The following is a 568,199-nucleotide window of genomic DNA, read 5'->3' as shown; positions in this document are numbered from 1 at the left end:
TTTCAAAATTTGAAGCCATGTCTGAGACAAATTATGTATGCTCGACTGCTAAATCTGTGCCATGCTCATATGCTTAGCCAGTCTTCTTTTAATGTTTTTACGTTTCAACCGAATATTCTTTTGTATGCCTGAATTATCTCTCTCCTCTACTGTTTTGTTCTCTTTTTCCTCAGGAAAATACTGTTCATCCTGGCTCCAGTCTTACCGAAATTAATATACCTGTACATCTTCCATACACCTTAAAATCCATGCTTTGAATTTTTTTTCTTAATTTTCCTAGTCCTGAGAGGGATCAGATCTTTATTCATAAATCCATAGAAACAAAAGAAGAAAAAAATAGATGGTTAGAATCCCCTAGATTACAGCTGAACACACAGCTAATTGAGTCTGTTATGCAGCTAGACCATATTTTAACGCACAATCTTGATTATATTTCTTTTTAACCAGTATTTTAATCTTTAGATTTACTGATGCTTTCAATTTTTCTGTAAACTAGAGAAAAGACCATTTCAGGTGTTAATTTGAAGCCCAGAACTTGTAAAAATCTTGACAAAGTGCTGCAGTGTCTTTTCTTGCCAAGGCAGAACACAGAATTTGATCTTTTGTTTACACGGCCTCGGCAACAGTTGCAAGTTATCATTTGCGTACTCTTTCAGAGAATGTGGCAAAGTGTATGATTGACAACCCCTGCTAGAAAGGGCTTTGCTTGGTTATGTTCGTTTCTGGCTTTGAGAGAGTCTGCAGAAATACGTTTTAAAAGAATGGAAAATGTTCAGGGCACATTGCAGATGTCACAGGGCTTCTGAGATAACCTCCGACAACTATTGGTGGAACTGTTCTTCTCACTGATGTTCCTTCTGGAATGCCACAGAAAGAGTGAACCTGCTGTTGAGTTCAAAGAGAGGCTGCCTTTCCTCTGCAGATTATAAAGACATTGTTCACCCACAAATCTGCCAATCATCACCACCACCACCACCATCATCATCATTAACATCTTGTATTCATAGGGGGAAACCTGAGTGGGAATAAAGTGTATATATTAATGGAGAGTTGGAAATAGAGGAAAAGGGACTGATACAAAATCAATTTAAAGAATATTCAATAATCCAGTGAGTAACTAGTTTAAATGGCCAAACTCGTCATTAAAACTACTTCATTCCTAAGGGAATTTGTATTCTTTGCCAGGCTTTCCATATGGTAGTTAGTTAAATATATTTTAAAACAGTATACATTGTACGAGTAGGGGGAAATAATAGCCTAGAAATGAAATGTGTTTCATTATTAAGGACTCATTAGCTTCTAACAGTCTTCCATTTTTTACAATTATTTTAGTTAAGTTGCTACAATCTATGGTTTTGAAAACCAGGCATTCTCTAAAATAGTATTTCTTCCTCTGTTATTTAACCTATTTCACCCAAATAAAATGCTTTGAAACTTTTTCATGACTTTACTTGCTAAAAACTGTACATTGCAGAATCATTTTACTCATTATAGTAAAATTTATTATTCTGATTCTTCACATTTTACCAGCTAGAGCTGTCTTTTGGTAATTCTTTAACGTATCAAAGCACATCTTAGCTTTCAAGCCTATTGGGTTTGTAATGAGGTCATGCTTTACTCAGTTTTATGGCTAGTTTGACACACTGAAATACAAGAAGGTCAAGTGACTTGCCCAAGATCTTATCGTGAATCAGTGATGGAGCATAAAATAGAACGTGAGCTCTTGCTTGGGGCTCTAATATTAGATTATATTAGTGAAATCAGTATCTGAAATTTTTAAACGTACAATGTGAAGGATTTGCCTATTTCATGAAGCAGGTTCTTCTGACTGACTACCCAGATGATCACATTTTCATTAAAGTCCAATAGACTCCTTTAAGTGAATAAACCTCCTAATTTATGGAGAGACAGCAATTATAATTGCAATCAGCAATCGTGATATCATAATTTGCTGAGAACCAAAAGCCGGTGGACTATTTTGTGATAGTGACAGGAAATGGTTATTACTTAAAATAATGTAAAATTGAAGAAAAGTAGAAAGAATGCAGCCCCAAGCCAGGAATCTCAGGTTTAAATATCATTTCTGTCACTGACTGGATCATTCCATCCCTCTGAGTCTAACAGAAAGAATAGAAATGTAATAATTGTACATCTCATGGGTAAAATAAGAGATTTGAATTTGATCTATAAATTCCTTTCAGCTGTAAAACCCTGTGCCTGAGATTTTAATATATATGATTATATATGATACATATGATATATAGGATTACATATGATTATAAAATATGTAATATTATAAAATATGTAATATATACACACAAATATGCATATATTGAAGAAGAAGAGGGCAAATGGAGAAACGGAAATAGTTTAAAAATAAAAATAACATTTGCTGAGCATTGACTATGATCAGGCCCTGTGTTAAATGTATTATTTCATCCTCCTGCCCATCCTGTGAGGCAGTATCATTATTATCCTTATGTGGAAACTGAGGCACTGAGAGATTCAATGATTTGCCTAATTTAAGTGGTGGAACTGAAAAATCTAGCTCAAAGGACCAAGCACATAGGCATTATGCTGTATCTCCTATAATTTAATAAAATCTATGTTTAATTTGGGAGGAGAGTGCAAAGAATAAGATTAAAATTTGTTTTTTAAAGAGATACATCTTACCCAAAGATTTAAAATTAAAATAAGATCATAGAAATTAATAATAGCTCTATCTCCCACACAAGGAGGAGAGTGTTTGTGAAAGAGAACTCAAAGCAAAACGTTTACTTTGTGATGCTTTCTAGCCAAAAAACATGTATCATTTTGCAGATGAGGGCTAAAGTAAGGTGAGGAGACTTGCTCAGTATCAAACATTCAGTTGATGACTGCATGCTTTCATTGAAAGAGATGACCCAGTGGGGCCAGCCAAGTGGCATAGTGGTTAAGTTCGTCCTTTGGCAGCCTGGGGTTCGCCAGTTCAGATCCCAGCATGGACCTACACACTGCTCATCAATCCATGCTGTGGCAGCATCCCACATACAAAATAGAGGAAGACTGGCATAGATGTTAGCTCGGGGCCAATCTGCCTCACCAAAAAGAAAAAAAAAGAGAGAGATGACCCAGGGCTCCCTAATCCTAGTCCTATTCTGTGCTGTATCTCCAGTTGGTATTTTAAGTTTGTCTTTTACAAAATTGTCTCAAAGTAAAACCTGATTTTAAGACATCAATTAATACAAAATAGAAGTATAGCCCTGAGTTTTACTATATATATTCAGAGAATATATTCACATATTTGGATCTGCCTCAGGACAAGTCTCTGTTTAAATAGTTATTGTACCCACACTCTTCTGGGCACCATGAATACAGCAGATAGATAGAGCTCCTTGCCTTCATGGAGCTTGCATTCTTTTGAGAAAATGACTGTGTGTATATGAGAGAGAGAGAGGTGGTTGGTTGGTTTGATGGTTTTTACAAAGTAACAGTCTAAATTCATTAATGACACAATGAATATGAATAATTCATTAACTGACATATAACTATAGTCAGTTGCATCTTCATGGATAGATTATCTAGTTACAGGATTTTCCTCAAGAAATTTATAATCCCAGACTAGAGCCCCTCTCCTGAGCTGTCTCATAGGAAAGAAATCTTGTCTTCTATCTCTCCACCCTCCCTGACTTCCTCCTTCTCTGCCCTCATGGTCCAATAGCACTTTGATGGTTATCCGCCATTTGCAATTCTCTACCTCACTAACCACCTCCAATAGCCAGAACAGATTCCTGTTGTTTGAGTGTGGATTTGCATTTCATTAAATGTTATACAGGATTATTATAAAAGCTTTACCATCTCTATCAACAAACAAAATACCTCATTATTTTTCCATTTTAAATTTTGCTATTATCTCTTTTTTGTTTGTTTTTGGCTTTTATCTTTTATGATGGACTCATAGGTAAAGAATAGAAAAGAGAATTTTAACATTACATTGAAATTTTTTTTGAGTTTTTTTTTTTATTTCTTTTTCTCCCCAAAGCCCCCTGGTACATAGTTGTATATTTTTAGTTGTGAGTCCTTCTAGTTGTGGCATGTGGGATGCCGCCTCAGGATGGCTTGATGAGTGGTGCCATGTCCGCACCCAGGATCCAAGCCAACGAAACCCTGGGCCGCTGAAGCACAGCGTGCGAACTTAACCACCCGGCCATGGGGCCAGCCCCTACCTTGAAATTTGAACATATGCTACCATCAGAACATAATAAGCAAGTGTTGGGCCATGACTTTGTACCATGAGAAAAAAAATTTTAGCATATAGGGTGTCTATTTAGTGTCCTGTCATTTTAAGTGAATCATAACCAGACTAAATGTCCTGCTGTGTGTTCCAGCTTGCAGTGCTCATCATTATATTTAGTTACTGGTCTAAAATACAGTATTCCCAAACTGCACCATTCACCTTGCATGTACCCCATTCTTGTTTTTTAAAAACGCTTTCCTTTGTCTGTGGAGGACACACCTTGCCCTCCATTTACAGGGCTTGTGCTTGTTTTGCTAGTAGCTCTGGTGATGGATTTGCACTATTCCTTCTCTGGCCTGGTCCACCCTTGTGACCAAGGTCATGAATATGCAACACAGCAAGCTGGGGTCAGGGATAGAGAACAGAGCAAAATAATTGGCCATTAATGAGACTGGACCCATGACTTGGGCCTCATTAGCTCTGTGCTTTAACCAACTGAGCTCTTAAGTCACAGGCAGCCAATGGTTATACAGACTTAGGGACCGAGTATGTGAATTCAGATTCTAAAATGCCTAATGGGATAAGATCATAGTTTTGTGCTTTGGTTATTTACACTAAATTCAAGCTGGTTTAAAAAAACATGCAGCTGACCTACTGAGCAATGTATTCTCGAAGTCATATTATTTTGGAAATTCTTGTCACCACTTTCCCTATTAATTCAAAAGTCAAGTGCATGGGGTCGGCCCCATGGCCTAGTGGTTAAGTTCAGCACACTCTGCTTCGGCAGCCCGGGTTCAGTTCCCAGGCATGGACCTACACCACTCACTGGTGTCCATGCTGTGGCAGCAAGCCACATGCACAATAGAGGAAGACTGGCACAGATGTTAGCTCAGGGCAAATCTTCCTCAGCAAGGAAAAAAAAAGTCAAGTGCAAAAGTAACTTTAATCAACATCCAAACAGTAACCAGCAACTTTTCTCTACCAAGTGTGCTAGAGTGGGGGATAAACCAGAGAGCAGGTCTAAGACATCTATGCAGCAATAGGCATTTAGCAGTTTATGAATGATTTACCAACTATTCACTTGAGGGATATGTGGCCACAGTGGAAAGCTGTAATGGCAGGTTTGGGGGTGACTCAGTTTGCCTGAACAGCAGAGCCAGTGATTGGCACAAATTGGTACTTTTAGTGAGGTCTTGATATGCAGAAAACTGGACCACAGTGATAAGTCAGATAAATTGCTGATTGTGGATTATATCAAAGAATGGGCCTTACCAATTCCAACAGAGTTAAGATCTAGTTTGGTAACTATGTGGTTTGGTTTTGAATCATAATGAATAGCCTTTGTCCCACCTCCTAAAGCCACGCTATCCAATTCCAATACAGTAGCCACTAGCCAGGTGTGGACATTTAAATACAAATTAATTAAAAAATTCAGTTCCTCAGTTTCACTAGCCACCTTTCAAGTACTCAATAGGCCCACGTGGCTAGTGATTACCATATTTTACAGCATAGAACATTTCCGTCATCACAAAAGTTTTATTGGACAGCACCAATTGAGAATTTTAAAAAAGGAAAGAAACATCTATGTTTGCCTGGATCAAGAATCTTGAGTGTCCCCAAATTTTCAATACCAGTCGATGATTCTTTGTTCATCCCAATGAGCTTGTCACCTTCTGATCCATCCAGCACACAGTCACCAGATTAGTTTCATCCTGTCAGTTCTCTGCTCAAAAACCTTGAGTGGCTCTTGCAATTTTCTCTCCTGCAATGCCTGCAGGAGATAAAATGCTAACTCCTTATGCCTAGCATTCAAAGCCATTCAACAGTTTGTTGATCTACTTCTTCAGCATTATTTTTGTTATTCTACAGAAATGAATTCTCTGCTTCAGACAAATTGTTTTACCCTCTGTCCCCTGAATAGACATTGTGCCCTCCCAACTCATTGCCTTTTCCATGCCATTCCCAGTGTCTAGATGCTTGTCCATATCCTCAGCACCTGTCTAAACCCTATGAGTCCTTCATGCTCAGTTTAAATCCTACATCTTTCAAACTGTCCTGATTATCATAGTCCAAATGAACTTCCTCTCTCCTGAATTGCTATTTCTCATCCATTTCTACCTGATAATTGTCTTTTCCTTTTTCTTATCTCCTCACCAGATATTTGCAGAAGCTACCATCTTACACTATCTGAACTCAGCATAACACCTGAGTCAATACATTACCAATAGATTATTGAGTTGATTAGTGTTGAGCTCAATTCACTCCTGGAACTGGAGAAGATATGAGACGTGAATTCTCTAAAGTAGAGAGAAAAGGAAAAGGAAGTCCTATGTGCCAATGCTCCACTACCACCTGAAACCAGTCTCCCTAGATTTGGAGGCAGGTCACACCTCCTCAGGAACACGCTGGACTGTTCCTGCTTTGATCCCAACCTGTACCCGTCATGCTTGTACGCCGAGCAAGTATATATCCGGACTGATTTTTCCTTTTTCAGCAATCCTCTCCCCACTTTCACATAACTGGATCCATTCCCTGCTTCCTGTAATGGAGAAAATATGGCCCAAGGTATGATGTACTTAACAGAAAAACTGGGGCTCTCTCTGTCTGAGTCCAGTGAGGATGCCTCTTGAGTTTTATTGATTCTAAGTAGAGACTCTGAGTCAGTGGCTAATAAACCAACTCTAAGCATCACAACAGGATGATTGGGTCATTTGGTCACCGAAAAGATTTGCCTTTGGGAGTGTTTTCAAGTTGTACAATTGAGTATTGGTATGCCCCTCCCTTCTCACATTCTCCTCCAGAAACCAAGAAGATAGACAGAAATTTTGTCTTATTTCAATGAAAAGTTACTGGAGGTTTTGTTATTTTTATTGTTTTGAGAAAGAAAACAGTTATTTCCCAAGAAGAGGACAATATTGTGGAATATTATTTGCTAGGTTAAACGGCTGCTTCCTTGGCCATTTAGCCACACAGACTCTGCCAGCTCATCTGTAAAATGGGTATAACAACAACATACCTCAAGGGCTTGTGTGAGGGTTGTATGAGAGAAAAAAATGTCAAATTAGTTTAGTAAATTAGTAAACAGTAAGCCCTCGACAAATATAAGGTGTGCTTGTTTATAATATTTAAAGTATCAGTCAGCTAGATAGGGCAAAAGTCAGGTCAGAAGTCAATTCAGAACCAGTCAGGGAATCTAAGGCAGTCTGTCTAATGGCTCCCCAGTGGGAAGCTCCAAGAAGGTCGCCCATCTCATCGTTTGGCGGCCCCAACAGGCTGGTGCCCCAGGCAGCAAGCCCTGGGCAGCCTCGTTCCTCCACCACTCCGACGGAATGCTGCTGAATCATCACCTTCCTCCAGAGCAGCCTAAGAGATTTGTGACTCAGAGAACTGATTTATAGTTTCATGTTTCGCTGCTCCAGCTCTTCCCTGGCCACATGAAGTCTCATAGTTGCACCTGTTTCACGCCAAATTGGAAACCTGGGAAATGACCTCAAAATTGAATAGCAGCAAAATAGATAAGCCATATTTTCAATGGCTTATTGACAAAGTGATTCTAATAGAGGCATTTCTGATTTTCAAATCTCAAAGAAAGGTGGAGAGCCGATGAAAACTACTCAGCGCTTTGTACCTGTGGGAACTTTGTATTTGGGGTACTGTGAGGTTTGACCATGCATTCCAGCCTGTGTTTTGTGTGGTGACACCACTGGCTCCCACCAAGCCGTTCTTACTTTCTAAACTTATTTTGATCACGAACATTTGCTAGACAGCCAGCTAGGTTAGGGGGTCAGGTGATGCTGGAGCCATGGAACATGCTTTCTTTCTGTGAAAGAGCACCATGCTCCAAACGAGTCCAGTCATACCTGTTTTAATCAGCTGGAGAAGAGAACCAAATTTGTTAGGAGCCAGCCTGAAAACTGTATAATGAGAAATAAAGATATAACCATGATTATTCTTTCTTAGCACTTTGCAATACTCTAAAAAATACTTCAGGATGTTATGAAAGAATTATAACTGTATAGCTACATTCCTTATCATTTGTTTGTTACGCATCTCAAAAAATTGGCTTGTCTGAGCTCTTTTGGGGCTATCAAAGGGAAATACTGCTAGCCTAAAGAAGGCATAAGAAACTATGATAACGCTTAACAACAGGAAAGTGTCAGCAATTTAAATGAAGGTCAAAGATTTTAAACAAGCAGTATAGATAAGGCCCAGCTGCACAGAGAACAATTCAGGACAGCCAATCCCTAAACGGAATAACAAAGTCCAAACCAAAGTCATTGCAAGATTTTCCATGCTCTCTGGGAGGCCTTGTGGATGATAACATTCCTCTGCTCCTCTCATTACGATGAGTCTTTGACTACAACGTTTTCAAAGGTCAAAGGAAAGATCACTCTAGAATGATGAGGAAGCTCACTCCTGACTAGTCACTTCTCAGAACTTTGTTTTCTTATCTGCAAAATGGAAAAAGGTGACCAGATGGACTTTCTCTGGTTCCTCCCAGACTTAGAGATTTATGATTCTAAATATTTTGCTCATGAATTTTTGTGAGGAACTTGTACAGAATTCTCTAGTAACTAGGAGACCCCTGGAGATGTGGATATAAATAGACCTAAGGTCATAGGGGTCTTGACTTGAGTTACATCTTTTTATAAATGGCAAAAATTAAGATTATAGAATTCCTACTTTGTTGAATGATACTCTATTAAAATACTTAGAACAGACTAGGCCATGCCTATGCAAACTGACTGATCAATCCTGACATTTATTTCCAAAAATTACCAAAAAAAGATGAAGAGCTGGGTGGAGGATATTATCTCTTTACAAAGACCAGAAAAGCAACAATAGAAAGAAAAAGTGAGCAATTTTGTCTGAGTGAGTCAATTTTTTTAAAAATCATTTTCTTCTAAATCTTTGTATTCTTCAAAGAATGTAACAGAATACATACAAAAGAAAGCTTGGAGATAAGCCCTGAGATTTAAGATGTTATTAATGTCCCATAATGATATTTCCTTAATTTAAAAATAAAAAGTGGAGACAGCTCGAATGGAGAAAAAAATTGGGGTGTTGAAAAATGAAACTGTATGGGGGCTGGCCCTGTGGCCGAGTGGTTAAGTTCACACGCTCTGCTTCGTCAGCCCAGAGTTTCACTGGTTTGAATCCTGGGTGTGGACATGGCACCACTCCTCAGGCCACGCTGAGGTGGCGTCCCACATGCCGCAACTAGAAGGACCCACAACTAAAATACACAACTATGTACTGGGGGAATTTGGGGAGGAAAAAAAGCAGAAAAAAAAGAAAAACAAAACTATACCAAACTATATACATTGTATATACAAAACTATATACATTGTAGATGCTCAATAAATATTGGTTGATTGATTTTCTTGGAACTCAAAAGATGCTTTCACATCTGGTTTCTTCTACCACTATCCTAATTATCGTTCATTCATTCCTTCAGTAAATCTTTACTGAGCTTCTGCTAAGCTAAGCACTGCGAATATAAGAATGAATTGGGTAGGCCCTGTCCTTACAGAGCTCACAAGTGAGTGAGCTAATTTGCTGACCACCAAAAAGCACCAGGTTTGAAATGTACTAGGACTGAGGGAATAAACCCAGAGGAATATTTTGTGACACACTGATTCACATTTAGGTAAACCTGGGACACACTTTACAGTAAACCTAACTTTTCTGTAAATGGGGGCTTTCCCTCCAGAAGTATTGTGAAGACTGAATGTGAAAATAAATGTAAAAGTGACTTAAAAAGTCTAAAGCACTATAAGTAGGAGCAAGTAAGCCTAAATAGAATGACACAATTAAGTTGTGGTCCAACTTCTTCACAGCAGAATCAAATATTAAAGCTGGAAAGAAATCTGGAAATCATCTAATCCAACACTCTCATCTACAGAGTAGAAAACTGAGGTCCCCAGGACAAAGGGACTTACCCAGAATTCCCAGTTTGTTAGTGGCACAGTCAGATCTCTTTTCTCACATCATGATCTGACTTGATAGGAAGAAGTCACAGTACATATTTCCTATAGTGTATACATTGCAAAAGAAATACGATGCATTGTTTCTTTGGGAAGGTATTTTTATGGTGAGATGCTCATTCGGAAGTTCATATATTTGCTAACTTGGCAAACATCTTTGGGGATGACTACTAGCCGCCTACAGAAAGAAAACCACAGCTTTTCTCCTTTTTGAACAAAGGTTTGAGTAAAAATTTAAGCAGCAGCAATAAACAGCACTGGCAACTACGGCCTTAGATCAAAGAATAACCTTTACACGAGTGCAGTGCAGACAGACTACTGGTTGTAAAAACTCAGGAAAGACCATTAATAGCATAATCTTAGAAACAGGATGTGAATATGTGAATATGCGAATATTCAAGCACAAAAATCATTGGATCATCTAAGCCCTATTGTGCCAAAATCACAGATAGGGAATGTGAGATAAAATGGCAGTTCTAAGAAATCCACTAGATTTCATTTTGTTAGCTAGAAATGTAAGGACATTTCTTCTCTGCTACTTTCTCTGTAGCACACTGAAAATTATGTTCAAAGAAAACTATTCCCTAAGCTCCTACACCTTCCTTCAGTTATACAATAAAGTTCCCGAAAAGCTTGAGCATCTCACGACTATATCTCGCATCTCTGTAACTACACAGTTATAGGACATAACTATATTTTACCATCTAGAAGATGGTAGAGTTGAAATACACAGGCTTGGGGAGACAGACACCCTGCATTCTATTCTGTGCTCTGCTCCTAAATTGCTATGTGACTGTAGGCGTGTAGATTGACCTTCTTGGGTCTTAGACTTTGCACTGTGCAATGATGACTTAGAGGTACCTTCTAGCACTAAAGAGACTATGGTACCAGGTCTGGCACATTTGAGAGGTTATTTCAGTAAACTTTCTCCTCTATCTAGGAGAGCCTTCCCAGAGGAGTAAGCAGGGGCTTTCCATGCCGGTGGAAACGAGAAGCTTCCCCTCCGTCTGCCCAGGAGCTAACGAGCGGCCCTCAGGCCACTCCTGTTAATCCGCCCTCGCCCGCGCGTGGCCCCCACACCGCCGTGTCCGGGAACCCTGGCGGTGTGAGTTCTCACGCCTGCTCATGGCCGCGTCCCCTTGGGCCCCCTTCTGCTCAGACTGGGCTGAAAACCCGAGCCCAGCAAGGAGATAAAGAAGCCACAGAAGGGAAATGGAAACGGGTCCTTCGAAACAAGCGTGCCCACGAGGGTGCTTCTCAGGCGGCTGGGCCTGCGGTCGTAAACAGGAAGGGTCGGCTCGGCGGCAGCGCGAGACGGCGTTTCGAGATGCGGGCAGACTTTCTCCTTTCTCCCGAGGCAACTGATTTCACCAAACGTGCCGGGCGGACGGCACCGTGCGCGGCCTGGATGAGCAAGGGGCAAGGCGAGGGCGGTTTGAGATCGCCCCTCGGAGGGCCGTGGGTCGCGACAATAGAATTTGGTATTGTTTTCTTACAGATTTGTCTCCACTCTGAGAGCGGGAGGGAAGGAGGCAGCCTCGCGCCTCAGCCTTTCAAGCGCGCGCGCGCGGGCGGGGCGGGGGCGCGGGCACTATATCTCCCGGCGGAGGAGCACACGGCAGCTCTCGGCACACGCCCCACAACGCGCTCTGTAGCCGGCTGCTTAGTTGGCGCTGCTGAGGCTTCTTTCCTCGGTCAGTTTGACAAGGGCGCTCTGATAGGCCAGCGAGACCCTGCAGTGGTTGGCCGGAAAGCGTCGAGCCGCCTGATTGGCCGCGCCGCACCTGCAATGCGTCAAGCCGCGGCGGGCGTGGAGGGCTCCGCGTGAATGGCCGTGGCCGGCGGGGCAGGGAGCGGCTCCGCCTAGGGCCGCCATCTTTACTAGTGGCAGCGCGGACCACCCTGGACGCACAGGGGCTTTTCACGGCGCTCTCGGGCCAATAGAAAAAGGGTCTATCACAGGAGTTTTGTTTGGGGTTCCTTTGCCCTTTCTACTTTGCGGTGGGTGGCTTTGGTTTTGCTCTGGCCCCAGGGACGCGGTGCGGGGAGACTGCGAGGGCTCGCGGCTCGGAGTTCAGGGCAGAGGGACCCCAGGGCGGAGAGGGCGTGACTGGAGTTTTAGCTGCCGCTGCAGTAAAACCACCCGGTTTGCGTGCTCTCGGCGTGCGCTGGGAGGGACACTTGATTCCTCTCAATTTCCAGAAGCGGCAGTGAGGTTTGCTTCCTGGGCATGTTGCTCTCGCAGGAAAGCAATTCTGGAAAGCTCTCTTGAATACGTCATGCTTGTTGCTCACGCCGTGCGCGGTCCCGCCCGCACGGACTGCGGTTTTGCTGTTGAGAAGTGTAAATCAAACGGCCCTCTTGGGAACAAGTTCTCGGCTCCAGAGACAGTGGCCTGCAGGGGCAAAAGTGAGCCTGCCTTAACAGACAAGCTCGGAGCTGTTGGCTGAAAATTATTTTGATTATATCAGTTTATTTGCCTTTTTAGGCAACTGTTACTGTTTGTGTGTGCATCCGGTTTTCCCTCGTCTCTGATGGCCACCCCCGTAAAAAAGCAAAAGAAGAAACTCTTCTATGCTGTTTTGCTGTATCAGAAGTGATCGTGGTTCAGGACCCACCCTCCCTTCGGTGGATGTGGATGAAAAGAATTAAAGAATAGGTTCCTTGGATGAGTTAGAGATGGGGAAACGGAAAAAGCCTTGGTTGTCTTGGTTTAGCGGGAGGCGATGTCCTTGTGGTTTTATTTGCACTGCGTAGGTGCAAATTCGGTGGATTGTGGATATTCAAAGGTGACTTCTGGCGCTGCCTTGGTGTGGGTGTTGCCATGGCTACAGGGAGAGGTAGTTGGTGAATTGCGGGGCCAATAAATCAGCAAGGCGAGGCCTCTCCCATGTGTGAAGGCTTAGGGGTAATTGACTACCCTGGTTTATATATCCTGGCTTTCAGTATTCCCACCCCATCCAAGATTCCTGAATTGATCAGTGCAGGCACACATGGGCGTGTCGATTTCTGTGTTGACTAACAGGTGCTTTCACTGCCTCGTGTAGCTTTTCTGATCAATGCTGCATGTGGGAACATAGTTTTGGTACCACTTGCCATACATGTTGATGTGTATGTGATCGCTACTGTTATCTAATCTTACCAATTTTAACATTTAACTTTTGGCTTTTATGCCTTTCCCCGTAAACTATCACTTGATCGTAGGGTGCCTTCTGCCTGAGACGAACACTCCATTTTACTGTGTATGAATATAATGCCAGAACCCTGAGTCCGTGGACTTTGCAAAAGAAAGAAAATTGCAGCTTTGCATAATCTCCATATAGCAGCAACCACTCGTGCCTCTGTGGAACACACAGTAATTCAGTGTTCTTTGGCAGCTGCAGTGCTGGGAGTCGCCACTTTGCTTGCTGTGTGAAGTACAGCAAAGGACTGAATCTTCTGGAGCCTCGATTTCTTCTCCAGTATGAAGAGAATCAAATCTATCTCAGAGTCCTTGTGAGGATTGCATGAGACATGAGTGTGCCAGCACTGTGTAAATTGTGGAACTATTGACGTAATGATATTCAGTTACTAAAGCATTATTGAGTCCCCGTAACTGTCTGACCTTGTGAGAGGAAGATTTTCTTTCGAGAGTTTTCTACTTTGTGGGAAGAACAGATGGCCAAACTCAGATCCAAAATAAACTTTAAATGGCATAGTTCCTTCTTAATTGAAGGCGTAGTATTACAGAGCCTTATTAGCATGCAGTGCCAGATTTGAGGGCTCTCAGGGTGACTAGCTCATCACAGTTTGCCTTGGACTTTCGTGGTTTTAGTATCCAAGGCCCGTGTCCTAGAAAGGCCCTCTGTCCCAGGCAGACTGGGACACTTGGTCACCTTTGTACTGTTTTCAGTGCTGCAAAATGGGAAGATGAACAGAATGGGAAGTGAAGATCCCACCATGTAGAAGCAATTAGGTTTCCTTGCAGCTGGAGGCTACTGGGCACAAGAAAATGGATGTCCTTGTGCCCGTATGATAAGTGTGGGCTGACACCTGAAACTCAGCACGTCCGAAGTCACACTGATGATTTTATTTATCTTTATGGTTCTTCCTTCTCTCAGTTCCTGCACATTTTAAAAATTTCTTGTTTAATTCTGATCTTTATCTCTGGTGAAAGCTTTACTGAGCTTTTAGTCACTTTAGAGTGCACAAGTTTTCTTTTATGCCATGGACCCCTTTGCCAGTCTGATGAAGCCTAATACTGCTATAGTTTGTTGTCCATATTCATAGTTGAAGACATGCTACATTTCACTTAGAGGTTAGTGAAAATAAAGATCGTCTACTTTGCCATCCAAGTTCATGGACCCTCTGAATTGTCTCCATGAGTCCATGTTGAGAACCTCTGCTCCTTCTCCATTGCCCCAATGCAGTTCTCTTTCCACTGTCCCCTTTTACGTTCCCACTGCCACCACCATGGTTCAAGACACTGTTGCTGTTTTCCTAACTGTTGCAGACTGGTCTCCCACCCCTAGTTCCATCTTATGCCCAGCTGATGGAGTAGTTTTTCTAAAGCATGCATCTGACTGTATAATTTCCCACCTCAAACCTCCCATGGCTTCCCATGGCCTCTGGGATTAAGTCCAGATTCCTTAGGAGTTCCTTTAGGGCCCTCCATAATCTGGCCTTTTTACTTCTAATCACCTACTCCCGTTTACATCTCCTAAGTTTCAGCCACATGAATTGTTCCTCAATCTTTGTGTTTTTCTCCCTCCATCCGTTATCCACGTTGCTCTCTTGACCTAGATTTCTGATTTCTACCATCTCTGCCTGACAAAGTTCTAATACCCTTAAAGGCTTACTTCAAATGTGAAATCAGCTAAAATAACCTGTTCCTATGCTGGACTCTCTTAGCACTTTATTTCATCCTATTCTGTTACCACATTCTACTTTTATTATGAGTATTTAATACTTATTCCATAAATACTTGTCAAGTACCTGTTGTCAGTGTGGCCCTGTTCTAGGGTCCGTGGGGATATAAAATGAAACCGATTTGGATCTTGGTTTTCAAAGGACTTAATTTTAGGTTGGGGGATAATGTGAACCTAAGTAACATTGTTTTCAAGGTGGAAGAAAAGAAGTATTTCAAGAGTCCAGAGGGAGAACTCACTCTGCTAGAGGGATCCGAGAAGGCTTTGTGGAGGAGGTGGCGTCCAAGCTAGCTTGGAGGATCAGCAGCCTGTGTGGATGCACACGGGGAAGGCATTCCACCCAGAGGGAATACCACGAACAAAGAGAGGAGACTGAAAGGAGCAGGGTGTGTTGGCAAAGGGGAAGTTTTGTCTGTTAATAAGGGGCCTCATGGAAGACCGGACTGGTGTCAGGTTTGTTAAGGCTGCCTAGAGAATGGCCACATGTTCCAGGCAAGAAGATAAGACTGTCCTGTACGCATGGAATCCATTGACAGGTTTCAACAAGCGACTGAAAAAATTAAGGTGATTTAAGAATAATTATGTGGCAGCAAAGTGGGAGGCAAATTTTACAGAGACACTGTAAACAAGGAGACTGATAACGCAACAAGAATAGGAGTAAGGACATGGGGGTGGCCTGGTGGTGTAGTGGTTAAGTTCACACACTCAGCTTCAGTGGCCCTGGGTTCGCAAGTTCAGATCCCAGGCATTGACTTCTGCACTGCACGTTAAGCCATGCTATGGCAGCATCCTATATAAAATAGAGGAAGAGATGTTAGCTCGGGGCCGATCTTCCTCACATACACATAAAAAGAATAACGACAAATATTTATTGAGCACTTACAGAGGGCCGTGCAATACCTTTACCTGCAATATCTCATTTATTGATCACAAATATTACTCATTCATTTTCACAAATAAGAAAATGTAAGCTTAGAGAATGTGGGTGTCCAGGTTTACCCCTGGTGACAGAGCTGGAAGTTGAACCCTTTTACTGTCTCCAGTAGTTGCTCTACAAATTAACTATAATCTGAAAGTGTTAGCAGTAGAATTAGAGGGGAAGATCCAAGAAGTGATACTTTTTTTTTTTTGAGGAAGATTAGTCCTGAACTAACTGCTGCCAATCCTCCTCTTTTTGTTGAGGAAGACTGGCCCTGAGCTAACATCCATGCCCATCTTCCTCTGCTTTATATGTGGGACGCCTACCACAGCATAACGTGCCAAGCAGTGCCATGTCTGAGCCCGGGGTCCGAACCAGTGAACCCCAGGCCGCCAAAGTGGAATGTACGCACTTAACCACTGCAACACTGGGCCAGCCCCTGATATTCTTTTTAAGTGATAGTATTTTTGTACTTTAAGTTTGAGGTGAGGAATGAAAAAGCAATAAATATCACCATGGTTGGGCTAAATTCCTGGACTGTCTTCACCAGTATTGGTCTCATCATGTATCTCCTACATAGATTTCTTTTATTTTTTAATGGTTTTTTTGCTGAGGAAGATTCACCCTGAGCTAACGTCTGTGCCAATCTTCCTCTATTTTGTATGTGGGTTGCTGCCACAGCATGGCTGCCAATGAGTGGTGTAGGTCCATGCCCCAGAACTGAACCCAGGCTGCTGAAGCAGAGCACACCAAGCTTAACCACTAGGTCACGGGGCCAACCCCCTACATGTGTTTCTATAGTAAAGAAATAAGACACCAGTAAGCAAAATATGTTGCGACAGTTTTGCCTCACTTTACAAAAACTCATAATACCAAAATGGGGAAAGGGTATAGTTACTAGTTGGGCTTGGCCTTCTACTTGGACTCCTCAGAAACCTTGCAGAAGAAAGTGGCAACAGCACTGGCTTGGAGATGTACCAAGTTATGCTTCCAAATATTCCTCTTGGGGATGTTTCCTGAATGTGAACTGGAATTTTTGAAGGCATTTGCCTCTGGGGGAAAGACCATTCTTGCGTTAGTACCTGTTTAAAGATGTTTAATGGTTTCAGGGCACTGGAGGAGTGATTGTCCTAGGCTCTGGTCAAGTCAGCAACATCCACCCGCCCCCCCCCACCCCCCCAAACAAAACAAGGTAGCAATAAAGAGGAAGAGCTAGTGAGTGTGCCCTTCCGGAACCACGAGATTGCTCTGCATCTCTTTGGTACTCTCTTCGCAATCGCTGAGGACTGTAAAAAGAGGAGCAGCCAGGGGCAAGGTTCATTTATTCCAGTCCCTTCTATTCCACCCCTCCTTGCCCTTTATACTTCAGGTCTTCTCCTGATGTAGCTGGAGAAATTAAACCCTGTGTATGTCAATCCTTCAAACTCAGGAAAAGCTTTTCATCTCCTAAACTTCAAGTATACCTTTTATAATACATTGAGTACCTCTTCCCCTTGGCTAATGTTCTTACATCACTTTGTCTATGTTTTATTATTCTGATTAGATCATAAGTTCCTTAAAAACAGAAATCACCTTTAAAAAAAATAAGACCTCCCACCACCTGCACGATTGTCTTGAATATGGTAGTGATTCAGTCTTGATTTGTCATTTTTCTCGTCTTTTTTTCTGATTTATCTCTTCTACTCAACGCTTTTCTCATTAAAAAGTTCAAAGATGCTCTAGAAAAAGGTTATTCATTCAACAATGTTCATTAGATTCATTCTATATGTCAGGTACCTCTGAATGTTAGTGCTGATTACTATCTCTTGGGGTCATGATTCTTAGTGTTTTTTGGGTCATCAACACCTTTGAGAGTCTAATAAAAGCCATTGAAACCTTCTCTCAGAAACACATACATACATAAAATAATGCTGCAACCCTGGCATAGGGTCTAGACTTTCTGACTTGATCAAAACCAAAACCATTTGAAAAAATCCAAAATCCTCTTCAGTGTGACATGTTTAGGAATTACCACTGCATTATCACGTATGATCTATCTATATAGACAAAATGTGTCAGCATTCATATGTAGTTGGTTGACCATATAGCACTAAGGGAACTATTTCAATATTTGAACTGATTTTTATTGTTGTTGTTGAGGAAGATTTGCCCTGAGCTAACATCTGTGCCAATCTTCCTCTATGTTGTTTGTGGGTCGCCACCACGGCATAGCCGCTGATGAGTGGTGTGGGTCCACACCTGGGAATCAAACCCTGGCTGCCAAAGTGGAGCATGCTGCACTTAACCACTAGGCCTGGGGCCAGACCCAAACTATTTTGTTTAATCATAAAGACTTTAAAGCAAGAAATGGCTGTCTTTCTGCCACTAGAATTTGGAAGGCAAAATACAATACAGCATCATTTTTTCATTAAGGTAAGAGGTCTGATTCTTCAGTGATAAAAGCATTTTTCAAATTATAATATGTCATATTGGTAAACCTAGTTTTTGAAATGTTTGCCTTGTGTTTTAACTTTTGTGCCATCTGAAACATATATAATCAAATTCAACTGAGAACTAAAGTACATAAATGAGATTTTTCATAGCACATTTTCCCATGAGATTATTATAATTGATGTTTCAATCAATGTTTGTTTATTATCTTGAAAAATTATTTATTTTCACTGAAGAGAATGAGTAGAGTGTGCATGAGTTATTTTCAGAACAGTTTACCAGTGGATTTCTTTGTATTACTTCCACTGTGCTGCTCTCCCTAATTAGCATCAGCATTTGCTAGATTTTATTGCAGAAAGACTGGCAAAGAGAAACCCTGTCATCTGGAACCTGAGTTCTCTGAATTTGTATAAAACTTGTACATGTAAAAGGTGCAGAAAGGGAACAGAAACTATCATTTGAGAATTTCTTCTCTCTGTGAATAATTAATGATGGAATAACTGGACACAGCGAGATTTACAGTCATCCGCAGCTCCTTACTCTACCTGGAAACCTGTGGCAGTGATTATTATTTCAGTAAGACAAAGCTGTTGAGATTCCCAAAAAAGAGGAGATTTCCAGTGACTTTTAGGCATCCAGTGGGACGGAATTCTTTGCTGCTGGATTAAGTCTATTTTTTTTAAACTTATTTATTTATTTATTTTTTTGGAGGAAGATTAGCCCTCAGCTAACTACTGCCAGTCCTCCTCTTTTTGCTGAGGAAGCCTGGCTCTGAGCTAACATCCGTGCCCATCTTCCTCTAGTTTATACGTGGGGCGCCTACCACAGCATGGCTGCCAAGCAGTGCCATGTCCGCACCCGGGATCCGAACCAGCGAACCCCGGGCCGCCGAGAAGCGGAACGTGCGAACTTAACCGCTGCGCCACCGGGCCGGCCCCGGATTAAGTCTATTTTAAATGGTAAAATGATCTGATTAAAACAAAAAGAATCTTCTACCCATGAAAAAGATCCCCAGGCAGTGCAAACATCATCACTATCATCAGTGAACATTATCGAGGTTCTTTCAAGGGTAAGTCACTCTGGGAGGTACCAAGCTTGCAAAGCATCACCCATGGCTGTGTCTTTTAGGTGCTCACAACTAGACTGTTACCCACACCTGGGCAGGGACCGTGTTTTTATTTATGTCGGTTTTGTTACATTCAGATTTCTTACACCTTCAATATTTACAACCATGTCTTGCCTATAATAGTTGCTAAATAAATATATGTTGAACATCTGAATCAACATCTATTAAAATAATTGGAGAGAAAAAAATAGAAGAGTTGAAGGAAAGCTTCTGTTTTGTAATGTAGCTTTAAAAAGAAAAATGTTACATTATGTTCTTTTTTTTAAAACACCTTATGTGTTATTTGACACATACAAAATAACATATATGATAAATGTACATCTTTAGGCATAATATTAAAATAAGCTCCAGTGAACCCACCACCTATTCAAATAACTAGAAAATTACCAATACTGTGGAAAATGCTGGTGTTCTCCCCAATGTGGTCCTCCTGCCTCATCCCCAGCCTGAACTGCATTATCAATTCAGGGGTGGTCTAACTTTGAGATGTATAAATCAGTAACAGCGCTTTACAGAAGGCACATCTATGTAGTTCTTTATTAAGAATTACACATTTAGAGCCAGCCCCACCCAATTCCTGTCTAGTGGTTAAAGTTTGACGCACTCCACTTTGGCAGCCTGGGTTCTGTTCCCAGTCATGGAACCACACCTCTCATCTGTCAGTAGCCATCCTGTAGCAGCATCCCACATAGAAGAACTAGAAGGACTTACATCTCAGATATACAACCATGTACTAGGGCCTTGGGGAGGAAAAAAGAGGAAGAAAAATAGAGGAAGATTGACAACAGATGTTAGCTCAGGGTGACTCTTTCCCAGAAAAAAAACAAAAAATCAAAAAAAGAAGAAGAAGATTACACATTTAGTAAGTGAATGAAAAATAAATACATTTGTTAATAGTCATGTGGAAGATCATTTATTACAGGCCCTTTGGATATCATCAAAAAACAGTAAGCAAAGTTACTTCTATGTGCCAAATCTTGGGTACATGACAACAGTTTACCTGTGCACACAGGGAAGGCATGAACCAGAGTTCATTTCCTAGGGTCTTGTTTTGCCTTTCCTTCCCTCTGGTGGTGTAAAATGATTTTTGAGATGTCATTTTTTTTGAAATTTGCTTTAAATTGCTTTTCTATTTGTCATGTATGTTTCCTATTTCATAGTCTCAAAACTGTCTTTAATCATTTGGGCTATGTTTTTGCATAGATTCTGAGTGAAACTCTCCCTGTGAGTTTTCTTTGAAGAGATTTTGAGTTATAACACTGGCTATAAGTAAAGATTTACTAAAGCAGAACATAAAAGAAAAATAAAGACCCAAGCGACACACAGAATGGCATTGTAGTAACATCGTATCAAATAATTCTTACATCAATATGTACCAGGTGCATCCTTTTATACAATACGTATTATAGTCTATTATGTCTAGTATCATAAACTCATAAATTCCAAAGAAATACCATATTGTAAATTAACAGAGTTCCTTTCCAGGACAATTTTCCCCTTCTTGTTAACCTTTCTACGTCTGGTTTCCATTGCAGTTCTATATGCAGCCATCAAGTAGTCTTTCTGATTTCTTTTAATTTTTTATTTTGACATAATTTAAGACTTACAGAAAAGTTACAAGAATGGCACAAAGAATTCCATGTCCCGTTCACCCATGTTTCCCATATGTCAACATTTTGGCACAGTCACACGTGTTCTCCTGTGCTCACTCGTGCCCACACATTCCCCCCTCCCCTCTCGGCAGACATGATGTCCGTTTGTCCCTAAAAATTTCAGTGTGTAATTCCAGAAATAAGGTCATTCTCTTGCATAACTAGAGTACAATTACCAAAATCAGGAAAAGAACATGATACCATTGTCTACTATTGTCTAATCTATAGTCTTTATTCAAATTTTGAAAATTGTCCCAATACTGTTCTTCATAGCAAAATAAAATTCCAGATCACGCATTGCATTCAGGTGTCATGTGTCTAGTCTCATTTACTCTGTCTTTGTTACAACACTGACTAATTTACTGATTTCTAACCAATCAACATGCTGAGAATTTTTAAGGAAGAAGTATATTTCAAATAGTTGAATTAATCACTGTTATGATACACAGGAGAAGTTTTAGATGCTAATTATCTTATGTTATATTCATTAAAATTCATTCCCAAAGAAATGGTAGAACAAAAGGTGAGAAAAAACAATTTAGAATTCTAGACTTTTTTCCCCCATACTAACCCAATCCATGTTTTTTTACAGTTGAGAAAATAGAAAACAGAATGAGACAGATTAGGTAATTGATCACAAGTCCTCCGGCTCTCCTGATTCCTGGATCTCTGTAGTTTTCTCTATGGCATGTAATGCTCAGTGGAAAAAAGTCATTATAAAACTCTGAAAGTTGTACATTGATCTATTTTTATTAATTCTATCTGTATTCATTAATTCTATATTAGTATAGAATTGGTATATTTGTATTTTAATTCTATATTAAATCTATATTAATTCTGTATTTGGTTTGCCCTTAAGAATTCTGCCTACCAGTAGTCTCTATCTATTACATATTTATCCTTTACAATAGGTGTATCATAGATATTTTATTTATGTTATTTGAAATGTAATGCTTGTTATATATAGAAGTTAAATGTGTCTTAAGACCGTCTACCCACAGTATTTAGACAGCAGTGTGACACTTTGTCTAGGACACAGGTGTAATGTGACCTATGTGCTTCACGGAAGACAAGCTGGGCTCCAGTCTATGTCCTAAAGGAGAGGAACCTTTTAACAGGTACTGCTCTAAAGTTTCTACCCAAGTGTCCCTGATAGGAGAGGGGACCAAAGAGGTTACAGCTACAGGCCTGAGGGTGCAGCCTGAGCTGGTATACACAAAGCTGCACATTTCTTTAAAACTATGTATTTCGTATTTAAAATTCATACACATTATGTGTTTTTATTGCTTAAAAAGATGTTGGCCCCCTAAAAACCACCTAAGAGATAGAACTTATTTTTTCCTGTAGCTTCAAATACCACTGTACATCACCACCCCACAGTTTGAGAAAGATGTGAAGAAATTTATGAAGAGAGTTGGCGGAATTCCATGCTTGGGGTCCAGACAGAACAAGTGTAGTAACTCATGAGTGGCTGACAAGTAAAAGGCAGTCTGTGGAGAAGGGCACAAGTGGCACTCGAGTGCAGTAAGGTGGAGCAGAGCAGTCCTGTGGACTTTGATGCCACCATGAGGAGTTGGAGAAATACAGTGAACAATAGGCAGATTGGGAGGAAGGAAACCAGGATTCTGCTTCTCTCTCTGCTGATCCTTTGCCATGTGACCTTGGGCAGGGCACTGAAATCTGGGCTCTGATATCCTTATATGGAGAAAGGCAGGACTGGAATAGGTGATTGTGTTTCCTTCTGGCTATAATATTTTGTGGTTCATTATGAACTAATAGAATGCATTAGCTTGTTTATAGTTCTTATGTTTCTTAATTTACAATTAAATCTGATAGACGCTCTTAATATTATTACTAGCCATTTGCTGCTGATAATATGCACTATTTATTTCAATGCAACCGGTGTATTTACACTTTTAAGAATATCTCTGTGAAATCTAGGCCTGCCATCTTATGGATCCTAAATGGTACTACCGAAATGCAGGGTAGTATATCTGTCAGAGTCAGGAGATGATTTTTGCACAGATTAAGAGAATACCTGCTTATGTATATGTAGTTTGTTTCCAAAAGAGTTTATGCAGTATTTTGAAATTTATTTTCTTTGACAATTCTTAATTTTAACTCTCTAGGAGAGAATCCAAGTAAATCTAAGATTTTTTCCTACTTCCCACCTCCAATTTTAATTGTTCATTGGTCCTAATAAGTATTTTCTAGGCAACATTTCATTTTCTAAATGGCTATAGGTAGTTCCTTTGCTTTTGAAATTGTTTAGATCAAGAGAATGGTTCTTTGAAGCGTTATATGGAAGTGCTGGCATGCATATTTTATGAAAGCTGTGATCAGCTACTCATCAACGATTGTGAAATATAACAGTCTTCCTTTTCTCTTTTTATATAGCTGAAAAGTGATGAGAATGGATGGTTTTCCAATGCAACTTGGATGAGTGTTTGTGGAATTCTCTCCTTCCACCCCCTGCTGACGCACCTTAGCATTTCTCTTCTGTCACATAAAGGATCCAAAAACACAGAACTTCTGTTCACAATGAACACGGGGGAGTTAGACAGTAGGAAACATTTTTCAACTCTTTCAAAACTGTAACTTTAAAATATTGCAAATGAAAGACCAAGGGAAACAGACTGCTTCCCAAGTGAATTGTGGAATTTGTGTCTAATTAACTTTCTTTTGTCCAAAACAGATCCAAATAAAGTTATTTTGCCTCCCTTCCCACTAATATAATTTGAGACACTGAAATATTCTAAGGATTGCTTTTGATGGGCATCCTGAAATTTTATTTGGGGCAAAAATGGTAATTCTTCTGTTTAAGGTTGCTGATTTCATGAAGCTTTTCAAACCGTGCTCTGTTTCCCACTGGTTTTCAATTTGTTTGCAATATGCTTCAGTGTTTGTGGAGGTTTTAATCCCTTTCCAGCTGAAACGTGATTATTATAGTACAGTAGAAGGCAGCATTTGGACATGGCTGATGGTGCAAGCACTTGCTGTAATTAATTTTCATCGGTATGGATCCTTACAGCTGAATCAAACAGCAGCAGCCCATATCAATCGTAGAGAAATATAGGGGGATTCTCTCCAAACCGTTTTAGCTTCTTGGGGCTCCATTTTTTAGCTGAATAGTGACGTGGGCTGAGATTACCTCCTTCCTGCTGCCTCCTGGAAGGTTAATGCTTTCTCGCATCATCTCATGATTTAATTATCAGACCCCGTTTCTTTAGAATTCTCTCTCCTCTTGTTTGGCTAAGTCCTATTATTGACTTCCAGGAAACAGTTTAAAGTATTATTTCCACGTTGAGCCCAATCAAGACTGTGACCTCCATATTTTTCTGTTTATTTTGGTTATGTATTTCAAGATTTTTACAAATAGTTAAAATATCTTAAAATTCTAGTTGAAGATAAAAATGTATATTTTTTTAGTCTGACTCTAATAATTTACTTAAAACATGCTTGAGAAAGCTTTTGGTTTTTACTTCCAGCTGCTCAATTCATGCTTCAGAATTTCTAAATCATCTACATGTGCTTTTACTCTTAAAATATGCTGTCATTATAAAATTAAATGACTATGTCAAGTGCCAACAATGTATTTTATGGAAATGAAATGGTTCACAAAAATAAATCACTGTAGGAAACATATCTCACAAATAAGTGTTTTGTGAGGTTCAAGTTTCACTTAAAAAGGTAAAGATTGAAATAATTCTAATGCTATAAAACCTGGTTTTGGAGAAGGAATGCAAATGTGTAATTTACATGTTGAAACATAAGTGTATAGCTACCTATTACATTTCAAAGTTTAGTTTCCTTTTACTCCTGCCATGAGAATATTCCAGTAGCCATAAATCCAAAAATTAAATCATCGCTAATTATGTGCCTTCCATTTAAATATGCAATTAAAATCTTTAGGCAATTACTTTTGGAAGAATAAGGTACCAGTGTAAAATTTAACTTGAGCCAACTGGTTTTATAGAGTCCCATGTGATAAGATATATAAGAAAAGCTTGATAAGTAGAATTACTTAATAATGGAATAAGTTGGCTGGAAAAGAAGTAAACCAGATTGTTGTTTCTGTGAAAACTCAAGCATAAGTTGGGGTCACTGTTGGAGATTTTGTAGAATATATTTTTTCGCTGGATGGAGATTGGACCAGATAAACTCAGAGATCTCTTCTAGCTCTAAAGTCTAAGGTTTTAGTAAACTTTAGACTACTCCTTTATGCAATTAACCTTAACAATTTCAGAGATTATGAGAGTATGGGAGGCATTTTGGGGAGTGTTTAATCATTATTCTGGAAATACAACCTGAGTTGAGACAATGGAGAAAAATCTGTTTCCCTTTTTGTTGCCATTAAAGGCATTTTGACAGTAGAGAAAAAAAAAATTGAACTCCTGTAGCTCTTAAAGTGCTTTATAAAAGCAATGATCCGTTTCAAGTTTCTCTTCTGTTTCTGCTGACCTTCAGCAAGTCCTCTTTTTTTTTTTTTTGGAGGAAGATTAGCCCTGAGCTAACATCTGTCACCAATCCTCCTCTTTTTGCTAAGGAAGACTGGCCCTGAGCTAACATCTGTGCCCATCTTCCTCTACTTTATATGTGTGAGGCCTACCACAGCATGGCTTGCTAAGCAGTGTTATGTCCGCACCAAGGATCCGAACCAGCGAACCCTGGGCTGAGGAAACGGAATGTGTGCACTTAACCGCTGCACCACCGGCTGACCCCTTCAGCAAGTCCTTTTTAATAGAATGTGAGGATCATTCCTTATTATTGGGTTCTGTAGTTGTCTCCAAAGAGATGACTGTCATTTAATAATTGGCCATGTATGGTGACCTGTACCTTGTAGGATCTGGATGTTCATCAGTCATGAAGATTTTCCATTTTAATCCCAGCAGCAGAACCTTGTGATCAGAACCCAAGGGCAAGATTCCCTTTTGGGTGAGTATCAGGTACACATCCTTTCACCGTCCCCCTGCATACGTCTAGTCGAAGAGGAAGTAGCTCCCCAGCTGCCAGTGTCTGCCAAGTGTCGGTGAAGCAGTGTTAGAATTCCCTGGGAAGGGGTCTCGCCCACCCAGGGTAAGTAGTAATCTGGAGGTTTGCTTCTGACCAATGGTAAGCTGACCCTTAGCAAAACTGTGACATAAGAAAGGTTATTTTTTTACATCATTCACCCTGGTTCCCACTTTTTTCCTTCTTAGTCATCAAGTCATAGCTTTCATCTTCAGACATTCAGAGTCTTGATTTAGTGTTCTCCACAACACACCCTCTCCTCAAGCTTACTGTCTGGAAAGGATGTGTCATTAATATGCTCATGTAAATTTAGGTTAACGTCTTATCTATCTCACGGATATGTGTGTTTCAAACCTTTCTTCTTACGGAATGATAGCATCAGCTGACAGCAGAGGTATTTGGGGGCCTTTCTGAAAATTACATCAGTTAAACTGTCTCCCAGCCTGCCTTCTTTTTAGGTCTTAACCTTTAGTCTCATCTCCACCGTGTCTCCTTATACCTCTTCCTCTCATTCTTTTGTTTAGTGAATGTTTATGGAGCTCCAGTATGTGTTGTGCAGTAGGCTAGGCACAGGGCACACCGCGGTGAATTAAAGGAAGGCACACGCCCTACTGTGATGGACTTTATATTCTTAGGGAAGAGTCTGACAATCAAATAACCACATAAATGTCAAATTACAACTGTAGTGACTGCTATAGAGAGGAAGGGGGAAGAGAGTGCTGTGTGTATATAACGGGGGTTTCACCTAGCCAGGAGGTCCAGGACATATTCCCTGAGAAAGTTTGATTGAGATGAGTGGGGGTTAATGAGACAAAAGGGATGGTAGAATGTATTGGTCTCCCAGGATTGCCATAATAAAGTACCAAAAATTGCGTTGCTGAAAACATCAGAAATTTATTGTCTCACAGTTCTAGAGGTTAGAAATCTGAAATCAAGATGTCAGCAGAGCCATGCTTTCCGAGGGTTCCAGGGGATTATCCTTCCTTGCCTCTTCTAGATTCTGGTGATGACCCGCAAGCTTCGTGTTCCTTGCCCTACACATCACTGCATGCATGTGGCTGTCTCCTCCCTTTGTGTCCTCAGATCATTCTCTCTGTACATGTCCGTCTCTGTGCCCAAATTGCCCCTTTTAAATACGAGCATCAGTCATATTGGGTTAATGACATCATTTTAACTTGATCACCTTTGTAAAGGCCCTATCTCCAAATAAGGTCACATTCTGAGATACTAGGGGTTAGGACTTCAACATATATTTGGGGGGGGGAGGTCACAATTCATGACAAGATAAGGAGGAGATGGGTGGAAGAGTAGGCAGGGGAAACAGCATATGCCAAAATCCTTTGGTGGGAGGAAGCATGGCCTGTGTGGAATAGAGAGGGGAAGTGTGGTGTGAGAGGAAGCTGGAGAGGAAGTAAAGATTAGTTGTTAGGCCTACATTAGGGATTTTGGTCATAACATAAAAGCAATGAAAAGTTACTGCTGAATTTCAGCAGAAACAAGATGTGATCAGATTTGCACTTTGAAAAAATCGTCCTGGCTACAGTATGCAGAATGGGTCGGTGACAGCAAGAAGGGGTGCAGGTGTACCAGCTGGAAGCTACTGCAGTCGAGCAGGTGAGAGAGGAAGGGACATAGAGGGAATAGAAAGTGAAGTCAGCGAGCCTCCTGGTAGATCAGATGTGGGGATGAAGGAGGAACCATCAAGGATGGTTCGTTCCTAGAATTCTGTCTTGTTTATCTGCATGCATGGAGGGGACACTGAGAAAGAACCAGGTTAAGGGACAAAATTGTGAGTTGAGTTGGACATGTTGGGCTTGGGGTGCTCCTTGTGGAATGTCAGATAAACATTTGTGAATCTGGAGTTTAAAAGAAGGTCCCAGCTGAAGATGAAAATTAGAGTCATTGGCATGTAAGTGATATTGAAGATGTGCACCCTGGATGAGAGAGTCTAGAGAGAGAAGAGCAGAGGATCTAGGGCAGTAGCAGAAAATGGGCCTATGAAGGAGACTGAGGCAGAGCAGCCCAAGAGAGAGAAGAGGAAAACTGGGAGAGTATGACTTCACAGAAGCCGGGGAAGACGGAATGGTCAGATACAGCTGAGAGGGCAAAAAAACGTCCATTGGATGTAGCAATATGGAGGTGATTGGGAACCTTAGAAAAAGATGCTTTGGTGTAGCAAAGTGGGAGGAAGCCGGACTGGAGGGGTTTGAGGAGTGAATGGTGGGGGCAGAGCCGGGGCACAAGGAAATGAAGACAGTCTGTATAGACACTGCCACTTTCCAGAAGTTTTGAAATGGTGGAAGCAGTGGTTGCTGGAAGCAGGGTTGGGACTGTCTTAGCCCGGGTTGCCATAAGAAAGTGGTGTAAACTGGGTGCTTAAACAACAGACATTTATTTTCTCGTGCTTTTAGAGGATAGAAGTCCAAGGTCAAGGTGCCAGCATGGTTGGTTTCCGGTGAGAGCCCACTTCCTGGCTTGTAGTGGTCGTCTTCTCTCTGTGTCCTCACATGGTAGGAAGTGAGAAACGGAGAGTAAGCTCTGGTATCTCTTCTTATAAGAGCACTTCATTCCATCCTCAAGGCTCCACTTCATGACCTCATCTAAATGTAATCGCTTCCCAGAGGTCCCATCTCCAAATACCATCACATTGGGGGTTACGGCTTCAACATGGGAACTTGGGGGAGCAAGGGCAGGGGACACAATTCAGTCCATAGCAAGAGAAAGTGTTTTGTTTTTGTTTTTAACTGGGAGTGCCTTCAGCATACCGAAAAGTTGCAATTGAGGGGGAAAGAGTGAATATTTGAGCCAAAGAAGGGTAATTGAAAGCATACAGCAAGGAGAAAACAGAATAGAAAGAGTGACCTTAGATAGAAAAGGAGACACTTTCCCATTTAAAAGGATTCTTTAGGATTTTGTCCTTTGGGGAAAACAGCAAGTGGTGTGGAATTGCACAGACCACTTCACCTGCGAGTGGAGAGGAGAGCTTGTCCACCGTGTTCGGAACTGTCAGGATCTCTCCCGTTAGGTTTGTTGCTGCAGCACCTGCGGTGCAGAAGAGGAGCAGACTCCAGTGTCTGCACGTTTTAATGTTTTCAAGTATCAAAGCAAATCATTTTTTACCTCCTCCCAGCCCTGGGCAGGGGTGAGGTGGAAACGGGGAAATAAAATTCAGTTTTCTAGGAAATGATCTATAAAAGATGGTGGCGGTGTTTTCCTCGTGATCCACTACTTCTCTGCTCCCCTCCCTCTTCCTGCGTATTTCCTCCATCCGCAGAAATCAGCATCTGAGGAGCAGGGTCCCTTCAAGTGCTCTGCTTGTGACAGCTGACGGATAGGGGAGCACTGTGCTGGCTGTCTTCCTGCCCTGGTTTTCCTGGGTGATAAAACAAAGCGAGCTTCCCCCACGCCCCTCCTCCCTCAGATGGTCCTCAGACCTGGGCTGATGCTGCAGCCCAGGGCAGGTTTTTATGCTCCTCTGTTTGATAGAGTCTAATCTGGCAGCTGCTATAAATACAGGAGGACCCAAAGATCAAGTCTTTAGTAAATCAGTCTTGGTAACCTAGTCAATAAATCATAAGATATGCCACAGTGGCAAAATAGATGATCATTTTCCCTTTTTAAGATAAAACTTTATGATTTTCAGTCACTTCAAGGCACACTTTTTCTACTTCTGCGGCAGTAAAGAAAAGGTTATATAAGTTTTTCCATGCCATGGTGTAGTCAAGTCCAACCCAGAACAAAGTCCATCTCATCCTCTTTATCTGGGTGATAATTCGTTTTGCTGTATTCATCATTTCTGGCTTCTTTCATTTTTTAAATCCTGGGCTTGGTTGGTCCTTAATATAAGCATTCCTGGGACTCCTCCGTGCTCTCCTGTCCTAATGTATTTCCATTCTGTGTCTCCTGTATTAAGCTTTGTGTCCCACGTATGCATTTGTGGACTGGCCTTCAGCTGCATCTGTTCCTGTTTGTTGAATCTGCTGAGAAAGAAAGAATGGGCCCCGGCTGGTAGGGGCTCAGGAACACTCTAGTTCATACTGGCATAAGTGGCCTTAGGATTTCCATGAAACTATTCCTTTTCTGTATTTTTATTTTTGTCTTTTAAAAAAATTGCATGGTGGGTGCTGGCCTGGTGGCACAGCGGTTAAGTTTGCACATTCTGCTTCAGCAGTCGGGGATTCGCTGGTTCGTGTCATCCCTGGTGTGGACCTATGTACCACTTGTCAAGCCATGCTGTGGCAGGCGTCCCACGTATAAAGTAGAGGAAGATGGGCACGGATGTTAGCTCAGGGCCAGTCTTCCTCAGCAAAAAGAGGAGGATTGGTGGCGGATGTTAGCTCGGGGCTAATCTTCCTCAAAAAAAAAATTGCATAGGCATACCCTGAAAATATTATTGTAAAAGATTAGAAAAATACAGAAGTATTTATAGCAAGATGTAAAAAAAAATTTCTCCGCCATCTCTCTTCCCAACACTTCTGCTATCAGTTCCATTTGCTGTTTCCAAAGCGAGGTTTGCATCTTTCAGTACCTTTTCTGGGTTCGTGTACATAGATACTGGAAATATACATGTGTGTGTATATATATGTATTCACACACATGTTTATTTATTTTACATATATTTATATATTATATAAACAGATACACAGGTTTTATATATTTATATATCATATTACATTTTATATATTTATATATGTATATATACATATACACATTTATGAGGTTTTATTTACATTTTCGAGATCATATCATACATATTATTCTAACTTGGTTTTTCATTTAATATGTTTTTGGAGTCTTTCTATTCCCCCTCCCTTCTTCCCTCTTATTCTTTTTAATCACTGCAAAGTATTCCATAATATAGGTGTATCATTATGTAACCAATTCCCTATTTTTGTTTTTTGTTGTAATTGATAATGCTGCAGTGGACAGAGTTACCCTTGCATTTTGGTCCATGAGTGAAAGTATTCTTTTAGGTTAGATTCAAAGTAGTGGTATCCTGGGCATATGCATTCAATCAAATTTTTGGAAAACGTCTGTGGCACCCTTCTGGCTCTGCTGTTCCCCCAGCGAGCGCTGCCCTGGAACTCCCTGCTCTGCTTTGACTAGTCTTCCTAGCTTCTGAAAGAAGGAGCCAAGTGAGGGGAAGGTGGCTGGGGGCTGGGTTGGCAACACGGCAACCAGTGCTGCCATATCCGTGTTAGAGAACCAAGAAAGTTGGGAAATGTGGCAAAAGCAAAGTGTCACAGGAGGATCTGGCAACATCTGGGCTCCTGGATGTCCAGGAACACAGACACCTTGCTCTGGAAAGCAGAAATCTGAAATTCTGGGCTTTGAAGGACACAGCACATGCTTCAATCTTAGTTTGCTTAAATGGAAATTAACTTTTTCTAAGGCTTTACCCAATGATATACATTGAGACAATTGGCTAACTTGTATTCAGAAAAAAAGTATAGTTTGATTTCTACCCTACATCATGCCTCAAGATGAAATTTCAGATAAATCAAAAATTTAGGTGTAAGAAATGAAACTAGATTGTACTAAAAGAAAATTTCAGTGAATATTTATATATCCTAGAGTTGGCCTTGATTTTTCTTAGCATGACACTCTAGCTTTGGCTAGAAACCACAAAGCAAAATAAACTGATTTGACTAAAAGAACCTCATAAGAACTTTCCCATGGCAGGAAAATCCAACGTAAGTCAAAATTTAAGATAAACAACCTGGGGCAATATACTTATGTAATAAATAATAGAACTGTGTAACATCCTATATGCATATGTATAAAGAATTCTTACAAGTAAACAAGAAAAAGACACTCTCCAATAGGAAAATGCCAAAGGTCGTGATTAAGCAATTTACCAAAGAAGAAACACAATGGACCATAAGTATTTAAGTGTAAGTTGGTCAATATTTCTGGAGCTAAGCAACCTTATATATTAAATGATATGTATTAAAAGTTTTAAAACTTTTACTCCCTTTGACCCAGAAATTCCACTTCTTGGAATTTATCCTAAGGACATAATGATGGATGTGTGCGAAGATTTAATTCATAGATGTTAATTTCAGTCTTATTTATAATTTTTAAAAATGGGATACAATCTATCAGAGAGAAGTGACTCATGAATCATGGTACAACAACATAGTTTTAATGGGTTTGTAGTATGTCACTGATGTTATAGAAATGATGACAGGCAAAGATACTCATGGGATACTGTTAAATGAAAAAATCAGATTCTGAAGCATCATGTACCATGCAAAGCCGCTACTTTTTATCCCCTAGAATGTGCTTATTCATGAGGGAAAAACCCAAATTTTAATAGTAGTTATCTGGTTTGGACAGATATGATTTTCATTTTATTATTTTTGCTTGTCTATAGTTTCTGAATATTTCATGTATTACTAAAAATTATTTTAAAATAATTTCATATTTGCCAGGTGCTATTTCTAACCCATTGATCTTGCTTCATCTCTTTACATCTACTTATTTAAACGTTACATAGTCTCCAATTTTGGGGTCACTTTTTGTAAATCTTTAGTGAATAGAGGTGCTAAGTCTCGCGTTAAGCATATGAAAGAACAGACTTAAAGGTAAGAAAATAGACTAAACTATCTCAAACTTTCGTAATAAAATTCTGTGATTTAAGACATGAGACACTGTCTAATAAGTGGCTCACAAACACGTTCCTAGAAATACACTCTGAGTATATTTCTGGCTCATTTTTTTATTATGTGTGGATGAGTACTGGTGTAGAGATCAGGAATATAACAAATATTAACACTACTATTTTAACTTCCCCAAATATTTATGGATTAGTGAATTAAGAAAAATGATGTCACTTTCAGTTGTTAGCACTTCTTGAACTGGGAATTAGTTCACTCAAGCAGTTTATTTTTAATTTACTTGATTTTATTTTAATTCACTTGATTTTTCTCAAAATTGTTTTTCTGCAAATTAAAATGGAGCTCTGCTTGCAAAACAATATTACTCAGACACCCTGAACATAATGATTTGCTTCATCTCTTATTCTCATCTTTGATCATAGCTGCAGAGCATGGTTTTAGTGAAGATGGATTTGATTATCATCTTCTAAAGAAAAATTGCCATATCCATATAAATGGTCAGTTTTAATTAGTTTATTATCTTGGGTTTGGTGGAATTCTTTAATGGATATTTGAGATAACTGAGCAGATGAGGGTGGTGGGGTATTCACTTATTCATTCATTCAGCAGACTTTTCTACAGCACCTACCATGTACCAAGGACCATGTGGCTTCCCACTCCCATTCCTTTCTTCCTTCATGCCTACCACGTGCCGAGCACGGTGCCAGACTATGAGGATACAACGTTGAGAGCGGCAAACTTGCTATCTGCCCTCATGGGTCTTGAAGTCTAGTAGAGAGAAGCACATCTATACAGATGAATACAAGCTATAGCTGCATGAGAGAGATATGTTGAGAAAGAGTGGAGGGAAAAAGAATAAGATCAGAAAAGGCTCATAGAGAAGAGGAGTCTTGCTGAGTCATAAAAGATGAGGAAATGCTGATGGTGAGAGGGAATTCATCGCTCTAATAGCAACATGGGAGAAAGAGGAGAGAGAAGCTGGACCAGGAGCGGGGAGACTAGGCAAGTGATGATAGGACCCTGGACTGAGGGAATAGCAGCAGAGGAAGAGAGATGGGAACAGATACGATATGTGGTAAAGAGAGAGAAACACGGTCCTGATGCCTGGATGAAGGGTAAAAGAAAGAAAAGAGGCAGGAAGACTCCCAAGTCAGGAAGCCTCAGAAGTCGCCTGGGAGGGTGGATGTTGGTACTGTCCCTGGACATGGGGACAGGTTTTGCAGAGATGAACAAACAGTTTGAGGCACCTGCAAGACCCTGGCTGGATGTATATAGGTCTAGATGCAGGTGAGAGTCTGGGCCAGAAATAGATTCTAGAGGCATCTATATCTAAGAGGTCCACTTACATGATAGCTTGAAGACGGCCTAATGCTTTGGACTCTTAGACTCTTAGACTCTCATTTTAATTATTATATTGCTGGAGTCACTCTCTCATTTCCATTATTTCAAATTGTTCATCCCATAAAGGAACATTGCCAGCAGTGGATAATCACAGCGCTGCAATGGCTAATGCTGCATTATGTCCCCTGGGGAGTTTGAAAATGTAAAGTCCTGGATCCCACCCCCAGAGACTGATCAGTACGGTGAGTAGGAGAGGCAGAGACACTTAATGTTCACCAAATATCCAGGCACCCCCCTCATCAGCCCCTGGCAGTGGGTGAGATCATGTGACAGGTTCTGGCCGATGGACTGTGAGTAGATGTGCCTGGAGCCCCTGTGACTCTGCTTCCCCTGCCGCATCGACAGCAAGAGGCCTCGTCTCCATGGTGGAGTCACAGGAGAGAAGCAGCCTGTGTCCCTGAGTCCCTGCTGGAAAGGAGATTCCCTGGAGGACACTCAGAGCCACAGTGGACTTTGCATGAGTGAGAAATAAACCTTTCAGTGTTAAATCACTGAGCTTTTAGGGTGTGTCTGTTACTGAAGGCTAGTCTAGCCAATCCTAACCAATACAGCCAGCCTTCTGTGTATCCCAGAAACCAGCTTTATAAACATGCACTGTTGGTGATTCTGGTGCAGTGGCCCGCTGACCACACTTAGTGACCCAGTGTCCTTTGTTCAGAAATGAGGATGGGCATGTCGCTGAAGGAAGCATGATCCGTCAGTGTAACTAATGTGTTGATCACAGTTTGTGAGCATCTGCCGTGTGCCAGGCATAGTGCTAAATGCTTCACACCTCACAACATCACCACCCTTGCAAGGTAGATATGATTGTACCCACGCGGGACGTGGGAGAGTGGGATTTGAACCCAGTTCTGATTCCAAACTTGTGCTTTGACTCAAAAACTCTCAATGTGCAAACTTTACACCCCTGATGTTTTAAAGCTGGGGTCCTACAATTGAAAGTAACTTTAGCACCCCCATCAGAATGACTTGCAAAGGTTGTGTAATATTAAATAGTAAAAATTTTCTTAAACTTTCTTTATGATTTTCAGCTAAGCATTCTTCAGGCTTTGAGAACAGCGATCTAGCATGCCTTTAATTTTCCTAACAAGAAGTGAAGATTTTGAATTCGAAGGGCTGCAAAGAAAATTTGCTGTGGAGTTACAGTTCCTTCTCTGGGGACCCCAGAATCTAAGGAATTTGCAAATCAGCAAACCAAGCTGATAGCACAAATTAGTTGTAATAATATTTCTTTACAAGTTCCTGTGCATTGACCATATGTCAAAAAGAGTGAAAAACAGTCTCCACAGAGAAAGACAAATACTGTGTGTTCTCACTTATATGTGGAATCTAAAAAAGCCAAACTCATAGAAACCAAGAGTAGACGGGCGGTTGCCAGGGGCTGGGGGGTGGGGAATGGGGAGACGTTGGTCAAAGGGCACAAACTTCCTTTTATAAGAGAAATAAGTCCTGGGGAGCTAATGTCTAGTACGGTGACTATAGTTTACAATACTATATTGTATACTTGAAAGTTGCTAGGAGAGTAGATCTTAAATGTTCTCACCACACACACACACAAATGGTAATTCTGCGAGGTGATGGAAGTGTTAACCTAATTATGGGAAACATTTTGCAATATATCCACGTATCTAATCATGGCATTGTACACCTTAAACTTATACAGTGTTATATGTTAACTATATGTTATATGTCAATTATCTTTCAATAAACCTGGAAAAGAAATAGTCTCCAGATCAACAGTGTGTATAGTTTATCCTCTCTTGGTTCTCAACAACTCAGTGTTCTCATCTACTTCAAAGCAGAACTGTGTCTTCTTGAGATGCTGGACTTAAATTAGGCCCAGTCTTCGCCCAGTCATATAATTTTGCATTTGCTGCTTCTCCTGGGCAGGTGCCAAGACAGGCCAACTCGTAGACACAAAGAGAATAGTTATGACCCACTCAAAACCAAAGTTCAGCTAACCAGTGGAATGCAACGCAGAGGGTGGGAACGTTTAAGTAATCATAGTACAACCACCACGATGACAAAAATACCTCAGACAACTTCTCAGTAGAAGAAATTATTGTCCCAACAGACCATGGATGTGCTTTTTAAACTGTTAAATGTCAAACCAGCTGATAGGATCAAATGTTGACAAGGATTCAAAGGGGTTTTTCTTATCAAATTGAGAAGCTTATTGCAAAATCATTATCTACGGTCTACACCAGTTGGGAATCTTGTTAGAAACCTTGGCTAAAAGGCTTTCTAGGGTTTTTTTCCCCTTAACTTCCCTTGGGAAATGGGTAGCATGGAGGGAGAGGTTACTGTGGGATACCATGACTGAGAAAGCAATTTACGCAGCAATTGCTAAAAAGGGTGATTGGCTGATTGATATAATTTAATGCCAGCTCTCAGAGTAATTGAAAATTAGAAGAATGATTAGGTGCAAGCTCATGAAATATCTCCAAGCATGACTTGCTCAAGTCCCACGTCAAACAAAGGAGCATGGAAGAAATATGCCACTGCAGTCCCAAACTAACCCATCCAAGAACCCACACCTTGCCTGCCGTGAGGACCCACAGAGGAAGGCGTTTACCTTTGGTGGAAAGTTTATTGAACGTGCTGCACTGACTGTTTGAAAGTTACTTGTTCCAAACGCCCTGTAGAAACCAGCAATCCTATTAGCTTGAATCTAGAACAGTTACCTACCTGCAGTAAAAAGTAATTACAACTGTCAGCCAGCAAATAATTGCTTCAGTGTCTAAGTGAATGGGAAATCTTTCCTGGAAGGAATTTGTGTTCCTAAATGAGTCAGCTCAGCCTATCGTCTCTGCTTCGGTTGCTGACACATTGGGCCATCTGCCTAAACCAATGAGGAAGAGTGAAGGGGGTGAGGGAGCTTCAATTGGTGGAAACAATGCAGGACAGGGACTGCCCAAAGCTTAGCCTTTCCTGAAGACATGGGCATCCTAGGCAGGTTTCATGTCAAGGACTTGGCCGCTGGCTGCCTCATAAAACCTCTGGAGCTCCGATCTTTTCTGCCCGTTGTTTGCTAGTGCTTTCTAAATGTATATGGGAGTCTGGTAGACAGGACTCCTCTGCCCACAGCTGGGTAATAATGTCAAGGGATGTCAAAGTAGACCATTTCTAAAGGAAGTGAATGAGGAGGGATTGGCAAGGTCAGGAGTCAATCTGTAAAAGGCAAAAATTCCAGTGAATTGGAGCAACGTCTTTCCAATAATATTCAAAAGCCCCAGATGCTCAGAACTCTCAGGGACCTCACTTTCATCTCCTGAAAAGCCAGCTGCACTTTGGTGGGTATCCCCCACATCACCAACAGCTGGAAGAACTGGGATATAGCAGAACCTACTCTGGACTGGGAGAGGGTCAGCGTTCTGGCCCAGGCATGCCATGAGCCAGCTGCTCGATCTTGGGCCAGATCTTGAATTTTCCAGACTTCTGTCTCATCACATGACAAATGACAAGGGCAGTTATTGTTGAGGACTCTCCTCCTTGGAGATTTTTCTCGAGATTTGGGACACAGTTGGGCTCTGTGATCTGAACACTGGCAGAATGCTGAAGGCAGCCAGCTTTAGGGATGAGGGTTTGAGGAGCTCTCCGGAGCTTAATTGAAAGGTTTGTGAAGAGCTCCTGTGTGTGGAGGGCCAGAAGGCATGGTTAAGCCCTTGGGGGAAATTTACAGATAAACTGGGGCAGATTTGGGAGAGAGCAGGTGATCAGGGAGAGGCCTGGCTCCCCGGTGGCTGTGTGCCTAGAGACTAGGACCTTCTGCAGGTGGATAGAATGATATTATCTGTTTTCCTCTGCAAGTGAAGAAGATGAAGCGTTGTGGGAATGTTATATTGGTGAGCATGGTTGACGCGAAGAGCGAGCCCCGCCTGCTGAGCCGCCAGCTTCCTGCTTGGTCTTCCATTTTAGTAACACCTAATTTGGCAACTCACGGTTGCCTGCATAAATAACAGACCATAGTGTGGTTATGTAGCTGTGCACCAGCCTCTGTTTTTCATTCTCGCTTCAGCCCCAAGTTTAATATTAATATTGACTCATAATACTAAACACCTAACTTAACTGCAGACGCATTTACTCCTTAGAGACCAACAATATCGGTTTGGAATGTGTTGCTAAGAAGACATGAATTCTTTCCTAAATAATCATGCCTGCGGTTAGTTGCTTAAGTGACACTAATTAAGCAAATGCCAGATACAATTATTTACTAATTATTAATTCAAAGTATATTTTCTTTCTCTCCACTTTAGATTTACCTTATTATCAGATCTATGAAAAACGTTAACAGAAAGATGTATATTTAATGTGTACCTATTGAGGATGTCATCTGCTTTTACTGCACTGCTTTGAACTGCTTATCAACTGTAATGCTTTTATAAATAACAATTTTTGATGCAATGACTAGGGCACTAATTCACCTATTTTTTACAAAGGACATTGCTGGAATTTTTTTTGGTGAGGAAGATTGGCCCTGAGCAAACATCTGTTGCCAATCTTCCTCTTTTTGCTTGAGGAATATTGCCGCTGAGCTAACGTCTGTGCCAGTCTTCCTCTATTTTGTATGTGGGATGTCACCACAGCATGGCTTGGTGAGCAGTGTGTAGGTCTGCACCCAGGATCCAAACCAGCAAACCCTGGGCCACCAAAGCAGAGCACACAAACTTAACCACTATGCCACCAGGCCAGCCCCAGTTCAAAATATTTCACAGGCGAATTGGACCCTCTGAAACTACCCCCACCAGCCATCAGGTGTGTTTTCCATATTCATTCTGTAAGTGTTCAAGTGCTGCTCTTTGCTGAGGACTGGGCCGGGCACCTAAGTGCCGTAGAAGTTGAGAATGAGCACTTGACTGCTTTCTGTTTTTATTTCCCTTGGAGAGAGCTTTCATTTTCAAGGCTGAAACTTTGGAGAGCTTGTCCTTTATCAAGATTTCAAATTCTGTGCAGACAACTCTCAAATCGACATTTCCAGCCCTGGAGGCCTCCAGGCCCCCATCCCCACTCCGATATTCTGTCATCTGAAACCAGACCCTACCGCTGGGATGCTCTTAGTCTGGGAGGCACCTTTTGCTGGGCCTTGCAGTGTGGGGGGTGGATAGGTGTGGGCAGAGGGGCATGGGAGGTGTTCCAGGTAGGAGAGCAGCAAACAGAATTAGGAATAAAAGGGGTGTGGTGGCGCCACTGTCAGGCTCCTGTAGCAGGAGGGCGAGAGAGCCAAAGCAGTTAAACCTTGTGTTCAGTGGATGAAACAGCGGGGTGGCGTCAGTGAACAGAATGGACTGGAAGGGGACTGGAGGCAGGGGGATGAGCCAGAACGCTGTTTTAGTATTGCAAGTATAGCATAATGATAGTATGGATTAAAATGACAGGCCATTTCGATCCTTTTGGAGGAGGAGAAGGTCACGAACCCTTTGAAAATAGAATGAGAGCTATGGGTCTTTTCCCAAAAAAACATGCACTAGGGGCCGGCCCAGTGGCCGAGTGGTCAAGTTTGCGTGCTCTGCCTCGGTGGCCCAGGGTTTCACTGGTTTGGATCCTGGGCGCAGACATGGCACCACTCATTAGGCCACGTTGAGGCGGTGTCCCATGTGCCACAACTAGAAGGACCCACAACTAAAATATATACAACTATGTACTTGGTGTATTTGGGGAGAAAAAGTAGAAAGAAAAAAAAAGATTGGCAACAATTGTTAGCTCAGGTGCCAATTTTTGAAAAAAAAAGAAAAAAATGCACAAATGTACGAAGTATTCTGTGTCATTTGGGGTGGGGCGTTCATTGGTCCCAGTGGTGATGAAATAGATTTAGGATCCCCAAAGGAAATAGGAATATTTGTACAGCATAACTGGCAGAGGTCAATGGGGAGACTTGCAAAAGGAAACAGTTTGGGAAAGAAAGGAACAGGTTTAGTTTCATTCAACAGGACATGTGGAGATGTGGAGATGTGGAGATGGGCTTGGGGCCAGTGAACATGTCTGGAGCTGTGAGGAGAGACCCCACAGCATGGCTGGAGGGGGAGACCTGAGTCTTTTGACTCGACTGTAAGAGTTTACATTTTGAGAATGAATGAGTTCCCTGAGTTAATGAAGAAGCAGAAAGCAATCAAGTGTTTCCCAATATAAATAATGAGGCACTAAATATGCAGGTAATATTCCTACAAGAGTTTGGGATTGCTGTTATAAAAACCATACATAAAGAAATAGATACTAGGTGAGTTCCTAACTAAATTATTTCATTAATATTCATTATAAAGCTTAAAAATAAGTTGTAAGAATCAAGATCAGGATAGAAGCTGCCCTTTTAAAATTATAGTTATTAAAAAGAGCTTAAGATGAACAGATGCATCCAGATGTCTACATTTTTCAAACTTGTTTCATGGTGTCTATATGCCGCAATGGCAGCCGTGCAGGTCAAAATAGCACGCTTCTGCTGCTCCAGATTCTCTGCCCACATCACCCTGAGCTGGCAGCTGAAGCAGCAGCATCTTTTGACCCTGTAACCTGCACTCAGGTTGGGGTTCTTTAGAAACTGGTCTCCCAGGAACAGATGTGTAGGAGTAGCCTGCCCTCCCAGAAGAGATAAAAGAGAATCTTATGGTTACTTCCCGAAATATCTGTTGTCCACTCTAAACAAGGAACCATCACTCTGACATTTGGATTTGGGGAATGCATCAGTTCTCTTGACTGGGGCCAAAGTGACACACCTCTTCCAGAGACTGAGGTGGACTGCATCCCTGAGTCTTCCCTCGGTCCCCCTCCCAGGCTATTTCCTCCTTCCCAAAGGGTCTGGTGGTCTTTGGACAGGCCATCCAGGACCCTGCGTGGGTTCAGGCTGGGACCAACTATGCTATACCCTCAACCTCCCGGAAGTGAGCACTAGTCGTGACTTTCTCAGAACCACACCCTCTATTTACTACAACCTGTGTTAGGTCTCTACGTCCGGGTTCTTCAGATGACCTGAAAGCACGTACTGTAGAATGAATTATCCGGCCATTTCCAGGCAGAGTAATTTACATACCAAGATAATTGTCTTTGGCAGCTCAAGGTCAAAAATAATCTTTATGTCTCAGGGGCTACAAAGCTTTCCGGACCCATTCGGATGGTCATGGCATAACAGGCCTTAAAGACTTCTGCTCTTCAGAACTTGCAACAACTGCATCCCTGTTGCTTGTTTATTTTATAGTGCTTATCTCATTAGAAAACATCAAATGACCAGAGAGGTGACTCTAGCCAAGGATTCCAGAGCATGGTCCTGTTAGCTGGGGAACCATTTTATTGGCTGAACCATAATTCTGTGTCGCCTTCACTGATGTTTGGAATAAGAGCCCTGAGAGACACACCGTCCCTCCCCACTGATGAAGGATCAGATGATAAATCCACTAGGTCTTTAGAAGCCTTACTTACAATAAGAGTTGAAGCAAAATAAGGTTTTCTCCTTGGCCCTAAAAAGCAAATTATCTGGAACTGCCTTGGTCTGCTCAGCTGGAGGAACCAGGGCCAACTTGGTGGGGACCTGTCCTGGGTAAGGGGCTGCCCGAGGGGTTTATATAGGCCTCATCAAAAGGATGGGTTTAAATTAAGGAGAAAGCAGGAAGCCACGGTTAGGAGCCAGAGAAGCTGTCTTAAGCATCAGGTCCAAGGGTCAGGAAAGGCTGTAAGCAGAAGGCAGGTTAGGGGACAAGAACTGAGGGGTCAGCCAAATATATGCTTGTATAACAGACGAGTGAATTGGGACCAGATCTGTGACCGAGGAGGCAATGGCCTTGGGGGGAACGTGTTCTAACTGGGGGTGACCAAAGGTGTGAAGGAAGATTGGCCAACTAAAATACGCCAGAACAGACTAACAAGGAAAATTCTAGAAAACTGAGGTTATATTTTTTGATGCAGGAGTGAAATTCCTAAAATGAGAGTTTGAAGTCTGCTTGGGCCATGGGTATTTTGTATAACTTTGTAAAGGACTAATAAATGCTTGTTAGTTTACACAGCTACTCCCTCGTCTCAAGCACAGGCTTCCTTCTGGTGTTTTGTGTGGTCTGGTCTCAAATGGCCTGAGTAGCCGAGGCGTTACCCAGCCTCTGGGATATTAGTAGTGCAGCATCTTATTATCAGCCCTATTTTTCTGGGTGATAACAGGCCTGCCTTCCTGCCTTCAGCCTTACCTTGGAATGGTAAATCCCTTGTGCCAAGTGAAAAGCTTCCCTTTCTATTGACACATCTGAAATACTTGCAGACTTAGGGTCACCAGGCAGAGTGGGCTGAGCCAGCTGGAAGAAGCCGGGGCCCTGCATGGTTGTGTGTTTACCGCGGCCAGGCAGGCGGCTCGCTGGTGCTGAATCTGGACTCCCACGGAGGCCCATTTGCTGCTTTTGTCGCCTTGCCAACGGCTTCATCTCTCTCCCCACTGCTCTTCCAGCTCTTCTGTGACTGTGGGAGCAGTTCAGGAGGCCCCCTCTGACCTTTCCTTGCCTCCGCCTCACCTCCCGGTGAGTTTTCTGGCGGGGACTATGTTCTACCTGGGGTGCCCCTCCTGGGAATGACACAGAGTTTCCAGGAGATTAAAAAAACCCCTGGGGGAATGTCATCTCTGTGTTATGTTCCCTCAGCCCTTAGAGACCAGGGCAGTGCTGGCAATCTTGTCAGTGCTTACTAAAAGAAACATTAAAAGAAATCAAACACACAGACATATTTAGGTCTTGGTGCAAAGCATTATAATCGCTTCCGGCAGTTCTAAAAGTTGGTAGGATGATATGACATGTCAGTACTTTCAAAATCTCAGCTGCCTCTTGCGAATATACTGGATCCTAGAGATTCTTGCTTTTGAGCTCTGAGGATGACGATGGTTCGCCATGACTTTCACAGTTACTCAAGGGCAGGAGACCAGGTTTTCCCGAGCTTTCTGATTCTGAAAGGTTCACTTCTGGAAGGTTATTTACAAGCCCACTGACACAGAGCCCAGGGCTGCTGGCTGGCATCACAGAGATGCTAATTTAGTCTTCTATCTTTATTACAGGATCCCATTTAAAAGAAAAACTACTCAGTACTGTCTATCTGATTGCTTAGGGTCTCATGCCGTGATGGATAAAGTTTTACAGTAATTGAAAAAGTAATGAATAAAACCCCAGGCAGGAAATAAATCACAAAGTTCATTAATTCAAAGCACCAAACATTAATTTGTAGAACACTATAGCACAGTGTAAAATAACATTACCTACAGTGTAAGAATGAGAGAAAGTGGGAATTAATTTTATTTTAATTTTTAATGCACTTTTGACTGCTCAGAAAAAAGATATTAAACATGAACATAATTTGATATACACACTGGCATTTATTAAACCACTGATTCATGAACAAATTAAGCACCATGTATGTTTTAAGTATTAAAGCTTCCACAGTGATAATTAACTTGAATGTCAAAGAGGAAACCATTATCAGCCTATTCTGCAGAATCCCCCATAGATGATGCAACCCATATGCTGGAGGATTGTGGAAAGTTGCCATCAGCTGCTTGATGATCTCAAGAGAGGTGGAAAGACATTATGCTGTCACTTGTTCTAATGAATCCGTTAGCCAGGCATTTGAGGATAGTGAAAAATCAGGAGATGAATTTTCATCCTTGATGCCACCTTTCAGTCTAACAGGGAAAGATCTGTTTCTCATCCTTAGGCCAATCAAGCTGCATTCTGGAAGCTCGTCTACGACATACGCATCACTAATGATGCAGATCGGAGAACTACACTGGGAGTGTCGCTTAGGCTGAATGACCGTCACCACTCTGTGACATTTCACTGCTGGGGTCATTGAATTTGAGGGACCTGACTTGAATTTTGATTCTTTGAAGACAAAAACTAACTCAAAAGAAGTAGCAAATCGGCATGATTTTTCACTAAAAGAGTTGTCACTCCAGGGATGGAATTAATTGATAAACCAATCAGGTGCTAAACCAACACATACCACGGTGTTGGGTTTTTTCCTAGTTGCAAAAGTGGATGTAACCTCGGAATTCTATTTGGTTGGGGTTGAAATTAAGCATAGGATTCCAAGATGCTAAAAAAAGCATTTATTCTCTTTGACATTTGTTAGTGTATTTGTTTACTCGAACAGGGCCTTTGGCTTAAATTATCTAGTTTGACAGGCTACAATGATCAAATTAACAAAATGATTGCTAAGTATTCACTAAGCACATTCATAAATTCTATTGGTTATTTAATATTTATGTCCATAATTTTCCTGCAAATGAATCACTTCCACTCAAGATTGTAATTTGCCTCACATCAGTGGCCTCTTGGTTGGTGCACCCTGTAGAGCCACTTTGGCTCATAGTTTGCAATTATTTATGCAAAAAATTAGTAATCAGAAATTGAAATTTATTTAAATTATCCTGGAAGAAATAAATTTGGGTCTGAGCTATCCTCTCTTTTTTAAAAGATTTTATTTTTCCTTTTTGTCCCCAAAGTCCCCTGGTATATAGTTGTATATTTTAGTTGTGGGTCCTCCTAGTTGTGGCAGTGGGACACCGTGGCCTCAATGTGACCTGACAAGAGGTGCCATGTCCCGGCCCAGGATCTGAACCAGCGAAACCCTGGACTGCCTCAGTGGAGCACATGTACTTAATCACTTGGCCACGGGGCTGGCCCCTGAGCTATCCTTTTGAAAATAAACTTTTTTCTCTTTTTATTATCAAGGTAAAAATATTCATTATATACTGTTCATAAAAATATAAAATTGAATGTGTATATTTTCCACAACTCCACTGACAGATGTTACCTTGTTTACTTTGGGGTGCATAAACTTTATTTTCCCAGTATACATAGATATTTTTCCCAGAAGTGTGATCACACTAAGCCTATTGTTTTAAAACCTTTCAAGAAACATGTCATATATCATGGTGTTAGCGCTGACACTGAAATTAAACTAAAAATTTCAAAGAACTCAGCAAAAAAAAGAAATAAGAAAAAAAACCACAGAAAAAACTCTATTTTTATATCTAATTCATGATAGTTGTTGCTTTTGGGGAAAGGGTGGAAAGGAAGTGGGTTTGGGTTTGGGGTAGGGTATACAGGGACTTCGATTTTATCTATAATATTTTATTTCTTTTATTTAAATCAGGGTTTTTCAGTTTCAGCCATACTGACATTTTGGGCCAGACAGTTCCTTGTTGTGGGTGTGGTCCTGCGCATTTTGGGGTGTTTAGCAGCATCCCTGGCCTCTATCCAATAGAAGCTAGTAGCAGTCCCCAGTTGTGACAACCAAAAATATCTCCAGACATTGCCAAATGTCCCCTGGGGAGGAAAAATGTCCTTCCTCCTCTCCTTGAGAGCCACTGATTTATAAGAAAAACAAATAAGTACAAATAGAACAAATTAAGAAAAAAGAAGAAAATGTTAACGTGCTAAATTGGGGGTAGGAGTGAGCACATGATAAGTTTTTGTATTATTCTGTATCTTCTGTAAATTCTTCCCAAAGACTCAAAAGGAAAATGTATCTTTTTATTCTTTTTTAAAAGATCCAAATCTTTTAGCTTACTGATCATTGAAAGTGATGTTTCCAATAAATTCCTGTCTTTGACCCACCGCAGGCTGGACACACCCTTGCTTAACCAACCCCTGGGATGCGCTCTTTGATCGGACGCTTCACCTGCTTATTTCACAGAGATTTTCGGTAATTCATCTTCACTCTGGATGGCTGTATGTTGGCCCATTTTCTTGCTCCTGCCTGATTTCCGGCAATCTGTCACATACTCTCCTGAATATTCTTCCCTGTCTAATCCATTCTTCATACTGCCACAGAGGGATCTTTCTAAGACACAAATATTTAACATTCATTACTTAAAATCCTTCAAAAGAAGGTCCAAATTCCTTAGCATGGTGCAATCCTGCAATGTGAGTCTTATGCAAATCACCTGGAGTCAGCACAGACTTACAGGTGAACGGGACTGTCCCCCCAAGATTGTACTCACTCCAGACACGGGCTGTAAGTTCAGGGGTCCCCAGGCTACCTGCACTCATGACCAACTGGCTACAAATTCAGGGATTTCCTCAACCGCCTAAGGTATGATAATCTGCTAGAACAACTCACAGAATTCTCAGGAAAGTGCTATGCTTAGGATTATAGTTTTATTATAAAGGGTATAAATCAGGACCAACCCAATGAAGAGACACACAGGGCCAGGTCCGGAAGCATCCTGAATGTAGAGCTTCTGTGCACTTACCCTGTGGAATCAAGATGCACCATCCTCCTGGCACATTGATGTGTTCACCAACCAGGAAGCTCACTGGAGCCTTTGTGTCTCGAATTTTATTGGAGTTTTATTACGTAGGCATGATTGATTGAATTATTGGCCACGTGATTAAACTCAGTCTCCAGCCCCCCTCCACGCCCTAAAGGTCGGCTGGCTCAAAGCCCCAACCCTCTAATCACATGGTTGGTCTTTCCAGCATGGCTGGTCCACATCCTGAGTCATCGCATTAGCACAAACTCAGGTGTGGTCAGGGACCCACCATGAATAACAAAGAATCACTCAGGAAATGTCAAGGATTTGGCATTTACCTCTGAGGAAGAACCAGAGGCAAGAACCAGATAAATTCTTGTACAACATAGAGCATCAGGGTTCTTCAGGACCTGACCCCAGCCACTCTTCCCAGGCTCACCCCAGCTTCTCTCACGTCACTGCAGCCACATGCAGCCACATAGTCCTGGTCGAGGGTCCTTGGACACATCTTTCTGTTTTAGAATCTGGACTTCCACACATGCTATTTCCTCTCCCTACATCTGCTTTCTCCTTGATCTATCCAGTAAAATCCTCCTCATCTATTAAGACCGGGGTAAGCAGCTACCTCTGTGGAGCCCTCCCAGTCAGAGTGAATTCCCACCTCCCCGGTGGGGCTAGTATTCCTTGTTCATTAGGGATGATCTTTGCAGAATTGTTTGTTGCGATGTCAGTATGTGCTGTTGGCACGGAGTATAGTTACTTTGCTGAATAAATGTTTTGTGGAGCTGTGCCTTTATTGTTTGAAGTGATAGTTGTCTTTTTAGAAAGTGTCCTCTTGCTCTCGTTGCCTTCTGTTTTTGCCGTCTTACTGCTCATGCTCCAGCACAGTGGTAGTTCATCATTACAAGCATCCTTCTTGGCTACTGGTGGATGAGCTACCATTTAAGATCCTGTAGCTGACAATCCTGTCCGGCCACTTTTGTCTTGGAGAACATGGATAACATCAGTGAGATGACACAAGTGAGGTTTGCTAAACATCTGGAAATAAGGAATGGTTATATATATTGTGATCCCATCCACTGGATGAAATATTATACACCTAATACATATTTATGAGATTTGTAATAAAAGAGAGAGATGCCTATGTAGAATATTAAGAGGAAAAGTAATCACATCTATGATGAAAAAAATATATGCATAAACTAAGACACTGGAAAAGCATAAAAGAAAGAAACAAAAGAAAAGCCTGCATAGAAATACTCCAAAAGAGTATCTGTCTTTGGGTAATGGAAGTATGGGTGACTATTCCCTATCTTCTTTATATTTTCCTGTATGTGAAACTTTTTCTATATCAAGCATGTATTGCATGCTTAAAATAGTAGGAGAGGATAGTTCCTCTCTGCATTCCTAAATAGGTGGGCAAAAGGTGAAAACCACTTTAATTTAGACACTTTCACCTGCAACTGGAAATTTACAGGTGAAAAAATTCACACTTTTGCTCTTTTTGGCAATGAGAGGAGGAGTGAAAAGCAAGGTGCAGATGGAAATAAAGGGGGAGGAGACAAACCAGCCACTCGTGGCCCACACTTAAAAGGCATACGACCACAGCGAGGAGAATTGCCAGGGAGACAAAAGTCAACAAGAAAAAGGAGTTTTTAAATGGAGACTGGGACCAAACCAGTTGTTAAAATGTCACTTTTCTAGTCAAAGAAAAGCAGCCTGAATAGTGGGGACTTAACTATTTGCTTATTAAAAAATTATTTAGGGGCCAGCCCCATGGGGTAGTGGTTAAATTTGGTGCACTCCACTTCAGTGGCCCGGGTTCATGGGTTTGGATCCCAGGTGTGGACCTATACCACTCGTCAGCCATGATGTGGCAGTGAGCTGTATATAAAGTGGAGGAAGACTGGCACAGATGTTAGCTCTGGCTAATCTTCCTCAGCAAAAAAAAAAAAAAAAAAAAAAGAAAAAATAAGAGGTTTATGTTGTTTCATTGATATCTTTCATTATCAATATAACTTATAAAACATATATCACTTTCTGGAAGAGTTCTAATCACAGCAAAAGCTGAAAATTCTTTCAGGGCATTTTGGGAAGAAGTGCTAGTTTAAGAATAAGCTACCCAATAAAATTCATTTAACCTTTAAAACTCCCGTTAAAGTTACTTTTCTCCAAGGCTCTTAGGAAATGACCACACAACCTTCCTTATAGGAGAGTAAATCCAAGTGTTTCCCCCTAAAGATTATTCTAAATGGAAACCTCACTATCAAGCATGATTGGTCACGTTCTTCTCTAATTTCTGTACCGCTTCTAAAAACCTAACATATTTCAGACAGATTCTTGAGTATGTGAATTGTGATCTGGCACAAACAGGCTATTTCAGCTATGACGGAAGAGCTGCTGCGTGAGCTTGTGTGCACATACTAAGGCACTTCCAACCTAAGACATTTTTACCCTCTCCAAAAAAAAAACAAGGGAAAGCAAATCACACCAATGAAGCGGCTCAGACTCTTCTATTTCCTTGTTGATATCCGTGGTTTCCAAAGGCACATTTTCTTTCTTTACTTCATAGGGACTATCAGAAAATTCCTTAAGAGTGAATGAGTTGATAGACCTGTTTCTCCGGTTTGCCTGACTTAGTGAGTGAAGATTCTTTCCTTCTTAAGATGAAAGGAGTTTGCTTTTACACGTTCTGGGTAAACTGGTTTAAAAGTATCATTCATCACTGACACTAAGTGGAACACCTCCAGGCTGTGGGGTTATGACCTTGAGTGTGGAAATAGTGTCATTTACTCATTCATTCACTCATTCATTCTCTATTATTTAGGACTCTTGGTTGCAAGTGACAGAAAGTCGACTTGAATCTGTTGAACTGAAATAAGGAATGTATTATAAGGATATTGGGCTGCTTCCCAGAACCCAACCATAAGGCTCCGGGGATAACTAGAACTAGCGTTCTAAAATCTCTGGAACCCTCCTGTCCAACTCACATCTGCTTTCATCTTTCTCTCTCCACAGGCACGTTTCCTCTGCTTCTCCACCAGCTCCTAAGCTAGTACGTCTTGCACTTCAGACACACAAAGAGAGACCAGCTTCTCTCTCTCAGTTCTATTTCCAAAATTTCTGGAAAGGAACTTTGCTTGGCCTGGTTTGGGTCAGATATGGGTGGAGCACCTACCAACTAAAGACTTGGCCCTGTTGGGTTACATACTTACTCTGATAAATCAGATAGGGCCAGGACAGCGAGGCCGCATCATACTAACACGATCACCTTGTAGATTTAGAAAGGAGGGTGCTAATTAAGCAAAACAAAAGGTGTACAAAAAATATGTAATATGTCCAGATTCCTTCTTACTACAGAAACATTACTATTATGGTTTTGATGCTCCTAAATCTTCCATATTAATTATTTTTCTGGAGTGGACAGATATAAAGCACTGGGGAAGACTGTCACCATCCAGGTGACCTGAGGTGATCTGCTAAGGCAGGCAGAAGCAGCCCCAATTAACTGAGCTAACTTAGAGCTAGAGATTTTGGTAGGAGTGAAAGTTGCAGACATGCAGGGGTTCACCACCCCTACTGTCATACTCCCTTTTGGTAAGTACCGTGTGGATGCCTTCAAAGCTTGAAGCATACTCATTTTGGACTCACATAACCCAATTCTCATACAGGTCTGCAGCTTTCACAAGAGTCCATCCATCTCTTGATTAGATTTGTATCTCTTTGGTTCCTAATGTATTTCCTATCTAACTCTAAAGATCTTTGAACTCCCTGGGACCCAAAGAAATATATTTTCACCTGCAAATACTTCAATATGTATCTCTAATATATAAGAACTTCAAAAAGTAACCTCGGTGCCATTAGTACATTAGTACAGCTAACAGAATTAACAAGAATTACCTGGTACCATCTAATACTGTCCAGCTCTTATTCCTCCGTGTCTCAAAAAGGTCTTTTTTTGTCCAGTCAGAATCATAATGAGGCTATATTTGGTTGATATATCTCTAAAATCTTTTAATCTATTGCAATCTCCCACCCCGTTAAAGACATTGATTTGTTGAAGAAACCAGATTGTTTTCTATAATTTCCCACATTCTGGATTAGGCTGATTGCTTTCAAATGGTATGAACCCTTTACAATTTTCCTTTATTCCTATATTTCTGGTGGCAGATTCAGGTTCAACTCTTCTTTTTTAGCCAAGAATACTTAAATAGGCGGGTAAATATATTTTCGAACCAGCAAAGAACTTTGTGCTTGATAGCACCTTGAATTCTTTTGTCTCCTGAGATATTTAAAGTGGTAAACTCACTAAAATTTGGATATCTCACATGGCTTTGAGGGGCACTTGTAGTCACAACTTACATTATAGCTAACTGTTATTAAGGGATTTCCACGAGCCAGGCCCATGCTAAACACTTTCCCTAAATACTCATTTAATTTTCTAAACATATTGTAGAGGAAAGTAAAGCTTACAGAGTTTGATTAATTTGACCCAGTTAGGAAGTAATGGTATGAGTTCAGGAGTCGAATTGGAATCCCAATTTCCTACTAGTCTCCGCTCTGAACAATTCCATCTCCGAGTCGTTACTTCCCGGTTCTCACAGAAGCCCGCCAGTACTTATTACTGGGAAGCGATCCCGCCCCGCCCCTCTACGTCCCGCCCCCGCCCCGCCCCGCCCCACCCCGCCCCGCCGGGTTTCGAGCGAAGCCCAAGCGAGCGCCGGGAAAACCACACTTCCCAGAGTGCATCGCGACCGCGAAGGCCTCACTACCGGCGCCCGCTCACCGGCGCCATTTCTGTGGAGGGGAACGGCGGTGCGGCCTGTGATCATGGCGCTGTTCCCGGCCTTTGCGGGCGTTAGTGAAGCTCCCGCTAGCGGAAGTTCTAGGAAAGGTGAGCACACAGACGGGATAAAGAAGGCACTTGGCGGGCTTAAGACGTAGTTTCTCGGGCGCTGGTCTGGGCCCTTTTCTTGGATTTGTTTATCCATTTGTATCCCAGAGTTCTCCGCGGCGCCGCAAAGCCTTCTGGGAAGAGCTCCTTTCCTCCTCCAGGCTTCTGGGCTAAGAGTTGTAGAGTCGTGAATGGGAGAAAGACAGACCAAGGACAGGCCCTGGAGCTGGGACTTCCATATGGTCATGTTGTTGGACCCCATTCTTCCTCTGAGCCTTAGTTACTTCACCTATAAAATGGGAATAATGGTACTCCACATCTCGAGGAGACTCCTGATGCAAATGCTGGGTGTTGTTCCGTCTTTCCTCCTTTCCTGTTTTACTTATTTCTGAAATGCTTATTGGTTCATACCTTTTGGCGGACCTAGAGCTAGGGGATTATGATCCAAAGCTTAATCAAACACGGTTTCTCTCCAGATGGCCACAGCTGCTGGGAATTAGAACTAATATATATCTCTTGAGGGCCTACTGTGTGCCAGATGATGGCATTACATGTTTTATTTAAGCCTTAGACATTCCCAGGAGATCTGCCTTGTTAAAAGTGGAGGGACATAGTGAATTGTAATTTAGTTAGTCTTAAGTCGTGCCCTATGTGACAGAGTCCAGTTGTGTCTAACATCTGTGTTATATCCTGTCATAGCCCCTACACCTCTTTTTGGGTAACATTTCTCATAATTGTGAGTAATTTCTTGTATAATTAGTGTAATTTTGGTCATCCTGTATTGGACTGTATCCTCCATGTGGTCAGGGACAGTGTCTGGCTATTCATTGCTGCATAGGTAGCCCCTAGCAAGGCCTAAAATATAGTAGGTGTTCAGTAAATAACTTGCTGAAGGTACAGACCAATAGTAGGTACTTAACAGAAGAAATAGCAGGGTTAGAGATAAGGTAGGGTGTTAGAGCTGTCATAGGTAAACTACAGAAGTAATGACTTGTGATGGGAGGTTCAAAGAAAGCTTTGTGTAGGAGCTAACTTTTGGGATGGATCTTCAAGAGGGTAGGATTTGGACAAATAGAGAAAGTGGAAGGGCATTCCAGGGCCTTCAAAGGCTTGCAGGAAGGAAAGCGTGAGACCTGTGCAGAGAACTGCGTATAGTCCAGTTTGTCTGGAAATACTGTGGCATAAAGAGGAGCCTTGGGAAGCATGGTTGGGACTGGCGGTGAGGGAGGGTAGTGACTTGAATAACAGCCCAAGGGTTTATCTTTTTATTTTTAGAGGACGAAATAGGGAAGCGTTGCTTTTGTCATTTATCTTAACCAGTATTTGTGGGACATCTGGGTATCTACCATCAGGATAATATTTATAAAAGAGCTTTTATAAAGTACTGTATTTTTAAAAATTTAAACAGCATTATCACTCAGTGAAAGTATAATTCTTTAATATCATCTAGTTTCCAGTCAGTGTTCAAATTTCCCAAATCGTCTCAAAAATGTCTTTTCTGTTTAGTTTATTCAAGTTAGGATCCAAAAAAGATCGAACGTTGCATTTCATGGATATGTCTCTTAGGTCTCTTTTTACTATAAAACAGTTTCTCCTTCCCCTCCATTTTCCCTTGGGATTTGTTTGTTGAAGAAACTGGGTCATTTATCCTGTCAACATTTCCCGCTGAATCCTTATGGTGGTGTTTAACATGTTTCTCTATCCCAGTATTTCCTGTAAACTGGTAATTAGATCTAAAGAGTTAATTAGATTCAGGTATAACCTTTTTAGTTGTGAATACCTCATTGGGTGTGCTCTGTGTTTGCTATTGAATGAAATCAGGAGGATGTACTGTGTAGTTTTCTCTCTTTTAGTGATGTTAAGATTGATCAGTGGATTCATGGACAGCCTGATTGACCCATTATGAAGCTACCCATCAACCTTTCACCTAATGATTTTTGCAGCTCTTTTTGATTATTGCTTAGATCTAGTATTTCATTGAGGTTACAATATGGATATTTTCTAACTTTAGCATTGCTCCTGTGTTTATTAGCATCAATTATTCTGTAAAGAACTTTTTCTTTTCTTTCTTTTTTTTTTGCTGAAGAAGATTCACCCTGAGCTAACAACATCTATTGCCAATCTTCCCCTTTTTGCTTGAGGAAGATTTGCCCTAACGTCTGTGCCAGTCTTCCTGTATTTTGTATGTGGGTTGCCACCGCAGCATGGCTGCTGCCGAGTGATGTAGGTCTGTGCCCAGGAACCGAACCCAGGCTGCTGAAACAGAGTGTGCTGAACTTAACCACTAGGCCTTGGGGCCGGCCCCTAAAGAACTTTTTCTTAACGCTGTTGGGACACCCTCAAATACAGTTCAGGTAGGAAAGACAAGATGAATGCTTGATTTGTTCCCTTTGTCACTTTTCAGAATAATGAGTTGGGGTCCCAGCAACTTTTAGAGGTGACCAATGAGGTGTTTCTTTTTTTTCATTTTGATTTTTACTCATGAATTTTTACCATATTTATATTTCAGTCCATTGCAGATATTATTTTTCTAATGCTCAAAATGTCCCATCTTTGGCTAATGGGGGCTTAATCAAGTTGGTGCTTGTGTCTTTTTGACATGACCCAATTATCTTTTTACTTTTTAAAAGATTGGCGCCTGAGCTACCATCTGTTGCCAATCTTTTTTTTTCTTCCTTTTTCTCCCCGAAGGCCCCCAGTACGTAGTTGTATATCCTAGTTGTGTGTGCCTTTGGTTGTGCTGTATGGGATGCTGCCTCAGCATGGTCTGATGAGTGGCCCATGTCCGTGCCCAGGATCTGAACCAGTGAAACCCTCGGCCGCAGAAGCAGAGTTCGTGAACTTAACCACTCAGCCATGGGGCCAGCCCCTGACCCAGTTATCTTTAATTGCTTCCTTACTTTCTGGCCTAAAAGATGCCAGAGTTCATCGCTTACATATGTTACGGCCTGGAATTGGCCATTTCTCCAAGGAAGCCTGGTTTCTTTTAGTGGAAAATGGTATGGGTATTTTAAAACCACAGATTGGATGTCAGGAGTACTCATTGCACTGGGTTGTCATTATTTCTAGACATTTTCAGTGGTTAGAACGGGGAAGAGAAAAATATGTCATTAATTCATATTGATATTTCCAGTCCAAATTTAAGATTGTGAGATTTTTACTTAATTTCTTTGATTTAATATTTATAGTTCTTTCCTCTTATGCTGAAAATCTTAGTTCCTGGTGCCATTAGTACAATTATGTACATGTTCAAAATAACAATACTCATATGACTAATACTAAATAGTTCAGTATTTCTTTATGGTTCTATTTGTCCTTAGGACATATGCCTTGACGGATGTGTGGTCAAATTACTGTGTTTTAAAATCACTTGAAATAATTCTCTCTGTGGTTTTGTCACCAATTTGATATACAGTTAGGTATATTTTCAATTTTTAAGGATTGCTTTTTTCCTCTTTTTGATTTGATCTTGCTTTATAATGTTGTGAGATGTTTACATGGTTCTAAAGTTGAAAATATAGACCAGGTATAGTGAGAGAAAAAAACGCTTCCATCTCTGTTCCTCCAACCTCTTAAGTTTCTTCCCCTGTAGGTTAGAATTTTCATAAGTCACTGATAGCATTTTTTCCCCTGTTAATATGAGCCAACCACATTTCTCTTCTCTTTCTCAAATGGGTCCTATTTTGCATTTTACCTTAAATCCCAGAGATCTCTTTCAGCAGAGTGTAGAGATCTTCGTCTTTTTTTTGACTGGTACACAGAACTCCATCATGTGGGTATCACGTGCTTTATTCAACCAGTCCCTATTAAGGACATTTGGACTGTTTCCGGTCTTTTGCTGTTGTAAATAGAAGCACTGTACTTTTTTCCTTATGCTATAACATGTTATAAAAATGTAAGATAGTGTTAGTAGTAGTGGGTGCAGTTTCAATAAAAAAAAAAAAGACAAAAAGAAACCACTCCTGGACAGGAAAGACAGGAAATACCAAAGCAAAGGAGAGGCTCTGCTCTCCACTCTCTAGGTGCTGTTCAGAGTTAGGCCAGGATTTAAGTGGGCATCACATTCAGTGAATGGTCTAGGGGGGCTAGATTCAGCCACATTCATTCTTTAAACAAACAGGTATACAGTGCCTCCTTTGTGTCAGGAGCAGCAGAGAGCTCCGGTGTCTTATCCCTCCAATTCTCAGGCTTTTCTTCCTACACCATCAGATTGTTTGTTGGGATTGTATACTCTAAAACAGCATTGCATGGAAGTCGAATATTTAGACAGTTCGGATGGAAGATGGCATATCAGTTTATTTAATCCTCTTAACATGTGAGGCAGGTATATTATCCATATTTGGGGAAGAAACTAAACTCGGTCTTTTTCTCCCCAAATCTCCTCTTCTTCCTGTGTCCACATAGCAGAAAATGGCACCACCATTCCCCCAAGCCAAAACTTAGACACATACCTCGACTTCCGCTTTTCCCCCATTCAGTTCTCTGTCCAGTCCTTCCAAATAACTCTTAAATTCATTAGTTTCTGTCTGTCCTCACTGCTGCTCCCTAGCTTTTGCCACCGTCATCCCTGGATTATTACAACAGCTTCCTATATAGTCTCTGTCTTCAGTCCTACCTCCACCCCGTGAACCACTCTCCACACTGTACCGAGAATTTTAAAATTATTTATTTAAAAGTCCTGTGTGCCATACACTGGTCTAAATGCTTTACAGACGTTAAGTCATTGACTTCTCATAGCAACCCTATGAAGTTGGTACTATTATCTGCATTTTTTAAGGAGGAGGAAACGGAGTCTCAGAGCCAATAAGTAACTTGCCTACGGTCACACGTCTAATGAGTCACAGAGCCAGGATTTGAGGAAATCTAGCTTCAAAACGCGTGCTCGTAAACTCTTCTCTTCACTGCTTGTCTTTCAGACACTGGAGCTGATTTTGTCACCCTTGCTTAAAGCTTCCAAGAGTCTGCCCATGGCTCTTAGTTATAAACCCAAACTCTAACGTGTTGTTTAAGGCCCCCAAACCTCTCCGGCTTCATTTTGCCCCCATCTCCCCCACTCCCAGTGGTCCAGCCATAACAGCATCTGCTGCTTTGTTTCCCAGAGAGTCTTGTCTCACTTGCGGGCCCATTTCCTCTGCCTGGATGTTTCCAAGCAGCGTATTTACTTAACTCCTTCTCATCATTTGGGTCTTAACTGAGATGTCCTCCCAGGCAGCTTTCTCTGATCCATACCTAGTTTGGATTAGGGAACCTACTTGCGTGCTCTCATTATTCCCTGTATATTTTCTCTGTCTTGGCATTTGTCTCATTGCATGTGAATGAGTGCCGGTTGTTCAGCTCCCTGAGGGTTGTGTTGGGTTTGTCTTGTTTGCTGTGTATTCCTGGTACCTTGAACAGTACCTGGCTCTTGGTAAAAAAGTGCTGCATGAAGGAAGGAGACTCAGAGAGATTAAGTATTTTGTTCAAAGTTGCACAACTAATACACGATAAAGCCAGTATTTGAACATAAGTCCTTCTGACTCCAAAACTTGTGTTATAAACCACACTATGATGTTGGAATGTTGGGGTTTTGGTTGTTTAAACATTACCTTTGGGATCCCTGGGTCTCTCAAATTGTAGGTTAGCTCTCTGGAAGGGCTGACTTTGCTTAGGTTCCCCGTAATCACCATCTTAAATGCAGTTCTTAGCCGTGTTCACCCCGGTGCCTTCTGTACGAATGTTTGTGCTCTCAGATTCTTTGTCAGAAAGTAAGGGTTTCCATCAAAATGAAGAGTTTGGCTCTTTTTAAAGGAACAGCTCCCTTCCCTAACGTATATATGCTAATTTATTTATACAATCAGCCCTAGAAATGTCTTTTGAATTATCATCCCCGGAGAGATGGTGCTCACCTCTTAGCTCACTTAAACAAATTAGTAATCAGTGCTATTTTGTTAAAATAGAATGGGGAAAGGGTATAGAACTTGGATATTTTATCTAATTGTGATTTGAAATTTGTTTTTAAAGTTTAAGTCTATTCATGGCAATTTGTTCCTCCCTCTGCCCATAGTGGAATTGAATTAAAGTATTTTCACTAGTGATGGAGAAATAGAGTTATATGATAAACTTATTGCAAAAAGCATTTCAGCGTAAAGTGTTTAGTGATTCATTGTATTATTTTCTGTAAGGTTACACATGCTGTGCTTCTTCCAGATACCTGCCTGGGTTTTGTTACGGAGAAGTTCTAAAGCGGTTATTCTGCCTGATAGTTGCCCCATTCTTCCTTTCTTAGATGTGTGCATCCATATAAAAACGTGCTAATTTCCAGGCAAGTTCCAACCGGTGATTTATTTACTAACCTGAAGGAACAAAAGGTTTGTCAGCCAGTCAGCTTCTCTATCTTAAACCCTAGACATGTGGTATCCTGCTAGTCTTCTCTGTAATATGTTACACTTAGCATATTACTTAGCATATTACTCTGTAATATGTCCTGCTTAGTATTGACACAGTTATCTAATTGCATATTTGATTTCTATCAAGGGCACTTGTAAATTATGTGAGGATGTAAGTAAATAGAGAAAAGGACTTTGCAATCTGATTAATAAAGCATCTTTTAATCTCAGATAACTTTCTCTAGGATTCTCTGTAACTAAAATGTAATTGAATAATCCAAATGTATTATGTGAACAGTTGAGGTTATGATTATATCTAAGCACTATGTGAGCAGAGGCCTGGCCTGTCGTGTTCACCACTGTACCCCAAAAACCTAGAACTGTGCCTGGACACACAGTAGGTATTCAGTACTTCATTCTTTAATGATTAAATCCACATTTACAGTGAAGACTGGAGGAATTATGATAGTTGTACTTTTTGTACCTAGGTAATGGCATGCTTTTGACGATCTCAAATTGCTTCAGTTTTTTGGGTAAATTAGGTGCTGGGGATACAAGGATGCAAAGATAGGGTTCAGATCCTCATTCATATTATTCATTCAACAGATATTTATGTAGTCCAGTTGCTTTGTGCCAAGGCACAGTGCTAGGAGTTGGGAGTACCTGAGTGAGTGGTCATGGCCTCTGCCCTCACGTTGCCTTTAGTTTGGGAAGAAAGGAGTGGGAAGTGGGGAGGTGAGCTGGAAACTTGAATGTAAGAGTTGTAAACCAGTTGGTGTATTTGTTTAGCTGGCAAAATAGATATATATTTTTTCTTTTGTCACTCCCTATAGTGTCACAGTAATCATTAGTAATCTGGTCCCTATAAGGATTTGAGTTGTTGACCTTTTTGGAATATAGTGGGAAGACTGACATGCAGATAATGAGATCACAATATGAAAATTGCCATGATAGCCCCAAGTGCCAACCAATTGCAAGGAGACTTTAGGAGAACCAACTCCTTAGTTGAGGAAGTGAAGAATAGCACTGTGGTGTGGTGGGGAGAGCCGGATGGAGCTTGCAGATCCAGGTGCAGATGTGTGTCCTGCACCACATGACTTAACTTCTTTAGGCTTCCAGCTGTTGATCTGTCAGTGGGGGAGTGGTGTCCAGGCTCTGCTCCAGGGAGCCTTCTCAGACCCACCCCCTCCCTCTGAACCCCCGACAAGAGCATCTCTGCTCTTTCTGTTCTGCACATCAGACTGCTTTGAAAGATTTTGTTTGAGCAGTGTGTTCTTTGGCTAAAAAAAGTTTTAAAATCTCGGGACTAGAGGATCTCCAAAATTTCTCCAGGCTAACATTCAATGATGATTACTTCTAATATTACATGCATGTTCACTGCTGACATGCTATGAAAAAGAACCAGGAAGTAGAAGAAGCAGCGGCAACTTCTTGTCAGATGAAAATACCTTTTGCCCTGACAAACGGTCACTTGATTGAGATGAAGGTCACACAGAGGTCAATGATGACTTGAGTTCAAACCCCAAGAGTTTTAGTTCTTTATAAACTATTTATTTTCACAATGGTCCCATATGGCAAAGCCTTAATTGCATCCTTAAGAAGCCTTTCTTGCACCTTCTGAAGACTTTGGGAGAGTCACACCCTTTATGTTATTTTGACATCTGTGTTTCTTTACATTTCCTCCAAGCTGTCATCACTATCTGGAATATTTATGTAAAAATGTACTAGAATTGTTTGAGAGCATCTCTCCTTGCGTATTGTTGTTCCATATTTTCCACTTTTCTTTTGTTCACAACAGAATTGTATTATTGTGGAAGTAATTGTGATCTCAGTGAGCAACGGGAACTATTTTCGCATCCCTCTTGCCAGGAATTAGGCCCAAGGGAAGGGAACCAGCCTCAGAAGGAAAAAGGAGACAGTAGAAGAAAGATTGCGTGAACAGTTGTTAGCACTTACTGGATATGACCTTACAAATTACTTAGTCCCTTTGAGCCTTAGTTTCCTCTTCTGTACACTGGAGATCATTACACCTCCCGTGGAGGGCTGTGGTGAGGATTAGAAGATGTGAGGATGTAGACTGCTTAGCTTGGTGCTTGGCCTGTGTTAGGCACTTAATAAGTTAGAATCCCCCTCTCTCCCTTTTTCCTGTGCTTTTTAATGTACCTTTCCTCCTTAGGAATTTTCCTTCCTCCCTTCCCCCTTCTCCGCAAGTATTTATCAGACTCCTGCTGATGTGTGCCAGGCGTTGCTCTCGGTGCTGGGGATACAGCAGTGAATAAACAAAGTCCCTGGCATCATGGAGCATGCATTCGCATATTTCCTCACTAAGATGCAGTTATCATCAGGGACCAGAATACAGAATGTATAAAGAACTGTTGCAAGTCAATAATAAAAAGACAACCCAATTTAAAAATGGGCAAAGGATTTGGATAGTTATTTCTATTCAAATATGAATGGCCAATAAACACATCAAAAGATGTTCAACATCATTAGTCACCAGGGAAATGGAAATCAGAACCACAATGAGAAAACACATTACACCCACCAGGATGACTATAATCGAAAGACAGTAAAGAGTTGGCAAGCTTGCAGAGAAATTGGAATTCTTATACATTGTTAATGGGAATGTAAAATGGTGCAGCCAATTTGGAAAACAGTCTGGCAGTTCCTCAGAATGCTCGATGAGTTACCATATGACCCAGCAATTCTGCTTCTAGATATCTACCAAAGAGAAATGAAAACATACGTCCATGTAAAAACTTGTACACCAGTGTTCATAGCGTTATTCACAATAGCCCAAAAATGCAAACAACCCAAGCACTGATCAACTGATGAATGGGTAAAACATGATATATCCATAAAATGGATTATTCTGCAGCAATAACAAGGCATGGAGTACTGGCACATGCTACAGCCTGGGTGAACCGTGAAAACATGCCAGGTGAAAGAAGCCAGTTGAAAAAGATCATGTATTGTATGATCTCTTTTATATTAAATGTCCAAAATAAGCAGATCTGCAGAGACGGAAGGTAGATGAGTGGTTGCCTAGGGCTGGGAGTAGGAGAGCAAGAGGGGGTGATGGAGAGTGACTGCAGATAGGCATGGACTTTCTTTGTGCAGTGATGAAAATGTTCGGAAATTATTTTGTGGTGGTACTTACACAATTCTAAATATACTAAAAACCATTGAATTGTACACTTTAAATGGGTGAACCTTATGGTATGTAAATTATAGGCATACCTCATTTTATTGCACTTTGCAGATATTGTGTTTTTTGCAAGACTCCATCAGCAAAAGATTAAAACTTGCTTGAAGGTAAGATGGTGGTTAGCATTTTTTGGCGATAAAATACTTTTAAATAAGGTATGTATATTGTTTTTTGAGACATAATGCTTTTGCACACTTAACAGACTACAATATAGTGTAAACTTAACTTTTATATGCACTGGGAAACCAAAAAATTCGTGTCACTTCCTTTATTGCGATAATTGGCTGTATGGCGGTGGTCTAGAAGTGAACCTGCCATATCTCCTGAGATATATCTGTATACCCCAGTACAGCGGTTGAAAAGTGCAGTTACCCTTCTCTCTTACAGCTTCAGCCATTCCATGGGTTCTTTCTCCTCAGAATATGAATCTACTCCTGCCTCCCATCCTAAAACAAAACAGGACAAAATACAAACCCTTCCTTGGGCCCCCTTGCTGCTACTATCCCATATTTTTTTTTCTTTCCTTCACAGCTAAGACTCCTAAAAGTGAGAAAATGAATAATTCAGAAATAGTTCATTGCATAAGTTAGAAATTCATGGATAAGCAGAAAGAAGAAAAATTTTGAACATTTAATCTCACCACCCAGCAACGATCATTGTTAACATCTTATATAATTTTAGCATTAATTAGAAAAGTTAACACCTTGTGTTTTTATTTTCAAAAAGGAGTACTGTTACAAGGAAAGGTTTGTGTTAAAGTAAAGGTTCATATTAAGATAAATTCTACTAAGATAAAACGTTGGAATAAATTTTTTTAAAGAAAAATATCTTAATCTTCTGTAATATTAAGCATGGTAGGTTTTAATGCCTGATTTGATTTTTTAACTTTTTGGAATCGTCTAAATCAAATTTGAGGTCATTAAAACCTGATGCTTTGGAAGCGTTCATGCTCATTAGAGTGTGGATGGAGTCATAAAGCCTTGTTGCCATTTAGGCCACACTTGTTACATGGCTTCTGCTTAAGCCGCAGCCTGATATCACAAGAGGATTTTGGTCTTAAATATTTTAGAATGTGTTAAAGCCCCATGCCCTTTGTAATAAAAATTTCATGGATTCCCTTCACCTTCTGTGGATTGTTCAAAATGTCTGGCTGACATTGGCTGTGAATTAGGATGTCAGCTGATAAGACGGATTTCCTGCTTTAGAAGTCATATTGAGCTAATTTCATTGATCTTTTTTTCCCTTTTGCATGTGCAGAATTAGACTGGCTGAGCAACCCAAGCTTTTGTGTTGGAAGCATACCATCTCTGAGCCAACAAACTGAAGAGACCACAGCTCTTGCTTCTGAAGGGTTGCCACTGACAAGGTAGTTTTTTTGATAGATGGATTTTTAGTCTTTGTCAGTGTACTGCCTGTAGCTTAGCTGGAATGATGCTCCTTAGAAAACACTATGATGAAAGAGCTAAGTAAAACTCCTCCTGTTACTTAAAGTAATGAGGTGATCTTTGATTTTTTTCCCCTTACCTCAGTCTTACAGATTGCTCCCTTTTTTCCCCCTTTGCATTGCAGTGGCAAGAAGGTGACACAGTTACTGCCAATAATTAGGCCATGAGGGAAGTGGCATCGTTGTGATTCTTAAGTAACTTACTAACCTCATTAGTAACCTTTAGAATACTGTAATTCAGATATTTCTTTAGTTGCATTTTCAACACTTTTGTAAAAATAGAAGGAGCTTATATAATATAGTGTAGGGTAAAATCACACAAAAACTGGGGAAAGCAAGATGGCACACGTCTCTCCCCAGTTTTGAAAGAAGTTTGTTGTAGATCACTGAATTGAGAAATGAGCTCTCTCGCAAATGTAGACTAGCTGGTCTCATGAATATGATGAACCCTGGGAAGACATGTACTCTGAAAGCGTAACAAGCCTTTGGAAATTGAAAATAGTTGGTGCATGAGAGGGAGTTGTTTATAGATATTTCAGTAATGTGAAAGAGCTCATCATAACCTTTAAAACCAAGGACCAGAATTAAACTTTTTTTGGCATTCAGGACATGCTGGCATAAAACGTAGGCCTGAAAGTAAACCCTTTAAAACGTTGCTTTAAAAAATAATACATTTGATAAAATAACTGGTAGATTATTTCCTTTTAAAAATGTATAGATATGAAAGTATAGGTTTAGAACCTACTAAAATTAGAATTTCTTCGTCTGGTGTTATTTTAGGTCCCACTCTTAAGTCTTTAAGGTGAGTTGTAATCCAGGAAGATACTGTGTGATGTATGGGCAAATAGTAAGTCTGTGTGGGCATTTATAGGGTTCCCTTTTACAGATTTCTTTGTCTGCTTATTTATGTATTCTTTTCCCGAATTCTCTTTTGAAAATAATGTTGATTTTCCCAAACAGGAGTCCTCTGAAATCAGAGCCATCAGAGGAAAGTGACACTAACAGAAAGCTCAAATCTATAAGCAGAAAAAAGAAGAAAGAGAAAAAGAAGAAAAGGAAGCATCAGCATCATAAGAAAACCAAGAGAAAACATGGGCAGTCGAGTAGCAGTGGATCTGAGCCAGATACTGATTCTGAAAAGGACAGATCTTACAGAAGCATCAGAGACAGTAAAAGGGAATCAGAGAAACCAAAGTAGGTTTTTTATTCTCAAATACCTATAATATTTTAAGCCTTGAATTTTTCTCTCTCAATTGCTGGCACAAAGTCGACATTTGAATGGTTATCTAGCCACTCAATCAAAATGGAGTTGATAAATATTTCAGTAAAGCTGGGGGAAAAAAATAGAGCTCTACCATTTGGTCAACATAAAAAAAGAAAACTTTCTTTAAAAAATGAGGGCCATGATTTTATTTGAGAAATGTTAAATAGACACAATATTGTGTCAAAATCTGATTCAGATAAAAAGTCTTCAGGACTTTTGAAAGATGGTGAATGTGCCACACAGTAGGTACGTGTGGGTAAAGGTTCCATCTCTGAGGGGCCGTTGGCCTCCACTCTTAAAGAGAGTAAGAGGAATGTCTTCTCTTCCTTGATTTATCTTCCTTTCAGTCACTCCCGTCAACCCTTTGGTGTACGTGTGCGAGCACGTACACACACAGACGCTCTCTTTCGTTAAGGTTAATAGCACTTAAAATAATCATTGCTTTTGTCTTTCTTTTGTTGTTTCCTGTTTGTTTAGAAGCCCCGTGTTGAAGGTGTAGAATAGTTCATGACCACAGTATTTCCTTTCCTTGAGGGTTTGCTTTCTCTCCTCATCTTGCTGTGCTGTCCACCTTGAGCATATTCAAGTCATTCTGCAAAATGATGGCAGTGCAGGTACTCAATGATTGCTTCCTCTCTGCTTAATTTAGCATCCTCCTACGTAGGGGAGCGCTTCGCCCATAGGTGGGACAGTTGGTATGTGGTGAAACTACCTGAACTATTCTCATTTAACTTTTTTCTTTCCTTTGTTCATACGGACTAGAAGAGAGAAAGTTTAAGTACCTGTCCAAGGCATACTTGAAAAAAATTAGTGCTGTTAAGATTTTTGCAACTCTTCCGGGATTAGTTGCTTTTGTTGTGTGCTTTGATGTCCCATTGATGTCAGCGAGAGCTCTGCATTGGAGCGACTCTTGAATCTGGCTCCTCAAGTTCCCGTCACAGGGGCAAACAACACAGCCTTCCGGGATCCTTCTGTCATCAGTTCACTGTTAGAGAGCTGCCGGCCTCTGTGGCTCAGAGGAGCCAGGTTTATTTAGCCCTCTGTGTGTCTCAGGTGCTGTACTTATAAGCTAAGCTTGCTTTAGGAGGGAAAAAAAAGAGTCAGATGCAAAGGTTCTGAATTTGAGTTTATGAGGGCAGGAGCCGTGCCCGCCTTGCTTGCACTCAGTACATTTTTGTTAATGTAGATGAATATGTTATTGATATTCTTTTTAGTGTGTCTTCAAAGCAAAATACATTAACTGTTGTATCTTCTGAAAACTCACCTTTAGCTACTTGTCCTTTTTAATAGGTGAGGAAAATGAGCTTTAAAGAATTTCATGAAACCACACAGGAACTACCATTAGAACTTGAAAGGGAGTTATTTTCAGCCTGTGTTTGCCTACCTCAGAGGTGATCTTTACAGCCTCCCAATAGTTTTATGATCCAGACAGCACTTTTAAGTTTGCTAATATTTTGCACAATATCTCTGTTAAGATCAAAATAGATTGTCCTTCTCTTTTACTTTCTTCCTGTTTACTTCTGTAGTCTCTTTCTGGGAAGGTGATCGGAAAGAATTGTTTGTTTCCATACAGGCGGGACTGAGATATGGGTGAGTTGTGAGAGTCTTTCCATGATGTCAGGAAAGTGGGTTCCTGATGGGTAGTACACCATGTGGGACTCTATTTCAGGGTGATCCAGGGACGGCTTCCCCAGAGGCCACAGCTCCTAATTGACCTTTGTTTCCCAGCCTGCACTCTTTTTCACCTCAGCTGGAGGCGTATCCTTCCTTGCACACAGCCCGGAGCACATCGTACTTCCTGACTTGGGGTGGGATAAGGGTCTGTTTACTCCCCAGGGGTCGTCTGCAGCTGGCCCTTCTTCCCACCCTCCCGACCCCCTGTTGGTTTTCCATTTCTTTCCGGAATGCATCAATCTCTTTCCCTCTTTTTGCTGCCCTTTACGGTTTCTGTCAACAGAAAACCCTCTACAGTTGTTCTGAAGGAGAGTGTGTTAAAATGGCCATGTATTTTAACCTGAGGCATGTCATTCAATAAATATTTATTGAGTAGCTACTTTGTGTCCCTGAAATACCATCCCCTTGTATTCTCAGCCAAGAATGATTTAGAAGCCTCCAGAATCTTTATTTCTATCTAGGCAGAGCCGAAAAGCAAAGATGGAACAACAGTTAATGGCTCTTTTGACTGCTTTGGCAGCTTCATGTGTCAGCAGCGTTATGAACTGGTTTTCTTTAGAGGAAGAAAGATGTGAGATGCCGGTGAAGCCGTCTCTCCTCTCACTTGCCTCCTAGGGAAGTGGTCCCGTTTGTGTCTGAGCTGAAAGTCTGCCAGCTCACAGATTGAGTCGAAGGGATAAGTAGGGTCTTGTCTTACAGTGGACTCTCTGCCCTTTGTGTAGGAGATCTGTACGAATAGGCTGAACACTGTACACAGTCCAGAAAAACGAGACTTAGACCAAGCCTAAGTAACACCTGAGACTGAGCTGTTCAGAACTGTGGCTGTTTTTTTCTTTTTAAGCTTTGAGTTGGAATAAATTATCTGAGCACTTTCAAGTAGGTTAGGAGATGTAAGAACAGCCCACTTTAATGTCACCCTTGAAGGTGTGACAGTTACCTCTGCCTGGCACTCCAAAGTGCCTCTGAATAGGAATTTTTTTTTAAGGAAAAAATCTTGTGTATAAGTGTCTTTGCAATTCAAGTTACAGTCATTTAAATGAAATGTTTAAAAAGAACGCCCATATCCCTTAGGTTAATTTCTGAGATCAGATGAGTTCTTTTCTTGGTAAAGTGCCATTTAGTGTTGACAGTTTTTGCTTTATTTTCTAAAACCCCTTTTCCAGAGCAGGAGTCCTCTTTCCATCTCTATGGCGTGTGCACATTGTATGTCCTTAGGTATGCTGGATGCTGTGTGGAGTTTGAAATGTTTAACTGTCCTATTTCTAAAACGTGACATATGTAACTAAAGACCTCTAAGTGCCCCTCCATTCTTCTTCACCTTCCTTTGTTCCGCAGTCAGCAAAATAATGCCACTGCTGATAGTGGACATCGCCTTGTTTGGCTTGAGGACGTTCAGGCTCTGACAGGAGAAACCTTCAGAACAGATAAGAAGCCGGATCCTGCAAACTGGGAGTATAAGTCTCTCTACCGTGGAGACATAGCAAGGTAACCATCATGATGTCTTTCCCTGATTTTTACTGGTGGGAAGTACCTTCTTTCCCCTCTGAACTCTCTCAGCACTGTCTCTATCTGGTTGCCCCCACCTCCCGCCCCGATTTTGTTGGGTTTTACTCATTGTTAATTTGTTCAGGCGTATGTCTTATCTCACATTCTAAAATGAAGGCTTAAGCCTTACGATCAGGATCCAGGTCAGATTAATCTTATTATCCGTGATGCTTGGCACAGTGCCTGGCATAGTAGATGTTCAGTAAATATTTGTTGAACGAATGAGGCTGAAAATACCTTGAAATAGTTAATTATGACAAACTATCTGGAAACCATTTAGTCTAATCTATATGCCATTTAAAAAGGTTGCGAAAGCCTTTTATTTATCCACCCCCTCCTCACATATGCCATTTAAAAAATGACGTTAAGTGGTAATGACTTTTTCACAATGTTTCCAGTATACATCACCAGATAATCATAAAAATAGGTGATGATACTTGCTTCAGTAATGAGTTTAAACTTTTCTCCTCTAATCTATCAATCAAAAATATTTGGGGGCCAGCCCGGTGGCTTAGTGGTTGAGTTTGCATGCTCCACTTTGGCAGCCTGGGGTTCACAGGTTCGGATCCTAGGCACAGACCTACACACCACTCATCAAGCCATGCTGTGGCAGTCACCCACATGAAAAATAGAGTAAGATTGGCAACAGATGTTAGCTCAGGGCCAATCTTCACACACACACAAAACATTGAATACTTATTAAACCCTTTAGGCACTTAGTACTTTATAAGACACTGTTGGGAACTTCAAGAACAATAATACACAATCTCTATTGCCAGACAGCTTCCAGGCTGTGGAAGTTGAAGGTGGAGAATCATGGATTATAAGGCCAAGAGGAGACCTTGAAGATCATTATCATTCTTTATAGGCTAATTACTTTTAAAAATAAATTTCAGTTTCCATTACTTTTGCTGCATCTTCACATTTAATCATGTTTTCACTCATCATGATGTTATACCTCACCACATAAGCAGTTCCCCCTGAAATTTCCTTTATGATGAGTTTCTCTCAGTTATTTTTCAGCATATTTATGTCTACGTACTGTCTATGAAAACCTAATGGCGGAGAGTAAATGACTTTCACATTTAAAATGTATTCGTATATTTTTGAATTATTGTAATGCTCCCTACAGTCTTGTTTGGTTGTCCATGCCACCACAGTGTAGTGCCACAGATGTGGTACCGATTGGGCGTGAAGTATGTACCAGGATCCTGTGCTCGTTCTTCACTTGTGTTACCCTGTCTGATCCTCACCGCTGCCCCGTGAGGAGGAAAGCACTCATTTTACGAACGAGGAGAAGGAATCTCAGGGAGGTTAAGTAACTTCTCAGGGGGATGCAGCCAGGTAGCAGCAGAGTTGAGATTTGACCCTGTGTTTCTCTGACTTCAAATGTTTTTTCGCTGTCCATAGATAAAAATGAGACAGGTTGTGCGGTAGGACATTTTCTAGATTGGGAAGCAGACGACTAGTTCTCATTCTGACTTTGCTGTTTATTAGTGTTGTAATCCCAGGCAAGTCGCTTTACCTGTCGGAGCCTCCATTTCTTCATTTGTAAATTGGCATCTGTAACTCTTGCTGTGTCTTACACTCAAATATCAGAAATATTTGATATGGAATTAGAAATTGGTGTGCAAATATAAAGGGTTATTATTGAGTAATAGATGAGAAAAGGAGAAAATGCTGACACAGAGTGCTCTTGAGCCTCTGCTAATGAATGGCCCAGACCTTAGGAAGAAAGTAATTAGAGAGAACTTTATTAATCTAAGCTGCAAAGATACTACTGTAAATGGCTTAGGGCACTGGGGTGATTTCCTAGTAATTTACTAAAGCATAAGTGAGGTAAGTCCTCCCTGGATTAATAGCTGTACAACTGTTTGTCCAGGTCTAGAAAGGTATTGATCTCATGGCACTCTGAGGTGGTCAGAGGACTGTTGGGAGTATTGTGTCAGGTACCGAATTTTCACACTTTCAGAGGGACACTGACAAAGCAAGAGCATTGAGAGGAAGGTGAGCAGACAGCTTGGCTAGCACCAGCCTCTGAGGACTAGAATAGGGCTCAGGGATCCGTGGCCTGTAGCAGGGGTATGGTCATTGTCTTTTTTTCTTTTTGTGAGGATGATTAGCCCTGAGCAAACATCTGCCGTCACTCCTCTTTTTGCTGTGGAAGACTGACCCTGAGTTAATATCCGTGCCCATCTTCCTCTACTTTATATGTGGGACACCTGCCATACCATGGCTTGACAAGTGGTGCATAGGTCCACACCCAGGATCCAAACTGGCGAACCCCGGGCCACCGAAGTGGAACATGCGAACTTAACTGCTGTGCCATCAGGCCAGCCCGATCATTGTCTTTTAAGCTTTGTTGGACTATCTTTTGGAAGGTGGATTGACAGTGTTCTCTGTAACTTGGAAAGACAACCAGGACCAATGAGTGGAAGTTTCTGAAAGTCAGATTTGGCTCAGTGCAGAAGCAGACCTAATGGTGTGATCATCCCAGCAAGGACGTGGTGCGTGTTGGAGTACTGTGATAAACGGGAGTTGGGTTGTTAAGATAGTTTGTAACAGAGTCTAAATTACCTTGGAAAATTCCTTGGGACTAATATACTGTCTGTCAGCGAAGTGAAGTTCAGTCAGTTTTTTCTCCATTTTTGGAATAGATTGTTGTTTCTTTGGCTATACACCAGATGAAATAGTTGGCTTATGTTTAGGAGCCAAGTTTTATAAAATAATAGTAATAATTTAAACTTACCTAGCCCTTACTATGTGACTAAGGACTTTACATGTATAAACTATTATAAGGGCTCTTCTAAGGACTTTATCTATCTAAACTTTTTTTGATCATCCTGGCAATGCTATGACATAGGTACTGTTTTTATCCCCATTTTACAGATGAGGAAACCGAGGCACAGGCAGTTTTTGTTTTGTTCTTTTAAAAATAGCTTGATGAAGGTCACTCTGCTAGTAAATGGCGGAGTTGGAATTCCAGCCCAGGCAGTCTGGCACTGTGAGAGGCACATGTGAATTGAATTCACTGAAGGAAAGGCAAATTTAGTTTGCCCAGCTCAGTTCCCTCTGTGGCTCAGACGGGCTGAGTAGATTCAGGGCAGACTTGGTGCTCAATTTAAATATAGTCTCTTCCCTTACCCCATCTCTCTTTCTTTCTTCCTTTTTTTTTTTTGGTGGCCAAATGCCTACATATGTGTTCATTTAAATTAGTGATATCATTTACTGACCTCCAAGCAAAGTGGGGTCTCCAACCTCTGGAATTATTCAAGTGAAGACTAGCTAATTATTTGATAAGGATTTTATAGGGAAAGTACCTTCATTTGGGTGAATATTACATTAAATTACATCTTAGGTCCTGTCCAATTATTACAATTCTATGATAAATTAGATACAGCCTAAATGTCTAGCAATAGGGAAATGGTTAAATAAATTAGGGCACATCCTGCAGTGGACCCATTTGAAGCCAATAAAATTGTATTTTCTAAAACTAATGGTATGAGGAAATGCTTAAAAGTAGGGAGGAAAGCCTGAAGCTATATATCAACTGTTTTTTAAAAGGATATGTGTGTATACATGTAAATGTATATTCATACACACATATCTGAAAGTAGATACTATTAATAATTCAAACCAGTAAGATGCTTTTTTCTCCTTTATCATTTTCATCTAATTTGCTACAAAATGCAGCTATTAAAGTCAGTTTTACAAAATGCAGTTTTAAAGTCAGAAAACTCAGTAAACTTTTTTAAAAAAGAGATTATATGAATATCTAAAATACTGTTCACTTTCAGTGAAAAATGAGGAAACAGTACTGTTAAAATGATAGTAATTAAGCAGAATGAAACTAGTTTTTTAATTTATTTTTTATTTTTTCCTTTTTCTCCCCAGAGTCCCCCAGTGCATTAGTTGTATATTCTTCGTTGTGGGTCCTTCTAGTTGTGGCATGTGGGACACTGCCTCAGCGTGGTTTGATGAGCAGTGCCATGTCCGCGCCCAGGATTCGAACCAATGAAACACTGGGCCGCCTGCAGCGAAGCGCGCGAACTTAACCGCTCAGCCACAGGGCCAGCCCCCGAAACTAGTTTTTTATTTAAATTTTTTTCCTCAGGGAATGGTAGGCTTATTTTCAGCTGTTTTAGCACTGTTTTATCTCATCCCCCTTTTATTATAAAGTTGTTGACTCATGAATGGAGAGAGATTATCCTGAGGTTCTCTAGGAGCATTTGAGAGAGGGGACAAAGAGAAAGGCTTTGAGGAGAAACGTGTGTGAGAGACTTCCCCTGAAGTGGAGTTCACGGTACTTGGCGCAGTGAGGGAGGCCCCAGAGAGAGCTCCCCAGCTACCTGCTGACAGTGGGGAGCCAAAGGAGGTGACGGGGCTGCACCAGGGTGAGGTGGAGGTGGAGCTTTCTGGGAGTTGACAGATGGCGGCAGCTCTCTCCTGCCTTTTTCTCCCTGCAGCACTTTATTATGAAAATTTAAAAAATTATAGCGTATGTTGAAAGCATTTTAGTGAATACTCGTATACCCACCCCCTAAATTCTGCCATCAACATTTTACTAAACTTTCCTCATCACATATCTATCCATCAACTCATCTTACTTTTTGATGCATTTCAAAGTAAATTGCCAACTTCAGTATACCACCCCTAAAACTTCAGTGTGCATATCATTTAGTAGAGTTCATGGTTTGTTTAGTTTTATATTTTGATTTAAAATTTACATAGAGTGTAATAACACAAATCTTCATTTGCTGAGTTTTGACGAATGCATACAGCTGTATAACCCAGACCTCTATGAAAATATGACTCCAACAGGTTTCCTCGTGCTCCTTTCCAGTCAGTCCATACCCCACCTCTCCAGAGGAATTATCCTAATTTTTTTCCACCAACAACTAGTTTTGTCTCTTCTTTTTTTTAAGGATTGTCACCTGAGCTAACAACTGTTGCCAGTCGTCTTCTTTTTTTTTCCTGCTTTTTTTTTCTCCCCAAGTGCCCCCAGTACCTAGTTGTATATTCTAGTTGTGGGTCCTTCTAGTTGTGGCATGTGGGACGCTGTCTCAACATGGCCTGATGAGTGGTGCCATGTCCACGCCCAGGATCCGAACCAGTGAAACCCTGGGCCACCCAAGTGGAGCGTATGAACCTAACCATTCAGCTATGGGGCCAGCCCCATAGTTTTGTCTGTTCTAGAATTTCATATAAATCGAATCATATGATGTGTACTCTTTTGGGTCTGATTTCTTTCACTCAGTGAAATGTTTTTGAGATTCGTCCACGTTGTGGCATTTCAGTAGTTTGTTCCTTTTCGCTGCCGGTAGTCTTCCATTGCGTGGCCATACCACCATTTGTCCATTCTACTGTTGATGGTCACTTGGACTCTTTCCCGTAGTTGGCTGTTTGAATAAGGCTGCTGAGAACATTTGTGCACAAATCTTTGTGTAGTTATGCGGTTTTGTTTTTCTTGGGTAAATACCTAGGAATAGAATTGCTGGGTCATAGGGTAGGTCTGTGTTAGTTTTTTTAAGAAACTGCCAGACCTTTTCCCAAAGTGACACTACCAGTTTGCATTCCCACCAGCAGTGGATGAGAGTCCTGGTTACTGCACAGATTACTCACCAGCATTTGGTATTGTCAGTCTTTTTCATCTGAGCTGTTCTGGTGGGTATGTGGTGTATCACATTGTGATTTTAACTTACATTTCCTTGATGACTAATGAACATGACTTTTTCATGTGCTTATTGGCCATTTGTGTTTTCTTTTGTGAATTGCTATTCAGATCCTTTGTCCATTTTTTAATTGGGTTGTTTGTATAACATACATACAGAAAAGTGCACAGTTTTCCTTAGGCTGTGCAGATATTCAGTAGTCACGTGTTTGTAACTCTGGGGACGCCTACACGTTCCATAAAAGCGTTTTAGAACCCAGCCTCTTTTCCTCTAGAGTAGAAAATAGCCAAATGTAATTTTATTTGACATACTTTGTTTCAGGATTAAAAAAAGAATCTTAGACCTATTTGTTGTCTTCCTAAGGGGGGACACAGGACCATATTGAGGAAAAGGGACTGGTCTAGGAGACAGATGACCTAGTGTCACCTCTGGTCTCAGTGTCCTTATTTAGGAACAGTGTAAAAGAGGGGATGATGATTTCCGCCTTGCCTGTCATGTATGATTGTGATGATCAGATGGCATAATGTATGTGACAGTTGTTTAACTACAGAGCTTCAGGAAAATATGAATTACTGAGATCTGGAAGACGGCGTGATCTTAAATTCGTGAGACGTTAACGAAGAGTTGAAGTGTTAGAGGAATAAGTCAAAGGGGCAGAAAAAATTAATTGCTAATCCTCATATTTCTCTAAATAGGAACAATTTGAAGGTAAAGTAGATTTGAATAGATGCAGTTAACTTGCATCTAATAGCAAGAGCTGAAGTGGGATGGGCCTTCGCTCATTCAGTGCCAGTGCACCTCTTCCCTGAGTAACCCTTTTTTCTTTTTCAAATAAAAGGTACAAGAGGAAAGGAGACTCCTGCCTTGGCATTAACCCAAAGAAGCAGTGTATATCTTGGGAGGGGACTTCCACGGGAAAGAAGCATCCACACAAGCGTGTTGAACGCTATTTTATGAAGAAGAATGTGGGATTAATGAACATTGACGGAGTTGCCGTTAGCAGTCAAACTGCACCTCCCTCGTCTGAGCCCGTCTCATTTATCCCAGTGAAGGACTCAGATGATGTGGCTCCTCCTGTTACAGCCTGGTTGCACCCTCTGGGGATTTATGATCAGTCCACCACACAGTGGTTACAAGGAAAGGGTGCTTCAGAGCAAGAATCAAAGCAGCCAGACTCACAGGTGGACAGAGAGAGCGCGCTGCTCAAGGCCAAGGTGGAGGAGTTTAACAGGAGGGTCCGGGAGCATCCTCGGGATGTTCAGCTGTGGATGGCGTTTGTTGCTTTTCAGGTAAGTGTCGCTGTCCCAGGTCTTTTACCTCAGAATGGCAGTCCTAATCTGGGCAAACCAATCTACTCGGTAGCGATTTTTGAGTTCCTATGCTAGGGGAACCCTGGCACTGGGCATATAAAGATTATCAGAATATAGCCCTTGTTCAAAGTTCAACGAAGAAGAATGACGGATGAAGAATGAATGAAATCTGGGGTAATAAATGCCAGATGTTAATGTGGGGATGAAATGAGCAAGTGACTTGGCACTAGGAAGTAAGAAAGGATCTCCAAGAGATGGTGAAAGTTGAGCAGACTCTTGAAAGAAGAGGAGACGTTCACCAGGCAGGGGTCGGCGTTCCTGAAGTACCAACAGAACACACAAAGCTCACAGAACTGCGAAAGAGGGAGGCTGCTCCTTCACTCATCTGCTTGGAGCTGTATGCTCTCGTTCTGAAATATATGGATTTGTCTTAGTCCCACTTATTCTTTTGAACCACTTAAACAATTACCATATTTTATCCCACATTTGGTTGTGTTATTGTTAAAACTGTCTCTTCAGAAGAGGTTTTCAAGACATTGCATGTTAGTTATTGATACATAAATCTAAGTTTAAAATGACAGAGTGGACAGGTGAATCAGGTGAAATAAACACAAGCTCAAACATACTAGGTGATGCAGGCACCCAAGGAACTGAGTTTTCCTTAAAAGAGATTGTGAGAAACAAGTGGTTATCAAGAAAGTCTTAGTAACAGTTCATTTTGGGAGCTGAGAAACCCTTTGGGGCTCTGTAAGCATTGTTGAAATCCTGACGATCCCCCAGTTTGTGTGCATTTGTAAATTGATGTTTTTGTTGTTGAGGACGAGGTCATGAAAAGTCCGGGCCTGTATGCCATCGAGGAAGGAGAGCAGGAAAAGCGAAAGAGGTCCCTGAAGCTGCTTCTGGAGAAGAAGCTGGCCATCCTGGAGCGGGCCATTGAAAGCAACCCGAGCTGCGTGGACCTGAAGCTCGCCAAGCTGCAGCTCTGCACGGAGCTCTGGGAGCCCGCCACCCTGCTCAGGGAGTGGCAGAAACTCATATTCTTACATCCCAACAATACAGCCCTTTGGCATAAATATCTTTTATTTTGCCAGAGCCAGTTTAGCACCTTTTCAATATCAAAAATTCACAGTCTTTATGGAAAGTGCTTGAGTACCCTGTCTGCTGTTAAGGATGGCAGCATCTTGTCTCACCCTGAGTTGCCCGGCACCGAGGAGGCCATGTTTGGTAAGGAGATGATGACCAGGCCTGCTTACGTGGGAGGAGTGATACTTGCTTTCGGCTTTCGTTGAAAATGAAGATTTATTTTTGGTTTATTTTAGAAAGGTCTAAATTGATAAAAGTGATTTTTAAAAAAGTACTATGGCTCCTTTTGATTGTAACAGATTCTGCCCCCTCCACCTTCTCGGTGGTGGGGCCTTTGGGCCAGCAGAGTGTGGAAAGTATCAGCGAGCTAGAGGTTCCAGCTTTTCTACTTATTAACCAAGTAAGCAAGTTGAGTCTCCTGCCTGCATTGGCTGTTGATGGCCTTAGCTGTTGAGATGCCTGTACTGCTCATCTCACCCAGTTACAGGGTCTCAGCAGTAACGTTCATGGATGTCCTGACTGGCTGGAAATTGCTATATAGATATAGGTTATCTGTATTATTATGCCATTAACATTTTTGCCATGTCCCAAGGGAGACCAGAATATAAATTTTGTCCAGTAGTGAGACCCAGGAGACAGCATGATATGCAGGAGCTGGAGACTATCCCTCTTGACTTGAATCCTGGGTTTGCCCTTCACTGGTTCTGGTGTGACCTTGAATAGGTTCCTTAACCTGGTCAAGCTCCGGTTTCTTCCTCAGCAACACTAGTGTGATACCTGCTTTCTGGGGTCATTGCGCACATTAACCAAGATGCTATATGGTGAGTCGAGCTCAGTGTCTGGCACACGGCAGGGATTTATTTGATGGAAACCTTGCTATTACTATTAACTTTTAAAGATGTAAATATATTGCTCTAGAACTAATAAGCATTTACCACATTGACTTAAAGAGTTTGTATTTGACATCATTTCTGATATCCACAAATAGCTTAATGTTATTTAGTAAGTGGAACTGTACCACAGTTAAGATGAACTGAAGTTTTCCAGCATGGAACCTTGGTTTGTTGGCAGCACACTGAGCATATGATGAAAACTCCTGGGGAATAATGCCATCCAGTGATCAGTTGTCACAGATCTTTGCTTTCTGATAAAAATCTACTACGCCATCCTTTTCCTAGAATTTTTCTCGTAATAAAGAGCTTTGAGTATTAGATAAGCAATATTCAGACCAACCTCTTGCCTTATTTTTATGTAATATCTGTAGTTTTTATTGTTAATTTTTATATACTGCGATGGTTTCATATAAAAACGAGAATAACTATACTCTGATTACTATTGTGAGTCCTTTTAAATCAGGACATGTATGTAATACAGCTTTGGAAATATAACTAATTTCAGGGAAAAGATGTTCTCGCTGTTTAACTGCATCTTTATAGAAATTATGTTCTTTCCCTGTAATGGTGCTAACCAGGATTCCTCCCCCGACTCTCCCTGCTTCCAGCCCTCTTTCTTCAGCAGTGCCACTTTCTGCGGCAGGCCGGTCACTCTGAGAAGGCCGTCTCTCTGTTCCAGGCCATGGTCGACTTCACCTTCTTCAAACCGGACAGTGTGAAAGGGCTGCCTACCAAAGGCCAGGTACCAGTTCTGCTTGCGCCTTCTTTCTCTCTCTCTCTGCCCCCCGGCCGCTTTTGGGGGAAGGTGTGGATAATGGGAGGTTATGGTAGTATTTTTTAAATATCCTCCTTTTATATCAGTCCTGCTGAGGATTGTTTCTCAGAAATATTCTGGCAATCCAAGGAAAATTCCATAACAAAAGTAGTGAAATATGTAGAGGTGAGAGAAGGTTCGTCCCCTCCCCCAGTATAGAGACTCACTTATGTCCTTTTTTTCTTTCTTTCTTAAGGCCCTTGTTTAAATGCTCGTTATCCCCACTGGTTGGGGAAACAGTTGCCATGCCTTTTAAGCCACATGCTACCCTCTCCCACCCTTGTGCATTCTAATCTGGGTCTTGTGTCACTTCCCAGTTAGCCTTTCTGCTACCGAAAATCTTTGCTGGAGTTGCAAATGAAAGTACATGTTGGCACTTTGTCCACACCCATCCTAACTGGGGAGGAGTTAATCATTTAGATGATGAGTGAACATTGCCAATATTTGTGATGCCTGCGAAGCAATAAGAAAATCTTACCATAGAACTCTCCATATAAGAAAACCTTCTTTTCCCCCTTTCCACTGAAGAAAACTCAGTTTCCTAGTCTGCAAAGATAGTCTAGTGGAAGATGGCTAGGATGTCTAAATTTATGGTGAACTTTTATTGGTCTTTTTTGAGAGGTTAAGGTCTCCATCTTGTGGAATTTTCATGAATTGCTTGTAAAGACTATTTCTATCATTACTTTTATCTATTTTTTTCTAGACAAAATTGGGTTAAAGAGTATTGGTTAGTATTGGTATAACTGATTATTGGTATAATAAGTCATATAACAAAGTTATTTTAAGACATGCTTTGTTTTGTGTGTGTGTGTGTGTGGTGAGGAAGATTGGCCCTGAGCTAACATCTGTTGCCAACCTTCGTCTTTTTTGCTTGAGGAAGATTGTTGCTGAGCTAACATCTGTGGCAGTCTTTCTCTATTTTTTATATGTGGGATGCCACCACAGCATGACTCGATGAGTGGTGTGTAGGTCCACACTCAGGATCGGAACCCATGAACCCCAGGTCTGCTGAAGCAGACTGCGCAAACTTAACCACTGTGCCACCGGGCTGGCCTCCATGCTTTGCTATTTTAAGAATATGCTGAGCTACAGAAGTGGCTCTTAGCTGACTCTGTGGAGCATTGGGTGTGTGGCTGGGGGGTCAGGATCAGAATCACTCTCGTCCTCACCCTTTTGCTGAAACTTTCTGTCTGTGCTGGACAGAGTTACTGACGGGACGGGAGGGCGCTGCCCAGGACTATGAAGCATCGAGAACTACTCTTCTAAAGTGTCAAGAGCCTGATCCACCCTCTGGAGGTTTTCAATACTAACAGCACGTGTCATTGCAAAGCATTTACATGACTGCTTTGGAATAAAGCTTTTTATTTCCTGACACTCCATATCTGAGACATTGGAGAGACGTTGTTACCACAAGCTTGGTAGCATAACATACAGCAGGCAGTGTCTGCTGTTACCGGTCTGTGTTTCTGTGGAATAAATAAATTGGCTATACGTTTATCACACTTTAAAAAAATACCCTTTTTTCCCTTGAGTGCGCCTTCCCCCATCCCTCTTAGAAGAGCAAAACCTAGAAAGAGGGAGTGTCGTCTCCCAGTTCTCTCCTGAGGTGGCTGAGTGCGCTTGGAGTAAGGCCCTGTCAGGTCAGGACGGTCGCCTGCCCGTGACACAGCCTCTGCCAGGCCTGCGTGGCACTCCCTGGGGCTCAGGCTGCATAATCCTGGCCCACGGGGTGCCCTTCAGAAGCCTGCTCATCCTCTTCAAAAGGTTTCTTACAAAAGCTTTCATTGAGCAGGTTATTGGCTCACTTTTCAAGTCCTTGTCAGTTGATAACATGATTGCTTTCCTGTTCGTTGCTGTGTTCACAGTCTGTTCCGTAGGGAATTCTTTATTGCCACTGAACTGGTTACCACACTCCGCAGACCCAGTGCCCACATGAATGGAGGAGGGCCTGTGGTCACGGGGCCCGGCTTTAACACGTAGACCTTCTTATCCACCAGCTGCCCACCGTGTGCAGCTCTGTGCCAGCAAGCATTTATTGAGTGCCTCCTGTGTTCTGGGCACTGTGCCAGGTGTTAGGAACGTACAGTTAGTTGAGATGTGGTCATGCCCTCAAGAGCTCACAGTCTGTCCTGTTGAAACTTTGACTCCCCTTCCCCTGAAAAGGTCTTGAAAGCAACTTGACTTCAGGTCTTAGGGGGCCCAGTGGCGTTAGGGGAACTGGCAGTGCCACTGTTCCCAGGAGTCTGGCCTTCCGAGGTCAGAACTGGAAGCCATTCCTGTCCTGCCCAGCTGCAGGCCCTTCTCGATGGCCTTGGCCGGTCTTTTTGTAAGCTAATCTCAGAAGTGTCATCTCATCACTTTTTGCTGTATTTTATTTGTTAGAAGAGGTCACTAGTGACTTCCAGGCCAAATACAACGAGGCAGAAGTGGGTTGGGGGGGCTAGCTTGGAGGCTGCAACCACACTAGATAATTATTTTTTCTGATTTGGAGTGTGTGTCATCTGCTTCAAAGACTAATGACAAGCAAGATTTCAAGAACCATTAGCCCCTCTTGTGCCAGTCAGCACCTGTTTTGCCCGGTGACTCAGCAGTTTTGTGCAAGTTACGCTAACCTCCATGTTTTAAACCCAAACAGGTGGAGTTCTTTGAGCCCTTTTGGGACAGTGGAGAGCCCCGGGCTGGGGAGAAGGGCGCCCGGGGCTGGAGAGCGTGGATGCACCAGCAGGAGCGGGGTGGCTGGGTGGTCATCAGTCCAGGTGAGGCCCCTCTTCGTTAAGATGTGTATGCCTTTTGCTTCTGGAATTTGTTTTTATGTCTTTGTGATTATTTGTTTATATGTATAAGCTGTTTATCGGTAGCTTAAGAACATTGTACAAACATCAAAATATCAAAAATAAATGAAGTAGCTGTCCTGGGAGAACAGACTGCTTCTTCCCCTGAGGGTGTTTAAGGCAGTTGACCCCCCACCCCGTTCCTTCAATACGTGATGCTTTGAGGGTTCGAGTTTCTTTCCAGAAGAAATAGTTTTCATTTTTTCCTTTTATAGGTTGCTCCTGAAGAAGTAATCTTGTTATTAATCCCCCATACCTCCATTTTAGTGTGTATTTAAGATATTTTTTTTTGTATGGACCAACAGATCTGTTGAAAAATACTTACCTTTTTTGGAATGCTATAAAATAATTTTTTTTTTTTTTTTTTTGATTTTATTTATTTTTTCCTTTTTCTCCCCAAAGCCCCCCGGTACATAGTTGTGTATTCTTCCTTGTGGGTTCCTCTAGTTGTGGCATGTGGGACGCTGCCTCAGCGTGGTCTGACGAGCAGTGCCATGTCCGCGCCCAGGATTCGAACCGACGAAACACTGGGCCGCCTGCAGCGGAGCGCGCAAACTTAACCACTCGGCCACGGGGCCAGCCCCGCTATAAAATAATTATTGACCAGCATTTATATAACTGTCGTTCTAAATGACCCCAAAGTACCTTCCAGATTTACATTCTAAGACAATGCTGTCCAATAGAAATATAATTCAAGCCGTATATGTAAGTTCACATATTGTAGAAGCCACATTAAAAAAGTAAAAAGAAACAGGTGAAAATGATTTTGATAATGCATTTCCTTTATCCTAGTATATCAAAACATTAACATTTCAACATGCAATCAATATTTAAAAATTTATGAGATAGTTTGCATTTTTTTTCATGCAAACTATTTGAAACCTGGTGCGTAGTTTACTCTGACAGCACACCTCGGTTTGGACCAGCCACCTTCCCGTGCTTGAACCACATGGCACAGCCGCCGTGCAGGCTGGCCAGCTCTTAGCTATTCAGGAATTGCGTCACTCCCTGCTTTCCTGACAGTGGGAGGGAAAGAGCTCAGGCTTGGCCCGCTTCTTCTCACATGGGCAACCATTCTGGGCCTTGGTTTCTTCATCTGAGGAATGAAAACTTTGGCTTAGCTACCATCTGTGTGGCCGTGCAGAACTCTGGGCCAGGTGACATCTCTGTCACCACTAAGGCGGGGGAGGGGCCCTTCAGGTTTCAGGTAACTCCTCTGGGCGGTGCCATCAGGTGAGGGTCATGCCTCACTTGGTCTGTTGAAGGCTCAGCTGGGTTTTTTTTCTTTTTTTTTGAGGAAGATTAGCCCTGAGCTAACTATTGCCAATCCTCCTCTTTTTGCTGAGGAAGACTGGCCCTGAGCTAACATCCTTGCCCATCTTCCTCCACTTTTTATACGTGGGACGCCTACCACAGCATGGCTTTTGCCGAGCGGTGCCATGTCCGCACCCAGGATCTGAACCAGCGAACCCCTGGCCACTGAGAAGCGGAACGTGTGAACTTAACCGCTGCACTACCAGGCCAGCCCCAAAGGCTCAGCTGTTTTGACTTTGAGTGTTCTTTCCCCAAAAGAACTGGAGCTGTTGTTCAGGCTGGCGAGTGGTTTCGTATATGAAGAAAATAATCTGCAGGGCAAACGGAAGTAGATGTTGCACTTTTAGACACTGAGTCTGCAAGGCCACATTGAGGAAGGACCAAAAAATAAAAGTCTTATTGGTAGTAACTCTGAGTGACAGATTCAGCATGCTTCTGTGTTTTTAGGTTGTTTCTGTTAATGAGCAGTACTCTTACAATGCACGATAGTTATGTTCTAAAGTTTACCATAGTCTGCATTTCTGTGAGGGCAGAGTTCTCATAGCAGTGTCCAGAGACCGAGTTAACATTACTTCTGTGTTAGGGTCTAACAGTCACTCACAGGCAGATGGGAACTTAGTTTTCTCAGAAGGTAAAGCACGTGTTGAAACCCTGATGTTTTAATATCAACTAGGGACACGTGTTAGTTCTTATATTCCCTGTAAGCTTTCCAAACATTTCCATTGTCGAGAATCTTCTACTGAATTTAATAATTTCTTTCTAATGAATTTAATGGGAGTCTTTAAAAAACCCAGCAGGGTCAGAAGACAGATTGAAAGTTTCTTGTTTCCAGAAAACCAGTGGATACATTTTTTGATTTTGTTTTATTTTTAATTCCTTTATCCGCCTGGACAAGGTTGGCATTTAGAGAAGAGGTGGCATCTATCAGTGATTCTGAAGTATTTTGTATTCATACATCCCAGCTTATTTCTTCTCTCATACCCTCAATTCCTGGTTGTCTGTACTTGTTACATATATATTTTCGTCCAAAACCATGGAATCTTTTGACTTCCTTATGTAATAAATTTGGGTCTCTAAGTCTGATGTATGACTCACAGGGGTAATTTCTTTTATGATAAGTTTTTCAATGAGATTAAAGGATTACTTTAAATGTAGACCTTTAGAAGAAGGTGATAGTTAAATTTTAGTTTTCTTGAGAAATTCACAAGAGCATTTGCGTAGAATATTAAGTTTAAAATGCTCATACACATATCATGTATTTGAATTCCTTGGTGTTTTTGTTTGTTATTTGTTTATTTTGAAATTCTTACAGATTCACAGGAATTTGAAAGAAAAATACACAGGGAGGTTTTGTTGCCCTCCACCCAGTTTCCCCCCATGGTGGTACTATTTATCACAGCCAGGAACTTGACACCATCTGCAGAATTTATTCAGAATTCACCAGTTTAGAAGCACTCATTTGTGTGTGTTTGTATAGTACTAGCCGGTTTTGTCACATATGCAGCTTCCTGTAGCCACCACCACAATCAAGATACAGAGCTGTTTCATCACCCCGAGCCTCCCTCGTGCTGTACCTTTTAGCCATAGCCGCCCTCCCCCCGACCCCTGGGAACTATTAATCTGTTTTCCATCTGTTATGTTATTTCACATGTCATGTAAATGGAATTATACGGCTTGTAACTTTTTAAGACAATTTTCTACTGTAAAACATACATAAAACTGACCATTTTAACCACTTTTAAGTGTACAGTTCAGTGACATTAATGACAGTCACATTGTTGTTCAACCATCATCCCCTCTATTTCCTCAACTTTTTCATCTTCCCCAACTGAAACTGTGCCCATTAAATGCTAACTTCCCGTTCCTCCTTCTTCCCCCCCGACGACCCCCACTCCACTTTCTGTCTCTGACTTTGACTATCTTAGGAACCTCGTGTAAGTGGAATCATACAATATTTGTTGTTTTGTGGCTAGCTTATTTGTCTGCAAAGTTCATGCAATGTGTAGCATGTGTCAATATTTCCTTCCTTTTTAGGGCAGAATAATATTCCATTGTGTGTATATACCACATTTTGTTTGTCCATTCATCTGTTGATGGACACTTGTTGCTTCATCTTTTGGCAATGCTGCTGTGAACATGGATGTACACATATCTGTTTGAGACCCTGCTTTCAGTCCTTTTGCATATGTACCCAGAAGTAGAATTGCCAGATCATATGGTAGTTCTGTTTAATTCTTTGGGGAACCGCTATATTGTTTCCCACAGTGGTGCACCATTTTACATTCCTGCTGCCAATGCACAAGGCTTCCAGTTTCTCCACATCCTCATCAATACTTGTTTTCTGTGTAACTTTTTTTTTTTGAGGAAGATTAGCCCTGAGCTAACATCTGCCCCCAATCCTCCTCTTTTTTCCTGAGGAAGACTGGCCCTGAGCTAACATCTGTGCCCATCTTCCTTTACTTTATATGTGGGACCCCTGCCACAGCATGGTCTGATGAGCCATGGTGTGTAGGTCTGCACCTGGGATCCGAACTGGCAAACCCTCGGCCCCCGAAACAGAACGTGCGAACTTAACTGCTGCACCACCGAGCCGGCCCCTCTGTGTAAATTTTTAAGATTGACTTTTCTTCACTTAGCATAATTCCCCTGAGATTCATCCCCATTTTTGCGTGCCTCAGTAGTTTGTTCATATTTATTGCTTGTAGTGTTCCGTGGTCTAGATATGCCACAGTTTGTTCTACTGTTCCCCTACTGTGGGACACTTGGGTCATTTCCAGTTTGGGGCTATTGTGAATAAAGCTGCTGTGAGCATTAGTGTGCAGGTTTTTGTGTGAACGTACGTTTCCATTTTTCTGGGATCAGCACTCGAGAGTGCATTGCTGGGTCTTGTGGTAAGTGCAAGCTTGGTTTTATGAGAAACTACCAAACTGATTTCTGGGTGGCTGTACCATTTTACATACCTTGTCTGTTTATTTTAAAATATTGAACTTTACGGAAGACTCCAACTTTTCTCCTCTTCCATTCTGCATGTTCAGAGTTAGGAAACAAAGTGAAATAAAGTATAGGCTATCTTGAATTGACTTTTTTTTTTTTTTTAAGAAGTGAACACAGGTCATAATCATAAGGCCACTGGCTAAAAATCCTGATAGCTTAAGAAAATCTAAAGCAATGCTGTCATTAAATGTCATTTAGCATTCTGGAACTGTGCTGTCTAATACAGTAGCCACTAACCACATGTGGCTATTTTAGTGAAAATTAATTAAAATGTGAAATAAAATTAAAAATTCATTTCTCTGCCAGCTGCATTTCAATGCCCATTGTCGCATATAGCTGATGGCTACCGTATTAGCTCAGATATAGAACGTTTTCATCGTCACAAAGTTCTGTGGGACAGCACTATTCTAGAATAGGCGTCATGCCCATTTAATTGCTGTGACAGTGTTAAAAATCATCTGATTTCATCAGCTAATTTGCTAGTTTTTCCTGGAATCTTGATTGATTATAGGAGAGTCCCTCTATGCCACCGAGTGTCCCAGAAGGCTGGGCCTGGGTCTTCCTTTTCTTGGCACACACAGCAGGTACCCACCACAGTAGCTGGCATAGCAGGTTGATTGGGTGTCGGTGGTGGTTTGGTTTGCTGCTTAGGTGAGCTAAGAGTTTTTTTTCTTGTTTAGATGATGAGGAGGAAGAACCAGAAGATGATGATCAGGAAATAAGAGATAAGACTCTGCCCAGGTGGCAGATCTGGCTTGCTGCTGAGCGGTCCCGAGACCAGAGGCACTGGCGGCCGTGGCGCCCAGATAAGACCAAGAAGCAGACTGAGGAAGACTGTGAGGATCCAGAGAGACAGGCAAGTCCCCCACCCCAGGAGGGACCCCAGCCTTGGGGTGTTTGCCTTCTCTCCATTCCCATTGGGGTGTGGTTACCTGAAGGAAGGTTGCTGGGCTCTCTGGGCACTTGCCAGGCTTAGGGGATGCTAGCCTACTCCTATACCTGTCTGGGGAAACTTTCCTCTTACCGAAAACCAGGGTAGAATTTGGCTGCTGGTGATGCGGGAGCACAGAGGCACTTGACCAGATAGTTCTTGTGCTCGAGGAGTGGGGGAGGCGCTCCTGGTCCCCACTCTGGAGATGGCCTTCCAGTTATTCAGTTAATTTTGCACCTGGAAGCCTGAGGGTTCAGGGTTTAACAACGCAGAATCACTGTCCTAGATTCTGTAACTGTCCAATTTCCCCACCCCCCCCTTTTGGAGCCTCAAAGATATAGCAGATAGATGTGACTCCGGAAGACACGAGGGCCTGGATGTAGAGGCCATGTTGGGACAGTCGGTATGCAGCTTGTCCTGCTGGGGAGGCAGCTAGCATTTATGGAGACCCCATTGCGCCCCAGGCACTTAACTTATGTTACCTCCTTTACTGTCATTGTGTGACTTGGTACCTGCTACTTGGTGTCTAGTGGCCAGCAGCTCTGGAAGATCTACTTGAAATAAAGGAAGAGATTCTATTTTGATACCTGGAATTGACCCAGTTTCACAAGATACCAATTATATTGCTTGACACGTGACTTGTTATACGTACAGACTGAGGGGTTTTTACGGTAGCGAGCCTTGTGGGCATACTTTCCTACCAGTTATGTGTCCTGAGGCTGGGGACTTTTGCCTGTTTTCGTCACTTGCTGAATCACTAGTGCCTAGACAATGCTGGTCCTGTGAGTGCTCAGTTAATATTCCTGGGTGTTGAATGACTATTTGATTCCAGAAATTCTGCTCTACGCAGAGGGGATCAGCATGAGCGAGGGCCCAGAGTGCATGGAATGTTTGAGGAGTGGTGAATGGGGTGGCCAGACTGAAATTAGGACCAAGAATTGGGAAAAGAGAAAGAGGTGATCTCTGGGCAGGACGGAGGGGCCAACTTCCAGAGGAATCTCAGCTCACTGGAGTGCTTTTGCACGCACTGGCGTGAGGGAGTCTGCACAGGAGGGGCCTTTCCTGGCTGAAGCCGAGTGCTAGGGAAGAGCGGGGTCTTCCTTTGATGTTTGGGGGTTTTACAGAGTTCATGTTCCCCTTCCAGAAGTTAGCTCTCAAGCCTCAAATTTGAGGCAGTTTCCTGGAAGCTTGTTTTGGGAGCAAACTACTGCTGGGAGCAATTTCTTGTCTCTTAGCTTTTTCTCTAGTCAAAGCCTGGAGGAGAAAAGCTGTCTGACTAATTGATGGCTTTGGTGAGTTGAATCCCAAGTGGTCCAGTTTCATTGTGCTCACGTTTGGATTTCCTGTTTGCTGAGAGCCACAAAGACCAGTCAGATAAGCAGGACCTGGAGGCAAGGGGTCGTCTCCATGGGCTCCAGTTTAGAGTTAGTGCATGAAATCAGCTCTGAACATTTAGTTAGAGTTAGGCTCTCATAGTTGCTCTTAATGTTGTCCATTGGTCCTGTTGTTTTCTTTTTACCTTGCTGCTGTTTATCTATTTTTCTTTTTTACTTTTTATTGAGATTATGATAGTTTACAACCTTGTGAAATTTCAGTTGTACATTATTTTTAGTCATGTTGTAGGTGCACTTCACCTTTGTGTCCACCCCCTACCCCCCCTTTCCCCTGGTAACCACCTATCAGTTCTCTTTGTCTACATGTTTAACTTCCACCTATGAGTGGAGTCATACAGAGATGTCTTTCTCTATCTGGCTTATTTCACTTAACATAATACCCTCAAGGTCCATCCATGTTGTTGTGAATGGGATGATTTTATCCTTTTTTATGGCTGAGTAGTATTCCATTGTATATATATGTACCGTATCTTCTTTATCCAATCATCAGTTGATGGGAACTTAGGTTGCTTCCACATCTTGGCTATTGTGAATAATGCTGCAATGAACATAGGCGTGCATGGGTCTTTTGGAATTGCTGATTTGAAGTTCTTTGGATAGATACCCAGTAGTGGGATAGCTGGGTCATATGGTATGTCTACTTTTAATTTTTTGAGAAATCTCCATACTGTTTTCCATAGTGGCTGCACCAGTTTGCGTTCCCACTGTTTATCTATTTTTGAGCATATTTTTCATTTCCTGGTGCAATTTTGTACAAAGAAACAACAAAATAGTAAAGTTCTTATCTTCTATCTTAAAAAACTTTTACAATTGTAACTTATCAAAGTAACTACAAAAGCAATTATGTGTGCTTTCAGAAATGATTATGATTCTAGGTTTTCTACGACTCCATTAGGATACTTTGAAATTTGGCTCAAGCCTGTTCAGCTTCTCCCTCCAAGAATTCCCAGGAAGTGTGAGAATGCAAATGGCACTTATCCTCCAGCTCTGGCTTGCCTTGAGAGGCCTCTTGTTATTTGGTGTCTTACAGAAAACCTAGCTCTTGTCTGTTTAAAATTTCATTTGATAATGTTGAATCATCAGTATATCCATATAAAAGGAATTGTGGGAAAAATTGTGAAGGTTTTTTTTGATTGTTTGTTGCATGAAGTAAGCTGAGCTCCTGAATAGGTCACTTTGTTTTGTCTTGTTGCAGGTGTTGTTTGATGATATTGGACAATCTCTGATCCGACTTTCCAGCCAGGATCTTCAGTTTCGGCTGATTGCGGCCTTCCTGCAGTTCTTGGGCGTGCCTTGTGGCGTCAGCCCTCCCGCCTCCTGCCTTTATCTGGCCATGGACGAGAACAGCATCTTTGATAACGGACTTTGTGATGAAAAGCCGTTGACTTTCCTCAACCTGTCATTTTCTGGCGTCAGCTGTGTTGGCCGCATGGACCAGTTGGGCTGCCGGCGCTGGACCAGAGCTCACGGTCGAGAGGGCGAGGACTTCATCCGCAACGTCTTCCACCTGGTGCTGCCTTTGTTTTCCGGCAAGGAGAGGTCTCAGCTCTGCCTCTCCTGGTTACAGTACGAGATTGCAAAGGTAACTCCAGCCGCCGCCTCCAGTGTGGGGACTTCTTTCCTGTTGGTGTTTATAAACGAGATCACAAGGCTCTTGGTGTTCCTCGGGGCACGGGCCACAGCACCTTTTTTTCAGGGACCCTAAGGGCACCTGGTGTGCGGCTGGCCCTGCTGAAGGGCTGCAGTGAGTCCAGCCCTTCGGTGACGAGCTGTTGATTGTGTTGAGTTTTGTGGTAGCAGATGTCTGATTACATGAGCAGTTAGTGTTAAGAGCCAAGCTTAAGCTTAAGCAGGGTTAGAGGATTTAGGGGCTTATTAAAATAGATAAAATAAGCTACTTATTTCTGCTCTTTCTGTCTCCTAGAAATTCAGCTAGGATTGACTCTTCTGCCCTCTGCTGGCCACCAGTTAGTATTGAATCTTAACATAAAGTTCTGATGCTACAGATTGCACACACGAGGTTGTACTATTAAAATAGTGTCTGATAAAATTTGGTGGCCACTTCTCTTTGGAGAAGGAGAGTTGGAGTATATAAGCCTTGTTCATAGAGGTTTTGAATGGAAATCTGGATGTGTTCATTTGGGGGCACCTGCAGCCTTGGTAAAATTCCAGTTTGTTTCCTGGCCCAGGAATCCTGGGTGTTTACCAAACTCGTGATAAAGGAAAGAAATGTAGATGCCTTGTGCGGCTTTCTAAAGTTGACAGTACAAAGGGATTGCTGTGAAATCACTGAGCACTAGGAGCCATCCTTTTCTTTTTACTTCTAGGTCATCTGGTGTCTGCACACTAAAAACAAGAAGAGATTAAAGTCACAAGGAAAGAACTGCAAAAAGCTAGCCAAGAATCTCCTTAAGGAGCCGGAAAACCGCAACGATTTTTGCCTCTGGAAGCAGTATGCGCATCTGGAGTGGTTGCTTGGCAACATGGAGGACGCCAGGAAGGTTTTCGATACAGCACTCAGCATGGCAGGGAGCAGAGAACTGAAGGATCACGAACTCTGTGAGCTCAGTCTGCTCTACGCTGAGCTGGAGGTGGAGCTGTTGCTAGACTCGAGAGGGGCCGCCACAGCCCGAGCTGTTCACATCTTAACCAGGCTGACTGAGAACGGACCCTGTGGGCCCTACGCCGGGCAGGTCTTGGCCGTTCACATTTTGAAAGCTCGGAAGGCTTATGAACACGCACTGCAGGACTGCTTGGGTGAGGGCTGTGTCTCTGGACCGGCTCCCACCAACTCCTTGAACTGCCTAACTAGCTTGGTCAAATGCTTTATGCTCTTTCAGTATTTGACCGTGGGGATCGATGCCGCTGTGCGGATATACGAGCAAGTATTTGCAAAACTGAAGGGCTCTGGTTCCCCAGAAGGCTGTGGCCAGGATGACAGTGCCGGCACCCAGCGTCTGAGCAGTGTTCTCGAGGCTGTCACACTGATGCACACCAGCCTGCTCAGATTCCACATGAAAGTCAGCGTTTACCCGCTGGCCCCTCTGCGAGAGGCACTCTCCGAGGCTTTAAAGTTGTATCCGGGCAACCAGGTTCTTTGGAGGTCATATGTACAGATTCAGAATAAGTCTCACAGTGCCAGTAAGACCAGAAGATTCTTTGATGCAGTCACCAGGTCTGCTAAACCCTTAGAGCCTTGGTTGTTTGCCATTGAAGCCGAGAAAATGAGGAAGAGACTAGTGGAAACTGTTCAGAGGTAATTACAGAGCATCTTGTTCATGTGTCCACAGACCTTTATGTTCCTACCACCCCGCTTGGCCTCGGGAATACAGAAATGAAAACGGCGCAGTGCCTAGAACACCAGCTCTGGGTACGCTCCGTGTTGTAGAATAACATATTGAAAGAGGAATGAGAGACTTACAAAGTAGCAGCAGCCTTCAGTAGAGGCTTTGTGGCTGTCTTCCTGGGCCTTGCTTTGTGGGACTCTGAGCATTGCCTGTGGGGCGTAGGTGGTGGTTGTCAGGCCTTGCCGTGTCTGAGAGGCTGTAGTGAAAGCGACATGGGTACGAGTGCAGGCTCTGCAATTGGGCTCTGGATCCAGGTCCCAGCTTTTCCACTTACCACTTGTGACCTTGGGCAAGTCACTTCACCTCTCTCCTAGTTTCTCCTTCTGTAAAATGGGAATAAAGAACCTACCTCATAGGGTTGCTCCGAGGGGCCAGTGAGGGAAGTGCTGAGGACAAAGAGTGTGAAAGAATTACCTGCCTCTGTTATTGTTACTGATGACGACAGTGTCGTGTTAACTGTCATCTTTTGAGCAGTATTTTATATCTGAGGGTTAAATGACAGTCTCATGAACCGAGTCGACATCATTGTTCCTTCTGGAATCTTTGCTGTTGCTTCACTCTGACCTTATAAATTGGGCAGAATTGCCTCTGAATAGTATTTCACTTGTTTTTTATTTCTTCCATTGGGATTTGCAAGGTCTTTCCTTTCCATAAAGTCAGATTTGCATTCTGCTGATGAAAGGGTAGGTTTTCTTTAGAAAACAGAAGCGAGGAGTTTGTCTGTGACTTCTGGCAGATTCAGCGTGGTGTAGAAACCACAGCACCCAGGACACTGCCTTGCTCTGGCCTTGGAGGAGCCACATCACATCTGTCCTCTGTGCCCCCAGTCCCGAGGGCCAGCACTGCCTCTGACACGCTCTAGTCCAGTTGTTGCTGACCCTGACAGTGCTCCTCTCCTGCGAGGTAGGATGCGAGAACTTGTCTCGGGGTGACATGGGCCTTTGTCTTGCAGGGTAGATGGTAGAGAGGTCCACGCCACAATTCCTGAGACCGGCTTGACACATCGGATCAAAGCCCTGTTTGAAAATGCAATGCGGAGTGACAGCGGCAGCCAGTGCCCCTTACTGTGGAGGATGTATTTGAATTTTTTGGTAAGAAAATATTTCGACTTTTTGTTTTTATGCTGGGCTCTGCTTCTTCCTTCGCAGGTGAGAAAGTGCAGGTGTCCAGGAGCCGCTGCAGGGGAAGCTGAGAGGGGCTTATTTCTGCCCTCGCAGCTTCTTGGCCTTGTTAACCCTAATGGGAACCCTGGTGGAATAATGTCAGGTCTCAGGACTTGGGAAGGGGTCGAAAGTTGCACTTTTCTTCAAGGTGTTTGGTGGAATGAAACTGAAGAGTAATTACAGGGCTGTTTGGAGCAGCAGAACTTGATAGGGTTTCTCTGAGTTGACTTCGTAGAGTCAACAATTGGAAATGGTCCAAGAGTTTTCATTTGAAAGAGACCTAAATTCTTTGCCATTCTGCTCATAAGAATTTCCAGGTCCTGATTCTGCTGTTGTTAAAAGATAAGATTCAATCTGGATTGTGGTTTTTAAAATAGATATTTCTAAAGCAGCTTTGTTTTTACTTAAAAGCACCATAGTGATTGCATATGGAAGACAGTTTAATTTTGTTAATGAGCATGCGCAGGCTGAAAGGTGGTTCTGGGGCTTCACGGGGTCTGTGCCCTGGCTTTGCCTGTGGTTAGAGGCCTGCAGTGGGACGGGCTCATTTGCTGGAACACATCTACTGCCAAGTTTCATGCTTTTTAGAAAGACAGTCTTCTAGGCCACGTGAGTGTTGTTTTAGTTCAAGTCTACTCAGTCACGTGACCTGCAATGAACATTGTGCCTTTCAGGAGCCAGGAGTGACTTCCTTATATGCAAATCTTATGTATATCTCTGATCATTTCCATAGCATAAATTCTCAAAACTCGATCAAGGTAGATGAACATTTCCAACTGACACATGACAGAGTCAGGTGTAAAGAGAGAGAGAGAGAGAAAGTCAGGGGTTAGGAGAAGTGTGGGCTCCCCCTATCTCCTTAGATTCCAGAATTCATCTGGGTCTGCCTCCCCTGATTCTGAAAGGCCTGAGAGTTGGGGAGGACGTATTATCTCAGGACAGTAGCTCACTGGCACACCCAGGACAGATGGGCACGTCTCTATGGGCAGAAGTTGGTATCACGATGAATTACTACAAGAGTTTATGTGTTTCCTTACATTTATTCTTCAGACCTGAAAGCTCACGTTTTATGGCTTGATTCTCTTGTGTGAAATGGAAACCTTCAGAAGTCCACATCATGGCGCATTCGTGGTCTGTAAGCAGGCGTGCCTGTGCATCCGAGGTGGCAGCTGGGGGAGCTGTCAGGGTAACTGGGTTCCAGTTGAATCTCCACTCCTGTCGTTTGGCCACTCAGCCGAAGGAGCAGATGAGATGCTCGTGTTATTTCCAGCACTGATATTCTGTTAGTCTTCCCGAGCAAATGAAAGACCTTTACAATTAAAGAGGGAGAGCCTGCAAATTTGCCAGTTTAACTTTTACAGGTAGAGTGAGTGCAGACTGAAAGCATTTCTTCCGAGGATCTGCCATGAGCCAAGTTTAGTGAGACTGCAGATAGAAAGATTCTTGTGGACTTCGAAAAAGTGATTGGGGCCCTTAAGGAATTTCTGTCTTTTTAGAAGGGTTATTGGACCAAGGATTAATGAGAGCAGTGACTTCCTCTAGCATTTCTGGAGGCATCTGGGTAGGCTCCTAAGGCTTTGATAAACACATTGAAAACAATCAAATTAAGACCAAAATGCACGGTGTATGCTGCAAGTGCCAGGAGAGGGCGGGGCCTGTCGTGGGAGGATGAGGCTGTGTGGAGGGTTGTTGGTGTCTTCGGTGGTGTGTGTGTGCCTTCCTGTGTGCGTATGTACGTGCATCCAAGCATACTTACATGCGTGCAAGCTTATTTGCTTGATTGCTTTTTTTCCCTGCAAAAATGAATGAAGGAGTTAAAACTGATTGTTGGCTATGGAGAATATGGGAGAAGAAAGGAACTGGACAAACAGCAGTTGAAATTTTCCACTAAGGTTGGAATTTAGGTTAAAACATCTACTTGGGGGGTGCTTTCAAATGTGCTGTTTTTCTCAGCCAAACCTTTTTTTTTTTTTGCTGTTTTGGCTAAAATTGGTTATTTTTAAGATTCCTAGAGTTCTTTAATTTGGTCATCTACCTCCACAATAAAGAAAGAAATTTAAGTGTATAAACCAGTTAGCTGATTCCCTGGGCCTGATGAGAGAAGTCTCAGGAAATAGAAAGGGAAAGTGGCATTTTTGAATTGGTAGTCCCTGGGTTTCTGTTCAGTCTCCAGTATGATTTCTTCTCCCACTGTGTTGACAGCAGTTAGCATATATTGAAAGGCCACCGTTTACAGGAGCTGGTGGGAGGGAAGAGAACCTCCTCAGCTCTCCTTTCTGGTGGTGAGTAAATAAACCTCCAGCAAGAGCGCCAGCCTCCTCTCGGAATGAATACTCTGATGACGTGTTACAGAAATGGATCCTGTTCTTATTTGGGGAGGGCTGGATATCAGTTTTGTCAAATTACTTTAAAAAGTTAGATAAGCTCACAGTTACTTAGGTTTCTTTATACTCAGATAAGAAAAGAGAATCAAATTTTGCAAAAGCCCAAAGACCGTCAGGCTTCTCATTTTCTTAGAGCTGTTACTCCCCCATGTGGAGGTGGCGCATATCAGCTATGAAGGCACAGAAATGCCCAAACAGGTGATTACTAAGCATCAGACAGCTTCTCTAAATGGAGAGCTTGGACACCCTGTTACTGAAGAGGGGCAGGTGCCATCCACACTGCCGTGGGTCCTGTCCCCCGGCCCCTCCCCGACCCCATACCTGCCCGTGTCGAGAGAGCTCAGGTTTGGGCAGAAGGCCCACAGCACGAGGGCTTTCCAGAGGGTCGCATCATCTGTTTACAAAGGTTTTGTTTGCTGAGTCGTGCATGTAGTGCGTGTGAGACTTGCTTCCTGGGGCTTGGTGTGGGGCACAGAGGGCAGCCTCTGTGTGAAATCTCGGCCCCCACTTCACTCTGGAGACTGTCTTGGTGGAATTGGCGGTTTACTTGGGGACCCATACCAGCAGCTCTGCTCCTTCACAAGCTGTGTCGTCTTCAGTTCTGTGCATGCACCTGGTCAGTGCCCCAAGATGTTCCCGGTCTGCCTGAGGAGACACGCTTACTCAGTCCCGATACCCTGGGGTAACCGGGTGCCATGGGAGTCCCCCACAGTGGTATGTCAGCCTTGACTTAGGAATTTCATAAGGAGTCATGGTTTGCTAAGATGAGAACACTTAGAAGGTGAGGAAGGAGGACGTAGAGAGCCAGGGTACCGCTCATGAACTTTCTTCCCATTTGAGGCTCTGCTCTAGTGAGAGAGAAAAGATCTATACAAGGCCATGTCTTAGAATATGAAATCCTGAATGGAAGAAACCAAGTCAGCACCCAGCTTTCACCTGGCATTGAGCCCTTCGTACCTGATAACACGAAGGCATCTTCCGGCGGCCGATTGGTGAAGGAAATCGCAGAGAGCAAGTATCATTTGAGGCTAGTCAATTTATTCACCTGGATTTGCTGGGCTCCAGGAGTACCTGTGAGTCTCACAAAGGCAGGGGTTGAGAAAGAACAGTAATACAATTTTTCTTTCTTCTTTGAAAAACAAGGAAAAAAAGTCTTAAGTTTAGTCAGTATTTTAGGAGAGGATATTGAAGTGTTTTGGTGTGCAAAGGAAGGACAGCTCACACTGGCTCCTTGGGTATAAGTTCAGACGTCCAACCTCAGAATGGCCGAGGCTCATGCCAGGGAGGGAAGACAGGAGTCCACCATGAGGCTGGCTCTGTGGTGGCACTCGCCTGAAGCAAGGTTATCACAGACGCTGGTTACAGCCCAAAGGTACAGTCTTGGTGACTGTGGGAGTGAACCTGAAGGAGCTGAGAAGGGAGTCAGTGAGGCTGCCCTTGGTAGAGCGAGCTCCTGAGCCAAAGACAAGTCTCTAGATGCCATCGCCCGGTTTCTGGGAGGCCGGTCAACAGCCCTCCCTGGTCCCCTGCACCGGCTGCCCGGCGGGAAGAGCTGGTGTCTGCTAGCAGGCTCTCCTCTGGGAAGGCCACATGTGGAGGAGGAAAGCCCAGAGATAGACATCAGCTCCACGAGCTCTGCCTGTGCCCACTCACAGCCACAGACGCTCAGCAGCCTGCAGAGCGGCCTGGGGGCTGTGATCCTCTGGGGGAGCCACCGAACGACAGATCCCTTCCCTTCCTGGGACTTGGGAGAGGCCCCAGGTAGGAGATGCCACATGCTGCTCCAGCTTCTGCAGGTATTTTCTGTTTGTATAAAGTCAGGCCACATTCCAGGCACTGTTAGTAACGCAAGGTGTGATGATGGCTCAGAGTGAAGGAGGAGACAAAGGCAAGTCAGCAGGGTTAAAGGTCAACACTCTGGGCCCGTTGGTGGAGAGGAAATGACCCAACACAGTAGTGGCCCGAGAGCGTCCCATGGTACATGGGCCCAAACCCAGCAGCCACCGTGATGGTGCCAGCTCTCCCCGTGGGCTGGCTGACTGCAGCCGAGGAGCCCCCATGTGAATCAGTACAGCGGTGGTTTCTATGGCCTTAGCCTCCGTTTCATCACATTTGTGTTTTTTTCCCTCACCTCAGGTTTCCTTAGGAAACAAGGAAAGAAGCAAAGGTGTGTTCTACAAAGCACTTCAGAATTGTCCTTGGGCAAAGGTGAGTTCTAAAGACCGTGGTATCTTCAGATTCCAAGGGACTTTCCTGCCAAGCCTCAGTCCAGCCAGTGTCTGCCTGGCCTGCACCTGTCACTGGGGACAGGGCACATCCTGGGCCATTTCTTAGTGAAGCGGTCCCCATGGAGCCTGAGCCTGCAGGCATTTGTCTACTGTCCCTGCACTGGAGCTGGTGTTTCCTGGGAGTGTTGCTGTGGGCGGTTTTCCCAGCATTTACCAGAGTTCAGCCCAGGTGCTGACCCGTTGGGATCCATGTCCTCACTCTGAAGGCCCAGGTCAGGAGACACTCAGAAGTCAGACTGTGGGTGACTGCAGTGTCTGCCAGCAACTCCTGTCCCATTTTGGAAGGAGGCGGCCTCCTTGTGAGTTTCCTCACTTTGAGTCTGCTCTGTGGGTTTGGTGTCCTTCCTGAAGCATGCCTGGGTGCTGCTGAGTTAGGACAGCGGAGGGCAGTGCAGGCTGTGGAGGGAGCAGCAGGAGGGCGGGATCGCTGGGCTAGAAGCGGCTGGCTGACTAGGGTGGTGGTTCTCCGTCCTAGGTGTTGTACATGGACGCTGTGGAGTACTTCCCCGATGAGATGCAGGAGATCCTGGACCTGATGACTGAGAAGGAGCTCCGGGTGCGCCTGCCGGTGGAGGAGCTGGAGCTTCTGCTTGAGGACTAGAGACCAGGAAGGGAATGGGGACCACATCTCTGAGGCAACGTTGCCTGCCCTGTCGGAACCAGGATGGGCAAGAGGAGACCAGTGATGCACATGTGCAAGCGTGTGTTAACAGACTTTTGCTTTAGAAGTTTCTCTTGAGAATGTCTGGGTTACCAGTCTCTCACCTCTTGCATATTTTTTGCATGTGCAAATGACACAAAAGCTATTGTTTTACATATTATATATGTGCACATGTGTATATATGTCTGTAGACAAGAATCACGCTAAGTGATTACAAAACCTACTGTGGTTGGTGTGTGCAAGTTCTCGTTCCTTTGGCTTTCTTAGCCCAGCCGGTGCCAGCCCCCACCATGGTGAGTGTACCCCCTCAGTTGGCATCCTTGGTGGTCCTGCCAAGTCTTATGGGTCTTGCAGCCTTTGATATGAAAGGTCTGGTTACTCAACACTAGGATCTCCTCCCCTGGGCAGGTTAGCAGGAGAGCAGATCTTGCCCTTATCTTCAGAGCAGTGGGAAGTCATTTAAAACTTGGTGTTCTGGCCTCTATCAAGTGTATTAAGAGTTTCTCATTATTCCCTAAGCCCTACTCTGTGACACTTCCATCTGTGGACCAGCAGCATCACCTGGGAGCTTGTTAGAAATGCAGACTCTCAGGCCCCTTCCTAGCACTGCTGAGTCAGAATCTGCATCCGAACAGGCCTTCCTGGGGACTTGTGTGCACACTGGTGTGGAAGGCACTGCCCAAAGACATAAGGCCTCTGCTGCAGGGGAGGGAGCCTGCCAGTGACCTCTGTCTCAGAGGAGAGTGGAATGGAGCCAGCTCCTTCCGACCAAACCCAGCCCTGCCTGTGAGATGTGCGGAAGGTACGCCCTCCTCTGCTATGCATCCACACTGCTTAAGATACGAAGGCCCAGACTGGCCATGTTATTTTGATTTCTGAGGGGTTCCCAGCTTCTCTGGCTTTTTAAAAAAAGTCATGATCTTGAGAATTGCTGAAGACATATTTCCTTGGCACCTCATCCAGAAAAGCCAGTGTTGCAGAATAGTTTTGGCTAGAAACTGACGGACATTGGTTGGGAAGGCAACATAGAGCACTTTCTGGGGCAGCGTCTCAGAGCCCCCAAGGAAGTTGCCAGCCAACCATGTGGATGCTTACCTTGCTATACCCTGAACTGCTCAGAAAGGAAAGAGCAGTGCAGGAAACAGACAAAGAAAAGGAAGGGGAAACTGACACATTTCCAAACGCTCTTGAGAGAGATGAGGTTTCTGAATCCGACAACAGGCAGAGCTGGTATGGGATTCTTCAGCCCTGACCTTTTGAGATTTTTAAGGAACCCTCAATCTCTTCGCAACATCAGTACTTCCTTCCTGGCCCCACAGTGCTGAGAACCCACAGAACTTCCATAAGGGAAAGCTGTCTTTTCTTCCTTTGAAGCCACAGCCACATGAACTCAGACTTTGTTGCTTAAACAAGAAAGATCGCTGGCTATGTGGTTAGGATCATTTCTTTCCCATTAGCTGCTGTTGTACAGTAACTCCACCACCAGCTCTGGGGGCAACAGGTACTGAAGTCTGCACTCCATGTCATCACTCACAGAAGCTTCCCTAACACCTGGATCCACCCACTTGGTGCTGCTGAGCAGCAGGTGTGGAGACACCAGAAAGAAGATGAACTGTTAGAGAAAGAGCACGCTTTATTGGGCAGAGAGCACTGCACGTGACCAACAGACGAAGGCAGCCCGGTGGGCATCCTACACTTATGCTCAAAAACATACAGGGGATGTTTTGCTAATAAAGACCAACTGGAACACGGACTCCTGGGGCAGCTTCCCCAGCCTCATCCCTCTGAGGCGCTGGGACCCCCCACTGCCATTTCCTTGAAGGCACCTGTGGTCCACTAGAGATACAGCCCCTCAGGGGTGCCTTCCTGCTTCTTATAAAGGACATTTTCTTTAGATTTTTTGAAGTCTTCATTTGTTACTTTCATTCTGCGTTCTCTCAAGGCCATCAGACCAGCTTCTGTACAGATTGCCTGTAAGACAGAACAGTATGTTCAGAAAGTGAAACACTTTATTTTTATTCTAACAATTAAAAGAGCCATTTTGAAATAAGGTGTAAGACACTTAGACTAAACACACACTGCTCAAATCATTTGGGAAAGATTAGATTTCTTAAATGTTGTAAGCATTCTAATTATCTTCTCAAAGGATCTGAGGTGGCTTAAACTGGGAGTGATTAACAAAGAGGAGGACTGGCCCAGGAATCGGGGCTCCAGGTTCTAGTACTGGCTCAGCTTCTAACAGCTGTGTGGCCTGGCAGGTCAGTAAGTTCTCACAGCCCCACTTTCGTTAAAGGGAGTCATACTCCTAGAAAACAGATGAAATTATACCCGGCCTGGAAATCTAGAGGCAACAGAGATTATACCTCCATTTCATGTACCCATACTCAGAACACGTATTCTAGTTAAAGAAGTTTCAATATAGTATTTATGGTAATATGTTTATTTTCTCAATAATTACTTGCCAAAAGTAGAACAAAACAAGAACCTATGTAATACAATGTGACAAAAACACAGTTAATCCTGGCACTGAAGTTTCTATTTGGTTCTGGCCCTCAGGATATTCAAGATGGTTCAGTAGAAAAGAGAAACCAAATAGGCAAAAGGGTGACATTTGGTAAACTGAGGTGATGGGCCTACGGGTGTTTACTACTGTTGCAGCTTTTCTGAAGGCTTGAAATTTTTCAAAATAAAAAGTTGGTGCAAAATTCAAAAATAATTTCAATTTTAAAAAGAGTTTTACTCACGAACTAAGATACTCATCTACACAGATGACAGTGACACGCAGTTCAGTACAGGCACCAGCCTGAGAAGGCCCTGCGTGTGCCGTCCCTACCTAACCACGGCATTCGTGCCTCATGAAAACCCAGGTCTTCCGATGAAAAGCAGCTTGCACCCACATTCAATGCTGCCAGGCCTTGCTCTAAATTCTGGTCATCTGGGAAGAAACATCCTAACTCATACATATATGTGATAAAACTAAGAGGTATGATCCAGCCCACGTTCTCACCTTGATGTCGGCACCGGACAGGTCGTCTTTAGCCATGATCAAGTCGTCCAGGGTAACGTCGTCAGCCAGCGTCATCCTGCTGGTGTGGATCTGAAAGATGCGCTTCTTGGTCTTCTCATCAGGCAGGGGGAACTCGATCTTCCTGTCAATGCGGCCTGCGGGTACAAAAGGGTTTCAGTGACACCCCTGTACAGCCCCAGGCACTGCCCCCAGCTCAGGGAGAGGTCAGACAGCAGCATCCTGTGGGAAGGAGGTCCAAATCTTAACATGTAAACATTTATCTTTACAGTTTGTAAACCTCTGTTTGAATTCCTCCCATTTTAAAGAAATCCTCCCTGCTCTGGCACCTTTAGAAACAAATGAAAGGAGGAGTTCCTAAAAGGCCTATTTAGAGGATAAGGACGCATTGATAGTAGTAAAAACATAAAAGAGAGTAAAAACATGAGCTACTGCTGCTTTTGGTGCTACCTGAATGTAAAAAATGAACCTGAGCTATCCTATATATTCTTTCTTCAGAAAAAATTCTTGAGGTTAAAAGGGGAATATTAACTAAGGGAAAGAAAAGATCACAATACAAGATTGGAATTCAAAGAACCAAGCTACACAGACTACATCACGCTCTTACTTAGCTGTAATCTCAAGGGGACATAGTCTTGTAAGTTATTCTAGTTTTAATACAGTATTTGCCTTTCTATGTATCATTTATACAATCCCTCCACAGTGTGCTTAAGAAACACAAATACATATGACCACATTAATTCTCAAGGATGAAATAAAAAGCAAATTTGACCTGGTCTGATAAGTGCTGGGTCCAAAGTTTCTATTCGGTTTGTGGCCATGATAACTTTCACGTCTCCCCTTGAATCAAATCCATCCAACTGGTTCAACAGTTCTAACATCGTTCGCTGAATTTCTCTCTCCCCACCAGAATTTGAGTCATACCTTTGGAAGAGAAAAAGAAGGAATGAAGACCCAACTGCCAAAGGGGAATTACAACAAAACACTGTGGTTTCAACCCACGTGTCACACCCTCCCAAGAGCCGATTACACATATTATTTTCTTTGTAGTGGTTCTCATGCCTGAAATATTTATTCAGTCTCCGTATTTGGTGTCTGATCCCCTAACCTGACTGTGAGCTCCTTGAGGGCAGAGACTCGTGCTCTCGGCTGTGTCCCCAGAGTCCAGATGGTGCCTGGCTCAGAGTGGTTGCTCAACGCACAGTTATCCACTGACCAGGTGCCAGACATTCACAACTCCTGGGGAGCTGTTACCCGGCACTTGGGAGAGAAGAGCCTAAACCATCCAGAGAGCCATGGACAGTAGGAACTGTGGAAACCAACATGCAGGCCATCCAGCGAGTGCCCAATGACTGATCATTCTCAGAGAAGAGCTACATGGTTTTTACCTCGAAATGATGCAAAATAGGTAAGAGAAAGTCTACCTTTTTGTCCCAATGGCATCAATTTCATCAATAAACACGATGGATGGTGCATGTTCTTCAGCAACTCGAAACAATTCCCGAACAAGTTTGGGCCCATCGCCTAGGTACTTCTGAATAAGTTCAGAGCCAACCACTCTCAAGAAGGTGGCTGAGGTTTGGTTTGCTACTGCTTTGGCTAATAAGGTTTTACCTATTTTAGGTTAAAAAAGAAAAAGACAAAGGGAAATAACTTCAAGTGCTGTTTTAACTTAAAAACTGTCATTACCACCTTAAATGGACATCAAATTGGGTGGATCCCTGTGATGAAAAGGCATGCCACCATTCACGTGTCTTGACGTTCTGTTCTCCAAAGCAGTAAGAGGAAAATTAGGAAAACCTAAATAACATTTTGATTATTTTTAACTGTCTTCCTAAATTCATCATGATAATGTCGGAAAATACTTACAACCGGGATATTCAAGTTACATACAATTTTAACCTGACCCATGCAGCCAGGGTTAGAGAGCCAAACTCAACTATGAAACTATCAGTGATGAAAAAAGGCCTGGGAATCCAGGTTTGACCTAAGGAAACACTCAGTGTTCCTGAGCACCAGGCCTGCAAGTGCCCCGGGCTGACCCAAGAGTTGTTGCTGGGGGTGCTTGGGCCGCAGGCCTGGACAAGTGAAACAGGACCAGCTCCTGAAAAAGCCACAACCAAGCGCTGCTGAAAGCTCAGGAGGCTTTCCTGTCTGTGGTGTGCCCTTATGAGGCAGTTCCCCTCACCAATCTCAGGGAAGATCTCAAACCACCTTTCTAATCCTGCTCTATTCCCTTTCTCTTTCATGTCAAAACCAAGAGTCAGCTACAAGCACACAATTTGAGAACTTGAGAGCTGGACGACCTTGGCCCCTTTGAGAGGAAATGGGCAAAGGGCTAGGCAGTCACCTCAGGATGCAGAGGCAGTGAGAGGTTGAACTGGTAAAGGACCAACCTTAGGCCTGCAGGGGAAGGAGGAGGGGGCTGCTGGTGAGTGACACAGAAGACTTCGTCCACGTGGGAAGAAGGACAGAGCACTAAGCTTTGCGACAAGATGTGGCAATGATGTTCCCTTTGGTTGGGCAGGCAGAACAGCAGGTGCAAAGGTTCAGAAAGCTGGACCACTCCCTGAGAACATCAACTAAAGATGGTGAACAGAAGACAAAAAGGACCTTCTAAGTGGGTGGGATCTTACAGTCCAGAAGCAGCCGAGTCCAGCTGCTGGGACACTTCAGTGGCCAGAAGGATCACTAAACCAGTCTCCTCCTCCTCCTCCTCCCAACAGGCCTGCTACCCTGTGCCTCACCCCAGCTCCTCATAGCCAGCCCCTTGTAGCACACATGCTCCAAAGAAGGCACGTGGCTGCGGGTCAGGAGGCCTGGATTCCAGCTTCAGCCCTGCTACCAGCTCAACTCGCAGAGCTAATGGGGCCTTGGGCTCGTCACTGGCCTCTGTGAAATGATTTCCTGAGCTGTAAGATGACAGGCTGCAAGAGCTCCTTGCCTCTGAGCACAGTTGTCTCCCAGTCCCCCAACTGTGGGCAGTCTTCAGCTCTCAAGATCCTCTTGGGAACATGGTTTTGATTCACTCCATCAAATAACTGCTCTCCCTTTGGAACTTATACAGCAATGAACTGCTAAGTCCCGGACAACTTACTCAGGTCAACTTATTGCATAATGAACCAAATATGTACACAGTCACGTGCCACATTAACATCTCAGTCAACGAGAGACGACGTATACGATGGTGGTCCCATAGGATCAGTACCATAGAGCCTAGGTGCGTGGTGTCTAGGTTTGTGTCACTGCATTCTACGATGTTCTCACAATGATGAAATTGCCGAAAGACACATTCCTCAGAACGTATCCTTGTTAAGTGACGCATGACTGTATGTACGTATATCTTTATTTATTCATCCAATATTAATTCATTCAGTATCAATGGACTAGAGAATAAACCTAATCTGAACAGCACACAATAGCTTTTAAATCAGTGGTTCTCCACCATTGCTGTGACTCTTGGCCACACTCCAAATCAATATACCAGAATCTTCAGTGATGGGACGAGGCATCAGTATTTTTTAAAGCTCCCAAGGTGATTTCAATGTACAGCCATAGTTGAGCATCCTGGTTTATTTTTATTTTTTCTTACAAATTATTATTATATTTTTTTAACACATTAACTCTGTTGAAGTCTACAACTTCAAGTCTAAGTTCAGTTTCTTACTGCATCTACTTTACAGATAAATATACTTTTGTGTAATAGGTATGATTCCAAAGGAGTTGCTTACGCAAAAATGTCCAAAATGTCTTAGAGCATCGTTTTAACCTAAGGAACTGTGGCATCCTCACTCAACAGTTAAGTAATTCTAACTGGCTAATGCTGCTGCTCAAGGGAGAAGCTGAGCGTCTGGAAAGTGTCAAACGCAGACCATGCATACCTGTGCCAGGTGGACCATAGAGAATGACCCCCTTAGGGGGCTTTATACCCATCTCTTCGTAATATTCAGGATGAGTGAGGGGAAGCTCCACAGATTCCTGCAGAAAACAAACACTCGGTAAAAACGAAAGGCTTTCTTACTGAAATTATCAGCAGATCTACTATGGCATCATGAGTATATCTCGCTCTCAACAAAAATAAACTAAAATTTCAATCACTCTTGTTTGAGACAATGCGCTTGACTGCTACTAGGCACAAGGGCATACTGGAGAGGACATCTGTCCTACTCGAGCTCCCAGCACCCATCCCCTCTTCCCAATAGCACCCAATTCCCCTTGCACTTTCCAGCAGACGTCAGTGCTGAACAACATTAAGCCTTTCTGAGCAAAACGAACTGGAGAAATCTAAAATTCACCCTCTTCAATTAAACTACAGACAGGAGCTGGCAACATTTTCTGATTGCTGTTACGAACCAGGGACATCATGGCTAGTGCCCAGCTGTCTGAGAGGTCACCAGTGGAGATCTGTGATAGCTCTGAATGACTTCCCTATGGATGAAAGAACCTGCAGAGAGCTCGCCCACAGCCATCCTGGAGGACCACTTTCCCCCAACCCTAGGACCACGGCAGGGGCTGGGATTATGTTCTAGACCCCACCACTCTGTAAGAATGTGTCACTCACCCTACCCCATACATCACTGGAAGTTTCTAGATAGCCACAAGTGACACCAACACAATTGGAAACATTATATATTCACACAGATAATTATTAAACATTGGTAAAAAAGTATTAAGCTACAGGTGCTACAAGAACTATCATACAATTTATTGTTATTTCTAGTACCTAACTCAGTATTAACAAATACATGGGGCTGGCCTCATGGCTGAGTGGTTAAGTTCACACGCTCCACACTGGCGGCCAGGGGTTCACCGGTTCGGATCCTGGGTGTGGACCTACTCACCACTCCTCAGGCCATGCTGTGGCAGCGTCCCACATAGAAGAACTAGAATGATCTACAACTAGGATATACAACTATGTACTGGGGCTTTGGGGAGGAAAAAAAAAGAGGAAGACTGGCAACAGATGTTAGCTCAGGGCCAACCTTCTTCACCAAAAAAGCATTAAAAAAAAAAAAAGAATGAGATCTAGTGGGCTGAAGGCTGGTTTAGGGGAAAAAAGAACAACACACACCACTGCTCCCCCCCCCGCCACCAAAAAACAAATACAAAACACCACAACTGACAAGCTCTGAGTCAGTTACTGGTCTGATCAATAAAGAAAAAACAAAACATGCAAAACAACTCCTAGCACCCTAAATGAGACAGCAGTAAGAAACCCAAAGTCTAAAAACCCAGAGCTGGTTCCTAGACATACCTTAATTTCCTGAATTTGGTTGTCCAACCCTCCAATATCAGCATAGGTCTCCTGAGGGGCCTTTTCCACCTTCATCACTGTGACCAGGGGATCCGTGTCATCCATCAGCACCCCTATCACAGCATGCACCTAACAGGGAACGTTAAGCTTTACACAGGAATGTGAGGTTCACACAATTCGTTTACAACAAAGCAATGCCAACCACAGAATTTTTCTACTCTTAGGGGTGCTTTGGCAATCTACGTCCACAGGTCTGGAACAGTGGACCGATAACAAGGAAGGACAAAGCACTGCTACGGGCTTCCGTAGAGGCAATCAACTTACCTTGTGGTTGAGCAGCACGGAGCAGCCCGGTTCCAGCAGATCCTTGTCTACAAATGAAAGAATGCTGACGTAGTGTTCTGAGCCCACAGATGTAGACACGATGGCGTGATTGTCATCAATGATCTCTTCCAAGGTCCCTACCGACATTGGGGTCCCTCTCAGGTCATCCACCTTTGATCTTTCCTCCTACGTTAGAGTACACCGAAAGGGAAACAGATTAGAACTAAAAAGTAGATGATGCTGACAGTTCACTAGATTTACAAAGCAGCTGGTGCTTTTAAAAGGCAGCTAATAATGATCTGTAAAAGCCTGAAAGGTTCAACTACTTGAATTTCATTTATTCATTGACAGTTTTAGGTTCTAAGTAGAATTCACTTTGTAAAAATGAAGTTACACTAATTTCTCAATTTACCTCTTGCTTTTCCTCTAAAGGCTTCATTTGTTCCTGATTTCTAATGAATTCTTCCTCCATGAGAAGATAGTCTTTAATTCTCTCTAACTTCAATAATTTTAACCGGCACTGAGTGTGAGGTGTCACTGTAATTAAAAAATAAAACTTTATTATACCTGGAGCTTGAAGTTTGAATTAATTCAGTTCATTCTTAAGGGAAAAAAGTTAAGATTTAAAATAAGCTTATTTTATTTGGACTGAAAAATTAAAAGTTTGTTGACCCTAAGTAAGCAGGTGTTAAATGTGAATGGGAAAGGGATTTTGGCAGTTATAAGCAAGGAAGTAAAAATGGGGATGAGGTCTACGACCAGACAGCTAACACAAAACGACACAGACTAACTGAACTGTCTGTATATAACATAAAGAAGAAAACAGTCATTGACCTAAAAGGTAGATTGCTTGGCTTTAGTCTTCCCAGACGTGCTAATAAAAATAGCTACATGTGCTGTTCAGTCAGCACAGACTGTTGCACAGCAGCTGTAACACAAGCACACATTTGTAGGAGGACTGTGAAATATTACAGGTATTAGCATTTCTGGTGAACATTTTCCCCAATCTCTTTTGTGTTCTTTTGGCTTGAAGTCTCATGCTACACAAGAATTTTAACATTTATATAGACAGATCTATCAATCTTTTGTGGTTTCCGGGTTTCCTGACTTCTTCAAAAGGTCTCTCCTCCCCTAAGGTTAAATAAATATATTCCTGAATTTTCATTTATTTACTTATTTTAATATGTATATCTGTAATCCATCTGGCAATTCCATTTTCTCTCAATTGCAAATAAAAGATGCCAGGCATTTATAATAATCCATCCTCTTCCTACAGAACTGTCACTTTTACCATAAATTATCCATGAAACAATGTTGTTTTTGGACTTTCTATGCTCTTGTGGTGATCTGATGATCCATTCTTTATCAATACCATATTGATTCATTGTGGTGGATTGTGGCACATTTCTACTGTCTGACTATCTTCATTCTTAACCAAGGAATATTTTTAAAATTAGTTATTTCATCTAAGCAGGAAGGGACTTGTTTAGATGGCAGTGAGGGAGGCATCTCAGCTGCAGCCTGAAGAAATGAGAAGCAGGCAGCAGGGGAAGGACTGGGGGAAGATTTTTAAGCAGAGGGCAGCAAAGGGCAAAGGCCCTGATATGCAGAGCAGTCAAAGAACACAAGGGACAGCAGTATGGGCAAGGAGCGAGGCACAGGGTGTGCGCTGAGGAGGGAGGGGGGACTGGGTCGGGTCAGTAGGAAGCCATTGAAAACGTGTATGTTCAGGCATCGCATGATGTGAATTCCAACACAGTGGCACTCCATTTCCCTGTGAAATAACTGTGTTTCTAAGTTACTCAAGCCCGACATGAGTTTTCTAATCTAAAACTGTACTTTTAATACACAAGAGGAGCTGGTTATTTAAAGGAAACTAGTGGAGTTTCTTAAAGTGAGACACAGTTGTATACTGCGTGTATGCTGTTAAAACCAAAATAAAGCTCTTATTCCAACCTAGAGGAATGCCGCACAGAAGAACTGGAGAGAATAGTCACAGGGCTAGAGCTTCAACCACCCCCCATTTCCTGTCTCCACATTCAGAGACCTCTAAGCTACAGACACAGAGACAACCCCTAGGAATCAATCGGAAAGACCCCAAGGAGGAACCATGTCATTACCCAGTGGCAGTTTGCTAGCAGCATCTGGTCCCTTTGTTTTCTTCTTCTTTTTCCCCACTCGAGTTGGCACGGGAGGTTCATATTTCTTTTTCTTGTCCTTGAGTGTTTAGTACAGCAGGAAAAAAAAAAGCCACAGGGAAATCATATTAAAACACAAATTCATTTCTGTAGAACCATTACCTATTTCCAGGTGATATAATTTTCCTTATCTTTTAGGATGCTATTAAAAACTGTCCTTTTAAAACAACAACAACAATAACAACTGGGTTATTATATTCTTGCAATTTTAATATGTGAATGTAACTGATCTTTCTTTTTACAATACACAATGACAGATTATTCAATAAGGAATAGAGAGGTTAGAATTCAGAGTTATATGCCAGAAGTTTGAGTTGAAATAATTTGAGACAATTCTTCACATCTCAGGACATTAAACACTAAAATTACAGGCAATTAATTTTAACACTTCTATAATGTTATTACTTTCACACGATTAAAAATCATTAATTCATAAATACCTATTTGATAGTTAGGTCAACAATCTTTTCTAAAACATGAAAGGGTACTGTGTCTGTAGGCCAGACTGTTTAAAGAAATACAGGATCGTTTATTTTGTATTTTTTAAATTCATGAATTCCCAAAGAACTTCTCAGCTGAGATCTATGACATCTTCTACAATTTACTGACATCACAGACACATCTGGCTTATTTACCTTGTCATCCTTCTTGCCACCTCCAGGACCATGACCACCACTCTGACTTTGACCCTGAACAACAACAACAAAAAATCCAAAATCAGACAGAGGTAGAAATTCCGAAAATGATCACTTCAAAAGAATATCCTTCTGATTTGCCTTTGATTCTAAGATACCAACACTTCCCCTTCATTTTAACATTTCTGAACTCTAGACGTACCTAGCAGTCAACATGTACATTTTGTGTGGTAGAATCTTTTTGTCCTGAAAAGCTGTTAGTAGATCAGTGGTACACCTTGCAATTGATTGCCTCTTAAATTAAGGACAACTCAATTAAGAAATAGGTATAGGGGGCGAGCGCCATGGTTAAGTTCACGCCCCTGCTTCAGCGGCCCAGGATTTCACCAGTTCGGATCCTGGGTGTGGACCTAGCACTGCTCATCAGGCCATGCTGAGGTGTCGTCCCACACAGCAGAGCCAGAAGGACCTACAACTAGAATATACAGTTATGTACTGGGGGGTTTTGGGGAGAAAGAAGAATAATTAAAAAAAAAAAAAGATTGGCAACAGATGTTAGCTGAGGTGCCAATCTTAAAAAAAAAAAAGAGAAATAGCTGTAACTGATGTATCATTATGAGGCTAAGATTCTAAGACCCTCCCTTCTTGAGGGGAAGGTATAGAGCTTGACATTCTTTAATATAAAACTATGTGACTGAGGCGACCGAGAGTCTATTTCATGAAATTAGGCCACGAAATGGAAATCATTTTACCCATTCTCCAAGAACCACTTGTCAATCATTTACTCCTGACTAACATCAGACGAAGATGCAGGAGACTTTCCTTTCAACAGCAACTCACATGCGTCCCATCCCTCAAGCGAGGGGCTCTCGGGCAGGTCTTTCTTCCGACCTGAAAAGCTGAATCACCTTGAAGTATCAAGAACTTAGCGTGTTCGGAAGCTCACTGGGATTTCTGATTTTAAAACAGACCCCTCAGTTACAGGACAATGGTTAACACAGAGCAACGCCTCAGAAGTAACGGCATTTTAAATGAGGAACAGTGAACCGACTCGATTACCGGGGCCTCTCAGTCCCCTCAAATCACTGCCAGGCAGGCAGGCACCTCTACATCAATACACTGCCAAGGTCACTAACGAGACCAAACAGCCCTAGCACGGTTACCTAAACGAGCTAGGTCAAATGTATTCCCCACATGCAGGACTCTTAAAACTCCGTGCTTTATTCTGAAGAAGGTAATTAAGGGCTCCGAGAAATTCTGGGAAACAGAATTAGTTACACTGCAACGGGCTGCCAGAATTACAGGCTTTTAACAATTCCTATACCTACCAGGGAAATCTACCATTGATTGGGCCGCTAATGTGTGTGGGGTGCCTACTGTCCACGTGCCCAAGTCTGTACTAGACTTCTCCTGCACTGTCTCCTCAAGGCCACACAGTCCTTCAGGGCAGGGCTCATATTCCCACCGTCTGGATGGGAACTGCAACAGCCTAAGAACATGGGCTCCAGAATGAGACGCCTCCAGGTGTGGTTTCAGTTCCGACGCCATCACTCCCAGGCTCTGTGACCTCGGTAAGTCGGGTGCCCTTAACTGGAAGGTGGGGACGACACCAGCTCTTATCTCTCGCTGAAAACGAGGTAACACAGGCAAACGACTCGACATCTACATGACGCATAGTAACTACTCCTCAACTTATTATTAACAAGTAAGAAAAGTTAGCATCAGGATTTTAACTTTCAGTTTGGTGACAAAATCTGGGCTCTGCAACAATCCATTCTGGTTCAGTTCTTCACTTTCTGTGTATCCTCCATTTCTGTTTTTGTCCAGGCCATCATATCTTACAGACTCTAGCCTCTCAACTGAGATTCCCAGGTCGTTTCTCCCCTCACCAATCTGGCTATTACCTTCTAAAACAAACAGCGGACCCTTTAATTCTCCTTAAGGACCTTCAACTGCTCCCTGGTATTCACGGTGTAATGTCCAAACCCTGCAGCTCGGCACGCCTGGCCCTCGCCAAACTGGCTGCAACTGACCTTTCCCAGGTTCATCTACTTCTCTCACGATCCTACAAGTCTGGCCCCGCTGGAGGACATTTTCTCAAATGGGCCCCGAACTTCTTCCCGTCTGGGGCATTTTACACTATGTTTCTCAGTCTCAAATAAGAGTAACAAGTAACCCATTAGTGAGCCCTTACTATATGCCAAGCAGTGGGCTAAACATTCTCAGGGTATCATCTCACTTAATTCTTACAGACACTATGAAGTTGGTACTATCAATATCTCTAGTTTACAGATAAGGAAACCACGGCCCAGAGAGGTTAAGCGATTTGCCTACTGTCACAAAGCTTGTGAGAGATGTAGCCAGGCATCACACTCAGGTCTACAGGACACCAACATCTGCGTGTTTCTCTGCCGCATGGCTATCTAACACATCACAGCAAGGGCTCCAGGGAAGATGACAGGGTTTGTGTTCTAGCGTAGCTGCTTACTGTGGCTCGGTTTCCTCCGTGGTAAAGTGAAGATAACAATAATAATTACCTCAAGGGACTGTTGTGAGGAATAATGAGAAAATATTAAAAAAGTGTCGTGCTTAGAATATTACCCAAAAGTCCTTAAAAAGATTATACGACTATGTGGTCTGGCTTTCCTGCTGTTCACAACACAGGCCAAACACATTCCCATCCCAGGCCCTTTGCACTTGCTGCTCCTTCTGCCTGGACCACGGGTTCCTCAGATACTGGCATAGGCTACTCTCTCATTTTACTTAGATCTCTGCTCAGATCTCACCTCCTCAGCTACCTTCGCTGGTACCCTATGTAAAACAGCCACTCCTCCCCATCCTAGCCCTTTCTACAAGGCAGCCATATAACAGTGGGCACCCCACCCATCTCTACCCCGCTCCCAGACATCACATTCTGTATTTCTCTCCTTTTTGTCTGCCTTCTCCAGAACGTAAGCTCCACGGAGGCAGAGACTTCATCAATCATGTGCCCCCGCCCCCCCCCCCCCCCCCGGATCCTCAGTGGCTAGAGCAGAGCCTGTCCTCGTCCCCAAAAGTGCAGGTGCTCAGTAAACACTCGCTCTGTGAACTCAGAAATAAACGCGGCTGTGACCATTACTAATGCCCCACGGGCCCTTTCCCTCGGGGTTCCACCCATCTCAACAGCGTCGGTCTCTACGGCCTCCTCCAGATGCTCCCCTCCCGCGGTCCTCCACGGCTCCGACTCCCCCGCTCAGCCGGGACAACCCCTCCCCTCCTCTCCGGTCGCACATCCTTCACCCGCGGCTCAGAAGGCGCCCGTCCCAGTCACTGGCGGAGACTCCCACCGAAATTCCAGCGCCGGGCAGCAGAGCCCCGGTCGGCGGGGAGCGAAGCCGAGGGACCTGCCCCGCTCTGCCGCCCACCAGCCCGCCGGGGACCCTTCGCGCCAGGCCCCGAACCCAGGTCCCCGGGCAAGGCCCGCCGGTCGGCCGGGCCCGCAGTGGGCCTGACGCTGTCCCCGGAGCCTCCGTGCCCGCGGAGCCCGGGCCGGCGGCGGAGGAGCGGGCTGCCCAGTGCCTTGAGCAGCAGTCTGGCTCTCTCGTCTCGGGCCGCTCGGACCCCGTCGCAGCGCGACCACCAGCCGAAACCCTTAGTCACTCACCATCTTGCCTCGGCCGCTCGAGCCGCCGCTGCCGGAAGTGCCTTCGCCAGACGGCCCGTCGAAGGCGGAAGTCGCCGAGGGACGCTACGGAAGCCGATAGGAACCAAATCCCGCACGGACGAAGGCGCGCTCCAAGGGGTTGTGCGGGCGGGCGGGATAGCGAATAACTTATAAGCAAGCTGGGAACCTCATAAATATTTTACTTAAAAAAAATTTAAAGCGCAGCCATTAGGTTATTGTCAACAACTTAAGAAAACGACCTCGACTGTCAAAGAACTGACAATTGTAAAAATTTTAAATATTTAAAATATGCAAAAATCATAACTGGGAAGGACTTAATTTTTCCAAGAACTGGAATGACATTTGGAACTGCGAAGCTGGCATATACTTTTGCACCAACATTTAAGTTATTATTTTGTCTCTGGAATTAACTGCTCACCTGAGAGAGTATTTGTCTCATGAGTCATCTAAATTTTTTTTTTCCTCGTGACTTGTGACTTATGATGTTGCCAAATGTCTTAAAATTCCTCACCTTGCACCCAGTTGGTAAAGCTCGTCATTTATTACATCCACCAGGACATCGGGAAGATGGCAAGCGTCGCTTTGGCCTCTGGAAACTTCCATGACAGGTGCTCAAAATGCTGCGTCTTGCTGAACTGAAGAGATGGATTTGTTTGATCTTTTGTTTTTGCTGCTCCAGATTAATTTAGGCATTTTAGTTATGAAACACTAAAAATATTTCACTAATTAACACAAAAGAGGTACAAAATACAGGAAATTACTCCTTCCTTTTCGTCATCACTAAAATATCATAATAGAAAGTTTTGACACTGTTGATCTCCACCAAAAAATCTGGCAACTACATGATACGTGAATTGATATGATAGATTAGGGGCAAGACGACTCTCCCTTCATGAATGCTGAAAGCACTGCCAGAGCTGTATGGAATGTCTAGGCAATCTGTAGGGTTCCTAAGATGGGGTCACCTTCAAAGAAACACAGGCTAAGAATCAAAACTTCTGAAGTTTTCTATGTATGCTACATATAGAAAGTAGTGGAAGATTGGCAGCAGATGTTAGCTCAGCACTAATCTTCCTCAATAAAAAAAAAAGAAAAAAGGAAACAAAGGAAAAAACCTTGGTATCCACTCAGCTCCCACTCCCCTCGAGCATTTGAACAGCACCCACCTCCACTGGAGTGTGAGCTTTGTGGGGTCCCAGAAAGCCTGTGATTATCATTAAAATAGTATTGTGCATTTGGTATGGGGCTGGCCCCTATAAGCTCTTTTAAACTTACTTTGCTGGAGCTTTTCATAAGGAATCTCCAGATTGAATTTTTAATAGCCTCAAGAAGCTATTAAAAGTATACACACACACACACACACATGCACACGTGGGTATCTTATAAGTACCGCAAACTGAACTTAGCATCTTCCCCTAGGACCAGTTCACCGTCATGTGTATTCTATCCTGGCTAATGAGATCATTCAGAGACCTACGCCAAAGGGTCCCCGTCTCCCTCTCCCATCCCCAGCCAGTTCAGTGGTCAAGTCTTGTCGCTTTAACTCCACCATATTTCATCATCCCATCTCTCTTTCCATCACTGTCTAGTTCAGACTTCATTATTCCATCTCACGAGTCATTCAGCACGTAACTTCTGAGCACTTACCATGTGCCACTCTCTCCTCCAGGGTCTGGGGAATACTGCAGTGAACAAGCAGTCAAAAAGCCTTTCCCTAGTGGATTTTACAATTAACAAGTAAGTAAAATATACAGTATGCTGCCTGATGATAAATGTTTTGGGGAAAATTAAACTGGGAAGAAGGATAGGGATCGTGCTGAGGTGGTGGTGAGTGGTTCTGACTTTAAGTAGGATGATATCCAAGCAAAAACCTGAGGGAATGATAGAGTGAGCTCTCCAGATATCTGGGGGTAGAGCTTTCCAGGCAGCGAGAACAGCCAGTGCAAAGGCCCTGAGGTAGGAGCTGTAGTGGATGGAGACTGGAGACAGGTGGTGAAGAAGTCAAAAACAAGCATATAACTCCCAGTGGAGGCTCAGGGGTTAGAGTTGAAGCAATATAACCCACTAGGGAAGAGAGTAGCAGACTTTGGCATCAGAACACCTGCATCTGAATATGGACTCCATTACTTCCTAGCTGTATTGGTTTCCTATTGCTGCTGTGAGAAATGACCACAAATTTAGTGTATTCCTGTCTAGAGGTTCTAGGGAGAATCCATTCCATTGCCTTTTCCAGCTTCTGGAGGCCACTTGCATTGCTTGGCTTGTAGCCCCTTCTTCCATCACAAAGCCAGCATGTTGGCCCTGCTTCCCTCATCACCTCTCTTTCTCTGACTCCTCTTCTGCCTCCCTCCTTCACTTTTAAAGACCCTGGCAATTACATTAGGCCCACTCAGATAATCCAGCATGATCTCTCTATTTTAAGGCCAATTGATTAGCATCCATCATTCCACCTGCAACCTTAGTTCCTCCTACCACGTAACCCAACATATTCACGGGCTCCAGAGAGTAGGACACGGACATAGCTAGGAGGTCATCATTCTGCCATACACACTAGCTATTTGAACACGAGCATGTCTCCTCCCTCTCTGTGCCTCAGTTTCCTCATATGTTCCAGAGGATAATAATAATACCTCAGATTCATTCCTTGCCCTCCCCAGGCCACCATGTCAGCATTTCTCCCTCCCGTCTGGCCTCCAGGGCCTGGGGCAGCCGCTACATGTCCACGGTGCCTTCAGGGCTCACCAGTTAGGACTCCTGTAGCTCCAGCTTCCACAGAGTGGCATGCCCCTGGGCTCAAATCTCCCTTTGTCTTTCCACCCTGGTGGTGACAGTGACTTCCTGCTGTTGCTCATCTCCTGGCTGCCTCCTGTTCTGTGTTGGCTTCTCATCACCTGCATTGTCTCTGCTGCAAATGCTCAGAATGGCTTCTAATGGCCAAGCTTCCTCGAGGAGGCAGGACTCCAATCCCAGAACCACAGCCCTCAGCCGTTGAAGCTACTTCACAGGTCTTCCAGCCGGGCGGGCATGTGCTAGGAGTTCCCTAAGCCTCTGCTGAATTGAGCTGCCACACGTCTCCCCACTTCTCATCTATCCATGGATGAATATGACATTGTTAGAATGAGGCAGGGTTCTGCATCAATCCTATCATTATTTGTTATTTTTATAGATGTTTGGGCTGAGAACTCTTGTTCAAGTAAATGGGAAAGGAAAAAATTTAGTAATGAAAATGTCACTCAATTCTTTTCAATCCTCTGTGTTATAAACCAAAAACCACATAATGATCCATTAGCAACGTCTGTTATTAATGATAGCTTGACTTAAGTCTTGCTTTCATGTGATTGCAAAAAACTAGAAAACATCAGATGCACAAAAGGATTTGTTATCCAGACACGAGAGTCGTTTACTTTCTCAGTTTCTGGGAAATGCGCCCAAAAAGGCTTAACCGCAACATGTCAAAACCATACCCATTATCCCTGTTTGCCTTCGCTCAGAGGCCCCTTGCTTACACTAATAGTCTCAGAGAGGGTTGGGAAAATTTTAATATCATCAATTTCATTAAACCTTTAGAAATTGCAATATTTTTCATAAGATTTTTTAATCGTATAACCTCCTTTATGGGACCAGCCCCGTGGCCGAGTGATTAAGCTCATGCGCTCCGCTTCGGCGGCCCAGGGTTTCACCAGTTTGGACCCTGGGCATGGACATGGCACCGCTCATCAGGCCATGCTGAGGCAGGTCCCACATGCCACAACTAGAAGGACCCACAACTAAAATATACAGCTATGTACTGGGGGATTTGGGGAGAAAAAGGCAAAAAAAAACCCCAAAACCAAGAAAACCTCCTTTGAATCTATTTTGTCAAAACTGTGGTGTGGCAGCAATTTAGAGTATTCTAATTATGGAAAATATACGATTGTAAATAGTGCTCAACTTCCAGCCATTTAGCCAGATCAGATTTATTTCTCAGCAGAAAAAAACAAACAAACGTGACTACATTTTTCAATTATATAAACTTCTTAGTATATAATTCAAGGAATATTATTTTTAAAACTGCTGAGGAATAAATTACAGAATGCATCTTGTAAGACAAATAATCAAAAGCAGTTAAGATAAAATTAAAATAATGTGTCCATTTTATGTTATAAGACAACAGAAATTAATATTTGCTTCTTTTTAATTCATTTTCACTAACACAATGTAACATATTGGAAAATATAAGTTACCTGTGAAGCAAGGATCATAATAAAATGTATGGAGGCTGGCCCAGTGGTGTAGTGGTTGGGTTCACACACTCCACTTTGGTGACCTGGGGTTTGTGGGTTCGGATCCCAGAAGCAGACCTACACACTACTCATCAAGCCATGCTGTGGTGGCATCCCACATACAAAATAAAGGAAGATTGGCACCGATGTTAGCTCAGGGACAGTCTTCCTCAAGCAAAAAGTGGAAGATTGGCAATGGATGTTAGCTCAGGGCAAATAGTCCTCACGAAGAAAAAGTATGGCATTCCTTTGGTGAATGTGTGTGTATGTGAATTTTTTAATTTTTCTGGCACATATAATTTTTTAAATGGGAAGTAGAACATATAAAACATTTTTAAAGATGAAATAAGATGAAAATTGACTATAATTGGAATAAATATTTCATATGACTAGATAGATAGGTTTTATCAACCTCATAGAATAACACATGCTGAATCTGGAAGAAATTATGTTAAACTTTGATCTATGGGTTTTTGTTTTATCTAAAGCATCTTGAAATACTGAGTACCCCCAGAAAACATTGTAGTTACAATGGAAAGAGTGTCACAAACCAATATTACTTTAGCTGTTCTAAGTTGCATTTCATCCTAGGTGCAAGTATGGAGATTAGCTAAAAAATTGCTTAGGCTAAGTTGCATTTTAAAGAGCTGTTTTCAGCTCCAGTATCTCATACCAATGCTTGTTTGCTTTACTCTCCAAGAACACTGAATCAAGAGGGATTTTTTTTTTCCCTGAGGAAGATTCGCCTTGAGGTAACATCTGTGTCAATCTTCCTCTATTTTGTAGGTGGGTTGCTGCCACAGCATGGCTGATGAGTGGAGTAGGTCTGCGCCCAGGGTCTGAACCTATGAACCTCGGCCACTGAAGTGGAATGCACCAAACTTAACTACTACGCCACAGGCCAGCCCCAAGAGAGCTGCATTTTATGTCAATGCGTTAATGAAAGAGGGGCAAGTCATCAAACAAAAGTTGTCATCATTCCCACTTTCCATTCTCCGAAACTGAATTCAGAAGGCTGTGGGACCTTCTTCCCAATGCTAAATAAACTTCCTCCTTTTGAGAAATAAGTATAAATCTGGAAAACATGAAGCCCCATACATTCATGGTGCCTCGATTTTAGCTATTAAAGGAACTTTCCCAAACCCCTATTTTCAATCATTTCTGTGTGAGAGCCCTCTACCCAAGGTTTACCCTAGTGAGACATGGGTGAGGGAGGGGGCGGCTTTCTTCTCTCAGGTGGGAGAAGAACTTTTGTGAATGCAGCTTCAATCCCAGAGCAAATTTTAGGACAAGAACATGTGGCAACTGGGGAACCAGAGACAGATTTCGAAACCCTAAGATTTGTGTACCCCAATTTGAAGACCTCTTTAGTAGTATGTGTATATAATAGATAAATATATTTATGGGGATTTGTTTACATAAATAAATAAATACACCGATGGGAATTGGTGCTCAATTTCTTAAAAAAATTTTTACTCATGAGTGAGCCATCAAAGAAGTTTGGAGACCATGGGTGGCCTGCAGAAGAGAGGTCATGGGACAGCAGTTAAGGCAGTGACACTGCCAGCCTCCATCTTTGTTTCGCTACCCACCTCTGCTCTTCCCTCTGGGCCCCTCGGCCTTCTTCTCTTACCCTCTCCCCTCTCCCTTCTTCCATTGCTGCATTCACTGAGCGCCCCAGGCACTGGGCAAGGCACCAGGGCTGCAAGGATGCAGAAGGTGCCTTTCCTTCAGGGAGGTCTGTGCTGGGAGGTACCTGAGCACACCTGCCCGCCACACTGGCTGCCTTTGTTGTTTGCTGGTGTCGCTCCCCTTCCAGCAGTGTGATGGGAGAAGAGTCTTAAACACTAACCATTGGTTGTTTGGGGTCCCAGTTTCCAGCATCAGCATCACTCCTTCCTCTTCCCTGTTCCCCTGGGCTGTCCTGGACCCACTGCTCCAGGAAAGGATGGAGAGTCTGGACCAAAGCAGAGGAAAATGAGCCTCCACTGACTCTTGAGTTTCATACACAAGCTTCAAGGGGCCAGGAGAGATCTCAGGACATAGAAAATAGATTCAATAGAATCCAAATGGAGTAACAAGGAAGCTTCTCTCCAGACTGGCGGGGATGGGGGTAGGTGTGGGAGGGAGGAATCTGGGGGAGCAGTGGGTGTGTAGAGCTGGGTTTCCCAGGGATGGTGCCGCCCTGATGGGACACAGGAAAGCTGTGGAGCAGCATTTGGTCGTGATGACGAATGTAACTGGTACCTGAGGGTAGGATGGGCAGGGATGCCCTGTTAAGAGTGATGGTCCCACACAACGAAACATCCTCCCCCATTTTTTTTTTTAAATAATGAGGGGAATGGTCTGGCAGTTCCTCAAAAGTTCAAACATAGAGTTATCCCCGACCCGGCAATTCCTCTCCTAAGTATGTATCTGAGAGAAATGAAAACATGTGTCCATACAAAACTTGACACGAATGTTCATAGCAGCACTGTTCATAATCACCAAGAAAGTGTAAACAACCCAAATGCCCATCAACTGATGAATGGATAGACACAATGTAGTCCACACAATGCAATATTACTCAGACGTACAAGAAACGAAGTACTGATTCATGCTACAACATGAATGAACCTTGAAAACATTGTAAGTGAAAGAAGCCAGTCATGCAAGATCACATATTATATATGCCTCCATTCACGTGGAATGTCCAGATTGGGTAAATTAATAGAGACAGAAAGTAGATTAGTATTTGCCCGGGGATGGGAGAGGGTATGGGGTTTCTTTTTGGGGTGATGAAAATGTTCTAAAATTTACTGTGGGGAAGGTGGTACATATCTGTGAATATACTAAAAACCATTGAATTGTATACTTTAAATGGGTAAAGTGTACAGTTGTGAATTACATCTCAATAAAGCTGTTATATTAAAAAAAAAAAGAAAGAAAGAAAGATGATGTGTGTAACTCTTAAGAGCACAGACCGAAGCTAGGCTGCCTGGGTTTGACCCCCAGCCTGCCACTCACATAGCCTGTCATTGTGTGACCCCAGGCGTCAGTTTACCCATCTGTAAAACCGGTGGCCTGCTAGACCCTACTCACAGAACTACTTGGAATAACAAATTAGGTAACATTTGTAAAGTACTTAAAGCAGTGCCTGGCATGTAGTAAGCACGAGATGTTTGTTACACTATTTTTTTAAAGGAAGCGTTTGGGTAAAATGACGAAGTTTGTTAATCTGCCACCAAAAATAATCCCAGCTTTTGCTCTCAGGCTGCTTGTTACTGTCGGTGCGTCTCCTTGCTAGGTGACAGAAGGTTTCCGGGTGGCTGATGGGTGCATACAGTTCAGAGACACCACCAGAGAGGGCAGCACAACCAAATACTTGAGCGAGGCCGGTCCCTTCTCCAGGCGTGGGAAGTTCTTTGTGGAGACGGTGGTCTCTGCTCCGCGGCTCCCAAAAGGCCCTGGGCGCTCTCCCTCCCCGATCTCCGCCCCCGACACCCGCTGCTCACCTACTCTCCGGGCCTGGCCCGGCTTCTTTCTCACTGCGGTCCTTGAGTCCTTTGGCGGGGAAGCCTGATCCTTGGCCTCTATCAGGGGTCTGTCAAACCCTGGCCTCTCAGGCACTGCTTCTGGAATCTGCTCGCTGGCATCACCGTGGCCGCCTTCTGTCCCTCTGTCCGGGCTCCACCTGGCTGGCGCACCCGTGGCGGAGAGAAACCGGCGCTGGCCAAGCTCCTCTTTATGCTAGAACCAGACCACGCTGTCATCCCTGGATCCCCAATCCTCCTCTCTCCTCCTCCTCCTCCTTCTGCCCCGTCTCCCCTCCTCCTTTCTGCCCCCTTGGGCACTTGATCCCCAGAGATGAACTAAAGCTACAGACTTCGGATCCCTCTTACACATACTAAGTGCCCGCTGACTACCTCCTTCGACATGGGCTCAGATGACCTCGCAACAATGCTTTGAGTCTGTATTACCCCCCAATTTGCAGATGAGAAGTTGGGGCTCAGAGACATCAAATGACTTAGTAGAGACTATAGAGCTGACGGGCAGTCAGGCCTAACTTAGTCATTCTGGTTCCCAACCTTTATTTTTCATCACTTTTTTGTCTCAAGAAAATCCAGAGAGATTTAGGACTGGGAGGCAGCCTCAAGTTCACCTTCTACAACTTCCCATCCCGTAGTTCAATGCCTCAGCCAGCCCCCAGGGGGCCCCATGACCTCTGCTTGGGGTCATCTCTGCCAGGCTTCCTCCTACTTAACCTTCAGGCGTCAGTTTCAACGCCGTGGGGACCCACTCAGAACCCCAGAGTTGGTATGAAGATTATTTTAAGCTGAAGACATTTGAGATTCAACAGACACAGAAGGAAGCCTCAGAGCTTCCCTTATCTGATGAAAAGCAGGAGTTTTGGGAAATGATGCTGCCATACATTCTCTCTTTGGGGCGCGTCTACTCCCAGGAGAGAGACCAAGAGTAAACGTGCCATAAATCCTCTCTCTAGGGGAGTTTCATGGTCCTCAAGAAGGTGAAAAACCTACTCATACCTGTACAAACATCATCACTGACTTTCTTATCTCCTGAAACTCTATTTGTCTTTCCTAAAGAAATCTATTTATTCTCCCCATAGAAGTCTTTTCTCTTCCCTCCCTTTTCCCTACTAAATTGATATATAAGCCTCTAACTTTGACTGTTTCTTGAGCTACCTTTTGTTAGCTCCCGTATGCATACGAATAAACCTTTTTTGTCCTGTTAATATGTCATTTCTTGGTTTAATTTGCAAACCCACATTTAGTGAACCTAAAAGGTTAGAGGAAAAGTCTTTCGCCTCCCAAAACCCCATCCACCCAGGATATCTTCTCCCTGGCCCTCATATTTGATCCCTACCCTGTGCGTATCTCCTCATCCTTCTCTCTGAGCACTTATCCCACAAAAGTCAGATGATTTTTATTGGGAAATAAAGGTTCACAATGCTCAGATGCTGTCTTCTGGGTGCTGCATCTACGGCTTGCTCCCCACTGTATCCCTGTATCACTGCATCCCTGCCTCAGGGCCTGGTGGGGCCTCCCTGTTTCCTGGACAAAGGAATGGGGTGTCCTGCTCAGTGTGAACAGCTCCGCTCTTCTCCACTGTGTCGGGCCAAACGCAGAGACATTTAAACTGAAATCCCGTCTGCTTTCCTCCAGGGCTTCAAACTTGGCTCCTCAGCTTCTTTCCCCTCTTGCCTTCAGACAGGTCCAGAATCCTCATCACCTTGAAAAAGCCCCATCTGGCCTGGCTGCCCTTTCTGCTCCTATCTGATTTCTCTCCTTTTCTCAGCAGAACTGCTGGAATGAACCGCTACTCCATGTCCTCCGAGTTTATTCCCTCCTGAAGCTTAGATCCTGCAGGGTGACTTCCACGGCACATCATACAGAACATGTATTTATTTATTTTAACTCTGGAAGAGACATATCTTCATTTTGCTGTCAGTGCCATCAAGTTGATCCCGACTCCCAGCGCCCCTGTGTCCGGCAGAGTGGAACCCTGCCCTGTCTTTTTGCGCCATCCTCTCGCCTTCCAGCTCTGTATCAGACAACACTCCGCTGCCATTCATAGGATTTTCATGGCCAGTTTTTCAGAAGTGGGTGGCCAGGTCCCTCTTCCTAGTCTGTCTTAGTCTGGAAGCTCTGCTGAAACCTGTCCACCATGGGTGACCCTGCTGGTATTTGAAACACCAGTGGCATAGCTTTCAGCATCACAGCAACATGCAGCCGCCACGTGTGACAACTGACAGGTTCCTGGACCAGGAGATGAACCCCGGGCACAGAAGTGAGAGCACCGGATCTTCCCCATTAGAGCATCAGGGCTGTCTGCATGTTCATTACAGGAAATTAGAAAGTCGAGAAAAAAGTATAACTTAAGAAAATAGAAGCCAGCCATTGTTCTACTGCTCAGATATGACCTCAGTTAATATGTTTAGTGTGTTTCCTTAAGCTGGTTTTTTTCTTCTATGTATAATAAATAATTAAGCAAAATTGGGACCATATTATATGTTTAGTGTTACCTTTTTCCTTTTCAGTAAAAGTGTTATCACAACCATTTATCATGAGTATTTCCCTCATGTCATTAACTACTCTTTGAAAACATGATTTTTAATAATCTATAACATCCATTATATAGGCTTATTCCTTCATTCAACAAATATTTATTGACCACCGACTCTGTGCCGAGCACTGTCTTAGGGACTGAGGAACGCGTCAGACTAAGGCCTCACCCCCACAGAGCTGAACTTCTCGTGAGAAAGAGACAAACAATAAAGTGGTACTTGGGTTGTTGTCTATACCATAATTTATACCAAGCCTCTGTTTTCCAACGTTTATGCTGCTTTCACATTTGAGAGCAGCGGCTCTGTGTCAGAAAGAGCTGAACTTTCCCACCTATTATGTGCCTTTGATAAGTTACTCAACCTCTTTATGGTTTCCTCACCTGTAAAATGGGTGTAAAATAGTATTTGCCTCATTGGGGTAAAGGAGCTAATACGTGCAGGGCCCTCAGGCCCTGGTAAGCCCTTAACACAAGTCAGCTCTCATGATTAATGCAATGAAGGCACAGAAGGGTGTGTGCCCATTTAGTAATTTCTGTAGGATAAATTCCTAGGTGTGGAATGAGTGGGTCAAAGTTAGCGATGAGGATCAAGGCTGCCCCTGCCCCAGGGAGAGAAGCCCAAGGCGCCCTGCCCTGCATCCCGATCTGTATCATCCTCCGGAAAGCATAGGACGTCCTGACTTAATCCGATCTGATTCTGATCTAAAGTTATAGGACCACCCAATAACCAGACCCCACCTGCACTGATACCATTTTAATGATTTTTTTCATGATCTTTCCTTTGTCTTGTAAAGAAATAACTCACATACCTATGCCTTATAAATTTAGCTCTAACCCTCAACACATTGCAGCTCTTACTGCCCATGGGTCCTGTCCCCATGCCTGCAGCTCTTTACTGCCCATGGGTCCTGTCCCCAAGCCTGCAGCTCTTACTGCCCATGGGTCCTGTCCCCATGCCTGCAGCTCTTTACTGCCCATGGGTCCTGTCCCCATGCCTGCAGCTCTTACTGCCCATGGGTCCTGTCCCCAAGCCTGCAGCTCTTACTGCCCATGCGTCCTGTCCCCAAGCCTGCAGCTCTTACTGCCCATGGGTCCTGTCCCCATGCCTGCAGCTCTTACTGCCCATGGGTCCTGTCCCCATGCCTGCAGCTCTTTACTGCCCATGGGTCCTGTCCCCATGCCTGCAGCTCTTACTGCCCATGGGTCCTGTCCCCAAGCCTGCAGCTCTTACTGCCCATGGGTCCTGTCCCCATGCCTGCAGCTCTTACTGCCCATGGGTCCTGTCCCCATGCCTGCAGCTCTTACTGCCCATGGGTCCTGTCCCCAAGCCTGCAGCTCTTACTGCCCATGGGTCCTGTCCCCATGCTACTCCATGCTATTCTCTGAATAAAAGAGCACTACTGTCAGACCTTGAGAGTCCAAGAAATCTTTCTTTTGACTCCTCAACTCCCCAAGCCCACATCATTAGCATTTTTAAAGCTTCAACATGTTGCCAAATTGCCCTTGAGTGAGGCTGAACCAGGCTATGCTCCCACCAGTAGACTATGAGGGCATCGGTGGAATGTGCCCTGGAGATCTCATCAGGACCTTAGCTGATGGCCTTTTGGTTCACTGTCCTTGTTCTTCTAAGCCACTCTGTACACTTGACACCAATGACCTTGTGACTTGGTGTCAGATTGACTCTTTCCCCATTGCCTCCCTGACCCAAACACTCTCTGGACTCACCTCTCACCCTGTGACTGCCCCTCGCCACGCTCCTCTAAGTACAGCCATCCCTCGGTCCACCCTGGGCCCCTGGCTGCCTTCTCCAAGTCTCCCCCTTGGAGAATCCTGTGACTTTAAAGATTTTTTTTCCCCTTTTTTTTTCTCCCCAAAGCCCCCCGGTACATAGCTGTACATTCTTTGTTGTGGGTCCTTCCAGTTGTGGCATGTGGGACGCTGCCTCAGTGTGGCTTGATGAGCAGCGCCATGTCCACGCCCAGGACTCGAACCAACGAAACACTGGGCCGCATGCAGCGGAGTGCGCGAACTTAACCACTCAGCCACAGGGCCAGCCCCAAGAATCCTGTGACTTTAGCCGCCAGCATCTCTGAAGACAGCGCCCACCACTCCTCCCAGCTTCTCTGTCAGGTTGTGTTTATCTTACCCGGAGTTCACTGAACTTCTTGGATCTGTAAGTTACTGTTTTTCACCAACTTTGAGGTGTTATCATCAGTTCCTTTTTCAAAAATTTTTTCTGCCTCTTTTTTTCCCTTCCTTCTAGAACTGCAATTACGTGTATGTTGTAAAACTTGATATTGTCCCCGATCGCTGAGGCTCTGTTGATTTTCCTTCACTTTTTTCCTCTCTGTCTTTTGGATTGTTAAGCTCTATTCATCTTTCTTTGAGTACACTGATCCTTTCTTCTGCCCACTGGGCCCATCTAGTGAGTTTTTTGTTTCAGATATGGTACTTTTCACCTCTAGAATTTCTGGTTTTTTTAAACGTAATTTTCATTTACCTGTTGGTGTTCTCTATTGTTGACTCATTATTAACACATTTTCCTTTAATTATTTGAATATATTATCATAAGTGCTCTGAAGTCTGCCACATCCCACATTCCCAGTCAGAATTAGTTTCCATTGGTTGCTTTTTTCCTGAGTGTAGATGGCACTGTCCTGTTTCTTTGCATGCCTAATTTTTTATTGAAACGGAACGTTGTGGGTAATATGTTGTATCATTTCCGGGTTCTGTTTTGTTCTTCTGAGGGGTTTTGGTGGTTTTTTTTTTTTTAGGTAATTAACTTGCCTGGATTCAAACTGCAAAATCTATATACCTCTTGCAATATGCAGCTGCTGACCTGTCCACTCAAGGTTCTTGTTCCTGTTTTGAAGCCTGGCTCCCTTGCATCTGCACGTTTCAGAGGTGAGCAGAACTTAGGTTTAGACACCTTCAGCCAATAAGGCTTCTATCTTTGTGGGCCAAACTGTGTGTGGATTGAGAACACATTCAAAGGTGCAGGATTTCACAAGTCTCTTCAGGTTTTTGATTTTTGCTGGGTCCTCTGGGGTCTCCCTCTCCCGTAGTGTGTAGTTTGGCAGTCAGCCAGGGATCCGTGGAGAGCCCTTTTTCTCAGACTTTCTATGGCTCCCTCACTTGCAAGAGCGCCATGTTAAATTTATAGCTGCTCTGCCACCTGCCACCTGCAGGCACCACCTCTGGCCAATAAAACTGCAGGTTTTGAGTTAGCGATTTCATGTTCTTTGGATAAATCCCCAGTGGTGGGATAACTGGATTGTATGGAATTTCTATTCTTAGTTTTTTGAGAAGTCTCCATACTGTTTTCCATAGTGGCTGCACCAGTTTGCATTCCCACCAGCAGTGGATGAGGGTTCCCTTTTCTCCACACCCTCTCCAACACTGGCTACTTTTTGTCTTGTTAATTAGAGCCATTCTGATGGTTGTGAGGTGATATCTCCTTGTAGTTTTGATTTGCATTTCCCTAATGATTAGTAATGTTGAACATTTTTTCATGCAATCTAAACAGAAGCTGAAATAGAACAAGGTACACCTGAAATTTACACAATGTTATAAGCCAACATGACCTCAATAAAATACTCGTTAAAAGAAAACTGCAGCTTTTGCGCCCTGAGCTGGAGAGGGGAGGACTCCCCACCCAAGAAAGCCTCCAACGGGCCTCTCCTACTCCGTGAAGGAGCTGCGCTTTCCTCAGTAAGCACTTCTCAAGCTGTTGCCGTGGTTTACCATTTTCTAGTGCCCTGCGATGTTCGTTTTGATAACTTTGTCCAGTTTTATACATGGTTTCTGCCACGATACGAAAAAGACGGAAGTAGTCTCTTTTGCAGTCCTGAGTTTGTTTGTTTTTCTTTTATTAATGTTATGATAGATTACAACCTTGTGAGATTTCAGTTGTACATTATTGTTAGTCATGTTGTGGGTACACCTCTTCCCCCTTTGTGCCCTCCCCCCACCCCCCCTTTTCCCTGGTAACCACCGATCACATCTCGTTGTCAATATGTTAACTTCCACCTATGAATGGAGTCATATAGAGTTCGTCTTTCTCTGACTGGCTTATTTCGCTTAACATAATACCCTCGAGGTCCATCCACGTTGATGCGAATGAGCCAATTTTGTCTTTTTTTATGGCTGAGTAGTATTCCATTGTGTATATATACCACATCTTCTTTATCCAATCATCAGTTTCTGGGCATGTAGGTTGGTTCCACGTCTTGGCTATTGTGAATAATGCTGCGATGAACATAGGGGTGCAAGGGACTCTTGGGATTTCTGATTTCAGGTTCTTAGGATAGATACCCAGTAATGGGATGGCTGGGTCATAGGGTATTTCTATTTTTAACTTTTTGAGAAATCTCCATACTGTTTTCCATAGTGGCTGTACCAGTTTGCATTCCCACCAACAGTGTATGAGGGTTCCTTTTTCTCCACAACCTCTCCAACATTTGTCGCTCTTGGTTTTGGATGTTTTTGCCAATCTAATGGGTGTAAGGTGATATCTTAGTGTAGTTTTGATTTGCATTTCCCTGATGATTAGTGATGATGAACATCTTTTCATGTGTCTATTGGCCATATTTATATCTTCTTTTGAGAAATGTCTGTTCATGTCTTCTGCCCATTTTTTGATCGGGTTGTTTGTTTTTTTGTTGTTAAGCCGTGTGAGTTCTTTGTATATTATGGAGATTAACCCTTTGTCAGATAAGTGGCTTGTAAATATTTTTTCCAATTAGTGAGCTGTTTTTTTGTTTCAATCCTGTTTTCCCTTGCCTTGAAGAAGCTCTTTAGTCTGATGAAGTCCCATTTGTTTATTCTTTCTATTGTTTCCCTCAACTGAGGAGTTATAGTGTCCGAAAAGATTCTTTTGAAACTGATGTCAAAGAGTGTACTGCCTATATTCTCTTCTAGAAGACTTATTGTTTCAGGCCTAATCTTTAGGTCTTTGATCCATTTTGAGTTTATTTTGGTGTGTGGTGAAAAAGAATGGTCAATTTTCAATCTTTTGCATGTGGCTGTCCAGTTTTCCCAGCACCATTTGTTGAAGAGACTTTCTGCAGTCCTGAGTTTTAGTCTTAAATCTCCCACTGCCTCCTGGACATTTCATTTTCTTCTGAACTTTCTATTCCCTTCCCACTTAGCGTGCACTCGTAAATGCTCGGGCTTTAGAGTAATTCAAGCCTGGGTTCACATCTTGACCCACGCCACTTCCTAGCCAAGTAAGTCCTCTTAATCTCTTCGAACCCCAGTTTACTCATAAAATAGGGGTGACGATACCTCTTAGATTTTAGTGAGAAGTAAATGAGATAAAGTGTGCTTTCATATAGTAATTATTTAATCAATTGTAGCAATTCACTTTTCTAAAAATTAAATTTTTAATTTTGAGATAATTACGGATTCACATGCATTGTTAGAAGTAATACAGAGAGATCCTGCCTACTCTTTACCCGGTTTCCCCCAGTGGTAACATCTTGCACAACCGCCATGCACTATCCCGACTAGGACATTGACGTTGAGATGGTCAAGACGCAGAACATCCCCGTCACATAAGGATCCCTTTATAGCCACGCCCACTTTGCTCTCGCCCCACCCGGTCCTTAACCCCTAGCAACCACTGATCTGTTCTCATTTCTATAATTTTGTCATTTCGAGAATGTCAAACAAATGGACTTATACAGGTTGTAACACTTGGGGATTTTTTTCACTTACCATATGTATGAGATTTCTAGGACTGCTGTGATAACCAGGTGTCACCAACGGGGGGTCTTAAAATAACAGAAATGTACTGTCTCATGGTTCTGAGACTGGAAGTCCAAACTCAAGGTGCTGGGAGGGCCATGCTCAGAGGCTCTAAGGGAAAATGTGCTCTTTGCCTCTCTCTTAGCCCCTGGTGTTCCAGCAGTCCTTGGGGCTCCTTGGCTGGCAGCTGCACGACTTGAGTCTCTGCCTCCATCATCACATGACACTCCCCCGCCCCACCGTGTCTCCATCTTCACCTGGCTGCCTCTTTATCAGGACAACAGTCATGTTCGACTAGAGGCCTGCCCTGCTCCAGTACGACCTCATCTTAAGTTAATTACATCTGCAACAACACTATTTCCAAATAAGGCCACAGTCTGAGGTACTGGGAGTTAGAACTTAGACATATCTTTTTTTGGGGGGACACAGTTCAACCCATAACAACATAATTCCCTAGAGGTTCACTATTAGCTTTTTGTTTTTATTTTAATTTATTTTATTTTATTTTTTTAAAGATTTTATTTTTTCCTTTTTCACCCCAAAGCCCCCCGGTGCATAGGTGTATATTCTTCATTGTGGGTCCTTCTAGTTGTGGCATTTGGGACGCTGCCTCAGCGTGGTTTGATGAGCAGTGCCATGTCCACGCCCAGGATTCGAACCAATGAAACACTGGGCTGTCTGCTGCAGAGCGCGCGAACTTAACCTCTGGGCCATGGGGCCAGCCCCGACTCGCTATTAGCTTTTTAAAAAAAATCACATCATATAGTAATTATCTGTTCAGCGTCTCTTTGCCCTAATAGATTGTGAGCTATAAGGTCTTTGCCATCTCTGTGCCCCTAGCACCACTTCTGGCATACAGTAGGCACTCAGTAAGTAGTTGTGGGTAGAGGGCTGGCTGAGGCCTCCCCAGATCCATCATATCTGTGTCACGCCCAACAAGCTGGGGAATGCCCCTCGCCAGCTGCCATTCCCAGCCTCACTTCTGTCAGTGGCACTATTGAAGGTTGAGAGCGAAGAGCTCCTTTGTCTCTCCCTCCTTCAAGCCGTCTCCTTGGTTCTTTCCACTTCCCCATTGACTTGTCCCAAGCCTCATTCTTTCCCTCCTTCCCAGTCCTGCCAGTCTCTTAAAGCTGGGATTGAAATGGAGTAGGAAGTAGAAAGAGCAAAAAATAGGGCCGACACTCAATTCTGAAAAACAGAACTAGTAATTGTGAAAATAATATATAAGCAAATTTAGGGTGAAACAGCATTCCTGCGTAAATCCTAAAAGTGGACAAAGCGTGAATCAGATGTTGATTTTTGGGAGGTGGCTGCTTAGAGTGATTATGGTGACAAGCTTACATGACAGTTTGATACTAAATTTTTCACGTCCCAACTGATTGTCATGGCCCAATCAGAAAGATCATTCTAGCAAAAGTGTTTGATGGCCTCTCTGCACGTTCGCAGTCCAGTGGTTCTCTTTTGGCATGTCCCTCACCTCCTTGTTGAAGCTGTCATCCCCAGGTGTTAACTGGTCTGTCGCCACCACATCATCCCTGGGTCAGACTTTTGCTTGTGATGTGAGCAGTTCTCCAATATCACTGTCATGGACTTCCCAAAGTCCTGCATCAGTGGCAAGACTCGTTGTTCTACTCTTGCATCTGAAGGGCAACATCTGACAATCAGACATGAGCAAGAGACTGAGGACAAAGCTATGGACTCCATATGCTGGGAGGAGGCTGCCTGGGGGTGGGGTGATTGAGTGGGACTGGTTTCATAAGGGCTGAACTCACTAGTAAAACGGGAGCATTGCTTCTGGCAGCCTGGGACTGTTGGTTGCTGGGATAACAAACACTGGCATAATGACGACCCCTCTGAGCCCCTCCACAGGGCTTTGTGGTCCAAGCTGCCAGCAGGAGGATCTGCCTAGAGCCTCATCTTAATCAGAGCAGGAGTTCAGAGCATGGCTTTCCCCAGACCGCCTCTGTTCACAGCCCAGATCCTCAACCTCCCAGCTGGGTGGCTTTGGGAAAGTCATCTGACCTCTTTAAGCCTCAGTTTCCTTTTCTGTAAAATTATGTTTTAAATGAGATAAAACATAGGAAGCCAATTGTGTAGAGCTTATTCATAATAAACACCTATTACACATATTCTGGGATTCCAGCTCATTGACTGTCTACTCTCTATACAACCCAACTTCTAGGCTCAGAGAGCTACTTAGGGTTCCCCAAAGAAGTGTGCCTATTTGTGTAAGGGGAGGTGGAAGGACACATTTGTAGCTGTTTCAGAAGTTAGGAGAAACCCTGAAACTGAGAACAGCAGACAAGGATTCCTTCTGCTTGTTGAGAGGTGTCGGATATACCTCCATGGGGCTCAGTCCCATGGCCTCCCACCAGCCGCCATCTTGGCCCCTGTAACGGAAGACTAGACATTGGAGGGAGGAGGGCTCACTTGGAAGCAGAAAGAGCGTTGGATTTTCCCTTCTGCCTCCCAAGCCAAGTGAGCAGAGTCCAAGCAGAATCACCCCTAGTGACAGAGGGTTCCCGTAGCAAAGGGGGACTGGTGTCTCATTCCCTGGTTACAGGTTTGCTAAGTTGCAGACATGTATGCGCACCAGGCTGCAGCATGTGAGAGAGTAATTTTGGGGAGAACTTGACATATACGCCTGGAGTTGGGGGACCCATGTGGGAACATGACTGGAGCAGCTCACTGTGGTAATTAGAAAGAAAGGGCAGCGAGGGGGCAGCCTGTGTGTCTGTTGCCCATCATGGGATGAGTGGATGCCACAGAAAGTAACTGACTTGAGTCTTCACTGGATCCCGACTAAGAGGCCGTCAGCCGGCATGAGGGAACCCCAGCAGGGAGAGAGTCTGCGTGGCAGACCCCTCAGGGGCAGGAGCTTGGGGGTCATGAGAGGTCAGCTGGAGAATGTGAGGCCAAAATCAGGGGACAGGGCAAGATGGAGGTCCTCACGGGGAGCCTTGACAGAACCCCAATGTGCTTTATGAAAGACCTGGTATTTTGACCAGCAGGTGTCAGCCAAAAAGCATGGCAAATAGCCACAGCTAAGACTCAGTTCTCAAAATGAGATAATATCACTCCCTTGGGGAGCATTTGTAAGAATGAGGGGGTGTTTTTTGTTGTCATAATGATTGGGGAGGGCTGCCCTGGCATTTAGTGGGCAGGGACGCCAGACCTCTTGTGAAGCATGAGACAGTCCAGCATAATGAAGAATGGCCCTTCTAAAATGCAACACACTCTGGAACCATGGAAGACCCCAAATAGCCAAAGCAATCTTGAGAAAGTAGAATAAAGCTGGAGGCATCACGCTTCCTGATTTCAAATTATATTACAAAGCCATAATATTCAAAACAATATGGTATTGACATGAAAACAGACACATAGATTAATGAAATAGAATAGAGAGCCCAAAAGTAATCCCACACATTTATGGTCAATTAATTTACAACAAAGGAGCCAAGAGTATACAATAGGGAAAGAACACCCTTTTCAATAAATGGGGTTGGGAAAACTGGACAGCCACATGCAGAAGGAGGAAACTTGACCCCTCTCTTATACCAAAATTAACTCAAAATGGATTAAAGACTTGAACAGAAGACCTGGAACCTAAAACTTCTAGAAGATGTCATAGGCGGGAAGCTCCTTGCATCGGTCTTGGCAATGATTTTTTTTGGATTTGATACCAAAAGCAAAGGCAACAAAAGAAAAATAAGCAAGTGAAACTGCATCTAACTAAAAAGCTTCTGCACAGCAAAGGAAACCATCAATGAAATGAAAAGGCAACCTACTGAATGGGAGAAAATATTTGCAAATCATACATCTGATAGAAGGTTAATATCCAAAATATACAAAGAACTCCATACAGTAGCAAAAAAAAAAAAAAAAAAAAAATCCAATTGAAAATGGGCAGAGGCTCTGCATAGACATTTTTCCAAAGAAGAGATACAAATGGCTAACAGGTACGTGAAAAGATGCTCAATATCACTAATTATCAGGAAATGCAAATCAAAACGACAATGTGATAGCACCTCACACTTGTTAGAATGGCTGTTACCAAAAAGACAAGCGATAAGTGTTGACGAGGATGAGGAGAAAAGGGAACCTGTGTGGGCTGTTGGTAGGAATGTTAACTGGTGCAGCCATTATGGAAAACAGTATGGAGGTTCCTCAGAAAATTAAAAATAGAACTACCATATGATCCAGCAATTCCACTTCTGGGTATTTATCCAAAGGAAATGAAAAAACTAACTCGAAAAGATATTGGCACCCCCCATGTTCGTTGCAGTATTATTAACAATAACCGAGACATGGAAGTAATCTGAGTGTCCATTGATGGATGAGTGGATAAAAAAGATGTGGTACATATGTACAATGGAATATTACTGAGCCATAAAAAGAAGGAAATTTTACCATTTACAACAACATGGATGGACCTAGGGGGCATTATGCTAAGTGAAATAAGTCAGACAGAGAAAGACAAAAACCGTATGATCTCTCTTATATAAAGAATCTAAACAAACAAACAAACAAAAACCTCAAAACTCACAGATACAGAGAACAGACTGGTGTTTGCCAGAGGTGAGAGGAGGGTGAAATGGGTGAAGGGGGGTCAAAGGGTACAAACTTCCAGATATAAACAAAGTCATGAGGATGTAATGTACAGCATGGCGACTCCAGTTAGTAACACTGTATTGCATATTTGAAAGTTGCTAAGAGAGTAAATATTAACAGCACTCATCACAAGAAAAAAACCTGTAACTATGTGTGTTGATGGACGTTAACTAGACTTACTGTGGTGATCATTTGGCAGTATATACAAATATTGAATCAGTGTGTCATACACCGGAAACTAACCTAAGGTTATATGTCAATTATATCTCAATAAAAAATAAATGAAATGCAACACGCTCCATTGAGGAAAGCAGCTTCAATAAAAGATTTTTGTAGCTTCCCCTCTAATCCTTCCTCCCCTGGCCCTGACGCTGGGGGTGTCAGAAGCAGCAGATGGGAGGGGGAGGGGGCATGAAAGGAAAGGCTCCCCCACTTTCCCACTGTGGGGTCTTGAGCCATGATTGGGTGTGAGTTGAGGGGCTGGGGGATGCTTTGGACTGGACTGGACTGTTTAATCAGAATGAGTCTTCCAAAAATGTGACTGTTCTTAATACTAGAAATGACCAAAAATGCTGGGATCTGCCTAAGCTATCAACTGGGGGTGGGAGGGAAGATTTCTCAAGGCATGGGTGAAAGCACAGGTTGGAGAAAATTAAAACCATTTCCGGTTTGAATTCTCTCTGAATTTTAATAATCCAGTTGTTCATCCACTCACTCACTCATTCATTTCATTCACTATTCATTGAGCCACTACTATGGGCCAGGCACTGGGCATATTGATGAATAGACAAAACTCCTGTTCTCCTGGAACATATGTTCTAGTTAGTTTGCATTTCATTCGTCTGTGCCTTTGCACAGGCTCTTCCCTCTACATAGAATTCCTGGCTCTCTTCATCTTTCTGCATGTGATGAATTCTTCCAGACTCAGGTTAGGCTTCACTCTGACCTCCTGGGCCAGTGTTAGGAGCCCCTCCTTTCCATTTCCTCAGTTATGACAAGTACCAGCCTGCTCTAGTCATAGGCTCAGGTGCCAGTTCCTCTCCTAGCCTGAAGTCACCTCATTATCCCCAGCACCTCACTGGAAAAATGCATCGGATTTTTTTTTTTTTTTTTTTGCAAGGGAAGATTCACCCTACACTAATATCTGTTGCCAACCTTCCTCATTTTTTCTTCTTTTTCCCCAGTACATAGTTGTGTATAGTTGTAAGTTCTTCTGGCTCTTCTAGGTGAGCCGCTGCCACAGCATGGCCACTGATAGACGAGTGGCGTGGTTCCACGCCTGGGAACCGAACCCGGGCTGCTGAAGTGGAGCACGCCAACTTTTAACTGCTAGGCCATTAGGGCTGGCTCTGCATTGAATTATTAAAGAAAACTCTGAAATGACTATAAGGTAATTGGGAAAAAAATCTGTCTCCCTTTACTTACCATTTTGTTTTAGCACTTGACACTGCGCAATCCTAAGCATGTCATTCTCCACCTCAAAACAATGAGCCTCACTTTTCCCATCTGTGAAGTGGGCTTGTAATTTTTGTGTCCTCAGGTGCTGTGAGGATGGAATGGAGCAGGATGGGTGGAAAGCCCATTCTGGGGGCAGGCTGCTGGGTGCTTCGCCCCTGTGTGTGCAAGTGGGTTCTAGCCACAGCCTTGGCGATTTGCCTAGCAATTACCATGGCTTCTGGATCATCCATCGCATTGTAAAATCAGGACTTTGATGAGCTTGCAGGCATTTTCTAGTGTTTTTAGATTTACGGATCGACTCCTCAGAGGGGATTATTATTATTATTTATTATCACCTCTCTAGTTGCTTCTCCCATAATTTCCTACTTTTCAGCCAAAGTGTATCAGTTCTCATTTCTTGTACACGCCCTGGGATTCCCATCTCCCTGACTTTACTCACACTTCTAACTCTGCCACTAGCTGTTGAACTCCTACTCAACCTTCAAGACCCACTCAAATGCCACCTGTCAATAAAGCTTTCCTGATCTGCCCCGAAGGCTGTGCTCCTGCCCTCCTTTCTTAGGGCCTTTTCACTTGCTGACTTAATTAGAGAGGTGCTACATGTCTCGTCCCTTTTCCGAGCCTGGAAGCTCCTAAAGTAGGGACCACATCTGTTTTGTATCTGTGCCCTGGGGCCTGTGCTGACTTGGTGGCTTGTGGATGGGGGAAATGCAAGGGACTTCCCAGAGAAGGGAACTGAGATCCCGGAGGGCATGGGTGGGTTCTGGGACAGGCTCTGAGCAGCCCAAGGTCCGAGCCGACCTCTGCCTCTGTTACAGTCTGCCTGGGCCTGGCTCTGCCGGAACTCGCCCACATCAGCCAGCAGAGCTCTCGCCAGTCCAGACCTGTTCATTCCCACGGGCCTCCCTCTACTCCCAGGGGAAATCAGCTGGGCGCCGCGGGAAGTCCCCGTGGAGATAAGATTAGGGGCAATTTGTTAACAAGAGTGTTTGCTAAATGTCAAAACTTGGCGTTTCTCTGTCTCAGCAAAGCCTTCTTGACAGAGCAGACTCCCTGGGGAAGGCAGCCAGCACGTCCCTGCAGCATTTGAACAGCTGAAGAGCAGCTGCCGGAAGGATTCCAGCCAAGCGCTGCCAGCAGTGGATTGACTAATTTATGGAATCCAATTTGAAATATCAACGGTAAACATCATTACCCAGGTGTGTCAGCCCTACCAGCCTCGCCGAGAGCAGCGGAATTAAGAGCTGATTTCAAAGACAGCTGAGAGACAGGGAGCCAGCTGGCGGGGCGGAGGTGGAGGAAGCCCCGACAATCAGAGGGGTTGGGTTCCAGGCCCTCTAGGTTTCTTCTCCTTCCAGCCAGGAGTGATCATGGGGCTCTGTGGCTGGGAAGTTGCCCACTGGATTTCAGGCTGTCATGGAGCATTTATTGAGCATCTACTGTACGCACAGCACACTGGCTCAGGAATTAGAGAATCCAGATCTGCCTTTTATGGGACGGCAATCAGTTTTGGCTGTCTGGACCTTGTTTCCTCATCTGCAAACTGGGGACAATGATGGTGACAGTGATGATGACAGCTTCTCTTTGATGAGTACTTTCAATGAGCCAGGCTCTGTGCTAAGAGCTTTCCAGCCATATCTTACCCAATCCTCATAACAATCCTATAATCTAGAACCCACTAACAGCACCCTTTCAGCGATGGAAAAGAGAACCAAGGCTGAGAGAGTGGACTGGGTTGAATAGTGTCCTCCAAATTCATGCCCTTCCTGGAACCTCAGAATGTGACCTTATTTGGGAAAAAGGATGTCCAATTGCAGATGTGATTAAGTTGGGTGGGTTAACCCCGGAGTGGACGAGGCCCTTACTCCAGTATAACTGGTGTCCTTATGAAAAGGGGATTTCCAGCCTCCAGAACTGTGAGAGAATAAATTTCTGTTGTTTTAAGCCACTCAGTTTGTGGTAATTTGTTACGGCAGCTTTAGGAAACTAATACAGAGAGGTTAAGTAAGTTGCCCAAGGCGGCACAGCTGGAAAGCAGCACCCCTGGGATTCCAAAGCAGATTCTGATTCCAGAGCCCCAGTGGTGAGCAATTACTCTTTACTGAATGAGTCAGTTGTGTAAATCAGTGCCTGGAACATACCAAGAGCTAAAGAAGAGCTAGTCGCTATTATTGTCGCTGTCATTATTAATTATACATTATCTTGGGCTCTCTCCCTCCTCTGCATGCTTTGCAGAGTTGATGAGAAGACCAGGAAGATAATAAATCCCTTGTAATCCTTCAAGACCCAGATAACTATAAATTATATTGTCATTAATATTATCAGACACAATGAGGTAAAGAAAAAATATAGCTAATATTTTTTCACAACCCATCAAAGTGTGTTTAGTCAAAGCAACACCAGCTCATCCTAAAGACAGGGAGGTGGAAAGTCGACAATTCTTTTGTCTTCTGGAGAGAACTTGAGATTTTCCTGCTGCTTCATTTATGTCACCAAATGCTGCCAGGTACAAGGGAGGAGGGAGAGAGAATGGCCCCCTCGGGCCACGCTTTTGGCCACATTGCTTTGCAGTTGCCCTCACTTCCATGGGTGGCCCATCTCCCCCTGTCCTTGCCTTTGGGTTGGCCATGGGACTTGTGTTGGTCAACAGAATGAGATGGAAGTGAGGGTGTGCTTAATCATTTGCATCTCTACCTGCCCCTTGTGCCTCTGCCATCACCATGAGAAGCACGTTCTGGGGCAGCTTGCTGATTCCAGGAGGAGGATGAGAGACATCATTTGTGGAGTCACTCTCAGGGAGCCCCACCTGGATCAGCCAATCCCCAGCTGCAGACAGGTGAGTGAAATCAACGCTCGTTGTTGGAGGCCACTGCAGTTTTGAGGTTGCTTGTTATACAGTATTATTGTAGCCAAAACAACCCGCTAGAAACCCTCAGGACTTCCTCCTGTACAAATCCAGGTCTGCAAATGACGCCACAGTCGCCTGGAGCGCTGACACGCAGTGAGACTCAAACAGCAGTGAGGGCGTTCCCTTGAGCCTCCCTGGGGATCTGTGGGTTGAGATTATGGTCAGGTGAACAGCACCTAATGACTGTGCGATCTTAGACAGCTGCCTTAAACCTGTCTCAGATTTTCATCTGCACAATGGGAATAAAAATATGTTCCCCTTAGGACTGCTTTGAGTGTTAAATGAAATAAAATATATGTAAGGGTCTAGCCTAGCACTGGCACATAGTAGGTCTCAATAAGTGTTAGTTCCCTAGTAGATGGAGTGGTTGGAGGCCTCACGCTGATTAGACTGCAGTATGTGGGGGTGGGGTGAGTCTTTCTGTCTGTCTGCGAGATGCTTCCTGCACTAATGCTCGGAGACCGAAGGAAGGCTGTTTGCCTATGGAAGCAGATGCCCTTCATTCAAGTCCGTGAAGAGTCTGGGGCCCTTTGCCTTGCCCACTCTCCAGTGCTCAGTTTGTTCTGTGCAACATAAAGAGGGTAAGAACACTGTTGGACACTGGGGGCGCAGGCCCGATTGGAGATCCTGCTGCACCCCTGGGGAGGGGTGTGACCTCAGGCAAGTTGATCAAGCTCTCTGGGCCTCTGTTTCCTCACTGTAAAGCGCAGGTGATGAAACCCGCTCATAGTGCGGGTGTGGAGGAGGGTCAGAAGTCGTCACTCGCGCGGGCGTTTAGGACAGCGCCTCCTATGGTGCAAATCCGCGGGCCAGGCAGGCCGTGGTCTGGGCATCCTGGGGTCGTACCCAAGCCCGTGCTCCTGAACTCACCTGCCGGTCTCACGTGTGGAAGCCTGTCCCTCTGCGGCTCCATCTCACAAGAAGGAAGGGGGAGGGTGAAGCATGTTTTGTTCTGAACAGCTGCCCTCCTCAGCAGGGTGTTCCCTTCCCATGCGGCTGTGAGCAGACACCGCTCACCACCCCGCCACGCCACTCTTTCCTCTCTTGTATCTTCCTCACTCCTTTCCCAAACTGACCTATGATTCACGTTGGGAATCATCCAGAGACGACTTCAGAGCTCAACCCCTGACAGAAGCTCACAATGAAGTGAAGGAAATGAGGTGAAATATAGAGGTGAGAACAAAATTGTAAGGCTGCCATTTTACTGAGCATTTACCATGTGCCAGGCACTGGGCTAAGCAGTTTCTCTGCTTCTGCTCACTGAATCCTCCCACAGCCTGGGGAGATGGGTGGTATCATATCTACTTTTACAGATGAGGAAACTGAGGCTCTATGCAAAGCCCCACGGAGGACTGAGGGCGGAGGAGAGGGACCTGGGGGAGGAGGGTCCCTTCTGGTTGATGGTGGTGCTGAGTGGGGCTGGGAAGACCTCAGGAAAGATAGAGCGTTGAGGATGAGAGAGTTAGGAGGAGAGAGAGGGTGGAGGGAAGAGAAAGAGATAGACAGAGATAGACGGACAGATACAGACAGAGAGATGAGAGAGACCTAGAGACAGACAGACAGACAGACAGATACAGAGATGAGAGAGAGACAGACAGATAGAGAGATATAGACGGACAGAGAGAGAGAGAAACAGAGAGATGAGAGAGAGACAGAAAGAGACAGAGAGATGTAGATGGACAGAGAGACATAGAGAGAGAGAAAGACAGACGGACAGACAGATAGAGACAGAGAGATGAGAGAGAGAGAGACCATGCAGGTGTGCCAGGAGCTCCAGGAAAAGGTGGAATGACACGGATGATTCTCACAGGCCACAGCCCCAAATGGCTTTTCATCTAGAGCAGAATTTTGCAGCCGAGACAGGAAAAGTTGTCTTTATGCTGTTCAGCTAAAAAGTGTTTCCTCGGGGCTGGCCCGGTGGTGTAGTGGTTAAGTTCACATGCTCCGTCCGCTTCGGCGGCCCGAGGTTTGCAGGTTCAGATCCTGGGAGTGGACCTACGCACCACTCATCAGGCCGTGCTGTGGAGGCGTCCCACATACAAACAGAGGAAGATTGGCACAGATGTTAGCTCAGGGACAATCTTCCTCACTAAAGAAAAAATAAAAAGAGTTTCCTTTGGGCTGTAGTAATAATTTTAACAGTTTATGAAGTGCCTTTTCATTATTAATAATGATTATAACAGTAACAATAACAGTAACTCCCTCTGTTGAGTGCCTCCTCTGTACTGGGCCCTGTGCTGGGCACTTGTCTATGTCTAATGCTCACAACAATTTAGAAGGTAGGTCTTCTCACCCCCTTTTACAAATGAGGAAATTGAAGCACAGAAGGTCTTATAACTGGCTTAAGTAACACAGCAGGGAGTGGCAGAACCAGGACTTGAACACGGGTCTCCTAACACTCAGAAAGGGGTGACAAAGGACGGTCAGAGTTTGAGCGGGTGGAGAGGCCACACTCCCCACTTTCACTCCCCTTATCATCCCTCCTTGGGGGCCCAGGCCAGGCTCCCATCAGTTCTGTCGAGGTGGTTCCAGGCTCCCTAGGACCGTTGACTGGGGGCTGGCAAGGATCCCCTTGAAGGTCCGGTTGCCCCTGCACTTGTGTTCAGGAGATGGGGTGCACTCCACCCATGCCCACGTCCCCCACCCACCTGCAAGGTCTCCCACCTGCCTCCTTCAGGCTCCATTCTCCCAGGGCTATTGTGGGAAACCTTCTGGAGCTTTAACAGCAGCTGGAGTTCTGTCGCAGTCTCAGCTCTGCTTGGAGTCCTCCCTGCAGTGAGCCCTGTGATTTTCCCAAAGCAAGCAACCAACCATGTATCCATCCATCCCCCCATCCTTCCATTCTTCCAGCCATCCTTCCATCCATCCCCCCATCCTTCCATTCTTCCAGCCATCCATCCACCTATCCTTCCATTCTTCCATCCACCTATCCTTCCATTCTTCCAGCCATCCCTCCATTCTTCCAGCCATTCCTCCATCCATCCACCCATCCTTCCATCTACCCAGCCATCCTTCCATCCATCTTACATGTGTTTATGGAGCATATACTACGTGTCAGGCACTCTGCTGGATACTGGGCTTACCACAGTGAATGAGACAGAGTCCTCCCACATTGGAGTCACGTTCTAGTGGAAGAAACTGCAAATAATTAAATACTATCAGTAAACACTATCAAGGTAGGTGGAGTGCTGGATATGGTCTGTTGGTTCTTAGCTGCATTCCCTCACTTCCTCTTCCCAATGATGACAAAACAAATGACGATGATGACAACAGAAATAATAGCCATTCACTGATGGCTCTCTCTGGGCTGGGCATTTTCCTGCATTAACTCATTGCCTCATGACAACAGCGCTATGAGGCTGTGCTGTTCTTATCCCCATTTTACATTTGCAGACAAGCTAAATAACCAGCTCAGGATCACACAGCTGGTAAGGCAAAGACAGAAAGAATCAAAGCCCAGGTTCTCTGGACTCCAACACACCCTCTCCCCAGCCTTTGTGTGACGCATCCCTCCGACACGCCTTTATACATCCCCTCAGCTTCTAATGCACTGTCCCCTCTTGGTGGCTCCTCTTTACACAAAGCCTACTGGGTGCCAGGCAGCACCTGGGTACAATGTGTATCTTATTGTTTTTAATCCTCCCGAGAACTCCATAGTAGGTATTTCATAGATAGGGGAACTGAGTCGCAGAGAGGCTAAATAATTTGTCTCTGGTTACACGGATAGTAGAGGATGAAGCTAGGATTGGAACCTTGGTCTGCTTGTCTCCAATCCCTGTGCTCTTTCACAATCTCACATTGATCCTTCATCTGATGAACTCCTACACATCCATCAGGACCCATTCTAAATGTAACCTCTTCCTGAAGTCATCCCGACTCTCCAAGGCATAGTTTTTCCTCTTCTGTACTCCTATCATCCCTTTAATGTGTTATTAATTTGTGATTCTTTGTATACTTCTGCATCTTTCTCCCTAGGCAGTGAGCTCCCTGAAGGCTGTGCATGCCAGGTTGTACTCCATTAATAATACTCTTGCCTCTTCCTCCTTTGGGGCTCTGTGCGTTTAATTTCATTTCTGATTTTAAACTAATTTAACCTGTTAGCCTATTTGTCCATTTATTTCCGCCACTTGCCACTAATCCAGTTAGTGTGGAACAAGGATTCAGTGCCAGTGGAGATAATGGATCAAGCGTTCCCAAGGCCAGGTCCAGCCCTCAGCAATATTGTGGACTCTGCCTTCAAACACTTCTTGCCCCTTTAACACTATCCCCTCTCCCGTGGGCACCCTGGGCTCTCCAACTGTATCTTTCTCCTGTTAGAAACACTGGCTGATAAACATTCACCCCAAGTTAATGTCCTGGAATCCTGTTCCTCAGGGACCTGCATTCCATCCAGAAAAAACTAAGAGTGGAATTTCAGTTACCTGCACTTGAAACAGGGCTGTGGTGTGACTTTCAAGGTCTCTTTCCTCCATAAAACATATTAAAAATTATATATATATGTATTTTTTTTTTGAGAAAGATTAGCCCAGAGCTAACATCTGCTGCCAATCCTCCTCTTTTTTGCTGAGGAAGATTGCCCTGAGCTAACATTTGTGCCTGTCTTCTTCTGCTTTATATATGGGACGCCTACCACAGCATGGCTTGACGAGCGGCACGTAGGTCTGCACCCTGGATCCGAACGTGCGAACCCCGGGCCACTGAAGCAGAATGTGCCAACTTAACCACTGTGCCACTGGGCCAGCCCCCTAAAAATCATATTTTATGACTGCATTGCTATAAAGACAAATATAATACAGGGTGGGTTATATTCATGTTTTTTTTTTCTTTCTTTTTTCCTTCCTTCCTTCTTTTCTTCTTTCTTTTTCGACAGGAGATACAGCTTTATTGTGGACAAACTGAGTTGGCAGAAGTCTGCAACAACAACAGAATGTTTAGCCCATCTATTTACAATATAAGGGTTGAGGTTTCCCATACACAGCTGGACCTCCCTCCCTCAGCGTCAGATGTATTTATCCCCCTCAACAACAATCATTTCCTTCCTCTGGCCCTAGGCCTGCCATTGGCCACAAAGTAAACACACCCCATCATGTAATTCCTGGGCACTATCTCCTAATCCCTCAGGCTCCCTTCCCAGCCTACGGCTCCTGCAGAGCACTCCGGGGGCCCGCCTGCTCAGTGGAGGGGGCTTCAGTAGGGTTGTAGGGGGCACCTTGGGCACTAACTCTTCCCCCAAACCCATAACCCCAGTCTAATTGTGAGAAAACACCAGAGAAACCCAAACCGAAGAATATTCTGCAAAATACTTGACCATTACTCTCTAAAACAAAGTCATGAAAAACAAGGAAAGACTGAGAAACTGTCATAGATCAGAGGAGACTAAGGAGATGATGACTACATTCAATATAGTATCCTGGATGGGATTCTGGAACAGAAGAACAACATCTACTGAAATCCGAGTAGAAGAGTTTAGTTAATAGTAATATACCAATGTTAGTTTCTTATTTCTGACAGTTGTGTCATGGTCATGGAAGATGTTAACATCAGGGAGGCTGGGAGAGGGGTACATAGGAACTTTGTACTATCTTTCCAACTTTTCTATAAATTAGAATTATTCCAAAATAGAAAATTTGTTTAAAAAATCCACTAGTGGGACATTTTTTTAAGGACCTTAGATTCAATGCTTTTCAAAGGGCGTGTTGTGGACCAAAAGCTAATCTTGGTTGTAACTCATTGAAAGCCAGGTTCTTTTAATGACTCTGGGCAGCTTCTGGGGTTTGGGGGCAGGCAGGAGCTCCATGACTTCATGACCCACATGACTACTACCAGGTGGTAAGTGACAATGAAAGCAAGTCTCACTCCAAATTTGGCCAAACATGCAGACATTTATTAGTAACTTCCCAGACAGTCTCACAAACTGTTAGAATTTTAGAAGAGGCGTCTCTCTCTGTCTTAGGAACACAAATCCACCCCATGCATGAAAGCTTTGAGGGACAACAACCTTATGGCAGGGTAGGGAAGCCCTATGGTCAAACTGGACTCCCAGAGGTTTCCCGATGCTAAGGGCTTGCCAGTGTTCATCCTTAATTGCATAGTAGGTCCTGATACTTGCCCTGTGATCCACCAACCAAAGGCTGCTTCTGTCATTGCTTATGCAAATCAGGCAACCCTAAGGAATTGCTGCAGGTTTAGATTAACTTGTGGGTGCAGCCTCACCCACGACACTGCTCATATGGAAGTATTTACAATATAACAGGGAGACACATATCTGCAGAGAAAGCATCCCTTACACAGGTTGAAACCTGCTTTGCCTTTTTCTCCACAACCAGCATGACAAGCGAATGACCTCAACGGAGTTCTAAGAAGTGTTTCACAGGGCGGGAGTGAAAGCCATGCAGGTGGATGAGAATAAAACCTGGAGAATGTTTACAGGATGGAGCAGGAAGAGGAGCCCCTGAGGAGGGGTGCCCAGGGAAGTAAAACAAAACCTGCAGACATCATTTCAGGGAGACTGTGGACCACCGAGCCAAATCCTGCCAGGAGACCGTGGAAGGTCTGTGCCAAAGTGTCTGTTGGATCTGGCAATATGGAGGCTGTTGGTGACCATACCTAATGGTGTGGTGGAGGCAAATCCTGATTGCAGTAGGGTGAGAGGAGATGGGTAGAGAAGAAGAAATGGCAACTTCAAATCTTGCTTGGGGAAGTGTGGCTCTGAAGGGAAGGAGAGAAACGAAGTGGCAAATCAAAGCAATGTTTTGTTTCTTGTTTCTTTTTCATTGTATTTGTTTGTTTTACTGGGAGTGACTCGAGGATGGTGCAGTGGTTAAATGCAGTACATGGTGAAGTGTTTAAAGTGTTGGCATCAGCCAGACCTACCTCTTTATTCCTCTAACTTTGGGCACCTTTAACTTCTGTAACCTTGGACAAGTCACTTCTCTGAGCTCCAGCTCCTTAGCTGTAAGAGAGGGATCATAATTATTCCCACATCATATGGTTATTATGGGAACTACATAAAATAATGTATATAAGGTGTTTAGCACCATGCCTGGCACACAGCAAGAATTCAGTAAGTGTTAGCTGTCATCACAGAGGGAGCCAATCAAAGACACCAAGGGGCATTGATTGAACCCAGTATCTCAGCCAAGTCCCTAAATGGTGCCGTGTCTAACACGGAACCTAGAGATTCTGGTTCTGATGCTGACTATTGGTCCACCCGTCCTGATGAGTGCTTTATGCTGAGTGCTCAGAGAATGTGGAAGAACAGGAGCTGGGTCTTCATCAAGCTCATGGAATAGGCTGCATAAACCGGTTTGGGACCTGCATGCTGATAAATGATTATTTAATAAATATCTACATGTAGGATGGACTTTGGTCTAAGACTTGCTTTCATTGTTTCCTGGAAGCAGTGTTTGGTGAGGGTAGCTACTCTCTTTCATCTCAGGCCTTTTGGTGGTCCCATCACCTCGCACAGAGAACCTAAGAATTGTAAATGACCTAATTGGCTCAGGTCAGGTCATGGGAGGCACCAGAAGTGGAATTTTTTATTTTTTATTTTTTTTTTTAAAGATTTTATTTTTTCCTTTTTCTCTCCAAAGCCCCTCTGGTACATAGTTGTATATTCTTCATTGTGGGTCCTTCTAGTTGTGGTATGTGGGACGCTGCCTCAGCGTGGTTTGATGAGCAGTGCCATGTCTGCACCCAGGATTTGAACCAACGAAACACTGGGCCGCCTGCAGCAGAGCGCGCGAACTTAACCACTCGGTGATGGGGCCAGCCCCCAGAAGTGGACTTTTGAAGTGAAGAGATTAAGGGACCAGGAAATTAAGAGAATGGGAGAAGTGAGAGATCACAGGGGTTAAGCTGAGTCTAAGAAAATAGAGAGTCTGGGGATGGAAATGTTGTAACATCTATGAATCAATCTCTTTATCTACTTAGCAGCAGCAGCAGCCAAAGGTGCTCAGTGGCTGAAATGCAACCAACTGACTGGACTTAAAAGTGACCGTTGGAGCTGCCCTGCAATGAGCGTGTCTCTGTGACTTAGACTAAGAAACTTATCAAGTAACATCATTATGACTGGTGAGCAGTATCCACTCCCCTCGGCTGATCCATCCTATTCATTGAACAATTTAGAGTTCTGATTAACGGTCCTCTTATGTAAGTCTCTGAAAGTGGAATTGATTGGGAGAACGTTTCTTAAATTTTTCTTTGAGAGCCTCTGAGTAAGAGACATTTCTGTAGATGAAGAACAATTGTCTTCACTGTCAACATAGAGAATGGATACTCGAAATATTCAACAAGAAGCCGTCTATCTGCTTCACACAAAGGTTTTCACGCCACGTTATGATTCAACCCTCCAACCCCCATCACCGCTCTGAGAAGAAAGTAAAATAAACGAAATAGGAAATGTTTTGGATCAAAAACAAGTAGACAGTTGTAACTGGATATTCCCACCCGCGACAACTCCATACTCGAGAAAGATCTTTGATTACAATATATAGTGGCATCCTTATCAGCAATAATTTTAAAGAATTCTTCTCCTTTGTGAAGCTAATTAGGGATATTTATTAGATTCAACAATAGGCCCTTTTCACATTGAAGGGGTGTAATTCAGAAGGGGAGGACAGTGAAGAAGAGGAACTACCACAATTCTTTATAAAAGGTGAGAAGAATTGGTAGTTCCCCAGAATGATCTAGAAGAAGATGAGAAGTGAAGTGGGATGGTGTATTTGTCGGGGTGCTCCAGAGAAACAGAACAATAGGAGATAGATAGATAAATAAATAGGTAGATAGATTATAGATATAGACATCGATAAAGAGATTTATTATGAGGAATTGGCTCGTGTGATTATGGAGGCGAAGTCCCACGATCTGCTGTCTGCAAGCTAGAGACCCAGAAAGCTGGTGATGTAGTTCGAAGGCCTGAGAACCAGGAGCTCCAAGGGCAGGAGAATATTGATGTCCCAGCTCAAGCAGTCAGGTTGAGAGTGAATTCAACCTTCCTCCACCTTTTTCCTTACTGGGGCCCTCAGGGGATGGGATGATGCCTACCCACACAGGTGAGGGCCATCTGCTTTACTCTGTCTGTGGATTCAAATGCTAATCTCTTCTAGAAACACCCCCAAGACACACCCAGAAATAATGTCTAACCAGATATCTAGGCATCCTGTGGCCCAGTCAAGATGGTGCATACAATTAACCATTACAGAAGAGAAGATGGAGAGAGAGGCCAAAAGAACGATGCCTGGGTGCTTGTAGGGGGTACACACAACAGGAACCACATACATGTGTTCACACAGGATGGCATTTAAGGATCCATTTAAAAAAACACTAGTTAGACTACTAAGAATCTGAGAGCTAGAGATGACGGCGAAAGCAATGACTCCCCTAGAATTCACGGCAATCTTGGAAAGGGGGGGTGGGTTTGAACTGACCTAGATCCTAAAGGGCAGGGAAATCCACATTACCACCCGTCTGAGCATCTGAGGCCAATTTTTTGGCAAGTTCCATACTGTGGAATAAAGTCTGAAGTCTATAAATCTCGTAAGACTAGAATGTGCCTTATTCATCTTTCTACCTTTAATGCCCAGGGTAGGACCCGGCAGGTGGTAGATGATCAATAAATGTTTGCTAAATAAAGGAATGATTGGATGAGCATAGCAATGCACAGATTTGGCCCTAAAATGCTTGAAATAGCTGCCATAAAACCCCTAACAGTAAAGCCAGTCATTCTTGCTTAGACTCTCTTTCAGCTTTACTAACTAGTATTTAATAAAAAATTTAAAACTCACTTAGGTGTCTATTTTAGGAGCACCAACTAGGAGAGGTAGTGAAGAGTGGCTTGTCCAATAGGCACGGTGATAGCTGAGAAAGAGACGGTCACAGAATGACTCTAAGAGAGGAGCGAGACAGTAACACGTCCATAAACACAGCTGGGAATCTTCCAGAACGGAGTCAAAGTTAGTCCCTTTATTAAGTGCTTACTCTGAGCCAGGAACTTCTGGCCATTTTACAGACATTATATCTTTTAAGCTGTGTAACTCAGCTGTAAGGTTAGCATAATTATTCTATTTCACTGATGAGGAAGCCAAAAGTCAGAGAAAGTAACAGACTTGCCAATATTTAAATGGAGATCTGTCTGATTTTTCCACTACATAATACTGAATCCATTTTATTTTATATTATTTTAATTTCTGAATATGTAAAAACAGTAGATAACTACAAAGAAACAATTAAGAGTCAACCATATTACAACTCAGAATTAGTTACTGTTAGCATCTTAGTATATTTATTTCCAAGTTTTGTGTGGTCTCTTAAGAAAAATGTCTACTGGATTTACAAAAATGGTCAGTGCTTTCTACAAAAAATTTAAATACTGCAGAAAAATCCAAGTATGAAAGTTAAAAATTATCCCACATACTATGACCCAGAAATAAACATCAAAGATATTGTGAACATAATTTCAGACATCTTTTTAGGCATCAGAATACAGATAGATAAACAGATAAATAATAGATGAATGAATGGATGGATACACAGTTGTAGAAAGAAAAGCTATTGCAAAAATGGAACAAGTCTATATATGACATTTAAGAAATTAAATTTAATTTTACTTAAATTAAATAGGAGACATAACTGGCATGAAATAGAAGAAATCATTAAACTTCAAATAAATGTTTCTTCTTTTCAAGAGATGATATTTCTCAAAAGATCCATGTAAAATTAAGTAACGAAAATATTGAGGTTGAAATAATTACATTTCTTTCTTTCTTTTTAAATTAGATGTTTCACTCATAGATTCTTTTTCTTGCCTAATTGCTCTGGCTAGAACTTTCAATACTATGTTGACTAGAACTCCCTAAAGTGGGCATCCTCATCTTGTTCTCGATTTTAGAGGAAAAACTTTCAGTCTTTCACCACTGAGCATGATATTAGCCGTGGGCTTTTCACATGAGGTCTTTATTATGTTGAGGAAGTTTCCTTCTGTTCCTAGTTTGTTGAGTGTTTTTATTTTATCATGAAAGGGTGTCAAATTTTGTTAAATACTTTTTCTGCATCAAGATGAGCGTGCGCTTTCCCCCTCTTTATTCTGTTAATGTGGTCTATTACACTGATTCATTTTTGTATGTTGAATCATTCTGGCATTCCAGGAATAAATCCCACTTGGTCGTGGTGTATAATCCTTTCAGTACACTGTTGAATTCAGCTTGCCAGTATGTTTTTGAGGATTTTTGCATTAATGTTCACAAGGGATGGTGGTCTGTAGTTGTCTTTTCTTGCAGTGCTCTTGTCTGACTTTGGTATCAGAGTAATCCAGCCTCATAGAATGAGTTAGGAAGTGTTCTCTCCTCTTAAATATTTTGGAAGAGTTTGGGAAGGATTGGCATGGATTCTTTTTTAATTGTTTAGATTTCACCAACGGAGCCATCTGGTCCAGGCCTTTTCTTTGTTGGGAGGTTTTTGATTATGGATTCAGTCTCTTTAAAGATCTATTCAGATTTTCTATTTCTTCGTGATTCAGTCTTAGCAGACTGTATGTTTCTAGAAATTTGTACATTTCATCTAGGTTATTCAATTTGTTGGCATACATGTGTTCATAGTACTCTCTTATAATCTTTTTATTTTTGTAAAATTGGTAGTAATGTCCCCAATTTCATTCCTGATTTTAGTTATTTGGGTCTTGTCTCATTTTTTCTTAGTCAATCTAGCTAAATGTTTCTCAACTTTGTTGATCTTTTTGAGGAACCAATTCTTGGCCTTGTTTACTTTTCTCTATTATTGTATTCTTTATTTTACTTATCTCTACTTTACTTTTTATTATTTCCTTCCTTCTGCTAGTTTTGGGTTTACTTTGTTCTTTTTCTCATTCCTTAAGGTGTAGGTTGTGAATTTGAGAACTTTTTTCTTTTTTAATGTAAGCACTTATAGCCATAAATCTTCCTCTTAACACTGTTTCTGCTGCATTCCATAAGTTTTAGTATGTTGTGTTTTCATTTTTATTTGTCTCAAGATATTTTCTGATTTCTCTTTTGATTTCTTCTCTGACTTATTGGTTGCTTAAGAGTGTTATTTAATTTCCACATATTTGTGAATTTTCCAGTTTTCCTTCTGCTATTGATTTTTAGATTCACTCTATTATGATTGGAAAACATACTTTGTATCGTTTCAATCTTTTTATTAAGACTTGTTTTGTGGCCCAATAGTCTCTCCCAGAGAATGTTCCACGTGCACTTGAGAAAAATGTGTATTCTGCTGTTGTTAGGTGGAGGGTTCTGTATGTATCTGTTAGCATTAACCAGTTTTGTATCTAATTTAGCAATCTTATTCCAGCACCCTTTCCTTCACTGTGTACATGGGGTGTGTGTGTGTGTGTGTGTATGTGTGTGTGCGTACATATGTATTATGTATCTCCTATCATCCTTTGAACCAGATTTGACAGCTCTCCTTTCTTGTTTCTTCTTTGTTCTCTCATTGAGTTAAAGAAATCTTTTATTTTTCCTCACTATATATTTGTTTGAGAGTTATGATTTTAACTTTCTGACAATTATAGTTTGACACATGGAGCCAACAAAGAAGAGTGTGTGAGATGTCATCACAGGAGGCAAGGGATGCTGGTCCAGTCTGAATCTCCTATTTGCACTCTCCTCTCTAGTCTGAGTGAGGACAAAACTTCGTTTCTCCTGAGCCAGGCTAGCATTTCAAAACAAATCTTACAAAATATAGCTCAGGGAAAATAAAAAATACATAGAAACACAGAATATGCAGTAAGTTATAGAGCATAAATTTAGTACTTCATGCAAACGAAGTACTTGCAACAGTTATGGAAACTATTAAAAAATATTCATAACTGAGCATCAGCCCAGGCCAGCGGAGCCAGGATCTCTGGAGATAGAAATGGGGCATCATGTTTTTTTAAAGCTTTCAAATGATTCAAATGCACAACTAGAGTAGAGAACACTCTGTTCAAGGGAAAAGACTGGAGTAGGGAACAAGAGAGAGAAGCTTCCTTTCTTGGCGGAGGATAGAATTTTCTCTTTTCCTTCCGTCTTCAGTCTCCCAGCTGTACTAGGGAAGGGAAAGAGCAAGGCCATCTCCTCAGGGATCTCCCTCTGATTCCACTGGAGTCCATCTGGGGACAGAAACCACACCAGCAATTCAAACAGGGAAAATTTAGCAGAAAGAATTGTCACTTAGTGAAAGGCAGTTAACTACTCAGAGGTGAGAGAGGAGTCTCTGGGAATTCAGAGGCAGCAACTGCAGAGAGCAGCTATCACCCCCAGAGCTGAGGGAGAGTGGTGGAGGCAGGACCTTGGAACTTGAGGAGTGCTCACCCGGCCCTCAAAGCGGATGTCCAGACCTCTGAGGCGAGAGAGTGCCATTTTGTGCCTTCTCCCAGAAGCCGGACTGGAGGGGATTAAGGTTTCTGATTTTTTTTTTTTTTTTGCTTCAGACTCTGAGGGGTTTAATAGGGGATGATGGTTAATTTTGTGTGTCAACTTGGCTTGGCCAAGGTACCCAGATATTTGGTCAAACACCAGTCTAGATGTTGCTGCGAAGGTATTTTTAAGATGAGATCAACATTTAAATCAGTAGACTTTGAGTGAAGCAGATTACCTTCCATAATGTGGGTGGGCCTCATCCAATCAGTTGAAGATTCAAGAGAAAAAGACTGAAGTCCCCTGAGAAAAAGGGGATTCTGCCTCCAGACTGTCTCTGGACTTGAACTGTAACATCAACTCTTCCCTGGGTCTCCAGCCTGCCACCTGCCCTGCAGATTTTGGACTTGTCAGCCCCGACAATCACATGAGCCAGTTCCTTAAAATAAATCTCTGTCTATATGTCTACACATCCTATTGGTTCTGTTTTTCTACAGAACCCAGACTAACACAATGGGCCATTGCCTGCCCATCCTTTCTAGGTGGTGTCTCAGCTCAGCATACTCCTCTGTCCCACTCACCCTCCTTCGGGAGTATGAGGCATTGACACTGGTCATACCCTCCCTTCCGGTTAGAGCTAAGCCAACTCCAGGGGGTTTAAAGGATCCGTGCAGTTAGTGTGATATCCTGGAGGGCCCAGGGTGATCTGGAAGGAAAGAATCAGAGATTCCAGTAAACAGAGGAGAAGAGTGAGGCAGGTTCTCCTCAGAGGAGAGAGAAACAGAATTCCAGGAAAATACGAGTGAGCAGTTTCCTCCAGCTTTGCACTTGGTTCTTACTCCTGACATCCATTGTGCATGGGAGGTGCTCATAAATACTCAATATTGATGGAAGACACAGTCTCTGTCCTTGGAATCAGGATGTTCATTCTTTCTTTCTCACGTACTTACGCCTTTGGCAGAGAGCTTTCTACTTCTTGTATCCCTTCTCCCAGTCCTAGCTCCCAGCCAACCTCTTCCAAGACTTCCTTGACTTTCTCAGTCCTTCTTGATCACCCCGGCTTTTCTGATAATACTTTATTTCAGCCCTTAGTTATAGAATGTGCTCTTGCAGTGTTGAGTGTGTTCCTGAAGTCAGGGACTACCCAGAATTTGTTCTGTACCTTCAAAGCAGCTCACACAGGATGGGCCTTGATATTTATTGAAAATTGCACATACTCACCAGAGCCCATGAAAAGGCAGAGGTGCATGCTTCTATTGCACGTGGAAAAGGGCTTGGGGTGGTGCCCAAGATCACACAGAGGTCAGAGAAAGTCAGGACTAAGTCATGGGGAGGGGTGTAATATGCAGATTTTTGATCGTCTCAATGGCCCTCAGCCCAACCAACCTGGATGCACAAAGCTGTGCTGTAAGTATCTCGGTGTCCGTGAAGCCTTCTCACCAAATCCGAGGTAGATGCTGCGTCTTTGAGGCTATTCCCTTTCTTCCCGCCATCTCATCCCACAGACCCGTGGTTCTCAAAAGTTAATATGCAGAAGGACTGATTTTTATGGGGAGGGGGATGCGTATTACAAATGCAGATTTCCTAGCCCCACCCATGGAGATTCTGATTGAGAAGGTTTGGGGAAAGCCCTGAAAATCTGCATTTAAAAAATCTCCCTAGGTGATTCTGATGATTTAGAGGAAGGTGGTGCATACCAGATGCACAGCTCCCTCTGGCTGGTCTTTCTGTAATGACTTAAATTCCAAGGCCAGCGGCTGGGAGGACTAAAAAAATTCAGTCAGCAAATGCCCTAGGGATACACAGAAATCTTCTGCCCAAGGACAACTAGGAGGTGATTTTCTTTTCTAAAATCCCTTAAAAACAAAAAAGCACCACATTCTCCATAAATCCAGGATGCTAAATCATTACCTTCATCTGATAACTTACGGGGAGCAGAGTTTCCAGAGTAGTTATTTTGGCATCTGGGCAATTCAAGATTATGAGAAATGGCTCTGACGGGCAGAAAAGAGATTCATTCCAAGGAGACATTGGGATCTGGAACAGTGGCATAGCCTGATGGGGACACACGGGGGGGGGGGGGGGGGGTGTGCACATATGTGTGTGTGTGTATTTATAAATATATATATATAACCTGTAAGGTGAGCTTCTTAGATCTTGGTTTCTGTCATTAATTTTGGCAAATTCTCAGCTATTATTTCTTTGAATATTTCCTCTGCTCTGTTCTCTCTTTTCTCCTTCTACAATTCCAATTACCCACATGTTACTCCATTTGATATTGTCCCAAAGCTCCTGGATGTCATGGTTTGTTATTTTCCCACTCTTTCGTCTCTTTATTTTAGTGTGGGTAATTTCTATTGACCTATCTTCAAGTTCATGGATTCTCTTCTTGGCTGTGTCAGTTGAAGGCATTGTTCATCTCTGTTACTATGTTTTTTATTTCTAGCATTTCCACTTGATTCTGTCTTGTAGTTTCTATCTCTCTACTGAAATTATCTATCTGATCATGCATAATGTTCACCTTTTCCTCTTGTACCTTTAACATATTAATCATAGTTATTTTAAATTCCCTGCTAGATATTTCCAACATCTGTTTCAAATCTGAGTCTGGTTCCAATGATTGCTTTGTCTCTGGGGAATGTTTGGGGTTTTTTTTTGTATGCCTCAAGACTTTTTGTTGAAAGCTGGACGTCTTGTGTATGTCAGCAGAGACTGAGGTAAAGAGTGTTTACACCTAGGTATGAACATGCCTTTCCTACTGATAAACGCTTAGTGTGAATGTCTGACTTAATCTAGTTGAGAGCTGGGCTGGATTTGAAGTTTGTTGTTGCTGTGGTTACCCTCAGTGCACGTCAGGCTTCCCATTCCAGTAGCAATATCTGTGTTTGGGATGTAACTTGATTTGCTAGAGCAATGTCTGCTTGAGCTTTGGGTCTTCTCCTTGCACTGTATGTCAGAGGAGGTCTCTTTGCACACTTATCTTTCTCTCAGCATTATTCCACTGTTCCTCGTTATCCGAAGCCTGTTAGCTTGGTAGGGAGGGTGCTAGGAGTGTTTCTGTTGTTCTGCTTCAGCCTTAGTTTTAGACAGGCGCTGTGTCGTTAGGTGTCAGGGGCATGGTCTTCTTAGGTCTCCTGCCCGTCCCCTGGCTGTAGCTGGTGGTGCAGCCCATATTCCTGCCTCTCCCCCAGGAGTAGGGATTATTTTTTCCTTGTTCTCTTCCCCTCACTGCCCGGAGTTTCGCCAGTGCCCCAAGGGAAGCAGATTTTGTTGCCCCTCCCTCCCCTGATCAAGGCTTCTGTTCCACAGAGAAGATAGGAGAGGAGGATCCTGGTAGAGTTTCTCTTCCTGCACATCTGCTATTCCTCTCCCCCAGGTTTGCACCACAGTGGACACTTTCTTGGAGCTCTTTCTTGTCTTTTCTGTGAGCACCCAGTGGGGTTCATGGAGAAAAGGCCTGAAAGAGGGTGTGGGCTCCCCCAATTTCTGTGGGCCTCAGGGGCTTCACACTGTCCCACCAGGCTAGACTCATCATTCACCAATTCATCAATTATTCTAGCTAAACTAATACCCCAGGTTTGTGAGCACTTATGACTCCTCTCTCTGAAGATGCCTGTTTCTGCTCACAAATTGGGTCAGTTGGTTTCTCTGCAACATCCGCTCTCCAATGATTTCCAAAAAGTGGTGAATTTGAAGTTAATCCAACTCTTTTTCATTGTTTGGCTCAGAGTGATGCTCCTTCCAGCTCTCTACATCTAGGAGCAGAGACTAGAAATTTCATCAGGTCATTAAATTTTTCTGAGCCTCAGTTTGCTCATCAGCAAAATGGGAATGGTAATGCCTTCTTCACAGGACAGTTGTCAGTGTTATCTGACACGTGGAACACATGGAAGTTCTTTATAAAGGAGCACGCCAGGGGAAAGCACTGTTCTCTTTAGATCAATTGGCCAACAAGATATGATAATTTCTGGGACCCAAGAGAACAAGCTCCTAAACAAGAGTTCTCAACTCTGGCTGCACGTCAACGTCACCAAAGAAAATGGTGCAAAATATACTTCTGGGGTTCCAGCAGCAGAGAATATTTCTCCATAGGTCTGGGATAGGACCTGGGAGTCTATCATGTTGACAAAGTTCCCCAGGAGATGCTGATGCACAGCCGGGGTGAGAACTCCCATCTCATCTGGTATACTTCCATCCCATGTCATTAGCATACCACTGGGAGCAGGAGCTAAATTTTTCAAAAAGGCGACAAGACAATCTATCAAACTAACTGGGCCACCTTTTTTCTGTATCAAAAGATTGAATCCTTCAGTACATTTTTCTGTTCAAACAAGGGGTGGGGATGTCCTCATTGCTGCCCACGTGGTACACAGGGCTATGGATAACCCCATTCCTGTGTGATCACAGAGAACACACCTTGTTTTGGGATGAAACCCCAAGAGGGCTGATTTTTAGCTATTCTGAAAAGAGAAGAAATAAAGGGGACTCTGAAAAGAGAAGAAATAATGTAAAAAGCCTGCTTCCTGTGCTAAAGCTTTTTAGAGAAATGTTCTAGTCCAACCTCGCTGGCACAGGAATGAAGACTCTTGTTGCAAGCAGCCTGGACCTCAGGGTGGATCCCCAAGAATGAACCAACCTGCTGGTCCCTGAGAGAGGGGCCAGACCTGTAATCTCAGGAATGACGTGACCCAGGGGCACTGTTCCCCTGCCTCCTCCTTTAACTTTCAAATTCACCTGGCAATGGATGGAGGTTTAAGACTGGCAGTTCTCTCTTCAAGTCTAAGATCAAGGGGCCGGGATGCAGAGGACTTAGGTTATAATCCTTGTTCTCTTATGTCCTGGTGTGATTTTGAGGTTACTTGATAAAAACCAGAACTGCCATCATGGAGCCATTTGCTGTGTCTCAGGGAGTGTTGGAAGCCCTTTATAAGAGTGCATCTCACATATTTCCATCAAAGCACCCTAAGCTGGGGAAACAGCAAATGAACTTCCTGGAGCCTGGCAGTACAGTCCAACGCAGTGTTGAAATTTCTCCTAGGTCTTCTGTTTTATCTTTAAAATTCATGTGAATTATGCATTTTGTTCTATATTTTTTTAAAAGGAATGTTTTATTTTTTTCCCCTTTATTGAGATAAACTTGACATATAGAAATCGTGTAAGTTTAAGGTGTACAGTGCGATGATTTAACACACATATATACAGCAGATGATGACCACCATAGAATTAGTCAACATGCCCATCACCTCACATAGTTACCTTTGTGTGTGTGTGTGTGTGTGTGGTGAGAAGATTTAAGATCCATTCTTTCAGCAACTTTCAAGTATATAATACAGTAAACTACAGTCACCATGCTGTACATTAGATCCCCAGAACTTATTCATCTTTAACTGGAAGTTTGTACCCTTTGACCAACATCTCCCCATGTCCCCCCACCCTTCAGCCCCTGGCAACCACCAATCTGTTTTCTCTATCTATGAGTTCATTTTTTTGTTTGTTTTTAGATTCCACGTATCAGTGAAATCATTCGATCTCATGTCATTTGTCTTTTTTTGTCTGACGTATTTCACTTACCATAATGCTCTTGAGGTCCATCCATGTTTCACAAATGGCAGGGTTTCCTTCTTTATCACGGGTGAATAATATTTCATTATGTATGTATACACCACATCTTTACCCACTCATCTGTAGACAAACACTTAGGATGTTTCCATACCTTGGCTTTTGTGAATATTGCTGTGGTGAACCTGTGAGCGCAAATATCTCTTTGAGAAAATGACTTCATTTCCTTTGGATATAGTCCCAGGAGTGGGATTGCCGGATCATGTGGTAGTTCTATTTTTAATTTTTTGAGGAGCCTCCATGCAGTTTTCCATAGTGGCTGAGCCGATTTATATTCCCAGCAACAGTGCACAAGGATCCCCTTTCTCCACATCCTCAGCGGCATTTCCCACTTGTCTTCTGATAATAGATATCCTAACAGGTGTGAGGTGATATCTCACTGTGGTTTTGATTTGTAGGTCTCTGATGATTAGTGATGTCAAGCATCTTGTATTGTCCTGTTGGTCATTTGTACGTCTTCTTTGGAAGAAAGTTTATTCAGGTCCTCTGCCCATTTTTAATCCGATTGTTTGCTTTTTTTGCTGAGTTGCATGAGTTCCTTATATATATTTTTGATATTAACCTCTTATCAGACAGATTGCAAATATTTTCTCCCATTTCTGTAGGTTGCCTTTTCATTTTGTTGATTATTTCTTTTGCTGTGCAGAAGCTTTTTAGTTTGATGTAGTCCCCTTTATTTTTGCTTTTGTTGCTTGTGTTTTGGGTTTCATATCCAAAAAAATCATTGCCAAGACCAATGTCAAGGAGCTTTTTGTCTATGTTTTCTTCCAGAAATTTTATGGTTTCAGGTCTCATATTTAAATCTTTAATCCATTTTGAGTTTTTTCTTTTGAGTGGTGTAGGATAGGAGTCTAGTTTCATTCTTTTGCATGTAATACCCAGTTTTCCCAGTACCATTTATTGAAGAGACTTACTTTTCGCCACTGAGTATTCTTGGCTCCCTTGTCAAATATTAGTTGACTGTATATGCATGGATTTATTTCTGGGCTTTTGATTCTGTTCCATTGGTTTATGTGTCTGTTTTTATGCTAATACCATACTGTTGAGTACCACAGCTTTGTCATGTAGCTGGGAATTAGGAAATGTGATGCCTCCAGATTTGTTCTTCTTTCTCAGTGTTGCTTTGGCTATTCAAGGTCTTCTGTGGTTTCATACAAATTTTAGGATTGTATTTTTCTATTTATGTGAAAAACGCCATTGGAATTTTAAAGGGATTGCACTGAATCTATAGATGGCTTTGGGTAGTGTGGGGACCTGGAATTGGCCACCCCAAGATATGTCTCTTTGGCATCAGGATTATTTGAGGCTGATTGCTTTGGATAAACTGGGACAGGGAAGGAGGCTCTGAGGAATGAAACTCGCCCTTTGTTAGGACACGTTTACATTTGTAAGGTAAATCTCTATCTGTAAAAGGTGCCTCCCTCTCTGTACCAGGAAGAAGAAAGGAGATGACCTTCTCTCTAAAAACTCTTAATCAATACCAAAGGCAAGGACTTAAATCTGCATTTTATTGTGCTAGTCTGGTAACCTCCTGTAACTGACTTCCCTCCCCCTCCCAACTTTGGCATTTCTTTAAGGATTAAGCATCTTTCTTTAGGTTAGGAACTGATTGCTGTGCTCACCTGTGACCGCCCAGCTCCAGACAATCGACTTGCCTCCTGCTACGCCCACCGAGATAGCAGACCACTACCTGCTGTGTCCATCAAGCACTGTGCTGACAGGGCAATCTTGTGACTATTGTGGGAGGGACATTTCAATCACATGTGAAACACCCTGTTTGGGGTATATAACCACTATGTGCACCCCACTTCTTCGGTGCCCTTTCTTCCTTCGGGAAGAAAGGCCCCGGGCCATGGTTCCTCATAAAGCTTTGTTTAATTTTCTCTTGCTATTCTTTCTCATGTGAATTTAATTTGTTCTCCGGCCAGACGAACCCCCATTTGGGGAGAGGAAATGTCCTCCTCCCCTACAGTAATATGGACATTTTAACAATATCAATTTTTCCAATCCATGAACACAGGATATCTTTCCATTTATTTGTGTCTTCTTCAGTTTCTTTCATCAAAGTCTTATAGTTTTCAGTGCACAGGTCTTTCACCTCCTTGGTTAAATTTATTCCTAAGTATTTTATTGTTTTCGATCCCATTGTAAATGGGATTTTATTTCTTTTTCATATATTTCATTGTTAGTGTATAGAAATACAACTAAATTTCTGTATGTTGATTTTGTATCCTGCAACTTTACTGAATTCATTGATTCTAATAGTTTTTTTTGTGGAGTCTTCTGGATTTTCTATATATAAGATCATATCATCTGCAGCCAGAAACAATTTTACTTCTTCCTTTCCAATTCTGATGCCTTTTGTGTCTTTTTCTTGCCTAATTGCTCTGGCTAGGGCTTCCATTGTCATGCTTAATAAGAGTGGGGAGAGTGGGCAGCCTTGTTTTATTCCTGATCTTAGAGGAAATGATTTCAGCCTTTCCCTGTTGAATACGATGTTAACTGTGTGCTTATCACATACAGCCTTTATTGTCAGGTACATTCCTTCTATACCCAATTTGTTGAGAGTTTTTTTATCATAAAAGGATATTGTATTTTATCAAAAACTTTTCCTGCTTCTATTGAGATGATCAGGTGATTTTTATCTTTCATTGTAGTAATGTGATGTATCATATTGATTTGCAAATGTTGAACCATCCTGGCTTCCCAGAGACAATTTCCATGTGATCGTAAAAGAATGTTTTAAAAAACATCAAATAGAGAGGAGGAAACTTCCTTTTCTTCCCAAACCTTGGAATAAAATGGGCCCTTCTAGAAGCTGATCTTGTTTATCCCCTGGCTTCTGGAATGCTGAAACATTTCATCCTTCAGCAGCCAGGGCTTCGGTACCACAGGCTCTGATGTGAGAGCCCAGATCCGGATCATCCCCTTCAGCTGGGGCAGTGATGCAGCAATGCAGACACATTGCAGATGAGGAAACCAGGCTTTGAGGCCTTAAATAACTTTCCCAAGTTCATATAGCCAAAAAGTGACAAAGCCAAAATTCAAACCCAGTCTGTATAATTTTAAAGCTTATCCTCGAATCTACTGTCAATCTGAACCCCAGTTCATTTGTATGTAAAATATGATTATTTATCTCTTATTTTAGAAAAGATTAAAGGCAATCTGAAGTGCCTTGCCTACTTCACAATGTGGTTATGAAGGACAAAATATTACCATTGTGAATGGGTAAGCCTTAAAGACCATAAAATTCCAGCAATACACAAGATATTCCTACAGCTTTTCCAAAACATTTTACTGTGTCAAATCGTTCAATTGGCTTGGTTTATACTGAAATGAAAGGACTCAGTGGAACAAAAATAAAGGTTTTGGGGTCTTTTGCTTTAGTATAAAACCATCACCAAGAGTGACGCCATTTAATAATTGAGAACCATTATCGAAACAGTGTGGCAAGTGCTGGGTATCAGGTGCAAGAACAAAAGGAAATCTTTCATTGTTGGATGTAATATTCCCCCCTCCGTCCCCCAGCACGTGGACCAGCAGCACCCACTGCCCATCCAGTTCCTGAGGGACCACAAAGGCCTGCCCCAGCATCACCACATTTGATCCGACGCTGTAAACATTTGCATATCACAGGTGCAGAGGGACTGGAGCACCATGAGGTTGACAGACTGCCCACCCTCTCCCACGTTGGAACTGTCAGGGCTGGTGTTCAGACTCAAGAACTGGTCTTCACCATGCGGTGGCCTGACCTCAGAAACTGTGCTATACTTTGGTAATGTTCTGTAGCTCCCAGTGTGGAATGTACACCAATGATTTGGGTGCAACATGAAATGATTTTAGAGGCCCTCAGGCTTGGAATGAATTAACATCAAATCACACAGTGAGAAAGTTATTCCCTTTCGAATTCTTTTCCAGTCCTTTTGAAAGTTACATCATGGAGAAAGTTTGTTTGGTGCTAGTGTGTCTTTAACACCTCCCCGACTCTTGTCAATCTCCATTTTTAACCAAGAGAGGAAAGGTCTCAGGCTCAGAGCCCTTACGAGGATACAGGCTCTGGCTAGAATTTAATAACATAGCTTTATCTTCATTTTATTGATTTTTACGACGACTGTATTTTCTATTTAAAACAAGTGATACTAGCTGTCCATCCAGTTAGTGAGACAAAGTTTCTTTTTAAAACAAAACTAATTAAAAACTGAGTTGATTAAAATATTAAGAAGATACTATTTCAGGTAGCATGGAGATATGGCAAAACTTGTGCAAGTGGTGTGGGACGACGGTCATGTGAGAAACTCCATGTCTTGGCTTCGAGGCCCCTGAATTAAAGGCTGGTTCATGTTTATAACACCACAGAGAACGCAAGACAGCCCAGCTGTGAGCCAAGCCATGGACGAAGCCTGAGAGCTTCATGGATGTCGTGTCAGTGGGTCCCTTTCTCACTCCAGGGAGTCTCTGCCTTCCTAAACAGAGGAGCCTGGGCCAACCTCAATGCCTTCTGCAAACAGTCACTCTCCTCTTTGCCAGTAAGCTGCCAGGGTAGCAGAACATGATTTCTGCTGGGGAGGCCATATGGTGATGGTTCAGAGAGAACAGAATAGAGAGAACTGGTGAGGGGCTAGAGACCTGCTGAGTGGGGACAAAGGGGACAAGAGAAAATAGCAGTAAACATTCTAAGTCTAGTGAAGACATGAAGACTCCTTCGGAAACATGATGGGAACCGTGAAGCTCATTACCCAGGAAAATGCACGTGTATGCACGTGTGTGTTTCCTCTCACACCTGTATGTACATACGTAACATTAGGGGATTTGCGGGCTCCAGGTTTTGAACTCCAGCTGATTACTAACTAGAAATTCCCCTGTTGACCAATTCATGCCTAAGAGTAACTATAGAAAGACCTATAAGGATTTGTAAATAAGAATTCCTGATTTTGCAATTTTTTTGGCATATGTTACTCCCATCCATCCCTCCCTCCATCCCTCTTCCCTCCATCCCTCTCTCCATCCATTCCTCCATCCATTTATTTCTCCATCCATTCTTTGTAAATGTACTGCATTTCTCTCCTTATACTGGTTCTCAACTGTTTACTCTAGGGAACCCCCAACCCAGAGCAGAACAAACTCATTCCCCAAGACCCTGAGAGGACTCCTCAGGAAACTCATCAAAAGCTCAATTTTTTTTCATGTTTAAAGTTTATGCCAATTTTGGATCCTACTTAATACAGTCGTGTGTTTTGATACAACATCTCTGCAAAAATCATTTCGTAAAGCTGACCCTCTAGGAAGATGAGCCTTCCTTACACTGATGCTCCTTGGCATCCTGGCACACCTCCCAGTTCTCCAGGGACCTGGGTTAGAGAAGCAAGGACCTGCTTTGTGCCAGTACCAGGAACATGGAGATCAAGAAATCCCCCAGGGGCAGGGACCCAGCTCCTCTCGCCATCCCCACAGTGCTGGTGCACGGTAGAGCCCACGGGAAGCTCAGTTTGTGATCAGAGGTTCCTAACAAGGGTTTTGCAGTAGCTTCAGGATGCTTCCCTTTAAGAGTGATATACGGTAATAGCTGAACATCTCTGACTTTGGAGCTGCACAGCCCTAAGTTCAAAGCCCAGCGCTGCTGCTTACAGGACTTCTGCTGTGGGCACTTCGGGTATTGTACGGAAAATACACGGATGTGCCAGCCGGAGGAAAAAGCAACACAGCCTGAAGAGGGAGCCCTTGAGGGAGGATTCTGAGGCTGTGTGGAGCACCCGCGAAGAGCCCAGACTTCTCCATCAGAGGACTGGGGTTCTAGCTGCACAGCATCGGCCCTAAGAGCCGAGACAAGAAGCAATCCCTTGGTGCCTCTGTTCCCTTGTGTAAAAAAGAGGCGGCTGGATGGGATGGGTCCTAAGGGTCCTCCCAGCTCTGATGCTTTCTGCTCAACATTTCAGTTTCACTAGGCATAGGTTTTCTGCTTTATCGTCTTTGCTGCACTGGTCTTTCCTCATCATTTCTAGAAGTGCTGTGTGTACACCACTCTTATCTCACAAAAACAACAGCTATCTCTATTTTTTTTTTTTTTTTTTACTGAGGAAGATTTGCCCTGAGTTAACGTCCATTGTCAATCTTCTTTTCTTGCTTGAGGAAGATTTGCCCTGAGCTAACATCTGTGCCAATCTTACTCTATTTTGCATGTGGGCTGCCACCACACCATGGCCACAGACGAGTGGTGTAGGTCCACGCCTGGGAACTGAACCTGGGCCACTGAAGCAGAGCGCACCAAACTTAATCACTACGCTATGGGGCCGGCCCCAACAGCTCTCTCTTTTTAACTCTGCTCTCATCCCCCAAAATGTTCTCTCCTGCTTACATGAAGATCAGCAGTTCTTGTTCCTAGCATGGACGTTTTAAATGCTTGGGAGGTCATGTAACAGACTTGTGACAATCCGAGAAGGCAGAACTGAAACAGATTAGACAAGAGAAGCCACATTTCATTATCTGGGCTAGAATCTTTCTCCATTCAAGTATCGAAGATGATGCTCATATCTCTAAAGTTTAATTTCCTGCTTCCTTTTAATCTGAGCACAATAAATGCCTATTTAATGAGGTACTCCCTCCACACCCCCACTGTTCATAATGAGCACTCATGTAATCTCAGTTAATAAAATGAGGATTTATTAAATTTTCAGTTCTAATAAATAGTCAGCCATTATCTTTGCAATGGGCCCCAAGCCCTGGTAAAAATGAAATGGAACCTGTGACCATTCAGAGGGAAAATGTTCAGAGATATATATATATATATATATATACATATACATATACACATATGCACACACACATATATATTGTTTTTTTGCTGAGGAAGATTTTGCCCTGAGCTAACATCTGTTGCCAATTTTCCTCTTCTTTGCTTGAGGAAGATTCGCTCTGAGCTAACACCTCTGCCAATATTCCTCTATTTTATATGTGAGATGCTGCCACAACATGGCTGACGAGTGATGTTGATCCAGGCCTGTGATCCGAACCCGTGAGCCCGGGCCACCGAAGTGGAGTGCACCGAAGTTAACCACTAGGCCACTGGGCCGGCCCCCTCAGCTATATTCTTTAGTTACAAAAGTGAGCCTCCCCATCACCTTACTGCACTTAAAGGCTGGAAGCCGAATTTAGTTTTCTTACCACACAGAGGTCCACAGACACCTTAGCCACGCATTAAGATCTGAAAAATAAAAGAAGGGAAAAACAAAAGCAGAGGCGCAGGTATAAAAAGTAGAATAGATGGTTTCCATGTCCACAGCACTGCGAAGAAATCTGCTCTGAAGGAAGCCCAGAGTCCAGGCCCATTCTCCAACGTTTTCTGCTCTTTTTCAAAGGGGCCGCGAGAGGCAGTGGATTCAGGCATTCAGAGTTCCAGAGGAAAATTAGGACCTTCAGGACTTTTATTTCCAAAGGAAGAACAGAGCTGCGAGAAATCCAGGCTTCCATAAACCCTCCCTCTCGTAGGCAGTTAAAACCCTGCAGCGAGGTAAGTAAAGAAACAGTGCAATGTCTTAGACTGCTTTTGTGGTTCATTTTTAAAATACTGAGTTTAGTCGTAAATAATAAAAATAAACAGAAAGGTATTGAGGCTCAGGTTCCCGCAGCCCTGAAAGGTGGCTGTTTGTTGGAGCCAAGAAGACGAGACTTCTAAAGCTGGACTTGAGGAGGCCAGAAGGAGCAGCTCCAGGATGAACCCAGCCATGGCGCAGAGCCGAACTGAATGACAGTCCCCTCATCGCCCACTCTCCCCTAGGCCTCCATGCCAGCGTCCGCTCCTTGCTCCTACCTGTCCCCACTCGTCTCTGCTAGCCTGTTGTTCATTATCGCAAAGGCTCCTACGCCCCCTGAGAATTCATTGTCCCGGGACACCATGCTGCTCTGGTGGGGGCAGCCGTTGGCCGTTTCAGATAGCTGCTTCTGGAGGATGGCCATCGAGACCTTGTTGGCTGCTAAGAAGTCCTTCATGGAGATCATCTCCCCCGAGAGACGCCGCCCATCCGTGTCACTCTCCATCACCCCATCCGTTTCTATGGAGATGTTGCACCGTGTCTGGACATTGCCTGGCATCACCACGTTGCTCCGTGACCACAAGAGATTTCTTTGGCATTGTTGGCAGCACCCGCCATCTATTTTCCTTAGAATCCAGTTCACAGACTGTTTGATGAGGATGGAGATGACATTGAACAAGGAGTAAATGCAGCAGACACCCATGAGGATGAAGACAAAGTTGGCAAAGCGGTAGAGGCCTTGGCTATCATACTGGGCGTTCTGGCTACTGACGAGGTCCCCAAAGCCAATGGTGCTGAAAGCTACAAAGCAGAAGTAGAGTGAGTCAAAGTAGCTCCACCCTTCGATGGAGGTGTACATGGCTGATGCGCAGCAGGAGATGAGAAGGGAGGCCATGCACAGGATCAGCATGACGTAGTACACGGAGGGCTTCCAGCCAGCCAAGCTATCCACCTCCAACTTCCCTGGGTTCTTCAGGCTCGCCGGGGGCAGGGTCCCTCGTCTCTGGAGCTGCCGCTGGTGGCATGATTTCATGATGTAGGCAATGACGGTGATCAGGCGCTCCAGGAAGAGGTTGAAGAACAAGATGGTACTGGCGCACCCAATGAGGCCATAAAAGATCAGAAAGACTTTTCCTCCTACTGTTGCTGGAGTCGTCATCCCAAACCCTGCAAGAGACAAAAATTAGAGAAGAGTGAGGGAGGTCTGTGCTGTGAATGGGTTAAGATCTTGGCTTTGATGGCTGGCAAAGGACCTAAAGAAACAGTTTCATAAAAGCTCTCAGTCCTAGCCTTTCTAGGAGTGAGAGGGAGAATTCTCACTCCCTTTTGAAGACATTAAGTGTTGATCAGAGCTGCCCTGCTGAAAGCCCATATGGTGCCATTGTGCAAATCAGAAAAAGGTACCTCTTCCTCAGGGTGGATACAGCCAGAGAAAAATGGCTTGGTGATGAGAATGGCGGCTGGATTCCAGCCTCCCCTCCTGACTCTGCTAGATGTCCTTGTACAGTACACAACCTGAACAACCATAATCAACAGACATTGTTCAGACAGATAAACAAAGGCTCATCCAAAGAAAGGCTTATACAGACTCACTGGAATTCATTTATTCCATGAACACTTATTGAGTGCCCTTCCAGGAACTGGGGATAGAAACACAGAAAGGACAGATCTGGACCCCTCCCTCATGAAACTCTAGTCTAGTGAGGTGACTGCAATATCGTGTGATAAGTTTTGTGCTGTGATAACTGTTGTGTGTTGTACAGGGTCCTATGGGTGCTGCTAAGAGGGGAACTCATCTCAGACTTGGGGTTCTGGGGAGACTAAGCAGGGCCTGAAGGCTAAAAAGGAGTTAGGCAAGCAAGGAGGAGGGGTGTGTGTGTGGTGGTGGTGGTACTGGTGCTGGTGGTGGGGGGGGGGTGGGGGGCGCTGTTCCAGGCAGAGAAACAGCATGTGCCAGCCTATGTAGAAATGAGAAATTTGCTTAAGTCTTTCCCATCTTTTAAACAAAATTCTTATGTTTTGGGAGTGAAACTCAGTGTTGGTATCGTCCAATAAAATAGAAAACGTCTCTCTTGCCTTTGCCTCTTACTGTTTGCAATTTCCACCTTCTTGACCTTTCTACCCATGCACACAGACATGTTACTAAGAATACCGATTGCAGGACAATGGGCGTCACTAAGAAAAATGAGAAACAGAAAAGAGCACTGATACATTCAGCATTTCTCACTGAGGGGCCCTGAGGGTCAGCCCACCCTGAGCGACATGGGCTCCTTCCAAGCAAATAATTCTGTAACCATGAGAAGTTTGATTTGTTTGAGGGAACGGACATCAAAGTCACTCTGAATACAAACATATTCAAAAAAAGTACTGAGCATGCCTCCCCAGGTTCAGTTTCTTATTCAGAACAAACCTTCTTGGTTCCATTTTTTCTTTAGTATCAAGTTCAGTTTCCTAACTTGGGCTGCATCATTGTGAACTCAAGGACTCATCCATTATCTTCTTTCCTGAGAATACCCTGCTTGTCCCCAAGACAACACTTTTCTCTGTTGCCACAGCTCGGCCCGTGGCTGCCTCCCAGTGCACTCTGGGAAGTGGTCAGATGAGACCTCATGGTGTGTGGGCTCCTGCGATTCTGATCTCCTTCTCTCCTCAGGTGGAGCCAAGGGGCCGCCTTTCCCCAACACCTAGATGTGCCTACTGTGTTACCATTTAGCTTTCCAATTAAATTCAGTTTTCCTTTCTCAGCACACAAGTGTCTACATTAGGGCAAGAAATTAACAGCCTAGACCCAAGAGACTGGAGGAAGATACTGATTGAGCTTTTCAGCTGGGTGGGATGGAGTGGAATGGGCAGGATGATTTGCTAAGGAAGGAGTGAGGGACCAGGAATAATTCCACCGGGAGTAACTGTGATGGCTCTTAATGGCAGAGAGAAAAATCATACCATAATCTCTTCTCTGAGAACTCTTGCTTTCAAAATCAAAGGCCCTCAGCATCTCTTGGCAGTGGAGGTTTATTTGGTATCTAATATCATTTATTAGGTATCTTCGTTATGTAAATAAATACTTTGCCTTTGCTGGGTTTTCTCTTGTTAGTATCTTTATTACTATCCCCAAGCTCAAGTTGAAATGAGGGGGTTGAAGGAGTGGAGAATTAAGAAAAATCTTAGTGAGTTTGAGCTGAGAGCAATGTCTTTTTCTTCCCAGTCCAAAGAAAACTGAGGACTACTCGAAGTATCGAGTAATTTGTCCCTGATTATCAAAGGACGTTGGGGCACCTCGTCTGGCTCAGTGAATTCCTGGAACCAGTAAAGCTTGTGAACATTTCCTCATTGAGAAGATAGAAAAATGGGAGCTGGAGTCCTTGCCCCAAAGCTGTGAGGGCACAGGGGCAACGCTGCTGTCTTCATTGGAAGCAGAACTGAGGCGACACAGGAAAAAGGAGAAACACTCATCTGGGGCTGTTTATTGACCCGACTATATTCCAGAAACTGGATAAAGTTATCGAAAATGAGGAAGGCCCAGAAATAATAAGAGGGGTGTGTGTGGGAGGGTAGGAGAGGCACTTGTCCACAATCAGAAGATAATTTTCTCATGGAGCACAGGATTCAAATGGACGAATGTTTTCTTTTCCAAAACCTTCCTTTCTGACCCCAGAGGTGACTTGATTATTTTACTCTTGGAGACAAGGGCAGCAGGAAATGTCAGGAGTAGCTCTCAGCCAAAGGTAACAGCAATAATTTCCTGAGCACCTGTTAAGTTGGTGTTTGGTCACATAAGGGTGACCGAGACAAGGTCCTTGACCTGAAGGAGCCCAGCAGGCAGGCTGGGACAGACAAACTGCTATCTACAAAACAAGCCATAGGGAGTCAAGGGCCAAAATAAAGGCATGATGGAGTTGTCTTGGCTTCTGGGTCCCCACTGCAGTCTCACTTGAGGTGAGTGACTTGGGCTCACACCGGTGAAGCCAGCTGACAAGCTTGATATGCTGATTTTTCCAAAGAATGGGACTCCCAGTGATTTTGCAACATGTTGCAGGGACTTAAGATTTCTAGATTCTATCTTGTTTATTTGGTTTTAAAACCTTCAATTTTATTAAAGAAAGGATAATCCATGACATTTGATTACCTACTGTATTTGATTGATCACTGTCCTCTTTTCAATCAGCAAAAATAACAGAAAATGGCACAAATGTGGCCTTCATGGAAGCAGCGGGGGACAGCCTCCTGATGTTTGAAGTTAAAGGGTTTCCACAGTGTTTACTGTTCTCAGAGCTTAAAGGTGTGTAAATTAACAATGCAGGCTTTTTCATAGAAAGCCTCCCAGTTTTTGAGCCCCCAAATGCTGAGCACTAAGGATGCCTGGGATTGGGGATAATAAGCCTCAGGGTCCTCCTTGGTGGAGGAAAAGGACACAGGCATTGTCAGAAGTCTGCCCTCTGCCAGGTGTGACTGCCTCCTCACACTGCTGGGGAGCTGGGTATCAATTACTAGTCTATTAGCCCCATTTGACGAATGAGAAAAGAATACAGAAGCTAAGTAACTTGCCTAAAGGCGTAAAGCCAGAACTAGAACCTAGATTTGTCTTGCTTCCCAGGCCTGAGTTCTTTCCACTTGACTATGTTAAGTGGGTGCAAGCCACTGTCAGGTGTACACAGCTTAAATAGAATTGAGGGAGGAAAATCAACCAAGCGTCAACAGTTCTATGTGTCACATAGACACCCAGTCCACAGTGGCCAACCAATATGGTACCAAAATCAGGGGATTGGCTGCATTCAGAAGCTGAAACTTTACAATCTTCACTTATTAAAACACACATTTCTGAATGTATTTGCTCCTCTTCCAACAGGTGATGTAATTAAATCAGTTTAAAAACCTGTTACGCCCCATGCATTTCGGTCTCCCTGGATTTCAGAGGCACACAGATGAAACTGATTGTCACAAGTGGTGCATTTCAATACAAAATTTGTTCCCTATGCTTCAAGTCTGAAGTCATCTGATTTGTGTCCAGCCCCCGAGTCTAGGAGCACATGAGCTAGCTGATTGGGGACCAAGGGCACACGAGTTTGGTTTGGAGGCCAAGGAAGTTCACCTGGCAGTCTACTTTGGTCTAGCTCCCATAAATCATTTCAGATCTGTTTTAATGTGACTATAACCCCTAAGGGTGCTCCTGGGACCAAACTAGGCTCCCTCTTGTCCTTGGGGCCCGGAATGAAGCAACCAGGGACTGCCAGGGTCCCAGTCAACCCCAATGGTGTCCTTCATCAAGACCATGAAGATTATCAAAAGAGGAGAGCAGGCCTGCAGTCTCCCAGTCTTTTATGTATATGCTGTCGACTACATATTCTTTTAACAATTTAATCAAGGTAAGAAATTTAAAATCTTTGCATTATGATAGTTTTTCAAACATACACAAAGGTAGAGAGAATACTATAATAAACCTTTATTTCCAAGTTTCAGCAAATGTCAACATTTTGCCAACCATGTTTCTCCCATCCAAGCATACCAACTTTATTTGCTGGAGTATTTTAAAGTAAATCCTAGACAGCATGCCATTTCATTCATTTATAGTGATGCATCTGTAATTGATGAGGACTTTATTTTCCCAACTCAACCACTATGCCATTATCACAACTAACAAAATAACACTAATTCCTTAACACCAATAATGCCCAGTCCACATTCAAATTTCTCAAAAATATCTTTTTACTAATGATCCCAATGAATCAGGATCCTAATAAGGCCCATGTGCTGTATCTTTTAAGTCATTGATTTGTTGAGTAAATGTGTCTTGTAGACTTCAATCAGAATTCTTCTAGAAACATTTGAAAAAAACACAAATGTATATTACAAGAGTGACCTCAGATGCAGGGGAAAAAATCTCAAACTGCATGGGGACGTATAAATTGGCACAAACTGTGCAGAAAGCAATTTGGGAATAGGTATCAAATATCTTAAAAATATTTATATCTTTTTCTCTGGCTTTTTGTTTTTAGGAATACATCCTCCAAGTTATCAGAAATGTGACAAGTTACGTACACTGATGTTAACCATGTCTTTACTTATAACAATGAAAATCCTCAACGAGCTAAATGTCACGTAATAGGGAAATGACTAAATAAAGTAGCCATTAAAATGAAGTCATTAAAATGATATATACAGAGTTCTTAATGACTGGAGAAAAGTGGGAAAAAAGCAGAGCTAAAGTGTGTCTGCAGAATGACTCATGCCTGGCCCATGGGGCATCCTCATTAAATATTTGTTGTGAAGGAACAAACTTTATAAAATATTTTTATGCAGCTATATACATATCGTAGCAGTTAAGATGTTTTTGACTATCAGTTAACAGCAAATCATAAACAGAGGTGGCTTGAACATGAAGGGGATGCATTATCTCATAGAACACGAAGTTTAGAGATAAGGAGCTCCAGGGATGGTTAACTGGGTGGCTTTAGAACATGGTCTATGACCCCAAACCATTTCACCTTTCCGGTCCTGGCCCCATCAACATGGTGGCTAGTTCCTCTCATGCCCACAGTTCAGGCATCACCACCTCACATGCCAGTGTCCAGGGCCAGAAAATGTTGCGTTCCTGTCTTTATAAGAGCAGAGAATCCTTTCCAGAAACCTCCTGGCAAAATTTCCATTATATATCATTGATCAAAACCAAGTCACATGCCCACTTGTCAAACGAATTATCTACAAGGGGAATGGGTCAGGACTACCCGAGTCCCTGGGGGAAAAGATGGACCCCAGAACTGACAACGTCTGCCAAAATATACACAGAAAAAACAACATAAAGGGAAAGAGGCAAAATTCTTAATCAGGTTAAAATCAAAATTCTTAATCACCCTCGATTTCAGGGTGGTGATAAGATGGGTAATTTAATTTTTCCCTAATGTTTCGTATCATTACTGTTAAACAGAGAAAAATATGTTAAAATATTCTGGAAGCTTTCCTCAGATTGCAGGCAAACACTTGCTCAGAAGCAGCATCCCTCTTGATTCGTTCTTCTCAATACACTGAGAAATCAAAGCTTGACTTGCATATACGGTTTCTTATGAAAATCTTTTTGATTTGGAAATTTTAAGCCTCTTTGTGTATGATGAAACTACAGAGGAGTTGGGTGGGTGTTTTTTTTAAAAGACCCTCCAATTAGGATGGAAAAAGGAGGCAAGAACAGATGCCACGGATTATCCTTGGGAGCATGTGGGCGATGGGGAGGAGGTTCTTAAGGACAGAAGACTCAGAGGGTCAGTGGAATGTACACCCGGGGTTCTCACCAGGACGCTGTATTTACTCAGATTACGGAAACACACTGTTAGAACTGAGAGGGACTTCACAGCCTTCTAGTCCAAGCTTTTCATGTTACAAGGGGGGTAACTGAGGCACCAGCAAGCCAGGTAATCTTCATAAAGAGTGGCGGCTTGGTCTGAATGCAGGTTCCCCGTCTAGACTGCCCTCCTTTCCTCTTGTTGTCTGTAGTAAACTGTTTCCAAAGATGATTTAGAGCAAACTGCTCCCATCCTTGTAAACACTTGCTGTCCTATGGCGAGGTGAAGCTATTTCCCTTCCCCTTGAATCCTGAATGACCTTGAGACTTGCTCTGACCAACTGAATGTGGTGGAAGTGACGCAGGCTTAGACAGTAGAAGCCTAGTAATTTCGTTTTTCTCTCTTTGGACTCCTGAGCCACCGTGTAAGAAGCGTGACCACTCAGTTGGAGTGAGCGGCCCAGCCATTCCAGCCATTCCAGCCTCCCCAGATGCTGAGTGAAGCCGTCTTGGACATTCCAGCCCCAGTCAAGCTCCCAGCTGAATGCAGTTGCATGAGCTACACCAGCTGATAGCTCATGGACCCGAAGAACCACCAGCTGAGCCCAGCAGACCCACAGAACTGTGAGCAATGCCCGTGGTGGTTGTTTAAGCCACTAATTTGAGGAGGTTTGCCACATAGCAATGGATAGTAAAATGTCTTCTTTCTGGGACTTGCCACTTTTTCAACAGGCATCTCCTCCCCTCTATTTCTCTGCCCCTCCAGCTCCTCCCTCCATTCTTCAGTGACAATTCGGTGTAAAGGACTTAGCGGAGCTTCAAGAGGAGGCCTGCAAGGGACTTGGAATTTAACGGAAATTTACTTGTAAATCAAGCAATTTGTTGAACCTGCTTGATATTAAGGAACAGGCACAGCTGAGGGCCTTGGACGGGTGGGATAAAGAGGGCATTCTACAGTTGATACACATTTGGGTTATTTCCAGTTGGCGCTATTATGAATAGTGTTTCTATAAACATTCTGGTACATGTCATTTGGTGAACATATGTACACATTTCTCTTGGATACATACACTTAGGGGTGGAATTGATGACTCATAGGATAAGCATATGTTCAGCAAAGTGGATGTACCAATTTACCCTGCCCTCATCAATATCTGAGAGTTCTAGTTCCTTCATATTCTTGCCAATATTCATTTTAACCATTCTGACGGGTACACAGTGGTTTTAATTAGCATTCCCTTGATGCCTAATAAAGTCGAGCATCTTTTTATATGTTCTGTGGTCATTTGGGCATCCTCTAGAACCTCTTCAATTATTTTGCCCGTTCCCTTTTATCTTATTGACTTCTAGGTGACAGCAAAACAATGAAGCTCCAGGCCTTGAGTGCTGCCTTGAATGTACGACACAGAGACAACACAGAACCCTAATGGGAAATGTGGGCTAGAGTTAATAATAATGTACCAATATTGGCTCATCAGCTGTAAGTGGTGGCTCCCAGCCCACATTCTCACCACCCTCCCTCTCCCCACAGCAGCCTCTCAGCCCCTTTGTAGGATCCTAGAGCTTCCAGAAATCCAGTTTGAAAGCCAAAGACCTGGAGAATATTGGTGGCCCTCTCACCTTTTATGGTTTTCCTTAGATGTATGATGTTGTAACAAGAATGACGCATGGCCAGGGCACACTAAATGACAGAATCGTATAAGACTTAAGAAATAAATGTATTAATAATATCATAATATATGTTCTTTCCCAGTCTGTACCTCTTTCCAATAAACTCGTTAAACTTCCTATGTGTTATAGACTGAAGGTTGATGTCCCCACCAAATTCACGTGTTGAAACTCTAGCCCACAATGTGATGCATTAGGAGGCGGGGACTTTGGGAGGTAAAGAGGATTGGATGAGGTCCTGACGGTGGAGCCCTCGTGATGGGATCAGTGGTCCATGAGTCACCAGAGAGAGCTTGCTTCCTCTCTCTGCTCTCTGCTCTCTGCCACGTGAGGATACAAACAAGTCAGCAGTCTGAAACCTGGGAGACGACTCTCACCCGGAACCCAACTGTGCCGGCACGCTGACCTAGGGCTTCCAGCCTCCAGAACTGTAAGAAATAAATTTCACTAATTGATTATTAGTCTATGGTATCTGTTACAGCAGCCTGAGCTAAGACGGTATGTTACTATTCTACCATCATGTACTCTGCATTACTTAGAATTTCCTGGAAACATTTGGCAAACAACCTCACGCTTGCTATGAACATTAGCTCTAGGGACCAAAGCTCCCTACAGAAAATCAAGTTCTTCTTTCTCTTTCTCCCTTCTTCCCTTCTCTTCTAGTTTCCTTCCCTCCTCTTTTCCTTCTTTCCTTCCATTTCTTTAATAGTCTTTAGAGACCCACCACTCAAACCTCATTCTTTTTAGAGGCACCTTTTGGGCTGTGTCTAAATGAATCACTGCTCTGTAATAAACTATTCTTTGAGGGGGCTCCAAAGGGGGCCTTTTCTTAAAAACATTTAATTTTGTTAATTTTAGTTCCAGAAAGCAGTTATAACTTTCTTTTGCCCAAAGCCAGCAGAGAACCCATTTCAGAAAGCATTGTGACGCTCGTGGCACAAATGGAATTGGTGTAATAATTTAACTGCCAGAAGAAATGTTTGAAAGTATATAATACAATGGCATTTTAGCTAGTCGTGGGGAAAGAAAGGGCTGATTCATTAGAATTTACTTTCCCTCCGAGGGAATGAACACTGAAGACAAACACCCCCCAAGAACTCAAGCTGTTAACCCAAATTCGAGGGTTTTCAGTAAGATACTTCAAAAAATGGAAATGTGAAGTTAGAGTCAGAGAGCAAGTCTGAGGCGCCCAGTCAAACCAGAATCCAGGTTCACCCTGAATCTGAGGAGCTTCCTGTCAATCACACTTTTACGCTGAGTGGGGTCAGATTTGGTGGCAAAAACATGTGGCGGGAAAAGGGCAAAGTCATTGTTATCCACTGGGGAATGGAAAGATGAATGAGCAGCTGCACATTCAGACACTGAGGAGAATGGTTAACCTCTCAACTTCATCTCGGAGACTGTCCTATCTAAGTGTACTCTCACCGGAGCCTTTCTGGCCTTGACCCAAAAGGATTTTCTCCTCATGACCTCATTTCTAGTTTTGCTGGTAACACAGGCTCTATGATGAAAGTTGACCTAATTTACTCTTTTCCTCCTTAAAATTGTTCTACACCTCTACCTTTCTCTTCTCTCTAATGTACATCTGAAGCATCCTTTCTCCTTGAGAAGTCACCTGTGTTCTTTCTCTCTGCTTAATCATTCATTCAGCAAACATTTATTGAGAGCGTCCTTAGTGTCAGACACTGAGGTAATTGTTATCAGTAAATAAGACATCACCTCGCAGCTTCCTTCAATTCTATTCCAGGATTTGCACTTTCTTTTCCCACCAGTTTCTGCTTTGTTGCCTACATTTTTCACCTGTTTATTGGCCTTTTGTATTTCTTTTGTGACTTCCTCTTCATGTCTAGTCCATTTTCCTGTTAGGGTATTTATGGTTTTTCTAATTGATTGGTGAGTGCTCTTCATATATTTTTAAGAAAATTAACTTGTCATCTTTTATGTATGTTGAAATATTTTTTCCAATTTATATTTGTCTTTTATTTTTACATAAATGTTTTGTTGCTATGTTGCTATGCTGAAGTTTATGTAGGAAGTTTACGTAGGAAGTTCTTATGTAGGAAAATCTCAATTTTCATCAGTCTCCTTTTGTGGCTTTTGGCTTTGGGAGTCACGGGGAGAAAAGTCCGTCTCTATCCTAAGAATGTAATAGTAATCACCTATGGTTCTAATTTTGTGTGTGTGTGTGTGTGTGTGTGTGTGTGTCTGTGTTTTGGAGGAAGATTAGCCATGAGCTAACATCTGCCACCAATCCTCCTCTTTTTGCTGAGGAAGACTGGCCCTGAGCTAACATCCATGCCCATCTTCCTCTACTTTATATGTGGGATGCCTGCCACAGCATGGCTTGACAAGCAGTGCCATGTCCTCACCCAGGATCCGAACCAGCGAACGCTGGGCTGCCCAAGCAGAATGTGTGAACTTAACCACTGCGCCACCAGGCCAGCCCCTGGTTCTAATTTTTAAAAACAATTTAATAATTATTAAGTTAATAATTAATTAATTTAATTAACTGTAGGGATCTAACACTTTAAAAATAGTTTTTCTCAGCACCATTTTTAATTGAAATTTTTATTGAGACAATTGCAGATTGATGAGCAATTGTAAGAAATAATACAGAGAGAGCCTTTTATACTTTACTCAGTTTTTTCCCCAATGTAATATTTTGCAAAACTATATTGTAATCTCACGACCAGGATATTGACATTGATACAATCCACGGTCTTATATTTCCCCTGAATTACTTCTATTTGTGTGTATGCATTTAGTTCTAAACAATTTTGTCATATGTGTAGGCTCTTCAGCACCATTTTTAAATAGTCCACTCTTTCTCCACTCTCTTGAAATGTCACTTTTATCAGAGGCAAATTTCTCACATTTGTTTCTGGATTCTGTATTTTGTTCCGTTGATCTGTCCATACTGGGACTGGTACCAAAAACCTAAACAGGTTTCTTTTTTTAACATCTGTGAAGACTCTTCCCTCTTCCTTCTCCCCTCTTCTCTTCTTCCTCCTTTCTCCTTTTTCTTTTAAAAACTGCCCAGCTTATTTCATGTCCAATTTTTCTAATGAGCTTTAGAATCATTTGGTTAAGTTCCAGGAGAGAATTCTGGATTTTGATTGGTGTCACCTTATTTAGAGAGATTCTCTTGTGGAGAAATGACATCCTTACCACATAGAGTTTTTCCACCAGGAACACAGTGTACCTCTCTCCATTTATAGAAATCTTCTAAAAATGAGCCTTAGTAGAATTTTGTAATTTTTTCTTATGAATCCTACACAAATCCTGTCACACTGATTCCTGCTTCATAGCTTTTGTAGATGATGTGAATGGAGCCTTTCCCTCTACCATATATATTTTCTGTTTTTTTGTTTTCCTATTGATTTTTTAATTGTAGTAAAATACACATAACAAAATTTACCATATTAACTACTTTTTTTAAAGATTGGCACCTGAGCTAACAACTGTTGCCAATTTTCTTCTTTTTTTTCTTTCTGCTTTTTCTCCCCAAATCCCCCCAGTACATAGCTGTATATTTTAGTTGTGGGTCCTTCTAGTTGTGGCATGTGGGACGCTGTCTCAGTGTGGCCAAACAAGTGGTGCCATGTCTGTGCCCAGGATCCAAACCAGCGAAACCCTAGGCTGCCACAGTGGAGCGTGCGAACTTAACCAGTCAGCCATGGGGCTGGCTCCAATATTAACTATTTTAAAGTATAACTCAGCAGTATTAAATACATTCACAAGAGAGCAACGTCAGCATCATGGTAGGGAGAGTTGTTCCCTCTGTCTCTCCCCTCTAAGTTACAACTAAATGGACATTCATTTAACCAACAGGGGATTTCCTACACAGCACAACAGAATGCCTGAGAGATCCACACAGCCACACATCTGAAAGTGGGTGGACTGGATCCCTGAGAAACAGTGGAACTAGGTGAGTGGATCCCCCCACTCCCTGGCAGCAGCAATCCAGGTTGTGGGTCCTCACAAAGCAGCCTGTGCGACTGCAAGAGGAGGTAGGGCCAGCCCAGCCTGGGTGCAAACGCTTTCAGAGTGGTAGCCCCATGTGTGGGAGCTCTCACCATGCCATGGTGGCCTCACCCTTGGAAACACTCCCCACCAAGCACAGCAGCTCAGCTGAACTACCAGCAAGCACAGAGCCAGCCTGCGTGAAAGAAAGCACCCCTCCCACCCAGTGCAGCAGCACAGCCTGTCCCCTGTGAGCAAAGCAGGGGGCCCTGCCTGCAACCCTCCAGGAGAGCACAGAGGCCCTGCCTGCGAACACATGTGCGACCCCACAAGCAGCTGTGGCCAGCCTGTGCAAACACAGAGCAGTCCTACTGGCACAACATCCAGCAGGCAGGATCAAAAAACACAGGTCCTGGCCCCCTAGCAGTGGCAGGTGGAATCTGTGACCTGACTCTACCACAATGCACCCACAAAGGATCAATTCATCAAATACCGTGAAGAAATAGAGGAATAGTTTAGAGCAGAAGGAAAATGACAAGTCTCCAGAAACCAATTCCGAAGTCACAGAAATTTACAATCTAAATGACAGAGAATTCAAAATAGTTGTCATAAAGAAACTCAATAAATTATAAGAAAATTCAGAAAGACAGTTCAATGAGCTCAGGAATAAAATTAATGAGAGAAGGAATACTTCACCAAAGAGATTGAAGCCCTGAAAAAAAACTATACAGCAATTCTGAATATGATGAACACAATCAATGAGATTAACAAAAAAAAATCTAGAAACCATAAAAAAATTGAGCTGACGTTATGGAGGAGAAAATAAGTGACCTAGAGACAGAAATCTAGAAATGCTTAAGGTGGAGGAGAAGAGAGAACTAAGTTTTTTTTTATTTATGAGGAAGATTGGCCCTGAGTTAACATCTGTTGCCAATCTTTTCAAAGCCCCCCAGTACATGGTTGTATATTCTAGTTGTAGGTCCTTCTGGCTCTGCTATGTGGGACGCCACCTCAGCATGGCCCAATGAGCAGTGCCATGTCTGCGCCCAGGATCCGAACTGGCAAAACCCCAGGCCATGGAAGCAGAGCATGCAAACTTAACCACTCAGCCACAGGACCAGCCCAACAGGTGCCAATCTTAAAAAAATTTAAGAAATACAAAAGAATGAAAGTAGACCATTATCTTATACCATACACAAAATTAAATCAAAATGGATTAAAGACTAGAATGTAAGACCTGAAACCATAAAACTCCTAGAAGAAAATATCGGCAGTATACTCTTTGACATAGGGCTTAGAAGCATCTTTTTGAATACCATGTCTACTCAGGCAAGGGAAACAAAAAACAAATGGGACTATACCAGATTAAGAAGCTTCTTGCAAGGCAAAGGAAACCATGAATAAAACAAAAAGACAACTCAGCAACTGGGAGAAAATACTTGCAAATCATATATCTGACATAGTTAATTTCCAAAATATATAAAGAATTCATACAACTCAACAACAAATAAACAAACAACCCGATCAAAAAATGGGCAGAGGATCTGGACATTTTTTCCGAAGAAGATATACAGATGTCCAATAGGCACATGAAAAGATGTTCGATTGGCTAATTATTAGGAAAATGCAAATCAAAACTACAATGAGATATCACCTTACACCTGTCAGAATGGCTATAATTACCAAGACAAAAAACAACAAATGTTGTAGAGGATGTGGAGAAAAGGGAACCCTCATACACTGCTGGTGAGAATGCAAACTGTTGCAGCCACTATGGAAAATAGCATGGAGATTTCTCAAAAAATTAAAAATAGAAATACTATAAGATCCAGCTATCCCACTACTGGGTATTTTTCCAAAGAACCTGAAATCAATAATACAAAGAGATTTATGCCCCCCATGTTCATTGCAGCATTATTTGCAGTAGCCAAGATGTGGAAGCAACCCAAGTGCCCATCAACTGATGACTGGATGAAGAAGATGTGGCATATACACAATGGAATACTACTTAGTCAGGAAAAAGAGACAAAATTGTCCCATTTGCAACAACATGGATGGACCTTGAGGGTATTATGTTAGGCGAAATAAGCCAGACAGAGAAAGACAAACACCTTATGATTTCACTCATATGTGGAAGATAAACATATAGATAAAGAGAACAGATTAGTGGTTACCGGAGGGGAAGGGGGTTGGGAGGTGGGCAAAAGGGGTAAAGGGGCACATATATATGGTGACAGATAAAAACTAGACTATTGGTGGTGAGCATGATGCAGTCTATACAGAAACAGATAAATAGTAATGTATACCTGAAATTACATGTTATAAACCAATATGATCTCAATAAAATAATTTAATAAAATAAATAAATAATTAAAAATGAAAAAAAAAATACATTCACAATGTTGTACAACCATCACCACTCTCATTTCTAGGACTTTCTCATCATCCCAAGGAGAAACTCTGTACCCATCAAACACTAACTCCCCATTCTCCTCTCCTCCAGCCTGTGGTAACCTCTAACCTACTTTCTGTCTCAAGGAATTTGCCTGTTCCAGGTCTCTAGCATCAGTGGAATCAGACAATATTTGTCCTTTTGTGTCTGGCTTCTTTCACTTAGCATAACGTTTTTAAGGTTCATCCATGTTGCAGCATGTATCAGAACTTCATCCCTTTTTATAGCTGAATAATATTCCCGTGTATGGATATACCACATTTTATTTAACCATTCATTGTTGATGGACATATGGGTTGTTTCTATCTTTTGGCTATTGTGAATAATGCTGCTATGAACATGGGTGTACAAGTAACTGTTTGAGCCTCTGCCCTCAATTCCTTTGGATGTACACCAAAAAATAATATTTAACATATTTCACTACCGATTATTAGTAGCATATGGCAGGAGGAAGGTATTACATTTCTAATTAGAAAAAAATATTAACATACCTCCCCAAGAAAAATCTAAAACCAAAAGCAAAACATATGTACCCATCCTTCAAGACCCCTGCCAAATGCCTTTCCTGCTCCCCGCAGGCCCTGGCCGCACTGTGACAGCTGCTGATGGACTCCTGTGCATTCGTAGGTGAGCTCAGCACATACCAGGCACCCAAAACTTTTAAATTTAATTGTTAATAAAAAATTGATTCTCTGTGCTTTCGAATCTTCCAGATGAGTTTCTTTGCAAGGCAAAAAGGAGTGGTTAGAGTAGGTGCAATAGAGAGACTCTTTCAACTTCACCAAAGTGACTTGAGGCCAACGAGGCAGAATTGATCTGAAGTGGCAGGTTACCCCATTAACATCTAGGTGCTTGTTATAGGCCTGGTAACACACTGGGAATATACTGCTCTTCTGCTTTCCTCACAAGTCGTTTCTCTTTCTAAACGAGGTGTTCTTATCTTGGTGTGTCCTGAAGGCCTGGGTTGGCTTCCTGATCAGTAGTTCTTCATATTCTGTTAGGTTTTAAGCTCCTTAAAAGCAGAGTCTTGTCCTGCAATCCCCTCCTTACACATACACACACGTGCACACACATACACACACACACGATAGTAAGAACACTGACTCTGGAATCAGACTGTCTGGGTTCAGATCTGCACTCCATCACTTTCCCAAGGACACTCAGCTAGAAAGGGATCCTGGTAGGATTTGAACCCAAGCAATTTTTGATCTCTATCTTAACCTTGAGCAAATTATTTAACCTATGCCTCTGTTTCTTCATCTGTAAAACAGGATAATAGCAATATCTTCCTCATTGGGTTTTTGTGTAGATTAAATGACCTAATACAGGTAAAATGCTAGAACAGGGCCTTAGAGTTCTATGAGTCAGCCCGTTATAAGGGGAGCTGTTACTGATGTGTGTGGTGGCATGCACACTGTCTTCCACACAGTGTTTGCTAAGTAACGCTTTCTGTGAACTTGGATTTTCATTGTGCACCTTGGGAAAACTCCTTATGTAAGCACAATGGCCTAATCACATGGAGCACAACACCCTGCCCTCCCGCCCTCACCATGGTGCCTGGAATAGCATTTCCATTTGTATGCGCTGGGAGCCAGCCATCAGTAACAGACAGTGCACAGTGACCCACGCTGTCCACTGCCTGGCTGTGCACTGAGTCCTCAGGCCCCATTTCTGATTTCTGCCCTAAACAGAAAGGCCATGGCTGTGCTGGTTGAGGGTTTCAGGAGCTCCCAAACGTGCATGCCTCCAACAAGGGGCCCACCAGCTCCCACAAGCCCAGTTGGAAAAGCTCCAGTGTCAAGGCCTTCCTTGGATGGCCTGTCCCAGTGTGTGGTTATCTTGCTTTGTAGGCTGTTTGCATGTCTCCCCAAAGAGAACATAAGCTTCTTGAAGGCAGGGACCCTGTCTGTTACGTTCACTGCTCTATCTGCAGCACCTAGCCCAGAGCAGGCATGAGGTTGCTGTTTGGTGAATACTTGGAAAGAAAGAAGGCAGGTGGGCAAATCACCAGCTCCCTCCTCCACCCCACCCACTCACCCACTCCTGCCTCAAATGCTGGGCTCCAAGAAGCCTTCCCTGATTCTCCAGCCCACCAGAGAAGCGCTACCGCCGTGCATGGCTCTCATCTGACTCTACACCCCTGCAGAGCAAACAGCCTGAATTTCTCCACGTATTGTTTCCTTACTCATTGTCTTATCTTTTTCTCTAGTTCTTGGGAGCCAAGAAAAACAAATGTGAAAACAAGACTGTAAACTATTCAAAATTGGGACTGTGCCCATCTTTGTGTCATACCCTTGTCCTTCTGGTTCCGCCCGGCACTAGCACTGTGGTCAAGGCATGGGTCAAATCTTGACTACTTCCTTTTAGGAGCTCTGACTTAGCCCACTTTCCCCCCCCATCAGGGATGTATAATAAACAAATAACCTTTGCTCTCCTACCTCTTTCCCTGATGGACGCAGGCTGGGCAGGCATGTTAGTGGGGCAGACAGAACATTTCCAGTCTGGCTCTGGTATATTCCCACAGCTTCTCACTTGAGGTCCCTGGGGCTCCGGGCAACCTTCTCTCCGGGCCACTGACAGGTCTGCTCCAGCTGCGGTCACGGCCCTTCTGCTCTGAAGTCAGGCTGAAGGCTTGTTCAGCTCAGTCCAGGGCATGGGACCAAACCTGAAGGACTTCCCAGGGTGGGAGTGGTCGATCACCACTGCCATCTGATCCATAGCAAAAACAAATGAGTTTTTTTTTTTGGTTACAGTCTGCCTGACTCCTAAGACTGGACAACTCTAATGGGATAGAAAGGGCCAGCGAAGCAGACTGCTCATCCAGAATGAGTCTTGGTTCAGTTAATATCCTGGTTAACTGAGAATTACAATGGATAGTAGACATGTGCGCAATTATCAAAGTTCATCAAAATGTGTTTATCACATGAATTCTGCCAGATTATATTTAAAACTATTTTTGATGGTTCAGATGGCATTTCAGATTCTTGCAGTACATCAGAATCATCAAAATGAGCACAAATTATTTTGAAACAGCACTGGTGGGAGTCTCTGATTATATGAGATTTCTCACTGCTTGATATCCAGTAAATGTGTTTTTTACTTTTTTTGGTACACATAATAAACTCTATCCAGAATCCAAACATACACATTTATGCAATATGAAAAGGCATAACCACCGGACTGGAGTCAAATACAGCAGACTGAAAAGATGCCCCCGAGATGTGGTCAGGGCTGAAAGGAGCCCCCCTGGGGTGAGAGAGGAGAGGAAACATGCTGCACTGTGAGGCAGCGGACCACCGTGCAAAGAGCACAGACTCACATCCTGCCTCTGCCACTCACACACAGGGTGATCTTGGACATGGAATTTAACCTCCCTGTGCCTCAGTCTCTTCATCTGTACGACGGGATGATAATAACAATACCTACCCCACAAGACTGCTGGTCAGATTAAGTGAAATGAAGTATTTGATGCACCCACCAGCCTCCTTGTTTTACACCCTCATGTGCATCCCCCATATTCCTTGAATAGTTTAGTCCTTGGCTCTTAGTCATCAGTCTCGTCATATTACTCCTGTCACAATTCTAGGTGGTTTCCATATTCATATAGAATAGATGATCCTTATGACACCCAAGCATGGCCTCTCAATTCCTGGACCTCCTCCTTTGGCATATTGAATCACTTTCTTCATTTGAGTTCCAAGACACAAGTCTCTTCTGTTCTCTTCCTAACTCATTGGTTTCTCTTTTCAATCTCCTTTGCTAGATCTGTTTCATCTTTCTGTCTTTTAAGTGTCAGAGTGCCCCAGCCCTTAGGTGTGGAGCCTCTTCTCCACTCGATATTCATTCTCTTGATGATTTCATCTGGTGTCACGATTTTAAGTACCATCTAAACACTGATGTCTTCTAGATTTCATCTCTGGTTTGAACCTTTCTCTTGAATTCTAGACTTATATATCCAGCTGCCTATTTTGTTTTCCCACTTAGATATGTAATAGTGATCCCCCAAATTAACAGGCCCAAAATGGAATTCCCAACCTTCCCCTCCAACTTGATCCACTCACAGTCTTTCCTATTTCAATAAATAGTAACTTTATCTTTCTAGTTGCTCAGGCCCAAATAGTCATTCTGGACTCCTCTTCTATTCCTCTGACACCTCCCATCCAATCTGAAAAGAATTGTGTTGACTCTCCCTTCCAAAATATAGTCAAAACCCAGCCTTTTCTCATCAGCTTCCCTGCCATCACCTGGGCCCAAGATATTCTTGTGTCTTCCCCAGATTCTTGTAGCAGCCTCCTGACTGGTCTCCATGCTGCTGTCCTTACACATCCTATAGCAGCCGGAGCTGCCCTTCTGAAATATGTCAGATCACACACTCTATGGCCCCAAACCCTCCAGTGGCCCCCATTCACCTGGCACGAAAACCAAAGTCCATACAAGAAGCCACAAATCGGACGCAATGTGCCCCCTCCCCAGTTCCACCTCTGACTTCTCCAACGCCTCCACTGTTCACTCCCTCTGCTCCAGCCACAATGGCCATCTTGCTCCTTCTGTATCCCAGGTCCGCTCCCATACCTCTTGCTCCCTCTGCTTTGCCCCAAGATAGCGGCCAGGCTCACCCCTTCACCTCTTTCAGGTCTTTGCTCAAATGCCAACTACCCTATTTATAATGACAACCCCCACCCAGAACTCCCATCTCTCTTTCCAGCTTAATTTTTTTCCCAGAGCACTTATCACCATGCAATATCCTGTGTGGTTTACATTTTTATTTGTCTTATCTTGTTATTCCCCATTAGGATGTTAGTTCCATGAGGATATTTTTACAAAAATTATTGTGGTAAAAAACACATAACGTGAAACCTACACCCTTAACACATTTTTAAGTGCACAGTACAGTATTGTTAACTACATACACATTGCTGTGAGCAGATCTCTAGAACTTTTTCGTCCTCCATGACTGAAACTCTATACCCATTGAATGGCAACAGCCCTTTTCCCCTCCTGCCCCATCAGTCCCTGGCAACCACCATTCTACTTTCTGCTTCTATGAGTCTGGTTACTTTAGATGCCTCACATAAGTGGAATCATACAGTACTCGTCTCCTTGTGGCTGGCTCATTTCACTTAGCGTACTGTCTTCCAAGTTCACCCATGTTGCAGTTTATCACAATATTTCCTTCTTTTTAAGGCTGAATAATATTCCATTATGTGAATATACACATTTTCTTTATCCATTCATGCACTGATGGACATTTGGGTTGCTACTGTGAATAATGCTGCTAATGTGAATAATGCTGCTTTGTACGTGGGAGTGCAAATATCTGAGATCCTGATTTCAATTCTTTTGCATCAATACCCAGAAGTGGGATTGCTGGGTCACGTGGTAGTTCTACAGGACAGGGATTTCTGTCTATCTTGTTCATTGCTGTATCCCCAGTGCCTAGGACAATGCCTGAAACACAGCAGGTGCTCAATAAATGCTATCTTTTTATATGTAAACACTGTACATGGCCTGATTAACTTCAACTCCTCTGGTACAGCTTCTGCAATCATTCTTACAGTAAGTTTTTCAATGCAACATCCCACAGGAAAAGGGCTTGCTAAGTAAATTAAACAGGGTGAGCAAGTGTTCAATGGAAAATAATGAAATTACCTAAGAGAGAATAAGTGGTTTTCAAATGTCCTCAAACTAGAAACAACCATTTATGTAAACAGTTGATGACTTTTTAATAAACCATCCTTATTGGTGACTTTGGCAGTTCTGAATATTCGAATGATTCTGCTTAACGCCTCTTGTTATTATGGCCGTCAGCACAATGGCAGTGGAATGGGGCTGACCAGGAACCAGACTGCAGGCTGGGCTAGGCTAGGGAAGCCCTATGGCTGAGAACATGGAATTGTGGGTAGGAGAGCATGGCATTGTGGGTGGGGGAGAGGCATTGTGGGAAAGGGAGCGGGAATTGTGGGTAGGGGAGTACAGCATTGTGGGCAGGACAGTGGGCACTGTGGGTAGGACAGTGGGCATTGTGGGTAGGAGAGCACAGCATTAGGGTGGGAGAACATGGCACTGTGGTAGGAAAGCCCACTTGCAGTGTTGGCAGAGATCATTCAGGACTGTTGGCAAGGGTAGGAAACGCCCATGACTTCCGACCAAAACAAAGAGAACCTGGCCTAATTATGGCCAGGTAGAAGCAAAGTACAACAATCCTGGCAGAATACAGGGCATAGGGTTAAATCAGAGATGAGGGACCAGGTAGACGCCAGAACCCAAATGGAACTAACCACATCAGGTGGCAGGGACCATGCGAGGACCCAACCACCATCACCTGGTGACCCCAGGACAGAGGCTGTTTGCCCTCGCTCTAAGCACCTTCCATGGTGGGCAGATAAGGGCTGCCAGGTGCCTCGGTCCTTGGGAGAAAGGCTGGAGCAGAGGGCATGTGGCTGGGGCTGGCACGCCCGAGGAGACCTCACTGCTCCTTAGTCTTCTTCCCAGCTCAGAGGCCTGCAGCCTGCAGCCCATGTTTCCTCCCACAATCCCCCTTTCAGTTCTGACGACGTCAGATGGAGGACCTTAAGTAAACAGGGACTTTATCCATACCACGATATTCACTGAACGCCCACTGTGTGCCAGGCCATGTGCTACGTTCTGAGTTCATGAAGAGGAAGTAGACGTGCATCCTGCCTGCAAGTGCAGTGGGGAAGATGGAAACATAAGCAATGGTATTTATTGAACACTTACTAGGTGCTGAGTTCTGAGCTTTACCTGGATTATTTTACCTAATTTTTAGGAGCCCATGAGGTAGCTATTACTGGATTTATTATTCCCATTTTACCCATGAGACCTATGGAGGTGAAATAAACTGCCCAGGATCACACAGCTGATAAGAGGCAGAGCCAGTATGAGAAATACAGGCTTTCTGACTCCAACGCCAGTGCCCTAATTGCTAAACCCTGCTGACTCTTGGGATGCTAAGGGGTACAGTGGGGCAACACCTAACTCTGACTAGGCTCAGGGGAAGGCCACTGGAGGGGCATCAGGGACGTCAGAGAAGGCTTCCCCTGGGAGGTGGAAGATACCTGAGCTTAGTTGTCTAGGTAGAGTGACGGGTGAAATATTCCAGGCCAAGGAACTCCCAGTGCATGGGAAGGGGCTCGAAAAAGAGCGTGGTGTGCCCAGGAAAGTGCCAGCAGGCTGGGGATGGAGAGGGAAGCTGGGACAGAATGTCAGGACCCAGATGGGGCCCTTACTATGATGTAGGCCAGCATGACCTTGTGCTGCAGATCTTTCAGGACTCAGAAACTTCCAGAATGAAACCTCCTCGAACAGGGAATCCATGTATCAATTAAAATGGGTTACTAATGAGGCTCTGCCAGCCATAGGCTTCCTTAAAGATGTTCCTGTCAGCATGTACACTTGAGAGTGGAAACCTGCCTCCCTGTGCATCAGACAGATCTGCCCTCATGTGGCTAGCTCCAATATTTTTCTAGACTTTGTAGGTTGGGTGTCTTGTGCTTGAAGGACTTGGAGGGGTGAATTGGGGATCTCACCTTTAATGGGAGACATGGTGGTTGAGCACATGGGCTCTGCAGCTGGACTCCCTGGGTTTGAAACCTGGTTTTGCTACTTGTTAGCTGCGGGAATTTGGGCAAACTACTTAACTTTGTTCCTCAATGTCCACAAGGAAGAGCCGCACAAGCTCTGTTTATCAGCCAGCCCACTGAACCCAGAACAGGGGGGTAAGGAGGACAGAGAGGACGCAGATAAGCTCCATCCCCCACCTCGCAGACCTTATGCCTGCACGTTCTCCAAAACATGCTAGATGAACCTGGGAGAAGGGCAGGACCGCAGGGAAACAAAACCTTACCCTGAACTGCCCTTGAATGAACTTCTTTTACCTCCTACTCGTCACCACCCAATCTTTTAAAAGTTTGGTAGTCTACACTTGCTGTGTAGGAAAGATGACTTTCCTAACTGGTCCTCCGTTCATGCCAATTTGGCTTCTGCCTCCACTGCTCTTGGATCGGCCAGCAACTCATTTTGAGTCCTCACCCTTCTTACCTGTTGCAACTGCTCCGTTGACCTCTTTATGGAAACTCTGCCCTTAGCTTGCAAGGAACCACTGGGTTCTTCCCCTGTTTCTCTGGTCATCTCGTCGTTGGATCCTCCTTCTCTACCCAACCCATGGAAGCTGGTGTTCTCAGGAATGTCAACACTCTGCTCTTTTCTTTCTTTTTTATTCTTTTGCTTTTCCTGAATTGTTTCTCCTCTTTGCCTGCATCCAACTATCCCAGAGAAAATAGAAGCCATCAGCCCAGAACTTCTCAAGAAACCTACACACTTCCCTGCTTCCACACCCTTCTGTCTTTCTTTCATGCACCGTGGATGAGGTGTCCCTCCCCCTACCTTAGGTTAATCCTGCCACCTGTGCCTATCCCCTCCTGTCTCCTAAGGGATGCTGCTTCATTAATTATCTCCTCCTTTTCCTAAATCTTCCGTTCTCCTTTCCTAGACCCCATTCATTCCAGCCCCGGAATATTTCTCCAGTCCATCACTGCCACATCCCTGGTCCAGGACATCATCTCTCTTGCCTGGGTACCACCAGTCTTGTCCTACTCCTTATTCCTGCTTCAAACCCTACAGTTGTTCCCCCGTGCCCTTGGGATCAAGTCCAAATTCCTCACCTGGTCTGGTCCCTCTCTGCTTTTCTTTCTTTCTTTTTTCTTTTTTTTGAGGAAGATTAGCCCTGAGCTAACTGTTGCCAATCCTCCTCTTTTTGCTGAGGAAGACTGGCCCTGAGCTAACATCCATGTCCATCTTCCTCTACCTTCTATGTGGGATGCCTACGACAGCATGGCATGCGAAGCGGTGCCATGTCCGCACCCGGGATCCGAACCAGCAAACCCGGGCCGCCGAAGTGGAACGTAGGCACTTAACTGCTGCGCCACCGGGTCGCTCGCCTCTCTGCCTTCTAATCTCATCTCTTGCTCCACCCGTCTCACGCCACACCCCAGCCACACTGAACTACCTGTGATCCCCAAAGGAGCAATGTTCTCCCCAACTTCTGGACTTTAGCTCAGGACTCTTTTACTTATCTACTCATCTATTTGGCTGGATAATTTCTACAGTGCATTTCAAGTTTCGGTTTAGACATCACGATTCTATGAAATCTCTGAGGACTGGGTTATGTGTCCCTCTGTGAGCTCCTATGGACACTCCGGTGGGCAATACGTACACATCCCTGTGGTAGCCCTAATGCTCTGTATTGTAATTGCCGGTTTACTTGTCTGTTTCATCTAGAGATTATAAGCAGTTGGAGGGCTGGGGATCATTGTTACGTCACCAGTGCCCAGCACAAATCTTGGCACACAGTAGCTGCCCTACATGCATTAGTGAACAAAGTTAGAAACCTCTGTCATCCTTTGCTTTCTCCTGTCTCCCTGAACACAACATGTAAATAAGTTCTTTCTCAAAAACGCCTCCTGAATTCTTTCCATCGCCATGGCCCTAATGGTCTCAGTTCTGGCCTTCTTCAGGTCTCACTATGCCTGCCCTGATTGCTTTTCCTCCTGCTGAGCAATAGATAAACCAGGCAAAGCCTTTCCTAACCTCGTCTCTCAGGGGGCAGAGCTGTGACACATCACTGTTATAGCCCTTTTGCAGTGTATCTGCAATTAAATGTGAAGTGTCAGTCTTCTGTATTTGGGAACTCCTGGAGTGTAAGGACTGTGTGTTGTTACTCATTCATCTGTGTATCTTCAGCATCTTACAAGCTGAGTGATGACTACTAAAGCAAGTATGATTTATGGATTGCTCCCTTTTGTGAAAACCTCTATGAGCTTCCTGTTGCTCATAGGATAAAATATAAATTCCTCAGCAGGACCTCAAGGGCCTGCCAGAATCCGGCCTCTCCAAGCTTTCCCCACCACTTCCTGCTGCTCCCTACCACCTGGCAGAGCTTGGGCTCTCCAAAGGCACCATGTCACTCTGCACCTGGGGAATGCTGCCCATGTGCATCCCTGGCCTGCTGTGCCCTCTTCTTGCTGTTCAGGACCTACTTCGAAGGCCACCTTCTCTGTGAAGCCTTGCCCAGCTTCTCCTGACAGAGTCACTTCTCCTCTCCCGTGTCCGGCAGCATTTGTTATCCGTGTGAAATGATCTGTTTACAGGTTATTCTTCCCTCCCTGGACACGATGGCCTTAAGGCCCTTGGGTGCAGGGAGAGACATCCTTCCCAGCCTCATGGCTTAGGGCAGTGATGGATATAGGGCATTATCGCCTATAATGGAGAGGGTGCCCTAAAATGATGTGCATTTTATGGATTAATAGTGTGGTACTGGGGCAGGCACATCCATAAAAGAATAAAGGCTCTAAAAGAGACCCTTATACATCTAAGACTTATGTGTGGTAAAGGGAGCATTGCAAATCAGAGGAGAAAGGAAGCTTCCTTCAGTCAAGAAGGCTGGGAAAATTAGATATTTGAAAAAAAGAATCAAGATCTAACTTAACCTCATGGCTAATCACAGGTATATCAAATAGTTAAATGTAAAAATATCAAACTAAAAATACTAGAGATAAATAAACATAAATATCTCAATGACATATGGATGGAGAGACCTTTCCAACCACAAAGCAACAGAAGAAATCTCAGAAGAAAACACTGTAATAGCTCTGACTGCAAATCAATTTAAAAATATCCCATATATTATAAAAAATAAAAAGCAAGCGACAATCTAAGAAAAGCTATCTGCCACAAATGTTATAAAGTGCTAATATCTTTCAAATATCAAGTGTATGCGAACTGATAAGAAAGACATGAGTGCTCTAGAATATGGGGGAAGGCTGTGTACAAATACTTCTTTAAAAAGGAAATACACGGGCCAGCTCCATGGCATAGTGGTTAAGTATGCATGCTCCCCTTTGGCGGCCCACGGTTTGTGGGTTCACACCCCAGGTGAGGACCTACACACTGCTCATCAAGCCATGCTGTGGTGGCATCCCACATAAAACAGAGGAAGATTGGCACAGATGTTAGCTCAGTGACAATCTTCCTCAAGCAAAAAGGGGAAGATTGGCAACAGATGTTAGTTCAGGGCCAATTTTCCTCAGCAAAAAATAAAAATAATTTTTTTAAAAAAAGAAATACAAATGTTAGGAAACTTGTGAAATAATTAACTTTCCCTTAGTCATCAAAGAAATGTAAATTGAAGCAAGATATCATTTTTGTCACCTAAAAATTAGTGAATTTTTTAAAACCCAAAAGTCAGCCCCCTTATACACTGCTGAGTGTTAATGAGTACCATATTTCTAGGAAAAAATTGAGCAACGTGTATACATCAACAGCCTCAAAAAACGTAATCCCCTTGGACCTTTAGAATCAGTTCTAGGGAAAGGAGAAAATCAAACAGTGATTTCAAAAATTTTCAATGCAAGATTATTTATAATAGTATAGTATCAACAATACAATAGTATCAACGTAAGTACCCCAGATTGAGAGAATAAGTAAAATAAACTAGTAAACAGCCAATAGATGATGGAGTATGAGACAGCCAACAACGTGATGTTGGTGAAGAGTTTTTAATGATTTAAGAAAATGCCCGTCCTCTCCATCATTATAAGACTATATGTAGCTTCCGTTATGTGAAAATGTAAAAAAAATGATGTAAGGGAAACATGATAATATGTTGATAGAGATTATTTCTAGGTGATAATCTTATGGGTAATATTTCATTTTTAGTACAGCTAGAAATTTCCCCAAATTTCTACAATGAACAGAAATGGGAAAACTTTTACTTAAAAATTGGAGAGCTGTGGCTGAAAAACTCTTAGGACTTGTGCTTCTGACTGTAGTGGAGTAACAGGGACTAGACTTACCCTCCTGCCTGAAACAACTAAAAACAATGGACGAACTCCATGGAACAACAGTCCTCAGATACTGGACAGCAGGCAGCACAGAAGCAGAAGTGAAATGAATGACAACATTTGTACAGAACAAAGGCTGGGAGGGGAGAATGGAAATACACCACTTTAAGGTACTTCAACTAAATGTGAAGTGGCATAATAATACTTGAAGACAGACTGTTAATGGGTCGAACACTTATATTATAAACCTTAAGCAACCATTAAAATAATACATCAAAGAGTTTTAGCTAATAAGCCAGCAGAGAAGATAAAATGGAACTACAAAAAATACTCAATTACTCCAAAAGAAGGCAGAAAAAGGACAAAGAATAGATGGAAACAAATAGAAAAAAAAAGCAAAATGGTAGATTTGAATCCAATTAGGCTGATCATCACATTAATGTCAAGGTTTAGACAAGTAATTAGATGGCATTGATTGTCAGGTTAGGGGGGAGAAAGCAAGATCTGACTATGTGCTGCCTACAAGAGACCTGCTTTAAATATAAAGACACAGAAAGGTTAGAAGTGAAGGGATAGAAAAAGATATTCCACATTAATACTAATGAAAGAAAGATGGAGTGGTTATATTCACACAAGATAAACTATGGCTTAGAGCAAAGAATATTACCAGAGGAAAGATGATCAACTCTAAGAGGACCTTCTATAGTGGATGAGGGACCCATTCACCAAGAGGACATAAAGTCCCTAAACATCCACGCAGCTAATAGCAGAGCTTCAAAATACTGGAAGTAAAAGCTGCAAGATCCGCAAGTAGAAATAACAAATCCACCATTGTGGCTGAAGGTTTCAACATGTGTCTCAATAAATGACAGAACAAGTAGACAGAAAATCAGTAAGGACAGAAGACTTGAACAACACTATTGACAAACTAGACCTAATTGACATTTATAGAAAACTCGACCCAACAATAGCAGAATACACATTCTTTCCAAGTGCAACGGACCCTTTACCAGAAGAGAGAATATTCTTGCCCAGAAAACAAAACTCAATGAATTTAAAAGCAATTAAGTCATAAAAAGTATGTCAATGACCACAATGGGCTTAAATTAGAAAACAGTAAGAGAAAGATAGGTACAAAATCCCCAATTATTGGAAAATTAAACAACATTCTTTAAAATAACCCATGGACCAAAGAATAAAAACATAGAAATTGGGAAGTATTTTGAATCGGATGAAAATCAAAATATGAAAAAGTAAATGTTATGGGATGCATCTAAAACAGTTTTCAGACATTAAGAAAGAAGTCTTCACAGGAGACATCTTTGTCTATAAAAACATCCAACTGAATCTAAAAAACATCAAGAACTAATATATGTTTAGCAAAGTTGCAGGATACGAATGCAACAACTGTATTTCTACATACTAGCTAAGAACAATCAAAAGTTGAACTAAAATACCAATTACAATAGCATCAAAAATACAAAATACTTAGGGAAAATTTGAGAAAAGATGGGCAAAAACCTGTACACGGAAAACTATAAAGTATAACTGAGAGAAATTAAAGGAGACCTAAATAAATGGAGAGATATGCCATGTTTCTGGACCAGAAGCCTTGATATTGTTAAGATATCAACTCTCCCCAGATTGATCCATGGATTCAATGCAATCCTAATCAAAATCCTAGCAGCATGTTTTTGGGGGGGTAGCAACTGATAAGTTTATTTTAAAATTTATATAGGAATGGAAAGAACCTGGAATAGCCAAAGTAACTTTGAAAGAGAACAAATCTAGAGACTTATACCACCTAATTTCAAGACTTCCTCGACAGTTACAATAATTGAGACAATGTGGTATCAGTGTGAAGACAGACATACAGATCAGCGGAACTCAACAGAGAGTCCAGAAATAGACCCACACAGACAAGGTCAGTTGACTTTTTACAAAGGTGCCAAGGCAATTCAATGGAGAATTGAAAATGTTTTTGACAAAGGATGCTAGAAAAAATGGACACCCAAGAAAAAGGAACAAATTATTGATACATGCAATAATATAGATAAATCTCAAAATGATTACGCTGAGTGAAAGAAGCCAGTCAAAAAAAGAACACGTATTGTATAATTCCAATTATATACAATTCTAGGAAATGCAAACTAATTCGTAGTGACAGAGAACAGGAGGTGGCTCCCTGAGGGTGGGGAAGGGAGGGATGGGTTACCAAGGGGCATGAGGAAACTTTTGGGAATGATGAGTATGTTCACTGGCTTAATTGTTTAGATGGTTTCCTGGAGGCATACATATGCCAAAACTCATCAAAATGTACCTTAAATATGTGCAGATTATTGTATGTCAATTATATTTCAATAAAGCTGAAAAGACAAAATCTGTGGTTTAAAGCGAATGGCTCTCTGGTTATGCTATTGAGCCTTGAGGTACGATGCCACATCCTTGTGCGTGTTTGTGCTGGGGAAGACGCTCCTGGGAACGTGGTCAATCTTAGAGTCACTTGCTGGGGAAGAGGAAGGACTGAGAGGGAGGGCCTGAGTGGGCTGAGTAGGGGTCGCCTCTTTCGGTTCTGACCTGGAGAAGCTAAGACGTCTAGGAGGACCCCCATCTCCGGGGGGAGAGGGTGGTGTGATGTCCTCCTTCTCGTTCCCTCTTGCCAGGAGCATAAACTGGTCTGCTGCGAAACCTGCCTCCCCTCCTGTGAGAGGTGGGTGGCCGCGGGCTGTGGGCGGCTCAGGCCCCTCCACCACATGCTGCTTTTAAGTTGCCGTTATTTTCTGACTTATTCCCCGGGAAATGTAAGAGCTCTGCCCAAAGTGGCCAGAGGAATGATCATAAAAAATTCACTGAATTCATTCAAAGAATGAACTTTACTGATTTATTTCTCATCACGGGACCTAAAATAGAACATTTATCTTCAGTCCCATTCCAATATCCTTAACCCTCAAACTCTACTGGACGTAATCGTCCTCAGATAATTCAGAGGGTGCATCAGGATCTTACAGGGAGTCTCGTGGGATTTTCACAGAAGCAATATTCATATGAAATGGGTTTCAATTTATCTCTGTGCTTGTCAAGTTTTAGGGCAGATTTATCTCTCTGGAGAGGGAGCATTGGCCCAGGAGAGATGATGACTCATGATCCCAGCCCTCCACTGATGTTTAACAATTCATAAGACCATTCCTTGGCTCCATTCCTCCAGGATCTAAGTGACTGCTTTGTAGCATGGTATGTTTAAGGTATTTAAGTTCATTGCTTCCTAATCGGCCTTCAAGAACCAGAGTGTTCTTAATGGGGGGTAGGCCTTTAAGAACCAGGAGAAATGACCAGGTGAGACCAGGCACTGGGAGAATCTAACTCTTATTTAAGGAGCCCCAGATGGTGGCTCAATGGCTCTGGGGTGTGGTTGCCTGCTTGTTCTTCCGGCCACCCTCTAACCTTGCTATCCCTAAATCAGAGGGCCTGTCTTGACCTTTACTGCTGTAGTCTCTCTCATGATAACCCCCCGTGGCTCCCCTGAGACTGTGGGTCCTGCATCCCTGACATCTCGAATCTGACTACTCCTCATCTGCACGGCCACCCCATAGTCCAAGACCTCACTGCTCACCTGGACCCCTGCAGATGCTCCTAACAGACCTTTCTGCTTCTGCTCTCGCCCACCTACAACACTGGTTCCTCCCAGCACCCAGAGTTAATTGTTAAATTAATTTTTCGTTATGAGAGTGATTGTTTAAAAATATAAATTGGGGGGCTGGCCCCATGGCGTAGTGGTTAAGTTGGTGTGCTCCGCTTTGGCGGCCTGGGGATCGAAGGTTCAGATGCCAGGTGCAGACCTACACACTGCTCATCAAGCCATGCTGTGGCAGCATCCCACATACAAAATAGAGGAAGACTGGCACAGATGTTAGCTCAGGGACAATCTTCCTCAAGCAAAAAGAGGTGGCTTGGCAACAGATGTTTGCTTAGGGCCACTCTTCCTCACCAAAATAAATAAATACATAAAGATAAAAGTATAAATTGGATCTTGTCACTACCTTGCTTAAAATCCTTCAACGGCATCCCATTGCAGGAAAGGAAACAGCTCCAGCTCCTCACCACGGCTTCCAGGGCCCTGCATGCTCTAAATCTCACCTCCTTGCCTGGGAATCTTTGTGCAGTGCACATATCACACAACTGTATGTAGCACCTTTGAGTGGTTGTCTCAGAGATCCTGGGTCAAGCCCCATATGATTGATTTTTAGCTTCCTTCCAGTAAGCCTCTATTCTCTGAAATTTTATACAAATTCCCAATTATCCATGGTAAACAGGGAATGGAGACATGAAAGCCAAAGACAATCCTCCAATCTTACTTTAAGAAATCTCACTGCTTAGCAGGCCCTAACAGTGTGGCAGGTGCTGGGCTAGATACTTGAGCACGTTGTCCCATTTTATCAACCATATGACATCAGCTCTTTGTGAAAAGAAAAGTTACAGAAGTCAGTTGATATATGATCCCATTAGAAAAATCAAAATCGGTAATATATGTTTTATATATACATAGAAAAATCTGGATGGATAGGTAGAACACTCTTAATAGTAGTTATTTTGGGGGAGAAGGATTTACAATGGAACTTTACAAAGAATGGCAAATTAAAAAGTCAAACTAATTGCTTTGAATTTCAGGTTCTATTATCCCACATTTTACTCCTTGTTAAGGGTGTTGATAAGCAGAGAAATGACCCAAAATGACTCAGGTCAGAGGAGGAGATACTGCCAAGGGCTGAAAAATTGGGGCTGGAATATCTCCCCACTCCACCATGGAGACAGCAACTCCTCAGACGGAGAACTCATCCTGTCTTCACACCAACAGCTAAACCGCGGGCCAAGCTAACAGTGAAATCCATCTCTAATTATAAGAAGCCACAGGCTTTCTAAGTGCACGACCGTGTGTGCGCAGCTCATTACCATTGTGTCAAGCCACTGAATGGGAAAACGAATTCTGACATTTGCAGCTCTAATGTGGCAAACACGCCGCAGAGAGTCAATTATATTGCTCACACTTTTACAGCTCATTTATTTCCTCCATGTCTAGGAATAACTTCACAATTCATAGTTTTCTTTTGTTTGTTCCCAATGTGTCATTTTAAAACAAGAATAGGAGCATGGGCCACAATGCAGAAAAGCGAGAGGGAAAAGTCACTCTGCGAAGCTGAGTGTGAACCTTGTTACCGGCAGGAAAACGTGAGCGGAATTAGTAGTCAGGGACCCGGCCGAAGCCAGGAGGAAGGAAGCCAGGGGCCTCGGAGGCAGAAGAAGGTGTGTCGTGTTTTGTGTGTGTTTACTTTGGCTCTTTTTAAATGAGCACAAACCTAGAAAGAAGAAATAGGGATCAGAAAAACTCACTGACCTCTCATGACCCGGGGGTAATTCGTCCTATAAACTGTACTTTCACTGCCTCTTTTTGCTATTTTGTGGCTCTCCTTTCTTCTTCATTTCTCTTTCATTGTCCGTTTAGCCAGAGAAACACACACGAAGGTGCGAATGAAAGCGGCCTCGGGACTTTAAGACGCTAACTGCTGGCAGCCTTCCACCAGCCCGGTGGTTTTTAACAGCCGACCGGCTCTGTAGTCACCCTCAGCTCAGCCTGGAATGAGGGGAGCCGAGACTGCAGGACCTCCCCTCTCTCCAGTCCGTCCTGGAGCCTTCATCTCACGTCTATGCCGCTAGACACTGAGGACCGAGATGGGACCCCTGCCCACAAACAGCTCACAACTCAGTTGGACAGCTAAGTAAGGAACCATTTTATTAGACGATGATCGCTATGTGCTGTGTTTATTATAATGACCACCATTGCTATCAATTATTCTATTTTCAGTGAAACCTTAGACAGTTCAGGTTCTAGCAAAATTTAAAAAAAACCAACCTATAATCAATTAGTAAGCTTGTGTCTCTGCTCTGAGGGAGAGGCTTATGTTACGCTTTCGACGGGTCCTTGTTAAAGGATACGTACTCCCTTCTGGGTTCAGGATTTACTTGGCAAGAGAGTTTCCAGATTCACTGTCCCCCGACACCCCACCCCAGTCAGTGCCACCTGCTCCCAGGCTGCCTGTTCCCACTTAGAAGTGACCTGTTGCTTTGGAACCACAAGAGCAGAAGCAAAGCTCTGTGATGGGCGAATGGGAGATCTGCAAAATAGATCGGGGACCGTCTCCCTCATCGACTGCAGGAAATGAGGAAGCAGGCCAGAGATATGGAGCATGCACGCCCACGGTGCACAAACTTCCTTGACGTTTGGCCTTCTGCTTGTTCCCCATCCCATCTGCTCTCATCCACGTCCTGGTCCCTTTTCATGACCCTCAGATCTACCTCCCTCGTGGATAACACGTTTCAGTTTCCAGACACCACTTGGCTTGTCTGTCCACCCTACTGCAGCCCTGGCCTTGGCTTACTCAGGCCAGGTGTGCATATCCGGCAGGTGGCTTGTGTCCTGAGGCCTGCCCCTGTGCTTCTAGAACCTGTGGAGTGGTTCCACTCGTGCCAGGCGAGTTACGAGAGCTGGATGCACGTTCTTATCTCTCCTGGAGAAGAAACCTGCTTATCTGAACCTCCTGCCATGACAGCAAATGTGGACCCTTCTGACAAGTCATTTCAGGCACTTTGGAAAACTTTAACATTCCGTGAACAATGCCGTGCCCCTAAACTCAATTAGAAGAAAAACTTAAACACGGAATGAAAAATCTTCCTTTTCTTGACGAGACCGTCAGCATGATCTAAGGCTGAAAAGCAAGCAAGTGCTCTCCGGCCTCCCCACAAGGCCAGACATTTCTCACGCCCACCTGTAACGTGGGAGTGCATCCTACCTATGACATCACAGGCTGTCTTCTCTCTGATGGCTGTCTGCGAGTTGGTGAAAATCATCCACCATATGTCAATGAAGGTGGGAAAGGTCTCCACAGACCTGACACCGGGCATGGCCATCCAATGGAAAACAATGGAACCTCAACATCTTTATGTTTTGAAAATCTGAAAAATCACTTATGTAGCACCCTTTATCAGCCTTGAAACAGTCCGAGATGTCACTGAACCTCAGCACCTCCCTTCCCTTGGTTGGCAGCGAGATAAATGTTGACCACATGCCATGGCGGGTGAGACAGGCCCTGAGGCGGCCCAAGGAGATGCTGGCCGGCAACACACTTCCCGTCCTTCCTCTGCCAAGAAGTCATCAAGCCCATGGAGGGTTTTCTTTCATGAAACCCACTTCATTCTTATCTTTGTTTTCTTTTTAATGAGTCCCAGTTGTAGGATTAGGCAGATTTGTGTGTTTTTGTTAGAAGACCTGGGTCAGCCGTGTGGAGGTGAGAGTCTCCCACATGAGCCAGTAGGCCCAATGCCTCTGCCATTTCAAAGATCTTAGTTTTCCTTTTTCTCCCCAAAGCCCCCCGGTACATAGTTGTGTATTTTTAGTTGTGGGTCCTTCTAGTTGTGCTAGAAGGGACGCCTTCTCAGCATGGCTTCATGAGTGGTGCCATGTCCGCACCCAGGATTCGAACTGGCGAAACCCTGGGCCACTGAAGCAGAGCGCGCGAATTTAACCACTTGGCCATGGAGCCGGCCCTCTCTGCCATTTTAACAACGTGTAATGTAAGGTGTGCACAGACGACTTTAAAAGTAAGTTGGGACGCCCTAGTAAGCCTCATAGCCAGGGGAAAAACTCTCAGATCAGTCCTGTGCATGATAATAGGCTATTGTGAGCTCTACAATTCCTAACACAGCGTAGCCCCATCATCTGGAAAAGTGTTTCTCCTCAGTGGTTGCTGTCTTCTTTGGTTTGTTTTTAATAACATTTTGTTTACAACATTTGATATATGTTATTAAGAATAACACGTGTTCACTGTAGAAAATTCAGAACATGCAGAAAAACAGAGAGGGGAAAATAAAAACCATTCATAATCCTGCCATCCAAAAGAGGGATTTCACACATCGCTCTGCAGTTCAGATCCCCCATCAGTAAAAGGAGGGGAAAACAGTAGTGCAAGAGCATGAAGATTAAAAGAGTTTATAGTGTAACCATTTAGCACAATGTAAGAGCTAATTAAAGTAAGCTGCTATTATTGATAACACCTTGATGCATTTTCTTTCAGTCTTTGTATACGTATGCCTACAACCATCAACATTTCACAAACTTTGGATATTTCTTATGGAGAAATTTAACTTTTCTTAAAATTCCTACCTCGGGCCAATTCCCAATGAGTCCTGACTAATCTTCTAAGGCTGTGTTCCATAAACTATAATGGGAAGAAAGATGGAGAGTCGAAAATGAAGCAGTGTTCCCTCTGTGTATGAATAAGGCTTATTCCTACCACTTGGACGTGAACTTGCAGGCATTTTTCCAGAGGCAATAATGTGTTTTTCCCAAATCATACACATTCTTACCTAGTCTCCTATCTTATCAACTGCACAGGCTTTACAAGAAGGCTGTCTGGGGTGAGGGTTCAGTTTGCAATCACAAAAAAGAAAGCAATGTTCTGTGACCTACACAAAGATTAGACCGGCTGCCTTGGCCTCATTAGTGTGAAGAACTGATCAGTCAAGCTCACCAAACCCGACTGTGTACATAAAAGTATCCCGCATGGGGTCATTTTGCTCAAGGGTCTTCTTTGATGTTGGTGCCAAAGGATGCTTTGTGGAAGGGACTGGCCCGCGTCCCACGATTTCAGCCACAGCATCAGGACGGAACACACATAATCGGCGCAGATATGAGCTAGGCTCTGGGATTATATGGCAGAAAGGACCCAATCTCTCTTTTCTAGAAGCATACGTAGTTAAACTGAGGAGGCAAACAGGTAGCCCACCTTACAGGACACTTTGAAAAGTGCTCTAGAGCAGGTGTTTTCAGGACAGCAAGGGCCCAGGAGAGAGAGCACAGAGGCTGCCTGGAAACGCGGGAAGCCTCGAGGACGGGGTAGAGTTGAGCTGAGTCTTGAAACAGCAGATGGAGTTTGCCAGGCAGACAAATGGGGAGAGAGGAACCTAGGCGCTTCAAGGGTGCCTCTGAAATCAACCTGTCTGGTGAGAATCCCAGCGCCACTGCTCCTTGCTAGCTCTGTAATCTTGCGCAAATGCCTTAACTGCCCTGAGACTATTTTGTATACGATTTTTAAAAAGTCAGCTTTATTGAGATACAATTCACATAACGACTCACCCATTAAAGTGTAGTATATTCACAGGGTTGTGCAAACATCTCCACGTCAATCTTGGAACATTTCCATCCTCCTATAAAGAAACCTCACACCCACTAGCAGTTACTCCTCATTTCCCTCCAATGCCCCCGAGCTCCTGGCAACCACTTATCTACTTTCTGCCTTTATAGATCTGCCTATTCCGAACATTTCATATAAATGAAATCATACAATACGTGGTCTTTCGTGGCTGGCTTCTTTCACGCAGCATAACGTCTTTGAGGTCTGTGGCTATTTTTTCATGTACAAAATGAGAGTAATAATTGAACCCACTTCAGATGTAGATTTTTGGGTGAGGTTTAGATAAGATCAAGCATGCCAAGTGTCCAGCACAGAGAAAGCCCTCAATAATGTTTGCCCTCCCCATGCTGATGTCTCTCTGCAGAGCCGAGGAGGGGAGCATGTTAAAGACCTGTTCTGTCTGTAATGCTCCCGTCATCCCTACATTTAGATGAGAGGGCGATGAACTATGGCTCATGCACATAGCTGTTCATGGTTTAAACTGGTGTTCAGTGAGAAAGGCAGAACATAACTACGAATGCCAGCAGAAGTGAGGCAGGGCAGGGGGCGGGCACAGAATGAGGGTTACAGAAATCGCATCCTCTCAGGCACTATGAGAATTAGATATGGAAAAGGGCTTTGCAAACAGTGTACTAAGGTAAAAATGACAATAGTTACTATTCTTATAAAATCTGTTCAAAAGGAAAAAGGGAGACGGAACACCTTCCGAGAGCCTACTGCATTCCAGGCGCTTTGTCTGTGTTATCTCATGCAAGCCTCCACAGCCTGTGAGGCAGACAGGACTGATCGCAATTCACAGGAGGAGAGTGAGGCTCAGGAGAGACCAGAAATTTGGGCAAGTTCTCACACCAACGCTTTGCTAGAGGAGCTGAAATTCAAACTCCAGTCTGGCTGACGAAAGCTGATGCTCTTCCCACCATGTTCTGCTTTGCCACAGCCTGAGTGAGAGCAATCCCTTCCCTCCTTATTTTTTAAAAAATGTCCTTGTTTATCTTCTTCCAGTTCTGGCAAGTGATACACCAGTCCGTGATCATCTTATCTGCCACAATATCATGAAATTTTCATCACATCTCTCCTGAGTCTTCATTTTCTCAAATGAAGTGCCTTCTGACTAAGCAACAACATCATACTGTAACGGGAGAATAGACAAAAATGACTGTTGATCGTTTCAGCTATCATGTGAGGGCCTTCTCCAGTTTCGTTATGGCTACTTGAAATGAACCTAACCGACTAAACCATCCAGCTCCCCATGACTGGCAAAAGACATTCAGTTAAAGTTATAAGAATTGTTTACTCTTTATTTTCCTTGGCAAACCTGTTGGAGTCCATTCTTTCGCTTGTTAATAAGCCCAATGAAACACACCCAAACAGTGTAAAGACGTCTGTCTTCTTTTCAAAACATGTAAACCATATTTGTTTCAGTGTATAAATTCTTTCCTTCCCCCAGTTTCAGTTACATTGAATGTACAAGGACTGGTAAAAATGTGGCTCAATGGAACTTTCCTGTACCATCATAAGAAAGTAAAATGTTACAACCACGTAGGGAAACAATTAGGCATCACCCTATAACATGTAAAAGGAGCACACCCTGCAGCCCAGCTGTCCCACCCCAGGTATTTACCCTAGGACAGTGGTTCCCAAAGTGTCATCCCAAGCTAGCAGCATCAGCATCACCTGGAAACTTATTAGAAACACAAAATCTCCAGCCCCACCCTGGACCTACCGAATCAGCAGCTCTGGGAATGCGGCCTGGCAATCTCTGCTTTAATAAGCCGCCCAAGGTTTTCCAATGCACGCTCACGTTTGAGAACCACTGCACCAGCGCATGCTCACAGGAAGGCACCAGGAGACATCCACCTAGAATGTTCCCTGTGCCACTGGGTGTAATGGCAAAAAAAACCGGAAAAAACTCAAATGCCCCAAATCGGGAGAAAGGATAAGTAAATTGTGGAATATTCAGACATAGCATACTACACAGAACTGAAAAGAAATGAACTGCAGGTACAGGTTACGCGCATCAGAGGTGAATCTTAGAAACATAGCATGGAGGCAAAGGACTATGTTCAGTATGATGCTTCTTTCACAAACCTCAAAGCCAAAACTGAAATAATATATTGCTTAGGGTTACATACTTGTGATCGGAGTACAAATTTTGAAAAACCAGAGGAATGATAGCCACACAGTTCAGGGTAGTGGTTACCTCTGAGGAAGGGGAGGTGGGGACAGGTGGGGAGATGTGACAGCGTAGGTAATGCTCCGTTCTTAGGGCAGGAGGTGGGTTCATGGGTGTCTACCTTATTAGGATTTATAAGTTACATTTATGTTACATGTATTCTTCTGTGTGTATCAAATAGTAAGTAAAAAAAAAAAAAAGGGAGAGAAGGGGATGAATTCTTCCAAGTACCACACTATCTCTTGCTTGATTAGGAGAAATGATGCTCAGGAAAAGTGTTCTGTAACCGAAAGAATGAGCAAATTCTCCAGAGTGGAACCAGCTTGGAAGGACTGCTGCTTTCAGAGGACACTGTGGCATGATGAAGGAGCCAAAACACAGAGAATTCCCTTCCCTCTCCTCCTTGTCAACCTCCTTCTCCAGAACAGTAATGTGCTGCCTGTTGGCTCCTTCTCTGCCACCATGTCTTGTCTGGGTTGTTCATTCACCCAACACTTGAGAGCCCACGACGTGCCAGGCACTGAGAAGTCAGTGACAAGGAATGGGTTGAAAGGCAGTGAGGAGAGGAATGAAGAGGAGCAGCCGGTCTAGGAGGCCCAGGCCCCCTGAAATGTCAAGAACTAAATACATACAGGTGCTTTTAGCACTTCAAAAAAAATTTTTGTTTACCACCAATTGAATCCTTCCTGGGAATGGAAATATATTGCTGCTTGGAAAATTGTCAGTCTCTCCCCGCGTGAAAGAGTAAGTTTCATTTGAAAACAGAGAACTTAACCACCTCACAAAGTACTTAAATATTTACGCCATCGAGTCCATAGGTAAAGATGAGATCCATGATTCCTATTCTTCCTCCGCTGGACTAGAGGGAAAAGCATTTATTTTTATTTCCACGTGCAAACTGATTTAAAATGGCCTCCCTACCCTAACAGGGAGAGCTATTCCGAATAACCATTTTTAACATGGGCTGGAGTCGGGTTCCCAAGGCCCAGGGTCACAACACATTTGCCTTCAACTTGGGCAACTACCAAAACACCAAAGTCCATCTATTTTCTACAATACATATTTTTCCTTATTTCCCAAAAGTATACTCAAAATGGTCACAGAATGTACTTTGTTAGATGAAACATATTCTTGGAACATCAAATAGCTTTAATGTACTATGATGAGTGAGTTGTACGTGAAACAGAGAAAGCAGTGCACAAAAACTAGTAACTTACGGTGCTTTTACTTCTAAATTGCCTGAAGGACAAATGCCCCTGCCCCCAAATAGAATTGCTCTGGGGGCTGTGCCAGACCTGCACCCACGGGGCTCTTTTTCGCTTCAGAAAACGCAGAAAGTTCTTACTCTAAAGACAACATCTGGTACCATAGAAGAAACATTTGTAAGGCACATACGATTTTCACTTTTTTTAAAAAGTAAGCTTTTAATATTAAAATAGTTTAGATTCATAGAAAAATTATAAGGATAATACAGAGAATTCCCATATACCCTATACCTAGCTTTCCCTATTATTAACAGCTTTTGCGACTCTGGTACATTTGTTACAATTAATGAACCAATATTGATACATTCTTGCTAACTAAAGTCCATACTTTATTCAGATTTCCTTGCTTTTTACTTAATATCCTTTACTGTTGCAGGCTTCCATCCAGTATACCAAGTTTAGTTACATTTATTCATCCTGTCTCCATAGGCGCCGCTGGTCGGTGACACTTTCTCAGACTTCCCTTATTTTTGGTGACCTTGAGAGTTTTGAGGAGTACTGGTTAGGGGCTTTGTAGAGTCCTTCAGTTGATGCTCTTTCACGATTAGACTGGGGTGGGATGTCTGCGGGAGGAAGATCTCAGAGGGGAAGTGCTATTCTCATCACGTCATGTCAAGGGGGCTCACTCTCCACGACTTCTCACGGATGACACTAAAACCGTGATGACCCACTGAGAGTTTGCCAGGTTTCTCCACTGTAAACTCACCTCCACTCCCCACCCAGACTTTTCCATCTGAGCTCTTGGAGAAAGTCACTGTGCGCCCATCTTAAGGAGTGGGGATTTGTGCTCCATCCACCTCCTTAGGGGCGGAGCATCTACATAACTTATTTGGGAGATTGGTCTCTGCTCCCCATTTATTTATTGAATTATTTACTTATATTAGTATGGACTCGTGGATATTTACTTTATATTTGCGTTATTATCCAATAATACTTTATTTTATTGCTCAAATCATTCCAGCCACTGGGGGCTATTTCAGTTGGCGCCTGTGTCCCTTTGACATACTCCCATCATTGTGCATGTGGGGTTTGTTTTTTTTGAGCATTTCTTTACTTGGTACATAAGATTTTACCATTAGCTTTCATCCTAAAATCAGCAGATTTGGGGGTTGAGGACAGGAATTCCTTTGAAGTCTAAGGAGCAATGGTGGGTGGGGTCCCTCTCATACTTCAAATCTGTCCTGCTCTTCTTTTTTGTCTTTTTTTCTCCCCAAAGCCCCAGTACATAGTTGTATATCCTAGTTGTAAGTCCTTCTAGTTCTTCTATGTGGGATGCCACCACAGCATGGCTTGATGCGTGGTGTGTAGGTCTGCACCCAGGATCCGAACTCATAAACCTGGGCCGTTGAAGTGGAGTGCACCCACTTAACCACCATGCCATGGGCCCAGCCCCTCTCCTGCTCTTCTTATATTTGATTTCTGCCAGGAAAGGTCCTCTGCTTTAAGAGCTCATATGATTAAATTGAACCCACTCAGATAATCCAGAACATTCTCCCTATTCAAGGTTCCAGAGATCAGGGGATGGACGTCTTTGGGGGCCGTTATTTGTCTTATCACATCAGCATGGTGCCTAGTGCCTCACAGGTCTCCAGCTTAACGATGAAAGAGCAAAAGAACGCTGCAAGCTGAGTGCGCATGGACTTGAGGCTCGAAATTGAGCTGCTGCTCTGATATTTTGCCCATTAGAATGTATTCTATATATAACGCTAAGTGTTTGCTGGGCAGAAAGCATGACGGTTTAGGATAATGAAAGCAACTCAGGTCTCTCTTTAGCATTTCAGTTACACAAGGTTCTCAGTCCTGGGAGAACTTGGTGACTCACCAACGAGCTTTTAAAAAAACATCTTTTCCAGGCCCTCCACAGACCAATCAAGTGAGACTGTCTGGGGGTGTCGCTATTTGTTAAAAAAAATTCCCCAGGGGCTGGCCCAGTGGCACAGTGGTTAAGTTCGCACATTCCACTTCTGTGGCCCAGGGTTCACAGGTTCACATCCCCAGCATGGACCTATACACACAACTTATCAAGCCATGCTGTGGCAGGTGTCCCACATATAAAATGGAAGAAGATGGGCACGGATGTTAGCACAGGGCCAATCTTCCTCAGCAAAAAGAGGACTGGCAGCGGATATTAGCTCAGGGCTAATCTTCCTCAAAAAAATAATAATTTATTTAAAAAAATAAAAATTCCACAGGTGATTCCTTTACTTTTTAAAATACCTAGCCTCATCTCCCCATCCCCTTTAATGTCCTGCTGGTCTCCCCTTCCCCTTCAGCCCTCCTCCCTTTTATTTATTTATTTTTTAAGTTTGTTGTTTTTTTTAAAGATTGGGCCTGAGCTAACATCTGTTGCCAATCTTCTTTTTTCTTCTTCTTCTCCCCAAAGCCCCCCAGTACATAGCTGTATATTCTAGTTGTGAGTGCCTCTGGTTGTGCTATGTGGGACGCTGCCTCAGCATGGCCCAGTGAGCAGCGCCATGTCTGCGCCCAGGATCCGAACTGACGAAACCCTGGGCCACCGAAGCAGAGTATGAGAACTTGACCGCTTGGCCCCAGGTCAACCACACTCCAGGTGATTCTGAAGTGCAGCTGGTTGAAAGCCACTGGCTTAGAATTAGCCATATTTCATAACTGCGGACTTGCAAACTTTTGGATTCTGTTACCTTTTGTTATAGGCTGAATTGTGGTCCCCAAATCTGCATGTTGAAGTCCTAACCCCCAATTCCTCAGAACGTGACTGTATTTGGAGACAGGGTCTTTAATAAGGTAATTAAGTTAAAAAGGTCATTAGGGTGGGCCCTAATCCACTATGACTGGTGTCCTTGTGAGAAGCGATTGAGACACAGACACACACGGAGGGAAGACCACGTGAGGACATAGCAAGAACGCAGCCATCTACGAGCCAGGAAGAGAGACCTCAGAAAAAACCAACCTTGCCGACACCTTGATCTTCGACTTTGAGCCTTGGATCTGTAAGGAAATAAATGCCTGCTGTTTAGGCTGCCCGGTGCATGGTGCTCGGTTATGCAGCCCTGGCAGACCAATGTACCTTTGAAGCATCTGGTGCCTCTGATCTTCCTTATTAAGTGCTAGCTCCTGGGGACGGGCCTTGTCTTTTCACCTTTGTTTCTCCTGGTTTTTATCACGCTGTTTTGAATACAGCACTAGTTCAATAAGTACAGTCAAAGAAGCCCCAAGCCTGGGTGTATATGTCCCAGTTCTGCCACTAACGTCTGTGATCTTGGCTAAATCACTAAGCTTCCTAGTCCTCATCTGTAAAATGTCTTACCTCATGGTGAGATAAGGTGTGATGGAAAAACCTGGGATGGGAAATCTACCGAGATCTTTCCATAGCCTCAATAATTTTGATTTGTGGGAGGGCTTATTGGGTATGTAATTGAATGAATGAACAGCCTGTCACAGAGCAAGTTCATGCAAACTTTTCCTTCTATAAGCTCAGCTGTGATTTTTAAAATTAGTTCTAACATTGGTCTACTCCAAGTTACAGCTCTCCTTTTTTTTTCCACATTTATCAAAGGCCTTGGGCCAGGCTGTGAATATCACATTCCAAATAAAATCCAATAATTTCACAACACGATCCTTAAAATATAAATGGATACAGCCCTTTTGGAAAGCAATGTCAAACTGTAGGTGAAAAGCCATTAAAACATTAATATACCCTATTATCCAGAAATTTCGCTTCTATTACTCAATTCTGAGGAAAAGATGTTAAATACAGAAATTACTTATATTACTCACAGCATTATATATAACAGTGAAAATCAAGCAACAATCTAAATGCTTAGGAAGAGAGGATAAATAAAATATAGATAATAAACTATAAAATATAGTACATGCCCAACATAGACTAGTATGAAGCTATCAAAATTGTGAAAAATGCTTGTATTTTGGTGCTTGCTTAAGAAAAAGATACAGAATACATGACTTAAAAATGAATAGAGAGGGGCCGGCCCTGTGGGCGAATGGTTAAGTTCACGCACTCCGCTTTGGCGGCCCAGGGTTTCACCAGTTTGGATCCTGGGCATGGACCTAGCACTGCTCATCAGGCCACGCTGAGGCAGCGTTCCACATAGCAGAACTAGAAGGACCTACAGCTAGAATATACAACTATGTACTGGAGGGCTTTGGGGAAAAGAAGAAAAAAAAGAAGATTGGCAACAGATATTAACTCAGGTGCCAATCTTCAAGAAAAAAAAAGGTTTAAATAAAATGCATAGAGATAAGACTGAAAGGAAATCCAACAAGATGCTAAAAAGTGGGTGCCTTAGCCATCGGAATTACGTGTGATCTCTCTCTTTCCTTCTACTTCTCTGGAGTCTCTGACTTTTTTCTATAATGAGTATAAACTACATTAATCATGGGAGAAAATAAAATAGAGTTAATATAAAGCAACCAACAACAAACAGCAGAAACAGGACCCAGGAGATCCACTTGGCTTGGGGATTCAGATCTCCCATCATGATGCATGCAAATGATCAAACGCCATTTAGCTAACGACGTGGCTCTGGCATGACGACGTTCCTCCCCAGAACATTTTCCTGGTGGGGGTGTAAAACACATCCTAAGGAAGTCACGGTGCTTAAAGGCAGGCAGAGGGCAGAAGCCGCCAAGTGCTGCTTCAGCAACTTCTCTATCACTTTAACAAAACATTCTGCTTAATTCATTTAACAGAAACCTGTCGATGAAAGTCAGTATTTACATAAACCTGAAATTCTGATAAGGCACGTATATTATTCTTATTCTTACACTTTGCAGCATGCTTTACATAGCAGGTCCTACCTCTGTTGTGGGCGACGCAGCCACCCACTCAGTTCTGTGAGCCCCAGAAATCTCTTGCCCTCATTTCCACACCAATCCTTCAAGTCCTATTGATGAAGGACTCCAAGTCTTTCTCCATCGTCCACTTCTCTCCACAGCTAACACCACCACCATCTCTCCCTCACCAACTGCAGTAACCTCCAGGCCGGAGACTGCATTCCTTCTAAATTCATCCTCTCCTTCTTCCATTGTAATAGAACCTCCTAAAAGAAGTGGCACCTGGCCACTTAGAAAAAATCTACACTTCCCTGTTTGCTTGCAATTAGCTGAGGTCCTGTGACTAAAAGAAGTGATGTGGCAATCCTGGATTCTGAGAGTCCTCCTCTTCCCCGGCCCCTTTCCGTGGGCTGGAATGAGGACACGGTGGTTGTGGTTTCCAATTCTTCACTTACTAGCAGGATGGAACTGAGCTGCCGGCTGATAGTATGTTAGATTCCTTTGGCAGCTGTAAGAAATCACCACAAACTTAGTGGCTGAAAACAGCACAAATTTATTATCTTATAGTTCTGGAGATCAGAAGTCTAAAAACAGTTTCACTGAGCTAACATCAAGGCATGGGCAGGGCTGGTTCCTTCTAGAGGATCTGAAGGGAGAAAACGTTTCCTTGTCTTTTTCAGCTTCTGGAGCTGTATCCCTTATACTCCCTGGCTCATGGCCCCTGTCTCCATCTTCAGAGCCAGCAGCACAGCACCTTCAAAACTCTTTCTGCTTCCATTGTCACATCACCTTCTGCTCCTCACAGGACTCCTCTGGTGCCCTTTTTTTATGCATCCTTGTGATTACTTCAGGCCCACTTGGATAATCCAGGGTTATCTCCCCATTCCAAGATCCTTAACTTGATCATATCTGCACAGTCTCTTTTGCCATTCAAGGTGACATTCAGCAGTTCCAGGTATTAAGATGTGGAGATATCGGGGGCAGGCATCATTTAGCCTACCACAGTCACTAAATATAATCTTTTGATGAAAATGCACACGTGATTTTTGGCACATAACTCAGAAGACATTCAAAGAATTGGGTGGCATTGCTAACCAAAATTCCCTTCCATTCTCATTTGCCAATTTATACAAACAAGGCTTCTTGGATGCTTACATTCAAATGAAAAATAGGAATAGAATTTATTCTAAACCCAATTCTTTCTAGCAATAAGTAACATTCATTCTTTGATACATTAATTGGAAAAAAAATTATAAAGCTCCCCATCCATCTCATTTAGAAATGTATTTTCAATAAAATTTCACTTTTTATGTTTATTATTTATCCAAATTTGTTACATATTCATGTGATTTTGATCAACTGTGTACCACTAATCTCAATTAGGAAGAAATTTTAAAAGCATTTTAAGCCTTATGATCACAGGAAATTAAAAAAATTAAATTTTAATCTATGTACATATTTTTGTTGTAGGAGAAGGGTGATCAAGGAAGGACTTTGATATAAAATATATTGTATTAGGATAAATTTATGTGGGGGAAGTGGAATGGATACACAAGTTCCAAAAGAAAAGGAAACAATATATACATACTTCTGACAGTTAAAGAAAATCTTGTTTACGTATTTTTTAAATGGGTGGTGGTGGGTGGTTATCAAATTGCTATGGAATTAAATTCTGTTTGGTACATTTAGAAGAAAGACATGATAGTTTTGTTCTAAATATCAATATTAATAATATATCTAAAACTCCATCTTAACTATTTACATTTATGAAGAAATTCTAGATGTTGACTTAAAAATGTGTGAGTTTTCCAAAATTCTTTTAGGAGGTCTAGGAACAAAAAGCTTGAAGAAAACTGCTTATGGAGCCTGCTCATCAGAAGAGCAGCGCCCCTTCCGGCCCCTGGTATTTTGCTTGAACCACAGTGCTGAGAAGTCTCCTTGGGCCCTTGGACCAAGAGAGCATCTCAATGGCGACCTCAGCTCCATCAACACAACAAGGAAGGATCCCCAGACTCGTCTACTCACCACCTCACCATCCCCTCCCGTCCACTGCCCAGCCAGAGAGATCTGTTCACAGTCAATCAGGTCCAAGAACCTCACACTCTGGTCGCCAACACGGAGTACCTGGTGGTAAGATGGGACCTCTTAATGGCTCCAGATGTTAAGTTCTGACCAGAAGTTGCCACAGGGCTAAATGCAGACATTGCCAACTCCACCCTCAGAAAAACAAAGCCAGAGTCTCCAGTGACCCGTATTCACAGCTTGTTATGGGGCTACTTTTACGACTATAATATATATAAGATGATTATTTTGGGTAAACAGCCATAGATAAAAGAAGTAAACTCTTGAAGGGGATTACTTCGCTGGTTATTTTCACTGGAATGCCACAAGCCTGCACATGCACAGCACAATGCAATACAACACACATCCATTTAAAGAATGAGCAGAACGGAAAACAAGGATCAAAGTGCACCCAGCATGGGGGTTCTGAGCACACAGAGGGGACACAATACATGCTGGGCTGACTCAGAAAACATACAGTAGTCCCCCCTTGTGTACGGGGAATACGTTCCAAGACCCCCAGTGGATGCTTGAAACCACAGATAGTACCAAACCCTATATAAAGTATGTTTTTTCCTATGCATACATACCTATGATAAAGTTCAATTTATAAATTAGGCACATTAAGAGATTAACAATAAATAATAATAAAATAGAATAAATATAATAATATATTGTAATACAAGTTACCATAGATCTTAGCAACCTCAGCATACAATTCTTTTCTTTATTAAGTTGAGAACTCTCACCTTGTCGCTTAAAGGAAGCATTTTATGGGTTCTCTTGGCATATCCAAAATGCCAGCATCACTACTCTTGTGTTTTGGAGCCATTATTAAGTAAAATAAGGGTTACTTGAACACAAGCAATGTGATACTGCAACACCTTGATCTGATGACCAAGATGGCTATTAAGTGACTTACAGGCTGTTCGTGCATACAGACAATGTGGATACACTGGACAAAGAGATGATTCACGTCCGTCCTGGGAGGGACAGAGTGAGCCAATGCAAGACTTTATCACGCTATTCAGAACAGTGTGCAATTTAAAACTTATGAATTGTTTATTTCTGGAACTTTCCATTTAATATTTTTGGGCTGTGGTTGACTGTAGGTAACTGAAACCACGGATAAGGGGGGACTACTGTATCAACCATTAATAAAGAAAAATGAAAGGAATAAAATAGAATAAAGAAAGAGGATGCGATATTTCCAAGCAAAGTAGACTTCATGTCCCCTTTGGGCAGCTGTGGAAAGGGCTGTGGGGCCCTAAGTCATCCTGTTTAGGCCTGTAACTCAGCTCTATCATTTACGACCTCTGTGACCTTGGACAAGAAACCTAATTTCCTTCTTCCTCAGTTTGTTCCAACGTAAAATAGTAACTCTTATCTCATAAGGCTGTTGTGAGGCTTGAATGAAATAGCACTTAAGTCAATGCTAATGATTATTATCAGCTATTCTTAAAAATGAACATTTCTCCAGAACTCTATTCTCATCAATGTCTAGGCCTTGGGATATAGAACCCAAAGAGTGTTGCCACTTCCTACTTCAAGCCCAGGTGAGAATGTTCCAGGGTCTGGCCCCATGGCACAGCAGTTAAGTTCACATGTTCCACTTCAGTGGCCCGGGATTTGCCAGTTTGGATCTCAGAGGCAGACATGGCACCACTTGGCAAGCCATGCTGTGGCAGGCATCCCACATCTAAAGTAGAGGAAGATGGGCATGGATGTTAGCTCAGGGCCAGTCTTCCTCAGCAAAAGGAGGAGGATTGGTGGCAGATGTTAGCTCAGGGCTAATCTTCCTCAAAAAAAAAAAAGAAAGAAAGAAAGAAAGAAAATGTTCCAAAGGGCTTCCCTGGGAAGAATCCTCAGATACCCCAGCACAAGGCACAGCCAGGGCCAGGGCCCCACTGCAGAGGGACACGGAGAACACACATCAAGGTACAGTATCTAGGGCGTCTTGGGGTGACCAATCCCACCTGGCCAGGTAAGAAGTGCATCTGGGGCAGACAATTCAGATGTCCTTACTCAGAGACAGAAGTTCAAGTCTGGCATGGCGCTGGTGCAGTGAGATTGTTCGGGGATTATTTTTGCTGCCTCTCTGACACCAGTTGTGAGCCAATTGCTGTTACTGAGTTCATGAAAACAGAGAGCAGAAGACAGTTGTACAACACCACATTGCTCAAGACTCAATCATTTGCAAGAAATGCACTCCCAATTCAAGCCAGTTTAAGCTGAAAAGGGAGACTGGCTCATACGACCAGACCAGGAGAAAGTCGTCCTTTTCTGGGACAGCTGGATCCAGCCCCTGAACTGGTATGAAGACTTTTTAAATTTGTCTCTCACCTCTGCCTTCTTTGCATGTTGGCCTGTGGGGAGGTAATTCTGGTGTTTCCACATGTCTTCTGAGCAAAGGGTCTTAACAGCTTTGATCAAGGATGTTTCCAAAACTACCCTGGGGCAGGGTTTAGACTTGCTTACATTCTAGGATTTGGCAATGGCACCTTAGATATGACACAAGAAAAAAATAGATAAACTGAACTCCATCAGAATTTAAAACACTGATGCAAAGGACCTTATCAAAGGACAACCTGCAAAGTGGGAGAAGTATTTGCAAATTACATATCTGATAGGGGCCTAGCGATTAGCCTCTTGTATCCAGAATATATAAAGAAGTCTTACAAGTCAACAACAAAAAGACAAACAACCCAATTAAAAAATGGGCAAAGGATTTGAACAGACATTTCTACAAAGAAGATATACAAGTGGCCAGTCAGCACATGAAAAGATGTTCAACATCATTAGTTGCCAGGGAAATGCAAATTAACACTGCAATGAGATACCAGTTCACACCCACTAGGATGGCTATTGTTAAAAAAATGGAAAATAACAAGTGTTGGTGAGGATGCGGAGAGCTGGAACCGTTGTATATTTCTGGTGGGCTATAAAATGTTGCAGATGCTATGGAAAACAGTATGGCGGTGCCTCAAAAAGTTGAACATAGAATTATCATATGACCCAGCAATTCCACTCCTAGATGTACACCTAAAAAATTGAAAACAAGTACTCAAATAGTCATACACAAGTGTTCACTGGGCCCTATATATAATAACCAAGAGGTGGGAACAACCCGAATGTCCATCAACCATGAAGCACTGATACACGCTACAATGTGGATGAAGCTTAAAAACATTGTTAAGCAAAAGAAGCCAGACCCAAAAGGTCATATATGGTATGATTCCATTTACAGGAAACATCCTGGACAGATAAAGCCATAGAGACAGAAAGCAGATGGCAGTTGCCAGGGGCTGAGGGGAGGGGCAGATCGGGGGTGACTCTTAATGGGTCTAGAGTTTTCTTCTAGGGTGATGAAAATGTTCCAGAACTAGACAGAGGTGGTTGTGGAACGACATAGTGAATGTACTAAATGCCAGTGAATTGCACATTAAAATGGTTACATTTATGCTATGTGAATTTCATCACAATTAAAAAAAATAAAGCTAATTCACTTGGGCCTGCTGAGCGCTGCTTCCCTGGGACTAGGGGGCAAGGGGAACCCACAGGAACCTGAAGCTCACACTGCCTGCTGTGCTGAAATGGCCTGTCTGAATCCACTTGGACCTGTCACCTTTCTAGCAGAATCTATGGAGGTGTGGGGCGCTGACCTGGCAGAGGCCTGCTGCTTAGGACCTGCTTGCTGCCTGAAAGGCCTCGCTGTCCCCAGGTGAACATGGGCCAACAGTGCATGTGGGACTTCCTTTCCAAGGGCTCAGCGTGCCCATGGCAATGAAATGTGCAAAAGAAAATTCCAGTCACACTCTATGCTTGCTTTCACCCCATATGCCAAGAAGATCTGTGGGCAAAGCAAGTGCCCAGTACTTGGTGACTTAGTGACACCTTTTCCAAGAGAATATAGATTTAAAAGCAAAAAATGTCAGGAGGCTAGAGACTGGGAAGAGGGACAAGGGCTTCTCTGAGTCTTATAGTTGAATGTGAGCTGTGGTTACATGGATACGATATCTGTGCAGAAGAGCGCAGACGATAAATGTAAAACTTCATCAAGCCATACACTTAAGACTTGTACGCTGACTGCATATATGTCATATCTTATTAAAAACTTTCAGGGGGAAAGGCAGGCATAGAACGATATACTTGGAATCCTTCCATTTAAATAAATAAATGTTAAAAAGGAAGCAAACAAACATACAAAGAAACAAAGAAGCTTCTGGAGCAGAATAAACATGGTATCAGACCAAGACATTGCTCTTTAGAATGAGCTTTGGGTCTTAATCCTGGCTGATTAAAAACTCACCTGAAGAGCTTTTTATAAATACCAATGCCTGGGCACCACCCATGGAGAATTTGATTTAATTGGCCTGGAGAGAGAAGACCATTCTATGCTCCCCTGGCGTTTCTATCAGGAGTGGACAAACTATGGCCCCTGAGCTAAATCAGCCTGTTGCCTGTTTTTGTAAATAAAATGTTACTAGAACACAGCTGTGTACATTGGTTTCTGCAACATCCATGGCACTTTCACACTACAATGGCAAATTGGGCAGTCGTACTATAGACCATATGGACTGCAAACCTGAAATATTTGCTAGCTGGCCCTTTACAGAAGCCTGCCGAGCCCCACATCACACCAGGGCTGCATGTTTGAATCACTGGGGAGTTTATAAATCACTCACATAAACGTTCAGCACCACTTGGAGCCTTCTGATGCCAGCTCTCGAGAGATGTGGCTTGGGCACAATTTCTTTATAAATTCCAGGAGATTTTTATGAGGAATTCCCAGTTCTAGCCAGTGTCCTTGATGCTTTGGGGTGATGCAGTTCCCAGGGGAGCCCAAGACCCAGCAGAAGTGGGCTGGCTCCCCCAGCATCATCTGAGGAACACAATAAAACTCAAATTCCCAGGGGCCAGTCTGTTGGCGGAGCCATTAAGTTTGTACGTTCCACTTCAGTGGCCCAGGGTTTGCCGGTTCGGATCCTGGGTGTGGACCTATGTACTGCTTGTCAAGCCATGCTGCGGTAGGTGTCCCACATATAAAGTAGAGGAAGATGGGCACAGATGTTAGCTCAGGGCCAGTCTTCCTCAGCAAAAAAAAAAAAAAAAAGGAGGATTGGCAGTAGATGTTAGCTCAGGGCTAATCTTACCCAACAAAACAAAACAAAAACAAAAACCCTCAAATTCCCAGCTGTCACCCTTCCAAGGTTGAGTCAGTAAGTCTAGAGGAGGGTCCATCAACTGCTGTTAAAAAAATAAACAACTCCCCCTACCTTGTGTTTGGGAACATTAACATTCAGGGGCTAAATGAGACCGAGGTCCCAGCCCCAATATTTCAAAGGCACAATTCCACCTGGATACCAGCGAGTGCACCAGATAGGTGGGTGTCAAATGATTCTGATCAAATTTTGGCTTTAAATGCAAACGAGAGTAGGTTCTGCCCAGGCCACACTTGGAGGGCACACAAAATTCTCTCCTCTGCACAGGAAGTGACCAGAGGAGGACCAGCCACTGCATGTAGAGATAAGGGCCACCTAGCAGAAGAGGAAACCAGCACAGCCACGCTGCTGCACAATGAGGGCAGTGCTCATCAAGCAATGACTCCCTCAGGACGGGCATGGCCATCTGCTTCCAGAAGAGAAAGCAGCAACTGATTCCTCACTCTCCAAGATGACTCACAAGAATATCTAGAGAACCAGGAATGTGCACCTCCTGGTGGTGGAGATGCAACAAAACCTCCCTGCACTGGGTGCTAACTAACATATATGAAAGGAGAGTGGGTGCAACATACATATGCAGGCATCTCTGTTGGAACACGTGGACTTTCGTGGTCCTGAGGCTAGAGAAAGGCTGCAGTAACTAAGGCAGGACTTAACCAGGCTTTTCAAGGACTAACAGGATTTAGTTAGGCGACCCTTGTGGTTCTCAAACTTGGTTGCACGTTAGAATTACCTACGGAGGTTTTTAAAATCCAGAAGCCCGGGGGGGCTGGCCCCGTGGCCGAGTGGTTAAGTTCACGCGCTCCGCTGCAGACGACCCAGTGTTTCGTTGGTTCGAATCCTGGGCGCGGACATGGCACTGCTCATCAAACACGCTGAGGCAGCGTCCCACATGCCACAAGTAGAAGGACCCACAATGAAGAATATGCAGCTATGTACTGGGGGCTTTGGGGAGAAAAAAGGAAATAAAATAAAATCTTTAAAAAAAAAAAAAATCCAGAAGCCCAGGCCATGCCCCAGACCACTGAAATTAGAATCTCTGCAGGCGGCAGCCTGGCACGAGGAGTTGTTAAAGCTCCTCAAGTGACTCCAATATGCAGCCGAGTTTGAGTTCCCTGGTCCACACGCTGGGAGGTCTAAGGCAGCTGGTTCCAGGGATGAGCAATAGGAAGCTGTCTGGAACATGGAGAGAAAGACATGGGCAGAGGCCAGCAGCTGGCAGTGCACAGAAGTCTACAAAGGGGCGCTGAGGCGCAGGAGTGGCATCAGGTCTGATTCCCTAGAAATAAATTGATGTGGCACAACCAAGGGGCTCCACTGGGAAGTAAGCTGCAGTGGGTATTCTGGTTTGCTTTTTTTCTTTGGTCCAGGGCATTTTGACCCCATTGTATTTGGGGCAATAATTTTAGACTTACAGAAAAGTTGCAAAGATAATACAGAAAGTTCCTGCATACCCCTCATCCAGTTTCCCCTAATATTAACATCTTACATTACCATGATACAATGTTACCATCTGATACTACCATGACACAATGTTGCCATCTGACACTACCATGATACAATGTTACCATCTGACATTAACAATGAAAAAAAATTGGTATGTACATCACTCTTCACTCTACTCCAGACTTCACTCAGATTTCATCAGTTTTTCCACCAACGTCCTTTTTCTGTTCCAGGATCCAGTCTAAGACGGTATTTAGTCATCTAGTCATGATGTCTCATTTGGACCCCATCATTGTTAAAGACTCTATTTGACCCAGTTGGTACTTTGTCCTTAAACACATTTTTCATTGTCTTTACAAATATACAGACTTTAATCTGAATTTTATCAACACTGAAGAAAATTTCATTGAGAAAGGATTTTCCTCAGTGAACTCCATTAGAAGCCACTTTAATTTCTCAACAATTTTTCCATTCTGTGCCGTTAATCATTACCATGCTTTTCCCCATTTAAAAAATTTCTTTTCAAAGGATTTTTTTCCACTATAAAATTAGCAAAAACATATGATTCATTATTCTTTGTCCCTCATGGTTTCTGACAATGAGTTTTCTTTAATGACCACATTTCCACTAAAGGTCAATTTTCCTGGGTCAAATTTTGTACATCCAGATTTTGCCAAAATTATTTGATTCTTCTACTGATTTTTTTAAAAAGTCAATTTCGCCATATGGCAGTTTTCCTTCTGCTGGTTTTATTTTGTGTGGGTTTTTTCTATCACAGCTAATTTTTCCCAGTTCAGTTGTCGCACTTTTCACCCTTACTGATGAGTTTACATTTTTTAGTTTCTCATTTGTGACAAATTTTATTATGTGCCGTGTTAACTCTTGCCAGTTTCACTTTACATTGGTTATTTATACCAATAATATTTACTGATAACTTGGAGAAAAGACAGATAATTTGTATTTTTTTAAGGTAGGCCATGGAAGACACGAGTGGTTCTTCTCAAAAATTCTAGGAATGCTCTACTGTCCAGAATTAATCGATTGCAGTGCTAGTCCAGTTCTTCTGAATGCCTGAACTCACTTCACATGCCATGGACTGGCAGAGCAAGAAGAAATGATGGGTCAAATGGGTCAAATGACCTGCGTCATTAAAATAAAGGTTTTGATCTTTTTAAATGCCTGTCCATCAGCAGCACTGCCCTGCCCCGGCCCCTTGGAGTTGTGTAGGATGGCAGCCTGCTGTACACCCAGCTGGGGGAGCTCAGCAAAAGATAAGACACAAAAGCAAAATAGAATAAGCAGAATAGGACGATGGGCTGAATGCTAGGCAGACACGGGCACCAGAAATGGGGCTGAGGCGGAGGCTTGTCAAAAGGAAGAAATCCTAGTTCTTGGAATCAGGGTTCAAGGTCAGGGTGGGGCCAGTCTCGAGGCTGATTTGCTGATGAACTATTGGCACAGGCTCTTTGGACTCTCCCAGGAGGAGTGGAGTCTGTCTCAGAGTCTGCAGCTTGGCCCAGTGACCCACCAGAGAGGGCCGTATGGACAGGGGTGGAGCCAGGAAATTACTAGAGAAGGTGATTCATCTAAGGAAATCAGAAGCCTTATTTATTGAGGCAAAAATGTTCTCAGAAGGTTTAACTGTACTACTGTCATGGTAGCCAGCTGCCTGTATAGGGGGAACGTGGCTTTATTGCTATGACCAAGCTACCCGAGGCTGTGATGCTGCGATGAAGAAGAGAGACATTCTGCACTGGAGAAAGACTCAGCCCCTTCTCCAGGTGCCCCCAGATGGCCTTTTCCAAAGCAGTGCAGGTCAACATCTCTCTGCTTGGTCAGACAAAAGGAACATTTCACTGTGTCTTCCACGCTGCCCTCTCCCACTGGCAGATTAGCATAAATGAAACTATCAGCAAAAGGGCACAGCTGGGAAGTAAAGGATAATTGGGCTTGAGTAGCAAATAATAATTCCCCTCATGCTTTCCCTGGGCTTATCAACCACATCTACTAGTCACTGAGGCGAGGTCTTATCTGTGCTTATGCAAAATGTAACATACATTCAAAAAAGGTGCAAAAATGCATAAACAGCTTCAGCATCTACGTAACCACCACCCAGTCAAGAAATAGAAAAGTGCCAGCACCTCAGATGAGTGGTTGACTTTTCAACCTCTGTCTGACATCCAAGGGCAGTTTTCTGATTTGTATAGCACTTGGATGAAGAAACAGAGCTTTGTTCCACAAAGATCCTCAAGATCCAAAGATGTCTAGATATGTACTTGGGGGCTTTCAACTTTAGTGGTTTTAAGGTGATACACAGAGAATCAATTTTTAAAACAAAGATGTAGAGAGTTCCTGATTCAAGACATCTGGGATGAGGCTCAGGAATGCACATTTTTGATAAGTTACCCCTCGAGATTTGACAGCAGGTGATACTCAAAGACACCCCACTTTGGAGACAGACACCTTGACTCTAAAGAAACTTAGTGCGAGCAGGTGCCACAGGAGTCCTTTAGGTCCTTGCTACTCAAAGTGTGGTCCCCGACCAGCAGCAGCAGCAGCACCTGGAAGCTTGATGGGAATGCAGAATCCTGGGCCCAACCCAGAGCTCCTGAATCAGATGCGTTTAAATGTAATCTGTGCGCACATTAAAGTTTTAGTGGCTCATCTCTAGGTTCATTGAAGACAGAGTTCTCAACACAGGCAGCACTGCCCCTACAGGGCCTGCAGGAAATGGGCGTTTGGCAGGTGGTTTGGCTGTCAAATGATTTGGCATTTTGTGGGCAGGGGCCAGGATGCTGGCTGTCCTGAAATGTGTGGTACAGTCAGCACATTACTTTTAAACATCCCACTGGATATTCACCTATACAGAAAACCTATCACATTTATCTGAGCCTTGAACCTAAATCTTGTTTTATAAATAAACACATCTCATTTTGCAAAATTTTAATATACATGGAAATTTCCAGGAATGCAACTGCCATATAAATTGAGGGAAGATTCAACATTTATTTTAAGTGGACATCAGTGATGGTTAACTTTATGTACCAACTGGACGGAGCGAAGGGATGCCCAGATAGCTGGTGAAACATTATTTTTAGGTGTGTCTACGAGCACATCTCTGGAAGAGATTAGCACTTGAATCAGTAGACTGAGTAAAGAAAATTGGCCTCACCAATGCGGATGGGTATTACTTAATCAGTTGAGGGCCTGAACAGAACAGAAATTGTTCTCTGTTTGAGCTGAGACATCTATCTTCTCCTGCCCCTGGATACCAGTGCTCCTGATTCTTGGGCTTTGGGACTCAGATCAGGACTTACACCATCAGCTTCCCAATTCTCAGGCCTTTGGAATCCAACTGAATTACACCAGCTTTCCCGGTTCTCCAGGCTGCAGGTGGCAGACTGTGGGAATTCTTGGCCTCCATAGCCACATGAGCAATTCTAATATTAAGTCACCTCTTATATCTGTCTATCTGTCTCTCAGTGGTTCTGTTTCTCTGAAGAACTCTAATACACCCTCTCAGACAGTCGCTTTGCAGACAGTAATACAGGGGTATGCAGTACAGCACACCTGTGTCAGTCTACCTGTAGGTACAAGCACCTGATGCCTTCATCAGACCCTTACATTTATGTATTAACATACATATTATCTTACTATAAAATATTTTCCTTTGTTTCCTCTTTATATTATAATTAGATCAGTATACTGTCATTTTTTTGAAATTATGCATATCGATAGCTTATTTTATCTATAATTTCATTTCAGGATACTAAAGGAATATTTTATTTATAAAGTCCCATTTCAGTATTTTAAGAAAATTTTTGGCATAAAAAGGAAGTTGTTGGGTATGATGGAGCTGAGAACTATTCTGATTGAATCGCCTTGTTTTTTAGACATAGGATCTGAAACCCAGGGAGAAGAAGGGCCCAAGGTCACAAGGGTAACTCGCATCAGTAGAACCAGACCCCCAAGAATCCAGCCCCGACCCAGATTGGCCTCTTGCCCCACAGTATTGCCTGCCCAGCCATCTGGAGAGCTCCTTGTCTCCACTGAAAAGCTCCTTCTCTGGCCCACTTTTGCCAAGGCCCTGGGTAATAATTTGTAACATCATGTAGCCTCACAAGGAAACACAAAACATTTTCTGGGCACTCAATTATTTATTTTTTTTACCCAGGATCTTTTCCTTGGAGACAAAGAAATTACAAATTACAAGATAAACAGAGCCCTTGTTCCTGGCTCTCTTTGGATATAAATTGCCTACGCTTGTCTGTCTGAAGTTGGACTCAAAGGCCTTCAAGGAAAATGGCAAGAAAAAAATAATTACTTCCTTGATTTTGGAAGGCAATGGATTTGTAGCTAAGGACTCAAAGCCTGAGATTCTAAACCCATTAATACACTGTTATCTTCAATGACAACAATCCAGACAACAGGGTGGGTGGCACCTCATCTGCATACACAGGGTGTCCCTCCAAAATGTATAAGAACTTGTGTTGCTCAAAAGTTGGTTGTTCTGCCACTTGCTTTACTCTGAACACGAAAATGAAGTGACCCCTTTTGCCTTTAACTCCGTTATTTCAGGTAAGGGCTAGAGAGGAGACAAATGAGGGGAGGGCTGCTTCCCCAGAGATGGTAAGAGAAGATCTCACGTCTTCAGGTGAGGCTGGAGGATGGTGACCCAGTTTTACGAAGAGCTCAGACAAGGAAAGGTAAGTTCAAAGCATTTGAAGCAGGAAGGTCCTTGGAGGGTTAGAACACGAAGGAGACCCATGCGAGTGAGAGACGGCATTATTGCATGTCTTGAAGGTATGGATGGACCCAACTCCACCCCCCAACTTGTAAATAGCAAAACGGAGTTTGAAAGTAGTCAATCCCCAAGCTTAAGATGACAACACCTAACAAGGGAAGGGGTTCCCTGGGACTCCCCCGCCTTCCTTGCTAAACCTGGGCAGGGCGGAGCCTCCCTTGGGCTTCCCCTGGTCATCCCACGAAGACACGTGGCCTGGGAGAGAAACAGAAGGAATATCACCTGCACGAGGCAATTCCGGCAGAATTCTTCAGATTATCACAAAAAGGTTTCGAAGAAAAAGATAAAATTCTCAAGCAAATCACAAGAGTCTCCAAACATGGTAATGGGTGTTGTGACAAGGACAATGTGTCTTGCTGCCAGCTGGGTGCCTGCTGTGCGAAGGAAGAAAAACAGCTTCAGGGAACTTGTGAGGCTTCAGAAACTCATCAAAGGATGGCCTGTAGAATAACAGATTTGAAATAGTCTTTATAAAAAAAATACTGTTACCGCTTTAAGGGAAGAATGGGTCTAGAGAGAAAGCCCCCAAATGACTCAGTTCCTGACACCCAAGAAGAACAGAGGGAGGGGCCAAGAGGAGAAGACACACAGGGTTGAGCGAGACTGTCATTCCGGGCATCCTTGAGGAGAAACAAGGTTAGGAGACTCAGCTAAGAAGGGAGAAGTTGATGTGGAAGGAAAATGGGCAGATGAGCAAGGTAAGTGAGTTGTCAGGAGAGATGAAAGATCAGGAGAAAAAGAGCTGGGGATGACAAGTGGCCAAGAGAAGTTGCCTCCAGCCTACCAGAAATGTGCAGAGAGAAAGACAGGGTCTTCAGGAAGCTGAGAGGCTGATCTTAAACATCCGGATAGGATCTACGCTTCATTTAAGCTATAGGAAATGGAAGAAGAGAAGGACAAGTGTTTAGAGATAGCAGATGCACTTACAGATCTTTCCAGCCCAACAGAGGAGGAAGGACGCCTTTCTCTCCTGGGGGCGGGGAGGGTGCTCTAGTTTCCATGTATTTTTCAATCTCCCAAAACACCTGCATTATTCTTCAAGGGAAAAGCTCCTGGGTTGCCACTGACATGCTCAAAGTGTTAGCAAAACTAAAGTTCCTCCAACTCTAACGTCTAACACCTTAGACTAAAGCTTTCCAATTCGACTGGAAAACAGCAACCAGAGAGAGAGAAATTTTGTGTGAACATCTAAGAAAACACGTCATACTGATTTAGAAGCTCTGGAGAACGGCTCCAGTTCTCAAGGGCTATGTATAGAGAAGGGGAGGCATTTCACAGGGGGGCACAGGAGAGAATACACTGTCATATCATTGATTTCCAGTGACCACGAAGCGGGTGGGAGTGAAGACGACGTTCTGAACCTGTCTGTGCAGGGCAGGGGTTGGGACTATGGATTCTGGGGTCCCACCATCCAGGATTGAATCCCGTCTTTGCCACCAGGCATCTGAGCACATGAAAGAATTTTCCTTGACCCCTCTAAGCCTCAGTTTTCTCATCCATAAAAAAAGACACTACAGCAAATGGAAGAGCTACATGCTGAGTCTGGCATCCAGTGAGCTTTCTCTACACTGGCCGTTATTGTTACCACGACCACACCGCAGGTGTACATGTCGCCTTTAATGAGAATTAATGGAGTACCCACATATCCAGAGGAGTCCATTTCAATGGGCCTTTCCTGAACACAAGACCCCACCCCTTGTCTCAGTACTGGTTTTGCCATATGAGGACAAGACATCCTCACTGGGCTCACTGATCCAGGACAAGCTATCAGGGTGGAGACATGCTAGGACTTGTGATAAAGATTCCAGAAAAACAGCCTCCTGCCTTTTCTGTACTGGGAATGATTTCAGGGAGAAAGAGCAGTCGGAGCTAATCGGGCTTGAACAAAGGCCCACTGTATAGCGGGCGTGGTTCTAAACGCCCATGTCATGTCATTCCTTTACTCCTCAGCACAACTCCTGCGAGGTGTTATTATCATCACCCCCCTGTTACAGATGGGGAGACTGAGGCACAGGGGGACAAAGCACCTTGCAAGGGGTAATTCCATTGCTAAGCTGCATCCCACTTAGTTGTAAAGAATGTAGACGCATTTGCTGGAGTCAAATATCTAACCTGAGATGCAGATATGATTTTAAAAGTGGCAGCTCTTCAGAATATTTTTCAAAATCATTCCACTGTTTCAAGTAGACAAATCAGAGCTATAAAAATAACCACTACTAATTTGACAAAATTACTGTTTTCCTTTGTTCGAGCTGCCACTTCACGCTTAGAGGCCTGTCTAATAAGCTTGGGCCAACTGGACCTTCGTGTTCTACAAGGTGGGCAATTTTCGCTCCAGGAAACAGAAAAGCTGTATGTCCTGAAGGTCACCAGTACCAGCTAGAAAGTGGGTTATTAAGTGTAATTTCATTACGCAGAAGCTACTTCCAGTTCAGATTTCATTAGGGATCAAACATCACCAAGATTTGAGAATTGGCCAATGACAAAAAAAATTAAGTCACAAAAAATGCAGCCATGGTACCTAATGTGGAGTTTTTAGGGTGGAAAGTGAACTCACGTCTTTGCATTAGGGCTCCTACACAAAGCTCTTTTTAGTTTTGTTTAGTTTTAGTTTTTTTTTTTTTTTTTTTCTGAAGAAGAGTCACCCTGAGTTGACATCTATGCCAATCTTCCTTTATTTTGTATGTGGGTCGCTGCTACAGCATGGCCACTAATGAGTCGTTTGGTCTGTGCCCGGACACTGGGCCTGGGCCACCAAAGTGGAGCACACTGAACTTAACCACTAGGCCACAGGGTGCCCCCACGTAATTAGTTCTTTATTTTCTTTATTACTGTGGCTAATTCCTAACTATCCAGGTGATTATCTATACTATTTATGCCAAAGTGGGATTAACTCCAAGAAACTTTATCCAAGCCTTTAAGTACTTCCTAACATAGAAACAGCAAATTAATTTTAATTTGGAGTTGCTAAGGGCAGGACAGCAGAAACCCGAGCCTTGGGGGATGGACTAATAAAACAGCCGCTCAAGAAAAACCCAGAGCTGCACCTTCAGTGAGGTGCACGTACCTATCAGAGAAGGAAATCTGCTGGGGGCAAGAAAGCATTCTGTATGTCAAAGCCAAATACACACAATTTTTGGACTGTTTACCCTGCTCGCCTCACCTGGAAGAAAAAAGCATGTTTGTTTGGTAGGAGAAAATATGCAGTCTGGGACTTTCACCCTTAAGCAGATGTTCCAAACCCTTCTGGATAATTCTGAGAACATCACGCCCACCTGTTTTCCACTTTTCCACTGTCTGGTCAGGTTTTCACAAATGTTGACCTGCTGTTTGGATCACGCAGAGTTTACTTTGCTAAATAAAAGCAATGCCTTCCCTCTTAGGGTCCTCAGAACTTGCCTAAACAATCAGCACTTTTCTCCCAGTTGTCTCAAACAGAAAGCTCAGTGATACATACTAAGCCAAATGTTGAGCCAGAAACAATCTTTCTAAGAACTCACATAGATAAATCAACCCTCAGTTTCCTGGAGCCCAACTAAGGGGCATTCTGTTTTTCTGGGGATCTTTCATATACTCTATTTTTAAGAAAAAGAGGCCATTAACAAGAAACAAGGTGTATCAGAGATTTATTTGGGACATTGACAAAGTCACCAAGGGGGTACCGTGAATAAGGTGGAGAGAATTCCATTTCTGACACCCTCTGTACTTGCAGCTGTTCAAACAGTGCTGGAGGCAACGCGGGATCCCAAACAAAAACTCTACTTACTGAGACAGCAGAGTGGACTAACACATTCTAGAAATATTTCATCTCAACGATATGAAAACCACACACTCAGTGTTCGGATAGGAACACACAAAAACGGAAGCAGTGACACTGCTTAGTAAGATAACAGGTGATCTTTATTCTTTAATTGCAAAGGTGAATTCAAAATTATTTCCTACAGATTTGCAGTAGGATCCTAGTGCTCCTTGATGGCAAGAGAAGCCAATTAACGAGACCAATTCCATTCCCAAAGCAAATGGATGAGGCTTTTACCCTCTCCAGAGGGGCTCTTTCCACGATGTGGCCACATGGACCTTTAGCGGGATGGTCATGGGCCTAATACTGTTATATAAACTGCAGCACTTTAAAACGCTACTGAAACTTCATCCTAAGCAATGAGAGCAAGAGATCATGGAGGTTTGTGTGTGTGTGTGCGCCATTTAAATACATAAAAAGCCAATTAAATTACCCATTAAAATAATACAGCGTTTTCCATGTATACCTTAAATTACGTGTAGCCCAGTGGTACTTGGAGAACCCTGCAGCAGGACTGCCCAGGTCCTCTGAATCCGCATTTGAAAGCCTACGAGCAACCCCTAGGTTAGAGCCCGGCACATGGAGGAGCAGAGAGGGGAATGCAAAGCAGATGCAGGAGGCCCAGAGACAGATGGAAAGTCCTCCCCTCATGAGGATCTACTGAAGTTTCTGCCCGGGGATGCTGAGAGAAGGCAGGATTCTTGTGATGGATTCTCCTCATTTGCATAGGTCTGAGTGGGTTCCGATATTGTGTTTTAAAGAGCCTAGTTTCACCTGCTCTGCACCAATGGATGAGAACTGGACATGATACCATGGGGACTCCTATCCTCCATTCCTTTTCCTAAAGGATAATTTTTATTGCAATTTTGTTTTGTTTTCCTTCGAGTATCGAATATTGGGTGTGATGGTGCTGTTTTAACCTGATCGCTTAGTCCACAAATGACAGCAGGTAGGTGGTCATACCTGAGGACTGTGCTGCAGCTCGACAGGACTTTGAATATTCTCCCATCAGGGATGGGAAGACACTTTGTGGGTGTCGATTAGATGGCTGGTTGCATTGGGCAGAGGTGTCTCTGGGTGTAGGGGAGTATTATGCTAATAGGTAAAAGAAAGTATAGGACATAAGATTTGGGGTTTTAGCACTCCCTTCTTCCCTGAGGACTCACCTTGGCAACCATGTTCATCCTGCCTGATCCAACACCCCAAGATTCAACTGATTGGACAAGGGATAAACACCTGACCCACATTTGGCCACTCAGATTCTCTAAGGAGCGCAGACGTGGGACTGAGAAACAGCAGCCAGTCGTTGCTGGTCGTTTCAACTGAGGAGATATAAACCCAGGGGCTGACGGGGGCCATCAGCAGCCAAGAGTGGGGAGAAGCAGAAAGGTGGAAGTCAAAAGTGAGAGGAGAGAATGAAACAGACAGAGAGAGAGAAGCAAAGACAAGAGACTGAGAAAATGGCTGCTGACTCGACTCCTGTTGACTTTCCACGTCCTGGCTCAGGGCTCTGGTGAGGCCGGGCTGTGCTTCCTGCCCCAGAGTTCCATGACCTACCCCTGCGCCCTCACAATACATTTTATACGTTGTCTTGAGCTAATCCAAGAAAGTCCCTAATACTTGCAAAAGAACTTTGACTAAGACAACCCAGAAAACATGGCCATACTCACTGCTAATAAAATTGTTCCTAGTTTTTATAAAGAATTACATGCCACGACGTTTCACCATATTCTGCAAGGATGACTAAAAATTCAGGTATCTCACTGTCTGAACAAGTTTGAGAATCACTGCTCTAATTTGTTGGGAGTCGGAAGAAGCCTTTCTTGGGTCCTCACACAAATACATCTGAGAAAAACAAAACTGACTAACAGGAGCAGAAGATACGCTGCTTATAACACTGGCTCTCAAGGAAGAGCAAAAATCGGAGTCACCGGAGGAAGAGCTGGTGTTTGTTTTAAACAGAGCTGCAGCACCCCATCTCAGACCCACTGAACTGAAAACTCCAGTCGAGCTGTCAGGGAAGGTAGACATTGTGTTTAGAGTTTCCTAGGGGATTCTGGTGGGCACCCTGTTAGGAAGAGTCACGTGATCCCAGCCAAAGGGACAGGTGAGAAAAGGAAGGACTCCAGAGACCACAGGCGAACGTAGGGACAAACAACGCGAACCACAGTGGTTCCTCGACAGGTGTCCCTTCTGTAGAACATGGTGACAGGATCCTTTCCAGCTCAGAAACATGGTGATTTTCTTGCCCATAATGATGAGCTTTAAACACCCAAAATGGCTTAAATGATGTTCAGTCTAAACTTTCTTAAGAGGAAGGGTAGGGGCCAGCCTGGTGGCACAGAGGCTAAGTGTGCACATTTTGCTTGGGCAGCCCGGGGTTCCCCGGTTCAGATCCCAGGTGCAGACATGGCACCGCTTGGCAAGCCATGCTGTGGCAGGTGTCCCAGTATAAAGTAGAGGAAGATGGGCACGGATGTTAGCTCAGGGCCAGTCTTCCTCAGCAACAAGAGGAGGATTGGCGGCAGATGTTAGCTCAGGGCTAATCTTTCTCAAAAAACAAAAAAAGAGAGAGACAGGGTAACACGTAATCCATATTTTTGAAAAATAGGGCTTAAGTTGCAATATGCATAAAATTTTAAAGTAACTTCTTCATTGTAGAAAATTGGAAAGTAAAGATAAGCATAAAGAAAAAAAATTACATTCTATAATCACATTGCCCACTGTTTTGTGATTTAGATCAAACTGTTCAGATTTATATCCTTATCTCATTATCTTATCAGGTTATTTATGTATTTTTCCTTATAGAAATAGGATCATATTGTTTTATAACATTTTCCATTTTATATATTATGAATATATTTCTATCTCAAAAGTGTATTTCTTATAGCTTCATAGTATTCCAATTATGGATGGATTTGTGAGGGTTAAATGAGACAATGTATGTGAGGTATGTAGTAGGTACTCAATAAATGCTAGTGGCTATTACTGTTACTGTAATGTGCTTAACTGTTTCCCTTCTGATGGAATATTAAGTTGTTCCCAGGGGTGGGGCTATTCATGTTTTACTTTATTATATACTTAATAGACATTAATTCCTTTCATTAGCTAGAAACATTTTTCTTAGCTGGTTGTTTTTTCTTTTTATTTGTTTTAGGTGTTAAATACACAGAGGTTTCAGGGTTTCACTAGTCAAATCTGTCCGTCTCATCTTTTGTGATTTCTTGGCTTAGAAAGCTAAATTCTCACTATGATCCCATAATAAATCTTGATACATGATAAATATCCGTATGATAAATAATTAATAATTAATTTAAACGCTTCCTCCAAAATGGTTAACTGAGAAACAAGTTTGGGACAAACACATTTTCTAGACAAAACTTCAAGTCTATAGGAAAATCCTTGATAACGAAGCACCTCATCCCCTGGGGGCCAGAGAAGCCTGATGCTCCTGTAGTGCAAATGCAACGTGGACCAGTCCTGCGTCCTCTGAGGTGACTTGGGATAGCAGTTGATCTCGTTAAGATCCAGGAAAAGGAAGCAGGTTTGCAAGAACTCCACACTCTGGTATTTCCTCTCACAGATTAGAAGAAATAGAACCCACCTTATTGCTAAGATAAGGCTCTTTGTACTTGCCTCACCTCTGACACTTCAGTTGAGCAACATCTCTACAGTGCCATGATGGGACTCTTTGTCTATCAGAAAAAACAGTCATCTTGAGAGGTCATATAAATGCCTGTCTGGTTCTCATCCAGTGGTGATGAAGGAAGGGCATGAGGACATCACAGTCAAAACACAGGGAAGGTGGTTTCCATTTATTCATCTACTCAACAAACATTTACTGAGGGCCTACTGTGTGTCAGACACTGTGCTAGGTGCAGACACATGGAGGTGGATGAGGAAGACACGGGGCTCATGGTTCCATGTAGACAGCAAGAACTAAGAGGTCCCTAGGAGACTCCTGACCCTTTTCCATAGAGAGAAAGCTGAAGCGGAAGTTAGGAGAAAAAAGCCCGAGGGGGAAAGTGACACCCACCAAATCCCACTAAAACAAATCCCAGCACGGCCAATTATGTAATAACTCAGCATTTCCAAACGCCAGGCACTCCTTCAGTTAGAGTATAAGCACATTCATGACATCAAGAAGGATTCAGGACTACATTCCAGAGTTCCATTAATCCTCACCAATTTGACAGAAATCTCCACCCATGGGCAAGGAGACTCCGATCCTTCTGGGAGGAGGGGTCCCACCCTATAGAGCTGAGACAGCTCAGAATCTTCTCTGCAAGTGAATGGGAGATGGGGAATCCTCAGAGGAAACCTCGAACAACCCCATGCTCTGCACGGGGCCCCGTTAGCCCTTCAGCACTATTCACACCACATCTAATTTAGGCTGGGCACGCCGGAGGGGATCCGGAGTTCTTTGGAATATAGCATCAAAAGCATCCACCATTTTCCCTGACTCGCCCTTGATTTGTTGAAAATGCAGTGGTGGCAAAGAGAAATCAGGGCAATGGTAACAGCTTTTATTCCAAAAAACCATCAAGGAAGAACACATCAAGGGGAAATGGAGCTGACTCCGTCTCCATTGATATTATTTTGAATTAATTTTTCTTCCCCGGTGCTTGGAGAACAATAGCAATTCTACACCACATTTTGGGGGAGCATTATGCTTAACTAATTAATTAGTTCACAATACAATGTGATGCTTGTGAAGGGACAAGCAGTCTAGAAAACCATGAGGTCTGGAGCAAGATGGACCTGCTGCTCCTCCTTCTGCTGGCTGTGGGGCGAGGAGCAAGTTTCTTCCGTCTCAGTTTCCTCATCTGTGAAATGGGGATGTCATCATCTACCTCAGTGTATTGTTCTGAGGCTCAAACAGGATGCTTACACAAATCAGTGCTTAGTACACTGCCTGGCGCACTGAAGGGCTCAATGAATTCAATTATTATAATCGGGGTGGCTGCTTGGAGTGTCTGCCCAGTGCCCAGAGGAAATTTAGCACCTGGTGCAAAGTAGGAACCTAATCAATGGTGGCTGGCTGTTTCCCTCTCCCCTTTCACGACATCATGATGCTTCCTTAAAGACGAAGAAATGAAAATGCTCAAGTCTGAAAGCTTGTCTTCTGTATCTTGCATCCTCCCCATCTTTTTCACTCATTGGCAGATTTTCCTACTACTTCAAAATGCTCCCTTTGACATCTGTTGCCCACTTTTCCGTATCTTCTGCCTGCAAACTTAAGCATGTAACCTTTTTTTTAAATTTTATTAAACTTTTTTTATTTAAAACTATTTTTTAAAAGCATTACGTGCATATGGTTAAAAAATCAAATAATATAGAAGCAATTATTTGCTGCATTTCCCACCCCCAACAATGAACCATTTTACCTTTTTGGCTGATTCTTCAATACGACTAAATATGCTTATAGTGTTCTTTGATTTTTCACTTTTACATGTTGTATTACCTTCTATATGTATATTGTAACCTTCTTTTTAATGGTGGTTTACTGCATCTATGTTTAGCAAACTGCATTTATGAGTTAAAAACCCACTCCTCTCTTCATTTAATATAAATTGTTGTAAAGAGGAACCCCAATGGTGGGTGTCATTTAGCACTGGGTCCTACCTCCTCCCAAACAAACAAGAGGTAAGAAGAAGGGGAGAGAGTTTCTACAGAGGACTCACTAAAAACGTGTCACCAGGTTAATGTTCAGAAAGTGTCTTTAAAAATGGAGCTCCCTTTCCCAAAACGGAATTGATTTTATTCTTAAATAACAATACTCTTGCCAATGTTTAAGCATGCAATTCTTAACCCCGCTGCCTTTCAGACCAATTTTCCCCCAACCCTCCGGCATCAGAAACTCCCAGAGTCTCCAGAGTCCCTTTTCCAAACCTCACCTTCCTAAACCATCTGCAGAAGCACTCCATCCCACCCAAGAACAGGGTACTAAAATGTCTAATTCCCTTTATGGATCCCTTAACACCCATAAATAAAGAGGTATTTATGGTACAATCCTCCAGCAGGGTCGGCATCCCTGGGTGTTCTAGTCTTTCCCTAGACACTTGGGTGTTATCCAAAATCCACATGGACAGTGTCCAAGACCTCAGAGATGCTATTTTTCTTTGACTATGCTCTGTCAACTGCCTACTGTATAGGACTTGATACGTTTTTAATTACTCAACTGAGTTTCCTCTGAACTTTTCACTTTCCACCATTTCCAGTTAATGGGTCTTGGTTTCCCATAGGAAAAGCTTTAGCCAGTCACAAAGTTCATGATTTTCTGGTTCAATTCTCATTTATTAAATAGCCTAAGGAGAAAAGCTCTTTTGTTTACTGATTTGGGACAACCAGAGGGAAATCAAGAAGAATGGAATAAAATCTTCATGCGTCCCATCAGGAGAAACTTGACTACCCCATGATCAACCTGGAAGCAATGTCAAAATATTGGTATCATATGAGACCCAACTGTTTCTTGATTTTTTGATAAAAAACCACATCACTTGGTTCTTATATCTCAAAGAGATGGGAGGAATCCCAACAGTTAAGCCAGGGGACAGAAGTCAAACATAAGGATGAATAGCAGGTAACACTCAGCCTAGGTAGGGTGGGACCAGTAGGCTCCCCAAAGGAACATCCATAGCTCTTCTTCAGCGAGTGGTTGGCATGTAGGAATGTGGGCCTGGCATTGCCAGATTTTCCATTTTTTCCAAGAGAAATCAGAAATCTAGGTTTTGACTGGGAAGTCTAATTTTTAAAAGTTGACAATGAATTTGAATTTTCTAAAGCACTCTGTGGCCCATGGGAGCATCCTGGAGCTGGCTGATAGAGGTTCACAAGAGCCCATTATGCACGTCTTTTCTCTCCTCTGTCTCCTGCCTTCAGTGACTTCATGTTCATAGCCTGACACCAGCCATTGTGGGAATATTTACACAACAGAAACAGGCAAATGCTACAAATCAGGGTTTTTTTTGTTTTTTTTTTGTTTTTTTTAAGCTGGCTGCTAAGTATTTACCAGCATATCATCATCGGCAGGCCAAATAAAGCATGTGGTCTTCAGCCAAAGTTGAAACTTTTAATTTAAATATTAAACAAGAAGTAGGATTAAATAACCTTGAAGATGTATTATACATTCCAAAGTCAGTATTTACAACAAAGAGCACATGTGACACTGCAACCACAAGGGAGGTGGTGGGCTAAGTGTCAGAGAGACATCATCGCTGGCTGAGGACGCACAGATAAGGAAATGGGAGGCAGCTCCGAACCCAGTTTACGACCCCATAAAAAGAGCACTCTAAAGTAGGACATTTCTTAATGCTTGTGTCTTCCCGACTGCTCTGAAGGAGTGTGGTAATTTATGTTCCCAACGGTGACCCTCAAGACACTGCAACACCGTGAAACGTCTTCTGAATCACCAGGAGAAGATGAGATGAAGCTCAGTGATTGAGCAACGAGAGTGTTTCAAGTCAATTTTCACACAACTCCACGTGGACTGATGCCCTTCTTTATTACAGATGTCTTCTCTGTTATACAGCCTGGAAGTCCAGTTGCTTCAGAACAACAGCTTGCAAAAAATATTCATCAGTACCGTGAAATACAAATTCATTGATGACAAAAATAAATACAGAACGAGGGCCATAGATTTATTTCAGTTTTCACTAGAATGTTTACTCTCTCAGAGGCTAACTTCCTTTCCAAAATGTAAATCATGGCTGAACAAAGTTTGAATCAAAGTTCCACTACTTTCTAGCTGTGTGTCTTTGGGCAAGCTATTCATCCCTCTGTGCTTCGGTTTTTTCACCCATAGAATGAGGAAAATAATAGTCCTACCTCAAAGGATGAACAACAATGTATCTAAAGCATTTAGTATAGTGACAAGGAGGACGAAGAATATAGTACATGTTAGCTGTGAGAATAACAAGATTCTTGCAAATCAGTTAAGAGAATATTTAAATTTTAAAGTTCTCAAAAATTTGGCAGTACCTATATTTACAATTAGAAGTTTCAATATTAAAATTTAAAACATGCTTTATGCAGCTGTTGTACTAGCAAATAATTAGAAATAACCTACATCACCTACAATAGGAGGAACAGTTAAATTACTGAATATCTATATCATTGTGGTATATCCTAGGCAACCTCAGAAAGATACATAAGAACCATAGGCAACAATAGCTCTGAAAAGAATAAAATACTTAGGAATAAATTTAACAAAAGACGCGCAAAACTTATACTTTGAAAACTACAGAACATTGTTTAAAGAAATTAAAGGACCTAAATAAATGGAAAGGTATCCTATGTTCATGGATTGGAACACTTAATATTTTTAAAGTGGTGATATTGACCAAATTGATCTACAGAATCAACACAAAGTTTCTCTGTAGAAACTCAAAGATGATCTTAAAATTCACATAGAAGTTTATGGGACCAATAACAGCCAAAACAATCTTGAAAAAAGAAGAACAATCTTGAAGGACTCACATTTTGTCATTTCAAGTAATCAAGACAGTGTGGTACTGGCATAAGGATAGACATATAGATCAATGGAACAGAAGTGAGAGTTCAGAAATTAACTCTTACATTTAGGGTCAACTGATATTTGACAAGGGTGCCAAAACAACTCAATGAGGGAAAAGCAGTCTTTTCAACAAATGGTGCTAGAACTGGATATCCACATGCAGAAGAATTAAGTTGGGCCCATATCTCCCAACATATAGAAAAATTAACTCAAAATGGATTAACAACTTAAATGTAAGGGCAAAACTACAAAACTCTTAGAAGAAAATAGGTCTGAATCCTCACGACCTTGGATTAGGCAATGGTTTCTTATATACGACACTGAAAGAATAAGCAACAAAAGAAAAAGCAGATAAGTTGGACTTCATCAAAATTAAAAACTTTCGTGCTTCAAAGAACACCATGAAGAAAATGAAAAGACAACCCACAGAATGGGGGAAAATATTTGCAAATCATATATGTGATACAGGACTTCAATCTAAAATATATACAGAACACTTACAACTCAATAATAAAAAGACAAATGACCCAATTAAAAATAGGCAAAGGATTTGAATACATTTCTTTCAAGAAAGTATACAAGTGGCCAATAAACACATGAAAAGATGATCAACATCATTTGTCCTTGGAGAAATGCAAATCAAAACCCCAATAAGCTTCACTTCACATCCACTACAACAGATATAATAAAGAAGACAGATAATAAAAGCACTGTCGAGGATATAAAGAAATTTGAACCTTCATATACTGTTGGTGAGAATGTAGAATGGCACAGCCACTTTGGGAAATAGTCTGGCTGTTCATCCAAAGGTTAAGAACAGAGTTTCTATACGACCCAGCACTTCCAAACCTAGGTATATACGCAAGATAAACAAAAATGTCCACACAAAAACTTGTACATTTATTCAACATCATACAGCATTATTCATAATAGCTAAAAAAAAAATTTTAGTTTCACTAAAAATAGTGAAAACAACCCAAACATCCATCAACTGATCAACTAATAGATAAAATGTGGTACATCCATACAATAGTCATGCATCACAACAAAGGGGATACGTTTTGAGAAATGCTCTGTTAGGCAATTTTCTTGTTATGTGAACACAACTGAGTGTACTTACACAAACCTAGATGGTTTAGCTGACTACACACATAGGCTATATATATGGTACCAACCCTATGGGACCACCATCGTATATGTGGTCCATTGATGACTGACAAGTCATTACGTGGCACACGACTGTAGAATATTATTTGGCAATAAAAAGGAATGAAATATTGATATATATTATAACATGGATACTTGAAAACATTCTGCTAAGTGAAAGAAGCCAGGCGCAAAAGGCCATACATATTGTATATTCCATTTATATTAAATGTCCAGAATAGGCAAATCTCTAGAGACAGAGGTAAATTAGTGGTTGCCTAGGGCTGGAGGGGATGGGGTATGGGGTTTCTTTCGGGGATGATGAAATGTTCTAAAATTGATTGTGATGATAGTTGCAAAACTCTGTGAATATACTAAAAACTGTTAAATTGTACACTCTAAGTAGGTGAATTTTTATGTGAGTTATAGCTCAATAAAGCTGTTACCAAAAAAAAAGAAAAAAAAAAAAAGAACCACCAGTAAGTGTGAAAAGGCAGTGGTTACCCCTGGGGAGTAGGATGGGGAAGTGAAGGTAGACTTTTTCACTTTAAATACTTTGGAGTGATTTGAAAATTTATTCAAATGTGCATGCATTACTTTAGAAGCTTAAAAAATATTTTTAAAAAGAAAAGAAAAAAGGCCACCTTGCAGTTAACAATTCAAGCTAAAGGCGTAGGGAGGCGCATGAACAGGGGCAAATACTCAACATCTTGTGTTTCAAATTTTGTCTTTGGCCCGGAACTCCTCAATTAATGGAAATCACAGGGACTTTCATTCTCTGAAACCCGGACATTCGTCTCTGCGGTCCCAGCTCCCAGCATCGCGCCCCTCACAGCGCCCCCTGCTGAAAGGCTGTGGGAAGAAGGGAACCACAGACGCTCCCCCTTCTTCTGATTCTCGGTCCTGTCCTTCCTCTTAGGATACTAACAAAACCAACTAAACGGTCTCAGCGGAGGGCGATTTTGCCTCGCAGGGGGCTTCTACACTTCCGCCAGCTTACTCTCCCTGAAATTCCACTTTTTCCTATGGGGTCCTTCCCCACTCTCTGATAGCATGCCAGCCCCACTGTGCGGAGTCCCTACCCTGTGAGTAGGCTCTTGGTGACTTTCATCGATCACAGTCCTGTGGCAGGCACTGCTAGAGACCTCCGACACCCTTTTTCTCATTATTCCTTAGTAATTGTTCTCTGACACATCACTATCGGGAATAAAAACTTCGTTTCCCAGGAACTTCTGCAGCTGGTATGACCCTGTGACAGAGTTCTGGTCAATGAAACATAAGGGGAAGTAATATCTGAATGTCTGGAAAGCCCCCTTTAGTAGACACTCGTTGAGCCCCACCCAGAGCCCTTTAAACCCCGTGACCAGCTGTGTGTGTCCATCCCCCAGGTGCCGCAGGCTTTGCTGCTAACAGCTTACACCTGTGAACGTAGACGGCCACGGGCTGGGAATTTTAGGTCCCTGTGACCAAGAGCCAATGAGGGACTGGTGTGGGAGTATAAGAACTGAGTTCATTTGCCTCAAGGTGGGACAAATTCCAAGGTGCGATTTATGCTCCAGAGCAACACGAAATCACCCCCTACTTGGCTTCTTCCCTTTTCCCATCCTCAGTTTCCTCACTCCCCGACTAGTCTCTTCTGGGAGCACTTTCTTGATAAATCGCTTTCTCCCAAATCCTTAGCCCAGAGTCTGTTTCTTAGAGAAAGTGACCTACGACATCTCCTTGAAAGGGAAAGGACACACCCTTCCTCTCCCATTCCTCTATCCTACTACCTATAAAGTAGATGTGATGGCCAGAGCTCCAGCAGCCATGCTGAGCTCTGAGGACCAGGGCAACACCCTAGGGACTGCAGAGCTGAAGAGGCCTGACTCCATGCTGATGCTGTGTAGTCACCAGACCAGCCCTGAATTGCCTACAGGTGGTGCAGATCTCCTTTCTAGGACACAGTCAACCCTTGTGTGCTTTAACCACTGCTTTTTGGGTCTTTTTAACTTGAAGCTAAACAAAATTCCTGATGTATTTCCTTCCTTACCAGCTATGTGTACTTGAGAAAGTTACTCTCTCTGAGCTTTACTTTCTCTAACTCAAAGGACTGTTGAGAGAATGAGTAGGTCATCACCTCTTCCCAAACAGCCCGTAGATCCCATGTCTTCCAGGAAATTTGTCTTAATTAATTGAAGGAGGAGTCGTGGCTGTTGCCTTATGTTATCAGCTCCCAGAATCAGTCTTCATCCATCATTCCAAGAAATGGACTCACCCTTTGCTGAGTACTAAACACAAGTATATCCCTATGCAGTCAAAGCATGTCTTTTATGCATTTCTTTTTACAAGTGTTGGTGTTGGGTCACAAGCTATTAAATAAAAGAAACTAAATCTAAAAATATACTAGGTCGACAAATAGTATATATAGCATGCCTCCACACCAAATACCAAAAATGTAACATCTGGAGCAGAAAATATGACAGCCGGAATTAATAAAACAGACCATAGTGACGAAAGTGCTAAATGTAGCAGAAATTCAGTTTTTACATTTTAAGTCCCAAAGAAAGATGCTGCTGGGAATGGGAGTGACTTACCCCACGAATGAGCAAGACTGAATGAAGAAAATCTACTTTAAGAGAGATAAGAACTATAAATCAAGAACCATTTGATGACAAAGAAAGACACAGGGGAATAGCAAAAAGGAATTTCCCATATTTAGACCAGTGCCTGACACATATTAAGCCCTTAATAAATATCTGCTGACAACATTGTTAAAGTCAGCAGAGAGTTATCAGACAAGGGAGAAAAAAATTAGAGAGCTGGACGATAAACGGAGAATCAAATCCAAAATATGGAATTAAGCAAATAGAAGAAAACAAAGCAAAAGTACCTGGTAGTCTTTAAAAAACAGGAAAATCCAACTTGAGAATACTAAGAGTACCAAGATAAACAAAAAAGCAAGAAACGTCGAAACTATCTTTAAGAAAACACTTGAAGAGTGAGTCCCAGGATTGAAAAAGCTATGATCAAGATGTTAACTGCTCATAGTCTCTTCCAAAATAATCTCAGAAGGAAAGACATCCAGACAATATTTTTTTCAGGAGCCATACCATTTGTTGCCTATGCAATATTGTTGCTACACAACCTTGTCCTTCTCTCTGCCCCAGTGAAGGAGCCTTAAGTGTATTCATGGCAGTGATGAGCTTCCATGCAGATGGTGGGGAGGGCAATCTGACATGGTTCTGGCCAATGAGATATAAATGGAAGTTGAGGTTTCCAAGAAAGTTCTTTTCAAGGGACTGACTCAGCTGGCACACGCCTTTTGCCTCTTCTCTTCCCTCTTTCTTCCTGCCTTGGTGGCAGTCACAATGCCTGGAGTTATTTTATAAGCCACCATTTACGCCTGCCAGAGTGGAAAGACAGAAGGTGCTGGGACACGGGACTTACACAGAAAGTGTCTAAAAGACGCACTTTGACATCATAGGGTTTTCTGCTACACATAGCCCAAAGCAATTTGCAGTTGATATATTTGTCACTTTCTTTTCCTTTTGAGTTACAGAGACAAAGAAACAGCAGGACAGGCAACAGAAAGGAGTAATACAAGCTCGAGACTGAAGTGCTGCTAAAAGTGGTTGCAGAATTAGGAATAAGAGAAGCACGAAGCACAAAGCACAGAAGACACAGGTGACAAATGGAGCGTGATTTTCAGACCACATAGGAAAGTAATTCTCTTGAAGTTTAACTGTCTTGCCTTCACTTTTTGTTTGAGAACAGAAGGCTTGAGAAAATAGAATGGCGTTAAGTAAATTATTAACCAAACTCTAAAGGCCCACAGGCAGGAGAAGAAAGAATGGAACTGGAATGGAGAAAGACACTCAAAGAGAAGTGCTAAAGATCACAAAAGAGAAAAAAAGACTCCTCATCACCCAGAGAAAAGAGTCTCAATTTTATTAATAAACATAAAAAATAGTGGCAAAAATAGCGTTTTATCCCAAGAAAATTTAGATAAGATTTCATTCTGATCACACTTGAAATGCCAAAAACGATACCTAATCCGCTGTCATAGAAGGTAGAAGGTTGAAAAGAAAATAGAAAATAAGAGAAATACAAAACAAAAAAGGATAATACGAATGAGACCAAACATTGTGTGTGCCAAATTTCTCCACAAAGAGAAAAGTCTAACACCGGTTAAAAAATAAAAATATTAAATATATCAAGTGGTTTACTTAAAAAATTTCTAAAAGTTACAACTAGAGAGATGGTCTGGAAGGCAGCAAATATCTGGTAAGACAAGACCTTAATCACATCTAAGTTTAATAATATATTTCTATAAATAAAGCTTTAAGAGGTAAACAAAGGTTTTATTAATAATAAACGTTATGCAAATGCAAGTGATGAAATAAATAACACTGAATTTATATGCGCCCAAACATACAACCAAAATGTTATTTTGGGTGTGTTTCCTAGGTTTGGAGGGTGGTTGGGGATGAACTTCTCTCCTGCTCCCAGACTCTATAACATAAGAGAAAATCCAGCTGAAATATATACAGACACCAGGATCCAAAGAAATGCTCAAATAAAAAAGAGAATTCTGGAAAATGCACAGTCTCAAATCATTATGTGATAATTTTAGAAATCAAAGCATAATTACATAGCTAACCACACAAAACCATTTAAAAAACAGTCTTTTTGAATAACATTTGAGAAGAGTTAGAGCTAAACAAAGAATGGACGAGAATATTTATCTCAACCATGGAGAGGACTTGAATTTATGAAAAACCACAGAAAAAACCTGCCAGTCAAAATGACTGTATATGGCTAAAAAAAAGGAAGATTGGCAATGGATGTAAGCTCAGGGTGAAATCTTCCTCACCAAAAAAAAAAAAAAAAAAAAAAATCACTTGGACATACTAAAAAATTTAATACTAAATAAAAGGTGGCAGAATAGGATAAATATTTTGGAAATACATAAATATATATATTGATAAGAACTTGGAGGGGCCCCCTTGGCCCTCAAGGCAGCCCTTAAAATACCACAGAGAATCCAATGGGCTACTTGGAGCACAGTTTGAAAACCACTACCCTGGTTGATCTGTAAGATCAATGCCTTGTGATCGTCATCAGACGCTTAATACAAGGGAAGACCCAAGACACAGATAACCTTGGTGCCAACACGCCAAGGGCCCCAAGGCAGAGTCAGAAAGCGACTTCTGGAATCAAATGTGTCCGAATTGGAGATGAAAGTCCTGGGGCAGGCACATTCTAGGAACATTAGTTGTGATGGTGATGAAAGGAAGGCCGCAAATTTGAGAGGACTGTGAAATACTGCAACAGGAGGCATAAGTCTCCGTTTACATGGACTTCTGGGAGGTGGGAAGAACAGCACCAAACCCTTTACCCATGGAATCACAGACATGACAGCATCACAAATGTCTCCGGAGATTCTGCTAACCGGACCATCTCTGCCTTCTTACATTATCCCAGGTCACCTAAGGACCCCCACAACCGAAAAATGAGGTCATGGTGTCTTTAGCTGGCAATTCCCCCTACAACAAGGACCCCCAAGGAAGAAATGGCAAAGGAATGGCGGTTGAAAGTGTAAGCTTTGAAGGGAGGCTCCACGCTACTGCCTGCTGGGTGACTTCAGACACCGCATGGAAATGGAAGCTCTCTGGGCCTCAGGATGCTGGTATGGAACATGAGAATATTAATAGTACCTACTCTCATGGAGCTGTTATAAGAATTAAACATCTGTAAAGATGTGTGCTGTGTTCAAAACAGGGAAAGCACTCGATAAATTTCATAAATTTTATTACACACAAGTAAAAAAAAAAATCACACATAATCCCCAAATCCAACAATTTGAAGATAGTTAAACTATTCTACATTTATAAGAACACATGAAATTCTCAACAAAGTGTACAGGAAATAAAGCAAAAGAGAAAAAACCAGAATAGTATGTACTATGGATTACAACACCTATGTGCAGACATGAGAATCAGAAGAGTTGAGAGAATATAACTGCCCCCGGCTCCTTTATAGAAATTAGTGGGTGCACAATGAAACAGCCAATATGCTAGGTTCACCGTCTGTGGTCACTAAGTATCCTACAGAAAAAGTACTTAAGTGAACTGAAAAAATCAAGATGCTGCTACTGATAAAGAACAGTTAAGAACTTCTTGCTCCCAAAGAGAATGAAGCCCAGAGCTCACAGGTGATCAAAGCTCTCAGTGGGGTCTCAGACTCTTGAGTTACGCCGTCATCAGAGCTGTCTGACCTGGACAGTGTTTTACAATTAGAATCTGAATGCCTGTGGTGGGGCTGCTCTCTTCAGGGCACAGGCCCCACTACTCCCTAATGTCCCACATGACAAGCTATACTCATTTTCATTAATAGTCTGACCCCTGGGTCCACTGACCACAGGGTTTCCCTTCCAAGGAGAGGTGATCAATAGAAGAGATACCAGGTGATCAGAGAATGGGCACAATAAACACTGAACACTTAAGGAGGCTTCTAACAATGGCTCTCTAGCCAAAGGAAGATGCAGTGGGCGTGCCAAAGATGCAGCATTTGAGAAAAGTGGTGTGATGTCTGGCAGTTCAGACAAACCGAACTGAAGGAGGCAGAAGGCTGGAGAGTGAAGGGGGAGCAATGTAATGATGGACATTCCTCCTAAGGAGGTGCGTTTCCCCACTGTCCTCAGCAGGACCATGTGCTCTGGGTCTGAACACAGTAATGTCCTCTGCAGGCTGAGAGTGTTCCCCATGAATAAAGTCACTAATGTACTGGTAATCATAGTCACCTCCTGCTCTTCTCTCCTTCCTTCTAAGGGGGAAGGACTGTTGCTGGCTGAGTCAGCTCCCTGGGCTATCCTTAAGCATGGGGAATCCACATGAGAGGCTGAATGAGAGAAAGCTAAAGGAAGGTGGAGAGGTTAAGTCAATCGTGATAATAGCACAGAGAGATTGGCGAGGGGGGGGACCAGGAGGGACGGAAAGACTGAGAAGGCTGATGATTGGAGACAATTTGGGGAAGGTTTCAGGGATAAAAGGCCCAGAGCTCCTTTGAGATATGAGAAACTGGGAGCGGAAGAGAGAGGGAACTTTCCTTTGTATTATATATTAGAGACTCCTTAAGATTCTTTAGAGACATGCAAGCAAAAATGGAATTTATTTTTTCATTACTTTGGGCTAGTGGACCAAGCTTTTTTGAATGGAATACTACCTTGAGAACCCCCAAAGAACCCAAGAACGATGTGGGTTCCATTCATACCAAACCCATCTCTCCTTGATAGAAAAAGATATGCAGGGGAAGAGAGAACAGGACGTAGTTTAAGACAAAAGAAGAGGAAATCATCATGTTTCATAATATAAACAAGAATTTTTAATGCAACAGGCAGAGATTAACACATGTGTCCTGCAATGCTGGAGAGTGGAGAGTGAGAGCTATGGCCTGCAATATAACTCTGATTTCCAGATCCTGAAATTTTCCAAGTAGGAAACAAATAATCGAGCAAATCCAGGGTTCGCAGAATGGATAGTCTGTGAGTTTCCCCACAAAATTTGAGAAGATAGATTCCAAGACAGGTGGTTCTCTTCCCCGGCCTTGAGAGAATGCAAATTCCTACCAGCCACTCTTCCTGCTCCCTATTTTCCCATCACCAGGCATTGCTCCTCAGCTATAATCTTAAAATCCACCCATCATTGTTCACGTGAAACAATAATGTTAAAGTGCTTTAAAAACTATGGCTATGACTAAAAGCTGGCAAAATACTGAACAACTTGCATTCTTAGAGATCTGGATGGGAAGATACTTTCTGAGCACAAAGACAATGGAAGAAACCACAAGGAAAGACTGAAACATGAAACCGCACAGAAATTAAAAAGATTTCTATATCTAAATAACAAACATGGAACAAAAACAAAAATGGATGGAAAGTATGACACAAATACGATGAAGGGATAAAATCCTTACAATCTAAAGCACAGGTATACAATAATTAACGCAACATCCTCCCGCTCCTGATAGAAAAACCGGGGAAGGATTAGCTAGTTGATTCAGAGAAGATGAACTATACATATTTTTAATAAATACTTTAAATTCATCAACTTTAGTATAAATCAAAGAAATTCTAATTATAATGAGATTCATTTTTACCTAATTACAAAATGCTCACACTATAGTGGGAGACCATCTGATACAAAATACATTTCAGTGATTTTAAGATGTACCTTTTCCCAGCATTTTAATATCTCTGAAATTGGGAAGATCTTGCAATTGCTAGCGTGTCTGAATTTAATTGGCAGCATTCTTTTCTTTCCTAATGGTACATAAAATAATAATTCATCTTGGATTCAATAAAATGGCACTTTAGGTTCAACATAGCATGATAAACCAAACTATTAACAGTGATTCTTGTTGGATAGTGGAATTGTGGGTGATTTCTACTTTCTTTTTTATACTTTCCCCATATATTTCCAGTCTTCTCAAATGAATATGTATTTCTTTTACCATCAGACAGTAAACAAAACCTGGTTCTAATCCTGACTTTGCCACATTATAGCTCTGTGGTCCTAAATAAGATATTTATGCTCTCTGTACCTCAGTTTCCTTATATGCAAAATGGAATCAACAATAACTTCTCTGCCCACCTCACAGGGTTTGTGCACAAATGCTTTGTAAAATATGAAGTACCCATTCAATGTGATTTAAATCTTGACACACCTAGGACATCCACTAACGTGGCACATCCATTAATGTATTCATGGGATGTGTTAATTCTTTCTGAAGGCTTGTTCATCACCTTTGTGATGCCAGTTTATATAGATTTATATGGTGAAATGGTGATTCCCAATATTGTGTTGTTTGAACAGGATATAATTTGATTTCAAAAGCTCTTTCCTCCACTTTGTTCCCATGTAGGAGAAAACAGATTCTGAAAACAATATTCAGTTCATCGCCACATAGATTTGCACACTGACCACACCAAATCACATACCTGTCAGCTCAGCTCCTGAACCCCACGAGAGCCTTGTAGAACACCGCTATGCAAGTGCTAATCACCAGCCACACCCTGGGCCAACAAGGGGAGCCAGTATAATTATTTCTGTTTAATTAAAATGAATGAAACTGTTGTTGAAAATCTGGTCACCTATTTTCACCGAGGTGGGGCTCGGCATCTCTGCATCTGAGCTTCTCAGATCCGCACAAGCAAGGGTCCCTTTCTCAGCCTGAGCCTGTTGCGTCCTTGCATCTGGATAATGCTGCTCTCGGTTAACTTGCTCCTCACATACTTAACTATCAGCTGGTGAGGAGGTCCGCCAAGGCAACAGATGAGCACATCTTGCCTTCTCGCCATTCCAGCCTGGTCACTGGTTTGTCTATGTTCTAAAGCTCAGGGTGGGCTTGCCTTCGTCAGCAACATCACAACACACTGGCTTTCTAGACTCCAGATTTCCCAAACTTTAATGTGCCTATGACTCACCTGGGTGTTTTGTTAAAGAGCAGATCCTGATTCAGTTGGTCTGGGGTTGGCCTGAGACTCTGCATTTCTAACAAGCTACTAAATCATGCTGATTCATGGACCACTCTTTGAACAGTGAGGATCCTGGTAAGTGGTCTCAATTTTCAACCCTATACCAACTCCTATCACACTTGCCTCAAGCATGCTCCCTGTATTGCCTACATCAGAGCCATCTGGGCAGGTTTCTTAAAATGCAGATCCACTGCAACAGGAGCTCTGAAAGAGGGGACCAAGCACCACACGCCCCTCCGGTAAGTCCTTACGGACACACCGCCAGCAGAGAATCCTAAATGTGGATGAGACCAGCGGAGGCTATCTGCTCGCCCTGTGTGGCTTTGGACTTTGGCAGAGGGGCTTTCACTGAACTGCACCTTGCACTGAGGGATGCTACGCCACGCAGAAGCACACGGTTCTCTCTCAGATTTATGACCCAGATGCTGGGGAGAAGATCACTCACCACATTATCGTGTCCCTTTCATGCCAATCTGTAAGAGAAATTTTTATTCACGTCTGTAAAGGCTGGTGTCTTCCAAGCAGCCAGCCTGGATAAGGTGAACCTTTTCACGGTTGTCTTTGCCTCTTAATTTTGACAACTGAAAAACTCAGAGCCAAATTTGGGGCTCGCTTTTGGCAATTATGCAAGTCCTCTAGACATGTATCTCTGTGTATTAACAATCTGTGGCTTAATTGTCCTATCCTACTCATGTTTTCTCATCTCCCCAGTGTTTTAAATCCACTAGTATCCATTTCTAGTGCACTGGATGTATGCATGTGTGGAGGACATCGTACTGTTCACCAAAATCGAGTCTTATCCAATTCTGGACTCCTGGGAGAAGTGTGTTTCCCAAAGTCGTTGAAGTTGAGTGAGGCCATGTGACTTCATTTGACCAATGAAATGTGCGTGGAGGTGACTTGTGTCACTTCCAGGTGGTGGTCATTTAATTGCTGGTGCTCCAGTCTTCAGCCTTTTCCTGCCCTTCCTGGGCAGTCCCGGAATGCATGCTGATGAAGAGGAGACACAAGATAAAAGAAGCCTGGAACACTGAGCCAACACAGGAGACGGCTGCCCTGGGGAGTCGCCGTGCGCACCGTGGGCTTTGTGGATGTAAGAAGTAAACTCTTGTTGTGTTAAGCTGCTGAGATTTGGGGGAGCCTGTTGCCACGGCATACCCTAAGCCTAGCCTGACCGTATCATACACAAATAACCTCAAATCCTCTTTGGGCAGAAGCTGAATTGTAAACACACAGGCAAACATAGAAACACATTCTTAGCAAAAGCCTATTTCAGAGAAAAGATATTTACAGAAGATTATTTACAGGATATACTGTCAATCTACTTCTCTGAGCATTTCAAATCAACATCCCTGCATTGTGTTTTAACATTCTGCTCTTTATAAATTGTGGTAAAATACACATATTTATCATTTTAACCATTCATAATTGTACAATTCAGTTGTTTTAAACGTATTCACAATGTTGTATAACCATCACCACTATCTACATCCAAAACTTTATCATCCTCAACAAAAACTCCATACTCATTAAACAACAACTCTTCCTTCTTTCTTCTCCCAGCCCCGATAGCCTCTATTCTACTTTCCAGCCCTATGGAATTTGACTATTCTAGGTACCTCATATAAGTGGAATTATGTAATATTTGTCCTTCTGTGTCTGGCTTATTTCATTAAGTATAATGTTTTCAAGGTCCATCCATGTTGTAGTATACATCAAAATTTCATTCCTTTTTATGGCTGAATAGTATTCCATTGCTTGTGTGTACCACGTTTTGTTTATCCACTCATCTGTTGATGGACACTTGGGTTGTTTCCACCTTTTGGCTATTGTGAATGAGGCTGCAATGAACATTGGTGTACAAATACCTGTTTCAGTCTCTGCTTTCAGTTCTTTTGAATACATACCCTAGGAGTAGAATTGCTGGGTCATGTGGTAGTTCTATGTTTAACCTTTTGAGAAACAGCCAAACTGTTTTCCAGTCTGCTCTGACTTTTAAATCAAAGGTCTCAACTAGACAACAGTTACATGAAATCTTCAATTGCATTTTCCAGGAAAACGGTGTTTGTCAACATCATCCACTGTCCTAGGCAGTGGCTCCTACATAAAATGCCAAGGGGAAGATATTTTTGAGGATGAGGTACTAGGAAAAGGTTTATGCTTCCTTTCTCCTGATCATAAGAATTCCAGTACAGGTCATGACTCTGCCATGGAGCTTGCAGCCAAATCCGAAGCTTGAATAGTCATTGTTGATGCCCTGTCTACACCCATGAGATCCCTTTTACCATTTCAGGGCACACAGCCTAACTTCAAATGGCCAATGCCTATATCTTTGTCAGAGGGCGACCCTTGGGCTGTCCATGAAAAATCAGGCCAGAAGTATCTGGGAATTATATCCTTGAGCTTCCCCTGCCCTTCAAGCAGCTTTTAACCAATTACTGACAGGTGTGGGTATATAAATACCCCCAGCTCTCTTGCCTGGGATAATCCTGGGTCATGAGCTTTGCATTGTTTTCAAGCTTCCACTTGGGATTAAGTACCAGTTGCCCACTGTGGTTTCTGCCTAATAGCACACCCCATATTGACTCATTTACCTTTCTTGTATCACTTCCCCCTTCACCTGCCTATATCCTTTGCACTTGCCAGTAAACGTGCACTCAAATTCTTGGCTCAAAGTCTGCTTCTAGCAGTTTCCTAGATCCATTTGCTTCCCATATTTCTGTTCTTCCTTTCCCCAGTTCTGAAGTTTTGTTTACACTTTATGATTATTTTACCGTATGCTTTTTTTGTTGTCTGTTACCTCAAAGTCTTTGCAGAATAAAGCATAGTGGAACTAATTTTTAGAAGAAAAACACCATCATGTAATGTTATGATTTAAATACACGGTGTCAACGGTTTATAGAATATGATCCCAATTTTAAAAATTACTTACGCGCGTATGTGTATGCATAGGGAAAAAAGAACACAAAGAAATACACCAAAATGTTAACATGACTAACTTGGGGTAATATCATTACAGATAGTTTAACTTTTTTCTTCTTTATATTTTATTTTTACAAAGAACATGAAGCTTCAATTTCCTCATCTATACAATGGGGATAATCGAACCTTCCTCATGGAGTTGTGTCAACTGAAATTAAGTGTGAATGCCATAGAGCAATTAGCTGCATCACATATTCACATATTAATCACAGTATGTGCCTAACATGTACCCTAATAAAGGGTAGCAGGTGCCGTTACTGCAATAGCAATTAATGGAACAATTTAAAAGGAAATGTTAGAAATGAAAAAGTAAAAGTAAGCCCATACTTACATAATGCTTTGTATTTTTTAAGGAACATTCATTTACACGAGGTCATCATCCCTCACAAGAACCCTGCAAGAAGGACAGGCTTAGGGGAAGGAAGTGGGCAGGAGACAGAACTAATATTTATTGAATAGTTATGATGTGCCCGATACCAAGGTGGGCACTGTGTAGACATCTCAGATGAGAAGGATGGGGCTCAGAAAGCTTAAGAAACATGCCCAAGTTCCAGAGCCAGGACCAACAGCTCCAACTGCAGACTCAGTTCTGGTTTCCTTCTATTCCACCAGCTACATTATTATATTTGCACCTCAAAAGCCTGTGTTCTCACACGCCCACCCATCCATGACATTCTCAGTTCCTATGGCATCGATGATCACCAGTCTATACACACGCTCTGCTCCTTCCTACTTCCATGTCCATGGAGAATACCAAGGGTGGCTTGTGGGAGGGGGATTTAGCCCCCCAATCTGCCACCAAAACAACCCCATATAAATAACCTAAATAAAAACCCTGCACTTTCTATGCAAACACAGCAGATTCAAGATAAGTTTCACAGGAACACTTCCCAATCAGTTTGTTTGCCCCATGTCCTCCCTACTGAGAAATGCTGGACTCGTCTTTTGAGACATGGGAGGTTACACGATGAGGCACTTCGGGAGTTCTGCTAAGAGTCCAGTGGAGAGTGTGGGCTGGGGAGACAACCATGCAGGGTGTTACTCCTGCATCCTCTTCAGGGCCCCACATTCTGGTCAACGTGGAGAATGCTGTGAGAGTTTTTCTTGCCAGATTCCCAGTTACCGTGGTGTTATAATGGGCCTTGGATGGGCAGAGCCACCTGGGATGGAAAGGGGTGGGGGCTGAGAGCCGGGCTGTTTAGCACAAAGCCCTTCCGATACAGCCCGAGCGTCCCTAATCATGCAAGTCCTCTCTGCCTTGCCTCCTACTCACCAACTAAAGCCCTGGCTTCTAGACTATGCTGGGGAAGTCGTTCTTGACTGATCAGGCCCGAGGCTGATCTCTGTTACGCTTTGTGCTCCTTCTCCTGGCAGAATGTCTACCTAAGACAATCATGCGTGGGAGCTTCAAGGCAGTTTGCCTTGTCGCCCTGCCTCACTGACAAGCTCTCCCAGCGAGCACAGGGGCCATAGTTACAAACCACCTGCACCCTGTGCCGTTTGTCACTGTGAGCCCTGTTGCTGTTCCTGGCACTCTGGCACCTGGTAGCCACTCCCTTTCTGCATAGCCTTTCAAAGCTCCTCCTTCCTCTGCTCCAGTTCTCTGCTTACCTCAAAATTTCTACAGCATCTTCCCCAATCCCCTTCAAGAGTGAACACCCTTAAGGGATATGGTGCAAAGACTCCCAACTTTTTCCTTCTGCTGGGAATAAAGGCATAACCGACCATAGCCATGCCACACTCCTGCTCAAAAACTCTCAATGGGTCCCAGTTGCCTCTAGATAAGTTCTAGCTCCTTAGTCTAACTGTAAAGGTCCCCCTCCATCCCACTGGCCAGGAAACTTTCCTAGCCTTCTTTCCACCACTCCATACAGATCAGGCAGCTCATGGGGCCCCTGAAAGCAATTCTCTCCTCCAGAGTGCAAGCACTCAGTCTTCTAAGCCAAATCCTCCCTGACACTAACTGGTTCAGCCCAAAGATCACTTCTTCCTGCCACCCCCCTTCATGCTGGTAGGAAGCAGTTCCATCCTCATCAGCACTTTTGCCTCCTTACTTCCAATCTGGTATTGAATCTGATTTTGTCTCTGTAAATTTGAATTCATGGGCACAGTCTTTTCAAGTTCGTGCCTCCCTCTGACCAGTACCTTGTGCATGGTACTAACGCAATAAATGTTTACAGGTTCCTGTCCTGATGTGTAAGCCTTCTCCCTGAAGTTCCGTGAACTCAAGCTCTGTCTCCTTAACTAGACTGAAAATCTCCCAGAGCAGAGCATCTTCAATTAAGGCTTATTCAAAGCCCCTGGGGACTTTGACGGCGTGCAGATGCTGACTCAGAAGATCTGGGGGAGGGGCTGAGGCTGCATTTATAAGCAGCTTCCAGGTGACGCCGAGGCAGCTGGTCGGTGGACCACATTTAGAGAGGCAGGGAGGCAAAACCACCTGTTGATCAGGTAACAACTCACATCTCTGCAGCCGGGCTGAGCGGAGGGGTAAATAGATGCAAGGTTAAGAAGCACCCAGCAGGGGAAAGGCCAGTGAATCCGGCCGCCCTCCGCCCATCCCACTTACCTATGGTGGACACGACGGTGCCCACGAAGTAGAAGGCGCCCGTGAAGTCCCAGCGCGGGCGGGCGTTGTCCACGCGGATGCCGGCCTCGGTGGCCTCCTCGTAGTGGCGGAGGAAGCCGCGCAGCTCGTCGCGGCTCAGGTTGTGGCGGCGGCTGAAGTTGGCCAGGCGCTCCTCCCAGCGCTGCTTGGCCTGGCGCTCGTGCCCCAGCTCCAGCGCGGAGAAGACGGCGGCGCCGCCCAGCAGGTAGAGCACGATGAGCGCGGCGAGCAGCAGGAAGCGCGCGTTGTCCTCGTTTAGGTGGCCTGGGCCGCAGCTGCAGCCGCAACCCCGACCAGCCATGGCCGGTCCCCCGGGGGCAGCCCCACGCCGGACGGCCGTGAGCGCGGGCTGACTCTCGCCCAAGCCGCCCAGGAGGTCGGAGCTCGGCGGGATGCTCAGCCCGTCCCCGGACGCCCGCTGGCCGCCTCGCCCATGACCGCCGGGCGCTCCCCCAGGCTGCGCGGCTCCCGCGGCCGCCGCCCCGAGCGCTCCAGCGGCGCCAGTTCTCCACGTCCGCCTTGATTCCTGGTTTCAAATCTGCTTTTACACTGCGGTCCCCGCCCGCCTAGGTGTTCTCCTAAACGCTGACGGTCCGAGGAGCCCGGCGCGGAGTCAGCTTCTGCTTGGCACGAGGATGCGCGCGCTCTTTCCACCCTGGCACCGGCCCCGCTCAGATTGGGGAGGGGGGCGTGGCGCGTCTTCAGGGCGAACTGCGGCGGGCTTGAGTTTTCCCCGAAGCCAAGGTCTGGGGGCCTGGGAGGCTGGCGGGTAAGCCGAGCCCCGCGGTCTCCGTCTCTTGGATCGTTGCTTCTCAAGCCGCCGACGGCTAGGACGCGGGGTCTCAGTCGGCTGGCTTTGGAGGTACCTCCCCAGATGGATCCGTGGTGCTGCGTCCCAGTCTTGGCGTCGCGTGGAGCCTCAGGTGTCTCGGTTCACCGACCCGGCTGCCTGGCTTTGAAGCTGGAGCAGGTCCCGGGCGGGCGCACGGACAGTGGGACTGTGCGGAGCGGTGGCCTCGGTTTCCGATCTCCCGCCCGGCCCCCAAGCTGCGCAGCATCCAGCGAGCGGACCAGCTGGAGAAGGAGACCAGAAAGGGAGGTTGGAATGAGGGCGCAAAGGAAGTTAGGGGCATCTCCCCCGGGCAGCCTCCCTCGCCTGGCCGGGACCAGAACGCCCTTGGCCTCCGGGTCTGCGCGGGGGCGTCTTCCGCCCCCACGTGTCGGCGCTGCAGGCGCGGAGCGCGCTCTGCAAGCCCGCCCCAGCTCCTGGGGAGGCTGTCAAGGACCGGGGGCTGGAGGGGCCCGCGGCCAGGAGACCGTGACCCCGGAGAATTCCATCTCCTCCACCTGGCCTTGGCTGCCTCGGTGCGCTCCAGAGCTCGCGCCGACAGGTCTCCGCGCAGAGTGCTTTCCCCTACCCCAGGCAGACCAGCGGCAAGGCTCCCCAGCAAACGGCGCGGGCCCCCTCCCTGAGACCCCGCCTTTCAGGGGCGCCGAAGCCGCGCTCGAGTCTCACCTCCCAGGGAGCGCCCCCTCCTCGCTGCAGCCCTGCCCTGCAGAGCGGCGCGGGGGGGCAGAAGTCCGCGCCGGGCTCTGCCTTGCCTGGCCGGCCCGCTCCGACGCTGCAACAGGTGGAGCTGAGCGGCTGCCAGCGGCAGCGACTCCACCCCGTCCCCCGCCTCCCGGACGCGCGGGGCCGCCCCCAGCGCTAGTCTCCGCCTGCTCATGGTCTGCTGTCGGCGGGTCCACCCGGGGACTTCAGCGCTCCCATCCCGGGCGTGCAGATTCGGGTAGTGGGTGCTGAAGAGGTGGTCAGGTGCTTAGCTGACCTGTGCGGCCCCTCACGGGCCAGAAGAGGGCGCTCTGTGCCCTTCAGACACATCTCGCCCCACCTGTGTACCGAGCCACAGGCGGCCCCTCCGGAATCACCAGCCCCTGGCATGTGCGAGGGAATATGGATACATTAAGGAATGGATGCGTGGGCATCTTCGAACGAAGTAGAATTTCCCTGAGTGTGGTCCCAGGCTCAGAGCCCACCCACCCACCTCTACTCACCAGGAACAGAGAATAAAGAAACACACAGCTCTGGATTCCAGTACATCTGCCATCAGAAGCCTTGATGCTCTTCTACGCCTCTCAGCTCTCTTATCCACTCCCGAACGCTCCTCTTTTATCCAGCCTACTGGGGGCAAGAGCTTTAGGGGGACAACTCGTATACACCCAGGGTGAGTCCTGCAATTACTCTCCCCACTCATTTTATTATGAAAAATTTCAGACATAAAGTTGAAAGAATTTTACAGTGAACACCCATATACTCACCACCTAGATTCTACAGTGAGCTTTCTACTATACCCGATTTATTACATATCTATCCCTCCTTCCTTCCACCCATCATCGATCTTGTTTGGATGACTTCAAAGTAAGTCGTAGACATTGGTATTCCCCCCCACCACCCCTACCCCATACTTCTCCTGCATATCATTAACTAGAGTTCAATATTTATTTACCAATTTTTTTCTTTTGGGGTAGATTTACATACAATGAATTGCATAAATCTCAAGTGTACCATCAGATGAATTCTGACAACTGCAAACTAAACTCCTGCCTATCCAACCTGTCAACCAAATGTCATCAACAGGTCACGTTCCCATATGTCCCTTCGCAGCAAATTCACCACTCACATTCCTCCAGGGAAAATCAGTTTTGAATTTTTCTACCATCGATTGGTTTTGCCTTTATAGAACTTAGTTTTGCTTGTTCTAGATCTTCATATAAATGGAATTATACAGTTATGTACTCTTTTGTGTAAAGTTTTATGTTTTTGAGATCTGTTCATGTTATATATCTTAGTAATTTATTCATTTTTACTCCTAGTTTTTAATTATTTGACTATATCATAGTTTAATTCATTCTCTTTCTATTTATAGAAACCAGGGCTGTTAGAAATTTTTGACTATAGTAAATTGTTAGGGACATTCTTGTCCAAGTATGTGTGGGGATGTTTTCATATCTCTCGGGTAAATACCTAGGAGTGGAATTGTGGTATGTATTTAGTTTTATAAGAAGCTGCCTAACATTTTCCCAAAGTAGCTGTACCAACCAGCAATGTACAATAGTTCTGGATGCTCCACATCCTTGTAAACATTTGACAGTATCGATCATTTTAATTTTAAACAGACTGGTTGGTGTGTAGTGGTATCTCATGGTTCAATTTGTATTTCCCTGATACAATATTTTGCCCATTAAGAAAATTTTCTCTTTTTCAGTATTGAGTTATAGGGATTCTTTATATATCTAGGACACCAATCCTTTCTCAGATCTTGTGAATATTTTCTACCAATCTCTGGCTTGCCTGTTTATTTTGTTAAAGATATTTTCTTTTTTCTTTTTCTTTTTTTTTTTTTGGTGAGGAAGATTTGCCCTGAGCTAATATCTGTTGCTAATCTTCCTTTTTTTTTTCTTTTTTTGCTTGAGGCAGATTAGCCCCGAGCTAACATCTGTGCCAGTCTTCCTCTGTTTTGTATGTGGGATGTCCCCACAGCATGGCTTGATGAGTGGAGTAGGTCTGCACCCAGGATCCAAACCTGTGAACCTGGGCCACCAAAGCAGAGCACACTGAACTTTAACTACTTGGCCATGGGGCCAGCCCCCTAAAGATATTTTCTGATGGATATAAGTTCTTAATTTTGGTGAGGTCCAATTTGTCAATGTTTTATGTCTGGTCTTCTTTGCATGCTAAGAAATCATTGCCTCCCTCAAGCTTGCATAGGTTTTGTTTTTCTGGTTTTTTTCCCCTAGAAATTTTATAGTTTTAGCTTTTATATTTGGGTCTATGATCCATTTTAAGTTTGTTTCTGTATAGTGTGAGGTAAGAGTCAAGGTTTACTTTGTCCATATGCATATCCAGTTATTTCAGTGACATTTCCTGAAAGGACAAGTAAGAGTGAATTTATTTCAGAAATCTGTATCCTGCTCATTATTTGCCTTCCTTATGCTAATACCATGATATTTGGATTACTTTTGCTTTATCTGGAAGTCAGGAAGTGTGAGCCCTCCAACTTTGCTCTTTTTTTTTTTTTAAAGATTTTATTTTTCTCCTTTTTCTCCCCAAAGTCCCCCGGTACATAGTTGTATATTCTTCATTGTGGGTCCTTCTAGTTATGGCATGTGGGACGCCGCCTCAGCGTGGTTTGATGAGCAGTGCCATGCCTGAGCCCAGGATTCGAACCAATGAAACACTTGGCCACCTGCAGCGGAGTGTGCGAACTTAACCACTCAGCCACAGGGCCAGCCCCTAACTTTGCTCTTTTTTAAGATTTTTTTTTTTTTATATTACAAGACCTTTACATTTTCATAAAAATTGTAGAATCGGCTTGTTAATTTCATCAGAAAAAAGCCTTGTGGGATCTTGGTTAGGATTATGTTGGATCTATTTTGGGGAGAACTGACATCTTAATTCATAAATGAGGCATATCACTACGTTTATTTCAGTCTTCTTAGCAAGTTTTCACATAGAGATCTTGCACGTTTTATAAATTCATTCTAAAGTATTTTGTTTTTTGATGCTATTGTAAATGTAATATCAAGATTTCATTTTCTAATTGTTTACAGTAGTATATAAAATACAAATGAATTTTGCAAATTAACTTGGTTCCTACAACCTTGCTAAATTCACTCACTAGTTATAGTAGTTGATTCCTTTAGGATTTTCTATGTAAATAATGTCATCTGAAATAGAGTTTTGCTTCTTCCTTTCTGATATTTATCTTTTTTTTTCTTGACTTACTGCAGTGGCTAGGACCTCAGTATAACACTGAATAGACGAGGAGGAACCAGATATCCTTGTCTTGTTCGTGATCGTAGAGAAAGCCTTCAGTTTTTCACCAGTAAGTATGATGTTAACTGTGAGTTTTTCATAGATACCCTTTATCAGGTTGAGGAAGTTTCCTTTTATTTTGTTTCTAGTTTTCTGAGAGCTTTTTAAAAAATAAAACGTGAATGAATCCTGAATTTTGTCGAATGCTTTCTCTGCATCTAGTACAATGATCATATTATTTTCTCCTTTATTCTATTAATATGCTGAATTTCATTGATTGCTTTTCTAGGGTTAAGCTAACCTTGCATTTCTGGGATAAATTCCACTTGGGGTTCCTACTCTTATTTTCATTCTTCTACTTCCTTTTGACTTTACTTCTTTTTTCAGCTTCTTATGGTGAATTCTTAAATCACTGATTTTACACCTTTCTTCTTATGTGAGCACTTTTTTCTTTTCTTCTTTTTTTTTTTTTAAAGATTGGCACCTGAGCTAACATCTGTTGCCAATCTTCTTCTCCTCCTCCTCAAAGTCCCCCAGTACGTAGTTGTATATTCTAGTTGTAGGTCCTTCTGGCTCTGCTATGTGGGATGCCGCCTCAGCATGGCTTGATGAGTGGTGCCATGTCCATGCTGAGGATCCAAACTGGCGAAACTCTGGGCTGCTGAAGTGGAGCGCACAAACTTAAACACTCAGCCACAGGGCCAGTCCCCTTAATGTTAATGTTTTAAAGCTATAAATTTCCCTGTTAGCCCTATGCTGGCTGCATCCTAGAAATTTTGGTATGTTGTATTTTCATATAATTTTGTTTAAAATATTTTCTAAATTTTTCTTCTTTGACTCATGAATTATTTAGAACTGTGTTACTTTCCAAATATCTGTTTTTAAAGACAAATTATTTCTAACATTTTCAATGTGGTCAGAGAACCATATTCAATATGCTACAGTCTTTCTAAATTTGAGGCTTGTTTTATGGCCCAGCATACGGTCTATCTTAGAGAATGCACCGTATGCGCTTGAAAATGTGTATTCTGCAGCTGTTGGGTGTGGTGCTCTATAAATGTCAATTAGGTCAAGGTAGTTGATAGTGTTTTTCAGATCTTCTGTTTGTTCTAGGTATTCTATCAACTGAGGAGAGGGGAGTATTAAACTCACCAGCTCAGTGATTGTGGAATTGTCTGTTTCTCCCTTTGATGATGTCAATTGTTTCAGGTACTTTGAAGCTCTATAATTAAGTATAAGCATTTATGACGATTATATCTCCTGATATAGTGAGGCTTTTACTTTTATGAAATTTCTCTCCCTATCTGTGGTAATACCCTTTGCCTTGAAGTATACTTTATCTGATATTAATGTAGTCACCACAGGCTTCTTTTACTTAACATTTGCATGGTATCTTTTCCATTGACTTTTGACCTATGTCTTTATGTATTTAAAGTGGATTTGTTATGAACAGCATACATTTTGGTCTTTTTGTGTGTGTGGTCAGCTCTGACAATCTCCACATTTTAATTGGATGGATCAGACCAATACTGTCCAATAGAACTTCTGCAATGACGGAAATATTCTATACGTGTGCAGTTCAATATTGTAGTCTAATACGGTGGTGACTATTGAGCACTTAAGCACAACTGGGGAACTGAATTTTTAATTTAATATTAATAATTTAAATATCACACGTGGCTTGTGGCCATCATCGTAGGCAGCATGGTTGAGACCATTTACATTTAATGTAGTGATTTATATGACTGGATTTAGGTCCACCATTTCACTATTTGTTTGGTTTGCCCCCATTGCTTTTTTTTCCTCTGTTCCTCCTTTCCCATGTTTTGGATTAACTGAATATTTTTTAGAATTCCACTTTATCTATTGACTTTTTAGCTCCATCTCTTTGCATTATGTTTTAAGTGGCTGCTCTAGGGATTAACTTTTCACAGCTCTCTGAGAGTTAATATTGTACCACTTTGTGTAAAATATAGAAACCTTGCAGCTGTACAGGTTCGCTTCCCACCTTCTTCCCCACATCTACTATGCTACGGTTGTCATTCAAATCACATCTCCGTGTGCTGAAACCTCACAATACAATTTTTGTTTAAACCATAATATATATTTTAAGGAAGAGGGAAGAAAGTAGTCTTTTATATTTACCTAGATATTTACTGTCTCGATGGCTTTCCTTCCTTCCTGAATATTTGAGTTTCTCTTTGGTATACTCTCCCTTCAGTCTGCAGAATTTCCTTCAGCATTTCTTGTATTGCAGATCTACACATTTTTAGTTTTCCCTTATCTGAAAATGTGCTTGTTTCATCTTCGTTCTTGAAGGATATTTTCACTGGATATAGATTTCTGAGGGGACTTTTTTTTTTTTCTTTCAGCATGTTCAAGATATTGTTGTACTGTCCTTTGGTCTTCAAAGTTTCTGATGAGAGGTTAGTGGTTATTCAAATCCTTGTTCCCCTTTCCTCTAGCTGCTTTCAAGATTTCCTCTTTAAGTTGGTCTTCAGTAGCTTGACTAGAATGCACCCAGTGGGGTTTTCTTTGTATTAATCCTGCTGCTTATTCACTGAACTTCTTGAATCTGTAACTTTATGTCTGTCACCAAATTTGGGAAATTTTTAGCCATTATTTCTTCAAATATTTTCTATGCCCCATACTTACTTGTCTTCTCCTAGGATTCCAATTACATCTAAGTTACATCTGAGTTCCTAGTCCCCCTCCCTTTTTTTCAATGTTTTCTTTTTGTTCTTCAGATTGGATCATTTCTATTGACCTATCTTCAAGTTCCCTGACTCCTCTGTCATCTCCATTCTGCTATTAAGCCCTTCTAGTCAAGCTTTTAAATCAGATTATGAGTTAATAGGAAAAAAAATATATATATATATATATATTTATATATACTGCTCTCTGCCTCCATTCCTGGCATGGATTCCTAAAACCCTTATAAATTCCTAAGGGATAAGAACACTTGGAGAAGCTCTTGTTCTAATGAGGTGACTCCAGGTGGCTCCTGGATGGGTGCTGGTCACTAGAAAGACCAAGCCATGACTAGAAGGTGGAATTTTCAGCCTCACCCCATTCTCCTGAGAGTGGAGAGGGGCTGGAAACGGAGTTAATAATGGATCATGCTTACGTGAGGAAGCCTCCATCAAATCCCCACAGTATGGGGTTCAGAGAGCCTCCAGGTTGGCGAACACATCCACCTACTGGGAGGGTGACACACCCCAACGCCAGGGGGACAGAAACTCCTGTGCTCGGGACCCTCCTAGATCTCGCCCTATGTATCTCTTCATCTAGCTGTTCATCTGTATCCTTTATTATATCCCTTAACAAATGGGTAAATGCAGGTGTTTCCCTGAGTTCTGTGAGCTACTCTAGCAAATTAGTTGAACCCAAGGGGTGGGTCATGGGAACCTCTGATTTGTAGTCAATTGGGCAGAAGTAGAGGTGGCAACCTGGACTTGTGATTGGCATCTAAAGTGGGAGCAGCCTTGTGGGAGCGAGCCCTTAACCTGTGGAACCTCGCACTATCTTCAGGGAGATAGTATCAGAATTGAGTTAAATTGTAGGGGCCGGCCCCATGGCCGAGTGGTTAAGTTCATGCACCCTGCTTCAGCGGCCCAGGGCTTCGCAGGTTTGGATCCTGGGCGTGGAGTTGAGGTGGCATCCCACATGCCACAACTAGAAGGACCCACAACTAAAATATACAACTATATTCTGGGGGGATTTGGGGAGAAAAATTAAAAAAAAAGAATTGAGTTAAAGTGTAGGACACCCAGCTGGTGTTGCAGAATTGCTTGATGTGGGAAAAGCTCCCACACATCTGGTGACCAGAAGTGTTGTCACTGTGATAGGAAAGTGAGAGTGAAGGAGACACATGGAAGGGAAAATTGGTTTTTTTCCCCCCAACACACAGATATTGTATTTTTCAGTTATAAGATTTCCATTTAGTTCTTTAAAAATAACTTCTATTACTCTGCTGAGATTACCGTCTTTTCATTCAATATGAAAATCTTTTTTTACATTCTTGAACATAATCTTAATGGCTGTTTTAAAATCTTTGGAAATTCTTGGGGCTGGTCTCCTTTGCTTGTCTTTTGAGAATGAGCCATGCTTTTCTGTTTATTTGTATATTGAACGATTGTGAATTATATCCTGGGCATTGTAATTGATGTATAATTTATGATGTTATAGAAACTCTGGATTTTATGTTCCTCTGAAAAGAATTGAATATTATTTTTAAACAGGCAGTTAACTTAGCTGAACTCAACTGCAAAACTGTCTCCCCTGCAGTGGGAAGTAGCTCAAATTTTAGTTCAGTTCTTCTTGCCATCGCTGTGCATGCACAGTTGCCTGCTCTGGTCAGCCAGAGATCTGAGCAGCATTTTTATACAGAATTTGGGAGTCCCCTCTCTAGCTCTCTCTTTTCTGCTGTTTCCCTCTTCACTCTCAGGGGCTGTGGTTGCTCCAAACCCTGTACCCTGGGTCTTCAAGCCAGCAAGACTGTAGATTTTCCACTGGAGGTTTCCCTGACATTCATGGTGCAGACTGAGACCTGACCTCACGCCCAAAGTGGTTAAAAAAAAAAAAACAAAAAACAGGAAACTCACCCAGTGCAGTGCTTTTCTTCCATTTGTTGACTTGCTCCAGTTTCTGCCTGCTTTGGGGTCACTTTCAGTAGTTGGTTTTTAAAGAAGTTTCTTCCCAGAGCTTATATATGTATTTATTTTTAAAGGTTTTATTTTTCCTTTTTCTCCCCAAAGCCCCCCGTTACATAGGTGTGTATTTTTAGTTGTGGGTCCTTCTAGTTGTGGCATGTGGGACGCTGCCTCAGCATGGCCTGATGAGTGGTGCCATGTCCACACCCAGGATCTGAACTGGTGAAACCCTGGGCCGCCGAAGCAGAGCGTGTGAACTTAACCACTCGGCCACGGGGCCTGCCCCCCGGAGCTTATATTTTTTGTGAACAAATTGGTTCAATAGGAGCTATTCGGCCTTGCTAGAAACCTGAAGGTACTTGGTTTCCCCTGCAACATTTTATAATGAAATTTTCAAACATACACCAAAGTTGAAAGAATTTTACAGTGGCAACCTAGATTGTACAATTAAATTTTCCTATACTTGCTTTATCATATACCTATCCATCCATTAAGACACATTACCTTTATGCATTTCAATGTAAACTGCAGCCATTAGTACACTTTGTCCCTAAATCCTTCAGCTATGTACACCATTAACTTATGTTTGAGTTTATGTTTAGTTTTTTCTTTTGATATAGAATTACACACAAAGAATACACATATCTGAACTGTACATTGAGTTTTTAAAAATCAACTTTATTGAGCTATACTTTACATACAATAAAACTTACCAATTTGGTGTATAATTCAAGGGGTTTTATAAATGTAACCAATGCCATGATCATGATAGAAATATTTGTCACCCCCTCATGCAGCCAATCCCCTCTCCCCACCCCTGCATTTATTTTTAAGGCCACCCAGTTCTGCTTTGAGTGGAAGCCAGGGTGCCACTCCAAGAATAGGAATTAGAGACCAAGGGGAGAGGCTGCCCACTGCCAAGTGTGTCCTGGGGTGCCAGAGAAGAAAGGAGTGGAAAAGTGGAACCAGGGCTCAGGCTGGGTTCTTCAGGAGTATTTCTAGATTGTCTCTAGAAAGGTGTTAAGTGGCTCATCGAGACCACGTGATCCATTTCCTTACCTAAAGGCAGATTCTGCCAACCAGACACAATGATAGATGCCTATTTCTTGAGCCTATTATGATATCAGAGGAGTTCAGGCAGCAGGAGCTTACTCTCATGATCTTCAAGAAGAATGCAACCTTAGGCAGGTTCACATACTTTTTGAGCCTCAGTTTCTTCATTTGTAAAATGGACTTTCTCCCGGGGTGAAGTGGGGAATACCTGGCACATAACAGACACTCAAATATTAACTGCATGAATGCATCTTGTAAACTGTAAAGCTCTTTGCCAAGTAATTATTTTTAATGCCCACCATGTCATTTCTGATATTGAAGGAGGGTGGGTATATATCCTTTCTTTGCAAATTTAGGAGCTTCTCATGTCAAACTTAGACATTCTCATAATGTGTAAAAAAAAATCCTACCCCTTCTGCCATATAGGAGACCCCTCTCCTCAAGCCAGCTGGCCCCTTCTTCATGCCCCAACCAACTGTGCACGCTCTGCCCTTGGGATAGTCCCTCCATAGTACGTCATAGATCATTCCTTCCTTCCTTCTAGAAATGCCTCAGAACACAGCTGCCCTAGCAACCTTCCCTGATCCCTCCCAGCCCATTCAGACCATCCCTCCAGGTCTCCTCAGTGAGTTTCTTTTAGGCACCTGAATGAAATGCTCAGCAATTCCCAGCAGGACTGCAGGATGAGGAGACCGAGTTGTAAGGACGACGCTGCATGAGGGGCTTCATCGTGGTGACCACAAGGCAAGCCCAGCCGCTCTCTCCCCAAACCTAAAGGCTCGTCAGATCCATTAAGACCCTCACCTCCACCTTCTGCCTCTTCACCAGCTATCAACTCACCCCTGGGGTTCACAGTCACATGGACTCCGCAACCCCACCCTTGGTCCCACTCGACCACCACAAGGACTTCTTCCCCAGAGGCAGCAGGCAAGGTGGATAAAGTACCTTCAGGGCAGGAAGTACGTGGGTCAGCTCTGCAGAGCCGCACGGGGGGTGTTTGAGTGCCAGGGCCAGGGATGGGGACTTCCTCGTGAACGAAGCCCCCTTCCCGTGGAATCGGGAAGGGTTCCACCCTGCTACAGCCAGGACTCTTAAATCCACCCCCGTCTTCCAGAAACTAACCGCGCTTAGTAGTTTGGAAGCAATATTTGTGGAAAAGCACTACTTTTTCAAAAGGCATGGGTTTTAGTTTCTACTACTTGATTTACCTTTCCTTAAGTGTCCCAGAGGGACTGCCAGTTCCAAGCACTTTCACTTACCGAGAATAAGAATCATTACAACTTACACTTACGGAGTTCCTGCCAGTGTTTAAGAGCAGGGTTTCATGGGATCCTTCCAACAATCCCATGAGGCAGGAAGGATAGGCATTAGGCTCACCTGACAGATGAGAAAATGAAGACGCATAGGCATCGTGACTTGCCTAAGGGCTGACGCCGTGGAGGGAGCAGAGCTGGGACTGGAGGATTCTAAGGAATCCTGAGTGAGTCACCTCCCAGGCTCCAGCCATCACCCAGGTGCCCATCTGTCTTCAGTCAGAGTGGATGAACCAGCAAACCTGGGAAGGAATACATTTTACCTTGTAACCCCAAACGCACTGGTAGATAGATAAATTGAAACAAAAATAACCTTACTTTGTGCTACACACAGATATTTTCTACTATATTTCAAAGTGCTGGTCACGACCCCCTAAACTGATTTCATAACTCACTAAAGGGTTGGGACCTTCAGTTTGAAAAATCACTGTTCTATAACACTCAGATTACAAGAGTTCACTTATTCATGCAGCCTTTTTGAGAAACTAGGTTTTAAAATGTCCTTCTTAGCTTCCTTTTGCTTTTAAATAAAATCTGCATGCCTGCACACATTACTGAAGGACAAAGCATAAAGAGGCTGCTCTGGGACAATATTAACACTTCACCTAGAGATACTTCTTGCTCTGGAGCAGACTTCAGGCACGTTCCACTTGTCTTTGGAGAATTCGGACCTGCCCCCTGCTCCCAGGAGCAGCCCCACGATGAGGAGCGCTGGCATCAGGGGTGACAAGCTGGCCAGTCGGCTGCGTCAGGGAACTTTTGCTGGAGTTATTGGGAAAGAAATATTCTTTCCTCTGGAATGACTCTCTGGAAGGAGTATGGGATACTGGAGCTGCGGGGGTGTGCAGATTTTGGCCTCCAGGTGGACAGGGTGCTTGAGAATGATGTTCATATTCCAAAAGCAGAGCTGACACTTGGAGACAGACTCGGTTACACTACGATCCTCTGGCTCCAGCATTCTCTCGACTTTTGTTAGTCTCTCTCATTGCTTAAGCCTAATTAATTTGGCTTCTGTAACTATAAAAGCATCCCGACTAATGTGTTCTTTCATAAAATTATTGAACAAAGATTTACAGAGGCTTTACATTTTAGTAATGTCAATTATCTGAAGAAAAAAAATCAGCATTCAGCTATCATGTTAATTTCTAAAGAATCTATGAGCAAAGAGCCACCCAGAACATACACAGTGGCATCATCCTTGTCCTTGGAGCCAAAAGGGGATACAGATGAGTTGTGTGACCTTGAACTTTTTCTCCCTTATAAAATGAGGTATCCCCTGCCCCATGTGTGATGATGTGTATAAAGTTACCTGTCATCATCACTGACCCATAATAAATTCCCCATGGACACAATTTCTCCTTTGCCTTTCCTTTCTGAGCTTTTCTTGATTCATCTGTATTAAAGACCGGCCCAGTTCTTAATAAACTGCAGTATTGCTTGCCGAAAGCCTTGCTACAAAGGGAACAGGAGAAACTGAGCCAGTGCGTTAGACCAATTGATGTCGGTCAGACTGAGTTTCAGTGGAGCCTCAGGTGGGCCGAAAGGGTAGAAAGCGGACTTCAGACGCGGCAATTGGATTCTGCTTTGATTGAGACAGACTTGCTGGGAGCCCTGTAAGACACGGAATACAGCTCGTACCCAGACTTTCCACGCGTGGGCCCGGGGTTTGCTCACCACCCCGTTACTGTATGAGGTGTCCTCGTTTCCTCACAGCCCAGCAGCCCATTTCCTGGGCTGCCTCTCGCCCTCCCCGACTCGGGCATCTTTTCTGCTGCCGTCTCTCCTGACACGCGGCCTGATCTCTTCTGCTCTGTGCTTTAATTCTAGTGGGTCCATGGAACCAGCAGGTTTCAGTGAGAATTCAAGAGAACGTACTTAACATGGCAAAGTTTTCAGCCCTCGATGCTCTCCCTTGAGAGGAACCTGCACCACTGTCAGCTTCTGGCTTTAATAATTCAGTGGCTCAGTCCTGCATGCTAATGCGACATTTAGTGGCTGGTCCGATGTGCTGCTAGCTGGTTCTGTCACGCCAACCATGATTTGCTGTTGCAGTGGATGAAAGCGCGCCCTGTTTTGTAGCTACAGTTACATACACACACAAGGCCTGCTCCTTGGCTGGAGCTTGGGAACATCTGCCACACTTGCTGTTTGGTTCCTCACAGCAGTATGGCCTGGGTTCAAATCCCAGCTCTGCCCCTTGCCAGCTGTGTGACTTTGGACACACAATTTTCGTTTTCCCATCTCTAAAATGGGAATAATAGTACTTCCTTGATCGGGTTATTATGAAGATTAGTTAATACACATAAAACACATAGAGTATTTGGCACACAGCAGGTACTCAATACTTGGCAGTTAATGTTATTACTCAGGAACCAGTGGATAGAGACTGGGCTCAGAGGTGGTCACTTGCCTCAACGTTGGGGTCCTGGTTGTGTGTGTTGCTGGCATCTCCCAGGAGCAAATGGCTGCACATAACCCCTCTTCTGAGCCATCTCATCTTTTGTTTTTGTGAATCCTATCATAGAAGCAAGGGCCACTTAAGACATATAATTTACTAGCTATAAAATGCAATAAGATAAAATGCAGTAGAAATAGACAGACTTGCTTGGAACCCTGTAAAAGATGGAATACAACTCCTACCCAGATAAAAATGCAATAAGAAATTCTATCTTTGTTTGTAGTACTCTTTTTGTCCTGGATATTGTTCGAAATAAGTAAGCTACTAAACTTGGAAAACTTGTCAAAGGTTTTATCATACTGGGATCTGACCCATGCATGACATGTAATTAGCATATCATCAATAGAATTTGAGATTTAATCCTATACAGTAGTTAAGCTTTTATTTCTGCCATTGTTTCTGCAGACTTTTATCATATTTTGTCATAATAACATTCATCTGTCAACACAATTGCCAGGTTTTATGAATGTAAATAAGAAGCCTATCCAAACATTTTCTTTGATGTATTTGTCTGTCCAAAGCAAGTATTCTGAAGGAATTCTCAAGGAAGGGGTCACAGCTCTAGCATTTCTCAAGGAAGATGGGAATCAAATAACCATCTAAGTCATCTAAAAACTGGTTTCACAATGGATCAAACGCTATCAGATGTAATTTCCCTACAAGTGAGCTTTTAATTTCACATCAGAAAAAAGTGCCAAAATCAAATCAAGATTCTCATTTTAAGCATCCTGAACCTGATGAATAAACCATATTCATTTGAAAAGTCATGGAATATTAATGAACTTCTATTAAGGATAAATATGTAACTTCTACACAAGAACTCAGGAAAACAAACCTTGGCTATGTTGCTCATTTGTGGGACCTTAAGAATGTTATTTAACAGGCTGATGTGAGGATTAAATGTAAGGCACTTATGCAACAGGAAGAACTCAGGAAACATCGGCTGTTACTATTATTACGTGGAAGAATACAGCTTCCCAAATCAGTGAACTTTAAGGTTGACTTACATCACACTATGGATAAAACCAGGCAGCTTTTCTCACAAATGTGATGATAAAAAAATAATTGGGGGTGGGTGGGGGGCTGGCCCTGTGGCATGGTGGTTAAGTTTGGCATGCTCTGCTTCAGTGGCCCGGGTTCATGGGTTCAGATCCCAGGCATGGACCTACATCACCCATCAGCCATGCTGTGGCAGTGACCCACATACAAAGCAGAGGAAGCTTGGCACAGATGTTAGCTCAGAGCGAATCTTCCTCCACAACAAAAGAAACAAAGTAATAATTTAAAAATCTGACCTTCCTCTCTCACCCCAAGAAAGAAGCTGGTGGCAGACCATTCCTCTCTTCATACGAGAATGCTTGGGAAGTGGAGGGGGGACGTGGAGTCCTCCTGCCAAAATGGCAGGTGACTTCTTTTAAGGTATCATGTGTCAGAGTTGACAATTTTCCACCTCAAGAAATTTTTTAGGTCTCTTAAATGCTCAAGCATTCAGAATATTTCATTGAAATTCATCATCGTGAAAATCTCATTTGGACTTTTGGCTCCATGTCCATCTCTGGAAAGGATGTTAGGTAAGATTTCAAAACAACGAGATAAAACTTTTTATGAAAAAAAGGCAGTGGTTCCTTTTGTCCACATGCAGAGAAACTCCTTAATCAGCTGTTAAGTCTCCTACTTTGACAGTTTATGAAGAAGCAAGAGGTCAGATTCTTTATGTGGAGGTTTGTCCTTAGCAAGTATAAAGTCAGTGGACAGTGTTTCCATAAGATCTGAAAGGGCAGGAGGAGGTTTGAGAAAAAAGGGTAAAAGGCGGGAATGTAGCTTCATGCACAGAAGAGAGGGGAGGGTTCCTTGAGTTAGGGAGAAACAAGTGTTAAACCCCAGGCTGAGAATAATGGAAGGAGTTTCCTCAAAAACATTAACAGGTGTGTTTGATGATGTTTTTTGTAGCACTTCGGGTAATTTAGCCAATCCCACTGAAAAAGGACCAGATGGGGTAGAACTGCTTGTTTTCTGTGTTCCCATGTTAACTATTCTTGGGGCGTTATTTCCCTTGTGTGCTATCAACCGTGACTAGAAAGTTCATGGTCCTGACCCTACCTACGCTGGCCTGGCTCAGCCCTGCTCTCCCTGAGGCGACCAGAGCAAGTGGCACAGGAGGCTGCTGTCAGGGCTAGACCTGGACACCTACTAAGTGCACAGCCCTTGACCATGGACCTACCCCGCCCGTTCTACAGAACTTATCTGTTACTAAATGGCCCTCCAGGGCCCTGCTGGGTCCAGAGGAGTGCTGCTCCAAGTGTGGCTCATGGACCAGGGCCGGTCTGGGATGAGCACAGAAAGTGGAAGTGAGCATTTGGAAACACTCAGAGCAATTTGACGGTGCTGTGACACCCGACCACTGATTGTGTATTCCATCAAAGTATCTGTCCACAATGGAGTGGGGGAAAATGGTCCATCTCCGCAGATACTGTCCACTACACTGCCCTGGAGCTCAGGCCACCGGGCAGCACAGAACAGGCTGTGGATGCTGCCAGACCTGGTCCAAATACTGGTAGGAGTGCTTTCTAGAGGTATGACCTTAAACAAGCACTTACCTTTTTGAGTCCAGTTTTCCCCAGGAGGGAAAGGACAATGTTAATGCATCCACTGTAACAGCTGCCAGAGAGACCACTATGTGGTCCTCACTCCGTGCAGGCACATACTCCAAGTACTTTCATGTGTTAATTCACCAGAACTCAATAACCCTCTGCAATGGGTATTATTACCACACCCTCGTTTTACAGTTGAGGGCACCAAGGCAGAGAAGTTAAATAACCTGGTCTAGGTCACAAACCAGTAAGCGGCAGCACTGGGATTCCAACCCTAGCAGCCTGACTCCAGCTCTAAGCTCCAACCCACTTTGCAGTTACATGGATCAGATGAGCAATGGACTCTGCGGCCCTACACAATGCCTGCTTTCTGGGTCCTGCTCGAGAGCAGGCTGACTGCTGACACTCGTCGTGACGGTGCCCTTGCTGACTGAGAGGCTCCCTTGGTGCTGCTGGAAGCTCATGCCCTCTTCACCCACCCCCACCTGGGATGGGACCACTATGCTGCTGAGAATCACAGGTCCTTTGCCACAGGCCTTTGGACATGCAGCTCACACTGCTGGGCACCTGCTCTGGGCCGGCCCCACTGCTATAGTGGCCTCGAGTGCCAGCCCAGGGCACCCTCCCCATTGCCTTCTGGGCTCATGTGATGCAGGGTTTGTATGTTCTGTGAAGTAGAAAGCAGGGTCAGAAAAAGGCTTAAGCTACAGTTTTCTTTACCTGTGGAATGAACTGGTTACACTAATCCAGTGGCTTTTCAGCTTTTTTATTTTTAAAGTACATCACTAAAAAAAAAACCGAAACAAAAAACACCCAGATAATCTCTCTTATAGAATCTCTCTATATAAAACAGGTAAAGCAGACTCTCTGATGGGAAGAGGGCCTGCAGCCCTATCTTCCCAGCCTCCTCGTATCACAGCAACCCCCGCGCCCCCCCCCCGCCCCAAGGTTGTTAAAGTGAAAATCCCAGGCTTCTGAGGAACAGTTTGAAAACTATCTTTAAAAATCTTTTGGGCCGGCCCTGTGGCTGAGTGGTTAAGTTCGCGCGCTCCGCTGCGACGGCCCAGGGTTTTGCTGGTTTGGATCCTGGGCGTGGACATGGCACCACTCGTCAGGCCACGTTGAGGCGGCGTCCCACATGCCACAACTGGAAGGACCTGCAACTAGAATATACAACTATGTACCAGGGGGGATTTGGGGAGATAAAGCAGGAAAAAAAAAACCACAAAAGATTGGCCACAGTTGTTAGCTCAGGTGCCAATCTTTAAGAGAAAAAAAAATCTTTTGAAATTAACATTCGACTCTATCCTAAATTATAAGATGAAGAGGCTGATGACAAACTGGAAATGAGCCTCATGCAGCAGAAAACAAAGGCAGTCTACATCACCCAGGAGAACCCACTCAGAAGCATGAAGGACAGAGGTGGAAAGACACTCAGCTCTGAGCCCAGCCAGATGTGTGACCTGGGGTCATCCTGAACCTTTCTGGGCCTCAGCTTCCTCACTTGTGAACTGAAGGCACCAAATCAGGTCACCTTTTGGGGTTTCTTCCAAGTAAAATACTTGTGTGTTTTTGTATGATTCGGTGAGCTGTCTTTCCTGGAAATGTGTGGGGAACGAAGAGACATCCATGTGGCCTGGGGAATGGGTGAGGAAATGGCAGGCGGTCTGGTCCTGGGAGACCGCTTGGTAAGCAGTGAGGCAGCCAGCATGGTGCTGGGCCAGATGAAAAACCTTGTGAAGCTGCAGGGTGATGACAGTCAATACGACTCATGGATTCTGAAGGGTAGCCACACCAGCCTCAGCGACAGGTGCCAGGAACCTGCAGACTCATGTCCAGCAACCCGAGACACATTCAGGAAGCTGAGAGAGAGCTGGGTGAGAAAGCAAAGGGCACGTTCTTCCTCTGAAAAGTTTTGGTTGAATGAAGAGCACCTTTCCCACGGGGCACAACGCACAAAGTCAACCTTCAGTTCAGAGGAGCTGACGCCATCGTGAGGTTCCACAGCACTGTGAGGATAATCTTATATCTCTGTATTCCTTTAACAGTGTGAAGTTTAATAGCTCTCATTCCAAGGCATAGAAAAGTGAATTAAGAAAATATCTCTTTTTATTAGTGAGAAATATTAATAATGACCATTAAAAGTATAACCAACATCCACGTTCAAAAGATTGACCTTTGCCAAGAGTTCCTCAGTGGTTCAGATAAAATCTGAAGGGAAGTGAACATCCAACACAAACAAGAACCTGCATTGTTCGTGGCTCAATGTCTTACACGTGAGTTTCACAGTGCCTTAAGATTCTCAGGAGGGAACCCACATGTTCCCGTGTGTATCTGGTGCTTTGATATAAGGAATGTTCCAAATCCATGGCCGATCTGGGGGGAAAAAACACACTACATAAATATAATACTTATTTGAACAGGATTACCCAAAATTCACTCACCTGACAGGATAAAAGCACTCATGTGCTGGAGTCTACAAATTGGGAAGAACCTTTTCTGAACCAACCCGAGACGATAGCCCACTTCAGACAACGGCTTTTAGCAAAGGTCCGTGTCAAGACACAGGGTGCGTGAACACTGAAGCAGAAACCTAAGGGTGCCTTCTGGCTTGCCACTTACACTGACAAGTCACTTCACCTCTCTGAGTCTCAGTTTCCTTATCTGTACCTCTGTCATGGAGCTGTCATGAAGATTAAAGGAGATAGATCCATGTAGTGTGCAAAACACAGAGTCTGGCACAGAGAGAACCTAACAAAGGGCAGCTATTATTTTTTAAGAAGCTGGAGAAACCAACAGTAACAATTGCTACAGTCAAGGGCCATTTTCCTGCTCTTAGCTGGTCATGGTCACATACAATCAAGCCTCCTGATAGATGTGAGTATGTCAAGTGCTCCTACACGTCCATGTAATGTTTTTGTTCTGTTCCTTAAGGTTAATAATTGATGAGGCATGAAGTTCTCTCTATAAGGATTACAGCCCAATGTCGAAGAAAGCAACACTCCTTGGTGTGGTACAACGGAAAAAAGACTACGTTCAAATCCCACTTTCACCCTTGTCTGCACCCTAGGGAAGGCATTTGGATTCTGGCCTCAGGTTCCTCATCTGGGAAATGGGAATTAACTACATTAGCAACTTGCCAGGATTACTGTGAAGCATAAATGAGAGAACATCTGCGAAAGTTCCCATAATGTTGTAGAAGCTCAATAAATGTGAACTTTTCTTCCTTCAACTGATGTTTCAGAAATGGAAAATATCGGAAGAAATCACTTTTAGCACACATTACTACTGCTGGAGTCAAACCATCAAAAGAACCATGATGATATGGTGTAAACACATTGCAAGGATTAAAAATAAATCCCCATTTATTGTCCTGATAAGCCTGAGAGATGGAACAACTCTGAAGGGTTGAGTGCTTGTACTAAACTGACCACTCAGCAGGTTTGCTGACGGACCATCCCACTGAAGCTGCTCGGCTCGGCCAACTGCTGCTGGGGGAGGCTTCCTCCTCCTCCTGAATACAGGCAGATGGCAGCTCGGGGGAAGGCCTGGCAAACAATGGTTTCTGTTGCTCTCCCCCTGCAGCCTCACCATTTGTGTTGAATAATCACAGAGTGAGCCTGCGAACAGCCCCGCCCAGCAGGATGCGTAGGAAAAGAAGGCCAAACGGGCCAAGAAGTTATCAGAACTCTGTTCTCTGTCTTTGGCCTTGAGAGAGTGTGAAAGCATGAAACCACACACTTTTTGTTGACTGACAAGCTTGTCAGAGAGCCATAACCTGGGCCTGTGTCATGCTTGTTTCATAAAAAGGGAGAGACTAGCAGGGCTGGAGACTTGACTCCACGTGGCGACTCACTGGCCTTCACAGAACACCTGCTCCCTTCTATCGGAAACACCATCTTCTGTGGCTGGACTTCTCTGATTTACCCATTTTTTTCCTGCAAATTGCTCTGTGGGTAACAACAGCTCTGCTTCATTCCCAAGGCAGAGGACACTCCGATTCTTGCTACACGAATAGCTATTAGAGAGATTCTTCACCAATGCAGGATTTGTGATGCCAACATTCACCCCTCAGTCAGTAACTTCAAGACCACCACTGCAAATGTCTACACTACAAGCTGATTGTTTCCCATGCTGGCTGGAAGGCCTACCACCACTTTGGGGGAAAGCCACAAAAAAGGCCAACAGGGAGGTGAAAAGAGGGTGGTTGAGTCTGCTGTGTCTTTTTACCCTTTCCTATTGGAAATCAGCATTACCAAGTGGCTGAGATGAAGGCCTTTTTCAACCAATCCTCCTAAATTGTCCCATGAGAGGACAACTTGCCTCCTGATACAGTCATGCATGTATCTGAAATATCTGTTGAGTGCTGGGTAGATGCTCAGACTTTGCTAGGTGCTACGGATGGAGACAGGGACAAGCTCAACAAAGCTGAGGTCCTCTCAGAGTTAACAGCCCAGTGGGGAAGACAGACAAGCCATGGTGCTGGATTTCTGAACTTCACCACGTCTGCGCAGCAGCTCCCTAACCGGGTGGACATCAGAATCGCTGATATTTTCTGAGGACCCACCCCTGGGGAGCTTGTTTCAGTAATTCTGGGCTGGGGCCTGGCAATATGCATTTTTTAATCAAGTTCTAAAGGTGATCTTGACATAATCAGAGTTTGGGCTAGACCTGTATTATAGGATAGTGAGGATTCAATGAATTAATTCATGTCAAGTGCTCATACCAGCTCCTGGCACATGAGTACTTAATGAATGCTAGCTGCTATTTTATTATTATTATAATTACCACCACGCTCAGATCATAGAGGGTGAGGATTGCCATTCTCCTATGTGCTACGTAGGTCCTAACAGGCTTTTTAATAATCAGACAAACCCGAGTACAGGACAAAATCCTGTTCTATTTAGTCAGGCAATAAGCTCTTTCCTCTAATCCTCTAAGAGACCGCTCTTGGGTTAAGGACTTACGACTATACCCTCACTTACCCCCAGGCCCAAACACCAATATGTACACTTCCCACTGTCTTCTTTCCAGGGGAACTTGATATACTACTTCCAGAAGCCACTGTCTGTCACCTGAGCAATCACTTCAATATAAGAAATTTTATATATTTAGGTGTATGGGGAAGCCATTCTGGTTTAGACTTGATTTGGCCTAAATTCATTTGAACCAAAGAGGCCTGGCTTGCAGCTCGTCAAACACACATTGTACATCTACTCTAATCATTATCCTAAGTAAAGAATGTACTCTTTGAAGACAAGAATTGATGTGTCCCTTCCTATGATGCCAGCATTCTTTGAAGCTATGTCTCTTCTTGACTCCAGGGTCATGTTGGCCTGCTGCGTACGTGCTTGTCTCTAACAGAATATCTTCTTGGACCTTGAAAGAATGCACCCCTGTCATGCTTGGTGTATGTCTCTGTTTGGAAATGGTATATAACTGTGCCAAAAATAACTCTTTGATGGAGTGCTTTCTTCCTTTGTGAAGGCTGTGGCTCCCGGGCTATAGTCCTCAGTTTTGGCTCAAATAAAACTCTCTCTCCCTTTTCTTTTACAATAGGATTACTGACTATTTCTGTTGACAATTTAATTCTTTCCTTAAATCAGGCCAAGCAGACCAGGCGTGTGCACTGGGGGGATATGCATGTATGTGTGATGCCAAAGAGATGAACCAACAAGCATAAGTTTCTGATGCCACTTTAGAGTACTCTGAGATGAAGGAACGTGTAAAAGACTTGCCAGCTTGCAACAGGAGGAAAGCTCCAAAATATTTTACGCTGGGTTCCCAACCGCAGAAATGCAATCATTTGTAATTGTAGTATCTGTATTCTGAGACTCATTAACATCTTTCCCAGTGAAGAACCCCCGCTATTAAGCTGTGATTATATAAACAGAACAATCTATCTAGTGGGAGGAAGAATAATTCAAATTGCTAAAAATACTTACTTCCAGGTAATTGGATAAATTACCTTTTTTTACTTTGATAATTCTAGATTTCCTTAAAGCTTTCTGATGACAAGGTAATTTTGAAAGCTAAGCTGGAAGTTTAGCTTCAGTGTTGTTTGTGCTATGAAACACCGATTTTATTAAATGAAATGATAAAAAAACCTCATTGCCTGCCTCATTTAAAAAAACCCCCTCATTTCTAAAGATCTTTCAAAAAGAGGTCCTTAAAAATTAAAATGAAAAATATCAACAATGATTTTAAGTGACCTACCTCTTTTGTATTTTCTTTGGATTAGAAAATGGAATCATCTTTCTGTTTCCCTTACAAAAATACTTTATGAATCTGGACTCTACTATTTAGAAATAATTCTGATGGGTCTAGACTGAAGTTTACTCCCATACTATCTAAATGCAAAGAATTATTTTAAATTAATCAAACAGTAGGGGGAATGGTTAAACCATTTGGAAACCAATGGTTTTAAAGCCCTTTGAGGATTATATAGACTATAGATGTGCTAAATCCATATCATGCATAGCTCACGTGCCAAGCAAGTTTTAAGGACCTCTTTTACTGAGCAATTACCTTACACAGCTTATTAGCCTAGTTCTAGACATTTCAAACTTTAAAAATTTTGAAATATATTACAGCTGCAAAAGATTATGTACAACCCAGTAGATACCACCTTAGCCAACTGATCAAAGCTAACTTCACCAGTAATCAGGCAGATCAATATCATGTGACTCCTCATATGATGCACCAAGAACAACACAACATTGCTTCTGTGGTATTCTTGTCAAAAGTGCATAATCTGGATCTAGTTATTAAAAAACAGTGGACAAACCCAATGTAAAATGTCACTCACAGCCTATAACTGGCCTGTGCTCAGCAAAGTATCAATATTATAAAACACACAAACAAAAACATTGTGGAACTGTTCCAAATTAATGGACAGTAAAGAGACATAATGACTAAATGCGACATGTAACCTGGAATTTCTCTTCTGCTATCAAGGACATTATTGGGGCAAGTGACAAAATTTCAATCAGTTCTGTAGATGACAGTACTGAATCAATGTTAACTCCTGATTTTGGTAACTGTACTGTGGTTACGTAAGAGAACATCTGTTTTTGGGAAATCTATATTGAGTATTTTGAGATAAAGGGACATCATTGTTTGCAACTTTCAAATGGATTAGAAAAAAGTTAACGAGAGAGGGGCTGGCCCGGTGGCATAGCGGCTAAGTTTGTGTGCTCCATTTCAGCGGCCCAGGGTTCAGAGGTTTGGATCCTGGGTACGGACCTAGACACCACTCATCAAGCCATGCTGTGGCGGCGTCCCACATACAAAATAGAGGAAGACAGGCACTGATGTTAGTTCAGCGACAATCTTCCTCAAGCAAAAAGAGGAAGACTGACAACAGATGTTAGCTTAGGGCCAATCTCCCTCATCAAAACAAACAAAAAAAGAGAGAGAAGTATTATGCAAACGTGATTAAATGTTAGTTGGGTGAAGGGTATTTGGGAATTCTTCATACTTTTCTTATAAATTTTTTGTAAACCAGAAATTATGTCAAAAATTTGAAAGGAAATACTAGTATATGTACATGATGTGTATTTAAAAAAATAAACAGAGCACTTAATAAACAGAATATAACTAAAACCTCTGAAGCTCTGTAGGTTCAATTACTTCTTAAACTTGACATATAACTTATGAAGTCCAAATAAGAGGCTTTAGGTAACCTCACCTCGTTTCGCTCTCTCAATAGTCTATCAGATAATAAAGAATATAAGCTAAAAACAGAGTGCAGAGCAGAGGCCCTTGGGAGAGCGCTCAGGAGAGACTCCTCACTCATCTATGTCACTTTCTCTGCAGGCTCAGAGTCACACAGCAAGTGGGACGTACAGAAATAATTTACGTTCGATTTAAAACATTGGTGACTTTGCTTTATAAAAGTTTTCCTTTAAAACTACAGCTCCCATTAGTAAAACGAGTTTGGTTAAGCATAATTTTTTAGGAGAAGAGTAATGTCAACTCCATGAGGGCAAGGATTTGTGTCTGTCTGATTCACAGACAGATTCCAAGCACTGAGATGGTGTCTGCACACAGTAGGTTCTCAATAATGTGCCTGTGGAGAGAACGAATCAGCAGCAAGTACCGCACGGCGCGAGGGATGCTTGCAGCTGAGTCTTCATTTTTGCTCTTTCTTTGATCAGTTTCTTGGTTTTAGGACATCTGGTGGTCTCTCGTACTGAACTGTTAACTTGTTCACAGCAGTGTTATTTCTTTGCTAAGATTTTTGCATAGTCATCTGATTTAACAAGATCTTACATGTGCTACAGTGGCTTGAAAATCACTTTTTCAAACGAAGTGCTTTTGAAATGTTCTTAGCCACTCACTTCCCCAAATCTTGGTGAGATGCCTTTTTATAGTTCATGTGACTCCCCTGAATGTTGGCTATACAGGAAATGGTGAGATCTGGATCACTGGCACTATTCTACATGCTGCTGAAGCAGTCTGTAAGGTAAGGTAGTACTGATAAAAAAATAAAATGCTCTAGGTCTCTCTTGCATGTACTTTCAAAGGAAACGCATACAAAAGGGAAAACTCAGCTAAACAATGGAAAATATTCTACTTGCTGGCCAAGTAAAACGTTTATCATTAGATGGTCTAAGATGCTACCCAGTTGTAAACTTTTAGGCTCCTGTTTCTATTGGAACTGCAGAGAACTCCAGATATTTTTAAGGCTCCTCTCTCTCTTCCAGTCCTACTTTCATAGTCCTTTGGAGATTAGGATTAAAGAGAGGGGGTGGAATTCCAGCCAAGGTTCCGGGGCTGGGGGTGGAAGTACAAGGCCCAAGGCCAGACCCCAGGAAGTGAAGCCTAAGGCAATCAGTCATTCCAACATGTTTATTCAGGAGAACTCAGGCTAAAGAACAAAACAAAACATGAAGAACAAGAAAGGGAGAAAAGACAAAGGTGCGGCTCAAAGCCAGAAGCGGGAAGGACAGGTTATCACGTCATGTCCTGTGACCTGGGCAGGTGAGAGACTAGACTGTCCTGTAAAGCCTCAGGCTCTTTTCATCATCAGCTCTCCCAGGGGAAGGGGAGAGAAGGAACACCAATCCACGAGGATATGCAGGAACCGAACTGGACATTTTAAACAACAGAAACAAGGGCCAACGTTTATTGACTGCTAATGCTGAGCGGGATGCTGTGTTCAGTGCTTCACACGCATCATCTCAGTTACTCTGTTCAACAGCCCTGTGCAGTAGGCACTCATCTCCTCATTTTGCAGATGGAGACACTAGGCCTAGAGAAAGCAAATACTGCCCAAGGTCACTTAGTAAGTTATGGGGTTGGCACGTAGACATAGCCTAGTTCTAAAGCAGTGTTTTCCGTGTGTGCGTGTGTGTGTGGAAAAGGCGAGGTGGTCACAGATTCCTTGAAATTCTGATAAAATCTATATAATCCTGCTAGTGAAAAATGCATATGCATGAATATACAACAAATTTAGAGAACTCAACACATTCAGAGGATTCAAAAAAATGTACACAGCTTGGAAAGGAGAGGGACAAGAATGTCTTCTGAAACTTTGTATCAACACAACTGATTAGAGATACATAAAGTCACCTGCAAGAGGCAGGCTGGCACACCAGACAGCACGAGAGAGGATTAACTGTTAGGTGTGTCAACACAATCAAAGACATGGGTCCAGCAGAAGGGGGAGGTAAGGTTCACCTGGAAAGCCGTAAACGGTGAGGGAGGGTGGTTAGGAGCTGGCACCCATCTAGCACTGTCTAAGGAGAAAGGGACCCACCCCACAAGGCTGACTCTGTTAAGGGGTCAGAGTGTTTGGAATATTAGTGGGGTGATATCATTACAACTTTCCAATCGAAAAAGGAATTTTCTCTCTTCAGATTCAGCACTCAGAAACCTGTAGGTTATGATTTGGCTACCTGTGTAGGCCTCTACCTTCCAGGGTAAAATACGCTGGCTGTGGTGATATGAGCATTTGCCATTAAAAATAAGTAAGCGTGTCCCGATTATGCATTTCCTTCTGTGAGCGTCTGGTAAGTGCGAACTTGCCTCAAAGACGGGAGCTGAGAAAAGCAGTGCTGCAGCGTGTGTGGCTGGGTCAGACCTGGGACGGGGGTGGAGCCACCTACGCCAGCCAGCCGTCCTCCACAACACCATGAACCTGAACTGATCTTCCACTGACTTCCTACTGTGAAAAACACCTGGCCACTGCCCTTAGCACGTCAGAGTCTAGTGCTGGCTGGGGCAGCAGTTGCCAAAGTGTGGCCTGGGGACCTCTTTTTTAAGGGGAAGGGTCTGTGAAGTCACAATTACTGTCAGCACAATATTAAGTCATGATTTGTCACTTTCGCTTTCTCACAAGTGTATAGACGCTGCATGACATGTGACATCACAACAGAGCAGCTATGAGAATGCCCCTGGTCTTCCATTAACCCAGATAGTAAAGCGGTTTGCAAAAAATATAAACAGTGCCGCTCCTCACAAATTTTTTTGTTTTAAACAGTCATAAAAATGTATATATTATAATGGATTTATTGCTGTTGTTTAAAAAACAAATTAATAAATTTTTAAAATTTCTTGGTTTTAATTTCTAATGTAGTAAATATCAACAGATAGAAAAACCCAGGTACATAAAAGCTGTTTGTGGTCCTCAATAATTTTAAGAGCGCACAGGGGTTCTGAAGCAAACCAGTTTGAGAATTGTGGCGCTAGTGGCCCCAGACATAACAGTAAAGGGGCCTCTGCAAACCTGTGCTTCCAGAATGTTCCACAAGCCAGCCTCCCATTGAGAGACCAATGGCTTCTCCTGGGCACTGTTTGCTTCTGCTTTGGTACATTCACCCATGGTTTTCCTTCATCTATGTCTCACCTTTACTTCCGTACAGTTCTGGAGGCAGATCATATGGCACGGGAAAGGAGGCTGTTGGCTCCTGGTTGTCCGAGAAGAATTTCTGTTTCACTTTGAAGCTGTCTAGGCCCTGCAAACACACAGAAGGAAAATATGATTGCATCCTATTTTCTAAAAAAGACCTCAAGAAGCAACTCTTATCTTTATAGCACTCACAACAAAATTCAAGTTCTTTCAGAGCTATTTTCAATGTTTGATAGGTCAAATATATTAACAACTCTCCCAAATAAATCTTTCCTAAAAATAAGAGATTTAAATTTCAGGAATTAAATTATAGCAAAGTTTGCAAGAGCTTAATAGAGACTATAAAGGTACAAGAGAAAAACAATTTTGGGTATTACAGCTCATTTGTATTAGCCACTAGGTATACAGTTTGCAGCGTGTGTGTAGAAGACATTATATAAAAATACCTCAAAATACTTTCAATATTGCTATAGTAACAGGCTGCTCACTCTGGTGAAGAAGAAATAAAAGTTGCTTTCAAGTATAATGAAAGTGTTTCAATATAATGTGATAAGAATATAAAGTGAAAACTCTTCAAGACCCACCAAAATGGAAGGTTTATTCCAAGGACTCCGGAACAGAGTATCAATGTTACAACTTAATCAGGGTGCAGGTTCAGGCCCCGTACCCAGGCCGCCTCTGCCTTCTACCTCAGGGCCTGTGCAGAGAGGAGCTCACGGGCTTCACACATTGGCTTCGCTCTCCCCAGGCTCCCACACATGAGTCACCTCCTTTGTGGATTATCTGGGCACCTTATTTGCAGGTCTGTCCGTCTGTCTCTCATTCCTTCTGTCCACCTATCGAAACACATCTCCACTCTTCATATCCTAAACACCCACATATCAAACAGTGCTAACGTCTTAGGAAGCCATACAAAGAGCCAGGACTACAGCTCTCAGTGCTGGTGATCACATAACTTCGCAGGGGAGGCTGCTCAAGGGCACAGTGTAGGACATGGTAAGAGCTGGCATCGTGTTGACCTAAGCTCCAGCAATCTCAGTTCTAGCCTTTGCTCTGGCATTTACTGAGCTGTGAGAATGGCTGATGTTTGCATTTATTCATTTGACACATTATTTCCTGAGTCCCACCTGTGTGTCCGGCATGGGTGCCAGGTACCGAGTATACAGGAGTTACCACAAATGCCATCATCCTTGTCATTGTGGGGTGTACGGTCTAGTGGAGAGACATTCAACAAATGCATTTATAAGGGCAAAATAACTACAATTCGTGATAAGCACTATGAGGAAAAACAGGAGTACTAGGAGAGACAGCAGTAGGCCTGTTTTAGATTTGGGGGGAGCAGATGGTCAGCAGAAGTCTCCCTTAAAAAGTGACATTTTAATTAAACTCTGAAAGATGAGTAGGGTTTGCCAGGTGAGAGTGGAAAGAATCTTCCAGGTGGAGGTAACAGCATCTGCAAAGACCCAGGGGTGGCAAAGAGTTTGCATGTTCCAGGAACACTTGGCCACTTACTTATTAGGCATCAATTTCCTCATTTGTAAAACCGGAATGATAAAGCATCTGGTTATCATATTAATGTTTCTCACTTCAGCACCTAGCACATCTTGGTGCGTAGCTGGTGTGCAAGCAATGCTGAGCTGTAAAAATGGGATTAAAGTACCTTCTCTGATAACAGGCCTCTGCACCAGAGCAACTGAAATACCGTACATGAAAGTGCTTTGCGGATGTTAAGACCTCATGGAAAGGCATGGGGTTCAAGACGGTGGCTAGTAAGACAGAGAAAGGCAGCACATAGATGACTGGCACAAACTCTAGACAGAAAGGGAAGAAATGACCTTTTACCAGTTGCAGGATGAGGAAAGGCTTTATAGAAAATATTTTAACTGGGCCTTGAAAAATTGGTATAATTTGATAAACAGAGCAACGTTAGAGAAGAACATCAGGAGATCAGCATAACACAAAGCAGAGGTGGAAAAGCTTAGAGAGGGCCCCTTAGGGGGAGAGCTGGGGGCACTGGAGAGGAAACTCAGCCACACTGGAGACGGCTGTGAACAGGAAGCAGCGTGGACATCTGTGGCTTACACCTGTTCGACTGGGCCCATCTCCTGGCCCAAGTGACTCAGGATGGGCACAGGGTCCAAGCCAGAAGCTGTCGGGGAGGAGACTCTCTCTCTGTGGGGAGTTCCTTTGGTGCTGTGAGCCTCAAGCTGCTGGGGGCTTTCACCTCCATCAAACTGAACTCGGGTAACACAGCCCAAGGCCCTGGATTCAGCCTGAAGCAAGCAGCACGTTCCTGTGTTTGCCTTTTTTGTTACACCTTTTGAGTTGGTTATGTCACTTACAACCCAAAGCATCATAGGGCCCCAGTTACAGAGCGTGGTCTTTACTTCGATACACAGTGAGGAGCTGCAAGAAAGGTTCCACTAGAAAAGCAGATTAGCACAGACTGGAGAATGGATCAGACTGAGAACTGCTAGAGCCAGAGACAGAGCTTCTGCAAAGGGAACGGAGGTGGATCAGTGAACGGCAATGGGGATACAAGGGTGAGTATCAGAATAACAAAAGCGGAGACAGGAATGAGGTGAGTCAGTCTGGATCAAAGTGGGGCCAGTGGAAACAGAAAGAAAGAAAGAAAGGGATCTGAAAGAGAATGAAGGAAAAATTAATAAACATCAGGGACATACTGGGGGCTGAGGAGGAAGGGAGCAGCGAGACAAAGGACACCTGGAAAAGGACACTGCAGCCTGCCATCTCCCCCACACCTCTTCCCACTCGGCAGAGGGCGGCTGGGCCACCTCAACAGTCAGCACTGGTGTCCCTCCTCACAGCTCACCTCAGACACATTCTGGGTCTGAGGATAATCTGAATAATCTCTTACCTTTGTATATCACTTATTTGCTGTGTCACTTTAAGCAAATTAATCTTTCTGGGCCTGAGTTTCCTCAACTATTAAATAAGTTATTTAGAACAATGACTGGCACATGTATATAAATTAGTACCGCCTCTAAGTATATTCAGTGTGCTCTCTGTGATGTAATTACTCCTATTTTACACAGAAGGAAATAAATTTGGAGCTTAAACAGTTGTCCAAGGCCACACAGCTATTACGTGGCAAGGCTGGAAATCGAGCCCTGCCTTTCTGACTCTTGGTCCTATGTTCCTTCCAAGCAAATAAAGAGTCTCATGTTCACTCAAGACGAACCACAATAAAAGGAAGAATTCCTTGAAAATTTTAAAGGCGGTATTACAGCAGGCCAAGACAGGATGAGCCAAATCTTGAAAACTTGGTTCTTGACGTTTTTAAAAAGAAAGAGGACAGAGGTTGGGAGGTGATGCCAATTTAATGATTATTAGACAATTTACAGAATTTCAGGTAAAAAGGACTTCCTGCTTCTTTAGCTCCTAGCTTATTTCTGTCATTTTCAAATGCATCACGGCAAAGGATTAAGAGTCTTTATGGCCCCAGATCTGATGCCCCATTTGTTTCGGCTCCATTTTCTGACTTCACAAATACAAGAAGCTCTGAGCCATCCAGGCCTGACAGGAAGCAATATGGCTTTTCTCTCGAATGCCATTTCTGATCCAAATTCTTGGGTATTATCTATATACATAAAAAAAGTACCACTTTTCCCTTCAATCTGGATGTCAAATAATTTGAGGCTGTCTTCTAATTCACAGTGGTATCACTTGGCGTTTTACAAAACAGAGGAAGGCACCCTCCCAGGCACAGATACTTAACAGACAATTAAGACAATACATTCATAAAACACCAGGTGAGAGGGTGGACACGTATCGTGCACGAGAAATTACCAGCTTTCCCTTCATCAGCTCTGGGAGCAAAAGAGCTGGTTATCACTGACGGATTAGGTTTAGCAGCTTCGCTCAATCACTGAGCACAAGGAACATGCCCAAATTTCAGTTAGAAATGTAATTTGTCAGTTGCATCTAACTGAGGAGCATCCTCAAGCAGTAAAACCCTACACAAGGCATCAAATTTTCCTGGGTAAAGAGTAATGGCAGCTGAGCCTTCTAGAAGGAGCATGTGTAATCAAAGGTGGACTAATTGACCAGGAAGTAAGTCACGGAAGGTGGCCGTCTTGTCCTTCCTGTAAGGCCGCGTACGACCGACAGCTGCAAGCTTTTCCAGCTAGGGGCTTAGGAAAAGCTTCGTGGAGAGGAAACCTGATAGGGCTGAGAAGGATGGGTTTCTGAGAAGCAGGGGGCTGGCTGTGTGAGTGTGATGGAGTGCACATCAGAAGGAGAGAAAGTGGGGCCAACCTGGTGGTGCAGCGGTTAAGTTTGCACGTTCCGCTTCAGCAGCCCGGGGTTCGCCGGTTTGGATCCCGGGTGCGGACATGGCACCACTTGGCAAGCCATGCTGTGGCAGGCGTCCCACATATAAAGTAGAGGAAGATGAACACGGATGTTAGCTCAGGGCCAGTCTTCCTCAGAAAACAGAGGAGGATTGGCAGCAGTTAGCTCAGGGCTAATCTTCCTCAAACAAAAAAAAAGAAAAAAAAAAGGAGAGAATGTAGCAGCACCACATGTCATGGGTGTGACGTCAAGACCGTGATTCGCTTGAAATTCAGTCTCTGCCTTCTCTGTGGCACTGCTTGGTTTACAAGCCATCGCGGCTGCTGCTGATATTAACTGCAAGCTGTGCTCAGTACTCACTAAGTACCAAAACACTTCAAAGGTAACAGCTCCAAATTCTCAAACGATCTGACACTGTCCCCATTTCAGAGCTAAGAGAAAGGAGACCTATAGAAGTGACAGGCCCAAAGTCTGACAGCTTGTAAGCAGGATCCCAACTCCACTCTCTGTCTGTCATTTTGGCTCCTATAGATCTGAAGTCCTTAATCTTCAAACTGTGTGCTCCGGGAGAGTTCCTTTTCTTGGTCCTTGGAGTCTGTCCAATGTGTTCTTCTCTATTCTGTCTCTTTTCCAGTTATTTCAGTTTCTAACCGAGGCAAAGAACAGTAGCTCAGGACCACACAACGAGTAGGTGGCAGTTGCTGCCACAGCCCACCTCACCCATATGCCAACAAGTACTCGCAGGGGATAGGGCCCTGGGGTGTGTGGGGAGCTGTTTCAGTTCACAGTGGGCCTTGATGTCACACAAAGGACAATGGACGTTGTCTCGTAGGCCAAGAGGAGCCACTGAAGGTTTAAAGGCAGGTGAAAAAGAGAAAGTAGAGGCTTGAAGACTGAAAGTTCTTGGGGATTTGGTTGAACCATTTTTGACTCTGATCACAGAAGAGAGAACCTGCCATCTCAGGAGCAGGTGAGCCTGGGCCCCAGGAGGCGCTGGGATGGCTCTCAGCCCCAGCACAAGCGCAGGGATGTTCAGGCTGCCTTCGTCTGGAGGAAACAGTTTTGGACACTGAGCCACGATTCTCAGAAGGTTATGTGCATTATTGCCAGAGGGAGGAGGCATTCCAGCCACAACTGTTATGCAAGCTCAAGTCTAGGTCAGCACCCGACAAAGTACGTGCTCAGTAAACACCAAACCGCATGAAGTTCAAAGACAGAAATACTTCTCTCTCCCTGATACATTCACAGATGCCTCACGGTTTGGAATACAGCTACTGATCTTCAAAATCAGCAGATCTTTCCTTTATTGAGATTTTCTGAATCTAAATGAATTAGTCTAATCTAAAAGTTAAATACATCTAAAGGGACAACCCAACAAAAACTATATATTTGATAAATTGATATTAGACCTCAAAAGAACAATGTTTTCAATTTAAGTTAAAAAACATTTATTAAGTACCCACTATGTAGCAACCATAGCTAAGTGCTGGGGTAACGGTCAACGCACCTTGACCTAAATCCCCAAATTCTTGAATGTGTTCCTAATCAAAGGGAAAGCTACTGACTCCATGCTTTCATGGAAAGTTAGGTTGATCTCAAAATGATGTGTTTACTGACTCATTCATTTAAAAGCAGAAAAAAGGAGAACAAATATTTGGTTACCAGGGACTTATCAGCTTCCAGACCAACCCCAGAGGGTTGCAAATAGTATCTTTATTGTGAATGGGAAATGCTGGCTCTCCATCCACTACGGTTTTTAGGCCACAGAGTGTGACTTCACAGGGCCATTGTCTCCTGAGTGACAGGTCTCATCATGGCTGTGGGAAAGGAGAGAGCTGCAGGGTTCCTTCTAGGTGACCGCCTCTGCAGTGTTTGAGACTGTGCCATTCTGGGCACAAAACTTGACTGTCTGCAACGCTGGCCTCAAGCCAGCTTTCTGGAACACAGTGATCAGGATGGCCTACTGGTGAGGGACAAAGGTGGAAACTCCGGTTGCTGATAACTCAGAAATGGGGGTGTTTTGGACATGGAGTTCTGCCTAGGAGGCACGAAGGTGGCCTATCTCAAGAAACCAGATTCTGGATGATGTCCAGTCAGAACGACTACAAAACTGGGTATTAAGTCTATTTGGCAAACATGTAACTAAAAATTTTAAAACGCATGTCTTGATAGTACTGAACGGGAAATCTAAAGAACGAAATAACTCTGGGCCTCATTTCACAACAAACTGCATGTATTGTCAGTAACCACTTTAAGATTACAACCGATACAGAAAATTTTAAGACATTAAATGAATATACAGGGATTGGCATTTGTAATGCAATAATCTCATGGGAGAGAGAGAGAGAGTGCATGTGCACACTCTTTAATTTCAACAAGACAGCTACAGGTGAGCTAGTCCACAGTGCAAACTGCGTATGACAGATATGTGAACATATTTAAGCACCTAGCACACCCAACACCCACTGGACTGAATCCATGTGGTCTCCGCAGCCACTGTTCCATAGCTTTGCTCTCCTCACAGAAAGCACGGTGCGTACTCTAGGGGCTTAAAGGAAGCAACGTCAACTAACAGACTTTGCTAAGAGCCTCCCATGTGCCCTCCTCACGCGTCTTAGCACCCCACTTGCCCCTGGGATGTCTCTCAAACAAGGGGCCTATTTGATGACCTTCTTGCTCAACTTGACTTTTAGCTCCTTGGGAGGGCAAGGTCAAATACTTCTGTGTATCATCCACACGCCTAATTTCAGCACCTTGCCTGAGTCATTTACGATTCCCTGAAGGACACAGACAACCCACTCAGATGGGAGAATGTCTGATGACAAGATTAGTGGCAATTGGTGGGTCCTTATCAGTGTTCTGGAGGAAGCCTGGTGAAAGCACTGTTCTAGGATCTTGAGACATGCCCAGGAACTCTGATTGTTGGAGAACCTGCCGTCTTCTTACAGCTATAGTCTCTATAAGCACACTCAATTACTAAATACTATTACCCTAGCATTGTGAATTTACTCTTTTCCTGTGATAAAGTTGAAAGATCACAGGAAGGACCAGTGAAAGACTGGAACTCCCGCAGCTGTGGAACCTTAGGGAAGCCCATCCTTGTCTACAGAAAGCGGGTAACGATCTACCTACAGGACTGTGGAAGTAGAAATCCTTGGCTGTAAGCAGTGCTACTACTTGCTCTGTTTGACTGTAGGAAAGAAAGAAAATGTACTGGAATCTTATGCTACCCTCAGGAGAGGTCTGTTAGTTTTATAGTGAAACCCTCTGAGATAGAGAAGAAAAGGATGGATCAAGATTGGCGAGGGGAGGAGAGACAAAGGGAGAACAGAGCTCTTCACCAAAGCACTTGTGAGAAGAGAAACAGCAAGGAGAGTTGGTGGACTGGCAGGAGGGCCCTCCCCAGTGCACTTTAAGATGATGCCCACGTGTTACATGGGTCTGGACTTAAGCCTAAGGACAAAGACACAGCACTCCCTTAGCTAAATCTTCTGGTCCAGTCCAAGCGGTTTACAGTGGGGCCGCACCGTGTGTGTGTTTATCACAAACTCAACTACAGCAAGTGGTGGGAAAAAAAAAAAAGGCATCAGCCACCTCATCATGTGGGCAGTTCTGACTGCATTCCACCAATTTCCACCAATGAGCATGTGCCCAGAGTGAGTGTGAGGGGGCGAGACGGCAGGTCTCAGGGCCTGCGTGCCTCTTAGCGTGGGATCGTCTCTCTGGGCCAAGAGTGATTCTAGTGTTGAGAGAAACACATAGCTTGTACAACATGGTCCTTACACAAAACCCAGCCACGCTGTCTGGTGTTCAGCCGCAGAAACTGAGAGCTGTTACAAAGCTGGGAGACAAGCTGGCTGTGCTGGACGCCTCGAGAGAGACCCAGCTTCCAACTCGGTGTCTTTCTAGGCACCTCGCCACTGAGTCTGATCGCACGTGCCCTTTGCGACTGCCTGAACCTCCTTCTCCAGCAGACATCACGAGCTTCCCTGCTCCTGGCTTGTCTCCATGCCACGTCCCCCATGTGGGGTACTCCCCCATGTGGGGTAATCCCCCCACTCCTCTAAATCCTAAGCATCTTTCTAACCCCCCCCACAAGCCCTCCTGCTTCCAAATGCGTCCTCCAATCCCCCCAACCTAAAACACCTCACACTTGGCTGAGTCATTCCTTCTGTGACTGTCACTTACCACTTTATAATAAATCATGTCGGGTTTCACGGTATTTATTTAAATATTGTTATTTACTTTACCCAAAGCAGAATCTTCAATCTCTAACCAGGTCCACTCTTTGAGAGCAGCAATCCCACCACACCCAGAATAGTGAGTGTTGCATGAGTTCATCAGCACAGGCCAGCGGGTGGGCGCGGGCAGGGGTAGGAAAGCAGAGAACATAAACCCCCAATTCATTTCACACATGACTGACCAGGCAGTTCCCAACGTGAACTTACAAACGCTGAAGGGAGGAAAAGGACCCCAAGCTCGTAGGAACGGATCATCAGCTGCGCGCCGTTTTTCTCTAACGCTCCCCAGGCGGCCTTGGACAGATTTGCGCTGTGGGTACAAGGACACAGAAAGGGCTGACTCAGCGAGGCATTTCAGTGTGGGTCACGATTTCACAGCTGCAAGAGCACTGGTCAAAAAGAGAGATAGCAGCAATCACGTTCATTCAGTTTCCAGTGGAGTTGTGCATTTTTGGAAATGGAATTTAAATCCTGTCATGCTATAATCCTCAAGATTTATCTAATTGCTAATTTGGGATAGCTTCATCCTCATCTGTGTTTTTCCCTGAGGGCAGCTATTAAAATCATTATCCTTCCTCAGAAAGTTTTTTCTTTCTGCCCAAAACCCTTTTTCATTTCATGATTCTGGTGTAGCCAGGATGTCTGGTTTTGTTGTACATAAAAGTAGTATTTAAGAAAAAACTGTCGCTATAACCTTACATAGTAGTATTTTAGGTGTTGCATTCTCTTTTTCTGCCTTTTTTAGGCCAGGCAGTGCTAATTTCTACTTTCGATCTAAAGAATTCCGAGGGCACTAGATTGGTATCTGTATCTAGAAAGAAATGGTGCTCAGGATCATATTTTATATTGACAAAGAGTTGTGGACATGGCTAAACAGCACACGATGCAGTGAGAGGAAGGAGACCTGGAAGTGACCGATGGGAGGCACCAAGATGCAATCAGGATGCTCAGGAATACAGATCACTAAGCTCTGGGGCAGCATCCTTAGAGACACTCTCCCAGAGAACTCTCACTGACCAATTAATGTAAACCCACTGTAAACATTTTTTTTCAATTAGGCTCACCCAAATTCTGTTTCATTTTTAGAACGGAGAGTAAAACCTCAGCTATTCAGACCTGAGAGCCTGACTTCATGGATAACGGAACTATTTCAAGATTCATTCACTGGGGCATCATATATTCTTCTGAACCAAGTGCGGGAACTGCTGTCCTGGGAGTTGGGAGAGTCAAACAGAAACGGTTACCAAGGGAAGTGAAAAGAATGATCTCTGTTTGGGTTTCTATGGGAACAGACACGAAGGATTATGGAAATCAGAGCAAAGGAAACTCCTAAAACAATTAAGCTAACTTAAAAAAATAAGGTGTATTTATGGACCTTCCTGCCTCCTTACATGGACCATACCGAGGGCAAGGAATCTTTCTTTGATGCCCAAGGGTCACAATCATGAACATAGACATAAAATATAAAATGCAGAGGAAGTGGGAAGTTGACCAGACAGTGGTATTATGATTCTAGGAAAATGTTCTCTTTAACAGTCCAAGATGACAGCTTGCTTTTAGGTCTCTCACTGGTTAGAAACATAAGGTGACTTCCCGGGCATCAACAGGTCTAACTTCAAAACCAACCAGCGTGTGAGGTGGGGGCAGTCTTCGGATGAATATTTTCCCCACTTTCTAGACTACCACCTTCCTGATAACTCCCTTGACCTGCTGGTATAGCACCACAGCCCAGAGGTACTTTCTGGAAGGCTTGTTCCCACTCTTTCCTCACTAGTGGTGTTTTCCTCAACATTCCAAGATTTGAGGGCTTCCGTGGTAAAGAGCGATAGAGACGATGATGACACTTCTTCAGAGGGTCTTCTCCAATCCCTCCTTGTACTTGGCTTCTAACAGAATTCCAACCACCTGGAACCTTGAACTCTATCCCCAATGAGACCAAAAGTCACTGTAGGCTGTCTAAGTGATAAATCAGTATTCCTTGAAACAGCATCTTTAAATAATTCTTGCCTTCTGAATACACCTTAAATCACTGGTACCCAGAGGAGCCAAGACATGGGGTATATATTTGCGAACTCCAGCCCCACCTGCTGTGTGTGTGGGTGGTGTGGACAGGCATCTACAAGTGTCTTTCATGAGGCACATAACACCACAGGGCTGCCAACAACAAGCTCTTTTGCTCTCGAAACTCCAAAGGAGTTCCAGCTTCTTGTCTCCTCTGCTCAGGATCCATATCCACTGCCTGTCCTGGCTTCTGGCTGTGGCTACTGCTGCTACTTGAGCTCATGTCCACCATTTTGTTCCCTTTGCCCTCGTTCTTCCAATTTTCTTCTGTCTCCTGCTGGACTGAGCTGCTTTCTCCCTCGGTGCTGTGGGTTATTTTGTTACTGGGTATTGAAGGAATTACCAGAGAGGGTTGGGGTTTTTAATTTACTTTACATTCTTTGGGAGTATGGAACTGCTGTAAGTTGGAGAATTCCAGAGGGTAGGACTCTAGATGTCCCAAATTGTACTGTCCACCAAAACCTCTGCCCAAGCCACTAATAGAGTAGCAGTGAATAAAACAGTGGCTTCTAGGGGACAGAGGTGTGTGGCAGTCATGGTTCAACGAGAGAAGCAGAATGACCAGAGGAGTATGTGTGTGTGTGTGTGTACATATATAAGTATACATGTAAAGATAAATATTTACAGGAATTTGTCATCATGTAACTGTGGGAGCTGGTAAAGCAACCTCTGTAATGCTGGTGTCTTTGCCCTGATGCTGGAGCTTGAAGTCTGCAGTGTAGGCAGAAGCCAGGGAAAGACGGAGACAGTATAAAGAGGAGGAGAGGAACAAGCTAGAACCACAGGCAACGAGACGAAACCCTAAGTACTGACTGAACCCATGTCTAAACCCTGTCAGTTCATGTTGCTTCTGGCACTGGGGGTGTCCTGCAGAAGCCAGGGCCCTCGGCCACAAAGCCAGGCACACACACCTGACAAGGCACAGGAGTTAGAGAAACTGAAGCAGACGCAGGGGAGGCTGCAGCACTTGCAGGTCCAGCCGCTGCCTCATGCCAACAAGGGAGGCCAGCCCAAAGTGACAGCGTGTGGGTTACAAAAATGGCTGCTGCTTCACATTGGCCCTCCAAATCTCCACAGCAATCTCCTTTGGGGCTGATCTTAACCGGAAACTTATAAGAAAGGGGATTCTGGAAAACAAGGTTCAGCCTAGGCAAACTGACACATTACAAAGCCACCATGGGGGAGGGATGTTTTTTCCTGAGCCTTCAGCTAAGGTGACCAACGGTCAGCTGTTCAGTTGGGCAGTGTCTAGGCCCCTTAACAAGGAGCTGGACTGGTGGTAGGTTACTCTGCCACAGCTTGCACAGCATGGCTAATTAGAGACCCAATTTCAGTCCACAATATGGAAATTTTGTCCCAAAGTTTGAACCTTTAAGAGTAAATTTAAACTAGTAATATATAAGGAAAAATTCCTCAAAGAAAGCTTAGGAATGCCATCTAAGGTACGTGGAGAAAAAAGGAAAGCTAGCGTTGAGAAAAGATCTCTGGACTCCAAACTGGGAGAGAGATTTCATCCCAGCTTTCCCACTAACTGCTACATCCTAACTCTTCTTCCCAGGTCTTAGTTTCTTGTCTCTAAAATGAGAGGTTTTGCTTGACGAGGTAAAAAATCCCTTTCCAGACAACAGTCTACAATGACTAGAGACATCCACGTTCACTTCTAAGAAGACCGCTCTCCTGCACCTGTGTATTCCAACCACAAAGACAAAATCATGATTTTCATTGGGAGCTCACCACCCAGAAGTGCTTATTTGAATGTGCGGGATAACGTGTTAGAGAAACGGCCAAACAAGAACGGAGAAGAGAGCAGTGAAGGCGATCTCTGGGCCCAACCTTTCTACTTGCACCTTAAAAGTCTCAAATTTGGTAACAGTAGTGTCATCATCTGCCACTTCCAACTCTGGCTCAAGCAGCTGACTGAGTTTACATTTAAGATTTTGTTACAAAGTATAGGAATCTTCAAGGATGACTGCTGTTATGGGAACACGTGTCCAGCGATAAAACATTTCTTTTCATTGTTAGTACTTAATCTAGGCAGCAGCTGCACACGGTGCAGAGATGACTAACAGACTCAGCTCCTAGCCGCACATCCTAGAGGACCGGGGGTCGGGGGACAGCAGACACTTTCATAAACAGATGCAATAAACAGACTGTTGACAGTGGATGTGAGAGAAGATGCTGACTGAGCAGCTGGGGTGACTGGGAGGAAGATGATCAGCTCTAGCTAATGCTGCTGTCACTCCTGTCCTGAAACTCCACAGCAGTATGCCTGTCACACACACGCACACGGACACTGTAAGCTACCTTGCATTTCGCATTTGCTGTAGGTTTTCTCGTATTGTCCTTGGTCTCTGTTTCTTTTTATGTACTGAAAACAGTTTCACAAGTAATATGGAAAGACATTCTCATTATGAAAGATTCAAGTAGTATACAGGTATATGAAGATATGATCTTTAATTTTGATGGATTCTGTCAAATTTCCCTCTAAACATCTTTCCTATTCAGACTATCAACAGTGTACAAGAGATTCTTTTCTTGGATCCTGAGAACAATGGGTGGATTATATCTATGAAAATTTTTGTTAATTAGCCAGAATATGGCTCATTTAAATTTTATTTCTCTGATTACTAGTGGTGTCCAGTATTTTTAATCATATTTACTGGACATCGATATTTCTTAATTCTGTGAATTATCCATTTGTAAATTATCTATTTTTTATTGATATGCAGAATACATTTGTTTCCTATCGCTACCCTAACAAATGGTCACAAATTTAGTGGCTTAAAACAATGCAAATTTTGTAGTCTACACAGAAATCAAAATATAATGATGTACACCTGAAATTTATAAAATGTCATAAACCAGTGTTACCTCAATAATAAAACACACACAAACACAAATTTATTATCTTACACTTTTGGAGATCAGAAGTCTGAAATGGGTTTTGCTGGACTAAAAGGGTGTTGGCAGGGTTCTGTTCCTTCTGAATGCTCTAGGGAAGAATTCATTTCCTTGCTTTTTCCAGTTTTCAGAGGCTACCTGTATTCCTGAGCTTTGTGTGTCCATTCCTCCATCTTCAAGATCAACAAGGCTGGCTGAGTCCTTTCCACACTGTCATTACTCTTGACTTCCCCCTTCCACTTAGAAGTACCTTTGTGACGACACTGGGCCCTCTCTGATAATCGCCCATTTTAAGGTCAGCTGATTTGCAACTTTAATTCCATCTGCTACCTTGATTCTCCTTTGCCATGGAACGTAACATATTCCAGGCTCTGAGGATCAGCACAAGGACATCTTTGATGAGCCATTATTCTGCCCACCACATGGTGCCTTTCATATCTATTACAATTATGTTGCAAATGTTCTCCCAGCTTGTGAAAGTTGTTTATGAAAACTTTCACAGTTCAGAAGGTCTTTCTGGCTTCCTTTCTTCCCCTTTTGGAGGGGGAGGAGTTATCCAAGTTGTAATTTTTTCCTTTATAGCTTCTGAGTGTGAGGTCTTGTTTAGAAAGGCCTTCCTCATCCCTCCCCAAAGGGTGTCTTTTGATGAGCTGAATTTCAAAATATTCTTTTTTTTAAAAGGTTTTATTTTTCCTTCTTCTCCCCAAAACCTCCCCGTTACACAGCTGTACATATTTTTAGTTGTGAGTCCTTCTAGTTGTGGCATGTGGGATGCCACCTTAACATGGCTTGATGAGCGGTACTAGGTCCATGCCCAGGATCTGAACCTGCAAAACCCTGGGCTGCTGAAGTAGAGTGTGCGAACTTAACCACTCGGCCACGGGGCCAGCCCCCTCTAAAATATTCTAAAAAATCTATCAATTTTTTCTTTTATGGTCAAGTGCATTTTGTGTACCAGCTACTAAATAAATCTCTGCCTACTCCAAGATCATGAGGATGCTCTTGTTCTTCATAGTTTTCGCTTTGTTACTTACGTCTATCTATCCTTCATCTGAAGTTAATTTTATGGCCTGAGATAGGCCAAGGTTTATTTATTCTACACGAATATCCAATTGCCTCGGCACTATTTATTGAAAAGAACATCCTTCCTCCATTGAATTTCATTGGTGCCTTTTTCAAAAATCTTTGATTACGCATGTGTCTTTTTCTGGATTTTATTCTGTCCCATTGATCAATTTATCTATTCTTATGCCAATACTAGTCTTACTGTGTTTTTATAGTGAATCCTGAAATCACGTACTATAAATCCTCTTCTTTAAAACTGTCTCAGCTGCTTTAGGCCCTTTGAATATACATCTGAATTTTGGAATCAGCTTGTTCTTCTCTAAAAGTTCTCTTGCCTATTCTATATACCTTGCATTTCCAAATAAATTTTAGAATCAGCTTGTTGATTTTCCTAACAAACTCTGCTGACATTTTGATTGGGATTGAAATGAAATCCATCAATAAATTTGGGAGCAAGTGATGTCTTAATATTGAATCTAATAATCTATGAACATGTTACATCTCTATGTATTAAATTCGTTCAGCAGGGTTTTACGTGTAGTTTTCAGTGTAGCTGTCTCACACATCTTTTGTTAAATTTATTTCTAGGCATTTGATGATTTTGATGGTATTTTACTTAAACTCCTTAGGACTTTATAAATACACAACCATGTCACCTGCAAGTAAAGACAGTTCTACTTCTTTTATAATGTTTATGCCTTTAATTTTTATTTCATGCTTTATTGCACTGGCTATAACTTCTAGTACACTACTACAAAAAATCTCATTTACTCTCAAATCTATTTCATCTTTTCACTGAGGCTCCCCCACATACCACTGTACTGAAATCACTCCAAGTCACACAAATACTCCACATTATCATATCCAATGGAAACTTCTTTGACCTCATCTTTTATTCCATCTCTTAGCAGCATGTGACTTCTACTACCTCCTCCCAACTCCCCTCCCCTAAATGAGATATTTTCTCATGATTTCTTTCTTTTTTTTTTTTTGAGGAAGATTAGCCCTGAGCTAACATCTGCTGCCAATCCTCCTCTTTTTGCTGAGGAAGACTGGCCCTGAGCTAACATCCATGCTCATCTTCCTCTGCTTTACATGTGGGATGCCTAACACAGCATGACTTGCCACACCCAGGATCTGAACAGGTGAACCCTGGGCCACAGAAGCAGAACGTGTGAACTTAACTGCTGCACCACCAGGCTGGCTCCTCTTTCTACTTTTAAACTCTCCAGTCACTTCTTTTCTTCCACCTGATCTCTAAATATTGGAGTGCTAGGAATCTGTCCTACCCATGTTGAGACATTAACATAAACACTGGTTCCAAGCTCTTGAAGAGACTGGCAAAAATAAATTCTACTGGAGGTATACAGGCCCACTCAGACCACAGAGCATTCTTATAGTTAAAACCTCAATGAAGAGACACTTATTATCCAAAATTTCAAAACACAATAGAAAATAATCCCAATCTACCATGAGCAAAAGTCAACAGAACATAGCATTAGACTTGCAAGAGCCTGAGATAAATGATCAATTAGATGGTGATTTACAAATAAGTATATTTGTAATGATGTGAAAGTAAAAGAAATACAAAAGAAATAGTGAAACAAAAAAAAAATCAAATTTGAGAATAATAGCAGCTAATACACAGCATCTACTATGTATCAGGCACTGGTTTAATCCCTTTATGTATTTTAATTGTTAACCTTCATTCTAAACTATTAGATAGTTTATTAGATAATACTATTATTATCTTCACTTAACAGATGAGAAAATAGAAGTTAAGTAATTTGCCCATGGTTTCTACAGGTAGCAAGAGGTGGAGAAAGAATTTAAGCCCAGAAGCCTGACTCTGGTCTAAGTTCTAAACTATAAAGCATACTGTATCTTACAAGGCCCCAAAGTGAAAAATATAGTCACTGAAATTAAAAACTCAACTGACAATTAACACATCAGTCACAGCTGAAAACAAAGTTAATGAACTAGAAGAGAGATCTGAAGAAATTAGGTGGACTGCAACTCAGAGGCAAAATGATGGAAAATAAGATGAAGACTGAAGGGGTCTAACCTGCATCTAATGAGAGTTATAAAAGGGAAGTAAAAAAGTGAGTCAATATTCTAAGAGACGATAGCTAGTAATTTCAGCAAACTGTTGAAAAATTAGATCTTCAGATTGAAGAAGTACAACAAATCCCACTAAGACTAAATAAAAATAAATCCATACCTATTAATCCATTGCAGTAACAATACAGAATACCAAAGATAGAGAAGAGTCTTAAAAGCAGGCAGAGACAAAAGATAGATTTCCTATAAAGGAACAACTAGATAGTAATTTCTCAATTGTAACAAATGAGTTCAAAAGTCAATGAAAAAAATTCTTGAAAGAAGTGGGAGAAAATAACTGTAGACTTAGAATTTTAAACCCAGTTCAATTATCACTCAAAAATCAGGGCAAAAACAAAGGTAGTGGGGGCTGGCCCCATGGCACAGTGGTTAAGTTCGGTGCACTCCGCTTCAGGGGCCCAGGTTCGTGGGTTTGGATCTTCACCACTCGTCAGCCACACTGTGCCAGCGACCCACATATAAAGTGGAGGAAGACGGGCACAGATGCTAGCTCAGGGCTAATCTTCCTCAGCAACAACAACAACAACAACAAAAACCCCACAAAGGTAGGATCAGAAAAACAAATCGGAGAGCTTATTACCAGTGAGAGGTCTTCAATGAAATAATTACAAAGGATATGGTTCAGGAAAAAACCCTGAATTTGTTTGAAAGGACAGAACTGCTAGGAAGAAAAGCCAAGAAATTAGTAAACTTGTGGGTAACTCTAAACAAGGACGTATTGTGTAAAACAATAATGACAATGATGAATTCTGAAGGCCTAAAAATAAGATGGAATGAAAATACTGGAGAATAATAACACATGAGAGAAGGGGTGACTGGAATTAGAGTTCTACGTTTCGTGGCTGCTTGAGAGAAGGAAAACATTAATTAACTTTAGATTCTTAAATTTAACAATAACATTTTAAGTTTATGGTTAGATAGTGACAATACTTTTTAAATAACAGAAGAAAAAGGAATAAAAAGAGTACTTGATGAATCCAACAGCCGGGGAGAAAAAGGTGAGACAAAGAAAGAAAAACATGGAAACTAGAAAGCATAAAGTAAAATGACAGAAAATTAGAAATATATCAGTACTGACATTGAACACAAATGTATCACAGTTACCTACTAAATTGGAGATTATTAGATTTACAAGAGATATGCCTAAAAGAGAAGGATAAAGAAACATCAAAAGACAGGGCCTTTCTAGACACAACACCAAAAGCATGATCCACGAAAGAAAAAATTGATAAGTTGGACTTATTAAAAAACTGTTGGGGCCGGCCCGGCAGCACAGTGTTAAGCGCAGAGGTTCCACTTCAGCGGCCTGGGGTTCGCCAGTTGGGATCCCAGGTGCAGCCAGGGCACTGCTTGGCAAGCCATGCTGTTGTAGGTGTCCCATATATAAAGTAGAGGAAGACGGGCACAGATGTTAGCTCAGGGCCAGTCTTCCTCAGCAAAAAGAGGAGGATTGGCAGCAGACGTTAGCTCAGGGCTAATCTTCCTCAAAAAAAAAAAACAAAACTGTTAAGAGAATGAAAAGAAAAGCCAGTCTTAGACTGGGAGAAAATCTTTGCAAAACACATACCTGATAAAGGACTGGTATCCAAAATATACAAAGAACTCTTAAAACTCACTAAGAAAACAAACAACCTGATTAAAAGGATGGCAAAGGATCTGAACAGACACTTATTAAGGAATATATACAGGGGCTGGCCCTGTGGCTAAATGGTTAAGTCTGTGTGCTCCACTTTGTTGGCCCAGGGTTACACTGGTTTGGATCCTAGGTGCAGACCCAGCACTGCTCATCAAGCCACGCTGAGGCGGCGTCCCACACAGCAGATCCAGAAGGACCTACAACTAGAATATACAATCAGGTACTGGGGGGCTTTCGGGAGAAGACGAAGAAGAGAAAAAGAATATATACAGATGGCAAATAAGCATAATAAAAGATGCTCCCATTATTTATCATTAGGGACTGCAACTTCAAACAACGAGATACCACTACACTCCTATTGGAATGGCCAAAATCCAAAACATTAACGACTCCAAATACTGGTGAGGCTGCGGACTAACAGGAACTCTCATTTGCTGACAGGAACCCTCTTCGCTGGCGGGCATGCAAAATGGTACTGCCACTTTGGAAGACAGTTCAGCAGTTTCTTACAACTAAACATACTCGCACTATACAGCCCAGCAATCGTGCTCCTTAATATTTAACCAAAGGAGCTGAAAGCTTATGCACATACAAAAACCTGTATGTGGATGTTTTATAGCAGCTTTATCCATAATTGCCAAAACTTGGAGCCACCAAGACGTCCTTCAGTAGGTGAATGGACAAACTGTGGTACATCCAGACAATGGACTGTTTATTCAGCACTAAAAAGAAGTCAACTACTAAGACATGAAAAGATAGAGAGGAACCTTAAATGTATATTGCCAAGTGAAAGAAAGCAATCTGAAAAGGACATATACTATATGATTCCATCTATTTGACATTCTGGAAAATGAAAAACTATGGAGGCAGTAAAAACATCAGTGGAGGCCAGGGGTGGAGGGATGAGGGTGGGGACGGATAAAAAGACAGAGCGCAGGGAACTTTAGAGCAGTGAAACTATTCTATACGACAATGTAATTGGTGGATACACGTCATTATACTTTTGCTAAACTCCATAGAACGTACAACACAAAGACTGAACCCTAATGTAAACTATGGACTTTAGTTAATAATGATGTACCCATATCAGCTCATCAAGTAAAATAAATGTTCCACACTAATGCAAGACGTTAACAGTAGAGGAAGAGGGGTGGGGATGACGGGGTATATGGGAGCTCTGCACTTCTCGCTCCATTTTTCACTAAAGCTAAACTGCTCAAAATAGCATATTAATTAAAATAACTATTAATACACACAAAAAAGACAAAGGACTAAATTAGCTGTAATTTTAACAAAATCTCCCCCAAAATATCATTACTTTATTTCCCTAGAGCAAGACAAGTTTATTACTGAGTTTACGTGGAAGAATAAATAGCCAGGAAAACCTATCGAAAAGAGAATGGGGGAGAAAAGCTGGTTCGACCACACAAAAACATATTACCAAGTCCAGAGCTCCAGTGTGTGTTGGAGAACACTGCCTGCTTCCTCTCTGATGTGGTGAGTGAACTGTCTACACCCTCAGCTTCCCTTTCCTCCCATTTCTCCCTCTTCAATTCTCTGTAGTCTGACTTCCACTCAAACAATATTCTTAACTGCCAAACCCAGTGATCTTTTTATATCCTTTTAGACCAGCGGTTCTCAACAGGGGGTGACTTTGCCCCTAGGGGACATTTAGCAATGTCGAGACATTTTTCGTTGTCACAACTATAGGGTGGAACGCTACTGGCATCTAGTGCGTACAGGCCAGGATGCTGTTAAACATCCAATAATGCACAAGACAGCCTCCATAACAAAAAATGATCTAGCCTCAAATGTCAATAGTGCTGTGGCTGAGAAGTCTTGCTCTAGACCTCTCTGCTGCACTGATGCAGTTTTCTCCACCTTCTTCGCATCTCTCTTCCTTGGCTTTCTCTCCACTTGACTATTCCCAGCTCTCTGATTCAGCTTCTCTCTCATTTACTGCCCTTTCCACTCTGTACGCTCTAAATTTATGCTACATCCTTGGCTCTTTCTAGTGTCCTCTTTTCTTCCTTGAGGACTTTTCCACTCACCAACTGCAAACACTACTTTGACAAGGATGACTTCCAGACTTCTCCAGCTTTAACTGCTCATCAAATTAGCAAACTGGCATCTCCCACCACAAGCTGGATTTCTCTATTGGGATTTCACATCATTACTCCGAACTCAGCAATCCAAAAACAGAACCTAGCAGCATGCTTTCCCCTCTGAAAACCAGCTCTCTCCTGAATTCCTTCTGCCCAGTTTCATTCAGTCAGGCTCAGAAATCTCAGGTATCTTGGACATGCTTGCTCCAGAGGCAACCGTGTACAGCCAGTCACCAAGCTGTCTATTCCACCTTTGTAACATCTTCTATTTCCAGTAAGATCTCCTTAGTTCAGCCCTTTTCACCCTGGACTCTAGATCCACATGGATTGTCCTGTGTCTGGTTCCTCATTCTATGTCTTCCTCTAGTGGCTCTCCAAGTATCAATATGGCCTTTCTACTTAAGCATACGTAAAGGAAATGCATAGCCTAGCATTTAGGATCCTTCACAGTCTGACCAAAATTATGCTTTTCTATCTTATTTCCCATTATGCCTTTCCCTGACTCCTCTACTCTTAACTGAATTGAGTTACTGACTGCCTCCACACCGTGCAAACATCATTTCCTTCTCCACAATGCCTTCCACCCTACCCACTCCTGGGGATATCTGAGCCCTTGCCTCCCCCACAAATCCCATCTCTTTCAAGAAGCTGTCTATGGCTATTCCAGCCCACAGATGTCTCCCAACTGAATCCTGCAGATGTTACGTAGGCAAGAAACATCTAATTAATTCAAGAAAAGAGACTAATACACAAAAGTTTAGAAAATACAATTTATCAAGACTATTTTGCTCATTATAGTCAGAGAATTAAATACTTTTAAATCACAAAATCCAGAGGAAAAGTCTAATTGTTGACAATTAAGCACGACAGGCACAGCAGGGTACTGAATAAGAGCGGAATCTGAGCTATAGAGCATTTCAATAACAGTTAGTGCTAACACTGCCGACCTTTAAGTTCCATACCTATAAAACATAGTAAGGTACCTGCCTCACAAAGGTGATGTGCAGATTTTATCAGGTAAGGAGTGTAAAGTCCTCACTATATAAATGATGCTGAATAGATGTTAGCGGTTACCATTACCAATACTTTGCTAAATTTATGGGAGGGTGACTCTGGTCCTTCTCTCTGGTGTGACTCACCAAGTGACGGAATTCTCCAGAAAGTAGGTCCATCCTGGCCTCCCAATTCTAGAAGGTTTTGGTGGTAGATGGGTCTAAAAGTTATTCACTAGATTGCTTCACTGGTTTCATAAGCCTTGCATAAGTTCCCAAGGCAGAAATACAGTAAGCTTCCATTTTACTTCAGAAAGGAAGTCGAGAGGATTTTGGTTTCCTTGATACAGATATATGTCCCCCAATTTTTAATATAGAAATGGGTGATAAAGTGCCAGGAATTTAATAGCATGGTTAAAATTATTCTGCAGATGTCCAACAATCTTGTGAGATTAAGTACCAAAGAAGACACAACATGTCAGCTGTGTTCTGGGGGCTGGTATCACGTTTTATAGATACAGTATATTAAATGCCAGCAAAAGAAAAGTGAAAATCATTATCTTCACACAGATAAGCAAGAGCAGAGCACAACAGGAGATTAGATACTTGGGTGTGGACTTTTGCAAGTCACAATCCTGACAAAGCACCAAATAGATTCTGAGAAATCTATTTGCAACCTCATTTTGTCCCTCAGTCACAGGCATATTGTGACCTCAAGCAAACTTTTTCCAATCCACAGTGAATTTCCTTCTACAGCATAATCCAGCCCAGCTATCACCCTAGTCTTTAAAAGGATCCATCTATCCTTGAACCCACAAATGGGATTATATGGGCTTTAGAAACTATCCTATCAGCATCCAGAATCCAAAATGACAAAAAATACTATCAAGTAAGATCAAAAGTTGCTTTTCAAATTTCAGGTCAAAATTGGTATTTAGAACACCATATCAAAAAATGTCCATATGTATTTAATAGTAACCAATGTGATAACCAAAAATTGCTTATTATTTCATTTTCTACTGATGTGTTCCATTATTTCAGTCCATCTCCTATGGTGGAAAGGCAATAAAAGACTTGAAAAGAGCAACAGACTCCTAAGATTTGAGTTTTGATTTTCGCCAGCTGTCACTTGGAGTTACGTCCTTTGAGCGCCAATTTCTTCACCTGTAATATGGGTTTAACATCATCTGTTCATGTCACTGGGTTATAACGAGGAATGAATGAAACAATCTAGGTGAAAGTGCTTAGTAAATTGTAAAGCACAACACAAAAGTAATATTTGGAAAGTATTAATACTTTTAACAGGGGCTGGCCCCGTGGCCGAGTGGTTAAGTTCGCGCGCTCTGCTGCAGGCGGCCCAGTGTTTCATTAGTTCGAATCCTGGGGGCGGACATGGCACTGCTCATCAAACCATGCTGAGGCAGCGTCCCACATGCCACAACTAGAAGGACCCACAACGAGGAATATACAACTATGTACTGGGGGGCTTTAGGGAGAAAATGGAAAAAAATAAAATCTTTAAAAAAAAAAACTTTTAACAGAACTATGAAATGTTTGTTAGAATAGGCCTAGGAAGATTATCTATCATAATGTTTTTTTAAAACCTTTTTGTTCTTAATTTGGAGAGTCTTTGTTCAAAGGAAACATTTAAAGTAGGCAAAAGGCAAGTGTCTCTAGGTGAACCAGGAATTACACGCACTCCTCTCCCCCCACCCACTGTTGTAGTGGGCTCTGAGAGGAATTTCCAGAACTCTGGCTCTAAGGAACGTGGTATGAAAACCACCCACTTAGCCCAAGCCCTGGTTCTCCCCTTGGGGAAACAGCCCCAGAGAGCTGAAGCAGTTGTCTAGCAAGGGTGGGGCTGCAGACAGCAGACTGTTTATACAGCCGGGTTACACGGAAAGGTCCGACGTGCAACCAGTATTGGGTCAACTTACCTCAAGAGACCTTCAAAAGCTCTCTCAAGAAGATCCCTCCCTGATCCCCCAACTGAGTCTGTGAAGGCAGGGGCCTTGCCTTTGTTCCCTTGGGTCCCACAGTGGTACAACCTGCTGGCAACCATGCTCGTCTTTTCGGAGGCTCACAGCAAATAGTACCCAGTATTGGTGCTGCAGAGCAAACGGACGGCTTCCACTGAGACAGCTTGAGGAGCTGGGGTTAGTGGGGTTAGTGGCCAGCTCCACAAAGCCTGAGAGTGTCTGTAACTCTCCTAGAGAACTACATTCGCAAGCTTGCAGGCAACCCACTTCCTCCCGCCCTACTCTCAGCCTGTTCGAGTCCTTCAGATTCTTCTATAATTCTCTATGTGACAGCCCCTCTGCTTTTCTATTCCACTGCCACCTTATCATCCCATGTTTGGAATTTTGCATCGGTCTCTCAGTAGTTTTTTCTGCCTCTATGCTCTATTTCCTCTAATCTATCCCATAAAACAATTCCAAAAAGAATATATGACTTGGAAGAAGAAAAAGATCTGGGTTCAAGTTCCAGTGCAACCATTTACTAGCTGAGCAGCCTCAACTCTGTACCTGTTCCTACATTCATAAAATAGATAGGATAATAATACCTGCTCCATTTAGATTGCAGAGAACACATGGCAGCATTATCACGAAAATACTGTGTCAATTACAAAGCCTTGAAAAATAACAGACATTATCAGTAACATTAACACTGTTGACTGTCTCAGTCTCTTGTTCAAAAACATCCAGCAAATCCCTACTGCGAAGTCCAAAGGTCTTCACCCGTCATTCAAGCCCCACAAGCCTGGCCCCATCCGCTGGTCAGGCTTCCCTCCCATCCTTCCCCACACAACGCTGCGTGCCAGCCTGGATGATCTCTCCACTCCCCCAGCACACCTGTCTCAGGGCTTAAAGGATATGATTTCTTCTGCTTAAAGTACTCACTGGGGCCTCTCAAACACAAAATGTACCACTTCCTGAAGCTTCATCTAGCTATTTTATGCATAAGTGATTTCTCTCTTCTCTGAATCCTCCCCCACTACACACATCTTATTAGTACACCCTGGATGCCCTTAACTGCTACAGTGTAAATTCCCCTGAACAGGCACACACAAACACCTAACTACATATTGATCAGCCTCTCAGTAGATTAGCAGACCTAGCTATTAATATCCAAAGCTCAGGGACATTTGCAGGCCCACAGGTCCAGCATGGTATTGAGAATATGTAGTGAATGTTTATTTGCAAAGAGCAGAAAAGATGAGTAAAAGACTGAATGATAATATGGGACTTAAAAGCATGTGAAACAACAGACAGATCCGGAAGATGCAGGCTCTAGGTGGCATTAATCACTACAAACGTGGCTGAGTTTAGTATGAACAGACCAGATGAGCAGAAGTTGGAGGAATTAGGTGTTCAAGAAATCTGTCAGCTGCTCAGGATGTTGACCAGCAAATGGGAACTGGATGAGCAGGATGAAGAAGTGTTTTAAGAGAGCCCTGGGGCTTTAAGTGCTGTACCTGAAAACAAAGCCTGGCACAGATGGACTCTCAGGAAACACTTGCTCACTGCACTAACAGAGGCAGGACACACAAAGGCTGAAAAAAGCAGCATCAGGCCACTCACTGCCAGCCACAGTCATCAGAGCTTGCTCAGCAAGGGCCACAAATGACAGTGTGGCAGAAACGAAAACCTTCACTGGTGGGCAGTGTTATGGCAAAGCAGTGGGTAGGGAGTCAGGGCATTCTGGGCGAAGGTCCGGGAGAGACGAGTGGGAGGGGCCTGGCCTACCAGGGAGGAGGGAAGACCTGGAAGTTGCTTCTTTAGGAAATGGGGGCTGCAGTGAGTTTCTGAGCTGTATGTTCTCCCTGGAGCCTTAGTCAGCAGTGCTGACCCCACAGCAGGAGAACAGGGCTACACCAAATAGAATACAAGTTCCTCGTGGGCAGGGCATGCCTGTCTTGCTCGTCATCCATAACCAAGGACCAGAGCAGTGTCTGGCACATAAGCGAGAAATAGTCACGCTGGACTATTGGGTTTGAATCTCATCTCTAGCACCCTACCAACTGGGTCACTGGGGGCATTGAAGCTCTCCCTGCTTTAGTTTTTACATCTCTAAAATGGGGATAATACTAGTACCTAGTTCCTAATTTGGAGGATTAAATGCGTTAGCATAAAAAAAGCAATTAGTCAGCTATAATAAGCACCACACAAGTATCTGATGTTATTTGTGAGGGGTTCTTTTCGGTGGCCAGTTCCTGGTGTGGGACTCCCTGATAGCACCTCCTCATCTTAAGCCACAGCTACACCTTGTGACTAGCAATGCCCGTGTACAAAGAGGCCCTTGGTCAGGAGTCTCAAGCCTTTTCCTGTCAGTAATAATGCTCCATGAGAACTGCCCACATGAGGCAAGGGGCAGGCTGCATCTTTGGCCTACTTGTACCAGAACGCAAGAAAGCGAGGCTGGTGATAGGACCTTGAATCATCTCTAAAACAGAAAGGAAGTCATTTGCAGACTTTAGTACTGATAACCATTATTTGTAACAAAGTCCATGAGGCATACTAACTAATCCCAATATCTTGCAGCCGCAGTGCTAGGCAACCAAGTCTACCCAAAGACATCTACAAGTATTTTTCTGTGTGATCCAATTTGATTTTCACCAAAAAACTCAGACAAAGGAAGAGACAGGACTATTTGTTCCAGGATCAAAAGAAGAGACATTAGAGAAGTACTGCACAGCAATGGTGAAAAGCAGAGGAGGGCAGAACATCTTTAATGTTTTCTCAAAAAGCCACAGTGGTTTTGTAGTTAAGCACTTGTCTCGTTTTCCCCCATAGTGGCAGCACCAACATTTCTGCTCATCCCCACTATCCTGCAATGCCTGTCAGTTGCTAGGCAACCATAACAGCAATTGCTTTCTGCCCACCCACAATGCACAGCTTTCGTAATTGTTCTCACTGGGTTTGCCAATTACTCCTAGGCACTATCTTCTCAGCCAAGGCTGCTTCTTCAAGCTCATCTTCTTGCCTGCTTGGTCCTGTGGCAAAATTTAAATGCTGTATTTGTCATCATGTCCCAGTAATTTCCATAACAGGCTGCCCATCAAACAAATGATGATTTCATGGTAGGATCAAAAACTATACATAGCTTTCTATAAAAGCAACCAGACAAGAGAGGAAATTACCAGTCAACATAACATTCTGATAAGTTCAAGCTAAAGTGTGAGTTTTAAGTTTCTTTGAACATATACTTATGGCTGAATGTACTTGTCTTGATTACATAGAATAATGTGACCAATTTTTAAGTTAATCACACTTTAAATTAACAAACTATTGAGTTTAGAAAAGGCTCTATCTACGGACAAATCTTTAGGTCACATATTAAACATCCATATGTTGCATAAACAAAACAGATATGGGCTTTATAAGCTGCTTTCTTGAATCCCAAGGGGCCTAATGAATACGAGCTTAATAATAACACATGGTTGTTGGTAGCCACTAAAAATCACGCAGTTAACTAATATTCAATACATCACACAGTTTAATAGGTAACCTCCATGTTCATTTTCTATCAACATCCTCAGAGCATTCCATAAGTAAGATAAAAGCTCAGGTTGTAAATGACTTTTGTAAAATTTAAGTGGCAAGGCTAGTAAGTGGCAATCCCAAATTAGGACATGGACCTTTGGGCTATATTTCAGTGCTATTTCCTCTGCAGTATGTTGGCTGACTGGATGATATCACTATCTGAGGTGCCTGAGTTTGAAAATGTTGATGAGGTTAAAGCTATAAACCCCAGACATTAGCAGTAGTGGTTTGAGGTTGAGAAGCAGGATGGCTGGGCACCAGGAGTGGGAAGACAAACTTGTTCCACACTCCCTTTTCCAGTTATGTGTGTATATTACCATTTGAAAAAAAGTTTTGTAAAGGGCTATGATTCAAACATGTATCGGTCACTAACCACAAGCCATGTACAGCGTTAGACGCTGAGGATATTAAGATGAGTAAGACTGGGCATCTGCTCTCAAGAAGCTCATAATATATGAAGAAAAGGGACCCATAAAGAACCAACAAAGGAAGAAGTAAAAGGACCAAGCAAAAAGTGCTAAGAAACACAAAGGAAAAAACAATGAATTATGTCTGCTGAGTTAGAAAAAGTTTCAAAGGAGAACATTTGAGATAGACCTTAAGGATAAGCATAATGTTCTGGATAGTACAAAAAAAACCCATAAGCTGAAGACCTGAGAAGCAGTCAGTAAACGAACGGTAGTTAGAATGAGGGGAATATCATTCATTCATTCATTCATTCATTCATTCAAAATTTTATGAACCACTACAGACCAGGCAATGTATTTGTTGGTCTGAAAAAAAAACCAGACATTAAACAATTACCAACAGTTAGGATGAGTATTTTGGTAGGAAAAGAAGTGTGGGATTACAAATTAGTTTTCTCTTGGAATAGAACAAAATGTTCTAATATAGACAGTCTAATAAAATAGAAGTTTCATTAAACATGATTTTAGCGCAGATTTTATAAGTCTCAGTGATGTGGCAACCAAATATTAAACTATAACCCAGGATCTATAAGAAATGCTTTCAGTCAGAACCCCAATCACAACGCAAAATGAAAGAGAGGAAATGAAAACTTTGTGATTCATGTGTATTTGAGAGGAAGAATAAAATGGAGAGCCAGTCCTGATGGCCTAGTGGCTAAAGTTTGGCGCATGCCACTGTGGCACCCAGGTCTGGCTCCTGGGCATGGAACCACACCACCTGTCTGCCAGTAGCCATGCTGTGGTGGTGGCTCACATAGAAGAACTAGAAGGACTTACAACTAGGATATACAACTAGGTACTGGGGCTTTGGGGAGGAAAAAAAAAGAGACAAAGATTGGCAACAGATGTTAGCTCAGAGAGAATCTTTCCCAGAAAAATAAATAAATAAAATAAAAAAATAAAATGGAAGATGAAAACTATATTAGGGCTAGCATTTTTATAAGATTTCAATCCCTGACCTTCAGTAGCCAGTTTCAATATTTGTGAAATGTCAACTGGATAAAACAAAGTCCCCATGACCAGGAAGCCAATGTCCTCTACTTATGATGGGTAGAGAAATGACAGGTAATAAGAGACTATGCACACACTATAGGAAATATGCGAGGTACACTTCTAAGGTGATAAGGTGTTTTTGTTTTTGCTGAGGAAGATTAGCCCTGAGCTAATACCTGTGCCAATCTTCCTCTCCTTTACATGTGGGTTGCTGCCACAGCATGGCTAACAAGTAGTCTAGGTCTGTGCCTGGGATCCAAACCAAACCCACGAACCCAGGCTGCCAATGCAGAGTGTGCCAAACTTAACCACTAGGCCACGGGGCCAGCCCCACGGAGGTTTTTTTGGTTTAGGAAATTCAATCTTTTGGGATTCTATTTATCTTTTATAAGACTTATTATTACTGTTTTTAACAACTCTACATACCCAAGAGAATGTGGTTCCCCAACACAACTGTGCTGCAGGGTTCTGCTCTCACTCCACTAAAGATGCCTCCCTTGGCTCTAGATAGTTATAGAACTTCTCTTCTCAAACAGCTTTGGAGCTTGAGCTTCAGTCTTTTGAGTACGTTCAAGGGCAGTTTTGCTTAACTATGGAAAATAAACCTCAATTTCGAAAAGAGTAAGAAATTATTTCAAATCAATGTTGGAGAATAAGATGGATGAATCAAACTGGTTAGTAAATACTAATGAGGGCTGTGGAAGGCAGAATTGGCAGATGGCCACCAAGATTCTGCCCCTGCCCCTGGTGTATACACCCTATATAATCCCCTACTCTTAAGTGTGAGCAAAAATTGTGAATATCATGGGCTTCATTCCCAGGATTAGGTTACCAATCAGCTGGCTAAGTTAATCAAAAGGTTTGGAAAAACCATGGGTGGGCCTGACCTAACCAGGCGACAGCTTAAAAGAGAGACTGGGTCCTTCTTGAGGAGAGGGATTCTCCTTTGGCTTTGAAGAAGTAACAGTTATGCTGTGAACTGTTCATGGAGAAGACCATATGGCAGGGCGCTGGGGTGGCACTTTAGAGCTGAGAATAGCTCCTGGTTGACAGCCATCAAGAAAGCAGGAACCTCAGTCTCATAGCCACAAGTAACTAAATTCTGCAGACAACCAGTGAGCTTAGAAGAGGACTCTGAACCTCAGAGGAGACTGCAGCCCTGATCAACACTTTGATCCTGTTTAGAGGACCCAGCTAACCCATGTCCAGCCTCCTGATCCACAGAAATTGTTGGATAATAAATTTGCCTCATTTTAAGCCACTTAGTTTGTGGGAACTTATTATATAGCAACAGAAAACTAATACAAGGCCCAAAACAGAAGAGTGTCTATTAAGAAACAATACTTATTTGTTACAAGCACAATACTTATATGTGCCACGTAAACTCACTTTGCAGGAAATTCCAAAGAGTGGCAAAAAGATTTGAGCAATGGCAATATCAAGTGTCAAGAGGTGAGCACCTTGAAGGGCAACATTTTTTTGGAAGTACAGATATAGATTATTTTTGAAAAAGTATCAATATCATGTTAGAATCAAAGTTCATTATCATCCATCTTGCTTATTACTATTATAATGATTATTGTATTATTATATTACTGTTATTACTATTATAATATTTTCTGGGGAATTTGTTTTAATTTTGTTGCACTTAATAAAAAGTAGTTATTCATCCCAAAAATGAACATTAATGTGGATTAGTAATAATAAATCAAAGTAGAAAAGTGTCAAAAAAAAGAGAGTTAAATTTATGTAGCTTTTGATGTATTAATCTTTTGCTAAAATCCAGTTCTTAAAACATAGTACGTCTACCACTTTGTTGGTGGGTTGTCAGATTTGCTAGGCATTATCACTTCACTTAGACTAGAAACCATGATTCTCTACAACCTGTCTCATCACTCCAAGGTAGGAAAATGTATTAAATGAAGTAATAGTAGCACACAAACCAGCTGTTCACAAAGTTCTGAATTTAGTTTCAGAAATGATGATATTATCAACCAGGACAGACAATCTAGGGGATATTCAGAAATGCATGGGGTGTTGGGAGGCTTTCACCATGACTTGGCATTTAGTCTGAGGGCTGGGTTGTTAAACATCCTATATGCATGGGACAGTCTTGCACAACAAAGAATTATCTGGACGAAAATGCCATTAGCACTCAGTTGAGAAACATACAGTTTGAGTGTAAGCTAAAGCCAACTACATTAAAACCATGCCTTATTCCAGAAAGCTTCATGGAACAAGTATTTTAAAAAGCACTTAATTATTCTGATCAATTCAAATTATACGATATATTGAAATAGAACTGCCTTTTGTAGACCCATGCCTAATAAGCTTCAGGAAACCCAGGAGACAGCAAGGCAGGGTAATTCTGCCCCTAACGCAGGTAAAAGGCAAAGTCTGGCCTCCAGCTATTGCTGTGACCTCACCTGCCCTCCGACCCCACTTACTCCAGCAACATCCACTTTACTGTTTCTCAAACACAACGAGCATATTCCCCGCCTCTGCCTGTGTCCGGAATGCTTTCCCCCAGCTATCCATCCACATGGCTCCCTTCCTTCTTTCAGGTCTCTGCTTAAATGTCACCACGTCAGTGAGGCCTTCCCTGACCACTCTATTTAACGAGAGGCTTCCCTCCCCGACCCAAGCACTACCCTACAGCACAGTCCTTGAGGATGTGCCTTGGCTCCTGTGCACTCGTTTAACCTCTCTGTGCTTCAGCTCCCCATCTGTAAAGGGGATGAATAGCTACAATGTAGAACTGTTATAAGGATTACACGTGTGTGTGTGTGTGTGTGTGTGTGTGTTTGTGTGTATGAAATGTGCTCAGAACAGTGCCTGGAACTGATAGTAAGCACCAAAAGTTAGTTTTGAAAATCTAAAAACAACCTAAACATCAACTTCAAAATCAAGCTTTACCTAACTCATTTCATTTAATGGCAAACATTCTTCTTAGCTCACTGGGTGGCAAAAGTTGACCTAAGTTGACACGAGGCTATTTGTAATACCACTAAGGATGTTAGTAGACGGTATATGTACCACATTATCTTTCTAAACTCCAAATACTGAACTACATCTGGTCCCAAGGATTTTGAGTAGTGGATTGTGCACCTAAATTACTATTCTACTTTATTTTTCTCTGTAGCACTTAACACCACTTGACACATACAAATAAACTTACTCGTTTGCTTTTTGTATAACTCCCACCAACATAACATAAAGTCAAGGATGATGTTTTATGATTGTCCTCCTGGCACCTGGAAGAGTGCCTAGACATAGTAAATGCTGAATAAACATCTGTTGAGTGAATGGTTAAATTTTATGATATGCAAAATACAACACATAACACTTCTCTTAGCTAGAAAGATTATTTCATGGAAGGCAGTGACCAGTTGCTCTTTAACTCAGGAGAGAAGGCTTGGATCCAATTCACTTGTTTGGCAGTGGAACACTTGGTAAGCATGAAAAGCCCACTTCATACTTAATGTTCCTCAACTCCCAGCCATCAACCTTCTGCTACACTCTGCCCTGAAAAAGTCACAGAGGCTCAGAGTGTCAATGATCAGTTCTAAGGAGAATTCCAAAAATATATTATATGTACACCCAACTTTTGAGTACCTTCAACAAATAATTCTACTTGAAGTTCCCACCACATCAATCTGTGATCAATTTGACCATCTTCCCACTGAAACCAATTCCATTTCCCGCTTTCTCTATTGATGACAACGCCCACCTTCAATCTCCCTAGTAGACACACCCCAAGCCCAGGAATCACCTCTGAAGCACCTCCCACATTCAGTTATGCACCAAGTCTAGGCAGCACTTTCACTGTTACAGCCTCAATTCTGGCTTTGGCTAACTTCCTCCTTAACAAATGCGTCCTGACCGCCCCTGCAGGCCAGGCACTGCGGTGCTGAATGAGACAGACGTGAACTTGGCTCAGAGACTAGAGGGGAAGCCAACGAGTACACAAGTAACCACGTGGAAAAGGGAAAGAACACTGACCATGCAGGAGCCCAGGGTGTTATGGAAGCCACTGGGCTAAGGAAGCAAGAGTCTTTAACTTCAGAATGAGTTAAACTCAGTTCTGAAACTGAAAGATGGTTAAGGCCTTGCTAGGTGAAAATCTACTTGTGCAGAATAGTAAGAAAAACCTTATAACTGCAATTAAATACGCGTACAATGAGTCGAGAAAACCTCTTTCGTTCTACTGTAATGTAAACTCCATGAGAGCAGGAAGCTCATCTTCGCTTGTCGCTCTATCCCTGAGCCTTGAGTTAGCAGCTTTGCCCACCGTGGGCAAGTACTTGATGGGTAATGTACGGAGCTGCCTGAGCCCTGCAGTCTCATCCCTCATCTGCGGGAGGGGACGACGCCACCTCACAGGCTCTCCTATGATGATTGAGACAATGCGGGGAAAGCACTAGAATGTTCTGCTACATTGTAGCTGCTTAATGAAGGTCAAGTCTCTCCCCTGTCCCTGTTCTTCTTACCCCTGCAGAGCAGAAATAACTTTTATTTATTGTCCTGGCTGGGGCCTTACACCTTACCAGAGATTCCCCAGGAGACTGAGTCTGAGGAGACCAGGGGACTGGTTCAAGGGCATGATGGTGGATTCTGAGGTTTTGATAGTTCTTGTGGTCACTGTGAATTTACAGGTTGAGCTGCGACTGTTAAGTATTACTACCCCATACTCGTTACAGATGTTTCACGTGCTTACAATGAAACATTTATTACAAGTACTATTACCTAGTAATTATAACCAATATTCAGAATTAAGTTTCCATAAGTAGGGAAGATAAGTGTGTTGAGCGTCTACCACTCCCTGGGGATAGGTGTTCTATATAATTAATCTCAAGCTTCTCAATAAAACTCAGTGTAACTTCATATCCTACTTTCATCTATAAGGAAACTGGTGCTTGGCGTGGTTTACTGACTCACAAATGGTAAGGGGTTGAGTTTAAATTTGGACTTGGGTCTAACTCCAAACTCATGCTCTTCCCACCATTCCAACTGTCTTTCTTTGAGAGAGTGTTTTGGGGATATGTTCTATACAGATAGATAGCTCCTCACCCCAACGTAGCCTGTATCTACTTGCTCTTCCCCACCAACACTGTCATCTCCCTCTCCTAAACCACAGTAATCTCTCCATGCTTCCTAGCTGGGTTGCACACATCCACTCTTATCTCCCAGTGATCCACTGTCCATTCAGGAGCCTGGGTTATCTTCTAAAGACATCTATCAGATGATGTCACTCCACTGTTAAACACTCAAATGGTTTCCAGAGCACTTTGAACAAAATTCTTATTCTGGCCTTCGAGGCTCTCTATGACCGGGGCTGGTCTCAACACAGCCACACTGGAGCACTCTAACATTCCACATACTCTCCAACCAAGGGCCTTTCCCCAGGTATTCCCTCCGTCCAGAATGTTCTTCGTGGGGCTGGCACCTTCGTATCAACTCAATCCAAACATGACCTCCTAAAGGAGGCCTTCTCTGACTCCTCCACATGTGCTCTAACACATCACCCTACTTGTTCATCGCCTTTGATATTTCACGCTACCTTATTTGTATATTGTCTGCCTCCCCTGTCCTGCTCTACTAAAAAGGAAAACTGTTAGAATAGATTCTCTCTTATTCCCCATGGTATGTAGTGTCTGACGCAGAGGGCAGCAGCATCTGCTGACTACAGAATGAGTCTCGGGCACTTATATTCATCCTCTCAAGCATTTAGTGAAAACATCCATAGTGTCTTGAGCTTCCTTGGGCATTATTAGTGTCCTCGAGTGCAACAAGGACTATGTCCCACGTAATTCTTGATTCTCAGCATCCCACACAGAACCTGTATTCAGGACTCATTAGATTTCTTGAATGAAGAAATGGAGGCCATGCTGTATCATCCTTGTGTCCTCTCTGCCCAGCATACCATTGACATCAAGAAACACATGTTGATATCACGGACTATCAACAATGATGACTTGCTCCCTGATCTGCATGAGCTTATAATTGGTTAGTTAGTGGGAGAAATAAGAGCAAGTACATGACCCTGGCACACAAACTCAACAGGTAGGTTGTTTTGAAGGCACTTCAGAGCAAGGGTACTATCACTCAAGGGGGACCAGATATTCCTCTATGGCTGTCCATTTTAAATTGAGCCTTTAAGGAAACAGAATTAGGATCCTTGGAGAAGAGGGGCATCATGTTAGGCAGACAAACATCATAAACAAAGGCACTGGGTGGAGTGAGCAAGTGTGATGCAGGGGCATGGAAAAGACAGCCCTGCCTGGACAGAGTAGTGTCTGGAAAGAGCAATGGATGATACAAATGTGTACAATCGGCTGTTTGATAAAACCTTTCATTCATATGGTTGAGTAGGTAATACAGGGTGGTCATACTAGACTACCACTAGTAACCCTCGTGCTTGTGTTAAGATTTTACTATTCTGTGTCTATTTCCTTCATTATGCTTTATCAGTGAATTTATTGCACTGAACTTATAATTGTAGAGACTAAATTTTTTCAGCCTGTGGGTCTAGTCACTGAGTGTGGCACCTCACATCCTCACAGCTGCTGTGTAGACAAGGAGCCTGAGGCTTAGAGAGATTAAGAAACTTTTTCAAAGCAAAAGACTTGTTCAACAGTAGACACGATAGTCTCGTCTAGTACTGTCTGTCGACATTAAAGCTCACGTTCCTTCTTATCTACAAGACGAGACAAAACAGTGAGGTAGGAGCGATGAGCTCTCCTGGTGGTTCATGCACAAGTGCTTTAGGGACCTGAAGAAGGGAGAGACTAGCAGAGGCTGACAAAGCCTCCAGGGGGAGATGAGACCAGAGCTGAGCACAATTCTTAACAGATGAGCAGCAACCAGAGAAGCAGAGAGAAAGGACAAAGGGATCAGGAGAGGGAACTACACGGGCTGCTGGCAGCACTTCAGGGGTAAAGGAGGGCAGCCTGGCTGGTGCTGGGATTTCATGTTGGGGAATACAGGATAAGAAAGGGGAAAATGGTGTGGCTGGATCCAAATGCCCAACTCAGAACTCGGGACTTCAGCCTATAGGAAGTGGGAGGATTTTGAATGTAGGACAATAAGGAAAATCTCTGTTTCTGAAAGATGAACGGCCAGAGACAACTATGACAGGAGGCCTGGGAAGAGGACCACCTCTATGATGGGATGGCAGATAGGCAACCATTTCAGAAATTCACGTGATAAGTATCTCTCCTGGTAATTTCAGGGATTAGAAAAGGAAAGTGTGAGACATTTCAAGGATGAACAGGCTTTGATAGATATTTCCAAAGCATCTATGTGCTCACTTCAAGCATAGAATTGATCTCCTCCTACTGTAATTATTTCTGTGTTGGGCTTCTGACCTCTACCTCTTTACAGTCTAGGCCTATACAGGGTCAAGATCAATATCACTGTCTTCCACCTCCACATCTTGTCCCACTGGGAGGTCTTAGTGGGCAATAAAACACATGGAGCTGTCATCTCCTATGATAACAATGTCTTTTTTGGAACCTCCTGAAGGACCTGCCTGAGGCTCTTTGTGAGGAGGTGTCACTCTTTTCAGAACTATGTCCATGGTGGTTTGTGTGGGTTTTTTTTTTCCATCACAGATTTGCTTGTAAGCAGATAATGCACCATGAACATTCCTCCCTATTAATGGAAACCTTTTGGTGTTGAGGTCCATGTTTTCAAACTTTTTAAGGAGCTTGTTGAGGATTGCAAAAGCTCCTGCTAAACCCTTCACTGTGAATTTTCTTGAGGGTTCTTTTTCTTCTCCTGTGGCTTCCTTTTCTCCTGCCTCTTCTTCAGCTATGCTTTCCTGTTCCAGTTCCAACAACCCCTCATTAGTCAGTTCCTCAGGAACCACCTCTAGGAGCTCTTCAATGTCATCCACACCGAGGTTAAAGTTGTTTGCCTTCTCAACCACAGCTCGGTTGAGTTTTGTAACCTCCTCATCCTTGGCAAAGCCTTTGAAGCCGTGGATGAACCTCTTGAGCACCTTCTTCCAGATACCATTCATACACTCTGGTGACATCACTCCAAGCCCAAGCAAGGTTCTTGACACAGTCATAGATGTTGTAATCCTTCCAGAATTGCATTCAGTGTCTTCTCTGTCTTCCTAAGTTGCAGCAACAGCCTGGGAAAAACTCCCCCTCAGGCAATAGGCCTTAAAAGTTGTTATAACAACTTGACCCATTGGTTGGATCAAAGAGGTGGTGTTGAGAGGGAGAAACACCACTTTGATATTGGGATGAAGATCACCAATAAAAGGAGGATGTCCAGGAACATTATCAACTGTAAACAAAATCTTGAAAGGTATGTTATTCTCCACACAGTACTTCTCCATTTTGCTGGCATAGCAATTCAGGAAGGCATCTTGGAAGAGGAGCTGGGTCATCCATGACTTCATACTGGTCCTGTAGTACACTGGCAGTGTGCGTTTACTGACATGCTTGAAGGCCCTGGGGTTCTCACTGTGCCAGATCACAAAGGGCTTCAATTTGTAGCCAGCAACATTGTTCCCGAGCAAGACTGTTAGTCTGTCCTTAAATGCCTTGAAACCGGGCATTGATGTGGCCTCCTATGGCTGAAAGTCTTTCAGGCATCCGTTTCCAGAATAGGGAGGTCTCATTCATGTTGAATATTTGCTCTGGCAAGTAATTTTCCTCCAAAATCAGCTTATCTAGAGTTTCCAAAAATTCTTCAGCTGCTTTCACATCAGCACTTGCAGACTCACCACTCACTTTCACCTTAGGTAACAAATAACAATTCTTGAATTGTTTAAACCACCCAGAGCTGGGAGTAAACTCAATATTGTAGTCAGGTCCAGCCTTTTCTCTTGACATCGCAAACAAACTTTTTGCTTTGGTCGTGATCGTCATGGCACTGAGAGGGATACACTTCGGTGTCTGGTCTTCAATCCAGGTCATTAGAAGCTTCTCCACATCTGATACAGGCCCTTCCCGAATTTGTTTGTCTCGGTGCCTATAATAAAGCAAATTCTTTAACAGCTTCTGACACTTTAGTCTTCAAGATCGTAGCTATGGTGGAACGGGACATGCCTAACTGGTGAGCAATAACCATCAGTGATTTTCTACCTTTGTACTCTATCACTTTTAATCACGTTTCCAGGTCAATCACTCAATGTGGCTTTTCACTGGCAACATTAGCAATGAATTTTGTATGCTTAGAGGCCATGAGGAGTAAAACAACACAATATTTCATCAACCACAAGAGAAAATGATCCAATCAAGAGATGCAGTAAACACAAGATGTATGAGGCTCCTGCTGGCGTACCATGGCATACTGTTTTATGGTAAACTTTTTGAAGTAGAAAGAGTACACTCTAAAATAACAATAAAAAGTATATCATAGTAAATACATAGTAACATAGTCGTTTATTATCATTATCGAGTATTATGTACTGTACACAATTGTGTGTGCTATACTTTTATGTAACTGTCAGTGCAGTAGGTTTGTTGATGGCAGCATCATCACACACATGTGAGTGACGTGTTGCATTACGATGTTACAATGGCTTCAATGTCACTAGGTGACAGGAATTTTTCAGCTCCATTATAATCTTATGGGACCACTGTTGTATATACGTGGTTTATCGTTGACCAAAATGTCACTATGTGGTGCTCCACTTTGAGGAAAAAACAGTCAGCAAACAGACAGCAATTTCAACTTTTCCAACAAAATAGAAACAGACTCAAGACTGCGGTATCTACATCTCCAGGCTACAGGCTTACTCTATGGATGTTTGACTTTCAAGCTCCTACAATAATGAGTCAATTCCTTAAAATAAAAATAAATCTGTGTGTGTGTGTGTGGGGGGCAGGGGTGTGTGTGTGTGTGTGTGTGTGTGTGCGCGCGCGCGCGTGCGTGTGCATATCTCATCTACTGGTTCTGTTTTTCTGGAGAACCCTGACTAACACAGAAGTGTAAGAGGAATTGTCCCTGCTTTCTTAGGACCCAATCTTTCCATTTTCATCTCACAGGGCAGCCTTTCAAACAGCCTCTCCTCTCCTTTATCCATGGATCCCCAGCACCAGGATTTCCATCTTTAGCAAACCTCAAAGACCCACAGTGAGAATTCTCACATGAGAGCCTTAGACATCCATTTCTATCTTGGAGGAAAAGTCTGCCCAATGGCAGAAGGAAAAGAAAATCACTTCTAGTCACTCCCTCTGTGTGAATAAAAGCTGACCTGTATGCTCTTGGAAACTTAATTTCTCTGGGCACCAGTTTTGCCAGCAGGAAAAAATGAGATATTCGACAAACCCATTTTTACCCAATAATTGCTATGTTTCTCTACCACATTTTGAGAAAAACCAGATGGCTAAGTTAAGAGGATTTTAGCCAAAGTTGGAAGTGCAGCCTTCAAATTCAATTCAACATCATGCAAAACAGCATGATTTCAGTAAGAGCCCTGACCAGTATAAAACAGTAATTATAATGGGTAGAGTCCTATGACCCACAGTGAAGGTCACACCCAGGATCAGGATGTGGAAGAACCAGTAAAAGCCAGGTTCTTCTACTTGCAACTTCGTAACTTGGTTTAAAAGACAGTTATTGAACAGATAGGTGAGCTGACACCAAAATGTGGTCTCTGAATATCCAGGTCCCTTTGGAGAGAGTTCAAGGATCCATATGATACCCAAGTTCACGTTCTCGTGGTTAACTTTGTAGAAGGCTGAGTAGCATTATAACTTAATTTCTCATCACTTTAATTCAGGAATATATGTAATAATTTAGCTTTTTTGAGTGTGTTATTTAAAATAAAGTTGAGGGGAAGGATTAACACTCTCACATTCACCAAGGCAGCTGGGGCTCGAACTCCTTGCCCAAAGAGGGGCCGTGAGCTTCCATATCTGTTCTCCCTGGCATTGTGTATCTGTCTCAGGCAATGAATTCTCTACCCAGGGAATCTATAGTTCAAGTCTTCACACCCAGAAAACCTACCTCTTCAGAAGCAGAAGTTTCTCTTTTTATGATGCACAAAGAAAAGTGCATTAATTCCCCCGGCTGACCTTCACAGTCTTGAAGGTGAAGCTGAACAAGCGCAATCACAGCTCTCACATCCTGCAGCCTGTTAAGTCCCAGGTCCTGAGCTCTAGTATCTCATTTAATTCTCACAATAACCCCAAAAGACAGCCATCACTTTTCTCACTTTATAGGATAGGAAACAGACTCAGATTAAATAAATATCCCAGGTTCACAGAGCTAGCAAATGATGGAACAGCATCTTGAATCCTTATCTTTAAGACTCAAAAGTATGTTTTTCCATTATGCTTTGGTGCCTCAAAAACCTTCAGGAAGCCCTCTCTTGCATCAGATCTATACCACTAACAGTGTTTGGGTCACTCTTCCTTATCCTGAGCTGGGGTGAAAAGTTCAGCCATCAATTTCCATAAACTAGGGAAGTACTTGGTTTTGTTTTTAAGTGGCTCTTTTGTTTAACAGTTAATTCACTAGTGCTGTTCCTTTCTTAAAGATACGATTCTACCCTGTGATACCTTAGTTACTCTTGACATCACCTGAAGAGATGCCTAATGATCTTTGTTCAGACTAGAAGTCAGAAACTAAAGTTCTAGTGCAGCTCAGTTTTTGAAAGGGCATAGCAATCTACTTTGCTATAAAAGTAGACTCAAAAATGGTATGAGGTAGGGAATTTCTGATGGGGTGACAAAAATATTTTAAAATTAGATTATGGTGATGGTTGCACAATTCTGTGAAGATATGAAACCATTCAATCGTAGCCTTTAAATCAGTGTCTTTATAGTACACTAGTTGTATCTTAAAGAAGCTTAAAAGAAGGACATGAGAGTTGCTCAAGTTTCAATTATCAGAGGAGAAAATAATTAAGGAACAATATTAATTTCACCATTTCATTTTTCTTCTCTATTTACCTCAAATGTCAATTTGCCTAAACCCTATTATTCAAGTATTAAATAACAGAAGTGATTGCAAACTTCATGTAAACCTTATAAACACCTAGACTGAAAGTAAAATCAGGCGATGGTTACACGCTTTACAAAGAGCTTGGTCACGATCCTCCTCTAAATAAGGTTTATATACACTGAAAACAAATGACAATCAATTCACAAAATTACTTGTTGGAAACCCATTCAGTATTCAGAACAAACACATCTAAAAAATTCCTTCCATTAGGAATATAAAGACTTCTTACCTTGTGACAAGGAACCAAGCAATTTGACTGAAGTCTGGAGAGGGCCTCATATACGTCTTAATATGTGGCATGGCATTGCTGCGGCCAGATGTCTCAGCTGACCATTTACTAGCAACAGGAAAGACACAAATCACTTATTAGAAAAAACAAATTGGTCATAATTCTAATATTAGGAAACTGCATGAAAAGCAAAAATCCTATACTCTAAAACAACAGTGGGTACACAGTTCTCTGTGACATCTTATTAAACTCTGTTCGGATAATGGAATGACACATGGTCATTTTAGAATATAGGCATGTATAAAAAAAAATTTCCACCACTCACAAAAAGCACTATAACCTTCCGGCATACAGCCTTCCTGTCTTTTTTGCCATGAATACATACATACATATATATACATATACCTACACACATATATACATACACACACATGTATCTATTGTTTCTGTTGTGCTTTTAGCTGCATGTATGCACATCTTCTCTCCTAGCTGGACTGTGAGCTCCTTCAAAGCAGGAATCACGCTCCCATAGTGTACTACTGAGGAGAGACTCAGCGAAAGCTTGTTGAATTAAAATACAAAATGAGAAAAATACCAACAGTATGAATATCAAAATGGAATGTTGAAAAGCAAGGGGATAATTCAGAAGGACTTTAATCAGAGGCTGATATTCATAGATGTGTCTGGTTTCTAAGTTTCCAACATTATAGGGCTAAGGTTCCATGGGAAAAAATGACCTATATCATGAGGCAACAATCCTTACTTATGAATATAAGAGGACGGTCTGTGAACAGAATTGAGATTAGGGAGGTCCATCATTAGATTATTAAATTCACTTGCATGAAGCAATAGTGAAAGGAACTCAATATCAAGAAATGTCCTCTGTAAGGAACAACCTCCCCAAAAAAGCATTAAAGAAAGCCTCCTGGATGACACACTGAATTAGAATGAAAGCTACCGAAATGTAATCTGCCTTCGTGTCTTGCTGTCAGGCATAATAACTGCTTGTTGAAGCATGTATGAAACCAGGATCAGCCTAGCAACATGCAGGATGTGCAACTTCTGTAGCTAGAGAAAGACAAAGGACACTCTTTGCACTTGTCCATTTGACCATTTACTGAACTTTTATGACAAGCCAAATACTACCCTGTCTCCTGTGGATTCTACCCTGAGCAAGCATGCAGTCACACAGTGTATGAATGTGTAGACAGAATGATTATATTTTACATATTGGAAACATTAACTAAAATGCTGCTTGTGAAAATTCTAAACTACTCAACATGTTATTTTATTTATCTTTTTCTTTGCATGCCAATATATAAATAGAAACTTCACAGAGATAAATTTTACTCTTTGGTATTAAAAACCTATTCCAAAAAATGTTCAAAACCTTATTTTAAATTATTTCTCTCGTCAACATATGTAGATGGAAAAATATAGCTACATTATGTAAGATTCTCTTTTTAAAAAGTTAGACAAATAAACATTCTTATTCTTAAAGAAGCAAGAGCAGCATTCTAAATCAATTACTTACTGAAAATAGGAATGAAGCCAATTCTGTTTTTCTGCTGTCTGGATGCTATAGGGCAGAGAGCCCCCAGCTTTTAAAAGAAAAATATATTAAAATTATGGCATATAATTTGAGGATCCTTCATTAAGAAGAAAATCTACAGAAAACACTGAGAAGGTAAAAGGAAAAACCAAAACTACTCCACTATCTCACTTTATAGAATAGTTCTTTGAAAGAAAATGTCTATACTTGTACTACGTACGTTATCTCAATAGCTTCCTTTCTTAAGGGTGCATATTAAATAGTAAATGTTTACTATCTGAAAAGAAAAAGGTATTATTTAATCACTCAGGGATGGTAATCTCATGGTTGCCATAAGTTTAGCCACAAACATTTCTGCAGCACAACCAACTGGCCGTAAGGCAATTCTGCTGTAAAAGACAAAATAACTGGTGGATTGACAGTTTTGATTTCATCTGGTAACATGGTTTTCATAATAAAATATGAAAAGTGAACAAAATTAAACCGACTTGACTGCGAAAAATGAAAATACAAAATATTGAATATAAATATTTGAATATTTAAATGTGCGCAGATTCATGGCAATACTGTGCAAAGAACTGACTTTATTTTGTGGATTGTTACCTAAGCACTTTGTCTTCCAACTCTTTCATTCATAATATTATACATTTTTCTTTTTTGCTTGCTGATTCATCTCGTTCAGCGTTGTACTTTTTTTCACTAAAATGTCTTCCTTCATTAACAGAGGCATAAATTTCATGCAAATACCAGGATGCATATTTGTAACCAAATGAAAAGCATTTGCCACCAAATGAAACCAAAACTGTCAATCAACCAGTTATTTTATCTTTTACAGCAAAATTGCCTTCAGTCAATTAATTGTGCAGCAAAAACGTTTGCAGCGAAAACTGCTTGTGGCAAAGACACTTACGGTGAAAATACCAGACAGGAATTAAACATCATTCACAGCAGAGATTTGAAGTGTTAGAAAAACCAGAGAAAGAATCCAGGCCTGTCCTGCCATCCACATGCAGGTGCGACATCCTGAGCCACATTTTGCAAGATGAGGTCTGGAGCACACACCTCTTTATTTCTGCCCAAGACCAGGACACCTGGGCAGGCAGACTAGCCTGAGAATTTTCGTCTGCCTCCCTCGCCTTTTACACTCTGCTACTTCCAAAAGGAATCTGTACTAGCTAAACAGATTCTCACAAATGGAATAGAACAATCACTAAAATAAATTAAAAAGTTCACTAAACAGCTAAGTTTTAAAAAAGGAATTCTAAAAGTCATATTCCTGCAAAGAGAATAAAGATATGCTTCCAAGTGGAAACAATTAGAAGCCAATTTTTGTTCATCTTTGAAAGGAGGAAAGTTCCACTGTAGATTCATCAGTCACTTCCAAAACACAGGCTGGAACGTCTCCATAGTAATCTATATCCAAAGATGGCTTTACATTTCTCCAACTTATCAAACAGGGCATGTTGTATCTCCTACTGCAAATAACTAAAAAACATAGTCAGGGTTTCAGGACTAGTTATAAAACAGCTTTATTGAAAATACCAGGTTCTTCTCCATTAAAAAGTATGCTTTGAAGGGATCTAGTCTATTAGAAATACAAAAAGGAGAAGATAAAAAAAATCACCATGTTCCTGAGTCTCAGTGAAATAATTTTAGCTTTGCCACTAAGAAGCAACAAATGGGCTAATACACTCTAAACCCTACGGAGGTTTTGCTGGCAGAGTCACATCTACTGGGACAAAAATAAATGGACCAAGTTAGTCTAATTCACAGCATTCTGCTTCCAATCATAAACAAACACCCATCAGAATTCCTTTTTTTCAGAGGCATATCTGTTTAGGTTTTGGGATATCACCTCCTGAATGCACTATTTGGGTGGCTGTTGAATTCCAAACAAAAGTTTAGTGCCAGCATTGGTATAGGGAAATAGAGGACAAGGTTGAAAGACGTCTACAAAATAATCCTAGGCATTTACAAATGAAGCCCTTGAGAGAACAGCTCCATCAACTAGGTTATACCAAAGCTTTCATCTTAATATTAAGCCTAACTTCTTAAATATATCTGTGTCTGGGATTCAAACTTGGAAGAACCACACACAGACACAGGCAGGGAGGATGTGGAGAGAGAGATAAGAGAAAGGCATGTTAGTTAGACTTGCTGGAAAAGGCACGGTGCAGTAGGAGAAGCTGGTTTCATTTGGACATCTTCTCTACACAACCAGTCTGTTGGCAGCAGAGGTGAGAACAGCCTTACTGGTGGAAACGAGGAGAATAACAATCACTCAGAGGGTTATCGCGAGGATTCAGTAACAGACCCCAACTGCCCAGCTGCGTGGTGTCATCTTTGGAACACAGCAGCGCTCAATATCACCTATTTTCAAGATCCTTATCCAGTTAGGATAAAATCACCTCCAAATTTCTAACCAGAACTTTTCTCATCTCCACGAGGAAGGCATTCTTATCACTTGTCTAAAAAAGTTGACCAAGGCATTTTATGAAATATACCCAAAAAATACAATTGAGACAGCCTCCCCAACAATTACCTGGATATCCTTCTAAGCTGGTCCGTACGTTTTCCACAGAAGGATAGATCTAAAAACAAGGAAGAAAACAAAAACACTAGGAATGTACCATGTTGAAGAAACTATTTGTTAAAAGGAATGGTAAATTAGTTTTCAAGAAAATGAAAACCTCAATTAAGAATACTTAAAGACTTAGAAAATAGGCTTGAAATTTTAAAAAGTTCCTGTCTTACTGAAAAAACCCTTAACTTGTAGTAATTAAACTACAGGAAGCACACATAATCGAGGAAAAAATTACATTTTGATTAGAATATTTTTTCCTCTGAAATGCCAAATTAAAACTGAATTGAATGCAAAATTAATTATTAATTCAAAGGCCTCTAAATAATTAAAAATGTTTGTAACTCTGCTGGCCATGCTTTATCAAATATTTTTTCCTTGGCTTAACAACCTGAAGGAAGGAAAGGAAAATTGCATCCTCATGCAGGTGAGACATCCTGAGCCATTTCTAGCCTGTGGCTGAAACAGAGCTCTGAACAAATCAGATGCTCCCAGCACCAGATGACATTAAGGTCACTTGATTACAAACGATGATGCTAATGGACTTCTGTTTCCATCCAGAAATCACTGAATGAGACACCTCTCTATTACAAGGAGGACTGATTCTCAATTCTCCTGGACTAGAGAATAAAAATAGGTAACTTGAGGAGGAGGTGCACTCACCAAATGAAAGGGACTGACACTTTTCCCTGGGGTCTTGCTTTCCTTTCCCAATGTCACCAAGCTCTCTTTGAACTCAGAACACAACCATTTTGATTCGTCAGCCCCCATGGAGCCAATGCTTGAAAACTGACCTACTATCGGCCAAGACTCTGCTTTGGGTATGGAGGAGGCATGTTCTTTCAGAAGCTGTGAAAGAATAAAGAGGAATGCTACAGTCACTTAAACATACAAACAGAAATGCTGCAATAATGCGGAACACAGTTTTCTGCCCTTGGAATGCCTAATTAGTAAGGAAATGCTGAAAATACTAGTGATCATTTTCATCTCAGGTAGACATTATTTTCTTCTTTGGGAAGTGTTTTTTAAATAGTAAAAGTATTTTATTTTAATGGAGCAAGTGGACAGGAGTATTCCTCTGCTAGAATTTTTTGATTTGTACTAAAAGCAAAAACATTAAAAAGACCCATTTTAGTAGAAATGTCAGATAAACCACAAACCTGCCATATGAAGTTAGATTTTTTCCTTGAAATCATAATTGTTTAATAGTCATGTGCCACATAATGACGTTTCAGTCAACGACAGACCACATATATGGCGGTGACCCCACAAGGTTAGCAACATATAGCCTAGGTGAGCAGTAGGCCATACCACCTAGGTTGGTGGAAGTACACGCTACCATGTTCGCACAACAAATCACCTGGTGACGTGTTTCTCAGAACATCTCCCCATCACATGACTGTATACCTAAACAACACCCAGAAGGTCAAGCTGCTGTGTATTTGGACTCCTATTGTTTGAAAGAGGTTTAACACGTGGGTACCTGGTAGCTCTGATGCTTTTAAAATGAGAGAAGATATTTACATATAAATGCATACGACCTTAAACACTGCAGAAGACTGGTCTGCACTTCCTGCTTTGTCTGATACTTAATGCAAAGCTGCAGAAACAATTCAGAATATTCAGAAATTTTATCCACTTAAACACGCACTGAATATCTACCTAGAGGCTGGAGATAGCAAGAAAAATAAGCTGTAGTTCCTGCCCCAGTGGAGCCCATATTCTGACTGACGTATTGTTTAGTTTAATAGGCATTATTTCCCTTAACACAGCTTGGGCATTAATATTTATAAACACATATACTAAAAGCCCAAATTGTTCTCACCTTCCACCCTTTGCGCAGCACGGTGTAGGAAACAGAACTGAACTGACATTTACAGGACCCAGTTTCTATTCTGGTGCTCAGCCCCCGATCAGCTACATGACCCTGGACAAGTCCCTGTGCTTCCATTTACATCAGTGAGACCGAAGTCTGATTATCCCCGTCTTCCCCGGGGGGCAGCTGTGACCCAACATGAGCAACAGTGTGAAATGTGGTTTGAAAACTCTGAGGTGCGATTTGACTTTCAGTAAGACTGTGAGCCTACACATGTGCTATTACCCAGCCTGTCCACACCATCAGTCCACAAGCCAGTAACCAGCACTGCTTACGGGACACTCAGCAGCTGCCTTGCTCTCACTGTTTCATTACTCCTTACACGACTCTGTGAGCGAAGTACTATATGATGCCCATTTTGCACACGACAAGAGAGGCAGTCTAAGGAGTAAGCCAAGGTCACGTGACTTGGAAACGACAGGTCAGGATTTGAACCCAGGTGTGGGACTCCCCCTCCAAAGCCATGACTTAGTGTGCTCTACTCCCTCTCTAGGTCAAGACTTGAAGTCTTGCCTGCTTTCAGCTGTGGTCTCATTTCAGAAACAGAAATCAAAATGAAAAAGTTTCATTAACCAAGCAGAATTTTTACATAACATGAATAATTTACAGAAAAAGAGGTAAGGCTTTTAGAAAGCCACTGCAGGGAATTTATGACGCCAACGAACTGTCTCCTAAAGAGGGATGAAGAAAACTGTAATCTTTAACTTACTTGTTGTTTTATTGTGTTAAAGATCTTTCTTTGTTCATTTTCATACCAGCAGCAAATGTCACGTTTGTAATTACGATTCTCTCAAGGGCACTGGTTTAGTAAACAAAGGACATTATAGCTCAGTCGTAGCCTCTACTCAACACTATTTTCTGTTCTTTGTTGAACTTGCATGTTAAAAATCCTGCATATGCTGATCAAAAGCTACAATACTTGTATGAATGAGAAGTCTCTAATTAACTTTATTATAAGAAATAGAAAAACAAAAAGCCCACATGCTTTTGCCATTTAGAACAGTCTACTCTACACCTATACAAGGCATAACAAAAAACTAAAAAGTAATTCCTGAGAACTATAATTAGACAATTTATCAAGGGCCTACTACTTGCCCAGAATGGTGCTAGAGATTTTGTGAAACTGTCATCAAAATATACAATTATAAACGAAAAAGGAGAATATACATTAAATTTTTAAAAAAATGTTAAAATAGTAAAAATTCTGTTACCTTCCTAAGCCTAAAATGTCCCCAGTTGTCTTTTTGACTTCCTTGAAAGCGTCCTGGGGTTGATCCAATGAGGTAAACACTAAAAAGATATGAAAATCCAAGTTATAGAACATAGTGGTATGATTTCTAGACTCAAAAATCACAAAATACACATGAAAACGAATATAATCTAATAGAAATGTACTAAGAGTCAACCCATTTTCTTGGGATGCTTCCTCATAGTAACTGACACTTGAACTCATTTTCAAACACATCCACTAATGGTGGAACACCCACAAGGTGTGAGGTACCAGGAAAAGAACTTACTAATTTTAAAAGTACCCCAGTGAGAGCTTTAGGGTAAGCGGGAAGATTTACTGGCCTCCACTTTAGTGGCTGAGAACCAGGAGATGCAGATAGTGACAGAACCTTCCACTTTTATCACGTCATGAGACAGAGCCAAACATCACTCAGTCTCTTTCCAAGACCCCAGCATTCCAGATCTCATGCAGCTCTCAAGGTATTAACCTACCATACACACCCCAAACCACCAAGGCAATACGTACTTTGTTTCAGAGAGATCATGCTCCTGGATGACATCTATCCACTCCTTGAGAGAAGGAGCGTTATAAGCCATCAAGTAGCTGATGAGATCAGCTTTAAAATGTGTTGTTGATTCTCCAGAGCTGTGGGTTCCATGGACAATTCGTGAGTACAAGGGGCTCAACCATATTCTGAAATGGAAAAAAAAGGACCTTTAACAGTCAGGAATGCAACGGATCACAATGATCTCTCTGTATTGATTACGTACTTACTCTAAGGAAGAGGTGAATTCTCACTACCTATCTTCACGTTAAGTAAAGCGATCCTTATAAAAGATGAAACAAATCTGATTGCACCACTCCAAAGTCTTCCGTCATATTCAGAATATTTTTGAACAACTCCCCATGAGCTTAAGACCCAGTAAGATCTGCCCTCTGCCCAACTCTCCCAACTCAATCTCTCCACGCTCCCTCTCATTCACTCACCGCACCTTCCTTATTCCTCTTCTTACCCCCGCACCTCTATACTGCCTTTGAAGACTTGATGACAACAGTTAAGAGTTCCACTCCTGGGGCTGGCCCGGTGGCGCAGTGGTTAAGTTCGCACATTCCGCTTTGGTGGCCTGCGGTTCGCCAGTTCAGATCCCGGGTGCAGACATGGCGCCGCTTGGCAAGCCATGCTGTGGTAGGCATCCCACATATAAAGTAGAGGAAGATGGGCATGCATGTTAACTCGGCCAGTCTTCCTCAGCAAAAAGAGGAGGATTGGAAGCAGATGTTAGCTCAGGGCTAATCTTCCTCAAAGAAAAAAAAGAGTTCCACTCCTAATTGTTATTGTAAGTCCACGCCACCTGTAGTAACCCAAGCAAGATTTTGCCCACCAACGTAGCTCTTTAGACAAATGCAAAATAAGTTATCTAGACTAAGAAAAATGTAAGCACAATCTAATTTCAACTAACTCGTTTTCATGATGTATATCCTATAGCAGTGTGAGATATTTTCATATCCTACACTTTTTTGGTGTCTAGGATGACTACATACCACATTTAATGATATTACATTAACACTAACTTCAGACTACAAATAATTCAGTAAAAACAAATTAAAGACATCTTTCATTTCTTCAATTCTTTTTCCCCAAAGGGAAACAATGCACTTTGCTAAAACTTCTATATTATACCCACAAATGGAAAACAATCATATCTAAACCCAATCCTTCTATGAAGTGATCCATTACATCCATTAACTGATTGTGGATTACAAAAAAAGTATGGCTTCAAACCTCTTGTGCTCCGTTTCTTCAACTGCAAAAACCAGGTTATAACAGCCCTGCCTCATAGGACTGTCACAAAGACACACACGAGGCAATGAACAGTGTCCAACTTAAAGAAGTGCTCAGCAGGTATTAGCTGTTACTGCCTTTTTCTCCATCTGCAGCTACTTCCACTACAGTTCTGCCATGAAGTCAAAAGAGAAATTGCCCAATTCCTCTTTCAGTTGGCGGCCCTCAAAGAAGATGGGCAAGATGCAGGCCATCAGGGTAGGAAGAATCCAGAACCATAAGGATCCTGGCTGTGCACCTTCTGAACTCTGTACATGTTTCCAGTAGGGTGGCATGTCACAATTTCTCTTCCCTCATTGAGAAGACCCCTCACACAAAAGGGTAACATATATGACAAGGATTGGAGCCCAGACTCTGGACTTGGAGCTGCTTTTATCTGGCTCTGTCATTTTGGGCCAGCCTAACAACTTCTCCAGGCCTCTTCTCTCTATGTAAAATGACCACACTGGGCTAGATGGATGTGTAAGGTCTCTCCACGTAATAGCAAATTGAAGCCCACAGGCTGAGCGAGGCTCCTCCCACCTTAGAGATTCACTCACGGGAGTGGTTCTGGATGAGGAACCTGACAGCTGATGACTTTCTAAACAAGCATACTGAGATGTCAGGCGTTTTTAACACTTCACAAAATAAGATGAGAAAATTATTATTGTGGGCCAAATAATTTTAAAAGTGATAAATTAATAGGTGGGCCAAGAAGCAGCTGAAAAGGGAGGCTGGAACACTTGTATAGCAGAAAAGAAGTAGCAGAGCCATGATAAACCAATTATGAAGGAAGATTACACAAAAGGACTGCTTTTATTCACTTTTTAAAAATTACAACCTACAAAATGAAACTGCAAAGTATCAGAGAGAGAAGAATCTAGACTAACAGTGAGATAATAGTACCCTACACAGGAGTGGCTGAGGCAGGGAAGTTGGAGAGATTTCATACCCTTAGAACTTTTTGAGTTTTGAACCACATGACATTATTATTTTTTTGTTTGTTTGTTTCAATGAGCTTTTTATTTTTTGGTGAGGAAGACAGGCCCTGAGCTAACATATGTGCCAATCTTCCTCTACTTTGTATGTGGGATGCTGCCACAGAATGGCTTGACGAGCGGTGTGAAGGTCCATGCCTGGGATCCGAATCTGTGAACCCCAGGCCGCCAAAGGGGAGCACATGAACTTAACTACTATGCCACCGGCTGGCCTCATGAAAAATTTAAAAAAAAATTTTTTTAATAAAGGAAAATAATTAACACCCAAGCCCTCACCCTTAATCCCTTGCAAGACGGCAGCCAGCCAGAGAAGCCTGAGGAAGCACAACTGATGCCCATAGACTCAAGCTTCACACTCTAGAAGGAGCTGGAGGCCATGGCTGGGATTCTTCCAGCTGCTTAAGACTGAGTGCCATCTTGATAAATCCCTTCAGTTTCACTAATTACGGTTTTCCTAAGAACAGCTACATTAATCTCATTTCCCTTTTTGATGGGGTTACATATGAGTCATGAGTGCCCAAAGCCAGCCCTGTAGCCTAGAAGCTCTAGGGGTGGCAACAGGGTAGTTAACCGGAAACTCAGTGGATCAGGAACCCTGTGGCCGTCGCCTCCACCCTGAACCAGTCGGGATTACACTGCATTTTGAGAAGCATATTTTAAGGGGGACACTCAAAAACTAGAACAAATTTGCAGGAAAACTATCAGGCAGTGGGGATAGGAGCTCAAAGCCACCTGCCACAGTGGGGAAGGGAAGTGAGGAGAGAAAGATGTCAGGTGAGGGAAAAGACCGTCTTTCAAACTGGAAGGGCCGTCTTAAGGAAGACAGGTAACTCTTGTTCTGCACGGCAGACTCAGGTCAAGGCAGCCCAGTGGATGAAAGCTGGAAGGGTCTGTACTTTAGCTCAACCTGAGGAGTGACTTGGGCTCAGTCAGAGCCAACACACCCCAAATTAAGGGTTCCAGCCCAGCCCGGGCAATAATATGGGGCAAGGTAAAGCAGGGGAGGATGAGCGTGGAACATACTCGAACCCTGAAAAGGTGAGTTTCTTCTGACACAAGAGGCTGCTAACCAGCTCCTCTCTTGGGAAGGCAGAGATGTACAAACTGGCTTAAGAGAAAGGCAAATTGAACCCCCCCTTAAAAAAAAGGGATCTAAAACTAGGTTTAGCATATGAACACGAAGGACAAGCGGTTAGTAATTTAAAAAGAACATGAAAAACCTTCATATTCAACTCTTCTCTTGGAGATTCACAACTATATGGACATATTACAGGCTCTAAAAAGACACCAGTTTAGATTTATTTTATGGGCATATAAACTGATTGGGAGTAAGGGGGCGTTTTCAGTGTACAAGTGGGTGCAGGGGTAAGTGGGGACCAAGAGAGCTATCTGGTGCATCTTACTAGAAAAGTAACGGGTTCAGATCTTTCATTGTGCATCCTCTTTCCTGCCTCAGATCCTTTGCACAAGCTGTTCCTATTTGCCTGTAGTGTGTATGTAGGATCCCATTTTTGTAAAAACCAGGAAAAAATGACTGTGTGTAAATATTTACCTATGTTTACAAGTATAATAGAGACCGTTGTAGATAATTATGTACTAAACTGTTAATACTGGTTACTTCAAGAGAGTGGGATGGGGGGCGGTAGTAAAAGAATACTATCACTTTTTCTGCATGTCTCTTTTCTACGCCACGTATGTGGTTTTTTTACAATTAAAAAAATAGAAAAAAAAGAATATAGCAAATGTTCTGGTTTTTGACCTTTCTGAGTACACTCAGCCGCTGCCATGAAGTGAACAGAACTCTACAAACCCTTGTGTTTTCTGGTGCCAGTCAGCGTGGAGGAGGTTGGAGGTGTGTATGACAACCCGGAGGCCTTCTTCATATAGCAGTAGCATCATTTTCCTTTAAAAATAGAAAAGCGACCAAAAGGGATTAATGGTACTTTCAAAATATGTAATACCTTTCTAATGCAAATGTAGCAGCTAAAGGAATTCTTTAGACTCTACTACTACTCCAATTTTCAACATTTACAATCTTCCTTTCTTGTACACATTACTGTCATCAGAGTCTGCTTAAGTGATAGAAAACCACCTTCCAAAACGATCAGAGTATTTGGTAGTAAATGAACTTTGGCTCTGTCCAGACCACATGGCCAGTACCAACCCCTACCCCAGCTCTGCCTCCAGTCTGGCCCCTTATCTCTTCAGCATCATCTGTTACTATCAGGGACAACGAGAACCTTCTTGTCCAGTGTTTTTCACAGTATGGTCACAACTTCTTGCTGTGCTGCGAACAGCATTTTAAAAAAAATTGCAATAGCATAAATTAGAAACTCAAGAGTAAATTGCATGTTGGTTCATGAAGCTTTTGTTTCAGCACCTAAGTATGGATGTGTGTAGTAGACTGAAATGTAACATGTATTTCTTACTGTGGGTTGCAGTTTTAAAAAGTTTGAAAGATGCTTCATTTTCCCAAGACTGATCTTTTTTCATACTCCGCAGATACACTTGCCACTAGTGAGTATCTGGGCTTAAGGTAAGTCTTCTCTTTTCTCCTCCCTTCACTCAAATCACACCTAGTTGAGTCCTCCCTTTCCCACTGGCCTTCATGAGACCTCCAGTCATCAGACCTATTTCTCTTATTTTAATTCCAGCGAGGGACTAGGATATAAATAAGAGACTTCCATTTGAAGCTCCTGCCTTCATCATTTAGAAGCCATAAGACCCTAGGTAAGTCATTGAATGCCCCTAAATCATTCAGTGTGCCTCAGCCTTGATTTTTCACGTAACGGGAAGGATCAGACCCTTCTTTCCTTCCTAGGGTTTCTGTGAGAATGAACTGCAACACGCATGTTGTTAAACACAGTTAAAGCACTCTCCCTCTCCCATTACGCCTTCAACGCCCTGTTTCATTTTGTAATCTGCTATTGGAAGACTTTTGCCCTCCTGATGGTTTTCTAATTATTTTAGGAATCTAAGTTCTCTTCCCCCAACTAGAGATTCACTCCTCAAGGCAGTGACTCTGCCGTGACTTTCTGTTTTCATTGAGGCCAAAATGCTACTTAATGCTTACAGATGTAACTCAGTAGAGAAAAAATGAACCACTAGTTCTCTCCAAAATCCTACAACATGAATACTATTTGGACAGGATGGGGTCAGCATAAAAAGATGCGGAAAAAGAATATAAGAGAATTAAGCGAGACTTTGGCAAAGAGTAAATTAATGCAAAGCTGGAGAAACGACAGCTGTTGGGCCAATCTTCTTTCCATTTATGAAATGCACTCCCTCAAATCTAGGAAAATTTGCACACACAGTTGCCAAATTAGCAGCTGATTGTTATTAAGAATAAGCCAGTTATGAATTCATGATATAAACTTTACAAATATTTCCATTAATCAAAGCATCAATTATCAGGAAAACCATGTACTAATGTCATTGAATCCTGTCAAACAGAATTGTGAACTAACCTACGGGGAGTCATCATCATCTTTTCATAGACAAAACGGCATGTGCCAATAAGGTCACAGTTAAAAATGGATAACAACTGGTAAGAAATGAGGTCTCCCTTAAGGAACGATGACCTGCCTATTATCGATTAAGCCGTGGGGGCAGCATAAAAGGACACTTCCCAAGTTTGAAGCTATTCCTGCAAAGGGGGAAAGAAAAGTAACGTCCACAGAGCATCTAGTGCCAGGCAGCATTCTAGAAGCTCCACAGAACACTAGCACGCGAAACCCCACTCGATCCAGAGGCAGCATTATCATTCCCACTTTACGACTGCGGCATCTGTGGCTGGGAGAGGTAAAGGGAATCATCCAGCCTCCGGAAGGAGGCAGAGGAAGAGCTTGTTTGGATCATACGCGCTGGGATCCTCGTCACACTGTGCACGGCTCCGCAGGGCTGGACACGGTGGCGCACATTTCACACTACTGGGTTGGAGTGGGCAAGGCAGGGGACGATGTGGTCTAGGCGAGAAAGAGGACTATACCGTGTGTGGTAGGAGGTCTGGCTACAGATGGAGGGCGAGAGCGGCATGCCCCGCCCATCCTGAGGTTTGCTCCCAGTTAGTCGCATTGGCTCCCAGTTAGATGGGCACATTCGACATTCAGCTGCTTTCCCTCCCTTCCCGAAGTGGATTCATAGGGCTGTCAGAGGAAACTCCCAGCTCTGGGGGACACGAAAACCTTCAGAATTCTAAAGCACTGCATGGTAAACCCTGGGATTGCATGGCATCCTACAGAAACATGGATAAAGCATGTTTGGTGTACCTAACAGGACTACAAGCTTCTGGAGGATGGGGGCTGCATCTGGTCATGTCCAGACGCTCTGTACACAGCACACGGTAGACACCCACGTGCTATAATGAATGCAGTCTCGAAGACTACTTCACATCCACTGTGGCCGCTCCACCTGGTCAAGCTGGGGAGGCGATTTACACCCCATCGCCACAAGCTGGAAGGTTTTCTCCTTTTCTAATTCACATGTTTTTCTTGCCTCTCTCACCAAGAGACTAAAAGCTGCAAGAAAACTATTAAGTCTCAAAAACACTACACATACTCTGTGCTTGGTAAAGCTTCCATTATAATTACTTCCCCTGGCATTTACAACTCCCAGAGAAGAACTCTGTTGGGCATAACCTGTAAAGGGTGTACGGTGGGGGGAAAAGGAGGAATGGACTTGCAAAGTGTGTGTATGTGTGTGGGTGGAGGCTGGACCAAAGGAAACAATGTGTTCATTTTACCAGCGAGCAAACAAAAGTAAGTTAAAAAACTTAAAATAAACAGGTTGTAGTCCTGTCTCCAACACTGGCCTGAGGAAAACTGCTTATCTACTTGGGGCATCTGATCCATAAAATAAAAAGGAAGGACCAAATAATTTTTTGAAGAACACTGAAAAAAGGAGAGCCCCTCTAGGCTCAATCAAATGTCACTGTCCTAGATCCTGGCCAGACCCAGCACTCTCAGTCCCTCCTGGGACAAAGGTGCAGGCTCTCCAGTGTGCTAGCACTTGAGTGCAGTGTGACTATGCCCATGAAATGCTGAGTGCTGGCACAGAATGTGTGAGCAGCACAGGAACTGGCCCTGGTGGTCTAGGAAATCATACCCAGAACCCAAACGGGTGACGGGGTTTGCTCAATGTATTTTAGAATGGGGAAGGAACTTATGCAAGGGTTTCAACTAAGGGTGGGGACAAGGATTCATCTGAGGTTACACATTACTGGCAGAATGTCTACCCCTGACAGGCTGACTGCTGCTGCCCACCAGTGTCTCCTGTGATGCAGCAAGGGGAGCCTAAGATGCTGAGCTGCCTGATTCAATGCCACTTTGTATCTTCTGCTGAAATTAGCAACCTGTGAGCTCAGTGCTACTTGAATAATTTATACCTGAGCCGGGCGCTTGAGTTCACTGTTAATCTTCAAACTCTGTCCTTGATTAGACTGAAGCTACCAATTAGGGATGGTTGGCAAATGCTGCAACCAGTACTCAAGAGCATCTAAGACCAGATAACATGTTGTTGATAGGTATTCTTTTATGAAATGGCTCAACTCTTCCACTCTGGTTCCATTTTAAAACAGATTGGCAAGATATAGTTTTAAGCGTACAAAGAGAAAGATGAATGGTATGTCCTCATGTCAGGTCACCATCATATCAGGAAAACAGCAGTCACAACAAGACTTGGGACAAGCACTCCCTCCTACGAGATTCCTTTTTGCCCTAGAGACAGATACCTGAGGATCATGCCAGAAGCAAGCTACCTGCTTCCACTACTGGTCTAGAAGAAAGATGAGGCTCTGTCACATTCTTCTGACAAATCCTTTCTAGAGAATGTGATCTATAAAAATACTGAAATAGGGACAACCACGTCTTATTCTTTTTCTCATTTATAGAACCGAGTGTGTAAAAGGGTTTTGTAAAATTAACCTAAAATGGGAGTCAGGATGACAAGTGGGTGCACGTGTCACGTAGGAAGTATATAACAGAAAAGTTTTTCCTGTCTGTGGTTTGCAATGTCTCAGAAAGTTATTCTCAAAGAGAACTTTCTAAGATGTCTTGAACAGGAACAGGTATCAGCCTGTCAAGTTAACAACTTTCTGTAAAATAGTTTTGCTTTTAATCACATCCTAGAGCTAACGTAACAATATTCTATTTGATGCAACTCAGAATCTTATAAAGATCACAAGACTTTCTTTAAAGTAGTAGAATCCACAGGCATGTGACCAGTGCACATACAGTCATTGGTAACCATGGACCACACAACCACAATCTATTCCTAAATTGGCTATAAGGAATGTCCTAAACAGAAAGCAGAAACCATGTCACAGATTCAGACTTGCAGACTGAGAGCCAGAATCCCAGTGCTTTGTCTTAAGGCTGTTAGAAATCAGCTCCACGTCCTCTTCTTCCTTACTGATAGCTTCCCCGCCCCCAGCAAAATCATCACACACAAGTTCCTCTTCTCCTTTTTGAATAGTGTCCCTTGATGTAGTGAAATCATACCATCCCCCATTTCATAAAAATTGCTTACGTGTGGTGTGTTCCAAATGCAATATCCAACTTCGCCTAGGATAAAAAAGAAGTCAAGTAACTTATTTTAAAAAACTCAATATCCCTATCTATTGGAAAGGCAATTTAAAAAGGTACAAGTCAACTTTTAAAAAAACTGTTTCTACTGCCCTCTAGTGGACAAGCCCTTGATTGACAAGACAGCTTTTATAGTAGCATCCAGTGAGGCTCATTTTTAAAAACTTACCCAGAACGATTCAATACAAACTGCATTTTTAAATACAGTAATTAGAAGCAGAGAAGCCTAATTTCTTTAGTTTTCAAAAAGAACTAATAAAAACAAATGAGATTTATGCAAAGTTTTAAAATTAGATATTTCGCTTATACGGAAATTAATATATGCAAAAAGTTTTCAGAGCTTATTTAAAAGAAACATTGAACGTGGTGGCAGTGTAAAGACATATTATGATGTTAAAACAGAAGTTTTATTATGTAGATAACATAGCAAGTGCTGAAAACAAAGAAGATAACATATTAAATCCACTTTTGTGTTACAAAATGATACCTTTACAAACGAATAGGGGGTGGGTGGAAAAGGAAAACATTTTATCTAACATCAGTATAGCAAGACCTTGGTTAAGCAGAATATGCCTTAAGATGTAGGCTATGAAAGAGTTAAAATAAATCCTATCTTCATAATTTCGCATGACTTGGGAAAATATTTAAATCTCTATAATTCATCTTTCTCCTCTTTAAAATGAGGGTACTGTTAGGGGATTCAGAGAGTTGGTAGGAGTAAACGAGCAAAAGCATATGAAGTGCTTAGGAAAGGGAGCCTGCACGGGGTGAACACTCCGCAAACAGAAGCAAGTACTGCGACCCCCTTCCCCAACCACATGACAGACAGGTGGGTCTGTTTGCTGGAGGTGGTAACGGGCAACTCGCATACGAAGGTGAGTATGACACAGTCCATCCTGGGGATGCTCAAGAACAGCTGGCCCAGTGCCCCACACTCTTAAACTCAGTGTTTGGGGATGCTCACAGATGAGCATGCACTTGCGTGGCCTGGCCACAGAAGAGGGAGCAGGCAACTGTATTTCATGTCTTCAGAATTACAAAATTAGAATGAAGACTGCTGCTGTAAATTGATATGAGCTCAGAAAAAGCAACGGTCAAGAGACTTGGCTTTTGAGTTTAGTTTTGCTACAAGCTGTGTGCTTTGGGGCAAGTCTAAGCACAAAAACAAGGATGATAATAACTTCAACAAATATTTAATGGGTGTTTTTTGGGCAAATGCACCAAATCCTTTGCACAACACCCTATGAAGACCAGTATTAGCAATCTGTTTTAAAGACGAAGAAATTAGGCTTACAGAGGTTAAGCGATGGGCCCAGAATGACACAGCTAGTAGGTGGAGAGTTGGGACAGAACCTTGACCATGAGAAGGCTTTGGGCCCCACGTGCAAAATGGGAGAGGAGTCAGCATCCAGATTCTTTGACTGATGTACCTCAGCTTAATCAAATGACACTATGTTGTTAAAGTCAAGACATCCTCTTACAGACAAGATATAAAGGTATCTCAATAGGTTAGGATGGGGCCACAATCCTGCACCTCAGACTAGGTTTGGGAGCTTCTCAACAACTCCTGGCACAAGGTTTGGAAGACAGTGGCTCATTACGCCCTCTAGCAGCCGGCCTGGAGCACACCAGCAGGCATGCCACAAGCTATCCTCAACTTTTCAGAACAGGTAGTTGCTATTTGAAAAAAGACTTTCTATTTCCAAGGATTTAACCACAAGTTTTCGGGATTCCTGTGTTATTTGATTTTCTGTCCACTATTAGCCTGATGAGAGCTATCCTACTGCAGTTTAACCTCTCCTGTTTTGGAAAAAATGCAAAACAATGGGATAGGCAACTGCTAAACAAAGGGATGTCTGTGTAGAAGGTGAGCCAGAAACATGTTGAGAAAAGGAGTGTTTCACAATTCCAGCTACATAAAGTGCGGCGGTTAAATCACAGTGCTGAAACCCAGGTTTCGAGAGGCACATTGACTAAGTAGATGCAACCAGGAGTACGAGCAGGCTGGGGAAAGACAGGGAATCCATGTTACACCAAACACAACTGAAGAAAGTGAGGGACATCGAGGACGTCAAGTATAAGACTCACTGACACGTGCAAGAATTATTCCACGTGGCTCCAGAGGGGGAAAAATAGGACCAATGTGTAGAAGTTACAGGGAAGAAGGCTGTGGCAGTTAAATTTAGGTGTCAACTTGGCTACAGAATAGTATCCAGATATTTGGTCGAAGTTGCTGTGAAGGTATTTTTTAAGTGAGATTAACATTTAAATCAGCAGACTTTGAGTAAAGCAGATTACCCTCCCTAATGTAGGTGGGCCTCATCCAATCAGTGGAGAGCCTTAAGTTAAAAAAGACCAACTCCCTCCAGAAAGAGGGAATTCAGTCTCCAGACTGCCTCTGGACTCAGACTGCAGCACCTTCCCTGGGTCTCCAGCCTGCTGGCCTGCTCTGTGGATTTTGGACTCGCCAGCCTCCACAACCATGAGTCAATTTGTTTAAAACACATCTCCCTCTTTACATACACACACATCCTATTGATTGTTTCTCTGGAGAACCCTGACTAATATAGAGATATCAGGTCACCATAAAGAAAAATCTTTCTAACCACAAGGGCCACAAATAGGGTGGGCTATCTCAAGGAGTATTTAAGCCAAGGTCAGAGAAATATCCATTGGTGATGTGGAGAGAGGATTTCTGCACTAGGCAGGTGACACACTAAATGCCTAAATTGCCTTCCAACTCTCAGATCAAGCCTGATCTCAAAGGGCAATAAGGAGCTTACCTGGCAGAGGGAAATGTTTTCATAAGGCTTTGCCTGGGCATGTAAGTGGGCCTTAGCTTCCCGTTTATCACCATGCACAAGCAGGATCGGTGTCTTCCTAAAAAGAAATCAGAAGTATTTAAAATACATTATTCATAAAGCTGGACTCCTGCCTAGTGAAGGAATGCTAGCTGTCTTACCACCCGACAGGGGTTTCAGGCCTTTGTGGTGACTGATAGAGAGCTAACACAGAGCAGTGACCAGTTAATCTTCACTAACCAGTTACCTGTATAATGGGGTTATGCGGCCTACTCCTGAAGCTCTGCCGTGACCCTAAGGAGTTGTGACTCAAAGTCCTTGTGTCCCAAAGTCTTCTTAGGTCCAAAAGGGGCACAGAGTTAGCTCTGTGTTAATATGTTTACATTCCAATAGATTAAAAGATATACAATTACTCTTGTACAGTTTTATGCTCTTTTCTTTCCCTACTTTTGGGACAAGAAATGGGTCATTTCCTTACTACATCTGCATTAGATGCGGGGTTGGTGAGCTGAGAAGTCAAAAGATTTCTTGGACTCTCAAGGTCTGGCAGTAGTGCTCTTTTATTCAGAGAATAGCCTGGGGACAGGACCCATGGGCAGTGAAGAGCTGCAAGCATGGGGACAGGACCCATGGGCAGTGACGAGCTGCAATGTGTTGAGGGTTAGAACTAAATTTATAAGGCATAGGTATGTGAGTTATTTCTTTAGAAGACAAATGAAAGATCATGAAAAAAATTGTTAAAATGGTATCAGTGCAGGTGGGGTCTGGTTATTGGGTGATCCTATAACTTTAGATAAGAATCAGATTGGATTAAGTCAGGACTCCTATGCTCCCCCCCCCCCCCCCCCCCCACGATCTAGATCAGTACATAGGGCAGGACGCCTTGGGCTTCTCCCTGGGGCAGCCTTGATCCTCACCACATTCACCAGGCTCCTGCTGTGGACTAGGTAGACTAAACCCCAGGAAACAAAGTGAACAGGCCCAGGCCCACAGCTCACTAATACATGGTTATATTTCAATGAAATAGAGCCCAAGGTACACTGAAAATGCTATATTTTTGAATTCCAAAAGGACAACATAGAAACATTCTTCAGGAATAGATTAAAAAGGCTTTTAAGGTAATCATGGTCTTTCCCAGTTAATTCAAAGTGAAGTAATCCTTAGAAATCAATATATCTTTATAAGCTCTTCCAGCAAAACAAAAATTGGATTTTTCTCCAACAAGCAATCAAGCAAGATGAACAATTGTAGTCATTTCCACATTTATCAATCATACTGCAAAATGATTCTCTACCATACACGAAGGAAGAAAACAACTAAAAAAAGAAACTACAGAAAATGCACTTCCAGTACTAAAGCCTAAACACCTAATGCTCGATAGCTTTATTCTAACAGCTTAGGTAAAATAAAAGGAAGAAACATATCTTCCCAATTTTTTTCTATTTGGAAAAAATTTTCTATTTTACAACTAGAAAAACAGTACACAGAATAATGCAAGAGACATTCACACATCTATTACCTATAGACAAGTAGTGTTACCAGATCATGAAGTCTTTTTAAAAAATAAAAGATTAAACATTACTGATAGAAGTAGAAGTCCTCATTAATTACGTCAAATCTATTGGTTCTATAAACTATCACAAAAAGGCAGTGTAATGGTTAATTTTGTGTCAACTTGACTGGGCCAAGGGGAGTTGAGATAAAATCTTATCTGTGGGTGTGTCCAGATGAGATTAGCACTTGAATTGGTGGACTCAGTGAAGTGGAAGTCCCTCCCCAATGTGGGTGGTCATCATCCAATAGCTGAGGGTCTGAACAGAACATACCCTCTCTTCCTGCCTGAGCCAATTACTCATAATAAATCTTTCTCCCTCTGTCTCTATATCTCCTATTGGTTGTTTCTCTGGAGAACCTAATGCAGGCAGTGTGTCAATGACAACATAAGAGGTATACACCCCTATGATCTGAATTTTTCTATATACGAATTCTGGATGCTACCTTAACTTACTTTAGGTCATTCCTCATCTTTAACAATGCTCTTGATGGCTTTCCTAGGATGTATTCAGAAATAAGGGGGTGGTGGGAGAGGGAGCCGCCTATAGTCCCTTGACTAGAATTACTGAGAGCCTAGTGTACTGGCTTGCTGGGGCTGCCATAACAAAGGACCACAAACTGCGTGGCCTAAACAACAGAAACATATTGTCTCACAATTCTGGAGGCTGGAAGTTTAAGATCAAGGTGTCAGAAGGGTGGGTTCCTTCTGAGGACTGTGAGGGAAGGAGCTTCCAGGCATCTCTCCCAGGTTCTGGCAGGCTCAGGTGCTCCTTGACTTGTAGATGGTGCCCTCCCCATGTCTTCATTGTGTGTCTGTGTCCAAATTTCCCCTCCTTGTAAGGACACCTGTCATATTAGAATTAGGACCCACCCCAATGACCTCATTTTAACTTGATTCCCTCTGTAAAAACCCTGTCTCCAAACAAGGGCACATTCTGAAAGACTAGGGGTTAGGACTTCAACAGATCTCTTTTAGGGTAGGAAAATTCAACCCATAACAGATACTAAAGGAACTGTAGTCTATACTTTGCCAACACTCCAAAGGAGTGGCAATTTGATTTCAAGGTCTTTGAGAAGCAAAGGGATGAAGAACAAAAAGTGCCAATGCAAATCCCAGGGGCACTTACTGCCCGGAGGAGGCCGTGACCAAGACTGCTTATTGCCTCCCGATATCCATTTTTCCTTTCTTCTTTCCTAACAGAACTGATCTTATTCAGGACAAGGTGTGCTCAGCTAACAGACTCCATTTGCAGCCTCTTTTAGAGCTGGCTATCGTCTCGTGTGACTGAGTTCCACTCAATGAAACAGAAGCAGGTGTTACGTGGGACTCTAGGAAGGCTGCTGAGAGGAGGCACAGCTGGGACATGACCCTTTCGCTGTCCTCCTTTCTCCTTCCTGCCACCTGGAACAGACCAGTGACCTGGAGCTCTGAGGACTGAGGTCACACACCAGGATGGTGGGACAGAAAGAAGGGGTGGGTAAGTCTCTGAGAAGCATGGCAGCCCCTAATCCAGACCACAAATATCCACCATCTGGACTTCTTAGGCTGGAGAAATTATTTTCTCCCCTGTTTAAGCCACTATTATTTTGAGTTCTCTGTTACATGCAGCTAAAACTAATCCTGTGTATTACAGGTCAAATACAAGCCCTTGAATGCCAAAGCCACTTGGGAAATTTCAACAGCATTCTATCTACGCTATGAATGTCTTCACCATCTGATCCCTAAACACATCAAGGACTTTTGAGGACCCTGACTCCTTCTTTCTGTGTATTCCTCCATCTTACTTGCTGTTATGGGTTCTGCCACATCTATGTGTTGGAAATAGGATGGGTGGCATGTCACTGTGTGGTGCTATCTTTATGTGGTCTGCACTGCCTAACATGCGACTGAGCAGCTGCAACACTCAGCCAGAAAACCCATCACTTTCATAACCTGGAGAAGAGAGGGCTCTACGACCCCCCTTATTCCAACTCCTAAACCACAGGGAGAATCATTTGAGAGAGAGATTCTCAAAAAAGAACAGCACTGACGTGTTAAGTGCAGTGTGGCATGTTTACAGGTCTAGAAAGTGTGTGGCAATGATCTTTTCCTTCACATTAATATTGGATGTGAAGTTCTTTTATTTGGGTTGGAATTTGTCCTCATCTACTCCTGGACAGATCAACAGAGGAAAACGCTAAAATCTGTATAAGAATTGCACAGGATTAGTTAGAATGGATCAAAAAATGCTGTTTTCCCAATATAACAATGTTTGTAAGATTTCAATGGCTTCAAAAGAAATAGTCAAAAAGATGAACAGCAATTGTCTGAGAAACACAAATCTTGTGTTTTAAAGCTCCTTTGCAGCTATGATATGATATCATCCATCAGTCTGTGGTACTCACCTGAATTCCGGTGGATACTGTTTTACAAGCCAGTCGACGTCAAAGCAGTAGTTAAACTAGATGGGGGGAGAAAGAACTAAGTCATGAGTACTTTAGCCAAGTAGTCTACACGGAGAACTGTTTCTTATTAAACTGAAAGAAACTCTAAAATAATGATGAACTACATATTTTATTTATAAACCTGGACAGTTACGCTACAACACTCATAAACAAACCTAAAGTGCATCTTGAAGGGAATACACGGTTCAAGGAATCCAAATCAATGGAGGAGTGCACGAGAAAACAGGAAATTATCTCTGCATGCTTTGGCAGCACTTGTATTTGTTATTTCTAAGAGCTTGCTGATTCATTTAAATAGAAGGGCTTATGAATTTATCCCTTTTTCCCCAGGTGATTATAACAAGGACTTTTAAAAAAGAACATTTCCTTTCAGCCTAACTTATGAGCTAGCTTTGTAAACAGGTGTCTGGGAATGTACATTCACTTGGCTTACAACAATTACATCTTGACCACAAGGTCTGCACTGGATCACCCATGGGGGCTCCTCCTCAAGCCTGGGTAAGCCTTGACCCTCCTCCTGGACACAGTAGTCAATCTAGCTAAGAGAGCACATACAAACTGACCCCATGTTCCATCTGGAGACCAGAATTCCTGTGGCCATGATGAACGAGCAAGGACGTGACTTTTTTTCTGATTGTTTACTTGAGAGCCTAGAGCATTAATGTGATTTATCAACACAAAGGGACCGGTTCTATCAGGCAGGGGCAACCAAACATGCAGAAGTATCCATAACTTTTACTCACTTGTTTTTGGTAGGTATAAGAAATTTCTTATCTATTTTTCTAAATCAAATCAAACTTGACTTATCCTTTACTTCTCTATCCACACCTCCTGAGGAGTTGTGCCAGAGTCCCATGAGTTATCAGTGTCACAGAAAGAAGTCCCTCAGGTTGGAATTTCCAAAGTGACTTCTTGGCCAGTCCTTGTGGCCCAACTGAGAGTCAGAAGCTCCACTGATAGTGGCATGCGTGGATGGCCATGGATCTCAGAACTGTGGCACGTGGTGCCAGTCTCCAGGTATGTGTTATCTCGGCAACCCTGCAGAGGACTGGCCTACAGGTCTCCATCTCTCATATTTTCCTTATGAAGTTAATTATTTGTCTTCTTCATCCAAAGAAAAGACTGTAAACTCACCTGAGCTGAAGAAACAAGTGTCCCGAATAGAGGAGATAAAATATCTGAGAAGACAAAACATTTAAATCGAATTCATATTTTGATAAAAATTCTCTAGTAACAATAATCACAATTGACTTATTAAATAGTCACCGACAATCAAAATTTGGCTTAGAAAACAGTGAACTAAGAAGCCACTACAAAGCTAGACTTTAATGTTCCACAAAATTTGAGAACATTTCCCTGTGCTATTTAATATTTATTATGTATTCTTTCACAAAATATAATGTAAAATTAAAATCTACGACTTCAGACTGGTCAATTTTAGAAATTGCCAAAAAAGACAATAATGATACATGTTCTTCTTCCTTCCATTCCTTGAAGTACTCACTCAAGTCCCTCTCAGGAGACCTCTCCAACCCGAGACTAGCAAGATGGTTCTTGTCCGGAGCCTGAGAGCACTTCTTCCTTTGAAGGAGAGGGCAGAGGCACCCACAACCCTAAGCTCGCATTTCCAGCATCCCTCGTCTTCTCTAAGGAGGTTCCACCTCGCACCCCTTCAAGCTTAACTTCAGATAGGTCAGAAAGCTCACTTCTCACAAACTACACCATGAGAGGAAGTACATGATCGTTATTCCCACTACTGACTATAACAGTCGCACTTGTCCATGACCTTTGAGGGGCCCGGCACTGGTCCTGGTACTTTCCACGTGTTAACTCTTACTCATCGCAGCCGCTTTCTGAGGTGGGGACTGTCGTTCCTGTTTTGTAGATGAGGAGTCTCTCCTTAGAAGGCTGCCCATAGGGGCAGCCAGGTGGTGCAGCGGTTAGGTTTGCACATTCCGCTTTGGTAGCCCGGGGTTCTCAAGTTCGGATCCTGGGTGCAGACATGGCACCGCTTGGCAAGCCATGCTGTGGTAGGCGTCCCACATATAAAGTAGAGGAAGGAAGATGGGCACAGATGTTAGCTCAGGGCCAGTCTTCCTCAGCAAAAGGAGGAGGATTGGCAGCAGATGTTAGATCAGGGCTAATCTTCCTCAAAAAAAAAAGAAAGCCACCCATAGCCACACTGCTACGAAGGGGCAGAGTCGGGATCTGAACCCGGACTGTCTCGCTCCAGCACTTCTGCTCTTAACCACCAAACTGGTTCTGAGGATTAAGACTGGGCTCATTCATTTATTTGACCCATATTTAGAGTGTTTCCCATCTTCCAGACATGGAGCTAGATGCCAGGATACAAAGATTTCAAAAGAAAAAGAAAGTCCTCTTAAGGAAGCTCCGACCTTAATGGAGAGGTACACAATGAAGAGAGAAATTGCAATACATTCCTTGATGGTCTCCTCCATTTTGTCCACACTGGCGGCTCCTCTTCTGTCTTTCTTAATTTACTCATCTTTAAAGGCCCATCTGAAATCCCCCTTCCTCCATGAGATCTTCTAGACAATCTGCAGTCATGATGCATGTTGGAGTGGTATATCAAACAGTTCAAAGAGCCCGGATTCTGAGGCTGGAACGCCTGGATTCAAATCCCAGCTCTGTCATCTACCAGCTCTGTGATCTTGGGCAGATTATTATTATTATTTTTTAAAGATTTTATTTTTTTCCTTTTTCTCCCCAAAGCCCCCTGGTACATAGTTGTATATTCTTCGTTGTGGGTCATTCTAGCTGTGGCGTGTAGGACGCTGCCTCAGTGTGGTTTGATGAGCAGTGCCATGTCTGCATTGGGCAGATTATTTAACTTCTCTAAACTACAGATCTGTCACCTACCCGAGGAGGAGAATTGTACCATCTACTCATAAAGCTGTTGTGAGGACTAAAGGAGATATCTGTGTAATAATCTATGTAAAAGCTCTTAGCATAACGTTAGCTTCTCCTTCCTCAATATCTTGGTGCTGGTAGCCAGTCTTTATCATTTTATTATATACAGCAAAACCTTGCATAGTTCTCTAGTGATCTCCTGTGTCTATCTCTCTCAAAACAAAAACACTGAGACCTATTGTATATGTCTTCCAAGAACCTAGACAAGACATTCACAAAAAGAAAAAAAAACTGTAGAATCAAACTCTTTACAGTATGAATATTTATGCTTCACACAGAAGATATATAGTGCAATTATACCTTTGATATATAATTAAAACACTACTGACAGTGAACATAATCTCTTCTGTGGGCCAGAAAAAAGGTAATCTGAAATGAGCGTGATAACGTTTACTTTGTATATCTGCCATGTGACTATATTGTGCTGGTCACTTTGCGCACTTCCTCCCTTTTTTCTGAATCTTCAGTTTGAAGATGAGTAAACTGAAATATGAAGAATCTTAGGTCCTTCGCTAGTTACCCACACAGCAAGCAAGTGGTGAGGTCAGGATTCAAACCCTGTGTCTTGGACTCAAGAGCTCCTCTTCTTCCCTTAAGGAAAACTGTTTCCTCTCTACACTCAATACTTTTGACACCAAGTGTGCGGGGTTTTCCATACAGACCAATTCTCTAGTTCTCTGTGGACAGTGGCTGGGTGTCCTACAATTTGACTCAATTCTGACACCATCCACCCGGAGTTGGCCTCAGATCTCACAGGCTTAGGGTTCAGTCCCACAAGACTGCCCCCACTTCAGACACCAATCACAAGTCCAGACCTCACATACATCTGACCAACAGGCTGTAAACTGGAGGGTTGCCAAGACCCCCTCCTTGAGGTTTGATAATTTGCTATTAGGCCTCACAGACCTCAGGAAAGCACTTTATCTACTGGATTACCAGTTACAGCTCAGTAACAGCCAGATAGAAGAGATGCACAGGGAGAGGTATGCGAGAGGGAGTGGAGCTCCCATGCCCTCTTCAGATGTACCACCCTCCCAGGACCTCCATGTATTCACCACCCGGAAGCCCTCCGAATTCCTCCAGTTAGGGCTTTTTTAATGGCACACTTGATTAAATCATTGGCCATTAATGACTACTGCAACCCCCAGCCCCTCTCCCAGAGATGACAGGGTGGGCCTGAAAGGTCCAACTTTAACCACATGGTTGGCTCACCTGGCAACCAATCCCCCATTCTTAAGGGCTTTCCCAAAATCACCTCATTATGATAAACTCAACTGTGGTGGAAAGGGGCTTGCTATGAATAACAAAAGAGACTCCTTTCACCTTTATTACTTTGGAGCTGTTTCAGGAGCCTGGGACAAAAACCAACTATAACCTGGAATGAAGACCAAATACATATATCATAGTATCATGCAGATGTTCCATGGTGACTAACCAAAGATCATGGCATTCTTTTTTCATGTCTGCATCAGGAAGCAAAACCAGGCTTTCAAGCACTGGTTCTCAAACTCAATTGGGCATTAGAATCCCCTGAAAGGCTTGTTAAAGCACACATCACAGGACCTCACTCCTTGCTCGCAGAATCTGATTCAATGAATCTAGAGTGGAGCTGGAGAATCTGCATTGAACAAATTCCAGGTGATGCTGCTGATCCCGCTGGTCCAGGGACTCAACAGAATGATTGCTGTCAAGTATTTGCTACCTTGTTAATAGTGTTGTTGATCAAGTTTAATTTTTATTTTTTATTTTTCTATTGCTGGGAAAGATTCACCCTGAGCTAACATGTTACCAATCTTCCTCCCTTTTGTTTTTTTTCTCCCCTCCTCCCCAACGTCCCAGTACATAGTTCTATATCCTAGTTGTAAGTCTTTCTAATTCTTCTACGTGAGCTGCTGCCACAGCATGGCTCCTGACAGACGAGCAGTGTGGTTCCACGTCCAGGAACTGAACCCAGGTAGCCAAAGCAGGGCACACCGAACTTTAACCACTAGGCCACCAGGACTGGCTCAAAGATAATTTTTAAATTAAAAGTTAAACAATTCTAAACACTGTACTAAGTGTTCCAACAGGGTTGATCTACAGGGCTATGAGAGACATCCTCTGATTTCCTGACTGAAGTAAACAGTTTGCTGTCAAACTAATGCATCCACTTTCAAAATGGTTAATTTTTTTTCTCCTGAGTTAAGACAATGCAGAAGGGTCTTGGAGATCATTCTAGGCTACTCTCCTGTTTTATTGAGGGGATCCTCTCATGTGCAGTTTGACAGCTCCTGGACACCTAGCATCACTTACCCTTGATGTGGAGGGCTCCGGAGTTATACTTTGGCTTAATTCCTGAGACTCGAGTGAGGTAAAATTGGAAGGGGTTCCCTTTATCCAACATGTCCCACATGTCTTGGCCTTCTCCTGACGTCTCATACTCATCTTCCTCCTCTTTGAGCCTGAAGCTGGTGGGAGGACCAGGCTTTCCAGTTCTTTGGGGAGCAGCATCTCCGGGAGGAGAGATGCCTTTCTCCTCTTTGACTGCCACTTTCTTCGCCTGCTTCTGCTGTGTTTCTTGTTGCAGCTCATCATCGCTGCTGGACAGACACCAACCTAGGTCTTCCTGGGAACCACTCTTCTGCCTTTTGGGAGGCAAAACTTCTGAGGCCGAGTCTGTGTTGCTGAATTTCACGGGTGATAGCTTCCTCCTGTGGGCAGCTTTCCGAGCCTCGGAACAGGTGTAGCGTGGCTCATTTGCTGCTCCCTGCCCAGCATGGGGGAGAAAAGAGGAAGATGGCTTGTCCAGTTTGGGCTTTTCTTCTTCACTTTCATCACTACTGGATATAGTCCACCTCCCATAATTGCCTTCCTGAGACATTATCCTTCTTCTGGAAATGAAAGATGGAAATATTGTTATTTCCCATTCACTAGGCCATTGGCAAACTGCTGCTCTCTAACTCCCTGTCATATGAGCTACCACAACACATACAGCAACCCGACACCTACCAAGACAGTGTCAAATGATCGATTCTGTATATACATTATCTAGAAGTACTTCCATGAGGACCCAACTCACTTAATTATCATATTGGCCTTGTCCTAAATCAAACTACTAAAACGTGCAGAGGAAAAACTTATACTGAAGCAAAACACTTATTTTCTAAATCACAAAGTCTAATTTCCACTTTCTTGGTCTCAGAAGAGGAAACTAGATGAAACAGGTACTTGTGGTTTTGTTACCTACAAAAAGTCACAAATTCAATGGTAAAGGGCTAAGTAGATTTTCCAGCTAGCTAAAGAACAGTTCCTTAGTGTGATTTTTGTTTAAAACATTTTAGTACAAGAACCAGAGGAAAATTAGACAATACAAAGAGTCTGTGCTCAGACTGTTGATAGTGTCTAAATTTTTGCCTTTTTTATTTTTTTTATTTTTTTCCTTTTTCTCTCCAACGCCCCCCAGTACACAGTTGTATATTCTTCGTTGTGGGTCCTTCTAGTTGTGGCATGTGGGACGCCACCTCAGCGTGGCTTGATGAGCAGTGCCATGTCAGCTCCCAGGATTCGAACCAACGAAACACTGGGCCGCCTGCAGCCGAGCGCACGAACTTAACCGCTCGGCCACAGGGCCAGCCCCTAAATTTTGCCTTTTTAAAGAGACTGAGCAGGTCGCATTGAGTGGGGTATACCAAGACAGAATTTGGCACTGTTCACAGGACGCCAATTCCTAAAAAAAAGAATTGATTTACCACCAAAAGATTTACAAACGAATATACTTTCATGTTTCACACTAAAAAGACTATTTTTAAGGTATCTATCACTTTTCACAATTTCTCACTTAACTTCAGTTAATGACCAGTCGAATCAGATAACTCCATTATATTCACAATAACAAAGTTTACTTTTTAAAGACAGTGTTTATGTAACAGAGTGGATTCAAATAAAAATATCAAGCAAATAACAGTATAGGTGTTGAAAGACTAACTAGGGAGGAGGGAAGTGAATGACTGAAATCGGCAAACACCGCCTTAAGTTATATTGTCAAGGAGGAGGAAAATGTAAAAATTCTCCCACCCAATGCCAACTCAGAACATTAGAGCTTCTATTAGGAACTGAAAAAGATTTGTGGATGGGATGCAAATAGGTACTCCTCTTAAAGTTGCTAGGTCTTCCTCTCCCACCATCATACCAGACCCAGCTGGAGCAGTTCTTTTACACTTTCAGCAGCTCCTTCTTACAGGGCTTGCAAACCATGAGAGTGGGCCTAGGAGTCAGGCTCTCAGTTGAGGCCCTGTATGAGTAATAGTGGAGAAACATGAGCCCCAATTTCAAATCCAGTCATTACTAAGTGATAAATGTGCCCTTAGGCAGGTTCCTTAACTGCTGTGCCTCAGTTTTCTCCTCTGTAAAATGGGTATCATACCTACTTCCCAGCGTTCACTCATTCAACAAATCTTATTGAGCAGGTACTAGGTGCCAAGAGCTGGGAATCAGGAGTTAACAATATAGAAAGTTTTTGCCCTAGAAGAGCTTACATTTCAGGAGGAAAGAGACAGACTAACACAAAAAAAAGCCAAGATGGCCTTACAAGACATTCATTACGTTTTACACATATGAGATAGTAATAGGATGCCCTTACCCTGGAATACTCTGAATAAGTAACACTCAAGTGCAATCTGGAGGATGAAAAGGAACCAGCGGGAATAAAAAAGGAAAGGAGGGGGAAGGGACGTGAAGAGCCCTGTAAGAAAAGGGAACCCAACCTGCAAAGGCCAGGAGGTGGAACAAGGTTGTAATAACTCCAAGAGCTCACAGGAAGACTTGAATAAGGCAGGCAGTAGTCCAGGATAAAGGTGGGGGCGGCGGGGCGTAAATCGCGTTAAAGATACCGGATCTTATTCTGAAAACAATGGGGCCCCACTGAAGGGCTTTAAGCAGGGGTGTACCTTGGCCCGATTTACCTTTTTAAAATATTACGTTCCCTAGAACCCTGTGTGAAGAATGGTTGGAAAGGAGACAAAAGTCCAAGGAGAGGAGGCTGCTGCAGGGACTCAGAGATGATGAAGGCGGTGGGGATGCAGTGAGGTGGGCTGACTCCCGGTACCAGGAGGAAGTAATGACAGCTGCTAACTTTTCTGTGCGTTCATCTCGGGCCAGGCACAATTCGAAGCACTTTACCCGCTGTAAACTCATTTCATGCTCACCCGTCTATACTAACTACCACGACTGCTTCCATTTACGGGGAAACTGAGCCCAGAAAAGTTAACTGGCATATGGTGAGCGCTCAACAGGCGCTAGTTATCACCACTACCTGCCCAGACCACCCACACTATTAATAGAAGAAGCCGGAATAAGGACCCGAGCGGGGGACCCCTCACGCCCACACTGCGGGCAGGACTCGGGGCTCTGCAACGCCTGCTGCGCGACCCTAAGAGGTACTCTACTGGGGGAAGCCGAGGCCCAGGGCCGAGGGGACCGTGCCCGGGGTCTTTACCAGATGCGCGGCTCCCCCGCGAGCCGCCTTCAGCCCCGCAGGGCACTCGCGAACTCGCCGGACCCGAGCGGCCCGCGCACCGCCCCGGGCGGCAGGAGCAGGATCGCGGGCTCCCACGGCCGCCGAGCACGCACCTGAGGCACCGGAGCCACGCCAGCGAACCAGCACCGGGGATGCCCGCCGCGGCCACCGACTGCGCTTGCGCGCAGTTCAAACCCTCAGGGCCGCGGCGCGCACCTCGCGGCCCCGCCCCTTCCCCTTCCGGGACGCCCGCCGCTGGGTCCTAAAGACCGCCGGATCCACAGGGGCCGCAACCCTCCTGGGGGCTCCCACAGAAGGGGGCAGAGGAGAGCCCTGGGTGCCTCCAGCTCTCGGCTCACCTGGCCGTTTCTTCTAAAGAGGGGAGAGAGAAATAAACCTAAAAAGAGGCGAGAGAAAATGAAGTGTCCGAAGTGTTCCCTTGCTTCTCCCTTAGTTAGTTAGCAAAACTCATCCCCTTTACAGGGATTCTCATAGACAGCTTCATTCTCCCAGAGCCAGAGGCAGGAGGGTTTATTTCGAAGGGAGAGAGATCAGCCAAGGTTTGAGGCAGCTGAGGGCTGAGACCAGTATCTCGGGAGAAGCGGGTTCGCTTGGGACGCAAATTGTAAAACCTGCTGTAAAATAGAAGGTTGAGTTCCCATCAGCTTCAACCTCCAATGCCTGTTTCTTCGTCGAAACGGGTGTACGTGATTTTAATCTTACTGATTTGCCAGAAGAGAGAGGGATCCGAGACAAACTCCTTTGCAAAACGGACCCCCTCACCCCCGTATTCCTTGCCTTTAATAAAGATATTTGGTATGAAATTTGGGCAGAATGCTGTTTTATACTGTTTATTCTCGGAGTTTCTTTCAAACCAGGCAACCATCGCAGAGGAGTGAACGAAATAACTTGGTGTAAACGTCCTAAGGGGTTGCTTGGTTCGTTTGCTGAACGTCTACTTTGTGCCAGGCACCGTGTTAGGTGCTAGTATTTTCCGGAGGACAAAACGGACACGGTAGCTACCCTGGAGGGCGCGCCCCCAGTGACTTGCTGATGTGCACGTGAATCCTGGACTAGGCTTGTTTTGTTTGGTTCCTTTTAAGCTTTGTTCACACTCTTTCTGTGTCTCCCATAATGTTTAGCACAGTGCCATAGATCAGAATTAGCAAAAGTGATTTATTGCAAGGTGTAGGGGCAGAAAATGAAAAGAATCATCCAGGATGCGACAAAACAGCGACTGGGAGAGCAGGATTCCCCACCCGGGCGCTAGGAGTTAAGGGAGTGAGAGGGGCGGAGCCAAGGCGGGGGGCGGGCCTAGCAGCCTCTCCGCCATAGGCTGGTCCAAGGAAACGTTGTTAAACAAAGCCTCGGGCCAATAGAACTGCAGGGTCAACGCCAGTGGCTCGCAGGTCGACCAATGGGAGAAGACGTTGGAGGTGTCCGGCCAAATGCAGCTTCCGGAGCTGCCGTGAGCGTGGCTGCGGTCCGCAGAGAGCGTGATTCTGGCCGCTGGGCTCGTGGGTTTGGCTGTCTCGGCTCAGTTGTGGCAAGTCGCGATGTTTTTCTCCCAGGCCGGGGCTCGGCCGCGGACATGGGAAGCCACCCCTTCAGAACGCAAGAAATGGGTAGAAGTAGGTGTTCAGAGGTCTGAGTCTTGGATTTTAACTTGACCCCGGGCTCTCAACTTCCATCACCCTGCCTGGATCTCACTCAGCCCGGTTGCATCGACAAGCACTGGACTATCCTTCCAAAGTGTCGTGGTTAATGACTGAGCCTAGGGCTGCAAGGCTTCTGGCTCCATGTCCAGTGTTCTGGCTACTTCCAAGTTCCTGCTCTTCTCCGCTACATAGTCTATTAAATAATAATTTCTAATCTGCCTCTTGCTGCCTTTCAAAGCCACCACCTTTGTCTCACCTTCCTAATTCTAGGACTGAATTCTGGGTAGAATTTATCCCAATGGTTTAACGTAATTAATTTGTGTCAGCCTAGCGATCAAGTTGTTTGCACTGTTTTTGGGTAGATTTTAGCACATTAAGATTTGTTGAGAATTAAACTTTGGATAATAAAACTCCATTTCTGAGCCCTACTGCTCGGCTGAGTTTTAGATCTTGGAGGTCTGAATTTAATATAAACTAGTAACAAAAACAGCAGAACAGATAGTTTCTGTCTTATTAACTAAAGTTATTTAATGTTCTTTAGGTATTTAAAGCATGTGATGAAGATAACAAAGGCTATCTAAGCAGAGAGGACTTTAAAGTTGCTGTTGTGACGCTGTTTGGGTACAAGCCCTCCAAGGTAGAGCTTGCTTCTTATATTTGGGGGTGGGGCAGATAATACAATAGTGAGTGGATTGTAAGTAAAGTGCAGAGGGCTAGCTTAGGATGTTTATAAAGCAAATTGCTGACTTAGAAGCAATTTCAGAGATGTGTCCAGTGGTGAATTTTACTCTTCTTAAGAACCTTACTCGGATGAATTAGAGTCCAGGAAGCCTGTCTCACCACCAGACTGTTAATACTTATAATAAATATGAGATGCTAGGGAAGTGTCAAGAGGGAAAGCTGCGGATGGGGGTGGGGTGTTGGTAACGGGAGAAATTCATAGAGGAAGTAACATGTTTCTTCTTTAATTAAATTTTTTGCTCCATTTAAATTATAAAAGTAATACATTTACGTGGTCAAAAAATTCTCACAGTCTAGAAAAGCATAAAGTTGAACGTAAAATCCTCTCCCTTCCTACCAAAGGGTCCCACTCCTCAAGGGTTACTATTATTAAGTTTCTTATGTATCATTCCAAAACTTTCTATGCATGACAACCATGCCTAGCAGTCTATGAAAACATAAGTGGGTGCCTAGTATGCCTATTTTATTTGAACTTGCTTTTTTCACTTAACAATAGATGAACATAAAAACAAACACCATCAGCTCGTTAAAAAAAAAAGTTGCAAAGTATTCTCTTTAGCCAGTTTCCTGTTTTTGGTCATTTAGATAGTTTCCATTGTTTTTCATTCCCACAAACATTGCTGCAATGAGCATCCTTTTATGTCTGTACTTATACGTGTGGATTATCTCTGTGGAATAAATTCCTAGAGGTACAGTTGCTGTATACATTTGAAATTTTTTTGGATATTGCTCTCCAGGAAAGGTTGCACTAGTTCACTAATAATGAGAGTTCAGCTGAACTTCAATGAACCTCCTACTTGACTAGAACAAATTTCCTGTTCCCCTTTCCTTGTGCTGCTCCCCTTGTCTATTACATCCATTCTAGAGAGGGATCCTTCTTGTTAAGCTGCTGAACTGGAATTAATCAGAGGCAAGATCTTGTCCAGATTTAAGAAATTCAACTGCAGCCATCAAGTAGAGGGACTCAGGGCTCTGCCTGGAATGCCCTCCCTCACGCCCTCATTAACCAGCTTGGCAATCATTTTGGCCCAGCTGTTGCTCATGAGTGGGCTCTACTTGTCTGTCAGATTGCAAGCCCAGTGAGGCCAGGGATCACGTGGTGTCTCACTTGTCCATCCTTCACTATGCATAAATGTATCACAACTTCTTGGTAAATATGCTCTGTTGATACAAATAGATCCCATGAACAGCCCAGGTAGGTTCAGAGGGAATGCTTAGTTACTGAGAGGTTGATTATGGAGCTCAGAGAAGTAGTCAGGGTTGGCTCCCAGAAATTGCAGCTCTCCTGTTAACCTGCGATTATGTCAGCTGCAATTCCAAAGAAGGTCAGCTAATGGACTTAGCCTTTGGGTTTTTTTTGTTGTTGTTTTTTTGAGTAAGATTAGCCCTGAACTAACTGCTGCCAATCCTCCTCTTTTTGCTGAGGAAGACTGGCCCTGAGCTAACATCCATGCCCATCTTCCTCTACTTTATATGTGGGACGCCTACCACAGCATGGCTTGGCCAAACTGTGCCATGTCTGCACCCGGGATCTGAATCAGCGAAATCCGGGCCCCTGAAGCGGAACATGCGCACTTAACTGTTGCGCCACCCACGGGCCCCAGACTTAGCCTTTGAAGCATCTCTTTACCCTGGGTTCAGCTGGAAAGATCATTCTGCCTTTATCACCCTTGACTACTTACTTGGTTTTAATTTTAGAATGTAAGTGAGGAATTTAATGACAGGTGATATACATATGTACACTCCATGAAATTGAACAGACTTTTACGTTTATTTTCATACCTGGTCAAGGTTTTGGATTTTAATTTTTAGTCAAACGGAATGTTTATTGACCACAGATCACTAAACAGCAAAGTACTGATATAGCAAATCATCCCTACACTTATCAATCATTTGTACTGTGAATTTTTATTAAATAAGTGACACTTAATGTATAACCTCTGTGGGGCCAGCCCTGTGGCCGAGTGCTTAAGTTTGTGCGCTCCGCTTTGGTGTCCCAGGGTTTCACTGGTTTGGATCCTGGGCATGGACATGGCACTGCTCATCAGGCCATGCTGAGGTGGCGTCCCACATGCCACCACTAGAGGGACCTGTAACTAAAAATATACAACTATGTACTGGGGGGATTTGAGGAGAAAAAAAAAAGAAGAAAAAAAATGTATAGCTTCTGTAAAATTGAACAGATTTTTATTTTTATACTAGGTTGAGATTTGGGGTTTTGTCTTTGAATATTGCTTTTGAGCGAATGAAATATTTACTGAATGCAGGTCATGAAGCAGAAAAGCACTTGTGTGATAAACGGCTTATAACCACATGTAGTTGTTTACACAATGACATTTATTGCGTTCCTCTTTAACAAAAGGAACACTTGCTAGGTGCTAGAGATACAAAGATGAATGAAACATAGACCCTACTTTGAAGCTGTTCACAATTTAGTGTATAAAACTGTGAGAAATACAAAGATAGATGAGATTAGGAACAGAAAGTGAAGGGGACAAAGAGCCTGGTCTAATTCTAGTAACTATAATAGGAGTCTGGGTGGCATTTAGGCTAGAGGAGCCAGACTCCTCTGATATGAAGGGTCTGGGAACACTTTGTGGGTGGTGGGAGAAGTTACACCCTGGTGATCGATTGGATACAGTGGTGGTAAGAAAGTGGTGTAACACCAGGACTGAAGGCATAGGGAAGCCACCAAGTAAGAAAATTCAGAAGGAGTAGGTTCATGGGAAAGACAATGACTTCAGACTGGAACACATTAAGTTTAAGGAGGCAATGAGCATTCCAAGTGCATTCAGTCGTTAAACGCTGTGCTGGTGTTGAGGTTATGGGGGTAACGATCTGCTCTCAAATTGTACTGCCTGTCTTAGAGGAATCTGAAATTGAGTGGAGAGGTGAGGGCTGGAGATAGATTCAGGATTCTTCAGTTTGCAAGTGGTACCTCAAAACATGAGACTGGGTAGCATTGCCCAGGAGGAGGATGCAGGGCCTGAAGGGCAGGAGCCTGAGGGCAGAACACTGGGGAGTACCAGCATTTAAGAGCAGGCAGGGACTTTGTGAAGAAGATGCAGTGGGAACCATCTGGGAGGGCCAGAAGCAATCAGAAAGTGCAGGGCATGGAATCCAAGGTGGAGAAGCTGTGTCAGATGCTTCCAGGGTTCTAGTTCCATAATGTTTGTAGAGCTCTTGTAACAATGTGGGAAAATGCTTATTTCTTAATATTGACTAAAAGCAGGTCCCCAAACTTTATACACAATGTGTTCTCAAATATGTTTAAAAATGCATGGAAAAAGAAAAAAGGTAGATAAGGCCAAAATGTTAACAATGGTTTTCATTGGATGGCTGCTTTTAAAATTTTTCTTCGTCATAATTTTTTATGTTTTTCATGTTTTCTGCATCATGTTACTTTTATAATCAGGAAAAAAATTTAAAAATCAAGCCATAGAGCTCATTGTAATAATTACTATATTTGTCTAAAACAAAGGTTACCTTTTAGGTTATGCTACATGTGTGACAGACAAGTTGATTTTATATGCTTAAATCATTTTGGTCAATGGAATAAAGTTTTGGGGGCCATTAGAATCTGTAGTACGTTAGTGTCTGGTAACGTATATATTAATGGAAGAGTAAAATGACTACTACAGCTGTCCTGTGACATTACTTCTTTGCTGGGCTAAACAAATTTGGTTTCTCATAAAATGCATCCAGGAATTAAGAACTTGCACCCTGAAAACATTTCATGAAATTATATGTCCTATTCTTTCCTCTTTTCTAGATAGAAGCCAATTCTGTGATGTCTTCAATAAATCCAAACACTTCCGGTAATATGAAAGTTAATATTAATTTTCCATACCCTTATTTAGACATTCATGAAACTAAAGTTAAGAACAAATATAGAGACTATAAAACATTATGTTTAAGCACATCTTTGTTTTGTTTCCCGTTACCCAAAAGATAAAGGTTTTGGTTCTTTTAATTTTGATTAATTCATGTATTTATAAGTATAATGTATGTTTATTATAGGAATTTTGAAACATCGAAAAGCATAAAGAAAAAAATGTTGCTTATAATTTCAACATCCAAAGGATGATTCTGAGTTTTTTGACTTGAATGAATGGATGTGGCACTTATTGAAATGGGAAGACTAGGGGAGAAGATTCGGGGTTCGGGGAGACCAAGAGTTCCATTTTGAATATGTTAAGTTTGAGAAGCTTCGATCAACAATGTCAAGGCAATCGGGCTGTATGAATATGGACTTCAGAGGAAAGCTCTGGGCTGAAGAAATAAATTTGGGAGTCATCAGCTTGTAGATGGTTTTTAAAGCCATGGGAATGGATGAGACCACCTCGAGAAACAGAATGCACTGAGAAGCTTGGGGACTGTAACCATTGAAAGTCAGAGGATAAGGATGGGGGAAGGAGGAAAATCGGGAGTGTTTGATCTAAAGCCAGGAGAGGTGGCTATTTCCAGGAAGAGGGTGTGGTCAAGACCGTCAAAGGCTGAGGAAAGGTCCTGTAGCTTAAGAACTGGAGAGGATCCCTTGGAGCTGGCAAACTGGGTGTGTTTGGTGACTTTAGCAAGAGCAGTTGCAGTGCGTGGTGAGGGCAGAGGCCAGGCTGGAGTGTGTGGAAGATAAATGGAAAGTCAGAAAGTGTGACAATGTGAGTAGATAAGTCTTTGAGTAGGATCAAGAAAGGTTTTGTTTGCTTTTTTTTTTTTGTGGAATATGAAGAGTATGTTTCTAAGCTTAATGGAATCTAGTGGATCTAGTGAAGAGAGAAAAGGATGAGAGAGACGAGTACCTATTGTTTGAGGGAATAGGATCCAGAGCATGCTGGATTGGCTGTTTAAAAATTACCATTTTTGGGAAATTATTTAAAGCTTACAAAAGTTGCACGATAATAATAGGACATACAGAGAATAGATGTGTACCCTTTAACCAGATTCACTTATTGTTAACATTTACCCTATTCGCCTTCTCATTTGCACTTTCTACCGCTACCCCCTCCTCTCTGTGTATTATATGTAACCAGAATGTACCTATCAATTTCATAAATTTATTTTGATGCTATTTTTTTATTTTATTGAGGTCATAATAGTTTATAACTGTGAAATTTCAGTTATACATTATTATTTGTCAGTCACCATATATGTGTAACCCTTTACCCCTTATGCCTACCCCCCAACCCCTTTCCCCTCTGATAACCATTAATCAGTTCTCTTTGTCCATGTATTTGTTTATCTTCCACATAGAGTGAAATCCTATGGTGTTTGTCTTTCTCTGTCTGGCTTATTTCGCTTAACATAATACCCTCAAGTTCCATCCATGTTGTTGCAAGTGGGACAATTTTGTCTTTTTTTCTGGCTGAGTAGTATTCCATTGTGGGGTGTGTGTGTGTATCCATCCCCCACATCTTCTTTATCCATTCATCAGTCAGCGGGCACTTGGGTTGCTTCCATGTCTTGGCTGTTGTGAATAATGCTGCAATGAACATAGGGGTGCATAAGTCTCTTTGAATTGTTGATTTCAAATACCCGGTAGTGACATAGCTGGGTCGTATGATATTTCTATTTTTAATTTTTTGAGAAATCTCCATACTGTTTTCCATAGTGGCTGCACCAGTTTGTATTCCCACCAGCAGTGTATGAGGGTTCCCTTTTCTCCACATCCTCCCCAACATTTGTTGTTTTTTGTCTTGGTAATTATAGCCATTCTAATAGCTGTAAGGTGATATCTCATTGTAGTTTGATTTGCATTTCCCTGGTGATTAGTGATGTTGAACATCTTTTCATGTGCCTATTGGCCATCTGTATATCTTCTTTGGAAAAATGTTCATATCCTCTGCCCTTTTTTTGATCAGGTTGTTTGTTTTTTGTGTTTTTGACTTGTGTGAGTTCTTTATATATTTTGGAGATTAACTCCTTGTCGGATATATGATTTGCAAATATTTTCTTCCAGTTGGTGGGTTGTCTTTTTGTTTTGTTCCTTGTTTTCTTTGCCTTGCAGAAGCTCTTTAGTCTGATGAAGTCCTATTTGTTTATTTTTTCTTTTGTTTCCCTTGCCCAAGTAGGCACGGTACTTGAAAAGATCCTTCTAGGACTGATGTCAAAGAGTGTACTGCCTATATTTTCTTCTAGGAGTTTTATGGTTTCACGTCTTACCTTCAAGTCTTTAATCTGTTTTGAGTTAACTTTTGTGTATGGTGAAAGATAATGGTCTGCTTTCCTTCTTTTGCATGTGGCTGTCCAGTTTTCCCAACACCATTTATTGAAGAGACTTTCCTTTCTCCTCTGCATGTTCTTAGCTCTTTTGTCAAAGATTAGCTATCTGTGGATGCGTGGCTTTATTTCTGGGCTTTCACTTCTGTTCCATTGTTGACACTGAATTTTTATCTAATTTACCATCTATATTCCAGTGTTGTCACTTGATCTACTAATGTCCTTAATACAGCATCTTTTCTGCTTTAGTACAGGAATTAGTCTTTGGTGTCATGTCTCTTTAGCCTCCTTTAATGTGGGACATTTCTGTAGACGTTTTTTTGTTTCTTGCCCTTTTTATAACGTTGATATTTTTGAGGAAATAGCCCACCTCTCACTGTTTTGTTTTGTTTTGAGAACATTCCTCATTTGTGTTCTCCTGGTGCTTCTCTGTAATTGGGTTGAAGTTAAGCATTCTCAGCCAGAATACCGTTTAGGTGGTATGTCCCTCTCAGAGTGCCATGTCTGGGGGTACACAATGTCCGTCTGTCTCTCAGATGATATTAATTTTCATCACCAGTCAAGATGTTGTCCAAGTTTTCCATTGGATTATTTGTTTTTATTTTCTTCCCTTGCAACTAATAAGTAGTCTGTGGAGATACACGGTTAAGACCATGCAAATATTCTGCTTCTCATCAAGGTTTCCCCCTAGTTTTGATATCCATTCATGATTCTTGTCTGATTCACTTTTTGCCATAAGGGTTGCAGAATAATGATTTTCTAATCCCAGTGCTTCTTTCAGTTAACCTGTGGCATTGTAGTATAAACCAGAGACCTCCCTTCTTCCTGATCAATTGATGTATCTGTCTACCTGTCTATTATCAGTATGGACTCATGAATTTGTATGTTTTTAAAGATTTGTGATTCATTACGGTACTGAATTATTTTAGCACTCATTGTCACAGCCATTGAGTACCCTCTCAAGCTGGCACCTATGTCCTTTTGACTGGTTTGACTTTTTCTTTTTTAAAAATCTTTTTATTTATACATGTTGGATTTACAAAAGAGTTTGCTGGATTTTTTTTTGTATACAAGACTCGGTATCATATATGGAACATGACTTTTAGAACAATATTATTACTAGGGGAACATGTTTTTGACATAATCCCTAACTTGATGAAATTTCCCCAGGTTTTGAATTTCTTGTTAAAAATTTTAACACTTTCAAAATATTCAAATATTGTTTCTTTTTTTAAAAAAGATAAATTTTATCTTTTTTATATATATATATATATATATATATATATATATATTTTTTTTTTTTGCTGAGGAAGATTCACCCTGAGGTAATATCCATGCCAATCTTCCTCTGTTTTTTAGTATGTGGGCCACCAGCACAGCCTGGCCGCTAACAGAGCAGTGTAGGTCTGCACCCAGGAACCAAACTCTGGCCATTGAAGCAGAGCATGCTGAACCTGACCACTAGGCCATCAGGGCTGGCTCCTCAAATATTGTTTCTTTAGTGTTCAGTTAGTTATAACTTCGTGGTGAAGGCTTCCCTACATTTTTTTCTTTGGGTTTCTATGCGAATATTCTAATCTGCAAAGATTTCCGTAGCTTCTGGCAGGAGGATCTCTATGTTGATAGGATTTCTCTCCTTTAGGAATCCCCCAGTGCTCAGTGAGTTACTCTATCTGGGTGAAGATCTTCCCCCGCTCATTTTATTTATGTAGCGTTTCTCTGTGATGTGACTTTTTTGATATAGCAAGTGTGATGTTGCTGCAGGCATTCTCACATTCATTCTTCTTAAAGATTTTCTCCCTTATGTATGTTCTCTGATTGTGAATTAAGGATTTGACTTCTCATGGAAGATTTTCTTTCCTTAATTAGTTCTTTGGTGTACAGAGAGGTGTTATTCTGGAAGAAAGATTTCCCACCTTCTTTATTGGTATATTAAGTTCTCTGAAGTAGAGTATAGGTTGACTTCCAACAGAACTTTTTCCCACATTCAATGTCATAAGTTTTTCCCTCATATGTATTATGTCATGTTTAGTGAAATACTACTTCATAAAAATGTTTCCCCATTTGTGCTACATTCATGTGGATAATTTGATGTACACCGAAGGGTAAATTCTGGCAGATTTTCCCACCTTCGTTACATTCTAAAGGTTTCTCCTGTGTGTGAGTGCTCTGATAGAAAGTGAGGACTGATTTGTGGCAGCAGTTTGCTCCAGGTATCCATTATTTGCTTCCTTCTCTCTATTTTCCTTTTCTCTGATGTTTGAGAGAGGTTTGACTTCTGGCTGAAGATATGTTCATGAAATATACAGAATTTCCTCTCCTTTATGAGTTCTCTAATTCTTGAATTTTGACTTCATGCAGAAATATTTCTCACATTTGTTACAGTCACAGAGCTTCCTTTAGATGTGAGCGTGGATGTGCATTGGACCTTTAAGTTTTGGACAAGTGTCCCTCTATATTCACTACCTTCATGTGGTTTCTCCCATGCCTGAGTTCTCTCCTATCTAACGAAGACTGCATTATTATGGAACATTTTCTCAAATTCATGATGGCCTAAGGATTGCTTCAAAACTGGAGGTTTTTTTTTTTTTGCCTGGTGTGTGTTCAAATCTTTTTTTTTTCTTTTTTTTTTTAATTGAGTTAATGATAGGTTACAATCTTGTGAAATTTCAGTTGTACATTAATGTTTGTCAGTTGTGTTGTAGGTGCACCACTTCACCCTTTGTGCCCACCCCCGACCCCACCTTTCCCCTGGTATCCACTGAACTGTTCTTAGTCCACATTTTAAAATTCCTCATATGAGTGGAGTCATACACAGATTATCCTTCTCTCGCTGGCTTATTTCACTTAACATAATTCTCTCAAGGTCCATCCATGGTATTGCAAATGGGATGATTTTGTTCTGTTTTGCAGCTGAGTAGTATTCCATTGTATATATGTACCACATCTTCTTTATCCATTCATCTGTTGATGGACACTTAGGTTGCTTCCATGTCTTGGCTATTGTAAATAATGCTGCAGTGAACATGGGGGTACATAGGACTTTTGGGATTGCTGACTTCAAGCTCTTTGGATAGATACCCAGTAGTGGGATGGCTGGATCGTATGGTAGTTCTATTTTTAATTTTTTGAGGAATCTGCATACTGTTTTCCATAGTGGCTGCACCAGTTTGCATTCCCACCAGCAGTGTATGAGGGTTCCTTTTTTTCCACAACTTCTCCAACATTTGTTACTATTAGTTTTAGATATTTTTGTCATTCTAATGGGTGTAAGGTGATATCTAAGTGTAGTTTTGATTTGCACTTCCCTGATGATCAGCAATGATGAGCATCTTTTCATGTACCTATTGGCCATCCGTATATCTTCTTTGGAGAAATGTCTGTTCATGTCTCCAGCCCATTTTTTGATCGGGTTGTTTGATTTTTTGTTGTTGAGTTGTGAGAGTTCTTTATATATTATGGATATTAAGCCTTTGTCAGATATATGACTTGCAAATATTTTTTCCCAGTTAGTGGATTGTTTTTTTGTCTCAATCCTGTCAAAACTGGAGTTTTTTGATACTGAAAATAGTCTTCTCTAGGAGTAAGGCTTCCTGTCTTTGATGATATGCTCATGGACCTGCTCCTGTATGCATTTCCTTGCATTTAATATGAAGAATATTACATCTACTCTCACATCTACTTTTCAGTCAAATCATTAGGATGCTTCCTTTCATAGCGTCTTCTCTTAATAATTAATTTTAAAATATATTTCAAAAGGTTGCAAAGTAAATTAGTCATCTGAGAGATTCAGGGGACCCATCAGAGCAAGGATTGGGTTGGAAGGATGAGATCAAAGTGTAGATTCTTAGCACCTTGCTCCAATTACTGTGAAAGGGCTCTCCTTAGTCTACAAACTCCCAGTCTTTTCCCTTCCTCTTCTGGTCTTGATATTACTGGCAAATTACCTTTCTCAAAGCATCACTTTCTTCATGATTAGAGGAATAGCCAGGTTACTAACTCTCCAACTAGCTTCAATTAGTGTTCACTTGTAAGGGAAGTCTCAAGACCACAAACATCCAGGGGAAATATTAGAATAGCCATCCTAGCAAGAACTCACTGCTGAACTCTGATTGCTGCTAACGTAAATTTTTTCTATAAGAACTGTTCAATACCGAACCGATTTCAGACCATCAGCTCCCTCTTTTCTCCCTTTCAGTAACATGAGTTATATTTACATGTTATTTTTCTTGAAGAAAGAGGGTTTATGCACAGATTAAATGTTTTTCCAAATGTATTGTTGCTCTCCTTAATGGTTTGACCTTGAAGAACAACTGAAATGTTGGCCTTGGTTTTCTGGGAGCTACTTACTCAGGTAATCAACTTTCCAAAGTTCTTCTGGGTAGCTGGGACTTGGGAATTCTCGTGCTCGCTGTAGCTCTTCTTCCATCCAGACAAGGTCGTGCCAGGTCTCCAGCATGCCACCCCACAGGGTTCTCTGTGCAGAACCCAGTGCTGCCCAGCTTCCTGGGTGAGGTCCAGACTCACATCCTGGATTGACCCTGACCTGGCAGAGTTCTGATGATGCACACGCTTCACACAGTATCCAATACCCAGATCCCACTACTTCCCAAGACCTTCTGGTCTCCCTAAAAGGTGGGTCATTTCTGTCCAGGGTCCTTGTGAAGATTAAGAAGAGCAAAAAATTAAGTCAAAGCCATTAAAATAAGAACAGAATGTCTGAAGGAAAGTCAGGCTGAGAGAATTTGAGGGCAGCCAGAATGAGTAGCAAAAAGGTGCTACTGATGTCTTTAATGCCCATAATCTAACGAGTATCAGTAAAAACTGCTTAGGCACCAGGAACAAGGAATTGTATTAGTAGGAAGAAAAAAATCAAGCCACTTGTTTGAGGAAGCAGCAGATCACTGTTGGGGCTGCCTCCAGCATACACTATTGCTACCTCTTTTACAGGGCTTTACTTCTTTACAACTCTTGCTCTCTTGACGCATTTCATATCTTCTCTAAGTATAGAGAATGAAAGAAGTTTACACCTAGAAGAGACCTAAGAAACTGTGACCTATTCCCTTTATTAAAATAAGGAGACTGGACTCCAGAGAAGAATAGTAAAATATCTTCATCCTGGCATTTGATGGTTCTTTATTTGTTTACAAAATACTTTTACACGGTTACAGTGTTTATTATCATAGATAATGATAGCTATGATTTCCTGAATCCTTATCATGTGCAGACTCTGTGATAAACACTATGCATGGATTGTTAAATTTAATACAACTCTATGATATTAGGATTATCCCCATTTTATAAGTTAAAAAAATCCTGAAGCTTAGTGAGGTTAAATAGTTTGCTCAGGTGGCAACCTAGCTAGTAAGTCGCAGACCGCAGTGGTCTGATCTCCAGGCTTACCTCTCAACCAATCGATAAACCCTTCCCTTGATCTTAATAGTGGCATGGGTCATATTAGTCACTGTGACAGTGTTCAGACCAGTGTTCATTCCCCTGGGAACTTAATCATTGAGTTGAAGTCAGGAGTGGTCAGCACACATAAGGCAAGTTCTGTGCAGTTGCTAGAGGTTGATGTCAAGTTTGGTTCTGAGCTACCTGGTGTCCAGAGCAAATAGGGAATCAACCCAGGGCAGCGATCAGCATCTATACTATGGAAACTCCTTTTCTAGAGAGGCATAATTTTCCCTGACGTGGGATATTTCTTCCACAGTGTCTCATGGAGGAGAGACTGGATGAGTGGACATTGATGTCCACAAACTGTTCAATAAATCCGTTAGTGGATTTTGTAGGGCTGTTGATTAAACTTTCTTCAGTGTAGACGAGTGGTTTAATGCCAAACGTGTCTGGGCAATTCCATGAAGGGCAAAGACTGTGTGTGGTCCCAGATGATTTGACTTCATTGTGGGATAAATTGTAGAGTGTTTTATATGAATAATAACAGCTAAGACTTATGGGACTTTTGCTTAATATGCCAAATGCCATGAATAAGAACCATGAAAATTGCCCCACTGAATCCTCACACAGCTGTCTGTGTGTTTTTATTCCCAGATCTGTGTAAAATCTGCCTAAGGAAAAAAAGCAGAACAAAGTACATCAGAATTTTGTTTTCACTGAGTGATTAGATTGTGGTTTTTTTCTATCTGTTTTCTTATGTTATTGCCCTTTTAAAACAATAAACGTATTTTACTTTCAGACTTAAGAAAGAAAAAGCTTTCCAGGAACTTACTTTTAACCTTCAACTTTAAACAATGGAAAAATCGAAGAGACTGATTCATCATAACAGTGATTCTGGACTGTTGAACTCAGTTGTGCTATCTAGTATCAGTTGCATTGAAAAATAATTTGTGGATGATGAAGTCAATGGCCAGTTGGCTTGTATGCGTTTATTTATTACTATTTTGTCTGAGTTGTTTTGAGCCAGGTAGCTGACTATTAAATGTATTCTTTTCCTAAATTTAAATTTAAATCTCCCTTTTCTAGTCTTTTAAGCTCTATTGTAAACAACTTTTTTATTGTGTATGTTTTGTTATTTTGGGCTCCTGCCTAAGGAACTAAGGCCACAGTATCGCAGGTATAGCAGGGTTTTGTTGGTTTGACTTCAGATTTCAATTGACCTCTTACTTCTTTTCTATAATCAGGAAACACACATTACACTTACCTTCTCTTGAAATCATAATCACTGGACCGTTTTGTGGTATTGCCTACAGCTATTCACCTCTAAATTAACTTATTTAATTACCCATTTAGAGGATGCTGACTATATTTCATCATAGGGATAGAAAAGAGTTAGGATACACAGGTGCTGACCTAAAGACATTTAAAAAATATATAATATATGATAGGGAAGATGAAAGAAGTATTGTCACTTCTTTTATGGCCAGATGTCAAATGAGTACTATAGACAAGAAAACCTCAAAGAGTTTAGAGGAGGGCGACACTCCCTTCCTGTAGGAGGTGTGGGCCAGAATGGGATGTGGAAGGATGGGTGGGACTTGAAAAGGTGGAGAAGCAAAGAAGAGAACATAGTGAATGAATGAATGGACGCAGATGCCAGCTGCAAGCTTGGCCTATGCTCTGTGCTCTGCGGGTGCTAGGGTGGATGAAGAACTCAGCATGAGTTTAGATTTACCCCGCATACTCCACTCCCATGAGAATGTTGTACGTCATGTAGACTTTGCTGAAGCGCATCTGCTGACGGTGCAGAGAAGTGGCTTTCTCACTCACTCTCCACATCTAGCAATGGAAAAGGCCAGGCGAGCGCTCTGTCCTCTGTAAGCACTCTTTCTTCAGGCCCCCCCGCTGGGTTTCTCTCCCAGACCCTCTTCCCCCACGGTGTCCACCCTCAGAGGCTGAAATCTCTTTCCCAGATCCTTGTCCCTCTTTTTACAATATCCCCTCTTTCCTGCCCTTCCTCAGATTTGCATACCCAAAGCTGTCACACTATTAATTAGAGTCCCACTGTTAAGCAGAATCCACCTCCTTGGACTATTTTTACCTCCTCCTCTGAATATTTTTACCTTCCACACCAGCAAGGAGTATAATGCATACCTACCTATAAACAAATTGTGTTCAGCAGAGTCAGCTGCCCTCATGGAAGCTGAGAGTTGGGCAAGGGGGCTAAGGACCAGTTCACCTAGAAGGAATAATGAAGCTTTAAATTCCAGAATAAGGTATCAGGACTTTGCACTATTAACACTGAGGAACCTTTGAAGGTTTATGAGCAGGAGATGTACATAATAAAAAAGGCAATGATTCCTGTCTATGTTTGATCGAAATAATGTTTTATTGGTTCAGATTTCTCTGTTCTACTCCAACCTGTTTTCACTCTTCCTTTTCATTTTCCTCCCAAGGATATAGTAAAACCTGATTTCTCCCATTAAGGTAGATTCTTTTCTCTTTATTCCCTGATTCTCTGCAAGAAGCTGGAAGAAAATATTAGTCCTCTGGATTCACTTATCCATCTTACTGTGACAACTCACCATTGTTGATGACGCTTTCACCTCCCGTCCTTACAATATTTTTATGCGAACACATTTTATCTTTTTATTTTTCTCCTGGCCTCCAGAAGTCATAATCTGAATTTTATTTCTCAAACTAGAGAAGGCTTGCATTATACCTTTTAAAGGCCACTTAATCCTTTTAAACGCTCATTTTTAGGCATTTTTCAATCCCTGGAAAAATTAATATAATGACACAGTGAATGTGAACCCTCCCTTTTCTACTAAATCTAGGACCAGACTTACAGTCTAAATAACTTGGTATTTTTATTGTTTTCTCCTTCACTCTCCCCAGGTTTATTGCAGTTTCTAATTCAAGTTCACTGTGATAGCCAGAAACTAGACTACTACATTTTCAAGGGGATTTCTCTATGTGTACTGACCCTGAAGCTTAGAAGTGTGAACCACAAAGAAATATACATAATGAAACTTTCAAAGAAAAAATTTATATAGTTTTATTGGGCTTTTTGAATATATCCACCCCTGTGGTGAAAGATGATTACCCTCCTAGGGAAACTGCTTAAAAACAAAAAAGTGGAAAAGATAACATTCCTAGTCTGACTCTCTATATGGCAGATCTAAATCACATGCATTAAGTAGTTTGGAAAGTAAAATACTTATTCATTATAGAACATGAAAAGGATCCATTTTGCCAAGAGTAGTTTATAAAATGGAAGGAAATGTTTCCAGTGGTTTGGAAAACGCACAAGCTTGCAGAGTCTGGAAGGGTTTGTAAAGATCATTGGTCCCGGTGTCAGTGGTCTTCAAGGCATGATCCTGGCTCCTGGGTCCTGTGGGGGCACTTCCAGGGGCAGTGCTGGACAGGGAATGGTGGGGAGCCCACCTCACTCCAAACCAAACAGCTCTACATTCATCTCCTCCACAATCAGGCTTTCCTGTTTTATACAAAAGAAACTTCCCTGCAGCTGAAAAAAAAAGTCTACAAGGGACTGATAGAGTCCGACTACCCAAATGATTTCTGAATGCCTTCTGTAGACAGATTAATCAGAAATTCCAATAAGCGCCTAGGTCTGTGTGGTTCCCAATGTTGTTGTGATCCTAATGTGTAACTACAGTAAAGTGTGTTTAAGGAGCTGTTACTAGTGGAGCAGTGTACACAGAAGACCCCAGGATGTGTTGGAAATTAGAATGTTCTGAACATATTCCTTCACCCCAGGGGTGGACACAGGTAATGCATTTCTCATTGGGTGTGAAATCTGATGGCAGTAGAATTACTGGAAGTCTTTGTGAAGTGGTAATTTTAGGTTTGACTATTGTGACAGCAGGTGGAGCTAGTTGTGGGAACGCTGTTTCTAAGGCTTTTAAAGAGCAGCACGATGTATAAAACTTAGACTAATGTGTTTGCACGTCAGAGCTTTAGGAATAGCAAACTATTATGCATTGGCTTTGGAAAGTGATCATGTTACGACAATGTGAGAGCCAAGCTGAATGAAAACTTCTCTATCCTTTTTAGAGAAGGGGCTTGCATTTGCATTTAATGCGTTTGCTTGTGTGTTATCATGGAAGATTAAGACAAATTAAGGGCGGGGGGGGGGGGGGGACAGTGGGGATGTGTTTACATAGCTTAACATTACTTGATAACCCTTAGAGGATTCACTTTAAAAAATAAGATATGCTTCTGTTTCTCTTCAGATGGAATGAATCTTTTTCCTTTTAAAAAATAAAGTATATGATCCTGCAGGAAAACAGTGTGAAAGAACTTGAGTATATATAGAGAGTTATTTTGTATTATTAGATTGTTTCTCTTTTTAAGTAGTAATAAACACATGGTTGAAATCCACATACATTTTCTCCTAGGAAAAACTGAAAAACGTTTGCTTTTTATCCTACAAGATTATGAAATAAAGATTTGACTACTTTATAGCTCCAAATACCAATGAGTTTTCTGAATATATAATTTAAAAGATATCACCACTCATGGTCTTTCTTTTTCTTGTGAATCACACATTGAACCATGGAATTGTGCTTTTTTTTCCTTATCGTTTCCCTATATCAGATGCAGTGATAAATAAAGAGCAAATATTATGCAAGCATTCCTTTCCCTCTGAATTTTGTCTGCTTGTTTTTTACTATATCATATGTATTAAGAAATTGAGGTTTCTAAAATGATGATTTATTTTGCTCACTGTATGAGTAAAAAGTGACCTGCTTTTTGGCATTAGTTTACAGTTTTAAGATCACTTAAAACACATTTTAAATCTTGTTGCTGAAATCTAGAAATAACATCTTCCTATTATTTTATTTACTTATTCAACAAGTATGTAATGAATGCCTCCTGCGTGCAAGGTATCATGCTAAACACTGGGGATACAATTTTGAACAATTTATAATGCTTTCCCTCAGCGTGTCTCAGGCAGACAAGTGGCCAAATAATTACCATACCCCATAGATTCTATGGTTGTGTTATGAACAGAGGGCTGTTGGGTCACAGGAAAGGGACTCAGCTGGGAGAAATCAGGGAAGCCTTCACAGAAGAGGTAATGCCCTAGTTGCATCTGGAAGGAGAGATGTGCAAATTCACTAGTGAGAGAAAGCACATTCCAGGCAATGTGCCCAACGCGTGCGAAGGCATGGAGGTACAATAGGGCCTATTGTCCTGGGGAAGCATCGGGAAGTTGCTAGCAAGGCTGGAAAGGTAGACTGAAGCAAGATTGTGAAGGACCTCGTAGGATGTGCCAGGATCAGTGAAGATACTATTCAAGAATTTCAACTAGTCTAGATGCTGTGTAATTGATTAGCTTTTGATGTTCATTAAACTAAAGTTATGGATTTGATCCTGTGGAAACATGGCCTGGTGACTTCAATTTTAACCTCAGCTACAGTTTTAGATATGTTCTCTGGTCATAAGGGTGATTTGATGAGAATGAAACTGCATCAATACATATCTTTAACTACTTTGGGCAAAAAATGCTACATAGACTAATTTGATGTGATACATATTTATTGAGCACGTGCCAAGCACTGTGGTAGGTGGGAGGAGATATGCCCTGTGGCCTAGTGTATCCAGCTGCCTTCCAGACTTTTGCTCTTGGTTGTCTTCAAAGCACTGAACAGTTATCACATCCAAATCCAACTCCTCATCTCACCCCAAATCCTGCTCTTCCCTTAGGCTGTCTCATCTCTTTAAATGATTCCTCAAACCACCTAGTGCTCAAGCCAGAGCCTGGGGGTTCTTCTTCACCCCTCATCTATTCTGAGATAGATCTGGAAACCTTCCACTCCTCTCCGTTCCTACTGCCAGCACCCTAGCAACTGCGTCTCTTGCCAGTACCTTCCTCACTGGTCTCCCTTTTTACATTTTTCCTTTCTCCTCAATCCTTTTTCAAGACAATAGCCAGAATGATCTTTTAAAAATCTAAATCAGGTTGTGTTACTTTCCAATTCAAACCTCATATTGACTTCCTATCGCAGCTTAAACCTAAATTATTTCCTGTGGCCCCCAGGGCCTGTGCATTCTGGCCCTGCCCATCTCACCAATCCTGCCCTGTGTTGCTCTCTCTCTCTCTCACTATCTGCCAGCCACTATCCTGTTTTTCATTTCTCCTCCTTCCCACCCCGTGGCCTTGGCACATGCTGTTTCCACTGCCTGGAATGATTTTCTTCCCATCCTTTAGCCAGTTGGTATCTTCTCGTCATTTAAGTCTTAGCTTAAATATTACCTCCTCTAAGAGATCTCTCCTTCACCACAGTCCACTCTGCAGGAGGATTCCTGTGATGCTCTTTCCCAGTCTTCTGTTTCTCCCCTCATTGCACATGCCACAATTCATGATTATGTGTGTGTTTGCAGTTGAACCTCTGTGATCACTGTCTCCCCCACTAGACCAGGAATTCCCTTGGTATCATGCTAATCTGGAATTGTGTGTGTTCTCTTTTCCCCTCTATTTCCAGAGCCAAACACAGTGCCTGGCACGCAGTGGATCTTAAAGATTTGTAAAAGAATCATTTAAATACATGAAGATAGATTAACTTTTTTAGTTTCTAATTCTTTAACTACAATAAGAAAAACATGGAAAATTAAGAAAACTATTTTCTACATTTTTTTTAACCATTGGAATGATTTTAGGAAAGGCATACAGCTCAGCATTACCTCACCAAAAGGAAAAGGGTGCAAGTTCTTAAAAATTAGCATGTGGTTATTGCATGATTTGGGACTATTTTTAAAACAAGGATGCGTTTTTTAATGGAAATCCTGAGTTATAAAAATGAGTTGCTCTTTTTATATATTTAGGGCTCAATTCACCAAAATGTTTAAATTCTTGGCTCTGCTCTCTAAACCTGCTACAAAGATCACATTAGAATTCATTTTAATAGACACTGTAAGCACAGTATCCAATCTCATATGATCATGCTGGGCTCTTTTATTATGAGAATCACAGGAAGCAGAGCCCGAGGCTGCAGAACAGTGGTGGGGTATACCCAAGACTGGGGACAGTGCCAGCTCTATTGTTTATGGGATATTCTCTCCACCTTTATCTGTGGCGTGCAACTGGTATTGACTTTTGAGAAACTACTTCTTCACCCCGGTCTCCCAGTTGGAAAAAACCCTGCCGTAATGACATCTGGCTAGGAAAAAAGGGATCAAGGAAGCATAAGGAAAGAAAAATGATGAGACCTTATTTAATAAGTAGTTACAGGCCTGTCTGTAGGATCTGTTAGGGGGAAAACTGTTACACTTTTTCAAGGTCACCATTCCTTTATCCCCTGGAAAAGCTCAGTGAACTCCAGCAGTCTATTATTCTTGCGATCGATTGCTGTGCATTGGGTCTACTTAGCATGCAGCAAAATGTCTTTTTGACTTTATAGATCTTCAAGAATGAGTGCTGTTTGCCAAAATTATGGTAAAATTTGTTTGTGATATGTATCACTTTCCATTTATGTTTTGGTTTTTTTTTTCTTATAGAGGAAGACAGTCATTTTTGGCAAATTGTTTTTTTCCTAACTTTTAGGTATATTACTAGGGGAGTTTTTAAATATTGTAAGGAAAAAGAAGGAAGCTCAACTATATCGGAATGAAATAAGACACATCTTCACAGCTTTTGACAGGCACTGTAAGTATCTTTAAACTGTTTTGATATTAAAAAAATTACTGTTAAGGAGCTGAGAATGGGAACATAAACTCAGTAAATAAGATAATCAGTATACCTGGGAGATTACTTTTCTGTATTCGTTAGCTATTACCTTAGGTGTTGGTGCAAATTTTTTTTCTCCATCATAATCTTAAAGTCTTGACTTTTACCGTGGATGAGATATTTACAGTTAGATAATTGTACTTATGATTTGCCTGTGTTGTAATGGGGACAGTAAAAGGGCTGGCCCTATGGGGATGTAGGTCGTGAACCACCTACGGAAGTGTGGGAGGCCATGTGGCTTTTTCCTTTGAGTCCTGCTTTGACTCACACATGTTTGGAGAAGGTGTATTCCCACACCAGGTATGGCTGAAAGGAATAGCTTTGGACCCCCTACACCCCACAGATCACATACAGGATGAAAAGACTCATGGAGTCCAGGTTCAGTGTCTTGGCTGCTGTCATTATTTCCCTCTAAATACTAATATGTTATAATTCTAACATCAAGAAAAAACCTGAATTTCAAAGAATAAATTGTTTTGGCAATTTGCAAAGACTTGGAGTCTAATGGCGTTATTGCAATATATGTCTCTAGAGTCCTTTCCCTGGACTCAGAGAACCAGCCAAATGATAAGGCTGGAAGTGACCTTCGAGATCATCTGGGACCGTACTAAAGGAGAGTAGTACTAGATTCTCAAATTCTTCCAATGAGACAATCTCAAATTACCTTATCTGTAAAATCAACTAAAAATGACTGCTTTTCTCCTAGTAACATATTAAAGTTTCACACACATATTATCACTGAAATAATTCATAGGGTATAAAGAAGTAAGTGAATGTTTTATATTTTGTTTCCAAATAGATCGTGGATATTTAACTTTGGAAGATTTCCAAAAAGCATTTAAGCGAGTGGCTCCCAAGTTACCAGAAAGGATTATTCTCGAGGTATTCAGGTGAGGCGCCAAAATCTCGATGTACACCCATGCCCTGATTTACTGTTCACTTTTACAAGTTTTCAGTCTTCTGGACAATACTTATTTATGCAGATTTTTCACTAATGAACTTTTCATCTCATAGTATATTGTCATGGTCCAGGTGAGAAATTCATGGTTAGCTATTAGTCCATCTATACCCTTGACAGTGGAGTGCCTGCACACCAGGGAGGTGTGTAAAAACATTTGTTGGTAGGAGTGGGACAGGAGCAGGAAGAAAGCAGAACGTCTGCTTGTATTTATGTATTGGCCAAAAAAAAGAAGAAGCTTTATTAATATTTAGCATGGATGCTGGTGTTCTCCATGGTCTGTATGTCATCAGACACAGGCTACACATGGTTCTTGAATTGTCTGGAAAGAAGAGTTGAGGTTGCTTAATGGTGGCCCCCTCGTTCATTTGCTTTCAAAGTTACTGATACATGTTGCAGTTCACTCCTATCTGATAAAGTAGATTTAAAGCTTATATTGTTTTTATAAACTAATCCTGACAAAATGGGCAAGTGGCTTAAAAGGAGTTTCTGTTAGGAAACTACTGATTGAAGGTAATATGAATAGTGCAAACACATGCTGACGTGAGAAAATGGCAGAGCTGACTCTTCTCTGACTCTTAGCATTAGCTCTTCATCAGCCCTGTAACCAGGTGTATTAATTAGGGTTCAGTATAGTAGCAAAAGACAGAAAACCCAGAATACCAAAGTTCAAAAAAGAGAGCAATGTACTTCTCTCTCCCATAAACACAGGCAGTCTAGGGCTAATTTGATGGCAACACAGTCACGAAGGACCTGATTTCCTCCTTGTTCTGGCTTCCTCAACACCTGGCTTCTCCTTCTTGCTTCAAGATGGTTGCTTAGGTTTCGGCCATCACATCTGAATTCTGGCTAGGTAGGAGGAAAGGGAGCGGAAGATATGCCTCTCCTTTTAAGGCTATCCATTATTTCTGCTTACATCCCAGTGACCAAAACTTAGTTCCAAGGCCATGTGTCCCTGTAAGTGGGGTGGGGGCTGGAAAATGTGGTCTTTGCTCTGGGCAGCCATGTGTGCTCCAATGGAGTTTTCGGTACTGAGGAAGAAGGAGAGAATGGATAGTGGGGGACATCTGGCAGGTGTTCCCATTTGGGATAAAAGTAATTTAATGAAATCTGACCAGAAACCAGCCCTGTCCAGAAGAAATTATCAAGCAGGTTATTTGCAATAAGGATTTGCACTCACTGTCATTAACAGTGACGTGTATGAGATTCCTTTGCTGCATCATTCACAAGCAAGTTATTGAGCAAGCTACTGAAGGAGAGCACAGAAATTAAAGCCAGATGCAGACAGAGTGCTAGAGGACAGTATTACTTAGTTGATTGTGGAACAGCAAGGCCTTTAAAATACAGTAGCATTGGGCCAGCCCTGGTGGGCTAGTGGTTAAATTTGGCGCGCTCCACTGCAGCAGCTCGGCTTCGATTCCCGGGTGTGGACCTACCAGTTGTCTGCCAGTGACCGTGCTGTCACGGTGCTCACATACAAAAAGAGGAAGATTGACAACAGATGTTAGCTCAGGGTTAATCTTCCTCAGCAAAGAAAAAGCAAAACAAAACAGTAGCATCTTTGTATACACTTTGTGATAAGATGAGTGGTGAATGTCAATGTAGTTCTATGTTGCCGTTTTTAACAAAAGAACAAAGAATTGTTACTTGTTTTCCTTTTACAAAAAGACAAGTGTCCAAATTTGTTGACCTTCATGTGTTAAACGGTTTCAGTAGGTACTACCTCATAGACATTTTTGAAAAATACACTTAAATATAGCCCTTCAGGGTAGAAGCAGTGTTTTAACAATGAGTGAGGAAGTAACTGCGTCTCAAGAAAAACTCATGCCACCAGGAGAACATTTTTGAAAATGAGTGTTTGGAAATGTGATTCTGTTTTAAAAAATGATGTGTGTCACCTATTAAAACCTTTCACATCTGCATGTTGAATAAGTTGAAAATGGAATGTCCTAACCTGGTGAAAAAAATCTTACAAAGTTTCAGTGGTTTTAGAACACAAGCTTTGAAAATATAAAAATGCAATAACTTTAACAAGTTTTCAAGAGCAACTAATTGATATCGGGAGAGATGGATGTTTACTAGTTGAAATTTTTTTAGCAATAACTACAAAATAATAATTAAAAAACAACCCCCCTAAACCTCTCGTTATCGGAGAATGGAATTAGAAAGCAAAGGATTCAGCCCTGTTGCCCTCTTCCTGTTTAGATCTACAAATCTTCATGAGGCGTCTCTGACAGCCATTGAAACCAAGTGTGTATTAAAACAAACTGAACTTTAAATTGCTCAGTCGCAAAGGATTAAACCAACATGTTCCGAAATAAGAAAGTCTATCAAATCACGGTGTTCTTGTTAAATATTATTAATTATTTCTAGTGATGGCAAAAGTCATTTGCCATTAACAAGTAAAATATTTGTCTTTGATTCTTTAGAAATTTCTGTTCTATTTTATAATGTACATAGTATGTTAGTATAGTACCACATGTGCATATAATCTATAAATAAAGATATTCATATGCCCACCAATCTTGCACTTCCCAGGACTGTGTGATCAAAACAGTTGGGAGACCACTGCAGTATGCAGCCAAATCAGGCATTTTAGTTAATTAAACCCACCCTGTTTAAACTTTCATTTGTATTATTACTTATAGCACCACAATCCCTAAACCAGGATAAATGATGCATAGGTATTAAATGAAGTTATGAAACCAAAAAAGGAGAGAAAAATATTTCCTCTGAGTGTAAATTGAAGCAGGCTGAAGAAACAGAGATGTCTAACTTCCACACATCTCCGATTCTGTGGTGCAAACAATTTTCAAGAATGAGGAAAAGAAAATCAGGTGCTGAGGATGTTAAGTGATGCAGAATTACATAACATTTCCAAGGTCAGACACTCACTTTTTGAGAAGCTTGAGTAACATTTGACTTAATTGAGAGTGTGAGTGGAGTTCATGACCCAGGTCCACAGTGACCCAGGGGAGAGCTGGTGTTTGAAGACCACCCTAAGAACACAGCTAGAGGGGGAGACTTCTCATTCAACCAGAGTCATCTGTGGTTGAACAAATGAAGAAGTTTTCATAATCTTCAATTCTGTGCCTGCCAGATTCTTCCCCAAGAAACTTCTGGAGATCGAGAGTAGTTGCTTTCAGCACTTGCCCATGTTACACTTTCATTTACAAGCCAACCACAACAATAAAACCAACCAAACAACCAAAACAAACAATCCAACAAGAAAGACTTGGGGCAGAAGGCATCAATAAAATCATCTCATTTTAGAACATGATGGAAACACTGGTGTATCATTCATTAAATCTGAGGGCATTACAAGAACTAAATGAGATATATTTATAAGGTTTGTGAATTGTTGCCTAACTACCCTGGCGATGTTTACTGTACTGATTTTATGGTGAATAAAAGCAGTGTGGTTTTTAAAAATATATGTTGTCAGGGTTTATAACATTCACATTTTGTCCTGCAATCATAATGTCGCTGGTTTTAGTCTTAGTTCTCCAGTTATATGGATTCAAAGCTCACCTCCAGACCTCATGCCATAGTTTCTACTGAGCTTAAGTTTATCCTTGGCAGGGGTCATAAGAATTACTCCCTGGTGTCTTTCAAGTTCAGAAATGTTTATCTGGGCCATTGTCCTTGAATAAAAGCTTATGATGGGTTGAATGTTAACATTTTCAAGTCCCTTTCTTTTTCTTTGAGAATGCTGGTTATGCTTATGTTGGAAGTCCTTTTAAATTTTTTGTTAATTTCTATTTCATTTGCTTACTTTGCTCATGTCTCTTAGTATGTTTTCAGCAATGTCTGTTCTCCTTTGTGCTACATCCAGTGTGGCTTTTTTTTTTTCCTGTCATGGTTTTAGTTTCCTCTTACATTTCTTTCTTGAGCTACATCTGCTGCTGTTTCATTTCCTCTTGTAATTTTGCTGTAATATGTTATTTTATAGTGTCTCCCCTAAGCCTTTCTATATATGCTTTCAACTCTTGTTTTATAGAGGTGTTTGCTTTATTAGGGGAAGCAATGATTTTTGAGATTTTATTTTTAGTGGGTCATTGCTTGGGGGCTGCTAATTATAGATTTTCTCGTGTAAATTAAAGAAACAAGTTTTCTACCAAAGGAAGGGTTTTAAGGAACAAGTTACCTTCTTAAACCAAGAGATAATATGTTACGTAAAAAACAAAGACAAAAATTGGTACTAGCTTATATTGTCTCTAAAGATATCATAAAATGTTTAATATTTGGATTTCAAAATTTGAGATTCCTTTCAATGTTTGAAACTTTGCTTTCCACTTAGAGCTGATGATCATGATTTGGGTATCTGTGTAGTAAAATGACTGAATCTATATCCAAGATGATATTTCATTATTATTCAGAAGTTCTTAGGGAATTCTTTTCTTGAAGATCTTTTCTTTCTCCCTACCCACTACAAAAGGCAGAAGTTCAAGAGGTGTGAGAACCGAATGGTACTGTTTGTACAATGGGATGAATGTGAGATAATAGGCTGTTTCTAGCACTAAACGGTTAAAACAAAAAACATTTTTACTCTTTAATACTAATAGAACTTACTGTAAACTTTATAGTGCTATCTTTTAAAAATTTTTTAACATTCAGAAATCTTCAGTGCCTTTAATAGGTAAAGTTAAAACTGTCAAACCTGGCTCTCCAACATCTGGTCCCCTTTTCAAACTCATCTTTCATTAGTCCCGAATTTCTGTGTTTCCCTTGGCGTAATGCTTGTTCCTTTGAGTGTGTGATGTGTATTTAAACTTTGTTTCCCCTGCTGGCAGTGCCATTCTCTACCCCCACCTGTCCAAATTAGACCTGTCTTTCAAGGTCCTGCTCAATAAAGCCTTTTTTCTTTACATTGAACAGTCTTGTCTTCTTTCCCTAAATGTTGCTAGTATTTATGGTTGTGTATTTCTTTCAGTCACTTACTTGATAAAAATAGTGTTTAGGATTATCTCCATAAAATACTACAAGCTCTTTGCATTTATGAGCTTATCTCTAACTTCCACTGTCCCCAGCATGTTGCCTTGTGCATTTTAAGTTACTTAATAAATAATTGTTGGTCCATTGTCATGTAATCCAAATACCCAGTGACAGTAAAATTCTCACTTAACGTTTTCTTTATGGTTTAATTTACTTCTTATAAACTAGGAAAAAGTACTTTAAAATGCAACCAGGAGCTTTATAACTACATGTGGCTTTGCCTTCCATTTTTCTTTTTCCACATGTGATTTTCATGAATTAATCTCTAATGGCCTCTCTCTGCTTTATGTTGGGGGCATTTTCAGTTCATGATTCAGCTTCAGCTGTCATCAGGGAGCTGGCTTCATGATCCTTCTTGACTTTGCCCGCCATCAGCACCCTGATGTATTTCTGGCTGATGTTTTTCTCTGCATGGGTGTGTTTACTTCTCCATGCCTAGGAGCTTTCTCCATCTCATTGTAAGCACTGAGATTTGCACTCTCCTACCACCTGACAATTGGCAAAACACTCTGGGAAGCTTCTGCTTTCCAGCCATGAAAGGAAATGTGCATGTGCAGAAGGCCCACTCTTTGACCTACTGTCCAAGGTTCTGAGTGCACGGGCTGATTGCCAGATACTAGGGTAATATGGAAATATTGAGGCACCAAAATGCTCTCCATTCACGGCTAGAGACATTTAAAGTGATATCTGATATTTTTGGTATGAAAATCCCATTCTTCATATTACATGGGGAAAGTCAAAAAACAAAGAACCTCTAAGTGTCCCTCTTTGGGTATTAAAAACTGGTTGACAATAAGAGCATCATGACTTGTTGCCTAATATGTTTTCAGTGTCATGTGTCACTGAGGGTAGGGGCTTAGGAATGCAATTTGAAAAGGCAGTGATTGGTATTTTCTTGGCAGAAAGATCATGTATGCCTTATATCACAGCCATTATAGAGGGAAAGATTGTCACGAGCTTGGGTAAAATGAACTACCAGACTCTTCTGTTACACTGTGTGGAAGAGAGTCTGACAGAGCCAAGGGGCCTAAAGGAAGTGATTTAAGATAGCACTTGTTTTTTCAAATCATTTCCACCTCTTTTTATTTTATTTATTTATTTTTTTGGTGAGGAAGATTCGCCCTGAGCTAACACCCATTGCCAATCCTCCTTTTTTTTTGGCTTGAGGAAGATTAGCCCTCAGCTAGCATCTGTGCCAGCCTTCCTGTACTTTGTGGGATGCCTCCACAGCATGGCTAATGAGTGGAGTAGGTCTACACCTTGGATCCGAACACGTGAGACCCGGGCCACCAAAGCACAGCATACGGAACTTTAACCACTCAGCCATGGGGCCGGCCTCATTTCCACCTCTTTTGAAGTGTTATTATTTCTCACTGTATTTTTTAGCTTCCTATAATTTCTTTCCACTGGCAGCGAACTTGTTGCATGCCATTTTCTCAGACAATCTCTAACAAGAGACACTTTCTCAGTCATTATTTTGTGCATCAGAATGATTCTCTTATAAATGTAGTCATGTGACCTCAACAAGATCAGAGTTATTATAGTGAGTACCCGCTGTGGTGAATATGATTATTGATCTGTAAGTATCTACATGCTTCTGTGTAGAGAAGAGTATAACAACGACTAGAAATATATCTCATTCTTCGTCACCATGCGTAGATAGCCATTACCAGCTATACCTGGTGTGTGAGTGTAATAGCCAAAGAAGTAGACTTCTTAAGCTTCCAATTTTTATTTCACGATTTTTGTATCTTCTATGCAAGGGTGTGCTTTAGTTTTTATTTCAATTTTTTTGTTTCAAAATTTTATTGTCAGAGATTCTCTTTTCTGATGCTTTTCTTGCACATGATCACTGAATGGGGAGTAGGAATGTGTGTAAGCTTCTCAAACAGACCTCGAATTTCCTCTCTCTGGGGACTTTCACGTGTAATATATTGAATAACACTGTACTTTAACAATCCAGCTATAGAAATGATTATATTCTAATCATTTTAAGAAAATACCAGTTTTTCAGAGCGTTCTCAGATGATTTCACTCCATGAACAAAAATTATACCCTTGCTTTTGAAGATAGTCCTTTTTCCAGTATAAACTTTAGAACTGGTGATACAGGCATTGAAGCTCAGAAACCGGACCAGGAAATAAGTCGACAAGAATAATGACTTCATTACGTAGATTTTCAAATTTTGGTTTCTTCAGTGAAGCTGACTTAGTTCATATTATCAAGGAGGTATTATTTGATTTGGAGCAATGTTTAATCTCTTTCGCATTTAGAATGTCCCGATTCTGTAAGTCCCCTCTTATGTTAAATCCATCCAGGTGCAAATTCTATTCACCCTTCAAGGTCCGGCTATTAAGATACTTCTTATCTTAAAAGCTGGCCCTACCCTACACCCCACCCACCACCTTCCACCCCCAAAAGGAAATTGTCTCCACCCTCCGCTTTAAACTCCTAATCTGTCATAAATATCTTTCTTCTTTATGCCTACAGGTAGTTATTTGTATAGATGTATTATTTCTAGTATTAGAATGTGAGCTTACTGTTCTAATACCTAACGGCACAGGAGGGTGTTTATCATCACACTCCCCACAGCACAGCACAGTTTTGTACGTGTTGGATACATTTTATGTAAATGAATGGCTTATGTAGCGAACAGGCTTTTTATTATTTATTTTTTGTTTTGCTCTCCACATGCCATGCTGGCGCCATATTAAGGCTGCATACATAGTGCAGTAAAGCTCCAGGGCTAGGAATCAGGAGACCTGAATTCTAGTCCCAGCTCTGCCGCTTACCTGACCTCCCACAAATCACCGAACCTCTGAGGCCTACACCGTCCTCACCTCAGAAACGAGGGTGTTGTGTTGTATCATCTGGCAGGCTTCTTCCAGCTCCGAAACTCACCGGTGGGGCTATCTATCATGGAGAGTGGCGAGGCAGTCTCTTTTATTTTCTCTGTGTATCTCAGATATTATTCAGAATCCACCACAGCATGAATACAGATGTGGTCTGTCAGTGTGACAAAGACTGCTCTCGAGAGGAAATTACTGGGTTTGACAGCTATCCAACCCTGGGTTTAGTTTTTGAGATGTCACTGTAACAAGCATTATGGCCAATGTATCCAATTCCTCATCTACATATATGGGTGAATACGCTGTTCTTGCTGTAATAGCATGAGAGCTATTTTTCTTTTAATCCAGCTGTCATATAAGAAACTGCTGCCATGGTTTCTTTCTTATGACCGAATGTTGCTAACCCTTTCAGTCATCCTCGAAGTTCTTAATAGCCGCACATCATGAATGTATTCATGCCATTTTCCTTTATGGAAAAAGGAGTCGATTTCTTATGTTTTTCTTTTGTAGTGGATAGCTAACTTCTGGGTGAAATTTTTGATACTACTATGTGTTATGTTTATAAAATAAGAAGAACTTGTACTTAATAAATTTGTATTTTATATGAGATATTTAAATTAACATTCTTTTAAGATGTCACAAAAAAATAGGCTCGGAATTAAGAGTTACACTTCAAAGTTTTGGTTTTCCTCCTTACGTGGGGCCTAAAATCAGGATTAAAAATTTCTAATGCTCTTGTTTTTATCGTCTGTGACATACTGATCTAGAGTTTGCTATCTCATGTCTAGCCATCTTGTTTACCTACCACCTACCCACTCATTCTCCTCCATCAGCCTACCTTGACTAGAATCATCCTTGTCAGTCAAAGAGTGCTCCAAAGACCAGTAGCATCAGCATCAGGGAGCTTGTTAGCAATGCCTAATTTCAGGCCTCACTCCAAACATACTGAATTAAATGTGTTTACTTTAATATGATCCCTGGGTGATCTATATGCATATTAAAGTTTGAAAATCACTAGTCTACCCTTCTAGTTAAATTTTGGATAATGAGAGTAAATTAGTGTAACTTTTTTTCCCCATGTAATAAGCATAATTTTATTTTCTTTTTTATTGAAGTATAGTTGACATACAACATTATGTTAGTTTCAGGTGTACAACAAAGTGATTTGACATTTACATACAGTATGAAATGATCACCATGATCAGTCTAGTAACCGTCTGTCACCATACAAAGTTATTACAGTGTTATTGACTACATTCCTTGTGCAGTACATTACATACCCATGACTTTTTAAAATAAAATTAGCATTACCTTTTCAAGTTGCTTCTTGACTTCAGTCCCTTTTCATTGCATGCCAGATAATGTCTAGATTCCTTAGCCTAACATGCAAGGCCCTTACACAGACGCGGAGACCTGGCATGCCTTTTTAGCATATCTCCCACCATTTCCCAAATCAAAAATTCTACTCCACTCTGATCTACTTGCTCTATACTCATCTTATCTCATTTCTCTTCTAGCGTTTTTGCTCATGCCAGGTTCACTGACCTCTCTTCTCTTCTTCCAATTTCTCCATCCACATCTCTAAGGGTAATCGTTTCTCAGGGCTTAGCTGAACTCTCTCTTCTGTGTAGCCTTCCCTGATCACTCCAGCCCACAAATGTGTCTCTTCCTTAGAATTCCTGTAGCACTTGCCACATCAATGCATCTAATGATAGTAACCACAATAACACTGGCACCTAACATTTACCGTGTATTTACCGTATACCAGACACTGTGCTGAAGGAATCCTCATAGGAAACTCATGGGTTAGGTTCTGTCTGTCCCCATTGTACACATGAGGAAAAAGCTTAGGAGGTCAAAGGACTTGACACTACTGACTAGTGAGTCATGGAACCAAGATTCAAACCCAGGCAGGCTGATTTCTGAACTTGGCAGTTCAGAATCGCGGTTATATTCCCTTCTCACTTCCTTTAAGAGTATGAGCGCCCTGAGGGTAGGAACCCTGCCTTTGTATCCCCATGATGCCTAGCTTGAACACGAGGAAGCAGGGCGTAGCTCTAACTAGACAGGTTCTTGATAAACCAGTTACATAATTAGAGAGATTTTCCCTGTTCTTATGAGTTGGTTTGGTTTGGATATGGTTATATTTGAGATTTCATTTGATTATCTGCAACATAAACAAAAGGAACTATTTACAAAAACATACAAAAGGAAGCTGATGCAGCATTTTATCCAATGAAATGGTGGCAGGCGTTCTAGTTCAGGTTGCTTTGATAGGAGCCCAGTTGTTATGCGTGTTGCCTTTGGAATTATACCACAAAAGCAAAATATGGTGCCAAATAAACTGTAAAAGCAAAAAATATTTAAAATTAATAAATGGGGTTTTACAATTTTGACGGGAGTGGGAGTGCTACGTTGAATTCATGTCTTCATTCATGAATTCAATCTCTTTATAAGGCAGGATTATACTTTGATTTACTTGCAAGACCCTTTTAATCAGTTGCTGTGAGTTCAGCCTTGTGTTTTATCCTTTCCAGCTTGCCCACATTGTCTGCTTATCTTCCCTCCTTGGTTGCAACCTGCCGCTGGAGAAAATCAGGGCAAAGTCGTAATTAAATGCACTACAGACTTCGTCTGGTGCCTCTTAGTTCCTACGCTTTCCCTCACCTCTGCCTGTCCGAGTTCCTAAGCCGACCCCGAGAGACATGGGACGGGCACTAATACTAACAACCTTTACCATGCCCCCACTCCCCTCTCCTGCCTATCACTCACCTCTACCCCACTCCCACCCATGGGACTTAGACTTTTACGATCCCAGAAACAGTTACTGGTGGCTAGACATGGCTGCTGGACTCTCATGTTGGCCCCTGTTGTCCTTTTTCCTCCCCCTGCTGTATCCTCCACATCCCTCCACCTCTGTTCGTCTTAACTGACAGTAAGCCCCAAGAGTGTTTACACACTTCTCCCTCCTTATCTTCACTTACAACCCAGGCTACAGGCCGAGGCTTTGTCCCAGACCCCCGCCTTGGTTCTGATCTGTCGACAGTCCTGTACTACAGGGCTGCGCTCTTGAGTGGGCTCTGGCACTTGGACCTGCTCCTTGCCAATCTGCAACCTGGAGTGAGCTTACCACTTGCCTTCTTTCCACACTGCATCTGCCTCCTCCCCAAAACACGCACACCACGATCAACCAACTTCCCTCCCGTCTCCCATCAAGTGTAATGTCTGAGAGATCGCTGACCTCTGTATCCACCTTCCTGGGTCCTTCTGCTTAGATCCCCTGCTGCCTGCCCTGACTCTCTGGCTGCCTATCCCAGAATGGGACCACATTCCCAGTTCAGGCAGAAACTTTTGTGCCTACTTGACCTGTGTTTGGACTACCTGAATCCATCTGTACACACCTCCCCAGCCTTGGTCCTGTGTAATTCCAGAATGCTTTCCTTTTTAGCTGAAGTCTGGTTTACCTGTCACTCAAGTCATGTAATACTGTCCAGATAATTGCTGTCCAGGAGAACTTTCACTCGTCTGTCTTCGATTCCCTATTTTGGGGATGGCAAATAGTTGGCATATGTGCCATCGCTGTCACCGGCTATACCAGCTAGGCCAGCACTCTTCTGCTGAGCCCCAAAATTCTTGTCATTATAACACCCCAAGCCAATTCGTTAGAGTTGTCACACACGATGAGATTAACTTGCTCTCTGTCATGGTTGTACCAAACCTTTCCCACTGCTGTGCATTGCAGGTGACCTTGCCTTCTGCTTCATGGACAGGGTCATGGCCTCTTCTTAGGTTTCCTTTACTGCCTCGTCTTCACCTCCAAGCTTGTATATTTTCCTTCAGTTCTACTTCTAAAGAACAGGGGTCTCCTCTTCTTCTTCTTCTTCTTCTTCTTCTTCTTCTGCTTCTGCTTCTGCTTCTTCTTCTGCTTCTTCTTCTTCTTCTTCTGCTTCTGCTTCTTCTTCTTCTTCTTCTTCTTCTGCTTCTTCTGCTGCTGCTGCTGCTGCTGCTTCTTCTTCTTCTTCTTCTGCTTCTTCTTCTTCTTCTTCTGCTTCTTCTTCTTCTTCTGCTTCTGCTGCTGCTTCTTCTGCTTCTTCTTCTTCTTCTTCTGCTTCTTCTTCTTCTTCTGCTTCTGCTTCTTCTTCTTCTGCTTCTTCTTCTTCTTCTTCTTCTTCTTCTTCTTCTTCTTCTTCTTCTGCTTCTTCTTCTTCTGCTGCTTCTGCTTCTTCTTCTTCTGCTTCTGCTTCTTCTTCTGCTTCTTCTTCTTCTTCTGCTGCTTCTTCTTCTTCTTCTTCTGCTTCTTCTTCTTCTGCTGCTTCTGCTTCTTCTTCTTCTGCTGCTGCTGCTGCTTCTTCTTCTGCTTCTTCTTCTGCTTCTGCTTCTGCTTCTTCTGCTTCTGCTTCTTCTGCTTCTGCTTCTTCTTCTTCTGCTTCTTCTTCTTCTGCTTCTTCTTCTGCTTCTTCTGCTTCTTCTGCTTCTGCTTCTTCTGCTTCTTCTTCTTCTTCTTCTTCTTCTTCTTCTTCTTCTTCTTCTGCTTCTGCTTCTTCTGCTTCTGCTTCTTCTTCTGCTTCTTCTGCTGCTGCTTCTTCTGCTGCTGCTGCTGCTGCTGCTTCTTCTTCTTCTTCTTCTTCTTCTTCTTCGAGGAAGATTAGCCCTGAGCTAACATCTGCTGCCAGTCCTCCTCTTTTTGCTGAGAAAGATTGGCCCTGAGCTAACATCCATGCCCATCTTCCTCTATTTTATATCTGTGTTGCTGCCACAGCATGGCTTGACGAGTGATGGGTAGGTCTGCACCTGGGATTGAACCTTTGAACCCAGGGCCACTGAAGCGGAGCATATAAACTTAGCTGCTGTGCCACCAGGCTGGCCCCAGGGGTCTCTTCTTTTTTTTTCTAATTCCTCTCCTTTCTTCCCATCTCATCCCCTCCCTTTCTTGTGATCTAAGACCTTTCTCTGTCAACCATTCCCTCTCCTATTTATAATTTCCATCCCTGCCTGCAGGTATACTCCAATCCCCCTAGTGTAGAAAGCTGCTTCCCCCACCTAAGTCCCTACAGGTGGCCCCCTGTCCTCCTCTCCTTTTCCTCAGGTTTCATTCTTTGTGTTTTTTTGAGGAAGATTAACCCTAAGCTAACATTTGCCACCAAGCCTCCTCTTTTTCGCTAAGGAAGACTGGCCCTGAGCTAACATCTGTGCCCATCTTTCTCTACTTTATATGTGGGATGCCTGCCACAGCATGGCTTGAGGAGTAGTGCGTACGTCCATGCCTGGGATCTGAACTGGTGAACCCCGGGCCACCGAAGCAGAGCATGCCAACTTAACCGCTGTGCCACTGGGCCAGCACCACCTCAGCTTTCGTTCTTGTCAGTTTCTCACAGTGTTCAGCACTCTGGGGACCCTGTCCTTGATGCTTGCTCCTCCTCAGCTTTTGTGGCACTGTATCATTCCAGTGCCCGTGATGGCCTTTCCCATTCATTGACCACCTGCTCATATTACCTTACTGAATTCATGCAGTGATCCCACACATCAGCTGTTATTCATACCCATTCTGCAGATAAAGCTAAGCTCCTTTATTGCTAATTTCAAGCCAAACTGGACTTACTTTTCAATTATTTTATCTTTTGGTTAAAGAAGAAAAGTCATAGGAAACTGACCGATAATCAAAATTATTTATTTGATGATCATGTTGCTGATACTTATTAATGGTCAGGTGTTTTTGTTACACCTCAAAATTGTACCTTTTGATTTAAGAAAATCACTGCTTAATAACAATGGTAGAGGAGACTGAATTTGTAGTTAAAATGTCTAAACACACTTAGCATTAAGTATCATTCAACAATCATGTTAAGAACATATTTAGAAACAAAAATAAAAGTTGAAAATGCTTTTCTTAACTCAAGTCTTCTTATTGTTAAGGTTCCTGGTCATCCATTCATGATTTCATACAGAAGTCTTCTCTGCCTTGGAGATGACGTATCAAGGCTCTCATCCAAGGAGAGGAGGGGGAGCCAGAAGGGTCTCACTCTTGTTCCCTTTTTGCAGAAATTTAACTGTGTTTGCTGGAGAGAGAGTATTCAATGGATACATGAATGAATGAATGAATGAATGAGCAACGTTGATCGAAGTTTACATGTTCAGATTACATGTTAAATTGGGTAGAGCAGCTGCTGGTCCTTAATTTTATCTGGGCCTTTTACAAATTGTCTTCTTTACTGGGCTTTCAGTTCCAGATTTAGACTCGGACGCTTTAAAAAAGATGAACTTGACCACACGTTCGTATAGAGATTTAAGCTGCCAACCTCATAAACTTATTACGGTAGTTTTAACCTCTATCAGAAAGCTTTTACAGAACCCTGCCACCAGAGTCAAATTCAATTGATTGGATGGAACCTTCTCTTTCTTTCTCTCTTTTACATTGTCTAGTAGAGAAGTTTCTGCAGTGACCAAATTTGTCGTAGTGTTGGTGCCATTCGTGCTGCAGGTTGCAAATTGATCACGACAACAAGTGGCTGGATGTACTTTTCATAGACAACTTGTATCCACAAATTGGTTGTTTTGGGGAAAAAAATGGGACTTAGTTCTTCAGGAATACTTATTTTCACAGATTGAGTCATTGTACAGAGGTAGGATTTGAACCCTAAGGGCTCAGTTGTGCTGTCTGTATACTGGTATCCACTGCTAGATGTGGTTGCATTAAAGAGGAAGGAAAGATAAATGTCAATGTATATTCACATGGCAAATGGCAGCATCTACCTTTGAGTCAGGAATCTTGGTGGAAAAAGCTCCAAATGTTTTAAATGTGAAATTACCTTCTCAATCATTTTTATTTTCAATTAAATTAATGTCTTATATAGACACTGTAGACGAGCATAGTATTCAATACCATTTAGTTTGCTCTCTCTCTTAGTTTCTAATTTTCATTGTACTTCTTAGTCTTTGCTTTTTGAATGTGAGCTTATGGTAGAATAAATCAAATTAGCTTTAGTGGGTAGATTTAGTTTTCCCTAATGACTTACTAACCAAACTATACCTTCTTCTTATGTGAAAAAGCCAAAGTGGATTATTATTTATTTGACTGACAAGGAAAGGCATTTCTAATTTTATTTAGTGACTGAAATAAATTACTTTACCATAAATTAAATGTGAAATAAATGTATGATCCTCTCAATGAACAAAGCAGATTGAAAGCCAAGCAAATCTGTAGTAGATCTCTTTAACCAGTTGGTGGTGCTAAAAACTCTGATAACAAACCAATTGGAAGGAGAGGAGGGTAACCTGGAGCCTTTCTGGATAAATTATCTTATTAGTTTTTGAAAAATTAGTACCAAAAAAAAAAATATGCCCAGCTTATTGTATCTTCTAAGCTTAGGAACCAAACCAAATATCTTTGATGGACAGCAGAACCCATCTCTAGTTAACGCCTATGAAGATGTCATTGGCTCCCGTAGTATTCACATATTGGAAATTGCAAGGTTGTGTAAAATCTTGCTGCATCCTGGAAATAACCTTTAGTCTGCTGTCTGGGGAATGAAGTGCAGGCAGTAACATGCGCCAGAGCGGTATTCCTGGTTCTATTTAGGTGCCAAATTGAGATTTAAGAAATATGGGTTTGTGTTCTTATTATTTTTTACTATTAATATGCTTTTTAGGGGCTAGGTGTGTTTGTTTAATCCTTCGTTTTTTAGCACTCAAGAAATCCAGTAAAGCAACAGTCTCTGGCTTGAATGTGTCCTGAGATGCAGTGAGCGGGGCACAGAAGCCTTGGAGTCAGGGAGAGCAGGTCTTGAACTTCCCTACATATTTCATAACTGTCCCTTAGTCATTTATATCAATTCTTTACAGCTCAGTTTTCTAAACTTGTAAAACAGGGATAATAACATCTTTTCCCCGAAGTCAGCATAAGCTCAAATGAGATAACGAGGGCCCGTTAGTGTTGTCTGAGGCAGAGACGGTGACTCAGTTATCATGGAACCCCCTCCTACACACCCGGACTTAGCCAGGGCCTCCGGACAAGAAGGCCTCTTTGTGTCTGATAATGCCTCGTGCTCCACTAATGAAAAGATATTTCTAGGTTGTAAAGTTCCAGCAGGGTTCTATAAAGACTCACAGACTCACCAAAGAGATACTTATATAATTATATCTGGTTTTCAGATTTTTGCCTGTCTATCCTGGGGATATTTATGCGTTAGTCTGAATCTCCCTACTAAACATTTATGACTGGGGAAGGGAATATGAGATTGTTGAAAGTGTAGCAAAGGTATTACTCAGAGTTTGTTCACCCATCCATTTATTTGTTCCATAAGCTGTTATTGAGCATTACTGTTCCGAAGATGAACTCCAGGAGAGCCTCACCACGTCTCTGAGAGCTGCAGACATCAAGAAGCAGGAGGCTTCCCACTTGGCAGGAATCGATAGGCAGCCCTTATCTATGTGACAAGAAGATTATTTAAATTTAAATATTCTTTATAATATTATAAAAATCAGTTGTAGGATATTATAAAAATCTGCGTTTGGAAGGTTGAAACAAGTCAGAAGAAGGCTTTAATACCATGGTAAAATCATAAAACACTACTAGTTAGATGCTTTAGCCAGTGTAGAGTTTAAAATTATAACTGTATAAGGTACTTTTTCTTAGGAATAGCACCAATAACGTGTTTGGTTAGATCTGATAGATAGATTCAGACCTTTGAGATTTAGAGATTACAGAATCATGAAGTCAGATGGTGGCAGAGACTTTAGAAATCACCTACAGCATCTCTCATAATATAATGAAAAAAATGGAAGGCAGACGGACTTAATGGCTCACCCAAGGTTACGTAGACCTGGATCAAAACTCAGGTCTCCAGACCCACCATTCAGTGCCGATGCATTATTTTTCCATCGTAACTTCTACACCGTGAGCCATTTTCAGTATAAATAAAGACAAACATATGCTTGTTCAGCCTCAATAAACTTTCCCGCTGAACATGAGTATCATTTCTGCCCAAGTATCAGAATGAGAACTTTGTATCCAAGGCAGTTAATTAAGGTGCTCCTACAGACATTTCGGAGCAGAGCTAAGGGGAGGGAGGACACACCAGGCACCTAACAGGCAGTTCTCAGAGCAAATGAGTGCCTTGTCTGTATCCTCCAGAAGCAGGCAGGGTTTTCATTCACCAGCTGCCTCTCGTTTCTTGCTAGATGAATGGCAGCCCATGCCGCAGGTGTATTAGTAATTTCTGAGTTTGTTCCCCGCTAAAAATGACCTCATTGTTTTGTGCTTCTTTTCCGTAATTATACAGTAACAGGAAAATAAACCAGCTCTGAGTACAGCCCACAGCAGAAATCTTGTGCTCTTTATGCAAGTTTGATTTATAGACGTGTACTGCACAGCAGAGTGACTATGAAACATTCATCTTCCCATTGCTGGTTGCCATGGAAATCGAGTACACAGAGCAGTGTCATTCCAGTCCTGGTGATGCCTGCAGTAGTTTATTCCTTTGTTGTTCTCGTTTCTTAAGCAACTGCCTAGCATTCTTTCATCATTACAATTAATCATGCACACAAGTTTTTATCTTTCATCTCAGAAAGTGCTAGAAATGTATGACAAAAATAAGGAGAATTTAAGTATTCTTGTGGCTTTAAATATGCATTTGTGATTTTTCCCTCTCAGTCCCACTGGAAAAATAGGTCATGTAAAAAAACTAAACAAACATGTTAATGTACAGAAATTTCAATAAAGAGAGCAATATAGAAATTTGAGGAAAAAGCAATGCTACGCTAAGGAAATCCTAAGGAACTCCAGATTCTCAGGACTCCCAGTGTTTGGAGCTAAATGAGCCTACATTTGGGGTAATGCCAACCCAAAAACACCACTGTGCTGTATATTATCAACTCTCCTTTTGATTTGTTTGTTTGGTCTCCTTAGGAGTTTGAACAACCTAAATATTTGCTGGATAGATATGGTAGATATTAAAGAGTAGGGAGCCTTTTGTCTTTAAAGGCTAATAAAGTTCAAGAATCTTTTGTAGTATAAGTAAAAGGAATTCTAGTTAGTCTTCCTTATTGTTTTTTTAAAGAAATCATTTTACCCCTGTTTCACCTAGCATAGTTCATGGTACATACCGTACCAACAAATAAGTGCTTGTTGATTATCCACCTTCTTTTATTGGGCATCTGGCCGAGTCTGTTGGTTAAGAGGACGTGTTCTGGGATCACTCTGTCCAGGTCTAGATCCCTGCTCCTTTGCTTATTGGCTGTGAGACCTTTGAAAAGTATCTCAGCTTGCCTTGGTTTCCTTATCTGTAGAGTGAGTAGCTATAAAATTGAGATAATAATGAGTTGTTGAGAGGGTTAACAGGGATAATTCATGCCAAGGGCCCAGCTCTATGCCTGGCGCAGGCTACATGCTCGTGGTAGTGGGGATGGTTATTACTAGTAGGATTACTGCTCTTACTAATACACTACTCCAGGCCAAAACTGAGGGGAGAGCTAAGATCTAACCCAGGGAGCGATTCCAGCACCAAAGCCCAGGACTCTGTCCCCAGCATCCAAGTTCACAGATGATTGCCAATGCCTTGTTTTACTTGGGCTGCTTGGACTCGTTTCATCTCAACGCTTTGGATGCTAGGATGGTGGCCTAGAGATATTTACAATGGTCTTTTTATCTGCAAATTGAGAAAAGAAGGCTGCTGCAGGTGCTGCAAATTTCTCGTCTATGACCCTGACTTGTTTCTTACAACTGGCTGTGTATGGAGTGCATGGGGAGGGAGTGGGCTGCCTGATCAAGTCTTGCTGGGAGAGGGTTCCAGTGTTTGTCTACAGAGCCTGAAGAACGTCTGATCTGCCGCCTCTCCACCCCATGCTGCCCATGTCACTCAGCAGTGGCTGCAGCTATCCTTCAGCCTCTCTGGAATTGAAGTTTTCCCAACTGGTGGCAGAAGCTTTCTTTGTTGAAATTCACTCTCCTTGGCAGTCCTCCAGGGCACACGGCAATGCCTATTTATTTGATTTAGCTTTTGTTTGGTTAGCCTTGTATTTTGTCTGTTTTGCTTTGTGCAATTCTTTTCCCCCCCAAATTTTCATGTTTAAATTCCTTGGACTTCATTTCTATTTATTTTACTAGCTGGCTTCATAGTATTGCTAAGAGTTGTTTGCTTTAAGCTATCGCAAAATGAGTAGCCTTAGATTAATTTGTCTTTTCTTCCCCCATGCCTGAGCCATAGCATGTGAACTAGGTGCATTTTTGTTATGATTAAAACAAAATAGGCTTGCTGGTTTCCCCTTTGCCACATTCTAACACTATAAGACAGTGTTCCTGGTTCTCTTTATTTACCTCCTTGTTGCTCCCTGACTCTTAATTTGTAAGCTAATATCAGTTCTAAAGAGAGAGTAGTTTAAGTTTTCTGAATCCTTATGTTCTCCCTTCTCTGTCATTCTTCCTGCTTCTCCCCATGAGATAAAAGCTCTAGCCAGACTCTGAGGTCTTCCAAGTGCAACTCTCGACACTCTATGTGACATGGATACTCAATAGACACCTATATTTTTGTGACTACAATGGACACATTGTGTGCAGCTTTTGAAGCAGTGCCTGAAATTTAGACCCTCTCTAGACATTTTAGTAATGTTTCCAAATCCTCCCTGGACTCCTGATTGTATGTGTGTGGTTCTCACCTCAAACTCGATGTGCCAACCTGCGCTCCTGTCTTCTCTTTGCACCCTAGTCGCTATAGGAGGTATCTCTGCTCTGTGCTCTCCTATCCTCAGACTGATATCTTTCTTTGTTTTGAAAACAAATATTTGTTAGCATCTATTACATTGCAGACACTGGGAATATATGAAAGTACAGATGACAATACTGCCCCGACCTTGGAGCTTATAGTCTAGTTGGGGAGATAGGTAGTTAGAATCCAAGATGGTTAATCCTGATAGATGATGAAAAGCATCATGGGAATATGCAGGAAGGATGCTTTTAATGCAGGCTGAGGAGAGGGCACCGAGGCTGACTTCAGAGGAAGTAATAGCCAGTGGGAGACCTGAACGATGGAAATAGCCAGACAAAGACAAGCAGAGTGTGTTCTAGGCAGAGTGTATTTGTAGAGATCAGCGAGAGAACATGGATTTTGGATAACAGAGTTGTTCTGTATAACTAGTCTGCTATTAAATACACTTGTTTTCATTTGCTAGGTGGGCGGGTGTGGCCAGAAGGATGAATGCAAAGTGATGAGACTGGAGAGGTAGGCAGGGGCAAGATCATGACAGGCCTTGAAGTTGTCAAGAAGTTTGAACTTTATCCTGGGGACAGTAGGAAGCCACTGAAATGCTTTAAGTAGGGAAGTGACATGATGAGATTTGTGATTTCCCGATCTCTTGAATTACAGCCCAGAGGATGGATTAAATGTGGCAGGAGTAGCCTCCATCTGGGTAGATCCCGGGTTCACCTTCCCATAACTCACCTTCTCCTTGACCCCACAGTGTTTGTCCAGCTCAGGATGTCCAGCTTCTTGCATTTTCCTGATTAGCACGAAGGATTGTGCCAAATGCTAACTCCCCTTTTCTAGCTTCTTGTCTTGAAGGCCAGGACTCTGCCTTCTCCCAAGCTCCTGGCTGGCTCTTGCCCAAACATAAATGTGTCACCTGGAATATCCACTGGATCTCTCATATTTACCATTGCCCAGAGAGTCCCTTGCTTTGCCTACCAGCTTGGATCCCCTAGGATTTGGGGCCAGCATAGATCTAGCCTGAGCTCCTTTGACCCCTGAAATTCATTGCAATTCCCGTGGTTGGGCCTTACCGCTCAGGCAGGCCAAACCAGACCTGCACCTGAGAGAATTCCTCTAGGCCTGTTTTGCCCACTAGCAGCGGAGTATATAAGACATTCCACACTGATCCCCATTGCACCCCCATATAGGACAGTAAATGTGGGAAGACGGTTTGAAGTAATATGAGTTGAACTAGCCAATAGACTTTGGGAATGTTACATAACTTCTCTGTGCCTCAATTTCCTCGTCTATAAACTACAGATTTTAAGAGAACCTACATCATAGAGTTGTTTGGAGGGTTAAATGAATGAATGCATATAAAAACACCAGGCCCGGCCCATAGTCGACACTCACTGTTTATTAATGTTTTTATGAAGGTGTCTAGACTATCCTAGAGGAAGAGGCAGGAGAACATAGAAGGTTTTTGACTTCAGGAATAATTTGCCACAGCAAAAAAGGTATTAATCTTGAAAAGTGCACACCTCCTCTTCACTGTGGTAATTGAGAGATGACAGTAATACTGCACCCTGCCCAGTTGGGTGTACTGACCAGGTGGCTTCATTTCAAATCTGAGGTTTTATTCTGTGTTGGTTTTGTTCCAGAAATTCTCTAAGCTTTCAAGAAATTAAATTAGCTTTGCATTTCATAAATTCTGCTTTGTTCCAAAAGGCAGTCATGATGTTTGTCTCAACTTTGTAGTTTGGGCCTCCTAGGACCTGCCTTTCCCCTTAATAATAGTGTTAATAGTTGCTGCTAGTTGATAAGGCGGTAGAAGACAACTCTCTGTATGTATTGATTTATTCCACAAATAGTTACTGAGCGAGCGCCGTGTGCAGGGCACTGAGAAGGGTGCTACAAGATCAAATGAGACAGGGACAGTCTTTCGCAGAGTGACCGTAGATAAGGTAGAAAATGGTACCGACTGTGGATGAACAAGGAGGTGAGAAGACTTAAGTCCAGCCAGGGCAACGGGGAACTTAGCAACTGAGTTAGGATTTGAAGTCTCCCTGGAAGGAAAGGCATCAGGGAGAGAGAAAAGTGTGGACAAAGATGGATGAAGGAGAAGAGGAGGTGAAGCTGGAAAGGTGAGTGAGTAAAGGTGAGGGAGTGAGCAACATGGCCCACACAGATCGAGTGCTTACTGTGCACCAAGCCCTGTTGTAAATGCTTTGCTTGTCCGAACTCATTTGACCCTCACGACAACCCTGTGAGGTAGCTACTGTTATTACCTCCATTTTACAGATGAGGAAACTGAGGCGCAGAGCGGCTGGTAACTTGGCTAAGATCACATGAACTGGTAGAATTTGCTTTGACCCAGACAGTCTGACTCCAGATTGGAACACAAATAAGCATACTCGTCGTGCAAGGGAGAATCTCCGCCTTTCTCTTTTTGTCTTTCTCTCCGTGTGCACCCTGGAAAGGGATTTTTGAATCACTTTATCAGTCAGCTCTACTACAGTTTACAGATTTTTGAAGGAATTATTTTATTTAAGGGCCTTTTCCAGTTCAGTTTCAATAGAATAAAGATCTGGACAGCATATAAATTTTAACTGTCAAAAATAGAGCTATATAATCTATGACTATAACCCTTTTCACAGACCTAAGGCTGTGGATATAGGAAAACACTTTAGCGGAATTGTGCACCCTTTTTATAAAATTCCCTGATTTCTGACAATTTGGTCATAAAGTCTTTTGATAAAACTATCAAAAACCTCATACTGCAATACTGTAAAATGTAACTGTTAATGGCCAAAAAAAATCCATGTTTTAGACTGTCATGAATTCTTTAAACATCATAAGGGGAAACATTTATGGCTTAAATAATTGAAGTCCACATTTCTCAGACTCCATCTACTCATCTCAACCTTTTGTGAGACCTTCAAACAAATCACAGAATTGACTGGCTTGAGTTTCCCCGTAGCTCTTTCTTCTCCATGGTGGGGTAGAAGGATGCGCAGGGGCTGGTGGTCCGTTGTTCAGGCTTGGATCCCATATTATGGGGACCTGACTTAGGCAAATCTCTTCACCTCCCTAGACCTCCAGCTCCTCTTCTAAAGGAAGTCTAGCTTTAAATCCCTTGATTCTCTGTTTCTATACCTATTGTCTGCTTACTCTTTAAAGAAAACTATAATTAACAGTACAGTGATCTAATGGCAAGAAATGAAGAAAAGAAAAAGCAGTTAATTTGGTTTCATCAGTTTCACTCAGCATTATCTAGCAAATGTTTATTAAGCACCTACTGTGTATATGACAAATATTTGTGTTGATCGCTTCCCAATATTACTAACAATTACAGTGTTAAATTCTCAGACTTAGGTGGTATTTACCTTCTCTCAGTTTCCCCATTGCTAATGTTCCCTCCGTGGCTATATTATTACTATGGACTCTTATACTCTTTAATCTTATTTTCTTATGCCCCAAGCAAACCAAGCAAAACAGAAACCTTTCATCTTAAAGGGATCCCTTAGCATGGTGCAAATTATTATCACATTATGTACAATATTTTTCTTTCACTTTTTTCAGAGTAAAGCAGCCCCATTTAAACCTAGTGTGTTATGCTTCTTAGGAAAAACCATAGCCATCAAATGTTCACATCTAATCCAGATGGGTCAGCTGACATGCTAGTTTTAATGGTTTGCAATGATAAATTTGTCATAGAATTGGATCCTTCTCCAGGTTATAAATTGCTCAGACCAAAACACTATGGAAAATTTACAGAGACTGCCATTAGAATAGAATGTTTTAAATTATCTGTTGTATTGAGGGGAAAAATAGGCCCTGATAAGAGGTTTATCAGATAGTCACGAGTTCATGTGGCAAAAAAGAGTTATTGGCCTATCTGCCAAATGATAAACTGGATAATGATGATGGCAAAAGCGTCTGTCATTTTTTGAGTGCTTAATGAGTACCAGGCATTCCCATTATTTCATTCAATCCTCACAATAACCTAATAAGTTGTACATTATTATTATTCCTATTTTACAGATAAGAACACTGAGCTTAGAGAGGTTCAATAATGTTCCCAAAGTCACACAGTTAATGAATGGCTGCAAATGTTTCAGGTTGCTTGGTGTCACCTTTAGTTCATCATATTTAAAGTGAAAGTCATTATCCTTGTCCTCAAGTCAGCTCTTTCTTTCTATTTCTGTCAGTGACACCATGATTTTCTCATGTTCATCCTTGCAGTCATCATTGATTTTTCCTTCTCTGTCTTTGCTCTAAATCCATTCAATCACCAAGTTGCTTCGCTTGTTCATTGTCTTTCTGCTGTCAACCCTCTTCCCATCACCTTAGTCCTGGTGTCTGGGCCTCACACCTAAGTGTACAGGCTAAAGGCCAAACTCCTTCACTCAGTCAGTGTTCAAGGCTGCTTCCCACCGGCTCCTACTCTCCTGTTAGGTTCTTCTCCTAACTTCTCTCATGATAAACTGGTTACCTAAACACATCATCTTTTTCCATCTGGCCCATGATAACTCCTTTCTGGGATGTCACCTTCACTGCAGCCTGATGTATGACCCTGCCCCTTCCTCAAGGTGAGCTCACGTCCCCTCCTCCGTGACAAGTTCTGATCAATCCATTCCTCAGTGACTATCCCCTCTTCTCAGCACTTGTGATGGTAGTTTCTCTATCTCTCATTTTGTGCTAAGCACATGCCACCTGCTTTGCACTGCTGTACGGTTCTTCCCATGTGTGATCTATCACTCAGTGGTGCTTAAGGGTGGGGAACTAGACCCCTCATGAATATCAGGAACATTGCTTACATGCACAAGTGTAAGTTTCCATGCCCCATGTGCATGTATGAGAATAGGACTTTTTATGGTAACTATAGTAAATCTCTCACACTGAACTCATTAAGAGTTCTCCCATTATTGGAGATGCTTATTATTCAGAGACCCACTTCGCTGGAAAAGGACCACATGCGTTCATAGATTGTGGTGGTATGTTGTTTGCAAAGATGGCCACAATAGCTCTGCCCATCCCTGTTGGTGCACCCCTATGCAAGGTGGCTTGGCCCTCCTCCCGTCAACAGGTGGAGTTTATTTCTCCAGTCTCTGAATCTGAGCTGACATTGTGACTTACTTTGACCAAAGAATGTAGCAAAAATTAGCAAATCACCAAACCTGAGGGTGATCTTGGGAATCCCCCCCCCCACAAAGGATCCCATCTGAAGCCATGCCTTTTGCTCCATCATCCACTGAGTTTTTGTCCCACTGTGTGTAAATAGGAGATGTGGCCTACATACTTCTTTAACCACAGTCAATGCATTTTAAACTTCTGCGTTTCTATAGAAATGGTCTTAAAAGTAGATAATAAATTGTGATTATGTACATGACCTAATGCTATAATTCTGTTTTGTCTCTTATAATTTCCTGAACATAATCCAAAGCTAACATTGATTTTAAAAATGCTAATATTTTCACAAGTCTAAGTTAAAAAGAAACCTTATGTTCTTGGTTTGCAAATACCTAGAATTTCGCCTCCACATCTCTCCTACCCATTATATGGAAACAAGCTCTGTATTTGCCAAATAGCAAAAGAGCCTGTGTTTGCCAGTGTATATTTCACTTTTGTGCTACTGCTGTATCCCAGTAACATTGAAAATGACCATTGCTTCCAGGAGTATATGATTTTTTTTCAAATTCATGAAGGTTTAAAAATGAAACTTTATTTCAGACAGAATGATCTTTGGTTTTATAAAAGTGGAATTTTTTTATGGTTCTGTGGCTGTTCATCATTTTAAAACCTATTAGTTGTAACAGGTCAGCTTGAAAAATGAGGAGTTTTAAATTTAACTTAGACAAAATATCTCCGCTAGTTAGATTCTGAAACTGTGCCAGGAAAATTGCATTTGAGTGGTTCTTGAATTTGTTTTTTATGGGATAGCTTTCTCCTTTAAATGCGTATTCAGTAAAACCCAGTTATTCAAATTCTGGTAGACGTGGATGAGCGGCAGATTCATGTCTAATGCAGCCGTGGCATTGTTTGTGGGGCTTTTACTCCTAACGACTGACCGAACGTGTCGTGTCTCCTTTTTCTGGCTGACAGAAGAATCCCATTTTATAAGCATTTTATTCAGTAATATGTTCAGACTGCATTTCACCTCTTACTATTTCTCAGACTACAAGAACACCTGCAACATATTGAGATAGCTCATATCATTGCTAGAAAAGTACAAGGTAATTTGGACAGAAAATAATGTAATCTCTTTAGTAACAGAATGTAATTAAATTAGTACCTAGTGCAAAAACAGTGAAAGGATTTATTTCTAGTTTTTAATGGATTAGATCAGTGTGATTAAAATATGTAAATTAAATAAGAGCATTCACTTCAGTGGTGTTCTCAGTGGCATCAGCTCTCTCTAATATATGTCATAAGTATTCCATTTTCTTCTACCCTCCCCCATTTTTCAGTAAACCCAGTATTCAAGATTCTGAATTTGGTAAAATAGGGAAAGCATTCGTTACATTCTCAAAAGGCTTGAAATTGAGGAAGTTTAAATTGAGCAGGCATATATTCATTGATCCATTCAATAAATGTTTATCGGGCACCTACTGTGTGCCTAGGACCTTTCTGGGTGCTGGAGGTAGAGCCATGAATGAAGCAAATAAGGTCCCTGCCCTCGAGGAGTTCACAGTTTAGATGTAAGAGGGCAGACGAGAACTGAGTAAACCAAGTTAACTTCAGATAGGATGACATGCTACAAGGAAAGTAAAACAGAATGAAGGAGAGAAGGACTGAGTGGAGGCTAGTTTTAGATAGGGAGGTTAGGGAAGGCATTTTTAAGGGGCGACATTTGAATAAATGATGAAAAGCTTATTGCCATCTGAGAGAAGAGCCACCCAGAAAGAGGAAAAGCAGTTGAAAAGGCTCTGAAGTGGGTTTAAACTTGGCAGGATTGAGAAAATGAAAGAAAACCCAAGTGGCTGGTTGGTAATGAGCGAGAGGAAGATCTGAGGTGAGATTTGCAAGCTGGACAGCGGCACGACGATGCGTTATTCATGGATGCCACCCCAATGATATGATGTGATATGATATTATCATGATGTATTACATCATATCATATATCGTATTGTATTAATATTATTTACTTATGTAAACTTCTGTAACGTCATCAACCTTGTAAACATGGAGATGAAGATTAAAGAAAGATGTTAGCGTCCTCACGATCTGTAGGTTTTCTGAGCATTCCCAGTATACAAAGTCATCCAACAGATTGTAATGTACTTTCTTGGATCCCCATCATCTTCTCATGTTTGTTTCTAACTATCAGTTACATTCAGTTCAAGAGATATTTTCTGAGTCCATGCTGGGCACAAGAATCTGATGAGTCCACCGGGCTGTGATAGACGAATGCAGCAGAAAACGTGGTGGACTTTCATTGGAAAGCAACTTTCCTGGGTTGTGTCTGTTGTTTCAACCAGTGGTCACCTACCTTTTCTCACATCGTATTTATCTTTAGGTTACAAATTGTAAAATGATATAAAGGACCAAATATCTAAATGTCAGTGATTTGTCATGTTAATGTATCTTCATTTGTTTCTGTTCGTTGGAAACACAAGACCTGACAAAATGATTTCGAGGTCTGCATTTGCATCAGTCAAAAAAGGGTTTATCACTTGAAGACTACTCTTCTGGAGGAAGGGAGTTATTAAAAATTAACAGTTTAATAAAAATACATGAAAGTTTAAAAAATATGTATTCTTTTAAATGAAGCAACATGGATTTGTAGACTCTTGTTCTGTTATTGTGGTTATGATTCAGGGTGTCTGACTTAGACTGGGGATTCAGGAAATAATTTAGACTATCTCCTTTCCGTGTATCTTCAGACCATATGTAGTCATAATATACTGACTTAAAATTTCCACTGGATTAAACTTTCTAGTGATTTACAAGGCGTTGAAATCCGTTACCAAGAGCACTTCTTGAATCTTCTGTCAGAGATAATTAAGAACATTTTGTTATTAAAAAAAAGGGAAATAGTTTAGGTTTCATCCTGGCAAAAGTAAGTTCTAGAAGCCTTTCCATGGTTTGCTGCTGGTAATTCCACTCCTTGGGTACTTGTTTTGCATTATTCTTTCTAACTCTCGCTGCTTCCGTGCTTTACTAGATTTTCCTCCTGTTTAGAGTAAAACTGTAGAAGCCAGTACTACATTTAGCGTCTATCTACAAGGCCCGCTGGCTTTGTTCCAGGGGTTCTGGAAAAGAGCTGAATAGGGCCTGCCTGTGACAGGGCACATTGCTCTCAAAGCATTTTCCAGCTCTGCTCCTTATTCTCTCGTAGATGTACATGCGGTATGTAACTGTGGATGTATGTATGCATGAAATATTTGAGGCTGAAAAAAAATCCATATATGTTCCTCCCAGGTTAAGAAGCAAAACATTCCATTCCCAACGTGGTTGGAGCCTCCTGGTAACCCTGCTGGGTTATATTTCCCTTCCTCTGCCCCAGAGATAATCACTATCCTGAATTTTTTAAACCATTCATGTGTGTCTATATATTTTATGACACAGATTTATGTATTTTAAGTAATACATAGTATTGTTTATTTTCAAGCCTTACATAAGTACAAATTACTTTTTCTCTTAGCATTTTATTTTTAAGACTTATCCACATTAATCTTTGCATCTTTCATTTATTTTCCCTACTGTAAAGTATTTTGAAGGGGCTTGAGGGGGCACAATAACCAGCACCTTCTTTTACCATCTAGAATAAACTGAGAAATAGATGCAAGTGTTAGAGAATAGTAGATTAAAATATCAGCTTTATCTGTGAGATAGCTCTGTGGAGGCATGGGCTTGCTGGAATGCAGCCAGAATTAAATAGGTTTACCCTTCCAAACACAGGCTGTGTAGTTAGCCTGGGACTCTCCCGGTCAGGGCCAGCCCCTGGGGTACTGGGAGCAGCGTACTGAATGCCCCCCCACAGTCAGGTGGCTCTTGTAGAGAAAAGGAGGAGGGGGCACTAATTAAGATAAGGCACTTCTCTAGGAGGAGTGAGGGAGGCTGGGAAAGTTAATCCAAAAGTGGTTCCTCTGCCTGGAAATACAAAGACAGGGAGAAGGAAGTTTTCCCCAAAACATTTTGTTTTCATTAAATAAGTATCTCATAATTTGTATATTCATTCTCCTATTGATGGATTCATTTGTTATCACAAATGGTGCTGCAGTGAATATTCTTGTATCTCCTTGTCCATATGTGGGAGAGACTCTGTAGGGCACATATACAAAGGAGTGGAATGGCAGGGTCATAGCAATGCATATCTGTAACCCAACTTGCTTTCTAAGTGGGCATTCACATTCTCCCTTATTGGTGCATCAGAATTCCTTTCTATCCGTAACCTCATCAACACTTGTTATCAAACTCTAGTTTTTGCCAATGTGATGGGTGTGAAATGGCATCTTATTGTAATTTTAATTTCCTTGATTACTGGTAAGTTCAGCATCATGTCTGCTAGCTATTGGGCTTCGTATCCTGTCAATTTCCCATTCATATTATTGCCCACATGAAAAATATTGAGTTATCTTTTTTATATTGATTTATAGGGGTTCTTTATATATTATGGATACTAATCCTTTCTCATTTATGAGTCACAAAAAGTCTTACCTGTTTGTGGCTTGTCTTTTCATTTTTTAAAATAGGGTATCTTTTGATAAATATCTGGTATATATATATTTTCCCAGAGGTTTTAGAGGGAACTTTAAAAAAGGGAAAGTATGGGAGTCTTTGGTGTGTCCAAAGTCTAAAATTGTGTAGAGAATGTGTGAAGTATCACTTGAGTATACTAATAGGATTTATCTTGTGATTTTCTGCCTATTGGAATATTCATATTATGTTTGAACAGTTGCTGATCTTTCTTTCCTATCTTATATTAGGCAGTTTGAACCATCCTTCTGTGAGATTTACCTTACTTTTCAAATTCTTTTACGCTATAGAATTAAATGCTTAATGTTTATTTATTTACTTATTTTTTCTGCTTTATCTCCCCAACCCCCCCCCCCCCACCCCGTACAGTTGTATATCTTAGTTGCATGTCCTTCTAGTGGGATGTGGGACGCCGTCTCAACGTGGCCTGACAAGCGGTGCCATGTCCGCGCCCAGAATCTGAACCCTGGGCCGTCGCAGCGGAGCGCGGGAACTTAACCATTCGGCCACGGAGCCAGCCCCTAAATGCTTAATGTTTAAATCATAATGCTTAAAGTATGATTTTGTTGCCTCAGTATAATTGCATGAGAAGGGTATACCACAAAACACCTCTGATCTACCAAAAAGCAACTTCTTCGGCCACTTAGAAATTTTGTATGTGTAACAAAACTTTTCCATTGTAACTAATCCCGTGGTAATGCTGCATTAATGCTTCTTTCTCTCCTCAGAGCTTGTGGACCTTATCGTCCAATGGCACTCCAGTACTAAATTACATATCATATTACCTATATAAGGAAATTGCATCATGATTTTGCTAATTTTTGATAAGAATAATCTCATACAGGGTTATAGACTTTCACTAATAAAAAGATAATTAAAGGACACTTGATCCAATCTCTTATTTTACACATGAGGTTAAATGACCCACCCAAGATCACACACTTAGGCAAGCATAGAATAAGATTTGAACCTGGGGTACCTTTTATAAAGGCACTAATCCCAATCATGAGAGTTCCACACTTATGACCTACTCACCTCCCAAAGGCCCCACCTCCTAATACCATCACACTGGTGCTTAGGTTTCAATATATGAATTTTGGGGGGACACAAACATTCAGTCTATAGCAAATGGGTTATAGAATCATAGCTTCATTCTCTGTTTTTATAATGTTGGTGTGTATTTCTACAGCTAGATTTCCTTGACTGATAGGTTTTAGTGTATCTGGCTTTTTGTTGCTGGCATCTTTTTACTATCTTATACTGAAGGAACTGTTTATCATCCTTCCCTAAATTAGCTTTATGGAAGTAATGTATACAATTTTCCTTCCTTATTTTTGACTGGTGTTTACATGCTAGTCTTTCCAGTAGGTTGTGTAAATAAGTTAAATGTTATGGTAAATTATTCCAAAATGGCATATTAACAGTTTGCATAAATTAAAACTATGGTGCAATAGTTTGAATCAGATTGTAACAAGCTGTAAATTTGTAAATGTGTCTAGTTAATTTTTTAAATGTACTTTTTCCATGCTTGGCTATGTTTTATTTATTCCGGTTAGTGTGTGTAATGATATGATGAATACATTCAATCCAAGAACTAAAATGTTACTGTTAACTCACATATCCCCGTGTGCTCCTCCAGCCTGTCCTCCTGCTCTCCTCCTTTAGGAGCCACTGTCCAGAATTGAGTGTTTATGCTTTAAAATACATACATACACACATAGGTGTTTATACATGGACACCCCTATGTATTACCCCAACATTTAATCTTCCTCATTTTAAAACTATATAAAAAAGAGTGTCAAATGTATGCAGTCTTTTGTGACTTGCTTTTTATCACTCAATATGTTTCTAATATTTATCTATATAATTATGATTCATTCATTTTAAATGTGTATAACATTCCATTGTATGAATTTACTATAATTCATCTGTTCTCCTGTTGATGGACATTTAGTTTTTTCTTCCCAATTCTGTTTGTTTTTGCTGTTACTAATAATGCTGTATGAATAGTCTTGTATCATAAGTTCTGGTGCCATCTGTAAGTGTTTCTCTTGGATATATACTTAGGAGTAGAATTCCTGGGTTCTAAGCTATGCAAATGTTTACTTAGTGCCAAAATATTATAATACCAAATGATATTTCCAAATCATTTGTATTAATTTGACCCCCATCATCAGTGTATGAGACAGTGTGTTGACCTGCATCTTCTCCAACAGTTGGTATCATCAGCCTTCTTATTCTTTTCCAGTAGAGTGGGTATAGTTTCTCACTGTGGGCTTGGTTTGTATTCCCTGATTAATAATGAGTCATCTATCATATCTCTTCATGTTTTTGGTCTCTTCTGTGACATATCTGTTCATGGTTTTTATCCATTTTTTCTGCTGTACTTTCTATTGATTTGAACATGTTCTTTATATATGTTCTCAATACAAATATTTTGTCAGTTAACAGGTATCTTCTTCCAGTTTGTGGCTTGTCTTTTTGCTTTCTTTAGGTATCTTTTGAAACATAAATAAAATTTAATGAATCTTTTTTGTAGTAGAGGGATTGTTTCTTATTTAAGAAACGCTTCCTTATCCCAAGGTCAGAAAGATAGCCGTATTTGCTTCATAAAATTTGAAGTTTTGCTCTTGAAAATTAAGTCCTTAATTCTTCCAGAGTTGATTTTTGAGTATGACATGGTATGTGGGAACCTAATTTCACATTTTTCCATATGGATAACCAATATTTTCAGCTCTTTTTATTGACTGTGCCCTCTTTTCTCTACAGCTCTGCCGCACTGCCTGTTCCTGCATTTTCTGTTCTGTTCCGTTGGTCACTTAATCTATCCCGGCACCAATATCACACTGTCCTCATAAAATCTTAATATCAGTAGGGAAAGTCTCCCTCGTTATTTTTCTTCTTCAGCAGTGTATTGATTATATCCAACTCTTTGCTTTTCCATATAAATTCTAGAACTGGCTTGTTAAGAGCCAAAAACCTTGTTCACAGTTTAATTAACATTGCATTGACGCTACAGACCAGTTTCTGGGGAATTGACATCTTAATGGTATTGCCTTCCTATCCAAGAATATGGTATATTTTCCATTTAATTAAGTATTCTTTAAAGCCTTTCAGAAAATTTTTAAAATTTTCTACATCGTCACACTACCACTATCACCATGATAATCATAATGGTTTTCACTTTTACAGGGTTTCCTATGTGTCAGGCCTTGTTCTGTTACTTTGTATTCAGTCTTTACAACCCCCTTATGAAGTAGATCCTAGCAATATGAAATATTTCACACAGGAAACTGAGGCACATAGAGGTTAGTTGACTCACCCAAGATCACACAGCTAGTAGGTGGCAGAGGCAGGATTCTCAGCCAAGGTGCCTGGTTACAGAGTTTGTGCTTTGGATCACCAGTCTATTTTGCAGTAAGTTTTCTCTTTTTTTTTTTTTCTTTAAATATTTTATTTTTCCTTTTTTCACTCCAAAGCCCCCCGGTACACAGCTGTATATTCTTAGTTGTGGGTCCTTCTAGTTGTGGCATGTGGGATGCCACCTCAGCATGGGTGGATGAGCGGTGCCATGTCCACACCCAGGATCTGAACTGGCGAAACCCTGGGCCACTGAAGCAGAGCGCAAGAACTTAACTACTCAGCCATGGGGCTGGCCTCAAGTTTTCTTTTCTTATGTTGGATTCCCTCCTACATATTTTGTATTTTTTTGTTGAGCTATAATTGACATATAACACTGTGTAAGTTTAATGTGCCTGATGTGTTGATTTGATACATTTATGTGTTGTAACATGATTACCACTGTAGGGTTAGCTAACACCTCTATCAGGTCACATAATGATTATTTCTTTTGTGGTAAGAACAATTAAGATCTAGTCTCTCTGCAGTTTTGAAGTTTATAATACAGTATTTTATAGTTTTTGTTACTATTAAAATGGTAGCTTTTGAAAATTGCTTTTTTAATTACTTATAGAAACAATTAAATAGAAATGTAATTGACTTTTGTATATTGATCTTATGTCTAGCAGCCTTGTTAAATTTGTCTGTAGAATTTTAAGGGTATTTCTATGAAGATAATGACATCAGTGGAAAATAGCAACCTTTCTTTTTCCTTTCCAATCCTGTGTCTTTAATTTCTTTTTCTTGACTTACTGCACTGGCTAGTACTTCCAGCGGTGATGGTGTCTTGTTCTCAGACTCAGGGGGAAAGACTTCCACGTTTTACTACTTAATTTGATGATAGCTAAAGATGTTTTATAATTGATCCTGTGTCAGATTAAAGAAGTCCCCACCCAGTCTAGTACATCAAGAGCTTTTATCAAGAATGGACGTTAGATTTTATTACATGCTTTTTCTGTGTCTGTTGAGATGATGATATTGATTTTTTTCTTTAATCTGTTAATGTGGTGAATGACATCTATATATATGTATATAAGTATAAACCCAATTTGGTCATGCTATTATCTTTTTTATATACAGCTGGATTCAGTTTGCTAATATTTTACTTAAGATATTTCTCTGTGTGTGTGTGTACTATTAATACCAGGACCATATTACCACAAGCCCATGGGTTGAAATTTCTGTACCCACTCAAGGTATGCTTAGATCCAAGGTGACAGTCTGTGTAAGGATCAGTCAATAGCCATAACCTCTCAGAGACAGGTTATCATTCTTTCTTTTACTACTTTGCTCAGGTCAACTTTTGTGTAGCCCTTTGGGTATCAGCTTAATGTAGGGAAGTTATCCTATTAGGTGATCTGTGTTGGGCAGTCCCTGCATCTTGACTCCTGACGTGTTCTCTCATGAAGGCACCAAACCAAAGCTCAAGTGCAGATATCGACCAACACCCTCAGGGCAAATGTGGCTTTGGGATGCTGACTTTCCACTAACCTCTTTGGGTTTGAGCTACCCCAAGAATATGGCCTACCCCCACTATCTTTTCAGCTCAGTGCCTTTAAGATAGTTTTGATTTAGTATCTTATACAGCAGTTTTGGTTTTTTCAGTGGGAGAATTGATCTGACTGTCCAAAAACAGAAACTCAATGAATTATTAAATACTTTTTCTCTCAAACTTGTCTTTCTAAATTCTCTTTTCCAGATATTGGTTTATTGGGCAGAACACTGGACTTATCATTAGGTGTTAGAAAAGACTAACCACTTATTTCTAAGAGATGTAGAAAATATGTTAAATTAGTCATGCATTTCTGAAGTTTAGTGATTCTGGCATTTTAGTTGTGCTGTATCTTCTCTTACTGCTTGAAGAATATGCCCAAATATTTCTGACCACTTACTTTATTGTTCTTCTCTTGGATGTCATTTAGAAGTTATAAGCTAAATATTTATTTTCAAGTGACATAAAAGCATATTATCAGGAAATAGTGATATAATTTAATGAACGTGCCATTGAATCTCAACTTTATTTCATCCATTATTTATGAGAAGAAACAATATAGTGTTTTCTGTTTTTCATCAAGGTATTATATCTAAAAATCCCTTTTTTAAACTTTACTTCAAGATTTTTTAAAATGCATTTTTACTTTATTTATATCTAGTATAAAATAATTGATTAACTATGTCTGAGTGTGTTGCTGGGTCCCCAAGACCACCACCAGGTTTGATGATTCACTGGCAGGACTCAGCATATAATTGTACTTATGGCTGTGATTTGTTACAATGAAAGAATATGAAGCAAAATTAACAAAGGGAAAGGTACATGGGGCACATACAGTCCAGGGGAAATCAGGTGCACGCCTCCAAGGGTCTTCTCAGTGAAGGCACACAGGACACACTTAATTCCCCAACAACAAGTTGACAGCACACGTGAAATGTCGCCAGCTAGGGAAGCTCATTAGAGACTCAGCGCCCAGGGTTTTTATTGTGGGATGATCATGTAGTCAGTCTCTGCCTGGCATGTTCCAAAATTCCAGAATCCCAGAAGGAAAGCCGATGTTCAACATAAACCATATCGTTGCACAAACAGTTGTAGGCACAATGAATCCACTCTTATGAGTTAATGTTGTTGGGAAGCTTCTGGAAATCCAAGTTCCCAAGGGCCATCCTTGCAAGTAAGATAGTACTCAGGCCTGCTGTGTTAACTCTTTTCTGCGCATGGAGTAATGGCTAAAGTTTTAAAAATACTTACCTATGTAGCGAGCACTGTTCTTATTCATTTCATCCTCACAACCATTTCATAGGTAAGGAACTGAGATAACATCTCCAAGCCTGCACAGGATGCAAAGTCAGACTTCTGAATCTATGATTTATCAACTGCTTTATTAATTTTTTTTATTATTTTCATTTTGTCCCACCTCATGGATAAGATGTTTCAATACATTTCCATAAAACTATGATTAAAAGAAATTGTCTTCATATAACCTCTTTTAATCTTCAATGTTGTTTTAGTGCTCTTCGTTTTCAGATTTGGAAAATCATTCTAATTATCATAGGCAAACCCTTCCTGATCTCATAGGCTTTTCTCAGCCTTTGTGTTTCTGCATTAGAGGATCTGAATTGTCTTTTTCCATTTTCCTGCAGAAGGCTTGTCTTATCCTTGACCACTAATTTAGTTCCACTCTTCTTTCTATACCTCCTTTTGGTATCTTCTGAGATGTAGCAATTAGAACTGCAAACAGAGAAGGTGTCATTGCACCCTGGTTTATAAACAAAGACAGGATGGCGTTTTCTGTTTTATTTCCTTCCTTGTAATTCTCATCATCGTGTTAGCCATATTGTCTCCCTCAGTATATTGGAGAATGACATAGGGAATGGTCTTTAAATGCCCCTAGATGGCCATCTGGGATTTGCTGATAACTTATATAGCTGATAGAGCTTGCCTCTCTATCTGTGTCTTTAGTTTTATTTTTCTGATTGAAATCAAGAGATCTTCTATTTCTATATCCATTCCCAAGAAAATACATTATAGCTTCAAGAGAAGTTTGAGAGTTAACACATGTGCTGAAATATGACACAGATGTTTAATGTCTTACTGTAATATTATTTTACTCTTCATAGTCACCTGCTTTTTTGATCCCTGCCTAAGCTTGCTTGCTTTATTCCATAACACCTGTTCCCAAGAACATATTTACGGTCTGTTGTCTTTTCTAAATGGTTGGTACATATGTTAGAAAAAGGTTGATTTTTACTGGTGTCATTCAGTAAATGCCTTAAGTATTTCTCATTGTTTTATTTTCAGTGTTATCGTACTTCAGTACAATACCATAACACTGTTTTTACTTAGATACCATATAAGAAGTCATACTGTATGACCAAGGTATGATACTTATTTAAATATTCATGGGTAGGAAACAACTTATTTATGGTTTTAACTTTTTTAAAAGAATTGTAAAACTTTCAAACTACTGCCTGATGGCAAATGTCTTTGTGTGTCTATAGGCTTAGAAAGCTGATGTCTGTTTTGTTACGTTTGTGTGGTCCCATACACAGTCGTTCCAGACATTTGCTCCCTTCTGTTCTGGGTCTTTGTGTCTGCGGTTCCCTGTTTAAACATTGCGTCATCAGAGAGGCCTTCCCTGTTCAAAATGACTTCACCCTATCTCTTCTCCCCGCCATGATCAATCCCTGCTCCCCAGTTTTATATCATTCGGAACACTTACCAATCTCTGAGACAGTCTGTTGTCTTTGCTTGTTGTCTGTTTCTCACACGTGGCTCTAAAGCTGCATGAGAGCAGCCATGCCGTCTGTTCTGTCTTGATTGCCTCTGAATGTTCAGGTGAGCAGAAAGCATGTAGTCGTTTAGTTCTCATTGAATGAATCAATGAATTAATGAATTAAAGACCGCAGAAAAATAAGTTATTTATGTTAGATGTGATATTATCTTTATTAATTCAAACATATCAGATTTTCTTTGAGTGTCTTAAAACTTGAAGAGGGTGTCTAGAATGACCTTGGGTTTAGGTTCTAATAATTAACTAACTAAAAAGTTAATAATGTGTATATTTAATCTCTAGGCTTGATTTAGTTTTCTGCTTCTTTGGGCTTTGAGGATTGTGTATCTGCCATAAATCATCAAATCTACAATAAACCAGGACTCCTGGCAAATTTCAAGATACCAGATACACACTGTCATCTTTTTGTGTCCATTGGACATGTTTTAAACACAGAAAAATGTAGATAGTAACATAATGTAACACCTGGCATTTCAACTACCTAGCTTTATCTAGTCTTAACATTTGCCTTATTTACTTCAGATTTTTTAAGAAATAAAATATTACACGTGGAATTGAGAACCCCTCTGTATCCTTCCATAATTCTTTATTCTCTCTCTCTAGGGAGAAGCATGATGATCTATATTTTGGTATTTACCAGTCTTGTACATGTTTTAATACAACTGCATAGATATTTATCATAAACAGTATGTTATCTTGTGTTGTATCTTTTCAGATGTTATATGCGTAGTATCGTATTTTTCATAACCAGCACCTTGATTTTATTCACTCAACATTAAGCTTTTGAGATTCATCCATAGTGATACATGTAGCTCTTGTAGTTTATTCATTTTTGTTTCTATGTAAAATCTCATTGAAAGATAATTCTGCATTTTATTTATCCAGTCACCTGTGGATGGACATTTAAGTTGATTTCAGTTATTCACTATTTCAATTAATGCTACAGTAAGTTTTCTTGTACCTTTCCATTTGTACGCATGTGCAAGAGTTTCTCTAGGGCTGTGCTTTACAATCTTTTTCACCTTAGTGCACTCACAGACAATGAAAGTATTTATAAAGCCTGCCCGCCCAAGAGACTTTAGGGCTCAATATCTTGTCACACCTGTAAACCATCTGTGGCAGAGTTTTGTGAAGCTGTGTTCTAGAGCAGTGGTCTTTGTATTTCCCTAAAAGAGTCTTAAAAACTATGTACTACCTCGTGCATCTTTAGCTTGATCACTAAAAGTTTTTAAAGTAAGTTTAAATGGTTTGCAAAGCATATAATTTCCAGTGTATTGTAAATGTTGACATTTAAAAATAAAACTGTTATATCACTCTTAAATGTATCCCATGGAACCTTAAATACCATAGTGATTTGATACTCATCATTTTTTCTTTCAAAAATGTGTGAACAAGCATTTAAAATTATGTGAACAAGTTCTTGAACAATTTGAAGTTTTACATCCTTTCTTTTTGAACTCATATTTCTATTTTGCTTGTTCCACTAAATTTTATCCTAGCGTTATATATTTTTTCATCTTTTTTGCTTTCACTACCAATATTTTAAAATCAGGTATATTAAAGTATAAATTGCATCCATTAATAGGTGTACAGTTGTATGAGTTTTGACAAACATACACGTTTGTTTAACCAGCACCACAATCAACATGTGAAATATTTCTATCCCTTTCAGTTCCCTCCCTCTACTCCCAATCTCTGATCTTATTTCTCTTTTTGCCTTTTGCAGAATGTCATGGAAATGGAATCATACAGTTTGTATTCCTTTGTATTCACTTTGCGTAACATATTTGAAATTCCCCATATTGTTGCATGTGTTAGTCATCAGTTCCTCTTGACTGCTCAGTTGCATTCTATTGTATGGATGTACCAGTTTGTTTATTCATTCACCAGTTGATGGACATTTGGGTTGTTTCTAGTTTGGGGCAATTATGAATAATGCCGCTATAAGCATTTGTGTTCAAATTCTTGTTTGGATATTTGTCTTCATTTCTTTTGGGTTAACAAGTATGATTTCTGGGTCACATGATAGGTGTATGTTTTAATTTTGTAAGAAACCGGCAAACTTTTTTCTGAAGTGGCTGTACCATTTTGTGTTCTCACGAGTGAAATATGAGACTGCCAGTTGTTGCTCATTGTTGCTTCCACTTGGTATTCTTAGTTTTTCGTTTTCGGCCATTTCTGATAAGTGTATAGTGGTAGCTCATTGTGCTTTTAATTTGTACTTCCCTAATGATTTAAACAACTACTTCTTGTCCTAGTTTTCTGTCTGTGTCTCTTGTAATGAAGTGTATGTTCAAATCTTTTGCCAATATTTTTGTTTTTCTCATGTAAGAGAGTTTTGTGTATTCCAGATACAGATTCCAGTGTATGACTTTTGTTTTCATTTCTTAACACTTTCTTCTAGAGACAGAAGTTTTTTATTTTGGTGAAGTTCAATTTATCAATTTTTTAAATGATTCATGGTTTTTTTTTTTGGTCTTATCTTAGAAATCTTTGCCTAACACAAGTATGATGGTTAATTTTATGTGTGAACTTGGCTAGGCCATGGTACCCAGTTTTTGATGAAACGCCACCTAGAGGTTGCTGTGAAGATATTTATAAGATATGATTAACATTTAAATCAGTAGATTTTGAGTAAAGCCCATTACCCTCCATAATGTGGGTGGGCCTCATCTAATCAGTTGAAGGCCATAAGAAAAAAGACTGCAGTCCCTGGAGGAAGAAGGAATTCTGCCTCTAAACTGCCTTTGGCCATGAGAGACTGTTAGCATTAACTCTTCCCTGGACTCTGTGTTATTTTGCATTGGTCTGTTTGTCTGTCTTTGTGCCAATATCACACTCTTATATAGCTTTATAGTAAGTCTTGATATCTAGTAGTGTAAGTCCTAGAGATTTGTAATTTCTTCAGAGTTTTCTTGACAGTTCTTAATTCATTGCATTTCCTTATAAATTTTCAAGCTCATATTCTTAACCACTGTGTTCTGCTGCTCCATAAGTGATATTAGTTTTCATTTTAGTGAAATAGCCAAGATCACCGAGCCAACTGACTCCAAAGCCTGTGCTCACAACAGCTAAACTAACTGCCTCTCAATAAGCCGTGGAGTTCACAGAGAGACAGAGCTGCACATTTTATCATTCATTTTCTTTTAAGTAATTACTCCTTATTTTTTTCCATTTTATTATTTAGTTTCCATTATCATTTTTCAATGTGTTATAAACCACCTTCAAAAGAAAAGAAAAATGGAAGCAAATTGTAAGTTTAGGATCCATTTGAAATCTGGTGAGAACCTTTGAGTCTGAGGTCAGCTCATCTGAGCCCCTCATCTGGTGATGTAGTCCGGTATGCCAGAGAAAGGTCATACTATAAATATTAAGAAAGCTATACCTGCAAGATTTAGAATAAGTAGAAATTGAAAAACTGTTAATAGGCCAAATGTGGAAAGGGGATATACTAATACTGGCATGTGCACCCATATACATGTCTGACATTTCTGATAGAACAACTTTGTTCCAGAGAATGTATACTTAGTGAATTTTGCTCAGAGTTCTGCCATAACTCTGTAACGTCCCTGTCTTATAGTAGTGGAAACATCATCAGTTTTCTCCTTTTATGATTAGAAAAAGCAAGACCTTATAAGGTTATAGCCAGAGTGAGTCAGCTGAACATCAGGTAATCCTGAATCATAAACCCGTCTACACCCTACAGAGAAATCTTGTCTCCAAGAATGATAGTAGGAACAAGAGCCTACCTGAGCCCAGCAGTGCGAGTTAGCCAGCAGGTTAGCTCCGATAAAGGTAAAGTGTGCTCTTTGTGTTCTTCAAAAATATTTCTTCAGACATGCATATAAAAGAAAATGATGGTGTATGTTTGTAAGTAATTGAGGTGTTTGTTCTTTGGTTGCTTGGTTTTTCTGGGGGGACCTTTTTTTGGCAGCTTCCCATAGCTAAATATATTAAATGCATCATAGCTCATTGAAAAATAGAACAAATTTAAGTGAGTAAGTGATGTGACTTTATAGGATTATCCCATAGTCAATATTAAAATCACCAAAGTAAATAAGTGAGATAAGGAGGAGAGCAAGAGCAGGTGCTATGTACTGAAAGAAACCAATATCTGGAACAGCAGAAGTGATAAAAGGAAGATCATAGAAAGTGACCTAAATTTCATGAAAGGGGAGGTATCTTTCTAATGTCTTTAAATACAAATGAAAGAGGTAAGACAAAGAGAGCAGACTGAAAAGAAAAATAGTCCTATGACATAAGAGTCTGTCCACCAGAGCTGAACAAAAACAATGGAGAGTAGAAAAAAATGGGGCTAAATATTGAATATAATAGCCACTGAGTAATGATCAAAGGACGGGAAGGTGGAGGAACGTGTTTTGGCAAAAAGAAAGGTCAAAGAAAAGCAGCAAGTAGAGTTTAGATCAATTCAAACAAGGTAAAGGAGTAGAGGAAAATAATACCAAGTAGACAGTGTTCAGAGATAATGAATGTATAGCCTAATGTTATGCACATTGCTTAGCAACAAGCAATTTTTTCTAAAAAAAATGATGAAAAAGGAAGTAAAAAAAGCAATTAAATGAAGAAAGAGACATATGCCTTGTAAAGTCATCAGGTACAAAGTGAAAATGAGAAAAGCCAAGATGAAAAGTGAATTTAGACCTCAAAGAAGGTTAAGGTAAATATTCACAGTTGTTAATTATCTCTTAGGTCAATTTTAAAAAATAGTTAGACACTGAATTATAATAACCGTTATAATAACTGCCTGAAGTAGACATACTGATTGCTATCAAAAATGCGCTCCATAGTCTTTATATAAAGCATTGAAAATAAATTTAGATATTTCTCTGTTATTTTCACTCAGTATGATAAAAACAAATCTGTGAAAATGATTATTTTTTAAATATGATTTAGGAAGACATTTGACAATGATTTCCATCTTTCATTTTCTTATTTTGGATATAGATTGTTGCTTTGTACATATCTAATACCTTATTTAAAATATTTGAACACTAGATAGCATCCAACATGTTTGTAAAGTTCAAAAGTACCTTTATGTAAATAATAGCTTCTAAAGGCCAGTAGATGCATTTAAGAATAAGCAAATATATCAATTCATCCCATACTCAGCAGTGAAAATAGAACACATTTCCAATATATGAATTTAGATTTGACCTTGTCAACACTGAAAGCAATACAAACCCCAAATACCACAGTTACCACAAGGGTCATGTGGTGAAAGATTACTGTCTTAAAATATTCTTCAGAACCATCTTTTAGTATGGCCCACCTGCAAGCTAGAATTTTTCTTCTGTCTTTTGGAATAGTGGCGTCTCGAGTCTTTTTCCCTCCACCCATGTAGTAAGTGATCAACACTGCACAGTTTTGGAGAGAAGGCACAGACTTAATTACAAAATAGAAACAATTGAACAAAAAATGGTAATAATCAGGCTCTTTTAATTATTGAGCTTGGGGACCTGAATGTTATTACTCATGATATAGCGTAATGGTGCTTCCTGCCAATTAAAGTTCTTACTGCTCACTCTTTTGAGAGTGGTAAATTAAAGTGCACAGTTGGCTCTCAAAATAGTTACTTAGTGTCTTAATATATGAAGGGGGTGCCACTCTGTTTTTGAGATAGTGCTTAGAATTTACCCATTGCTAAAGCTGAGTACTTTTATTAAAGCAGCAGATGAAAACAATTGCCACATCCTTTCGTAGAGTGAAATATGCTATCGTTAAGTCTGAGGCACCCTTAACTCTAGGACACCACCATACTATGTAGCACTAATGAAAGGAAAAATTCTGCCCTTTAAACTATGACACAATGCTAAGATGCCAATGACTGTAAGATGCATTGCAATTTTAGAGATTTTAAGTTGTGGAAAAAGATGTCCTGGGCATCAAAGAAGTAAGATAATGTGCACCTTAAGCCCCAAACAAACATTTCATAGCCACCTTGTTCTGAATTGCCTTCAAATTTCATATACTAAATACCATCCCCATCCAGTCTACTTTATATTCTGCCTTTTAAAACCTTCTTCTTGGCCTCATTACCCTGCATCCCTAGATATAACCTTGAACTTGCCCAAAAATAATTTGGGTCTTCCACACGGAGAGTTGGTCTCTGACCAGCTCAGTTACACATCCCTTCCTCACCTATTCTAGCCTCATGAGAGTGTGTAGCTATCAGCTGTGGATATTCATTGGGTTCATTCCTTCCTTGTAAGCAGGACCTGGACATCAGGGCATGCAGACCTGGTTCTAGGGCCATCATCTCTACACAGCCACAGTAGAGCTTTCATTCAGTATGGGTTGGACCCCTTCCAGGTGCCTGCATTGTACAGGTGCTCTAGGTTACAACACTGATGTGTCACTGCAGGCAGGGAACTTGAAGTCTGGTGGGAGAGTAGATGTCTAGACAGGGACTAGAATTCACCTAACTTTAGCCATGACAGGCGGCACTACCAGGGGATAAAGTTCCTCTTCACCTTCTCAATTTATTGTCCCCTCTTCTTTTCCCCTCACCCAACTTACCCCTTCATAATATCAAATGAATATAACCCACCTCACATTGGAGAGGAGCCTATCAGGAATTATCCACAAATGGGCTACCTGCACCCATGAGCATACTTTGAACAGGAATTGCTCTTATCCAAATCAGCCACCCCAAAGGAGAGCAGGAACAACACATAAGAATGATGTTTGATGAAGTCTTGGAGAGATGACGTATGAAAGAGGCCCAGCACCCTCTGACGTTAGGATATGACCACCTCAGCCCCATCTGCTTAGTGGTACTGTTTCCTCCTTCTCCACTGTCACCAGCACCACCATTACTGGTGATAATAATAGACCCCACTCTGGACTCTTTGTCACCTCCAGCTCTAACTCAGTCAAACTTCTTATAAGAGTAATCTGTGCTTGCTGTTTCATTTACTCCCAGTCTCTTCACTTCTCAACTCAGAATAGCATGACTTTCACCTCTAAAAGCTCTACTGAATTATTTTGATAATAATCTTCTAATTGTCAAATTCAGTGGACACTCTTCAGTCTCTGTCTTTTCCACATTCAACCCTGATGCACTCCCTCCTCGGAACACCCTCTTCTGTTGGAGTCTGTGGCAGTACTTGTTCCTGGGTCTGGTCCTACCCGTAATAGCTGTTCCTTTCCAGCTCCTTCAGTGGATGGCCTCCTGCCTGCATGCCCCGTCCAATTTTCTCCTCTTTACCAATAAACTTTCTCTGGGAGATTTCATCCACAGCCTCCACTTCCCAGTTCCATGTTTTTATCTCAGTCCTGTTTTCTAAATTCCAGACACAGCATCTCCTACTGATCACCTCTCTCTGGATGTCTCCATTGACCGCTCAAACTCCACATGTTCTAAATGCTTTATATAGTCTCTTACCTCAGACCTGCTCATCTTTCTCTTTCCTTGTGTTACTTTTCTTGGTTCAGGATATCACCATCTGCCCAGTTGCCCATGCCAGAATCCTCTAAATCAACTTTTCTTGACCACCTATAACCAACTGGTCACCCCATCTTGTCTATTTTACCACCTCAGTCCATCTCAGGTTATTTCCTCCTCACCATCCTTGACCTATGCTATGTGAGTTTGCTGTAACAAATACCACAGACTGGACGGCTTAAACAACAGAAATTTGTTTTCTTCCGATTCTGGAGGCTACAAGTCTGTGATCAAAATGTCAGCAGGGTTGGTGTCTTCAGAGGCCTCTGTCCTTGGCTTGTAGATGGCCATCTCCTCGTGGTCATCCCTGTTTGTCCTGATCTCTTCTTCTTCAGTCATATTGGATTAGGGCTCACCCTAATGATCTCCTTTAAACTTATATTAACTCTTTAAAGACCCTGTCTCCAAATAGAGTCACGGTCTAAGGTCCCAGGGAGAGGGCTTCAACATATGAATTTTAGGGAGACGCAGTTTAGCCCACAACACATGCCCTCATCACCTCCTTCCAGCTAATTGTGTACTCTCCTAATTTGTTTTCCTATCTCCAGTATCATCTCCATTCTAACATATCCTCCATACCACTATCTGAGAGATTATTCTGATTTCAAGTATGAGCACATGACTCTCCCTGCTTAAACCTCTTCAGTGGCTCACAATTACATGGAGTATAACGTCCAGGTTCCTTCAAATGGTGCTCCTTCATGATCTGCTCCAGCCACCATCTTGCTCATGCTGTGCTCCAACTACTCTGAGATATTTAAAGTTCCCTAAAAGTTTTAGACCTGCACCTCTGTGCCTCTGCACATGCAGCGTTCTGTATCTGGCATTTTCTTAACCGTACCTACCTTTGTCTCGCCAACTCTAACTCAGTCAAGTCTCAACATGGGCAGTACATTCTGCCGGAAGTCTTACCTCAGAGTGATCAGGAGGAAATGTGGCAAATAGCAGTTGTCCAAACTGAAGGAAATTGTTAATATATGAAAAGGCATCTCTTTCATATGTACACAATAAAAAAGAATATGTTACATGTAAATTGAGCCAGTTGTTATAGACTTTTCTCATTCTGTGGAGCCCGTGAAGCTTTCTTAAAGGACAGATTATAAAATGTACATCTTTTTTTTCATCGTTCACTTAGCAGTCAGCTCAGGACCCAGCTCATCAGATTTGATCACTCTCTAACACCTTCCTAAACTGGGACCCTGTCCAGAGGGTTGGAGTGAAGTCCAGAGCACTGACTCCCGGCAGTCTCTGTTCTTTAGCCCTAGACACACAGTACCAATGCACCTTTTCCCCAGCTTTCCTGAAAAAATGAGTACAAATGGCAAGAAAAGCACTACAAATTGTGAGATGTCAGTACATTAGTAGTGACATGGGAAATCTGAAGGAGTCGGCAGGGAGAATGTGTAAATAGCACAAAAATATAAAGGGGAGGTCAGTCTGTTAGTAATGCAAAGAATATCATGGGCTTAAAGAAAAGGTATAAATTACAGAGTACTATAAAGAAGAGGTCAGTACATTAGTAACACAGGAAAACTGGCGGATTGGGGAGGAAAAGGTCCAAATTGTAGGGTAATGTAAAGTAGGGGCTTCACTGTAAAGATGAGCTTACGTCTCATCAAGGAGGCTCGCTGGCCGTACAGACGCTGGCTGGAACTTTTGGTCGTTTTGTAGTTCTGTCTCACAGCAGATCGTTATGTCTTTTAGAATTATTAATTAAATTCCAAGCTAATATTACACAGCAAAATTATTGTTCTTGCCTACTAGAAGAAAAAAACTGAGCTAGAAGGGTTCTCTCAAAACTTATGGATGCCTGAACCTATAAACTTCATATTTGTCAACCTTAATAAACACACACTTTTTTGGAAACCCTTTGTTGCACAAAGACACGTATTCCTCCAAGAGGCTCTGTAAATATGACTGTCATTTCTGGGTTCAAGATAGAATTTAAAGCAATCATACTATAGAAAAAATTTTTAATAAAATTTTAAATTGAAGTATAACAGATGCTGGGCGACTCTGGGGGCCCTGTGGACCTCTCTGTTTCTATACAGTCTTATGAGTGAGGCACTGACTACCCTTTGTTCCAGAAAATCTTTTCAAGGATGTTTGTGTGGTGAACAACCTTAGAAGATAAACTTAGTGTCTCCCTCCAGAACCAAAGGCAGGCATGCTTACCGACCATTTTAAAAGACCCAGGCTCCCTAAACTCAAGGTTCCTCTTCTGTAATGCAACCTTGTGTGTGTACAGGTGTCTCTCTGGGGCCATCTGCATCACCCTGTAGAATGTGGGGTAAGAGGAACTGACACGAATGTGCTGATGCTCACACTGCTTTCTGTGCCAAGAATAATAAAGTCCTTTGTCTGTGCGCCAGTAGTCCTGGGTCTGGCAGGCCACCTTTTGCAAAGAGAATGAATTCTCAGATCCTTCACAGTTCTTAAGAGTTTTATCAAGAAGGATGGGATGCTGACAGTGACATGGCTTTCTGGAAGAAGTATGAGGAAATCATGGTCCCTCACAGGATTTGAAGGAAGTCCACGGGAGTTAGTAGCAAATGTGTTGACCAAATTATATGGTCAACCAGGCAGTAATGGTCCTCTGCTTTGTTACTCATTAATGAAGAGGAATCGGGGAGGTGGTTGCAGTAGACTCACAGACAGCTGCCCAGACAACATCCAGGTTGTTGCTAACTCCTCCAGGCGGGAGGACTTCCTCACCAATATGATGGCAGCCTCAGGTCAGCTCTGTTATAAGGACTCGTACAGTACAAAGATTCATATTAGGTGGGCAGAAAGTTCTCTGCCATTTCAGACAACAGCAATACAGACGCCTATACTGAGTGAGAATGATGGGAAATTAGTGAATGCTATGGGCAGAAACCAGGAGAACCCTTAGAACTTTGGCTGGTGCTCTTGGGAGACGAGGAGCAGGGCACATAATGCCTGTCAAAAGAATGGCAACAGCTGAGCCATCTTAAGGCTCAGCCCCTCCTGCGCTCTAGGGGGCAAACTTTAGATCCATTTGGAGATAAGCTCTCAAAGTTTTTGCAGTGTTTAGCCACACTAACTAATATACATTTAAAGGTCCATATTTGGAAAATAGTTACTTTGAAAAGCAAGGGAATGATCAATTCAAAATTCAGGAGAGTGATTACTTCTGAAGGCGAGGCACAGAGCTGGGACCAGGAAGGAGCACACAGGTAGCTGCAATAATGTTGGTAATTTTCTAGTTCTTAAGTTGAGGGTGGGTTCGCATGTTTGGTTTTATTATCATGCTCCATAATGTAGCTATTTGTTACATATACTCACGCTTTTGTATATATCAACTATTACGTAATACGTTTTGCGACCAGCTTAGGAAAATTCAGTTTATAATTAGAATTACATAGCATCTGTGAATTACATAGCATCTGTTAGATTCCTATATGGATTTTAGTAAAGTGGAGGATAATGTCTTCCCTGAAGAACCCCACACGAACCAATAGGAAAATGGTCTATCTACATGCCTTCATGGGAGAAACCCTGGAGAGGTTCAGCGTTTGACCTTTCTTAGATAGTAGATATATCATAAAATTATTGCAAATGAAGTGCTCTCATCTTTGCATAAGCTAAGATTAATTAAAAATTATTTTAGGTTTCTATCTAATTCTAGATACAGCTAATTTTCTCGTTCCTGAAAACAGACTGTAAACACTTTCTATCCTGAAAACAGACTCTGAACACTTTCTATATTTATAATGCTGAGGGCACATTACCCAGGCATTTGAGAAATTTGGGAAAATATGTGTACTCTGCCGACTTCCCTGTCCATGGGCAATGGGGAAGCCCGTCTTGATTCCCTTCCTAATTCCATCTTCTGTCTTGTGGGGAGAGAGGAGGGTTCCTCAAGCCTTTCTCACGTGGCGAAACTCTAAGGAAAATTTTGTGCTTCTCGTGTTCCCTGAGAATAACTGCAGCGCCTTGCTGACAGCTCAGCCCAAAATGAGGCCTCGGGGAACTCTCCAGCCCTTCTCAAATGTGGGAGGATGGCATGCTCCTTGGCCTAACTGACCTTGAGAGTTTAGACACCAGATTACTTTGTGAAGTCTCCCCTAGGATATTGTCATCATACTCCTAGCTAAATATTTTTATCACCTTCTGGAGACCAAAGCTTTCTGTGCTTTGTTTCATTTACTCTTTACAGTAACCCTGAGGTGGCTGTTAGCATCGCTCCATTTTGTGTTGAGGAAGCAGGAGCTTAGAGAGAGGTGAAGGAATTTTTCATATTCTCCTACCCAGAATGCAAGCTTGGTTCTGCAGATTCTAAAGTCATGCTTCTAACAATGTCAGAGCCTTGTCTTTTAATCCATTAATTCTAATAATATAATGTGCGTATATAGAATTTTTTACCTGATGGAAGTCAGAGTGCCACCAGGTTGTGGTGGACAGAAGTTATGTAGGAAGGACAAGTGGGCCAAGCTCTGTGGAGATTGCTGAGATCCTGTTACCCCTCTTTTTAGTGAATTCCATACTTTTCTTCTCATCAAAATGATGTCACAGTATCTGGGTGGTTAATATTTTTGGATAAGCTGGAATTAACATTCCTAAAGTATGAGGGGGCGGGAACAAGCACATTCGAGATATTTTTATTTTGCTAAACATGGTTGTATTTCTCTAAAGTGCTAGAATGAGACCTCGTGGGCCCATCTTTGTTCCTATAAGGAGGCGAGCAGGGTTTGTCTAGTGTCTTGGTCTCTAGTGTTCTCGTGAAAGCTCTGAATGTCATTTCCCTCCTGATTTATAATTGGTCCCTATGAGGCAAGTCAATTACTTAATATGAAATGGGCTTCAAAGCTAGAGTTTGAAGTGTCTTTATCCTTAGCTTACAGCTTTGTCTTTATTCAGCTACAGAAAAAAGTAAACAAATGAATACTTTAATCTGACTTTCAGAGCACTTAAAACAAGGCATTGCAGTAGAAAGATAGCAGGAGGAGCCTCGCCAGCAGGGCCAACAGGCTGGCAGCGTCGTTGAGGGTGAGGACTAGGAGCTTGAGAACCCCCAGTCGCAGTGCTTTCAGGAGAGCCTTTTACAGAAGATGGTTCACTGATTGACTCTGTAAAGTACTTTTATCCGATGTAGACACACATATATGCCTTATTTTGGGGGGGCTTGGGACAAAATCACAATATCTTCCTCGTAGCAGGAATATTCCATGTCATAAACTCTTCCTAAGGACCATAGCAATAATGGCTGAAATAGAATGCATCGTTGGAAATGCAGGCCATTCCAACTTACAAACTACACGAAGGTCTTGAAAGATGATCAGAAAGAAACGCTTGTTTTCATTCAGTCTTTCTGGGTTTCTCCTCAGGGGCCGGGTTCTTTGATTCAATAATCAGATTGCACACTGTTGAGCTGTCAGTTAAACGGGTGTTTACTGCTCCCTTATAATGGGTTTAGTTCGGAGTTTTCCCCTTTGGAAGAAACAAAGAAAATATAGGCCACATCTAAGAGTGGATTGCTTTCCAAAGCTTGGGAAAGTTGAATCCGGAACCTGGAATGTAATGCTCTGACAATGTACTGAAATGATGCTTACTTACTTTCCCAGGCTAGCCCACTGAGCATCTTTAATCTCTAGTATGGATGACTCATACCCTAAAGCCTATGGCTCCTGTTAGTTAGTGTTAAAATACAGAAGGAAAAGGAAGGGGGGAGCCTTTCCTCTGCTTTTCGGGGCTCTAGGTTCACCCTTTCTTTGGTACCCTCCTGCCTCACAGGCTCCCAGTATCACGCTGTTCCAAAATCACCAACTGCTCCGACCCCGCCCCCCATCAAAACTCTCATTTCCTCAGTGTAGCTGATCTCACTTGGATGTTAGTGGGGAAGCATTTCAATTTAACTAATTCATACTAAAGTGTGCATAACTTATAGTCCCTTAAGCTCCCAGAGGCATTTGTATTAAAAGAAAATATTTGTTGGGGGCTGGCCCCGTGGCTGAGTGGTTAAATTCGCGTGCTCTGCTTCCATGGCCCAAGGTTTCGCCAGTTCAAATCCTGGGCACGGACATGGCACCGCTCATCAGGCCATGCTGAGGCGGCATCCCACATGCCACAACTAGAAGGACCCACAACTAAAAATACACAACTATGTACTGGAGAGCTTTGAGAGAAAAAGGAAAAATAAAGTCTTTAAAAAAGAAAGAAAGAAAGTATTTGTTAAATGCTTATTAAATCAAACAAGCATAGATAACTCAAGGCATAGAAAAAGTGAACTAAGATCTTAAGGCAGAGAAGGGAAATTATGTTTGGGCATAGCATCACCAGGGAGGCAGAAGAATTTGTTCCCTGGGATAGCTTCCCTTAGCCAGTCCTGCTTTTCATCACTTCTTTCCTTGTGCTGCTGCACTCATTAGTTCTAGAAAAGGCCAAGTGTTAGCATGCTGAGGCAACGGTAGAAGCTCTATTGGTGGAGATGAGGTTTGGAGAGGGGACTGGAGAGGACCACGGTATTGGCTGAAGACAGCAATGACTGGTCGTAGGTGTGAGTTATGTATAAGGCAGCTAGTACAAGGCATGGACACTGGCCTAAGGAAGGAGACAGAGGTATCACACTACACAGAAGCAGAAATCATGAAACCGTTCAGCAAATTCAGGCCCTATAAGCTGGTGATGAGCAAGGAGCCCTGTTCCTGCCTTCAGGTTTAGGTACAGTCTAGTTAGGAAAGTAGACCTTAGGTAAATAACTACACTAAAACTAGATCATCACAGATCTCTCTACCTGCTCATTAGAAAACCAAAGGATATCATGACTGATGATAACTGGAGCCCTGAGTGACATGGGGTCAGGGTGGCTTCTCTGAGGGAGGAACATTTCAGCAAAGACCTGGAGATCAAGTCGGTCAGTCAAATGAAGAGGACGGGTTGGGCAGGGCCATGTGGAGGGCTTCTCAGGAAAAGTGCACAGTGTGTGTGGGAACCCAGGAGGAGAGACTCTTGGTGCCTTTGAGGAACTGTTGGTGAGGCTTGGAGAGGGAGAACCTGTGGGCACAGGAGCCTGGAGGAGGCTGGAGAGACGTGGCTCCATTCCCCAGAGGTTGTAGGGGGCTCGGAACCTCAAAGGTTTGACTCCTACCTCAAAGGGGTATGACTTGAAGAATTTTAAGCGAAAGAGAGGCAGGTTATCCTGTGTAGCTCTGCCTCTATGTGTAATTGGGGTTTAGGGAGGGAAATCTGTTAGGAGGGCCATCCAGATCTGAAGGGGGCAGAGAGATGCTGTTGTTGCCTCTTTTGTGTAGTTTGTAATTTGAGGGGTGCCCAGCAAGGTCCCTGCTCCAAGATATCTTTATAATCAACCCTGAAACTGTGTCTAAAATTCTGTAATTGAAGAATTCATCTCTTTTAAAATTCGAGTTCCCTAAAACCAAGACTTAAGCAAAATGGCGGCGTAAGTAACATGTAAAAAAATGTTTCACACCGGCCATCCTTTTCTGAAGTGCCTTTTCCCTTTCTCCCTGACATCTCTCCTCCCTTCAGATGCCCAAGGCTCAGTCTCTAAATCAACACCTGCTTCCAAGAAAGGCTCAGGCTGATGACTGATAGGCACTTTATCATGCAATTTTGAATCTGTCTATAGGATGTGCCGTGTGTCTGGCTGTAACTCAGATTGCCTTAGGTGGTAAAGGAAATGTGTTGACCCTCACAGCTGAACCCTGGAGAGGTGGGGATGGCTTGGGTGTTATTCAGTTAGAGCTGGGACTCTGCATCTCTGGTATTCCTTCAGCCTCACCCTTGCCCCGTATGTCCACCATGATCTTGGCCGGACGCCCCTTATGGTTGCGACACTGACTGCAGCAGCCCGAGGCCTCACACCCTCAACCTCAAGGAGGGTCAGAAGTCCTCTACTTCTCTCTAAGGTGATGGGACACCCCTGAACCAATTATTAGGGCCAGAATGTCTGCTAATCCAAGAATCAGTGACTGCGGCAAGGGGGTGGGGTCCTGCTGATTGGCAGAGCACAGCCCTGGAGCCATGGGTGCGGGCAGGTTCCTTCCCTCCCAAATCACAGGGCTTCTGGATCCCAGCAATGTGGGTGGGGTCAAGTGGCTTCTAGGGAAGGCCAAACAATGCTGACCACAGAGGGGCATTAATATTTTAAGCCTTATGTCTACTTGTAGAATTAAAGAGATGTGGGCATCACGAAGCAGATGGGAAAGGAATTGTTTTCAGAGTGGACAGTGGGGCCATCTAAGAGTCCCTGAAACTTGTCCTCCCTACGCCAGCCTTCCCCTTTACACACTCAGACAGTCACTAATCCGCTAGTATGGCTGACGTTATCCAGTGATTTTTGTCTCTGACCCTCCTGTGCCTTATGCATTTGAAGCTGCGAGTCTGAGAAGTTTAAATAGGCTAGGTATGTGGGTGTGGTGGATAGAATTCAAAAAAGGTAGAATCTATTTGTTATGGACAATTATGCATTATTTAAAACTATTTGTTATTTAAAAAAATGTAAAGTGTTCCTCATAGATGTTTTAGAATAACTTTATAATTTATAAAGTTTGGCAGGAGGGGAAGAAGATGCAAATAAGGGTTATCAGTTAATGAAAGGTTTGGTGATCTTTTGTTCTCTGTATATTTTATCTAAAGTTTAAAGAGATTTTAAAATTCAGAATAAATGAATTTTCATTTTTTTAATGGGAACGTTTTCCTTTCTTACAGTTTTTACTTTATACTAAAATTTTACTTTTTACTAAATACAAGGCTATATTGAATTCTTCAGAAATCTTGCCAAATAAGACAAAATATATAGCGTTTAAAAATTTTAACCCCACATCCTTTCTTCTCAACAAACCACATTTTCTTAGTATTCACATAAATATAAAAACTAAAATGAGCATGTGCATCCTCATCAACAAACATTTATTGTGTTTAGGGTGCTTCCTAGTTGCTGGGGATACAGAGAAATAGAAGACATGCTTCCTGTCCTCGGGGAACAGCATATGATCTATTTAGAACGAAAGGCAAAAACATGAAAAATAAATAGTAGCAAGTTATTCACTGCCTAGCTCCACTGGGTGAGATGAAATAAGTTGAGAAAAGGGAACAATTGCTGGGGTCATGGGGTAGGCCTGCAGAGGTTGGGAAAGGCACAGATACTCCCAAGGAAGGGGTGAGCATCCCAGGCCAGCAAGTAAGTTTGCTTTTGCTGTTGCATTTTATTATATTTTCCCTGAAATTATTATTAGAGCATGTTGCTTAATCCCAAGATTTTCTTTGTTATATAAATATTTCCTGTAGAATTGCTAGGATTTGGTCATATGGATCACTTCCAACCATTTGTGTATTTTCCAACATCCCTGTAATGATTCCCCATGACTCTTTCTGAATTGTTTTATAATGATAGAATAACGATGAAGAAAGTATTGCTAAAAGCAAACTAGAAAATAAAAGTATCAGTAGTTATGTTTCTCATGAAATAAATGTAGAAACAGTTTCTGATCTATAGTTGGGCAAACCTGTTCCATTACACCGTCACGATTTTGCAGCATCTTATAATGTTTGGGACTGTTACTCACTGTTGTCTTGGCCTGACTTGATTTAACATTGAGTTATTGGATTATTCTTCATTTAATAAATTTAGGAGTAAACCTGAAATTTTCCATTTAGTGTTATTTCTCCCCTTTTAGTTATTTCCTGTCCTTTACTCTTCATGTCTTTCCCCTAAACCCGTGAGCTCCCTTTCCTGGCTGTGAATTGCTTTTGGACAAGGGTCGTTGGATACCTGGAGCTTTGGACAGTGCTCAATAAACGCTTAGTGAATGAAAGAAAACAACATTTCACATATGATTAGAAAGAAATAATGCAGAGGAAATTAGATACAAGTACGTATGTATGATTTTAATCTTCATGTGTGACTTTGAACAATCTTATTATAGCAACTTCCTGCTAATTTCACCCAGCCAAGAGCTACCTTTGTATGAAGGAGGTAAGATTTCTAAGCCTAGGAAAGAACTCTTGAACATCAGTCATTTTGTAAGAAAAACCTATTATTTGTGACATATTAACACATTTGACGATGTGGATGCTCAAATTTTAAAAGATCTTTGGCTTCCTCTTCTGCATAATTAAGTTCTTCTCAGAACAATTTATATATTGTAGATTCCACATGTGTATTTGAGACTAGTCAACACAGCTAAAATTTGATCATGATTGCTAGCTTTTCAAAGCCTTCCTTCATTTCCCAGCAGGCAGCTTCCTGTCAGAATTCATTTCCCATTTGGAAAATATCTCTCTGACCCACAGTTTTTTGGACACAATTCATCCTTCACATATTTGAGTCTACCCGTTGTCATTAATCCTTAGCTCTTCAGATGCCAAAAGACCTCTTTCTATTCAGAGTGATAAGATCTATCTAAAATGTCAGGAGAGAAAACTAAGAAGAATATTTAAAGATTTTGATCCGGTGATTTTTCTAATTTGAAAAACAATGCTTTTTTGTGTGTATCTATTTCTGTTATTACAGTTTCAGAAATTAAAGTAAGAACTGTTACAGTTGAAGCAAGATGTGCTTTCTGTTTTCCCTCAATCTTTGTATAATTAAAATTAATCTTTGGCAGAGCTGCGGTGTGATTCAGTTCAATTCAGCAAACATTTCTGGAGACCCTTTTGCTGGCCCTCCGTTGCCATGGTCTCTACAAGAACTGCTCTTTAGTTGCAATAAGCAAATGTGAGAGAGTGTGATCCAGATGTGACTGCTAAGGAAATTAAAAATTCACTGCGGTAGGGGATTAGGTTGGGAAGCCCTCATCAGAGAGGAATTTTGTGTTGGATCTTGGAGAAAATGCTAGATTTGGCTTGCAAAGGGGAAAGTTGTTCCAGGTATGGGGCGCTGAGGTTGGTTTCAGAAGGACAACTACTGATTCTTGGGCAGTGAAGGGACATGATGAGAAAGGTCTTTGTCTGGCTGCAGCCTCCAGGATGTACCAGAGAATGAAGAGGCTAGTCCACAGGAAGCATTGTAACTGACTAGGGCTCAACAAGGTCCTGTTTCAAGGGTAAAGGAGATGAACCTGTGAAAGGAAGGTCAAATCTCAGAAACATCACCCAGAAAGAATGTGATAACCTGAAAACGTGATTGGATATTCGGAAGAAATGCAAAGAGGACTGTCAAGGTTAGCTCCAAGGGCTGGGAAGCCTTGGCAAGTTGGAGAATCATGGTACCATGTTAGCATAAATGGAGAATTAGGAACAGAAGTGGAGCAGCCAGAGCCTTCAGAGGATGCCTGTGGTTAGGAGGGAAGCCAGACGAGGAATGGTCAGAGGAGAGCCAGAAACCTACAGTTTCATGGAAATGAAGGGAAGGCAATGTTTTGAGAAAAGAGAGTAAACAGAGAAGTCAAGAAATAAGAAGTCTGAGTTTGGTTTTGGACAGGAGAAGGACAAAGTGTTGACCTTTGAGAACTTCAGAAAAGTGGTGGAAATAGATGCCAGATGGCAAAGACCCTGAATGGAGAAAAGAGTTTATATTATTGGTAAGACTGTAATACAAGATCCTTCAGTTATTTCCAGTAATAAAACCCTTTGAAGGAAATACACTCCTAACCTGACTAGTGTTATGCAACAAAATGCCAGTATATTATTAATACCTGTAGATTTAAAACGTACCTATTTCTACATGGTAACCCAAAAACATTATTTTTACAAACCATTTGGAAATAACATTTTTATCTTCTTTGATTCTACTCTTTGAAAATTTCTCTTATCCTTCTCTGAGATTTATTTCTAGGTCGTTGATTCAGATTCCAAAACAGTGTTTTCAGTAAGTTTATTTTATGCCTACTAGAGTTTAAATTCAAACATTTTCCGACAGTAGCAACTGAAATAGCTTCAAAGACATTTTTTACACTACCTTGCATTTTCTTCTTTGATTGTATCTTTTCAAAAACACCCCAGATTGATAGCTCCTGAGATAGTATGCCTATAGTAACAACACAAGCTTCTTAGAATTGAGAAATATACTTTGACCTTGTCTGGTTCTTGAAGACATCCTTTACTCCAAAGAGGAGCCAGTCAAGAAAAAAGTATATTATAACCAGAGTCACAGGACCTAAGTTGTGTCCCCTTCTTTGTTGCATGACCTTGGGGAGGTCAATGTCTAGCATTTTTCAAGTATGAAGTGAGAGGATTGTGTAAGAGGGTCAATTAGGTCTCTTTCAAATAAAAACTCTCAGAATCCATGAATATACTATTTATTCTTTAACTTAGTCATCAAGCCTACCATGTGGTATGATTCTACCTTTGAAGATTTGGTCAGGTTCCTTGTGCACTCTCCCCTCCCTGTTCCCTAAAGGCATTGTATGCTCTGCTTGTGATGCAACATCATCTCCCCCTTCATGTGGCTGACTGTCTTATCTATCTAATCTCATGCTGCCTATTTTCTGGTTTACGGTGGTACCCCTAGCACCCAGCACCTCCGGTGCAGATCAGGTGCCTAGTAAATATTTGATGTATAGTCTACCCTCCATATCCGTGGGTTTCAAATCCATGGATTCAACCAACCGAAATTTCTATTTGCAGTTGGTTGAATCCTTGGGTGTGAAACCCGTGGGTATGCAGGGCCAACTATATTCATTGTACTGTGCCATTTTGTATATGGAACTTGGGCATCTTGGATTTTGATATCCATAGGGATTCCTGGAACTAATACCCAGAGGATACTGAGGGATGACTATATTGTGTTATTGTCCACCCTAGTGGTAGAGAACCACCAAACTAAGCATCAGAATCAATTATGAATTTAAAAACATGGAGATATCTAGGTCCCACTCCCCCGTCTTTGGTATTTGTGTTTATAGAACTGGGCCTATGCATTCATATTTCAAAATATCCCTACAGGCGATGCTCATGTGAGAAGCACTAGTCTGCCCTCTGTGAGTTCCTGGAGGACACAGACTGCAGTTTCTATTGGTTCATTCCCAAGCCCCAAGGAAATTTCTGGCAGAAATTAGATGTACAATAAATGTTTGTGAATAAATGAATCTGAGTACTGAGAAAAATAATAAATAACAAATGAGAATAAAATGCTCTTTCTTCTGGTTGCAGATATAACACCTTAAACCTCTAAATAATAATTCACACTCCCCATTTTTAAATAAATGAAATAAATTATTGAAGCACCCAAACCACCAATACTGGTAAAATTCAAAACTCGTGGTTTGTTACCTAATAATTGTGGCTAGGACTACTTTGTTTTATTTGCCCAATTCTTACAATTTGATGATAAATCATTTGCTTTCCTTATTACTGCCTTGCCATATACCTTGTTTTAAATTGTTTTTTAAGACGTCGCAACCCATCGCTCTTCTTTAGTTATGTAATTCTAGTTTTTTAAACTATAGCTTCTTTCTTTGGGATGGGGGATATGAAGTGGGAGAAAGAAGTAGAACCAGCATTAACTCTGTGTTGTCTCACGACCCGCAATCCTGTATATCCTATTTCTATGCTCCAGAGGAAAAAAATTGTTTTTTAACTAAGAAAATTATGCAATCCTGAATACGAAAGCCTGATCACTAATACCTGTTGACCCGTGTCTTAGTTATGTATTTCTGAGTAACAAATTACCCTGACATTTAGCAGATTAAAGCAGTAAACATTTAGTATCTCAGGTCATCCTTAAGTCAGGAATCTGGGAATGCCTGAGCCAGTGGTTCTGGCTCATATCATCACATGAGGTTACACTCAAGATTTAGCCAGGGCTGCAGTCATTTGAAGGCTTGACTGGGGCTGGAGGATTCACTTCCGAGGTGGCTCACTCAGGCGCCTGGCATGTTAGTGCCTGTTGTTTGCTGGAGGCCCTCTCATCAGGGCTGCCTAAGTGTCTTCACCACCTGGCATCCAGATAACAGCCTATCATATAAAACACCCTTTCCTCCCTTAGATACTTTGTCCAGGATCTGAAAGCATCTGTGATCCAAGTTATTTATTTTGTTTCTTATCCATGAATACAAGTTGGATATCAGAATTTCTGGTTTCCACTTTATTATCTCCGGTGTCTACTTCCTTTTTATCCTCTTATAGTGAAACATAAAGTGTTAGAATCCAAAGATGTGATTTTCTCTCTGCATTCCAGACTACAAACTTTTCCTGTCTAGACTACAATTCAGAACTTATCCTCTCTAAGAAGCCTTGATGGAGGTGGGAAGAGGTTTAAGAAGCCTGCTCCATCTCCAGATGAACCAGTGAGCACCACTTGCACAGAACTCATGAGTGATTAGAAGAGCAGGTGCCAAAAAAAAACAAACCTTCAGAGAAAGATCTTACAATTAAATGAGAGCTTCTCCAAAAAGGAGCCAGTGACCATCAGGTATTTTGTTGGTGATTTTATATATGAACTTTAATGAAGACAAGAGAAAGGCCAGGTGAGTAACACCTATAAGCCCAAATGGGAGCTTAAAAAAAAAATCAGCCAAAAGGCATTTATTAAGGGAGCCAGGGATCAGGTATTGGGTTTTTACATAATTTTCTCATTTCAAATAAGTTCTCTTTCAGTTGTTCTCTGTCGTCCCCAGTCAGTCTTCCCTCCATCGTGTACTTTCTCACATTGTTATTCTGGCACTTACATATGTTGTCACAGTTTTGGTCTGTACCTGTCCGCCCCGCTGGACTGGGAACACCCAAGGAGCTGAGCTGTGACTTTCATCTTTGAATCCTACCTGCTCAAGGCAGTGCCTAGCCCTTGGCTGATCTTTATTGTTTGTGGTTGAATTTAACAAACTTTGTTTATAAATAAATATGATCTTCTTTTTCTGTGTAAGATTGTGTAACTTGACTGAAGCCCCACAGTAAGTGGCAGAGTTGGGGGTTCAAAGCCAGGTCCATATTTTGTGCTTCAGCATGATGCTCTTGAGAAGACTAGGAGGGAACTGTGTTGGGAGCCCAAGTAGCATCCTTAGGGATCCCCCCTGGGAAAAATTACTTTGGAGGTCTTTCTTTCTTTACTCAGAATGAATCACTGGAGTTTAAGAGAGACTGCCAGAAGAAAACCGTTTGTTGATCAGGTAAAAGGAGCTTGAAAATAAGCTGACCTATTGTATTTGGCCAACAAGCAAATTTTTGGTCTTACCTGATGTTCCTCCTTCTCTAAATGGAATGCTAAAAATTCTTCACATCTAAAGTGCTAAGGGAAAGCCCTTTTCTCCTTTCTCATTTTTTCCAGGGATTCAATGCTGGTTGATAAAAGAATCAAACACGGTATTTAGATATGAAATGGGAGCTCAGTAAATGAGGTCATGTATCAGACTCCTTGGCCAAACAGATCATGACTAAGAAGAGGTCTTCTTGCCAGAGTCTAGGTCCTAAACTAAGGGAGTGGGAAGAGCAGATGCATTCAAGTGATGTTTTATGCCTGAATCTGCAGGACCCTGGTGACAGGATGTGCGGTGGAGGGAGGGAGAGGAGTTGAGGGTGGCTCCTAGGCCTCTGGCATGGGAGTCTGAGTGAATGGTGGCTTCATTCAATAGGACAGGGGACACAAGAGGAGGAGCAGATGCAGGGTTCATGATGATGTCAATTTGAGATGTGTCTGTGGGACACCCGGGGAAGGTATTCTATCTAGAAATAGGCATCGAGGTCAGGTGAAAAAGAAGTTGTCCCAGGATGCCTGGGAGAGAGCCGGGCTCTAGGTGTGTGTCTGTTGATGTCCGGTTCATGGATTCTTGGTTAGTACAGGAGCCGATTGGTACAGGCAGCCTTTCTTGACTGGACTGTTCCATTGGGAATCTTTGCTGCAGTCTTTATTTCTCAAAGTCCTGGGTAGAAAGGGGAGCGATGAGTGACCTCTCGCGTGCAGATGTAGAAGGGAGCTACCACGTTGTCCTGGAGGATAACGGCCCTTTTCTCTGCCAGATCTCCCGTAGGCTGTTACACGCAGTTTACTTCTGCTTGTTGTGATTTGGCAATCTTAAATACCTCCTTTTTTTTTTTTTTTTTTCGGTTTGCTTTCAGTGTTGTCTGTATCTGTTTTGAAATGTCATTCATTTTTTTTTTTTCAAAAAAACCACCACAAATTCATGCTTTGTTTTCTTGGGAAAATACTTCTAATAAAACTATAGCTGGGTTTTTCCATGTGGGTGTTGATACAGATGGATGTAATGAGACCACTTTAATTAGTCACTTACTATCTGACTCGATGAGTTCTTTTAAATGTGCTGGCTCTCTTTTTTGTGGGGTTTTTTTTGATTCAAAGAGTTATCTTGACTCGTAACACACTTAACTTTCATTATATTCTATAAACTTTCCAGCTTATTCTCTTTTTGTGTGCTAATCTGATAGCATAATTAAAATGTCTGACTTCAATTCTTTTCTTACAAATACTGCCTAACTCTTCTGTCTTTAATTAACTGAAATCCTTCCTAGGTAAACAAAGAACAATTGCAGGTCGTCCTGCCCACACTCCTTTTTTGTGAGGATTTAAGTGCATGCCTTGTTTGTTAAATTACAGTCTTTTAAAAAAAACTACATGTGGCATATTTTGTCATTTTGTGTGATGCCAGGAGAAAACAGAGGATTACTTCTATATTTTTATTCTTGTTACACCTTTTATTTTATGTTCATTCATTTTATTTAATATTCATTTGAAGAGCCAGTGTGGCAAGTGGAGTGAGGATAGACTTTGGATTCTCACCAACCTGAAAATCTCAGCCCTGACCCTTCTTAGTGGTGTGACTTTAGATAAATTACTTGAGTACCTCTCTGTGCCTCGGTTTTCCTGTACATAAAATGAAGACGATATTTCATGGATCATGGAGGTTAAGTGACATAATGCCGGTTACACAGTGCATGGCACATAGGAGATGCTCAATAGGTGCTAGCAATGTCTCTTTTTATACAGTAGAAGAGGCTGCCTTAACCAGTTCTCCAACTTAAAGGAAGCTTCCAGTCCCTGTGCAAAGCCATCGCGTGGATGCCCACAGCATGTCGAATATTTGCAATTGAGAGTCTTCTCTCTAATGCACCGTGTACTTCTCCTCCAACTGACTGGGGTGTCTTTGTTACCAAACCTGTTTATGTTGTTTCTTCTCAAAGCTATTTATGCTGGTTAAACTTGTTTTTATAATTATTAACTTAATTAAATATCAGGCAAACAGATAGAATGTAAGCGCAAAAAGACAGCTGCTTTTACTACAAAAATTAAGTTTTGAAGGCTTTGGAAAGACCTAATAAAGGTTAGAAGTACCTAGAGTAGTTATTTTCATGGAGACGGAAAGCAGAGTACAGGTTGCCAGGGGCTGAGGGCAAAGAGGGAGGGGGAGTCGTTATTTAATGGGCACAGAGTTTTGGTTTTGCCGAATGAGAAGAGTTCTGGAGACAGATGGTGGTGATGCTTCCACAACGATGTGAATGTACTTAATACGACTGAACTGTGCACTTAAAAATGGCTAAGATGGTAAATATTATGTTTTGTATATTTTATTACAATTTTTAAATGTTTAAAAAAATTTGTCACATTAGCTGTGGGTGAAATAACTTAAAAATTGGAGAGAGGGGGAATAAAAAATTTAGGGGGATTCCGCATCTAGATTGTTTTCCAGTGGTCTTTAAGTTTTCATACTTTTAGGAAACCAAAATAGGAAATCATGTAAGAAATAGGACGAAGCGTACTGATCCATGGGCCAGTTCTCCACGATGAAGGCTTTGACATAAATCAAAATATCAGGGAATAAATGCACATTTATATTGTAAAGTTAAAATTAAACATCTAAGTTATTTGTGTGTATTAGATGGGCCCTGGGAAACAGACTGTGAGATGGAGATTTGCATGAGGAAGTTAGCTGGGCAGCGCTCTCAGAACCAGGCCTGTGTGGGAGCGGGGGAAGCAGAACTAACAGAGGGAGGTTCGCCTCTCAGGCCTCAGCCGAGACGGTGGGGAGTTGTGGTGCCGACCACCCTTCAGAGATGTGGCAGATAGAGGCAGTTTGCACTTGTCCTCCTGCATTGACCAGACACTGGGCGTGGGCTGCCCCCCAGGGGAGGGGGCCATCACCTTGAGCAAGGCAGCTTCCTTTGGCTGGGGGTGTGGCCCACTATTTCTCACCTCTGAACTCTCAGCAGGTAACACTTTTGCAGCTGGGGGAGGATCTCATGGTGCACTATAGCATCTACAACCGTGTATATCCATCTTTTGTGTGTTTCTCTTTTTCAACAGACTTTTTAAAATAAGCTGATTGACTATTGATCCAGATTGCTTTAGATAAGAGCATCTTCACTGCTCATGCATAATCTTCTGAAGGTCGCATCGTGTTTGATCTTTACATACACCAGTTGTCCCATTTGTGACATAGCAAAACTGTGTGGCTTTATCACAACTAATAAACGTGTCTGATGTGTTTGAAGCTCAAGTGATGTTAGGGATTCGGTTGCCTTTTAAATATTTTCCAGTATCTATTTTGAGATTCATGAAACTTTAGAGTTTTGCGTATTAATTTCCAAACTTTTTTGACATTTGACGGTTTTTTTTTTTTGTCCAACTCTCCATTTTCTGTGAAAAGTCCTCTTGCTCTCATGTCCTATGACCTGCAGGTCTTTATCTGCATGTTTCTCGGTTACTCTTCCATCTGCCACGAGGAACTGTCCACTCCTGTTCCTTTTACTTGGGCATTTTGTCTTTAGACCTACATGACCTGAGCCCAGTCTCTCAACATGAATGATGGCCAATCTGTAGGAAACCCAAATTTCATTTTTAGGTATGCTCTTCTTATTCTTGAAACAGGAGTCCTGTTTATGTGGTTGTTTTTGTTTATTTTTTTTACCATCTTGACCATTTTTAAGTGGACAGTGAGGCAGTGTTAACTATATTCACGTTGTTGTGCAACCAGTCTCTAGAAGTTGTTCATCTTGCAAAACTGAAACTCTAGACCCGTTAAACTACTCCCATCTCCCCTCCCCCCAGGCCCTGGCAACCACCATTCTACTTTCTGTTTCTATGAGTTCGACCGCTTGAGGTGCTTTGTGTAAGTAAAATCCCACAGTATTTCTCTTTTGTGACTGGCTTATTTCACTTAGCAGAGTGTCCTCAAGGTTCATCTACATTGCGTCAGAATTTATTTCCTGTTAAAGGCTGAGTACTATTCCGTTGTGCGTGCACACCACATTGTTTACCCCTTCATCCATCAGTGGACCTTTGGGTTGCTTCCACCTTTTGACTGTTGTCAGTAATGCTGCTGTGAACATGGGTGTGCAAGTTTTTATTTTTAAATACAATTTTTTTTGTTTCTCTCAGCTTGCTTTGTCCCAGATTGTAAATGCTAAAGAGGAAGTCTGAATCCCTTTGCAAGTGTGACCATAAATACAGCACAAAGATGCTATGATTACCCAACAGTGTCTATTTTCCTTTCGAATTTGGCATGTGCTGACCTTTTGGCAGGAGTACTATTCAGTCTCATTTATACCTAGCCCTTCATTTAGCCATGTTTTGTTGTTTCCTTGGTTTCAAATTTTATCTCTTTAGGCAAACCGGGAACTGCAGCCTTTCATTTGACTTGTGATCTCGTACATTCTGGAAGCTCATACATGTAATCGAGGAACAAATGAAGTGGCTGGAAGAAATCCTTCCTGAACAAAACCCAAGTGGGGCATTTGGGTTTGAGCCAGGAATTCCGCTGCTAAGAGGGGGATGTAAAAAGACTGCCTACATTACAATACCAACAAATCACTTCTGGCCAGATAGGAATGTCCTTTAGGTAATGATCAGATAGGGGGAGGGGACCTTTATACATTTAATTGCCTGAGCACAAAATAAAGTGATTACTGTAACCTTCCAAGGTCTCTACAGCAAGTGGATTACTGTGATCTACCTGAGGGTAGAGCAGCAATGTGACTCAGTGGATTCAGTAATAGATGGAAATTCTGAGGCTGCTCAGTCTGAACCTGGCCTCCTGCTAAATGGCTGCATGGTCCTAGGCAAGACGCTGTGTTTAACCTCCTCCGGTTCTGTTCCTCTGACCAAAATTCAGAACGCTAATGCAAATTTAGCTAGAAAACAGCTAACTAATGATAAATGAAGCCCCGTGGCCGAGGGGTTAAGTTCGCACACTCCACTTTGGTGGCCCAGGGTTCATTGGTTGGGATCCTGGGCACAGACCTACACACTGTTCATCAAGCCATGCTGTGGTGGCATCCCACATAGAAGAACTAGAATGACTTACAACTAGGATATACAACTATGTACTAGGGCTTTGGGGAGAGAAAAAAAAAAACATGACTCTCAAACCTCTTAAAAAAAATTGTGTTTCACTTAAGAATATCCTTGATGAAGCAATAAAAATTACTTTATTAAATCTCAATCATCAAGTGCAAACCTTCTTAATATTCTGGAAAGTATCCATAAGGCATTTTGTTACATGCTGAAGCATGATTGTTGTCTTCAGGAAAAGCACTTGCACAACTGTTTAAGTTGAGGTCTGAACCGGCCACTGTTTTACTGGAACAGTTTTTTTTTTTTTCTTTTTTTTTTGGGGGGGGGGGGTGGTGAGGAAGATTGGCCCTGAGCCAACATCTGTTGCCAGTCTTCCTCTATTTTATATGTGGGATGCTGCCACAGCATCGCTTGATGAGTGGTGTGTAGGTCCATGCCCAGGATCCAGGCCCATGAATTCTGGGCCGCCGAAGCAGAGTGCATGAACTTAACCACTACGCCACCAGGCTGGCCCCAACAGAACACTATTTTTATTTGAAAGAATGACTGAAGACAAACTACTATTATTCAGACTAGAGTATTTGGTTGACATCTTCTCAAAAATGAACCAAGTGAGCCTGTCACTTCAAGGAAAACAGCTGACAGTGTTGCCAATGATAAAATTTGAGCTTTCAAGTGAAAATTAGAATTTGGGAAACTTGTATCCACCAGCATGGGCCTGACAGTTTCTCAATACCTAAAGACTTTTGTGATGAATTCAGTGGTGATATTAACAAATGTGGGGTTTTTAAAATATTGTATAATGAAATGTGTTAACATTGAGGAGATCTGTATAACTCAGTGAATTAATATTTTTCAGATAACCAATGCATGATGTTACAGACTCATGCTTGGGTAAAAGGTCCATTCAAAGTACAAGATACACCAGTGGATTTTAATGTAACAAAGTATGAAAAGTTAATTGATAGGGTTTCAAATTCTACATTGCAGCTAGCCTTTAAGAAGCTACCACTTATTGAGTTATACTGCAGTATCAAAAAAGAATATCTACAATTACCTGAAAAGGCTATTAAAATACTTCTCTCATTTCAACTACCTATCTGTGTGAGGCTGTATTTTTCTTTATATACTACAATCATAATGCCACAAAGGGAATTTAGAAGCCGATATAAGAATCTAGCTGTAATTTATTAAGCAATCTATTTAAAAGACCTGCAAAAATGTAAAATAATTTTCTTCTCACTATTTTTTGTGTGTGTTTTGGAAAATTTACTTAGTTTTCATTAAAGAGTATGTTATTTGGGTTAAAACGCAATGGACTTATTTTTAAATGAATTAGTATTTAAAAATTTTCTCAATTTTCATTTCTAGTATTGTAAATATTGATAGATATAACCCACATAAACAGAAGCTCTTTAGGGTTCTCAATTTTAAGAGTATAAAGGAATCCTGAAGCTGAAAAGTTTGAGAACAACTGGCCCAGTACATATAGAGCACCTATACACTGTTTACCCAGCATGGCCCACGTACTGGGCCTGGGTTCGTGCAGGGGTAGTATGGTGTACTGGACAGATGTGGGCCTTGCCCTTAGAACTCATAGTTGCCCAGAATTAAACAGATATATAACTCCCATAGAGTGTGTTAAGTCAAGTGATAGGAGAAGCACAAAGTAATAATAGGAGCACATTGCAGGGGCACCTGGCCCTGTGTAGGGAAGACTTCTAAGAGGAATTAATGTCTCTGCTGATTCTTGAAGGATGAATAAGAGTTAGCTAGGTAAAGAGGAGAGGTTGATTATGGCGGGGGGCGGGGGGGGGGGAGGTTATATGGAAAAGCATGTACAAAGGTTCCCATGCAAGATATTGTGGGTTCATTGCAGAAATAAAAGAAATAGAGTATAAGTGGAGCACAGAATGGAGGGATGGTGAGGCATGAAGTTACACTAGAGCACTGCAGCCAGATTATGAAGGACTTTGTGAGTTCAGGAATTAGGACCTCCTCCTAGAGGAAATGGAGGATCCTGGAGGGTTTTAAGACAGGAGAGTGACATCAGATTGCATTTTAGACAGATCTCTCTGGCTGAATAGAATGGATATCTAGAGGCAAGGAGACCCATTAGGGGTCATTGTGGCACTCAGATAGAGATGATGGAACCCAGGCTGGGGTATGGCCAACGTGTTGGAGAGATGTGGATAGATTTAGGAGATACTTGCATGGAGCAGTTTACAAGTCTAGCTAAATAGATTGGATGTGGTTAAAGAGGGAAAGGTAGGCATGGGCATCAAGATTGTATCTAGCTTTCAGGTTTAGCACCTGGGAGTAATAATAATGTTCATTGACAGAGGGAATGTAGGAGTTGTAGGTTTAAAAAGGAGGAAGATGAATTCCATTTGGGCTCCCTCTGGGCTAGCCAAGAGGAGGTGCCTACTCAGCATTTGGATATATGGTTCTGAAACTGAGAAGGAAGATCTGGACTAGAGACATAGATTGAGTGTCATCAGTATATAAATGGTAACTGAAGCCATGGGCTGGGTGAGATCTTTCAGAGAGAGGATTTGCACAAGAAGGGAAGACTGCCTAAGAGAGAACCATGGGGGGTACCAACATTGAGGGGATAAGCAAAGAAAGGGGAACGTGTGAAGATGGTTGAAAAAAGTGTCCAGAGAATTAAGAGAATCTAGAGACTATAAATATGGTCAATGAGACCAAGGGAATAGAATTTCAGGAAGGAAGGAGGGGTAAGTGGTGACCAGTGCTATTAAGAGGCCAGTAAAATGAGGATTAAGATGGTCTTTTTGATTTGGCAACAAGGAAGTAGTTGAGTCATTGACTCTATCCACAACAATGCCAGTGGAGCAGGAGGCTCAAATAGCTGGAAGAGTGGGGAAGAGGAGGAGGAAGAGCGTTGGTGGAGGAGAGGGGAGAAAAGACAGCAGAAGGTGCAGGAGGCAAGGAGACAGTGAGAGAGAGATTTGAGGTTATTATAATTCCATGGGAAGGAGCTCGTAGGGAAAGAAGGTTGAAGATACAAGAGAGACGGGGCAATCAATAGTGAGGTTCCGGAAGAGTCAGGAGGTGAGGGGATTTGGGGAACAGGTGGAGGGAAGCCATGTCTCCAACAGAGAACCAAGTTCCAATCAAGGCATGACATGGACAGAGCCTGAGCTGAAGAAGTTGAGGATGTGAGACAGTTTAATTAGAAATGGAAGTTCCATGGTGCTCAGTGGAAAGGTCAGGGGGAAGAGAGCAGTGGGAGTTTGGATGGAAGTGAAGAAGATGGAAGAGACTGGAAGGCCAGAGGGGTTTACCAGGGTGGGCAAGCATAACTGTTGTATGAGGAGACAGGCAGGAGGTACAAAGAGCTGTATCTTATTCTAGATATTGGTAATTTAATTACAGCAATCTTTTTACACAATGATGCTTTTTTATATCACAACCTAAAAATTACTCTCAACAATAGTGATTCTTTTTTTTTTTTTTTTAACGAAAACATCATTTTCTGGCCAATTCAAATTATCCTTGTGTGTTTCTGTTGTTTACTTTTATGTTCACCAGGTTAAATCTTCAGTTATGCTCCTGCCATTAAGAGTTCCCTATGTAGAAAAATCTATTCATTATGAACACATTTATTGCTTTATTGAGTTGCCTATTTAAAATGCAGAGAACCACAAATTAAATGTAGTGCTTTTCCATTTTGAAAAAAAGCAGATGAATGGGTACTATTTTCTTGAATACATCGTGTTTGTCTTACATAATTAACAGTCCAGATTCATAGGCTAACAGATGCCAATACTTGCTTGTTTCGATATTTGTTCCTTATTGAAAGGGATGCTTCCTGAGACTTGCATGTGCCGTGTTCTGCATCAGAGGAAATGAGAAGGCAGATGTAATGGAGAAAATTGCTTTTAGGGGGCAGCTAAGTGGTCAACAGAGAGGTTGGTCTCCAAAATCTATTTCCCAAAGGTTAGTTATAAAAAGTATAAAACAATTTCTTCATTGAAATTGTAAAATAAAATATCTCAAGTAGCTTCAATATGAGATTAACCCATTAAACACTTTCAGATTCCAAGTCTACAACCCTCTACTAAATATTTGTTGTATATAAGACTTTGGTATTTGTTCCAGATACATTCTTTAATGACATATGCTAACTCCTCTAGATGTCTAATATTGGTAAATGTGAATATACCAGTGTTGAATATGTGTAAGTGTGGACTACAGGATAGTACAGGGCACTGTTACATGACGAATCTGCAGTTAATACTTAGTGGATCTGATCTGGAGGTCAGTTTATTTTTTTATTTCTTCCCATTGTAACCCCAAAGAGGCCTTGTGTTCCATTTCTTAACCCATATAATGGATTCTCTTGTCGGTGTCAAGGCTGCCTAACAGAGAGCTTTGTCTCTGACACCACCTAATCCCATCAGGCTCACAGCCCCACCATCTCTGTTAAAAACAGAAGCCCCTCAGGGCCAGCCCAGCGGCGTGATGGTTAAGTTCACACACTCTGTTTTGGCGGCCCAGAGTTCACAGGTTCTGATCCTGGGCACAGGTCTACATACCACTCATCAAGCCATGCTGTGGTGGCATCCAACATACAAAACAATAGAGGACAATTGGAAGAAACATTAGCTCAGGGCCAATCTTCCTCACCAAAAAAAATACAAATAAAAAATAAAAACAGAAGCCCCTCCATTCTTTCTGGTTGTCTCATCCCCATTCCACTTTGATCTTCATTTGTTCTGATCGACCTCCACTCTTCCTCTCCTTCAGACTTTCCAAGGACATCCCTGGAATCCTGTTTCCATCATAAGTGAACTTTTCTAAACCCTTAACTGGAGAAGGGGTATGGGGAGGGGTGTAGAGCACTGCATCTGCCTTCTTCCTTAACTGACATTTGGCTCTTCCCTAAGAGACTTGCCCAGTTGGTCTTTTGAGCGAACACTGCTCCAGAAGCACGATGCTGTTTGGAGACCGTCATTTCTCACCCTACAGTAGACTCTGCTCTTTTGATCATTCTGCTGTCTCATTGATTTTCCATCAGTGTCCATGGCACTCTCATCCACCGATGTCCAGGCCACCTATATCACATATAGCCTCCTGCCAGACTCAAGGTCCTGACATCATCCTGGGTGCCACCCAGCACTTTAGATTTTCAGTTACCCCTCCTCTCAGTTCTAGTGACCTTCATCTCCATTACATTAGCCATCTACTTCCTTAGCTTTGCCCTGGGCCATTACCAGGAAATGCACCATCTCTAAAATCTCATGTTCAAATAACTTCTCTGTGAGTCAGGACCTCTGATACAATATTGGGTGGTAGAGACGGTGGTGGGCGTTCATATTGTGTTTCTAGCTTTTTATGCAAATGCTTCTAAAGCCTCATCATTTAGCATGATACTGCTATAGGGTTTTGGTGGAAAGAAAAATCTCATATTCCAAATCTGCTCAATTTTTCCATTGTAAATAGATGTTGGAGTTCTTTGAGTGTTTTTTCCTACATGTGAGATGCTCATATTGTTTTTTTCCCTTAATTTGGTATTTGCCGTATTAAATATTTTGTCTCTTCCATTTTCTCTCTCCTAAAACTTCTTTTAGTTTAATGCCAGTGCTTTCCCTTACATCTTCTGTGTCTCCTTAATTTTGTTTTCAGTTTTTTTTCCTCTTTTTTATATCTCTTTGTAGATATAAACTGCATTCTGGGAGATTTCCTCAGTTCTGCCTTCCAGTTCATTAAATCTCTCTTAAGCTGTGTCAAACTTGGCAATTATATTTTTTCATTCCAAAATTTTCTATTGATTCCTTCTCATTTCTCTCTTTTTATTTCACAACTTTCTTTTTAAAAAAGTTTTTTAAATTGAGGTGTAATTGACAAATAACATAATAGTTTCAGGTATACAACATGATGATTCAATATTTGTATACATTGCAAAATGTTCACCACAATTAGTCTAGTTAACATCTATCACCTTACGTAATTACAATTAAAATTTTTTTTTCTTATAAGGACTTTTAAGATCTCCTTTATTAGCAACTTTCAAATATTCAATATAGTATTATTAACTATAGTCACCATGCTGTAGATTACATCCCCATGACTTATTTATTTTATATACAACCTTCTGATTTCACAATCTTGTTTGACAGTTATTAATCTTCCATTATGACTTTGGGGATTTTTAAAGTTTTTCAGAGTGTTCTGTTTTACATATTTCCTCAGATGTGAATTCTCCTTCATTGGACTGCCTTTAATCATGCTGCATATCCTTGTATATTTTGTAATTTTCTTTTCTCTTCTTGAGAACATAACTTTCCTATGGGTTTGCTCTACAAGAGTTCTCTCTGACAGTGGTTTTGAGATTGCCTAACCCTGGGGCCATGAGTTCCTTAGCATTGAAACAAATCACACATTAAGCATGGCTTGGGAATCCTACCACAGGGAAGTAACAATTTCTGTGCCCATATGCAGTGCATACTCAGATGCTAGTCAAGTAGAGGCATGTTATCTTCATTTCTAGTTACAGGTAATTTGAGATCTTGACTCTAGCTGAAGAAACGGAGCTAATCTCACCCCACCTCACCACTGATATTTGTGAGGCATATGCAGTCCCTTTCCCTTTGCATATATAGAAACCTCAAACCCCATGTCTTTCTGGCACCTGCCCCCATCCCCAATCTCACAATGGTCACAGAGTCTTAGTCATCACCTACCACCATGGGCTTCACCGCCACGTTGTTCTTCCGTCAGTCCTACCTGGCCAAACTTCAACCATGAACCAAGGTGATTCTCCATCTTCCTGCTTTACACTTAGGTTGTTGAGTGCCTGCAACACAAATAGTGTAAGCAGTCTACACAGCTTGGACCTCTGTGCCAGCAGGAGTCCTCCTGTATTCTCCCAGGCAGCCCTTTCCTGGTTCCCAGGGAAGCACTTTCAAACCTTTGCCACTTTTCTCAGGCTCGAGCCCCGCCATCTTCCCCATCACTCTCAGCAAATGGCCTTGCTTCCCACTTCTCTGAGAAAATAAAAGTCATCAAAGCAACAATGTCTTTTACTTCCTGCTCTCCTCTTCAGTTTTCCCGTACACTGTTGAGGATGATAAGGCAGATGAGGAGGACGGAGGATAATGGTACTTTTTCTCACCACTAACCGTTGACTTGCCCCTATGACTCCTTCCTTCCTGTCTCAGCGGTAAAGGTGTTGTTTCCCTGACCCCCGGTCTCAGACAAATCCTTCCACCAAAGCTTTGCATTCAGCCCTTTTCTGCCTCCTCTGGACCTAAGTGCGTCAGTTATCTTCTCTATCTAAAGCTCTGCATTTAAGCCGCAGTTGCTCCTCTACTTCTCGTATCCAAATCCCTTCCTGTGCCCTGTGATCTGTTTCCGCCCCAGTAACTCTGCGGAAGCCGCTCTGACCAGGTTCAACAATGACTTCTTTGTTGCTAAAGCCAATGGCTACTTTAGTCCTTCTCCATATTATTTGATAGTAGTGAACTTGCCTTCTAAACATGCTCTTAGCTCTTACATCCATGCTCTTCCTGCTTTTCCAGCCAACTTTCCAAGTTCCTTCCCTTAAATGTTGTCTTAGAATTCAACCCTCAGCTCCTGCTTTTCTTATGCATTATACTCTCAGCAGCTGACCTGTAGAAGATGCTCAATCAGTATCAAATTATGTATGCAAATCAAGCTGCTGGGTTCAAATTCAAGCAATATACCCAAAGTCTTTAAAAGTTTAAGCAAGAAAGAGCAAACATTTTTTGGAGGGATACACATTTCCAATTATAAATGATGTATTACTTACTGCATCTGGAGTCCACCAAGGGGAAAAAACCATAATAGCTTATTTCAGAGCTAATATGGCTATATGTTAGCAACCCAAACAATGTAGCTATCTTATTAGAGATACAACAAAGAGATTACTTAGCAGCTGTCTCCCCACACTGTCATTTCATTTTGCTCTGTGGTTCTTGGCAGAGCATCTAGAAAAGAAAAAAAAAATAAGCCATTCTGTATTCTCTTGGATTAAATGATTTCTACTGTTCTGAGAAACAAATCTTAAAAGGCAATGTCTGTGCCACGATTATTGGACATAGAACATTTTCAAAGTTTTTTCCCTGGAGACAAATAATTAAACATTATGGCCTTTTCCCTTCCAGGTCTTGTAAAGTTTCTGTTAACTCCATGTTGTATATTCAGAACTTGAGGATCAAACACCAGCCAAGGGGCCATAATTAGATCTTGAAACCCATTTGAAAAAAGAATTTCACAGGGAACTGTTTAGGGCTCTCTTTTCATTGAGATAAAGAGATGCCACATGTAGAGCTTTCATTTCTTCATCCATTCATCATTCATTCAATAAATAATTACATTCATAGCCACTTACAGTCTAAGTAGTCTTAGAATGGATATTATTTAATGTGTGGAAAGATGCTTGGCAAAAGAGATGCTAAGTTTATTTTTTATTTTATTTGGCCTTTACCTGCCCAGGTTTCTTTTTCCCACCTTCAGACTGTGTTAGTCAGCAGGGCCTACTTTGCATAAACACCTGTCCTATTGTTATGGTCCCATTTGTCTCTGCCACCATCGCTTTAATATCGATCTGTGCCATGTTATCTTTATGTGCTACTCTATTCTTAGGCAGAGAGAAAACTCTCATCAGTCCAGGAAAAGAATGAATTGTCAAAATTAAGTCAGAAGTCAGGGTTTCATTGCCTGCTGATTTGTGTAGTTCGCATTTTTACAACATAAGTATGAACTTAAAAAGTGACATTATGACCACATTAATTTTTATCGGCATGTCCAGAAAGTGAATATGGCTAAAGAGTGGGCGGGATAAATGAGACACATGTAGATTTCATGGGGAAGATTCTGGTAATGCTCTTAATCTTTTGGCATTACCTACATGCCCAGGACAGTACATGGCAAAATCTAATACAGTGCCTGGCCCCGGGTAGGAACTCTCAGTGCCTGTTATTATAGGAGTGTAAAGTCATTGCCTACAGTAACATGAATGTGTGACTTGGGCTGGGTGTCAGGTCATAGGGAGTGGTGGGCTTGTGGCAAACTGGTGAGCTCCCAAGTTGCCTAAAGGCATCCACATTTAAAAATTTGAAAAACTCTGTGCTAGCCAAACAAAAACATGTCTGGAGATCTTGTACTGCCCCTAGCTTGAGCTTTAGATCTCTCAGTTATGCCTGTCCCTTGCCTTATTTCCTCTATTCCCCTTTCCACATGCCCTCTTTCACTCTTCTGCTTCCCACAACAACCACCCCACATCTCAGACCGTGGCCTCAGACAAAAGCTGCAGTCAAAAAATTTTCAACCTCGTATCAGAGAACAGCTTTAACAAAATGTGCCTGTGTTTAAGAATGCTTGCTTACATGGGAACCAAGCATCATTTAAAATGTGTTTTGAAACTTTTCAATCTTTGTTAGTTTTTATATTATATAGATAAGTAGACAGTTGATAGATAGATAGATACATGCTCTTTATTTAAAACTTCTAACAATGTGAAAGTAAAATAAAATGTGTTGCTCCCATCCTCCTGTCTGCCAACCCCATTCCTCAGATAAATCCTGTAAACTGTTTGGTGTATATACATCCACGTTTTTTCTGAGCATTTAAACTACTGCACGTACTTACATACATGGATTATATGTAGATGTAATCTTATTAAAATGCTACCATACCATCCTACAGCTTGCTTTTTCATATATTATAGACAGATTTTCATAATATTGTAGTTATATCACATTCCTTGTAACTGCTATTCTTTCAGCCGTTTTATTAACTGTACTATAATTTATTTAACCAGTCCCTATTAGTGAAATTTCAAGTGCTTTTTTAGCTTTTCTGCTGTTATTCTGCTGATACTCAGTTCCCTATATGGATGTGTGATAGGCGTCTCCGTATTCAAAATCGCACTTCTGATCTCCCCTAGACCTGCTTCGTTTACAGTTTCCCCATCTTAATTAATGGCAGCTCCATCCTTTGTGTTGGCACAAAAAGAATGGAGTCATCCAAAACCCTTGGAGTTATCCTGAGATCCTTTCTTTCTCTTCTGCACCAACATCCAACATGTGAGCACCTCTCAGCACCTTTACCACTGCACCCCCATCCAAGCCACCACCACCAGCTCAACCTCCCAGCCTGGCTCTGTGCTTCTACCTCTGCCTAAAGTTTGCTCTCAAGTCTGTTCTCAACCTTTGAAAAGGGATCCTTTTCAAATGTGCACCAGGTCAGGCCACTACTCTGCTTCCAACCCCCCAGTGGCTTCTCATCTCAATTGTATAAAAGCCAAGGTCCCTACAGTGGTTGATAAGGTCTTAAATGATCTGGCCCCTTGTTGTCTCCCCTAACTGTCCCCGTCCTCATCTATAGCTCTTCCACTTGCTCATGCTGCTCCAGCCACACCTGCCTTCTCACTTTTTCCTCACACATGCCAAGTATGCTCCTACCTCAGGGCCTTTGCACGTGCTTTGTCTTCTGTCAGCAATGCTAGTCCTCCGGATATGCACAAAGCTTGCTTCGTAACACTTTCAAATGTTTGCTCAATCGTCTCCTTCTCAGTGAGGTCTTCCCTGGCCATGGTATTTATAAAGAACACATTTCCCAGGCTTTTCTATCCTTCTTCTTTGTAGTACTTATCACCATCTAATGTAGGTTACTTTTTATTTTGTTTATTATCTGTCTCCACCCCTAGAAGATGACTCTGTGAGGGCAGGAAATGTGTCTGTTTGGTTCTCTGCTGAATCTTCAGCACTTGGAAGAGTGCCTGCTACACAGTAGGCTCACAATAGCTACTTGTTGAACAAATGTTACAAAGGTGTCAGTCCTGAACATCCATGTACATATTTATTGGCTCACATATTTATTTGTGGGGCTATATCTTCAAGGTGAATTATCAGAAATGGAATTTTTGAGTCAAAGGGCATGCATATTTTAAACTTAAGAGGTATTGCTAAATTGCTTTCCAAAAAGCTTGTACTATTTAGTATATATGATTATTCTTAGAAAATATATATATATAATTCTTATTTTATTGAAGTCACATTGGTTTATTAACATTGTGTAAATTTCAGGTATACATCATTATATTTTGGCTTCTCTATAGACCACATCGTGTTCACCACCACTAGTCTAGTTTCCATCTGTCACCATACATATATGCCCCTTTACTCCTTTTGTCCTCCCCCTGTCCCTTTCTCCTCTGGTAACCACCAGCCTGTTTTCCATATTTATGTGTTTGTTTGTTTATTTTCCACATATGAGTGAAATCATACAGGATTTGTCTTTCCGTGTGTCTGACTTATTTCACTTAGCATAATGTCTTCGAGGTCCATCCACATTGTCACAAATCACATGATTTCATCTTTTTTATGGCTGAGTAGTCTTCCTTTGTGTATATATACCACATCTTCTTTATCCATTCATCTATTGATGGGCACTTGGGTTGCTTCCATGTCTCAGCTATTGTGAATAATGCTGCAATGAACATAGGGGTGCATATATCTAAAAAAGACATATTTTTAAATAGAGTTTAACCTAGATGTGGGCGTGAGGGTGCAAGTGCAGGGGGCCTTTTAATTCAGGGACTCTTCATCTGGGGTCTGTGAACGTAGACCTCTAATGGATTTTCAGCATCTTTTTAAACTGGAAATGTTGGCAACAAAGCACAGTCATTTTAGCAGTATCTGTGACTTCATCACCATTAAAAGTCACAGACATTTCTGTATCATAATGCAACGTGTGGCTGTCTTGAGTTTTACCCTCTTCCCTGCTTTGAATTTATAGGGAATCCGCCCTCCCTTGAATCCCCCCTTTCCTATGCCCCCTACTAGTTATTTGTTTTTCTACTAGATCTTGTCATTTAATGTGCTAATAGAGAAGCACCTATGACACGTGGTTGCTTATTTGTTTTTATAAATACTCTCATATCCATGTCAGTACAATTGGTTTCATTTTATGCAGTTAAAATCACCGTCTTTATCAAACTGCCACAAGGGTCCGTGGTGCAAAAACGGGGAAGAACTCTGTTCATTGAATGTGCCACTGTTCATTTGGAAGGAGTAAATTACTTACACAAATAATCATAAGGTATTTTATAAAATTAAAGTGCCACAAAATGCCAGTACTAGACTAATCGGCACAGTAATATGCTATCATACCTTTCATTCATTCATCCAATGCATATTTATTAAGTGCTTCTCAGCCCGGTGGCGCAGCGGTGAAGTTCACACACTCAGCTTCGGCAGCCCCGGGGTCGCCTGTTCAGATCCCGGGTGTGGACCTACGCACCGCTTGTCAGGTCATGCTGTGGCAGGTGTCCCACGTATAAAGTAGAGGAAGATGGGCATGGATGTCTTCCTCAGCAAAAAACAGGAGGATTAGTGGCGGATGTTAGCTCGGGGCTAACCTTCCTAAAAAAAAAAATTATTAAGTGCTTCTATATGTTCTATATGCAGCATACTGTGTAAGGCGTCCTGGGGAATCACAGGTGAAGATCAGGTCCTTGCTTTAGCTTACTGTGGAATGTTGACAATAACTCCATCAAGGATGCACATCAGAATCATCTACCCGAAGCCTTTCCTTCCTTTGCTCACTCCCCCACCTCTGCCCACCTCTGCATGTTAAAGGGCTCAAGCCGTGCTCCTGGCTTTCTTCTCTATCCATCTTTTCTCCCTAGGTGGTCTCATGTAGAGTTGTAACATCTAAATGCTGGAGATTTCCAAAGTTACATCTTCAGCTCTCTCCCTAAGTTCCAGACTCCTCCATACTTAACCATCTCCACTCGGGTGACTTATACCATCTCGGGCTTGACACATCCAAACATATTTCTCCCTATGACTTCAGTAAGCGGTGTCACCATCCACTCATTAACTCAAGCTAAAAATTGCCCAAGGGTCTTCCTTGATTCTTCCCTTGCCCTACTGGCCCCCCCTTTATCTCACATCCTTAATGTAATTCATCAGTAAATACCACTGCTTCTATATCTGTAATACCTTATGACAGTGCTACTCAAAGTGTGGTCTGCAGATTGGTCCTGGTCCGTGAACTGTTTGTTATTCGTCCATGACAAATTAGGTATCAAAGTTTAGAGTAAGCATTAGAAGCTTTTATAGCAGTTTGAAATTGTCATGGCAGCCAAATTCACAATGGTGAACTCATCTCATTGAACAGGGTCTATAGACCACTTCAGTATTGGCAAGCTCAAATGCTGAGTCATACGTGGTGCAAGTTGTGTAATAATCATGTACAGTAGGACCATGTTACAATGTGTGACATTTTATGATTGGTTTGTAAACTGCACCCTAAAAGCGTATAAAAATCTGTGAAAATGTAAGCATTTATTTTTGTAACTCATATTTACAAGTTTTCTTTTTTTTTCAAGGAAAGATTCACCCTGAGCTAACATCTGTTGCCAATCTTCTTTTTTTTTCCCTCCCCAAAGCCCAGTGCATGGTTGTATATCCTAGTTGTAAGTCGTTCTAGCTGCTCTGTGTGAGCTGCAACGACAGACAGCGTGGCTACTGACAGACGGGTGGTGTGATTCTGTGCCTGGGAAGCGAACTCAGGCCACCGAGGAAATGGAGCACACTGAACTTTAACCACGAGGCCATCGAGGCTGGCTCTACAAGTTTCCATTTTTAATCAAAATTTTTCCTTTTATTGTTTAACACTATTAGTTAATTAGGAAAATAAAATTTATATTAGTTATTTTCATCCTCAATTTACTGAAGTTAAAACAAGCCTCACAGGAGGTGGTTTTTTCTTTTGGGGGGCAGGCAGTGAGAAAATACTTATTTTTACTGAATGTGGCAAGAATATAAACCAAATGTGAAGGTGGAAGTGATTCTGAAGAAACAAAGACCCAAGAGATCACATTGGTTTTCCTTGAAACTACGACCCGTCACTTATCGTTTAGTTCAGTTTATAGCTGTCAGTGTCGTTGACATCCTAAAAACAGTGTTTAGGTATTTGTAGAGATGTACTGGCTATGGAGAAATGGAGCCATCAAAAACGTATGGAACGTTTACTTACAAAAATTAAGTTCAAAACCACAAAACTTTTTTGAAAGAAAGAATATTGGATTAAAAGCTGATTGAGTGTCTGGCCTGGTGGCATAATGGTTGAGTTTGTGCACTCCGCTTTGGCAGCCGGGGGTTCACAGGTTCGGATCCCAGGTGCAGACCTAAGCACTGCTCATCAAGCGATGCTGTGGTGGCATCCCACATAGAAAATAGAGGAAGATTAGCACAGATGTTAGCTCAGGGACAATCTTCCTCACCAAAAACTAAAAAGCTGATTGAAACAAATGTTCAGTACTTCACATGTAAACATTAGGTCTTTACAAGCTTCTTAATAAGTAGCATTTCAGCTTGCCAAGACTAAAATCCATATACAGTTGCTGAGACATTGGCAACAGACTGTATCAAAGGTATCTGCTTGGAAATGTTGAGTGAGTCCACAGACCCCTTCCAGGGTCCCCATAGGTTAGCAAACTCAGGAACTGGCTAACGATATGGAAGACGAACTCACAGAGCAATTAAAGCTAGCAACGTATCTTTTCATTGCAGCATGATCATTTCATTCATATTCCTGTTTATGTGCAATTTGAACACAATGGTGAAATGAAGGAAGAATTCCTCTTTTCAACTTTCTTGCTGACAAACACAACTAAGTCTGAACTGTATAAAACTATGAGGGATTACCTTGTCAACAAGTGTGGTTTGGAGTTTATGTTTTGTGTAGGAGCATGTTCTGATGGAGCAGAAAACATCCTGGAGTAGTTACCCTGATTAAGGGGCTCACACCAGAATGCAAATCAATGTACTGTTTCTCCCATGAGAAAGTCCTGCTATGAAAGGAATGTTGGTGGAACTAAACAGTGGGCTTAGTGTCATACTGAAAATCATGAATTAGGTAAAGGGCGTGTTAAATTCTGGATTATTCTCTTGTGTTATATGATACTGTAGAAGCAGATCATAAACAGCTGTTATTGCATGCTGAAGTATGATGATAATCGAGAGGAGAGTGTTCGAGAATGTTTGATCTACAGAACAACTCTTAACATTTCTGCAAAATTGGAGGACAGTTTGGTCCAAGTTTGTTGAAGATATGCATTGGACAAGCAGGATGGCTTGTATCAAATACCTTCAATGTTTTTAATGATCTCAATGCTTCCTTGCAAGGAAGAAATGCAACAGGTTTTTCAATGACAGATGAGATCAAAGGGCAAAAATGAAAGTTATAAGCTTGGAAGAACAGGGTTTCTACAGATTATTGTGACACGTGTTCCATAATTTAATAATTATCTATGACATAGGTGATGATCTGGATATTGCACATCTGTGAAAAGCTATCACAAAACACCTTAAAGTTTGATAAGGCATTTTGAATTTAATTTTCCATCAAAAGAAGATCTATGCCTAAAAAATTCATGGATCCAGAATTCATTTCTTTCATCCAAAGATAATTTAACTTTAATTGTAACTTACAGGATGCATTGCTGGAACTGACTTCTATTGAAAGTTTAAAGGACTTGGAACACGTAGTAGCATTTTCTCCATTTTAGGTAAAATTTTTAAAGGAATAAACTGAGCTCACTGAAATTGCTCTAAAATCTCTTCTTCCATTCCATTCTGTGAGACTAGTTTCTTTCCTATTGTTATTATTATTATTGAAATAAAACATAGAAACAGTTTAGATATACGTTATCTCCTACAAGTAGCCTTGTTGGCAGTCCCACCTAGATTAGAATAAATTATCAAGCCAGCAGCAAGTCAGTTGGTCACATTAAAAACTTTAAATATTTATCTACACTGAGTTCACTTAAAGTGTGCCTGTAGATATTTAATATGAGGATTCATTTTTTTCCCTCAAAATGAAAAAAAGTTACACGTGTAATAGTGAGCGTATTTATTAGTTGCCTCCATGCATACTTTCAGTGAACAAATAACTATAATTTTTATACTTCTTTTCTTTTTCCCTATATTATGTTTACCCTGTAATATTTATTGCAATATAATTTCATGTTTGTTGAACTAGTAATAGAAATTTGCAGCTTTAATCTTGGATGTCTTTTTTTAATTTCATTTTTCTGGTAACTCATTTTTATTCATTTTTACAAAGTATCAGTTTGCAGTAGACTGGAAAATTTTAAAACGTGGTCGTTTACCACAGAGAATTTAAGCAGCACGGCCTTATGGAACCTAACGTAAAATGAGGCTTTTCTTTAAAACATATCCCTCTGAAAAGAATTCGTTCTCTTATAAAGTCTCTCAGATTACCAGACACGTTGTCAGTTACTTTATTTTGAACAAGAACATAATTGAGCCTGAAATGACCTCAATCATTGTGAGGTTTTGATGCTTACAGAAGCCACCTGATAAAATTGGCAAATAAAGGAGGAGAGAGGTTTAACTCAGATCCAGTTCTTACGGCTAGTGTTATAAACTCATAACTGCAAATATTGGCGATCAGTGTAAACAAGCCTTTAAAAATCATTTTCAAAGCAGTACAGTAAGCGGTTCCATATTAGAGATCACAAATATATGTCCCATTGAATGAAAAAAGCCCAAAACAAACCTTTTATAATGTTATGCAAATTGCTACTAAGTGGCTTTAGGTAAAAATTTCTAATGTCTGTACCAGGCATGGAATTGCAAAGTCCTATTTTGCAGACAACTTTAACAGATGTGAAGATGACATGCCCTGGAAAATAGAGTTAATGTTTCAAAAAGTGGCTCTGGTGATAATGAAAACATTTATATGAAGGTGCTTGTCAAGAATGAATAAAATTGTTTCATGAAACACGATAGTGGAAAAAGCAGTATGTCTTGGTTTTTAAGCTATTGTCTCTCATACCCCAGGCCACCCTCTATGCTCGGCATGGTGAGGCTGGGACTAAGACTCTAAGAACCACATTTCTCCTTTACCAGCTGCCTCTCATCAGGTTCCGTCTTCTCAGGATGCAGAGGATACTGGAGGCTGGAGAAGGGAGAAACAGCGGCCCCTACCCTCGCTTCCGGTGAGGGTCACCCCAGCAATGGTTCTTCACACCGAAACCTGCAGTTGGTTCTAGTTTCCCATTGTTTCCCACCCTGGACCCCTCAGAGATACCAGCTGCAGCCTCCAGCACCCTCCCCAGAGTCTGGGCTCCAGCTTCCCAGGACCCTTTGCCAGCCTTCCAGGGCCTGGTAACCTCAGTCTCTTCCCTTTGTTTCTTCAGCCCTGAGGATGGTGGAAGCTTCACGTATTCATAGTTACTACCTTTTTTTTTTAACTGCAGTGTTTCCCTTTTGCCTTTTTAGTCCTCCAATACCTCTCTGTTTCTCTTTTAAAATAACTATTGTGGGGCTGGCCCAGTGGCATAGTGGTTAAGTTCACACACACTGCTTCAGCGGCCCAAGGTTTGTGGGTTCAGATCCTGGGCGCGGACATACACACCACTCATCAAGCCATGCTGTAGTGGTGTCCCACATACAAAATAGAGGAAGCTTGGCACTCACGTTAGCTCAGGACCAATCTTCCTCACCAAAAAAAAAAAAAAAAAGTCTAAAAAAATAAGTAAATAAAATAAAATAACTATTGTATTTCTGATTTCCTGACTGGATCCTGGCTGATAAAAAACTTAGTACCAGGAGTGGTCCCAGGGGGTCTGGGAATGGTTTGCTTGTCTCTTTGGCCCAGAATGCAGTGCTGAGCAGCTCGCCAGGGCGAAGTGGAATGTTAGTAATCCATGTCATGCAGTGGCATCATGATTAATCAGACCAGCCCCCGAGGTCGATGGTGGTGAAGTGCCTAGTGAAGCAAGTAGCTTGAGGCCGCTGTACTTAGCCATTGCAGTTGTAACGACCACAACTAGAGCGCAGAATGGGATGGCTATTTCTGCCTGGACAGCAAGCAGTGTGCTTATAGAAAATAAAAATTAACAAGCTTGGGTCTTCAAACACTCACCTCAAGTCATAGATGGCAAATCTCAAATGATTCCACTCCTCTTCATCTCCACTGCCACCATCCACCTATAATCATTTCTCCCCTGACATTTGCACAGCTTCCTAGCTCCCAGTCTTCTCTTCTTACAATCCATTTTCCACACAGTGACCAAAGTACCTTAAAACCAGCTCCTCTGCTTAAAACCTCCACTGACATCCTATTGCATTTAAAATAAAATCTAATCTCCTCAACCTCAACTCAAACCACTTTCCTCTTCTCAATGTTCTCATCTTTCTAGCTCTTTCTGGCCTTGGGGCTCCCACACTGAAAGTTCCCTCTCATTGAATTCGCTTCCCCTGACTCTACCTGACTAGTCATACAGACTACTTCTCATCATTCACATCTCATATTCTCTAATTTCCCAAGCTTCCCTATATAAAGCATTTCCCTAGTAAATATGCTGTCATGAATTCATTTCCTTCATAGCACTTACCACAACCTGTATATATCCTGTTTATTAACTGGTTCCTCTCCTCTGCTAACTGCACTCCATTAGGGAAGGGACCTGTCTGTCTGATTGGCTACTGTTATTGCCAGGACCCTGCTCCAACACCTATCGCATAATAGATGATTAATAAATATTTCTTGATTGACTGATCCTGGGAAATAATTTGCCCTCAGTTAATTTACAATCATAGTTATGAAGCTTTTCAAGCATGCAGAAAATACCATAACAAACACCCAGGTACCTGCTAACCAAATTTAACAAATTTTGAGATTCTGCCATTTTTACTTCAAATTGCACTTTCTTCTCTCTGTCTCATTTTTCCAAGAAATATGAAATGTAACAGAAACTTGTCCATTTCATCTAAGTTCAAAATTATTAGCACAAATTTTGCATGATATTCTCTGATGTTTTTAGTGACAGTAGGATCTGTCTCACGGGTTTTTTTTTTCCTTCCTAGCCAGAAGTTTATCAATTTTGTTGATCTTTTTAAAGAATCATCTTTGGTTTCATTCATTTTCTGTATTATTTTTCCATTTTCTAGTTCACTGATTTTTTGCTGTTATATTTATTTATTATTTCTACTTATTTTGGTTTACTGGCTGTTTCTGTAGCTTCTTAAGGTAGATATTTCTATCACTGACTTTAGTCTTTTTTTTTCTTTTCTAATGTAGGCATTTAAAATTTTTATTTCCAGCTAAGCACTGCTTAACTGCATGCTACAAATTTTGTGTTCTCACTATCATTCAGTTCAAACTAGTTTCTAATCCTCCTTGTGTTTTTTTTCTTCTGTGAGCCATGGGTTATTAAGAAATATATGGTGTTTAATTTCTAAATATTTTCTAGAATTTTTTGTTACTGATTTTTAACTTAATTCTGTTGTTTAATTTCAATCCTTTTAAATTTATTGTAGCTTTTTTTTAATGTGTCAGCATCTGTCTTGGTGAATGCTCCATGAGCACTGGAATGGAAAGAATATCTTTTAGATGTTGAGAGTGGAGCTCTGTTAATGCCACTTAGGTCAAGTTGGTTGATGGTGTTATTTAGTCATATTATTCTTACTGATTTTCTATCTCTGTGTTCTAGCAGTTACTAAGAGAGGAGTATTAAAATAATCAGCTATAATAATAGATTTGTCTTTCTCCTTTTAGTTCTCTCAGTTTTTTGCTTCATGCTTTGTAAGCTCTGTTATTAGGTATATATACATTTAGGATTATTGTGTCTTCTTGATTAATTGATTGACCCTGTTATCATTATGAAATCTCTCTATCTGTGACAGTTTCTTTGTTCTGAAGTGATATTGATATAGACATTCTGCCTTTGTTATTATCTTTTTTATTCTTTCACTATTAATTTATCTGTCTTTATATTTAAAGAGAGTTTCCTGGGATAGTGTATAGTTGAATCTACTTTTTTATTCAATCTGACAATCTCTGCTTTTTAATCAGAGTATTTAGCATGTTTATATTTAATGTAGTTATCAATATGGTTGGGTTTAAGACTACCATATTTGTTTTCTATTTGTGTTTTGTTTCATTTTTTCCTCCTGTCTTACCTTTATTTCCAGGACTCTTCTTTCCTTTACGTAGATCCAATTTCCCATTTTGTATTATTTTTCATACGCCTAAAGAACTTTCTTAAAATTTTTAGTAGTTCATGTCTTCTGGTGACAGATTTTCTCAGCTTCTGTTTCTCTGGAAATGTTTTTATTTTACCTTCATTTTTGAAGATATTTTCTTTCAGCACTTTAAAGTTGTCATTCTTACTGGTTTCCATTATTTCCAATGAGAAGTCAATGGTAATTTTTATATATATTTTTTCTCTGGCTTCTTGTAAGATTTGGTTTTGTTTGTTTTCAGCCATTTAGTTATGGTGTTCCTTTTTATAGTATTCTGTAGTTGCCCTACTTGGGGTTTGTTGAGCTTGGATCTGTGGGATTTTAGTTTTCACCAAATTTGGACAATGTTTGGCCATCATTCCTTCAAGTATTTTTTCTTCTTCCCCCATTTTCTGGTCCTCCAGTTACATGCAGGTGGTGGTTGTTAGTGCTATTGAGTCAATTTTGACTCTGCAACCCTATGTACAGCAGAGCCAAACCCTGCCCGGTCTTTTTGTGCCATTGCCCCACTGCTACTCATAGGGTTTTCATGGCCAATTTTTCTGGACTTGGGTGGCCAGGTCCCTCTTTCTAGTCTGTCTTAGTTTGGAAGCTCCACTGAAATCTTTCCACCATGGGAGACCCTGCTGGTATGTGAAATACCGGTAGCATAGATTTTAGCATCACAGAAAGATGCAGCCGCCACAGTATGACAACCGACAGACAGGTGGTGTGGTTCCCTGACTGGGAAACATACCCGGGCCGTGGTGGTGAGAATGCTGAATCTTAACTACTAGACCACTAGGGCTGGCAATACATGTGTGCCATTTCACATGCATGTTAGACCACTTCATACTGCCCTACAAGTCACTGATGTTCTTTCCATTTCTCTTTCAGCCCTTTTCCTCAGATTCAGTTTGGAACATTTCCATTTCTTTAAGTTCACAGATGTTTTCTTCTGCAATGCCTAATATGATGTCAGTCCCATCCCTCAAATTATTTACTTGAAATATTACACTTTTTTTTTCTGCTTTATCTCCCCAAACCCCCCCGTACACAGTTATATATCTTAGTTGCACGTCCTTCTAGTTGTGATATACTTTTCATCTCTAGAAGTTCCATTTGGTTCTCTTTTATCTCTTCCATTTCTTTCTTCATTATGTCCGTGCTTTTTTTAAAAAAATCCTGGAGCATACTTATGATTAAAAGTTCTTGTCTACCAATTCTATCATCTTTGTTGTTTCTGGTCCTGTTTCTATTGACTGATCTCTCTCCTGTTTATGGGCCACATTTTCCTACTTGTTAACATGTATAATAATGTTTTTATTGGATTCTATATATTATTTTATTAGTTTTGCCATATGACAAATTACCAGAAATTTAACAGCTTACAACAGCACCTGTTTTCGTCTCACAGTTCTGTAGGTCGTAAGTCTGGTACGCTCACTTGGGTTCTCTGCCCAGGATGTCAGAGGCCAAAATCCAGGTGCTGGCTGGGCTGGGCTCTTCTCTGGAAGTTCAGGGAAGAATCTTCTTCCAAGCTCATCCAGGTTGTTGGTAGAATCCACTTTCTTGTGACTGTAAGTTGGAGGTCCTATTTTCTTCTGGCTGTCAGCCAGGGTCCACACTGCTCCTAGAGAATGCCCACATCCTTCTTACATGGTAGTCTCCATCTTCAAAGCAGCCGTGGCGTGTCAGAGCTTCTTGCGCTTCAAGTCTCTCTGACCACCTCTTTTGCTTCCAGCTGGAGAATCTTCTCTGCTTTTAAGGGCGCATGTGATTAAATTAGGCCCTCCTGGATTGCCTCACCTGGATAATACAACAATCACGGGAGTGATATCATTCACAGGTTCTGGGGATGGGGGTATGGAATCCTGGGAACCACTCCTAGAAATTCTGCTCCCACAATTATGAATGTTATGACGTTGAGAGTCAAGATTTTGATGTCTTCTTTTAAAAAGTATTGAGATTTGTCCTGGCAGGTTTTAAATTTACTTGCAAATCAAGTTTGGTATTCAAGGATTGTTTATAAGCTTTGTTAGTATAGTCTTAGAGCAGCCTTTGTAACTAATCTTGCCCTACTGATGAGGTCTGGCCTTTCTGGTGTCCACTCAGTAACAAGGTGTTCAACTAGGCCTCTTCACTCTCACTAGTGGGACCCTTGACATGCACAAGCCCCTGTGAGATCTAGTGGTTGTGCAGCTGGCTCATCCCTGTACGTTCCTTTCCCGAGTGTTTGGATTCTCACCCTCTGCATGTCCACAGGGAATTCAGCCAGACTCAAGTGAAACCCATGCAGGTTTCTGGAGCTCTTTCTCTGCATAGCTCCTTCCCTGCGGTATACCCCACAAATTCCAGACCCTTGGCTACCCCCAGCCAGTGGCACACCACAGGTGAGGGGAGCGCTCCAACCCAGGTGCTGTGAATTTGGAAGTATGTTGTCTGAAGAGAATTTTTTAAAAATTATAAAAATGACTAAAAGTCTATCTTTTACTTATCCCCATGTCTCTACAATTCTGATTAATCAATGATAAAATCCTTGGGAAGGGGTGGGGAACAGGACTTTTGTTGGCCTATGTTCTAAAAAACTGCTGAGGTTACTTTTGAGTTTTATTAATATACGTGTCAACTTTAAATTGCATATTATTTCTCATTTTATGAAACAGCTGCGTGTGCTCATTTTGAGAGTACGTTTCTAGGGCTTCAGAATCATTTGAAGTGGCTTCAGATATAGTTTGTTTTTCCATCTCCTGTGGTACTAGAAACTCGGTGTTTAAAGAATAGATTCAGTGTAAACAATGATAGCACAGGGGTTGTAAAGATAAAGAAACAATTTGAGTCGTTAAAGTCTGTCATTTGATGTGACCACTTAGGAGTTTGTGTTTAATGTAAAATAGTGAGACAAAGTGGGAAATGTGAAGTGTCGTTTTTGTGTTTGTGAAGCGTGAATTTTGGTTTACACCTGAACTAAATTTGAATATTTTGTAAAGTGATATTTATTCCCCTTTTTGAATGGTTAATGATTTGTTTTAAAACCAGAGAACAAATCACGAAAATAATAATTACTGATGATTACATGATTGTTGCTAAAAAAAGTAAGTTTGTCATATAGAGGAGGGAGTGTTAAAAAATGATATGCTCCTGATGCCACATAAATTCAATTCTCTGCGCCCTAAACTCTGATCTCTGTCTTCTCGGCTCAGTGAGACCACTGTCTCCTGCCTGGGTTTCGTTTCTCTGCTCCTCAGTGTGGAAAGTACCTGCAGGCGGAAAGCCAGGATCATTCCAGGGCTTTCTTCACTTGCTTTTCTCCTGAGGGATCATAGGCCTTGCTCTCTGTTGTCTAATCTCTGAAAGCCATTTTTTTAAATATATTTTTTATCGTTTATGGCTGAAGGACTATTCTAGAACCCTCCAAGTTGGATTTAATTATTTGTTTATGTTCCTATTTCCTGGGTTAGCCTGTGAGTTCCATAAGTGTAGGGGCCATATGGTGTTACAGTTCTCCAGAGAAACAGAAACAATAGGATGTATATATATTTTTATATATATTTATGAGGAGAGAGATTTATTTTAAAGAACTGGCTCACGCGATTGTGGGGGCTGGCAAGTCCAAAGTCCATAGAGCAGGCTGCAGGCTGCACGCTCAGCCAAGCTTTCTGTGTTGCAGTCTCAGAGCAGAATTGCTTCTTTGGGAAATCTCACTCTGTGCTCTTGAGGCCTTCAAATGATTGGATGAGGCCCACCCACCTTATGGTGGGTAATCTGCCTACTCAAAGTCTATGGATTTAGATGTTAATCACATCTAAAAATTACCTTCACAGCAACATCTAGACTGGTGTTTGACCAAACAACTGGGTGCCGTAGCCTAGCCAAGTCAACACATAAAATCAACTACCACACAAATATTATTCATTTTTAGACTCCCCAGAACATATGCAGTGGTTATCTCATTGTAGTTTCTAACCGTATCTTCCTAATGACTAATGATGTTGAAAATCTTTTCATGTACTTACTTTCCATCCATATATCTTCTTCACCTTCTTCTTCTTCTTTTTTTTTTTTAAAGATTTTATTTTTCCTTTTTCTCCCCAAAGTCCCCTGGTACATAGTTGTGTATTTTTAGTTGTGGGTCCTTCTAGTTGTGGCATGTAGGACGCCGCCTCAGCATGGCCTGATGAGCGGTGCTATGTCCGCGCCCAGGATTTGAACCAGCAAAACCCTGGGCCGCCGAAGCGGAGCCCGTGAACTTAACCACTCGGCCACGGGGCTGGCCCCTGCCATCCATATATCTTCTTTAGGGAAGTGTTTGTTCAAGTCTTTTGCCCATTTTTTATTGTGTTGATTACTGTATTACTGAGTTTCGAGAAATCTTTATATATTACTTTATCATCCAGTACATGCTTTGCAAAGATATTCTTCTAGTCTGTGGCTTGTCTTTTCATTCTCTTGACCGTGTCTTTAGAAGAGCAGAAGTTTTTAAAACGTGTTTTCTTTGGATAAATTTTCAGAAATAGGATTAGAGTCAGAAGTATCATCTTTTGTGAGTGTGTGGTTCTAGTTACCTCTTGTCAGACTTCCTTTGGAAGAGTGTGAAACACTGTCATTGAATAATAGTACATTCCTTGGGGGCTTGCCAACTCTGGTCTTTATCACTTGTCTCTACCTGTGCTATTTTGATGAGTGTAAAGTGTACATTACAGTTTTATTTCACTCCACTCACCTGGCAGATTCAATATTTACTTAAATTTGGTATATTTAAAATTTTTTTCTTTTGTAACTTTTGGCCATTTATTATTGGAAATTCTGAGGAATTCTTACAGATTGGTAAGAGCTTTTCATATAATTTAGATGTCAAAATTTACACATATTTATCACAAGTATTTTCATATCAATATTTACCTTTTATCTTAGTTTTACCCGCCACCCAACTGCCACTTATTTCTAATTTCTCTTGTTTTTCACATAGTAAATCTAAATGGCCACTTGGGATAAATGCATTTCTCTTTTCTTCTAAATTTGGGAAATTGTATGTTAAATTTTTCCTTACTATAATTTTATTATGATTTGTGGCATAAAGTAAGCGTCTAAGTTTATATTTCTTTATATTATTAAGGAATAACCTCAGCAGTTCTCCTTTCTGTTGCACTCAGATTATCAAATATTAAATTCTCATATGACTTATGTCCTATTTCTAAATTCTCTACTTTGTTCCGTGGATCTCTGAAATCAGCAATATACTTTTAATGTGGATTGCTTCTGACACAATCTGACATTCCTAAGGCAAGTTCCCCCTTATTGTCCAAATTGATCTCTGATATGATTTTTAGAACTTTTTATGTAACAAATTGTCCTACTGTTATTTGAAAATGTATCCAGTGTATAAATTAACTTGAAATTGCCATGTGCACAATATTTTTATTCATTTTTTCTTCTATAAAATATTTGTAGTTTTATTTATATTGGACTGACATGTCGCATCTTAGGTTAGTTACCAAGTAGGTACTCAATAAGTGTGTATCAAGGACAGATATCTTTTGTCCTTGTTATAAGGAAAATTTATTTTCAAAATAAAAATTTTAATAGTTATTATTGTTAAAAAAAGAATGCCCTTGTTTAGAACAGAACTGAAAGCCCAGAAATAAAACCACACATCTGTGGACAGCTAATCTTTGACAAAGGTGCCAAGAACATACAATGGAGAAAAGACAATATCTTCAATAAATGGTGTTGGGAAATCTGGACAACCACTTGCAAAAGAATAAAAGCAGACCATTATCTCACGCCGTACACAAAAATAAACTCAAAATGGATTGAAGTCTTGAAGATTTAAGTCCTGAAAACATAAAATTCCTGGAAGATAATATAGGTAGTACACTCTTTGACATCGAACTTAAAAGGATCTTTTAGAATACCATGTCTTCTCAGACAAGGGAAACAAAAGGAAAAATAAAGAAGTGGGACTTCATCAGACTACAGAGCTTCTGCAAGGCAAAAGAAACTAGGATCAAAACAAAAAGATGACCCACCAATGGGAGAAACTATTTGCAAATCGTATATCCGACAAGGGGTTAATCTCGATAATATATAAGGAACTCACACAACTGAACAACAAAAAACCAAACAACTGGATCAAAAAATGGGCAGAGGATATGAACAGACACTTTTCCAAAGAACATATACAGATGGCCAATAAACACAGGAAAAGATGTCCAGCATCACTAATCATCAGGGAAATGCAAATCAAAACTACACTATGATACCACCTTACACCTGTTAAAATGGCTATAATCACTAAGACTGAAAATAACAAATGTTGGAGAGGGTGTGGAGAGAAGAGAACTCTCATACACTGCTGGTGAGAATGCCAACTGGTGCAGCCACTATGGAAAACAGTATGGAGATTTCTCAAAAAACTAAAAATAGAACTACCATATGACCCACCTGTGTCACTGCTGGGTATCTACCCAAACAACTTGAAATCAACAATCTAAAGTAACATATGCACCCCTATGTTCATTGCAGCACTATTCACAATAGCCAAGACATGGGAACAATCCAAATGCCCATCACCGATGATTAGATAAAGATGTGGTATATGTATACAATGGAATACTACTCAGCCATAAAAAAGATAAATTAATCATCCCATTTGCAACAACATGGATGGACCTGGAGGGTATTGTGCTAAGTGAAATAAACCAGACTGAGAAAGACAAACACCGTATGATTTCACTCATGTGGAATATAAACAAACACATTGACAGAGGGAACAGATCAGTGGTTACCAGGGAAAGCGGGGTGGGGGGTGGGCACAGGGGGTGAAGGGGAGCACTTATGTGGTGACAGACAAGAAATAATGTACAACTGAAATTTCACAATGATGTAAACTATTATGAACTCAATAAAAAAAAAGAATGCCATTGTTATTGTGGAATATGTTTTATGTGATAAATATTCTTGAATTATTTTATTTCTAAAATTCATAGTGGATCCCTTTGCATGTTCTGGGTTATGTAATCATGACTTCAGCAATTAATGGTGTTCCTTTCCTATTAATTTTTTTTGCTTGTTTTTCCTGCCTTATCACCAGGGCAAGACTCTCTGAGAGTTTATTAAATAACATGGACAATAAAGGGTATCTTTGTTTGGTCTTTGCTTTTAGGAAACCTGCCACTAATATCTATATCTCCACTAAGAACAGCATTGGCTTTTTATTTTAAAGTTTCTGTTTTGTTTTTGAAATTAAAAATCATGGATGTATATTTTATGAAATCCCCTCTTAAGCCTTCTAATATACAGATAATTATAAGTGCCAGCAAAGTATACTTGGGAGTGAATTAACTATATTATAAACAGAACGTATTTCCTTTTTGGTTACTTTCCATTTTGGTTCACAAATTTTCCATCTTTTGCTCTGACTTTTGCAAGGTTTTCCTTTTGAGGCGGCTTTAGCACTCCTTTGTCTTGTGACTCAGGCTCCCACAGACTTCATGTTCTCCCCTTGTCTCAGCTGTGTCTCTAATCTGCTCATTCGACTTTCCCCTTGATTCTCATTGATTTTTATTTTTCCAGTTAGATGCTCTCTCAAATCAGTCAAAGCTCTAATCTTCAGGATGTTCCAGGCGCACTTGCTCTCCTCTAACAGTTCATTTCCTCCCCATTGCTCAGAACTCAAGTTTACAGCTATCTTTGTAGTATTAATTAAAAAGGATTTTATAATGAAATTCCTCTAATTTTGACAGCAGTGCTTCTATTAAACTCAAGTTTTGCTAAGGGCTCTTTTCTTAAGCACAACCCAGCATCTGTGGGAGAAAAACGTAATTAAGAACTTTAATGGAAAATTTTCAAATCTACACTTACGACATAATTCTGAAGCACTAATATTTTGAAATGTTTTCGTGCTTGCTTTTCCCACCCCCTAATTACTGGAATGTTCTCTGTGCTTTTCTGTGGAGCTCTGGGGAAGACAACCTATGTGATATCATGATTAGGGCATTCCAGGCCCAGGTCTTATTCAGCCCGCAATTCTGCATGGCTGTGAAAAGCTTGGGGCTGGTTGCACAGCAAACTGATCCTAATCCTCGAGTTTATCCCATATGCCCACATAAACTGAAAATGATTGAGGAGTGGGACATGAGGAGTCCTGAAGTCTTGTTCCTAGTACTACGTGCGGTGTGTACATAGCTTTGAGTTGGAGGGCTTCGGCAACTTGACTTTTCTTTCTATGTAAAATTGGACCAACGTGGATTTTTGACAAAGGTCCTCAGGACCTCAGAAAGCCCAGGATTATTATTATTTGGGCAGAGCACTGTCCTATGAAGCAAGAGATCTGGGTTTCTATTCTGATTTTGTTGTCAACTGCCGATGACTTGAGGAAAGTTGCCTGTGCTTCTGAGCCTCGATGTCCTCGTCTGTAAAATGAAAGGTGTAGGCTGGAAAACTGACTAGTGCTATTGTTCTGGGGAAAGGGTCGAAATTTGGAGCCTGGTAGGCAGGTTAGAAGTGGCCCTTCTCCCAGTGAACCAGAGCATGTGGGGCTGACAGGTGGCAGCTCTGAAGCCCTCAACACAGCAGCTCACTTCGCTGGACGGGGTGGGGGTGGGGGGGAGTGCAGAGAAGCAGCAGAGAAGAAAAGATGACAAGTACCCACGTCAGGGTGTCCTCCCCGGCCAGTCCTTCAGCAACTGTAACACCACGCACGAAGTTCCGGATTCTTTTATCCCTGTGGTTTGATTCAAGCTAAGAGAAAGGTTTTGTTTTGTTTTCTCTCCCTCCTGGGAGGTGTTTTCAGTAAAACTTCCATACGGGGATATATTTATTACTAAAGAGTGTCAAGTGCGCCGAATAGTCAGACCATGCAGTCACAAAGAACACTGCCGCTGAGGAATGTGCGCCCAGACAGCGGCACCCTGGAACCGCATTCCTCTCTGCAGAGCAGAACACACTTGTTTCTTTAAAAGTTCTATGCATAACATCTCTCCTTTCATTCCTTTCTTATAAACTCATATTATGTAAGCCCTCAAAGTGCTAAATGTTTTTCCTTTGTTGGCCATCACCCTCCAGATGATTTTATCGAACATGAATTTTCCTTCAGCTATCAAATACAGGCAATGGGAAGCTGGCAAATAGAGACGAGGTGGTTGTATGTGTGCTGAGGACTCAGGCATTTGCTCCGTGTGTGCACGTGCGTACATGTGTGTGTGCATGTACGTGTATGTGCGTATGCTTGTGCATATATATGGGCAGGGGGCGGGGGAGATCTGATTACAAATGCTCCTTCTAGAATATTTTGGAAATAGAGAAAGGTAAGAAAAAGAAAATAAAACCCAACCATATTCCTACCAAAACAAAGAAAGTCATTCTTAATATATTGGTATTTATTCTTTCCTGTTTCTCTCCATGTTTTTGTTGTGAAAATTAATGAGAATTTTACATCCCATTTTTTTAATCACTTTGCCATTTTCACTTTGTAAATAACCGTATAATCGACATATTTGTTCACACTTGAAGTTATTTCCTTAGGAGACGTTCCTAGACATTCCTAGACACATCAGGGAGTATGAACTTATTTTATCATTTTGACGACTCCTGATTTTTCTTACCAAATTACCTAATTAACAAATTACGCTCTCTCTCGCAGCATCTGCCCCTCTCACCATGTTCTCACCAATGATCGAATGTTATTTATTTTTCAAATCTTTCTACTCCACTAGGTGAAGATAGTATCTCATTTTTTATTTCAGTGATTACTAGTAATATTGAGCATTTTCACATGTTTATTAGCTCTTTCTATTCTCCCTTCTGTGAATAATCTATTCATGTCATTTGCCCATTTTTTTCTTCTATAATGAGAACATTTACCTGTTTCCATTTTTATTACAACTATTTTTCCAGTTTGTTGCTTTCCTTTTGTTTCTATGACAGTTTTTTGATGTGCAAAATTTTAAGTGTTCGTATATTGAAATCTCTGATCTTTTCCTTCACAATTTCTTCTATGACTTTTATAGAAAGCAAGTTTTCCTTGTCTAGAGACCAGGTTAATATCTACTTCCATTCTCTTGATTGGTTTGAATTTTCAAACTGTTCAGTGCTTTGGAATTTATTTTAGTATTTAGCATGAGGTGATGATCTAAACATTTTTGTTTCCAAATAGCTAGCCAGTTTTTCCCTTATTGTTTGTTAAATAATCCAGATATAATACCTTCATTATCATATTCCGTGTTGAGTTATTTTACATACGAGGTGACCTTTCCAGGCTGTGCTCTATTCTGTTCCCTTGGTATCCTCATTCTTACACCAAGAACACATATTTTTTTCCCCCAGTTCTTATAATATGTTCTAAAACCTGGTATTTCTTGTTTTCAAATTGTTCTCAGCTCTTCCTGCCTGTTTATTTTCCAGATCCATGGTAGAATCATTTTGTGGAGTTCCAAAAACCTCCCTTTGGGGTTTCGATGAAAATTGCATTCAACCTATAAATTAATTGGGAAGAATTTGGCGTCTTTCCAATGTTCAGTCTTCCCATCCAGGAATACACATATGGCACGTCCCTCCACGTTTTCAAATATCCCTGCGTATTCTCAATGGAATTTCATAGTTCTCTTTATATAAATTCAACACATTTCTTATTAAGCTGTTTCCAGGTTATTTTATATTTTGGGTACTTGTTTTTCATGGAATCTTTTCCCCCCTTTAGTTTAGATCCACTATTTTTAATATCACTTTTTTCCCCAATGATTGCCAAGTACTGACAGGAATCTAAGGGAAAGATGTATTTGTTTCTTTCCAAGCTTATAAATTTAGAGATTTAGAAGTGGAAGCAACCTTAAATATAATTTCTTTCTGTATATGATAAAACTGAGGTTGTGAAAGTAAAATTTATTTAAAGATCATGAACTTGTTAGGAAAGTGTCTAAATAGATGAATACTTCCAAATGTCCATATTCTTTGTGTCAAGGACACGTAAAACTTAAATATCCAAAGCCAAACTCATAATCTTCCCCCTTGTATTAATTTCCTTTGGCTGCTATAACAAATTACCGCAGACTTAGTGACTTAAGCAACACACATTTATTAGCTTTCAGTTCTAGAGGTCTGAAATCCAAAATGAGCCTCCCTGGGCTAAAATCAAGATGTCTGCAGGGCTGCGTGACTTCCAGAGGCTCTAGGGGAAAGTCCATTTCCTCTCCTTTTCCAGCTTCTGGAGGCCACCTGCATTCCGTAGTTCATGGCACCTTCCTCTGTTTTCAAAGCCAGCAGTTTAACATCTTCCAGTCTCTCTGTGACTCTTACTGAGTCTTCTGGTTCCCTCTTCCACTTTTGTTTTTTTTGAGGAAGATTAGCCCTGAGCTAACATCCACAGCTAATCCTCCTCTTTTTGCTGAGGAAGACTGGCCCTGAGTGAACATCCGTGCCCATCTTCATCTACTTTATACGTGGGACGCCTGCCACAGCATGACTTGATAAGTGCTGCGTAGGTCTGCACCCAGGATCTGAACTGGCAAACCCCAGGCCACTGAAGCAAAGCGCATGAACTTAACCGCTACACCACTGGGCCAGCCCCATCCCTCTTCCGCTTTTAAAGACCCTTGAGATTACATTGGGCCCATCTGGACAATCTAGGATAATCTCCCCACTTTAAGGTCAGCAACCTTGTTTCCATCTGCTACCTTAAGCCCCCTTTTCTGTGTATCATAACCACACACTCCAGGGAGTGGGATATGGACATCTTTGGAAGGCCATTATTCTGCCTCCCACAGCAAAGATGAACTTTCAAAATTTGTATCTAAGCACGTTGTCCATCTCCTTGAAGCACTTCAGTGGCTTCCCATCACTCTTTGGATTACAACCAGAATCCTTAAATGGTCTACCACCAGGTCCTGAATACTTTCATTCCATTCACCCTCCAGCCTCATTTGGCTCCGTGCTCACCCTTACTCTGTACTCTGGCCACGTTGCTTCTTTCAGTTCCTTGAATGTACCTTGTTCTCTCTTGCTACAGGGCCCTTGCACATGCTGTTCCCTCTGCCTGGAAAACTCTTCCCCTACCTGCACCTCCCAGTTCACTCGCGTCTCACCCCTCAGATCTCAGCCCCATCCTGCTTCCTCAGGGATCGCTTTCCTGACCTCTTTGCCCAATCCCTTTACCCAACCCTCTCATGGCACCTTCTCTCTCTCCTTCAGGGCACTCAGGACACTGGTGATTTTACTTTCTTGTAGAATTATTTAATTCTCTCCCCAGCTGGCAAGCGACTCTGTTCCTTTTCTGCTCACCCCGTTATCTTCAGAACGAAATGTCCCTGGTCCATACCAGGCTCTCACTGTGTGTCTGATGAATGAGTAAATGAACTCAAGAACTATTTCTAAGAAAAAGCATTTTTGATGAATGTGTTCATTATCACATTTATAGAAGCAAAAATACTGGGGCATTTCGAAAATCCAGTAAGTAAATTATTCTAAGTCCACTTGATAAAATCATATATAGCTATTAAAAATGAAGATGATAAAGACCGTAACAGTGGGGGAAATGTTTATATTACTTTTAAAATAGTATACAAAACGTTCTTATGCTAATCAGGGAGAAAAGTGCCAAAATGATCATAGCAGTTGGTTTAAGATCTTGGGGTGGTGAGTGATGTTTCTCTTCTCCCATCTCCGAACTTTCCTCTTCACATGTTCATATATTCAGTGCATGTTTCTTGAATGCCAGTGTGTGCCAGGCACTGTGTCAAGTGCTAAGAACAACACAGTGAACAGATGTGCGTGATCTCTGCTCACTGCAACCCTACGGTTAAGTGAGGAAGAAATCTAATAATAGCATAACACAGAGGGTCCAATATTCGTGGACTGTCACTGTATTCCAGAAAACATGGATTTCCTTCACCAGAGTGTGCACCATAGACTAAAGGAAAGATTTTTAGATGGAGTCCATCATTACTATGGCACTAAAGATTTTAATCGTGGGGAAAAAATTGTAGAAGTAATATACCCGTTTCCTTTAGTCTTCGGTCTTTGAAGGAGATTTCCTCAATTCTCTCTCCAATCCCTAATCACCGCTTCTAAGAGGTAAGCTTTTGACAGAAAAGGTGTGGGAACAAGATGAAACTCTCCAGGTTACCTTAGTTCAACTACATTAAAAAGCTTTGTGCAGCTGGTTTTAGGACTCCCTTGATGCCTGCCCACCTCAGACTCATTCCTAAACATTTGGCAGGTCCTCAGCACCCACTTCTAGGCAACTTGAAAAGTAGGGTTTTCCCAACATAAATTCTCTTGGTTTCATCTTCTCATACTTACGCACTCAATTGCTGTGCCTCTGTGCTTGAGCGTAATGTAAATACTTAATTTGTTTAATAAATATCCTGAAATAGCCTCTCCGAGTTGTTACTAGAAGGGCACAAACCTTTTAACTCACTTAGCCGGCACGGATCAACACTTAATGCCTTTAATGATGATCAGGATCTTTTTTAGCAGCTGAAATGCTCCATAATCAATGATGTGGCCCTGCCTGGAGGCGAGAGAGACTAGATAATGGGCAGAAAATGTCATGCTGGGTGGGGTCAGTAACTTGAATCCCTGAAGTCGGTATTAGCTTGGCCATTTATGGGAGAGCCCAGCTTCTTCCCAAGGCTGGGAAGAACTCCACCCAACACCCCGAATGTCCCTTAGTGATTTCCGCGTTATTGAAACCGCTCATGAGCCAGTTTCTGTTCTCAGCCTGAAACCTCTGAAGACTCTTCTCCCCCACCCACCCAGGAAGGCAGATGTCTCGCCAGCTTCGGGCATGGTGGTCACCCACCTTGAGAGTGATTCTCAGTGCTGGGCAGGAGGGGAGAGGCCTGTCAGGATTGGGGCAGGAGGGTGCCATATGCAATTTGTAAGACCTCATCAAGGGAAGTACATCCCCAGTTCTTCTCCTGTCCGCATAGGAGAAGAGAATTATTATTTCAGGGATAGAGAGCAAATCCTGTTTTCTAGCTGTTGTGTGAAGAAGCACATGCAGGTTTCAGTCCTAAAATAGCCCCTCGGAGCTTGCACCTGGAGTCCCTTGGTCTTAACCTAGGATTTGATTAATTTGGTCATCTTCACCTTCTTTGTGCATTTCATGATTTTCTAAACACTTGTCAGAGCCCTCTGAACCTTCATCCCTTTCAGCTGAAATTCTCCCATTAAAAGCCCTCGTGGTCATTCTGTTTGGTGTGACTTTGTGATTACAGGTGGGCTTTATTAATAGAGTGCTTCTGATAATCCAAGGCAATTGTCTCATTATGAAGTGTTATTTATTTTTTATGTTGTTTATTCTTATCCACAGACCCAGAGGTTTTAAATGCTGGGAGCATGTTGTAAATGAAAACATAAATAATTTATTATAATTATGCTGAACTAAGGCCAGATTTTCTATTGGCTTAGTGATGCACATCAATGAGAAATGGGCTGAGATGTAAAATCTTATTTTCCCAAACTGATTATTTAAAATTAAAGTGTAAACAGTTAAAAATCTTAATTTTTTATAAATTCCTGCACCCTCATTTAGTAAAAGAAAGAAACCTGACCTGAAAGAATTTTAAAAATAATTTTCCTGTACCAAGCTATCTGGAGTAAATCCCTTGGATTACTGGTGAGTTTCTGCTAACACAGCATGAGAGTGTCTCTCAGGATTTGGCCATGGAAACCCCCAGGGTGACTGTCAGGTCCTGTGCCCTCCTTTGAAATGTAAGTGCTTTTAATTAGATGGAGCAACGGATATTCTTTGTTTCTATATTATTATATTATTATCATTCCATTGCCAGAACTCCCAGTCGCATTTAATTGCAAGGGAGGCTGGAAAATGTGGTTTAGCTATATTTTCAGGAAGAGAAGAAAGCAAGTTTCATTGAACACACAGCAGGCTCTGCTGTGGAATCAAACTCCACCCGTCCCCAAACGGATAGCCAATACTGCCCATTTTAGATTTCTTTATGTTTTCAATACTTAAATGCTGGGAGAGCATTTATCCCAGCTCCTTTTCCTACCAACCTGTTTCATCCTCACCAATTTGAAAAGCCTCCTTTGACTCTTTGCTGAATTCCTGAATATACACGTTCTGAACACTATTCTCATTCATTGATTCCTGGGTCATAATCACATTCTTTTAATTACTGAGGTTTTATACTTTGTTTTGATAACACTTTTTTGTTAATATTCTGAATCTTCTGGCATATTTATTTTTCCAGGTGAACTTTAGATTCAATTTATCACATTTCCTTAAAAAAGGAAAAAACAAGCAAACAAAAAACTCTATAGAATCCCTCTATCATATATTATGAAAAATATATTCTACTGGAAAACGTTATACTATTAGAGAAAATAATCATTATTTGGCAATTGGTGTTTTCTGACTCCGGGGAAGTATGCTTTTGAACAAGCAAGCTTCCTATCAAACAGTGGCTAACAATGTTATCAGCAGGGCATTTATAAATGGCTTGATGTTTATAGTTCGTATTTCAACTTCAACTCTGTTTGTTGCATTAGCAAAATGAAGCTCATTAAGCCTGATTCTTCTAGTCCATCTCTCCACGCCTCTGAACCCACTAATGCTCAGCTTTGTCGTCTGGAAGTATGTCCTCTTTCCTACATTACATTTGAAAGTTCAGCTCATTCCTAAACCTCCAGTCAAGGATATGAACTTGTTGCTTTCAAAGAGGCCACATCTGTGCACTGAGCCATTACGCCATCTGTTAAAATGGTCAGAGTTCATTTTATTGCCTCCTTTGTGGAAGGACTTGTACTGTAAAAGTGTGTGTTATTGAAAACATAATTTTCCTCATCATTATGCTTTCTTTCTAGCCAGATCATAACCTGCTAGAAATCTATTGAGCACAGAGTGAAAAGCTCTTCCGAATAGCTGTTCTCAAGAGATTAAATGATTGCCATCTCTGTCCCATTTCTTTTATCTCATAATCAAGTTCAAGATGACACTAGATATCTCAGCTGAACTGATTGTCTATTTGAGGTAGAAATGGCTTTATCTCCATTCATAAATCACACTGTTGAATGTAGGATCATTTTTCCCCCATTTACATTTATATGTGTTTATGGTTCTTTACAACTGTCCGCAGGGTTAAAGATTCAAACTACTTTTTAAAGGCTAAAAACGGCTAATGGAAGTTGGGTGACATTTTAAAATTTTCTATGTACAAAGGCATCGGTTGTATAATTAAGATCCAGCTTAGATTCATCAACATTTAGAGCTGTATTGAGTCTTAGCAATCATAGCCCAACCGTTCTCCTTGACAGCTGAGGAGCTTGAGGTTCATAGCAACCAAGACACTTGCCCAAGGTCACACAGCCTCGCTGAGATGAAAGCTCACTCTGGGGCCGTTTCTGTTGGACCACACTGCCTCCCTGCTGTATTCCCAGTAGTCCTGTTGCTCAGATAAGGCACAGGGAAAGAATGGAAGATCTAGGGACCCAAAAATCCAGGAACCAGATTTTTTATGATCAGTTCAGAGATGTTCACTTTGGCTTTTGTTCTTTCTCCTTACGCTGTCTAATCTGTGCTATTTTCTTACATCACAATTTCTCTTCCAGAGACTCAAACTGAGAAAAAAGATCATGTCACTATTTATTAGCAGCTCTGCTAAAACACTTGGTAGAGAAAGAATATAAAACTGTCTGCTGGAAATGAGACCTCGGGCTGTATGTTGATTGCATTTATCCACGTGCCTATAAGTAGTCAATAATTAGGCATATTGAAATTACATTCTTTCCTCCTTTTAAATATTTCTAGCCTTAAATAAGACTCCTCATTTTAAAAACCTAGTAAATAGGAAAAAGTGAGTCATTATTTATGGTTAATTACTTTTGCCAGCTGTGACTGCATTTCACATCCATTTTCCTTTTTTTCTTGGACTGGAGAATCTATCCTGTCACTCTTTAGGGAAAAAACCATATTGGTCGCATCAACAGTCTCTTTTAGCACATAATCACAGTTAAGGCACTATAAACAGGGATTTTTGTTGGATACAGCACGAAAGTAATTTCTTTAGAATGCAGAATTGTGAAATATAATCCAGAATCTTGGGATAACACCTAAAGAGAAAATCTGAATTATTTTAGGGTTCCTTTCAAATGGAATAATCATTTCAAATATATTATATTTATTGATTGTCTATTCTATGTCTACCAAGTTCCAGATATTGCAAGGTTTAGAAAAGATTTCAGACAGGATGCCTGGTATGTCAGGATGCTTTTATTTGCAAGTAGCAGGAAGTCCATTTCAGACTGCCTTAAACAACCCAGGGAATGTATTGGGTCAGATGACTAAGAATTTCAACATAGAGCATGCTTCAGGCATGGTTTGATTAGGCTCCAGCTCACTCTGCTATTCTTCTGCCTCTTCCTCTTCCTGTGGAGTCTCCATTCTTAGGCTGATAATTGACGTTTAAAAACATGTTCGTAAACTTTTGGATCAATGCATCGTTGGCTCATAGAACTGTGGAGATTGCATCCTTGTGGCAGGAAAAGGACTGTTGTCATACTAAGCCTCACCTCTGCATTCCAGCTGTCCAATGAAAGAGCTTCTACTTTTTCAACTCTCAAACAAAATTCCTAGGCTTCATTCTGGTTGGACCAACTCTTTACTGATCAATAATGCCAGAGGAGGAATGCCATGTACTAATTGGCTTAAGCCATTCAATCCTTGAACCAGTTGCCATGGTAAGGAGGGTGGGATTATAGTGATTGGCTTGGGCCAATCAGATCTCACTCTAGAGCTTGGGGTGGGGATCTGTTCACCCAAATCACACAGGTCCTGCATAGCACAAAAGGGGTGGGATGGGTGCTGAGGAAGAAACCAACAATGTCCACTGCATCTTTCATCTAGTAGGCTGAGCCCGGTCCTATTGAGGCCAGGGTTTTGCCTGGCTTGTGTCGTTCTTTGTTCCTGGCCTGGTCTAGCCATCCCTTTATCCTTCACAGTTCATTCTAAATGTCCAACTCCACCACCTGCTCGTGGCCAGTCCATAGCTCTACCTCTGCATCCAAAAGGCAGAAGAACTCTTTTACATTCAGGAATATATTGTCCTCACACTGAAGGAACACTTAAAGCTAATACTACTACTTATTGTTGACAGACTATTATTAAATAAGACATGTATGTTGGACAGTGAAGGGAAGACTGCTGCTCTCTTTTTCCAATTAACTCTGGCATTTCAATTACCTGGAACTTCAAACTTCAGAGCTCTTCTTAAAGGCAATACAGTCATGAGTCGCTTAACAATGGGGATGTGTTCTGAGAAATGTGTCATTTGGCGATTTCCTCATTGTGTGAACACCGTGGGGTGCACTTACACAAACCTAGATGGTATAGCCTAAACACACCTATGCTGTATGGTACTAATCTTATGGGACCACTGTCATATATCTGGTCCATTGTTGACCAAAATGTTATTATGCAGCACATGACTATTTAATTTGCGCTAAAAGTCATTTACCAAATAGAACACCACTGATATATTTCAAGTAGTGAGATCCCTTTTACCTGAATGAGAATCTGATGTGACATGCAATTGCTGACAGCAATTTAAATGCCCTGGAAGAAGTGGATCTCTCAAAATAAACTTTCCACTGTGTCTTGGCCTGGGTTCTTCCTGATAGCAGAGCTTTAGACAAGGGCTTGCGTGTAGGTTGGTTGTTTGGGAAATAACCTCAGTGAGCAAGAGCAGAACAGAGAATGAGGGCAAGCCAACACAAGGGTCTGTTACCAAGTTTGTTACATTCATTAGCGACTGGTGCTTGATCCCACCAGAACCTCCAGTGAGCCGAGAGGACAACCTCAGAGTTGTCTATTTGAGGGAGAGAGAAGAGAGTGGTTAGCCACTCATGCCTGTTGCCTCACTGGTCAAGCCTATGGGGCATTGTCCTTTTTTTGTACTTCCAGATTGCGTGTCTGTGAGGGCCACACCCAGGTGTTAGAGCAGTCCCAGGCAGGCAGCAAGAGATGCTTGGTCAGGGTGCAACGGAGGGGCAGCACTCTCAGCCACACCTGGAGTAAAAGTGGGAGGTGGGGCACAAAGGGAGTCCAACACACACTGAACTGCCGAAGTCGTGTAGGAGCCTGGAAAAGACCAGAAACCAGCTACATATCTCTTTTATCTTTCCTGCATGTCTGAATGGCTTTTCTTAACACAGAACTTTAAAAAGGTAAAATTAATAAACACATTACCAACTGAATTGCTGTAGAACTCTGCAGGACTCTCATTAACGAAGAGCAAGCACGCCCGTGGAAGGAACCAGCAGGTTCCTCAGAAGAGAAAGCAGCTTGCGGGAGAAGCTGTCATCATCACATCTTCTCTTGGCGGGTCCTCTCATCCCCAGCAGGGGCTCCTTGCTTGGAGGGTAATTTTTACGCTCGCTGTTCAGTCAATATGACAGCTTTGTCCCTAATGTAATGGCAGTTTTGACTTCAGTTTAAATTATTTTGTAAAGAATCAAAGAGAAAGAGACTCCCTCTCCCTTTTTCCCCACCCCAAAAATTCCACGATGAAAACTTTTCTCATTTAAATCTTTGCCTCCACGTTACATTTCTCATTCATGTTTCAGGTGAATCAAATACGGCGTCAACTTTCAAAACCCTGTGTAACTATCACAGTGACTCAAAATAATGGCTGTCTGTCCGTGTGTTTGCTGGGAACACAGATATGCCTGTCACTCGCCCTGTTGCCACCACCAAGAGCTTGCTTCAGGAGTGGGGTCTTCTCTGGGCTAAATTCAAAACCTTAGTGTCTGCAAAGTGGAATGTTGAGGCAATTATCTGTGAAATCCATCCAAGAAACATGTGTGCCTCATCTGCCCCTGAAATTACTTTTTTTAAAAAAAAGTCTTTAAAAGCAATTGTTTTAGTAGGTAGAGATTAACCTGGAATGTTCCAAAGAATTGCCTCCAACTATGGTTCCTCTAGCTCAGTGGTTGTCAACCAGGGATGGTTTTGTTCCCCAGGGGACGCTTGGCAATAGCTGGAGACATTTTTGGCTGTCACAACTGTGGAGGGAGGGAGACGGTGCCACTGATATCTAGAGGGTAGAGGCCAGGGATGGTGTTCAACATGCTACAGTGCACAGGACAGCCCCACTGAACAAAGAATGATCCAACCCAGAATGGCAACAGTGCTGAGGTTGAGAAGCCTCGCTCTGGCTGCTGAGGATTTATACATGGTGAAATAAGGCCACCTGTTTAGAAAATTTGGACTAAAAGAAAGAAAATATTCTTTCAGTTGAAAAAGATATCAATAACCTTAAAGAATATTTTAAGACAAAATAACCCATAATACAAGTGTCTCTTCAGCATATAATCTTCAACTTCTGCTCAAATGAATACAGATGTTTATGAGATTGCTAATATAATGTATACACTAGTTGTATTCTTGTTTCCACTTAAAAATGTCACTTTTATAGTCTTTATATCATTTTAATAGAGAATATTCCATTGTTTCAGTGTAATGAAATGAAACCCTCTTTGTTTCTTTCCTCCTTTTTTTTTTTTTTAAGTAACTTGGACAGAAGTGCATACTCCAGTCTGAAGTGTGGCTGTGGAGCCCAGGCCAAGGGGCACTCTTGAATTGTTTTACAACCAAAACGATTTTCCAAGAAGTAGCTACTTTCAAAACATTGCAAGAAATTGTTAGGATGCAAATATTTTTGTAGAGAAACATTTACCACTTGTGAGAAACATTCACTACTTACGTATTATTTAAATTAAGAAAACAACCACCTCTGTTTCTCTTTAGAAAAAGTTAGAGCAATACTGTGGCCTAGCTTAACCAAAGATTCAGAGGGTGAAAGCCTGGCTCCTTCAAGGTGGTGACCACTTGGCCTCTGGGTCACAGGGGCACATCCAGTCGTGGGAGATACCTAGTCTGTTGAAGTCCACACAGCATCACAAAAAGGAGAGAACAGAATCGTTTTTAACAAATCAGGATGTAAAAGACAAATGCTGAAGCTCATGCTGTTGAGAGGAATTATAACCACTTATATGATGAGTCAGAGAATGTTTGTATTTTAACGGATGTGAAAACTGTCGGAACTCAGCTGGATGGGCTGAGTCTGGTCCTGCCTGAAATTCTCAATGCATCCCAGTGTCAACCTGGGTCTTCCTGCACTTCAAAGCCCAGATAGCATTGCCTGAAACCCCCATTCCACACTCTGTGGAACTTTAAAGCACTTCCCAAGATTTTGGCAAATTTCTGGAAGGCTTCCAGAGTTCTCATTTCTCTGAATTAATTCAGTTGATGGATCATCTTACCATTCCCCACTATTTTTCTCACTCTCTCCTGCACCTGCTCAGATGGAACTCAACTCCTAACTCAATCTTCAGCCCCCAACTCAACACAGACACCCTCAAATGCACCATAGAGCATGTGCCTGTTGCACCCCGTAGTAAAGATGGGGGAGAGGTTATATCAAGCAATACAAGCGACTTTGAAGCACACAGTAGACATAGCAGTTAATCAAAGGACTTTTGATCACTACACCACTGGGGACTTTTCCACGGGCCAGTTCTCCTCGCATAGCATCCCAGCCTCCCCGCCTCTCAGTAGTCCCTTCTTCCTGCACCCTCTCTTATCTTGCTTACCCCTTCCACCCAGATGGTTCTAAATTGTCATACTGAGTTACACAGAAAAATTCAGCTCTCTTGGGTCCCTCCACCCCAAATCAATTCCAGATCTTCCTTTTGCATCTCAAAAACCACCAAACCAAAAAGGCTTTAATTTAACTAGATCTACATTTTTGAAAGCACTTGTTGTTAAGAGCAATTTATTTTACTCTCATACATCTGTATGAGCTTTGTTCATTCCTTTGAAAAGCCCATTCTGAAATACAAGCCTGTATGTGTATATGTATAGTTCTATCCACGTGTCTGGTTAAAGAGCAGCTACTTAACTGGGTTGAAGTGCTTGAGCTCCGACTGTAAGGTAGGTTAGACTCAGACGTGTCCAGTGTCTGCCTTGGTTTCCAGTTTCCTGCTCTTTATCTCTAAATTGTTCAGCCTCACACTCAAGGGGTTCCTTTTACCCATGTTCTACTCTGCAGCCTCACTTTCCTAAGTTCATCTGTTGCTTGATCTCTCTTGTACCTGGTCTGTGTTTACAAAAAACTCTTGGGCATGGAGGCCATAAGTGACCGTTACATGTGGGTCCCTGAGTGATGGTTCCTAGGTATCTTCTTCAGTGTGTATTGTTTCTCTGGCTAGTTTTCAAACTCCAAAAAAACAGTGATGATACACTCTCTTTCTTTAATCTCCCAGTACCTCCTGGGAGGCAGTAGATATTCATAATGTTGTCAGCTATTTCCCCAGATTCATTTATTTCACAAATTCATTTACTCTGCAGACATTCATGGCCTGCTATGGGCTAAGAGGTGGGGACAGAGGAGCAAACAAGAGAAAGTTCTTGCCCTCATTGAGTTTATTTCTAGTTGGAGTGAGGGATCGTGGAATATTTTAGTGCTGAATGTGTGTTGGTGACACCAAAACAGCATACTCTAGTTTCAGAACCAGAGTAAACTCCTTTTAGGGTTAAATGCTGTCAACAGAAACAACGAAACTTTTTATCTAACGTTTTCTTCATCTTCTCAACACACCATTTATTCTACCCACCAGCCATGTCTGCTCTTTAATCACTCAGTGATTTGAGTGTGGGCGCTGTGAAAACTTCCTTCTTCGGAATAATTCCATATTCAATGAAAAACAGTATTTGTAGCTTTTAAAATTATAGCTCTGAAATGTGAATTTCTTCTTTACTCAGATTGAGATGACCAAATCTGCTCATATATATATTATGAGGAAGAAAAATTGGAAGACAGAGTATTTTAACATGTCTCATTTTAAATATAAACAGGACGTTCCTCCATTTATTATGTGAATAAAATGCCACTCCAAACCTTACGAATAAGTGTTTCCATTTTAACACCTCTTGCTTTTACTGTGCCCATTTTATGACACGAAGCTTTGGCGAAGAGAGCGAGAAAAGTGAGAAGTTAACGCAGGTACAATGAAGGTTATTTCTTGAGAAAATCAGGCAAAAGGATTTCCTTTTCTGCGAACATTCAACATCTCAATAAGTGAAGAATCATACCAAAAAAAAAGTATCAGAAGCAGTAGCTAAACATTATCTTTAAACACTAAAAATAGCATCTAAATGTTACTTTTCTAGGCTGTCCTCTTAACTCACCCTCTGAGATTTATAGTTCAACCAATACCAGTTCAGAGTGGGAAGTAAAAAGGCCATTCATCTAATCCAGTTCCTTGGGAAAAAGTACTTAGGCAATATTAAGAATCTTCAATTATCTAATTTAATAAAAGGGATGATTTATATTCTGTAGTCGGTAACATGTGATACTGATTATTTCTAATCCCTTAGAAGAGATCTGGCATTCTGCTTTCGGTCCTGTATGGCATGAAATCGTCATGTATATTTTACCAAAAGAAGTAACAAGAATAATGGCCCCTGCAGTCTGCAATCATTTTATGCTAACACCCTGCAACATGGTTTTGCCCTGGGGCAGAGAAGTAGGGATTTTCTCTACTTCAAAAGAATGAAAAATTATCATCACTCTATCCAGAACCATTACAGACTTCAGAGACTTTGGCATGAAATATGCAGAAAGTTTATTTTAGAATTCAATATTTTAAAAGCCTGCTTTAAAACTATTACAGTGATTAGTAGTTCTGTTACTTGGGCCAGTCTTTGCTTTAAAAAGCCCTATGTCATTGTTGATACCATTTGTTGTTTCAACAAAATATAATTTGCATCAACCACAGAAGCTCCATATAAGGCATGTAATGCATTGTTTTAGAATGTCCCCCAAAGAGGAATTGTGACCACTACTCCTCAGTTATCCTTGCAAACACTTTTTAAATAAACATTACTTTTACTGTAATGGTTGAATGTGTGCTTATGCCTTAATTTGCCCTTCTGACGTGAGTCATCTTACCCATGTGCAGTCGGTGCTTTTCTCTGCTCCCTGTTCAGGGAGCATTGCCCCCATCTCAGAGAGTCTACGGACACACAGGGACAACACAGCTGAGGTCACCCTCAGCTAACCAGCCAGAGGCTCATATCTTCACTCTTCATAGGAATCAGAAAAGCTTATCGGGTGTTTGTGGGGATTTAACAGAGCTTCTGAGGCCGTGAATGAAACCAGTGAAAACTTCTGTAGCTGGAATTGGCCATGTGGGAATTATAATACAACCAGTTCTCTCTGAATATCCTCTTTATGTAGGGAGGCAATGGCAACAGAGTGTAGAGCCCTGGTTTTGGAATTCAATGATCCTAATTTGAGTTCCAAGCCTGCTACTTAGCGGTAGCACCATCTTGTAAAACTGCTGAACATCTTTCAGCTCAATGTCCTGTCTGTAGAATGCACAGCCTCAGTGCACAGGTTCAGTGAGACAAGGAATGTAAAGGCAGTGTGATGCAGGATGTTAATCATTGTTCCTATCATTATTATTTATTCCCAAATCATTTTTCTTATCTCTGTTTGTTTATTCCACATTTCTGTTGTGTAATGCATATAGATTTATTGATATATTATGTAAAGAATTTGTAGGATGACTAGGAAAACTGTCATTCCTGCTTTTCTTATATAACCTGTATATTTGTCTTCATTCCTTTAAATGTGTTGGGCATATTATTTTTTGTAGGTTTTAATAAATACTTTTTCCTTTCTTTTCCGCCTTAGGTATTATCAATGAAAGAAAAAAGTAAGCATCAACTTTAGCCTTCAAGTAGATGAAATAAGTGTCTCTCACACGTAGACATGCAAAGAAATAAAGATTCTCATGTGCTCTTGATGCATAAGTGTTGACGAAAATAACTTGTATATAACTTTTTGTTTCATTTTCCAGGGAAGTGGATCAAGACTCAGATGATCTCGTGAGCTATAAAGACTTCGAATATGCCATGAACTATGGACAAAATGAAGCCTAACTATTGTGAGCTGCTTTTGGTACCTTCTGCGGGAGACGAATAGATTATTTTGTATTGAAATGTCGAACTTCACTCTGCTAATGATGTAATGCTACATACTTAATTAAACTCTTCATCATGGTTTCCAGCTTCTAAGTGCTTACATCTCAGAATCCTAGAGGTGGTCATTACAGGTTGTCTCCTTCCATGTGGCTAGCAGCCCTGAGTCTGGCTGCTGCTGGCACTGCCACTGGGTTGCTTTCCAAACCCTCCTCTTCACTCTCAACCTCCCACTCCCACCCCACACTGCAGGCCATGGTGCTCCACTCATTTGCTAAGTCCTCACCACCCCACGCACAGGCTCCCTGATTCTCATCATATCCTAATGTCAGGAGAGGAGTCACTTTTTCCTGCCAATGGTGCCAGTTTCCTTCATGCATTCATCTTTGGTTGACTAAATAATAGCACCTATATGTACTGAGTGCTTACTACGTCCCAAGCAACGAGAAAGGTGTTGGGAAAACGAAAACTTAAGACTTCTCTAAGATAACGTAGCCATAGTCAAGATCATCATCACAAAATGGCACAGCCACAAACTGGCCGTGCAAGACAGAGAATCCAGATTGGGCTGACACAAGTAAGTCTTCTCCAGCTCTATACAGAGAAAGAACAGTGCAGTAAGGATATTGGGGGCAAAAGACTTATTTGCAGATCCCTTTAGGACGGCCTGGGCCTGGGGTTCCTGCAGGACAGCAGCAAGCCCTCGGCTGCCCAGCTGCCATCTGCCATGCCCACTCTGGTTCTGGGCCATCTGCCCTGCACCAAGAGCCTTAGTCATCTGTGTTCACATTCTCCATGCTCTGCCCATCCACCCCTGGGGCTTGGTGACTACGGTACTGGAACAAAAACCATGATTCTGGGCATTCAGCATTTATTTTAAATAAATACTGGTATCAATACTAATATTTTATAAGTACTCAGAATTCATAACATTAACAACATTAGGAATACATCTAATATAATTCGAATTTTAAAAGTGTTAAACATTTAAAGGTCACGTAAAAATGTAAATTTGTAAAGTAGAAACATTAAACAGCAACATTTTTTTTTTCCTGAAGGAGATTCGCCCTGAGCCAACATTCGTTCCAGCCTTCCTCTATTTGTGTGTGGGTCGCCGCCACAGCATAGCCGCCAATGAGTGGTGTGGGTACGCTCCCAGGAACCAAACCTGGGCTGCTGAAGCAGAGTACACCAAACTTAACCACTAGGCCACAGGGCCAGCCCCAATAAGCATCATTTTTAACACAAATTATTAGCAGATAAACTTAAAAATAAAGTCTTAAACTATCACAAATCAGAGGAACTTGAGACATAACAACTAAATGTAATTTGATATTCTGGATGGGATCTTGGAAAATGAAAAGGTAGGTAAACACTATAGAAGTATGGACTTAATAATACTGTATCAATACTGGTTCATTAATTGTGACAAATGTACCATTCTCATATAAAATGTTAATCATAGGGGAGACTGGCTGGGGAGAATATGGGAACTCTGTACTATTGTCATAATTTTTCTGTAAATTTAAAACTATTCCAAAATAAGAAATTTGTTAAAAAAATAGTCTTATTCAAAAATTAGCAAACTAAACATTATCTAAAATGAAGAAACTTTTAAAGTTGTTATGAAGTACAAATGAAATATTATTTCAAAAACAAAGTGGATCAATGATATCATTGAATATTGTGTGTGTTTTAGGACAAATTGTTCTAACTGATGAAAAGCCCTTTCTGACTTTGGGTAGTTTTTTTCAGCAAGTACTTTCATCATAAATTGAATAGTTGAGTCCTCGATCCTCATCTCAATACATAAGTGATACAGATTTTAGATTTTTAAAATATCAAAGTTATAGTAATCCACCAACAAAGTGCCAGAATTTTAGTAATTGCCAGAATATCAAAAACTCACATTGTGATCACGTTTTGGACCTCATTTCTCCCTGGAAACATGACAAGAGAAAGGGAGGGGTCACTTCCTCCAGTGGATGTATTAGGCAGGAGGCCAGGCTGGGAACAGCTATTGGGCAACTCTCTTGACCCTGGATAGTCCAGGCTTTTTTCCATCTCAATGCCGGAAACCTACCCAAACTAGCTTAGACGGAAAGGGAATCTACTAGAAAATGGTGGGCTATCTTATGGAATCTAACAAAGGGAGGGCAGTGGTGCAGCTGGATTTCCAGGAGAACTAGAACCAGCAACATAAGCACCTCCAGACTCTGCCTCTGTCCCATAGTCACCGTCAGCCTCTCACCGTTCTGAAATGGAACTGGCCCATGATCTGTCCAATTACAGGTCCAAAGACCTTAGAAAGAGGCTCTATTTGGCCCCTGGATCAGTTAACTCTGGTTCACCCTGAGGATATAGATAGGGTCACTGGGCACTCACCCAGATGTCCTGAGGACTGGTCATAGGGAGGGGAAGTTGATAATAGCTGGGCAGCCATTCCGTTTTCTTTCTTAGAAGAAAACAGTATGGCTGGGACCTAGTCAAGGAGGGAGGGCACCCCTAGGATTTGCTGCTTCGGAGGGCCCAGGCTCTCAGAATGCAGACCAAAAAGAAAGAGGGGAGATGAGAAGCTGCTCATGTCACCTTCCCCTCCTTATCACATCCCTAGGCACAGTCCAAATCCTCATCCTGTAAGCTTTTCCCCTAGCTTCTCACTTCTAGGTCCCAGTCCCTACCCTCATCCCCAAGCCACGTGATACCATCTGTGCAGTGTGACCTTGTTGGTTCTTCCTCAATTGCATGGCCTAATGGTGGGTATCTATGCAAGTTGATCAAGTCAGTGTCTTCCCTTGGAAGACATCAAGAGTGAGTGTGAGTGAGACATAGCAGTGCTCCTCTGAGTGGCTGAGTGAGTGGATATGACTCGGGAGCGAGTGGCAGACATGTTTTCCACCACATGTCTTGGAAAACCCAGGCAGGTGGTTTGCAATGAGAGCAGAAAATGAAATAGACACCGAGAGGGAAACAAGAAAGGAGCTAGAGAAACCCTATGGTGCTTGATTTCTGGTTAAAGCTTACGTGCAAAGCCCAGCCATAACCCTTTGGGTCCTATGAGGTAACCCAGTATCCTTCCAATAAATCTTTCTGCTCAGGCCAGCTGGAGTTGCTTTCTGTTATTTGAAACCAAGAGAACACTAACTGTTGCAAGCATAGAGCCAAGGACAGAGTCCTAAGTAACATCAACATTTATTGGGGCAGCAGAGAAAAGAGTCTCCTAAAAAGACTGAGAAGAAATAGTTCCAGATGGAAGAGGGAGCTGTTACCACTTCTCTTTCCCATACCCCTGCCTCTACTTGACCTCTCAGTATATCAGCTCCAGTCTTCCCCTGTGGCAACAGCTCTCAAAGAGATCACCAGTGATCTACTGATGACCAAACCCACCAGCCCCTCTCAGACCTCACCACACTTTTCGCTTCTCCTGGGTCCTCTCTTTAGCCTCCATGACATTGCTCTCTCATGGTATTTCTGTGCCCATTTCCCTCACTGTCTTTCCCTGTTTCCTCTCCTACAACCATCCTCTAAGTGTTAGTATTCTCCAAGGTTCTGTAATTGGCCAATCTTCTTGATCAACACATTCTCCAAGGATGATTTCACCCACTCCCAAGACTTCAGCTGTCCCCTTTATGGGTGTGACTCCACCAATCTTTATGTCTAGTCTCGACCTTTGCTCAACCCAGACCTGTGTTTTCATTTGGCTGTTGGACATTTCCACCTCAATACAAACTCACTGAAAAGAAGTCAGCCTCACTGTTTCCTCTAATTTTTCAAATTGGTTCCTCATTCCGTGTTTTCTATTTCTGTTAATGGCAACCCCCCCCCCCCCGCCCCACCCTGCCAAGCTGTCATCCAAGCCAGCTGCCTCAGAAATCTTTTCAGATGTCTCCCATCTTCCTTCACTCTGACATTCAGTCAGTCACTGAATCCTTTTCAGTCTGCGTCTGCAAAAACTTTCATGACATTTTCTTCCATCCCATCAGAATCTCCCTGCCCGTGTTCTTGTTCTTGCTACCATCCTTTCATCAGCCATTTGTTCTTTTACTCGTTCATATAAAGATGAGTAAAGGATGTGTGGATAAGTGAGACACAGACCCTGGCTGTCAAGAAATTTAGTCTAGCATGTCAATTATCTTCCCAAAACACAGACAAAGATTATTCTCTGTTCAATAGTTTTTGGTAGGCACCTTTTCTATTGGATAATGTCTAAACTCTTAATATGCCACTCAAAGCTCTCTATAATCTGGTCTCGACTGATATGTTCAGCTTCATCTTTCACAACTAACTGCCTCTACCATACCGTCCCACAACCAGGTAACTCACACATTCACAGAGTCCCTTAGCCTAAAAACACGAAAACGGCAACTAGATCTTTGCCGAAAATACGAAAGTAACAGATAACCTTCGAATTCATAGCTGATGAGATATTAGGAAAATGCAACCATAGAATAATAAAATTCAGGTAAAAAATATATTGGACCACCTTCGTCCTAATGAGTATTTTTCTCCTCACAGTTTTCACCTGGGAAGGGGTGAGAGGGACTCATTATGCTAAGAACTTTGTATTTATTTTATTTTATTCTTGAAAGTTTATTAAGATAGATATTAGCCACCCTCTTTTATAAATGAGGGAACAGTCTCAGAGAGTCTAAGTGGCTTGGCTCAGGCCAAGTGATGGGGATGGGTGGAGGGTGTCAGGGTGATGACGCTAACCTGTGAGTCTAACTAAACACGGATACCTTTCTGTTACGCTACATCGCCTCCCCTGGGAAAATCCTCTACGCTGTTGGTCCATGTTCTATGGTTACACTTTGTTTTTGACCCAAAATGAGTTTATCCAGGTTCACTGGCCAACCCCGGTCAAGCATCTAGCATTAGTAGGTATTAAATATTAATTCCCATCTTATACATCACCAAGCTTAACCCAAATTCCATTAGGTTATTAATCAAACCCACTTTCAAAAGACAAAGATTTGCCACCAGAGACAACATCTTTTTTTTTTTTTTTAAGATTTTATTTTTCCTTTTTCTCCCCAAAGTTCCCCGGAACATAGTTGTATATTTTTAGTTGTGGGTCCTTCTAGTTGTGGCATGTGGGACACCGCCTCAGCATGGCTTGATGATCAGTGCCATGTCCGCACCCAGGATCCAAACCGGTGAATCTCTGGGCTGCCAAAGCAGAGCACGAGAACTTAACCACTTGGCCATGGGGCCGGCCTCCAGACAATATCTTTTTAAATGTGCTGCAAATTCTAAAGACAATTTTCAAAGAGGAGTTCTAGAAATGCTCTGAACAATGGAAGTGTGTTTTTGAAACAGACGTGCCTTCTCATTGGGCAACACTCACTTACGTGTGTAAATTCTAAACTGTGTGTTGCACCAATCATGCTCCTTGGTGTTCACACTTCACTTATGGAATTGTAATTTAGGATTAATAAAAATAAACTGTTGGTTACTTTCCTTTTTATTAGCTTCTAACTTTTGAGAAATCCATTTAGAAATGCAGAATTAGTTAGAACACACGCAAATTGAAACTTAATGGCATTAGGCATAGCAGCTCCGGAAGTGACCTTTCTTACAAAACAAATTTAAATTGGCTTAGCCACATAGATTGAAAAGTGGCTTAAAAAAATTTAACATAATAAAATATGGAGGACTCAATCTAAATTTCTCTTGAATTCTAAATTAGTAAAGTACTCAGGAATGTAAATTAAAAAGAACATTATTCTAACTTCACAGAAAATGCAAGCTAATTTATATGAAAACATAAACATACTCGGAATCTTATAGTTTACTGATCCTTGAAAAAAACTTCAAAGGAGTGCAAAACAGTTAAGTTTGCTATAGTATGTGACTTTAGGAGAAAAGATTTCAATAATATTGAATTTATAGAAAAATTGTACCAAAGGTCTGGAAATACAGCACAAATATTATCATCATCACAGTCACTGTAAAGTAGAAGCCAGATTTGGTCATCTTCTTCCTTTTAAAGAAGGAAGCCAACCTTGATTTTAAATGACATTCTAAGGTCAAATATGGCAGAAATAGTGCTGGGGTCAGTTTCTTTATCAGGCTTTCCCTACTGCTGCTTGTATTGAACTGTTCACGGGATGAGGTTTGCTCATTTGTCTTTCTCTCTCTGTTTTTTTTTTTTTGCCTTTTTCCTTCCCTTTCTCTCTTCCTTCTCTCTTTCTTTCCTCCATTTCTGCTATCCTTCTCACATCCATAAACAGCATTACATACATTGGGCCATCCGGGGTTTAATCCAACGTGCTTTTTCACTGACAGCCAAACTTGCATCAACAGATTCCCCCCCTATTATAATAGAAACCAACATTCTAGGATACTGTATGTCTTTCATCAAATGTGGAAACTTCTTGACCATTATCTCTTCAGATACTTCTTTTACCACATTCTTGAAGAGAGTCCTCTCAGACTCCAATTATACTTATGTTATACTGATGATATTCTCTCATATGTCTCCCGTTCTCTGTCCTCCTCCTACCTTTCTTACTTTCACTTACAGTTCAGTAATTGCTACTCTCATTCATTGCTGGTGGGAATGCAGAATGGTACAGCCACTTTGGAAGACAGTTTGCCAGTTTCTTACAAACCTAAACATAGTCTTACCGTATGATCCAGCAATCATGCTCCTGCATATTTCCTCAACTGATTTGAAAACTTCCCTTCACACAAAAATTTGCACAAGGATGTTTATAGCAGTTTAATTCATAATCACCAAAAACTGGAAGCAACCTGAAGAAGCCCTTCAGGAGGTGAGTGGATAAACAAAATATGGTACAACCATACAATGGAATTATTACCCAGGGATAGAAAGAAATGAGCTATCAAGCCACAAAAAGACATGGATGAATCTTCAATGTATATTGCTAAGTGAAAGAAGCCGAACCCTGAGAAGGCTACATGCTATATGATATCAATATGACATTCTGGCAAAAGCAAAATTATAGTGATGACTAAAAGAGCAGTGATTATCAGGTTTTTTAGTGGGGGAGAGTTGAATAGGTGAAGCAAAGGGAATTTTTTTTTAGAGCAGTAAAATATATAAGATGAGGCTGGAGCATCTTGTAGCACCATAAAGTGAGGAAGTGCTCAAAAAAAAAAAAAAACCCACACAAAAACAAACAAAACCCCTACACTGATAAGGCATATGTCAAAAGGCCGCAAGAACCAAAAGTGCTCCCAGTGGCCCAAGATGGGAAAAATTTTAGCAAAGAGATAAAGTAGTATTGGATTATAACCCAAAGCATAATATAAATACCCATGAATCCACGCTAGTTGAATAAATAAATAAGAGGAAGAGTAGAGACAAATGTCCCCTGCAGAAGAATTCCAAATAATTTAGGCAGGTCCTCTGCCCTCAAAGAGAGGGAGCCCCTCTCCACTCCTTCAGTGTGGACTGCATGTAGTGACCTTCTTCCAAAGGCAACGGAATGGAAGGAGGCCACAGAGTGAAAGTGGAGAAACCTGGCAGTCACTACCTTAGCCAGGCGATCAAGGTCAACATTAACAATGATAAGTCATGTTGATACTAAGTACTTTTGATGTGATGAAAATGACACTTTGTCTCTCTGTTTCCTCCCCAAAACCCCAACGCCAGTCTACTCATGAGAAAAACATGAGACAAATCCCGATTCAGAGACATTCTACAAAAATACCCGACCAGTACTCCTCAAAACCATCGAGGTCATCAGAAACAAGGAATGCCTGAGAAACTGGCACAGCCAAGAAGAACGTAAGGAGACAAGAAAACTAAATGTAATGTGATAGCTGGGCTGGGATCTGGAAACAGGAAAAAGGCGTTAGTTAAAAACCCAGGAAATCTGAATAGAGTATAGACTTTAGTTAATAATAATGTATTGATATTCTGTTACTAATTATAGCAAATGTACCATACTAACATAAGATGTTAATAATAGGGGAAACTGGGCGTGAGGTATATGGGAACTCTGTATTATCTTCACAATTTTTCTGCAAATCTAAAGCTGTTCTAAAATAAAAATTTTATTTTTTTTTAAATTTCAGATCTTACTGTAATGGTGGAAATCATATCCCTTGCCACTCTTTAAATTTATAATAAAAGTTTAGATGTCAGTTAAAGATATGTAAAGGTGGGGGGGCCGGACTGGTGGCACAGCAGTCATGTGCTCCGCTTCGGCGGCCTGGGGTTCCTGGATGTGGATCCCAGGTGTGGACTTATGCACCACTTATCAAGCCATGCTGTGGTAGGGATCCCACATATAAAGTAGAGGAAGATGGCCACGGATGTTAGCTCAGGGCCAATCTTCCTTGGCAAATAAAGAAGAGGATTGGCAGCAGATGTTAGCTCTGGTCTAATCTTCCTCAAAAAAAAAAAAAAAATATATATATATGCAAAGGCAGCACATAGCTTTTCAAAACAATGTTATGGGACTCTCTGAACTCTCATGGGTGCCCCACTGGGGTCAGCCTTTGGCATAGGAAGTATGTTCACAGCCTTTTATATGATTTGGGTGGTTTCTGACAAAGAAGAGACCTTATATATTTTAAAGCCCCGGCTTTTGAATTGCATTTGGAGCACCTTCAAAAAACCGAGACAAAAGTCCCCAGCTTTTCTATTATATCGCTTTCAATATCCATTTCAAGGAAAAATCCCTTAGCTTTGGATCTATTGAAAAGAAAGCCCTTTCTGTTTCTTTTGAACTTCACAATTCCTCCCAGCACTGAGAACTATAAGGTGCCATCCACCTGCAGGTGTGCTTCCTAGCTTCTTCTCGTGTCCAGTTCAGGTCTGTTGACACAGTGAAGACATGGAAGCAAGCTTCGTGTCCATTGATGGATGAATGGATAAAGAAAATGTGATCTATTTATATATAAAATGGAATATTATTCAGTCATAAAAAAGAAGGAAATCCTGCCATTTGTGACAACATGGATGGATTTTGAGGGTGTTATGCTAAGTACAATAAACCAGACAGAGAAAGACAAATACTGTATAATATCACCTATATGTGGAATCTAAAAAAGCCAAATTCATAGAAACAGAGAGAGGAATGGTGGTTCCCAGGTGCTGAGGGGGTGGGGAAAATGGGGAAATGCTGGTCAAAGGGTACATATTTCCAGTTATAAAATGAATAATGTGTGGGGATCTAAGGTACAGCATGGTGACTATAGTAAACAATACTGTATTGTATACTTGAACGTTGCTAAGAGGGGCTGGCCTCATGGCCGAGTGGTTACGTTTGTGCGCTCTGCTTCAGCAGCCTGGGGCTCACCAGTTTGGATCCTGGGCGCAGACCCACGCACCACTCATCAAGCCATGCTGTGGTGGCATCCCACACAGAAGAACTAGAATGACCTACAACTAGGCTATACAACTATGTACTGGGGCTTTCGGGAGAGAGGGTAGAAAAGAGGAAGATTGGCAACAAGTGTTAGTTAGCTCAGGGCCAGTCTTTCAAAAAGAAAAAGAAAGTCGCTAAGAGAGCAGATCTTGTGTTCGCACCACAATAAAAAAAAAAGTAATTATGTGATGTGGTGGAGGGATTAACTAACCTTATTGTAGTAATCGTTTTGCAATATATAGGTCTATCAAATCATCACGTTGTGTACCTTAAAGTTACACAATGTTATAAGTCAATATAATATATTATATTATAGTGTAATTGACGTATTGACAATGGTATCTCGATAAAGCAGGGGGAAAAGGCCTGCTCGGGATGGAGGACAGCAGCAGACTGTGACTGACTGTGCTCTCTGCGGTGGTGGTGGCTCAGCCTCAGCTTGGCATGGCCTCACAGCCCTGGAAGCCAGCATGGTCACTGTGAGATCGCGCAGGGACAAGCTTGGTTTTACAAAGTTTACATTTTATTCACTAAAATTGTAATGGCATCTTAGTCTGTTTGGGCTGCTGTAACAAACATGCCATAGACTGGGTGGCTTACAGACAGCAAACATTGATTGCTCACAGTTGTGGAGGCTTAAAGTCTGAGATCATGGCACTGGGAGATGGGTGTCTGGTGGGAGCCTGCTTCCTCATGGACACCCATTTTCTCATTCTAACCTCACATGGCAGAAGAGTGAGGGAGCCTTCTATTTATAAAGGCACTAATCTCGTTCATGAAGCCTCCGCCCCTATGATCTAATCACCTCCCAAACGCCCCACCTTCTGATATCATCACCTTGGAAGTTTGGATTTCAACATATGAATTTTAAGGGGAACACAAACAATCAGACCACAGCAAATGGTAAAAAGTCTAGTTCTTCTGTAAGCTTTCATTTTATATACAGATATTCTATTTGTAAATCTGGAATTGTTTTTTTTTTTTTTTTTTGGTGAGGAAGATTGTCCCTGAGCTAACAGCTGTGCCAGTCTTCCTCTGTTTGTATGTAGGATGCCTCCACAGCATGGCTTGATGAGCAGTGTGCAGGTGCATGCCGGGGATCCAAACCTGCAAACCCCAGGCTGCCAAAGCAGGGTGCATGAGCTTAACCACTACACCACCAGGCTGGCTCCTATAAATCCATAAATTTTTAAAGAAGAGAAGAATTTTTTTTAAGATTTTATTTTTCTCTTTTCTCCCTAAAGCCCCCCAGTACATAGCTGTGCATTTTTAGTTGTGGGTCCTTCCAGTTGTGGCATGTGGGATGCTGCCTCAGCATGGCCTGATGAGCAGTGCCATGTCCGCGCCCTGGGCCGCCGAAGCAGAGCACACGAACTTAACCACTTGGCCACGGAGCCGGCCCCCATAAATTTTTATTAATCACTTTAAGATGGCTTTTATAGTTATGTTACATTTCCTTAAGTTTTAACTGCATGTATAAAATAATATATTTGGTTATCTTTTCTTTATTGGTTTTTCTAGGCATTTATCAATTTTATTAATCTTTTCAAAATATTAACTTTTCAGCTTGTTGCTTTTCTTTATGTTTGGTTTCATTATTTCTGCCCTAATTGTCATTATTATTGTTTCCTTTCTTCTCCTTTCTTTTTTGCTCTTTTTTGTTGTTGTTGTTGTTTTGCTAGCTACTTGCAAGACTAAGATCTTGATTTGCAGCCTTTTTTCTTTTCTAGTACTTCTATTTCAGGCTATAAATGTCCTCTAAACACTGCTTTAGCTGCGTCTCACAAGTTTTGATATGTCTTATCTTCATTGTCATTATCTTGAAAATATTTTCTAATTTCTGTTGTGATTTCTTCTTTGAGGCACAGGCTACTCAGAAATGAATTCTTAAATTTTCAAAAGTTGTAGGTTTTCTAGTTTTCATTATTGATTTCTAGCAAATTTCACTGTGTTCAGAGGACTTCTTTTGAATGTTTTTAAATCCTTGAATCAATTCTCTTTTAAGTCCTTCATTTCTCCAGTCAACAAATACATCTTCCCATGTATTTAAACAAATTTTAAAGTATAAACTCTATAATCTGATGTCTTGATTCTCTTGAATGTTTCAATAGCATTTGTAAACTCAGATTTCAACTTAAAATAATAAATTGAAACCAATTTGTATTTTAAAGTGGAATCACAAAGTGAGGCTGTTGATCAGTCTACAGCTGTGCTGTCTGATATGTGCAGCACATGTGGCTATCTATATACATTTAAGTGGGGTTTTTTTGCTGAGAAAGTTTCACCCTGAGTTAACATCTGTCACCAATCTTCCTCTTTTTGCTTGAGAAAGAGTCTCCCTAAGCTAACATCTGTGCCAGTCTTCCTCTATTCTGTATGTGGGTTGCCACCACAGCATGGCCATCAATGAGTGGTATGGGTCCATACCCAGGAACCGAACCCAGGCCACCAAAACAGAGTGCACTGAACTTAAGCATTAGGCCATGGGGCCATCCTCTATATACATTTAATTTCTAAGTAATGAAAATTAAATAAAATTAAAAATTCAGTTCCTCACTGAATAGCCATATGTAGTAGCCATATTTCAAATGTTCTTAGCAACATGTGATTGGTGGCTACCATATTGAACAAATGTACCAATAGAGCATTTCCATCGTTACACAAAGATCTATTGGACAGCACTCCCTAGACACTCCTTTAGGGTGCTGGCCAGCCTTTAGATCAGCTACACTGGGGCCCTGATCCTGCTCCAGTCAGGTGACAGAGTCATGCGCACCAGCATGGTGATTTATGCAAACATTACCCCGTACAAGGGGGCTACTGTGGGAACTCCTTAGAAAGGGATTGAGGGAAAGACAAACATTCTGCAGCAAATACCTGGTCACCCTTCAAGGCCCCATGCTGACATCACCTTCTGTATGACAACTCTCCTAACTCCTTTAGGAGATTAGTCATACTTTCTTCTGGACTCTCTTCAAAGTTCTCTCTGCATTGTAGTGATTGGTACTTTTGCATATGTGTCTCCAACTCTGGATTGTCAACTTCCCCAAGGCTAAGACTATGACTCTTTTTTATCTTTGTGTCCTTAGTGCCTGGCACCATGCCTGGTTCATGACAGATGTGGGTACATTGATGAATAAGAGAGAAATTTCTCTGAGAGGCAATGTGATATGGAGCTAAAAATCAGAAGATCTGAATTCTGCTCTCCACTCACTCCCTACTCTTGTGCTCTTCAGCAAGGCAACCACTTTTCTTGGGCCTCAGTTTCCTCTTCCTCATCAATTCCAGTGAGGAGGTTGACTTAGATAAGGTCGCTCATTGCCTATTATACATAAATAAGTGTTATATGGACAAAGGGTGCCGTTGCCAAGGAAGCTGGGGAAATACTTGGTCAAAGATGATAAATGGGTATTTTTTTTTTTTTACTGTAAGAGTTCGCAGAATCTTTAAAATGCTAAAGTCCATTATAGCATTCCAAGAAATAGGTAGAACGTGCAGAGTTTCTCAGACTTACTTGATGGACCATGGAACCGTGTGTGTGCGTGTGCGTGTGCGTGTGCGTGTGCGTGTGTGTGTGCTCATGTGTAGGGAACCATCTTAAAGAACTAATGTTCCATGGATCATACTTTGGGAAATAGTTGGTTAGCTGATCTCTAAGGGATCTCCCAGTTCCATGTTTTTGTGACTGGTATGAAGACATTGCTCAATCTTACCATCCGTGGTGCCTGACTTGAATGGTGGTGTGACTGTGAATTCACAGAGCCACACACTTAACCTTCCACTCCCTCGGCCCCCACTTCCTCATCTCCGCTTGCAACCCCCTGCCCCACCCAAGAGAAGAAAGTGGAGCAACCCTACTTGAAATGCCTGTCAGGAAGGAAGGGGCTGCATGCATTTAACCTTGGACCTCTGATAGTGAGGTCATGTCAATGCTAATCTAAAAGGGCAGCTGCTTTGAAAATTGAGACATAAAACAGAGAATGATTTTATTTTAAAATTGATTTTCTCAGTTCTACCATATTTCTTTTCTGATATCATGGGTGTCAACGTTTAATATATCTAATTGGAGCCATAACTTAATATACCATGCTTTCATGCCGGTGAATTCTCAAAGCAGGAACAGATTATTAATGTTATGTTAATAAGATAGCATCAATGAACTATTCAAGAATTCCTATTCCATATATTATTAATGGAAACCTTTTGTGTTTTGGTGGGTCTGATACTTTATGACGTGGTTGCCAAATAGATTATAAAATGTTTTTGCCTTCTTGGCAAAAAGGCCCCAAATCAGGCTACTTGAATAGAAAATATTTGCTACAGGTAACAAAAATGGCCATGAGGCATTATGGGATAGGAGGCGGTGAACTTATTTTAATCTGAGGTGCCAGGAATAGCAACATTCTCGTTGCTCAAGAGTGAAATGAACAATTCTATCAGCTGCCTTGGAAATAAAAAGTAGGAAAAAATAGCGTTACGTTGAAGCTGGGCTAAATTACCACACGCACTGGAACTTACTAGCATTGATAGCGAAAATCAATGTTTATTGTATGCCTGCCCTTGGCTGACACTGTTCCAAGCACTTTACACGCGTTGTCACATTTAATTCTTGTGGCAACTCTAAGAGGGAGGCACTATCTTTGTTCTGAGGAGGGGGCATAGCACAGAGAAGTGAAGGGCCTTTAGAGGTGAGGGGCAGACCTAAGATTTGAACCCGGCCAGTCCGACTCTTGAGCTCATCCTCATAGCCTCAAGGCTGAGAATGGAGGCCCCTGGCCTTTGAGGTCTGAGCTCAGGCTTTGGGGAGGCACTTCAGGCCCCTGGCCTATCCAGAAGAACTTCAAGTATTTCCAGTAATGGACTCATTTGCCTGCATCTCAGAGGTCACTGCGGGTCTCACAGTGACCCCCAGGCAGACTGTTATGTTGGTATGGGTGTAGTGGTCCAACAGATCTCCCAGTTACCCTGTGACTGGGGGATCTTGTTAGAGGTGACCACAGTCACACACTCACCTAGGCCACTTTGTTCTTCATGAGGCCAGTATCGCCAGAGGATTGGTGACCTGTAAGCAATCACATACACACACACACACACCCACACCCTTCTTGCCACACCCCACATACGTCCTCTCTCCCAGCAGTCAGCCCTGCACTGCCTTCGGTCGTTGTAGTTCTCTCTGCACCACCAACCATTTCTCAAGAAGACTGACTTCCTTTTCCCTTAGCAGGTGACCTGTGCTATGTTAGACTTTGTTCAAAGGGCGTGGCCCGCATGTTCATTCTCAGTACATTCAGTTATATCCTCAGATGGGCGAGATGTCCTCTGGCCTCAGCCCCCTCAGATCAACAGGAGAAAGAGGTTGTGTAACCCACGGATTCCAAGACCCCAACAACCATGTCGCCATCTTGGCTTCTCCCTTCACCGCCATCACTAAGTTTTGCCAGACAAGTCTGAAAAGCAAAACACCATTTTCTTCAATCATTTGATTTTGAAAATGGGAGAATTGATACCAAGTTGACTAAGCCAATGCCCTTTCTCTGTGAATATGAAGTTCATTGTAGCTGTGATTTAAATACAAATTATATGCCAGTTTTAGTTTTAAGGTTTTTTGTTTGTTCCTTTGCAGGAGCAGTCAGGGGAGTGACTAAAAGCTTATTCATTTGCAGGGTTTTTCTTTTGGAAATGAACATGCTGGCACAATTTTAATTGGGTTTTAGTTGTTGTTGTTTTAATTCTCACAATGATGGCTTGGCTATGTCTTTTGGGACTGCAGAGGGAAAGTGGCATCTGGTGTTTGAGGATTCTGGGGATTTGCACCATATTTATGTGTAATAACTATACAGTAAATAAACAGAATGAATAATTAAGTGAATAATGAGTTTCTCGAAAAAGAAGACTCCTCTGAAGACTTCAACAGAAATTCCCAAGTGTGTCCCACCCTCGCTCCGGCGCGGTGATTCCACGCTGCTCTTACTGTGTCATCGGCCCCTTGGAAACCAGCAGGAATATTTTCCAAGCCGGAGTCAAGCATGCTGTTAATCAATGTGGTTTAATACAAACAAGATATTTTCTTCCAATTGCATGGATGTTGGATTTATGTCTCTTAGACTTACCTTTTTTACCGTAGAGAGAGAGATTTGCCTCTTTCAAAACAAAATCCATGAGATAAAATTTTATGAACGGTGTTTCTCTGGGATACTAAAAACTTGAAATTCCAGGAATCCTCTGTATCTAGTGAGATTATATAAATGCATGTTAATACCCATATTAGCCAATACAAGGTGCCTTTTCTGCGAGGTGTGACCCAGGCCAGAAGTGAAACTTCCCAGAAATAAAACCATTGTGTAATTACTGTTTCTTTCATGTACACATTCATCCATTTACTCATATGTTTTGACTTGTTTGTTCATGCACTCACTTATTCATTCATTCATGCAGCAAATATTTATTGGACACCTACCACATGCCAGGCACCATGCCAGGCTCTGGCGATACCATGGTGAGCAAAACCAGACCCAGTTCTTGTCCTTATGGAGCTTGCATTTTTATCAGGGAGATAGCAACCCAAGAACAAAATATAAGTTAAATTGCAACTATGACAGGTTCTATGAAAAAGAGTGTATTCGTTTGCTAGGGCTGCCATAACAAAATAACACAGACTAGGTGGCTTAAACAACATTTGTTTTCTCACAATTCTGGAGGTTAGAAGTCCAAGATCAAGGTACCGGCAGATTTGGTTTCATCTGAGGCGTCTCTCCTTGGCTTGCAGTTGGCTTGCCTTCTGGTTGTGTCCGCACATGGTTTTTCTCTGTGCACGTGCATGTCTGTGTCCAAATTTCTTCTTATAAGGACACCAGTCACATTGGATTGGGGCCCACCCTAATGCCCTCAAATTAACTTAATCACCTCTTTAAAGGCCCTATCTCTTAAATACAGTCCCATTCTGAACACTGGGGCGTTAGGGCTTCAACATATGAATTTGGGGATTCAATTCTGCCATAACAGAGAAGTATCTGGTACAGAGATATTAATGGGGACAGGTCAGATACCCAAGGAGGGCATAGAATAGGCTTGCTGAGGATTAAATGGGGATCTAAAAGATGACTAAGAGCTAATTAAACAAAGGGCAAGGAAGAACATTCCAAGAACAGGGAAGAGCTCCTGCCAAAGCCCTTCAATGGGAGAGGGATGCCAAGTAGCAGAGACCAAAGGGAGGCAGACCATGGTGGCTGAGGAGCTAAAAGCCAGAACATGGGGCCTAGGATGATGCTGACTTTACAGAGGGGGGCCATGCAGGGCCTTGTAGAACAGGATAGGGAGTTTTGTCTTTTTCCCAAGAGCAATGGGAGACGCTTGATGGTTTTTAAGTGAGGGCAGGGGTGGCATGACCAGATTTGCCTTTTGGAAATATCAGTCTGGCTGCAGTGTGGAAGACAGATGTGAGGGGTTCTAGAGTACATTCTGGCAGAGAATTTGGTACAGGAGAATGCTGCAGGCATCCAAGCAAGAAATGAAAGTGGCTTGGATGCAGGAGGTGAGATGGGATTAGAAAGAAACAAGTAGATTTGATAGATGTATGGAGGACAGTGCATTAGATATGGTGGGCGCTGGGTGAGGGAGAAGATGACAAGGTTATTTCCCAGATTTCTGACTTCTGTCACTGAGCAAATGAGGTGCCTGTGAATGGGATGGAGAACGCTGGAAGAGGCCCGTGTTTGAGTTGAGTTTTGATCACATTGACATCAGCAGACACCTAAAAGCCCTTGGCCACTTTTTGTGCCTCAACACATATATCTCTTTCTCCTACACTTGCTGTTCTGCTTGGAACGCTCTTTCCTGCTTATACTTCACCACCCACTTACCCTTCCTGTCTCAGCCCTAAGAGTCATCTTCCTCAGCAGCAAGGCCTTCCTGAATTCCTTAGACTAGACTATGTGTCCCACACACTCTTAGAACACCTGAACTTTTCCTTCAAAGCATTTGTGACAGCTAATGTTACATAATTATTTGTTTAAGTTCTGTTTCTCCCACTAGAGTGTAAAACCTATGAAGGCCAAGACCATATCTGTCTAATGAGTACAGCAGACTGGTGGTTCTAGAGCCAAGACTCTCTGGGTTTGAATCTTGACTTTCCTACTTCCTAGTGGTGTGAACTTGGGCAGGGTATTTACTCTCGCTGTGCCTCAGTTGCTTTGTATATAAAGTGTGGATTTGGATGATACATACTTCACAGAATTGTTGGGATGATTAAATGAGTTAATTGGCATAAAGTTTTTATAACAGTGCTTGACATATAATAAGCACTCAATAAGTGTTAGCTGTTATTATTATTCATCGCTGTATCCCTAAGTATTTGATGGACAGATGATCAGATAGATGGATGGACCAATGAATGGATGGATTGAAGAATGGGAGGGTAGGTAAGGTGGCATAGAATAAAACACTATCTTTTTTTTTTTTTAATAAAACACTATCTTTATTAAGCTATGTTGAGTGAGCACAGTGGAAAAGTAGGGAAATCCAAAAGCTATTGTGGGAAGAGGGGCTGGCCATACTTCAAGACGTAGCTTAATTCCAAGACGTTGCATTCCATTAAGATAAAATCCTGTATGGTTGCTTTCAGGCGGGGTCTTAAGGAATCTCCATCAAGCCTTCTTTGATGATAACCAAGTTATTTGTTTCTGGATTCCAATAGAGGAAAAGAAAAAAATTACCACAACCCAACCTTCCCCTCCTTAATTCAGTTGACTGCATATTTTCCAACTTAACTGTGAATTTTTTAAAAAGTGATAATCAAAATATAAGTTTAATCTGATTTAAACAATAAATTGATTTATTGATTTATTCATTCGTGTATTCTTTTCTCAAACATTTATGGGGCTCCTACTACGTGTCAGTCATTGTGACAGGTATGGGGTGGTGACCAAGTCAAATAAGATGTTATCCTGTCCTCAAGGGGCTTGAGTCCTAATAAACTTTATGAAGAGATTTTAAATAAATATCTATGATCAAAATAAAGCAAATACAGCAGCAAAAGCTGTTTGAGGCAGCAGACAACGACAGATCATCGTCCGCCGAACCATTGTTCACCCTATCTCTGCCCCGTCTTCAACGGTGAAGCCACCATGTAGAATGACCGAGCCTGCTCAGTCCCAGCTGGAAGGTATTTTCATTGCTGTCACTCTATTTATGAAAGCAACTCATGTCTGGTTTCTTCTTTTTGCCCAAAGGATTCTCGTTCTGTAATTTATTACAAAATTCAAGGCCATTTCATTAGGAGAAACGTGCCGTATCATTATTATAACAACTTCTCCTATTTTTGTTCAACTTTGAAACTGACAATCTAAAGACTATTTTTAGCTCAGTCGTGTGAGATTATTTGTTTCCTTATTATAAGAAGTTTTTCCTTTGGACGAGTTAACATGAATTTTATGCTCACTTATTATGTCACATGCTCCAATTCAATTTATTTTAAAGCAGATTCTTTGGGGAAAACTGTAAAGCTAATTTGAATTGATTCTTTAGAGATTCCATTTTAAATGAAGTGCTATAAAATTGGCCAACAAAGTGAAAAATGGAATTGAATTTTCTTCTTCAGCTACTCCTTGAATTCAGAAATCTTGCTTTTCAACATGCCAAGGGTTTTGATATCATATTTTATGCAATTTTCATAACATTTATCTGAAACTCCACCACCTTTAGCTTGGTTGTTCAACTCAAAATGGTTTCCTGATCTTTCCACGGAAAGAGCAAAGTTCTTGCTAAAGGAAGAACTTGGCGCTTTGATACAAATCCCTACCATCCACAATGGCGCCGGTCTATAAAACATCTGGGGTAAAGCAGGTGTTTTAATTCCAGAGTGAATACTGAACGTCTGTGGACAAACTCGCTGAGGGCGGTGTGGAATAAAACTGTACCCCCAACTTCCTCTCGTTTTGCCCAATTTATATTTCTCCCTTTCATATTTGATGGATTTATAGCTTGAGGAAAGCGTGGGAATAATAGGCACGATGCCTGATGGCTTAATTTCCTGTCCTCCACAAATCTCGAGAGGCGCCCATCGTTCGTCAGGGCAGGGGGCTCCAAGCTAATCAGAAACAGCTGTCACTGGGTGGGAACAAGACCCCGGGATTGGTCCATCTGATTCCACTCGATGATTTATATCTGATTATTAACAGTCTAATGGAAAATACATAGAAAACACATGTCTACAATTTCACCTTGAGACATACTTGTTTTCTTTGATGTGTTTTTAAAAGGGAGTTTTGTTTCACACTCATCTTTTCCCCCGAATTCCCTAAATAGCAGCTATCATTCCTGTTGACCCAGCTAGTAGACTAAAAAGCAGATTGACAGAGGGTCTTCACCCAACTTTACTCTGCTACCTTTGAGTGTCAAGTACTTGGAGTTATTCCCCTAAACTCAGACAGGTCTTGAAAGAAGCAAATCGTTGCTGTGTGTGTTTTGTTGATTACAAAGAAGACAGTTGTGTGAAATGAGTGCACCTGACAATCAGGGTTCAGTGAAAGAAGCAGACCCAGGGCCCACTTCTTCGTTAGATACACAATACCTAGGGCTCGCCATACCAGTAGGGGCTCACAGAAGCTTAATTTTCATTAAAACGAGTCTAATAATGAATCCAGCCTAGATAATATTTGTATGTGTACCAACATAGCCTTAAAAAAATCATTTTTAGTTTTTTTTAATGGAGGATGAGGCCCATGAAGGCAAAGTGTCTCAGGCCCACAAAAGTCGTCAAGTAGCCCTGAGTGAAACAGCAGTGAGGGACATGGGATAAGGGATTGATTGTAGGGTAGACTTTCCGTGACTGTGGGCGCTAGTGGAGAGATCTCAGCAAGCCTCTGTGGGCCTCTGCGTATGGAGGTGGGCCTGAAGTTACTGTAGGTCACAAGGCCAGCAAGTGGGAAGAAAAGCTGGATGTGAAGACAGTGGTTCTCAACCAAGCATGATTTTGCCCCCCAGAGGACATTTGGCAATGTCTTGGGACAGTTTGGCTTGCCACAACTGGGGTGAGGGTTGCTACTGGTGTCTATGGATCAGAGGCCAGGGAGGCTGCTAAGCACCCTACAGTTCACAGGACAGCCCCAGCCAACAAAGAATCATCTGGCTCAAAATAGCAATAGTGCCGAGGTTGAGAAACCCCTGTGTGAAGGAAGGCTAGGACCTGCGAGGCCAGCTGGAGCCCACACTTGTCTCCCATGGCCTCCAACCTCAATGGGAGGGGTGACCCGCAGAAGGAGCTGGTGCCCTTTGCCATGGAGCTACACTTGCACTAGGCTGAGGACTTGGAGAAGCTGAAGGAAGAGATGAGGCAGTTGCTGAGCAGCTGCAGGCCTGGCTGCTGCTCCGCGCAACAAGGTGAGCCAGCAGGTAAGCAGCAATGCGTGAGAGCTGCAGAAGTGTATGGTTTCCTGCACCAAACTTCAGAGTGTAATGGCTGCTGCTGTGTACACTGCCACCTTCTGAATCTCATGGCCAACCTAACTTGGAACCGTCCAGGGAAGGGAACTCTAGGAAAGGTGGTTCCAGCTGAGCAAAGTTGACATGGTTCACAACCTCCACAGTAAACCACACGGAGCTCTGCCCCCTAGTTCTTTTCACCGACGATGTGGCTTTTTCCTCATCTCACCCCGACCCTGCATGCACTTACATTGGACTTGGTATTTCAATTGTTTTAATCCACAAACACCTAGTGTGACTTAGACTGACATTTGTGCATCAACATCTGTTCTTTCTTTCAGAGGTAGAGTCATGGTTGGACACGCTGCTGCCCAGACAGACTACATCTTCCAGCCTCCTCTGGAGTCAGAGGTGGCTGTGTCACTAACTACTGACCACATGACTGGGAGGGCAATCTGTCGTGCCAGCCCCAGAGCTGGGCCTTCAAACACCAGCTGCACACTCGTTCATGGACTCTTTCCTTTTGTCACCAGCTAGAACCCAAACATGGAGGCAATCCAGCTTCAACCACACAATGACGGGAGCAGAGCAGCAAGATGGAAAGATTCTGGAGACTTTGTGGTCCAGAGAAACTGTACCCTAAGCATCCTTTTTCTTAAGCAGTTCTGGGTGAGCGTATTAGTCACTCTGGTTGCAGATAATAAAGGCCCACTCAAATTTACTTAAGTGGAAGAGGGAATGTATTTGCTCACATAATTGGGAAGTCCAGGGTAAGAATTTCAGGCACGGCTGCATCTAGGGGTTCAAACCATGTCGTTAGGGCTTTCTATCTCTCCACATTGGCTTCTGTGGAAGTCCGGGGAAGACGGCCTTACGAAATTCCAGGCTTACAATTTCCCTACAGTTCATGACCCAGGAGAAGACAGGAGCTTCTCTCTTTCAACATGCGTTTTTAATTATGTAGAGCAAATGCTGAATGTTCCTGGTGGGGTCACAGGCTCACCCCAGGGCCAGTTGCTATGAACCCCAGAAGGAGGGAGAGCGGAGTGAATCTATAAAATCAGGAACTGCTACAGTCCACTCGGGAAGTGAACCAACATTGCCAGGAGTGAAGACAGTGCTGACATCAGGTAAAGTCAGGAAGGATCAACTGGAGTTCAGGGGAAGGAAAATCATTCTCCCTGGGGTAGCTCGGAGAGGCTTCACAGCAGAGGTGCAATCTGAGCTGGGTGTTGAAGGACTTAGAGTTTAAAAATGGATAAAGAAGAAAACACTGTGCTTTCCTTCCTGGCCATTTTCAAAGGCTCAAGCAAGCTCCGCAGTCCTGTGGGATGGAAAGGATGGTGTGACTTTTCGTCCCTTTGCCATTGGTTCAGGATGAGAGGGGTTTCCTTGAGCACCAAGTCCTTCCAGAGACCAGCAAAAGTGGGGAAGAGTCTGGTTGTCAGGACACAAATCTCCAACCCGGGCAGTCCTGCACAAAGCGAGAAAACGTGCTGCTCTGTAACCTGGAGAAAGGTTGGTAAGCGTAACTGGCAGTTCCCTTAATCAGTCCAGAAAGCCTTGTTAGATAAATAAATGATTCAAATTTGAAGTGACTTACCTTAGGAAATAGACATTTCTCCTTTTTGTTTTTTATGTTCCCAGAAATGTTTCTTTCAGGTTTGGGGTGGAATAGGCTTGTAATTTTAATACCCATTTACTAATTCCAAAACTGTCTAGTGTTAGGATTTTAGGAATACATTTTTATGAGGTTTCAAACAGCTTAGATTTTCCGAGCAGCGAGGTGACTGGAGTCTGTGGCTCATTTCTTCAGTAGAGGGGTCTGATCTTTGGGATGAAAACACCCTTTTGGCCAACCAGGTTGCTATTGGCTGGGTTCAGCAATATGGTAACTGGCTTGATCTTAAAAGGTGGTGATGGTGACAATGAGGACGAGGAGGAGGAGGAAGAAGATGGGGATGATGATGATGATGACAGCAGCTATTGCTCTCACAGATGATGCAGCTAGGTTATAAACCCCACTCTGCCCTGTCCTAGGAGACTGTTACACTGTCTTTCCTAAAGAATCAAGTTACCTTTACCTTGTCTGATGGCTGTAAGAGCCCCCAGGGATTTGTTGTTTCCTAGTTGCTTGATGATGAAATGATTTCTTTGGGTACAAAGCTCTTTCCGTTGACTGGCAAGTTTGCACCTTCATGCAGGGAGTGGGAGATTCACCCACGTTTGCTTTAAGCTGAGTCTCCCTGGACCACTTTTTCCTTAGAACACCCTGGAAGCGGTCCAGCAGATCAGCATCTACTGTCTGTTCCCTTAGCGGGGAGGGGTATAACACTCCTGTAAGGACTAAGGGGGATTCCTGACTTCAGAGGCATAGAGTCACATAACCAGTTTAACTTAGGTGGATTGATTTGACTGGTGGGGTAGATTGTATTATTGTCCTCAATCATTTGCTCCTTATTTCAATTCCCACCCATTGTCATGCGACTTGCAGGGTCTCTTATAGTTGGAATATACTTCTCCACCCCATTGATATTGGACTCGGCGCCATGACTTGCTTTGTCCTGAGCAAAATGAGATGTGAGCAGAAGAGTTTGGGTACCAGGTAGGAGCAGAGACTTCAGGAGACTTCACTCTTACTCTCTGGCTCATCTGTTCCTTTCTGTCGGCCATGAGAATGGCATGTCCCCAGTCGATGCCGCTCTTTCAGCCTAGGGCCTCACATGTAATATGAGTCAGAAATACGTATGTGTTGTTGTCAGTCACTGAGATTTTAGGCTTGTTTGTTACAATGACATAACCAAGTGAAAACTGACAAGTGGTCACGTACTGTCCTAAACATTTCACTGAAAAATGGTTCAACTCCATATCTATGTGGATATAGACTGAGGTTGTAACAAATCTATCCAGGAAAAACTAATCCCAAATATAAGAAAACTAGTGAACTACAGTCAGATTAAAGCAACAATAATAAGCAGCCAATTTTGTGTATGAAATTTGCAAGGGCTATAAAAATAATTGTATTGGAGAGCGTGCACTGGAAGCAGTTTTTCTCAGACATTGCTAATTGGGGTATAAATTAGTGTAACAGTACAGGAGACGAATTCAGGAGTAATACTGACAATAATAATAATAGATGACATTTATAGAGTGCCTTTATGTGCCAGGCACTACTACTTGAAGTTTTATTAACCTTACTTGAATTAGTAAAACTGGTTTATGTGTACTAGCTCACTTAACCCTCACAACAACCTCGTAAGGGAGATATTATTATTAAACTATGTATTTCAAAAGCCTTAAACATTTATGTTTGCTCTTTGACCCACATCCGGGAATTTATGCTGAGGAAATAAAAGTTTTAATATAAGAGTGTTGACGGCAGCATGGTTTATAATTATGAAACTCGGAATCAATATAAATGTCCAGAAAATGGGGATCTTTTAAATAAATTGAGTCACTTAAAGGTGATATAAAAATGTACAGTGGACATGGAAAGACATTTATTTACATTAACTAAATAGTGTAGCTGATAATAGTAAAGTCCTGCATTGCTCCGTATAGTAGCCGCTAGCTGCGTAAGCATTTGCTAAGTGGCTGGTCTGAATTAAGGTGTGCTGTAAATGAGGACTCAGCACAGAAGAAGGGAGAATTTAAAAACCTCCATAATTTTTATGTAGATTACAATGTTGAGGTAATATTTTGGATGTATTCAAATTAATTTCACTTACTCCTTTCCACTTTTTAAATGTTTATTTAGTTTATTTTTTAATAACAATTGTATATATTTAAGGTGTACACATGTTTGGTGTATATATATATATATAGCGAAATGATTCTTATAGTCAAGCTAATTAACATATGCATCTCCTCACATAGTTCCTTTTCTTGTTTGATGAGAGCATCTAAAATCTACCCTCTTAGTAAATTTCCAATACGCAATACAGTATTGACTAGAGTCATTGTGCCATATGCTACATCTCTAAATTCATTCATCCTACGTGACTGTAATTTTGTACCCTCTCACCAACATCTCCCCCTTTCCACCGCCTCCCTGCCCCTGCTAACCACCACTCTACTCTCTACTTCTATTTATTTGACATTTTCGATTCCACAGGTAAGTGAGATCATGCAGTGTTTTTCTTTGGGGATCTGGTTTATTTCACTTCATAAGTGTCGTCCAGGTTCCTTCATGTTGTTGCAAGTGGCAAGATCTCCTTTTTTAAGGCTGGATAATATTCCATTGTCTATATATACCACAATTTCTTTATCCATTCATCTGTCAAAGGGCACTTGGTTTGGTTCCATCTTGGCTCTTGTGAAGAATGCTGCAGTGAACACGAGAGCACAGATATCTCTTTGAGGTGCCAATTTCGTTTCCTTTGGATATGTGTGCAGAAGAGGGATTGCTGAATCATATGGTAGTTCTATTTTTAACTTTTTGAAGAACCTCCATACTATTTTCCATAACAGCTGTACCAATTTACACCCCCACCAACAGTGCATGAGGCTTCCCTTTTCTCCACATCCTCACCGACACTTACCTTCTATCTTTTTGAAAATAGCCATCCTAACAGGTGTGAGATGTGGTTTTGGTCTGCATTTCCCTGATGATTAGTGATGCTGAGCACTTTTTATGTACTTCTTGGTCGTTTGTATGTTTTCTTTGGGAAAATGTCTATTCAGGTCCTCTGCCCCTTCTTCAGCCATGCTGTTTCTTTTGCTATTGAGTTGTCTTTGTACTTTGAAGAAGAGTGCCTGCTAGAAAAACTTAAAATTTCATGTGTGGCTCGCATTTATTTTCGGCTTTGCAGGCCACATGGTCTCTGTTACAACTACAGTTACTCAACTGCCATTATACGGCAAAAGTGGCTGTAGACAACAGGAAGTGAATGGACCTCACTGTGTACCAATAAAACTTTATTTATAAAAACAGGCAGCTACCCAGCAGGGGCTGTAATCTGCTGAACCCTGGTCTGGGCCAGAGTTTCTTCACCTTGGCGCTCTTGACATTTAGGGGCTAGAGAATTAGTTGCTGTGGGGGCTGTCTTGTGCATTGTAGGATGTTTAACAGTACTCCTGGCATCTACCCCAAATGCCAGTGGCACCACCTGCCTAAGTTTTGACAACCAAAATGTCTCCAGACATTGCCAATGTCCCCTGGGACGGGGACAAAAATCACTCTGGTTGAGAACCATTGGTGTAGCCTATAAGATCTGATTTCCATGAAAACAAAATTGTGTGCATGTGTAGGTGTTCTGGAAGGATACACACCAAGGTGGTGGGCTTACATGGTTTTTTACCCCATCTCTTTGCTTTTCTAAATGAACTATATGTTACCTATTTAACACGTAAAAAAGAATAATTGTGTAGCAAAAGAAAGCAAAAATGACAAAATAGGGGTTGGCCCCATGGCCAAGTGGTTAAGTTCACGTGCTCTGCTTCAGCCAGGGGTTCACCAGTTGGGATCCTGGGCACGGACGTATGCACAGCTCATCAAGCCATGCTGTGCTAGCATCCCACAGAGAAGAACTAGAAGGACCAGACAGTAGGATGTACAACTATGCACTGGGGCTTTGGGGAGGAAAAAAAAAAGAGGAAGATTAGCAACAGATGTTAGCTCAGGGCCAATCTTTCTCACCAAAAATAATTTTAAAAAAAAGACAAAATAAGATGACAGAAAGAAACTTACGTGTAGGAAGGAAAGGACAGGTGGGGGGAGAACGCAACTTTGTGCCCAGAGGACAAGGTCTCCCCCAGGTCAGGCCCTCAAGTGCCACTCCAAGATGTAAGGTCCCGTGGCCGTGCATGTGGTGTGGGCTGATAAACTGATCACTGAGTTGATGGGTCTGCAAAGATGCATCTCCCTCACTGGAGCATGCAGGCATTTGCTTGGGATGGTGGAAGTATTTACCAAAGGAAGAAGGCTTTTTTTTTTTTTTTAAGATTTTATTTTTTTACTTTTTCTCCCCAAAGACCCCCGGTACATAGTTGTATATTCTTAGTTGTGGGTCCTTCTAGTTGTGGCATGTGGGAGGCCGCCTCAGCGTGGTTTGATGAGCAGTGCCATGTCCGCGCCCAGGATGCGAACCAACGAAACGCTGGGCCGCCTGCAGTGGAGCACATGAACTTAACCACTCGGCCACGGGGCCAGCCCCAGGAAGAAGTCTTGATTTTTACATACAACACCTCCTTGGGTATAAGGCAGGCTGGGACTTCCACAGCTGGAATCTACAAGGAGAAGGAAGAAGTAAGGAATTAGACAAAATTTCAGAATGAAACATTAGAAAGCTGACTCCATATAACTACTTCTCACAAAGGCCCAGGTAGTAGCATTTTAGCAACTAAAAATCAGTGCCAATTTACTGATATTTAAAATTCAATAATAATAATCATAATAATAGACAAGATTTACTTTGTGCTTACCATGTGCCAGGCAGTGTGCTAGCAACTATTCATGGTTGTCTCATTTAATTTTCCGTAAACCCTGAAAGGTAGCTGCTGTACTTATGACAGTTTTACAGATGTGGAAACTGAGGGTCAGAGATGGTACGTTATTTGCCCAAGTTGCACTGCTAGCAAGAGGCGGAACTGAGACTGCAGTCCACGTTCTGTGAGCTGAGACATCACACCCTCTCAAAGCTGGTGACCTAAGCCACAAAGGTGTCAATTTTCCCATGGGATTCAGGTTCTCGTTTTGAATGAAAAAAAATATATTCCCTAAAAATTTCATTTTTACCGAGTCTGTCATTGCGGGGAGAAAAAGATTTTGCTCATCCTCATCACTCGTGGGAAGCTGATAAGCATGTCAAGTTCAAATGTAGTTTGAGCAAGTTGATGGGGAGGTGGGGAGAGGGGAGCAAGGGTCCAGGCAGGAAGTGATCCTGAAAGCTCCGTGGCCTGGCACTGGGCTTCAGGTGTATGTCTTCCGTCGGAAGAGGGCCTGATGGGATCTGATGTGATCTCTTTCATCAGATGAGGGCCCTGGCCTGTGTCTGGAGGCGTTGACGGCGTGGCAAAGAGAGGGACCAGACTCCCAAGGGAGGGCATGGGCAAGATCTTGACAGAGCACCGTCATGGAAGAGGAGTTCTGGGAGGGAAACTGAGTCAGAAGTCTCTGGCATGCAGGCACGGAAATGCCATGCAGCAGCCCTGCAGCAGTGAGTTCAGCTATTGATCCACTGACTGCTCTGCCTGAGTATTAGCACCAGAGTGGGGCTGGTGGGCAGAGAGAGGGCATGGGTGATCCAGGTGTCAGGGACAGGGGAAGGTAGCTATGGCAGAGGCCACTGATGGCCCCCAATGCCATTCTCTCCTTCTGCCCTGGTGCTTGAACTCCCAAGTTTCAGCTGGACACATGATCACCAGGCTCCCTTGCAGCTCCGTGTGGCCATGCCTTTCCTCTCCTGTTCTCCTTCCTCTGGTGGGAATGCAAAGGGTGGAACTCAAGCAGCCATCTAAGACCGTGAGGTGGACCCACTTGTTAGGGTTGGTGGAGCAAGAACGTAGATGGAGACTGGGTCCCTGATGATTGTAAAACTACCAGGACAGCCACCGATCTGCTCAATTCCAGACTTGCTTTATCCTGGACAAATACATTTCTATCTTGGCTAATTTATTAATATCTGAGGTTTGCCATCATTCTGAATTAAGCTGAATTTAACTTCAACTAACTTAGCAGGGACTGACATATAAGTAATGCTGACCTCAGAAAGCTGGCTCCTCCTCCCAAGCCCCTCTCCATAGCATAGATTATATATAGACTAATTCTAATTTAAATTAATAGGACCTTAATAAAATTACTCTAAGCCCATCCACCAAACTGATTATTCCATAACATGCTGTAATTGATGCCGTTGTTTCAGTTCAGGTCTGCCAGCGTCTCTAGGTACAGGTATAAGAGAGGGAAAAGCACGTTTAGAAAGAGTGCTCTTCTCTCCCAGCAAATTCAGAGTCACAACCATCAACTTCCTCCCCCATAAGAGTCCCTGCAATCATCAGCCACACTTCACCGTCCTCCCTTCTTGTCTCTGACTAAGTTTAGCTCCTCTTCCCATTCCCTGATGTCCTGGATCCCAGCCCCTGCTGCCCTCCCGAAACTGAATCCCACCTCTCATCCCATCGCCTGCTTGGAAAACATCCCCCTCCCCCAGCAATGCAATAGCCTCCATAAGAAATTAACCTTTTCGTTTGTTTATATTTGTTGTTTATACTGTTTTGTTTGTTTATGGGTATGAGAGAAAAGTAGGATTGTAGGTGAGGTTCCTCAGGAAACAGACTTTGAGACAGATGTTTATTGGGGAGTGTTTTGGGGAACAACGCCTGTAAGAGAGTGAGGGAAAGACTAGGCAGAGAAAGAAGCTGAAGTTCAAAGCAGTTGCCAAAGAGGCCTCAACCCATCCCATGGGGAACTCCGAAGATGGGATGGCCCTTCAGGGATGTCTCAAACTGGGGCCAGGGGCTGAGTGCCTTGGTCCTTTGAGCATTTTGGCAACACATCACGGTATCCACTACAGGTGCACTGAAGGATTTTTGCTGATTGTGGTTGAGACCCTCAGGGTCTGATACTTAATCTCTGAGATCCAGAACCTGAATTTTCTTTGTATGTTCCTAGACAATTAGCTCCTCCACGCCAAAGTCACACTAACTAAATTAAGACAAGACTAATGAATACATGGCAAATTGATTTGTTTACAAGGAGACTATCCTTTCGCAGTGATCAAAATGTTTGTGTTCTTTATTTCTAATACTCCTTTTCCCAGGCCCAAGTTGAAAGAGAAAGTGAGTGGGCTCCAAGAATCCTCTCTGTAAGGGAAAAATTGAAGGCATTCAATGCATTAGATGGAATGAGTAAGAAGGTGGAAATCTTTACGGCATGGTGAATACAAAAGAGAAGTCTAGGAACAACTAAAAATGTTACAAGAAAGTCATGGTCCAAATAGAGGCAAACTAAAATGAACCATGATTTTGAGTCATTGATGGAGTGTAATTAAAGAGAATCAATTTTCCCATGCTACTTGGAACACCACTTTGAGTCACCCAAGAGTTGTGACATTGGACTCAGGAGGAAGAAACGTGGTCCTAACACAGTCCTTGGCTCTCCGGTGAACAACATCTACCTACTGGAAATAATTTAAATGCATCTTTTTTTGGCTTTCAACTCAAGATTAACCTGCAGACCAAACAGAGAGGATTTATCGTGGTTACAGAATAGAAAGTAATGCTGTCAATCAGAACAATGGAAAAGCAGAGATCAAAGTGATAGAAGTTGAAAGAGGAAAATGGGGGAACTGATATCTTCATCTCACACTATGTACAGTTAAGAAATAATATGTCAAGTTCATGGAATGAGAAATAGAATTTTTAAGTACATTCGTTGAAGTTATAAAAGTAACCAAAAGAAGAATTAAAAATAATATTGCGACTTCCAAACTTTAGAAGGGAGTAGGGGAAGTGAAGGCAGAGGAAGTAAGCTTTCATCTTCAAGTACTGATAGATAATGTATAGTATTAATAAATTAGCAGAGAGAGGAATGAGCATATTATTCACGGTCATGAGGTAACCAGCAGAAGTCGCAAGAACATAAATGGTCAAGTGGCTGGCTTTGGGATGTGGTTGTGGGTGGAGGTAATTTGAGTAGGGAGACTGTTACTTCTGTAGTATTTTATTTTTTATCTTTTATATGTATTCCTTTCAAATTTTGAAAAATATGTATGATTTTAAAATTACCAGGCAAAGCTGAATTATTAAGCAGAAGGATGTTTGGTAGGTATAGACGCAGCATGATTTGGGGACATTCTCTCGTGTTCTGGGAGAGCGTCGTGAAATTCCCCTCACCAGCAAGGGGGAAGACTTCTTTGTGTTCCCCCAATTTCAGGACCTGGCTCCACCAAAAAGAGCTGGGTCCACACAGACCCATTTTAATTTACTGGATTCTATTTCCTGTACTTACCACTCCTTTGTGTCCTGACAACGTGGATCAATGTGAGAGTCATCTGACTTCTCCCGGAATAACCTGTATCAATCCTTTGTTGATCGAAATACAGAATAACTGGAACAGTGGTTCCCAACTGGGGCCACACATTAGGCCCTCTTGTGGAGCTTTAAGAATACATTGTTGCCCAGGCCCCACACCAGACCAATTACATCTATGGTCTAGGCTTCAATACTAAAAAAAAAAAATTCCCCAGGTGTTCTATCGTGTGGTTAGAGTTGACCATCCTTGACCAGAGTCATCCCGTGTGTTACTCATCAGATACGTCAAGCAGGTCCGGTTCAAGGCAGCTCACACTCCCTTCATCATCAGAGTCCTTGCAAGAGCGGTCACATTTCTTCTTTCAGCACAGCATTTGAACCTCCTGATGACTCCTCTTATCTTAAAACGCTCTCTCTTGGTTTCTTGATCCCCACTCTCCTTGATTCTCTTCCTCTCTGCTGAGCCATCTCAGTCTACTTCATGGGGGGTACCCTTCTCCTGCCTTCTTGGGACTCTCTTCTCTGTACTGTTCACACTCTCTCGGGGATTTTAACTAGCTTCTTGATCACCATTATTATCACACCGAGGATGGCTCAGAAATCATCACCTCCCTCTCAGACCTCTCTCCTGAGCTCCAGAACAGGATATCCAATTGCCTACTCGACGTTTCCACTTTGATGTCTCACAGGTATTTCAAACAAAACCTGTCCCCCAATGGAACTCAGCATCTATTGCCCAAACCCTTTCTCTCATCCTTCTTGCTGTGTTGAATGGCACCAGTTATCCAACCTCATTCAGTTACACAAACCCAAACTCCAGGAATCCCCTCGACACTTCCCTTTTCCTCCTCTGACCAATATCCAGTTTATTCTGTCTCAGCCAACCCCCTTCTGCTTCATCTCTCTGTCCCAGACTCATGTCAGTCCATCATCATCTCTTCCTTGGATGTCTGGAGTAATCTCCTAGCCAGACTCCCTGCCTTAATCATGTCCCCTTTCAATGCTCACTTTGGCCGGAGTGATTATTCCAAAGCACAAATATGCCTGTGTCAATCTCCTGCTTAAAACCCTTCAATCACTTCCTTGTGGGCTTCCAAGTCCAAACTTAGAAAGGTCCACCAGGCACGTAGTAACTCACTCCTCCCTGCCTCTCGGGTTTCAGCACCTGCTACCGCCAGCAGATGCCCTGTGCATCTCACCACACTGAGCCCCCCACCCGCACCCGCCATGTCCCTAATCTGCCAGCCTGCTTCCTTCCAGCTTCCCCCTGCAGTCTCCTGGAAAGCCCTCCCTGACTTTCAGCTGTCTTCTAGGTGCACTTCAAAATTTTGCTCAGATCTCACCATCTCTAAGTCACCTCTTCCTTGGTGCCTATCAGAGGGCCTAGAAAACAGTAGGTGTGCTCAAGAAAGTTTACAGAATGAATGAATCCACAATGCTGTGAATTTCAGAGGCAGAATAGAATTACTACATGAAGAAAGTGAAAAAATAATTATAACTTTTCTCTAATTCTCAAATACATTGACTTTAAAGAAAGATGTTTAGTGGATTCTAAAGAGCCCTCAGGGTCCCAAAGAGCTGCCTTGAGGGTCCCCAATGAGGATCCCTATTTTAAATAAGACTACTTTTATTTCATCTATCTTATATGCTGGTCTTCTGAGAAAGGTCTAGTTTGAACAAAGTGTTTTGTAGCTAAGAAACATTAGAAAACCAATGGTCTAAATTATTCAAATAATTAAAGCGGAGTGTAATTTCTATTCAAATTACTCCCCCCAAAAGTTCTCATCAATCTGTGTTTCTTTTTTAAGAATAACACAGGGATGTTTTCTCCTGGTTTTACTTAGCGTCTCAGTGACATATTGCCCTTTTTGTGGCTTTAAAAAGAAACGATTATTTTGAATTGGTAATATATGCATATGGTCAAAAAAAGGAATTCAGCAAAAATTTATCCTTCCCACAAACACCCATCCCCATCTTCCAGGGACAATACCGTAGCCAGCTTCAGTGTGTCATTCTAGAGATTTCCGTGCAGGGGTCACTGCTCTGGTGGGCAGGAGGCACATCCCTTTGCTAGGGACAATGGAAGGACAAGCCTTCTAAACGCCACTGATGGTTTAGTCATTACCAACTCAGAGTAGCCTTGGAAAGACACCTGGCCTCGCTATCCAATGACTGTCAGGAAGAAGGACTTAACATCAACTCTTCCAATATCACAACCATTTTTTGGCAGACAACCTCTAGCATTTGCTTGGCTACTTTCCAAAATACCATTAGGTCAGCTTATTTACTTACCTAGGGGTACATTTTTCTCCTAATACATTTTGGAGGAGTTTTCAGGAAATTACACTACTTAAAATGAGACGGTCTGTGGGTGCTCCACTGAGACTTTTTTTTTTAAGTATTTGGTATTTCAATAGAGGATATTGAGACAATTGACTCTCGAATAGGAAAGAATAAGACAGAAAATTCCCCTTGTAAACCAATGTGACTGCAAATAAAAAAAAGGAAAAAGAAAGAGAATTCCTACCTATCCCCATCGTAGAAATAAATTAAAGATGTACTGAAGATCTAAACATGAGGAAAATGCTCTAAAACTATTAGAAGAAAATATAAGAGAACATCTTTATGAATTTTGGAGAGGAAAGGTTTTTTTCTTAAGACGACACCAAAAAGACAAACTATAAGTAGAGGTACATCTGAGAACACCCAATTAAAAACCTTTTGTCAAAATTACAGCATGAACAAGATTAAAAGACAAGTGGTAGCCTGGGAGAAGATATTTACAAAACAGCCAGCAGACAGAGGATTGTTAACTAGATTGTATTTAAAGGGCAACCCAAAGGAAAAATAGGCAAATGATATGAACTGAGAATTTATAAAAGAGGAAATAAGAATGGGCAATGCACGTATGAAAAGATATTCAACTTCATATATAATTAGAGAAGTACAATTAAAACCACAATAAGATTTTATTTTTTGCCAATCATATTGGCACAAATTTTAAAGTTTGAGAATATCAAATGATAGCTAGGATGTGGGGGAACAGCCACTCTCATTCACTGTTGTTGACAGTGTAAAGTGATACAGATCCTTTAGAAAGTAATTTGGCAGCATCTTGTAAATTTGAAAACGTGCCTCCCCTGTGATACAGCAATTTCGTTTCTAGGAATTACCCTAGAGATACTCCCACGTGAGTGCACAAGGAACCATGTGCAAGGGTGCCTTTTGTGATTAGTTTCCACGTAAATGTCAACCACTAGAGGAATAGCTAAAAATAGTGTGGATTTGTATTCTGTGGAATACTTGGCTGCCTGCATTAGTTTGCTGGGGCTGCCATAACAAAGTACCATAGACTGAATGGCATACACAACAGAAATTCATTGTCTCACAATTCTGGAGAAGTCCAAGATCAAGATGTTGGCGGGGTTGGTTTCTTCTGGGGCCTCACCTCTTGGCTTGTAGATGGCTACCTTCTCCCTGTGTCTTCACATGGTCGTCCCTCTGTGTGTCTGTGTCTTAATTTCTTCTTCTATAAGGACACAAATCACATTAGATTAGGGTCCCTCCTAATAACTTCGTTTTAACCTAATTAACTCTTTAAAGACTCTAACTCCAAATATAGTTACATTCTGATGCTCTGGGAGTTAAGACTTTAACATATGAGTTGGGGGGGCAGGCGGGGTGGGGGAGCACACAATTCATTCCATAACTCTGCACCTACAAGGAATGAGTGAGATCACCATGTAACAATGTGGCTTCAACTCAGAAAACAATGTGGAGTTGAAAGGGCGAGATGTATAATAAGTACATACCATATGCTACCACTCACCCCTATGGACGTGAAACACATTTGAACCTATAGAAATACTTTATGTATGTAAATAAACAGTTAAATATTCTGGAAAGATCAATTTAAATACATTAGAGATTGTCTCTATGTTGGTTAGTTAAACATAACTTTAGCTGTAGTGTTTTATTTCTTTAAAAGTCTTGGGAGCAGACATGGTGAAATGTGAATTGTTTCTAATCTGAGTAGTAGAAAATGGGAGTTCGGTTATTACATTCTTTGTATTTTTCTGTATATCTTAAATTTTTAAAGTTTAAAAAGCCATAGGGAAGACCAACTCATCCATTCCTCAAGATGCTTTAATTTTATTTTTGAGTGAATTCAAACCATGAAGGAGTGGCTAAGTAGGACTTCATTTCACCTCTAGCTCCCTAGCAAAACATTGCTCCTCACTGCATTTTGGGGTCACGCACCTGCAGAATGCATTAGGAATCAGCCCTGTGTGCTTGCTTTTGAATTTGCTATAGGAAGGCGGCCAATAATCTTGTCTACCACCTCATGCTATTTTTCCCTTATGAGGACTAATTCATTCTGGAGATATTTTTATGAGCTGACTAAAATCCTTTTAGAATGAAGAGGCGCATAAATAAATAAATGAGTATAATCTCAAATGCAATAACCATTTCTCTCTGGGTGGTAACAGGCTTGTGCCTTTAGAAAGAAAACTTTACTGAACTCTGATCACGTGCCAGGTGCTCTGCTGCAGGCCTTCAATAATTGTCATTGGAATTTTAATTTTTGTAACCTCAGGAAGCAGGTTATGAGGGACAATGAGTTTAAGTAACTTGTCCAGAGTCACATAGTGAGGGACTAAACCAAGTTAACTTCAAACCATCATAAGATATTTGAGGGAAAAATATTTGGGAAGCCATAGTGTTTTACGATCATACAGGAAATGGAGGAAGGGAAGGAGACAAGTCTATGTTACTTTGTTGATAATCTACTTCCGGGGCAACAAGCCTAGGAAGCAAAGATTTGTCATCCCAATTCTGAAATGAGGAAAGTAAAACTCAGAGAAGAAAAACAAAAATTTTTTTTCTCTTTGGTCAAGATGACACAACAGATGAATCAATGACGTAGGTCTATTTTTAGAATGAGAGAAAATGTTCAAGGTAAAGATCTTCCATGGAAAATATATGCTAGCCCTACTTCTTTGGTGTTGGCAGGGTTGGTTTCTTCTGAGGCCTCTCTCCTCAGCTTGCAGAAGGCCACTTTGTCCCTGTGTCTTCCCATGGCCTTTTCTGTGCGCACCTGGGTCCTAATCTCCTCTTCTTATAAGGACACCAGTCAGATTGCATTAGGGCCCGTGCTAATGACCCCATTTTAACTTAATTACCTCTTTAAAGTCCGGTCTTCAAATACAGTCCCATTCTGAGGCACTGGGGGTTAGGACTTCAACGCATGGACTTGGGAGGGACATAATTCAGCCCATAACACCCATCAGTCACAGTTAATCTCGCTCTGTGCTCAGCCCACACTACTAAGAAACAGAATGTTTTTAAGAAGCGTCTACAGTCTGGAGAGCTCGTAGTCCAAAGAAAAAGAAAGGAGAAAAAGGAAAAGAAAAAAGAGCCCTAAGTCAAAGATTTCTAGAGGGATGATTAGGGCAAAAGCTGCCCTTTTCATAATGAATAATTCCTTATGAACCAGTCTCCAGTTCACTTGACTCACGTTGCATCTTACTTTGGTTAGCTACTGTTAAAGTGTTCAAACACAGCTGAGAAAAGAGAAACTATTTCGTCACTGAATGAATGAATCATCGAACACCCAGATCAGAACTTGTGTTTCCTGTCCAAATTTAACACCAGACTTCAAAAGGACAATCAAATGTCAGCTTGTCTTGGTGATTCTCTTTGTTACTATTCCCTAAGATGATCTATTTGGGGAGGAAGGGTGGTCTTCCTCAAGCTAAATGAAATGACTTACTTCCTTGGAATAGAAATCGTACAGGAAAACTCTACTTTGTCGAACAATCGAGTGATTCAGTGACTATCTGCAGAGGATGAGAGTCTTTCTTACCAGTGATCTGCATCTCTTTTGAGATCGCTCAGGAGAAAAGAAAATCTTGCGTTCACCACCTTATTTTTAAAAATCTCCATTTCAGAGGTAACGTGGCTTAGGACACTGTTGTTCCTCATTTTTATTGACTTTCTCTCTTGGCACGTATTGAGTCTCACAGCTTTAATTATCACTTATGTACAGATGATATTCAAATTTACACTTCATTTCCAGCCCTTTCAGATGACGTCACCCTTCGCCTTGCCCAAATTTGGCGCACGTCTTCTCTTGGATGAGCCACAATTTTCCCTGATTGAATATGGATGAGATGGAGGCTTTGCAGTTTAGTTGTAAATAAACTCTAAATACACTGGAGTTAATTTACCTCATTGATATCCTGCCCTTCTAGTTAAGAGCGAGGGTGTTCAGTGACTGACTCTGAATTATTCTCCTTCATTCATCAGAGACAACCCAGCCAAGGGATAAATCTCTACAAAATATCCAAAGGCATGTGACAGTTTCCATCACTCCCAATTTTGGCCAGAATTCTAGTTATCTCACAGCTGAAATTCTGCCATGATCTTTGGAGAGGCCTCCAATAAACCTCTGTTTACGGTCTACTTGGAATATGGCTGCCCTTTGGCCTCGCTCCGTGTACACAATCCCAGGACACGTTTTCCTTCAGGCAGCTGTGCTAGTTTCTTGTGCACTGAATAAAATGTAATTTGTCCAGATCTTGGCCAGATTCTCTGCCTTCGCATAAACTAGCTTTTGAAATAACTTAAAGTTGCAGCCTCTCCTTTTGAAGAGCTGCTTGCTGTTTTGTTCATCACGTGGTTAGAGACATACCCTGCATCACACCTCGATACCCATAGAATATGCTATCTTAAACAAAAACGTATATGTGAAAACACTAGGAATATTTCATCATAAGCCTTAGCTTAGAAGAGCCCCGCACATAATAGGCAATAAATACTCATCAGAATAGAGACTGAGTAAATGAATTTGTAATCCTTTGACCTATTTGTGGGTTTTGCTGCTGTAGTTACTTAGAACAAATTTTTTATCTACCTCTTCAATTATTATGTAACTGTGTCTTGTAATTATTATTTCAACCAGAACATATTGGGAATCTCTATTAACATAACTGAAGGGTATGAAATAGACTGTTTGGAGTTGTCAATTAGCTGATTTGTCGTGTGTTGTTTTTCTTCATTATTTCAGTGTAGCTAACGGTTCATTCAGCACGTTTTAATTAAAAACAAACATATGTGGGTCTGCTAAGAACTCCAGTGTCTAGTAGTACAGTTAGACAGGGATGGCAAACATTTCTAGCAGTGACCATATGATATCTTCCATTTATCTCAGCAATAATCCTCCAAATCTAATTATTGGGAGGATGGCAGCTGCACTTGGTTAGGCTTTTCTTTATTTTTACAGAGATGTATTTTTTCAGCCCGCTGTGTTGTAGAAAATCAGCTGCTGCTGGAGTCCTTTCCAAGGCTGAAGTCCCAGCATCTAGAGGTCCCCCAGTTGCTTCCATTGCGACACTACCCACATGTTCCTGCCTGCCTGCCTTTGAGCCTGAAGGCTTTCCAAGGAAATCTATGGCCGTCTGACAAGACCTCTTTCTCTGTTTGTACAAATATGTTAGGTATATTATTGTGACCTGAAGCAACAGCCATGGAGCAGGGGTCACGAGGGAAGCCTCACTGATGGATGTGGAGTGACTCAGTTGCATGAAGTCACCATGTTCCCAGGTCTGGTCATCAGCTTTGCAGATTCAGAAGCATGATTGCGTCAGCTTAGTCTCTTATTAACTGAGGCCACAGGGGAGAGCATATTCATTTAAAAAGAGAATTATAAGAAAAAAATATTCACTCACACCAAGAGTCCATCTAGTATAATAATTGAGAACGGGGACTCTGGAGCCAGACCACTTGGGTTCAAATCCTATTTGTACTTCTCACTAGCTGTATGACCTAGAGCACATTGATTAATTTCACCACAAGCGGCAGATAGACTTAAGGGGGCCCCCATGATGCACGTTTGTTTCATTCCCCTCCCCACAAGGGTGGGTGGGACCTGTGATGTGCTTCTAACCAATGGAAGGTGGTAGAGGTAACGGGATATATGTGATTATGGAAGAGCATAGCACCATCTTGCTAGAGTCCCCCCTACACGTGTTTTTGGAACCTGGAGCCCCTATGTAACAAGTCCAGCTGCACTGAAACCACCATGCTGGAATGAGCACATGGCGAGACCAAATAGAATTAGAGAGAGAGGCCCCAGGAGCCACCTGCCTTCCAGCCCTAGCTCCTAGCTATTTGATCTTCCCAGTCCAGGCCCCAGATATGAGTATGAAGAGGCCTTTGAGATGATTCCGGCTCCACTCACAAGCTGACTGCAACCATGGAGAGATCCCAAGTGAGAACCACCCAGCTGAGCTCAGCCAATTCCCAGCACTGTGAGAGAGAAGTGATGGTTATTGATTGAAGCCATTGTTTCAAAGTAGCTTATTAAGTAGCAATGAAGAATGTGAAAATACACGCATGCCCAAGCTCACATCTGTATGCATGTACATTCGTACAGGCATATGTTCTGTTTTACGCACACGTAGTCACACAGCTGGGTAACTCGTGGAATCATTACTATTGTCACATTTACTATTATATCATAGACACTTGCCATCCCTAAGATCAGCATGCATGGTTTTGATTATTTGCAAATCCCCAGATCCATGGCCATTTGTCATTTTGCCAAGTCATGAGTTTGAGTCACAGGCTCGTGGGTCGGAGTGAGTTTCTCAGCTAGTGAGCGATCCTAGCTGACTACCAGCACAAACAGGATTTTGTTTTCTACAAACAGTTGCTTAGGCAATAAATTTTATGTTGTAATTTTTTAAAAAATGCTTTCCTCCTTTATTAAAAAAAAGCTCTAAAAAATATCAGCTAACTGCTAGTCTTAGTGATAAAAATGAGAAAGTAAAGATGCCTAAGGGATTCCCCACTCAATAATAGAAATTTCAAAGAACACAATGTCGAATGTGGTGGCCTGGCTTTCTGACGTGAAAACAGTTTGGAGGATGCAATCCCGAAACCCGGGAGCATAATTTGTTAAGCCATTTTGGTGAGACCCCAGGCAGAACGTACAAAGTCATTAGAAACCTCAAGGCATCATTCATATTTTTCAGTTGAAATATACTGCATTTTGGGAAGAAATTATACGCTAGTTGTATTCACCAATTTGTGGGTTATTTGAAGGTATAGGGGCTTATACTTCTTGAATTTCAACAGAATGTAGTCCTTAAACTTCGTGCGTGAAATGCTCTGCTAGGCTCGTGCAGCACTGAGAAAAGTGTAAGCCATGGTCCTTGCCCTTGAGATGCACACAGTTTATCGGGGTGATGGGTGTGGAGGCAGGAGGGCAAATAAGAAACAAACAAGTAACAAAATGTTAGCACTCTCGAGTATGGTGGTGGACATCGCCTATGATTAGTCGGTGTCGAGAATAAGGGCTGTTAGTTCACGGGAGAAAGAGCTAACACTTGAGATCTCTCACAGAATGAAGTCCAAGCTCCTTGGCCCGACATTTAAGGCCTTCCATAATCTCACCCTAATTTTATCTCCAAACTTCTCTCCTAACATCTGCTATATAAAGCAGCCCTTCCAGCCAATTTGCTTGATTCTTTAAGAAATATACCTGCCTCTCAATTTACACCCTGTTGATTTAAGGAGTTTGAAATAAAATGAAAGAGAAGTGAACAACTTAAAAATGTGCTTTTCAACGTGATTTTAAAGAATAGCACTTTTTAAAGTGAAAGAGAAAGGAGCAAAACATATATACAAATAAAATAATTTCAGAATAACAGAATTTAAACTGCCTGCCAATTTTTCTTTTTTTTATGAAAAATTCCTTAGCAATAGTGAGTATAAAAACTTCTTATGCCTGACCTATCATGCCCCTTTCTCCTTCTGGCTGGCTGGAATGGAGTCAAGCCCCAGGTGGTCTTGGAAGCTACATGGAAGATGGCAGAGCTTCTAGCAGCTGGGTCCCTGAATGAGTATGTGGAGGCAGGTCACTTAGCAACCAGGATGGACCCTGTTGAACTGTTACATATGCAAGAAGTAAGCGTCTACTGTGATTGGCCTTTGAAATTTGGGGTTAGTGTATGATAGCAAGTAGTTTCTGAGGCAGTTTGCAGGGTCTTAACCAACATGGTCAGTTAATATGAAGAAGTGGAAGAAAGTTATCACTATTAGTGAGACCTGCTCAACACAAGGTTGACATAAGGGAAGCCATATTGTAGAAGAGAAACCATATGGTAACTTAGAATGACCTGTGACTGACTAACCCAGCTGGATAAGCACCCTCCAGGAGATCTAAATGCTTTGTAGGTTTTATGACGCCTGCTTGTGTATGTACCTCCCAGCTGCGATAAGATGACAATTTTGGTTCTTTTGAGTTCCTTAGGAATGGGATGGCCCCCGGACAGGGAGTCTATCTGGTGTGGCCACTCCCAGTCTGTAACACCAGAGGGTCAACATTCCTAACCCCATCCTCTATAACCCACTGGCCTATATAACTGCTTCAAGATTCTGTGCCTCCCTTAAGATGTTTCTTTAGGACACTAGTGCCCCCATCTTGCAATTTGTTAGCTTATCACTTAATAAAATGCCCTTTCTCTGCCACCATCTTGCCTCTTGACAATTGGCTTTTGTCTTGCAGGGAGCAGATTGTGCAGTAATATTAGCATCAAAATAGAGGTTACCAACTGCACTGATAAAGGCTGACAGGACAGTTCCCATCAAGAGTATGGATTCTGTCACCAGACTGTAGGATTGAAAGCCAGTTCTACCACTTACTGGGAATATAAGCTTGGGCAAGGGTCTAAGGTGGGGTTCTCCTGAGAAACAGAACCAATAGGATGTGATGTGTATATATATATAGAGAGAAAGAGATTTATTTTAAGCAATTGGCTTATGTGATTGTGGAGGTTTGGCAAGTCCAAAATCTGACGGGGGAAGCCAGCAGGCTGGAGACACAGGAAAGAGTGGCAGTTCAAGTCCAGAGGTGGTCTGTTAGAGAACCAGGAAGAGCCAATGCTGCAGATGGAGGCCAAAGGCAATCTGCTGGCAGAATTTCCTCTTTCTCAGGGAGAGGTCAGCCTTTTGTTCTATTCAGGCCTTCAACTGATTGGATGGGGCCCACCCAATAGTATGGAGGGCAATCTGCTTTACTCAAAGTCCACCGATTTAAATGTAAATCCTATGCAAAAACACCATCATAGAAACATCCAGAATAATGTTTGACCAAATATCTGGGCACTGTGGCCCAGCCAATTTGACACATAAAGTCACCATTGTAACTCAATCTCTCAGTGCCTCCGTTCCTTCATCTGTAAAATGGAGTATGAGAGAACCTATCTTATTGGGTGAACGTGCAGACTAGATGAATCAGTGCAAGTGTTTAGAGCACGTCTGCACATAGTGCTCAATAAGTGTTTGCTCTTGACTATTATTACAATGATGATTATTAATTACTACTGTCACAGGCTTTGGGTGTATGTGCTTCACTCTGATGAAAACACTAAGAAAAGTTTAAGCAGAGCCACCAAGAGCAATGGAGTGTTCAGTCGGGAACATCACTAATATGACAACAGACTTCACACATTAGAACCCTTACAATGTGGAAAATGGAGACCTTCATACCAGCATTTGCAGGCTATCTTGGCCAGTGCTCCATTAGTCAGTGGCCATTTTTTTTCTTGTTATTCCATGAATAAATTTTAACATATTCAATTTTCTCCTTAAACTGTTTATTGACTGCTCATATTAGGGCAATATGGCAAAAACATGTACACCACTGGAATCTGTTGCAATCTCCTAGAGCATTTCTTCTGCTTGGCTTTCCCTTGATTTCTCCTGAGAAAATTCATTTTTGCTCTACACGTTTTTGAGTTAAGTGTCACTTCTCAGGAATGCAACATCAGCGTAAATCAAAAGGCTGACGTAGAGCAGAATGCTTAAGAATCTGGCCTGGGGTTGGCCAGCATTGGGTGTGAGCCGTTCCAAGCCCGGCTTCTTCACAAAGGGTTATTGTGAGGATTGAATGGGGAGCCCCAGCATGGTGCATGGCACTCAGGAAGTACTCGTGAATGGGAACTAGGATGATTCCTTTCATGAGTTATTCTCTGTACTGTTGGTACAACGTTCCTCCTTGAGCTGGGGAGACCTAGCATCCTGGGTCCCTGAATGACTGTGTGGAAGAAGTCACCTAGCAACCGGATCACCCTTGTCAATTGTTGCATATGCAAGAAGTAACCTTCTATTGTAGTTAACCTTTGAAATTTGGGGTTTCCTTATTATAGCAGCTAGTTTGTTAGGCACTCGGTATCACCTTAACCAGTATGGTCAGTTAATATTGGAAGAAGGTCACTGACCATTCGTGATGTCCTCTCCACCTCTGCAGGCTTCAGAGGCCTTGAACTTCTGTAGAAAGTGTCTGCCCCACAGTTTATTTACTCCCTGTATCTATCAGCCTGTGTTAATGCTTCTCTTCTTGTGGAAATGTCCTGCTTCCCCAGTTAGATAATATCATAGGAATTGATTTCAGGCTGCAAGAAATGTGATTTTATTTCTTTCTTGAGTTCCTATGCCTCTGCATAGTAGAAAAGGAACTCTAGTTAATTGGAGGTTAATTTTTTTTTTGCAGTTGCATCTAAGTTCTCAGTTGTGGGGGTGGGCATCTGGTCCTCAATGTTGTCATCTGATGCAGGCATCCTCATTTCTCTTTCATATTTCACTGTCAGTCAACCGTGGAGTTTTCACTCATTCTTGACTGTAAGGCCTCCCTCCAAACTGGTCCAGATCTCAGCCACTTTCACAGGTATGTGTGAGTTCAAGGTATATGGGAATCTGTCTGTGGGACAATAGGTAGATGAAGGTACTAAGGAAAAAAAATCAGTTAATATTTCAAAAATATAATGCCACCAGAAAAAGAAAACCCCTTGAGGGCAGAAACTGTATCCTGACCATATCCTGGCACCCTATCCAGCAAATCAAGTTTACGTCATTAGATATTTGCTGCTGCCATTAAATGATAAAGAAGAGTCAATGGGCCATAGAAACAGAGGGGGAAAAGATTCCCAATCTTTTTTGAAACAGTAATTTTAAATATAGGAAGGCACTGTTAGGGGCTGAGTTGTGTCTCCCCTACCCCAAAATTCATACATTGAAGTCCTAACCCCCAGTACCTCAGGCTGTGAGTGTATTTGGAGACAGGGTCTTTAAAGAGGTGGCTAAGTCAAAATGAGATCATGTGGGTGGGCCCCAATTTAATATAACTGGTGTTCTTAAAAGAGGAGGAGATCAGGATACAGATACACACAGATGGAAGACCATGTGAAGACATAGGGAGTTCCTTTTATCCTCAGCAGTGGCTGCCAAAGCCGAAAGAAGGCAGTGCCATAATTTGGCAACACAGGACTGAGTTCTGCACTGAAGGAAGTTTTTAAAAAGTCAGACCAGGGGCCGGCCTGGTGGTGTAGTGGTTAAGATCGAGTGCTCCTCTTTGGTGGCCCAGGGTTTGCAGGTTCGGATCCCAGGTGCAGACCTACATATTGCCCACCAAACCATGCTGTGGCAGCGTCCCACATATAAGATAGAGGAAGATTGGCACAGATGTCGGCTCCAATCTTCCTCACCAAAAAAAAAAGGGAAAGTTTAAATAAAGTTGTTTCTCAATATGTAAAATTGAACATATTACTTCTGCTTCAGGCCATGTGGGAATAACTAGCACTACTTGTTTCCTCCCTGCTGGAAACAACTAGGCAACTGAGCAAAATATATGATACAATCATTTTCAGACATTGGGCAGCAGGACCATAATCCCTGAGAGAAGGGAAACAAAACAAGGTGGACGAACCACCAGGGAGTGATAAACTGAAACAGTCTCAGCATTCACAATATCTGAGAAACAATTGAGTTCCACCCAGCCAGTGTGGAGAAATCACACTGACCACTCTATTAGTTTCCCATGGCTGCTGTAACAAATTACTGTAAACTTAGTGGCTTAGAACAACACAAATGTATCATCTCACAGGTCTGTAGATTAGAGGTCTGACACAGATCTCACTGGGATAAGATCGAAGTGTTGGCATGGTGCTTGCCTTTTTGGAGGATCTAGGGAACAATCCATTTCTCAGCGTTTTTTACCTTTTAGAGGCCACCCACTTCCCTTGACTCATGGTCTCCTTTATCCATCTTCAAAGTCAACAACATTGAGCTGAGTCCTTCTCATGCCCTAGCTCTCCGGTTCTCTCTTCTTCTTCCCTCTTCAGTTTTTAAAGACCCTAAGACCCAACTGGATAATCCAGGATAATGTCCCTATTTTAAACTCAGCTGATTAGTTAACTTAATTCCAGATGCTGACTTAATTCCCCTTGTCATATAATCTAATATAAGCCCAGATTCCAGGGTTTAGGATGTGGACATTGGGGGAGGCCATTATTCTGCTCACTACAACCACTGAGGCATTTATTGAAGACTTCAGAACAGTTATTCCATAGTAGTAGAGATAAACTAGCCCTACTCTACTAATATCCTTTACTCTAGACCCAACCTAACAGCACTTTAAAATAAGCTCAAAAGAATTAAACTAATCCAAAAGTAAATTAATGATGGACAAAATAAACTCCAATACTCTTTAAAGAAAGACAACACAATCAAGACACAAAGCAATGTGATGTTTACAATCACAATCAAGTTACTAGACATTCAAAGAAGCAGAAAGATATGTCTACAACCAGGAGGAAAATTAATCAATAGAAACAGACCCAGAAATGACAGCAATACTGGAATTATCAAACAAGGACTTTAAAATAACTCTTATAAATATGCTCAAGAACTCCAAGGAAAACACAGACACAATGAAGAGAGACATGAAAACTATTTTAAAAAGATGAGTAAAATTTCAATGGAACCAAATGAAATGAAAGATTCAGTGGATAAATTTAACAAGACATTGGACGGAAGAAAAGATCACTGAACTTTATGAAATCACAAAAGAAACTATCTAGGCTGAAACATACAAAGAAAAAAAGTCTGAAAAAAATGAAAAGAACTTCAGTGACCCGTGGGACAAGATCAAGTGGTCTAATGTATACGAAATGGGAGCCTTAGAAACGGGGCAACAGAAGATCTATTTGAAGAAATAATGGCCAAAATTTCCCCAAATTTAATGATATAAAAACAGACGCAAGAGCCTCAATGAATCCCAAGCAGAAAAAATACAAATAAAAGCACATCAGAGTACATCATAATCAAATTGCTGAGAAGGAGTGATGAAAGAGAAGTTCTTAAAAGGAGCCAGAGAAAGAAAGACACATTATATACAGGGAACAAAGACGAGAATATCCACAGGCTCCTTGTCAGGACAATGCAAGCCAGAAGACAATGAAAGTGCATTGTCACAGTGCTGGAAGGAAAGAAATATTGTCAAAATAGGATTCTATATTGGGAAAGAATAACCTTCAAAAATGAAAGCAAAATAAGGCTTTTCATCCAGGAGACCTATGTTATAAGAAATGTTGATGGAAGCTTTTCAGGCTGAAGGAAAATGATTCCAGCTGGAAAGATGGAGCTACACAAAAGAAAGAAGAACACTGAAAGTGGTGAATGTGTGTGTAAATATGAAATATGTTTCCCTAATTAAAAAAAATTTTTTAAAGAGTTGAATGGGGCTGGTCAAGTGGCATAGTGGTGAAGTTTGCATGCTCTGCTTTGGCAGCCCAGGGTTTGTGGGTTTTGATCCTGGGCTCAGACCTACACATTGCTCATCAAGCCATGCTGTGGCAGCATCCCACATACAAAGTAGAGGAAGATGGCACAGAGGTTAGCTCAGTGCTAACAGTCTCAGGCAAAAAGAGGAAGATTGGTGGGGGCTGGCCCCATGGCCGAGTGGTTAAGTTCGCACGCTCTGCTGCAGGCGGCCCAGTGTTTCGTTAGTTCGAATCCTGGGCACGGACATGGCACTGCTCATCAGACCACGCTGAGGCAGCGTCCCACATGCCACAACTAGAAGAATCCACAACGAAGAATACACAACTATGTACCAGGAGGCTTTGGGGAGAAAAAGGAAAAAATAAAAAAAATCTAAAAAAAAAAAAAGAGGAAGATTGGCAACATGTGTTAGCTCAGGGCCAATCGTCCTCACCAAAAGAATGAAATAAGTAAAAAGAAAAAGAATTGAATGTTTAAGGCAAAAATAATAACAATGTATGGTGGGGTTTGTTGTCTATGTAGAAGTAAAATGTACAGCAACAACTGTATAAAGGACCCAAAGGGAGAAATGGGAGTGCACTATTGTAAGGTTCTTAGAATACATATTACAACATATATTGTGATTTGAAAGTAGACTGTGATGTTAAAGATGCATATTGTGAACTCTATACTCCACCAAAAAAAAAATAAAGCAGGTAGATATCGATAATAAGCCAATAGAGAGATAATAGAATCTAAAACTATTCAATCCAAGAGAAAACATGAAAAGAGGGAAAAAAATAACAGATAACCAAGTGGAAAACAAAACAATAAGGGGGTAGACTTAAATCCCACCATATCAGTAACTATATTAAATAAAACACTTTAATTAAAGTCAGAGATTATAAGAGTAGATAAGAAAGCAAGACCAATTAAATTTTGCCTACAAGAGATCTAACTTAAATAGAAAGACACTGATAGGTTAAAATAAAGGAAGGGAAAAACATACAAACATTAATAAGAAGAAAGCTGAAGTGGCTATACTGATATCAGACAAGGTGAACTTCAGGATGAGGACTATAACCAGAGAAAAAGAGCGACAATTCACAATGATAAAAGGGTCAACTCATTAAGAAAACACAATAGTCCTAAAAGTGGATATACCTATTCCCAGACCTTCAAAATACACAAAGCAAACACTGAAAGAACTGGGAAAAGATTTTTAAATTCACACTTATGAGTGATTTCAAAGGTAAAATAGTGGGATTTTTTTTTTTCAACAAATGGCGTTGGGAAAACTGGATGTCCACACACAAAAGAATGAAGTTAGACCTTGTACTATAAACAAAAATTAACTCAAAATGGCTCAAAGACCTAAACATAAGAGTTAAAACTATAAAACTCTTTGAAAAAACATAGAGAAAAACTTCATGACTTTGGATTTGGCAATGATTTTATGGGTATGACACCTATTGCATAGGCAACAAAAGAAAAAATGATAAATTGGTCTACATCAAAATTTAAGACTTCTGTGCATGAAAGGACACTATCAACAGAGTGAACAGGCAACCCACGAAATAGGAGAAAATCTTTGCAAATCAAATATCTGATAGGGATCAATATCCAGAATATATAAAGAACTCTTACAACTCAACAATAAAAAAACAAACAACCCAATTTAAAAAAATGTGCAAAGGACTTGAGTGGACATTCCTCCAAAGGAGATATACAAATGGCCAATAAACACATGAAAAGACACTCAACATCACTAATCATTAGGGAAATAGAAATCAAAACCACAATGAGATACCACTTCACACCCATTAACATGGCCATTATAAAAAAAAAAATCGGAAAATAACAAATACTGGTGAAAATGTGGAGAAGTTGGAACCATTGTGCATTGCTGGTAGGAATGTAAAATGGTATAGCTGCTATGGAAAAAACAGTATGAGTGTTCTTCAAATAATTAAACATAGAATTACTCTATGATCCAGCAATTCCACTTCTGGGCATACACCCAAAACAATTAAAAGCAAGGACTTGAAAAGATATTTGTATACCTATGTTCATGGGAGCATTATTCACAATAGTCAAAAGGTGGAAGCAACCCAAGTGTCCATCAACAGTAAATGGCCAAAAAATGGGGTACATACAATGGAATATTTACCCTTAAAAAAGAAGGAAATTCTGATACATAACTGTAACATGGATAAACCTTGACGATATCATGCTAAGTGACATAACCAGGGACAAAAGGACAAATACTGTATGACTCCTCTAATATGAGGTTCCTAGAGCCATCAAATTCATAGAGACAGAAAGTAGGATGGAGGTGGCCAGGGGTGGGGGAAGGGGAGTTATTGTTTCGTGGGGGACAGAGTTTCAGTTTGGGAAGATGAAGTTCTGGAGATAACTGGTGGTGATGGTTGCACAACAATGTGAATGTACCCAATGCCACTAAACTCTCTGCTCTAAAATGGTTAATACGGTGAATTTTATCTTATGTCTTTGTTCCCACAATAAGAGAAAGAAAGAGGAGGAGGAGGAAGGAGTGAAGGAGGAGAAAGACAAAGGGTTTGGGAAGAAAATCTCAATCCGCTTTTGACTGAGATGATTAAATTCCTTTTGCTTGTTCTTTTTTTCCACATCAGAAGGGAATTCTTGTATTGCAGTCTGGCCCAGTTCCCCAGTTTCCCTCTAAGAGAGCTCCCCCGTGCTAGATATCTGTGGCCTAGTGGGCCTGTGGGTCCGTATGCTGGCACGGGGACTCATTTTTTCTTGCTTCCCAGTTTAATCTAGAGGACAGCACTTCCCCAAAGTGCTTAAACAGGAAGGAGAAATTACCAACACTGTTATTTTCTCTTACAACAGCCTCAAGATTCAAGCTAAAGCTGCCATGATCCTTTTCCCTCAATTCCTTTAAAAATACTCGTCTCCCTACTGGATTCCCCAGGAAAAGGGACGTTGTCTGGTTCCACAGGTGCAGATGGAGCTCCAGGCCTCCTGGTCCTTAGAGGCTGTTGCAGTGATAAGGGACCCTGTCCTCCAGGGGCCTCTTGTTTATCCACAAGTGCTCTTTGTGGATTCAGGTGTCAGGCCAGATCCCAGACTTGGATATGGACCTCGTTTTGGAATGATCGAATAAATGATCAATTTATCCAATAATAGACCCTTTGGATATTTAATTCAACTTGGTAACAATTCAAATCTGATGCCAAAGTGGTACCTTCACATAGAGCAACAGAACTCTGGCGTTGACATAATTCATTTTTAAAGTGGGAATAACAACAATAATACCAATATTGGCTAACATTTGGGATGCTTTCATATAATACCTTTCATATTGACTTACTTAAGCCTCACAATAATGCTATAAGGCAGGTTTTATTATTGTCATCATTTCACAGATGCAGAGACTCGGGCACAGAGAGGCAAGGTAACTTTCCAGGTTACATGCTGGCCCATAAATCTGTATCCCTGTCTCTTGACAAGTACTTTCACCATGGGATGCTCCACTGAGAAGCAGACCAGTTTGAGGCTTGCTCTGTGTTGCTGTATTATTCATAGTATTTTGTTAGCAAGCCGTGGGAAATCAACTCAAATTTGCTGAAGCAAGTATGGGAATTTATTGGGAATATAACCAAGACAAATGGGTATAGCCCGTCTCAGGCACAGTTCTATCCAAGCGACAGAATGGTGGTGGTTGCCTCTCTCTCCCTCATTTTCTCTCTCTTTCACACACACACACACACACACTTTCTCCAGCTCAAGAGTCTGCTTACCTCTCTGTTGACATGGTTAAACTGACTAGCATCAGGCCAAAATCCAAAGTTTAAAGTCTGGTAGAAAGACAGGGCTTTTTTCCCCTCAAAAGTCCCAGCATGAATCCTGGGATTAAGTCTTGTGGGCCTATCTTGAGTCACCTAACTTCTGTAAACCAATCACTTGGATCAAGTGGAAGGAAACCTCGGACTGGCCTGACCTGAGCCAATTTTCCATCTTCGTGTCTGGGGGTCGGGGAGGGGTTTGGCTCCACCTAAACTGTGAATCAAGAGTGAGAAGGCAAATTGAGATGCTATTACCCAAAGAAGGATACAGGCAAGGCAGACAAACAACTGACGTTCATTGCTGGTGCCAGTAAAGGGGTGAGGGGTAGACGCTGGATGTTATCTGACCACAAAGTTGAGTGTGGGGAGTCTGCACCATTGGACTGGTTTTCCAGTAGCCTGTTTTTCCCCTACAAAGCTTGCTGACTAAAGTTCTTTGAAAGATTCTAACAACTCTGAATTTGTGACTCATGGATCACTCAACAAACTGAGCCACTGCCGTATTTTTACTTTTGTTTTCATATTCATTTATTCACTCAACAAATATTAATGGAGCCTTAGCCATATGTAAGGATCTTGAAATACAGAAATGAATCAGCATCCTGGCCCCAGGTTACATTCCAGAGACAGGCTTAGTGTCCGTTGCCATTGAATGTAGGTTTGCTTACTATGTAAATCACATAAAGCTTTTGCATATAATGTCAGATTTTCTTATGACACTACGGATAGAATTTGAAATAATAGCTGGTAGTCAATATATATTTGTTGATTGATTATATGATGATAAAGATTCATCCTTCTGTATCATTATTATTTTTTCTCCATTGTTTATCTCTTCCTAGTACAATCAGATCATGTGTGATGGAAACTAGTGGCTATGTTTCCAAGAACAGGAATAGAACGCTATTCCTTACTGGTTGTAGAAATGGAAATATTTGCTATAGGAACCCCACCTCTATGAGTCGCTTGTGTGGTGGTAAATGTGTGTGGGAATGGGAAAGCAGGCAACTAACTTACGTCCCTTTCTATATTTTTGCTACCTTTGATCTGGAATTTTAATCTTATTGGATTAAATTATTTCTGGTGAGGTGTTCAAAGACTTTCAAGTATCTCTGCCTTTTTGAACATTAGCTTCTTTGTGGTATGTTTTTTCCTAATTATTCCAAATATAGTATAAGGACCACGAAAGCTACAAAAAATCCATTTTATGTTCTTAAATTTGATTTCATGTTCACAGCTTTCACGTAATACCTCTCTAGTTATTAGGTTCATTTCAATGTCATTTTCAAGGTGCCTGCCAGGATTATAGTTATTTCAATACAACTTACTACACATTTAGGGAATAAGTTGGTTCATTTGATTTAAACCCAGGACCTCGAAATCTGTGTTTATTCATGGCTCAAAGCTCCTAGTATAGTTATTGTAGACCCGGGCTACTGTGCATTATTGAATATATTTATTAATTCATTAATCGTATGTTTATTGAACACCTACTATGTGTGAAGGTGGTCAAAAGTTATGAACTTTCAGTTAAAATAAGTAAGTCGTGGGGATGGTCTGTACAGCACGGTGACTATAGTTATACTTGAAGATGCCAAGAGAGTAGATCTTAAGAGTTGTTATCACAAGAACAAAAAATTGTAACTATGTGAGGTGACGGATGTTAACTAGACTTATGTGGTAATCATTTCATAATATATACATATATCGAATCATTATGTTGTACACCTAGAACTAATATAATGTTATATGTCAATTATACCTCAATATAAATAAATAAATACGTTTGGATTCTCGTGTGCTGTGAAGAGATGTAAGCCGTGTGTGGGGTAGGGTCAGAGGAGGGGCTCTTAGACTGGGGCAGTGTTAGTGAGCTCAGCCTGCCATGACACAGTATCACAGACTGGGTAGTTTAAATAACAGAAATTTATTTTCTCACAGTTTTAGCAGCTAGAAGTCCAAGATCAAGGTGGTTCGGTTTCTTCCGTGGTCTCTCCTCTTGGCTTATACGTGGCCATCTTCTCACTGCGTGTCAACCTGGTCGTCTCTGTGTTTGTGCGCATGTCTGGTGTCTCTGTCTCTGCTCATCTCCTCTTCTTACAAGGCCGACAGTCATAACGGATTAGGGCTCACCCTACTGAGCCCATTTTAATTTAACCACCTCGTGAAAGGCCTTATCTCCAAATGCAGTCAAGTAGTGAGATACTGAGGGTTAGAGCTTCAACATATGAATTTGGCGGGGGACACAATTCAGCCCATAACAGGGGGTCAGGGTAGACCACTCTGAGGAGGGGAGACATCTGAGCAGAGACTTGAATAAGGGAACGAGACATGGCCACAGGGTGAGTCATCTGGGGAAAGGATGCTTCTGGACAGTGAGTGCACAGGCTTGAGGCTGGAGTAGAGAGGAGGCCATGGTGAGGGAGCCCAGTGAGGGAGGCAAGGATGCCACAGATTCAGGCAGAGGCTGGCTCATGAGGAAACTTGGAAGCATGGTGAGGACTGGATTTTCTTTCGAATGTCATAGAAAGTCATAGGAGTGTTTTGAGCAAGACGGGGGCATAATCTCACATATCTTTTTAAAGGATAATTTAAAAATTTACAACAGATTTTCTGTAGGTTTCCAAGAATTCATCAGGAAAGAGCATACTGATCATGAAACCCAGAAAAGTTTCGGAATAGTTAAGATGCGGACCCCAGAGGTTATTCTCCATTGATTTTCTAGGAATTCCTTCTCTCAAGGGTTAAGGTATCAGCTAAGAATTATTTGGAATATTGGATTACTGCTGAGATTTCTCCTGTCACATTCAATAACTCTGAGTTAAGAGAAATATGTGGTTCAATTTGCGTATGTGGAAAAATACCCTTTTCTTGAAGAAAACCTTCAGTTATGATGATCTGGTCCATAGTAATTTGTTTATAAGGAGTGATGTTACATTGGCATCACTTAGGACAACTCAAGGCAGGGCAAACTCTGAGGTGTCTTTCCCATCTTTGACAAACACCATTTCTAGACTTACATGGAGTAACAAGAGGGTGAATAACAGTTGCTTTAGAAGTTTTGAACAAATCGTTGCCAAAACATAAGGGATCTCCACAAAGCAGTTCAACGCATCATACCTAGACCCTATTGTGAATTAAGCAAAGCCCCGAATACAGGAAGCCTGCATGACACTGGTCCATACCACAAACCATCAAGATGTGTAAGTTGCTTAAAATGGTCATATCCATTTTTACAGAGTATTTATGTTGTACTCAGACACAAGCACTATACTCAATAGAAAGCACATTCATTGGACAGATTGGTAGTCATTTTCATGGGAACTTGTAAACATGAGCCATCCGTTTTCCCTCTTCTGTCTCCACTAAACTTTGTTACGCAGGGCTGCCTTCCAGGATCTGTAAAAAGTTTCCTCAGATAGAAGAGTATAACAATATTAGATACACATGCATGCGTACACACACGCACACAGAAACTTTCAACTGTAATATCCTGATTAGAGTTAGTAAAATTATAAGTGAGATCAGTTACATTGCACAAATAACAATAGGTCAGTTTTTTCAGTCTTTCTTCTTTTCGAAATATAGTGACTGTTTTATGAAGGGGAAGAATGGAAACAGAAAACAAATTTAACTAGTATGTGCCATGGAAATCATTCAGAGATAACTAGAAACAACTTTAATATGAATAAGAAAGCTTCCCTCGCCACCACAGAGAGAGAAAATGGACTGACCTTTTCTGGCCAAATAATTAGAATTATGTATGTGTGAATAAAGTCAATAGTAAAATAAGTACTCTACTATGGATTTTGGATTTCTGTACTGAAAGCGGTTTAAAATGTTCCTCAAAAGATTGTCTTCAGACACCTGAACACACCAAATGCTCCAGTACCCCAGCGTATTTCTCAGAGAGTCTTGGTACTGAAGGATAGAAGGCAGAGCATAAGCAGAATGTCTCAGTCAAGTTTTCTGGCATTTCGAGGCTGTCCTTGATGGCTGAATTAAAAGGATAGCGCAGCGGTAAAGTAATGTTGTCCCATTTGCTTTAATAAGCAAAGTTAGAGATTATTTATGATAACACAGTCATCAGTGGAATGTGTTCCTGTGCATTCCGAAAACATGCAGCCTCACTTTGAGTCTTACTATTAACTCCTTGCTGTGAAGGGGTGGCAAGCGTTATTAAGTTGTTAGATTAGCAAAGTTCTACTGCATTTTCGCTTCAAGCCAGAGTGCTTTCACAGCTGAGCTGTAATGCTCTGAAAATGCCTCCATAACAAGATCCAGACGTGGACTTGAATCCCAAATGGTAAACGGCCAACGGCATTTATACACTATTACCTTGCTGAAGCCGTGAAAAGTCAGCACGTCTGAAAAGACACTATGCTTGAATCCAAAAGCACAGAGGGAGCCAACACAGGAAATAGGTGGCTCTTTCAATAATAACATACCTCAATAGGGTGGGAAGGTAGTTCCGTTTTCTAGAGAATACCAGTGTGAACTCCAATCCCTTCTTAAGAAGCACGTAGAAAGAATGAACCTAAATTATCCTATTGATGACTAAATGTTACATTTAGCTCCCGGGAGTCCATGCTTGGAACAGAATTTCAAGGAATCACATTTAGCCTGCTGGCCAAGTGGGACTTGCCACATACTTGAGTAAACACAAGCTTTCCTAATAAACTGCCTTTCTTAGAAATCTAAAGTACTAAAATCCTTAAGTTCAGGAAAACTTGAATTTCTCAGAGAGGCAGGAAAAGGGATAAGTTGTAGAAAAATAGAGCTGGAAAGAAAACCCAAATACACCTTACGGCAGATAGCTAAAGAAGTTTGAGAAATCACATTTCAGAAAAGTACATTTCAGTTGCCAAAAGTACTCTACTTTGCAAAGCTGCCTGGACCCGTGAATCGGTTGAATCTTGGACAAACTCTGTTTGCCTGGCTTGAGACAAAGTAGTCTGTGACTTTCATTTTCCAGGTGATTGATGCATTTGACAGGTGTGACCTTGGCCCCAGACCAAGCAAAATAGGGGGACAAGAAACTACAAGACCTGGCTTCGGGCTTGTGGGGTAGAGAGTGAATATGCATACCGGCAGCAAGGGTGACAACATGGTGGCGGGGTGTTAGGGATCAGTTGGGTACTTGAGGTAGCTTATCAGAAGGATTTGGAGCAGGGCCAGTGATGCAGAAGCAAGTTACAACATGAAGAATGTAGGATCCAGAAAGATGAATGAAATCGATCTGTGACTACCTTGGCAGCAGCCAAAGTCATAAAGGGGGAAGGTCCTGCTCTTTCCTAGGAGGATGAATGATGACATTTAACTGGCTATCTTTGCCAACATGGGGATGTAAAAATGAAATAAAACTTTTACCCATGACCAAAAGTGACAATCATTGTTTTCATAATATGTACACGCTCCATGACTCCTTTCAGTGCTAATGCTTCCGCTATTTCACAGACCAAACATTTTAGAACATTGACATCCTTAAATGTATTACATAGAAATGTTTTTAAATGGAGAAAGTCCAAAAAAAGGATAAATTTTATCTTATAAATAGAATAAATAAAAATAAGTTTCTGACCGCGTCTCTATTATCACATCACCTAGGAGTGCCTGGGGGGATTTTCACTGTATTGGAGGCCACGTTTGGAATGATCTCACTGAAAATAGGAGCTCTGCAGCTAGGACAAAATTCACTTGGAGTTAGGTGCCGGAGGGCTACCTCAAAGAGAATGACAATCATCACTCAAAGAGGGAGAAACTGGCAGGGCGGGGGTGCCTGACTGCCAATGATCAATGAAGAGATGCGCCATATGTATTATCTTAGGTCAAGTTTTCCCAGAAATGGAGTTGAAGGCCCATGTGCAAAGATTTTTTTTTTTTTATTGGCACCTGAGCTAACATCTGTTGCCAATCTTTTTTTCCCCTTCTTCTTCTTCTCCCCAAAGCCCCACCCCACCCTGCCCCAGTACATAGTTGTATATTCTAGTTGCAGGTCCTTCTGGCTGTCCTATGTGGGACACCACCTCAACATGGCCTGATGAGCGGTGCCATGTCTGCGCCCAGGATCTGAACTGGCGAAACCCTGGGCTGCCAAAGTGGAACACATGGACTTAACCACTCCGTCGCAGGGCTGGGCCACTGCAAAGACTTTTTAAGGAACTGCTCCCTGGGGCGTGGGAAGGGTGGGGGACATGGGGGATGGAGGACACATAGGTAGGACATAGAACAGGAAGAAGACAAGCCAGGGAGCCATTTCAGGCCAAGTCCCAGCCTTAGCCCAACCTCGTGGAGAGCTGTGGAGTCTAAGTTACCTGTCAGACTTTGTCCCCACTCTGGGCAGAGATCCGGGCTTTCGTATTGGGCACCAGCCAGTCTTTGATGGAGGGCCCCCTGGGGAGGCTCTAAATCCCTGGGCACTTCTGGCTCCAGTGTTCTGAAGAGTCACTGCTGCTGGCTGTTGGAAGCAAACATGGAAGCCAATGGTAGGGCACCCAGAAATGGAAAAAGGATTTTGAGGGGGACAGATGGAGCCCCAACAGTGTCTACCACATGTATTAAAACCTGTGGACAGGACAGAAAATAGATATTTCAGATATGAGTCCCAAATTCCAAGGGCAGACACTTCAAATCGCAGTAGCTGGTTTGCAATGGAGCTGCTTCTCACACGGGCAACTCTACGCAGCCGGCAGTGGTAGAGATTCACATACTTAGTCACGTTTCTCAACAACGGCTGGTGACTCCCTGGGCGATGCTGGGAGGCCAGCTGCTGTGCAATCTTATGTCCCTGCTGCACTTGCCCCTCTCCTCCTGCTGCCCTTGAGGGGTGGGGGCAGGACTGCTCCCAAGGCACGTCTGAACTGAAGCAGCTAACAAGCCTCTTTCTTATTCCCCCTGTGTCTGGCTGACCCCCTCTTCTCTTTGGCTGATGACTGGAGAGGTAGACACAGTTCTCATCGAGAGGGCTACATAATCGAGGGCTAGATTCTGTGACACAAATACTGTCAGAACGTCATGAAAGTGGAGGTTAATTAGGACTGGAGGGGCCACGCCACGGAAGGCTTCTGGGAGGAGATGGGACTTCATTTTGGCCTTGAAAATCAGCAGAATTCGGACAGGTAGAAGAGACCAGGAAGGGCATCCTGGCAGAGGGAAACAGATTGGGCAAAGGCAGAGAGGTGAGACCTGACATGCGCTTTTATGGCACAAGTCAAAGACCAGCTTAGCTGACGTGGAGAATCGCAGCACAAAAGCCTGACTGTTGGTCGCCCTGGGTCTGAAAACTGGGTCATGGTCTTAAGCTGTCTCCCCACGCCCCCTCACTTCAGCTTCTTTCTGATTCTCTGCCCAATTCCCCACTCAGACTTGCTTTCCATCAAGCCGTGGCGTGCGCTGGACCATCCCCCTAATTAATACGTGCCAGGTTCCATGAGCTGACAAGCTTTCAATACAAAGAAACAAATGATACAAGCCAGGACGGAAAAGCAGAACGAAATAAAGACAGCAGGGGGTGTTCTGAGCGAACGGCATCGCGGAACAGGCAAATTTCAGGGACTTTTTGGATAAGGGGAAACCTGATGTGTTAATTAGGAGTCTATTTCAGTAACAGGACTGCTCAGAGAAAGGTAATGAAAGAAAGAAAAGGGGCAGAATGGAAGTTACGGTGGAAGGAGAGAGGAGAGTTTATTCTTCTCTGTCGTCTTCTGGATGTCTGCGGCCTGTTGGCTCCGTAAGACAGCGGACTTACTTAGCCTTTTGCATCTTGTGGAGCACCATGAATAAAGAGCTTAGGGTATAAATAACAACGCGGTTCCCGCCCCCAGGACCCAGTTCAACACGAAGTATTGCAGTCTTCTCAGCTCCAGCTGGTGGTGGATTTGGGCTTTTCAGGACACATCTACTCAGAAGAACTGTCCACTCCTGAGATGGGCCAATAGAAGGATCCGAAAGAAGAGAAAGTGCAGCAAGGAAGGGAGGCCCAAAGCACCCACCATGAGGAAAGTGGGCTTATGAGCCCAAGGCCGTCATCCAGTTCCCCTGCCTGGCGGAGGGGATCAGAGCCCGGCCCTGGAATCAGACAGATGTAGTCCTAACCCCAGCTGGGCCACTTGCTTGCTCCATGGTCAGGCCTTCCAGCTGGAGCTGCTGAGCCGAAAAAAGACAGTCTATCTTTTTCACTGCTGCCAGATTGATTTTCCCACAGTGCAGCTTCGAACCTATCTTTCTGCTCTTCACCATTGGCACTGGCACTGGCTCCCGGTTGCATAGTGGAGTCAGTCCACTGCAGGCTTTGGGGACTGAGTGAGTTCATTAACCTCCTACAACTCACTCTCCTCTTCTGTGGAGTGAGGAGGATGATAGGCACTGCATTGTTGGGCTGCTGTAAAAATTAAAGAAGATAATCCATATAAAGCACTTGGGACATAATACGTGCTCAGTTAATGTTAATTTTCATTATTGGTTGAGGGACTAATTGAGTGCAAAGCCAGCTCTTCACCTGCTAGCTATATGATCTTGGGCAAATTTCCTAATTTCTCTATGCCTCAGTTTCTTACCTGTAGACAAAGTTGTTGAGAGGATGAGTTAATGCATACAGAGCATCTTGACCAGTCGTTGGTGCTCAATACATTTTAATTTTATATTATTATGATGTCACTATCAGCAGCAGCACCAGCAGCATCATCATTTAGATCTGGGAGAAAAAAGAAGTATTTTGGGAATATGCTTATTGCAAACAGTCCCTGAGGTTGCTCTGGAGTCAGTGAGTGGAAGAAGACACTGGACACTCTCCACAGAGACTCTGCAGGCCCCTGGGAGGAGGGGACATTTATGACCAGGGAGGGGCTTCAGGGTACTGAGTGTGCCTGTTGCCTCCATCTGTTTTCTCCTGGCCTCTCTGGATGTGATGCTGGGCACACTCCCATCCCAGTCCAACTGGAAGTGGGGTAAACCTTCCCAGATCAGCCTGTGGCGGTCCAAGTGGTTAAGTAAAGAACTTGCGCTCTCTCTGCTGTCATGGGTGTCCCTCACAGAAAGTTCGTTATATGGACCTGAGGTGGACTTGTTGACAGTCTCCTCTCCTTCCCATTCTGATGAGAATGGGTAACGTTACACCCATTTTGCATAATGTCACTAAGACTGTCAAACATATAGCCACTCCGTTGCCAAAGGGGTGGGTATGCAACCCAAGCAGGGTGAATCTAAATCATTATAGGGGGTTTGTATGAGAGCTGGGGGTCAGGATGGAGTTTTGGGGGAGTTACTCTCTCTTGCCCTGGGATCAAGAGAGCTAAGGAACATGGGAGTCTGGATACGCCAGGGGATTCTTGCTGCCATGTTGGAGAGATTCTATCTGGGAGTGAAGTCAAGACAAAGTCCTTATGTCGTTACTTGAGCCACTTGATATAGCCATGCCTGAAGGCAGTCACCCCCAGACCTCCCAGGAACCTAGGAGGTTCCAGACCTCCCTAAAGCTGATTGGGTTGGGTTTCAGTCACCCGTGCTAATACACTGCCTTTATTGGCAACCATGAGAACTGTGCTTGGCATACATTAAACTTATTTCTATTAGGAATAATTAGATGAAAAAAAAAAGTTGTGGGGAGTTACCTAGGAGTAGGAAATACAAAACTGAGATACAACAGAAGGCAGAGAAGAAGGACTGAAGCCTTGGGAAAGATCAAGGTAGCTGTGGGGAAGTAAACAAGGGCTGGAGAGCAGCCAGCTGAGTCTCAGAGGAGGAAGTGAGGGAATGAGCTCACATGTAAGAGGAGCAGACAGCACAGGCGACGCCCGGAGTTTATCGTGGACATGGATAAGGACCTAAATAACCTTCTATGTGGTGGCGCAAAGTTGGGAAGTCACTACTTGGCTACCCTGAGCTAATTAACTAAAAATTCCCCAAAGCATCTAAATCACAAAAGTCAGTGTGGGCTTGGATTCTCACAGCCCTGGGTTCAAGGCCAGCTTTGGTATGTTCAGGCTGAGGGACATTAGGGCAGTTATTTGACATCTCTGAGCCTCAGTTTCCATTTCTGTACCATAGGGATAGTATTGCCTTTCCCCCGTAATAAGTAATGAGGCTAGTATTTTATTCTAGTTACTCTGTACCCTGGGGACCACAATAGGACATGAGAGAGCAAGCCAACAAATCCATGCCAAGAAGTACAAAACACATTGAATATGTGGATGAGGAATCAGACAGACAAAACTTTTTAGCATAAGTGTTGATTTACAAGCATATCACTGTAAAACCAAAGGGGAAGCCAATCCTGAAAAGTGTCCAGATGGTAAAAGACGGGAAATGGAAAAGTATGCAGTACTCCTTATGAATAATTTCAAATCTATAAAATAGTATTAATGCTATTTTTATTTTGCTATTTTTATAGTTTCCTTTTAGTAAAAAAAAAAATGTTTTAAGAAGTTGCATAAGTCCTTTTTTCCATTAGGCACTACCCTCTTTTGTCATACTAGCTGTTTCAGGGCTCTAGCTAGTAAGTTTGACACAGAGTTGAGGATGGTGGCATTCTCCCATTTCCATCAAAGGACAAAGCTGCAGGGTCTCGATTCCTAACTTCTAGAATAGCAAGGAAATAGGATTCTCTGGCTGGACTACTGGTGATGATTAGTCCTCCTATATTAGTCACTGTTGTCCAGAGAAAAAGAACCAATTGGAAGATAGATAGTTAGATATAGATAGATAGATAGATAGATGATAGATAGATAGACGATAGATATCTCCTTTATCACTATAGATAGATGATAGCTATATCTATACAAATCTAGATCTATCTATCTATCAGTCAATCAATCTATCTATCTATCCATTTTATCCATGGGGTAAGGAGGAAAGAGATCCAAGGGGTAATGGAGTGAGAGAGAAAGATTTATTTTAAGAAATTGGCTCACACGAGTACAAAGGCTGGCAAGTCCAAAATCTGCAGAGTAGGCCAACAGGCTGGGGAAGAGCTGCAGTTCAAGTCTAAAGGCCAAGTCTGTTGGCAGAACTCCCTCTTCCTCTGGAGAGGGCAGTCTTTTTTCTATTAAGGCCTTCAACTGAGGGATTGAGGCCCACCCACAATATGGAGGGTAATCTGCTTTATTCAAAATCCGCTGATTTAAATGTTAATCTTATCTGAAATACATTCTCATAGAAACATCTAGGATAACGTTTGACCACATGTCTGGGTACTGTGACCTAGTCAAATTGACAAATGAAATTAACCATCACACTTCCTCAAATGGTTTTTGGACTACTGACTTTCCAAATGAGGCCCTGGGGGGACATGAGCAGAGCTGCTGCTGAGTGTCTGTGAGACACCATCAGCAAAACCAAAGCCTCATGTCCCTACGACATGAGACTCCCTCAAATAACCAAGGTGAAGGTGTTGGATAGCAATGGGGAACTTCAGTCATGGAGAGCTGAGCCTTTATATTAAAATGACCACATCTGCATCCACAACCTAGGTAGGCCTGGGGATATTTAGATTACAATTTCTTCTTAACTAGGTAGATCCTGAAGACTTGTCTATTTATCTTCATACCCAGAGACCAGCATATGCTAGAACAGGGTACAGATATTCAGTAATTGTTCAATGAGTAAGCATTCACAAATGTTGTATACCTAGTAGTGACATAAATAAGTGTCTTACTCATTAGAGGTTGAATTGGAAATAGACACTATGACTCTTGTTAGTCGAGGGGTCCGTGTGCAAGACCTTGACAGCAGCCACCTGCAGTAATAGAAGCCCCACCTAGAGTCTCAGTTCCACTTCCGTCCTTGGGGCCTTAGGAGAGTCTACCACCCTCTCTAGGATTCTCTTTCATGGTTTGTAAAATTAGAAGTTTAGACCAGATGATCTGTGAGGTTTCTTCCAGCTCTCATGTCTACAATTCAGTAAGATCATCCAGATAATGACCAAACACCAGGATATGGTGTATGGAATTCATAGTGATAAATGGAGATTCCAGGAAAGATGCCAACTGACACTCTTGTTCCACCTTCTCTACTTGATTTCAGGGCAATTGACTCTTGGAAAAACCAGACCAGGTGAATGACTCTTTACCATTCCTGGATTTCACTATCTTTTAATAAACTGATAGTTCTAATGTTTAAAGAGGTGTTTTACAATTACCTAAAATTATAAAGTATAAACACACAAAAAGAAGAAAGTTAAGATCCCATAATCCCGAAGTCCAGTGATTACCTCTGTTAACTTTTTGGTATATATCCTTCCAGATGTTTTCTATGAACATATATGCAATTTTGCTTGTCAAATCATGTTATATATCACTAGTTCTAAGTTTTGATCTTTTGGGATTTTAGGACCAATCTTCCTTCCTTGTTTGTTTCTTGGTTATGTTTCTTTTCTTCAGTCTCTAAAGTCTCCTCACAATGGTATCTCAGATTCTGGTTTTATTGTAAACAGTGTGAATAAGAGAGGGGGCGGGGCAGGGCTCAGGCTGGGGGAGAAAGTTCGGGTCAAAATAGAGAGAGCTCTTGAGAGGGTCAAAGTAGGAAGGATTTTTACCCAGGTGAACTCTCCCTCATTAGCGGATTGAATTGTACCTCCCCAAAAGATGCGTCCTACCCCTGATACTTGTGAATGTCACCTTCTTTGGAAAGGAGGTCCTTGCAGATGCAACTAAGTCAAGGATCTTAAAGTCATCCTGGATAAGACTTTTGCATATCTGCAGATGGTGGGGCCCTAACATGCGATGACTGGTGTCCTTATAAGAGAAAGTAGAAGATTTGAGACATAGACTCAGAGACACACAGAGGGGAAGGCTATGTCTGCACAGGGAGTAGAAATCACGGTGATGTGTCTACAAGCCAAAGAATGCCAAAGATTGCTGAGAACCTCCAGAAGCTAGGAGAAAGGTATGGAACCAATTCTCCCCCAGAGCCTCCAGAAGGAATCAGCTCTGCCAACACCTTGATGTTGGACTTCTGGCCCCCAGAACTGTGAGAGAGTAAGTTTCTGTTGTTGTACGCCACCAAGTTGGTGGTACTTTCTTATGGCAGCCCTAAGATGCTAATACACTCTCAATATCTCAGGTTCTCTTCTTTCATTTTGTTCTTGTTTCCTGACTTGTCTGGTGAGCCATTGAATGCTTTTTCAGCAGACTTAAGAAGTCAGTCTTGGTAAGTGGGGTCAGACCTACTTCAGTTTCCTGAACAAGACTGTCATTGGAGTTTTTCCCAAAATAAGAACTATATGATGCATAAATAGGGCCCCCTGGCTCCAAAAGTACAAACTGATAAGGACAGTTTAAGTCTCTAAGCAAAACTCCAACAGCGATTTCTAGTTTACAAAGTATTTAAACCAAAGACCATTAGAATCATCAAAATAAAAATAAAGCCACGACATCACCAACTCGCAGTATCAACTCTAAAGTCATCTCCATGCAGGAGAGCACTGGGATTCCATTAGAGACACACCTAAATAATTAAGGCTCATCTCTTCTCTTTAGTCCAACTGTTATTGCTGCTGATAATCGCTGGGGAGATACCAAAGGCAATAGTGTGCACTGCACAGAGAGAATTCTGTTCTAAATAAAAATCAATTTTGCTCATAAACACTATATTTTAGAAGAGTTCTTTAGATCTGCTTAGCTATTTTTCTGCCCTGTATTAGCACTACATGAAGCAAAATCTTAGTGTATTTACCCTTCCTTTCATTATTAAGCCAGCCGAAAAAAATGCATGTCACACTTTCTAAGAAAAGTTGCTTGGGAAGGTGAGAGGCTGTGTCATCTGCTCGGGCGTAGTCCCATACAATGACTGGGGTCTCTAACAACTGAGAGTTGATTCATTTGGAAGCAGTATTAGGGGCTAACATTTGACATACCAGTTTTCAACTTTGTGCTTTAAACTATAGCAACAATGAATTTCATGTGGTTTAAATTTCAAAAGTGAATTTTGTTTTCAGGAAATTTTCTATTGTGCTAACAGCTTTTATTTTACTTAAACTGTCATTCATTTTGAATGAAATTTATAAACTGTACTAATGGCAATTTAGATCCACCCGAAGTGGGGAAACGAAGGTTACAGGAGAGTAATGAGAACATTCATTCAACAGATTTTTATTTTGTGTTTTTTTAGTTTCTTCCATGAATCAGGCCGCTGTGCTGAGGGCAGGGACACCAGAGACAAGCAGGAGAGAGTTCTAGCCCTCAGCGTAGTCCAGCAGGAGAGTCAGACAACTCTAACGAAGTGGGACCATGGTGGGGTGCATGCTGGCACCAGGGCAGCCCCGAAGAGGGTGCCCAGCCTCAGCTGAGAGAATGCTTCAGAGGTGGCGCCATCTTAGTAGGAACCTGAAGAGTCTGTCAGAGCTGAGAGGTGGGAAAGGAAGGTGAACAAGAGGGAACCACATATGCAAAGGCCAACAGCTTTGGAGATCATAGAAAATTTGAGAAAGCAAAAAATAGAGCAGGAGGGTGGGAATATGGAGGTTGAGGAGTGGGGAAAACCACAGAGTGATGAAGTCCCTCAGAGGAGTAGGAGCTGGATGTCAAAGGCCTTGGATGTCAGGTCGAGAAGTGTGCCCTTTTTCTTGAGGGGACTGGGAAAGCCACTAAAAAGTTTTGAGCATGATGTGGTGTGACTAGATTTGTGTGCCACAGTCAGGATGACAGTAAAACAGGGGAGAAAGACAAAAGAAAGGCTAAGGAAATAAAGCTCAGTTGCACCAGTCTTATTAGGGAGCAAAGCACACTAACTAAAATGGCAGACGCCACTTTTATTAAGTAAAGGGTGACCACATCATTAGCGGAACTCTCCCAGACACATTTTGTCTATAATAAAAAACCCAAGTAACTTAATCATAAAAGCTGTAAAAAATAAACTATTATTCTGACTCTAGTACCTGAAAACAACGAAATACGAGACTTTAGCTTCTTTCCTTACTCTGAAAACACTGTGTGGCTAAGGTACTTGGCATTAAAAGGAACCATCTTTCATTTCCTCTACTTGTAGTAGGCAGGCCTAACGAAGGGTGATGTTTGAACATTTCAAACCAAATTCCCTCAGTGGAGGACGTTAAGCAACTTGTTATTTTAAGCAATTTAGACAGATATTTGCATATACAAGCAAGCACATTCTTTCAACCAGCCCATTATACAACGTCACTTATCCCTGCAGGTAATAAACTGCTATAAATGCAGAATTAGGTATAATCCAGGGTTCTCTGTGCATGCACTGTAGTCAGACCAATAAGAAATAAACATACTTGTTGGGAACAATAGCTGCCTTTCACTTCACTTACCTCTTATGAATTATTTCTGCTCTCAATTCCAAATCAGGAAAAAAACATCGTATTTCCTAACTCATGCTATCAGATAAGCAGCAGAAGAGCTAATAAAATTGATAGCAACTGTACAGAATTGTGTTGGGGTGAGACATGTGGTAAATATCTGGCAGATTATCTAAAAATAGAGCATTCTATATGTTCCCCTTTTCTTCTTTCCCCACTTCCTATTCAAGGCATCTCATTCATTCATTCATTCATTCACTCATTCCAACAATTTTTCAAGGCTTCTTCTATAGCCATGTTTTGAATGTTAAAGGTGGGATTTCATGTCAGACAAAGTACATTCCTGACCTCCAACAGCTGACAATTCCAACTGAGGAGGTGGAATTCTTAATGGTGCTTTAGAAAAGGACGGTTTTTATGTGGCACCGATCTACACCTCTTCTCAGTTCTAAGCACAAACTTTGGAGCCAGGCTGTCCAGGAGTGAATCTCAGCCCTGCCACTCACAAGTGTCAGACCTTGGCAAGTTATTTGTCCTCTATGAGCCTCATCTTTCTCAGCCGAAATGGAAATTCTAATAGAGGCTACCTAATATGGTTGTTGTGAAGATTAAATAAATTAAGATTTGTAAAGTGCCTAAAAAAGGCCTGGCACATAGTAAGGACTCCATCAGTTTTTGTTATTATCATAAATGCCTGGAGTTCCTGCCTAGGAATCATGCATTGTGTGACTACTATGTGCAGGGTAATGCCCTCGCTGCCACACGGGGACCCAAAGGTGAGCATTGTATTCCAGCCTGTAGACATAACCTGTACACAGATAACCATAGATAAGGCAGATGTGTTCAAGCCCATAGGCCAACTGCAGAATGTTAGTATTAGTTATCTATTGATGTGTAACAAATTGCCACAAACTTAGTGGCTTGAAACAACATATATTTATTATCTCATAGCTTCTATGGGTCAGGGATCTGGGCTTAACTGAGCTGAGTCCTCTTTTCAGGGTCTCTCACAGACGGCTATCAGTGTATTGGCCAGGGTTGTGTTCTCATCCAAAGGGTCAACTGGGAAAAGATCCTCTTCCAAACTCACGTTGGCAGAATTCAGTTTCTTGAGGGCTGTTGGACTGAAGGCCTCAGACCTTCGCTGGCTGGTGGCTAGAGGCCTCCCTCAGTTCCTTGCCATGTAGGCCTCTCAAACATGGAAGCTTGCTTTATCAAAGCATGCAATACAAAATGCAATAGAGAGAGTCTACTAGCAAGATGAAAGTCACAATCTTATATAACCTAATCACAGAAGGTAATAATCTGCTCAGGGTAGTGAGGGAAGCAAAACTCTCCACAGCACCCATCTCTCTGGTGCTCTGAGCTTGCATGAGCTGTGGCCCCCATCAACACACGTGGGGGCCCAGCCTCTCTATGTCTCCCCAGTGGTTTCTTCAGAGTTAGATTCTGAGTGGCAGGCAGAAGCTCAACTTACTTTACTATTTTATCAGCAACTGGAAGCTCTATGCCAGTTGTTCATATATTAGTATTAGCTCCTGTAGCACTTGTGGTACTCTGTCTAGATCCCCATGAGCTCCCATTATTGGTTGAGTGTACCCATCCCCAGTTTCTATAGGCTTTGCTCCCAAGCCTTTGTAACTTTCTTCAGAGAGTTACTCTTGGTGCCCTGGAACCACTTCACTCAGATGCCTCCAGAACCAAAAGAGCCTGGGAACTTACAAATCCCCATGGGGGCCTGTAGCTAGTGACTGACTGGTGCAGAAGTGTAAGAACCTAGCTCCCTTACTTTCAGGCAGGATAAACTCTGCTGTGTAATTTATTCTCAAAAGCTTCTTGCGAGTTCAGGTTGAGTCTGGAAATTTACCTGAAATCACAACCTTGCTTGGCAAATTTTTGTTCCCTATCCTGCTTTTCCTACACCCCATACCAATGTCTCCTGGAGTAACTTGCTTAATAAATTACTTGTACACAAATCCTTTCCTCAGGGTCTGCCTCTGGGGAACCTGCCTAAGACGGTTGGTGCCACAAATAGTCCCAGGAAGCTGACTTTAAGCATGGGATTCAGGATGCGGCTCATTCACCAGCAAGACAAAAATGGGGATCCCATCCATGACAGTAGGTGGCATTCTGGATTTTTTAAATATTTGTTAGAAATTCAGCACATCTTTATAAAGAAGAAAATTGCATACAATAATATCTCAGTCTACTTAAATTTAAGAACATATATACAAGTAAACCTTTAGTTAGTACTATACGATGAAGCATCAAGAAAGCAGAATTCTTTTAATGTACCTAACACTACTTGTGGGATCCTGTCTCTTCATATCATTGCAGTTACTAAGACTTTCACTCTTGGTGAATTGTGATGGGGTACAGATGGAAGGGAATGCCTTGGCTTGTGCAATATCTTTAGTTTTTGAGAAATATAGAGGAAATGATATTTATAAGGACTAGGTAAGTGGGTGGAATTGGGCTTGAGAAGGTCCAGAACATATGAGTAAACTGCATGAAGTGGGGACCCAGACCCACCAACCAATGCATCTCCATCAGCTCACACCTATGGGTTTCCCCTATGACCAGCTGATAGAGGAAAGATCCCAAGTCTAGTTCACAGATGGGCTGACTCAGCATGCTGGTGCAAACTGAACACAGACAGCTGCTGCACTGTAGCCCCACCCAGAGGGGGCTCTGAAGAGACCAATGAGGATAAATCATTGTCATAGGCGTAGCTTTGGGCACTGTACCTGGTGATCCAATTTGTATGGGGAGAGGGGTGGCCCAAGGTAAAGATATAGACAGACTTCTGTGCAGTAGCAAATGACTCCACTAGTTGGTCATGGGACTGGAAGGAGCACAATTGGAAGATGGGGGATGTAGGGGAGAAGAATTTGCTACCCCAAAATGTGTCTCTTTGACTTGATTATTCTTGAGAACAGAAGACCCAGGAAGAAACTTTGACCTTCCCCCTAACTACCTAAAAGAATTTAAGATAGAAGGCCTGTTCCAGGCGGGAGCTATCACCATAGACAACTACAGCATAATATGAACTAGGTGTGGTAGACAGGGAGGAACCTAGCAAGGCCCATTAGATCAAAGTCCTCTCCATGTCCCATTGTCTCTATGTGGCATGGCAAACATCTGCTTTTCCATCCTCATATGAATTGCCTTTGTCCCCTGCGAAGTCCCAAACCACTACGTAGCCCCAACATCCTCTTTTGCCTTTAGCTGAAGATGATATTGAAGGAGGTGACTTTGGCCATTTTGGTGAGTTAGTCAGTTTTCCTGGGGCTCTCTCCTGTATACATGTTATTATATTTGTTTATTGTATATTGTAGTATTTGTTTGATTTTTCTTCTGTTCATCTTTCTCCTATCAACTGATTTTTAGACCAGCCAGAAGAACCCAGAAGAGTAGAGAAAAATTTCTTCCTCCTCTACAGGGAAAAGGAGGTTTGGGGGAAGAGCACCTATGGGCGTGACAATCTTTGTGTGGCACATTAATGCCTGCCAGAGAGCATTCACTGCAGAAGAGGCATTAAGCAACCAGGTGGGCAGAATGACTCCCTCCAGTAGAGTCAGCCAGCCTTTGCCAGTAGCTACCTTAGTCCTTGTCCAAAAGGCTCATGAATGTAGTAGCTACAGTGACAGAAATGGAGGCTGTGCATGAGTCCAACAGCATGGGCTCCTTCTCACGAAAGCTGATCTAGCTGTTGTCACTGCTGAATGTTTGCCCTGTCAACAACAGAGATTGACTTTGAGTCCCCACAGTAGTGCCATTCCTGCAGGAGACCAACCAGAGACTCAGTGGCAAGCTAATTATGTAGGACCCCTTTCACCCCGGAAATGGCAATATTTTGTTCTCACTGAGATTGATACAAATTCACTGTATGAACTTGCCTTTCCTGCCCGCAGCACCTTGGCAAGATCCACTATTTGAGAACTCAGAATATCTGATTTACTGACGCAGAATCCCACAAAACATTCTTTGCCCATTTTTTTTGGCAAAACAGGTAGGGTAATGGGCACATGACTATGCGATCCACCAACCCCACAACATACCACACCATTCAGAAGCTTGTAGCATGATATATTGTAATCAACTCCAGAAGGTATAGGCAGGTACTAACTTAGAAATGGTACCCTATAAGGTGAAGGCACGATTGTTCAGGATACAGTATGTGCCTTAAACTGATAGCCATCATATCGTGTTACACCTCCAGTGAGTTGAAGACAAGGGTCTGGGAACCAAGGGGTGGAAAGAGCACTAGCCAGGCTCACTATCACCCTCAGTGACCTCTTGGGGAATGCATCCTTCCCATCCTCACAAATCTAGGCCATTAGGTCTACAAGTTCTAGTTCCCAGAGGGAAAATGCTTCACACGAGGGGACACAGGAAGACTCTCACTAAACTCAAAGCTACAGCTGCAGTCCTATCATCTTGGACTCTGTGTGGGCAAGAAGGCAATCACCATACCGGCAGAGGTAATTGTTTCTGACCATCATGAGAAGGTAGCGCTGCTGTTACACACTGGAGGAGAAATATGTTTGGCACTCAGCTGATCCACTGAAATCGCTCTTGCTTTTCCTGTGCCCAGTTTTAACTGGAAATAGGCAAGTGTAGCAACCACTACCTGATAATGACACGGTAGTAAGGAGCTCAGACCTCTCAAGGATGAAGATTTGGGTTACTCCACCAGGCAAGCCACCTAGATTGGCAGAGGGCCAGCTGAGGATAAGGGGAATCTAGAATGGATGGGAGAGAAGAGAGATGATGAATATTATATAACCTTGGGACCAGCTGCAGCAGCAAGGGCTGTGGTTTGTCCCACTAGGTTTGTGACCAGTTACAATCTTGAATATGCTGTGACAAGATGGAGTAGGCTTAACGTGAGAATGTGTGGATCTGAGTAATGCAAGGAGTGGACTATAGTGGATGCTTTCGGTGTTCTGCCCAAATCCCTTCAGATCCCCTTTACTGACTGGTCCACTGTACCCATCCCCCAGCTTCCAGGTGCTTCTCTCCTAATGGCTCACACCTCCAACCTCTGTCCTGGAACTACCTCCCCTTAATCTGGAGGAGCCACCTCACCCAGACTCACTCCAGAACCAGAAGTGCTGGGTTTTACGTCCTCCACCCCCTCCAGGAAGGCCCATAGCCAGTGACCGACTGGTGCAGGGATATAAAACTGCAGCTCCCTTGCCTGAAGGTGGGATCAACTCACTGTGTAATTTGTGCTCCAGAGCTGCCTTTGGATCAAGCTGAGGCTGGAACTTGACCTTAAATTGTTCCCTTGCTTGCCTTCTCCTCCCACCCTATTCTGCTTCCCTTACTCCCTTGCTAGTTTCTCGCGGAAGCACATCTTCAATAAATTGCTTGCACGCACATCCCTGATGACAGAAGACAATTCCCTAGCAGAATATAAACTCTTTGAGGACACTGGGGGAAAAAATCTTTAATCTCCTACAGTATCTAGCCCAGCCTGGAGTACCTGTCCGGAGTAAATATGGGTTTTGGCAAATTCTTTGGTTCAGATTCTCTTCCTTTAGTAAGAATCTGAGGCTTCTGAGTGGTGCTGGCTTTAGTATATTTCAGAGCAGGACTTCTGTAAATTTTCAGTGACACACCAAGGTAAACCGTATGTCCCAGGTTTTTTGGACAATCCTGATTTGTCTTTCAATTCCCTTGTCAGATCATTTCCAGACAGTGTGTCCTCGTTGGCGTGGACGTCTGTGTATTTGGACAGCAAAAGGGACGATGTGCTAGCCAAGAGGCAGCTGAGGGGGGACACTTCAGCATTATAAGAAAAGCAGAGATCTTGAAGTTAAGCAAGACCGGACCTCAAATCCTGGCTTCACCCCAACCAGCTGTGTGACCTTGGCCACATCTTCTTCATGCTCCTTCTACACAGGACTGAACAGGAGTTAACGGATGCAGAGTGCCTAAGGTGGCTCCTTGATACAGTAAAGCACAAGAAATGGTTCCTTTCGGAGGGGGGAGAAGGAGGGGTAAAGGGCCCCTCAGTGGAATTTGGGGACGTTACCGTCCTTAGGAGAGCCAGCCTGCGAAGAGGCACTGCCAAAGTGTTGTCGTTCATTTTTCCTCCCAGGACACAATACTTGTAAGCCACAAGGAAAAGAGGACGTCATCTCTGCCGGAAGGACTGGCCTAGACCAAGAAGGGCCCCAGACGCTTGCCCACCACGCGTCTCCTCGACCGCCTCTCGCGACCCTCCCCCACCTCCGTCTCGGCAGGGCTGAAGTAGGTGAAGGGTGGAAGCCAAGAGACGGCGCAGCGGAGGCGGACGCCCGTCGCCGGTTTCCTAGCAACGCCCGCCCCGCCCCGTCCCGCCTGGCGTGACGCGCCGGCGCCGGGAAGCGGAGGGCGGGCCGCCGTTGCCATGGCAGCGCGGCCGCCGCGCCCGACGCCGGCGGCGCCTGCGGGATGCGCGGGCTAGGCGCCCCGCGTGGGCGGCCGGGCGGCGTCCCCTCCTCACCCGCCGGGACCAAAGCACGCGCTCGCTGGTCGCCGCGGGGGACCCGAACCGGCTCCAAGTGTGGCCGGGCCGCGACGTCTGGTGGCTCCCACTCCCTCCCCGGGGGCCTGGAGTTAGCGGCCTGGAGGCTTTCCAGTTTGTCTCGTGGGGACGGAGTCGGTCGTCCGGGCCAGGTCTAGGCAGAGTGTGTTGCTTTGGTTTTGGAATCTTGTCGGACCTTTTTTCCCACCTACGCGGGAGACGTGTACGCGCACACACAAACACACACACAGACACGCGGCTTAGCGTCCCGTCCTCTTCTTTCAAGTGTTTCACGTAAAGGATCTTTAATTTGTGAAGAGAATCTGCAGAAAACGGAGCGGCTTCCAAAATCAGCCTTTTAAAATAACACAAAATAAGTATGTTTCTCGAGGGCCATTTTAAACTGAAAACGTCCATGCCTGGAAGGGTATTCTGAATCTTTACTTGAATTTGCATTCTTCTGAATCCCTCTCTGCAATGAGCTGCGTTTGGAGAATTCAGTTGTAGGGTATTAAATTTAAACGTCTATCCCTCTAGCTAGTGTTATGATTGCTTTGCTAAAAGACCCACTCACAAAGACAAAGCCAAACGGCTCTCAGTCATTCTCTGGCTTGAGAGTATTTTTAACAGAGGCGGAGTCAGTCACGTGTTTGTGAGTTTAATCAAATTGACAAGGGCTCTGAGCTCGAAAAGCTTGCTCTCTAATGCGAGGACAGCATTAGGTACATAGATGCCTTCTCTTCGGACTTATTTGAATCAGAGCTTTTCGAATGGAATCTTCTCTTGCATATATTTTTCTGATCTGCTGCAACAGGAAAATTTAAATCAAAATCCTATTTCTTATATTCATTTTTATGGTAAATGTGTCTAGGCTGAGATTATGCCTTTTCTTGATCAACAGGGAAATGCGCAGCAATCACTGTGAATTGAGCACCTTGCTGATTGAGCAACACTTGAACCTGGAGGCAAGAACGACCATAATTTTGGAATGAGAATCCTCCACAATGTATTTCTCAAGCATATTCTCAGCTAACCTTTTTCCACTCCAAAAGATCATTCACTTGGAACTTTGTCATTCTTTGCTTTGTCAGAGTGTTTAATCTCTTAGAAAACCACTTTCACATACTTTTTAGTTTGAAAACGTGATTGTAGTTGGGCAAGTGATCATATAATTTATATATATTCTACAATTTTATATATATATATATATATGTTCTCTTGCTCCTAGGCCGTTTTTTCCCAGTTTCAAAACAGAACTTTTGGGGCCAGCCCAGTGGCGCAGTGGTTGGGTTTGCACTGTTCGCTTCAGTCACCCGGGATTCTCGGTTCGGATCCCAGGTGGGGTGCACCGATTGTCAAGCTATGCTGTGGCAGGCACCCCACATATAAAGTAGAGGAAGGTGGGCACAGATGTTAGCTCAGGGCCAGTCTTTCTCAGCAAAAAAAGGTGGATTGGCGGCAGATGTTAGCTCAGAGCTAATCTTCCTCCAAAAAATAATTGCAAAAGTAATTAAAAAGAAAAACAGAACTTTTTATTTGTGTGGTAGAGAATAGAGGATAAATTCTGAAAGATAAATCCAAGATCTGAAAATAATAGTTTCATGTTTAGCACTGTTGGGGGAAAAACCCTATGAAATTATGTGTACCTAATAACTTTTTTGTGCATGAGGCAAATCATGAAATATTCTGCTGCAGATTTGGTAGTTTAAATGTTACAGTAGCAGCAACAGTAACAATGAATTTTATAATAAAATAATAGCATTTGCAAACATTATTTTTTATTTGGTAGTTTTCCTAGTGTCTGACTATTCATCATCATCTTAAAGTTCTTTTCACAGGGGTTGTCAGTATGAGCCCAGACCAACTTGATTGTAGGTTGTTGGTAAGGGTCTACTATGCCTGGTGTGGCAAATAGAACTGACCAGATCAACTGTTTAACTGGTTGGTTGTTCTCTGTAGATAGAAGTTTAGTTATACACATGCGTTAGCCCAGCCCTCACTGCTTAGAATCCATTGACCACTTTGGAGAGTTAGACACCAGGGGAGCCCATAGGATTTATTGCATGCCCTACTTTATTAATAATATTCGAATGTTGAGAACCTTGCTAGATTCTCCGCATAATTTGCTAATGTGTAAATGATGTCCGTACAGCCACTCCAGTTAGTTTCATTTTACAGGGTTTCTAGCTTATCATTTATGGTTATTGTTTCCTCAGGAACCTAATATTTATCAAACACGAGATCCATTTCGCAGGCTCATCTCTTCTTCATTTCCAAATAATCAGTGACCTTAAGCTTTGAGCATCTTAGCGTTATTACCAGCCTCTTATCTAATCCTGAATTAAACTCGATTTACTGCTTTATCTATCTATATATTACTTTAATCTTTTAGAGGCTTATCATAATATGGACTCTTTAATGAAATATCTTATCATAAGAATAAACCAACCTTTCTCCATTTTTCCAGATTCCTCTACTTTTGCTCACTTACCCTTATACCTCTATCATTCTTCAAATATTCCTGTTTCACAGTTTCATTTCTTATACAATGGAATAAACCAAAATACTTATGTTGTGCTACAGAAATGACTATGTTACCACAAAATGTGGGATGTTCTCGTTTAGGCCTTAACATCTCATGTTTAGCTCCCCTGATCTCAGTAAAATATAAATGCTTCTGTTGCCAGAAGACTCCCCCATCCTGAAATCTTAAAATATTTTTTTCCCAACAAGTTGTAAGGCCACCTAATATTCTCAAGTCATTCCTTTGGATTCAAAGAGGCAATATAGTGTAGTAGTTAGGAGACAAGACTCTGGACTCAGACCAAGACTCAAGTCCTAGTTCTAACACTAGCTGTGTGACCTTAATCAAGTTTTTTTAACCTCTCTAGGCCTCAGCTTCCTCATCTATAAAATGGAGATAGTAGCAGTTAACTTATTAGTTTCGGGGAATTTTAAGGATTAAATGACATAACTCTTGTAAAGTTCTTGGCATGCAGTCAACACTCAATAAATGCCAGGATTGGCTATCATCATCGTTATTATAATCAATACTAAAACATTGTTTCCACTGTCACAACTTAACTTGAATTAGTTTGTTAGCTTAGACTATGCACAGATAGACAAGATCCTGACAGGATGTAAAACACAGTTTTATCAAGGAGAGGAAGGGCACAGGAGAAGGGAAAAGTCCAGAGCATGAGCCAGTGGCTGGAGGGGAGTGAGCATAGATGTCTTGGAAGCTAAAGCATAGCACGGGATCACCGGGAACCTTAGGAGATAAAGTGGAATGAAAAATAGAGCTAAAGTAGAATGGTGTTCATAAAATTAGTCATGACGTAGTCAGACAAAGCCGCGAGAGATAGGATTTTTAAGTATATATAAGATTATGAGACCTACCATATAGGAAAAATATGAAAAAAGGGAGGATTCTGACGCATACTAAAGACTTTAGACCTAGAGGGGAAGATTTTTTATCAGTCGTGGTTCCCTGGCAGAGATCAGAATCCACTCTAGGGAGCTGAAGCAGAAAGAAGTTATTAGAGGGTGATAAATGGCTTCCAGGCTTGTTTTTAGGATTGAGGACACTCTCTAGGTTGAGCTTCAGGACCGACTCTCCAAACTATCACACACAGCCTGGCCATGGCAGGTGCTGCTGCCCTTTGTGCAACAGGACACTGCCCGCCCCGTCGTGAAGCTGCCCCTACAGCTGCTGGCTTGGGAGCCACACTGCCACAGCCCCTATCAGGAGTCTGCCACCATCAGGAAACCACCGACATCAGGAGGTCTCTACTACTGCGGCCAGCTCCAGACCCATGGCACCCTCATGGAACCTGCAGCGACAAAAGAGATGCCCTCCTTTGACACCTGCAAGGCTGGTGACCACACCCTGGCACCTGTATTAACCTGTTAAAGAAACACTCAATGGCTCCTTGACCATGGTTACCAGTAGAAACAGTGTAACCCAGAAGTGAACCTGGAATCATGCAAGTGCACCATGAGAACCTAAATTATATCCAGAACTTTGCTTCAAGGAAGTCTGAAAAATCAGTCTGTGGTGTTCCCACCTCTGCCATAGCGGAACTCATACGAAATGGAGGTTGGAATGGCAATGGAGCTCTCAGCTACCTTCTCCACTACAGGCCACCACTTTGGCAGTTAAAAGTCCATACATAGGGGCTGGCCCCATGGCCGAGTGGTTAAGTTCGCGTGCTCCGCTGCAGGCGGCCCAGTGTTTCATTGGTTCGAATCCTGGGCGCGGACATGGCACTGCTCATCAAACCACGCTGAGGCAGCGTCCCACATGCCACAACTAGAAGGACCCACAACGAAGAATATACAACTACGTACCGGGGGGCTTTGGGGAGAAAAAGGAAAAAATAAAATCTTTAAAAAAAAAAAAAAGTCCATACATATTCTTCTTCCTAAATGTAAGCTTCCAAATGATAGCAATAACAACAACACGTCTTCCCTAACTATTTATAATTTCCTGCTTCTACTACCCATTCCGTGTAGTCTTTGTTCTCAGCAGGTTTGCTCCATCAGCCAGACTTCTCTGCCTGGTGGCATGACCTAAACCTTCATTCCTAAGGCGTCTGAGTTCTAGGGTTCCTGAAGTCTTCTTTAACTTTTTCCACTGAATGGCACTGACGGCACAATACTAAGTGGCACTCCAGAGAAGCTTCTGGCCTTCACTGTGTAGCAGTAACCTTAATTTTCCCTTATAGTCCGGAGGCCAATGATCATGAGGAACCCAATGACCAGGTGGAGGCCTCAGCTTCCAGCCCAGTGGAACCATGCATTCCCTGATGGAAGAGTCCACAAACATCTAAATCAATAAAGACTCAAAGTCACAGAGATGCAAATAAAAAAGTTTGTATGTCCTCAGGAACAATCATGGGAGTCTCCTTTCCTATTTTCACGCCCTGGTTTCCAGCTCTAAGAGATGTGCCTGTGGGAGAAACAGCACCATATAATGGCACCTGGCTTGGAGCGTGTACCACATCCTGAAGGAAGGCATCTTGTGAGGTGTGGCTCAGCCGTCTCCAGTGGGCGGTTTCTCTTTCTGTATGGCAGCCTTCTGAGTGATGGGCACATAGTAAGATCAGTGAGTCCCTTGAAGGTCAGTCACCTGGGGGTTTTTTTGGCTATAAAATTAGTTTCTTGGTCAGAAATAATGTTGTGTGGAATACTGTGAGAAGAAATAACACATTTGTTGGGTCCATAAATGGTATTGCTTGTGGACACATGGCAGGCAAAGAAGGCAAATCCCAATGGAAATCTAAATAACCTGGAGAGGACAAATTGCTGCCCGCTCCATGACAGAAGAGGTCAATTGTACAAAACCTGAAACAAGATGGTAGGATGTACCGCCAGGGGCTCAAAGTTAGTCTGCTGTTTGTAAGACAGCTTTCAGCAGTGAGAGGTATCCACATCTGCCTTGATACAGGGAAGTCCTCGTGACTGAGCCCAGGTATAACCCCGAGCCCTGCTACCACGGCTACTCCGTGGACATTCTCCGTGGACATTGGGGTGGCGGAGGGAAGCAACTGGCTCACATCCACTGAACACGGCATCTTCTCTGCGTTATTATTTGGATCCTCCAATGCAGTGCTGCCCTTTGGTGAGAAAATCCACGGGATACGTCATACCCTGGCTCCATTCCAGGAGGTCGATACACATGCCTATTCCCCAGACCACCATGTCAACAATCATCCAGTTTCTTTTTCCGAGTCCCTAAATATCTGGTCACATAAACCCATACTTTTGATCGTCTCTCTTTCCATACAAAGTGAACAACTAGATGAATCATTTATAGCTCTAACCACTGGGAGAACTGCCGTTCCCCACCTCTGGGTGAGTCTGTAGGACTGGAGCAGTTCACTGTCAATGGGGCTTGCATGCTGTGCAGAACCATCCATGAACCTGGCTCGATTTTTTACCTTTTATCTTTATCTTTTTAAAAGTCTTTTTATAGGGTACTCTCTATGAGGATATTTTGTGGGTTGAAGGAGACGTACAACAAGAGAAGGCACTATGGGAATATGAAGCACCTGCTCATGTACCCTGGACCATCAAAACCTGCCCAGTATCAATATCCTCTACACCGCTTCCACTTATACCAACTTGGAGACAAGTGGATCCATGCGGCACCCAGTTCATAATGGGAAGACAGATCACACGATCACTTGGTTTTCCATTGTCAACCGTGCAGCAAGCTGGGAGCTCTTTCTTAAAAAGGGAATAATTCTTTGCCAAAGAGGGTGTGGCTTTATTTCAAACTATTAAAATCCTATGCCCTGAATCTCCTACTGGGGCTCATCACAGGCTCCACAGAGCACCCTTACCTATCACAGATGCTTTGCACATCGTTAGATATTCTGGATCATAAGAGACAAGTTGCAGAACTGCTTGTATTAGATCAACTTAAGAACTTTCTCTTGCTCTCATCCCCACTCAGCATAGCTTACTTGATAGCCCAACAGCTTACTTGGTAAATGGATCGGACACCCAAATACAGTGTAGGTTGCTTCCTTCAGAACCATCTACTATGGCCATGATCTGGAAGGCTGCCATATTCAGGGAGCTACCACAGCCAAGAATCCTCCACTAGAACCACTAGCTCCAAACCATCATGGTCCTCTGAAAACTCTCTTAGAAAAATGAATGTCGAGCCAGCCCTGATGCTAGTGGTTAAAGTGTGGCACACTTTGCTTCAGCAGCCTGGGTTCGGTTCCCAGGTGTAGAACCACATGACTCATCTGTCAATAGCCACGCTGTGGCAGTGGCTCACATAAAAGAATTAGAAGGACCTATAAGTAGAATATACGACTATGTACTGGGACTTCGGGGAGAACAAAAGGGGGATAGAAAGATAGGCAACAGATGTTAGCTCAGGGCGAATCTTTCAAGAAAACAAAAAGAATAGCATGTAGGATTCTACAGCTGAATTTAGAGAATTAGGAGAGAAGGTCCCATTTTAAAAAAAAATAATAAAATGCCTCCATAACCATGCTTGCTAGAGGAAACAGGAGGAGCAGGACTTCTGCCTCATTTTTGCCTTCCAAATTTTATTGAGTGCTGAAGGTCCATTATAGCCATCATCCCACCTTCCAGAAAGTTCAAGTAAGATAGTTTTAAGCTTTCCGGACTCTATTTTCAAGCACGCGGACATAGACTGTGTTATAGGTTGCAGTGTGTCCCCTCAGAAGTCGTATGTTGAATTCCTAACCCCCAGCACCTCAGAAGGTGATCTTATTTGGAAATAGGGTCACTGCAGATGTAATTACTTAACTTAAGATGAAGTCATCAAAGTGGGCACTAATCCGATGTGACTGTTGTCCTTATAAAAAGGGGAAATTTGGACACAGAGACACTCGCACAGAGAGAACACCATGTGAAGCTGAAGGCAGAGAACAGGATTATATTTCTACCAGCCAAGGAATGCCAAAGATTGCCAGCAACCGCCAGAAGCTAGAGGAGAGGACTGGAACAGCTCCCTCCCTCACAGCCCTAGAAGGAACCAGCATGGCCTGCTGACACCTTGATTTTGAACTTCCAACCTCCAGAATTGTGAGACAATTGATTTCTGTTGTTCAAGGCCCCCAGTTTGTGACATTTTGTTATGGCAGCCCTAGCAAACTAAACTCTGTGACCACCCCCATCTTTTTTATAATGTCCTTTTTTTTTATAGTGTCTTTGTCATGGCTTATCAATGGGGCTCAGTAAGTCCCATCACTGTTACCAAGCGAAGTCCAGTCAGTGTCTCCGCTGCTATTACTGATCATTCGGTGATACCTACGACTGCAAAGAGAGCCGCCAAGACTATTTGGGATGGTGTAATTGTTTCTTTAATGAGTAGCCATAATTTAATTCTGAGGTGATTTAGAACTAAGTGTAGAAACATTTAAGGGATCCAACCTATAATGTTTATGTTTTAGGTCAAGATGGAATCAGTTCATATTCGTTCATTTTTGTTTAAGAGAATTTAGCCTCTTGGTTAAACAGGTCAGTCTTTTTATCCTAAATAAAACTTATAATTGATTTAGGCTTCTGATTTCTAAGTTGGAATCTTTCTGCATTTATACAAAGTATCGGAACACTTAAGAGAACTTAAGACCCAACTTATAGTAATAGTTATAAGTTGTATAAATATGACTATATGTACTATTTATAAGATTTAACGTAGTTTATTAGATATACAAGAATAATACAAACACTTGAGAAGCTTGTTTGTTAAGATAAACACCTGAGTGACGTTAAAAGGAAATCTAATAATCAAGTATATACATGTAGTTAAAAATGTTTAAAGGTGTTTTAACTGAATTACAAAAGCCTTCTTAAAAGCAGTTGTCAAGATTTGCTAGCTTTATCTAGAGAGTAATGACGTCTGTAAATTGAATCCAAGACAGGGGTTGGTAAACTTTCTGTAAAGGGCCGGTGGTAAGTAGCTTAGGTTTTGTGAGCCCTGTGGTCTCTGCTGCAACTACTTGGCTCTGACCTTGTAGCTTCAAAGCAACCGTAGACAATATGTAAATGAATAGGTGTAGCTGTGTTCTAATGAAAGCTTATTTACAAAAACAAGCTGCCAGCCAGATTTGGCCCATAAGCTGTAGTTTTCCAACCTCTGATCTAAGATTGAAGATTTTTAAATTTAAAAGTTTTGAAATTTCTAACTTCGATAAATTAAATATTGATTATAAAAACAAATGTATCCACTAGATAATCTTTGCCATGCACAAAAGTCGCTTTCAAAGGCATCTAAAAACTCGCACTGAAATGAGCCAGATGACATTAGGACACAATGTGATGTTGCAGAAAGAGGATGAATTTTGGAGTTTGAGACCTAGTTTCTGGTCCAGCTCTGTTATTCCAGTAACTACGCTATTTGGAGAAAATCGTTTAGCCTCTGGTCTTTGTAAAAAGAGTACAATCTCCACTAAACCTGCACTCATGAAGTTGTTGTGGTATTCAAACGAGACTTTCCATAAAAGTGTATCTTGAAACTAGAAAGTGCTTTTCAAAAGTAGATTATTATTATTACTACAACCAAACTATTAATGCATTTACACAAATTGTTGGTCCACCTACTAGAACAAGAATTTTGAATAATTTCTTACCGTATTTATCACTTGAAAAATTTTCGTCTTCGTCTTAACTAATCTATGATATGCTGCTAATCAGAATTTGAATATAACACTCAAAATTTGTCTCTTTAACATTGAAAATATTAACATACTTTATAATTTCAATAGATTCAACATGGATTCTTTTTAAGATGAACCTCTTTCCCAGGAAAAGCCTAATTTTTAAGTTTAATTCACGTTTTTGCACCATAGTTTGCTTTATAATTTTAGAGCTCGAAGGAGTCTTAGAAATCATTCCGTTCAACCCTACAACTGTTTCCAGATGAGGATACTGAGGATTTGATGGGCCACATGACTTGCCCAAGGGCACTGTATTAGGAGCACATTTATAACTTAATTATGTTATACATTTAAACACAAAATCAATAATGATGGGTTCTTTGTGTTTGTAGAATCTGTTAGGTGTGTATATTCCAAACCTTACACAAATAATATACGCCTAGAAAAAGTACGTAAGTAATTTACAGCTAGGAATGCATACTACCGTCCTTTCAAAGTCTATTAAAGTGAACTATTTGGAATTATATGTGTAGAAAAAATGATCACTCGTTCCTTTGGGTTCTTTTTGGGTTTTCTCATTTGTACTATGATTCCTCTGTAGTTTTCCTAGGATGTATTGATAGAAGAAAATAGTAAACAAATCAACTCTAACATTCTTTTTCGGGGTTTGTCCACAGAGGATCTGCCTGTTCGGTCTACTACTTTATTTTCTTTAGTTTAATCAGCTCCCTGTAAGACGTCCCACTGAGGAAGACTGTCTAAGGTGTGTGTTTTCATGCTTGCACTGAAAAGCATTAATAGAAGTTAAATGCGGAATCCCAGCATGCTGAGACAACTTTACAACTGTAAAATGTAATTTCCTTCCAAATCTTTTCAAATCTGGAAGATTGAGAGCAGCTTTAAACTCAAATATTTATATAGTTTTGATAGTATCAGAAAAAGGAACTTCTTTTCATTCTTTCTTTTATCTTAGTCTTGTTATAGAGTTTACGACACAATCTACCGTACTGGGTTTTCCTCCATTTGAGGGACGGGGTCTCATGCAGACATGCACTTGTGTGGCCAACATGGATTTATGTTGGGAATCCTTTCTTTCTCACCAAATTGCCATCCAATATTTTCTGTCTATCGAATACATCTATTTATATATGGTTTGTTATAAAATTGGCATTATGCTTATAGATTGTGGTGTCACCTGGTTTTGTCACTTACTATGGATGTTTCTCCAATGATTAAGTGTTCTTTCCCAGCATGATATTCAATGGCCACGCGGTATTCCATCAACCAGATGTACCATCATTAATTTACCCACTCTATTGTTGGACATTTGTGTTTCCAATTTTTCACTGTTATAAATAATGTTGTGATGAATATCCGTGTCCATAAATCTTTGTGCCCAGTTCTGATCATTTTTGGAAGATAAATTCCTCAGCATGAAATTGCCAGTCCAAGGAACTGAATATTTGTAAAACTCTTTATATATGATGATCACGATCGTACCATCTATTGGACTCTTTATATGCTGGGCACTGTGCTAAATGCTTTATAAAGATAATCTCATTTAATCCTCACAACAAATTTATGAGATACGTACCATTAATATCCCCATTTTTTCAGAGGAAACTGAGGCTTGTGCCAAGAAAAATGGTTAAAAAATGACAGCAGTTGGAAGACCCAGCATTTGAGCACAGGTCTGTCAGAATTTAAGGCTGATATTCTTTTTCATTTTTTTCTATTGAGGTCCTAATAGTTTATAACGTTGTGAAATTTCAGTTGTACATTCTTATTTGTGAGTCACCATGTAAATGTGCATCTCCACCCCTTGTGCCCACTCCGCAACCCCATTCCCCTCTGGGAACTACTAAGCTGTTCTCTTTGTCCATGTGTTAGTTTATCTTCCACATATGAGTGAAATCATACGGTGTTTGTCTTTCTCTGTCTGGCTTATTTTGCTTAACATAATACCCTCAAGATCCATCCATGTTGTTGTGAATGGGAGGATTTTGTATTTTCTTATGGCTGAGTAGTATTCCATTGTCTATATATATATATACACCACATCTTTATCTAATCGTCAGTCAATGGGCACTTGGGTTGCTTCCACTTCTTGGCTATAGTGAATAATGCTGCAATGCACATAGGGCTGCGTAAGTCTGTTCGAATTGTTGATTTCACGTTCTTTGGATAAATACCCAGTAATGGGATAGCTGGGTCATATGGCATTTGTAATTTTAATCTTTTGAGAAATCTCCGTACTGTTTTCCATAGTGGCTGCGTTGCCACCAGCAGGGTCTGAGGGTTCTAAGGCTGATACTCTTCATCGCTGCACTATATTGCCACTTTCATATTGCTAAAGTCTTCCTAAAAATATTATTAAATTTAGATTTCTACTAGCAGTACTTGAGTGTGCCTGTTTCCCTGTACTACTGAGGATTCTTTGATTACAAGTGAAGCTGAACAAATTTGTTCATGTTCGTTAGCCGTTTGTGGATTGTCTGTTCACGTCCTTTGCATAGAATGCATGTCTGAAATCTTTCCTTTTGAGAAAGAGAGTCAGATGATCTGAATTCCAATCACAGCTCTATCCCTAATTAGCTATGCGATGTCAGGAAGAATCTCTGCAGAGTTCTGAGTCTCCATTTCCTCTTGTGGAAAACTAGATGATCAAATCAAATAATCTCGTTGTCCGTCTCTAAAATTTTGTGATTCCATCCCTCAGTCCACCCATCATCAGTCCTTGTCACTGGGCAACACGAGAGGAAGCAGGTGGTCACCTATGCAGTACGTCTTCATTTGTGTATTTAAGGAGGGGCCTCTACTCCACAGCATCTCCCCCAGCCCCTGGGCTTCAAGTGCCCGAAACCCCTCCCTTCACTCGCTGGCTTTCATCCCTCATTCTGCTGAGTCTCTCCTTCCTGCTTGAAGGTTTCTTGTTCTTCGGCTTCAGTGGCATCCCTTTCTTATAGTTTGCTCCTGCTCGGATCGCTTCTCAGGTTTCTCCCCCTTTCCACTAAAATGTTGGGATTCCCCAGATTTGCCCTTGGCCTTGGCTCTTGTAATGAGATCACTCTCAGCCATAATGATCCAGATGGGGTTCCTTGAACACGCCGTGACTGTCTTGCCTCTGGATCCTTGAACATGTTGTTCCCTCTGCCTGGAAAGTTCTTAATCCCTTTCTTTACTAAACTGAGTCCAAATGTGTCTTCTTCTGAAAAGCAGCCTGGCTAAAACTTGATGCATGGGTTCGGAGTCAGTCAAGTCTAGTTTCTACCATGTACTAACTGTATGACCTTGGGTAAATTATGCATCCTTCCTAACCTCCATTTCCTCATCTGTATAATGGGAGTAATGAAAGCATCTACCTCTTAAGACTCTTGTGAGAAGGAAATGAGATAACGAATGCAAAGCTTGGCCCCCGATGCTTGATTTTTTGAGCTTTCACAGCACCTTGTGCGTAGCTGTCTATCGTAGCATTTAGCATACTGCATTCTGCATATTCATCGTTTCATCTCCATTCATTAGCACTCTGTCTGGCACGCTGTAGCCACCCAGCAGCCACTTGTTGAGGGAATAACTGAATCACGGTGCAAATACCTTTAGGAGACTTTTCTTGTTGTGGTGGTTTTGTTTTTTATTATTACTGTGGTTTGTTTATTTGTTTGTTTTACTAACACCCTATCAGGAATTGCTTGCCAACCTGACATGTAAGGAAATAAAATTAATTCCCTGAAGTGGTTAGATGTTTAGGGTTGGGAGCAAGAGTGCCCAAACCAGAGAGACAGAAATGGTGTCAAATGGGGAGGTGAGAATGTCTTGAAGACAAACTTCACATCTTGGTGCTTTCTCTGTGGCTACCTTAAGAAGATGCCCTAATTCCCTTGCCTGTCTCTCTAATTCTACAGAAGCTTTGTCCATGTCATCGTCACGGGCAGGTTCAAGTCTATCCATATACAGAGATATCTAATGTCACCTGTTCAACCCTGACCGTCTCAACTCAACCTCACAGAGCAAATGAGCAATAAAATATCTCAAACGAGGTATCATCAGTACAATTTTTTAAAAGCGTACATGTTTGGAAAATGGGCTGCCCTGGAAGGCAGCCAGAGGCTAGAGATAGCAGAGAAAGCAAGGAGAAGAGCATATGTGAAGATGGGGGCGTAAAGGCTTATTGAAAATTGAGATGTCTTTGGGGGAAGAAAAATCAATATGGGCCATGAATCTTTTAGTATAGACTGATAGTGAAAAGCATCACAACGGTAGTTTATTTTGTTTTCTTAAGGATTTAAAAATAATTATCCATGCACATTAGCTGGTGTTTCTTTAAAGAAAAAAGAAAACCTCACAAGGACTGCATTTCAAAAAGATTTTAAAATAGCAAAATTGCCTCCCGTGCACAAATCGATGTCTGGTCCCTCCCTACACTGCTGCGCAGGTTTATCATCAGTTCTAAGAGCCTCAGATACAGGGTTCTCATTAAGATCAATCCTGGGACTCACCAGCAGTAAACACCTAATCAGTTTTACAAAAACAGTGTCTACCTTCCCTCTAAACCCCTCCACACTTCCCCCAAACCCAACCAATCTTTCTAATGCCTTTGGAGAGTTGAATATATTTTGTGGAATTATGCCCTAGAAATGTGATGCCCCTTACTTATCTGTTCCTTCCCATCTCCCTTGTGGTTTTCATTAGGTCTTCACTGTCAAAGACCTTTCAAGACTGCACATTACCAATGCCCTGAGTGGTAACGCAAGGCATTCACAGAAGATGATGAACAAAGAAAGTATGGCAGTAGAGGCAGATGATCTACTGAGTACGTAGAGCTCAATTTCTAGCTTGAGAAAGTAAAACTCATGGCAGGTCCAGGAATTACTCATGATATAGAAAGATACAGCCCAGCCTTCTACATACTTGCATTCTTTATGAACATACACAGAGTCCCATATTCTTTTGGCATTTGATAAAAACATTTTCAAAAATATTTTTCCTTTGCTGCTTTCTAGTGCTTTCCCCTCCACCTTTATCCACTTCGGATGATTAATTTTAAAAAAGATAAAGAGAATTAATGTGGGATAAGAATTTCAAAGGGGCAAGAGGAAATGTATCTCTTTGTTTCTGTCTAGGATTCTCTCTTCCTCTTCATGACACTAGCATCTACTCATCTTAAAGACCCAGCTCAAGCAC

At 42.1% G+C, this 568,199-nt stretch overlaps 6 protein-coding genes and 3 long non-coding RNA genes across 40 annotated transcripts; 4 read left to right on the top strand and 5 right to left on the bottom strand.

Annotated features, from left to right (window-relative positions):
- The first annotated feature begins 13,556 nt into the window (after positions 1-13,556).
- On the top strand, positions 13,557-24,894 carry LOC138920624 (uncharacterized). Its single transcript, XR_011432107.1, has 3 exons — positions 13,557-13,664; positions 22,270-22,355; positions 23,635-24,894. It is a non-coding gene; the product is annotated as an uncharacterized lncRNA (long non-coding RNA).
- Positions 24,895-47,254: 22,360 nt separating this feature from the next.
- On the bottom strand, positions 47,255-51,474 carry LOC138920597 (uncharacterized). 2 transcript variants are annotated; one of them, XR_011432028.1, is made up of 2 exons: positions 51,266-51,474; positions 47,255-47,517 (listed from the first exon to the last, which is right to left on the bottom strand). It is a non-coding gene; the product is annotated as an uncharacterized lncRNA (long non-coding RNA). The 2 variants fall into 2 exon arrangements; XR_011432027.1 differs by lacking the exon at positions 51,266-51,474 and adding an exon at positions 50,953-51,143.
- NRDE2 (NRDE-2, necessary for RNA interference, domain containing) lies at positions 51,217-96,194 on the top strand. Of its 3 annotated transcripts, none has more exons than XM_005605398.4 (14): positions 51,217-51,373; positions 62,204-62,312; positions 63,351-63,584; positions 66,664-66,813; positions 73,384-73,834; positions 74,674-75,079; positions 76,440-76,573; positions 79,281-79,401; positions 84,465-84,640; positions 87,305-87,691; positions 88,437-89,365; positions 90,409-90,547; positions 95,140-95,211; positions 95,767-96,194. In XM_005605398.4, the coding sequence occupies exons 1-14, from the start codon at positions 51,310-51,312 to the stop codon at positions 95,890-95,892; spliced, it is 3,498 nt and encodes a 1,165-aa protein (XP_005605455.3). In that variant the 5' UTR covers positions 51,217-51,309; the 3' UTR covers positions 95,893-96,194. The 3 variants fall into 3 exon arrangements, 2 of the variants coding, with proteins under 2 accessions (XP_005605455.3, XP_070105641.1); XR_011432026.1 differs by having other exon boundaries at positions 51,230-51,373; positions 90,414-90,547; XM_070249540.1 differs by lacking the exon at positions 51,217-51,373 and adding an exon at positions 61,006-61,053.
- Positions 96,195-97,567: 1,373 nt separating this feature from the next.
- Positions 97,568-111,671, bottom strand: PSMC1 (proteasome 26S subunit, ATPase 1). Of its 2 annotated transcripts, XM_001494090.6 has the most exons (12): positions 111,564-111,671; positions 111,032-111,233; positions 107,389-107,442; positions 106,676-106,772; positions 104,968-105,092; positions 104,556-104,741; positions 104,232-104,360; positions 102,859-102,955; positions 100,402-100,591; positions 99,750-99,901; positions 98,960-99,114; positions 97,568-97,923 (listed from the first exon to the last, which is right to left on the bottom strand). In XM_001494090.6, exons 2-12 carry the CDS (start codon positions 111,032-111,034, stop codon positions 97,789-97,791), a joined length of 1,323 nt encoding a protein of 440 aa, XP_001494140.2. In that variant the 5' UTR covers positions 111,035-111,233; positions 111,564-111,671; the 3' UTR covers positions 97,568-97,788. The 2 variants fall into 2 exon arrangements, with proteins under 2 accessions (XP_001494140.2, XP_070105642.1); XM_070249541.1 differs by lacking the exons at positions 111,032-111,233; positions 111,564-111,671 and adding an exon at positions 109,723-110,245.
- Positions 111,672-161,734: 50,063 nt separating this feature from the next.
- On the bottom strand, positions 161,735-250,576 carry KCNK13 (potassium two pore domain channel subfamily K member 13). Its single transcript, XM_023628263.2, has 2 exons — positions 249,346-250,576; positions 161,735-163,787 (listed from the first exon to the last, which is right to left on the bottom strand). The coding sequence occupies exons 1-2, from the start codon at positions 249,683-249,685 to the stop codon at positions 162,895-162,897; spliced, it is 1,233 nt and encodes a 410-aa protein (XP_023484031.2). The 5' UTR covers positions 249,686-250,576; the 3' UTR covers positions 161,735-162,894.
- LOC111770383 (proline-rich proteoglycan 2-like) lies at positions 250,117-262,568 on the top strand. The gene is made up of 4 exons (XM_070249900.1): positions 250,117-251,609; positions 254,176-254,270; positions 256,573-256,626; positions 260,546-262,568. Exon 1 carries the CDS (start codon positions 250,259-250,261, stop codon positions 251,186-251,188), a length of 930 nt encoding a protein of 309 aa, XP_070106001.1. The 5' UTR covers positions 250,117-250,258; the 3' UTR covers positions 251,189-251,609; positions 254,176-254,270; positions 256,573-256,626; positions 260,546-262,568.
- Positions 262,569-267,017: 4,449 nt separating this feature from the next.
- TDP1 (tyrosyl-DNA phosphodiesterase 1) lies at positions 267,018-349,862 on the bottom strand. 5 transcript variants are annotated; one of them, XM_070249899.1, is made up of 17 exons: positions 349,740-349,847; positions 346,425-347,002; positions 342,336-342,379; positions 341,142-341,197; positions 337,185-337,281; positions 334,346-334,380; positions 329,631-329,723; positions 325,526-325,693; positions 324,981-325,059; positions 322,557-322,742; positions 321,855-321,903; positions 319,295-319,361; positions 317,761-317,868; positions 285,885-285,987; positions 278,250-278,334; positions 277,120-277,228; positions 267,018-268,643 (listed from the first exon to the last, which is right to left on the bottom strand). In XM_070249899.1, the coding sequence occupies exons 2-16, from the start codon at positions 346,990-346,992 to the stop codon at positions 277,149-277,151; spliced, it is 1,818 nt and encodes a 605-aa protein (XP_070106000.1). In that variant the 5' UTR covers positions 346,993-347,002; positions 349,740-349,847; the 3' UTR covers positions 267,018-268,643; positions 277,120-277,148. The 5 variants fall into 5 exon arrangements, with proteins under 5 accessions (XP_070106000.1, XP_001496143.1, XP_070105999.1 ...); XM_001496093.7 differs by lacking the exon at positions 278,250-278,334 and having other exon boundaries at positions 349,740-349,862; XM_070249898.1 differs by lacking the exon at positions 278,250-278,334 and having other exon boundaries at positions 349,606-349,817.
- Positions 349,863-351,023: 1,161 nt separating this feature from the next.
- On the top strand, positions 351,024-489,966 carry EFCAB11 (EF-hand calcium binding domain 11). Of its 23 annotated transcripts, XR_011432288.1 has the most exons (11): positions 351,024-351,257; positions 351,826-351,921; positions 355,798-355,843; positions 371,209-371,310; positions 372,191-372,281; positions 430,825-431,113; positions 431,698-431,752; positions 481,640-481,661; positions 481,806-481,892; positions 482,985-483,290; positions 489,548-489,966. XR_011432288.1 is itself a non-coding variant. In XM_070250310.1 (7 exons), exons 1-6 carry the CDS (start codon positions 351,183-351,185, stop codon positions 481,885-481,887), a joined length of 492 nt encoding a protein of 163 aa, XP_070106411.1. In that variant the 5' UTR covers positions 351,024-351,182; the 3' UTR covers positions 481,888-481,892; positions 489,548-489,966. The 23 variants fall into 23 exon arrangements, 10 of the variants coding, with proteins under 10 accessions (XP_070106411.1, XP_070106414.1, XP_001496101.1 ...); XR_011432285.1 differs by having other exon boundaries at positions 351,028-351,172; positions 430,825-431,752; XR_011432287.1 differs by lacking the exons at positions 482,985-483,290; positions 489,548-489,966 and having other exon boundaries at positions 481,806-482,010.
- An 18,688-nt stretch (positions 489,967-508,654) lies between these two features.
- Positions 508,655-536,686, bottom strand: LOC138920583 (uncharacterized). 2 transcript variants are annotated; one of them, XR_011432000.1, is made up of 3 exons: positions 536,548-536,686; positions 516,112-516,192; positions 508,655-508,919 (listed from the first exon to the last, which is right to left on the bottom strand). It is a non-coding gene; the product is annotated as an uncharacterized lncRNA (long non-coding RNA). The 2 variants fall into 2 exon arrangements; XR_011431999.1 differs by lacking the exon at positions 536,548-536,686 and adding an exon at positions 532,055-532,200.
- Between the last annotated feature and the right edge of the window lie 31,513 nt (positions 536,687-568,199).

This window comes from Equus caballus, chromosome 24 (genome assembly GCF_041296265.1).
Source record: "Equus caballus isolate H_3958 breed thoroughbred chromosome 24, TB-T2T, whole genome shotgun sequence".
Lineage (NCBI taxonomy): Eukaryota > Metazoa > Chordata > Mammalia > Perissodactyla > Equidae > Equus > Equus caballus.
This window is presented reverse-complemented; position numbering and strand designations above follow the sequence as displayed.

Excerpts from the sequence above, each read along its gene's own strand:
- LOC111770383 (XM_070249900.1), top strand. The coding sequence starts at position 250,259 with ATGGATCCGTGGTGCTGCGTCCCAGTCTTGGCGTCGCGTGGAGCCTCA.
- TDP1 (XM_023628260.2), bottom strand. The coding sequence starts at position 346,992 with ATGTCTCAGGAAGGCAATTATGGGAGGTGGACTATATCCAGTAGTGAT. Across the intron at positions 334,381-337,184 it reads AAAACATTTCCCTCTGCCAG|GCGAAGTTGGATATTGCATT; the intron begins GTAAGCTCCTTA and ends TTTTTATCCTAG. Across the intron at positions 319,362-321,854 it reads CAGCTTAGAAGGATATCCAG|CTGGGGGCTCTCTGCCCTAT; the intron begins GTAATTGTTGGG and ends TTCTTTTAAAAG.
- EFCAB11 (XM_023628253.2), top strand. The coding sequence starts at position 351,044 with ATGGGAGAAGACGTTGGAGGTGTCCGGCCAAATGCAGCTTCCGGAGCT. Across the intron at positions 351,272-351,825 it reads GTAGAAGTAGGTGTTCAGAG|GTATTTAAAGCATGTGATGA; the intron begins GTCTGAGTCTTG and ends AATGTTCTTTAG. Across the intron at positions 351,922-355,797 it reads TTGGGTACAAGCCCTCCAAG|ATAGAAGCCAATTCTGTGAT; the intron begins GTAGAGCTTGCT and ends CCTCTTTTCTAG.
- NRDE2 (XM_005605398.4), top strand. The coding sequence starts at position 51,310 with ATGGCGCTGTTCCCGGCCTTTGCGGGCGTTAGTGAAGCTCCCGCTAGC. Across the intron at positions 87,692-88,436 it reads TACAGTACGAGATTGCAAAG|GTCATCTGGTGTCTGCACAC; the intron begins GTAACTCCAGCC and ends TTTTACTTCTAG. Across the intron at positions 90,548-95,139 it reads GGATGTATTTGAATTTTTTG|GTTTCCTTAGGAAACAAGGA; the intron begins GTAAGAAAATAT and ends CCCTCACCTCAG.
- PSMC1 (XM_001494090.6), bottom strand. Across the intron at positions 99,902-100,401 it reads GATGCCATTGGGACAAAAAG|GTATGACTCAAATTCTGGTG; the intron begins GTAGACTTTCTC and ends TCTCTTCCAAAG. Across the intron at positions 99,115-99,749 it reads CCCAGCACTTATCAGACCAG|GCCGCATTGACAGGAAGATC; the intron begins GTCAAATTTGCT and ends TTGTACCCGCAG.
- KCNK13 (XM_023628263.2), bottom strand. The coding sequence starts at position 249,685 with ATGGCTGGTCGGGGTTGCGGCTGCAGCTGCGGCCCAGGCCACCTAAAC. Across the intron at positions 163,788-249,345 it reads CACCGTCGTGTCCACCATAG|GGTTTGGGATGACGACTCCA; the intron begins GTAAGTGGGATG and ends TGTCTCTTGCAG.